Source organism: Bos grunniens, chromosome 1 (assembly GCF_055505025.1).
Source record: "Bos grunniens cultivar Pamir isolate PY7600 chromosome 1, Bosgru_T2T1.0, whole genome shotgun sequence".
NCBI lineage: Eukaryota > Metazoa > Chordata > Mammalia > Artiodactyla > Bovidae > Bos > Bos grunniens.
The window spans coordinates 134020688-134582770 of NC_141165.1; the positions used below are offsets into that span (position 1 = coordinate 134020688).

Sequence of the window (562083 nt, forward strand, 5' to 3'; positions counted from 1 at the left end):
TATCTTCGTGACATAAATACACAGGGGAGAAACGGTCTGGGAACAAAGCTACATAATAAAAATGAGGCACACAGAGATATTTTCTGGAGCTGAACAGACTCTCCCCACAGATGATATCATCTTTTTCTATATCCTTTTCTTTTTGGACATAAAAGGTCACATATCTTATGATTGGTGCAGGAAATTTTTAATCTCCATGTCAAAATGGCACAGAGGTTAAAAGCTAGCCAGAGAATGAGGAAATGACTATGAAAGAGACAACGAAAGTTTTCAACATTTTCTAAATAGTGCAGTGGGACTGAAGTGACTATTTGAAAGAAAAGTAGTCAAAATATTCTGCTTGAAGTGTGAGAAATTTCCCAAATGTAATTAACACAGACTATGGTACGGGAGAAGGCAATGGCACCCCACTCCAGTACTCTTGCCTGGAAAATCCCATGGATGGAGGAGCCTGGTGAGCTGTGGTCCATGGGGTCGCTAGGAGTCGGACACGACTGAGCGACTTCACTTTCACTTTTCACTTTCATGCATTAGAGAAGGAAATGGCAACCCACTCCAGTGTTCTTGCCTTGAGAGTCCCGGGGATGGCGGAGCCAGGTGGGCTGCTATCTCTGGGGTCACACAGAGTCGGACACGACTGAAGTGACTTAGCAGCAGCAGCATGGTACACATCTTCAGAAATGTTTACTACCTACCATATTTCAGAGATGCTTGGCGTGCATTTTAAACAATTGGAAATTGGTAGAGAGTTATAGAGCTCAAACCTCCCATCATGTGCATGCATGCTCTGATAGTTCAGTCAGGTCCAATTCTTTGCTACCACATAGACTGTAGCCTTCCAGGGTCCTCTATCCATGGGATTATCCAGGCAAGAATACTGGAGCAGGTTGTCATTTCTTCCTCCAGGGGATCTAATTGACCCAGGGATCAAACTTGCATCTCCTTCATTGGCAGGTAGTTTCTTTACCACTGAGCCACTGGGGCTCCCTAATTTCCCACCATAGCAGAAGTCATTTTATTAGAAATCATGGCAGAATCTACTGAGTCAATGTATCTGAACTCTCTTTCTTTTCATTATTCTTAAAAGCAAATGTAAAATACCAGAGATCAAATTGCCAACATCCATTGGATCATCGAAAAAGCAAGAGAGTTCCAGAAAAACATCTACTTCTGCCTTATTGACTATGCCAAAGCCTTTGACTGTGTGGATCACAATAAACTGGAAAATTCTGAAAGAGATGGGAATACCAGACCACCTTACCTTCCTCCTGAGAAATCTGTATGCAGGTCAAGAAGCAACAGTTGGAACTGGACATAGAACAACAGATTGGTTCCAAATCGGGAAAGGAGTACATCAAGGCTGTATATGGTCACCCTGCTTATTTAACTTATATGCAGAGTACATCATGAAAAACCCTGGGCTGGAAGAAGCACAAGCTGGAATCAAGATTGCCGGGAGAAATATCAATAACCTCAGGTACATAGATGATACCACCCTTATGGCACAAAGTAAAGAAGAACTAAAGAGCCTCTTGATGAAAGTGAAAGAGGAGAGTGAAAAAGTTGGCTTAAAGCTCAACATTCAGAAAACTAAGATCATGACATCTGGTCCCATCACTTCATGACAAATAAATGGGGATAGAGTGGAACCAGTGAGACATCCCATTTTGGGGGGCTCCAAAAACACAGAAGATGGTGACTGCAGCCATGAAATTAAAAAATTCTTGCCCCTTGGAAGGAAAGTTCATGGGGTCACACAGAGTTGGACACAACTGAAGCGATTAAGCACACACGCACACCCCTGCACCCAGGAATCTGATATTTCATGAGTAAATCCAAGCCACAAACAAATAAGTGGTAAAGGGAAAAGAGATTACAAACTGTAATAATGGCTATAAGGGAAATAAACATATTAGATATGAAAAAGAACAAGATATGCTGTTTCAGGTAGCACTGGCAGAGCAATTCAGAAAAGCTGACATTTCAGTAGAGCCCTAAAGGTAGTCAAGTTGCTGGTCATGTGGAAAGTAGAGAAGGTGCATTTTCCTGTCAGGAACAACGACAGGAAAAGGTCGACCTCTGCCAGGAGCTGAAGGAAATGAAGTGAGGTAGACAGACAGGACGGTGGGGGTGGCTAAAGAGTGGTTCACACACTATGACGTATCATAGAATGCAGGCTCTCATACTGAGGGAAGACTTTTTGTCTTCTCTGTGACACAGCAAACCACTGAAAGTTTTGAAGCAGTTGAGTTGTGTGATCTCATGTATATTTTAAAAATATTTTATTTCCTCTGTTCAGTGAGTGGATTGGTGAAGAGTGAAAGCAAACTCAGGAGGACCATTTAGGAAACTGCTGTGCAGAATCAGGGAAGACACGATGGTGGCCTAAAAAAAAACCGCTGAACTTGATGTAGAGAAAATATTAAATTCTATAATCAGGGAGAGAGCTAACAGCATCTGCTTTTAGATTTGATAGGAGGAGGAGGGACAGTGAGAGAAAGTGAGGGTCCAAAGGTGTGGTCCAAGTTTCTACCTGAGAAAGTGGGTGGTGGCACCATTTGATTAGAGGGAAAGGATTCAGGAGGCACAGATTTGGGGTGAATAAAGAATTTCCTTGGATATTTTAAGTGTTAGGTTCTTTGGTGACATCAAATTAGGCAGTAGGATATGTGTGACTGGAGCACAAAGAAAGATCCTTCTGCATAACAGGTCAAAGTCAGAATCAGCAAAACTAATTTTGGTTCAACAAGTTCTTGTTGAAAGATCCTTTTACACAAGGTACTCTGCAAGGAATTACTTTAAAGCAGATACCATTGTGTGTGTGTAAGTGTGTGTGTGTGTTGGAGGCAGATAGATATTATTACAGACGCTAAAGAGAGGAAAAAGTATTCTGTGGGGTGGTTAATTCTTAGGGGAATTGGCAATAATGGGATAATTCATGAAGTGCACTTGATCTGAATTTTGAAGAATGAATAATTTGGGGGTGGAGGTACATATAGAAAACAGTGATATGGACATTCCACCCTGCAGAAGCAACAAAGGCAATGCCATGGAATAAATAAATAACTTGCAGATACTTCTATATATCTCTAGCTAAGTCAGGTACAGGTCTTATGTTGTGGACAAAGATGGAGCTGGCCCCTGTCCTCAATGTGTTTATAACTGACAAAGACTTGTATCTAAGAACATATGATAAGTATAATCATGTTACCAAAAAAATACATTTGAGGTAACACATGAGTATGATATAAAAATAACTAAGTCAATGTGAAGTGTAGATATGACATCTTTGAGAAAGTGAGATTTCAACTGAAAATCAGAGTAACTGCATATTTGCTGTGCTCTCCCACATGCACGCGTACACGTGCAGGCGCAAACACACACACACACACACACACACAATTATACCAGAATATAACCATGATTAGAATTAGAAGCCCAATGGGAAGGAGGGAAAGGGACCAAGGCAACAGATTACAGAAGTGTTCCAAAGAGAGGATAAAGATGTACTGGTATGGAGGCAGCGATGATTGAAGGATGGTTCAGAAATTGAAAGATAGTTAGGAGTTAGAGTTAATGAGACTTAATGATTGACTGACAGTGGGAGGTGAGGAGGATGGAAAGTCAAGGTGATTTCTGACTGCAGTAGCTTAATAGATGATGATGCCATTTATTAAAATGCAGAACAGTGAGGAAGGAGTGGGTATGTAGTGGGGTTGGGAAAGATGATGACTTCAGTTTGAGGCATTTTACACTGTAATGCTTTGGAGGTCAGCAGGTAGTGTGATAAACTGTTGACTAAACTGAAGACTCCGTGAGGCTGATGACCGCTTCTATGCTGTTTAGCGTTGCATTCCTGTGTGTGCGTGCTCAGCTGTGTCTGACTCTTTGTGACATCGTAGACTGTAGCCTGCCAGATTCCTCTGCCCATGGCATTTTCCAGGCAAGAATACTGGAGTGGGTTGCCATTTCCTTCTCAAGAGGATCTTCTCTACCCAGGGACTGAACCCACATCTCCTCCACATCTCCTGCATTACAGATGGATTCTTTACTGCTGAGCCCCTGGGGAAGCCCATAGCTACTGCTCATTATACCACTTGATATCTAGTAGGCCATCAAAACTATGTCTTATTAATTCTGAGTGAGCTGTTCTAAATTGTTTTAAGAAGCATTTAGTTTCAAATATCTATCATGAGAATAATGATAACAATAACATTTCCAATTTAAAATATCCCTTGAGTGATGTTTTCAGTGTAAACACAAAAGCTCTGTAAGAAAATTGTCCTTTTGGGGGAAAAATATGACATAATTGCTATGGTGACTGAGCCACGTTATTTTCTATGGTACTTATTTCAAAGAGCATTCCATGGGACTCCCATGGCATCCTCTGTTTAAGACTCAGGGCTTCCACTGCAGGGGTCACAGTTTCCATTTTGATCAGGGAACTAAGATCCTACATTCAGTGCAGCCAAAAAAACAAAAAGTAAAGCAAAAACCTTAACAAAGAATATTCCAGTGATCACAGTGATAAAATGAGTAGTGTCCTGAGAAAAGTGATTTACCACTTTCCCTTCAAGATAAACAATAATATATAATTTGTTGGTGTTGTTCAGCCACTAAATTATCCTGACTCTTAATGCCCCCATGGACTGCAACACTCCAGGCTCCCCTGTCTTTCACTATATCCCAGCATTTGCTCCAATTTATGACCATTGAGTCGGTGATGCTATCTAACCATCTCTGACATTCTCTGACATCCCCCTTCTCCTTTTGCCTTCAACCTTTCCCAGCATCAGATCTTTTCAAATAAGTTGGCTCTTTGCATGTGGTGGCCAAAGTATTGAAGATTCAGTTTCAGTAACAGACTCCCAGTGAATAGTCAGAGTTGATTTCCCTTAGGATTAACTGGTTTGATTTCCTTGCAGTCCAAGAGACTCTCAAGAGTCGTCTCCAACACCACAGTTTGAAGCCATCAATTCTTTGGCACTCAGTCTTCTTGATGGTTCAATTCTCACATCCATACATGACTACTGGAAAAACCATAGCTTTGACTATATGGACCTTTGTCGGCAAAGTAATGTCTCTGCTTTTTAATTTTGTTTTATTTTTTTTAATTTTATTTTATTTTTAAACTTTACATAATTGTATTAGTTTTGCCAAATATCAAAATGAATCCGCCACAGGTATACATGTGTTCCCCATCCTGAACCCTCCTCCCTCCTCCCTCCCCATACCATCCCTCTGGGTCATCCCAGTGCGCTAGCCCCAAGCATCCAGTATTGTGCATCGAACCTGGACTGGCAACTCATTTCATACATGATATTATACATGTTTCAATGCCATTCTCCCAAAGCTTCCCACCCTCTTCCTCTCCCACAGAGTCCATAAGACTGTTCTATACATCAGTGATACATCACAAGATACTTTAGGAAAGAAAGGAGACTGTGGTGAGGAAACTGGAGTCAAAATTAGTACAGGAAAAACAATGTTAAGCAGATGTTTGTACTATAGGATTTTGTAGAGTCTATTACATTTTGCATTGTTGTTGTTTTTTTTTTGCTAAGTCATGTCCTTACTAAAAAGCAGAGACTGGCCCCAGAAAGACCAGGTGTGAGACAGCACAGAGAGCTGATGTGAGACTAGACATGTAATGCACTAGTCTATGTTATGTGTGATTTTCATTCAAGTCTGCTGCAGGGTTAAAAAAGAATATGGATTTGAAAAGTAACTCCCACATTTGAAATCCATCAAGATCATCTTTAAATTCAAATTTCCAAGATTGGTGAATGCTATAGAAGGGGAGGTTTCAAAAGGAAAGCTCTATAAATATTATCTCTATAATAAGATAAATATTTTTTCCTTTTACTACTTTAAAAGATCATACCTCAAACTTGTTTTGGTAATGATCCAAACATTGCTTGTTGTAGGGCAGATCTTTCACAACAGGGGGTTTTCAAAACTCAAAGTCATACCTTTAGATATAGCACAACGAAGTAGAAATGTGCCAAATTACCCAGAAACAATTTGGATAGCTGGCAAACAGGGCTGCCGGCTGGTTTGTGAACAGTGTAGGTAATTTGCCACGCAACTCTCCTCTTTTTGCCTCAATAAATTGTAGGGTACTTAGAACCCAACTATCTGTTATCCATCTGTCTATATTTCTCTGCTCTGTCAGTGTCTGACAGGAGAAAGGCTTCATCTTGTCTGTCTCCCTCTTACAGCTGGCAGGAAAGATATAAAAGAAATCGGCTGACTTTGGAGGTTGAGGGGGAGGAGGTTTACGATTAGCATGTAGAATGGAACATTTCCTTAGTCTGCTAGGAGAAAAAGGTGATAAGCCCAAAATAAAAATAGCAAGGAACATTAAGAAGAGACTCTAAGTAAATTACTCTACCGACTCACCAAATGACCCAGCGGGGTGATCAAGCCTTGTATTTTCTAATCAACATATTCATAAACAAGATATTCACAAAATGTCATCGACAGCTATTTAGCCCAAACACATCAACACTTCACACTGCACTACTTTAGCAGTCATCTTTCATTTAATTAGGACTAAATTCTTCCAAGTGTGTTTAAATTTGAAGAGATAGAATAAGTCAAATGATTCCTAAAAAGACAGGTTATTTGGTACCAAAAATGTAGCTTTTAGATGCTCTTTTTCTCCATATAAGTAAACTACACAGTCAAATATGAGAGTTTATCCTACCCAATTTAACATACTTCTCATTGTCTCCTTCCAGAGGAAAAAAAGAACCCATTATGTAATAAAATGGAGAAGGCAATGGCAACCCACTCCAGTGTTCTTGCCTGGAAAATCCCATGGACAGAGGAGCCTGGTAGGCTGCAGTCCATGGGGTCGCACAGAGTCGGACACGACTGAGCAACTTCACTTTCACTTTTCGCTTTCATGCATTGGAGAAGGAAATGGCAACCCACTCCAGTGTTCTTGCCTGGAGAATCCCAGGGACGGGGGAGCCTGGTGGGCTGCCGTCTATGGGGTCGCACAGAGTCAAACATGACTGAAGCAACTTAGCAGCAGCAGCATGTAATAAAAGACCACTTTTTTTTTTTTTTTGTCAATTATGTAAACCACTTGAGAACTATAGCTGGACATAACAGGCACTGACCAGTGAGAAAATTAGAATACTCACTAGGAATAATACAGATTTTTTTTAAAGAGTAAGCATCTTTATTATTTTGTCTGCAGGATAGGGGTGAGGGGTGGAAAAGCAGGACTCTATTCCTTAAAGAGAATGTCCCAAAATCCATTTGCCTCATTCACCTTGCATCTGGGTAAATGCTGGGATGTGAAATAATACAGAAATTTTTAGCTATAATTACTTGTGCTACATTTTTTTTATTCTGGAAAGATTTTGAAACTATGGAAAAAGCTAAAATGATGCAATGACAGCAATAGAAAGCATTGAAAATACAGTTTTTCAAATCAAAGGAGCTGGGTTCAAGTTCTAGGTTTACCCTTCATAGCTGTATAATTTTGCACAAGGCATTTAACTTTTCTACCTTTGATTGCTCTTTTATAAAACTGGAATAATATAAACATGCTATTGCATGGTTATAAAAATTAAGAGTAACAACAGTGGGTTTCGTTTTTATTAAATTTTGAATATTATTGAAAGATATGTATTCCAATTTGGGAACAAGCAATTAGGTTAAAATACGTGTGTATTTTACATATACATGCATTATATATACATATACACACACATACACATATTAAAAGCAGAAATACCAAAAGACAAGTGTTTTTGTCTCCCCAAAGATATAGAGTTCTAGGAAATCTAAAATCTTATTCCCAGTGTATCTATTTTTCATATCTCATGGAAAGTTCTTCTGATCCTTTTCATATATCTCAATATCTCTCATTCAATGGTACTTCCCTGGTGGCTCAGAGGTTAAGGAGTCTACCTGTAATATGGGAGACCCAGGTTCAATCCCTGGGTCAGGAAAGTCCCTTGGAGAAGGAAATGGCAATCCACTCTAGTATTCTTGCCTGGAAAATCCAATGGATGGAGAAGCCTGGCAGGCTTCAGTCCATGGGGTGGCAGAGTCAGACACGACTGGGGGACTTCACTTCTTCTCATTCAAAGTTTTAAGCCAATATGATGGTTTAAAACATGTATGATTCTGTGCACTAGTACCTCATGCCTCACTCTAGTGTAGGCATGATAAAGTTTTACCATAAGCTGTTGTAATTTTAGTTTCTATCCAGAAACTATTCCATGAGCAACTTGCCAGCAATAAGATAGTCTTATTTATCCTTGTACCCTTGCATCTGGCTAAGTCCTTGGAACATGTGGCCATTTGAAAATGTTTACTATAGTAAAACAATGTAGTAAAAGCAAACTATCCCATATCCAGAGGCTTTATACACTATCTATTCAGATAGGAACCATTTCATGATCATTTCCCTGTTAGATACATGGGTTGGGGAGGTGTGGACATGATGGCAAAGATGGGACTTACATGGAGGGAAAAAAAATGAAGCTGTGCTATTGGCTTCCAATTTATCCATCAGGGAATATTCTAGAGATGAAGAGGGAATAAAAAAGAATATATAACACAAAAATCATTTTGGAGAAGCAACAGATGTCACACAGGACTCAAGGTCTGTATTACTTCCAGAAAGCATTTTTGACAGGTTACAAGAAAATCAATGTAATTCAAAGGCAGGTACTAAGAACTATACACAAAGAAGAAATAAACATTAATTCTTGGTGAGCACAACTTCCACATTTGAGTGTATGCACTATCTCTGAGTTTTTACTACAGAGGTATAAAGGAAAAATAAATGGATGAGAGAATTTTCCATGTTAGGAAGCATACTAACTCATGAGGATAAACATGTTTTCTTGGCCCTAATTCTAAGATGACTCAGTTATGAAGGCATTAATATATAAGGTTTGGGGTAATAAAAATGCTCAAGGTAAGAGTTTTCAAATAAATACAGACATTTCACACGAAGTTTATTTTCATTTTATTGAATGTAGGGGTAAGAGGAAAGTGAAAGAGGAGAGTGAAAAAACTGGCTTAGAACTCAACATTCAAAAATCTAAGATCATGGCATTGGGTCCCATCACTTCATGGTGGGGAAACGATGGAAACAGTGACAGACTTTATTTTCTTGGGCTTCAAAATCACTGCAGATGGTGACTGCAGCCATGAAATCAAAAGATGCTTGCTCTTTGGAAGAAAAGCTATGACCAATCTAGACAGCATATTAAAAAGCAGAGAAACATTAACTTGCCGACAAAAGTCCATCTTGTCAAAGCTATGTTTTTTTCTGTAGCCATGTATTGACATGAGAGTTGGACCATAAAGAAAGGTGAGCAACCAAAGAATTGATGCTTTTGAACTGTGGTGTTGGAGAAGACTCTAGAGAGTTCCTTGGACTGCAAAGAGATCCAACCAGTCAATCCTAAAGGATCCTGAATATTCAGTGGAAGGACTGATGCTGAAGCTGAAACTCCAATCCTTTGGCTACCTGATGTGAAGAACTAATTAATTGGAATAGACTGTGATGCAGGGAAAGATTGAAGGCAGAAAGAGAAGGGCACGACAGAGGATGAGATGGGTTGAGGCATCACTGACTTAATGGACATGAATTTGAGCAAGCTGTGGGAGCTGGTGAGGGACAGGGAAGCCTGGCGTTTTGCAGTCCATGGGGTCACCAAGAGTCGGATCCCACTGAATAACTGACCTGAACTGATAAACCAAAATTCTAGGATCAAACCAGGTAAGAGCAATTCCAGGGATCTGAGAGTTTGGAAATACAAAGTTTTGGTAGCCTTATTACAGACACATAGTATAGAAAATCTTTCGACCATTTTTCTCAAGGTCTGATCTCTATATGTTCCTATTTGTTCCATTAGAAAAAAAATAATGTATGGTCAAATAATTTTCAGAGAAAATGCATAATAAGTTCTCTTCTACATGCTAATTATCTCAATCAAGCTTGAGACTAGAACTATAAATATTTCAAAATACAGTAAATGATGAGACACTGAAAGGAGAATTAGCTTTTATTTTATTCATGTTAGATATAATTCACTGAATTTAACACTTTTCTATAGATTATTCTATTTAATCCTCACAACAATTTATGAAGGGAAGATGAAGAAACTTAGACTCAAAGGATTTTGTCCCTTTTACACAGTCTCAAAGTGACTTATGCTTGAAGTGAAATTCTGATATAGTCTACTGTAAGTTTCCTAACCATTACACAGTATGGTCCTATTTTCTTTGATGTGTCTATACATTTGGTTCAGAGGCAGCATGCATTAATATTAGGCACCATATGATTTATTTAACTGAGGTCCAGCCAACCTGCCTTTGCTTGAGCTTCCTTTTGATTTATATTTGCAAGATTCACTGACCTTTCCCTTTCTCAACTCCATTTTGCTCATGAATCCACCTGGTAAATTTTTAAAATCTTAGCTACTATATTTTTTGGTACCAAAATTTCCATTTTGAAAAGTAACTTTTATCTCTCGGCTGAGAATTTCAATTTTTCAGTTTCTTCAAGGGTGGTCACTTTTGCCTTGTGAATCATGGTTACAATGACTGTTTTAAAGTCATTGTCTATGATTTCCAACTTCTGGGTCAGTTCAGGATGGGATTTGTTTACTGTCTTTTCTCTTCAGAATTGATTGTTTTTCTGGTTATTAGTAATTTTGGATTGCATTGAGGATATTTCAAATACATTATGAGGCTTTGAGTTCTGTTAAATGTATATGGAGAATGTTGATTGTCTATTTCTTTGTTTATTCCTTTAGCAGGCAATCACCTGGTTAGGTCTAGAATGTAAAGTCTGTTTTGCTTTCAATAGAAAGTGATTTAAATGTTAGTTTAGTCTTCAAAGCTCTTCCTGTGTTGTTTGTGTCTGCTCATCACATGAGCCTCTCAGGAGATGACTTGAGAGCTTGGATAGAGTTTTATAAACTCCTTCTCTTCTTGAAGCCTTTGCTATGCTTCTTTGGCTCGGTTCTGCCCAAGCCCAGCTTTGGGGGTGCCTTTGGAACCTGTATTGGTTTATACACATAATTGGTTGTTTACTTTTTGCACTAAGCTGCGTCTGACTCTTTCCGACCCCATGGACTGCAGCTTGTCAGGCTCCTCTGTCCATGGGATTTCCCAGGTGAGAATACTGGAGTGGGTTGCCATTTCCTTCTCCAGGGGATCTTCCCAACCCAGGGATTGAACTCATATCTCCTGCACTGCTAGTGGATTATTTACCACTGAGCCACCAAGGACTGGTGATACTATTGACTAGTTTTAGTTGCTTTTGAGAAAACTTCTAGAACTGTAATGTAGGGTCTTGTCAACAATACAAACTATGTTCTGAGCTCTCAGAAAGAAGATTGCATTTGATATTACAAGTGTCCTCAATTTTTTAGCTAGATGTACATCATTGTAAATTAATTTTATATCTAAAACTATTTAAATAGTAGTAGTGTTAATTACTATTAATACTATTAACAGTAGTCTTACATAAGACTACTATTAGCAGAATGGAATATATGGCAAACGGATTTTAATAGACAATTAAAAAATAAATAATAATGCAAGTTTCAGTTTTGCTAGAGCCTACCATTCTATCACATGTGTGAATGTGAATATATCAAGGACACAGATTTTGTATTTCCATAATAAATAACAATTTACCTTAAAAGGAACTAAAAATGAGATATGTGATAGGGAATCAAACATAAAACAGATCAACAACATGAGAATATTTAATCTTGTGAAAGGACAGGAAGCCATTAGATATTATTAGTTTTAGTTAGGCAAACTTACTCTACATTGATAAATTATTATTTATTTGCAGTGATCATGACCTCCCTGGAGTGCCATAAGGTCAGACTAAGTGGCAGATACATATTCACCTATACCTGGATAAGATGTTTTCATTCTTTGTAAGGAGAATTTACTTTCTCCTAATGAAGTAGGAGGAGGAAATGGCAACCCACTCCAGTGTTCTTGCCTGGAGAATCCCAGGGACGGGGAGCCTGGTGGGCTTCCGTCTATGGGGTTGCACAGAGTCGGACACGACTGAAGCGACTCAGCAGCAGCAGCAGCAGCAATGAAGTAGGAGGGCTTCTCTCTAGGTAAGAAATTAAGACCATCCTTATGATGACAGAGTCTTATAGAGCAATTCCTGTATAGAAGTTCTTCCTGTCAGTTAAAGCCCCATGCTGAGTACTTGCATATCATTGTTATTCAGAAAATGTTAATTGTTACAGATGAGACCAATGTCTCTGTTATTGCTGTTGGTGGGGAGGGAGATGAACCTGTCAATGTTCTTAGGTGGTATTTGAAAGAGTACGTGAGTAGACTTGAGAAACCTGTGTGAATGCCCAAATAACTCATCCCAGACAGCCTGTTTACCCTTCATCAGTCTCAGTTTTCTCATCTAGAAAGTGGGAAAAGAAGATGAAAGAGAAAGATGACAGAATCTAGAAGATGATGGTTTCTAAGAGCCCTTGTAAAAATAAAATTTTCGTTTTTATGAATTTCCTCTAGTAGCATACGTAGCATAGTAGATCACATGCTAACTTCTCAAGAAGTTTTCAGATTTTAGAGAGCTGGCATATGCATCATAATTTCAGATGGTACTACACAGAATCACTGTTTTAAAAGAATTATACTGTCATTTTTTAAAATCTCAATAAATTGATGAAAATAAATAATCTACTATATAAATGAGAGAACAAAGGTATTAATATGTATTCATTTCCCTCAATGCTTAGCCAGGTCCTGTGCAGAGTAGATATACAATCAATGATCACAGTTTATCCATTACAACAGAGTATTAGTCTTCTGACCACCAAAGGCTTCCCAGTTTTTATGCTACAATGCAGATACATTTTATTCCTCCTAATTCTATTTGTAAAATATTAAAATGCAACATGATGACAGTTTAACAATAATTCTTATGGTCTATACTTTTAGTTAAGATGTACAAGGTAAGTTTGAAGAGCATTTATTTATTCTATTTAATCTTCAAAAGTACTACAGATAAAGTAGATCCATTTCATGAGAATCTCTGAATTTGTGAGGTGAGGAAAGATGAAACCTAAGTGTAATAAAGTAAGTTGTAACCAGAAACTCCATTTCCCATAATATAGATTGCAAATGTCAATTGAGGAGAATTGACATTGACAATATGATGCAAGTAAAGATCAGTAAAACAGAATAAGTGCCAAAGGAGGAGTCTAACATTGTCATCCAAAAATGGGTCAGAGAGAAGAAGGAAAATAAACAAGCCAAACACAGTGTATTAAAAAAAAAATATTTCAAGGATATTGTCTCTTATAGGAATGGTAACTTTTAGTTTCAAAATAGAAGAGATTATCCACTCTTTTTCTGAAATAGAAACTATGGGCAGAATACTCAGATATGCTCATTTGCGAGTTTGGCATTGAGATAACGTGGATCTACTCTAAAAGCCTTCAGAATGATTTTTCATTCAGAGATAGTGACCCTAACTATGATGTAACTTGCATTATTCTCTTTAGGTTCCTTTCTTTTCAGCAATTAATGAGTAGTTTGGTAATATAGAAAAAAAGAAGACAAAAGAAACGGAAAAGAACAAGAGTTAATTCAAGACTGACTGGATCATCTACTTTGCCTGAAACTGTTAACAGTGAACCAGCAGAGCCTATAGACACAGCCAGTGCTTCTCCACTAGATTTGGAGCCTGTTGACTGACTCTCTGGGCTTCCTGCATAGCTCAGTTGGTAAAGAATCTTCCAGCAATGCTGGACACCTGGGTTCATTTCCTGGGTCGGGAAGATCCCCTGAAGAAGGAAATGGCAACCCACTGTAGTATTCTTGCCTGGAGAATCCCATGGACAGACGAGCCTGGCAGACTACAGTCCATAGTGTCACAAGAATTGGACAGACTTAGCACTATCTTTCTTTGTCTTTTTAACTGACTCTCAACCCACCAGCAATGCCCTGCTTACACACTGGTGCTGACAGCTGTGATGCTACATAAACAGAAAAAAAAAAAAAAAAGTATAGCTAAAGCCCTCACAAGTTATGAAAGTGAAAGTGAAGTCACTCAGTCGTATCCAACTCTTGTGACCCCATGGACTGGAGCCTACCAGGCACCTCCATCCATGGGATTTTCCAGGTAAGAATACTGGAGTGGGTTGCCATTTCCTTCTCCAGGAGATCTTTCCAGTTCAGGAATTGAACCCAGGTCTCCCATATTGTAGGCAGATGCTTTACTGTCTGAGCCACCAGGGAAGTCCAGAGTTATACTTATCAACATAATTTGGAGTTCTTGTTTCTTTAAGAACAAGGGTCCCCAACCTCTGGGCTGTGACCTGGTACCTGCTGTCAGATCAGTGGTGGCATTAGATTAGAAATAAAGTGCATGATAAATGCAATGCACTTGAATCATTCTGAAATCATTCCCCCTACCATGGTCCATGAAAAAATTGTCTTCCATGAAATTGGTCCCTGATGTCTAAAATGTTGAGGACCACTACTTTAGAACACAATCTGTAGCTATTAAGTAATAATTTGTTTCAATTTTCAAATAAAATATGAAGAGAAAGTCAACATTATCATACTTATTTTTATGTTATAAAAACAAATATCATAAATGAATAACAATGCTATAAAGCAAAGGAGATGAATGGGTGCTAATTTATAATCCATATCCCCACTGACACTAATAATAAGTATGACAGACATCATGTGAGATTCTGGGGACCCAGAGATAGGAACCTAAACATATTTTCTATCTTCGAGGTGGTGACAAGCTAGAGGAAGATGCAGAGAAGTCAGCAGGCATGTGTGATATGCATGATGTGTGTTGTGTTAGTCACTCAGTCATGTCTGACTCTTTGTGACCCCCCCCATGGACTGTAGCCCACCAGGCTCGTCTATCCATGTTATTCTCCAAGCAAGAAAACTGGAGTGGGTTGCTACTCTCTTCTCCAGGGGATCTTCCCAACTAAGGGGTCAAATCCAGGTCTGCTGCATCGCAGATTCTTTACCATCTGTGCCATCAGGGAAGCCCTGGTAGATGATATAGTTGTGTAAATGCTACAGTGGAAGGATGCACATTACATGATGGAAAAACATAGAAGAAGGATTTAACACAGAGAGACGTGATCAGAAAACACATCACATAATGGCTAGTTTGGAGGAGGAAGGGGAGCTAAGTGGCAAAAGATGGCCCTCAGGTTACTCCAAGCAGAACAAACAACTCAAGCAAAGCGGAGTTGCGAGTGAGCAGGGTTGATTCAGAGAACTGCAATCAACAATCATCAAGCATAATGTGTGAAGGGAGCATAGTAACCATTGAGATGGGAGACTCAATGCAGGGAGTGAACCTGGGTCTCCTGCATTGCAGGCCGATTATTTACCATCTAAGCCACCAGGGATGCCCAGTCAGGGTCCAGGGCAGGTCAAGTTAAGAATAAAAATGGTGAATTGCAGGAAAATGTCGTGGAGGGAAAGCAGCTGAAGCAGTAGGATCTGAGTTATGGGCAAGTATTTTTCATGCGCAGGTGCACAGAGTAAATAAGAATCAACATTCCCTGCCCTGCTCAAGTCAACACACTGTGTGTTCTTCTGTGTATTATGCTGAGTTATTCAACTTTTGCTTTTAGGTAGCCTTGATGATTCATCCTAAGTTTGACTAGGAATTCCCTGAAGACAGCTATAATTTTTTTTTTTTTAACTGCTGAATTCTGGAATTAGTTTGCTGGATATTAGCTAAATCTGGATTAGTTCAGAGGGTGCGGTAAATAGCTGTTTAGGGATGGGAAAGAAAATAGAAAAATGACTATTAAATTAGAAGACAATAGTTGATGCAAGGAACCAGAAAATCTTATGTTGATGAAACAACTGGTCTGGGAATAAGAAAATGAGAAGATTGCATAGACTCAAAATAGTGGTTTAAAATGGATATATTGAAGCTTAGGATTTTAGAAGTTGGCATTTCAAATTGTAACGGGATAATCTCTATCCCACGTCTAGGGACACTTTGAAAAATACATACTATGTCGTATTACAAACATAGAAGTGACACTAAAGCCAAACAAATATATATATATATATACACACACACACACACACACAGGTACATGTATAAAATATATAATATAGATCAATTCTACATATGCACATCTATCTGAAGTTCTAAAAAACTCTATGGAATTAATTTTAATGCCACATTATAATAATCTCTCATCCTTATTTGATAGGTTTATAGTAACAATTCAGTGATTTTCAGCATTAGAAAATCTCTATCACAAAAATAAGCCAAAATTCCCTAACCTGCTAAATACAATTCTCTTGAACCAATATACAACATTATATTGATGGGTAAAACTAGAGGACTCACCACTGAACTCTGGAGGAAAAAGACCAGAAATCCCACTGTTGCTGCTAAGTCGCTTCAGTCGTGCGACACCACAGACGGCAGCCCACCAGGCTCCCCGGACCCTGGGATTCTCCAGGCAAGAACACTGGAGTGGGTTGCCATTTCCTTCTCCAATGCATGAAAGTGAAAAGTGAAAGTCAAGTTGTTCAGTCGTGTCTGACTCTTAGTGACCCCATGGACCGCAGCCTACCAGGCTCCTCCATCCATGGGATTTTCCAGGCAAGAGTACTGGAGTGGGGTGCCATTGCCTACTCCGAAGAAATCCCACTATTTCTTCAATAATTAAAACATTAGAATTTTCAGCAAAGTAATGAGTTATAAAATTGAATAGTACACATGATAAATAATTATCATTATCTTAAACTAGTCAGATCATCTATGAAGAAAAGATCTCAAAACTATTTAATAGAGTTCTGCAACCTTGATGGGTTGGTGTACTTATGTCAGAGTCATTTGACTCAAATTTATCACCAAGTAATCCAATCTGAAGGAGGGATGAATGTGGTCAAGTGCTGTAGGCAAGTATGTTTTTTATAGTACTATTAAATGAAAGCCCACTGCAGGGTGTTCCTGTTGGGTCAGTGGTAAAGAATCTCCCTGCCAATGCAGGAGACACAGGTTTGATCCCTGGATGAGAGAGATCCCCTGGAGAGGGTAATGGCAACCTGCTCCAGTATTCTTGCCTGGGAAATCTAATAGACAGAGGAGCCTGGCGGGTTACAGGCCATGGGGTCACAAAAGTCATATGACTTAGTGACTAAATAACAACAATCAAATGAAAAACTGAAAATAATTTGTACACTGAAAAAGAGGTAAAAGAGATAGCTATCGAAATATTTTTAAAGTCAATATAATAACATGAATAATAGAGATGCTCTGTAAGAAAAATATTAGTATACAAAAGTAAATATATGCTGTGGTCCCAATTTTTTATTTGACATATATTAAAAATTGGGAATGAACATTCAAAATGTGAAATGCTATATTTTATTGTTATATAAGAATTTAAGTGATTTAGATACTTTCTAAATTTTTGATAATGAAGAAAAGCAATAAAATACAACAAAGTAATTTGCTCAAATCAAAGATGTTTCATCCTCAAGATCTTAATTTTTATTTCCGTGCTAGGTCAAGAGTATGCTTCCTTAACTCATTTCATACTCACACATCTAGCACATAGCATGTGAATAATAAATATTTACTGAAAGTTTAAGCTATCAGGGAAAGAAGTACTTTGACTTAAATATTCCCACACAATTCTATCCAAGTTAGTTAAAACTTGACTTTTTTTCAGTAGTAGCACAGTGTAGTAAGAACTCAAGCCTATATAACAGGCTTTTAAAATTAAAATTTTTATATAATATTGTCAATGTTTGTTGTATAACACACATATCAAAATATATATTATAATCACACAGTGGTGCTGGGTTAGTCGCTCAGCTATGTCTGACTCTTGCGACCCCATATCCATATGCCCGTAGCCCACCAGGCTCCTCTATCAATGGAATTCTCCAGGCAAGGATACTGGTGTGGGTTACCATTTCCTTCTCCAGGGGACCTCCACAACCCAGGGATCAAACCCACGTCTCCTGCATTGCCAGCAGATTCTTAACCGACTAAGCCACTAGGGAAGCCCTTACAATCACATATATCTTGATAAAGAATTCAAATGGAGACATAAATGAAATTTCAGACGTCACTCTTTAATATGATCAAATACACATGAAATAGCAAGAATTGTGACAAATGCTGAGAGATATGAATGAGAACCATGCTTTGATCATTTTGTAGTCAAACTGGGAAGATGAAGGCAAGTAAAAAAAACTCAGTGAAATTAATAAATTCTACAACAAAGTAATAAGCAAAGATACCATAAAAGCACAGGAGAATCATGTGAGCTTCAGTTTGCATAAAAGAGGAAAATACAGTAATATACTTGGAGGGGACGTCACGAAATGTTTATAAAATAGGAGTTCTCTGAGAAAAGAAAAATAAGAAGAAAAACACTATCTCAGGTAGGAAGCATAAGTGTGTTCTGATTCTCCAGTAACCCTTATTCACGGGATCACATAATGCTTCTGTACTCAGAGTTCCTTCACGTTACTCACTGGTTTGGAGACTTATGATGTTGTAATATTATTAAACCAAATATTTACTTGAAATATATAACATTTTAATTAATATTCAGATATGCTATCAATCTGTTACACTTTGTATTGGACGATATTGTATTTTAGAGTTTTTCATATATTAATACACAAATATTGAACAACAGATACAATAGAAAATAAAAGCATACCCTAAGACACAAAAATAACTTGAGAATAAACAAGTCAAGAACATTTTCTAAAAATTGCCTTTTTTCTACCCCTCAGAGATCAGACTTGATTATAAACTTTAATGTATTCAATGCATTTATTATTTGATTTTTTTTCACCATTTTCTGTATCAAAATCACTATATTTTTTAAAAATATTGAGTGGTCTTGGATAAGAATGAAAAATAACTTTTGTTGTTGTTCAGTTGCTCAGTCATGTCCGATTCTTTGTGACCCCATGAACTGCAGCATGCCAGGCCTCCCTGTCCATCACCAACTCCCGGAGTTTACCCAAACTCATGTCCCTTGAGTTGGTGATGCCATCCAAACATATCATCCTCTGTCCCCTTCTCCTCCTGCCCTCAATCTTTCCCAGCATCAGGGTCTTTTCCAATGAGTCAATTCTTTGCATCAGGTGGCCAAAGTATTGGGGTTTCAGCCTCAGCATCAGTCCTTCCAATGAATATTCAGGGTTGATTTCCTTTAGGATTGACTGGTTTGATCTTGCAGTCCAAGGGACTCTCAAGAGTATTCTCTAATACCACAATTTAAAAGCATCAATTCTTTGGTGCTCAGCCTTCTTTATGATCCAACTCTCACATCCATATGTGACTACTGGAAAAACCATAGCTTTGACTATATATGGACGTTTGTGAGCAAAGTAATGTCTCTGCTTTTTAATACACTGTCTAGGTTTGTCATAGCCTTTCTTCCAAGGAGCAAACAAGTGTCTTTTAGTTTCATGGCTGCAGTTGTCACCTGAAGTGATTTTGGAGCCCAGGAAAATAAAGTTCCTTGCTGTTTCCATTGTTTCTGCATCTATTTGCCATGAAGTGATGAGACCAAATGCCATGATCTGTTTTTTGAATGTTGAGTTTTTAGCCAGTTTTTTCACTCTCCTCTTTCACCTTTATCAAGAGAAAAATAACTTAAACCACCCTAAAAAATCTGATTATGAATTATGAAAAAGTACAACATCTGTGAAACCGCTGTCATTCAGAAGAAATAGGAACTTTAGTGTCTTCCTCTGAATTCACATAGCTCATTAAATACTATGTGGTATTAGCTACAAGGTATCCTGACAGCTTCAAATTATATGGAAAAATGTATTTAACATGTCAGAATCTCTGCAGAAAAGTGTCACAGTGAAATTTAAGTATTTATGTAAGACAATGGCAAACCCCAACCAGATAATTATGGCTTCACCTTGGTAACCTCCACTTTTTTGTGAAACCTTCTCCCCACAGTGTCCCAATGTTTGATGCAGGCCTCTAAGTTTTTTTAATATTGTCTTACATTGTTTGGTTTAATAATAGTACAATATCCATTCAAAGCTCATAACTCATTTCCCTATGATTTCAATTTATTAACACACAAGATTCTATATTCTCCTGATTACATGTCTCTTGTATATTAATATTTTCCACAAAATCTTGTTACGCTATTAACAATTTCACTTCACACAGGTGATAATAAATACCTAAACATTTGCATCAAAATTGTTAATAACTTAGTTTCTATCCTATACTCTTTTATCACATATTAGTATTTCATGCATCATAGTTTGGTGAACAAAGTAATATTGTTCAATAATTTATTTGATAGATACCATTGTGATTTTGTTCCTGGCACGAAAGCAATGTGTCCTTCTGCTATGAAACTAATATTGAAGAAATCTTGCATTCATTAAATCTAGTTTGGTCATGGAGAAGTTTTCTGTAGGATTAGCCTGTGATCACTGCATCTATATTACTTTTAATAAGACTCTTAACTGTGTAAGCTAAAGAATGCTGCAAGTAACACTTCAAAAAATTGCTTTAAAATGTATGAACTTTAATTTTTGTTTTCTCACAGCCTCCATTTTGTTCAGGATTAGGATAAAAATCTAGTAAGCAAATAAATGCAATATTATCATGGGTTTAGATAAGGAATATCTGTAGTGATGATATCCTTTGTATTAGTAAAAGTATTGGTTCTATCTATCCAGTATGTACTTCATGGGCTGCATACAAGAATTTGCAGTGATTCTGTATGTCTCCCATTGAAATACAGCTGTCTGAGTTTAAGCTAAGACAAAAATATTATAGACTAGGTGGCTTAAACAAATCCCATTTATTCCTCGTAGTTCTTAATTCAGAGAACTCTAAGATCAAAGCGTCAGCAGACTTGGTGTATGATGAAGGTGCTTTTCCTGGTTCGTGAATAGCAGTCTGTACACTGTGTCCTCACATTAAAGGGAGAGAGCTCTATAATCTAGGGGCGCTCTGCCTCCAACTTCTCATCCAAATTCAATTACCTCCAAAACTCCCAATTCCAAATACCATCTCATCGGGGTTGTGTGCTTAGCTGCTCAGTTGTGTTTGACTCTTTGTGATCCCAGGGACTATAGTCCTCCAGGTTCCTTTGTCCATGGGAATTCTCCAGGCAAGAATACTGGAGTGGGTTGCCATGCTCTTCTCTAGGGAATGTCCCCAACCCAGGGACTGAACCCAGGTCTTCCGCATTGCAAGCAGATTCTTTACTGTCTAAGCCACCTCCAAATACCATCACATCAGGATTAGGATTCAAGAAATGTATCTGGGGGAACACAAATATTCAAATCTATAGAAAGGGTGGAGTCCCAACTTAATCTCAATTAAGTTGCAATATGTTTCCATTAACTTTGACTAATCAAAGTCTAAATCTTTAGCTTTTATTATGATAACTGGTTGTAAATGGTTCGAAAAAACGGAATTAACCATGAAGGCAAGAAAGAACACTGTAAAATTCATTACATATCTTACATTCACCTCTGGAAATATGATAGTTATCTTTAAGGAGTAATGGTTTAAATGCCTGCGAGCCTTTTTCACATATAATTCTTTTTCTTCCTTCTTTTAATTTAGCTCTTCTCAAACTGCTATAGTACCTAAGAATTAAGATACAGCATGTTACACATAAAACAATGTAGAATTTATTTTATGCAAAAGACAATAAGTATTCTGACTTTATAACCTAACTGTATAATGGAATGCTCCATGATAACTTGGGAAATTAGCCTTTTCAGAAAAAAAATCCTAGAATCTCCAAATAAGGGTACTTCCAAGTATTTCTCACCAAAGTGCCAAATTCCATTGAGAAAGAGTGAGAATGCAGGGCCACATGTTTTAAGTTAGCGAAGATATAAATGTTTCCATTACTCATTTGCTAACAAAACTCCCACTTTACTGTACGCCTTTCCATTCATTTTTAGTATGTTTAGAAAAGGAATTACCAATACTTGTGCAGTGTATCTGATCAATTATCACAGAATTTCAAAGAAACTACAAGTGCAACGATACGACTTTTTGAAGTTTTTAGGTATTATATCCATAAATATATAGGTTTAGATCTTTTGAAGTATCCTTTGCTTTGTTTTGGAGTCTGTTGGTCTAGAGATTGAATGGGAAGGAAACAAGCCAAATATCAGAGAGATTAGTTAAGGGATCCTTAGAACTAATGAGAGCATGGCTGAAGACAAAACAGAGAGGAAGGAGAGAGAGAAATTTAAGGAAGCAGAATGGAACAATTTGGGGAAACAGGTTTGATAGAAGGCTTTGGGGACAGGGAGGTGAAATAGGTGACTTCCAGTTTCCCCGTTTAGGTGCTTCTAGAAAGATTCCATCGTGATCTTAGACTGAGAGTGTTGCCTGCTAAGTTGCTTCAGTCATGTCCGACTCTGTGCAACCCCATAGATGGCAGCCCACCAGGCTCCCTTGTCCCTGGGATCCTCCAGGCAAGAACACTGGAATGGGTTGCCATTTCTTTCTCCAATGCATGAAAGTGAAAAGTGAAAGTGAAGTTGCTCAGTTGTGTCCGACTCGTAGCGATCTCATGGACTGCAGCCTACCAGGCTTCTCCACCCATGGGATTTTCCAGACAAGAGTACTAGAGTGGTGTGCCATTGCCTTCTCCTGAGCGTTGCCTAACAATAGACAAAATTCAAAGCAGATTTCTCACTTGTTAACTTTGGTTCCCATGAGACAATTAACATGTTCTGGCTGGGAGTTTCTCTGAGAGTATAGATACACACAAAATAAAAATTAAAGGTGGTTCCCAGTTTGGAGAAAGAGAATGAATTTGGTGCCTGACGTGGTAGACCGGAGGTCCAGCCATGTCTCTGGTTCTGGAAGGAAAGAAGATACAAACATTCCAGGAGACAGTAATTTGCCTTTCTTCTTGGGGAATCTACAACTTATAAGCAGTAGCTAAACCTATGGGAATATTAACAAGGTTTTCTTCACCAAAAGATCATAGACAATACTGCAAACAAAAAAAATTCAAAGGGTAGGATGTACCTGGGTCACTGCTTTTTTGATAACGTGGTGGGCTCCTGAAATGCAATTGCCTTGTTCCCTCAAAAGGAAGCTGCAAAAATGAGGTTGGAGGGGGGAAATATGCCTAATTGATTCCCAAATACATTTCATCACATTAGGTACAGATTCTACAAATTTTCCCGAACTATGCATGTCTTTATAATTAGTACAGAGTGCATTTCACTTGAAAATAGAATTGCAATCAATTCCTGATTATGTAGCTACAGATCACACACATTAGGGGTTACTGTGCTATAATAAATACTTTCATTAACTAACTTGGCACACAATATTCTATTTAGTCTGAGCGTGTGCTGGCTAAACTGACCTACAAATCTATTGGGTGCCCTAGAAATGTCCTCCGTAGGCAAAATAGAGTATTGCCTCAGAAGAAAAATTTGAATTTAAAAAGCTAGAAGGTTGATATAAATCAACAAAGTGTTATTACCAAATTTTAGTTTAAAAGGTAGAGGGCATATAAGACCTTATTGATATACTAATAAGAAAGAAACTTGACAGTGTGGGGAGTTGGATACCTGAGCCAAGAAAAATGGCAATTTCTTGGGCTCTGAGGATAACAATTTTCCCTGTTCATAAACAAGATAAGGATTTTTTTTAATGCATATACACACACAGGCAGGCAGACTGTGATTACAGCTGTTTTTAAAAAATCATTAATTCTATAGTTATGGGGCATTGCCTGATTATGGGTATTACTGAGCCCAAGGCCTGAGTACATCTGCCTCATTCACTTCCTCACCTTATATTCGCACAGATGGGGTTTCAAATCATTCTCATATACCTTAGTTATCTGATTTATGCTTATAAATTCCCATTCTGGACCAACTTAGAATGGGCCTGTATTATGAGGAGTCTGTAACATATCTACAAATACACTTTTTGTTCAGTTTTGCTCTTACATGGCTACTTTTGTAGTTTTATAAAATAACTTTACTATGTGGCCTAGATAAATAACCTTTGAAATGTTTTTTTCTGTCACTTCATAAACACCACAGAACAATCTTCTTGCTTTCTTATTTCCTCTTATTTTCAAGGTATGGGTCTCTTATGAAAACGTGTATACTCTCTTAAAAACTCATCTCATTCTATAATATTTAAGACAACACCTATGATGTTCTGATTCAGAAATAGTAATCCTAAAGGACATTTATACTACAAGGGAAAAATGGCAAGGCAGACAAAAAAATAATGTAAAAAATGATAGATCTGAAATTTAGAACCTTGGAGAAGAAAGAGGTTGGGAGAAGCAAAATGGTGTCATTTAGCCTCCCAGTTAAATCAATATTCCTTCTTGGGGAAAAAAAAAAAAGAACATGTACCAAAAATGTCTTTGATGGAAAAAGTTGGAAAGAAAAATATGCTTGAGTGAAAGTTGTTAAGAAAGCACATCAAGTCCTTTTACAATTAGAATTTCTTTGCAATAAATTCAAAGACCAGTTATATCTATTTATATGCATCTTTAATATTTCATGGAGTTTCAGAATTTCCTAACATTGATTATTTTTTAAACGTTTTAATTTTTTTTCACTGTAAAACAGATAAACCACACAAAAAGACATGTTTGGCTTAACAAATTAGTTAAATACATACAAAATTGTAACAACAGCTCACTTTAAGATAAGACTTTGCTACTCATCCCAGAAGCTGTTTCAATACCACAGACCTTCTGTTCCTCCAAGAGCAGCCACTTTAGGATTTAAAATAGATTTTATCACATAAATGTACTTCAATAAACATTATAATTTAATTTTACCCATTTTTAAAGTTTATTGTCTTTAACTCTTTTTTGTATATGTTAGTTGCTCAGTCCTATCCAACTCTTTAGCAACCCCATGGACTGTAGCCAGGCTCCTCTGTCCTTGGGATTCTCCAGGCAAGAACACTGGAGTAGGTTGCCATTTCCTTCTCTAGGGATAAACCCTTCCCAACCCAGGGATCAAACCCAAGTTTCCTGCATTGCAGGCAGGGTCTTTACCATCTGAGCCACCAAGGAAGCTCTAAGTCTTTTTTGATTGATAGTTTCTCCACTTTTTTCCTTTCCCAGTGGTGTTTTCCAGTCTGGATTTTTCTAATTGCAGCCTGATGGTACAATTCCATATGTTCCTCCGTTCTCTGTATACCTTGCAGGTTGGAAGCTAGATCAGACTCAGATTCTATCTCTTTTGTGAAACCACAATTGGTGGTATGTTTTATCATTTGTAAGCACATAATGCCTAGTTGTCTATCCTTTTGTAATGTTAAAAGTCATCAATCATTGAACCTATCTGTGCTAATTCATTGAGGCTTGCAAAAATGAAATTCAAATTTTGACATTTCTTTTTAATGTATTTTTTAACATATTATTTGTGATTTTTTAAAATAAAGAGTCACTTCTCAAGTACCATTTGGTTAAGAGCACAGTTCATATCAAAATGGCAGGATAAATCTTTCCCTTTATTTATCACTTTTTTCAGATATCTTTAAATATGACATTTTTCAATCATTCGTTTTCTTGTGTTCTCAATCAAGCATGACTTTATCTAAGCTTCCAATCATGATACTGCAATAACTATAACATGTATTTGTCCAGAAAATACATTGCATAAAATCAACCAAAAGTCAACAGCTGCTGAAACAGTTGCTAAAAATCAATATGCTTGTGTCATACCCATAAAATACATATTTTATCTCCCTAGAAAAATCAATGCTTGTTTGTTTTAAAATAGGAGAGAAAAGGTGGTTAAATGTCATAATGTTTTCAGAATGTTTCAAAACTAGTTGCAATACAGTGGCATAATTCACTTACTTATCCTCGGTGACCTACGAACAGGCTGGTTCTGTTTTGTATGTAGCAGAAAGCATGGAGAAAGCACCCTTAAAATTAAATCAAATATACTCAAATCTCCACTCCTCCACTATTCTTTAATAATAATCCAATCTAGAAATGGCTTAGCTGGCCAAATAATTTCTAAACAGCTGTCTTGTCATTGGCAATGAGAATATTTTCTTAAACCTCTGTTTATTTTATCCATCTTTATATCAATTCAAAATCCTTTCAGTATTATATTAATTACAGCTCTTGTGCTCTTTGAACTTTTCTATCCAATCTTCAAAGTACTGCAATCATCCTAAAAATCACTCCAATTTTAACTGACTCATCCCATGAGTGCCTACATGGCGGCAGAAATATATTAGTTTTAACCTGATGATTTCGAAGAATATACCTTTAACTCATTTTAGCTTTCCCCAAAGATAAAGACTCTAAATAGTGAAAGAGAAGGCAAACCAAATTTATCTCAAGGTCTTTCTCTAGGGAAGTTGCTCCTGATTTTGGGCAAGTCACAAAAACAGTGCTCTCATTTGGAAATACCTGTTCTTGTATCTCCAGCCTTCCTCTTAAGACTTTTTTTTTTTTTCTCATATTTTCTCCTTTCAACCTATACCCAATATCAGCATATGTTCTTGTTTTGTTTTGTTTTCTGATTACCAGGGCAATCTCTTTCTACATATTATGTTCTACCACTCAGTTTTGCTTGCATTACAATGACTCAGCTATAGGTCCAGATCACCCAGGAATGTGTATAGATGCTGAAAAGTAATCTTTAAATACATTTTTGTTGAAGCAAAGCACAGAATCAAAGTATTATCCAAGTGCGCATAGGCTCCTGTACACATACCAGTTTCCTCTGCAACTGGGTTTCCACTCTTTGATTAGGTCCTTGACATTGAGCCATATAAACCATGTCCAGGCCTGGTGCTTGAAGTCATCCTACAAGAATCCCAACCTCATTGATCCCTTTTTTGAGGACTCTGGAAGCTTGGGTTCCAAATGACACCCGAAAGGTTGAAATTAAGCCTGTCTGGAGAGGAAAGACCTGACCCACAATGATCCATTTTGTGTTCAGTCATGGGGATTTTCAGAGCTTGTCGTTTGCAACACCTAACATCACTCATTCCAACTAGAACAAAGACAGTGGTTTAATATGTACAATTTGTATTTTAAGAGGAAATTCCTAGGGAAATTTTTCTTTAGGGTACTTCCCCTATGTTTTTATCAATCCTAATTAATTTTTGGCTGGCCATTCACTTGATTTCAGATGAAATTGAAACCAAATCTAAGTCATTTCTTCTGGCATAAAGAGAGCAAGCTTATAGAAGCAGGCAGACATGTTTTTGAATTTCAACTCTGCATTTTTCCAGCTGTGCAGCTGTGGGCAAATTATTTAACGTCTCTGGGATATAGTTTTATCTCCTCTGTATTGGAAGTAAAATGTTTCTCCTTGAATATGGTGAGCCCTATGAAGAATATAATAATAGAATTTACTACCTTTATCTGTACTAGTCAGTCTTTAATTGGATTTTTGTCGGACTAAAATGCACAAGAAATTTATTCATTCATTATTCATATTACTTACTCATAGTTAACTAACAACACATTCTAATAACTAATGTTGGAATATTATACTATAATCACTACCACCCAGCATATAGTCTGGCCTATTAAGTTATTAGCCGTTGTTTTATTTCTGGGATTTAGAATAAGGAAGATCTAAATTTAAATACTAGTTTTGCACAATTATAGTGGTGATTGGCATACATTTGTGAGTCTCAGCTTTCCCAAATTAAAAATGGGGATAATAAAAAGTAATATTCACCTCAAAAATATACTGAGGAAATCCAATATGATTGGAAGTATGTGGCAACTTCCCAGGACAAAGCAGAGTGGTACCCTTCCTGAAATTTTACAGGTATTTATGAGTTTCAAAGATCTTTAGAAACCTTCCTTATTTAAAATTTTTAGGCAATGTTTTAAGAATTCACTGGAAACTTAAACTGATAAACTAATTCATCACAATAGAATCACAGAGAACCCTAATTAAATATCTTACACTGTCCCCATTCATAAGCATTAACACAGATACATACATTAGAAAGACAATCTCCAAATTCCTATCTAAAATTGAAAAAGAATTAACTAATGTGTATTCACTAAACCCCCAAAGAATTCCTCTGAAAGATTTAATAGTTCATATCAAATATTCCATTTTACCGTCTATTCTATACACTCCATCAATCTTTTGATTGACTGACTTTGAAGCTTTATTAATGCATCCTACAGTCAAAGTTTTAATGGAGTTTAATGGAACTCATCCAAATCTGTAATAGCATATTCCCCCTAAATTAACTTATAACCCATAAGTTAATGAAATGAATGTAGCTACCATTTACCCAGAGGGAGTCAAAATGCAGGACCCATCACCAGGGAAATGGCCTAGTGGCTTAGCCCCCTTCAGTTCAGCCCTGGGACGCCATAACCCTGGAGGTGTGTTAAGGATGTTACTAAATCCTCACACACCCTTTCACAAGAGCTTTGGGTACCAAAGAACCTAAGTGGCATTTTAAAGCTCATAAGGATATTTACCTACTGCATGAACTGTCGTTTTGAAAAACTTGAAAACTTTTCAAGACCAGTGCCAATGCCTTAGGTTTATTTTAATCTTGGTATAGTGCTTTACATCTAATGAGACACCTGATAATGTTTATTGAATAAATCAATACACTTGTGCTACTTTAAATAAACTTCAATTAAATAGCTAAGCTGCTAAAATTGAAATTCCCAATCGACTTACTTATACCATACTTGCCGCCAAGTATAAAAAAAGCCCAGAAGTGACTGAATTGCCCAGAAAAGGTTTTGGTCCTCCCTTGAGTTCAGAAAGAGAAAGTGAAAGTGAAGTTGCTTAGTCGCATCCGACTCTTTGCGACCCCATGGACTGTAGCCTACCAGGCTTCTCCATCCATGGGATTTTCCAGGCCAGAGCACTGGAGTGGGTTGCCATTTCCTTCTCCAGGAGGTTTTGCTGACCCAGGGATAGAACCTGGGTCTCCTGCACTGTAGACAGACGCTTTACCGTCTGAGCCACCAGGGAAGTCAGAAGTAATGAAGTATTTGGTAAATGGGTCATTTGAGGAAAGGCTACAGAGCTGAATTTATTTACAACAGAGAACAGAAGGCTGACAAAGTGTATGGTGGAGGTGCTGGAGGCTGGGGGATTTACAATTTCCAACTATATAAAGCAATAGCATATGGGAGGTGTTAAGCAGCTGTTCTATTTCTGCTCAGGAAATAGTTATGCTTAGGAGCCCTCGCCAGCAGAAATAGGACCAATGGATCAAAGTTACAGCCAGGCAAATATTAGCTCATCATAAAAAAAGAGCATTTTTAAAATTAGAGTCATTGGAAATTGGAATAGGCTGCCTTGGGAAGTAGCATGCCCTTGTGGCTCTGGAGCCTCACTGAGCAGCCAGCCTCTATTATGATGCTATCCCATTTAGAGTGAAAAGGAAAGACAAGACAATTGACAGGGGAGAAAAAGAAATATTTCCAAATGAGCATTGGAAACAATCAGGATAAACCCTGCTAGGGATGGAAGGCTTGTTTATGAGAATTTCTTAATGAAGTGTTTTAGTTCTATAAACAAAGAATTTAGTAACTAGTCTGATGTGGTAAGTGATTTCCTAACAAGGATGCAGGTATTTTGAAATTTTTATCTATTGCAGAGAGGAAAGAGGGGAAGAAAAATAGAGAAGAGGAAAGATACAAGAAAGGAGTGGTGTGACCCAGCAATATGGTGAGGAGCATGGCCTTGAATTTTTAAGAGTAAAAGCATATGATTTTTAATTCACAGAAGTTTTCTATTCTATATGGTGTTAAACCCCATTATTCATTCATTCAACAAAGAGTTACTGCTTACCACAAGGCAGGCAGTTACTAAGATATGGAGACTCAGTGACAGCAAGACCCCCTCATCGACTTCTCTTCTAATTCTAAAGACATATCACAAACAAGTAAACTGAATAATACATAATAAGTCTGCAAGTAGTGAAAACATACCATGAAGGAAAAAAAAATCAAAATTGATAAAAGGGGAATGTGGTATTTTCACATCTGGCTGGGAATGTTTTCCCTGAAGAGGTGATGTTTAAGCAGATACTTGAGGAAAGGAAAGTATGAATTCTCCATGTGGTGTCCAAAAGAATGTGTATTTCGGACTGGATAATATCAAGTGCAAAGGCCCTGGATGTGGGAACAGATTGTGTGTGTCCACGATCAAAGCGAGGAAGGAGAAGAGAGATAGGAGTTGAAGCCATTAAGGCAGTCAGAAGCCTGACCTTGCCAGGATGCTCTTACATTTCGTTCTGTTTGTCATTTAGGCAGGGGTGATAATGCTCTGATTTACATTTTTAAAGCATCATTCCTTAGGAGAAGGGCTTTGTTAGGTGGCTCAGGGGTAAAGAATCTGCCTCCCAGTGCAGGCCAGAGAAGGCAATGGCACCCCACTCCAGTACTCTTGCCTGGAAAATCCCATGGATGGAGGAGCCTGGTAGGCTGCAGTCCATGGGGTCGCTAAGAGTCGGACATGACTGAGCGACTTCACTTTCACTTTTCACTTTCATGCATTGAAGAAGGAAATGGCAACCCACTCCAGTGTTCTTGCCTGGAGAATCCCAGGGACAGCGGAGCCTGGTGGGGTGCCGTCTATGGGGTTGCACAGAGTCGGACACGACTGAAGCGACTTAGCAGCATCAGCCAATGCAGGCATGGCAATCCACTTCAGTAGTCTTGCCTGGAGACTCCCTGTGGATAGAGGAGCCTGGCAAGCTACAGTCCACAGGTTGGCAAAGAGTCAGACAAGACTGAAGTGACTTAGCACCACACCAATGCAGAAGACACAGGAGAGGAGGGTTTGAAAAGATTCCCCTGGAGAAGGAAATGGCAACCCTCTCTAGTATTCTTGCAAGGGAAATCCCATGGACAGAAGAGACCGGCGGACTATTGTCCATGAGGTCACAAAGAGTCAGACATAACTGAGCAGCCGAGCAAGGGCATGCCTTCGGAGAAAGGGTGTGGGGGTTTAGACTAAGAATGAGCTTGTGAAGTTTGAAACTCTTTATCATATCCAGGTTATAATTTAAGAGAGTGGAATATCCAGGTTATAATTTGAAGGAGAGTGGTCAGACTCTTGTTACACTGAACATACGGCAGAAGAAGAAAAAAGAAAGGAATCAAGGCTTTTATCACAAGAAATCGAGTGAATGTTGATGCCACTTAAAGAGATTTGAGGGGGCAGAGAATCAAGGATTCTGTTTCGGATGTGTTAAAACTGGAGCTCAGGGCTGAAAGATAAATATGGATGTTATTAGCATATAAATGGTACACACAATATAAAAGTAGGTGACTGAATGAGATCATTGAGAGTGAGTATAGATAGGTACATGAGAAGAAAGCCAAGTGCTGAATCCTGGAGGATTACAACTTTAAACAATCAGAAACAAAGTAGACATTCTAGGAAAGGAGAGTGGAAAAGCCATAGAAATAGGAGGAAATGAGACAATAAGTGTCTAGACATTCAAGCAAAAAATTTATTTTTTAGAAGGGAGGAATCAATTCTTCACTCCTTTATTAAAATAAGGCAGTGTGTTCAAATAAAATAAGGCTGATAATAAGACACTGGGATGTAGCATGATGGAGGCTCCTACGGGTGAAGAGAGAGGCTTTAGAATCGCCTGCATGATAAGTTGCTTCACTTGTGTCCGACTCTTTGCAACCCTGTGCACTGTAACCCACCAGGCTCCTCTGTTTATGGGATTCTCCAGGCAAGAATCCTGGAGTAGGTTGCCATGCCCTCCTCCAGGGGATCTTCCCAACCCAGGGATCAAACCTGTGTCTCTTATGTCTCCTGAATTGGCAGGTGGATTATCACTACTGCCACCTGGGGTTTGTCGGGAAATAAAAGTTTGACTGGGCTAGGCTAAGGACTGAGACTGGCAAATTGAACAAGAGAATAGTTTGCATTCTTTTGGGAAATTTTGCTATAAAAATGAGCAGAGGAGTAGACGAGCAGTCTTTTTTGTTTGCTTGTTTATGTTGGGAGACATTACACCATGCTGGCATGCTAAGAAACCTTCCTGACATACAAGGCAGAGAGATGATTTAGGAGAGACTGGAGGTAACTCAAGGGGTGGAAGTCTTCCACTGGATGACAGGAGAGTCAGAGTGCAGACATGTGGAAAACTCATCTTCAGAAGAAACAAAGTCAGGTAGGAAGGTATAGAAAGGCAGGTAGCTAAAGTATTTTTGTTTTGCAGGGAGGGGGTTGGGAGCGGAGTACATTTTCCATAAATTACTTCTATCTTCTCAGTGAAATGGAAGGCAGATTATGAAATGGGAATAGATTTGAGGGGGTGTTGAATGCTTGGCAAGTAAAGAGATGTAAAACAGTCATCTCTGAAACCATCTTCTTTAGTTACATGGACCTAAAAAAGGACAAGTTTATACCTTCTGAAGTCAAAGATATAAGAAACAAAATATACATAAACTCATACCCCTTACTTAGTAAAATTAATAAAAATTGAACATGTTCATTATATTCACTCATTTTTATACTATGATTTCTCTATCCTGTGTCTTTAAGATTTAAGTATGCATTACGAATTCATAATGCATACCATACCCACCTCATTTCAATTAACTCTATTACTTTTAATTTTTTTCAGTTCAGTTCAGTTGCTCAGTCATGTCCGACTCTTTGCAAACCCCTGGACTGCAGCATGCCATGCTTCCCTGTCCATCACCAACTCCCGGAGCTGGCTCAAATTCATATCCATAGAGTGCGCAATGCCATCCAACCATCTCATCCCATCATCCCCTTCTTCTCCTGCCTTTGATCTTTCCCAGCATCACTGTCTTTTCCAATGAGTCAGTTCTTCGCATCAAGTGGCCAAAGTATCAGAGTATCAGCCTCAGCATCAGTCCTTCCAATGAATATTCGGGACTGATTTCCTTTAGGATGGACTGGTTGGATCTCCTTGCAGTCCAAGGGACTCTCAAGAGTCTTCTCTAACACCACAGTTCAAAAGCATCAATTCTTCAGTGCTCAGCTTTGTTTATAGTCCAACTCTCACATCCATACATGACCACTGGAAAAACCATAGCCTTGACTAAACAGATCTTTGTTGGCAAAGTAATGTCTCTGCTTTTTAATATGCTGTCTAGGTTGGTCATAGCTTTTTTTCTGAGGATCAAGAATCTTTTAATTTCATGGCTGCAATCACCATCTGCAGTGATTTGGGAGCCCCCCAAAATAAAGTCTCTCACTGTTTCCATTGTTTCCCCATCTATTTGCCATGAAGTGATGGGACTGGATTCCACGATCTTAGTTTTCTGAATGTTGAATTTTAAGCCAACTTTTTCATTCTCTTCTTTCACTTTCATCAAGAGACTATTTAGTTCTAAAGAGCCTCTTTTACTTTTCTTTAATATTTATGTATTTATTTTACCAGGTGTTAGTTGCAGCATGCAAGATCTTTGATAATTGTTGCAGTATATTGGCTCTTCAGTTGTGGCATGCATGATCTCGTTCCCAGACAAGATATTGAACAAGGGCCCTCTACATGAGGAGTACAGAGTCGTAGCCACTGGACCACCAGGGAAGTCCCTCTATTACTTCATTTAAATTCAAGTTTTTTATCTTTGTCTTGGCCAGTGGGTGTCTGTGATAAGGACAGAATTCTAGATGGTACAAAGTTTCCCACTTAATCACCCCTGCCCACATCATTACCTTCAACACACACACACACACACACACACAAGCACACAGTGTAATCCAATCCTCTTGAAAGGGAGTGAGGGTTATGAATATGATGGGATATTACTCCTATTAGGTTACCCTGCTAGGAAGAAGTAAAAGGATTTTTGTAGATGTAGTTAAGTCTAATAAATTGACTTTAAGACAATCCAAAGAGGATTATGTAAGTAGGACTGGTCTAATCAGATGAGCTCTATAAAAGAGGTCAGAGACATTTGAAGTAGCAGAGATAATCTCTAGATTAAAGAACTACAGAGGGAAAAAGGATTTGTCTAGAACAGGAAGTAAGAGAACACTGAAAAAATACTGGACATATAAGGAATTTTGCTGATTACATACTCTGATTTTCAAGAAGCACTGTCTGAGGAAAGAAAAGATATGAAATAGTTGGCCTGGAGTGGGAAAAAGTGAGCCTGCAAAAGAAACATAATATAATATTTGAGGTCTGTAATTAAGGATATAAAGTAAAAGCAGTTTTGTTGAGTAATAGTATAAAGAAATGTTATACTGTTAGGATGCTGTCACTTCAGTCGTGTCCGACTCTGTGTGATCCCATAGACAGCAGCCCACCAGGCTCCCCCGTCCCTGGGATTCTCCAGGTAAGAACACTGGAGGGGGTTGCCATTTCCTTCTCCAATGTATGAAAGTGAAAAGTGAAAGTGAAGTCGCTCAGTCGTGCCTGACTCTTAGCGACCCCATGGACTGCAGCGCACCAGGCTCCTCCGTGCATGGGATTTTCAAAGCAAGAGTACTGGAGTAGGGTGCCATTGTCTTCTCCATACTGTTAGGATACACTTATGAAAAAGGTAACAGTTTAGGTGGGTCTAGGGTTGAAGTTTTGATAGCAAGTGAGATGGAGGAAATGAGGCAAGGAAGTGGGGAGTAACTGTTAGGTTAGGTTAATGACAGTTGCTCAGTTGTGTCTGATTCTTTGCGATCCATGGATGGTAGCTCACCAGACAACTCTGTCCATGGAATTCTCCAAGTGAGAATACTGGAGTGGGTATCCATTCCCTTCTTTAGGGGATCTTCCTGACCTAGGGACCAAACACAGGTCTCCTTCATTGCAGGCTTATTTTTTACCACCCGAGCAACCAGAGGAGTAACTGTAAGGGACTAATTACAGGAAGTGTGGAATCTGAACTGCCCATGGCATAAGTCCAAGTTAAAGCTGATGAGCAGAGAGCCAAAACTGTGGAAACAATGGGATTAAAGTTTCAATCAGTTCAAATAATTTTTCCAGTGGAAATCTTGAGTGAGGGCATCACAATGAAGACACCCGTGCTATATATCGAGCCCTGGGGTAAGAAGGAGAGAACGGCAACAGCTTCCAGTTGGGCAGGTTGCACAGTCAACTCTGGTGCCAAGAGTTCAAGCCAGCATTCACATCATAATTGAAACTATACAACAGCTTGCTGATCACACAAATTTAGGAACCCACAGTAGAATGTAGCAGAAGGGAGAGTAGAGAGGGAAGGAAGACTGGAAGGAAGATTCACCCATGCCATGTAATTCCCTGTGTAATTCCATTCTGGATATTCCAGAGGCAGTGGCCTTGGTTTTATTGTTTGTGTAATTACAATATTATACATTTAGATGTATTCACAATTAGACATTTGATTCTGATGACAAACTGAAATATAAGGCAGTAATCAATCACAATTCAGTCTTGTGGAGCTGGGCTGCCACTGAGCATCTGGTTTTAGACGTATCTCTAAAATGCCACTGAGAACCTGAACTTGCTTTGAGCTCTACCAGATCCAAGGACACCACCAGCTGTATTCCAAATAACACTTGCCACTTGCAACCTTATGGCCCTAATGTCTCTCCTTGTAACTATGCAACCATTTTGGATCCCAAACAATCTTATGTAACAATTATCCATACTTTCTGCCAGCACTAGATATAGTTCTTGATAAATAATGTATATATGTGGAATCTCGAAAAATGATATAGATGGACCTATTTCCAGGGCAGAAATAGAGATTCAAAATGGGTTTGTGGACACAGCAAGGGATGGGAAGGGTGGGACAAATTGGGAGATTAGGATTGACACATATACACTACCATTTGTAAAATAGATAGCTAGTGGGAAGCTGCTGTCAGGGAGCTCAGCTCTGTGCTCAGTGATGACCTAGAGGGGTGAGATGGAGAGATGGGGTAGGGGGAAGGTTCCCTGAGGGAGGGGCTATATGTATACATATGGCTGATTCACTTCTTTGTATAGTAGAAACTAACACAACATTGTAAAGCTATTATACGCCAATAAAAAATAAACAAGTCACACAATCTTTCATTTTTTTTAAATTTTATTTTATTTTTAAACTTTACATAATTGTATTAGTTTTGCCAAATATCAAAATGAATCCGCCACAGGTATACATGTGTTCCCCATTTTTATAAGTAAAACCAAAATAATTTTTGCATTTACAATGACTCTTCCATTGTAGCCATGCTTATTTGGGGTTTGTTAGAACTACAGCTCATGAGACAGATGCTTATTTGGGGTTTGTTAGAACTACAGCTCATGAGACAGATGCTTATTTGGGGTTTGTTAGAACTACAGCTCATGAGACTGTAGTTCTAACAAACCCCAAATAAGCACCTTCAAATTTCAATCAGGTCTTCATTTCTGAAAATTTGGTTAACAATTCTTTTCCTTGCCTCCAACCTAAAAAATGATTAAATAAGTTTTCAGAAAAAAAAAATTATATTGAATCTAACAGGAAAACTTAAGTAGCCAGTATACAATTATCCCATTTTCTGAAAACTTGACAAAGACTTAGGAGGTCAGTCCTGTGACAGACTCTATTAAGTGGCTATTCTACAATTTTCTGAAAATGTTTCAGGGAAGATAACTTTTAGGTCCCCACACAAGAGTGGAGACTGGGTGCCAGGAGACCCAACCCTGTGATTACAAGGTTGGAACATTCATTCAGTCCCACCCTCTGATTTCCAAGATGAGAGAGAGAGGCTGGAGATTGAATTAACCACCTTTGGTCAAGAATTTAGTGAATCATGATTATGTAATAAAGATTGCATAAACACCCCAAGGGCAACATTTTTCTCCCCTCTTTCCCCTGGAGAGCATCCATGTTGGAGAACCAGAATGCTTCCAAGTGCCTCAGTGCTGGGGCGCCTACTTCATGAGGACAGAACTCTTTTGTTCATAACTTTACCCTAGTTATCTCATTTGGCTATTGATGCATCTTCTCCAATATCCTTTTTTAATAAATAGGTAATCCAGTGTGTAAACTTAGGTTTTCTGGAGTTCTGTGAGCCATTCTAGCAAATTAGTCAAAGTCAAGATGGGGATCATGGGAACCTCTAATTCATGGGCAGTCAGAGGCATAGGGAATAACCTGGGCTTGTGATTGGCATCCTGAATTGGGATTCTTGGGACCTCCAGGTCACAGCTGGTCCATCACAGGCACACATAACAAACTGGCCTTGCAACTGTGACTGAAGTGGAGGGTGGTCCTACGGGACTGAACATTTTTCTTGTGAAATCTGACTCTCTCTCTGAGTGCTCATGCTCAGTTGGCCAGCCAAGTCTGACTCTTTGAAACCCCATGGACTGAGCCCTGCAGGCTCCTCTGTCCATGGGATTTCCCAGGCATGAGAAGACTGCAGTGGGTTTCCATTTCCTCCTCCAGGGAAGGCCCCTATCTCTGAGTAGACAGTTTCAAATTGAGTTGAATTCTCGGACACCTTGTAGCCCAAAGTGAATTGCCCCTGAGAATTGCTTGCTGGTTTGGGGAAGTCTCCAAGTACACATGTTTGAATTGGGGCTGGAAAACTCTTCACTATTTTTTATTTTCTTTGGTATTTTTCAACACAGATCAAGTTTGCTAAGTAAACTTAAGCTTCAGTTTTGCTATTGGAACATTCTCCTTTGAATATATGCATATATATCAAACATCTAATTTAATTTTTCCATTCTATAATAAAACAAATGATGAAAAGTAGATATCCAAGCTATATTTTTTTGTTAGTCATATTACCATATGGTAAAGGCAGGAAGCCAAAGAGAAATACTTAATAATGTCCAACACACTGTGATTTGTGTTTTTTATTCACAAAGCATCCTGACAACTGAGAATCAAAAAAACCAAATGTTTGACTAAATTGTTTGTTAGAAATGCATCCATAATATTTTTATTTTGTCCTAAAGGACTGCCAAATCTTTGCTGAAGAGAAACTGGCCTAAAATTAGGTATCAATCTCAGAGGGCCTGCACCACACTGGAACACACACGATCTACGAAATATTAATATGGCCTTCATGGAACTGGCAGTAGACAGCCACCACTTACATTAATACCGTCTCTCATCAGTAATTGTGGAGAAGGCAATGGCACCCCACTCCAGTACTCTTGCCTGGAAAATCCCATGGACAGAGGAGCCTGGTAGGCTGCAGTCCATGGGGTCGCTAAGAGTCGGACATGACTGAGCGACTTCACTTTCACTTTTCACTTTCATGCATTGGAGAAGGAAATGGCAACCCACTCTAGTGTTCTTGCCTGGAGAATCCCAGGGACGGGGGAGCCTGGTGGGCTGCCGTCTGTGGGTCGCACAGAGTCGGACAGGACTGAAGCGACTTAGCAACAGCAGCAGCATCAATAATTGTACAGCTCTTAAGAGATATGCAGTTAATCAAACCTCAGCATCAAAAATAGATAGGACTGCCAATATAAGATGTGTGTAAAGGTAAACCACTGGCCTAAGTAGTTAAAATAGTACTAAAATTCGGCCACTTATGAATTGTAAGTAATAATCACAGATCGTATTTGACCATTTGCAGTAGCCACATGTAGTAGTAGCCACATGAATATAACACATGAGTCTTGTACATTTATGAGTTTATTTGAGCCTCATCAGGCTAATAACATATTTTTTTTAATCCCCATTTTACTCAGATTAGAATTAGGATTTAAAACAGAGGCTCTTGTTCTAGAGTCTGTCTCTTAACAACTATATTCATTGCCTCTTGGACAACACAATTTCACAGTTAAACCCAAGAGAGCTAAAACGATTAAAGACTCCCTAAACATACAATGGTGATACCTAATCTAAAATCCAGGCCTGCACTCCTTGTACTAACAGCCTTCCCTTAGAGAAATTCCTCCATGTAGAGATACAATACTATATAAAAGTGCAACTTGACTATAATTCTTTAAGAGCACTAAAAATTAAACAATAGCATCGTTTGACTTAAGAAATCATGAAAGTCTAAAAACAATATGGATAATCCATGCCTCTAAAAAGAAGATTGAACTGAGCACTGTTTTCTTGATAAATTTTCATGAATTAGATAGATATTGCTAAAGCCTTTAATTGTACCAAAAAGTACTCTTATTGCATTTGTGTATTTCCATAACCACAAAGGCCTTTATCTGCTCCATGCATTCATCTCTGGCAGCTCTTGGGGCTTCTCCTCCTCTTACTTCATTTGCTGGGGTCAAGATGTACTTATGGAAAACCTATAATGATTTGTTTGCCCATCTACACCTCTATGAATTAATAATTCTATTTTCCATTGACTTTCTTGGCAGGAATAAGGCATCCATGCTATTCTTCCACTTATGAATAAACTATATTATTTTCATGATAACAAATACTGAGAAAGAATGAAGAGCTTAAAAAAAATACACTATAAATTATCACCAAAATTGTGACACTGTGTGCAACGACAGGAAAATGAGAGAGGAGAAATGAGAACGCAAATGAGAAAAATAAAATAGTTTTAAAAACTGTTTTTGCAAAAATGGTTACAAACACCCACCAGGGATGTTCATGTATTCTTTTTCTTTTGCAGGGGGAGGTTGCACACCATTTTCATCTAATGACCTTTAATATTCCTGCAATTCAGCATGGGAGGTGAAATAGGTATTATTATCGACATTTGAAAAATGAGGAAACACAGCACAAAAATAATGAATGAAATGTCAGAAGTCTTAAAGCTAGTACACACCATAAATGAGACAAATGAAGGTCTCCAATTTTAGTCTTTTTTCTTTTCCCCTAATAACACTGTATCTAGAGGCTGCTCAACTTTAGTCTTAAAAACAAATGAGTAAAAGCTAGATAGAAATATTTTCCACCACCATACTCCTGCCCCTACTGTGAATTCCTATTCACAAGTTCTAGAGATGCAAAAATGCAAAGATCCGTATGTGAAAGTGAAATGTAACAGGTGATATTTTTTAATTAATAGTACTGAAATTTGGGGATTGCCTACTCTGTAGCAAAAAAAATTTAAGGATATCTGGTTATTTTGAAAAATAGAGTTTACTGAATACAACATTTTACTTTATTTAGATGAAGTAGGGATTCATACTCAGAAATAGAAATAAAAATTTATTGAGTATAATTTCTAATGAATTACAGGTAAATATGTATTTCTATGGCTTCCCAGGTGGCTCAGATGTATTTCTATGTGTGTGTGTGTATATATATATACATATATATATATATATGCAGCAGTATCAGTGCATAAAATATTATGATGTGGTAGACTATAATTTCTCTTTTACATACGCTTCCTGATTTTGTATTTTTTTAAAAAAGATAATCATAAACATCATGACAAAATTCACTAATAGTTAGTTCATTGGAGTCACAATGAATACTAATCAGACTGGTCTCCTTCAGGGTTTTTACCCTATCTGGAAATATCTAAGTGGCTGTTCGGTTTAATCTGATTGTATCTGATGAGACCCCTGCAATTCAGAGCCATGGGTTATATATTTTGATTGGTTATATATTTCTTATATTCCTGTATTTTTAAATTAACATTCATGAAAACTTATAAAGGCTTAACTGAACCTAGAAATTGCTATTTCTAATATATGAAATATTTTTTAAGCAGTCAGATTCCAAGGTTAGAAGGTCCCTTTTGCTTATTACATAGGGAAAAATCATTTTTTCGCCTGCTCTCCAAATAAAACCCTTGTGATTTCAAAGCCAGTTTTTCTCTTCCTCACAAGTTGCCAAATCAAAGTAGACCTCAAATCATCTACCAGAATTGTATGACTGCTTTGATTATACAAATAAATAAAGAAATTTTGGAACAAAAGTGTGCTGTAGGGAGTGAAAATAAATTTTTGACATTTAAGCCACAGCTGTGTGACAAGGTCATTTTTTACCAAGTCAAAGATGCCCTAAAAATTACTACTTTTGAAAGCCAGCTTGTCACTGCAGATAATGCTCATCTCAGCAAGGAAATTGATGGGCAGTGAGAGATCCTGATGAAAGTCATGGAACTTTCCCCTGTATACACATTCAACATTTTGTCTAATTTCAAATCCCAGGGCCCAGCAGAAGCCTATCCATATTCCACAGGTTATGAACCCTGACAGTGAAAACATGACTGCTCTTCAGTTTGGGTGACTGAACTGTGATGTAAATTCACTGCAAGTTTGCAATAAATAAGACCACCCAAGGAACTGTTCATTTCCTTTTCATAATCTAAAGATCTCCAACATGCACATGAAAGTTAAAAGTCCAATTGTGTTTAAAAACTATAATTAATTCATGTAGGGGTGTATAAACCAGTCTGAGCAAAATCGTTTTACCTTGGTTTCTTTATATATATCTGATTGAAATGAGTCCAAGAGCTTAGTGATAAGTACAAATCTATTTTTGTTCTTTTTTTAAAGACAAGTTCTTTTAAAATCGGATGAATTCTTCCCTCTTGCCGTAATATATTCAAAAATGAAGGTTTATGAAATTCATAAATAGCTAAAGTACTTCAAATATTGAAGTCTATCATTTTTCTCTTAAGATTGGTAGCACATTCCTCCCTCTACTTTCTATTTTTAGGTAATTAGAATTGTCTTTTAAGCCTGTAAGAGCTGCATGTGTGTTTGCATTAACAATTGTCTCTGCTTCTCTACCTTGCATGATTCTTACATCTTGCATGGCAGCTCCATCTTCCACTTCTTTATAGACTCTGTTTTCTCAAAAGGTACCAGGGATACCATGATGGTTAAAACCAAATATCTTTGCTCAGTCTCCATTTTGTTCAGCTTTAGAATCATATTCCTTCAAGAATTTGGAGTCTAGAGTCATAGGAGACAAGATTTTAATTTCAACTCTTTCTTTTATCAACCTCAGATAATAACCCCAGATAATAATAATTTAAAGTTCTTTGGAACACTAAATGACACAAGGCACTTGGAAAAAGGATGATAAATCATTTTTTTCTGGAAGTACTTGAGTTTTCTGTTTTTTTGTTTGTTTTTAAAACACAGGAGCATGGTTTCTCTAGTCATTCTTTCTCCATCTCTTTTTCTCTCCTTAAATGTTAAAATTTCAGAGTTGGTCTTTTAGCTCTCAAATTCTACATTCTTCCTTGATGACCTCACTTATTTGTATGGATTTAAATATAATCCTTGAACTAATCACTACCAGATGTATATCACAAGCCCTAAATTATCACTCCTGAATTCAAATCTTACATTTCTTATCTGTAATCTCTCTGTAGATGTCCCAGGATAGCCTCTGCTAACTGCTGCTGCTAAGTCACTTCAGTCGTGTCCGACTCTGTGTGACCCCATAGACGGCAGTCCACCAGGCTCTCCTGTCCCCGGGATTCTCCAGGCAAGAACACTGGAGTGGGTGGCCATTTCCTTCTCCAATGCATGAAAGTGAAAAGTGAAAGGGAAGTCGCCCAGTCGTGTCTGACTCTTAGCGACCCCATGGACTGCAGCCTACCAGGCTCCTCCGTCCATGGGATTTGCCAGGCAAGAGTGCTGGAGTGGGTTGCCATTTCCTTCTCCAAGCCTCAGCTTAGCCTACTAAAAATAGAATTCATGCCTTTCCCAGTATACTCTTCTTTACTCAGTTAATGGCAGCAGCACTGTCCAGCTGAATCTCAACCTTCAATTAGTTGTCGAATCCCATGGGCTCTACTCTCCCAGTCACTTCTGTATGGCTCTCCTGAGATCTCAATAGACCCCTGACTACCCTCATGCCTATGGTCTCCTCTGCCACATAAACTGAATCTTCTACTTTAACTATATTAATCCTCTTCTGCCACAGTTAACAATGTGATTGTTGGTTTGTGGGGCTAGTATTCATTTCATTCCTTAATTAGTCCAGTATTTACTGAATTTTTAGTGTTAGGAACTCTATTACATGCTGCTTGACAAACATCCAGTAGGACTGGGCACTTTCTACATTCTCTTTCCATTGACTCTTTTCTGAACATTTTGCTGAGTCAATTTGTTATTCTACTTGTATCGTACATTTGATCCTCTGTTACTAAACTGTGAATGTCCTTTCTATTGCTCTATTTATTTACCCAATGCTTAAAATTCTTAAAAACGCTTAACCTTCTCAGTTATTGATTTAACCAGGGTATATTAGTGGCTACTAGTACCAGTTGGCACCAGAGGTAAAGAACCTGCCTCTCAATGCAGGAGATATAAAGAGACATATAAGACTCAGGTTCGATCCCTCTGTTGGGATGATCCCCCAGAGGAGGAAATGGCAACCCACTACAGTATTCTTGCCTGAAGAATTCCATGGACAGAGGAGCCCAGCAAACTACAATTCATGGGTCACAGAGTCGGACATGACTGAAGCGACTTAGCATGCATGCAATGAACCATGCACAGTTTTAAATGCACAAAATTTATAATGCCCCTCTTTCAGAGTGCTTACATTCTCTTTAAATGTATTTCTATTTCTATCTTTTAGGGAAATTCTGTATTAGAGAAAGCTACTCTCCTTCTATTCCCATTCCAAACCAACTTTGAGATATTTCATTTAGCCACTGCTGATCTTTTCATTGGCACTCAGATACTGCTTAACTAAAAATGGAGTACACCCTGCTGCTTATCTCATAAAGCCTAAATAACTTGTCTTAAGCTCTAAAGTTAGACATGACTGAATACAGCTTAACTTGATTTCAAAGTTATTTTTTAGCTTATTCTCTACCCCTACCTTGTGCTTTTACTAAAACTTGTTCTTTTCCAAGTCTTTTTGCACAGTAACTGCTGACAGGAATGTCTTTTCTTCCTAGCTCTAATTATACACATTTTTAAGGGCCAAATTGGCTATCACTTCTTTTATAAATTATTTCATGGTCAGTAAAGAAAGAAGGCTGGCTCTTTTCATTTCTAACATATGTCTAATACATATTTGGGTCTCATCAATTTCCTAGGTTGAATTTGAAGATTCAATGTTTTGTTTGTAACAGTCTTATCTCTCCCATTATAACACAATGGCTCTTATTATTGCTTCTCTCACATTACATTTCACATAGTCCTTTCACAAAGATAGATCATGAGGACGCAATATTATGATTTAAATATCAATTCATTGACCTTCTTCACCTTTTCCCACCCTCAGAAGAGAATGGACATCTAGGTGCATTGAAACATAATAGGAAAAACAATGAAATTATGAAGTAAAAAAATATAAGTATTCTCCCTAGGACTCCACTAATTATTTCTATAATCTGGACACACTTTTAAAAGGGAGATCCCAGGAAAGGTAGAGATGATTACTGACAAGTTATCTATGATGTGGAAGTTGAGAGTGTGGGCTCTAAAGTGTCAGAAAGGATTTGAGGCTTAATTTGATCACTTACCATTTCAGCTGCTGCTGCTGCTGCTAAGTCGCTTCAGTCGTGTCCGACTCTGTGCAACCCCATAGACGTCAGCCCACCAGGCTCCCCTGCCCCTGGGATTCTCCAGACAAGAACACTGGAGTGGGTTGCCATTTCCTTCTCCAATGTATGAAAGTGAAAAGTGAAAGTGAAGTCACTCAGTCACGTCTGACGTTTCTCGACCCCATGGACTGCAGCCTTCCAGGTTCCTCCGTCCATGGGATTTTCCAGGCAAGAGTACTGGAGTGGGTTGCCATTGCCTCCATTTCAGCATTAGGAGCTTATTCCCACATCAGTAAAATGAAGATAATACGATAGCTTGAGGGCTAACTTTGTTAATAAACATAAAGCAAATGAAATACTGCCAAAAATAAAGAAACCTAGCTATTATTATCCTTAAGCTTTGTTTTTTTACCCACAAAACTAGAACTGGTATAGTTGATCTTAGACTAAATTATTTATTCAGTTAATTTTTTTAATTAAATTTTTTAAATTAAAATTAAATTTTAAAAAATTTTTAAATTTTTAAATTTTAAAAAATAAAATAAAAATAAAAAATTTTAAATTTTTAAAATTTAAAAATTTAAAAAATTTTTTAAAAAATTAAAATTTTAATTTTTAAAATAAAATAAAATAATTTTATTAATAATAAAAAGCTTAGGATTAGATTATAACAAATATTTTCTATTTCAGCATGTCATAATTGCTCTATGTGAACACACTGCAGCTTTCTCTCATGTTCCCCAAATTGTGACTCTCTTTTGAGACTTCCTTTGATTTGATTACTGAATGTCAGTTGATGAGTCAAAGCTGCCTGATCAAGCAGCTTTGTACAATAAAATATACAATAAAATATAGCTCACATTGATTATTATTAGAGGCAAGAAGCCAAAATGGTGCAGTAAGTTCACCGTTCATGTCGGTTTTATTGATCAAATAAATTAGAATGAAATTTAAGAAGACAGGCATAGGAATTTTACTCTTTACTAGCCATGAAAAAGAATCAATGATGGTGGTTCTATAACAAGTTGTTAAGCCTTGGATACACATCTAACTGATGTTTGGAAGAACATGGCTATTTTCATTAGTTGTAATGTGAGTTTAGAAACCAACTTCTCAGTGTTTAAACTGATATTTTTCTTGTTAAATTTAACAGAGTGGTAATAAACAATATTGGCTCTTCAGTGCAGAAAATGCTTCAGGGACTCTTTGTCTTTTATAACTATATATTTTAAGAAGTGTTCTAAAGTTTTTATAAGTGCTTTTTTACTTCACAGGTGCTTGGGGCTGGAAAGGTTCCTGAGAGTTCACTGCCCTGCCTTAAGGCAGGGTGAACCTAACCCTCCTAGAGGAAAAAGATGAAGAACTTAAGAATTCTACTATTCCTCAGTGGGACCACCCTCCTCGATGCACTAGCCCCCCAAACCAAGCTCAGTTCAATAAAGGGTATGACATAGAAGCAAAACCTTTTAAAATTTTTCAGTTGAGGCGCAGAAAGCTTCAGATGCAACAGTTTAAATGCCAAAAATAATCCTCAACAGAAAAAGTGAGTCTCAATACTTGAATGCCTGCTATCATTTATCATTACTAAATCCAGTTATTATTTTTCAATCGTTGTTATCTAGTTAGGTTTTAATATGGGTGTATTTTGCATTAGTAGGTTTTCTTTTAAGTAGAGTCCTGTCATCAAAATGTATCACTTTAATAAAAAAGGAAACAGTTGCTTAGGAATAAGGAAAGACAAAGGCTTAGAAATGCATCTCAAAAGTATATTGTATTCAACCATGAGAGTTCATAGTAAATGATGATATCTAAAGAAATGCTTGGATGTGGAAACTCAATGAGAAAAGAACTGTTTCTTATTAGCTTTAACAGCAGGGTTTGTTATCATTTAAATGCATGCTCTAATACACTTAGTGTTTTGTGCTACATTTAACAAGATTAAGTGAACCCACACTGTTTCAACTCAAATCTTTATCAGAAATCAGAGGCAAGCCTCATTTCTTGCCAAAACATTCTCTTGTGGCTCATTCTTGGAGCAAATTCCATATAAGTAAATCTGTTTACCCAGGTGGACCATTGCTCAATTAAAGGATTTTCCTTTCAGGTAACTCTTAGCTTTCCTGAACTTTGAAAACTTTATCCAAAACTTCTAAAAAGTAGATGTATCTGAGAAGTGCCATAAAATTTTAAAAATTTGAATATTGCAATGCATTAAGAGAAAATTAGAAGGATTAGAGCTCAGAATTCTTACACAATTTCACTATAATGCTACAGGTAATCAGATTCTCAGGACAAGTAGTAAATATTAGATAGCTTCTGTAAACAAACAGACAAACAAAAAACCACATCTCATCATCTCCTTCATTAATGTGTTAATTTTTCCACTTTGAAAAGTTTGAACTGCTTGATGTAAGCTTCTGGGAACTTTACCCAAAAAGTGCTTAGATCTCAACTTTCAGATAATCTTATTAAAAATTTTAAACTGCCAAGTCCTCTTACATAAGAAATTCTTTTTAAAAGTACAATATCTTCCTAGTTTCTTACATTTTACATCTTATGTTTTTCCTTGCATTTATATGGTGAGTGAAAGTATATATATTTTAAATCTAGGTCAGCATAATTCTAAACATTTTATTTCTACATTTTATTCTTTTAACTCGAGTTCAACAGATATTTACAGCTTCTATTTTTTTTTAATTTTCCACATTTGTAAGTAACAAAATATTATGACTGATACATAAGAGTGCTTTTGCTATAGTTATTTTTGTCTAGTTAAGTATACTAAAAATTCACAATTATTTGAGCATCACATACCTTGGTGAGACTTTCAGCACTTTCAACTGATTATAGTTCTCCATAAAAGACTAAAAATGTATCTATTCTCTGTCAGTTTATCAATCATCTACAGTCAATGATATGATGGCAAGGTCATAGCTGCACTTCTGTGGTAAGTAGAATAATTCCCACCTCCTTATCCCCTGACTTGTGAATATGTTAACTTACATGGTAATGATTTTGCAGATTTGATTAAGGATACTGACCTTGAGAAGGAGAGATTACCCAAGTGGGCCTCATCTAATCACACAAAGACTTAAAAGTGGAGAACCCATTGTGGCTTCGATCAGAGAGAAAGATGTGAAGATAGAGGATCAGAGAGATGCAATGTGAAAAAGGAGGAAAAAAAAAAAAAGGACTTGCAGTTCTTGGCTTTGAAGATGGTGAAATGGGACCATGAGCTAAGGAATGAAAGCAGCCTCTACAAATGGGAAAACAGGATACACGTTTTCCCCTAGAGCCTCCAGAAAGAAGTGCAGCTTGGCCAACATTTAAATCAGTGAGATCCAGGTTAGACATAAGACCTCAAAAGCTGTATATTAATAATAAATCTATATAATTTCAGCCCCTGAATTTGTGCTCATTTGCCCTGGCAGCAACAGAAAAATAAAATCTGAGGGTTTTGAATTTTTCCCCAAATTTTTGAAGATAAACCAACTTATTTCTATGAGAACTTACTTACTAAGATGGTATACAGACTTTTTTTTTTCTCCCTACATTACAGATTTTAGTTATAACATTTTCTCTATTCCTTTTCTTCACTAAATTTCTCTTGGATTAATCCATTATATCACTATTGCCTTTTCTCTTTTTTTTTTTCTCTCAAGTATTCAGTTTAGTGTTAGGTTGTCATGCATGCTTCATAGGATATAAACACACAATGATATACTATGAAAGGATCTATGTAATACATGCAAATAGACCTACATCCTCCTTTTCGACTCCTACGGGCATCTTTTTTGGCATTTTTCTTTCCAGATCCACCCTTTGAAACTTGCTGCAAATCAAGAAAACCACAAAAGGAAAATAAATGACTGTATTAATTTCCCAACCACTAGCAAGGTTTTTCTTTTTTCTTCATTTTCTTTGCTCCACTTTCCTCTGAATAATTTTTCAAGGGATTTCCTATCAATTACGTTGTTTAGACTGAGGCATGATTTAGCAACATGGAAGGGAGTTTTCCATTTGAACTGCAAGAATTCCAAAGAGGCAGAAACAAGGTTGTGTTTCTTTCTCACAGCACCACCACCTTTAGACTTTGGGAAGCTGATATTGGAACTTTGTGTAAGCTGCCAGCAAGGATCACCTCAATGATACCGTAACATTGTCAGAAAAGTATCAGTTCAAATTTAGATATAAGAGTGCTAAAATTTGGAAAATTTTCATTCATTTCCCAAGGTCCTTAGATGGCACATGTCAAAATACACACTTGTTTATTTCCTTTACAGACAATTTACAAGTGAACTATTTAGGTATCAAACAAAATATCAGCTCCTTATTTTAAACTTTGGTGGTGGTGGCTGTGGTTTAGTTGCTAAATCGTGTCTATTTGCAACCCCATGCATAGACTGTAGCACACCAGACTCCTCTGTCCATGAGATTTTTCCAGGCAAGAATACTAGAGTGGGTTGCCATTTGCTTCTCCTGGAGATCTTCCCCACCCAGGGACTGAACCTGGGTCTCCCGCATTGGAGAAGGAAATGGCAACCCACTCCAGTATTCTTGCCTGGAGAATCCCATGGAGGGAGGAGCCTGGTAGACTACAGTCCATGGGGTCCCAAAGAGTCGGACACAACTGAGCGACTTTACTTTCACTTTCTCCTGCATTGCAGGCGGATTCTTGACCAACTGAGGTGCCATTGTAAACTTTGTATTATGGTAATTAAATAATGTAAATTTACAATTCTGTAAATAATATCACCCTGTAGAAGCATAAACATATTCATAAACAATACCGGTTAGAGATATCTATAAAGTGATGCTTTCTCTTTGTGAGTAAATAAATAAATAAATAAGGTGTTAGTCACTCAGCCTGACTCTTTGAAATGCTATGGACTGTATAGCCCGTGAGGTTCCTCTTTCTGTGGAATTCTCCAGGCAAGAATACTGGAGTGGGTTGCCATTCCCTTCTCCAGGGGATCTTCCTGACCCACAGATCAAACCCAGTTCTCTGGCATTGCATGCAGATTATTTACCATCTGAGCCACCAGGGAAGCCACCAGTTAAGAGATATTTGTAAAGTGATGCTTTCTCTTTAACACAGACCAAAATAATTCTTAGAGTTTATCATGTTGAAATATATTTGTGTTCAAATTGAAAATGGATAAAGTGCTATTTGAGAGATGGTTCATCTTCTTACAAAATATGGATTGGGCTTAGTCTCTAGGAAACAATAAACTGGAAGTCAAGAGATTTGAGTTCCAGTCTCAGTTCAGCTACATATAAGACAGGTTAACTTTACAAGTTAACAAAAATCGGGTATAGATGATCTGTTTTCTGAAAAATCAGAACAATGGTGACTTCCTCATGGGTTATCTTCGTAAGTGTAAGTGTGATATTACATCAGACATGTTTGTGTCTCAGCCCCTAATAATTTATATTTTATTGAACAAAAGTATGTGCTGAGTAAATGAATGAATTATTTAAAAGGATCCAAAAACTTCTTCAAAAATTATAACAAACTATGTAAAAGTAGCATATTGGTCCTATCTATATAAATATTATGCTTCGTTATTAAAGAGAAAGAGAAAACAGGACTTCCCTGGTGGTCCAGTGGTTAAGAATCTGCCTACCAATGCAGGGGACACAGGTTCAATCCCTGGTCGGGAAGATTTCACATGCTTTGGGTCGACTAAGCCTGTGTGCTACAACTACTGAGCCCATACTCTGCAACTACCGAAGCCTGGGTGCCCAAGGCCCATGCTCTGCAACAAGAGAAGCCAGTGCAGTGAGAAGCCCATGCACTGCAACAAGAACAGACCTTGCTCGCCACCACTAGAGAAAGCCCCATGCACAGCAACAAAGACCCAGAACAGCTAAAAATAAATAAATACATTTTTAAAAGAGAGAAAGAAAGAGAAAAAGAAGAGGAGGAATAATAGCATCACATGAATTACACACATTGATCTCCTGAATAGAAAGGAACATCTTTGAGAAGACGAAGATGGTAAAAATGCAATTGTGACATAATTTTATTTTAGGCTATGGGTTCTAGTACATAGAGCATCTTTTAAAAAGATAGGTAGTTATCAATTTCTATCCCTCCCATTAACTTATTTGGCCTTGGCTAAGTTACTATGTTTGGAGTCTAAATTTCCTCATATGTCTTTTGGAGTTTCTATCATTACCTTGTCAAGTGCATTAAAGGTTGGTCATTTATTCAAATCCATAGCCCTCTATTCCTGAGCACATAGCAGATCACATTCCTCTGCCCCTCTTATATCACCAGGCACATGACTGTGTTCTGGCCAGTGGGATGTGAAGAGAAGGGAAGCGTGTCCTATAAAACCTGCTCCACATGCTGTTTGTCTTCCTACCTACTGGAGGGGGAGACCAAAGGAGATCTAGGAAGCTAGAGGTCAGAGATGGCAGAGCCACTGGCCCTCCAGGGTCCTGAGTAACTGTGATCAAAGCCCTCCTGTTGCTGCGGCACTGCTTATAACTATCATGTAGTCAACACTCAATTGCCGTCATATAGTTGAACCAGTGTATGCTCGGATCTTTTTGTTATTACAGGCTAGTCTACTGTATTTTTTGTGAGGTTTGAAGCCTACCCAAGATATTTCTAAAAAATTAATAGGTTTCATTGTAGTTATTTTTAATAATTTTAAATTGCTGTGTAACAAATTACTACATGCTTAGCGGCTTAAAATTAAACATATTTATTATCTCACAGTTTCCATGTGTCCGTAGTCCAAGCTTGCCTTCACCAGGTCCTTTACTCACAGCATCATACTGTTACTATTGTTCAGTCACTCAGTTGTGTCCGACTATTGGCGACCCCGTGGACTGCAGCATGCCAGCCTTCCCTGTCCTTTACTATCTCCTGGAGCTTGATCAAACTCATGTCCATTGAGTCACGGATGCCATCCAATCATCTCATCCCCTGTCATCCCTTTCTCCTCCTACCCTCAATCTGTCCCAGCACCAGGGTCTTTTCCAATGAGTCGAGTCTAGTATTAGAGCTTCAGCTTCAGCATCAGTCTTTCCAATGAATATTCAGGTTTGATTTCCTTTAGGATTGACTGGTTTGATCTCCTTGTAGTCCAAGAGACTCTCAAGAGTCTTCTTCAGCACCACAGCTCAAAAACATCAATTCTTTGTTGCTCAACCTTCTTTATGGTCCAACTCTCACATCCATATATGAATACTGGAAAAATCATAGATTTGACTATATGTCACCCGGCTATAATCAAAGTGCCAGCTAAGGCTGAGGTCTCATGGGAATCTTATGGTCTTTCCCTAAACTCACATGGTTCCTTCAGCTGAAAAACGTATGGCTGCTTGCTTCCTCAACAGGAGATTATTTTCCAAAACCTTATCAGATTAGGTCAAGCCCACTCAATATAATGTCTTAACCCTAAATTAACAGATTAGGGAATTTTCATAACATCTGTAAAATCCCTTCATCTTCCCCACATAACCTAACAACAACAGGAATGACATCTTGCCTCCTCTGCCACATTCTGTTGCCAGAAGCACTCACAGGTTCCACCCACTCTAAAAGGGGTTACACACTTATGAATTGGGGGTCACCTTTGAGTATCTCTGCCAGTTTTCTATTCTGACAATGATGGTGAAAGGAAACAGAACGTATTGTTACTTGAAAATTTTTAGAGATAAAGAGAAGAAAGTGCCACAGGAAGCACCCAGGCTCTCCTGGGCATTTTGTTAGGTTATTGCTGAAGGACTGGACTGTGAAAACAGTTCTGAAAAAGTTTATATTTGACAACAAAACTTCAGCAATTTATGCAGCAGGTAATGAAAAGACATTAGAATTACTTTTAGTGAAATAGAGAAACTATAGAAATGCCACAAAGTAACATGAAACAGCAAGTATAATGATTGAAATACACTTGATTTCATTAAGTATATAATTTCTTGTGTCCTGGATATTCAAAACTTCATTGAAAATTATGAGTGAACTAGAGGCCCAAGGAGTTGTATAACGCATTTGCTAGTTTACCACAAAACACATGAGTTTCTGGAGAAACTGTATATTTGAATGAAAAAACCCAGGGTAAATCTGACCATTCTTTTAAAAAGCTTTGAGTGTTTGTGGGGGAAAATACAATAGAGAAACAAATGAAACTTCAATAGAAATTTGGTTTCACAAATTATTTTCCATATTTCCTAAATTACTAGACTTAGTATCAGTGTTATAGTCTAGATTAGAATATGAACTAGGCCATATTTTGCCCTCATGTTTTAAAGACATGACTTTAGTTATTTCATCTTTTAATTTATTTTACAAAAGCTTTGTTCCAGGGATTGTTTAAATACATTAATAAAAAAAAAAAAAAAACAAGACCTAGCTACATGTTTGTAAACCCATTTTACAGATGAGGAAGTGGAGGCCCACACAGGCTAAATGTCCTCAGACTATCTCCCACATCTGCTTTTAGTGATTCTCTTCTCATGGCTCATTTTCTCCCACTGATCATTTGTCTGACTTTTAGTGATGTTCCTTCTCTAACCTTTACTCTTCTCATCCACAAGAAGGAGAAGAGCAGAAGGTTAAACTTTCTATAATTTTCAGAAAATCTTTCCTTTGTGGCTTCTCACTTGGCATAATAAAAGTGACAACGTTAATCAGACTCTGTGCTGAATAATGTAAATGTCTTACATATTTTAGAGGATGGCTAAAAGTAGGAATCAGCCTCTCTCCCTCCATAGCTCTATAGTAAAATGACCGTATGATAATAAAGCACTAGAGGGATACAGTAAAGAGTAACATAGCATGCCTGGCTGCTATCTTTACAAAAACAGGCTTGTAAATATGAACCTTTGCTGGCATCTGTGAACTTGGATTTTGGAAGACTTCCTGTCATTTTTTTAACTGATAAACATGGTTTATTGTGTCTAAACTCTTTGTACATAAGAATACAATTTGTGCTGAACATCTTTTTTTTTTTTTTTTTTTTTTTTTAGTTTAGAATTTTGATACATGCTAGGCAGAAGGTGTCTATGTGAAAAGACCCAATAAAAACCTAGGACACAGGCAGAAGAACAGTGAAAGACAAAAATAAAAATAAATAATAAGTGAAACTGATAGAAAAAATAACCGAAATGGTACATATTAAGCCAACTGTATTAGTAATCACTTTGAAAATCAGTGATCAAAATGCACCAATTACAAGACAGAAACTATCAGAATTAATTAAAAAAACAAGACCTAGCTATATGTTTGTCTATGAATTGGGTTGGCCAAAAAGTTTGTTCAGGTTTTTCTGTAACATTGTATGGAAAAGCCTGAATGAACTTTTTGGCCAACCCAGTACCTATAAGAGATGGGGAAACAGTGGAAATAGTGACAGACTTTATTTTGGGGGGCTCCAAAATCACTGCAGATGGTGAGTGCAGTCATGAAATTAAAAGACACTTGTTCTTTGGAAGAAAAGCTATGACTAACCCAGCTGCTGCTGCTGCTGCTGCTGCTGCTAAGTTGCTTCAGTCATCATATTAAAAAGCAGAGACATTACTTTGCCAATAAAGGTCCATATAGTCAAAGCTATGGTTTTTCTAGTAGTCATGTATAGATGTGAAACCTGGACTATAAAGAAACCTGAGTGCTGAAGAATTGATGCTTTTGAACTGTGGTGTGGAGAAGATTCTTGAGAGTCCCTCGAACTGCAAGGAGATCCAACCAATCCATCCTAAAAGAAATCAGTCCTGAATATGCATTGGAAGGACTGATGCTGAAGCTGAAACTCCAATACTTTGGCCACCTGATGTGAAGAATTGACTCATTTGAAAAGCCCCTGATGCTGGGAAAGACTGAAAGCAGGAGGAGAAGGGGACGACAGAGGATGAGATGGTTGGATGGCATCACCAACTCAATGGACATGAGTCTGAGCAAACTACAGGAGTTGGTGATGGACAGGGAGGCCTGGTGGGCTGCAATCTCCACGGGTTTGCAAAGAGTCAGACATGACTGAGCAACTGAACTGAGCTGAATACCTATAAAGACATGTAAAGATTAAAAATAGGGGGTGGAGAAAAATATTCCATGCTAATACTAATCAAAAGCAAGCAGCAGTATCTACATCAATTTCAAACAGAATATTTCAAAATAAGGAAAGTTATCAGGAATAAATTGCACGACATAATCATTAGGGGTTAATTCTCCAGAAAAAATATAAAAATCTTTAAGGTATGTGCACCAAACAAGAGTGTCACACTATGTGAAGCAAAATAATAGATGCAAAGGGAAATAGATGATTCACTAACATAGTTGGAAACTTCTTCAATGCCACTCTATCAGAAATGGACAGATCCAATGGGCAGAAATATCAGTAAAGACAGTTAAACAATCAACAGGATATAAGTGACTACACAGACTTATTTCAACCACAGCAGAATACACATTTTCTTCAAGCTCACATGGAATTTCCACCAAAACATAACACATTATAGTTGAAAAACACACTTTAACAAATTTGATAGAATAGAAATTATACAATGTCTGCTTTCAGATAACAATGGTGTTACACTTGAAATCAGGAACAGAAAGAAAACTAAAAATTTTCACACTCTTAGATATTAAACAACACACTGCAAAATAGCACATGGGCTAAAAGGAAATATCAAGAGAAGTTAAACATTATTTTGAAAGAAATGAAATGAAATAGAAACACACCAAAATTGCAGCAAAGGTAATGCTTAGAGGAAAATGTATAGTATTGAATATAACATATGTTAGAAAAGAAATACCTGAAATCAGTAACCTAAGTCTAACCTTAGGAAACTGTAAAAGAAAAGCAAATAAGTCTAAAGTAAGCAGAATAAAGTAGATAATAATTACAGCATAGATCAATCAAGTGGAAAACAAGAAACCAACAGAGAAAGTAAACAAAAATAAAAGCTGGATCTTTGAAAAGATCAATATAATTGATAAACTTCTAGCCAGACTACAGAAAATAGAGGACACAAATTATTAATAACAGAAAAAAGGGAACACCACTACAGAAGATTCATGGATATTACAAGGATCATAAAGGAGTAGTGTGAACAGTTCTATGCCCACAAATTTATTAACAGACACAATATGCTAAAACTCACAGAAGAATAAATAGGTAATCTGAATAAACCAATACTTATTAAGTAAATAAAAAATAATTAATAACCTTCCAAAAGAGAAAGCACCAGCCCTAGATGGGTTCACTAGTGTATTCTACCAAACACTGAAGGAAGAAATTGTACCAATTCTTTACAATCTGCTTCAGAAGATAGAAGCAAATGATATACTTCTTAACTCTTTCTATATGACCAACATTATTGTAATACCAAAATTAGGTAAAGACATTATATGAACATTTCAAACCAATGTCTCTCATGAACATAGATATATAAATCCACAATACAATATTAGCACAATCAAATCCAACAATACATAAAAAGAGTTATACATAATAACCAAGTGAGGTTCCCCCCCCCCACATCTGTGCAGGGTTAGTTCAATATTAAAAATCAATTATTATAATCTATCATATCTTGGGAGGCTTCAAAATCACTGCAGATGGTGACTGCAGCCATGAAATTAAAAGATGCTTGCTCCTTGGAAGAAAAGTTATGACCAACCTAGACAGCATATTAAAAAGCAGAGACTTTGCCAACAAAGGACCATATAGTCAAAGCTATGGTTTTTTCAGTTGTCATGTATGGGTGTGAGAGCTGGACTATAAAGAAAGCTGAGTGTTGAAAAATCGATGCTTTTGAACTGTGGTGTGGAGAAGACTCTTGAGAGTACCTTGGACTGCAAGGAGATCCAACCAGTTCATCCTAAAGGAAATCAGTCCTGAATATTCACTGGAAGGACTGATGCTGAAACTCAAATACTTTGGCCACCTGATGTAAAGAACTGACTCATTTGAAAAGACCCTAATGCTGGGAAAGATTGAAGGTGGGAGGAGAAGGGGACGACAGAGAGATGAGATGGTTGGATGGCATCACCAACTCAATGGACATGAGTTTGAGCAAACTCCAGGAGCTGTTGCTGGACAGGGAGGTATGGTGTGCATGGGGTCGCAAAGAGTTGGACATGAATGAGTAACTGAACTGAACTGAACTGATCATATCAACAGGCAAAAAGGAAAAAGCACATGATTATATCAGTAGATGCAGAAAAAGCACTTGGTAAATTCAACGTTCATTCATGATGAAAACTTTCAGTAAACTAGAAAATAGAGAGAAAAGCCTTCAGCTTGGTAAAGAAATCTACTAAAAACTTGCAGATCACATTGTACTTAATAGTGAGAAACTATTACTAAAAGCTTTCTCTCTGAGCTAAGGTAAAAGGCAAGGATGTTTCCTTCTCATCATTTCTTTTCAACATCATATTGGAAGTTCCAGATAGTCCAGTAATATAAGAAAAGCAGTGGGAGGTGGGGGGAGTCATAAAAAAGACTGGAAAGAAAGATAAAAATTTCATTTGATCATAGATGATATGATTTCCTATGTATAAAATCTGAAAGAATCAACTAAAAACTTCTGGGTCTATTGTGTAATTATTGCAAGATTACAGGATACAAAGTTTAGAGGACAATTTGGCAGTTACTTATGATATAATCCAGTGATCCTGCTCCTTGACATTACTCAAGTGAATAGAAATTTATGTCCACATGAAAACTTACACACAGAAATTATAGCAGCTTTCTTCATAGGTGCCAAAACTCAGAAGCAACAAAGATTTATTAAAAACAAACAATGATATCCAACTCTTTGCAATCCTATGGACTGTAGCCTGCATGTTCCTCTGTCCATGGGACTTTCAAGGCAAGAATCCTGGAGTTGGTTGCCATTTCCTACTCCAAGGGATCTTCCCAACTCATGGATTGAACCCTTGTCTCTTTTGTCTCCTGCATTGGCAGGCGGATTCTTTACCACTGTAGTTACCTGGGAAGACCTGTATCAAGAAAATGGAATATTATTCAACACTAAAATGAAATAAGGTATGAAGCCATGAAAACACAAGGAAAGAATTTAAGTGCATGTGATTAACTGAAAGAAGCCAATCTTAAAAGGTTATATGTTGTATAACTCCAACAACACAATTCTGGAAAAGGCAAAACAATGGATACACTGAAAACACTGGTTATCAGGGGCTGGGTTGTGGGGAGGAATACAGAGGTGAAGCACAGTAGATATTTAGGGCAGTGAAAATGATCTGTATGATGCTATAATGATGGACAAATGTCATTATATGTGTGTGTGTTAATTGTTCAGTCATGTCTGACTCTTTGCAATCCCATGCCCTGTAGCCCTCCAGGCTTCTCTGTTCATGAAATTCTCCAGGCAAGAATACTGGAGTGGGTAGCCATTTCCTTCTCCAGGGGATCTTCCCAACCCAGAGTCAAATCCAGGTCTCCTGCATTGCAGGTGGATTCTTTACTATCTGAGCCACCAGGGAAGCCCCATAGAATGTACAGCACCAAGAGTGAACTATAACATAAACTAGGGACTTTGGGGCATTACAATGTGTCAATGTAAATTTATCAATTTTATGAAATGTACCACTCTTGAGGTGGATTTTTATAATGGCAGAGACTATGTATGTGTGGCAGCACCAGTGGTAAAGAACCCACCTACCAATGCAGAAGACATAAGAGACACTAGTTCAATCCCTGGGCTGAGAAGATACCCTGGAGGAGGAAATGGCAACCCATTCCAGTATTTTTGTCAGGAAACCCCATGGACAGTGGAGCCTGGAGGGCTACAGTCCATTGGGTCACAAAGATTAGGACATGACTGAGGTGACTTAGCACATCTGCCCACACATGTATGTGTGGGGGGAAACAAGCTGCATGTGAAACCTCTTCACCTGTCCCTTAATTTTGCTGTGAGCCTAAAACTTCTCAAAACAAAAAGTCTAATTAAAGAAAAAGAAGAAGAGAACCTAATGAGTAAAATGTCAAAGCAAAATGTTAAAAAGAAAACAAAAGGAAACAACAAACCTTAGGCACTAAATCTCTTACGCTTTTTTGGTTGTCAACACTTTACATGTGTTGTCACAATCTGATGCTGGAGGAATTAAATACCTTTTGATGGGAGAGAATTCATGGAAACCTGAGTATGATTTCTTGTGGACTTCCCCGTGCATTTCTCCCCTTTAATGACTTGGCTCTGTATCCTTTTGCTCTAATAAACTTTAACTGTGATTTGTCTACTTTTTCAATCCTCTGATATGTCCCAGGGAATCAATGAATCTGGGGATGATCTTCTGGACTCTACACAGAAGGCTATCAGAACTTTCACAAGGCTCAGAGTTGCCATTATTTAGTTACTTTTCATGTTTGCTAGTGATATATACCTATGTGTCACTGTGGTTTAATTTTTCTGACTTGAGTAACTTTACTTTCTAATTGATGGGCTTCCTCAGTGGCGCAGTGGTAAAGAATCCGCCTGCAATGCAAGAGCTACAGGAGACATGGGTTCAGTCCCTGGGTCTGGAAGATCCCCTGAAGGATGGCACAGCAACCCACTCCAGTATTCTTGCCTGGAGAATCCCAGAACAGAGGAGTGTGGTGGGCTACAGTCATGGAGTCGCAGAGTCAGATCCGACTGAAGTGACTTAGCACACATGCATGCATTCACATTCTCTAATTGATAGGGACATTTCAGCTGATAGATAAGTGTGAAATAAGTAATATCATTATAATTTACCAATTTTGTGCCTATAATCCCTAAATTGAGAATAGCATGATCTTGCTCCAATCATGCTTGGAAGAATGCTAAGCACTGACTTGCTTTATGTCAAAAGAGTTAAAAATTAGAGAAAAGAGTTTCAGTACTCACCTGCTGTTTGTGTTGGGAATTTAATAACAAGGGTCAGTGAAAGCACATGTAGAGAAATTGTTGAGGTGCTCTGTCCATATTCTGTTTAGGACTGAGCTTTTAGAAATATCAGTTGCTGACAGGTCTCAGTTGATCCCCTCCTCAGGAAACACTTACCAAAGGTCACACTCCTTCACCATGTATGGGGGCTGAACACCTTGTTCTGCCATGTCCTCCTTCCTTCCCTTGCTCACTGAATTTGTTCTCAGTTCACTCCCCCAAAACTTCCTGAAAACAAATCCAAATGGAATCCAAGGGAAAGCCATAATATATGAAACCTCTGTTAAATTTCAAAGGAAACAGTCTATCTAGGTCTTCAAGATGTCTTAAATTATAAAATAATTCCTAATTTAAGAATAGATGGGAATTGTCCCTGTGCCCTTACTTTTTTTATATATATAAATTCAACTGCAATAAATGGATATTAATAAGCTGTAATCTTATCATGGGTAGATGTTTCAATCTCAAGCTGTTATGCAAAAAAAAAGTACATGGTATTTTTAAAATTTTAGCACAAATGACATAATATACTAGATAAATGAATTCAATGAAGTTTTTTTAATGTGACAATTGTGATCCAAAAACATTTCTATCAAATAGTAAGTTGAATTTCTCATTTGCAAAACTGTGAGTATCTTCTCAGGGTTATTTAGTCAACAAGTATTTTTTTAGTGCTCTGCAAATTTTCATCACTGACATGGGACATTAGTGCTCTGCAAATTTTCATCACTGACATGGGGACATGGGAAAAACATTGAATATAGGCTCTCTAAAAAAGAGTTTGAAATCTGGAGGGCACTCAAGTGGTATTTTCATCACTAAACATTGAAAAAAATTGATGTGTATTCAAGATTGTGTTTTTCTAACTGCCACGTACCACATGCCATTGGCTAATTAAATCTTCCTTTTGTGCTTTCAGAATGCTCATTTTGTTTGCAACATGAATGAATCATGATTAGTCCCAGCCAATGACAACAATCCTCTTGAGAATAGTTATTTTCCAGGTTTTTTTCCTAACTAGTGGTGGCCGTGTGACTTGCTTGTGGCCAATATGATGCAAGGAGATACTGGTGGCAGAGCTAGTGGTTTTGCTTCTTTCCATGTCTTTCTTCCCTGAAAACAGATACACAATACCTAGAATATATATGTATCTATACCTACATATATTGTGCATGCATGTAGACATATATGTATGTACATGAATACATGTACATCAAATCAGATCAGTTGCTCAGTCGTGTCCGACTCTTTGTGACCCCATGAATCGCAGCAGGCCAGGCCTCCCTGTCCGTCACCAACTCCCGGAGTTCACTCAGACTCACGTTCATTGAGTCAGTGATGCCATCCAGCCATCTCATCCTCTGTTGTCCCCTTCTCCTCCTGCCCCCAATCCCTCCTAGCATCAGAGTCTTTTCCAATGAGTCAACTCTTCGCATGAGGTGGCCAAAGTACTGGAGTTTCAGCTTTAGCATCATTCCTTCCAAAGACATCCCAGGGCTGATCTCCTTCAGAATGGACTGGTTGGATCTCCTTGCAGTCCAAGGGACTCTCAAGAGTCTTCTCCAACACCACAGTTCAAAAGCATCAATTCTTCGGCGCTCAGCCTTCTTCACAGTCCAACTCTCACATCCATACATGACCACAGGAAAAACCATAGCCTTGACTGGACGAACCTTTGGTGGCAAAGTAATGTCTCTGCTTTTGAATATGCTATCTAGGTTGGTCATAACTTTCCTTCCAAGGAGTAAGCGTTTTAATTTCATGGCTGCAGTCACCATCTGTAGTGATTTTGGAGCCCCAAAAAATAAAGTCTGACACTGTTTCCCCATCTATGTACATAGGTGTGTATATTTATATATAGCATATACATTCTTTAAATTTATGTAAGTAATATTATATATAACATTCTAAATCTTTCTTTTTTCATTCACCCATGCCTTGGGATCTCTCAAATATTTTTATGTACAGCTATTTCCTTTAACCAAGAAACATGCCATCAAATGAGACTATGCAATGTAAACATAAAGACTGTTTCAACGGTTTTAAACATCTAAATCTAAGTTGTGTTCTCATGAATAAGTGTCTAGTACGGAATGCTGTGGGGTACAATGTATACACATGCCCATTTTTCCTGGATACTGGCAATTGCTCTGTAGAGTTGTACTCTCTACACTCCTGCAAAGCATAGATGAAGGTGCCCATTTCTTCACATCTTTTCCAAAACTGATACCATCAGATTTTTATTTTCTCAGTCTGATGGGTGAGGCTATTTCACCGTTATTTTAATATTATTTCCAATGACTGAGAAGCAGCTGAGAATCTTTACATATGTTTCTTTTTAAAATTCTTTTCATTTGTTTTGTTTTTATACTTCAGATGAATCAAATGTTTTAGCATAAGGGAGACTTGCAACTAAAATAAGTCAATATGATCTACAAGCATAGTCAAAGGATATGAAAATATCCCCATGCTAGGACATGGATTAAGAAAAGCTCTCCATTAATTTGTGAGCAGCAGAATTAAATTGATATTCTAGAAAATTTCCAAGCATGTGAGGAATGATCTCAGTCATCAAGGTTATTGATTGTAGAGGCACATCTAATACTTTAGGTTCTTCTGTGATCTCATGAAAGCACCATGTTTTTACTACATAAACCTCTCCAGCCATGGGTTTTAGTAGTCACAGTACCCCATTGGGCATGTTTAATAACTTCTCAAATAGGCATAAGAAGCGCTCTCTCTCCTAGACTTTGGTCCTAAATATAAAGTTATAAATGTAAAAGGACCCATGTGTATTCTACAGCACTGTACAAATGAAAGGCATTATCCTCTTACCTAGTGTTGTTGGGGTTAAGTTCTAGGAGACTGAGTAGTGTACTTCAGTAGGCCTCCAATCACAAAGACACATGGGAATATAAGAATACATTCTTTCTTTCAAGAATATGAATACTGAGGCAAAATCCATCCTGTAATTCTTCTATATAAAATAAAAGCTTAATTTCTTAAAGAGCATGCCGTATCTTTCTCTAGGGTGTAGAAGCAAACTGTTTGCTTGGGCTTCCCTTGTGGCTCAGCTGGTAAAGAATCTGCGTGCAATGGAGGAGACCTTGGTTCAATTCCTAGGTTGGGAAGATCCACTGGAGAAGGGATTGGCTACCCACTCCTGTATTCTTGGGCTTCCCTTGTGGCTCAGCTGGTAAAGAATCCACCTGCAATGTTGGAGACTTGGATTCAATCACTGGGTTGGGAAGATCTCCTGGAAAAGGGAAAGCTACACACTCCGGTATCCTGGCCTGGAGAATTCCATGGACTGCATAGTCCACGGGGTCACAAAGAGTCAGACACGACTGAGTGACTTTCACTTTCACTACTTTCACTATAAATGCCAGAGAATATTCCTCACATCATCTGAAGAGAGGCTTTTGTCATCAGATGATAAAGTGTGAACTATATTATCCCTGCCAAAGTCACAGAAAATTAAGCTATGGAGAATACATTGACAAATTTCAGTAAAAAATAAAGTACCCAGATACTGAGCTTATTTTGTGAAATGACAGATCGTTTGTTTATTATGTGCTTTATTACTGTACACCAAATGCTTAACTCACACTTCCTACTACTGTCACTCGTCCTCTTATTATAAAAGAAAAAGATACAAACGATTTCCAAGAAGTGACACACATCTATATTTGAGGCACTGAATGAGTATTTTTAAATTCATTCTTTTAAATAAATCTATAGACGTAGCATATTGAAAAGCAGAGACATTACTTTGCCAACAAAGGTCCATCTATTCAGGGCTATGGTTTTTCCTGTGATCATGTATGGATATGAGAGTTGGACTGTGAAGAAGGCTGAGCGCCGAAGAACTGATGCTTTTGAACTGTGGTGTTGGAGAAGACTCTTGAGAGTCCCTTGGACTGCAAGGAGATCCAACCAGTCCATTCTGAAGGAGATCAGCCCTGGGATGTCTTTGGAAGGAATGATGCTAAAGCTGAAACTTCAGTACTTTGGCCACCTCATGCAAAGAGTTGACTCATTGGAAAAGACTCTGATGCTGGGAGGGATTGGGGGCAGGAGGAGAAGGGGACGACAGAAGATGAGATGGCTGGATCACTGACTCGATGGACGTGAGTCTGAGTGAACTCCAGGAGTTGGTGATGGACAGGGAGGCCTGGCGTGCTGTGATTCATGGGGTCGCAAAGAGTCGGACACGACTGAGCGACTGAACTGAACTGAACTGAACTGACAGATGTAGAGGTTGGTCTTTTGGACACAATGGGGAAAGGAGAAGGTGAGACAAATCAACAGAGTAGCACTGACATACATGCATTGCCATGTGTAAAACTGATAGCTGATGGAAGCTGCTGTATAACACACGGAGCCCAGTCCAGTCCTCTGTGATGATCCAGAGGAATGGGATGGGAGATGGCAGGGAGGCTCAAGAGTGAGGGGATGTGTGTGTGTGTGTGTGTGTGTGTACACACTCATTTGCAAAAGGATTTGCCTGCAAAGCAGGAGACCCAGGTTTGATCCCTGAGTTGGGAAGATCCCCTGGAGAAGGAAATGACTATTCACTCCAGTATTCTTGCCTGGAGAATTCCATGGACAGGGGAGCCTGGCGGTTTACAGTCCATGGGGTCTCAAAGACATGACTGAGCAAAGAATCTACCTGCCAAGCAGGAGAGGTGGGTTCAATCCTTGGGCTGGGAAGATCCCCTAGAGAACGAAATGGCAGCCCACTTCAATATTTTCGCCTGAAAAAATCCCATGTACGGAGGATCCTGGCAGGCTACAAGGGTCCCAAAGTGTCAGGCATGACTTAGCAACTAAATAACACTGGCTGATTCACATTGTTGTATGGCAGAAACAACACAGTGATGTAAAGCAATTATCCTACTAAAACTTTTTAAAAATGTACAATGCAACAGTCTCTATTAAGAGAAGCAATCTATAACTCTTGAGTTAGTGTCAGTGAGTGAAGACATTTTAGCTGGTATCACCCAACCAAAAAGGCTGTATGTAAATGTTCAAGTTAAGTAAGATTCCTGTCCAGAGAACCTATGTAAAAACAAACATAAACACATTCACATATGGAGACACACTCACAACATGCACATCCACATCCTTGGGGTAATCTCTCCTTCAGGGAAAGGAATGAGCCTGTGAATCAACTTTCTTTAGACAAAATGACTAGCCATTAAAGATCTCATCTTTTTAGCAAGGCAAGATAATTTCCTAAAAGTTTTCTCCAAAGTAGATTTTTGAATCTGCAAACAGTTACTGCAAATTAATATAATGTCACTGGCCTGAGAGGAAAGATTTGTGGGCTTTTCCTCCAAAGGCTAGAAACTGAGCAGTTTTTTAAGATCATCTGCTTCCTGTCTTCTATTTTATTAAAGAAATCTGAAGAGTCCTTTGCTGTAAAGGCCACATTTTCTGTTAGGCATAACTAATCAAATACACAGTACATCACTGTGTAGAAATGGCACTCACTTCAGTGCTGCGGCTTCACTCTTCTGGCTACGAAAATGCTTGAAGAACAGACAGCTCTTTAAAATGATCATTTTACCCTCGGTAATTTTGAAAGTATCCTATCCCAGCATTTTGTTTCAGGGAAAGTATTGTATAATAGATTTTCCAATGATATAACATGGCAAATCGCATTATAACCTATAAATTGAACTCATAATCCTAAAAATCTGTACAGAAGTTATACCTTGATAAAGGTCAAAGGTGTCCACTGATTGTTTCCTGAAATTTATTTTAATTCACTATCTTGGTATTGTCTTTTTTGTCAGTTTTGTTTGTTTTTATATTAATTCATATCCAGGAAAGCCTATAACTATCTTTTTGTATATCCATTAAGAAATACATGTATATAAGATAAGGTATATAAGAAACATCTGTTTTCCTTATGAACTTCTATAGCTGTATCACAGAAGCCAAACTATTTATATTTTATAAAATTTTACGTTGTTTATGCCCTATTTTATAGCCTATTTGTTGCAAGTGCTACCATTTGGTGACATTTTACCCAGATGTTTTCACTGAAGCAATAAACAAAGTGCTACTAAATCTAAAAAAAAAAGAAAAAAAAATTAACATTTCACAACAAAGAATTCTCCTACAAAAATGAGCTATGATCAATAATTTTATGGCTCTTAAGGAATAAAACGGTATATAACTTAGTGAAAAGGTCCTCAAGAAGATTTTCCAGCTTCTAGAACTGGCCTCCAAGGTCACTGTGGTAAAGATATATCTGATAATGCAGATAGGTCAATGGAAAGGAAAAACTTTATAAAAACGGGTGCCCTCTCCCACAGGAAAAAATGAAATCATAGTGACAGATCGTCTTTAAGAAAAATCTTGGCTCTAGGAAGTCTTAGATTTCCTCCTATGAATATTTTTCTCATTTTTTACACTTGGTAGCATCTGCTGTACAAAAGCCACATAGATACACAGCTAGGAAGGGAAAGAACTGAATTTAAGATCCGTTGAATGATATTCCAAGTGTGTATGTATGTTTGTATCTTTTAGTCATCATTGCCTTTCAAAGAATTAGTCTGCCTTTCATAATCTGCAAACTGAGGAAGTTAAACTGGAAAATAATAACTTATACATTTTGCCTGTATACAATGTTATAGGTACCATACGTGTTTCAATCTTTGATCTTCATATCAATTCCATGAAAGTTTACATTATTATTATGTATAATATAAAGGTAAATAAATTGAAGCATAGAAAGTTAAATAACTATTCCAACTTGTATTGTCCAGTCCCTCAATAGTGTCTAACTCATTGCAACCCCATGGACGGCAGCACTCCAGGCTTCCCTGTCCTTCACCGACTCCCGGAGCTTGCTCAAACTTATGTCCATTGAGTTGGTGATCCCATCCAATTATCTCATCCTCTGTTAACCTCTTCTCTTTCTGCCTTCAGTCTTTCCCAGCATCAGGGTCTTCTCCAAAGAGTCAGCTCTTCACATCAGGTGGCCAAAGTACTGGAGCTTCAGCTTCAGGATCAGTCCTTCCAATGAATATTAAGGGTTGATTTCCTTTAGGATTGACTGGTTTGATCTCTATGTTGTCCAAGGGACTCTCAAGAGTCTTCTCCAATACCACAGTTGAAAAGGATCAATTCTTTGGTGTTCAGCCTTTTTATATTGTTCAGCTCTCACTTTCATACATGACTACTGGAAAAACCATAGCTTTGACAATATGGACTTTTGTCTGCAAAGTAATATCTCTGCTTTTTAATATGCTGTCTAGGTTCGTCATTGCTTTTCTTCCAAGGTGCAAGCATCTTTTAATTTTGTTGCTGCAGTCACCATCCACAGTGATTTTGGAGCCAAGATAATAAAGTCTGTCACTGTTCCTATTGTTTCCCATCTATTTGCCATGAAGTGATGGGACTGGATGCCATGATCTTATTTTTTTCAAGGTTGAGTTTTAAGTCAGGTTTTTCACTCTCCTCTTTCACCTTCATCAAGAGGCTCTTTAGTTCCTCTTCATTTTCTGCCTTTAGGGCAGTGTCATCTGCATATGTGAAGTTATTAATATTTCTCCTGGCAATCTTGATTCCAGCTTGTACTTCATTCAGCTCAGCACTTCGCATGATGTACTCTGCATATGTTAAATAAACAGAGTGACAACGTATAGCCTTGACATACTCAAGTCCCAATTTTGAACCAGTTCGTTGTTCTATGTCCAGTTCTAATTGTTGCTTCTTGACCTGTGTACAGGTTCTTAGGAAGCGAGTAAGGTGGTGTGGTATTCCCATCTCTTCAAGAATTTTCTGTAGTTTGTTGTGATCCACACAGTCAAAGGCTTTAGTGTAGTCAATGAAGCAGAAATAGATGTTTTTCTGGAATTATCTAGTTTTTTCTATGATCTGACAAATATGGCAATTTGATCTCTGGTTCCTCTGCCTTTTCTAAATCCAGCTTGAACATCTGGAAGTTCTCAGTTCACATACTTTTGAAGTTTAATTTGAGGGATTTTAAGCATTACCTTGCTAACATGTGAAATGAGTGCAAATGTGCAGTAGTTTGAGCATTCTTTGGCATTGCCTTTCTTTGGGATTGGAATGAAAACTCACCTTTTCCAGTCCCATGGCCACTGCTGAGTTTTCCAAATTTGCTGGCACATTTTGTGCAGCACTTTCACAGCATCATCTTTTAGGATTTGAAATAGGTCAGCTGGAATTGCATCACCTCCACAGCTTTGTTCATAGTGATGCTTCCTAAGGCCCACTTGACCACACTTCACAATGTCTGGCTCTGATGAGTGATCACATCATAATGTTTATCTAGGTCATTAAGATCTTTTTGTATAGTTCTTCTGTGTACTCTTGCCATCTTTTCTTAAAATCTTCTGCTTCTGTTAGGGCCATACTGTTTCTGTCCTTTATTGTACCTATCTTTGCGTATAATGTTCCCTTGGTATCTCTATTTTTCTTGAAGGGATCTCTAGTCTTTCCCATTCTATTGTTTTCCTCTATTTCTTTGCATTGTTCACTTTAAAAGTAACAACTTACATAGGGTACCAATTTACATTTGGTAAATGTAAATTTTATATTTGGTACCTACTTACGTAGGTACCAAATATTCAAGTCAGAATATGAACCCAGATGCTCTGGTTGGCTGTGGACTTAACCACATTTTATAGGTAATCTGTCTCAAAGCAACCTTCTAGTTCTCGACTTCCATAAGACACATACCTTAGTAGTCACGACATGAATGTCTTTAATAATTTATCACAAACATTGTGTGTCTCTCAGTGGATTACGTATGGATAACAGTAATAACTATTCAGATGAGATTTTCCCCAGGATAGATGAAGAGTAAAATCGCATGGTCCAATCCTACAGAACAACAACTCCAATTGTTAGCAAAACAAAAGAACTGTTTCAGTCCTGTAGGCAGCACATGTCCCAGATAAGGTTTTTAATATAACACAGATGGTGTAGGTTTGATCCTGAGCTGTTATATAAGCACATGAGTTTATAAATGAAATTGCCCAACCTCAATGACAAATAGCCATACATCTGCTTAATAATCATCCCTGTGCCATTTTTAGAACATAATACTGTAATTATTTTCCCTGATTACAAGGAATTTAGAAATGAATCACACAGATGCTCTGCTATTTACAGTTAAACACTTATTTTCCTCCTCCTTCCTTACTATTTTACTAATATTACTTTATTATGTTGGACCTAAAAATTGAACTAGAAAAGGTAAATGTAGACCAATGTATTAAGGACAGTAATCATCCAAATTGCTACTATGGGGGAAATAATTCTACCATATATACTCCATTCCATTGATTGTAAAATTGCTGCTCTCATAAAATGATATGCTCGACCCTCAGCAGAATAACCACCATTTTCTACTTTTACAGCTGCAATAATTTCATTGCTTCTCTTTCATCCTTGGAATACAAATTTATGTAATAATAAAATGTTCTACCTTATTCTATCTTATACTTGTCCGTCTCATCGATCACTGCTATTTGACACCTCAGAAAGTTTAGTTTATTTACTATGTGGCTATCCATCTGGTTGTTGTTCAGTCACTAAGTTGTGTCCAAGTCTTTGTGACCCCATAGACTGCAACATGCCAGGCTTCCCTGTCCTTTGCTATCTCCTGTAGTTTGCTCAAATTCATGTCCATTGAGTCAGTGATGCTATCTAACCATCTATCTCATCCTCTGCTGCCCTTGTCTCCTTCTGCCTTCAATGTTTCCCAGCATCAGGGTCTTTTTCAACGAGTTGGCTCTTCACATCAGGTGGCCAAAGCTTCAGCTTCAGTATCAGTCCTTCCAATGAATATTCAGGGTTTATTTCTTTTAAGATTGACTGGTTTGATCTCCTTGCTGTCCATGGGACTCTCAAGAGTCTTCTCCAGCATCACAATTCAAGAGCGTCAATTTTTTGGTGCTCAGGCTTCTTTATGGTCCAACTCTCATATATGTACATGATTACTGGAAAAACCATAGCCTTAACTAGATGGACTTTGCTTGCAAAGTGATAGCTCTGCTTTTTAATATTCTGTCTAGTTTTGTCATAGCTTTCCTTCCAAGCAGCAAGCATCTATTAATTTCATGACTGCAGTCACCATCCACAGTGATTTTGGAGCCCAAGAAAATAAAATCTGTCACTGCTTCCACTTTTTCCTCTTCTATTTGCCATGGAGTGATGGGGCCAGATGCCATGGTCTTAGTTTTTTTTTTTTTTAATGTTGAGTTTCAACCCAGCTTTTCTCTCTCCTCATCCACCCAGTAGGGGCTAGCTATCAGGTACCAGCAGCAGAGAGTTTAGTGTTAATATTTCAGGGGGTTATTGCTCTGGTTTGGATCAGGAAGGAGAAAAATAAAATGATGCAAAGAAGCATATATACTTGCAGAAAGAACTCACACAATACTTAGTGCATCTTAAGAAAAGGGTTATAGAAGTTCAAGTGAATGAGATATTTTGTTTGGGAGATGAAGAACAGGTAGAATTTGTCATTTTATAAGCACATAAAGAATGTTTCCTATATGACTAATATGGCATAAGTTCTTAGAATGGTCTTTGTCATGTTAGAATCATGGGAGGGGAAAGAAATATTAAATCATTTATTTATTAAACTGAGTAGTCCAAATGAGATCTTTTAAGTATGAGAAATATATGTATAAAAGTATGTAAATATAGCATGTATTTAAATATAGTACTTCAACCCACATAAAAATAATCCATAGACGTAATAATCATACTTTGTAAGTAACAGTTACATGTTTAACATCAGAAGTTGATTACAAAGCGAAGTAGATAAGGACTAAGGAGTTCTGTGAACATAGTTTGAAACTTGCCTCACCACTCAAATATGTGACAAAGCAGCACTAGTGACCAGATCTGAGTGATAAATATCAACGTTAAAGGGAAAAAAAGAGAAAGAAAGAAATGGTAAGGCATACATGATCCTTAAAATCTTCTTCTGCTCTAAGACTATGAGTGATGACACCTACTCAAGATTCTTAGAAAGTATACTAGTGTAAGATAAAGTTGGATTCTATTTTGAATGCCATTTTTTTCATGATAATATGACATTTTGCAAATGTTAAAAGTCCAACTGCTTGATAGAACATTAATCCTAAGATTGCCTCTGAATGCCTATGAATGAACTTAGCTCAATAATTATTTTGAAAACTTGATATTCTATTGGGTCACTAACCAATTATATATGTTAATTAATCTATAATTCTAACAAGATAGTATTAAATTTTAGTAACTCGGATGAGTTGGGGAAAAAATTTAAGAATATCTACAATCCAGTCCATGGGGTCACAAAGAGTTGGACACAACTGAGCAGCTGAACAATAATTGTATTGGCATTCTGGTCATAAGATCAAGATATTTTTGTCAAATAAGTGAACTATGGTCAAACATTTTATGAAAGTTACACACAGTGCAAAATAGTGTTTTCTCTTTGTTCCTATTTGAACTGAAGAGTGAACAAGCTGTTATAATAGTGTAATATCTAGTTCATTTGCCCTGTCCAAAATTGATTTGGTGCATGAACCAACTGTGAATTCATTTATTACTTTATAACAGCAATGTTATAAATGCTATTTATTCATGAATGGAAACAGTCCTCCTACTTTACATAAGCAATTTAACACAGCTCATTTTATTCAGGTGTACATAGTGAGAAACAATTTATATACATTATTTTTTCTCTAGCTGCTACATCCCCATATTGCATTCATTTCCCAAGATCAGATGCTTTAAAAAAAGGCAACTAGAAGGAGATTCTCCTTCATTTTCCCAATAGACATAATTTTTCATGCAGAAAATTTTGCTAACATAAAGGTTTTGCCCTATATTTCAAAACAGCAAAGAAACCTGGCAATCTCTACATTCCACAGAAACTGGCACAGATTGTTCAGTTAAATGGTACCCATTTTGATAAGTCTGTTATTATTGATAGTAGCACTAGAAATAAGTATAATAAATAAGCAATAATATTTGTACTTGACATATCTTTAAATGTATCAAATTCTTCTTGCTAAGATTAGAAAGGGTTTCCTGGGTGGTCAGTGGTAAAGAATCTCCCACTGCCAAGCAGGACATGTGGGTTCAGTCCCTGGGTTGGGAAGATCCCGGGGAGAAGGAAATGGCAACCCACTCTAGTATTCTTGGCTGGAGAATCCCATGAACAGAGGAGCTTGGCAGTCTATACTCCATGGTGAGTCAGACACACCTTAGGGAGTAGACAACAACAAGGACCAGAAAAGAGTGACATTTTTTCAGAAACACACATAGTTTTATGTGGGAAGAGTAAAGGGAAACAAGGCAATAAAATTACTAGAGATGAATTTAAGCAATATTTCTTTATTTGCTAAAATCTTGTTGTGCATCACAAAACTGTCTGGGCCAAGTGTGATTCAGAGAAAGAGACTGTAACACAATCCTTGGGGTTTTCAAGCTTCATCATACTTCTTTGTCTCAGAATCTTTGGCGAGAAAAGGACCAACAGTCTCATTTCTGTTACATTTTAGTCCTGTTTCCGATCTGAGGAGAACGCATGATTTTTTCCATATTATATACCTGAAGGGGCTCTTTCAAGGGACAGGATTTGCCCCCAAAACTAATGAAAAACCATGATTCTGATAAATATCTTTTAAAGTCCCAAATTGAGGAAAACTCTCTGGCCTTTAGCATCATTTACATAGGGTTGCATAACAGACAACAGTAGGGAACCAACACACCAAGTAACTGAAGGATTCTCCAAGCTGTATTACATCTCACCTGCATTTGGAGACTAATTCTCACTCTATTCCCTCTGCTACCCACCGTAGTTGAACGTAAAGAATGATATTCAGCTCAATTCAGTTGCTCAGTCGTGTCTGACTCTTTGTGACCCCATGGACTGCATGCAGCATGCTAGGCTTCCCTGTCCATCACCAAATCCAGGAGATTGCTCAAATTCATGCCCATCAAGTTGGTGATGCCATCCAGCCATCGCATCCTCTGTTGTCCCCTTCTCCTCCACCCTTCAATCTTTCCCAGCATCAGGGTCTTTTCCAATTAGCCAATTCTTCACATCAGGTGGCCAAAGTCCTGGAGTTTCAGCTTCAGCATCATCCTTCCAATGAATATTCAGGACTGATTTCCTTTATGACTGTTTGGATGGATCTCCTTGCAGCCCAAGGGACTCTCAAGATTCTTCTCCAATTCCACAATTCAAAAGGATCAATTCACTTTTCTATTTCTCTATTTTTATGAAAATGAAAAATTTGCTTTTTCGTGCTGCCCTTTCTTTCATGTCTCAGGATAACTTTCCTTGGCCAATAAGACTATGTCACAGTTATCTTTCAGGATGAAATTTATGTATCAACTATGCTTATGAAATTTATAAAATGCTTACTATAGTTTTTATTCAAAATGTGTTAGAGTCCTTTCTCTTTGATATCTGTCTCTCCCACTGCAGGGCATATAGAACTTGTTTACTTTTGAATTGGAAAACCTAGTATATTTATATTTGTTAAATGCTATTTATGAAACTAGTAGAAGAAGGGAAAAAATGCCTTAACCACAGAGCACAAAATTGTTCATATGAAGTAAGAACACACATGCTATTGAAACAAACTGCTTAGCTGTTTGCTTAATTTGTTGTTGTTGTTTAGTCACTAAATCATGTCTAGCTCTTTTGCAAGCCCTTAGACTGTAGCCCACCAGGCTCCTCTGTCCATGGGATTTCCCAGGCAAGAATACTGGAGTGGGTTGCCATTCCCTTCTCCAGGGAGTCTTCTAACCCAAGGATCAAACCCACGTCTCCAGCATTGGCAGGCAGATTCTTTACCAGTGAGCCTCCAGGGAAGCCCCTCACCTAGCTCACTAAGTACAAAATAGCATTACTGATTGAAGATATTCTTTTTGAACTTGGTATCCCATAACTTGTTTAGAAACAATAACCATAAGCATTTCATAATCACTGTGTAAATTTTACCCTAGCTGAATTAAACAGATTTAATATATTCTCAAATGAGTTAAGGTCAGACTTGAAAAAGACCGATTCTTTCAGGCAGTTCTTTCAACTACATTATTTTTAAAATAGCCATAATAATGGACTAAAAATTGTATGGTATTATTCTCATAAGAAATAAAACTATGAATAAGCAGATGCCACACAGAACGGATTTCACTTTACATGAAATGTGCCGTGACATTAGCTCTTACCTTTGGAGCTTCTTCATGCATTTTAGGAATACATCTCAATTGTCAAATACCTACTTAAGTTTCTACTCTACACTAGATTTTGAAAAAAAAATTTTTTTGGCATACTGGCAGTTATCCTTAAATATTGCAAATAAGTAGCTTCTGAAAGCAACATTTTAAAGCAGTTCATTAGGCCGTAATCTATTTCTATTTTCAATTATTACTGGCATAAACCTCAGGCTCATAGAAGAAATTCATTCGGATGAATTCTTGAGGGCAAAACTTTAATATCTGCAATAGAAATTTCTAGTTTTAAAATTTTCAATATACTCACATGTTAAGTCGAAGAAAAAAAAATCTGCTAAAATAACGTGAGAAAATTGGCTATACTCACATGTGCATGCACACACACCTTCATACACACATATGGAACTCAGTAGAAATTCACTGGTAACAGTATGACATCTGCTAAAGTACTTTAAAGAGATCATGCGTCTTTCTCAGATGTCCTTGGTGTCAGAGAAATTCAAGGTCAAATCAATACTAGTATATTATTTGTGAATGCTCAACTCTGTAACAGGAGGATTAAAATCTGAGAAATGGACATGTTTATAAGAATAATGATGTCCAAAATCTTCCAGATGACATGATTTTGATACAATCATGAAGGCTGAATGAACTTAGGAACTGAAAAGAGTTAGGTTTATCCCTGGCTCCTCTAATCCTCTAAGTCTGCATTGAAAAAATGTGGACACTAATATTTCAAAGTAGTTTGCTAATACTCAGTGGAAGGTGTAGCAGAATGACTAGATCAGAACAACATGACATGAGTTAAGTGACATGTTAACTCATTCTGTCTCTCTAGCTGAGGAAACTATTGTGATCACCTATAAGGAGAAGCAACTAAAAGGGATACTTAACTGAAGGTCAGAAACAACAGCAGACACACACACAGTTCTTACACTGCACCTGGAATCCTTATTCTACACAGTTTATGTAAAATCCACTCATTTTATCCTAGTAATACTCTTTTGAGGATTATAAAAGTACAAGTGTTAGTCACTCAGTCATGTCCGACTCTCTGCAACCCCATGGTCTGTAGCCCGTCTGGCTCCTCCATCCTTGGGATTTTCCTGGCAAGAATACTGGAGTGGGTTGCCATTTCTTTCTCCAGGGGATCTTCCCAACCCAGGGATCGAATCCAGGTCTCCCACATTGCAGGCAGACTTTTTATTGTCTGAGCCACCAAGGAAGCCCTTTGAGGATTATATAAAGGTGTAAAGGCACAGAAAAGTTACATAACTTACCAAATTCACACAATAAGTGAAGGGGAGAGAGATTATTTGAACAAACACTGCTAGCACCAGAGCTATTCTACTTCCCTAAACTCTAGACGTGGTTTTGACACTGTTTATTTGTGAGTCTTGCTTAAAATCAGTTGACAGTGTTCTTGTTTTAGTGGGACACACATGCATGATCCTTGAGAACTCTCCACTACATTTTGTGTGATGTTTCTGACAAATTTGGAGATATTTGAGAACACATACTTTGAAATCTATGTGGCATATCACCCTTGAAATCCAATGCTGTAGTCCCTGGGGGAAGCTCAGAGAGGACTGGCTGCCATTACCTGTAGCTGCCAAAACTGAGGTGCAAAATATCCCTGGGGCTGAACTAATAGAGAGAAGAGCAGAAACATCGAATTGCAGGAGAGCTGCTTCTCAGGGCTAACACTAGGAAGAGCCATCAGAGGAACAATCAAGATTTGTTATTAATTTAGATTTTTCTAGAGCAGTGTTAGAGACAGTAGATATTAATGAATCTAAAGATTATGCTCACTTTGCTAAATAGTTTACATATGTGATTGCATTTGCATCTCATAATAATAATATGGATGAAGGTATTTTTAACCAATTTTACACATCAAACATCTGGGGATGAAAACATGGATTTCCCAACTAACACAGTGAATAAACAGTGGAGCCTTGATTTGAATTCAAATCTTTACCTGCAGAGCCAGTTTGAGAATCCTGCTAGAGATGAGAGTGAAGACATTTCAGATAATTAAAATAAAGAAAGAAAAAAAGAAGGAACTAAGCATTGTATCTTCTAAGCAGAAGATATTAAGAAGAGGTGGTGAGAATACAGACAAGAACTATACAAAAAAGATCTTAATGACCCAGATAACCAGGATGATGTGATCATTCACCTAGAGCCAGATATCTTGCAGTCTGAAGTCAAGTGGACCTTAGGAAGCATCACTATGAACAAAGGTAGTGGAGATGATGAAATTCCAGATGAACTATTTCAAATCCTCAAAGTACTGCACTCAATATACCAGCAAATTTGGAAAACTTAGCAATGGCCACAAGAATGAAAAAAATGTTTTCATTCTAATCCCAAAGAAGGTCAATACCAAATAATATTCAAACTACCACACATTTGCACTCATCTCACACACTAGCAAGGTAATGCTCAGAATCCTTCAAGAAAGGCTTCAAAAGTATGTGAAGTGATAACTTCCAGATGTTCAAGCTGGATTTAGAAAAGGCAGAGAAACCAGAGATCAAATTGCCAACATCTACTGGATCATAGAAAAAGCAAGAAAATTCAAGAAAAATATCTATTTCTGCTTCATTGACTACACTAAAGCCTTTGACTCTATGGATCACAACAAACTGTGGAAAATTCTTGAAGAAATGGGAATACCAGACCACCTTACTCGCTTCCTGAGAACCTGTACACAGGTGAGGAAGCAACAATTAGAGCTGGATATGGAACAACAGACTGGTTCAAAATCGGGAAAGGAGTATGTCAAGGCTATACGTTGTCACCCTGTTTAACTAACTCATATGCAGAGTACATCATGCGAAATGCTGAGCTGAATGAAGTACAAGCTGGAATCAAGATTGCCAGGAGAAATATCAGTAACTTCACATATGCAGATAACACCACCCTAAAGGCAGAAAGTGAAGAGGAATTAAAGAGCTTCTTGATGAAGGTGAAAGAGGAGAGTGAAAAAGCTGACTTAAAACTCAACATTGAAAAAATGAAGATCAAGGAATCAGGTCCCATCACTTCATGGCAAATAGATGGGGAAACAATGGCAACAGTGACAGACTTTATTTTCTTGGGCTCCAAAATCACTGTGGATGGTGACTGTAAACATGAAACTAAAAGATGTTTGCTCCTTGAAAGAAAAGCAAGGAGAAACCTAGACTGTGTATTAAAAAGCAGAGACATTACTTTGTCAACAAAGGTCCATATAGTCAAAGCTATGGTTTTTCTGGTAGTCATGTACAGATGTGACAGCTGGACAATTAAACAGGCTGAGCAAGGAAGAATTGATGCCTCCAAACTGTGTTGCTGGAGAATACTCTTGAGAGTCCCTTGGACAGCAAGGAGATAAAATCAGTCAATCCTAAAGGAAATCAAATATGAATATTCATTGGAAAGACTGATCCTGAAGCTGAAGCTATAATACTGTGACCACCCAATGCAAAGGGCTGACTCACTGGAATAGACCCTGATTCTGGGAATGATTGAAAGCAGGAAGAGAAGGGTACAAGAGGACAAGATGGTTAGATGGCATCACCAATTCAGTGGACATGAGTTTGAGCAAACTTCAGGAAGCAGTAAAGGACAAGGAAGCCTGGCATGTTGCAGTCCATGGCGTCTCAAAGAGTCAGACATGACTGAGCAACAGAACAGCATTTGCTCTTATTACAGTGTTATGTTTTCCTTCTGATTGTTACCTATAATCATGCAAAAGAAGGGTTATAGTGAAGAGAGGTCACCCAGAAGATTTAGATATACACTAATTCTTTGCTGGAGGCATGAGGTACTCATTTACTAGTTCCACACAAGCCTATGTCATGTTGAGTGCATCACTTAAAATCCATTTGATTAAAACCAGGAACTGTAGTATCATGAATCATGACCTCACTGAACTGAAGGTCATCTTGATTAGGCACATGGTAGCAACACTCATCTAGGAATAGTGTCACACTCCAAGTGCCCAAGAAATTAGCCTTGAGATATTTCAGTATCCGTGATAGCACTCACAAATAATCATGTTATGGTTATACAAATTGATAGTTTGTGCAATGACTTTTCTAAGATTACACCAATCATAATGCTCAACCATATCAGAAGCTAAAATGTGAATTTTTTAGTGTAATAAAGGGAAAATAATATGGGTTCTGGAGTCTAACTCATCTGGGTCTTAACTCTAACTTGACCTCTTACCAGCTTGATGAATTTAATGACTAGTTTCCTCATCTTTAAAAATATTATTTATTTTTTCTTAAAGTCTGCTGTAATATGCATAAAATAATGCATTTAAAGAACTTAATAAACATTCTAATGTATTCTATGTGTGTTAGTCTCTCACACTAAGAGTGTGTCCAACTCTTTGCGACCCCATGGGCTGTGGCCCACCAGGTTTCTCCATCCATGGGAGTTTCCAGACAAGAATACTGGAATGCATTGTCATTTTGTTCTCCAGGCGATCTTCCTGACCCAGGGATCAAACTTGGGTCTCCCACATTGCAGGCAGATTCTTTACCATCTGAGCCACCAGGGAAGCTCTTCTAACAAATTCTAAGTAGCCATTAAATATTAATTAATGTTCCATGCTAAATCACTTCAGTCATGTCCGACTCTGTATGACCTGATGGAGTGTAGCTGACCAGGGTCCCTCTGTCCTTGGGTTTCTCCAAGCAAGAATACTGGAGTGGATTTTTATGCCCTCTTCCAGGGGATCTCCCAACCCAGGGATTGAACCCACATCTGTGGCTCCTGCACTGAAGGCAGATTCTTTGCTGCTGAGCCACCAGAGAAGCCCAAATAGATTGTGGTTTTGTTTTTCAATCTTATATAAACTCTTTTAGTGAATGTTGCTATATGACTCAAACAATGCAACCAGGGATTCTTTACCATTTGATCTACCAGGGAAGCCTAAGAATACTGGAGTGGGTAGCCTATCTCTTCTCCAGGGGATCTTCCCAACCCAGCGATTGAACCCAGGTCTTCCACATCACAGGTGAATTCTTTACTCTCAGAACCATGAAGGAAGGCCAAGAATACTGGTGTGGGTAGCCTATCCCTTCTCCAGGGGATCTTTCCAACCCAGGAATCAAACCAAGGTCTCCTACATTGCAGGCAGATTCTTTACCAGCTGAGCTATCAGGCAAGCTTAGAACAAAATTTCTTTTTTTTTTTTAATTTAATATTATTTTTTAACTTTACAATATTGTACTGGTTTTGCCATATATCAAAATGAATCCATCACAGGTATACATGTGTTCCCCATCCTGAACACTCCTCCCACCTCCCTCCTTTTTATTGAACTTTGCTATAGTCTCCTTCATTTATTTTTCATTTATTTAAAACAGATAAACCATTAGCCAGACTCATCAAGAAACAAAGGGAGAAAAATCAAATCAATAAAATTAGAAATGAAAATCGAGAAACCACAACAGACAACACAGAAATACAAAAGATCATAAGAGACTACTATGAGCAATTATATCCCAATAAAATGGAAAACTTGGAAGAAATGGACAAATTCTTAGAAAAGTATAACTTTCCAAAACTGAACCAGGAAGAAATAGAAAATCTAAATAGACACATCAAAAGCACAGAAATCAAAACAATCAAAATCCTCCAACAAACAAAAGCCTGGGACCAGATGGCTTCACAAGTGAATTCTACCAAAAATTTAGAGAAGAGCTAACACTATCCTATTCAAACTCTTCCAGAAAATTGCAGAGGAAGGTAAACTCCCAAACTCATTCTATGAGGACACCATCACCCTAATAACAAAACCAGATAAAGATGCCACAAAAAAAATTATACACCATCTATATGAACATAGATGCAAAACTCCTCAACAGAATTCTAGCAAACAAAATCCAGCAACATATTAAAAAGACTGTACATCATGACTAAGTGGACTTTATTCCAGGGATGCAAGAATTCTTCAACATTCACAAATCAATTAATGTGGTACACCATATTAACAAATTGAAAGATAAAAACCATATGATTATATCAATAGATGCAGAGAAAGCCTTTGACAAAATTCAACACCCATTTATGATAAAAGGTCTTCAGAAAGCATGCACAGAAGGAATATACCTCAACATAATAAAAGCTATATACAACAAACCCACAGCAAATATTATTCTCCATGGTAAAAAATTGAAAGCATTTCCTCTAAAATTAGGAACAAGACAAAGGCATCCACTCTCACTACTACTATTAAACACAGTTTTGGAAGTCCCAGCCATACCAATCAGAGAATAAAAAATAAATACATAAAAGGAATCCAGATTGGAAAAGATGAAGTAAAACTCTTACTGTTTGCTGATGACATGATCTTCTACATAGAAAACCCTAAAGATACCACCAGAAAATTACTAAAGCTAATCAAAGAATATAGTAAATTTTCAGTGTATAAAATTAATACAGATAAATCCCTTGCATTCCTATATACTAACAATGAAGAAGCAGAAAGAGAAATTAAGGAAACAATCCCATTCACCATTGTAATGAAAAGAATAAATAGTTATGAACTAATTTACCTAAGGAAACAAAAGACCTATATATAGAAAACTATAAAACACTGATAGATGGAGAAATATACCATATTTATGGATTGGAAGAATCAATATACTGAAAATGAGTATACAACCCAAAGCAATCTATGGCTTCAACACAATACCTATCATGCTACCAATGGTATTTTTCACAGAACTAGAACAAATAATTTCACAATTTGTATGGAAGCACAAAAACTTCAAATAGCCAAAGCAATCTTGAGAAAGAAGAATGGAACTGGAGGAATCAACCTGCCTGCCTTCAGACTATACTACACAGCTACAGTCATCAAGACAGTATGGTACTCACACAAAGAAATAGATCAACTGAACAAAATAGAAAGCCCAGAGATAAATCCATGCACCTATGGATATCTTATCTTTGACAAAGGAAAAAAAAATGTACAATGGAGAAAAGACAATGTCTTTAACAAGCTGTGCTCAGAAAGCTGGTCAACCATCGGTAGAAGAATGAAACTAGAACACTTTCTAATACCACACACAAAAATAAACTCAAAAGGGATTAAAAATATAAATTTAAGACCAGAAACTATAAAACTCTTAGAGGTAAACATAGGCAGAATGCTCTATGACATAAATCATAGCAAGATCCTCTATGATCCACCTCCCAGAGTAACAGAAATAAAAACAAAAATAAATAAATGGGACCTAATTAAGCTTAAAAGCTTTTGCAATGAAGGAAACTATAAACAAGGTAGAAAGGCAGCCTTCAGAATGGGAGAAAATAATAGCAAACAAAACAATGGACAAAGAATTAATCTCCAAAATATGCAAGCAGCTCATGCAGCTCAATACCAGAAAAATGAACAACCCAATAAAAAAGTGGGCCAAAGAACTAAACAGACATTTCTCCAAAGAAGACATACAGATGGCTAATAAACACATGAAAAGATGCTCAATATCACTCATTATTAGAGAAATGCAAATCCAAACCACAATGAGGTACCATCTCATGATAATCAGAATGGCTGCTATCAAAAAGTCTACAAACAATAAATGCCTGAGAAGGTGTGGAGAAAAGGGAACCCTCTTACACTGTTGGTGGGAATGCAAACTGGTACAGCCACTATGGAGAACAGTGTGGAGATTCCTTAAAAAGATAGAACAGGAAATAGAACGGCCGTATGACCCAGCAATCCCACTGCTGGGCAAACACACTGAGGGAACCAGAACTGAAAGAGAAACATGTACCCCAATGTTCACTGCAGCACTATTTACAATAGCCAGGATGTGGAAGCAACCTAGATGTCCATCAGCAGATGAATGGATAAGGAAGTTGTGGTACATATACACAATGGAACATTACTCAGCTATGAAAAACAGCACATTTGAGTCAGTTCTAATGAAGGCAATGAAACTGGAGCCTACTATACAGAATGAAGTAAGTCAGAAAGAGAAACACCAGAACACTGTATTAACACATATATTAGAATTTAGAAAGATGGTAACTATGATTCTATATGCAAGTCAACAAAAGAGACACAGATGTAAATAGACTTTTGGACCACGTGGGAGAAAGTGAGGGTGGATTGATTTGACAGAATAACATTTAAACATGTATATCACCATATGTAAAATAGATGACTAATGCAAATTCAATGCATGAAGCAGGGCTCTCAAAACAGGTCTCTGGGACAACCCAAAGGGATGGAGTGGGGAGGGAGGTTCAGGATAGGGGGACACATGTGCACCCATGGCTGGTTCATGTCGATGTATGGCAAAAACACAATATTGTAAAGTAATTATCCTCCAAATAAAAGTAATTAATTAATTAAAAAATGTTAGCCTTTGTGTGACTTATCTATAATTGTATCATTTTCCAATTTCCCTCTTATTTCCACTTCTATAAGCATATGTTAACTTGGTAACAACACAAAATACAATTCTAAACTTCAAATATTCTGACACTCCTATGACTCAGTCTTAATATTTGTATTCCCATTGTATGTCATGTATTTCCATTGTCTGTCATGATTTTGAGGATGAGATCAGCATAAAGGGTAGTTGTTTAACATCTGCTCACACATTAACTGTGAAGAATGCTCCCTGTCAAGGCTTGAATGTCCTTTTAATGACAGGGCCTATGATCTGAACAGAAAATCCTATGCTTTCAATGAAGTCTCAATATAATAATGTTAACAAGTTCCTTAGTTCAATCCTAAATTGTAACCCTAGAACTTCATACTAATTGAACTTCACATTTACCATCATTATGAGTGATTTTCAGACCCATGTTTAGAACTCAGTCGCTTTGGAGATGGGTTAGTTGCTAACTTATGTCTGCAACTCCACAGAGTGTATCTCACCAGGTTCCTCTGTCCTTGGGATTATCCGGGTAAAAATACTGCAGTAGCTTGCCATTTCTTTCTCCAGGGGACCTTTCCGACCCAGGAATCGAACCTCAGTCTCCTGCCTTGAGGCAGATTCTTACTGACTGAGCTATGAGGGAAGATTAACAGAGGCCCAGTTGCTTCAGAAAATTTTGTCCTTATATTCATTTGTTGGACATAATGAATAATTACATATAACTTTAACAATTAATGTTCTTTTTCTATCAAGAGTTAAGAGAAATTATTTTTCAGTGTTTATCTCTCATTTATTTTTAATTCTATGAACATAGAAACCCAGCAAACATATGGCACTGTGGACAATCTTCCAGTAAAGATTAATGCAATTAATTGTGTCAACAGATTCATGCTGAATGTACATTTATTCAGTAAGAAATTTCCTAAGTCAATCAATCATAGTGTACTGAAAATTTACTTTTCAAGTAATCTATAACTTAGGAAAAAATCCATTAAGATTTTAGAGATTTCAATGACATATACCAGTTTTGCCTGCTAAATATAAAATAAAGCCACAAAGATACTATTTCATAAAATTTAGCAGTATTTCACTATAAAACTAGAAAAACTAGAGGTATAAAAATGTATTGTAAAATCTCGATCATATGTATATTTTTTAAATTATTTGAAAATAATTTATCTTGCTTCTGGACTAAGAATGATCTAGTTTTAATTTTTCTAACTCTGAAGGGGATGAACACTCAAAATATTGTCTAGAGTAAGGAATTCTTCTGAAAGGCAAGCTATAATCTTAAGAATGCATCACTTAAATACCATCACCCTAGTTTCACTATAATTCAACAGATACATTTTCTACATATGAAAAGTGACATAAAATGAGGTTTCTTACTCAAGAAGAAGATAGATGAATAATCTATAGCCCAGAAATAATTGGTAATATTATTAAGATTTTTAAGTGCCTATGAGATTAGACAAAAAGAGAAGAACAGATACAATATCCCTAAATTAGTTATATTTCAATATAAGAATCAAATGTTCATTATGAAATTTTGGCAATCTGTCCATGATAAAAACAGCAATATATCTTGCTAAATTCCTGAAGCCAACAGGGAAAAAAAAAATAGCAGTAAATGTACAGAGTAGGCAAGGTTTATTTTCTTCCAGACAATCTTTGGAAAACAGAACTCCTATGAGACAGGATAATATCTGAAAATAAGAAGACATTTAATTATATTCCTGGAGCTTTGATGAAGAAAGAAAAAGGAAAGAGAACTATGAATACAATATTTTGGTTGGCTAGAATGGGAGATTCTTTATGAGTCTGAAGCTCATCATGATAACTTAAAGGAGAAGTGGGAGTTGGGTGGATATATGCCATCCCAAAGCAACTCAGGATATAGATGTGTTGTGTTGTGGTAAGTAATTAGACCATACTATCTGTGATAGTTCTGAAAAGCATACAATTATTACACTGGTTGTACTGTTGTTTAGTCACTGCATCATGTGCTACTATTTGCAACTCCATGATCTGTAGCCCACCAGGCTCCTCTATCCATAGGATTTTCCAGGCAAGAATAGTGGAGTGGGTTGCCATGTCCTTCTTCAGGGGATCTTGCTGACCCAGGGATTAAACAAATGTCTCCTGCACTGGCAGGCAGGTTCTTTACCACTGAGCCACCAGGGAAGCCCCATCAAACTGGGTAGGAAACGACATATTCAGTGATGGTCTTCCTTTCTGACAAATTCTCTATTAATTGACTCAGTGAGAGACAGAGAGGGAAGGAGGGTTGCTCCTAATGGAACTTTGTAACTAACATTCAGGTTGGAGTAGGTTTTATCTCCTTGCCCTTTTGGATGGAGAAAGGAAAGATATTGCAAAGTGGATTTACATGAAGGGTTTTTTCAGGACATAAGATGACTTAAAGCTTTTATGTGTTGAAAAGTGCCACATGTTCTCAAAAGGGGCTTTTCCTGTTCTGAACATCCATTCCAGGTAGTGGCATATGATTGTAATGGACAGAAATAGAAAGCCCACATGTGGAATAGATTCTAAGTCTAGCTGGCTGGCATGTGATCAAGACACTCTTTCTCTATGAATGTGGGATGATGCTGGGTATAATAGGGGCTTCCCTGGTGGCTCAGATGGTAAAGAATCTGCCGGGAATGCGGGAGACTGGGTTCGATCCCTGGTGGGGAAGATCCCCTGGAGAAGAGAATGGCTACCCATTCAATGAGTATAATAGCTCCCTCAGGCTGCCCTAACGTAGTGCCATACTTTGGATGGCTTGATATAATAGAAATGTATACTCTCACAATTCTGAAGGCTAGAGGTCCAAAACCAGGGTGTCAGCAAAGCCATGCTCCCTCAGAGAGTCTGGGTAGAATCCTTTCTTGCCTCCTCCTAGCTTCTGGTGGTGGCCATCAATGCCTGATGATCTTCACTTACAGCTGTCTCACTGCATCTCTGGCTCTGTTGTCACAGTGGTCGCCCCGAGCAGCTCTGTGTCTTCACATGGCTGTCTGCCGTCTGACTTCTCTGACTTTTCTCTCTCTCTCTCTTTTTTTCTTATTGTGTAATGAGATAATCATACTGGATTAAGGGCCCAGCCTATTTCAATGTGATCTCATCTTAGCCACTACATCTTCAATGACCCTGTTTCCAAATAAGGTCACATTCTGATGTGAAAGTGAAAGTCGCTCAGTCCTGTCCAACTCTTTGTGACCCCATGGGCTGTAGTCCATGGAATTCTCCAGGCCAGAATACAGGAGCAGATAGCCTTTCCCTTCTCCAGGGGATATTCCCAACCCAGGGATTAAAGCCAGATCTCCCCCATTACAGGTGAATTCTTTACCAGCTGAATCACGAGGGAAGCCCACATTCTGATATACTAGGGGTTAAAAATATCAATATATCATTTTGGAAGACACAGTTCAACGTAACACCAGGTAAACCAAATTTTGGCAAAAAAAAAAAAAAAAAACAGTCTCAATGTTTAGATCAGAGTTTGCTTGGGTAGAAGATTGTATCTTATTCAGAACTGCTATAACAGAAACATCATAGACTGAGGGCTTAAACAACAGAGCTTGTTTCCCACAATTGTGGAAGCTAGGAAGTCCAAGATCAATATGCTGGCTGATTCAGTTCCTGATGAGCGTCTTCTTCCTGGTAAGTCCTTACATAGTAGAGAGAGAACAGAAGCAGGCTGTCTCTTATCTATTCATATAAAGGTATAAACCCCATCACAAAAGCTCCACAATCTAGACACAAAGGCCCCACACCAAACATCATGACGCTGGGGATTAGGGTCTTAACATATGAATTCTAAGGAACACAAACATTTAAGTTCATACCAGATTAGGTTTAAAATGATACTATTATTTAGTTAAGTTTAAAAAGCCATAAAAAATGTTATTATAGCCCACAGGCTCCTCCGTCCATGGGATTCTCCAGGAAGAATACTGGAGTGAGTTGCCATCTCATCCTCCAGCAGATCTTCCTGACCCAGTGATGGAACCTGTGTCTCCTGCAGCTCCTGAATTGCAGGAAGATTCTTTACCTCTTGAGCCACCAGGGAAGCCTAAGACAATGTGAGGTTGTATTTTTTGGCAAAGTGGGCAAGGTTTAAATAGTATTTTTATGATTTAGACTCTTTCAAAGCAGGAAAAATGATCAGTTTGTACAAATGCTAATTTTATTTAATTATTTCTTCAGTTTTCTTAAGCATGAAACATTTTGTTAGTCTCATAATTACCTTTTCCCTCTATATTTTCAAAGCTTTTCTTTATCCTTTGCTGAGGGTATTCTTTATCCTTCCTCTTTGCTGAGATATTCAAAAAGGGCTTCAAAGTTTCCACAGTTCTTAAACAGGTAACAGATAAAATTTATTTGACTTCTAATTATAAGACCTCAATATCATTTTTATTTCCATTATACATTTAATCCATAACATCTTTTTTCCATACAAAATCATTAGTTTAATTTCAAATCAAAAAATATGTTCAAAGCAACAACCAGATCTTGTACCATGGTTAAGAACGTGGACTCTGTAGTTAAATTGCATTGGTTCAAATCCCTGCTCTACTCTATCCTTACTTGCAATATTGGTCACGCTATTTAGTATTCTGGGTCCCATTTTCTCATCAGGAAAAAGGGAATGATAGTAGTACCTATGTGGCAGTGTGATTCTTAAGACTGAATGGGTTACTAAGAACACTGAAAAGAGTGCCTGGTAAGATGAAAGTGTTGTGTAAGTACAGTTGAGCCTTGAACAACATAGGTTTGAACTGCAAGAGTCCACTCATAGGTGGGTTTGTTCAATAGTAAATACAACTGTACTAAGCAATCCACAGTTGTTTGAATTCATAGATGCCGTACCTCAGGCAGATATGGAGTAAACACGGATAGGGAAGGGCAAGTTGTAAATAAGTTATTCATCAAGTTTTGCCTGCCCAGAGGGCCAGTGTCCCTAATTCTTGCATTACTCAAAGGTCAATATGTTAACTATTATTATTAAAGTGTATAGTTATTAAAATATGATGAGCACATATCTTCAGGAAGCTTTCTCATCTATCCAATTTGGGATAGATGGAATGGGGACCTGGGAATAGATCTTGTTTCTGACCACTCACTTACTAGCTACATGAACTTAGACTCACAATGGAAATTATTCAGTACTCAACTTTATACCCTGTAATTTCAGTTCAGTTCAGTCATTGAGTTATGTCAGACTCTTTGCAACCTCATGGACTGCAGCGTGCCAGGCTTCCTGTCCATCACCAACTCCCAGAGCTAGGTCAAACTCATGTCCATTGAGTCAATGATGCCATCCAACCATCTCATCCTCTATCGTCCCCTTCTCCTCCTGCCTTCAATCTTTCCCAGCATCACAGTCTTTTCTAATGAGTCATTTCTTCACATCAGGTGGCCAAAGTATTGGAGCTTCAGCTTCAACAATCACCCTGTTAAGTAGGACTAGCCTTTCTAATGTGGGTTGAGCTCAGAGAAGTATTAGTACTTGGCAACTGACAAGCTTTCAATCCTAACTCCTTTCCCTTTTCAACTGTAGCTTGGGCCCTGAGGGAAATGAACTGGAGAAATAGAAACCTGGAGGACTGGAGACCAATCAAAAAGTTATAGTACTATCAATAGCAATATGAGAAGAGGGCCAGTAATCAAGGAGAAAAGGAAAACTTAGAGAGTAGGAGGCAACACATTTTAGGTAAATTATTACATGTAGTGTTAAGGAGAAATGTATGAATGGATGATTCAAAGGCTTGGGCAAAAGAAGTTCTTTAGGGATATATCATTTTGTTACAGGCTTCCCCAGTGTTTCATTGGTAAAGAATCTGCCTGCAATGCAGGAGCCACAGGAGATGTGTATTCAACTCCTGGGTTAGGAAGCTTCCCTGGAGGAGGTCATGGAACCCCACTCCAATATTCTTGCCTGGAGAATCCCATGCACAACGGAGCTTGGCAGACCACAGTCCATAGGATCACAAAAAAGTTAGACATGACTGAAGTGACTTAACACTCATGCAGTGTGTTATGCATATTTGCCATACAAGCCACATATGGTATTATTAATTGTGCCTCAAATATTGCATTTTTCTACTCTTTTAAATCATCAGACCATACTGCTATAACTCAACTTTTTCTTTATTTTTATTCCATTACTGCCCCCACTTTTGTTCCTGCCAATCAGTCATGATTTCTCTACAACTTGAGAGAAGCATTCTAAAAGAGCTATAAAAAAAAGCATTTTCATCTGGGAAGATATTATTATAAAACCCATTTTTGAAGCTCTTTGCATCATAGTTTATTATACTGTGGGCTTTATTATACTGTAAGTTTGACTATGAGTAGTATCAGAGTAACCTCTGACAATAATTTTAATATTGCTGGTTATTTAAAAATCAGTATCAGAATTTTTAATGGTTTTGGAAAACATTTATTTTAGCCATTATTTATGAAAGAAGGCACAGGAAATGCTTTGAAAAATATAACACATACAAGTAGTAACAAATATTACTTTATTATCTAATATAGCTAAAATTCATAAATAAATTACATTTGTGTATATTAATTGATCAGACTTCTAACCCTAGTTCACAAACAGATACTTACAGACCATAAATAAAATTTCAACCTTGAAATTAGTTAAATTCTACCAGAATTTGATTACAAACACATAGTAATTTTTATCCAATGAATGGCTTATGTTTTAATACACAAAAATCAACAATTCTGTTTATTATTAATAATTATTATTAATAAATTATTAATTTATTAATATTTATTAATGATTATAAATATATGATAATATTTATTATTGATAATATTATTAATAAATAAATATTATTTATTTATTATCAATATTATTATTAATTATTATATATTATTTTATATATAATATTATATTTTATATATTATAAATTTTTATATTTATAAAATATATTATAAAATATATTTTATATTATAAAATTATAATTATATAAAATATATATTAATAAATAATACTATATATTATATTATATATATTTATATATAAATTTATAAATATTTATATATTATATTTTATATATTATAAATTTTTATATTTATAAAAATATATTATAAAAATATATTTTTATATTATAAAATTATAATTATATAATATATATTAATAAATAATAATATACATTACTATATATTATAATATTATTAAACATTATTTATTATCAAATATTAATAATAAATAATTATTGTTAATACATCATCAATTTATTAATATTTTATTAATAATTACAAAACATATACTATATAAATATTTATTATTAATTATTATTAATAATAAATATTAATAAATTAAAATCAAATATTATTTTTTAAAATTTTGTATTAGATTACAGTTATTTGCAGTGTTGTTTAGTTTTAGATGTACAGTAAAGTGAATCAGTTATACATATAACTATGGTCACTCTCTTTTAGATTCTTTTCCTATCTAGGCCATTACAGAGCATTGAGTAGAGTTGCCTGTACATACAATGGGTCTTTATGAGTTATTTACTTTATATATAAAAATGTGTATAGGCTTCCCTGGTAGCTCAGCTGGTAAAGAATCCACCTGCAATGCATGATACCTGGGTTTGATCCCTGGGTTGGGAAGATACCTCTGGAGAAGGGAACAGCTACCCACTCCAGTATTCTGGCCTGGAGAATTTCATGGACAGAGGAGCCTGTCAATCCCAATCTCCCAATTCTCCCCTACCCCCTACCCTTACTCCCTTGTAATGATAAATTTGTTTTCTACATCTACAACTGTTTCTAATTTGTAGGTAAATTCGTTTCTTTTTTTAGATTGCACATACAAATGATATGATATTAATATATCTTTCTTTCTCTGACTTACTTCACTCAGTATGACAATCTCTAGGCCCATCTATGTTGCTGCAAATTGCATTCTTTCATTCTTTTTTATGACTGACTTTATTCTATTGCAAACTCTGTAGGAATAATCAGGGCTTCCCTGGTGGCTCAGCAGTAGAGAACCCACCTGCCAATGCAGGAAAGGTGGGTTAGATCCCTGGGTCTGGAAGATCCCCTGGAGTAGGAAATGGCAACCTGCTCCAGTATTCTTGCCTGGAAAATCCCATGGACAAGAGGAGCCTACTGGGCTACAGTCCATGGGGTTGCAATGAGTCAGACATGACTTAGTGACTAAACGACAACAAAAATATTCCACTGTATATACGTATCACATGTTCTTTATCCATTCCTCTGGACATTTAGGTTGCCTCCGTGCCCTGGCTATTGTAAATAGTGCTGCAATGAACACTGGGGTGTGTGTATCTTTTCTAACTTTATTTTTTTCTGGATATATGCCCCGGAGTGGGATTGCTGGATTATATGGTAGCTCTGTTTTTAGTTTAGTAAGGAATCTCCATACATAGATCAATGGAACAGCATAGAAAGTCCAGAGATAAACACATGACCTTAGGTCACCTAAATATGACAAAGGAGGCAAGAACACAATGGACAAAAGACAGTCTCTTCAATAACTGGTGCTGGGAAAACTGGACAACTACACATAAATGAATGAAATTAGAGCATTCCCTGACACTATACACAAAAATAAACTCAAAATGGATTAAAGACCTAAATATAAGGCTTGATACTATAAAACTCTTAAAGGAAAATATAGGCAGAACACTTTTTGACATAAACTGCAGCAAGATCTTTTTCAATCCACCTCCAATAATAATGAAGATAAAAAACAAAAAAAGAACAAATGGGACCTAATTAAACAACCCTCAGAATGAGAGAAAATATTTTAAAATGTAACCGACAAGGGAGTAATCTCCAAAATATGCAAGCAGCTCATACAGTTCAATATCAAAAAAAGAAAAAAAAAAACAATCCATTTAAAAGAATAAGTGAAAGAACTAAATAGACATTTCTCAAAGAAGATATACAGATGGCTAAACACACATGAAAAGATGCTCAACATCATTAATTATTAGAGTAATGAAAATCAAAATTACAATGAAGTATCCCATCAGTCAGGATGGCCATCATCAAAAAAAATCTACAAATAATAAATGCTGGATATGGTGTGGAGAAAAGGGAACCCTCCTACACTGTTGGTGGGAATGCAAATTGGTTACAGCAACGATGGAAATTTATATAATTTTTACTTCATTAGCCATGAAGAATTGTTGAAGATTGGGCTAATTTAAGACCTTATCTCCCACTTTACCATTTTTAAAATTTTTATTGAAGTGTATTTGATTTACAATGTTAATTTCTTCTGTATAGCAGAGTGACTCAGTTATACATATATGTATATATTCTATTTTATATCCTTCCCACTTTAAATAGGGGAAGTAACCATGGTATTGCAATTTAAAATACAGAAGAATAAGAAAAACTTGGACAAAACTTTTGAAATCTAAGATTTAAATAAAACAGATCTTTAAAAATTATTGATAGAAATACAAGAATCATAGTGATGATACGAAGGTAACCCAGTCATGAGATTTGAATTGAAATGATAATTTATATTAAATAACAAGCCAGTTTTCCATTCAATTATTTCCAATCTGTAATGTAAAGAAAAGTTAAAAGTGAATGAAATCTCAATATCAAGCTATCAGATTCTAAACTCATAAAACTTGGTTTTAACTTGGTGATTAACATGACAGTTCTAAGCAGACACCAGCAGATGGCAGGAGACTGTTGTAAAGTTATCAGGAACTCTTAAGTACACATTGCCAATGTTATATATATATACATGGAGAATCTGATGAATAAGCGACACTTTTCTTTCTAATATACACAGATACCACATCCCTCAGTTTTGTGTCTGTACATATAGTTTATACTGTATCCTGTTTGTTTGGTAACTAGCCATACTGTCTCGATTCCTACAAACATGTAATACTTTTCTCATATTGAGTGAGTGAGTGTTAGTTGCCGAGTTGTGTCTGACTCTTTGTGACCCCATGAACTTTAACCACCCAGACTCTTCTGTCCATATTAGATCACAACAAATACTCGAAACCCAATTTCAGTAAAATCCTATCATAATCAACAAATTTAGGGATGGTTCAACATGAGTAAAATGAATATTAACTTTAAGAGTATCTAATTCATTCAGTTGGGAAAAAATCGAAGGAGGCAGCATTTTATAGTGGACACTGTATTGACCAGGCATTAAAGGTAGGGGTTTTATATATGCTTTCTCCACTTACAATTGCGCAATTGTGAGCCAGTCACTGGGTATTTCTGTACATCCATTTCCTCATCTGTACAAGTGTAATCACAAAATTTTCCCAACACAGTTCAAGTTAAATATGCATAAAATAAAACCACATACATAAAGGTAACTGTGAAACAGTATGCAAATATAAGATTATTTTCCTCAAATGGAAGCCAAGGAAAGGATGTTTTAAGAAGAAAGTTGTACAAAGACATAAGGTGCTTTAGTAAATTGAATAAACTGAGGAGAAAAGTCACTATATTTCAGTATTTTAGAGCTGTTTGTGAGTATAAGTAAATATAATTTGACTCAAATAAAGAAGTGTGCCTTCCCATTCCTCCTCTCAAACAGAGTAGCAGTTATGAACACTGGTGCTGAAGTCAGACTACTCTGGATCATAACTCACTTTCCATCTGTGTGACCTTGGGTACATCACTTAAATCTCTGTGCCTCAGCTTGTTCATCCCTATAATGGGGATAATAACTGTCAGTACCTCAACTTGAACAACTCCATGTCAACTCCCTCCTCTGTAAAATGGAAGTAACAGTAACCTCTACTCATTTTACTGTGAGCTTTCAATGAGAGAATGTTTATGAAAACTATACTGGTATAATGTGGTATGTGTATTAGTTGCTCAGTTTTGTCCAACTCTTTGCAACCCCATGGCCTGTAGCACTCCAGGTTCCACTGTCCATGGAATTCTCTAGGCAAGAACACTTTAGAGGGTGGCCATTCAGCAATATGTGAACTGTGAACTTCCTGATATTCAAGCTGGTTTTAGAAAAGGCAGAGGAACCAGAGATCAAATTGCCAACATTCGCTGGATCATGGAAAAAGCAAGAGAGTTCCAGAAAAACATCTATTTCTGCTTTATTGACTATGCCAAAGCCTTTGACTGTGTGAATCACAATAAACTGTGGAAAATTCTGAAAGAGATGGGAATACCAGGCCACCTGATCTGCCTCTTGAGAAATCTGTATGCAGGTCAGGAAGCAGAACTGGACATGGAACAACAGACTGGTTCCAAATAGGAAAAGGAGTATTTCAAGGCTGTATATTGCCACCCTGTTTATTTAACTTATATGCAGAGTACATCATGAGAAACGCTGGACTGGAAGAAGCACAAGCTGGAATCAAGATTGCTGGGAGAAATATCAATAACCTCAGATATGCAGATGACACCACCCTTATGGCAGAAAGTGAAGAGGAACTAAAAAGCCTCTTGATGAAAGTGAAAGTGGAGAGTGAAAAAGTTGGCCTAAAGCTCAACATTCAGAAAACAAAGATCATGGCATCCGGTTCCATCACTTCATGGGAAATAGATGGGGAAATAGTGGAAACAGTGTCAGACTTTATTTTTCTGGGCTCCAAAATCACTGCAGATGGTAACTGCGGCCATGAATTTAAAAGATGCTTACTCCTTGGAAGGAAAGTTATGACCAACCTAGACAGCATGTTCAAAAGCAGAGACGTTACTTTGCCAAAAAGGTTCATCTAGTCAAGGCTATGGTTTTTCCTGTGGTCATGTATGGATGTGAGAGTTGGACTGTGAAGAAAGCTGAGCGCCGAAGAATTGATGCTTTTGAACTGTGGTGTTGGAGAAGACTCTTGAGAGTTCCTTGGACTGCAAGGAGATCCAACCTGTCCATTCTGAAGGAGATCAGCCCTGGGATTTCTTTGGAGGGAATGATGCTAAAGCTGAAACTCCAGTACTTTGGCCACCTCATGCAAAGAGTTGACTCATTGGAAAAGACTCTGATGCTGGGAGGGATTGGGGGCAGGAGGAGAAGGGGACGACAGAGGATGAGATGGCTGGATGGCATCACTGACTCGATGGACGTGAGTCTGAGTGAACTCTGGGAGTTGGTGATGGACAGGGAGGCCTGGCCTGCTGCGATTCATGGGGTCACAAAGAGTCGGACACGACTGAGCAACTGATCTGATCTGATCTGATTCCCTTCCCCAGGGGACCCTCCCAACCCAGGTATCAAACCAGAGTTTCCTGCATTGCAGGCAGATTCTTTACCATCTGAACCACCAGGTAAGCCCATAATAATGTGGTAACTTTTCCTCTGGTTGATATTTCAACTTGATTTTTTATTAGTTTCTCTATCTTATCTTATAATGATGAATACATAGTTGGATATATGCACATCTGTGTACAATTGGAAGATTCCAGGATTCCATATCCAAGAAGAGCCTTCAATAGCATTAACAATTCAGTTTAGGATGGCAAAAATGGGATAAATCATACAGGAAATACAGAAATTCCCTTGGTGTTTTCTCCATTCCACAGACAGCAAGGGATTGGCCTATTAACCTTCTACCATAAGAAGTCAAAAATCATCATAAGGCATTCAAAATTCTATTATATTCCTAATATCTGGTTTATAAACTGTGAATGCTGGTATGTTTTTCTCAAATATTTATGGACCTTTTTGGTCATCTTTCACTGTCTCATTCAATTTATATTTAGAAATAGCTTTTCAAGTTTCAGGTATTTTTGAGGCTATGGGAGACGGTAAGTTTATCTCGTGTATTTGAAAGTAAATAAGCCATAACTCAAAACCTTTCAGCAACTCAATTAAACTAACTTTCGGTGGTGTGGAAGCAGTGGGAAAGAGAAGTTTTTATTCATGACTAAGCAAGTATTCACGGAGAAGGCAATGGCACCCCACTCCAGTACTCTTGCCTAGAAAATCCTATGGACGGAGGAGTCTGATGGGCTGCAGTCCATGGGGTCGCTAAGAGTCAGACATGACTGAGCAACTTCACTTTCACTTTTCACTTTCATGCATTGGAGAAGGAAATGGCAACCCACTCCAGTGTTCTTGCCTGGAGAATCCCAGGGATGGGGGAGCCTGGTGGACTGCCGTCTATGGGGTCGCACAGAGTCAGACACGACTGAAGCGATTTAGCAGCAGCAGCAGAAGCAAGTATTCAAAAGCTATGCACGTGGTGGTAAATTGGGGATGTATATTTGTATACATTTTCTTATTTTGAATTAATGTATGATATATATATATATATGGAGAGAGAGAGAGAGTAAGGGCTTCCCGGGTGGCACTTGCCAATGCAGGAGATGTGAGTTCAATCCCTGGGTAGGGAAGATCCTCTGGAGTAGGAATTGGCAACCCACTCCAGTATTGTTGCCTGGAAAACTACATGGACAGAGGAGCCTGGGGAGCTACAGTTTGCAGGGTCGCAAAGAGACAGAGATGACTGAGCAATTGAGCACTCATGCATATATATAATATATTAATTATTTTTAATGAATGTACAAATGTGTATTTTCAAACAGATTAAGAGTATAATCTGTTTTGTTTTTAGGTCCGTGGAATTGCTTTTTTTGCAAGGAATAAATACACTTGACTCAGTCATCCGGCCAGACCATGTGGCACACTAAAGCAAAAATAAACATGCAGGAGAGCACTGTGTGCACAGCACTACAAATGTGCCTTTTCCAAGTTTGGATTGAAGACTCTGTCCCTGCCAGTCAAACCGGGTCCACTCAGTCCACTCATCCACTCACAGAACACTATCTTAAGAAATCTGTCAACTTAAAATTTTCTAAAGATGAGAAACAATCATTCTTAAGCCTATAACCTGAAATGAAATTCTGTCTACTAGAACTTCAAGTTATATATAAATTTGTGCAATAACAAATTATTGAGTTGACCCAAAAGTCCATCTGGATTTTCTGTAACACCTTATGGAAAAACCCGACAGACAAACCCAATATTAAACATTGGGGCTATGAAATCACCTTTCCCTTCCTCCTTATTGGAAGTATTGTTATCAATACTTCCAATGGTGAAAGCCTTTGCTATGAATGAAGCAAGTTATGACCAACCTAGACAGCATATTAAAAAGCAGAGACATTACTTTGCCAACAAAGGTTCATCTAGTCAAAGCTATGGTTTTTCCAGTAGTCATGTATGGATGTGAGAGTTGGACTATAAAGAAAGCTGAGCATTGAAGAATTGACGCTTTTGAACTGTGGTGTTGGAGAAGACTCTTGAGAGTCCCTTGGACTGCAAGGAGATCCAACCAGTCCATCCTAAAGGAAATCAGTCCTGTTATTCCTTGGAAGGACTGATGCTGAAGCTGAAACTCCAATACTTTGGCCACCTGATGCAAACAGTTGATTCATTTGAAAAGGCCCTCATACTGGGAAAGATTGAAGGTGGGAGGAGAAGGGAATGACAGAGGATGAGATGGTTGGATGGCATCACTGACTCAATGGACATGAGTTTGAGTAAACTCCAGGAGTTGATGATGGACAGGGAGGCCTAGCATGCTGCCATCTATGGGGTCACAGAGTCAGACATGACTGAGCAACTGAACTGAACTGAACTGATGAATGAAGAAATTCACTGGTGATTCCTGTGTTCAGTCCTTGGTTTCTGTAGATATTGTCTTCCACAGGTCTTCCTTCTTGGGAATTAGCTGAATTCACAGAGATGCATTTTGCTCTGCTCCTATGGGCAGTAACAATCACTTCCACACAGCAAGGTGTGAAATTGTTCTCCCCGTCTAAGCGATGAGTAGGCAACTGTGGTGGTCAGGACTCAGGAGTTCATTCTGGGAGCACAATTAAGCCTCACCCTGTCTGCCAGATATCAAATGATCTCTATCTGCCTGACTTCTTAATCTATTAATATCTCTCAACAGATTCTGAATTCAAACAAAGACAAAACATCATTTATGAAGCTCCATCAAATCCCATCAATGAAAAAACAAGCATATGTTGATTAAGAATACATGAATATGCAGTAGAAGTATAAGTATGTGCTTGAGAATAATATATAAGATGGTTGGATGGCATCACCGAATCAACGGACATGAGTTTGAGCAAGCTCCAGGAGTTGGTGATGGACAGGGAAGCCTGGCATGCTGCAGTCCATGCGGTCACAAAGAGTTGGACATGACTGAGCAGCTCGGCTGAACTGAACTGAACTGAGAGTAATATACTCCAGCCTCGGGCATCACCAAGACCTTATTTCTGCTCTTAATATTCCACTTCTTAAGCTGGATATCAGACACACATGTATTTGTTAAATTATTCTTGAAAATACGTCTGGAGTTTTCTTTATCTTAGCTGAGCACTCTCATTTTATTCTCTTCCCTCTGCTGTTGGCAGTTCTGTCAATCTGAGATGAAAGGAGGGTTTATATCCAACAAGTTTTGGCAAGAACAGAACAGTTTCTTTTTTGATGTACACAGTGAAAAATGGATTTTCCATTGTTCACTGCCATGAAATTTTCCCCATTAAAAGAGGCATAAGGCTGTTACTGTGCAGCCTTTTAATAACTGATATTGGATATTTGTGAACTAGCTAAAAGCTAGTTTCTTGCTTCTCCTCTCAACCTAACAAACATATCAAAATAACATAGTCAATCTCATCATTGTTTCAATGAGTTTGGAAAGTGTTCTCAGTCATGTATCAGTGTTTACTTGGTTCCTGAAAAAGATGAATCTCTTTAAATAATTCCCATAGAACAGATTCAAACAGCAGCCAAATGTATATGCTAATTATGGCTAGGATTCAAGTGTCATTCCTTATTAAATCAAAGTTCTAAAAACCCTTCCTAAGTTTCCCAATTAGTAGATATGAACAATTAACATCTAATTAGTCATCCATCATTCTTGCCAAAAATGTTTTAAAAGGAAAATTAAAGAGATTTCTCTCATAAAAATTTTACTGCAAGTGTGAGATAATGTCCTTTTCCACTTACATATTCATCGTTTACTATCTTGTAACCTAGTTGTTAAGATGATTACTTTAAACATGAAATCTATTAATTTTCATATTTGAAGAATATTTAAGAGTTCCATCATTTTATGGCTTCAAATGACTTTATTGACAACTAGCCCAACTGGCTGACTTCACAGAGGAAGAGTCTGAGACTAATGGAGGTTTAACTTATTGACGGAGCTCCAGTTGCATAATGGGAAGGTGAGTATTTTAAGGCCAGATCTCAAAGCCATGTTTCACCTACCCACGTTTCTTTCTTGTATAGTATGTAATAACATTTTATTGCCTTCAACCTATTTCATAAGATCACTGAGTCCCTGTTTTATGTGAATATAACTACTAAGAGCTTATTGACATCTGGTTATAGCAAATCTGAAGCATTTAGTATATATAAGTTAGGGAGCTAGAGTCAGAGTTGTTGTTGTTCAGTCACCCAGTCATGTCTGACTCTTTGGGACCCCGTGCACTGCAGCACACCAGGCCTCTCTGTCCCTCACCTTCTTCTGAAGTTTGCCCAAGTTCATGTCCACTGCATTGGTGATGCCATCCACCCATCTCATCCTCTGACACCCTCTTCTCCTTCTACCCTCAAATCTTCCCCAGCATCAGGGACTTTTCCAATGAGTCGGTTGTACCTGGGCTTAAATTCCAGTTTTAGCTCTTATTAGCTGTATAACTTTAGATTCGGAAAAGGCAATGGCACCCCACTCCAGTGTTCTTGCCTGGAGAATCCCAGGGACGGGGGAGCCTGGTGGGCTGCCATCTATGGGATCACACAGAGTTGGACATGACTGAAGTGACTTAGCAGCAGCAGCAGCAACTTTAGATTAGTTGCTTGAAGTTTCTGAGTCTCTCCTTTCTCATTCATGAAACGAAGATAATGATGCTGCTGCTAATGACAGTGATAACAGTATTTACCCCCAAACTTGGTTTCAGGATGAAATCCATTATTACTCTAAAATGCTTGTGTGAGTTTATGGAAATGTAAGTATTAAATATTATTTTTTTCATATATACCATATCTTGAACTTTCTCATAGTTCCTCCCAATTCACTTTCTAGAAAATGAGTATAATGATCTATAACAAACTGAGGCCACTGTTCAGACAACACAGGTCCTGGACTTTGTGTGCTTCCATCATGTCTAACACCCCAACAGATAAGACATATTACCAGGAGAAGTGGAACATGCAATAAAGAATGGAAAAAGAAAAACCCAATAATTAAGTCATTCCCAAACAGAAGTCTTTTTCACATTCATTTAGATTTATAGGTAGCTTGGTCCTGGCAGACAACTTTGGCACATACATGGTTTCAATAGCAACAATTTGACTAGAAGACATTATTAAAATAGAAAGTTGCAAGAAGATTTAACCTAGCTAGGACCTAAAATAAAGATATGCTAGATATCAAGAACCTTACTAATACCGACTGCCTAGACTTGAAGGATTGCAGAAGGAAAGCAGTTTGGGTTTTGTTCATTTCTTTTCCATTGACTCTATGACGTGACCTACCTTGGTGCAAATAGATTTCTACTAAGCTTCCTAGTTTCCATTGATGCTAGACATTCATGGGGTCTGGAGATAGAATGTGGGTATGAAAGTTATCAGTATATAAACATAATGATGCCAGTGCCCTCCTCTTCTTTCTCCCCATCGTGCATTACAAATTCCAAGAATAACCTTCTCAATAACAATCTCACTTTTAAGAATATTCATTGTAATCATAATCCACATAGCAAATCTACATATATTTAATACTAGAAATTTCTTCAAGTAGTAAATATACCTTGAAGAAACAAATACATTTTGAAACACCTACAATGCATGATAGGTGTTGAGAATTAGGGAAGAAGATACAATTTATATCTTCCTGGAGCTATAGTCTAATGACAGATAAAGATAAATAAACACATGGTTTTTAAAATGTGATGAGAGCTCTAGCAGAAGTCTGTCTTACTCTGCTTCACAGAATCTATATATTATCCATTACTTACACTTTTTTCTGCACCTGGAACTTTCCCTTCTTTCTGGGATCACTCCCTTGGGTTTTAAACATGTTCAAGTCTCTTCATATTAAAACACATCTTTTCATCCCACTTCTGCTTTATAACCAAATTTCTAAGTTTTCTCTGCCCTCTAATCTTGAAATGTTTATATGCTATTCATTCATGACTTCATCTCATCACTCTCCACCAAAATGTCACTACCTTCATAAAAATCTCTAGTCACTAAATCCAGTGAATACTTTTCATTTTATATCTTTCTTGACCTCTGAGCAATACCCAATAATGAACAACATTTTCTCTCAAAAGGTACTATTTTCTTTGCTTCTAGGTAAGTATTATATTTTTCTTACACTCTGATTGCTCTTTCACAATATTTTTTGCAGGTAAGCATTCCCTACCAAGACATTAACTACATATTTGATATTTTTCAAAGCCAAGTATAGGCACTATTATTCAACAGATATTTGAATTATTATTCAACACTTTGAATTATTATTCAAAGCCAAGGATAGGCACTACAATTCAATAGATATTTCCTGATGCTGGGAAAGACTGAGGGTGGGAGGACAAGGGGACAACAGAGGATGAGATGGTTGGATGGCATCACCAACCCAATGGACATGAGTAAGCTCTGGGCGTGGTGATGGACAGGGAAGCCTGGTGTGCTGCAGTCCATGGGGGTTGCAAAGAGTCGGACACAACCGAGTGACTGAACTCACTGACTGATTCAACACAAGTATAATAGAGTCACAAATGGCACATGAATTGTTTTAAATGTTCTAGTAGACAACAAAAATGTAAGGAGAAACTTATGAGGTTAATTTGAATGACTCAGTATGTCCAAAATATTATCATCTCAGCATGCAATCAATATAAACATTTATCAATGAGATATTCTGCATAATTTGTTTCCTGCTAAGGTTTACAAATCTGGCATAATTTCAGGTTCATACTAACCATATGTCACATGCTAAATAGTCCCCATGCAGTTAGCAGTTCCTATATCAACTGGTACAGCTCTAGTCTTTACAAAGCTATGTGATATATCATACATCTCCCTGGCCTGAATTAAGTATTCAAAACCAAGACTTCAAAATGTCTACTTGTAACCTAAGTATCAGCTGAGTCATCTATATTTTACTGTATATTTGACGTCTCTCCTATGGTGTCTCAAATTCCCCTCAAATTCAATATGCCTATATTCAAAAGCACAATCCTCCCCTCTCAACTTGAACTTGTTCTAATTTCATTTATCTCCAACTAGTACTACTAACTATATAGTTTTATAAGGTAAAAACCTTTTGATAATTTCCTTGCATATCTATGATGATGATGATGATGATGATGATGATATTATTGTTAAATCTGTATTCAATTTAATGGGAAGCCTTGATAATTTTATTTCCTTTGAGAAGCAACCTCATCACATCTTTCTTCCATCCTTAATTTATTAGTCCAAATTAACATTATCTCTAGGATAATGATGCTATGGACAAGATCTGGTTCCCTCTTATACACTTACTTGATTCTGTGTTCCTTTTTATACAGCACTAATCATAATTTATAATTAAAATTTGTTTGCTTATCTTGTCAATTTACTGACAAATTGCTAAATTATAAAGTTAATGAGCAAGAACCATGCTTGTTTTGCTCATGACTGTATCCCATAATACTTAACAGATCCAGTGTGTATCAAAGACACTTCATAAATACTTGTTAGATAAAAAGCACCTAACCCAGTATGCGGAGAAGGCAATGGCACCACACTCTAGTACTTTTGCCTGGAGAATCTCATGGACGGAGGAGCCTGGTAGGCTGCAGTCCATGGGGTCGCTCAAAGTTGGATATGACTGAGTGTCTTCACTTTCACTTTTCACTTTCATGCATTGGAGAAGGAAATGGCAACCCACTCCAGTGTTCTTGCCTGGAGAATCCCAGGGACGGGGGAGCCTGGTGGGCTGCCGTCTATGGGGTCTCACAGAGTCAGACACAACTGAAGTGACTTAGCTTAGCAGCAGCAACCCAGTATTAGAGGGTCAGAAAAAGTCAGAATGTGGTGTTTTCTTTTCTGGGATGTATTTATCATGAATCAGTTTGTTTTTATACATCCTAGAAATACTTGTGCTTATATAGCATAGTAATGACTTACATTGCTTTAGTGTATATTTTATGTCAGGATAACAATTTTACCTCTGTCGTTTTACTTAATCCTGCAATGACCCTGTGAGATAGATATTATTCATCCACAAATTAAAAAAAAAAAAAACAAAAACAAAGTTCAAAGAGGTCAAAGAGCTGATTTAGTTCACATACTAACTAAAGTACAATTTAGTTAGTATAAACAACATACAGTTGTACTCATTTCACATGGTAACAAGTTTATGCTCAAAATCCTTCAACCTAGGCTTCAGCAGTACATGAACCAAGAGCTTTCAGTTGTACAAGCTGGGTTTTGAGAGCCAGAGGAAACAGAGATCAAATTGCAAACATACATTGGAATATGAAGTTCCAGAAAAACATCTACTTCTGTTCATTGACTAGGATAAAGCCTTTGACTATGTCGATCATAACAAAGTATGGAAAATTCTTCAAAAGATGAGAATACCAGACCACCTGACTTGCCTCCTGAGTACCTGTTTGCAGGTCATGAAGCAACAATTAGAACTGGACATGGAACAACAAACTGGTTCAAAATTTGGAAAGGAGTATGTCAAGGCTATATATTGTTACTCTGCTTATTTAAACTTATATGCCGAGTACATGATGTGAAATGCCAGGCTGGATGAATCACAAGCTGGAATCAAGATTGCTGGGAGAAATATCAACAAACTCAGATATACAGACAATATCACTCTAATGGCAGAAAGTGAAGAGAACTAAAGAGCCTCTTAATGAGGATCAAAGAGGAGAGTGAAAAAGCTGGCTTAGAAATCAACATGAAAAAAACTAAGGTCATGATACCCAGTCCTATTACTTCATGGCAAATAGAAGAGGAAAAAGTAGAAGTAGTGACAGATTTTATTTTCATGGGTTCCAAAATCACTGCAGATGGTGACCACAACTGTGAAATTAAAAGATGCTTGCTATTTGGAAGGAAAGCTATGACAAACCTAGACAGTGTATAAAAAAGTAGAGACATCACTTTGCTGACATAGTCAAAGATATGGTTTTTCCAGTAGTCATGTACAGATGTGACAATTTGTCCATAAATAAGGCTGAGCACCAAAGAATTGATGCTTTTGAATTATGGCACCAGAGAAGACTCTTGAGAGTCCCCTGGACTGCAAGGAGATCAAACCAGTCAATCTTAAAGCAAAACACTGAATTTTCATTAGAAGGGCTGTGCTGAAGTTGAAGCTCCACCTGATGTGAAGAACCGACTCATTGGAATAGACCTTGATGCTGGGAAACACTGAAGGCAAGAGGGGAAGCAGGCAGCAGAGAATTAGATGGTTATATAGCATCACCGCGGAGAAGGCAATGACACCCCACTCCAGTACTCTTGCCTGGAAAATCCCATGGATGGAGGAGCCTGGTGGGCTGCAGTCCATGTGGTCGCACAGAGTCGGACACGACTGAAGCTACTTAGCAGCAGCAGCATAGCATCACCGACTAAATCGCAATGAATCTGAGCAATCTACGGAAGACAGTGGAGGACAGAGGAATCAGGCAGCTGCAGTCCATGGGGTCGTAAAGAGTCGGACGTGACTTGAGGACTGAACAACAACTAAATAAATAGTGGAACCCTTAATTGGTTTGGACAAGGAAATGGCAACCCACTCCAGTACTCTTGCCTGGAGAATCCCGTGGATGCAGGAGCCTGGTAGGCTGCAGTCCATGGGGTCGCTAAGGATTTGACATGACTGAGAGACTTCACTTTCACTTAATTGACTTGGGCAATTAGATTTCAGAAATCTAAGAGTTTTTTTAGACCACTAACCTATAGCATATTATTACTTAAACATTTTCAAACTGAAGTTTCCACAAGTAAGAAAATGACTAAATATAGTATGCTATATCCATGCATGAAAGAAAAAGTGATGCTTTTAATAAGAAAAATAAATAGAAATATTAGATCTACAGAAAGATTGCAAGGACATGTGACTAATTAAAACAAAAACAAAAAAAAGCAAATTGCACTAAAATTTAAGTGTCCCAGTAAAATTTTGAACCCTATTATCACTTTTCTCCAGTGTTACTCCCAGAAATATGTTTCCTTGCCAAAAAAAAAAAAAAAAGACAATTTGTAGACTTAATAACTAATGCTGCTAATCAGTTGATATAAAAAGCAAGTGATTACTCTGGATTATTCAGGTGACTCCAAAGTAATTACATAAACTCTTAAAAGCAGACCTTCCTCTGGCTGAGAACAGAAGGGAAGTTAGATACCTGAAGCATGAGAAAAGTTCTGCATACCATTGCTGCTGGGAAGTTAGGTGGGTCTTAGGATATGGGTAGTCTCCCAGTAGCTGAGGACAACCCTTGGCCAATAGCCAATAAGAACACAAGAATCCTGGATCTACAACTTCAAGGAAATGGATTCTACAAACAATTTAAGTGAGCTCAAGAGTAAATTCTTCCTCCAAGATTCCATGTGAGAACTAAGTCTAGACAGTATCTTAATTCCAGCCTGTGAGACCCAAAAAATAGAACCCAGTCAAGCTATGCCAGATTTTAGATATATGTAAGTGTAAGCTAATAAATTTATATTGTTTTAAGCCATTACATTTGCAATAAGTTTCGCAGCAATAGAAAATTAATATAACATGCAATATGATCCTATATTTTTCAGAAAGCAACACTAGCTGTAGGTGCATATAAATATTTACGTGTGTGTGTGCTAAGGTGCTTCAGTTGTGTCCAACTCTGTGCGACCCTATGGACTGCAGCCCGTCAGGCTCCTCTGTCCATGGGATTCTCCAGGCAAGAATACTGGAGTGGGTTGCCATGCTCTCCTCCAGGGGATCTTCCCAACCCAGGGGATCAAATCCTTGTATCCCACATCTGCTGCACAGGCAGGCAGCTTATTTACCACTTAGCGCCACCTGGGAAGCCCCATAAAGATTTATAAATGCACAGAATAGACCTGGAAAGGTAAAAAACATTATTGAAAAAATATTAACTCTAGAGAATCTTGACGTTTCAGCAGCATACAAATGGCAGTTTTCATGTTTAATTCTACATAGGCATTTATTGATTGACTCCATTATTGGCATAATGTATTTGCGAATTCTTTGTAAATAACAAAAGATAATGCTTTAAATTATGGTGACTCCATTGAGTTGGAAATTAATCAAGATGTTTCACTTTCAAATTGTTATTCTAAAATCAATCAAGATGCACAATATCATCAATCAGTACCCAAATACTAAACAAATCAAGCTGTAAGAATTACCAAGGCAATCATGGGTTCCAAGTAGCTGAATGATAAACAATTACAGAAGTCTATTCCAGTAGCTCTTTCTCAATACTTTCCCTGGTGGTTAAAAAAATACTCCTGACCCTATGAACCCTGTGATGTTTGCAAACCATCTGGACACTTATGAAACAAAATAAGAACCCCCATCTTTAATCCTCTCATCTACAAATGAAAACTACACTGACAAGGTTGCCGAAAATTTGACCTATATATCAGTGAGAAAACCCATGATTATAGAAGCAAAGTAATTCCTATACTAAGAATCAGCCAACCCTAAAATCCCCCTTTTTCTTCCCCCTCTCCCCCTTTTTCCTGCTTTCTTTCTCCCCTTTCTCCCTCTTTTTCTTCCCTTCTGTTTTTGACGAGTCATTTTCCTAATGACTCATCATTAGGAAATGCAAAAATTCATCACATTTTATAGAATTTGAACAAGTAAAATATACCTTTCTGGTATGAGCAGGAAATTCACAGAATCCTATAATGTGGAATTTATGAAAGTAAGATTTTTCACAGCTAGTCATTTTCTCCAGGCATTCTAACATTTCAGCTTCAACATTAAATATCCACTGCTTTGCAGTCAAAATCAGCTAACTGCAATTTGAGACATTTTCTATAATTTAGCTTATTCATTTCTGTTAGAAACTCTCATGTGCAGGAAATGCATACCTTAGAAAAAAATGGACCTGCAGCAATTTGGAAATTATATTTTTTTCAGCACCAAATGCAGATCTATGCTCTTCACTTAAAATATAATGGGTGTTTAGAAGTCAAGGAGTCCACAGAGACACCACAAGAACCAAATATATTATCCTTTAAAACTAATTCTGTCATTTATGATTCATAGCCAACTCCTTAAGTAAAGATACAGATTTTCAAATTATCCCATTGAGAGCGATAGAAGAGGAAAAAGAAAAGGCTAGACTCACATCTGTTTCTGCAGCCAGGGAGTTGCAGTAATAACCAACTTTCACAGTGGCTGGCTAAAGAAGCTATTTTCATCTGTGTTTCCTAAAAGCACCTCTTTTGGAGAAAATCCACATATCATTTTATTTTACTGGATGCTGGAATGAAAAATAGATGCCCACTGTCAAGCAGCTATATTGATTACGAGTGAAAATATGATCATTTTGCATTGACTTGCCCCAAAGCACTGCGTTCAGTCAAAGAGGCAGAAGGAAATTAATGCCTTCATACCATGCCTAAGAAAAATATGAGATGTCGTTCACTTTGCCCTCTAGACAAAGCGGTATATGCAACAGCTGAAATGTAATAGCTTTCTGAACGTGAACTTGAGACTTTTATTAAAATCATTATTTAATGTGCAAAAAGTAATGAACCCGCTGCCGTGGCATTTAAAGCAGCCATTTACAGTCATTACCTTTTCAATCACAAGGTTTATTTGTTAAAAAACCATTATTTCTCAAATTAAAATTCTGCCTACCATTGTTTTGTTTTGTTTTTAATCCTCTTTCATCTTTTTTTAAATTTTTTTTAAAAATTTTAATTAGTGGATAATTACTTTACAATATTGTGATGGTTTCTGCCATACATCAACATGAATTGACCATAGGTATATATATGTCCCTTCCCTCTTGAACCTCTCTCCCACCTCCCTCCCCACCCCATCCCTCTAGGTTTTCACAGAACACGACTTCCTGGACCCTGTGTCATACAGCAAACTCCCACTGGTCATCTATTTTACATATGGTAATGTACATGTTTCAGAGCTGTTTTCTCAAATCATCCCACCCTCTCCTTTCCCTATAGTGTCCCAAAGTCTGTTCTTTATGTCTGTGTCTCCTTTGTTGCCCTGTAAGTAGGATTATCAATACTGTCTTTTCAGATTCCCTAACTATGAATTGGGCATGACAGAAATTGCTATTTTTTTATGTTTCATTTGATTTTTATTTTACTAAAATGACTAATGACAATCTTAGTCTCTGTAGGACCCTTATAGTGAGCCCAGCACAGTACTTTAAATACATATAGATATATATATATATAGAGAGAGAGATTTTCTTGGCTTGTATATTGATTTTATTATCTCACTAGTGGCTAATATAATATAGGCTTTAACTTAAAATAATGCAAAGGAACTGCATTATTAATTTTAAAAACTGAAAGTTCTAAATATAAAAAATCACCCGTAATAGGTGAACATTTAGGGAAAAAAAGAGACATTATGCATTTTGGGCCATTTGGATTTTTTTTTAAATTTACCTAGCTTATCAATACTATTCTCTATAGACGTGTATGTTCTATTTCCTAAAGCAAAATTCAAGATTCAATTCAAAATTTTTGCAGCAGAAATTCAATTTCAACTTGGAAAAACAATTGATGTAAAATTGGAGGTTATTTCTTTTTAACTCTGATATGTTTTACATTACATATATTAAATGTGGTATTAATCATCCACATGTATATGATGACACCAAAACAGACATATGTATATCAGAGTAGTGAACCACACTCTTGAATATAAAAAAGATGCTGAACTGAACAAGGACTCTCACCTTAGCAAACAAATGGATAACTTTCAGGGTGTCAAAAGTGCTGTGCTCATCTATACACTGACAGATGTTTATTCTTATTGAACTATGGAGAGTTTTTCACTGTTATTGCTTAGATTTCCCAGGTATACTATGGGAGATAAAGATAAGTCACAATTTCCAGATCCCTAAATCCAGTTCTTCCTCTTACTAGCTATATGACTTTGAAAATTTTCCTTAATTTATTTATCAAGTGTTGGAATCTATTTTCAAGATACACTGTGGAAACAAAACAGTTGCCAACCCTCACAGTTCCATGGACTTTGTGTTTTCCATCACTTGTGCCCTGCATGTGATGTGCCAGGCATTAATACTTCATGAAAAAGGTCACCTTCTTCATGAGATTCTCCCTGACACCCTATTAAACATGTTTTGTTTTCCTTTAATTTCCACTGCTACACCTCCACTCTTGAACATTTCCTGTCTTCCATTCCTAATCAAAATACTTAACACCATTGGCTAGATTCACGCCTTGCCTCTCACAGTGCTCCCTAGAGAGTCCCCTTAGTTGTAAATCGTATTCCGACACCACAGGACTTACTAGGAACCCATCTATGCAGAAGGATAAGAACCATAGCTGGCCCACAGAGAAGCATCAAGAGCTCTTTTCTGTATGAGTCCTTGAAGCAGTCCCTGGACCATCCAGTGGCTGCTCAGGTATAAGTAGATGAGGTGTAAGGGCTCCCCTGACTGACAGCCTCACACTACAAAGAAGCCAGTGTTTCTTTTAATGACTCTAGGACTACAGGACATAGCGCTCCCACACGGTACATTACAAGAGCCATTACACTTAGCAAAGCCCAAAACATGGCATCTCCAGGAAATGGTCATAGCCCCTTTATATTCCCTATCAGTCCAAATGCAACTGGACTCATGAGGCAATACATAATCAGTATATGCAATATTACATTCTACCTAGGTAATATTGTTGAATTATATAGTTGATAATCTATGGTTCTCAGGTTTTCAGGGCAACAAAATTAGAGTGGGAATCAAAGGTCAGATTCTCCCATAGCAGAGAAAGAAGGCTTTGCCAGATGTCTGACTACAACAAATTTTCTTAATGCCTTTCTTGATAGACTGTAAATATCCCCAAAGCAGGAGGGTTAGCATATTTGTTCATGCTGAATGCTGATTAACTAGTCTCTAAAATGATACCTGAGACAGAAGTTGAACTGTCACAAAAATGAGTGTCTCAGTTTATTTTTTATAGAATGAGGATAACAATCCCTATGTAATAGAGTTACTATAAGGATAAAATGTGGAGAAGGCGATGGCACCCCACTCCAGTACTCTTGCCTGGAAAATCCCATGGACGGAGGAGCCTGGTGGGCTGCAGTCCATGGGGTCACGAAGAGTCGGACATGACTGAGTGACTTCACTTTCACCTTTCACTTTCATGCATTGGAGAAGGAAATGGCAACCCATTCCAGTGTTCTTGCCTGGAGAATCCCAAGGACGGCGGAGCCTGGGGTTGCAGAGTCGGACATGACTGAAGCAACTTAGCAGCTTAGCAGCAAGGATAAAATAAGACAAAATTTGTGAAACACTTAACATAGGGCTTGGCATATTGTGAATATTCAGTAAATGCTAAATGTTATTATTTTTTTTATTTTATTTTTCCAGTAATCTATAGACATTCGAATAGATAAAAACCTAAAAACAATGAACAGATAAGCCAAACCAAAAATAAGCAAATAAGATCAAATATATCAGTTGCTACTCTTGAGTCATGCTGAAAATTCTCATATGTGGTATTAACCTTTTCGTTGGGGCTAATTTAAACAAGATAATATGACCTCCTTTTGAAATAATAATGTAACTTCCTCATTAAATACATTATTTTTGGATAGTTTATTTTTTTTAAATTTAGCTTAACATCATTCAAAGTACTTTTTTTTTTTTTTTTTTGCTGGATACGTTCTTCTCACTTATGCTGGCTAATTTATGATCTCAAAGATATTCATGAGTCATTCAGTATTTAAATGTGAGTCAGAATAATCTTCTTAAAACATAACTGATCATAAAGGTGGCCTAAGTAAGTGGGAATATGAAGGAAGATAGTTTGGAATCACAGGATTCTGTGAACCCTAGGACTGCCTATTAATATCTAGCTTGTGTTCACTGCACACGCCAGTCAATAAATGTTCTTAATTCCTTGCAGTCAGAGGTAATTTTGTTATTTTATATAGGATGATATTATATATAGGATGAAGACATTTTTTAAAACTTCAGTCACATATTATGATTTGCTATTTGTTCAGTTCAGTATTCAATAAATTATTGTCTATAAAGTCATTAGTGCCATCAACATCTTCAAATTTATAGGCTTAGAATTTTTTTAAGAAAAAGAATGTTTATTATGATCAATAACACAAATGGGAACTAGTTCTAGTCCACTCCCGGAGTGGCGTGTCTACAACATCCAAGGTTGTGCAAATTTCCCTCTTCCTTCCAACAGTGACCTCTGTCTAGGGACAGTCCACTAACCAACAAAGTCTAGCAAGCAAACCTCCCTGGCTGGGCTAAGTTGGTGAAGATCTTTAGGTCAGTAGGAAGACCTCTGTGATTGATGTATCCCTGGCTTTTCTTTTGAGTTCCCCAAAGTAGAATGGAGATGGATAATGCAGTGGACCCTAGAATGCCAAAAACATGGAAACCTTTTTTACTTTCTACATTTTTGTTTCTGCAGTTTCCAGTCCTAATTTTGCTTCTTTGAGTTTTATTTTTCTCATTAAATTTACCAGATGATCACCTTTTCTGTATGTAGATGTACATTTGTGGGTGTCACCCGTACTGTATGTCTTGCGTATCACTCATAACATGTGCATCACACACAAACAGACCATGGTATAGAGAGCACACATTACAGAGAGTCTATGTACTCTATGGTATAGACTATGGTGCCGGGGACCAGCCCCGGCTGATCCAGGGTATTCGAAGGAGAGACGGCGTAGGCGAAGATCAGGAAATAATTGCTTAATTAAACGTTAATTAAGGATATAAAGAGTAATAGAATGAGGATAGCTCAGTAAAATTCAGTGAAGAAAAGAAGCTGAAATAAGGATAGCTCAGTGAGGAAATTCAGTGGAGAAAAGAGGCTGAATAATTCAGCCAGAAGGTAAGAGAAAGAACGACATGGTGAGACCAAGTTTCGGTGAACAAGGCCCGCACTTTATTTTCCAAAGTAGTTTTTATACCTTAAGTTATGCATAGAGGATAATGGGGGAAGGGGTAGAGTCTTGCAGCAAACCAGGCTTTCTTCCTGCAAACTTATCATATGCAAAAGCTTAGGTGATTTGCATCATCTTCTGGCTCGGAGGCCTGTTAACATTTTAAGACCTTTTCTTCAGAAAACTTATTTTTCTCTAAAGGTGATTGGTCAGGAGCCACCCTCCAAAAGCATTAGATAAAGTTGCATTCCTACAGAGCAAAGGTGTGGTGGGCTATAACAAGAAAAAGAATTAACTCAAGGGTCCCAGGTTACAAACATTAAAGCTACTACTTACACCAATTATATTAATCAATACACTGCCAGGGACACAGCAGGTAAGGGATATGGAAACTTAGCAGCAAACATTGGCCCAACAAGTGAAAATCCCTTCACCAATACAATTTCTAATCAATCTTTTAACTGCTCAAAAGAATCTGTGTTTAGACAGTTTAGAACATCTCCTGCCTCTCACAGTTGGGAGGCTCTGAACAATCACATGTGGCCGGAAAAACCTATTCAGGCAGGCTAGAGGACTTCCAAAGGAGTTTGTAGGTTAAACACTGTCACACCCAGGAATTATTAACTGGAGCTGTAAGCTAACTTTTTTCAGAGAGGTAGTGGGGGACAGCCCCCCGTAAAGTCAGAGGTGTAGGTGAAAGCACAAAGCAGAAAGTAGGCAGACTCTGGTTTTGGGGGTAGATTGCTCGAGAATTTCCAGGGAGACTCCTGAGGCTTGATCCCGCCTTTGCGTATGTCAAGCCTCCTATATAGTTTTGTTTTTATTCCCACCCAATTTTATACACAGTGGATTCATTATCTGACATGACCACGTAAAACTAAAATAGGTTATTGCTTCTTTCATATACAAATAAAAACTGAGTTTAAATTTTTCATTATTTGGGTTATAATTTGGCTCAAAATATTAGTGTTCAGTTCAACATACACTTACTTCTCTTATTTAGTGTTGCAGAGGTTTGTTCACAAAATCTTGATTTTTGTTTTGTAATCATTCTTTCATTTTTGTTCAGCAATGACAATTCCTGGAAATAACAATTGCTGTTTCTCCCTAGTACTGTATTCATTAATTTGTCCTGTTACACAATGGACCTTTTCAACTCACTACTCATAGTTTGCCTCGGCTCATTAAGATTTCTTCTAGGTATAACCCCTGTGTATATCCATGCTTATATTCCTTGTGTTCTGCTGCTGCTGCTGCTAAGTCGCTTCAGTGTTCTGATGTCAACTTAAGTAACAAAATTAATGTTTAGATCTGTCTTCTCTGTTTACTGTATTATCTTCTCCTTGTGCATATTTTGCATTTTAGTTTTCTTTACTTCCCCTCTTCTTCTATAGAAGACCTTCTTAAGTATACCTTCTAAACTCCTTCCTACAGTTTAGTTCCACTTCTTACTGCTTCTGTTACTGGCATTAATGCTGTAATTATTGTTTACACTGTATAATCTTTGGTGATGATTGGTGGTGGTTTAATTGCAAAGTTGTGTCCAACTCTTGCAATCTTCTGGACTATAGTCTGTCCATGAGATTTAACTAAGCAAGAATACTGGATTGGGTTGGCATTACTTTTTTCAGAGGATCTCTTTGACCCAGGGATCAAACCTGCATCACCTGCATTGCAGGAGGATTCTTCACAGTTGAGCCACCAGGGAAAGCTGTATAATCTTTACTGCCACCTAACTCATAGACACGTTGGGCTGGATGAAGCACAAGCTGGAATCAAGATTGCTGGAAGAAATATCAATAACCTCAGATATGCAGATGACACCACCCTTATGGCAGAAAGTGAAGAAGAACTAAAGGGCCTCTAAATGAAAGTGAAAGAAGAGAGTGAAAAAGTTGACTTAAAGCTCAACATTCAGAAAATGAAGATCATGGCATCTGGTCCCATCACTTCATGGCAAATAGATGGGGAAACAGTGGAAACGGTGACAGACTTTATTTCTTCAGGCTCCAAAATCACTGCAGGTGGTGACTTCAGCCATCAAATTAAAAGATGCTTACTCCTTGGAAGCAAAGTTATGACCAACCTAGACGGCATATTAAAAAGCAGAGAAATTACTTTGCCAACAAAGGTCCATCTAGTCAAGGTTATGGTTTTTCCAGTAGTCATGTACGGGTGTGAGAGTTGGACTACAAAGAAAGCTGAGCACTGAAGAATTGATGCTTTTAAACTGTAGTGTTGGAGAAGACTCTTGAAAGTCCCTTGGACTGAAAGGAGATCTAACCAGTCCATCCTAAAGGAGATCAGTCCTGAGTATTCACTGGAAGGACTGATGTTGAAGCTGAAACTCCAATACTTTGGCCACCTGATGCAAAGAGCTGACTCATTTGAAAACACCCTCATGCTGGGAAAGAATGAGGGCAAGAGGAGAAGGGGATGACAGAGAATGAGATAGTGGATGACATCACTGACTCAATGGACATGAGTTTGAGTAAGCTCCAGGAGGTGGTGATGGACAGAGAGGCCTGGTGTGCTGCAATCCATGGGGTCAGAAAGAGTCAGACATGACTGAGTGACTGATCTGAACTGAACTCATAGACAGTTCACTTTTTATACAGTCTATTGTCTTACCTATTCTGTTCACTGCAATTTAGCTGATTTTTTCATATTTTAAAGATTCTATAATTTGCTTTCAGAAATGATTTCCTTCAATATCTTGAAGGCTGTATTCTATATTTTAAGCATGTTAGTGGATTGTAGTTCCCCTTTTCTCTATTTATTTACTCTGAAATGAGCAATATTTTTTAAACCCTCTTGTTTGATGAGAGAGGGTAATGGCTCCTCCATTCCAGAATTTTGTAGGCTTAATTTCACTGTGGATATGATGTGGTAGTCTATAGAAGCTTCTCTTGCTAGATAGAAACTTGGAGCATCCTTCCTACAAATCTTTTAAATTCAGTCCTTTTTCACTATTGACTCACATCTTTCAAAACCAAACTAAATTTCCAACAGATTTCTAATATAATGACATTGTGTTGTTGGGAGTTATTCCAGAGAAGTATTAAAGAGGGTTTGTCAGTCATGAGAATTATGAGTGTTTTGCTGCATCCATCCAGTTACTGAAAAGCCTGTGACTATAAGGTAGGTATGCAAAACTAAAATGTTGGAAGACTCTCCATCAGGCTTTTCTGAGGAGTCCATTTGCTTGTTTCTTTCTTTCTTGAGATAGTCTGTGGGGGTTATATTTTCCAATGCATTTCTACCACTTTTCTCCGGGCTTCACATACCTATGGTTACTGGGAATTCTCTGATGGATCTGGCATATATTGACTAATGACTTTTAGCTTTTTCACAAATCTGAGAAACCAGGTCAGAGCCCTTAGATTCCTGATATTTTAATCAGAAAGACCTACTAAAAGTCTGAAGTGTGTCACTGTAAATTCTTGTACTCCTGAAGCTGAACAAGAGAAAGAGAAAAATCATCGTGAAAAGTGATAGAACAAAAATAGTATAAAATGCCATTTTTTCCAAATTTATCATTGATTTCTATTATATTTTTTCTCTGTCACTTATGTTTATAATGTAAACATTTATACAAATGTAAATCCATATTATGGTCTTCTGCTCATTAACTGTAATAGAGAAACAACCATAATAAAAGCCTTGATTGGACACTTTAGGGTATTATCTGTTAGGAAAAATATCCATCTGAATTCTTAGTTAGAATGAAGTTGGAGGACCTTTTATCTTTAAAAATGATTGTAAGACATCTATATGTATGTATATAGCTATAAAGGGATAAGGCAATGACACCCCACTCCAGTATTCTTGCCTGGAAAATCCCATGGATGGAGGAGCCTGGTGCGCTGCAGTCCACGGGGTCGCTAGAGATCGGACACAACTGAACGACTTCACTTTCACTTTTCACTTTCATGCATTGGAGAAGGAAATGGCAACCCACTCCAGTGCTCTTGCCTGGAGAATCCCAGGGACGGGGGAGCCTGGTGGGCTACCGTCTATGGGATCACACAGAGTTGGACACAACTGATGTGACTTAGCAGCAGCAGCAGCATATAGCTATAAATAACCTATATCATATTATACATGTTATATACATACACAATAAAGATATGTATAACATATTGTACAAGATATATTATAAATATTATTTTTCCAGACAGCTTGTATGTGTGTTCAATAAACACGTGCCTTTTGCATGTCTGACAGAAAGGAAATCTTACAAATAACCAGTGCCAAATCTCTTCTTGTAAAGCAAAGATAATTTTTTTTAAAATGCTTTTAAACATCCATGTATTATAAAGAAAGGCCACCAGAACACAGAGCAGGTAAGTACAAGATTGATTACATACAAGAAAAATATGAGGATACAAGTTGATGACATCAGGGACTTTTCATATATGAAATTTTGTGATGGACAGGATCTATATAATTTACATAAAGGCAATAGAAACACAATGATGATTACACAAAGAGACAAATATAAAGGCTAGAAAACGCAAATCAACATCCTTTGTTCAAATCAAATTTACATCTCAAAAGTATCCCAAAACAGACATAATCAACCATGTTTTACTCAACAGAAAAGGAGGGATAATATTTCTACACTTGGGCTGTAATGCAAAATACCTTCATAAGTAGCATGCTAAATAAAAAGTGATTTGAGAAAGATGTTTATATGAATGCAAAAATGAAGTCTTCAGTGATTTCTATCAAGAAAATACTTTAAATTGCTCTTTTGTCAAGGTTGCCTGAGTCACTGAATATGTTTGCATTTTTTTACTAATTTTCAAAATGAACAAAGAACTCTTAATATCAGTCTTTTAGAAAATAGTCTCATAGATTAAATACGTCCTGATAACCATTCTTAAAAAAAAAAAAAAAAAGGATGTTTCATTAAGATGGAATTTTATAAAGTTGGCAGTTAAAAGGCCTGAAACTTCTAAGAGAGAATGGTCCTGATAGAAACAAGTTCAAAAAGAATTCATACGGGTAGTGTAGCTACTAATACATCTGGGAATACCAAAAAGACCCTAGAGGAGAGGAGATAAATGTATTGAGAAGTACAAACCACAAATTCCAATCCTTGAATTTAGGACATAGATGTACGTTATGGAACTAGCCATTAGTTTTGATTGGAAACCTCAAATCACACAGCTATTAAAGAAAAGAGTTTTCCTAGACTCCACAATATTGGACAGAACTTAGAATCAGTGATAGAAGACAAGAAGTGGAATGTTTCTTCCTTACTCACCTCTATGGTCAAGTTAGCATTAAAATGAATTAAGAGTTTGAATGACTCAAAGCAAATCCTAACAGTTTTAAAGTGTGTATGTGTGTGTGTGTGTGTGTGTATATACATACACACACACACACACACACACATATATATATATATAGTTCATTAACAAACTTTATATTTTAGAGAATTTTTAGATTCACAGTAAGAATGACGGAAAGTACAGAGCATCCACTGTATATTCCGTCCACAAACACATACTCAAGCATCCCCAATATAAAACACCCCTGACGAAAGTGGTATATTTGGTATAATTGATGAAACTGCATTGACATATCATAATCATCCAAAGCCCATAGTTTACGCAAGGATTACGCAAGGATTCACTCTGGGGTGTTATACATTCTATGAGTTTTGAAAATGTGTATGTGGCATGTATCCACAACTGTAGTGTACACAGAATAGATTCACTGGCCTAAAAATCTTGTGTTCCACCTGTTCAGCTCTTCCCACCCATTTGAGGCAACCACTTATTATTTTACGGCGTCCATAGTTTTGCCTTTTACAGAATTCATATTTGTAGTTGGAAAGCTATAGTATGTATCCTTTTCAGATTGACTTATTTGACTTAATAGTATGTATTTAAGATCCCTCCATGACTTGATAGTTCATTTCATTTTAGTGCTGAATAATATTCTTTTGTCTGGATGTGTAACAATTTATTACTCTTTTCACCTACGAAAGGATATCTTGGTTGCTTTCAAGTTATAGCAATAATGAATGAAGCAGTTATAAGCATCCATTTGAAAGTTTTTTCATTGTTCAGTTGCTAAGTTGTGTCCAACTCTTTGTGACCCCATGAATCGCACTATGATGGGCTTCCATATCCTTCACTATCTCCCAGAGTTTGCTCAAATTCATGTCCACTGAGATGGTGATTCCATCCAACCATCTTATCCTCTGTTGTCCCTTCCTCCTCTTGCCCTCAATATTTCCCAATGAGTCTTTTCCAATAAGTTGACTCTTTGCATCATGTGGCCAAGCTTTAGCATCAGTCCTTCTGATGAATATTCAGGGTTGATTTCTTTTAGGATTGACTTGGTTGATCTCCTTGCAGCCCAAGGGACTCTCAAGAGTCTTCTCCAACACCACAGTTCAAAAGCATCAATTCTTTAGCACTCAGCCTTCCTTATGGACCAACTAATTCCTCTTCCTCTCATGCCTAAAGTACCCATCTACTACAGGTAGGTCAATTGGTATGACTGATGATTCTTAAGAGTTTTAGAAATAACCTGAACTATATGCTTTACATATACAAACATTTTCATTTATAAATAAATACACATGCACATACACACACACACACACACACACACACACATATATATATATTTCAACTGGGAGCTTTATGTTATAGAAACATTGAAGCAGATTATAATAGGATTCAAGCACACAAAACTGCATTTCTAAGCACACAGGTGTTATATAAGGTTTCATAACAGAAAAATAACTAAAGATCATTTAAATAATGTAGGTGGTACTAACTTGGACAATATTCTGAATCTTTAAATCCTTAATTATTTTGTATTAATTTAAGTAAATTAGGTTTCCATATGTTCTACAGACTAGAATGTGGACTGGGGATTAAATGAGTCCACAGAGAATATTCTAACTGCCTCTTGAACAGCAAGGTCTGTTATTAATAATATTCCTTTCTATGGGATGGAAATCCCTCAGTCACTGTATAAAGACAGAGACAAATGAACCCTGTACTTTTGAACTATTCAGTAAGTTTCATAAGAAGGAAACACAGATAGGGAACTAGTATGAGGCAGAGAGCTTTGAGGTAAATTCAAACCAAAGACAGAATAGAAATGCTAATATATGGTCAAATTCTGGTCAAGACAGATGGACTAGGACTCTGTGTAATTAAATATCAACTTTAGAATAGGATTGGAGTTTAAATTCTGCATCTGTACCTCAATTAATTATGATTTGGGATAAATTCTTTAAGTTTTCTGTCCCCCAGCTTTCCCATCTGTAAAATGTTGACCTTAACTGCATCATTAGGGCTTCCCTGTTGCACAGCTCTAAAGAATCCAAATGCAATGCAGGAGATGTGGGTTCAACCCCTGGATCGAGATGATCCTTGGAGTGTGAAGTTAAATAGGGCTTAGGAGTCATTCCTAGTAACATGGCCTGTGGAAGTGACTGAATCGCAGCTGGGCTATTTCAAATCCTAAAAAATGATGCTGTGAAAGTGCTGCACTCAATATGTCAGCAAATTTAGAAAACTCAGCAGGGGGCATATGACTGGAAAAGGTCAGTTTTCATTCCAATCTCAAAGAAGGACAATGCCAAATATGTTCAACCTACTGTACATCTGTTCTCATTTCATATGCTTATGCTCAAAATCCTTCAACCTAGGCTTCAACAGTAGGTGAACCGAGAACTTCCAGATGTTCAATCTAGATTTTGAAAAGGCAGAGTAACCAGAGATCAAATTGCCAACATCTAGTGAATCACAGAAAAAGAGAATTCCAGAAAAACATCTACTTCTGTTTCAATGACTACACTGAGCCTTTGACTGTGTAGGTCATAACAAACTTAACAAAATTCTTAAAGAGACAGGAATACCAGACCATCTTATCAGTCTCCTGAGAAACCTGTATGCAGGTTAACGAAGCAACAGTTAAAACCAGGCATAGAACAATGGACTGGTTTCAAATTGCGAAAGGAGTATGTCAAGGCTGTATTATGTCACTCTGCTTATCTAACTTATATGAAGAGTACATCATGCAAAATGACAGGTTGGATCACAAGCTGGAATCAAGATTGCCAGGAAAAAGATCAATAACTTCAGTGTAGATGATACCACTCTAATGGTAAGTGAATAGGAAATAAAGAGCTTCCTGATGAGGGTGAAAGAGGAGAGCAATAAAGCTCGATTAAAACTTAACATTAAAAACACTAAGATCATGGCATTTGGTCTCATTATTTCTTGACAAATAGAAGGTGAAAAAGTGAAAGCTGTAGCAGATTTTCTTTCCTTGGTCTCCAAAATCACTGTGGACCATGAGTGCAGTGATCTTAACCATAAGATTAAAAGACACTTGCTCCTTGAAAGGAAAGCTATGACAAATCTAGACATATTAAGAAGTAGACCTCACTTTATTGACAAAGGTCCATTTAGGCAAACCTGTAGTCTTTCTAGTAGTCATGAACTGATATGAGAGTTGTACCTTAAAGAAGGATGAGTACCGAAAAATTGATGGTTTTGAATTGTGGTGCTGGAGAAGACTCTTGACTGCAGACTCTTGGACTGTAAGATCAAACCAGCCAATCTTAAAGGAGATCAACCCTGATTAGTCATTGGAAGGACTGATGCTGAATCTGAAGCTCCAATACTTTGGCTACCTGATGTGAAGAGCTGACTCATTGGAAAAGACCCTGATGCTGGGTAAGATTGAAGGCAAAAGGAGAAGGGGGTGACAGAGGATGAGATGGTTAGATACAATCACCATTTCCATGGACATGAGTTTGAGTAAACTCTGGGAGACTGTGGAGGACAAAGGAGCCTGGTGTGCTGCAGTCCATGGACTATCATGCAGGAGTTAGCAACTGGACAATAACAGCATCTGGATCATTAAGGACTGTATGGAATAGTGGTTATAAAATTCGTAGCATAATTAATGGCACATATTATGTGTATTGCTTAGGACTCTGTTACTTGTGGAGGAAAGAAAGGCTAAACAAGCTAGCTTAAGTAAAAGAGCAATTTTTTAGGTTCCTATAACTAGTTCATTTATTTCCATGAAGGGCTTATTAGTAACTATTTCTTCTCCTTTTGTTTCCCTGATTTATAGTCTTCTATTTAGCCTCATACCCAGGCTGTTACCTTCGTGGTTACAAGATGGCAACAGTTGTTTCTCGCATTCCTTCAGGATGGAACACAAAAGAAACATGATTGCCTAAGTCTCAAAAACTCCAACAAAAATCTTGCATATCACTGGTTCTGTTTTTTTTCTATCACTGTAGTAATCACTCTCAGTCCCTTTACAAAGAGGGAAACTAGTCAAGGGACAGTTTCCCAGGTGTAAGTTAGACTAAGCTTACCAATAGATGGATGACTTCTGAATTGCTGTTAATGGAATTTTCACGGCCTATTTAGAGAAGAGGAAGAAGATATGCACCTGAGAGAGGGTTCATGGAAACATGAGTTAAAGAGAAATTAAACGTTCAATTATTTCTGCTTTGTAACGTATAGAGTCAGAGGTGTCTTTACGCAGAAAATAAGTACATAGACAGCAAACCAAGTAAGTGTAGGCCTTAGAAACAAGAGACACCTCCTTCCGATGCTGGCCCTATGAGGTCACAGGTGAGTGACAGACGAGCACGTGTAAATATCACCATTGCCTTACAGTTGCCAAAGAAATTCAGCTTAGTCATTAGCCTACACACTTTTCAGCTCTAGAAACTTAATAACTTATCCTACTTTAAGATGCAAAAGCCCCACAAAATATATTGACAAAAAAAGTGCTATTTTTTTTTCATCCCCATGCTGCTACTGTTAAAAAAAAAAAAAAAGTATTAAGTCCTTAGGATAACTAGTGGTCAATCTCCAAGACTTCCAATGCTTCCTTCAGTTCCAAATCTACAAAAACACTGGTTTGAAATGATGGCATATATGTTATTCTTAAGTCATTTAAAATGTATTATCAGTTTCTTTTCTGGTCTTAGTTCAGTTCAGTTCAGTCGCTCAGTCGTGTCTGACTCTTTGCAACCCCACGAACCGCAACACACCAGACCTCCCTGTCTATCACCAACTCCCAGAGTCCACCCATAACCATGTCCATTGAGTCAGTGATGCCGTCCAACCATCTCATCCTCTGTTGTCCCCTTTTCCTCCTGCCCTCAATCGTTCCCAGCATCAGGGTCTTTTCCACTGAGTCAGCTCTTCACATCAGGTGGAAGTACTGGAGTTTCAGCTTCAGCATCAGTCCTTCCCATGAACATCCAGGGCTGATCTCCTTTGGAATGGACTGATTGGATCTCCTCGCAAGAGTCTTCTCCAACACCACAGGTCAAAAGCATCGATTCTTTGGTGCTCAGGTTTCTTTATAGTCCAACTCTCACATCCATACATGACCACTGGAAAAACCATAGCTCTGGTTTTAGTAATTTCCCCAATACTCTAAACTTTGCACTATTTATACTGTCTTCCTATCCTATCTACAGGGTTTCCATACTGATGCCTTCTATTGCCATCAATTTTTTTAATCAATTATAAATCTCTACCTTAATGTTAGATTTTTTTCTCTTGGGTTCCAGGCCTATAATTGTATTGGCCCACAGACACCTGATGTTCAACATGTCCCACACTGAACTCATTATCTCCACTCAAAACATTCTATGTAGATGGTAATAATTCACTGTCTTTAATGCTTGGAATGAAGAAGTCCCTTCAGTCATTATATTTTCTCTTATCCACCATATTACCACTATATTTTGATGATTTTAACTTTAAAAAACTCTTTTGGGCTACTATGTCCACTCCAAGCCCCTGATGATTGCCTTAGTTTGTGTCTTCATAAGATCATATTTGGAAAAAAAAAAATTTTTTTTTCCAAAAAAAGTTTTTTACTGAGTAACTACTAAGTCCCAGGCAATATTCGGGTTACCAAGGCAATGGCACTGAATTCCACAAATAAAACCTAAGTTCTAGTGGGAAGATGTTAATTCAACTCTACATGTTATATAAACAGAAAGAAGTAGGGAATGGGAATAAACAGTAGCAGGGCTGTTATATAGATAAGCTGATCAGGGTCTGTCTATGGAAAGTGGCAATATTTGAGTACAAATCTGAAGGAGGTAAGGACAAAATCCTTGTCACTCCCTCCTACTGTAATCGGTCTCCATCAAATTGTCACTCCCTCCTGAAAAATTTCGTATCCCACGGTGTTATTTTTTGTTAGGGAAGCTTCAGTCAGGGAACTCTTCTAGTTAGGAAGATCTGTCACCTGTAGCCTATAATTCATGGGCCATTAAATGACTGCTTACCTCTTGTCCCTGGTCTTCACTCCCCACCGTGCACCCTATAGGCTCATCATCTCAACTCCCCACAGTTCTCTGAACACATTATACCCTTTTATGCCTTGACACAAGCTGCTTTATTTTTTGCTTTTATTCAAAAGGAGTCTTCCACCAATCTGCCTATTAAACTTCTTATTAACATTTAAGGATGCATCTCACCTCCTCGAGGCAGTCTTTTCTAACTTCCCAAACTACAGGCATTCCTAACCCACCTTATCACGGCATGTAACACAGTGAATTGGGATTCTTTATATTTTATACCAGCCTACTTCTAGAGTAGGGGGCTTCCCTGGTGGCTCAGTGGTAAAGAATGCACTTTCAATGCAGGAGACACAGGTTTGATCCCTGGGTCAGGAAGATCCCCTGGAGAAGGAAATGAAAACCCACTCCAGTATTCTTGCCTGAGAAATCCCATGGACAGAGAAACCTGACGGGCTACAGTCCCTGGGGTCACAGAGAGTTGGATACGACTGAGCAACGAAGCAACAACAGCAACACCTTTTAGAGTAGAGTCTGACTTTTACTTATTTGAGCATATGGTATAAAGATAGTTGAGAAATATTTGTTGCCTGAATCAAGTACCTTGGGTAAGGAAAAGAAACTAGAGGCTGTGGGCTCAGTTATATTTTTCCAGTCACAAAAATCTATGGTTTGATTTTATTAGGGGAAAAAAACTGCGTCCCTCAAACATGCGTATTCCTCTGCAAGTTTCTTGTTCTCGAGGATTTCTCTTTTCTTTTTGTTTTTCTGATATGTGTGTGCCTGTGTGTGTACCCACATTCCCAGCCACCCAGTTTCTAGTTGTGACAGCAAAGTTGGGAGAAATGAAAATGAGACCTATGAAAAAGGAACCAAAAGCTCCAGCAGCCTCAGATTTGGGCTTTTCTTCTGATGGCAAATTTCTGTGCAGGGGCTGAGTGAAGTGAGGCATACCTGATGTGTTTATCTCTGCTTCTACACTGTAGATGAATTTCTCATTTTCAGCTAGGTCTATGATAGACATGCAAACACAAGGAAGTAGGAAAACAATGAGTTACCTATTATCTTTACTACCATTTTTTAATAACTTAACTTGATGAGGCTGAACTAGGCTGGCACTATCAAATATTACTCATCCCAGCATCTCTTTATTAAGGTACAATTTTTCAATTTACAAAAAAGTACATTGAGATAGGCTCCCGTTACAGACTTCCATAAGTGTATCAAGAAACAGAGCTGGGATAAACTTTAAGCATCCATTCTACATTTTGGAAACATTATTAACTTCCCTTAAGTAAGATCTGAGTAATAATTGCCCCCCAAAATGTAGTTTTCCCATGTTTTAGAACACACGCATATGTATATACATATATAAGTCATAAAATATATAAAACTCAAAATTTCAACAATTCTTATAAATTTTCACTTCAAGTGGCTTTAATGGGACCACTAATGTACTTTGTCCTCCTGCCACAGAATCCTAAAAAGATTTTCTTTTTTAAAGTAAACTATAAGTGTCAATCAATTGCTACTTTTTCCATAAACAAATCAGTCTGTCCAGCACTGGAGAGTACTTTCTAAAAAAGAATATAATTTACTATTAATATTGAATTATAGAATAATTGCATATTATATTGTCAAAGCAAGGGACTAGAAATATTCTCTAAGGATGCTTTAAATATGACAATTCTAAGTACTCCAAAGGGAAAAAAATGACCAATTTTCTCTGCTTTGTTTGCATAAAGAGTTATATACTAATACCTTACCTACATATCCTTGGCATATTTAGATATAGTCTAGATGGTTGAACCTGAAATTTAACAGATAATTTGCCCCTCAAATGAGTGAAAATGATGAAAATAAAGACTGATATCCCATCTTAAAACATTTTCACTTATGAATGAGACACCTGGGGCTTCCTTGGTGGCTCAGTGATAAAGGATTCACCTGCCACTGCAGGAGACACAGGTTTGATACCTGATCTGTGAAGATCCAACATGCTGTGGAGCCATTAAGCCTATGCACCACAACTATTGGCCCTGGGCTCTAGAACCCGTGAGCCACAGCTACTGAAACCCACACGTCCTACAGCCCAAGCTCCACGCAAGAACAGCCACCACAGTGAGAAGCCTATGCAGCGCGATTGGAGAGTAGCTCCCACTTGTCACAACTAGAGGAAGCCCACACAGCCACAAAGACCCACCATAGCCAAAAATAAATATATCAAATTATTTAAAAATGTAAAAAATTGAATGAGACACCTGAATAAACAGTAGGTAGACAAATAGGTAGGTAATCAAAACTTCTGAGAGCAATGTGATGGTAATTTGATTAGAAAACAGGGTAGATCTAAAACCCCCAAATGATAGACATCAGCATCTTCTGCAGAAATAAGAGAATATAATACATTCTTTAGGAAAGTAAGATGTACCACAAAGGCTAAGATCCTGGCTTTTGTGTACAATCCAGCCTCAAGTTCTTTTCACTTGAGGCCCTGTAGGAGCTAGTTATAGAGAGCATTAAAAACCACCACATTTGAATTTTAGATTAGGGCTGAGTGGTAAATGTTTTTGTGGTCTTGTTATGATTGGATGGCAACCAGGAATAGTAAGTCTTGATATCAAAAATAGACCCCATTTTCTGATGGTCAGTGTGTAATGGGCACGGGCCTAATGGCTAGGAAAAGGGTATTTTAATGAGCATTCAGGCTGAGGCCTGCAAACCCCCAAAAGAATGGCTCATCCTCATTACACTGTTTGTGAGCTGACAACTGGGTCACCCTAGTTTTTATCTCATTCTAAACATAAGAAACAAAAATATGTCATGTTCCCATATCAAAGAGAAATCATTTAAACACTATGTCTACATGAATATGAAGTTAGAATATCCACAGTCTAGTGCATTCCTAAGTGAAATATTTAGGGGCAGCAAACAGGGAAACAGTGGCCCTACTTCCATTCTCAGTTTTCTGATAACAGTGTTTTTGATGAAGTCAATTTTCAGAACTTTTTATAGAAATTTTCTTAACAACTATCCCTTCCTTTATAATTTGAACATTCTTGATCACACATTACTTAAAACTGAATTTAGATCAACTAATATTTTACCATAAAGTTTTCATGGTTTCACTTTGTTGAACACGATTCCAACTATTGAACATGATTCCCAAAACTAAATTTCTAATTACAGTAAAACTTCACTAAATAAATATTTTAAATTAAAAAATCATTTGTAGGATAACACTAATTTAAATAGGAAAAATAAAGCTCTAATTTGAATATGAACTGTGATGATAAAATACTTTCTATCTAAAATAAAACACTAAAAGTTATTTCAGAATATATTGTCTATTCCAATTATATATTTCAAAATCTTTGCTTTTATAACCCTTTAATATTATATTATAAAAGCTAAGATATTAAACAAACCAATAACATTACCACTGAATGAATCACTAGGATTCTATCCTGCAAAAGATGTGTAAAATTCTCCAAATACATCAAATTCGTTTCTATAACATAACTTAATGGTGTAAGTAATGGGACAATTTTATTTATTTATTTTTTTGCCTCCAGTCTGTATATTTCTTTTTATTTATTTATTTTTTTAATTAATTTTATTTTATTTTTAAACTTTACATAATTGTATTAGTTTTGCCAAATATCAAAATGAATCCACCACAGGTATACATGTGTTCCCCATCCTGAACCCTCCTCCCTCCTCCCTCCCCATACCACCCCTCTGGGTCGTCCCAGTGCACCAGCCCCAAGCATCCAGTATCGTGCATTGAACCTGGACTGGCATCTCGTTTCATACATGATATTTTAACCAATCAAAAAATGGGCCAAAGATCTAAATAGACATTCCTCCAAAGAAGACATACAGATGGCTAACAAACACATGAAAAGATGCTCAACATCACTCATTATCAGAGAAATGCAAATCAAAACCACTATGAGGTACCATTTCACACCAGTCAGAATGGCTGCAATCCAAAAGTCTACAAATAATAAATGCTGGAGAGGGTGTGGAGAAAAGGGAACCCTCTTACACTGTTGGTGGGAATGCAAACTAGTACAGCCACTATGGAGAACAGTGTGGAGATTCCTTAAAAAACTGGAAATAGAACTGCCTTATGATCCAGCAATCCCACTGCTGGGCATACACACTGAGGAAACCAGAAGGGAAAGAGACACGTGTACCCCAATGTTCATCGCAGCACTGTTTATAATAGCCAGGACATGGAAGCAACCTAGATGTCCATCAGCAGATGAATGGATAAGAAAGCTGTGGTACACACACACAATGGAGTATTACTCAGCCATTAAAAAGAATACATTTGAATCAGTTCTAATGAGGTGGATGAAACTGGAGCCTATTATACAGAGTGAAGTAAGCCAGAAGGAAAAACACCAATACAGTATACTAACGCATATATATGGAATTTAGAAAGATGGTAACAATAACCCTGTATACAAGACAGCAAAAGAGACACTGACAATTTTAAAATAACAACTCATACTCATTAACAAAAGAAAATGACCCAAAAGAGAGAAAATGACCTAACTCATAATCAATAATGAAAACAAAATTTTTATACTGTATCACAGGAAAATTGTATGGATTTTTCACACTTTTCAATCAATACTAAGGAAAAATATTTTCCAGCACTGTTTAACTTGAAAAATAAAGCAGTACTCCAGAAAAGGGGAGTGGAGAGGGAGGGCAAGATTATTAGCAGTAAATCTGTACTGGCCATTCACACTAAGAAATGGAGAAATGGTGATCCTTTTGTTTTATTTTGGTAGAGAAGGTATATGGTTATCAATGGAAGTTGGTAACTAGTGTTTGTCTTTGATTTCAAATAAAATCTCTCTTTAAATGTACCCTCTCTCTTACAAATCCACTTTATTATTTCTTACTTTATCTTATTGCCCTTTTTAATAACACTTCAAAACCTATGATTATTTTAATGTTTACCCACTTATTCATCCTTACATCTCAAAGTATCTTTAAATTTTAGTGTTTTAACCAGATGTTTAGTTAACCAGATGAGTTTAGTTTTAGTGTTTAGTTAACCAGATGAGTTTCCTAACCAGTCATTTATATAATGCTTCATTATTTTTATAACAATGACTCAGGAAGACTACTCAAACCATATGAAGTGATTTGATTTAGACTTCAAGAAGGATCCTAACACTGAGAGTTCATTAAGGTTTTAAACCATATAATTAAACTTACATAAGTTTTCAAAGTACCATAATCCCTAGTAGCATGTTTTGCTTTTATACATAATGGAAAATATTTAAAATGCAAGCACTCCATTCATGAACTTAATTAATTATTCAAGTTCCCGTTCCTACTGTGTTTGTCATGTGCTACAGAAAATTATGCTTTTGGGGTGATCAACAATAACTAAAATAAAAACAAACAAAAGTCCCTTTGCACTGCCAGCAAATAAAACATTGTCGCACCAAGGCATGGCCAGAATTAAACAGAGAAATATTAGCTAGTGGAAATATAGTCAATACTCCAACTTCCTGATAAATTCAACCTAGACGTCAAAGCTTACATAAAAGACCAAAACAACAGTGATAATTTACCAAGGCTGGTTTGACAGTACAACAGTTAAAGTCACCCAAGTTGTAAAAAGACAATGTATGGCATCTCTTTAATTAGAGTTTAAATCTGCTCATCTTGATGCAGTAATAAACTGAGCAATGCCAGGTTATATGCTCTTTTGGAAGACAGCGATTGTACATAATACATGTGGCCCTTTTCAATTCAAGGCCTGATTTCTTGGCTCCTGCTTCTGAAACACAATGTTTCATTTTAATGAAAAATACATTACTGCAGTAAGATAAGGTCATCAGCTGTTAAGTGTAATGCAATTTCTGTAATAAAATTAATTTTATAGCCTGCATAAAAGACTTTATGTGGGTTAAATACTTTTAATTACTAGCTAAATTTTGTTCCTTAGAATGCGTAAATGAAGCACCTCCCCCCTCCATAAAAAGATTGCATATAGTATAAAATGTCAGTAGGATTCTTTATGATTTCAATTCTTTGTATTACACTCAAATGCCAGCCATCATCAACTGTGAGCTAATATGGTCTATTTTGGTCACAGGGACAGAGGATTTATTTGCTGGTATGTCAAGACTAAAACAGTTGTGCTAGTGAAAGCCCTGAGCAAATTTCCTGATAGGGCAGTTATTTTTGGATAGCAATTTGACCAAAGAAATCTGAGACATGAGTACTGACTTATATAACTCAAGTTAGTCATCCAGCAAATGGATACCTTTGATCTCAGATTAGAAGCTGAATGGGAGTAGAGGACATGCAAATCACACCAATGTTGGAAAAGCATCTCAGTGTGGTAAAACTCAAGCCACATAAAAAGGACAATATACTCTTGGTAAAATTTACATATAAACATTAATTCGGTAACCTTCTTGCTTTGTGAAATGTTTTTAATATATTTATTAAAAACTATTTAAGTGGTAAAGGATAGAACTGGCACCGAATTTAAAACTGGACTGCTCTGAATCCCCCAACTTTCCTATCAACTAGTTATGTAAAATCCAGGGCAAGCTATTTAACCTTTCTGGTATTATTTTATCATCTACTCTTTAAATAAGAATAGTTGCCTCATAGTGTTATTATCACACTTAAACATAAGTACAACACAAAGTTCCTGGCATTAAGTCTAGCCTTTATGAAAGGCATGAAATAAATGTTACATTCCCATTTGATTTCACTCCCCTTCCATGGACTCATGGGGAGCCACTGAGGGCAGAGACGTGAGCAGAACTGAGATGCTCTTTCGTTTGTTAACATTACTGTGACAATGTACAGAATCACCTCAGTGGAGGGAGAGGTACCTGGTTGTAAAATGTCATTATATTCTGTAATATGTTATATTCCATTCGTTCTTATTAAGAATTTATAAATTTGTTTTGCAAGTAGCATATCTAAGCTCTATTTTCTTGCTAGGCTTGCTATCTTAGATATAACAAGTATTTTGATACTATATATAAGGTAGCAAGCCTAGCAAGAAAATAGGAAGTGTCCTCAAGAGATCTGTTTGTATCCTCACTTAACTCTGCACAATAATTAAAAACAGAGGCGTTCTCTTTTCTTCACACCCTCTCTAGCATTTACTGTTTCTAGATTTTTGGATGATGGCAATTCTGATCAGTGTGAGGTGACACCTCATAGAAGTTTTGATCTATGTTTCTCTCATAATTAGTGATGTTGAGCATCTTTTCATGTGTTTCTTGGCCATCTGTATGTCTTCTTCAGAGAAATGTCTATGTAGGTATTCTGCCTAGGTTTTTTTTTTTTTTCCCCCATATTGAGCTGCAAAGGGAACCCTCTTGGAAATGTAAATCGATTCAGCCACTATGCAGAATAGTCTGGAGGTTCCCTAAAAACTAAAACTAGAACTACCATGCTGCTGCTGCTGCTGCTAAGTCACTTCAGTCACGAGCCAGCAATTCCACTACAGGGTACACACACTGAGAAAAACATGATTCAAAAAGACACATGCACCCCAGTGCTCACGGTAGCACTGTTTACAATAGCCAAGACATGGAAGCAACCCAATGTCCATTGACAGAAGAATAGATACAAAAGATGGAGTATATATATACAATGGAATATTCAGTCCAGTTCAGTTCCTTCGCTCAGTCATGTCCGACTCTTTGCGACCCCATGAATTGCAGCACACCAGGCCTCCCTGTCCATCATCAACTCCTGGAGTCTACTCAAACTCATGTCCAACAAGTCGGTGATGTCATCCAGCCATCTCATCCTCTGTCATCCCCTTCTCCTCCTGTCCCCAATCCCTCCAAGCATCAGGGTCTTTTCCAATGAATCAACTCTTCGCATGAGGTGGCCAAAGTATTGGAGTTTCAGCTTAAGCATCAGTCCTTCCAATGAACACCCAGGATTGATCTCCTTTAGGATGGACTGCTTGGATCTCCTTGCAGTCCAAGGGACTCTCAAGAGTCTTCTCCAACACCACAGTTCAAAAGCATCAATTCTTCGGCACTCAGCTTTCTTTATAGTCCAACTCTCACATCCATACATGATGACTGGAAAAACCATAGGCTTGACTAGACAGACTGTTGTTGGCAAAATGATGTCTCTGCTTTTGAATATGCTATCTAGGTTGGCTATAATTTTCCTTCCAAGGAGTAAGCATCTTTTAATTTCATGGCTGCAGTCACCATCTGCAGTGATTTTGGAGCCCAAAAAAATAAAGTCTCTCACTGTTTCCACTGTTTCCCCATCTATTTTCCATGAAGTGATGGGACCAGATGCCATGATCTTCATTTTCTGAATGTTGAGCTTTAAGCCAACTTTTTCACTCTTATCTTTCACCTTCATCAAGAGGCTTTTTAGTTCCTCTTCACTTTCTGCCATAAGGGTGCTGTCATCTGCATATCTGAGGTTATTGATATTTCTCCCAGAAATCTTGATTCCAGCTTGTGCTTCTTCCAGCCCAGCGTTTCTCATGATGTACTCTGCATATAAGTTAAATAAGCAGGGTGACAATATATAGCCTTGAAATACTCCTTTTCCGATTTGGAACCAGTTGTTCCGTGGCCAGTTCTAACTGTTGCTTTCTGACCTGCATACAGGTTTCTCAAGAGGCAGGTCAGGTGGTCTGATATTCTCATCTCTTTCAGAATTTCCCACAGTTTATTGTGATCCACACAGTCAAAGGCTTTGGCATAGTCAATAAAGCAGAAATAGATGTTTTTCTGGAACTCTCTTGGTTTTTCAATGATCCAGCGGATGTTGGCAATTTGATCTCTGGTTCCTCTGCCTTTTCTAAAACCAGCTTGAACATCTGGAAGTTCACGGTTCATGTACTGCTGAAGCCTGGCTTGGAGAATTTTGAGCATTACTTTACTACCATGTGAGATGAGTGCAATTGTGAGGTAGTTTGAGCATTCTTTCGCATTGCCTTTCTTTGGGATTGGAATGAAAACTGACTTTTTCCAGTCCTTTGGCCACTGTTGAGTTTTCCAAATTTGCTGGCATATCGAGTGCAGCACTTTCACAGCATCATCTTTCAGGATTTGAAATAGCTCAACTGGAATCCCATCATCTCCACTAGCTTTGTTCATAGTGATGCTTCCTAAGGCCCCCTTGACTTCACATTCCAGGATGTCTGGCTCTAGGTGACTGATCACACCATTGTGATTATCCTGGTCTTGAAGTTCTTTTTTGTAGAGTTCTGTGTATTCTTGCCACCCATCTTAATATCTTCTGCTTCTGTTAGGTCCATATCATTTCTGTCCTTTATCAAGCCCATCTTTGCATGAAATGTTCCCTTGGTATCTCTAATTTTCTTGAAGAGATCTCTAGTCTTTCCCATTCTGTTGTTTTCCTCTATTTCTTTGCATTGATCACTGAGGAAGGCTTTCTTATCTCTCCTTGCTATTCTTTGGAACTCTGCATTCAGATGCTTATATCTTTCCTTTTCTTCTTTGCTTTTCGCTTCTCGTCGTTTCACAGCTATTTGTAAGGCCTCCCCAGACAGACATTTTGCTTTTTTGCATTTCTTTTCCATGGGGATGATCTTGATCCCTGTCTCCTGTACAATGTCACAAACCTCCATCCGTAGTTCATCAGGCACTCTGTCTATCAGATCTAGTCCCTTCAATCTATGTCTCACTTGCACTGTATAATCATAAGGGATTTGATTTAGGTCATACCTGAACGGTCTAGTGGTTTTCCCTATTTACTAGTTGTATAAATGATTCTTAGTTATTCCCTATGCCCAATCTTCTGGCATCCAGTCTGTAGATATCACCACCTTCTCCTGGTACTCTGATATTAATAATAAATTCACATTCTTCTTTCTGCCCTGGTCACTATCAGCCACAAAAGTTACTCATTTATGATACTGGATGAGCCACCAGGAAGTGCCACTGCTGCAGAAAGGACTTAGGACGCAGTCCTGCACCAGCAGACCATGGTTCCATCAGACTGGGGGCAAGGGAAGATACTCCACTTCAGTGAAGGTTTCTGTAGCATGAACATGATCGAGCTGATAAATTACCACTGATGTCTGAAGTTCTATTTTTGTTCATCTTCATTCCCTCTGGTTCAGATGTCTCCTCCTAAATATCTTTTTAATGAATACGAAAAACTTTTCATGTTAATAATTTTTACCTATTTCATTAATGTTGCTTAAAGAGCAATTTGGGGAGGGGGAGGGTGAATCTTACAGACGTTATTTTATCATTTTACTGATCTTCAACTTATTTTTGCATTTTCTTTATATATGCCTTAAAAGGCCATGCCTGAAACAGAACATTGTTTTTAAAGGAGTAAATTGAGTTTTGATTTGTGTATTATGTTGAACATTTTACTAGGAACTGGTATTTTACTTTACACAAAGTCCACCAGATTAATAACAGGTATTTAATGTAATACATCAGTATATCTAACTTGATTAGTACTTTCACTTCATTTTATTATCTGATTTTTACTCACAATTATCTATTTTTCCTGATAATAAATTCAGAGAGAAGATATGCTTCTGCATTACATTTCATTATTTTTCCAATGTCTTTGGTCACTTTCCTTAATGAGGGAGAAAATACTAATTTGATGTGTTAATCCATGCCAATACGTAAGCCCCATTAATCAGTGGTGGGCTCACTGTATATTACAAAACCATGGGCAGTGGGGGGCCCTTGGTCTCTCCTAGTCCCAGCCACTTGAAGTAAGGAGCTCTCTATGACTCATAATGTCTCAGTGCACCAGAATTATCAAATGTTGAATCAAGGCCTGAATTCTCTCCACAACCCCTGCCATACTATCTAAGGACTTAGGATAAAACATGTCTCATTCTCAGATCTTGACTCTCAGCTCCATGTGTCCACCTGTCTTCATCAGAGAGGCTACACTGGAGTGCCAGTTCATGGACCCATTGTTGCTGTTGTCTAGCTGCTAAGTCATGTCCTACTCTTGCAACCGCATGGACTGGAGCCTGAGAGGTTCCTCTGTCCATGGGATTTCCTAGGCAAAAATACTGGAGTGGGTTGCCATTTCCTTCTCCTAGGAATCTTCCAAACTATGCACTGACAGGCAGATTCTTTACCACTGAGCCACCGGGGAAGCCCAATTGCTGTTCAGTCGCTCATTTGTATCTGACTCTCTGCAGCGCCATGAACTGCAGCACGCCAGGTTTCTCTGTCTTTCCGCATCTCCCAGAGTTTGCTCAAACTCATGTCCACTGAGTCAGCGGTACCATCCAACTATCTCATCCCCCATTGTCCCCTTGTCCTCCTGCCTTCAATCTTTACCAGCATGAGGTCTTTTCCAATGAGTCAGCTCTTTGTATCAGGTGGCCAAAATATTGAAGCTTCTCAGTGAATGCTTTTATAATGGAAACTTCATTCACATTTGTCAGGATATGGTTTATCTCTCTAGTTGAATCTATAGAATTTATTTTTATAAGATAATAATCTAAAATAATTATTTTCTGACTACCAGAACTCTTGACATTAATTCAAGATTCACCTAGAACAACGAATATCCCATGTGACTTTGACTATGCTACAGTTTAATTGAATGGTTTTTTAGTTTTTATTAGCCTGGTATAAAAGTAACTATGGTTTCCAACGCTGAATTTTAAATCATTATAACTAGGCTCAAACACATCTTTATTAATCAAAATGGGAACCATTACAATCAACACATTTTTGCCAATGAAAAATAAGTATGTTTATTCCTATAGGGTAAAAATTATGCTTTATGATTCAAAGTCTTGAAAAGTATTTTCTTTATCCTGCTGGTTGTGGAAGTGTTTTCCTTGTAAAAAGTTGTCAAGATGCGTGAAGTGGTAGATGGTTGGTGAGTGATCAGGTGAATATGGTGGATGAGGCAAAACTTCATGGTCCAATTCATTCAACTTTTGAAGCACTGGTTGTACAACGTGTGGTCAGGTGTTGTCATGGAGAAGAATTGGGTCTTTTCTGTTGATCAATGTTGGCTGCAGGTATTGCAATTTTTGGTGCATTTCATTAATTTGCTGAGTATATTTCTCAGATGTAATCATTTCACTAGAATTCAGAAAGCTTCAGTGGATCAGACTGGCAGAAGACCACCAAACAGTGATCATGAGCCTTTTTTTGGTGCAAGCTTGGCTTTGGGAAGTGCTTTGGAGCTTCTCTGTCCATCCACTGAGCTGGTCATTGTCAGCTGTCATATAAATTCCACTTTTTGTCGTGTGTCACAAAACGGGTTCATTGTTGTTGTGTAGAATAAGAGAAGGTGACATTTCAAAATGATGATTTTTTTTATTTTTGGTCAGTTCATGAGGCACCCACTTATAGAGCTTTTTCACCTTTCCAATTTGCTTCAAATGCCAAACAACCATAGGATGATTGATGATGAGTTCTTGGGCAACTTCTCGTGTAGTTGTAAGAGGACCAGTTTCAATGATCCTCTCAGTTGGTTGTTGTCAATTTCTGATGGCCAGACACTGCACTTCTCATCTTCAAGGTTCTGGTCTCCTTTTCAAAATTTCTTTCTTGAACCACCACTGCACTGTACATTTGATGGCAGTTCCTGGGTCAAATGTGTTGTTGATGTTTGCAAGTTGTCTTCGCTGCTTTATGATGCATTTTTAACTCAAATAAGAAAATTGCTTGAATTTGCTTTTTGTCTAACATCATTTCCATAGTCTAAAATACATACAAAATAAACAGCAGGTAATAATTCATTAGCAAAAATATAGAACAAGAAATGCACATTAAGATGATATATTTGTGTGTGCATGAAGACACTTAAGTCATGTATGACTCTTTGTGACCCTATGCACCATAGCCCACCAGGATCCTCTGTCCATGGGATTCTCTAGGCAGCAATACCAGAGTGGGTTGCCATACCCTGCGACAGTGGATCTTCCCAACCCAGGGATCAAACCTGCATCTCTTAAGTCTCCTGCACAGGAAGGTGGGTTCTTTATCATTAGTGCCACCTGGGAAGCAAAATGATGTATAACATAACCAAATTAATTTAAGAATGCATTCCAATATCAAATGTCAAAGTTCAACAATGCAAAACAACAATTATTTTTGCACCAGTATGTACATTGTCCACTTTCTATTGGGTTTAATTTTAAGTGAATATTTTCATGAAGAATAATATTGATAATAAAAATTTACAAGTCAATTAGACTTAATCTTTTAGTGTCCCAAATGTTTTGAAAATGTTAAAGGCATGCATATAAAACAAAGTTGCTAGACTTTAATCTGGGGAGAACATCCTCCTCTATATTTGGGCAAAGCTATGAGGCCTGGCGTGCTGCGATTCATGGGGTCGCAAAGAGTTGGACACGACTGAGCAACTGATCTGATCTGATGAGAGCAAAAGTACATCTTTGTAGTTCAGTCAGTAAAGAACCTGCCTGCAGGGCAGGAGATTCGGATTCTACCCCCTGGGTCTGGAAGATCCCCTGGAGAAGGAAATGGCAACCCACTCCAGTATCTTTGCCTGAAAAATCTCATAGACAGAAGAGCCTGCTGGGCTGCAGTCCATGGGGTCGCAAAGAGTTGGGCACAACTGGGCGGCTAACATTCACCCTGGTCCAAACGTTAATTTAAGTGCTTGGGGAAAGAATAAGGAAAACAAAACAAAATACAAACATAATGGTTTATTATGGAGCACTGACAATTCATTATATGAGAGTATAAGAACATTTTATATCATTAGTCCTGAGACATAGATTTTATTATTAATTTCACATGGCAAATGAGGGAACTGAGGTCTGAATAGATGAAGAGACAATTGTTAGTCCTCTACTTCCTCATTCTGGTTGCCTGAGACCTGCCTACGCCAAGGATTCATGAAGTAGTACTTGAGACCACGGACCATATATCAGTCATCTTTCATGTTTCCTTAGATCTTTACCATAGAGGGTTTTAATAAATACTCAGTTGAATTGTTCTGGTTTCATTTTTAAGAATTGTGTATGACATTAAAGAGCATAGTTTCTGAGTTACAGCTTAAGTCATGATATAAAGTGTTCTGATACTAGGGGGAGTTGGTCAGACAAAAGATCTTAAAGAAAAAACTTTATAGTCTAGAATTATATCTACATATTTTAAAGGACGTCTATAGATTCCTAGGTTATGATCTGTTTCTTAGCTGTCTTTCTGTCTTTGTTAATAAAAATGATCTAGGGGTATAAAGGAAATATCTTATTGAATGAACTGGGTCAATGTTAGTTTTGTTTTATACTCAATCTAATATTAAAAAATTCAACTGAGAAATGCAGTATCAGCTATCCTTTGAAATATTGTTCTACAAAACAGAGAAAATGATGAAAAAGTGTTTACGTTTGAACCTGTTTTTCTTCAGGAACTAAGAATTTGATGTTCCCCAAAGGGAAAAAAACTCCAAAAAAGTACATTCTTTTGGAAAGAAAGACTATTACCCAGCATCAGAGATGAGATTTAAAAGTCAAGAAAAAACTTTCTTAGATTGTAATGTTGCAGAGTAAACCAATCTTTAAATCACTAAAACACTCCTAGAATGCTAAAACACCATGTGTGAGAACAATCACAAGTGATTTGAAAAACACCAATTTTTTTTTGTAATATCCTAAATCACTGGCTTATGAAATACAAGGATGAGTTATGGCATGGATTTGAGAATATATAGTATAAAGATAACTATTATTATTATTAATTTTTTTACTGTACATGGAAGAAAATGGACAAAGCAAGACTAAACAATGATAAAGTGTCACCAGTTAGACATTAAGAATCTATGTCTATGTGTTTCTATTTTTAAAAATCAAATTTAACAACAAAAATTTATGATTATTAAATACATTGGGTTGCATTTGTATTAATGTACTTTGTTTTCTTTCCCAAACTTGTTAATCATTACTGGTATCTCTCTTAGTGAATTTAAATGGCAACATCATCCTTTAACTTACACATGGTCTCAAAAAATTCCATTAGAAAAGGAGCAAATTGCTCACAAGGATGATATAAATCAAAGCAAGAATTTATATTTGAATAACATGAAATCTGACTAACATAAGAAATACTTAAATATATGGCTACATCCTAAATGTCACAAAGCGCAAAAACCCAGTGGAAATACAAATTAAAGAGGGTGATTATTAGCGTGAAACCAGATAACCTTACTAGTTCATAATATTTTATATTCAATGTAATATATTATAAATGAGATAGTTACTAATGGGATAATGGCTTTAAAGGAAACTTGGTAGTAATTCAGTAGGATGTCAAAGCACCAAAGAGGTCAAATTAATTTTTAAGGTCTTCCATTTATCTTTGAAAAGGATGAGAGGAATTCCAGTTACAGAAGTGTTTGGTGAAAACCTAAAGGATAATTTTTGACAAACATGAGACCTTAAGGGAGCATTCATAATGAAGCCACTGGAGGTAAATAATAATAGTGACATTATAATTGATGTGTATCTGAAGATTTTGGATAGATTACATGACCAATGCAAGTAAATTAGACGTCCTAAAAATGCAGCGATGAATGAAAACTAGTAAATGTTATGACCAGATTAAAACTTTTGGCAATGCCTAAGTTATGAATCATAAGTTGTTACCTTTGACCCAGGGAATGCAATACTTAATTAGAAGGATTATAAAAACTAGATGGCTAATGAGCTACTTATAAAGTTTCCTTTATGCATAATCCACTTGGCCTAGTGACATTAAGACTCTCAAATATTCCAAATCCCAGTAAAGCAACAGCCCTCTTCTCAGAATTTAGTCAGCTTAGATTTTCTTAGCTAAGTCCTGTAAATTTGCCCATTGTTCTTGAGCAAGAGTCTACCGTTGAAAATAAACCACAAGAAGGAATTTCTCTCAAGATTTTAGTAAAGGGTATTTAGGATGTTATAATGATCATAAAGGATGTAGTGGATTTACACTTAACGAGGTAGCATAATTTATAATTATATAAGACTCACCAAACTTCAGAAAGAAAGACTAGCAACAAATTTGCTATCTAGCTTCATCTGCTGTTGACGCTGAGACTCAAATCTAGGAAACTATGGTACTATTCCATTGAGAGCTGATGGTAGCCTGGACAAATGTAGTATCAGTGTAAAACACCCTGATTTTTCTGTTCAATTTAAAGGTAGACTTGCAGGATTTCCTCATGGATTGAATATAGAACAAAAAGAAAACAACAGCTAAGGATGACTTTATGAGTTTTGATTTAAATACTTGAAGAATGGAATTAATTTTCTGAGAGTGTGGAGTACCAGATTTGGAAGCAAAGATGGGTCAATTTGGCAAATAATAATGTTGAGCTACTTATTAGATTTTAAGTTATAATATTAACTGGACAGTTGAATATACAATTGCAGAGTTCAGCAGAGCAATGAAAACTGGAGTGACCCAGAGGGATGGTATGGGGAGGGAGGTGGGAGGGGGGTTCAGGATGGGGAACACATGTACACCTGTGGCAGATGCATGTTGATATATGGCAAAACCAATACAATATTGTAAAGTAAATAATAATAATAAAAATAAAATTAAAAATTAGTTACAAAAAAATTAAAATATACCAAAAAAAAAAAACTTGAATGTTAATGGTGTATATATTGAAGTTAAAGCATGAGATCAACAAGAGACTGAGTTTGGGTAGAGGAAATAAGTTTCAAGATTTAGCTCTGTCATGCTGGAATTTAGAAACTGGGAAGATGGGAAAGTCAGTAAAGGAACCTAAGAAGCAACAGCTAATTAGGTCGGTATCAATAGAACCAAGATGTTAGTGCCCTGGAAACCAAATGAAGAAAATGTTTCAAGGGGATGTGAATAATTACCTATGTCAAATGCTGAGCAAAGGACTAAGTATTGAAGAATATAGAGATATAGTTCTGGATAAAAATAAATTTTGCAAAGTAGCAAAGGAGAAAACATATTAAGGTGGAATCTCCAGAAACTATGAAGAGAAGGTTTACAGACAATGGGTACCAAATACTACTGCAGTTTGTGATTCCCTTTTGGCTCAGATGGTAAAGAATCTGCCTGCAATGTGGGAGACCCAGGTTCAAGCCCTGGATCAGGAAGATCCCCTTGAAAAGGGCATGGACACTCATTCCAGTATTCTTACCTGGAAAATCCCATGGACATAGGATCCTGGCAGGCTGCCATCCATGGGATCCCGAAGAGTCGCACACAACTGAATGACTAACACTAAAACTTTTGCTCTGGGGACCAGAGGAAGGAGGCAGTATCTTAAGGTGGTTATGTGATAAGAAAAGGTGTTCTGTGTTCATAAAATAATTGTAGCATAGTTGTATATGAAGAAAATTATTAATCAGCAAGAGGAAAATTGTGTGGAAGAAATAGGAAAGCTGGTGGAATATGTCTCTGAAACATCTATGGTCTAGTCCACGAGGGGAAGTCTTGACATGTCTGATGAAGGCTCCACAGCCTGCACAGACTCGTCTTCATAGCAGCCAGAGGGCTCCTGTATCCCACAAGCCAGATCATGATGCATGTACAGTTAGCAACTCCCCAGTGGCTTTCCATCTCATTCAAAGAAGCCTGAGACGTTACAAAGGACTACAAGGGAACTGCCTAATTTGGCCCCATCATCTCTGTGTCTCCCTCTGTTCTCAATGTCCCTGTGGCTCAGTACACCCCAGTCATACAGAACCCCTTATCCTTTCTTGAACATATCTGGCAGCTGAGCTTTTCTACCTGCAAAGCTGTGCCCATCAACACTATGCTGTGCTGCATAGCATGTCCTCTCTTTTTCTTTAGCTTTTGTTTGAATGACATCTGCTTAGTGAGGCCCTATCTGCCCAGGCTATTGAAAATGGCAATCTGTATCTCCCTGCCCTCCATATATATTTTTCCATAGCACTTATCACCATATGACATGTGTGTTTAATTTTCTTTGTGAATGCCTTGCCACACTAGAAGGTCAGTTCTAGGAAGAAAAGCCTTTCTGTCTATTGTTCACTACTGTACCTTCAGCACCTATATCAGCCTGTCACATATTAGATGCTCATAATGCTAATAAAAATAAAGAAAATGAGATAGTTTAGAGCTCAACTTCAAACATGGACTTCCCAGTCCTTTAAAAATTCTGAACTTAATTAAGTAAAAAAAAATCCTAAAACACTACACACTTAGTGCTTAAATACTATATAAATGGGTACATTTTAGAGTATTTTTCCACTTACACATTTCTTTATAAGACTAAAAGACAAAAATGTATTGTGGTGACTGGAACATTTGTGAAGTCCTACAAAAGAAAGATACATTTCATATTTTGTAATAGGAAGAAATCATGCCTTCCAGAAGTTGCCTTTACTGTAATGTCAAGTACAATTAAACATTACAGGATAAGGAAGAATATATTTTAAAAAATCTTTTTGTAAATTGTATGGATCTCAAGGTAAATCCAGTACTCTTGCCTGGAAAATCCCGTGGATGGAGGAACCTGGTAGGCTGCAGTCCATGGGGTTGCAAAGAGTCAGACACGACTGAGCGACTTCACTTTCACTTTTCACTTTCATGCATTGGAGAAGGAAATGGCAACCCACTCCAGAGTTCTTGCCTGGAGAATCCCAGGGACGGGGGAGCTGGTGGGCTGCCACCTATGGGGTTGCACAGAGTCAGACATGACTGAAGCGATTTAGCAGCAGCAGCAAGGTAAATCATAATGTTTTCAATTAAGTTCAATGCTCTGCTTTGTTCTCCTGTTAGGAAAACCTAAGAAACAAAAGCTCTGTTTCCACTGTTAGTCTCTACCATGCTTTCTGAACAATTGCTCAAAAAATCCCTTTTACTTTCTATTGCTATTATGAATGATAGCTACTATTTACTGGTGTTTATTATGTAGGTACTGTCCTCTGGTTTTAGGCACTAATAAATAATTTAATCTCACAACAGTTTTATGAACTATGTTGTATGAACCATTATTCTGATATTTTAAATACTCATTTATTAATTTGGCTGTGGAAGTGACCTTACGTGCAGCACACTGGATCTTCATTTTGTCATGTGAGTTCAAAATCTTTTGTTATGGCACATGGACTGTCTATTTGTGTACAGGCTTAAGTTGCCCTGTGGCATGAAGGATCTTAGTTCCCTGGCCAGGGAGAGAACCCATGTCCTTTTCATTGCAAGGCAGATTCTTAACCACTGGACCGACAGGGATGTCCCTATTCTGATTTTTAACAGGAGCAGACTGATTAAGAGACTATAGAACTTATATAACTTGCCTGGGATCACACTTCTTATCTGTGGTAGATCTGGACTTCAAGAAGGTTACCTCCAGGATACATGTCCTGGACCACTGTGCTCAACTATCCTGGGGGCTTCCAGATCAACCACAAACCTTAGGTGTCCTAGAATCACGCTGCTGCTGCAAGCTAGAAATATCCTTGAAAAGTTCATGGGCATTAATTACAGTTTAGGCTGCAATAATGAATTACCATCAGCTTCCCAGCTTATAAAGAGCAGAAGTTGATTTCTCACAATTCTGGAGAATGAATTATCAGGGCACATGTTCAGGTTCTGGAGTAAGCTTTCTTCTGGGCTACAGATTGCTGACTTATTGCAGCCTCACACATCTGAAAAGCAAACTTTCTGGGGTCTCTCGAATGAAGGCATTAATTCCTAATGGATTAGTGTGAGCTTTTACCTCAGGACCCAATTATTTCCCGAAATCCCCATTTCCCAACATATTCACACTGGTGGGTACAATTTCAACATACAGATTTGGGGAGGACAGGAACATTCAGTTCATACAGGGAATGTCTTTGTTTACAAAGAGCTTATGAAGAACACACTTGAAAGCAAAACAACAGTAGAAAAGAAGTTATTTCCCTCAAATACATATCCAGTATAATAGCAATTAGATTCCAAAAGATGCTGTTACCATCTAGGCTAACAGGTAGTGAATGGTGTTGGTTTAGTTGCTAAGTTGTGTCCGACTCTTTTGTGACACCATGGACTGTAGCCCACCAGGCTCCTCTGTCCATGGGATTTTCCAGGCAAGAATACTGGAGGAGGTAACCATTCCCTTATCCAGGGGATCTTCCCAACCTAGAGATCTAACTCATGTCTCCTGCACTGCAGGCAGATTATTTACTGCTGAACTACCAGGGAAGCCCTAGGCTAACTGGATTGACATATATGGTCAGTTAACATATATTGGTTATATATTGGTCACTAACATATATTGGTTATGACCATATAACATATATGGTCAATCCATATATGTCAGCTTGATTATCTTTTGATATTTAGATAAAATATTAAATACTTAAATTTATTAAATGAAATTTAAAGAGAATAAAAAGAATCTACTATAAAGCAACACTGGAACAAGTGTCTGAATATCCAGTTTTGTCAGTCTCTTTACATACGCCAACCTGTTTGTCCATACAGTTGATATGTTAAAGCATATTTCTATATTCCTTTTTTAATGAGGATTAAAATAGAGTTTTCCCTCCAATTCATTCTTGCAAATGGGAGAAATGTTCATCAGACATCTCAGTTTTTGCAATTTTTTTCTAGCATTTCATTAGCTGTATAATCTTAGAATAATTGCTAATTTATAAGACAGAGCTATTTGATTTTGGAATGCAGTAATTTCTATAGTCAAATAAGTTTACTTTGGTAAACAATTAGAAAATAATTAAATAATTTTGAGTTTCCAAATACATTAGCCATTCTAAAGTATACATTCATGCAGGGCTGTAAATGTGATTAAAGGACTATGCTGACTCATCATTTTCATGCAAGTTTAGAAGAATAATTTCAACACTCTCTAAAATGGAGTGGTTTATTGGTATGCCATACTATTTGTTGCATGATATGATAAATATAATATGATTCATCATGCCATTCTATAAATATTGCAATGGATTATTAAAGTGATAAAATCTACTGGCAGAAATATAATGAGATCACGCCACATTTGTATAAAAGCTAGATGATAAATTGTGTCTTCTGTAGAGGCTGTTATAACCATAGAAGGATCTGCAGTAGGATTCTTTGAGCACAAAGCAAGATAAACAACTCTAAATCAAGATAGGTTTCAACTGAAAACACAGTTTAAGAACTGTGGCAGATTCATTTTGATATTTGGCAAAACTAATACAATTATGTAAAGTTTAAAAATAAAATAAAATTTAAAAAAATCATCTTAAAAAAAAAAAAAAGAACACTGTTGAGAGCACAGAATAATAGAAGAACACAGGAGGCTACTCTCTGTGCTCTAGTATGATAGACTGTTTTTCACTATAAAGACCATTTTTTGAATAGTTAGTCTAAAATATTTACAGATAATATATGGAATAGCACTGCAAATGAGTCAACATGTCTAAGTAAAATCTCAAGTATGCATCAAACATTTAAACATAAATGTATGTTCATATTATCTAGATAAACATCTATCTATTTAGATAAATAGATATTTAGATAAACATACATCTAAATAAAAATTAGTGTGCACATGAAAATTAATATGTCATATTCATGCTTCAAATTATTACCTTATTAAATATTTTCCATTCATGCCCTCCTACTATAGAAAATATATCAGTTTGCTGCTGCTGCTGCTAAGTCGCTTCAGTCCTGTCCGACTCTGTGCGACCCAATAGACGGCAGCCCACCAGGCTCCCCCATCCCTGGGATTCTCCAGGCAAGAGTACTGGAGTGGGCTGCCATTGCTTTATCCAATGCATGAAAGTGAAAAGTGAAAGTGAAGTTGCTCAGTCCTGTCAGACTCTTCGCAACCCCATGGACTACTGCCTACCAGGCTCCTCTGTCCATGGGATTTTCCAGACAAGAATACTGGAGTGGGGTGCCATTGCCTTCTCCGTTGGAGGAAAGCTAATAATTTAGAGAAATTTTATTCCCTAAACAGATAGTTATTAGGCTTCTGATGCTTTTATACACAGATTTAGCTAAAGATATTGTTTCTTATAGTAGAGAATATTGAAAAATCAGTGGCTAATAATCAGTACACAGACTGGAAATTAATAATGCTATTAATAAATAAAATGTTTATGTTTTTAAAAATAATAATATTACTATACAGTATTTAAAAAGTCTTTCTGTAGCCATCTTTCCTAGAATTGTCAATTGCCTTCAAATTATTTATAATATCCCAAGAATAAACTTTAATGACTATTTTACAATTAAACAAAAATGAATATATATTATATTTCTGAGATGAGCAAACATAGTGATCTGTTGAGAGCACTTTTCTGAAGAAAATTTAATTAACTTTGACAATGGAGGGATACATAGCTTATATCTGTCAGCACACTAATGAAATCTTCATTGGGACATTTATTTCTTAGTTTCCTATACTAACTGATATTATATTTAATACCCACCTTTTCTCATTTTCAAGCTGTTTCAATTTATCTATGTAATATTGATAACTAACTCAATGTAATAATTTGGAATTCAAATATATCAATTAATATATAGAAAACTTGAATGTGTGTGTCTATATAGGTATACATATATATATATATGCACACATATTTATAGTGTTACCTGTGTAATACAGACATGAGACCAAGACCAACACACAAAAACCACGTATTTACCTGATAATGCATAGTATATATGACAGAAAATTTTGAAATATTTGGCCTCAAGAGGTATATATTTCTTTTAAAATAGCTTAGATATATTGTAGTTTCACATTGTATTATTATTATCAGACCATAAAATTATACTTTGCATAAAAAGAAAATATGCTTTAAATAAAAGGACCTAATTTAGAAGTGTATATATATATACAATATATATATATATATTTGCCAAAAGAATCAAAATGATGGTTAAATTTTTTTTCTTTTATTTTAAAGGTTAGAAAGTTAACTATACCTTAGTACTGGTTAAATTCTAAATCATCAATAATTGGCCTTTAAGATACTCAAAACAATCATAGCAATTAATGTGTGTTTTGTGGTCTAATTTGTGTGTGAGCTAATGGGTGGTGGGGAAGTGAGTTTCAAGGACCAAGGAATGAACTTTAGTCCCAGTCACGATACCAAGAGGAGCCTGGGGAACTCTCTCCACCTTTTCCCACTTCATTTTACTCATGTCTAGAATATAAAGCATGGCCTAAAAGTTACCTAAGATCCATTCCAGGTTTACAAATCTATAATCTCAGGCCCCAAAATCAGCATTATAAGCATGTGTTGCTAATCATAATCAGAAAGAAGAATGTTTGCGAAGGTTAAGCTTTGTGAACCACCCATTCTTGAATCTTCCTTCACATCAACATCATCTTTCTGGCAGAAGAAGAGAGAAGCTAGAATTTAAAGTTGTTCATTTTATGATTGACAAAATCTGATAGTTTTTCACTAATATTCTAAAACTGTATTGTTTTATTATTTATTTATTTATTATTTATTAATATTAAATATTAAAAATATATAAATAAACTATTATTTATTATAGTTATTGTTACACCTATTATTCTTTAGGGATAACTAATGGTTTTTCCAGTAGTCATGTACAAATATGAGAATTGGTCTGTAAAGAAGGGTGAGGACTGAAAATTGATGCTTTGAACCGTGGTGTTAGATAAGACTCCTGAGAGTCCCTTGGACTGCAAGATCAAACCAGTCAATCCTAAAGGAAATCAACCCTGAATATTCATTGGAAGGACTGATGCTGAAGCTTCAATATTTTGGCCACCAATGTGAAGAATTGACTCACTGGAAAGGACCCTGATATTGGGAAAAACTGGGGGCAGGAGGAGAAGGGGATGACAGAGGATGAGATGGTTGGATGGCATCACTGCCTCAATGGACATGAGTATGAGCAAACTCCAGGAGACAGTGAAGGACAGGGAAGCCTGGCATGCTGCAGTGCATGGGATCCCAAAGAGTCAGACGCAACTTAGCAACTGAACATCAACAACACTAATGGAGTGTGATACAGTATGTTCCGCCAGAGTTTCTGATAGAAAACTAAACAATAAGATTATACATAAATAAAAATAGAAAATTTAAGCAACTGAGTTGAAGTATAACATATTCCCTAATTATTAACTTGGCAGGATAAAGTTGTTAAAAGGACACACTTTATATGAATTTACTCAGGAAAACAATTCTAGTTTCTAAAACTGGCTTTAGCAGCAATCAATAACAGCAAACTTTTTAAAGTTTGACATTAAATTGTTAATGAGGATTTTCATTGAGATGTAGTCATCTTGACACTGATTTACTATAGACAATAACATAACAAATAACTCTGGCTTTTTCTAGGCAACTGAAAACCATATCAGGGAAAATCAAATCCTCAAATACAGTGAAAGTGAAACTGTCAGTTGCTCAGTCGTGCCTGACTCCTTGCGACCCCATGGACTGTAGCCCTCCAGGCTCCTCTGAACACGGGGATTTTTAAGGCAAGAATACTGGAATGCATTTCCATTCCCTCCTCCAGGAGATCTTCCCAACCCAGGGATCAAACCCATGTCTCTTGCATGCAGGCAGATTATCATCTGAGCAAATATAGAGGGGTTTTTATAATAATCCTGTGATTGGGATGAAGTTGTAGCAAGAATATACTTCTATAGCTTCTAGTACTGAAACGTTAAGTGATCTCCAAGATGGGAAGCAAAAATCAAAATCCATAGTGGGGAGAGGAATGATCATGAGATAGCGAAGTTCAAGATTTCTTATATTCTGTTTCTCTGTCCATAATATATGTTTCCCAAACTAAGAATCACAAGATCTGTTAATTATCTTTCATAAAAGAACAAGACATGCTTACTCATGACTTGAAAAAATGTTGATCATACCAGTGATGTACACTCTAAGCAAAAACTGTGGTTAGTTATGATTGGAATGGGACCCAAATTAGCCAGTAGCGCTCATATTTTATTTACACTTCCAGTTATTAGGGATGAAAATTTTCACTGAAAGTTGCAGCCAGAAATAGCTGTGAGTCTTCAAAATGACCACTTTCTAAGGACGCTAACTTTTTCCAGAAGACAAAATAATTCAAGTGTTGATTATAATAATTCACTCTAGAATAATTTCATGAACCTTAGCTGCTATAGAAGAAGAAAGTTTTATACACTGCAATGTGAGGCATCTGTTAAAGGGCTACAGCTATACTCTGCTTATTCACCCTCCCACTGTGTATGTATATGAGCATAATATCCATATCGCTTTTTTCTATTTCTGATAAGTCATTTGAATCTGTCAACAAAAAATTATTCCATTTATATATAAGCTAATATTCAACATGGATATGATAGCTAGCAACCATCTCCCAGATAATTTTCAGATTGTAAGGTCATGAAAATGATTTAGTTAAGATCAGCGATAACACTCAACTTTTCAAGCGCTATGTCCTTTTAAGGAAAATTGGTTTTCTAGCTTCTTATTTTGTAAAACACAGCCAAGCATTTTGATCTGGTAATGTTTTAATTATATACATATAATAGTAAAAAGCTGCTTTTTGTTCTGGGTTATTTTATATGTAATGCTTTCCAACAAGAGGAAATTACCACTTTTTCTATTGCAATAAGTAGGCTATAATAAGTTTTATAATTATAAACTAGGTGTTTTATGCAAAAGAATTATTACTTTATAGTATAAACTATTAGAAGTTTGAAACAAATTGAGGACAGCATCTGTTTTCCTTTAAAAAATATCCTGCATAACGATTACAATTCTAAACTCTCTAATACTGCTTTCCTAAAGCAACCTTATTGGATTTACTTTTCTACCTCACCACGTGTTTTCTTTTTAATCATATCCCTTCACAGATACATGGTAAATGCAATGATTTATTATACTGGATTTTAACAACCTGTCTACACTTATGCTTTGCTGTTAAATCTATCATTCAAGACAAATATAGCTAAACAAAAACATTTGTTTAACACATGAGATTGGGAAAAATAATCAAGAAAAATGATTTCGAATAAGGAATAATTTGAATTTTCAAGCAAAAAAATCAGGTTGAATTGTTACTTCAACAAGGGAAGACAAGACAAAGGACATTTGGTAAATCTTTGCAAAAAAAAAAAAAAAAAAAGCTGGTCTCATTGGTCGACAGCAGTGATCTACAGCTCTGCATAATAGGCTTCCAGCTCTATAAATCTGTTTTACTCTGCCGTACTTTCCCCAGAAAGTGATATATTTCTAAAAAGTTCCATCTAAATGTCACCCTGAAAGCTTACTAGTTCAAGGATCGTTCCCAATGCAGAAGAGTGTAGCACAACCTTTTCTGGTGACCCAGCACGGACTTAAATATTAACCAAGAACATGTTTATAGAGTGAGTATAAGTAGTATTTAAGTTTTTAAGGAGAATGCCTTCTCCTTGAAAAATCTTTGAACTTTGAAAACTTCCAAATCCTAATATCTCTAAGGGCAAGCCTTTGTTTCTCCTGAGGGATTACACAGACTGGATTACTGAAGTAAAAACCATGCTTAGGTGTAAACCTAAGGGTGGGTGGTCCTCCTGCATTTAAGGCCCTGCCAGTATGTCCCAGGGGCTTCCCTGGAGTCTCAGCAGTAAAGAATCTGCCTGCAATGTAGGAGACCCAGGTTAGATCCCTGGGTTGGGAAGAACCGCTGGAGAAGGGAATGGCAACCCGCTGCAGAATTCTTGCCATGTTCAGAGGAACCTGCCAGGCTACAGTCCACAGGGTCGCACAGAGCTGAGCATGCCTGAGTGACTAAGCATTAGCGGCAGTATGTCCCACATACCCGGCTGAGTGTGTGTAACTGGTGGTGGGGGGAGGGGCAGTGATAATAATTAAAATCCAGATCCTCATGGTAGAAGCAAGATCGTGTCTTGATTCCAATTAGTCTTTAGAAAATTAGGGGTAACCCAAAGATAAATAGGCAGAATACTCAGGTCAATAACAGTTTAAACACACATATACACACACACACTCACAGACAGAAAACATAATTATGAAAACATAATTTGTATCTGTGCTTGTTTTATTTCAAAGAGGGTGGTTGAAACTATGTATTCCTGACATATTATATGTCCAAGAACTACTATTTGCTGCATCTGACATTGTATTCTTTTCTACTACAGGCCTTTCTTTAGTAAATCAATTTTATAGATGTTAAACTCTTACCCATTGCCACCTCTTAATTCATAATTTAAGTATTTATGCTTAAGATTTTTGCTTCTTAAGTTACTACAGCCATCTCCCCCCTACTTTAACAGCTGGTCCCCAGAATCCTACAAAAAGCAAACTTAAGTGGATGCTAAATATCATAAAGGCAATTACCTCAGTGCCAGAGATGCATTTAAGAACTTCTCCTTTTCTTTCTAACCAACCATATGAAGAGGTAACAAAGCTTTAATATTTGAAAAGCATGTGTGTGCTCTCTCAATTTTTTAGAGACTCCTTTAGAAAATACAGTGAAGTAAGTGAAAGTCGCTCAGTTGTGTCTGACTCTTTGAAACCCCATGGACCATACAATCCATGGAATTCTTCAGCCACAATACTGGATGGGTAGCCTATCCCTTCTCCAGGGCATCTTCCCAACCCAGGGATCAAACCCAGGTCTCCCACATTGCAGGCAGATTCTTTACCAGCTGAGCCACAGGGGAAACCCAAGAATACTGGAGTGGGTAGCCTATCCCTTCTCCAGAGGATCATCTTCTTTTTTTTTTTTTTATACTCAAAAATTTATTTTTTTTTTTTACTTTTTTAAAAAAATTAATTTATTTTTTTTACTATGCAATATTGTATTGGTTCTGCCACACATCAATATGATTCATGTTGATGTGTGCCAGAGGATCTTCTTGACCCAGGAATCAAACCAGGGTCTCCAGCATTGTAGGTGGATTCTTTACCAACTGAACTCTCAGAGAAGCCCTTAAAATATATAGTTACAATTAAATACATCCCACAGGATTCTTCTGGAGAAGGGAATGGCAACCCACTCCAGTATTCTTGCCTGGAGAATTCCATGGACAGAAAAGCCTGACAAGTTACAGTCCATGGGGTCACAAAGATTTGGATACAAGTGAGTAATTAACACACACACACACACACAAACAACATGATTCTTCCTTTAAAAATCACCAAGTTTTAAAGAAAATACCTACCATACGATTGAAAGAATATAGGATTTATATTACAAGATCAGTATTAGAAAGATAGTATATAGACTAATGACTTTCATGTAGCAATATTTTGTCTTCACATTGTATGAATATGTGTTTTTAATCCCCAAATGTTCAATGAACCATCAAAAATTGAAAGTCACTAGTAAAACAGTCCATCAAGTTTATTTTAAAAAACTAGTGGTTACAATAAAAGAGGTCTGCCCTTTCGGATTGTCAGCATGTTCACAACTTTCCTAAACTTTGCCACAAGACATGGAGGACAGAAGATGTGTGAAGTAACAAGCTCATGAACTGAGGAAGCTTACCAGGATAACTGGTATTTTGTGCTAAGTTGCTTCAGTCGTGTCTGCCTCTTTGCTACCCTACAGACTCCTGCCAGGAGTCTGTAACCTGCCAGGCTCCTCTGTCCATGGTAATGAAATGCAAGCTACTTGCCCAGACTTTTTCATTATAAAATTTGCCAAACAAAAATGCATTTCAAGATTTCATGTTTAAGATTATTTTCCAAAAAGTGACCATGGACTGATACTCAGAGAAATTTAAAACTAAGAATAAGAGGACATTAATCTCGCAGAGAAAAAAGTAGGAGACATATGTTAGTTTTGATAGAAAAAATGAAAGCTGAAGTGATAACTGTGAATGACAGGGCTGTAATTAACTTTAGATGTCCGTTTCTGAATTTCGGTCTAAATTTCTGTCACTCTTGAGCCTCCTACTTTCTGGTGTTTATTCTTCAAGAGAAGCGACTTGACATGCTGGTAAGTAGATTTGTCAGGTTCTGGAGGTGGGAATGGGCAGGACTCAGAAATGAGGAGTGCCTTATGTTAACGTTCCCAGCTTTAGGAAAGCATCGATGCATGATTTTCCTGAAAGAAATCCTGTCTTTGAGGAAAACAAAAGAGCAGATCTTATACTGGTGAATATGATATTCTTTTCACTGCAATTATTTGAGTGGTTTGCAGGCAAGGGTTTTGTGTTAAGTTAAAAATAAATGCAACTCTAAAAATTGTGTACCCAATGAAGACAACCTCTTGTGTGGCCATTTGGGAAACTGTAACTAATGACGATAACAAATCATTTGCTGTAATATGTTTCCCACATTATTTCCATTGGGGTGACTCATACCATAACCAATATTTCATTTAGAGAAGAGTTCTAGAAATGTTTCAGAGAAAATAAATGCTTCAACTAAGAGCTTGCCTTATTACCTAGCTTCAGACATGGCCTCAGCCACTATCTGCTCCTCTGGTTCAGTGACAAGGAATTGATTTTGAAGATATCTTTATGGTAACACCAATACACTGTCAGTATACCCATTTATCAATACGAGTGGATCTTAACGTAAGCACTTGGGATTTTCTGGGCCACATTGCCAGATCTGTGGAGATAACTTCAGACATTAAGGTGAGTTGAGTATATCTGAGTTGAGTGTCATATACACCTGGGCACTGCCCACTAAAAGACTAAGAATAACCTAGAGTCACTGCCATGCTTTCTCTTTGTGACCTATAGAAATAAATTCAGATAAAATACCTCATATAAATTTAAATTAAACAAATACATTTCACCTTACCAAATCAGGATTCACTGACTACAAGCATTGCCCTTTTAATTAGGTATAATGTTTAAATGTTCTTCCCTGGTAGCTCAGATGGTAAAATAATCTGCCTACAAGGCAGGAGACCTGGGTGCAATCCCTGGGTTGGAAAAATCCCTGGAGAAGGGTATGGCTACCCACTCCAGTATTCTTGCCTGGAGAATTCCATTGACTGGGTATTGTCCTTGGCATCATAAAGAGTCAGACACAACTGAGTCACTAACATTTTAATAGGTCAAGTGAAAACTATTACTGAAATGAATGACTTAAAATATATTTCCATAAAAATATAAAACTTAAAATGCAATATCATATTATTTGTTAGCAACCTTAGTCAATTTAGTTTTAAATAGACTAAATTGCTATGAAATTGATACAGTATGTCAAATAAATGTTATCCATTTTACAATGCTTGCATTATATTTTGGGGAAATAGGGAAATATTTGTTAAACTATAAAAAGTTCTGAACATACCTTTTGCAAGTTACTGTCTCTGCTGGGCCATTCAGTCTACATCACTAAGAGTCTGTATCAGAAGACATTATCAGTGAGCCAGGGTTTCAGTCTTGTCTTTACTACTATAATATAAAGTTAGCTTCCAAAATAGAGAAGATGTGTGAGAAAGGTTAATGAGCCCATCCATCTACATGTACAGTAAGTTCACGGCCAAATGCAGTACATTATATTTTATTTACTATTACCCTCATGCATCTTACACTATAAGATATAAATTGTTCTTTTATAGCATCCTATCACATGCTGAATGACTTCTATTTGTATGAAATGATAGTTTAATTATAAAGAACTCCTTTTGTGTAGAACGTATCCAAATACTAAAATATACATGCTTGTCATGGTTCTCCCCACAGTTGTGACACCTTCTTGCTTATTAATGAATACATATTTTCAAAATATAAAACACTTAGGTCCTGAAATGTAAGGACAGAGAACCACTACACTGCAACTTTACCCCTTTTATAGTTAGAAAATCTCTTAGACTTTCCTTTAAAGGTTTTATTTAAACTTAGCTTTAGAAACAATGTACCCTCACTGGAGTTGTGTAAGTATAATTTGACTTATTAGAGGTAAAATTTAACTAAAGAACCAAGGCAGTAGGTTTAGCTCCTACAGAGTTTATTTAAAAAAAAAAAAAAAAAGCTAAATGGATTGTAGGGATCAATATAAAATGTAAAACTGAATCTAAATGCCTGATGAATTGCCTAACTCAAAATATGAGTTGTGATGTTACACTACAGTTTTGAAAAGTAGTACCATTGGAGCAAACTGGGTAAAGGCTACCTGAGAGCTCAATGTATATAAATCTGTAATTATCCCAAAATTAAAGTGTAATTTTTAAAAATTAGTATCTTTCAAATATAGAGAGCAAATTATTCTATTTTTGAAGTAGAACCAAAACATTAACATCTTTATTTTAAACTGCATTGAAGTGTCATTGATTTACAATGTCATGTTAATTTCCACTTATAGCAAAGTCACCCAATCTGTATTAATCCAGATCAATTTATAGATACATGTATTCTTTTTCATATTATTTTCCATTATGTTTATCATATGATAATGAATATAATTTCCTGTGCTATAAAGTAGGATCTTACCATTTAAAACATTAACATATTAAATATTTAAATTATCCATGGTCAGAATAATATGAAATATGACTATTAGGTGCTTTGAAAGTGACGACATTTTGTCTATGTTTCCAAATACAGAATGAACTTTATAAAATATCACTTGTAAAGAGAAAGCTCAATGTATCATATCAGATTTGATGATATGAATGTCAGATTTTGCAAAGGCAAATCCTAGTGTGAAAACCACCATGATAACAGCAAAATTGTCTATGAAAAGAAGTTAAAATTAGGTGAAAGATTAAACAGTTTTCTGGCTTATATACTCTATTTTATACTGCAGCAAGAAAACTTGTGCATCTTTACAGTAACACTGAGAGGGTTACTTTAATCACAAAATGAGATGATAACCTAAATTTTGAAAATATTGAATGCAAAATGTGTATCATACTGACAGTCTACCTAAAAAATCTCCAGGACCTCAACATGAAATAATTGGGGTTTGATTTGGCATAATCATACAGTACTAATCCAGATTATTTTAGCATTTCTTCACTAGATATTAAACCTTGGAACTGACATTATTTGATTTTACCTATTAATTTTACTATTGAACAAAAATTATCTTCATTAACATCTATGTGTCACTCTTGGGATACAGTTTTGTTAGGTGAACTGATAATATTTTTTGCTACATAAAGGGTAAAGTTAGGATTATTTTGCTCTGCTATCTCATTATCCATTTAAATACAATTGTCAACTGTTTCTGGAAGGCTCCTTAACATTATAGCACCTACCATATCAAATGAGATAGTTGTTTATACATCAGTTTTGAAAATAAATGAGGAACTTGAGTTTAGGAAGTGATAAAAAATTAAGATCATGGCATCCGGTCCCATCACTTCATAGCAAATAGTTGAGGAAACAATGGAAACAGTGACAGACTTTATTTTGGGGGGCTCCAAAATCACTGCAGATGGTGACTGCAGCCATGAAATTAAAAGATGCTTGCTCCTTGGAAGAAAAGCTATGACAAACCTAGACAGCGTATTAAAAAGCAGACATTACTTTACCTACAAAGGTCTGTATAGTCAAAGCTATGGTTTTTCCATTAGTCATGTACGGATGTGAGAGTTGAACTATAAAGAAAGTTGAATGCCGAAGAACTGATGCTTTTGAACTGTGGTGTTGGATAAGACTCTTGAGAATCCCTTGGACTGCAAGGAGATCCAACCAGTCCATCCTAAAGGAAATCAACCCTGAATATTCATTGGAAGGACTGATGCTGAAGCTCAATACTTTGGCCACCTGATGCAAAGAACTGACTCATTGGAAAAGACCCTGATGCTAGGAAAGATAGAAGGCAGGAGGAAAAGGGGATAACCGAGGATGAAATGGTTGGATGGCATCACTGACTCGGTGGATATAAGTTTGAGCAAGTTCCAGGAGTTGGTGATGGACAGGGAAGCCTGGTGTGCTGCAGTCTATGGGGCTGCAGAGTCAGACATGACTGAGTGACTGAACTGAACTGAACTGACTGAATGTTTTTGTCCCACACTGCTCCCCCCTAAACTCCTTAACATCCAATGTAATGTTATTTTGCAATGGAAGGTTTAGATGAAATCATGAAGTTGGGGCCACCACAAAGAAATTAGTGTCCAAGACCCTGATGCTGGGAGGGATTGGGGGCAGGAGGAGAAGGGGACGACAGAGGATGAGATGGCTGGATGGCATCACTGACTCGATGGACGTGAGTCTGAGTGATCTCCGGGAGTTGGTGATGGACAGGGAGGCCTGGCGTGCTGTGATTCATGGGGTCGCAAAGAGTCGGACATGACTGAGCGACGAACTGAATTGAATAAGAAGAGGAAGAGACTAGAGTCCTATCTCTCAGCCATATGAGAGTACAGCAAGAAGGTTGTCACCTGTGAACCAGAAAATGGCTCCTCACCAGACATCAGATCTGCTGGTGCTGTGAGCTGGGGCTTCCCAGTCTCCAGAGATGTGAGACATCAGTATTTATTCAGCCACTCAGCCTAAGGTATTCACTATTGGGTAACACAGGAAGTGTATATTGCTTGAGTGATTATTTACATCTCAATTTCACATGAAAACTAAATCATATTTCACCTCTGAGATATATTAGAGAACATTTTTATATGAACATTTTAACATTTTCATGTTTTTTATCATTTCACTTTAAATCATTCGATTGTGAAATTTCTTTACTGTAGAAATTGTTCTTCAAGACTTTAATCAAATCTTTAACAATTAAATTTAACAACAATAAAGGCCTAGGAAATACATACTTAATCTTATAACACTAACCCCTCTTTAAAACTTTTGTGATGGTTTGTCACAGATCTAAAGTGCATGGTATCATAATTATATGAAAGGATGATATATAATATATATATAATATATATACACTATAATATATATAGTGTAAGTGAACCAGATCTGTTCTGAAATATTTATTCTTTTTATAGCCCCACCAAATCTGCATGAACATAGCTGTTGCATAAACTATGCATTTATTCTGTATTGTTAATTTGTAATATTCTAAAAAACTCAAAAAATATAATCCATACTTATTATGGGCATTTTACCTATAAGAAACACTGAGCTATACACTAAAAGAATTCGTGAAATATTTTATAATATAGCCCAGTACTTAACAACTATTTGGGGAAAAGAAAAAAAGTCTTCAGAAAATAGAATTTTATTCCATGATTAGTTGCAATTATTTCATCAGATGAATTTCTTAAGATGTATGAGGCAGATTGGTCCTTCAGATGGGCTGTGAACTGGAATCTCTTATAGTCAATATTTATAGTAATATGTACATAGGTACAAAGCATTTCATTATGAAAATGAAGAAAACAAATATAAGAAAAATATGTTAGAGTTTCCAAGAACTGTTATTTTAATAACAGTTTCTTATTGTTAATAAAAATAATAAATTGTTATTATCTAGTCTAAGCACTGATTGAGTGAGTGATATTTTCTTGTGTTTGATTACTTTTTTAAACTAAAAAAACAAGTAAATACAGCAAACGGTACAGGATTTACCTAGGGAGAATAAAGTTATACACAGGATATAATAAATAAAAGAAGGAAACTCAACCCATGATAGAGGGTAAGCTGATCACAGGTTATCAATATATCACTAAGCTTACACACTTAAATCATGCATGCATGCTCAGTCACTTCAGTCGTGTCCAACTCTTTGCAATTCTATGCACTGTAGCCTGCCAGGCCTCTCTGTCCATGGGATTCTCTAGGCAAGAATGCTGGAGTGGGTTGCCATGCCCTCCTCTAGGGGATCTTCCTGACCCAGGGATCAAACCCGCATCTTTTATGTCTTCTGCACTGGCAGGTGGATTCTTTATACCACCAGTGACAACTGGGAAGCCCTTTAAAGCACGAGTCGGCTATAAGGAAGCGCTCTTTCATAGAAATTGTTGACTTTGCTCTTCTGACTCCACTGTTGAATGAAAATTGTAAGAATGCTAAGATTTTTTTAAATTGTAGCTACATTCAGTAGACAAAGCTTTGTAAGTTCCCTTTTACCTACTGAACTCTGCTGGCAAAGTCAGCTGTGTGAGAAAAGGAAAAAATTATGAAGAGAAAGATCTGGAAACAACGGGACCACTGGGCAGCTGTAGGGAAGAGAGAGAATGCAGTGTGGACACAGCCTGCATAGCACCTGGTGGAGAAATTAAATCTCCAAGAGCTGCAGCAGTCACAAGAACCAGTCTGTGGGTGTTTATATAGTTATAGCCTTGACTATCCCTCCTTCCTGGGGAATGGCAAGCATCGGCTACCACCTGCTGTCAGGAAATCATTCTGTGTCCATTTAATTAGGGATGTGCTATGTTTGGGTCATACTACAGAGTTGAGAAAAAGAGACACATATTTTTATCAGTTTTTAATAGACTGAGGCAGGAACCAAGAGTAAAGCACGCTGCCAGCTGGCCTGGTTTCCTGAGATGACTCTAAGCTGCCAGAAGTGAAATGTCTGCAGCATGCCAGCCAGAGGGCAGAGAGACACACACATCTCCTTCGTGAAATAAAAAAGTGACAGGAATCAGAGGACACTGGACAATGCCTTCTATGAATTAAGTTCGGAGAAGGATATAGAGAAAGAATAACCATCCAGAACTGGATGTTCAGCTATTTAAGGTAAAAATAATTTCTCATGTTCTTCCTTTTGGAGCACCAAATGCCTACACACTTATGATAAATGCATGAGGTGTTAATATTAAAGTGAAAAATAGCCCCTGTATAAAACCATCTAGCTCAAAATAAGAAAAGCTAGAAACCATGAAGCTCTTTGAGGGGGCTCACTCTGCCCACTCCCATAGAGGTTACCATTAACTTGCATCTTGCTTTTTTTTATTCCCTTCTTATTAACAGTTATACCGTAATATCTATTACTCCTAACATGCTGTTGTTTAGGGTTATATGTATTTGAACTTTACACAAACAGACTCAAGAATTGTATGTCTTTCTGTGACGTACTACTTTTGCCCTGTTCATCTTGCTGACATTTATAGTTATTTTCTTCATTCACCCTGCTGAGTATATTCCATTTTGTAAATATGGTGACTTGTTTACATGTTCTTCTGCCAGAGTTTGGTGTTCTTGTTGCAGGCACAGCTGCTATGAGAACCCTTGAGAATCTTTGTCTGTGTGTCCTGAGGCACGTGGGGTTGAGCTTCCTCATTGCTTGCCTAGGAGTCTAGTTGTTGGATCACAGGATGTGAGCATCTTCAAACTCCTAACTGCAAACTGTTTTCCAAACCAGTCATGACAACTGATGATCTCACCAGCAGAGGATGAAGTGTTGCAGTTTTCTCATGCTCAAATGGTTGCTCACGCGCTCAGACACATTGACTGCATTCCTTACTGTTCACTGCTGCTGCTACTGCTAAGTCGCTTCAGTCGTGTCTGACTCTGTGCGACCCCATAGACGGCAGCCCACCAGTCTCCCCCATCCCTGGGATTCTCCAGGCAAGAACACTGGAGTGTGTTGCCATTTCCTTCTCCAGTGCATGAAAGTGAAAAGTGAAAGTGAAGTCGCTCAGTCGTGTCCAACCCTTCGCGACCCCATGGACTGCAGCCTACCAGGCTCCTCCGTCCATGGGATTTTCCAGGCAAGAGTTCACTGCCTTAGGTGAAACTGTTTCTAGCTTATGTACAAATTCAATGTTTTGCCAATCACTGTTTGTTGCCTGTGAAAAGTTAAAGTCACTCAGTCGTGTCCAACTCTTTGTGATCCCATGGACTATACAGTCCATGGAATTCTCCAGGCCAGAATACTGGAGTGGGTAGCCATTCCCTTCTTCAAGGGTCTTCCCAACCCAGGAATTGAACCAGTGTCTCCTTCATTGCAGGTGAATTCTTTACCAGCTGAGCTACCAGGGAAGCCATTTATATAAGCATTTTAAAATACAAAGTGATACTATGAAGCAGAGTGACAGGTTTCCTCTGTCACTTTTAAACTGGATTAGAAGGCAGTCCCCAGAATTCCAGTAATGCAGTGGAAACATTACCATTTTAATTTACAACCAGGATAAACTGCAGTCAGCTAGGAGCCAAGGGATCTAAGTTCTAGTTGCCATCTTGCAACATGTGATCCTGAATACTCTCAACTTCTGAAGTCAGAAGCCTCATCACAAAATGAAAGGGGCTGAATCAGGTCATCCTAAATACCCTTTCCAGCTCTGTACTTCGTAACTCTGTGAAATCAGAGTAACATGTACCAAGCTGTTTGGGATCCGGGATTTGAGAACCTAAATTCCATTTACAGTATTTTAATCTTCATACTTCTCTTCTGAGTCCTGTTCTTGATAAATATATTTCCACATTCTGTGTATTTAACTATATTTTAACAGTCTCACATCATTAGCAATAAAAGTTTCTCAAGGATGTACTTTTCATTTCATTTGTTGCCTACTCTGTAATTTAAACCTGGCTGTCAATCATAAATTTTGTCTTGTCACAATATCTTAGGTAAGATAACCTAATAGTATTGTTAAGCCAGGAATTCTTCACTGTCATTAGAAAATAGTTAATTTCGAGCTTTGATTATTATGTTGTGGGCAGAAAGAACATACCTCTTAGAACAAATTAACTAGGGTCTAAGAATGCACATGCCTTCCAAATATCCTGTATGCAGGCATATTGTCTCTAGTCTCAGGACTGCACTCAAGGCTAGACGGTTGCACCACTACACACATCCAACATCTTATTAAATTACGTTTACATAAAGTTAAAGCATTTTAATACAATTATTTCTGAAGCTCATTATCATTCAAAACCTCAGAAGGATTACATTGGACAATGAATCAGATCATAGATCCAGATCCCAATGGGTAAATAAGACTCATTTTCCCCTGCGCCTTCTGTGGGTGCCAATCTTCACTGAAGGGAAGTTCTATGTCACAAACATGTATTGATTTCACAAACCCACACTGGGTGCAGCACAGATCTTTCATTATGAGGGAGAGGCAGGGAAGGAGGACTCAGCTTGAACTAATAGATACACTGGCTCAAATGTTATCCTAAAGATAATATTTCAGCCATTTTCAATTTACTCTTCATCTCCTCTCACCTTATTTAGCAATATTTTTCCTTGGGGAAAATCAACACATCAATAGTCCACAAGTTCAACCACTCAACACTGAGAAACAGGATTAGCCTGGTTTCTAAAATCCATGTTATTTGAAGGGAGGCTTCAGTCCTTGTGGAATCACAGTGCACTTTATCCTTAAAGTCCTGTCGGCAAGGAAATCACTTTTATAATTAAGCATGCCATCGATATAAACCCTATGGTTATTTACATATCACTTTGGTCCCATGAGCTTTTAAGTTGCTTTTAAGTAAATGCATACAAATTAGTAAGATAAATATTTAAACTCTTTAAAGAGATCCTTTGGAAAACAGAAAAGCAAAATGTGGTGGCAAGAATGTGGCTTGTGAACCAATACATGCCTTGACAAATCACATACTCAGCCAAGGTAGAATACGAATTTGATGTTGACTTTTACAACTAATATGTGGGCTTCCCTGGTAGCTCAGATGGTAAAGAATCTGACTGCAATGCAGGAGACCTGAGTTCAGTTCCTGGGTTGGGAAGATCCCCTGGAGGAGGGCACGGCAACCCACTCCAGTATTCTTGCCTCATGTCTGAGCAACAAAGCGCACTTTATAATTAATATTTAGAAAACAGAAACTATACCCAGTAACAAGAATATACACAAAACAAACCAGTTATTTGACACAAATGCCGATATGAAGAGAAAATACTTTCCTTGGAGCCCTCCTGGAGAGCACATTTTATCATGATAGCAAAGCACAGTTCAGAAAAAAAGCAATTGTGCAGACGCAGTGTGTGGTCCAGTTAGATAGATCTCTGATGGCCTCCCTTAATCCTGAAATAGATTTTAGATGCTATGGCAGATGGATGACCACATTTCCTCCAGACAAGCTTCCATAAATATTTTTCTTCTTAGCCAAGTGTCTAAAAGGCATTGAACGGCAGTGAATTTGAGATTATGGTCCCTGAAAAGTATCAGGAAAACTTTAATTCTATATTTCCATTTACAAGCAGAACTGCACATTCTAAAACTCAACTAAATGGTGTGGAGTACAAGCTCCTCAAACGGAAAGAAAAAACCTGACAAGGATGAACCTTAAGAGAAAACCACTCAATTTCTGAGTTTAAAATGTGTACACCCAGTACTGGCTGGAAGAGCTCAGGGTCTTCTCAGAAAATGCCTCGGTCTACCCCAGTGCAAACAGAAATGGCAGGTAAGTCCAGCAGCTGTTGTCCGTAAAGCACAGAGGCAATAATTTGTTGAAAAACACTTGTCATGAAAATGACTGCCCGAAGAAAAAGGAGGAGAGAAAAGGAAGGAGGGAAGAAGGAAGAAATGAGTATCTACAAAGTACCTAATTTTGAGCAACAAAACTTTCTGAAACACTTTCCAAAATACACTTGTGGCAAAATGTCCAACTTGGAAATAGAATTAGACAACTTGATATATGAAATAACCAGGTATCAGTTCATCAAGTGAAGGATTGACAAATTAATCAGGTGCATGGGCTGGAAGTAGAATTTGAGGAGAGAGACTGAAAAATAGAAGCGGCCCGTAAGCCTATTTATTTTGGCATTCCTTGTTTATAAAATATGTATGTGTACTTGAATGACTTTCTCTATAGTCTTCACTTTACCCTATTGCAAAGAGCTGGACACGACTTAGTAACTAAACAACAACAACACTGATTGAGACCCAGTCTATCTTCACTCACTTTCTCTTAATCTGCCTGGTTCTAGAAGCTACTAAAATTTATGTTTCCTATACATCATCTTTATTCCACAGTAAAGTGTGGACGAATGGTAAAACACAAACCCAACGAATAATGGAAACAGGTATATTTATATATTAGAATCTGAGCAACAGCTGCTAGAAGTGATTCAGATTAGCTGAAATATATGTGCAAGGATTTTGCTAAAATCATGGCTTCAGACTTCACCAGAAGCAAGGCTCATGTAACTGCAGCAGTTCGCCACACGAGGGCAGTACATGGCCAGTTTTCTTACTTGAAAATAATAAAATGAAAATTTATGAAAACAAGATCCTGAAGGGAACAAAATCACGTTCTCTCAAAGATTACAAAGAATCTACTTTTTAAAAGTTTCCAGAACCATAGGTAGTTTTGAATAAAACTGAAATAGCTTGTTTGAATTTTGCTCTCATGCCTACTCTGCCTCCAACATAGCCTCTCTCAAACAGCCTAGGAATTTTCCAATGTAAAGGCCTTTGCACATCCTGTTTATTGCTACCTAGGACACACTCTTGCCCCACGCTAATCTTTCAGGTCCCAGTTTAAATGAAATTTCCTTAGATAAGTCTTATATAGTTACCTTTTGTACATGCAAATCTTCCACAGGCAACACGCAACATCTTACGTAGTTCCGCACCGCCCCCCCCCACCTCCCACCATGTATTTCAGCCATGGTACTTATTCCAGATTATAAGTATTTTACTTATGCATTTTCCCTATTTTAGTTTTTCTATTTCCTCCAGTATGCTCTGGGCTGATGAAGCTAAAATTCTAAACTTTCTGGGTTACTCTTTAATCCCCAAGTGTACTATAGTAGGGTATAAAGAAGCTTTAAGAACTATAGCTGAATGAATGAATGAGTCCCTATGTCTGTGGCTTATCTCTGTGTCTACCCACATGTCTGTGCCCACCCACATGTTCAAGTGAGCCCCACATTCCTATGCAAATCTTTACAATAATAACAGTTATAATTGTCACTAATATTTTCCAACCAAATACACCTGAGAAGATGTTCAGAGGTTAGAGTGATTAAGGGTTGTTCTGATATACTTTTTTATTTCTTTAAAAAAAATTTTTTTAATTGGAGGATAATTGCTTTACAATTTAGTGCTGGTTTCTGCTATACAACAACATGAATCAGCTATAAGCATACATATATCCCATTCCTTTTGAGCCTCGCTCCCACTCCCCATCCCACCCATTTAGGTCATCACAAAACACTGATCTGAGCTCCCAGTGCCATACAGCAGCTTCCCTACTACTATTTTACACATGGTAGTGTTTATCAGGAGAAGGCAATGGCACCCCACTCCAGTACTCTTGCCTGGAAAATCCCATGGACAGAGGAGCCTGGTGGGCTGCAGTCCATGGTGTCCTTAGGAGTCATACATGAGTGAGCGACTTCACTTTCACGTTTCACTTTCATGCTTTGGAGAAGGAAATGGCAACCCACTCCAGTGTTCTTGCCTGGAGAATCCCAGGAACAGGGGAGCCTGGTGGGCTGCCGTCTCTGGGGTCGCACAGAGTTGGACACGACTGAAGTGACTTAGTAGTAGTAGTAGTGTTTATCAGCCAATGCTACTCTCTCAATCCATACCACCCTTGCCTTTTCCCTTGTGCTCACAAAGTCCCTGATACACTCTTGATTGAAGACTGCAACTCTTCTATTTAGAAACCTGTTCTCTGGAGAGGGTAAGGGCACAGACTCAGGAAGAATACAAAGCATTAAAGAAAGAAGGCTACCCTTGCCTGCTTCATCACACTTTTGTCATGACCCAAGACCCCATATCTTCCTTGCTGCCTTGTTCTGCATTTACCTTTTTAAGGTAGAAATGAAGATAAAGGGTTCAGTTCAGTCGCTCAGTTGTGTCTGACGCTTTGTGACCTCATAGACTGCAGCACGTCAGGCTTCTCTGTCCATCACCAATTCCCAGAGCTTGCTCAAACTCCTGTCCATCCAGTCGGTGATGCCATCTAACCATCTTATCTTCTGTCGTCTCCTTCTTCTCCTGCCTGCAGTCTTTCCCAGCATCAGGGTCTTTTCCAGTGAGTCAGTTCTTCGCATCAGGTGGCCAAAATATTGGAGTTTCAGAGAGCTTCAGCATTGGCCCTTCCAATAAACATTCAGGATTAATTTCCATTATGATTGACTGATATGATCTCCTTGCAGTCCAAGGGAATCTCAAGAGTCTTCTCCAACACCACAGTTCAAAAGCATCAATTATTTGGCCCTCAGCTTTCTTTACGGTCCAAATCTCACATCCATACATGACTACTGGGAAAACCAGAGCTTTGACTAGATAGACCTTTGTTGGCAAAGTAACATCTCTGCTTTTTAATAAGCTTTCTAGGTTTGTCATAGCTTTTCTTCTAAGGAGCAAGCGTCTTTTAATTTCATGACTGCAGTCATCATTTCCAGTGACTTTGGAGCCCAAGAAAATAAAAGCTGTCACTGTTTCCATTATTTCCCCATCTATTTGCCATGAAGTGATGGGATCAGATGCCATGATCTTCGTTTTCTGAATGTTGAGCTTTAAGCCAACTTTTTCACTCTCCTCTTTCAGTTTTATCAAGAGGCTCTTTAGTTCTTCTTTGTTTTCTGTCATAAGGGTGGTGTCATCTGCATATCAGAGGTTATTGACATTTCTCCCTGCAGTCTTGATTCCAGCTTGTGCTTCATCCAGTCTGGCATTTTGTGTGATGTACTCTGCATACAAGTTAAATAAGCAATGTGACAATATACAGCCTTGATGGACTCCTTTCCCAATTTGGAACCAGTCTGTTGTTCCATGGTTTTCCTTTATCTTCCAGCTTTACAGGCACTCACTGCTACATATAAAATGTTCACATAGTTATCACCAATAGAGAGATATTAAAAATATCTATTATGGGATATCAGATATTAAAATATCTGTTAATGGGTCAGTAGGGTGTGAAACACCAGCACTCAACACAGCGCAGTTTTATGAAGCGATAGGAAAGGAGACAGACACAGTGTATGAGGTACAGGGAAACCACTGCAGGCCTGAGTGAGTGAAAGGTCATCTTCCTAAAGTTCCATGACAATGTGGATTCCAAAAGGGGAGCAGCCATTTGCCCACTCATATTTACCCCATGCTTAGTATGCTACCACAGCATAAATTGTTCATTAAGTAAATGGTTGCTTTGTGAATATTTGAATATAAGCCAGAGTTGACTGGAAGTAGATGTTGTGTTTCTACTACTGAACAGCTGGGGTGGACCTAAGGTCTGCAATTATGGTCCATCACCAAAGGCTGAGCGGTCCAGGTAGGCTGAAGCAAATGCCAGCTCTTTTCCAGCTTCAGAGAGCAGAGGATCAAGCCTGATGAGGACTAAAGGAAATTCTGTAACCTAGAGGATAACCGTTGGCCCTGACGCGTCAGTAGCTTTACAGTTGTGCTTCCTTCACATTCTCACCTATAGGAGGCGCTACCAGGGCCTGGCACTGGATAAAGAGCAGAGAAATGGAGGGAAAAGAGCAATCAAAACTCCAGCCCGAGACAGCACACTTCCAAGTGCAAAGGGAAGGAAAATTCCAGGGACCGATAGGACAAAAGGGAAAAAGAAACTTCAAAAGCACAAAGGCACCATTCCCTTACAAATAAGGGCATGAATATTAATGGGCAGAGTCTACAGGACAATGGTTTGTAAAAGGAAGCCAACAGACTAGAATTATCTGTGGTCCTTAAATATTTTTATGTGCAGGATTTTAATATTTCTTAGAAGTCAAAAGCATTATTTTAGATATCTACTTATTCCATCTTTTTTCCTTTCTAAGACTCAGGAGCTGTTTATTAAAGGTAAAAATAGGATTGCAACAAACTTAAATTTTCTGAAAGTCGAATAAAAAACATTTAGGCAGATGTGAATAACTGTATACATACAATGCAGCATTAAAATACTTCCTCAGTGGAACACAGTGTTAAATGAATAAATTTTCCATAGTAGCACTGCTTTTCTGTTCAGTTTCTATTTTAATCTCTGACATTCATACACACCTCTATACACCTGAAAACATCTGTTACTACTTAGAAAAGAACAACTTTTATCAAAGTTTTTTAATACACCTGCATATCACACATTAAAAATCAAGTCTTTCACTCATTCCTTCTCTTTAAAATCAGGTCACTGTACTAATCAGCTATTCAGTCTTTTACTACTACCCGGTCTTTTTAAGAAGTCTTAACGTAACATTTTGGAGAAGGCAATGGCACCCCACTCCAGTACTCTTGCCTGGAAAATCCCATGGACAGAGGAGCCTGGTAGGCTGCAGACCATGGGGTCATGAAAAGTCAGACACGACTGAGCGACTTCACTTTCACTTTTCCCTTTCCTGCATTGGAGAAGGAAATGGCAACCCATTCCAGTGTTCTGGCCTGGAGAATCCCAGGGACGGGGGAGCCTGGTGGGCTGCCGTCTATGGGGTCACACAGAGTCGGACACGACTGAAGTGACTTAGCAGCAGCAGCAGCAGCAACTTAACATTTTCAAAAATACAAAATGACTGCATTTAAAGTTGAAATTAACTCATCTTTATTTTTAGCCATTTTAGCTGTGTGTGTGTGTGCTTGCTCTGTGTGTTTCTTCCAGGTTAATGAGCTTTGGAAGACATTTATCAGTTGTTGCCTGCCAAAAATTTTCTGGTTTTCTTTGGGTTTTAAAATCTCAGAATAATCTAGGTTTTTCTTTCTTATTCTTCTTAGTCTCCTTTTCTCTGTTTCTTTCTCTCCCATATAAAATTACCTCCCTAAGTACTGAGAACTCTGAGGTTTCAGACAATCAAGAAAAACAAAAGCATCATCTGAACATCTTTTAAAGTTGAAGCACACTCATATATCAATGAATAGCATGTGCTTTTGTCATTACAAGCAAAATTACAGCATTCTCTACTTCTAACTGCCAATAATGTAGGGATCAATCCAAAGAAAATGTCAGAAGCAATAATTAAATAAATGCCAATAGAATGACTTTATAATTTTCAAACCCAAGTCATAAAATGTTATATGATAAATACATTCATCTCATTAATACCTGGAAGCATTTTGTGGTACTAAGAATATGAAAGAATGCAAAAATCCATTAAGTTCCAAGTTCTTTAAACTTAGATGGAAAAAACACTTGAGATTTCAATGAACTTTTAAATTTTAGTTGGAAACATATATACATACATTTCTTAAGAGCTAAAGTAATACCTTCAATATACATGCTGTGTTGTGCTTAGTCACTCAGTTGGGTCCAACTCTTTGTGACCCATGGACTGTAGCCTGCCAGGCCCCTCTGTCCATGGGGATTCTCCAGACAAGAATACTAGAGTGGGTTTCCATGCCCTTCTCCAGGGGATCTTTCCAACCCAGGGATCGAACCCAGGTCTCTTGCATTGCAGGCGGCTTCTTGACCATCTGAGCCAGCAGGGAAGCCCTCAATATACATACGAAGGGATAACATGGGTGGAAGGACAGAGTTCCATTATGAGATAAGAGAATCAAGAAACCTGTGCCAACTGAGTTCCAGGGGCTATGAGCTTTGTGACTGCCTCCTTGAGGTTTGGAATCTCTGACATCAACTCTAAATAGGTTAGGTTTCCATTAGCAGCTACCCACCTCTCCAAAAGACAGAAAAGGAAAAGGGACCAGTCAATAAACAAGCCGCTCAAAGTCTCTTCTCATAATACACCACAGTCATGTAGTTGACATCATCTTGCTCAGCAGAAAGATTTAGAATTAAGTACAGAGTAACCTGAGTATCTTCAGTTACCGAGACAGTGCTTACATTCTCAGTGGGCATATATTTGTTCTTAATCAAGGGTGGCGGTGGTGGTTTAGTCACTAAATCATGTCCAACTCTTGCGACCCCATGGATTATAGTCTGCCAGGCTCCTCTGTCCGTGGGATTCTCTAGGCAAGAATCCTGGAGTGGGTTGCCGTATTCACAATTAAATATAGAAATATATAAAAGATTTAGAATCATGGAAGACAGTTTTGCATTAAGAAGGAATCAATGCATATTTGGAAATGTACACATTTGTAATACTTAAGCATTAGAGTAATAGTTTAAAGGTAAACTATTAAAGGTATAATTGAATATTTTGTATAGATATTTGATTTTAAATTTCTTACTTTATCATGAATAGCACTGGCACATTTACAAAACTTATGGATTCACCCTATTTATTGTTCTCTTAAGAACAAAATTATCAGGGAAATGTTGGATGTTATAGAAAATTGAAGAACTTAAAAATTAAAACAGTTTATATTACAATAAAATGCTAATTACAATAAAATTCTAAATATTAGAAATGCTTATGACCTATAATTCCATGTGCCGTAACTACAGAGCATGCACTCTCGAGCCCGCGAGCTGCGCCTACTGCAGCCCTCACACCTAGAGCCCGTGCTCTGCAATGAGAGAAGCCACCACAATGAGGAGCCACCACATTAGAAAGCAGCCCCCCTTGCTGCAATAGAGAAAGCCCACACACAACAACAAAACCCAGTGCAGCCAAAAATACGCAAATAAATACAAATTTTAGGAAAGAAATGCTTACGAATTATTACCTCTTCATAATTTCAAATGTAAAATATGCAATTAATTGCTTGATTTAGGCATAGTATTTTAAGTTGATATCTTATTGTTTATATAATGTTTTAGAATAACCAGAAGACATTTTGATTCATTTTATTTGTTAATCAGATTTGTAATAGTTATTTGCTGCTGCTGCTAAGTCGCTTCAGTCGTGTCTGACTCTGTGCCATCCCATAGACGGCAGCCCACCAGGCCCCACCGTCCCTGGGATTCTCCAGGCAAGAACATTGGAGTGGGTTGCCATTTCCTCCTCCAATGCATGAAAGGGAAAAGTGAAAGTGAAGTTGCTCAGTCGTGTCCAACTCTTAGTGACCCCGTGGACTGCAGCCTACCGATATCCCGAATTTTACTTACAGAAAATTGAGCATTTAAAAATGAAATATTTAAATTTATTAAGACATTTAAAGTATTTGAAGATGTTTTACATTTATTAAATGATGAAATATTATTTAAAACCTTTACGATAACTGCTAAACATTTATAGATTTATAAATAAAATTGGTAATGAAAAGCCTAAGGAAGGATAATTTTCTACATCTGTCATTTAGTAAATTGAATAACAAGTGTTAAAAATAAGCTCCAGAAGTGTTCTCTTCACATGAAAAGACAATAAGAAAAAATCAGAAGGGCTGTATGCATTTTAATTAAAAATAAGATATTTAACAGAGGACTGATAAATCTGCTTTCATGCAATTTACAGAGTTCAAAGAAACTTCAAGATGGAATGTAGTTTATTTTCTGTGGCAGATTTTGACCAACTCTTCATTTGATACTAATTAATCTAAGTCTTCCATCTACCTACATTCCTATAAAAATATATTTTTCAAAGCCACTCATTGTATTGTACACATATATATATTCCTTCTCTTCTTCAGTCACATTCAAAGTACAAAGCTTATATAGGGTGAATTTAGACTGACAAGCAAATGTGCTTATTATAAATTCACAAAGAACCCCTTTTCACTTATTAGTCAAAAATGTTCCTTCATGTTGCTCTATAGACAGGTGTAGAAGGATAAGTCTCATTAGGAAGTATTCTCCAACAGATAAAATGCTTGTGTAAGCTTATTAGTATGCTCTTTTTACACGAAAGGTAATTGAAAGTTTCTCCGAATGGCTTTTTCTTAAGGGAAGAGGATAAAAGCAGATGTTTTCATCACAAGCACCATTTACCAAGCAACCTAAAATGTATGGCATTTATATGAAACAAAAAATCAAAAAGAATTGTATTCAAAACCACTGCTCTTATCAACTGGACTCCCAATGAATAGAAAAATTATTACTGTATTTCTCTTTCAACTCAATCCATCACCCTTCAGAATGACTACCTCAATCTTTATATGTACGATCCTCTACATCCCCTCTATTCTCCTTACACTGTGTCTTTTTCTTCCTTGATATAAATAGAATCCATGAAAAGGAAACTGCAGCATGCTTCTCTAAACCAGTCTAAGGCCAATCTGTACTGTGACCACGTCCTCTATCTGCTCAGATGTATTACAGAATCAACTGTCTTAAAATAAATAAATGAATGAATAAACAAATTTCCCTGGGATATTTCAGACTTGGTTTCAAGATTCCCTGGAAGATTTCACATGGATATGAAGATGAATATGTAACAGAATTATCTTGGGATCAGTACCCAGGAAAGAAGGGGAGAACAGCATGATAAGAAAGGTAATGGGAGAAACTGGACTTCATGCAATGCTAGTGAAGCTGGATCAACACACTGGAGTGGTATACAGGCCCAGTTCAAGTTGAAGCAAGGAGTTGGGCCTTAAAACACCCACATAAGCAGCCTGTTGTAGGTCATTCCTAGCAAAGATGCAGCCTTCTGTATGGCAGTGTTTTTAGCCAAAGCAAATCCCAAAGAAGATTGTTGTCATAACACCCACAATACAATGGGACCCCGTTTTCATGACGCTCTTCACACTTCTACAACCCCTGTTTCTAGAAGGACCTTTACCAGATCCTACTCCATGGCATTTTAATTTATTTTTATTTTTATTTATTTTTTTTCCCAGAATTTTTAAATGTTGGAGTACCTCATGATTCCTTTTCACCCCTCATCCTATAATATATTCTCTCAAGTCAATCTCATCTTCCATGCTTTTAATAATCACAGGCTGCAGTAATTCCAATATGTATCTATAAAAGACGTGTCTTCTAGCCCTACACATAAAAAACTGTAGAATTCTACCCATGACTCCTTCTACCTCCTACTTTTTCCCAAACAATATACTTTTTTATTCTTGTCATACACAGAGAAGCTAGAATGCAACTTTTAAAAAATAATTAGATCATATTACTTTTCAGCTACAATCTTTCTGTGGCTCCCCATTTCCCTTCAGAAAAAGCAAAAGGTTCTGAAAATTGACTCTTCCAAAGCTCTGCACACTGTGATTCACTTTTCCCCCCACTTCCTCTATTTAATTGTATTCAATCCAGTTTTCTCCCTAACCCCTTCCATGAGACTAGTTTGTATTTATACATAAAGTCTCAGTTTAAATGAGACTTTTTAAAGAAAATCCTTCATTCATTTTTTCCCCAGAGTATTCTAGGGATTTTACCTAGAATCTCATTTTATCTTCGTGTTAATTGAAATGGCAATTTATACAATTTTTTATTTCAATGTTTTTTCTATTTGACTGTAAGTTCCAAGAAGGCTGGGAGAAAAGTCTATCTCAAGTGCTTAGCAGAACGTTTGATATACAGAAATATTTATATGTATGTATATGCTGAACAAAGCAGCATGACCCCAAAAATGGATTATTTGATAGGTAGGATTTAATTAGGATTAGTGTCAGAGGTCTATTGGGATACAATGGAGAGGGATAAGCACCTATTACTAGAAGAAAGAAGAAAATCTCAATGAAAAACAGGGGCTAGAAATCCGAAGATGACATAGAAGGTAGCAAAATAATTTGCTTTTCTGAAGTTGGCTAAATGACTAAGCTACAAAACAAGCATGACTAAGTTCCTCACAATAAAACACCTAAATACTGCGAAGCAGGAACTTTCCTGGTGGCCCAGTGGCTAAGACTCTATTCTCCCAAAGCAGGGGGTGAGGGTTTGATCCCTTGTAAGGGAACTAGGTCCCACATACCATAGCCAAGAGTTCACAGGCTGCAACTAAGAGCTGGCACAGTCAAATAAATAAACAAATAAATAAATGCTATGAACTAATAGGGCTTCCCTGGTGGCTCAGATAGTAAAGAATCTGCCTGTAATGCAGGAGGCCTGGGTTTGATCCCTGGGTTGGGAAAATTCCCTGGAGGAGGGCATAGCAACCCATTCCAGTATTCTTGCCTGGAGAATCCCCATGGACAGGGGAGCCTGGCTGGCTACAGTCCATAGTGTCTCAAAGAGTGGGACATGGCTGAGCACCTAAGCACACAGCACATGGACTAATAGAAACAAGGTTTATCTTGACTTTCTGGCTGAATAGCAGTACATAGAGATAAAGAATATATTTTGTAAATGAGAAAGCAGTTATAAAAAAGTGAAAGTTGCTACAAAACCATTGGCTAAAAAGCAGCATATTGAACTAGTTTCTTTCTGACCCCTGAACACACCATTTATACTACACCAGCGCTATCTCAAAGAAATGCTAAGTAGTTTATAATAATGCACACCAACTAATTTTTTTTCTCAGCCCCAGGAGTAACCATTCTGACTCCATCTTTAGAAATTTAAGTGAAAGGAAAAGGAAGAGGAAACTAGCTTTGAAGAATGCTAGGATAACAAAATGACTTGGGTTTTTGCCTGTTTCTGTGGAAGTGGAGCATATAAACCAGCAGCAGAGAGTAAAGGAGACACATGAATTAGAAATGTGCCAACACTGTGCCCTTATATGTGATGGGCAAGATCAAATGAGAATTTCAATCAGGACTGTCACTTTTGGAGGAGATCAATTCCAACTGAAAATGAGCACAGACCGCCAAATGCAGATGGGAATTATATGACATATCAAGGTACAGTTCTGTGAAACATACTCTGAGCAATATGGCTTACATAGTCAACATGCATTTATTTAACTGCACTCAACTAATGTATGCCTTGAGAAGCAAATACATCAAACACTGAGCCTTAACAGACTTTTGAAAGAAAAAAGGGATTTTCTTGTTGCTGTTAAACAGTCCACTGATTAGTTTGTAACATAGAAGAGAAACGCTAGCCCAGCACATCTTTAGCTTCTAATCATGCTTTAAGTCTTTTTTTTTTTAATTTTTAAACTTTACATAATTGTATTAGTTTTGCCAAATATCAAAATGAATCCACCACAGGTATACATGTGTTCCCCATCCTGAACCCTCCTCCCTCCTCCCTCCCCATACCATCCCTCTGGGTCGTCCCAGTGCACTAGCCCCAAGCATCCAAAAGAACAGAGCATCATCCATGAGTAACCTGCTCTAAATCATTTTAGGATAATCCATGCCAAGATAATACTGATGACATCTGCCTTGAGACTTGTCTAAGGGAAGTCTAATATCAAAAAGGATTTTAGTACAGGTTCATTAATTCCACAAACATTGTTTTTTAAACATCAAACATATGCCAGGCATTGTCTTAGGAAGAGGGGATTTAGAGAGGGAAAGAAAGGTATACTGCATGATGCCTGATAGAGGAAGACAAATAATCAAACGCAGTAAAATGCAACACATACAAAGACAGAAATGCATGAAGTCTGAAAATTGGCACACATGAGAAAAAATTAGTCACTTCGACATACTGAAAGCAGCTCTTCTGTCCCTTTTCTGTTTGCTCACTTCTGTCCCGAACGTTAAAAGAACCTAATTATAGGAATGAGATCACTATGCAATTTAACCTAACTCCTACCTACGCTCTCCTGAATACACACCATGCCTTGCCTAACCTGTTGATTCTTTTTCCTAGATAAAAATAAGAATGAATGAAGAATTTAGTAGTTAAAGAATGACTAGCACACTACTCCCAACAGCCCCCTTACCAACCCTGCAGACAGATCACGCAGGCAATAAACTGTTAAGTTACCCAAAAGTTCATTCAGTTTTTCTATAAGATGCTATGGAAAAACCTGAATGAATTTTTGGGCCAACCTAATATATGATGACAGAGCCAGCCTGCACTCAGTGGGGAGCGATGCAGAACCCAACCTCCTGCCTCAGTGAGTCACTGAGACTCTTGGCCTGGATGAACAGGGTCTGCAGAGCTCGTCTTGCGACACAAGTTCACCTTGTCCTCAGACTGCAGGCTTTTCGCATTAAAGCATCTGTACTTTCTATTAACACTTGCCTCTCAAACTATTGGCTTTTGAGCAGTAAGCAGCCAAGCCTAAGTTCAGTAACAATAAGAAAAGGCAATTCTAAGGAAGATTTATTTAAGTGTTAATACTTAAGCTAAGACTGTAAAGAGAAGCAGTGTCTCTGGACATGACTTGGGGCAGAGAGGGAGTAAAATAAGTCAGAGATCAAAATAAGATGCTTCAACAGGGAGAGCTGAAATAGCAGAGTCTTACAGGTTTGGCCCACATTGTAATTGGGAGATTTACAAGCAGTTTGATTGGCTGGGGCATAGGCTGAGAGATAGGGCATGATAAATTGTATCTGGAAACAAGTCAGGGTTTTCAGCGTCAAACCAAGAAATTTTCGTGCTTTTTTATGTGCCATGGGAAGACACTGAAAGGCTTTAAGCAAAACAATGACACTACATCATATAAATACAGATTTAAGTTAGTAACACAAAACATTTCTTTATCCCATGAATTGAAAAGTAGAATTATGCAATTACCTGCAAATACGTACTTTTCACCCCCACCAAAATATTATAGCAAACAGGATTGATGACAGTTATTAAGTATCGAACATTGTTCCCTCCTGCAACAACAGATTTCCAATTTTATTCTTTCAGTTCTGAGTGTGCCTATTTCCAAGGAAGTATAACCCAAATCTCCACATCTTATCATCTGAAATCAGTGCAAGTGACTTGCTTATCTTGAAGAGAGAGAGAGAGAGAGAAGTACAAGACCAACAGAAGCATGTAGTTCCCCTGAATTAACCCACTGAGCTATGTGAGAAAAAGGTGATTAGTCAGAAATTTCAAACTATTTTTTACTTAATGTGGTAATCACAAGCAAGCAGGTACTTTTTTTATTTCTACAGGAAATCACAGAGAGAAAAACTTGAAGCTCACACTTCTGAGCCCTCAAAGGAAATGCTATCAGAAGCAGCAGTCCTTTTTTCCAAAGGCCACTGGGAATCGTTCCTAAAAGCAGTGCAGTGAAAAGTGAAAAGCCAACTACCAGTTGACTACCAGTCAACATGCCTACACCTCTTTCTAGTGTCTATCACTCCTCCCACTGGGAGCTGAAGTCTATTTCCTCCAGTCTTGAATCCAGGCTGCGCATGTCCAACGGAAGTGACAACAGTCAAGTGAGATTTCTGAGCTCAGGTCCTCTAGCTATTACTTTTCATCTTGGAACCCAACTCTCACACAGAAAATCCACATTGTTTTTGCCAGAGATGGTGGATGCATGGAAAGATAGGCCCTGGGGGAGGGGAGACCCAAGTACAAAAGAGTCTACATAGAGGAGAACCGTGGCAATGAAGGCAACAGCAAGCCCACAACCCCTAGATAACTAAATTAGGTTAAGTGGAATCTTCCAGCTTCAGTTCAGCTGTCCATCCAGAACCTTGTCAAGCATACATAAGCTATCTCTGCCTGCTGCTGCTGTTGCTGAGTCGCTTCAGTCATGTCTGACTCTGTGCGACCCCATAGACGGCAGCCCACCAGGCTCCCACGTCCCTGGGATTCTCCAGGCAAGAACACTGGAGTGGGTTGCCATTTCCTTCTCTAATGCATGAAAGTGAAAAGTGAAAGTGAAGTCGCTCAGTCGTGTCTGACTGTTAGCGACCTCATGGATTGTAGCCCACCAGGCTCATCCATCCATGGGATTTTCCAGGCAAGAGTATTGGAGTGGGGTGCCATATCTCTGCCTAGTCCTGCCCAAATCACCATCCCACAGAATTGTGAGCAATAAAATAGCTGTGGTTTCAAGCCATTATGTTCTGGGTCATTTATTATACAGAAAACAGGTAATCAATACATGTGCTAACATACCTATTGCCACCTTTTCAAAGAAAAGCCCCAGCAGAGACCAGGCTGCCATGTGGAAGATTTCTGTGGGCTAAATAATAGTACAAAAGCATCGGTCAACATGCCTATGCCTCTTTGTACAGTAGAGGACACAGAGGCAAAGCCGCAGGAGCAGGCACTGCACTCGACAGGAAACACAGGAAGTCAGTGTACAAAGAGCTGCAGGTGACCCACTGGCCTTTTCAAAGCTTACACCAATAAGCAGAAGCAAGAGTCCAGCAAATCCTAGGCAGTGATATATGTCTGCCACAGATGAATCAGGCCCGACCAAGCAGGAATCTTGGCCAAAGAAAGATATAAAATCCACTGAAAACCCTGGACCAGTTTTTCCTTTAGACGTATGGGCCAGCTATACTAAAAAAAAAAAAAAAAAAAAAAGTTTTTTAATCTTTCATTGAAGAAGCAAAGAAAAAATAAAAACCCTCAATTTTATTGATATTACATCCACTTTATGATGTTTTAGAAGTTTTGTTTATTCTTAGTGCGAAAACCAGTCAGAATGTGTACAATTTCTCTTATCTTTCTTTTTAAAGCTTCAACATAGAAGTTTTACAATAATGCTTCAACACAGAAATTTTATAATATATTATACATTGTAATATTAAATCTTTACTACCCTGAAACAAGCAGGGTCATAATAGTATCACAAACTTCAACGTGTGTGATAAGAATGTTGCCTTTTGAATAACATTATGGTCTGTGTGGAGCACCCCAATATGTAATGATTTAAGCCAGCACGATATAACATTTTAAAAGTTTGTACACTAGAAATTTTAAAAGTGCTTAGTTACAGATTTTCAAATATTTATGAGACACTAATAAGATGCGATGATTCTTCTGGACACTTAACAAACCGAGGTGAGCAAAACAAATAGAAATGACAAAGATTTATTACTCTTCCATGATAATTTCCATTTTAATTATTTTCTGGCTTCAAAGTAATGGAAAATTTTTAACAAAAACGAAATATATTTGTTCCTTGTTCCTTTCTTCTAAATAAAATCCTCTTCCCCCACCTTTAGTTAAGCTAAATAAGTTTGTTTTATATGCAGTTGCTTTGTATTTCAAGAACAATTAGATAGATACACAGAGAGATAGACACATTATACATGACGGATGATTAATTGCAACTCCTGATACTTGATTAACCAAAAAGGTGGTCTCCAAACAATTTGCCAAGTAAACATCACAGCATCACTGTCAGAAACAGCCCCCAAAAGTCACAGCAGAATCTGGGTGCTAGTGATCTGATTTTAATTTCAAACATTTGACCAGACTTATAGACCAAATTTAAATAGCACATGCTTTTTTTTTTTTTTTTTTGGATGTAAAAATATTGCATCAAATTTTTGTAATCCTTGCATTTTTCTTACACAGTTTGAATCTAGGCAGCTGCTTATGTTATTAAGAGATTCTAAGGTTTTGATAGAGTAGTGAGCTTTGATAGGTCTTTTTTGTCTCTTTAAACAATATTCAAAATCCTGAAGGCACTTATGTCTGAACTGTTATAACCTACAATACCATTGCAATGGTATTTCCTGTGATAGTTAAAAATTTTGTCTGAGTTTTATTATATTGCACTTACCTCAAGATTTTCTTAAAGCACGTCCCGGTTCTTTGGAGATTTTCAAAGTCTGTTTAACAGCTTTTCTTATTCATTAGCAACTTCCTTTAGAATCTACTAATGAGTCTCTATGGCGTTCGAGTTCTGTCAGTCACGGTGCTTTTTAATATCTTTATCACATTTTTGGGAATGCTTCTGTTACTTTTCACTTCACTTATAAGCATAATGATTTTTCTTGCATATATGACTGCTAAAACTGTTATGTAACTCTTACTTGAATCTACATTTTGTCTAATTATGAGTCACTTAGGTCCTCCACAGATCATAGGAGCCTACTGTTTTTCAGAGAACAAGACCTAGTTGAGTTTTACCAACTAAAAACGGGCACTTGTCATCTGCCTCTACAAGGATGAGGTCACTAGCCGCTGTAGTTCCTGGCCTTCAACACACCCTCAAAGGACATCAGGAATAAGGCAACTCTGTGTTTTGGGAAAAACTGGAGGGATAGGTCTTCAGATAGTTAGACAATTTTAAGAGAAGATATTAAAAGTCCAAACTCTTGCAGCTTCTCATATTGAGAAAAGTACTCATTAACAGAGACACCGGCTTCTTGTGACCAGCAGCAAGCTTCTGCCAAAATTTGTGCTTGACCGCACATGCCATGTTTCCTGAAATCATATATATGATGACCTTTTCCCCCACTTATTTGGAGCATTTTCTCAGAGCTCTCTGAGATCCTGTCTCCTGGGTTATGGTCTTTGGTCCCCAAAAAACTTAAATCACAACTCTCACATTGTGTTTTTGTTTGTTTGCTTGTTTTTTGGTTAATAGTTCTCTGTAATATTATCCTCTCTTATACATGCTTTTTCAGAATATATTTGAGATGAAATGTCCTATAGATATCAATTAGGTCTAACTGGTCTATTGTATCGTTTAAAGTTTGTGTTTCCTTGTTAAGTTTCTGTTTAGTTGATCTATCCATAGGTGTGAGTGGGGTATTAAAGTCTCCCACTATTATTGTGTTATTGTTAATTTCTCCTTTCATACTTGTTAGCATTTGTCTTACATACTGCGGTGCTCCCGTGTTGGGTGCATATATATTTATAATTGTTATATCTTCTTCTTGGATTGATCCTTTGATCATTATGTAGTGACCGTCTTTGTCTCTTTTCACAGCCTTTGTTTTAAAGTCTATTTTATCTGATATGACTATTGCTACTCCTGCTTTCTTTTGGTCCCTATTTGCATGGAAAATCTTTTTCCAGCCCTTCACTTTCAGTCTGTATGTGTCCCCTGTTTTGAGGTGGGTCTCCTGTAGACAACATATGTAGGGGTCTTGTTTTTGTATCCATTCAGCCAGTCTTTGTCTTTTGGTTGGGGCATTCAACCCATTTACGTTTAAGGTAATTACTGATAAGTATGATCCCGTTGCCATTTACTTTATTGTTTGGGGTTCGAATTTATACACCATTTTTGTGTTTCCTGTCTAGAGAATATCCTTTAGTATTTGTTGGAGAGCTGGTTTGGTGGTGCAGAATTCTCTCAGCTTTTGCTTGTCTGAGAAGCTTTTGATTTCTCCTTCATACTTGAATGAGATCCTTGCTGAGTACAATAATCTGGGCTGTAGGTTATTTTCTTTCATCATTTTAAGTATGTCTTGCCATTCCCTCCTGGCTTGAAGAGTTTCTATTGAAAGATCAGCTGTTATCCTTATGGGAATTCCCTTGTGTGTTATTTGTTGTTTTTCCCTTGCTGCTTTTAATATTTGTTCTTTGTGTTTGATCTTTGTTAATTTGATTAATATGTGTCTTGGGGTGTTTCGCCTTGGGTTTATCCTGTTTGGGATTCTCTGGGTTTCTTGGACTTGGGTGATTATTTCCTTCCCCAGTTTAGGGAAGTTCTCAACTATTATCTCCTCAAGTATTTTCTCATGGTCTTTCTTTTTGTCTTCTTCTTCTGGAACCCCTATGATTCGAATGTTGTAGCGTTTAATATTGTCCTGGAGGTCTCTGAGATTGTCCTCATTTCTTTTAATTCGTTTTTCTTTTATTCTCTCTGATTCATTTATTTCTACCATTCTATCTTCTAATTCACTAATCCTATCTTCTGCCTCTGTTATTCTACTATTTGTTGCCTCCAGAGTGTTTTTAATTTCATTTATTGCATTATTCATTATATATTGACTCTTTTTTATTTCTTCTAGGTCCTTGTTAAACCTTTCTTGCATCTTCTCAATCCTTGTCTCCAAGCTATTTATCTGTGATTCCATTTTAATTTCAAGATTTTGGATCAATTTCACTATCATTATTTGGAATTCTTTATCAGGTAGATTCCCTATCTCTTCCTCTTTTGTTTGGTTTGGTGGGCATTTATCCTGTTCCTTTATCTGCTGGCTATTCCTCTGTCTCTTCATCTTGTTTAAATTGCTGAGTTTGGGGTGTCCTTTCTGTATTCTGGCAGTTTGTGGAGTTCTCTTTATTGTGGCTTTTCCTCGCTGTGTGTGGGTTTATACAGGTGGCTTGTCAAGGTTTCCTGGTTAGGGAAGCTTGTGTCGGTGTTCTGATGGGTGGAGCTGTATAGACCTAATTGATATCTATAGGACATTTCATCCCAAAACAATGAATTTCACCTTTTTCTCAAGCGCACATGGAACCTTCTCCAGGATAGATCACATCCTGGGCCATAAAGCTAGCCTTGGTAAATTCAAAAAAATAGAAATCATTCCAAGCATCTTTTCTGACCACAATGCAGTAAGATTAGATCTCAATTACAGGAGAAAAACTATTAAAAATTCCAACATATGGAGGATGAACAACACCCTGCTGAATAACCAACAAATCACAGAAGAAATCAAAAAAGAAATCAAAATTTGCATAGAAACGAATGAAAATGAAAACACAACAACCCAAAACCTGTGGGACACAGTAAAAGCAGTCCTAAGGGGAAAGTTCATAGCAATACAGGCACACCTCAAGAAACAAGAAAAAAGTCAAATAAATAACCTAACTCTACACCTAAAGCAACTAGAAAAGGAAGAAATGAAGAACCCCAGGGTTAGTAGAAGGAAAGAAATCTTAAAAATTAGAGCAGAAATAAATGCAAAAGAAACAAAAGAGACCATAGCAAAAATCAACAAAGCCAAAAGCTGGTTCTTTGAAAGGATAAATAAAATTGACAAACCATTAGCCAGACTCATCAAGAAACAAAGGGAGAAAAATCAAATCAATAAAATTAGAAACGAAAATGGAGAGATCACAACAGATAACACAGAAATACAAAGGATCATAAGAGACTATTATCAACAATTATATGCCAATAAAATGGACAACGTGGAAGAAATGGACAAATTCTTAGAAAAGTACAACTTTCCAAAACTCGACCAGGAAGAAATAGAAAACCTTAACAGACCCATCACAAGCACGGAAATTGAAACTGTAATCAAAAATCTTCCAGCAAACAAAAGCCCAGGTCCAGACGGCTTCACAGCTGAATTCTACCAAAAATTTAGAGAAGAGCTAACACCTATCCTGCTCAAACTCTTCCAGAAAATTGCAGAGGAAGGTAAACTTCCAAACTCATTCTATGAGGCCACCATCACCCTAATACCAAAACCTGACAAAGATCCCACAAAAAAAGAAAACTACAGACCAATATCACTGATGAATATAGATGCAAAAATCCTAAACAAAATTCTAGCAATCGGAATCCAACAACACATTAAAAAGATCATACACCATGACCAAGTGGGCTTTATCCCAGGGATGCAAGGATTCTTCAATATCCGCAAATCAATCAATGTAATACACCACATTAACAAATTGAAAAACAAAAACCATATGATTATCTCAATAGATGCAGAGAAAGCCTTTGACAAAATTCAACACCCATTTATGATAAAAACTCTCCAGAAAGCAGGAATAGAAGGAACATACCTCAACATAATAAAAGCTATATATGACAAACCCACAGCAAACATTATCCTCAATGGTGAAAAATTGAAAGCATTTCCTCTAAAGTCAGGAACAAGACAAGGGTGCCCACTTTCACCATTACTATTCAACATAGTTTTGGAAGTTTTGGCCACAGCAATCAGAGCAGAAAAAGAAATAAAAGGAATCCAAATTGGAAAAGAAGAAGTAAAACTCTCACTATTTGCAGATGACATGATCCTCTACATAGAAAACCCTAAAGACTCCACCAGAAACTTCCTAGAACTAATCAATGATTATAGTAAAGTTGCAGGATATAAAATCAACACACAGAAATCCCTTGCATTCCTATACACTAATAATGAGAAAACAGAAAGAGAAATTAAGGAAACAATTCCATTCACCATTGCAACGAAAAGAATAAAATACTTAGGAATATATCTACCTAAAGAAACTAAAGACCTACATATAGAAAACTATAAAACACTGGTGAAAGAAATCAAAGAGGACACTAATAGATGGAGAAATATACCATGTTCATGGATTGGAAGAATCAATATAGTGAAAATGAGTATACTACACAAAGCAATTTATAGATTCAATGCAATCCCTATCAAGCTACCAACAGTATTCTTCACAGAGCTAGAACAAATAATTTCACAATTTGTATGGAAATACAAAAAACCTCGAATAGCCAAAGCGATCTTGAGAAAGAAGAATGGAACTGGAGGAATCAACCTACCTGACTTCAGGCTCTACTACAAAGCCACAGTTATCAAGACAGTATGGTACTGGCACAAAGACAGAAATATAGATCAATGGAACAAAATAGAAAGCCCAGAGATAAATCCACGCACATATGGACACCTTATCTTTGACAAAGGAGGCAAGAATATACAATGGATTAAAGACAATCTCTTTAACAAGTGGTGCTGGGAAATCTGGTCAACCACTTGTAAAAGAATGAAACTAGAACACTTTCTAACACCATATACAAAAATAAACTCAAAATGGATTAAAGATCTCAACGTAAGACCAGAAACTATAAAACTCCTAGAGGAGAACATAGGCAAAACACTCTCTGACATACATCACAGCAGGATCCTCTATGACCCACCTCCCAGAATATTGGAAATAAAAGCAAAAATAAACAAATGGGACCTAATTAAACTTAAAAGCTTCTGCACATCAAAGGAAACTATTAGCAAGGTGAAAAGACAGCCTTCAGAATGGGAGAAAATAATAGCAAATGAAGCAACCGACAAACAACTAATCTCAAAAATATACAAGCAACTCCTACAGCTCAACTCCAGAAAAATAAATGACCCAATCAAAAAATGGGCCAAAGATCTAAATAGACATTTCTCCAAAGAAGACATACAGATGGCTAACAAACACATGACAAGATGCTCAACATCACTCATTATCAGAGAAATGCAAATCAAAACCACTATGAGATACCATTTCACACCAGTCAGAATGGCTGCGATCCAAAAGTCTACAAATAATAAATGCTGGAGAGGGTGTGGAGAAAAGGGAACCCTCTTACACTGTTGGTGGGAATGCAAACTAGTACAGCCACTATGGAGAACAGTGTGGAGATTCCTTAAAAAACTGGAAATAGAACTGCCTTATGATCCAGCAATCCCACTGCTGGGCATACACACTGAGGAAACCAGAAGGGAAAGAAACACGTGTACCCCAGTGTTCATCGCAGCACTCTTTATAATAGCCAGGACATGGAAGCAACCTAGATGTCCATCAGCAGATGAATGGATAAGCAAGCTGTGGTACATATACACAATGGAGTATTACTCAGCCATTAAAAAGAATACATTTGAATCAGTTCTAATGAGGTGGATGAAACTGGAGCCTATTATACAGAGTGAAGTAAGCCAGAAGGAAAAACACCAATACAGTATACTAACGCATATATATGGAATTTAGAAAGATGGTAACGATAACCCTGTATACGAGACAGCAAAAGAGACACTGATGTATAGAACAGGCTTATGGACTCTGTGGGAGAGGGAGAGGGTGGGAAGATTTGGGAGAATGGCATTGAAACATGTGAAATGTCATGTATGAAACGAGATGCCAGTCCAGGTTCAATGCACGATGCTGGATGCTTGGGGCTGGTGCACTGGGACGACCCAGAGGGATGGTATGGGGAGGGAGGAGGGAGGAGGGTTCAGGATGGGGAACACATGAGAAATAAAAAAAATAATAATAATGAAAAAAAAAAAAAAGAATATATTTGAGTATATATTTAATTATACAGAACATGCTTTAACTCCCTCACATGGTCTACTGTGCTTACTCCCCATCTAAAAAAAGGATCAGTTTTTCTAATCCAGTATATTTTTAATAAAATCATGCCTAAGAACAGAAAATTTCTCTCCAAGTAGCTTTCCTTTCTTTTCCTTTTCTTGAAAACACTCCATCCAAATACTTTTTCAACTGCCTAAAACACTTAGCCCTACCCATCTATCTTCTCACTCCTTGGCTTTGATTGATGGACTAACAAAAGTAGTCACTGGATGCTTCCAGAAATTACATCCTATTCTCATAGCCCCAAGTATTCCTAACATAGGATGATTGGACTTGGCAAATCAAAGTAATGGATTCCCACTAAAAATTCATTCAAATAAAAATAGCTCTTTAGTAAATATATGCCAAATTACCTGTGATTTTTATGAAGATCAAATTTAAATAAATATCCTTTATCATAAAATCATACTCAAATGGAATAACTCTAGGTTTTATCCAAAACCTTAATTGGGAATCTTGGATTACATCACTAGTTTCATCTCCAGAAGCAAAAAACTGAAAACAGAGAAGGCCAGGTGTCGTTTTGTTTTTATGTACTTAATTTTTATGATATGAGAACCGACATCTCAAGAATAGGCTTGCATGGCCACCAATAGGGCCTCACTGCTACAGCTTTCTCTGGAATGAGGAACAAAAATGTTCTTTTGTTCAATGGGGTCGCTTGGAATGAACTCATTTATTCAAATTATAAGCACTGCCCACCTACTCTATGACAAGTATTGTAAAATCAAGGATTGCACAAAGAACAAGTGATATCCTGTCCACATAAAATTTTAGGTTTAGTAAATGGGGAAAAATATATAGAAAGTGATTTTTTTTTTTTTACTGGATTTAGTACCTGTACCAGTTCTTTAGTATCAATCCTTTGATTGACGCATGTTTACTGATAAATTATACTCTCATTATTAAAAACAGCTTATGCTATATTGGAATTTAGGGTATTCATATATAGATTTCCTTACAGTCAACAAAATGGTTAAGTATGTGTGACCCTAGGAAGAAAAATGTGCTGACCAAACGTAAAACTGAGATTCACAAAAAATATTTCCAGTGAACTATAAAAATGATCTTAATGTAATTTTCTGGAGCTTTCTTTGCTTCAATACTCCAAATGTTGGATTGTCTTAGCTTAGTCCTAAGATATCTCTTCTCTGTGATCAGTCTGTTAGTTAGAGATCCATAAAGTGTGGTCTAGAGACACTTAGATATACCTGAATGGATTTAAAAGTTAAAAATTTTACAGTAGTAAGATGTTCCATTCAGTTGCTCAGTCGTGTCTGACTCTTTGCGGCCCCATGAATCACAGCACACCAGGCCTCCCTGTCCACCACCAACTCCCGGAGTTTACCCAAACTCATGTCCACCAAGTCGGTGATGCCGTCCAGCCATCTCATGCTCTGTCATCTCCTTCTCCACCTGCCCCCAATCCCTCCCAGCATCAGGGTCTTTTCCAATGAGTCAACTCTTCGCATCAGGTGGCCAAAGTATTGGAGTTTCAGCTTCAACATCAGTCCTTCCAAAGAACACCCAGGACTGATTTCCTTTAGGATGGACTGGTTGGATCTCCTTGCAGTCCAAGGGACTCTCAAGAGTCTTCTCCAACACCACAGTTCAAAAGCATCAATTCTTCGGCACTGAGCCTTCTTCACAGTCCAACTCTCACATCCAGACATGACCACTGGAAAAACCATAGTTATTTCCTTTTAACTATCCTCTCATATTTTTACCTCTCACAGTTATAAACTTGGATTTTTCAAAGATAACATGGCAGATGATATCTCAACAGACTGAAATTAGAAGCAGATATGAGAAAACAGTTGTCTTTTTTTACAAAACCATTAAAGAAAGGCATTTGTTGTTGCTCAGTCACTAAGTCGTGTCCAACTCTTTGTTACCCCATTGACTGCAGCATGTCAGACTTCCATCTCCTTCACAGTCTCATGTCCATTAAGTCTGAAATGCTATCGAACCGTCTCCTCCTCTGTTGCCCCCTTCTTCTCCTGCCCTCAATCTTTCCCAGCATCAGGGTCTTTTCCAACAAGTCAGCTCTTCACATCAGGTGGCCAAAGCATTGGAGTTTCAGCTTCAGACTCAGTTCTTCCAATGCATATTCAGAGTTGATTTCCTTTAGGACTGACTGACTTTGATCTCCTTGCAGTCCAAGGGACTCTCAAGAGTATAGATATGTATTGATTAAGTATTTCTTTTTTTCTCACTATTTTTTGTTTTGGAGAATATAATTATACTTTATAAAAATCATATTCATATGAAAAGCACATTACTCTTTTTTTAAAATCAAGTAGTATGTATTTTGAGAATTTATGTTGTAATTTATATTAAGAAATAAAATCCACATAAGCAAAAGTTCTCCAGAGTACTGAATATTTCTTAATGTAAAGGGGTCTTGAGGCCAAAATTTTGAGAAAAGTGATATCTATTCACACAGCTTTAAACGCCAATCTTGTTATACTTGTGACATTAAAATTTATATATTCAAGTGTAACCACTCTCAGTATTAAGGTCATTCAATGGCTTTCCTACAAGCATAGAATAAAATTCAAGCTCCTTTTGTAACCTACCAGGTCACAGGAGAGTTGGTTTAGATCTCCCACTTCAGTATCTTTCACTTTCTGCTGTCTCTGCTTGGTCCACACTGGACATCTAAGCTGTTCTTTATGTCAAGAATGGTCTCCTTTCAGAATAGTATTCTCTAATATTCTTCTCTAAATGACTTGCTTTTTTATTTACTTAGGTGTCTACTCTGAAGTTTTTCTTTAGAAAAATCTCTGACAACCCATTAGGAAAAGCAGTCTCCATTACTCCATCACCTCAACCTGCTTCACATGTATTCATAGTTCTATCATAGTTTGGATTAAAATATAAATAAGATACTGTCTATATCAGTACAATATCTATAAGTACATGGCATATGGCAGGTCTATATAAACCATTATAATCTTTGGTATAGTTAATATATGTGACCTTCTAGCTTTACTTTGAGGTGAGAGTAATACACAACTTATTTTTATAGCTTTTCATATTGAAGGTCATTTCTTTAACTGAATTTCTTTATGCTAATAATTCAAGAAGAGCAAACACGCATATAGAAAAGTATTAATGATATTGGATAAATTACCCCTAAAAGGGGTTTAATTGAATTTTTGTCATTATTCAAGCAGAGGAATTTCTTCCATACAATCTGAAAATAAAAGCACATAAAATATAAGTGCCTTATATTTTCAATGCCTTGTATACGTCAGAAATATAAACCTGTACTTGAGTAACAATAAAGCAAGTTAATGCTTAACATTATCCACACTAGTTCTAAGCCATGTCTTCAACTTCACAATGTTTTATTTATTCAGTGGTTAACTGCTTGCTTATTACTGTGATCCAAATAACAGGAAGAAAATCATGGTCACCAATTTGGAGAACAAAATGTACATCGACCAAGTGGATACAACATTTTGTGGGGTAAACACAGTGAGTTCAATTTGGGACAAAACAAAATTGAAATGACTGAAATGTCAAGGAGGAAATATCCAAGAGAATGGAAGAGTTAGGGTGGAGATTCAAGACTAGTGAAGGGGATTTGGCAATCTAGATGTCACTGCAGCTACAGAGATCACTTAGAATGGTAAACCGAAAAAGATAGCTCACTTACTTGGGTTTTTGCAATCAGGAGCCAGGCTTTATGAAACATTCTAAATGCAAAAGGTTTTACAGTACAGAATCACTGAAGATTGGCCTTCTCTTTGGGATCTGTTTGACACACTCACTGGGTACTTGCTCTACATCGATGTAGTAATTCCACCACTAACATATATAACATTTTTACAGTTTACAAATATAATAGTGGATTGTATTAAATTTGGACCTCTCAAGAGACCTTATAATTATTTCTATTTTATGTAAAATTTCAGTAAGTTAAAATGACAAGGTCACAAATAGGTCCCTGATCCCCAATCCACCAACATTTTATGATGTATAATTGACACTATGGAAGTGGAAATACTGTGATTTTCTCCCTGAATTTTACTTCTAGTTATTCCTAATTGCTTCATAGGACCTAACTGAAAACTTTGCATTGCAATCAATCTTTCCCCTTCCCAGACTATTTTCCACAACTGAGATAATTGCTAGGAACTATTAACCTAACAATCTCTAACCCTGCAGAGGCTAAGTGTGCTTCTAGCTAAACTTCCTAATAATATTTGCACAAACTGTTAACTTTAAAGACATCCCAGATATAGAGTTTCTGTTTTAATTATAAAGAAAAAGAATATTTTACATAAGATTACATTTGAATATTTAGGATAATTTAACACTTGCTTTCTATAAAGATTTCCTGAAGCAGCAAAGGGAACAAAAATTCATTTGAGATAAAGTTGAATTTTATCCTTTTATTTCAACATATTGATTTTCTAATATTCTATAGAGAACTACAATCCTATAGCAGGCTAAATAATGAGTTCCTTTAGCTACTTTTTTTTTTCTTAAGAGATTCCTTCATACCTAGACAGAAATATAAGGTTTTAACTATTTGAAACTGCTGAAAGCAAAATGAAAGAGTTCCATCAAGTGGCCATATAAAGACATGGCAGTTCACATTTCACCAATACAAAGACAAAAATAATACCTCCAAAGCCTAGTTCACACATACATTTTCAACTAAATTCCCAAAATGTATGACACGCAACATTAAAAAACACTACAGATACAATTTAAACATCATTAATGAATTTTCCCACACAATTTTTAAACTGCAAGAGAAACTAGGTCTAAGTATATTTTGTTTTCTTATTTTTATTTTCTAATACTCTATCCATATAGCTTAGGCTTGAAGATGCATGGTTATAATTTTAATTCCTACGTTATAGTCATCTGTTTAAATTATTTGGTAGGTACACCAGAAATTAACAAAATTAAGTATTGGATTGTGCTAAAATTCAGAAACCAGCTACAAACAAATGAGCCAAAATACTTAAAAATTATACCTTAAAAATATGAAAGAAATTCAACTGAAGCTGTTTGAAAAATAAAATTAGTTATAAAGCATTTGTTGTTGTTGTTTAGTCACTAAGTTGTGAGTTATAAAGTATAAGCATCAGTTCGTTTATTCATTAATATCCTAAATTAAGATTCTGCAATATCTTATCAGGTTGCACCCCCCCCCCTTATAAAAGATGAAAAAATGGGTGCTTCTATTTATAAATTATAGTAGGTTTAAGGGGATACAGTTCCTTACCTCTCTACTTTAGAAATGAGCAACAACTTATTTTAAAGCTATAAATGCTACTTCTAAATGCACACTACAGATTAAGACTTCTTTCATACTTTATCAAGGTGTAGTTCATTGAGAAACCACTTCTAGTACATAATTAACCATACATTTGACTTTCTGTTCCAGCTCTCACAACTGTATGTGACTACTGGAAAGAAGGCAGAGCAACAAAGAGTAGATGTTTTCAAAATGTGGTGCTGGAGAAGACTCTTGAGTGTTCCTTGGACAGCAAGGAGATTAAACCGGTCAATCTTAAAGGAAATCAATGCTGAATATTCACTGCAAGTCTGATGCTGAAGTTGAAGCTCCAATACTGTGGCCACCTGAAGCGAACAACCGACACACTGGAAAAGACCCTGATGCTAGGAAAGATTGAAGGCAGAAGAGGGTGACAGAGGATGAGTTGCATGGCATCACTGATGCAATGGACATGAACTGGAGCAAACTCTGGGAGATGGTGAGGGACGGGGAAGCCTGACATGCTGCATTCCATGGGGTTCATCAAGAATGGGACACAACTTGTGACTGAACAAAAACAACATTTGACTGTATGTAGCATTTCCTACTTTGTAGGAAAACAATGTATTATTATTGAGATGATGTTAAAGGATACATTTTTATATTACCTGTGAAGTCTCATTAGAGTATATATTGCATGTGTACGTAGTCCTCTCTGGATCTTTGTGACCCCATTGACTGCAGGCCACCAGGCTCCATTGTCCATGTAATTTTACAGGTAAGAATACTGGAGTGGGTTGCCATTCCCTCCTACAGGGAATCTTCCCAACCCAGGGATTAAACCTGCATCTCCTGTATCTCTTACATTGGCAGGTGGATCCTTTACCACTAAGCTACCTGGTTAAATATAAAATTGGAGACAGGGTGTATAATGATTAAGAAAATGGGTTTTAGCATAATAGATTGGATTTGAATCTAATCTACCACTGTTTTGCCCTGTTATCTGGAGCAACTATGTCTTCATTTATATAAGAAAAGGAAAATATTACTACTGATATCACTACTACAGAAATTAAATCCTATATTTCATATTGAGCAGTTAGATATTCAATTGACAACCATTTAAATGAACAATACTTTTGGGAGGAAGAATCCATTATTCTCTCTTCTCATTGCTAGAATCACAAGCTGGAATCAAGATTGACAAGAGAAATATCAATAACCTCATATATGCAGATGATACCACTGTAATGTCAAAAAGCAAAGAGAAACTAAAGAGCCTCTTGATGAAGATGAAAGAGGAGAGTGAAAAAGCTGGCTTTAAACTCAACATTAAAACTAAGATCATGGCATGCAGTCCCATCACTTCATGGCAAATAGATGGGGACAGTGGAAACAGTGAGAGACTTTATTTTCTTGGGCTCCAAAATCACTGCAGATAGTAACTACAGCCACAAAATTAAAAGCCACTTACTCCTGGGAAGAAAAGCTGTGATAAATTTAGACAACATATGAAAAAGCAGAGGCATCACTTTGCCAACAAAGATCAGTATAGTCAAAGCTATGATTTTTCCAGTAGTCGTGTATGGATGTGAGAGTTGAACCATGGAGAAGGCAGAGCATCAAAGAATTGATGTTTTTTAATTGTGGTGATGGAGAAGACTCTTGAGAGTCACTTGGACAGCAAGGAGATCAAACCAGTCAATCCTAAAGGAAATGAACTCTGAATATTCATTGGAAGGACTGATGCTGAAACTCCAATACTTTGGCCACCTCATGAGAAGAGCCAACTCATTGGAAAAGATCCTTATGATGGGAAAGATTGAGGGCAAGAGGAGAAGGGGCAACAGAGGATGAGATGGTTGGATAGCATTGCTGACTCAATGGACATGAGTTTGAGCAAACTGTGAGACAGTGAAGGACAAGGAGGCCTGGTGTGCTGCAGAACATGGGGTTACAAAGATGGGACAGGACTGAATGACTGAACAACAGCAATCTTCTCATTAGTAAATAAACATACATGTTTATTTAGTAAACAGTAGTAAATACATATTTACACCAGTAAATAAGCAAACATAATAAGGTATAGCCTTTTTTATATAAGTTCATTGGATTTGAGAGTTTAAAAAATGTAAATGACTAAGGAAATGAAATTATTGAATACAAATGCACTGCTTCTATGATAGCATCATGATCATAGATTTTCTTCTGTATGAACTTCCTCCAAACTAGGAATCTCTCAAACCTGCATTTCCATTAAAACAAAAGCCACAAAGAAGTTCACATAGTCACATTTTTATTATCCTTTGGAAACCTGCATTGCTAATAAACAAAGCTAAAGTAAAAATCTCACATAAGAACAAATACAACTCTTCTTGTCAACATGGTATTAAAACTGAATGCTGAAAACGAAGGAAAGGGTGAGAGGAAGGTTGATAAAATACATTTAGTAAAAAGTAAAGAAGTGGAATTATAGGCACAGATTATATATGAATTATTTGTACTCTTCTTACATATTTATATGTTTGAAATCATTCTAAATAAAATATAATTGAATATAAAAGAAAAACTTATCTTATTCAGGTAACCTAAAAGTAAATGGGTGTACTTCTGATAAATATTCACTTAAAAAAAGAAAAAAAAAATCTAATGCTATTTCTGCAAGACAAAAAATAAGCAAAGAAGGAAAGCTAGAGACGTAGGAAAGTATATTCAACAATAGAAGTGGTGAGCATGTGGATAAATTGAAATACACACAGTGTGTGTGAAACAATAAAATATATAATTTAGGGAGATGGTGATTTGATTTTTAAATTTCTAAGGTCCATTTGTTCTACAAGCAGAAGTAAGTGAAGTGAAAGTCACTCAGTCATGTCCGACTCTTTGCAACCCCAGAGACTATACAGTCCATGAATTCTTCAGGCAAGAATACTGGAGTGGGTGGTCATTCCCTTCTGCAGGGGAGCTTCCAAAGCCAAGGACTGAACCCAGGTCTCCCACATTTTAGGTGGATTCTTTACCAGCTGAGCCACAAGAGAAGCCCAAGTAGGAAGCCACAAGGGAAGTGACAAGTAGGAGTAGCAATAGCGATTAACATAGATTCAAAGGTAAATATACCTTTTGCAGTTGTATGGTAACAACTAAGATAGTAGAGGGGATAAATGGAATGTGGCGGAAAAAACAATTTGAATGATGCAAAAAAGTTGAGCAATGAGAAACAAATGAGAAATATACAAGATAAGAAACAAGATGGTAGTGAATTCAATTATAAGAAGCAGCCCTAATAAATATAAGTAGATTAAATTTATCAAAGCTATAGTTAAAAGAAAATAAAGGATTACACTGTTTACAGGAGTCACAACTAAACATAAGATCATGAGAAAACTGATAACAAAGGACAGAAAATTAGTAGGGAAAATATTAGCCAAGAGAAATCTCATACATCTATATTGATATGACAGAATATTCTTTATGGCACAAAAAGCACCTGTATAGTACAGAAAAGATCACAGAACCATGATAATAGCTCCATTTATAGAAATTATTATAAACTTTGATGCTTCTAATAACTTGCCATCAAAATATATAAAGAAAAACTATAGATATGAGAAGGCAATTACATTATTTTAAGGAATAAACAATATTCTAAGCTACACATGAAACTTCAAACAAAACTTGACCATGTCCAAAACCATAAAAGAAATATCAGGAAATTTCAAGGAATTATCATGCAGATCCTTTTTCTTCAACCACAATGCAATTAAAGTAGAAATCAGAAAAAAAATTTAGTAATTAAAAAAGTGTGTATTTGACTATACATGAGGATACTTAGAACATACTGCTACTTCTACTAAGTCACTTCAGTCGTGTCCGACTCTGTGCGACCTCACAGACAGCAGCCCACCAGGCTCCCCGGTCCCTGAGATTCTCCAGGCAGGAACATGGAGTGGGTTGCCATTCCTTTCTCCAATGCATGAAAGGGAAAAAGGAAAGTGAAGTCGCTCAGTCATGTCCGACTCTTAGTGACCCCATGGACTACAGCCTACCAGGCTCCTCCGTCCATAGGATTTTCCAGGCAAGAGTACTGGAGTGGGTTGCCAGTCCAGGAATCAGCAAACACTGAAAATTTATTAAACAACTAATTTCAGACATTAGTGAGCGAATAGTAAAGTGAACCAGAGGAAAGGAACATTACTTTAACAATTACCAAAAGAGTAATCAAAAGAAAATCAACAAACCCAAAGGTTAATTTTTCTGTATTTAAAGTATGTATGTTTACCCTACATTTATAATTAAACTTTTAATCATTTTTGCTTGAATATATATCTATAGCTATTTTTAGTAATTTTTCCATTTTAATTTTACACAAAAGACTTTGTGACATCCATTTTATTTTATGTCAATGTTTCTTCACATTCAAGGTTATTTTTGAGATCTACTTGATTGATGTATATGGTTTATTCCTTCTAATTCTTGCACAATATTCTATAAACTAAATTTTATTTGTCTATCCTCTCTTTTGTTGTCTAACAGTATTTTGATATACATCCCAGGATCTTCATGTACAAATGTTTTAGAGGGTCCCTGAAGTGAAAATCAGCTTTTTTCAGAAAGGGGGAATACAAATCTCCCCAATATTATCAAAATAGTTGTTTAAATAATATTCCTCAAGAAAATCTGATAATGCATCTTTTTCCTCCCCTAAACATACACACAATCCTTGGACTGCTTCTTAGTGTCCCTATAAAAGGAAGAGTTGAGAAATATTCAGAGATTTAGGTTTTATTTAAATGGAATAACCTTAGTCATAAATCACTTGCATAGTATCACTTAAAAAACCCTAAAGCTTAAATGGTGGTGGTTTAGTCGATAAGTCGTGTCTGACTCTCATGACCCCGTTAACTTTAGGACCCCAAGCTCCTCTGTCCATGGGATAAATCAGGCAAGAATACAGGAGTGGGTTGCCTTCTCCCTCTCCAGGAGATCATCCCAATCCAGGGATTGAAACCAGGTCTCCTGCATTGCAGGGGGTCTCCTGCATTCTAGGTGGATTCTTTACCTACTGAGCCTACAGGGAAGTTTAAAGCTCAATCAAATAAGACAATATTATACTGCTGTGCTCCACTTCACTTGATTTTTTGAAACTTTTATTTCTAATTGGGCTGCTACAGTGTACAAGTGTATACATGAATATATGAATAAACTGCTGCATACAGATTACACAAATACATTAAAGTATGTGGATTTGTTGCCTTAGCAAACAGCATCCTAGTAAGTGCAAGGTGACAGGCGTGGTGTTAAGATACCCTTTCACACTTGCTTACATCATAAAGTTTATTCTATTTTGCTCCCAAACTGTAACACCAGCATTTCTTGTAAGGGGAACGGATGAGCGTTAGGTATGATAATGATAAAAATTTGTTTGACAAATCAGGATAATTTTTAGAGTAAAAAAGACCTCAAGAATAAATCAGCACCTATCCTTTGGCAATCTGTGTCAAACTGTACTGGCTTTAACAGTGGAAATATATCACGACTTGTCATGAAGTGAGTAGTCTTCAGTACCTTGCAAGGTACTCGTGCATAGCTAGAAGGGGTGTTGACCCCCTTTCTGTACATCACGATAGTTAAAAAAGTGACATTTGTCAAAATGAGCAAGAAACAGCTTCCAGAGAAGGTGCCCAATGCAAAACTATGAAGCAAATTGTGCTATTTAGCTATGAACCACAGGGAAGATGAAGATCAAAAGAAATGAATTTTTTTTCCCCTTAAGTCATCCATATTTTTCATCACACTTCATGTTGCTTGCCAGTATGAAACAGGTTGTTTTGTGTTTTTTTTTTGTTGTTCTAAAACTTCATGTTACTGATAGAATTTTAAATGAGCTTTAACATGAAGTGTCCCATCACTTGCCATTCTATACTGGATTTAATCCATAATTTAGTTCTCAACACATTTTGCTTTTATTTTCCCTCTTTCCCTGAAAAATTACTTTCAGTAATAGACAAGTAAGCATATATTAAAAATCCTTGCCTTCTAGGACATATTCGAGTACTGAAGGGCTGAAGGGTTCCCAGGTAAAATTGAGATCCTAGTAGGCACAGATGGGTACCCATCGGTATCTTGGCATTTTATTTCAGTTTTGTACTATCTTTCAATATGGCCCACAGCATGAGAGTTTGTATATTCTAGTTTATTATTTTTCTAGAAAATTGAGATTATGCCAATACTAATCAAAATGATCCATTTAAACATTTCAGTTATCAGTCTTCAAGTCAACATAGAACCATAATTCTTCCCCCAGATTCCTTATTTAAAGTACCCCTACCAAAGAGACATTTATTAAATTTCAAATAAATGTCTGATGTTGGAAAATGTTGAATGTTTTTGTGAAAAAATACCCTAGTCACCAATATGTTAAATATGCTACAGTTTTTATGCCAGAATCTCATTCACGAATTTTTCAGAATAGATTCAGTATTTTAGTACAAAGACTTTAAACCATCAAGTCCTATTGAGTTCTGACATCACACATCTCTAGAGAGTCTTAGCGCAGGATGAAGTTGTTCATCTAAAAAAAACACAATCTGTCCCAAGCAGATGTATGCAATAAAAAAAAAAATTAAAAACATGATTTTTCTCACAGTATAATGCATGAATTCATGTTTACTGCAGTAATCAGCCAAACTAATAAAACAAGGGATATTTTTATTATTATAATAGTTTCAGTGCTGCTCATTTTTAGGTACCCACTACCAGTTATTCTTATGTTTTATTTGAACCACATGGTGTATTTACCAGCTCTGTGATCTTGGGAAAATCATCAACTGTGCTGAGTGATTCTCTCTCTCATCTTTGCTACCAATCCCTGTAGTTAAGAGGGAAAAATACGATTATGCATGCAAAAGTCCTATAAAAACTGAAAGCGAGAAGAGAGGAGATTTATAAGCCTGAAAAGACAACATGCTTGTGATTATTAATAGTGTAATCTGGAGACTTTAAGAGTGGCTTGTTTTAGTTGGAAGCAGTTTTCTAGATCTTTCAGGTTGTATGCAACTAGAAAATGTCTTAGATAAAAACTGCTCCCTAATTTGTCACCTAGTTTTCTTCCAATGCACAGAAGTAGGAGAATTTCAACAAATGGATTGTGCACACCATCTGTCCATTTTGTGTTGCATAGTAAATTTTGTACTAAAAATGTCTTTTTCTTCCCACACCAGAACACAAGAAATTCTCTGTGTTTCATCAGATGTATGGCTGAATGTAGTCTTTAATATAAATTGTTGATGGCTAGAGTTGTACAAAATGTAATCATATACAGACTATTTAATTTAAAAATCACCAAATAGGATTTGCAGGTGGCTCAGTGGTAAAGAACCTGCCTGCCAAGCAGGAGACACGGGTTTGATTCCTGAGTCGGGAAGATCCCCTGGAAACAGAAATGGCAACCACTCCAGTATTCTTGCCTGGGAAATCCCATGGACAGAGAAGCCTGGCAGGCTACATTCCATGGGGTCACAAAGAGTGAGACATGACTTAGAGACTAAGCAACAAAACAGCAATAAAGTTGTACAATATATAATATATGCAAACTATTTAATTTAAAAATAAAAAATTTATCACCCTATTAATGAGGGACTGGAAAGAACTCTGAAGTGGAAATTCAATCCAAATTTGGATACCTTTTTCTATATCTATTTGCTAATTTTAACTGTGTGTGTAATATAATTGCAATTTCTAAATTTCATTAGATATCTTTTAAATAAATATATTTAACATAGGAATATTTTATATGATTTCAGCATTATATATATATATATAAGTTCCTTAAAATCTTAAAAGCTAAAACACTCAGAAAGGTATATTTTTATATGTGGTCATTTATAACTTGGATCATGATAAACTATGGAAAATTCTGAAAGAGATGGGAATACCAGACCATCTGACTTGCCTCTTGAGAACCTATATGCAGGTCAGGAAGCAACAGTTAGAACTGGACATGGAACAACAAACTGGTTCCAAATAGGAAAAGGAGTATGTCAAGACTGTATATTGTCACCCTGCTTATTTAACTTATATGCAGAGTACATCATGAGAAACGCTGGGCTGGAGGAAGCACAAGCTGGAATCAAGATTGCCGGGAGAAATATCAATAACCTCAGATACGCAGATGACACCACCCTTATGGCAGAAAGTGAAGAACTAAAAAGCCTCTTGATGAAAGTGAAAGAGGAGAGTGAAAAAGTTGGCTTAAAACTCAACATTCAGAAAACGAAGATCATGGCATCTGGTCCCATCACTTCATGGGAAATAGAAGGGGAAACAGTGAAAACAGTGTCAGACTTTATTTTTATGGGCTCCAAAATCACTGCGGATGGTGACTGCAGCCATGAAATTAAAAGATGCTTACTCCTTGGAAGGAAAGTTATGTACAAACTAGATAGCATATTCAAAAACAGAGACATTACTTTGCCAACAAAGGTCCATCTAGTCAAGACAATGGTTTTTCCAGTGGTCATGTATGGATGTGAGAGTTGGACTGTGAAGAAAGCTGAGTGCTGAAGAATTAATGGTTTTGAACTGTGGTGTTGGAGAAGACTCTTGAGAGTCCCTTGGACTGCAAAGATATCCAACCAATCCATCCTAAAGGAGATCAGTCCTGGGTGTTCATTGGAAGGACTGATGCTGAAGCTGAAACTCTGATACTTTGGCCACCTGATGAGAAGAGTTGACTCACTGGAAAAGACCCTGATGCTGGGAGGGATTGGGGGCAGGAGGAGAAGTGGATGACAGAGGATGAGATGGCTGGATGGCATCACCGACTCTATGGACATGAGTTTGAGTGAACTCTGAGAGTTGGTGATGGACAGGGAGGCCTGGCGTGCTGCCATTCATGGCGACTGAACTGAACTGAACTGAAATAATGAAAACATAAATCTGAAAATAACCATGAAACAGCTAAGGAAAAAATTTATATACTGCTGCTGCTGCTGCTGCTGCTGCGAAGTCACTTCAGTCGTGTCCGACTCTGTGCGACCCCATAGATGGCAGCCCACTAGGCTCCCTCATCCCTGGGATCCTCCAGGCAAGAACACTGGAGTGGGTTGCCATTTCCTTCTGCAATGCATGAAACTGAAAAGTGAAAGTGAAGATGCTCAGTCGTGTCCAACTCTTAGCGACACCATGGACCACAGCCTACCAGGATCCTCTGTCCATGGGATTGTCCAGGCAAGAGTAATGGAGTCGGTCACCATTGCCTTCTCCGATATAATGATAGTTTACCCTAATCAAGTATAAATATGTAAGGCTACAGAAAAGGGAGCCCAAGACCAGAATATAACAGATTTAGAAGCTATGAGTACATAAGATAACAGAATGCATGAGGGCATAGATTGATATCAGCTGAAGTTATTAAGTACCTGCTATGTGTCAATTGTTCTTATATATCATTTAATTCTGAACTAGGTATCTTTCCAATAGAAGAAACTGGAGATTAGAGAAGGGACATAATTTTTCAAAATAATACTGCCTTTTTCTTTTTAAGCAATTTCAGCATTTATTTACTTATTTATTTGCTTACATAAAAATCTCTCCCAAATATTTAATAAATCACATCATCCAGAAACAAAGTTTATAATTCATGACCTCAGGAGAAAATCAAATATACCCAGTACCAGCAAAATGCACTGTATGCAGGAGGTCATTAATAAATGCTTATTGAATTAATAAAAACTAATCTGAAAGAAATAGATTTTGTTAAATATTTATACACATTTCTTATTGTATTCATCTTATTGTGCATGAACCAAAGAATATTTGAATATTAAAATGTCATTTGCCTTGCAGGGATTGTTGCAATGCAAAATATTATGTAATAAATCATATCATAATATATTAGAGTTAGTTTTTTTAACATTAGTTTGACATTAATGATATAGCATAATACTTTATTTGAATATAATATAGTTTGTTTTTATAAGTGCTAAAACATGCCACTACCTAGAATTATGACAAATAACTTATTACATACAAAGCCTTTACTTTAGAGTGAATGGATGTATGCCTCTGCCAAAGAGTGGTTCACCACCTCTCAAGAGATATAAAATAAAAAGTCAATCTTGATGAATTCAGGTTTTTTGTTTGGCAAGAACTGTATCACTCTAAATCAATTAAAACAGACATTGAAGAATCCTGGATAAAGCTGCTTTCTCATTGACTGGCTAAGCTCTGAATCATCGTTAACACTGCTTCCTCTGAAAAGAACTGATGGTGCCTTAACAGGAAGTCACCAGGCTTTGGAGCTGAAAGGGAGACAGCTGGGAACCATATCACATTCTTAAAATTTTAATTGATGAACACAATGCCCACACACTACTTTGAGATTCCTTTCAGAGTTTTTCCTACCTTTAAAATATTTTTAATTTTTTTAAAATTAGAATATAATTGCATTACAGCATTGTGTTAGTTTCTGCTGCACAGCAGTGTGAATCAGCTATATGATCCCTCCCTCTTGAGACTCCCTCACCAGCCATTCCTCTTCCCTCCCATCTAGGTCACCACAGAGCACTGAGCTGAGCTTCCTGTGCTTTTGTAGCAGTTTCCCACTAGCCATCTATTCCACACAACGTGGTATACATGTCAGTGCTACTCTCTCAGTTCACGCCACCCTCTCCTTTCCTCACTGTGTCTACAAGTCTGTTCTCTTCCTCTGTGTCTCTCTTCCTGCCCTGCAAATAGGTTCATCAGTACCATTTTTCTAGATTTCATATATATGCATTAATATACTGCATTTATTTTTCTCTTTCTTACTTCACTGTCAAACATGCTCACTATTAAGGAAATGCAAATCAAAACTACAATGAAGTATCACCTCACACCAGTCAGAATGGCCAACATCAAAAGGTCTACAAACAATAAATGCTGAAGGGAATCTGGAGAGAGGGGAACATTTTGCACTGCTGGTGGGGATGTAAACTGATATAGCCACGATGGAGAATAGTATGGAGGTTCCTTAAGAAACTAGGGATATGTTTAAATGTTACTCTCTTAAGTCATCCCATCTTCTCTCTCCCCAGTTGTGTCCAAAAGTCTGTTCTCTACATCTGCATAAAAGAATACCATCGAAACATATATATTACCATATGTAAAGTAGATCAGTTCAGTTGCTCAGTCCTCTCTGACTCTTCAACCCTAAAGACTGCAACACGCCAGGCTTCCCTGTCCATCACCAACTCCTGGAGCTTGCTTATACTCAATCCATCAAGTTGGTGATGCCATCCAACCATCTCATCCTCTGTTGTCCCTTTCTCCTCCCGCCTTCAATCTTTCCCAGCATTGGGGGCTTTTTCAGTGAGTCAATTCTTCCCATCAGGTGGCCAAAGTATTGGAGCTTCAGCTTCAGCATCAGTCTTTCCAGTGAATGCTGCTGCTGCTGCTAAGTCACTTCAGTTGTGTCCAACTCTGGGCGACCCCATAGACGGCAGCCCACCAGGACTGATCTCCTTTAGAATGGACTGGTTGGATCTCCTTGCAGTCCAACAGACTCTCAACAGTCTTCTTCAACACCACAGTTCAAAAGCATCAATTCTTCAGTGTTCAGCATTCTTTACAGTCCAACTCTCACATCCATACATGACTACTGGAAAAACCATAGCTTTGACTAGATGAAACTTTGTTGGCAATGTAATATCTCAGCTTTTTTAATATGCTCTCTAGGTTGGTCATAGCTTTTCTTCCAAGGAGTAGCATCTTTTAATTTCATGGCTGCAGTCACCATCTGCAGTGCTTTTGGAGTCCAAGAAAATAAGTTCTGTCACTGTTTCCATTTTTTCCCCATCTATTTGCCATGAAGTGATGGGACCGGATGCCATGATCTTCATGTTTTGAATGTTGAGTTTAAAGCCAGCTTTCACTCTCCTGTTTCACTTTCATCAAGATGAAAGATGAAAGGAAAGGAGATAGCCAGTGGGAATTTGCTGTATGACACAAGGCACTAAAAGCTGGTGCTCTGTGACAACCTAGAGGGGTGGAATGGAGAGGGAGGTAGGAGGGAGGTTTAACAAGGAGGGGACGTATGTACATCTACGTCTGGTTCATGTTGATGTTTGGCAGAAACCATCACAATGGTGTAAAGTAATCATTCTCCAATTAAAAATAAAATAAATTTAAAAAAGAAACTAGGAATAAAATTACCATATGATCCAACAATCTCACTACTAGGCATATATCCTGAGAAAATCATAATTCAAAAAGACAAAAGAATCCCTATTTTCATTACAACACTATTCACAATACCTAGGACATGGATACAACCTAGATGTCTATCTACCGTTGTTTTTAATTCTCCAAAGTTCATTTCTCCCAGTTGTAAATTCCCGCTTGTTTGCCTCATATATTTTCTCTGAATCTATTATCTTCTGTTATTTACAGATTCTGCCTAATAATTTGGGACTTTAGAGGGGCTTGTCTTTTCTAAACAGCTCCAAAGTCTAGAACGCATTTGGGTACTATTTTGGACTAAATTCATACATAAAAAATTACATGAGTTCAAAAGTTCAATATGCATCATACCTGTTTTATTCTCTGCACATTCCTATCAAATTTTTACATTGCAAATTTCTCAAAACTATAATTTCAACAACCTACATGTCTGTACTTACAAGATGGCAATTGCAATTAAATTTATTCAAACACTTTTCTCCAAATGGTTTCATACACTGCTTTGAATTGACAATGGAAAGATACTTTAGCCTTTTCCTTAAGAATCTTGACAGGAAAAAAGTTAATTATAAACATAAAACTCCTTTCCAAATTTTTTTAAAGAAATATTTTTGTAAATATATCCAGACTCAAGGTGAGCATCCCATCATTACAGTAAATTGGTTAGGTAGAAATGGTAGCAGAACATTTGCAATTTATACCATATGGCTTTCAGCCTAGTGAGGTCAAAACACTGTTGAGTGACCCTGGGGAAATCAGACTCTTTTTCAGGTCATGAATGTTAATTTGAAGCCTCTGGGACAGTGACAAGAAGTTCACAGAGATGCAGAAGAAGGTCAGAGCTCCAGCTGAGTGGTAAATGACCTTCATCAGTGGAGGAGGAATTGTTGATTTGGAACCTGTGCTGGGGTCTGGGGACAGACAGGCAGCACCACCACTGTCATACCCAGTACTGCCTGTTCTGTGTATTCATGTCCTGTTGATCCCTTTTTGAAACAGCCCACTAGCCCTCATCATAATTACAATATTCACATCTTTTTCCATTGCCTCCCTCTCTAACCTCACCTGGTACCTCTCTCCTCTGAACTCACTCAAGTCCCAAGCGTGCTAGTTTTCTAAGTTTCTGCTAACTTTCAAAGACACTTTTGCAGAAGAGATTTTCAAATGTACAGGTGTTTACATTTGTCCAGTTCAGATAATACAATTTTAAATGCATTTTACAGAATTTCTTGAATATCAATGAAAAATTACAACATAGAACTTAGGAAACACTGACCAGCAAAAGAGAAATGCAAAAACTAAAGTTTCTTTTCTACAAATAAGTGGACCAATTTTCAATAAAGAACTCAAATGAAAAACCAATTTATCTCATTAAAAAATAACTATAGGGTAGCATCAGAGATTAAAATGTTGGAAATAAATTTTCATCTGTGCCAACCTTTAAAAAAAGAAATATTCATGAATGCTTCCAGAATACAAAACCTTCAACAACCAGAATTCTTATACACTTTCATTTCCCAAAATAATATGTATATGAAGAATAATTTCTTAAAATACTATCCACAAATAAAAGTCAGAAAAACTAATATGAAATTAGATTGTAATTTTTTGACTGTACTTTTTTTTTACCATTGTTCTTTTTTTTTTAATTTTATTTTATTTTTAAACTTTACAATATTGTATTAGTTTTGCCAAACATCAAAATGAATCCGCCAAAGGTATACCCATGCTCCCCATCCTGAACCCTCCTCCCTCCTCCCTCCCCATACCATCCCTCTGGGTCGTCCCAGTGCACCAGGCCCAAGCATCCAGTATCGTGCATCGAACCTGGACTGGCGACTCGTCTCATACATGATATTACACATGTTTCAATGCCACTCTCCCAAATCTCCCCACCCTCTCCCTCTCCCATAGAGTCCATAAGACTGATATATACATCAGTGTCTCTTTTGCTGTCCCGTACACAGGGTTATTGTTACCATCTTTCTAAATTCCATATATATGTGTTAGTATACTGTATTGGTGTTTTTCTTTCTGGCTTACTTCACTCTGTATAATAGGTTCCAGTTTCATCCACCTCATTAGAACTGATTCAAATGTATTCTTTTTAATGGCTGAGTAATACTCCATTGTGTATATGTACCACAGCTTGCTTATCCATTCATCTGCTGATGGGCATCTAGGTTGCTTCCATGTCCTGGCTATTATAAACAGTGCTGCGATGAACACTGGGGTACACGTGTCTCTTTCCCTTCTGGTTTCCTCAGTGTGTATGCCCAGCTGTGGGATTGCTGGATCATAAGGCAGTTCTATTTCCATTGTTCTTTTAAAAATGTACTTTAACTCTGCTGCTGCTACTGCTGCTAAGTCGCTTCAGTCGTGTCCGAATCTGTGCGACCCCATAGATGGCAGCCCACCAGGCTCCCTTGTCCCTGGGATTCTCCAGGCAAGAACTGGAGTGGGTTGCCATTTAACTCTAGATGTGAAAAATAAAAAGTAGGTTGTATGTTTTATGGGCTTCCCAGGTGGCTCACGAGGACAGTAAAGAATCTGCTTGCAATGCAGGAGACCTGGGTTCAATCTCTGGATCAGAAAGATCTCCTGGAGCAGGGAATGGCTACCCACTGCAGTATTCTTACCTGGAGAATTCCATGGACAGAGCCGCCTGGCAGGCTACAGTCCATGGGGCCACAAAGAGTATGTTTTAGCATAGGATTTCCTAAGCTGATTTTCTCAAAGCAGCAGAAATAACTGTTCTCTTGATGTTTCACAAATTTTCTTTGCTCTTCTTAGAAAAAAAAGTAAGACAGCTTTATGTTAGACATAAGTAGGGGGATGTTTTCAGGGCAGTAACAAATCTGTGATCAGCATCTGGGTAAGAAGCAGAATGCCTTCTGTTAAGTGAAGAGAAAATAGTAAACCATAACATTCGAGAAAACTGGGAATCAAGTCTTAAACTTCCTGAATTAAATTGCTTTTCTTTCTCATTCCAGGCTAACAGAAATATCAGAATGTGCCCAGCTCCCCCAAAGTCAAGGGTGACATAAAAAATGAGCATACCTCAAAGTTGGGCTACAACTGAGCTTCTTAAGCTTGATGTGGATGAAAACAAGTTTAGTATCTTTCTGAATGAAATATAACTGGAAATACACTCTTTTACATGCTGGGCTTCCCAGGTGGCATAGTTGATAAATAATCCAGCTGCCAGTGCAGGAGATGGAAGGGATGAGGGTTCAATCCTGGGTCAGGAAGATCCCCTGGAGTAGAAAATGGCAACCCACTCCAGTATTCTTACCTAGAAAATCAACAAGTAGAGCAAATAGAAAATTCCAATCCCTTACTATAAGGATTTAACGTGAATGGAGATGTGTCATCTTAGGGGAAAAAATTAGAAATTTACCATCTAAAGGAATGCTTGAAACTTGGAGGTTCAGAGGATTCTGGTGGCCCAAATTCCTATTGTGTTTGCCCTCATAGAAAGAATTTCAACTTGCAAGGCACGTTACAAAAATCTGATTTTTTTTTTTCACATTAAGTGTGGCATTGTGTTTGCAGGAAGTAGGTGGCCCTGGCACTGTTAGTCCTAACCCACTGGAGTTGACCCCAAACCCCCATGGGAATTCAAACCTTCTTCTACTCAGAGATGTGCTTTCCTGTAATAGTGTAGGCATGCGTACTCAGTGCCTTAGTCCTGTCTAATACCATGTGACTCGATGGACTGTAGGCTGCCAGGCTCTTCTATCCATGGCATTTGCCAGCCAAGAATACTGGAGTGGTTTGCCATTTTCTACTGCAGGGGATATTCTTGACCCAGGAATTGAACCTGTGTCTCCTGTGTCTCCTGCATTGGGACGTGGATTCTTTACCACTGTGCCACCTGGGAAGTCCTATAATAGTACAGTCCTTTACTAAAAAGAGAAACATAAATTAGACTAGGATGAAAAGAAATTAGTAATAACCAGCAGTGCAATTAGAAGCAATTTTAAAGTTGTTAAACATTGCATTTTTTTAAATTTCCTTAATTAATTTCGTAATTGTGAATTTTTAAAGCACTCGGACTTCCCAGGTGGCACTAGTGGTAAAAGAAACCACGTGTCAATGCAGGAGGCACATGTTCACTCCCTGGGCCAGGAAGATCCTCTGGAGGAGGAAATGGCAACCCACTCCAAAATTCTTGCTTGGGAAATCCCATGGACACAGGAGCCTAGCAGGCTATAGTACATGAGGTGACAAGAGTCACACATGACTTAGTGACTAAACAACAAGTATATGAGATACCATTCCATCATCAATAAAATTTTATAAAGTGTTTTATTTCCATGGTATCACCTCTAGTCTCTGACCACTACATTCAGATTTCTCTTCCTAGAGCTATGCTTATTGCAGAATATCCTGGTGATGGCATCATATACTATATAGTCTTCTCTGCTTTCTCTGACTGTAATATAACGCTTTGTAGATTTATATATTGTTATATATATATTTATGAGTTATTGCTTTTATTAATGAGTAGTGTTTTGTTTATCCCTTTACCAATGGACAGACATCTGGGTTACTTTCAGTTTGGAGCTATATTAATAAAGCTGCTATGAACAGGTCATTGTACGAACTCATATTTCTATTTCTCTTGAGTAAATACCCACATGTGAAATAGCAGTCACATGATAAGTATATGTTTAAAAGAAGCTTCTCTATTGTTTTCCAAAGTAGCTACATTTTTCATTCCCACCAACAATGCATGAGGGTTTACATTTCTCCACAGCCTCAACAGCACTCTGTCTCGTGTGATTTATTATTTCAGCCATTCTAGTAGCTGTATGAAAGTAAAAGTGAAAGTCCCTGAGTCATGTCCAACTCTTTGGGATCCCATGGACTGTAGCTTGCCAGGCTCCTCTGTCCATGGGGATTCTTGAGGCTAGAATACCAAGGGGATAGCCATTCCCTTCTCTGGAATCTTCCCAACCCAGGGATCAAACCCAGGTCTTCCACATTGCAGGCAGATTCTTTGCTGTCTGTGCCACAAGGGAAGTCCAAGAATACTGGAGTGGGTAGCCTATCCCTTCGCCAGTAGATCTTCCTGACCCAAGGATCGAACCAGGGTCTCCTGCATTACAGGAGGATTCTTTACCAGCTGAGCTACCATGTAGTCGCAAGTTATTGTGGGTTTTATTTGTATATTTCCTAATGACTAATGATTTCAAGCAAATTTTAGTGCTTATTTGCCACTGATACATATTTGGGGGGGGGGGTCTCATTTTGAGTCTATTTCTGTCAATCATTGACATTCCTAATAACTAATATATTTAGTAAATTGACTTTAAATGGAGGTTTGAAGATTCACTTGGGAAATGCACTTATAAAAACCCATAGATTTTTATATGAAATATAAAACTCATAGAAACTCACAGGAACTCATAGATTTCAAGCCTGACTTCATCGTGTACCTTCTTAAACAAAAAAGTATTTTCATTGAAATTTCTGTGAGTCACTGGTGCACTTATGGTATACTTGGATACCTGCCTGGTATAAACTACAACAATAAGGAATTAAAAGAGCTCTTCTTTACATGTGATATCAAGTACTAAGGACTCTGGCACATTGGTGGCTATGTCCACTCGTATTTATTTACCTAGAGAGTTGGGAGCTGTCATGATTCTGAAAGGACAGAAAGGAGTGTCAATGAGAAGAAGTAAAACTACTGCTGGTAAGCACGGCGGGTATCTGACTGTGGCGGCCCATGCAGGAAAGGAGTAGGGGAAACGGTGGGGTGATATTATGAGGGTCTACTAAGGTGCGTCTTAATGCTTGAAGTGCCTCATAAAGGCATCAAGAAAGACAAGATAGGGTCCTTCACTGACAACAGGAAGTGCTAAGTTTTCTCTGGCTTTTATTTCTGTTGATTAAAATATCTGTGTCTAGATTAACCTTCTGGGGCTTCCATAGCAAATTCCCAGACAGCAGTACCTTAAACAACAGAAATGCCTCATAGGTTTGAATTCCAAAATGAAGGCATTTATGGATTGGTTCATTCTGAGAGCTGTGAGGGAAAATCTGTCCCATCCTTCATGGCTAGCTTTTGGTAACTTCGAGTGTTCCTTGGCTTGGAGACAAGGTTCTCCCTTTGTCTTTACTGCATGTTCTCTCCATGCATTTCTGTCACTGTGTCTAAACTTTTTCAAAAGGATACAATTATATTGGATTAGGACCCACTCTATTATTGACCTAACTTGATCATCTGCAAAGACATTATTTCCAAACAAAATCACATTCACAAATACCGGAGTTTAGGACTGTAACATCTTTTGGGAAACACAATTCAGCCCATAACATGGCCAATCTATTAACTGTACACTTTTAGATAATTTCTCTATTTCACTTTTAAAATGAAAAAAAAAAAAGTACCTTAAAACTACAGGAGACAAAATAAACTCTTCAAAGTGCTGAGAGAAAATATCTATCAATCTTGAATCATTTCCTCCAGCTTTACTGAAATACAGTTGACATACAACATTGTTTAAGATGTACAATGTGATAATCTGATACACTTATATGCTGTAAGATAATTACTGCTACAGCATTAGCTAACACCTCCATCACATCACAGAATTATCATTTCCTTTTCTGGGTTCAAACATTTTAGTTCTATTTTTTAAAAATAAAGCTGCATGTTTTATTTTATTTTCTAACATTTAATAATTTGTGATAAACTTTTGGACTTACCAAGATCCCTGCTTAAAACAATTTTTCTGAGAATATATTTTGTAGTGTCTTCACAATAAGATTTGATTAAAGGAAATTAACTGTTGTTTCAACATTTACCTGAGAAATCTAAAGTATGGAAGAAACCAATGCAGCATTGTAAAGTAATTATCTTCCAATTAAAAAATAAAGAAAGCAATTAAAAAAAAAGTGGTCATAGAAAACTATGTCACTTTCAATATAGCATTTTTAATTAAAAAATTACTAAATATTATTTCTACTAATTTCCCCAAAATGAAGGAAAGTATTTTTCACAGAAGATGATTTCCTGTGATCTTTTCATCTACAATTCCCTAATTTAACACTCACGACATTTTCATGTGAAGTGATTATTTTTTTCCAACTATGTTGACAGCACAACCTCAAATCACTTCTCTTGAAGCTTCATGTGTAGTCCCAGAAAGTGAATAATATTAGCCTAGGAGTCAAATATTGTTGTTATCTTTTATATGTAAATTTTTAAAGGAATGCAAAGCTATCTGTCATTTCTAAGAGTTGTTATAAAATGAACAAATATATGAATATCTTTATTTGTTGCTTAGTCTACTTATTTTACAGTTCTGAAAAAGAAGGAAATGCTTAACATGCTCTTTTCCCACTTTTATCCACTGCTAAGGAGCGAAATGTCAATTCTAAGTTTAGGGGAAATGTAAAAACCTAAAATACCTTTATTTTTACATATTCTGAGCAGTTCTGGATTTATCAATTATCACTAAGGTAAAGCTCAGGTATATTCCATGTGTTTCAACCATACCATGCATACGTGAATCACTCCTGGAATATTCACCCTTAGCAAGTGAATAACCAAGAACTGACTTCTGAACCTGCTTTCTATCACTCCTCCCATGCACTGTGTAACGTCTCCTTGAGTTGCCAAGTCCAAGCTCACTCTGCTCACCATACAATAGGCCGATGAATCAAAGAGACAAGGTGATGAGGCAAGGAGACTTCATTCAGAAAGCTGGTTTGAGGCAGGAGGAGATGGGGTCCTCAGTTGAAAGCAATTGGAGATTCATTCCCTATGGATGAAAACTCCAAGAATAGCAGGGCAATTAAGAGAGGAGGCTGGACCCTGCATAGACCTCATATTTTTTGTTCCCGAAGTCAGGAGACTTCCTCTACCATACATGTGCAAAAAAGGCTCCTTGGAGGCCAAAGGGGAGTCATGTCAAGGGATGCTCTACCCAGATGCCTTTTCAGTAGGATCCATCTAGGCATGTGCACACATGGAAAGATCCTTAGATACACCAAGCATGGAGTGTGAACCAGGCAAATCAAAATAATTGGCCAAAGGAAACCTGGAAGAAATGCCCCATATAAGTGATTTAAACTGCTATGCAGGTGCAACTGAGGGAGTCTCGAAATGTACTCATGCGTCTATCCACAGGTACTGTAGTCTTTTTCCTTCTAATGCTTCACTTGCTTCACTACTTTCTCTCTTTGTGTAAATTCTTTTCTGCAAAGCCACTTGTCTAGTGGCTAGGATCTGCTGCTTCCACTACTGCGACCCAGCCAAATTCCAAGCTGGTGCAGGCCAAGGCCACCCAAGATCAGGATGATGAAGATTGCAGATTGAAGTCTCAAAATAATCATCCTGATGCCAGGTTCTTTTATAGATCAGAAATGGGTGTAGGTGAGGAGTAAATTTCATTTACTCCTGAAATATCTCCTAGAATGGCAAGCCCCAGGCAGGGGAATGTGTTAATTTCTTCCTTCCTGCCATCTACAGGTTGACAGGCATCTAAAGAAAGACACTTTTAGACAGTTTTTACTCTTCCCTGTTACACTTGCTCTTTCAAGAGTCTGGCTTTCTTAATCATCCCTGAAGCAAGAGAATTCCCATTTGACTCAAATTCATCAAGGATCATTTGATCAAACCTTATCATTTTCATGTTCCTAAATAAGAACAACAGCAAATATTCTTGAGGATTTGAATATGCATACATTTTTGCATATTGTTTAATTTCATCTGTCATATACATATATGTATATGTATGTCCAATGTCTTCAAAAGAATCTAGACAAGGAAAAATGAGGCTCAGAGTAATTACCTAGACCCAAATCATACAGTGAGAAGATAGAAGATGTGGAATTTGAAATTAGGCATTTATGTTAAGAACCAGTAATCACTGCACTCTACCACCTTCAAGGAGCCTTGTTTCTGAATAATATCTGATGGTTTATTGATGTTCAGGATTAAGATTTAGTTAAAGGCTAAAGACATGAAGTCAGTACTGAAAGAGAAACTATTTCTAAGCCAACTTCTATTAACATCTTGTTAGGTAGTTGGAATAGGAAAAAGGAGTCCAAAATGGTAGTGGCTAAAAGATAAAGAAGGGAAAAGTCAGCAAAATAGAACAAAGTAAGGTCCAAGGACTGGAGTGAGGACCTCAGATAAAACAAGCACCCCTCCTGGCTAGCCCAATTTACATGGGGCAGGCTCAGGGGGGAGGAGACAAATGTATAAAAGGAGGAAACCTAGAAGGATTGGGGCTTCCCTTCTTTTGGATTGACCCACCCTCATGCCTCGAGGATATATTTTCTTTTACTTTCTAAATAAAACTGAGCTGTAACACGGGGCTGTAACACTGGTTGATCCGAGGGAATTACACAGGTCTGTAACACTGGTCCATCCATTGCTTCAAATTTTTGTTGCAATGAGACAGAAGCAAGGAAATTACAAACTCCCCCAATATCTATGGTGCCCTGACTCAGATTTAACCCAGCTGAAACAACTCAGCTCAGCCTTCTCCAGGCAGAGGCCAAGTAGAGCAGAAGCCCAACTCTATGAAAGCTCCCATGGTAGAAGCAAATGCAAAGAAAACCCAGTGCAGGGGAAGTGACAAGAAGCCCAGAGTGCTGGAAACCAGGACAGAAAATCAAACTCAGCAGAAAGCTCAGGTGGCTCAGTTTCAGATTCCAGAAGACCTCTGGTTAAGGTAGGAGGTCCTTGTTCCTAAGGCTAGAAGGACATATGGCTAACAAAATCGTAATTCCTTTACAACCTCTCATTTCTTGTTTCCTCGAAGTCCCCACAAACAGGTGAACAATAGTGGGTGCAATTGAGGGACTCTGGAGAGGCTACTCCCCAGCGTGTCCCACAGGCTCCACTATCCTTGGCACCCTAGTAGCTATTACCCAAGCAGGTGGGGGTTCTTCTGTCCTTAATCTTTGTGCCAAGGGTCAGGCCAATGAAAACTGGGAGCACAAGTCAGGTACTTAGCAGATTTTCTGGCACGTTATGAAGGGGATTCCTTGGCACGCTTTTCCCACTACTTTTTCCTCCCATCCTTCACCTCCTCTCTCCTCTCCAGGAATTTGAGCCCAGCCAAAACCTATGGTGCCTGGCTTCAGGACCTAATGAAGCTCAGGTTCTGATGTCTCATTGTAAAATTTCAGTTAGAGACACAGTGATAGGTTAAGAGATGAATTTGTTCAGATTCAGAGAGAAACACACTCCATGGTGTGGATCATCACAGAGGAGAGTGCAGGGGCCATGGAAAGTGGTGTGGTTAGTTTTTGTGAGCTGGGTGATTTCATATGCTAATGAGTGGGAGGATCATTTTAACAACTGGGGGAACCACCCACTCCTGCATCTTTTGACAGTGCCTTGGAACAGTCCTGGCACCTCTGGTTGTGTCAGTTAGCTTGCAGATTGAGGATCAAGGTTTAGTTGAATTTGACTTGTCATCTTGGACCCATTTGATTTTAATCGGTTTATGTTATGCCCTTGGGCTATATCATGCTTTCAAAAGTTGTGCCCTGCCCCCTTCCCTCCTGTTCCATGCTCTTCTCCTGAGCCCCATCCAAGCCCACAATGTTGCCTCTACAATCTTCTAGAGGGACAACCGGCTAGCTGGCCTATGGGAGGGAAATACTGTATAATATCCAATCCCTCTAGATATTCAGGCCTTCATCTTCCATGTTTCCTACAACATGTGCAACAATAGCATCTCTCAGTGAACCTGCTAAGGTGGGTGACAGGCACACAATGCCGGCCAGAAGCCTATCTCCTGGCATCCCTTCAAGGGCAATTGAGCTTCCAGGGATAATGTTCGCCACTTTGGGAATTAGCCCTGCAGGCCATTTGGGCCCACTTTCCACCCTTCTCCTAAAGTTATAAATATACCCCTGGATCAAATCTTTACTCCACTTTTATGGAACATCTGGTCTGCTTCCTCTTATCAATTTGTTCTTAAGCTACTTACTAACTTCTACAGCCAGGACCCTGCCCCCTTGTAGGCAACATTGCTCCACCCCAGATATTATGAAAATACTCTTAATACCCCTAACAGGACTAGATAATCTACCCCTTTGTCATTATTTCTGCTATTACCTAGATTGGGTCTGTGACAATGAAATGTTTACCATTGGAGACACCCTAATCTGCTCTTATGGAGGATTAGGGGAAGAAATCAGTGACTTACATTCCCTCAGAGCAATAAGAGGATAAGGTTTATGGCTGTTTCGCCAGGTTCCCAGTCTCAGGGCACAGGCTTCGATTGCTTTACATCATGATATCTATTCCCATCTGTGGTGGACAAACCAGCAATGAGTTAAGATTACAACCCCTTAATCTTACCCAGCACTGGTCATGCTGGAGACCTTGAGGATGACCAACTCCAGTCCGGGGGTCCCAGGAGGTCGACCTGCCTCGACCTGCCTAGGGATCTGGTTCTCAAAAGGTTGTCATGCCTCAACCCGTTCAGGGATCCGCCAGTCCAGGGGTCCCAGGAGGTTGACATGCCTCGACCTGCCCAGGGATTTGACCTCCAGAAGGCTGTCATGCCTCAGCCTGACTGGGGATCTGCACCCTGACCCAGGGATGCCTAGTTCTCAGGTTGCAACAGTACTGGGTAGGATAAGCTTCAGAAAGACTCACTCCTAAGGAAGTCTACCCATGAAAATAGAAGGAAGCCTCTTAGTTGTGGGACTGTGCCCAGTCTCAGCAACAACTCAGGAGTCTAACAAGAACACTGTTGCCTTTCTGGAAAGTCTAAAAGAGACCCTCCAAAAGTTTTCCAATCTGAACTTGGACTCTTACAAGGGACAGGTGATTTTAAAGGACAAATTCCTGTCCCAATGTGCATCAGACATCAGGATAAAGTTACAACAGCTACAGCAGCAGGACCTTGTAGCCTCTTTAAATGAGATGGTCCAGACAGCCACCAATACCTTTTATAACAGAGAACAAGAGAGAGAGGCCAAAGCCCAGGAAAGGGAGAGAAGGAAAGAGACAAGGCATGCCCAGATGCTGGCCACCCTCCAGGGAAGCCCTATGGTGAAACTCGAGTCCTTAAAGGACAAGGCATGAGGCAAATGCCTAATCGGTAGACAGGCAGGACATTGGGCCAAAGAGTGTCCAAACTGTGACAAGTCTCCTAAAATGGCTTGCTACAAATGCCATCAGTTGGGGCCTTGGGTGGCACTCTGCCCTTGGGACCCAAGAGCCTCAAGGTCAAGTGCCAAGCCTTCCCTCACCATAGTTGAACAGGACTAAAGCAGCCTGCCCCAGCCAGCCCACCTGTCACAGATAACCATCACGGGGCTAGAGCCAAGAGTGCAACTGGATGTGGCAGGTAGTTCCAAGAATTTCCTGGTTGACACAGGGGCTACCTACTCTGTCCTGACCTCCTGCTCCAGAGCCTTCTCCCTGCAGCTGCTGCTGCTGTTGCTGCTAAGTTGCTTCAGTCATGTCCTACTCTGTGCAACCCCAGACCTGTACCATTTTGGGTGCTACAGGAAAAACAATTACAAAAAGATTCACCTGAGCACTTCTTTGTTGCTGGGGTGGACAAGTATTTCCCCACCAGTTTCTGGTGGCCCCTGAGTGTCCTATTCCCATATTGGGAAGAGATCTTTCCCTGCCTTCGAATACTTGCAGCTAATGCAATCCTGATAGATTAAAACTCTCTTTTGGGGGCAAACTAACTATTTTTACCAGCCACCAAGTGAAACAACTCCTAAATGGGAGAGGCCATTTATGGATGTCTGATCAAAGAATCCTCAGATATCAAGTAGTGCTAATGGAAAATCCAGGCCTGACTATATCCCCTTGTGAGGTTCTTAACCCTGCCACCCTCCTGCCTACCCCCGAGGGCTCCCTTCCCTTTCACTCTTGCCTAGAAACCTTGGACCACTTGACAAAACCTCGAGAGGGATTGTCAGAAGATCCTCTGACCAGTCCTGAGGAAATCTGGTACAATGATGGAAGCAGCTTTGTCTTGAATGGAAAAAGAAGAGCTGGATATGCAGCAGTCTCCAATTTTGTTACCACAGAGGCTAAACCTCTGCCATCAGGTACTTCAGCCCAATTAGCTGAGCTCATAGCCCTGACTCAAACTTTAGAGCTGGGAAAAGGAAAAAGAGTAACCATTTTCACTGACTCCAAGTACGCCTTTCTGGTGCTAACATGCACATGCTGCTATTTGGAAAGAAAGAGACCACTTGACCACCCGAGTGTCCCCAATCAAATACGGTGATCAAATCCTTAAGCTCATGGAGGCAGTCCTTCAGCCTGCTAAGGTTTCAGCCTCCCACTGTAAAAGACACCAAAAAGTGAGCATGGAAGTGGCCCAAGGGAACCAAGCATCCAATCAGGCAGCTAAGAGAGCAGCATTACAGAACACTGACCTAATAGAGGTTGCTACCTTAGTTCCACAGACTAATTTGCCAGAAACTCCTTCATATACTGAAAGTGAGACTCTTAAAGCTAAGAGTGAAGGCTTTCAAGAAAATCACATGGAGTGGTTCCAAAAGGAGGGACTCCTCTTTCTGCCTGGGAACCTCCAATGAAAGTTGGTTAACTCCTTACATGTCACCACTCATTTAGGGGAAAAGGCCCTCCAAAGGTTACTAAAAAGGTCCTTCAGAGCAACAGACTTCCAAACGACTATAAGGCAAGTGGTCTCCTCTTGTCCCACTTGCCAATTAAACAACCCCCAAGGAGCTTGAAGACCCCAGCTGACCTAGCCCATCCAACGACTTGGGACCTACCCAGGAGAGGACTGGCAGATGGACTTCACTCAGATGCCAGTTTCTCAAGTGTATAAATACTTATTAGCCATGATAGATATAGTCACAGGATGGACTGAAGGCTTTCCCACCTGGACTGAGTAGGCTGAGGAGGTAGTAAAAAAAAAATAAAAAAACACTGCTCCATCAAATCATTCCAAGATTTGGTCTGTTCAGGTCATTATAAAGCAATAATGGGATATCATTTACTTCTAAGGTCACCCAAGGGGTCTCTAAAGCATTGGGCATTACTTATTATCTGCATTGTGCCTCAGTCTTCAGGAAAAGTAGAAAGAGCCAACCAGTTCTTAAAATCAGTGATAAAAAAGTTAACCCAGGAGACCTCCCTGGGATGGAAGGAGGCTTTACCAATAGCTCTCCTCTGCACCCATATTGCCCTTAAGGAACAGGTTGGTCTTAGCCCTCATAAGATGCTATATGGGAAACCTTTTGCTTATGTCAATGATCTCTTCCTAGATCCAGAGGCTCAGACCCTCCAGTCTTATACCATGGCCATTGGACAAGTCCAACAGGATATACACTTGTTGGGTGTCAATCAGGACCCAAAAGATTCTAAAGAGTCACCAGTGTATGTTCCAGGAACTCAAGTCCTAATTAAAGTCTGGAAAGATGGTCCCCAAAGGCTCAACTCCAGCCCAAGTGGAAGGGCCCCTACCCTGTAATACTTTCTACCCCCACAGCAGTAAAGGTACCAGGACATGACTTCTGGATTCACTACTCATGAGTCAAGTCATGGAAGAAAACAGAAGAAGCACTCAATACATCTGTGAACCCCTGGGCAATCTCAGATACCTATTCAGAACTACAAATGAGTGCCATTCTAATGAACACCCCCAAAATTAAGTTTCTGGGAATAAGATTTCTCAGGATAACTCTGAAGAGCCAACACAGCTTGGCAGGGGTTGTACTCCAAAATAGACAGGATATAGATCTCCTGATCCCTGAAAAAGGGGAGACTTGAGCCATCTTGAATGAGATGTGTTGTTTATGGGTAAATACCTCTAGCTACTGTGTTGATCACAGTAAACTGTGGAAAATTCTGAAAGAGATGGGAATACCAGACCACCTGACCTACCTCTTGAGAAACCTGTATGCAGATCAGGAAGCAACAGTTAGAACTGGACATGGAACAACAGACTGGTTCTAAATAGGGAAAGGAGTATGACAAGGCTGCATATTGTCACCCTGCTTATTTAACTTATATGCAGAGTACATCATGAGAAACGCTGGGCTGGAGGAAGCACAAGCTGGAATCAAGATTGCCGGGAGAAGTATCAATAACCTCAGATATGCAGATGACACCACCCTTATGGCAGAAAGTGAAGAACTAAAGAGCCTCTTGATGAAAGTGAAAGAGGAGAGTGAAAAAGTTGGCTTAAAACTCAACATTCAGAAAACGAAGATCATGGCATCTGATCCCATCACTTCATGGCAAATAGATGGGGAAACAGTGGAAACAATGGCTGACTTTATTTTTGGGGGTTCCACAATCACTGCAGATGGTGACTTCAGCCATGAAATTAAAAGACACTTACTCCTTGGAAGGAAAGTTATGACCAACCTAGATAGCATGTTCAAAAGCAGAGACATTACTTTGTCAACAAAGGTCCATCTAGTCAAAGCTATGGATTTTCCAGTGGTCATGTATGGATGTGAGATTTGGACAATAAAGAAAGCTGAGCACTGAATAATTGATGCTTTTGAACTGTGGTGTTGGAGAAGATTCTTGAGACTCCCTTGGACTGCAAAGAGATCCAACTAGTCCATTCTAAAGGAGATCGTCCTGGGTGTTCATTGGAAGGACTGATATTGAAGCTGAAACTCCAATATTTTGGCCACCTCATGCAAAGAGCTGACTCATTTGAAAAGACTCTGATGCTGGGAAAGATTGAGGGCAGGAGAAGAAGGGGACGATGGAGGATGAGATGGCTGGATGGCATCACTGACTCGATGGACATGGGTTTGGGTAGATTCCGGGAGATGGTGATGGACAGGGAGACCTGGCCTGCTGCAATTCATGGGGTTGCAAAGAGTCGGATACGACTGAGCAACTAAAGTGAACTGAACTGACCCTCTAGCTAAGTTAAAGAAAGTTTCACATTCCTCAAGAAAAACATCCTAGATCCTACAGGACCTCAAAGAATGAGCTGGAGAATTCTTGGGGTTGCTACAATCTCTCTTTGGGGGATCCTTCTCCTGGCGAGGGGGAATTTGGAGTTGCCTACTGCTCCTACTAATTCCTGTCATCACCATATTGATGCCGTTTATGATTGCTCCATGTATTATCAATTGTCTAACTCTTTTTGTCTCTGTGCAGGTCAACAAGCTACAAGATGCAGTGCCAGTTCAACAAGGATATGTAAAACTACAGCTGACCACAGAAAATATCACTCACCCTTAGATGAACACTGCTATAAGGACTCTGAGGCTTGTGACTAGCAAGAGGGGGATGGCCAATTCCCCTCGCCGTCCCAGTTCAGCAAGAAGTAGCCAGAGAGCCCTCGACACCCCTATTCCCAAAGAATTGGGCCTCCCATCTCTTCAGGGGGGAATGTTATGTACCTAGAATAGGAAAAAGGAGTCCAAAATGTCGGTGGCTAAAAGGCAAAGAAGGGACAAAGCCCGTGAAAATAGAACAAAGGAAGGTCTGAGGACCAAGGTGAGGACCTCAGATGAAACAAACACCCCTCCTAGCTAGTCCAATTTACATAGGGCAGGCTCAGCAGGGAGGAGACAAATGGATAAAAGGAGCAAGCCTAGAATGATTGCAGCTTCCCTTCTCTTTGTGTCTTTTGGGTCAGCCCACCCTCATGCCTTGAGGATGTATTTTCCTTAAAACTGAGCTATAACACAGGGCTCTAACACTGGTCTGTCATCGCTTCAAATTTTTGTTGCAACAAGACAGAAGCAAGGAAATTACAAACTCCCCTGACAATCTGAATCAGAGAAAAACCTACAATGTATCTAACAATGGCAAATGGAGAAGTTGAGGTTAAAAGAGAACAAGTTACCTGCCTTTGTTGCAAATTAAAACCTTAGAGTCAAATTTTGTATTTTTTCACTCCAGGGTTTTACACTATCTTACACTAATGTGTCTGATGATCTCATCTCAGAAGCAGAACATACTAAAGGATAAGGCTGTGTCTTTATCTTTTTATCCCCAAAAGGCAATTTACTGCTGAATTTAGTTTGTCGCTGCCAGACTGAAATCTGAACTGAATGAAAGATACTATATATACTGTTTGTGCATTCTTCTAAGGGAGCTGTGTTTTTTGACTTAGTTTCTTTAGTCACTGAGAACATTATTCTAACGGGCATTAACTTCAGAAACTATGAACCCTCCCAAGTGACCAATAAGTGTAAAAGCGTTAAGTACCACCTGCTCAAGTCATTTATCTATTATATTGAGTATATTGATTGCTAATACCCTGAATTTCCAAAGTCTCATGCCATTTGAATTGAAAAGATGATAAATAATTTCATCAATTCATGAGAATCTAACTAAAGGTAGGCGAAAGTTCTGTCCACAGGTTACCCAGATTATAGTTATCAAGAATCAGACAGCTAAATTTTAACATTTCTGATCTACATAAAATTTATGAAATTAGATATCTTTTCCTACCTTTACTATGTACGCTACTTTATTAATATTGTCTACAGTGGCCAATACTTCCTAAGGGGTTATGTACATATTAATCTCCTGACAAATATTTGCTGTAATTCTTCCTATTTCATATTATTTATGTTTTATATCTTGTTTCCAAATGTATTTTTTGAATTTTTGAAATCCACTGTCATAAAACAATGTTTGTTCTTATCGTAAACACAAATTATATCAACATCACTCATGTAGGTTTTAATTTCTCTCCTTAGAAAGTTGTCATTTGCCAACTTTAATAGTTGAGGTTTTAATAGAATCCTACTAACAAATCCCACGGATGGAGGACCCTGATGGGCTGCAGTCCATGGGGTCGCTAAGAGTTGTATACAACTGAACTTCACTTTCACTTTTCACTTTCATGCATTGGAGAAGGAAATGGCAACCCACTCCAGTGTTCTTGCCTGGAGAATCCCAGGGACGGGGGAGCCTGGTGGGCTGCCGTCTATGGGGTCGCACAGAGTCGGACACGACTGAAGCGACTCAGCAGCAGCAGCAGCAGCAACAACTATTTCAAAGGTACTTTTTTTTTTTTTTTTAATGTACACATCCACCCATACAGTTGAGCCACCCATACAGTTGAAGCATAAGAGGTCCAAAATATGGCTTTTATAAGCAATATATATTTCTGTGCAGATACTCTGCAGAGCAAAGATGATTTTTAAGAGAGAAAATATTCAATTATTTTTTACATTTAATTATGCTATATTTGAAATGTCATATTTGGAGAGTAACATTAGGTATTTTAAAATATTAATGTTCATTTTTACCTGCATGAAGCACCCACAATTTCTTCCATCCATACAAGCTAGAAAAAATTAAATGCACTTGACCACTGAATAACATGGGCTTAAACTGAGAAGGTCCATTTATATGCAGAATTTTTTCCATAAATGTACAGGAGGTCTTCTGTATCTGCAGGCTTTGCATTCATGGATTCAAATAACTGGGGACCGAATTTCAACTGGCAGTAGGTTGACTCTATGGATGCAGTGGCTTCCTGGGTGGCACCAATGGCAAAGAACCTACCTGCCAATGCAGAGACACAAGAGACACAGGTTTGATCCCTTGGTGTGGAAGATCCTTTGGAGTAGGAAATGAGACCCCACTCAAGAATCTGTGCCTGAAAAATTCTATGAGCAGAGGAGCCTGGAAGGCTATAGTCCATGGGGCCGCAAATTCAGACACGATTGAGCAACTGAGCACGTGGATGCAAAACCTGTGGCTACAGACGGTGGACAGTTCTATACCAAGTCACATAAGGGAATTCAGCATCCACAGATTTTGGTATCTGAGGAGGCTCCTATAACCAATCCCCCATGCATACAAGGGATAGCTGTACTAAATTCTATTAGCCATTATAAAGATGACACAAGTTTAAAGATGTGTGAAATAAATACAGATTGTAAAGGGAGAATAAGTATCAAAAGAATAAGAAAATCTGGGTTGCAGAACAAGTAATAAAACAGTCACTTTTCACAAGGAGATAAAGATAGAAATAAATTCTCTCTGCTCAGACTAGGATGCACACTAGGAAGAAAAAGGAAGTCTGATGCAAAGTTCAAAGTTTCAAACAGAGGCAAAGGAGGTACTTAGGTTACTAATTCAAAAAGACACATGAGGATGGAAGTACTTCAGTTTTATCAATTTGAAATACAGATGAAAGTGAGTGGTGAGAGACAGGAGGTAGGGATGATGTGAAGGATACAAGAATAATGATTTGGGCCTGGTGTGATCAGGACCCTGGTGAAGGTCTAGGCACTTAGATGAAAAAAAGCAATATATTTGGAAGCTTTTTTTTTATGTGTATGTGTCAGTTCAGTTCAGTCGCTCAGTCGTGTCCGATTCTTTGTGACCCCATGAACTGCAGCACACCAGGCCTCCCTGTCCATCATCAACTCCCGGAGTTCACTCAAACTCACGTTCATCGAGTCGGTGATGCCATCCAGCCGTCTCATCCTTTGTTGTGCCCTTCTCCTCCTGCCCCCAACCCCTCCCAGCATCAGAGTCTTTTCCAATGAGTCAACTCTTCACATGAGGTGACCAAAGTACTGGAGTTTCAGCTTTAGCATCATTCCTTCCAAAGAACACCCAGGACTGATCTCCTTTAGAATGGACTGGTTGGATCTCCTTGAAGTCCAAAGGACTCTCAAGAGTCTTCTCCAACACCACAATTCAAAAGCATCAATTCTTCTGCACTCAGCTTTCTTCACAGTCCAACTCTCACATCAATACATGACTACTGGAAAAACCACAGCCTTGATTAGATGGACCTTTGTTGGCAAGGTAATGTCTCTGCGTTTTAGTATATTTAAAGATATCATTATATACTGAAGAAGCTCTGAGGTTATCAAAATAGAGTTATCAAAAATTGATATATGATAGATAAATTCATAAATGAAACAGATTGTCCAGCATTGCTGATTTTACATTTGATATGCTCAAATACTACAACATTTATTAAGACTGTTTTGAAAAAAAAACTCATGCAATGGAAGTATTAACAAGGATTGTTAATGTAAGGCAACTTAAAATTGCCCATAATGAGAATTTTCTGGTCCAAGATGGTATAGAAAGACTGAACTCTCCTCTTCCTACAGACACCTCTGTGCAAAGCTATTCCTCCTTAAGAAGGAATGAGATCTGATTGAAGAGCTTATGGACAACAGAAGATGGATGGACCACATAAAGACAGGTTGGAGAGGCAAAAATATAGTATTTTGGGGAAATTCTCCCCAGTACAGTGACCTGTGTTAGGGAGGGATATCTTGAGGAATGCTGTGCAGACTTACTGCCCAGAAAGTGAAAGTCATTCAGTTGTGTCCGACTCTTTGCGATCCAATGGACTATACAGTCCGTGGAACTCTCCAGGCCAGGATACTGAAGTGGGTAGCTATTCCTTTCTCCAGGAGATCTTTCTGACCCAGGGATCAAACCTGGGTCTCCTGCATTGCAGGCAGATTCTTTACCATCTGAGCCAGCAGGGAAATTTATAAAAACAAACACAGAATGTCAAACAGAACGAAGAGACAGTAATATCTTCCAAATGGAAGAAGATTAAACCCCAGAGGGAAAAAATGAATGAAATAAGTAATTTACCTGATAAAAAGAGTTCAAAATAACGATCATAAAAATGTTCACCAAACTTGGGGGAAGAATGGAGGAACATAGAACTAAAAGTATGAGAAAGAACCATTTAGAGCTGAAGAATATAGTAACTTTAGTGGAAAATACACTAGTGGGAATCAGCAGCAGATTAGAATGGATTAGCAATCTGGAAGACAGAATAGTACATATCATCTAATTAGAATAGAAAAAAAAAAAAAACTAAGAATAAAAATTACACCATCATCTCATTAGATGCAGATAGATCACTTGACAAAATCCAATGACCATTTATGAAAAAAAGTCTCAATAAAGCTTGTATAGCAGGAATACACTTCAATGCAATAAAGACTGTATAGGACAAACTCACAGCTACCGTGATACTCAGTAGTGAAAACCTAAAAGCTGTTACTCCAGGACAAGGAACAAAGTGTAGATGTTCATACTTACCATTGAATACAGTCCTATATGCAGCAATCAGACAATAAAAGGAAATAAAAGGCATTTAAAATGAAAGGAAGAAGTACAACTATCATTATTTATAATGAGGTGACACTATATATAGAAAACCGAAATGAGGTCATCAAAAAACCATTTAAATGAATAACTGACTGCAATAAAGTCACAGGAAATAACTGATATAGAGATTAATGCATTTCCATACACTAAAGACAAACTATCAGAGAAATTAAGAAAACAATCCCATTAACAGTTGTATCAAAATGAATAACTTTCATAAGAATATATTTAACCAATGAAGTGAACGAATTATACTCTGAAGCTTTAAGATAGTGATGAAAGAAATTGGAAATGACACAAATAAATTAATAGATATATTTTACTCATGGATTGGAAGAACTAACATTGTTAAAATATCCATACATTGTTGATTACAAAGTAATCTACAGAGTCAAAGAAATCCCTATCAAAATTTCAGTGTTTTTTTTCCCCACAGAACCAGAACGAATAATCTTAAAATTTGTATAAAATAACAGAAGACCCTGAATGACTAAAGACAATCTTAAAAAAGAAAAACAAAGCTAGAGATGCCACACTCCCTGATTTCAAAATATACTACTAAGGCATAGTAATCAGAACAGTAATGTACTGGCACAAAAGAAGAATAGAGCGCCCAGGAATGAACCCACCCTCATATGATCAAGTAATCTATGACACAGGAGACAGGAATATGCAATGGGGAAAAGACAGCTTCTTCAATAAGTAGTGCTGGGAAAACTGGGCAGCTACATGCAAAAGAATGAGACTAGACCACTTCCTCTTACCATATACAAAAGCAAACTCAAAATGTACTGAAAATTACCTGAAACTATAAAGCTCTTTGAAGAAAACATAAGCAGTAAACTTATTGACACTGGTATTAACAGCACTTTTTTTGGGTATGTATTCTCAGGCAAAGACAACAAAAGCAAAAATAAGCAAGACTACATCAAATTTCACCCAAGGTAAGAGAAACCCAAGTAAGAGAGTAGGTGTTGCAAGAGGGCATCAGAGGGCAAACACACTGAAACCATACTCACAGAAAACTAGTCAATCTAATCACACTAGGACCACAGCCTTGTCTAACTCAATGAAATTAAGCCATTACCGTGGGGCAACCCAAGATGGGCGGGTCATGGTGGAGAGATCTGACAGAATGTGGTCCATTGGAGAAGGGAATGGCAAACCACTTCAGTATTCTTGCCTTGAGAACCCCATGAACAGTATGAAAAGGCAAAATGATAGAATACTGAAAGAGGAACTCCCCAGGTCAGTAAGTGCTCAATACCCAGCTGCGGATGTGACTGGTGATAGAAGCAATGTCCGATGCTGCAAAGAGCAATATTGCATAGGAACCTGGAATGTCAGGTCCATGAATCAAGGCAAATTGGAAGTGGTCAAACAGGAGATGGCAAGAGTGACTGTCGGCATTCTAGGAATCAGTGAACTGAAATGGACAGGAATGGGTGAATTTAACTCAGATGACCATTTTATCTACTACTGCGGGCAGATATCCCTCAGAAGAAATGGAGTAGCCATCATGGTCAACAAAAGAATCCGAAATGCAGTACTTGGATGCAATCTCAAAAATGACAGAATGATCTCTGTTCGTTTCCAAGGCAAACCATTCAATATTACAGTAATCCAAGTCTATGCCCCAACCAGTAACGCTGAAGAAGCTGAAGTTGAACAGTTCTATGAAGACCTACAAGACCTTTTAGAACTAACACCCAAAAAAGATGTCCTTTTCATTATAGGGGACTGAAATGCAAAAGTAGGAAGTCAAGAAACACCTGGAATAACAGGCAAATTTGGCCTTGGAATACAGAATGAAGCAGGGCAAAGACTAATAGAGTTTTGCCAAGAAAATGCACTGGTCATAACAAACACCCTCTTCCAACAACACAAGAGAAGACTCTATACATGGACATCACCAGATGGTCACCACTGAAATCAGATTGATTATATTCTCTGCAGCCAAAGATGGAGAAGCTCTATACAGTCAGCAAAAACAAGACCAGGAGCTGACTGTGGCTCAGACCATGAACACCTTATTGCCAAATTCAGACTTAAATTGAAGAAAGTAGGGAAAACCACTAGACCATTCAGGTATGACCTAAATCAAATCCCTTATGATTATACAGTGGAAGTGAGAAAAAGATTTAAGGGCCTAGATCTGATAGATAGAGTGCCTGATGAACTATGGAATGAGGTTGGTGACACTGTACAGGAGACAGGGATCAAGACCATCCCCATGGAAAGGAAATGCAAAAAAGCAAAATGGCTGTCTGGGGAGGCCTTACAAATAGCTGTGAAAAGAAGAGAAGCAAAAAGCAAAGGAGAAAAGGAAAGATATAAGCATCTGAATGCAGAGTTCCAAGGAATAGCAAGAAGAGATAAGAAAGCCTTCTTCAGCGATCAATGCAAAGAAATAGAGGAAAACAACAGAATGGGAAAGACTAGAGATCTCTTCAAGAAAATCAGAGATACCAAAGGAAAATTTCTGCAAAGATGGGCTCGATAAAGGACAGAAATGGTATGGGCCTAACAGAAGCAGAAGATATTAAGAAGAGATGGCAAGAATACACAGAAGAACTGTACAAAAAAGATCTTCACGACCAAGATAATCACCATGGTGTGATCACTGACCTAGAGCCAGACATCCTGGAATGTGAAGTCAAGTGGGCCTTAGGAAGCATCACTATGAACAAAGCTAGTGGAGGTGATGGAATTCCAGTTGAGCTATTCCAAATCCTGAAAGATGATGCTGTGAAAGTGCTGCACTCAATATGCCAGCAAATTTGGAAAACTCAGCAGTGGCCACAGGACTGGAAAAGGGCAGTTTGCATTCCAATCCCAAAGAAAGGCAATGCCAAAGAATGCTCAAATTACTGCACAATTGCACTCATCTCACATGCTAGTAAAGTAATGCTCAAAATTCTCCAAGCCAGGCTTCAGCAATATGTGAACCGTGAACTTCCTGATGTTCAAGCTGGTTTTAGAAAAGGCAGAGGAACCAGAGATCAAATTGCCAACATCCACTGGATCACGGAAAAAGCAAGAGAGTTCCAGAAAAACATCTATTTCTGCTTTATTGACTATGGCAAAACCTTTGACTGTGTGGATCACAATAAACTGTGGGAAATTCTGAAAGAGATGGGAATACCAGACCACCTGATCTGCCTCTTGAGAAATTTGTACGCAAGTCAGGAAGCAACAGTTAGAACTGGACATGGAACAACAGACTGGTTCCAAATAGGAAAAGGAGTATGTCAAGGCTGTATATTGTCACCCTGTTTATTTAACTTATATGCAGAGTACATCATGAGAAACGCTGGACTGGAAGAAACACGAGCTGGAATCAAGTTTGCCGGGAGAAATATCAATAACCTCAGATATGCAGATGACACCACCCTTATGGCAGAAAGTGAAGAGGAACTCAAAAGCCTCTTGATGAAAGTGAAAGTGGAGAGTGAAAAAGTTGGCTTAAAGCTCAACATTCAGAAAATGAAGATCATGTCATCTGGTCCCATCACTTCATGGGAAATAGATGGGGAAACATTGAAAACATTGTCAGACTTTATTTTTCTGGGCTCCAAAATCACTGCAGATGGTGACTGCGGCCATGAAATTAAAAGACGCTTACTCCTTGAAAGGAAAGTTATGACCAACCTAGATAGCATATTCAAAAGCAGAGACATTACTTTGCCAACAAAGGTCCATCTAGTCAAGGCTATGATTTTTCCTGTGGTCATGTATGGATTTTTAGAGTTGGACTGTGAAGAAGGCTGAGTGCCGAAGAATTGATGCTTTTGAACTGTGGTGTTGGATAAGACTCTTGAGGGTCCCTTGGACTGCAAGGAGATCCAGCCAGTCCATTCTGAAGGAGATCAGCCCTGGGATTTCTTTGGAAGGAATGGTGCTAAAGCTGAAACTCTAGTACTTTGGCCACCTCATGTGAAGAGTTGACTCATTGGAAAAGACTCTGATGCTGAGAGGGATTGGGGGCAGGAGGAGAAGGGAACGACAGAGGATGAGATGGCTGGATGGCATCACTGACTCGATGGACGTGAGTCTGAGTGAACTCTGGGATTTGGTGATGGACAGGGAGGCCTGGCGTGCTATGATTCATGGGGTCGCAAAGAGTCGGACACAACTGAGCGACTGATCTGATCTGATCTCATCTGACATCAAATTTAAATAGCTTTTGCACAATGAAAGAAATCATCAACAAAACTAAAGGCAACCTACTGAATGGGAAAATATATGTATAAGTGATATGTCCAATAAGGGGCATAATATCCAAAATATACAAAGAACACATAGAACTCAATATCATAAAAACAAAGAATCCAGTTTAAAATGGGCAGAGGATATGAATAGACATTTTCCAAAGAAGACATACAGGTGATCAACATGCAATGATAAGATGCTCAACTAATAACACTAGTCATAAGGGAAAAGCTAATAAGTATAAGACATAATGCCATCATGAGATTTAACATCACACATTTAAGAATGGTGATGATCAAATTGGCAACAAATAAAAAGTCTTGTAGAGGATGTGGAGAAAACGGAACCTCCATACACTGTTGTTAGGAATATAATCTGGTACAGCCACTATGAAAAACAGTATGGAGTTCCCTCAGAAAATTAAAACCTGAACTCATATGCTACAAAAATCCCAATTCTGTGCATTTATCCAAAGAATATGAAAACACCAAATCAAAAAATATATGCACCCCAATGTTCAGTGCAAAATTATTTACAATAGCCAAGATATGGAAGCACCCTAAGTGTCCATTAAAAAATGAATGGATAAAGAGTAAGTGGCATATGTATACAATGGAACATTACCCAGCCATAAAAATGTAAAATCTTGCCATTTGTAACAATATTGATAGACCTAGAGGGTATTATGCTAAATGAAATAAATCAGATAAAGAAAATATCTTGATTTCACTTATATATGGAACCTAAAGATCAAATGAAGAAATGTAACAAAGCACAAAAATTCATAGATACATAGAAATTGGCAAGGATCATATAGCATGTAGAGTAATGAGGGAACATACATTGCAGAATATAATATCCTGTACTTTAGGAGGAAAAAATAAAGTATTAAACATGGTGTACAGTGCATAATGTTAGACAATCGGTAAAGTTGTACTCAAATGAGTATGTGTGTGAGTGTGTGTGTGTGTATGTGTGTGTGTGTGCAAGCACAGTTGTGTCCAACTCGTTGCGACCCCAAGGACTGTAGCCTGCCAGAATGCTCTGTCCATGGAATTTCCCACGCAAGAATACTAGAGCAGGTTGCCATTTCCCACTCCAGGGGATCTTCCCAACCCAGGGATTAAACCCGTGCCTTTGGTGTCTCCTGCATTCACAGGCGGATTTTTTAACACTGAGCCACCATACAGAAGGGCTTCCCTGGTAGCTCAACTGGTAAAGAATCTGCTTGCAATACAGGAGACCCTAGTTCAGCTCTTAGGTCAGCAAGACCCCCAGGAGAAGGGATAGGCTACCCGCTCCAGTACTGCCTGGAGAATCCCCATGGGGAGAAGAGCTTGGCAGACTACAGTGCATGGTGTTGCAAGGAGTTGGACAGGACTGCACGACGAAGCACAGCACAGCATCATACAGAAAGTGCTAAATCGGTAGATTTATGAAGATATGTCTTAGTCCCTAAAGTTTATTAAAAAGTTAAAACTTCAGAGTGGTGATATTCTTGAAATTACAAGAATGAAATAAGGAAAAGTCAAAAGTGCAGCTTGAATTGAATAAATAGAACAAAAGGTCCAGCTCAGGAAAAATAAATAAATAAAACTACTCTGATAACAATCCAGATTTATTTTGGTGTGGATGCTTTGTATTAATTGAGTTAACTTCATGAGCAGTCATAAAGGGTCTCAGTCTTAGAAAGGTCATGGATTTGGTGAAATTTTCTGGTGTTGCTGTCTAGATATTCTTACTATCTTTACTCAAAGGGCTCTATATTGCCATCAAAACCATTATGATGAGAAAAGCCGCCTTAAAGTGAATAGTAATGGTAAACAAAGCAACACATGTACTATCAAATTTTACCTTGGTGGATGACTTGAGTTTGAGAGCAATTTGAAAAGTGAGGAAATAAAAGGGATTCACTGATAAATCAATGGACCAGATGGAGGTGTGTGTTCCTGGACATGATAACTGCTTATCAGTTCTCATTGCCACAAAGTAGATTATTTTAAGAGTGCAATAAGCCAAGAGTTGAAGAATCTGTTTCCAGATACATCCTGCCTATCACCATTACTTAATGACAGAACCTCCCACAGGAAGTACAGTAGTAGTGTTAACAAGCAGAGGAGAACTCTGACCTAGAATTTTGAAAGTTTGAAGAGACTTAGCTAAGGGACTAGTGATATGAATTCATTAACTGCCATCATGAATCTTTTATAACCATAATGACAAAAGATGAAAGATTAAAAAAAAAGATATATGTATTTTTGATTTAGTTTAAAGCATAAATAAAACTCTTACCTTCAACCCCCTATAGTGATGAGTACTGTTTCTCAAATTCAAAAGAATATAATTATTGATTTGCATTTTAGCAACAGACCACAGAAAAGCTCATCTATTTTATAATATCTTATGAGAAAATAAAACACTATTCAGCTACATAACCTCAGATAGAATTAAATTGAGCATTAACACACCTTATCTCCATTCAGTTTGAAGTTAAAAAAGAAAACATCTTTAGAAGACATTTCTTTGTAAACATATTTCGTAAGGTTTTAGTTACTCCAAATGTTTCCCCATGTTATTCCAGAGCCAGAGCCAAACAAATCCATGGACAAAAACAAAAGACATGTGACCCAGAACAAACCCTTTAGTCTTCAAATTCTAACTACTATAATCCTGTTATCTCTAAACAGATTTTCAGGAACTTGAATGACAGAGAGAGACCTAAGTATTAGAAACATACTTCGTAAGTTTAATTTTTTAATGGATTTAACAATAATTTTTTAGAAAAAAAATGTAGAAACCCTGTAGTGATGAACTTTTGATAAAATTCTTTTATCCTGAGAAATCAGTTATTTATTTCAAAAAAAAAAACAAAACAAAAAACGACACACCAGCTAAGCAATCAACCTGCGATCAGTGTCATCATGGCAGAAATACTATCAAATTAAATCAACTCTTCACAGGAAAAATTTTCACCAATAACGGCACGCGTGTTCAACATTCTTAGCACACCCTTCTACAACTTCTCATACAGTAATCCAATTCTTCACCGACAGTGCCTATGATATCTCTATGCATTTTGCAGTTTGCCTTCAAATTTCATTTTGATATTGACATTATGCACAATGTTAACATAGCTCTAGCAAAGCTTAAGTGGGAGCAGAGAAGTTTAAAAAACAAATCTTCCCCAGAAATATTCAGACTTACCTTCAACCTGATCTTTGAAAACCAGTGAACCCTGGAGAGTGTTGGATACCAATGTGGGGAAGGCTATAGATTATAAAGTAGCTTAATATTGAAAGGGACCTATAGCTGGGGTAGGAAATGGCAACCTACTCCAGTATTCTTACCTGGAAAATTCCATGAACAGAGGAGCCTGGTGGGCTCCAGTCCACAGAGTTACTAAGAGTTGGACACAACTGAGTGACTGAGCCTTCATACACATGGGAGCTATAAGACCCCATGTGTAAACTGTATTTATAAACTGTATGTGAGCCTTCATACACATGGGAGCTATAAGACCCCATGTGTAAACAGTTTTTATAAACTGTATGTGAGAAGCAAAGGCACTTTATTGAAATAACTGGCTCTAGAAATTTCCATCATATGTAGGGGCCCCTTAGTCATATAATGCAATAATTCATGAAAAAATAAAGAGGAGCAAAAGAGCTTCATTAAAGTTAACAAATATATTAGTATGCAATGAAATGTCAGCCTGCGCTACAATACAAAACCAAGAAAAATCAGCCTTATACATTCAATTTATAAAAATATCCAACATGAGAATTCTAAATTGTATTAGAAATAATTTTTATAATCTTATAAGTTAAAAATATACCTGGAATAACAAAATTAAATGTCAACAGATTTTAAAAGATATATATCATATAAAATATCTTATCTGACCACAACAGGATAATATTAGAAATCAGTAACACAAGGAAAACTGGAAAATTCACAAATTTGTGGAAATTAAACAACACACACTTACACAACCAATGTCTCAAGGAAGAAATCATAAGGAATTTAGAAACTACTTAGAGACCAATGGTGGGTCGGGAAAATCTCTTGGAGAAGGAGAATAGCATCCCACTCCAGTATTCTTGGCCTGGAGAATTGCATGGACGGAGAAGCCAGGCGGGCTACAGTCCATGGGATCACAAAGAGTCAGACACAACTGAGCAACTGACATTTAAAACTTAAGGAATAAGCTAAACCCAAAGCTAGTAGAAAGGAGGAAATAATGAAGATCAGAGCAGAGGCAAAAGAGGGATTAGAAAAACAATAGAGGCAATCAATAAAACCAAAAGTGAGTTCTTCAAAAAGATCAACCAAACTGGCAAAATTTTAGCTAAGAAAAAATAGAAGTTTCAAACTACTGAAATCAGAAATGAGAATGGGGACATTGTTGCCCAAACTTCAGAAATAAAAATAATTATGAGAGAGGACAATGAATAACTATATGCCAATATATTAGGTAACCTAGGCAAATGGACAAATTCCTAGAAAATGGACAAAATCTGCTAAGACTTATGACTAGTAACTAGATTAAATCTAGTTAAATAAGCAAAATTCTCCCAACAACAAAAAGCCTTGGATTTGATGGTTTCACTGTTACATTTTACCAAACTTTTAAGGAACTAATAACTTTTCCAAAATAAAAATTGGAGAGGCTAGAACATTTTCTAACTCATTCTGTGAGGCTAGCATTATTAGGATATAAAAGCCAAATGCACTGCACGAAAACTACAGACCAATATCCCTTATGAACACTAATGGAAATATCCTCAACAGAAATCAGTAAAATAAATTTACCAGCTTATTAAAATAACCAAGTGGAATTTATTCCTAAAGTATAAGATGGTTCAACATACCAAAATTGTTCATTGTGCTAAAACACATTAATAGAATGAAAAAAAAAATCATCTGAATATATGCATAAAATACAGTAGTCAAAAGTCAGTACCCTTTAGTAATAAAAATCACACATGCTAAGAAATAGAAATAGCTAACAGAAAACAACTAATACCTAATAGAAAAGAACTGCCTCAAAGTAATAAAAGTGACACATGAAAAATCCACAGCAAATGTTATGCTCAACAGAGAATGACTAAAAGCTTTTCCTTCAAGGCCAGGAATAAGACAAACATACCAGCTTCTGCCATTTCTATTCAAAGAAGCTGAACAGCCGGAGGAATCAGACAAGTTGCTCTAGTTATTTAGTTCCTAAGTTGTGTCTGACTCTTTAGGACCACATGAACTGTAGCCTACAAGGCTCCTCTGTCTACAGGATTTCCCAGGCAAGAATCCTGGAGTGGGTTGCCATTTCCATCTCCAGGGGATATTCCAAATCCAAGGATGAAACCCATGTCTCCTGCATTGGCAAGTGAATTCTTTACCATTGAGCTACCAGGAAAGCTTGAATTAGGCAAGAAGAAAAGGAAGTAAAATATATCCAAATCAGAAAGGAAGATGGAAAATTATCCCTTTAGCAGATTATGTGATATGGCCCTAAATCCTAAAGATCTATGAGAAAATAATGTTATAACTAACAAACTGATTCAGCAAAGTCAATATACAAAAATCTGTTACATTTGTATACACTAACAATGAACAGTCTAAAGAAGTAATTATAAAAACAATTTCATCTTGAATATCATCAAAAAGAATGAAATACTTAGGAAATTAACCAAGGAGTTGAAATACTTGTACAATGAAAACTACAAAACATTAAAGAAATTAAACAATTTTAAATAATTTAAAGATATAAATAGAAATAAATTAAAAACAAATAAACAGAAAGACATTCCATGTTCAGTGTAAACACTACCGAAAGCAATATACAAATTCAATTCAATCTCTATTAAAATTTCAATGAAACATTTTGCAAAAATAGAGATTCATCCTAAAATTCATATGGAGCTTCTAAAGAACTACTAATAAACAAAATGATCTTGATAAAGAACAAAACCAATTGACTTACACTTCCTGAGTTCAAAATTTACCACAAAGCTCCAGCATGGTACTGGCTAAAAACAGATATATCAACCAACAGAACAGAAACAAGAGCCCCAAAATAAGCTTTCTCATAAGCAAATGATTTTTCACAAGAAGACTAGGATCATTCAACAGAGAAAGGACAGTCTTTTCAACTAGTAGTGTCGGAAAAACTGGATATCCACATGAAAAGGAATAAAGTTAAACCCTTAACTAACACCATATACAAAAATTAACTCAAAATGAATCAAAGACATAAAACTAGAGTGAAAGAGAAATCAACTCAGTAATTGGTTTAATAACTCCTTTCAAACAGTGAGCTTCTAAACAGTGCATGTATGATTGTTCAATAAAGCAATATGTTCTGATTTGATCCATACACCTTGGAAGAATACATTGTGTCTATTCAATATTATAAAATTTTTGCAGGATCCTTTTCCAAAATGTGAGACTGCTATAATTTCAACTTTTAGTGGTGTGTTAACTTAGTGTTTCAGCCATTTCCATAGAAAATATTTATATACTCCACTACTAGAAAAATTTAAAAATTACCAAAAATTAACATCTTTCAAAGAATTCATATGGTGGCATATCAATGATCAAAGGATTAGGCAGAGTCATTGTGTCTAATCAATGCATTAGTGCCAAAAATAAGACACATGACACTAACTATAGAGTAATTGATCATAATTAAACATTTGTGTTTTTTGGTCTTCCGGCAAGTAATTTTGAATGGTTTTTAGGTTATGTTGTTGCAACTTTCTCAGTGTGCATAAACAATAGCAGTAAACTGCTTAATGAATAATTTATCAGACTCTGAGATGTCTACCCTGTGATGATTATAATTTTTTTTAATTGATTTCAAAATTTAGTTGGGAAATCCAGGGTGTGCATTAGTGAGACTGCACTAATGGGCAAGAAAGCAGTTCATGTTGAATTGTTATACCTGGTTTTTCTTGGAACCAGCACAATGAACATGATTCATGTTTTGGAGGATATGAGGTCAGAGACTAGATACTGTGAACTCAGTGCTAATTCCTCTAGGACCTTTAATTGTACAGTTAGTCTTCATCGGTATCTTTACCCTAAAATAACCATACACTTGCACAAGTTTATCAAAACTTTACTTCAAAGTGAAAGAATATTTTTATCTATTTTTGGGATGCTTTTACACATTTTGTGATGCCAGTCTATAATGTAGAGTTTCCTTTCAGAAAATGTGTTTTAATACACTGCCAACTAGTAAAAATTACCATCTGGTCATGTTAAAAGCAGTTCTTCCCTCTTTTTCATTTCATTTCACCCCCAATCCACTCAGAATCAGATTCTTCACAAAGCTTTGACTCAAGGTCAGAGTGAAGTAAAATAGTGCACTGTTTTCCCTAAGTAAAAAGAGCTGAGTCGTGTATACTCTACACTACTGTACACTTAAGCTTTCTTGTTAAATTAAAAATTGGAATCTAAAACATCTAGGGCAAACCTCTTCCTGATTACTGATGACAAAATGATTTTGTTTGACTCGATTGCATTTCTATTGCATTAGAAATGCACTGCATATAACCTCCCTCACATCATAAGTGCTAGTCGAATATCTGATTTTAAGCTGGAAAACACTTCAATCAAATTGCAGCTAAAATTAAACTAAGTCTATCATTTCCAAAGTAACCACTGAGTAGTGCTTATGAAGGTCACAAGACCTGCTTTTCTCTCTAATCTTAAATTCTGAGGACTTAACATAGGTACATTAAGATGCTCTTAAGCTGATTGGATTTGCTGGCAAGGCTGAAGGTGACTAGGAGGCAACTCCATAGTCAAGTGTAAAAGTGTGATCCAACTTTCATATTCATCCTAGAAAAAAGCCAATGATGGCAGAGATTTTTTACACAAAACACAAGATGTGGTTGAAATTATAGAGGTAAGAGAGCAAAATCCTAGAACTAGTGTTTAAAGCTGAAAAATTTGGATTTTAAGATTTAAAAAACAAACATTTCTTATACTAGCTTGTTGCAATATATGCTTAATATTAATGTAAACATTAATAATTTAATAATGAAAATAAAGTATTGATATAAAGTGTTATCTCATAGCCTCTCATCCATAGTAGGCATTCAATACCTACAATCTAATGAATTATGTTTGTGAATAATAATGAGAAAGAATAACACTTGTTTAATACATAACATGGAACTGACTTTGTCTCTTAAGATTTATATGAGTCATATTTCAATCTTTACAACAACCCTATGATGTAGATAGATAGATATTCCCTTTTACAAATGAGGAAATTGAGAAACAAAAAAGATAATAAATTTTTTCCAAGTAAGACTGTGTGATTCCTTTCCTAGGTTCTTCACCACAAGAGGAGATATTGTTGACGAACATGTGGGCCCTTGCCTTCAAGGATCTTACTTTCTTTGGAGAATAAAATTACATTGCAAGAGCTACAATCTTTTCAATAATTTCTGACATTCAAATGGAAAGGTTTAGCTAATACTTGAACTAGTTTAATGTTATTATATCAAAAGTATTAACCATCATGTTTCTACTGCTGCTAAGTCGCTTCAGTCGTGTCCGACTCTGTGCGACCCCATAGACGGCAGCCCACCAGGTTCCCCCGTCCCTGGGATTCTCCAGGCAAGAACACTGGAGTGGGTTGCCATTTCCTTCTCCAATACTTTACATGGTAAATGTAGTTGTAAAATTTCTACACAAAATGAAAACATGAATTTTAATTTATTTTCAAGTTACAATATAGATTTATAATTTTCTATCTCATTATAACATTCGTCCCTATACTTTATAGCCTATTTTCTTAAAATAATGGAGAAAAGTAGAAGGGGAACAATTACTGGTGAGAAATAAAAGAAAGCCAATGAAGATATCTATACTATTCTGGAACTTTTTCTTTTCTTAAAGTGAGAAATGTACATGTTCATCACAATCCAATTTGGATTTTAGTGACTAACAATGCTTTGAGTCTTACATTTTATCATTGTAAACATGTTACATATAATTCATACCAGTAGTCAGGTGCCGTCCAGCTTTGTATACCTTTGAATAGAGAAATTCACCATATTTCATGTGAAAATAAGCTGTTTCTTCTTCCATATCCAAGGGTACTTATGCTTGGAAGATGTTCAAAAATAATATAAGGAGATCTGAGACAAAACTTTTCTCATCCATTTTTATTCATTGCACCACAGTGCTTACAAGTTCAAAAGTAAGTGTGAAGATGCATACTGACCAGGAAAAATTGTAAAGACATATATATTTAGGTTCTATTGAAAATCAAATTCAAAAATTCTCATGGACACTCTTAAAGATAGTTAATGGAATAAATAACATTTGGTTGATTTTGACAACCAAAAATATTTAAGTATTTTCTTTTTTTAAGAGGTGACATTCTTATGAAAGCAGAAGGAAGAGGGGAAGATTATGTTCCACATACTCCTAAAGTTCATCTACTTCAGGATTCTGAGATTTCATTTCCTAAGAGAGATGTAAGCACTTTATCAACATTTAAGTCCATAATGACAAAGGCCTTTGCCCTATGTAATCTGGAAATTTGAAAAGAGAAGATTTTGATTTATGTGATCTTTCCTCTGGCCAATGATAATGTAGAACTATTTTAAGGGTTAGACAAGCTCACAAAACTTTAAACCTTTGTAACTTTAAAATTTTTACTAATAAGATTATTCAATATTTATAGCTTTCTCTTAATGTTTCTATGAATATGTTTAGGAAATAGAATATCTTGAAAAGCCATGTGACAAACAACACTATGCACCTCAAGACAGGATTAAATGACCCACATTGCAAATTCTGGATTAAAGGATATCAACATCAATCTGTACAAAACTTCTACTTTTGAAGCAATTAAGAATTTGACAGAAAAAAAGTATAACTTTCAGGACTTAAGAAGTAAAATGTATGTGTTATGGCTCTTGATTTGATTTTTAGGACATCAGGGCTCATAAGATGAAATTAACATGTAAGTTGATGGGAAGAAAGAAACACAGGAAGCACTCGCTTTATTTTGGACATCCAATAGGCAAGGCATTTTCACACATATTCTGTCCTCAGTCTTCATTAATAACTCTAAAAGCTATATATCATAAGAGAATTTTAACATGCTGTCATTAGAGTATGTAGGACCCTGTCCTCAGAATTATTTACCATTGTAGTCACTTAACTGAATAATATTCAGTTATAAATTTCATCATCTATAGGACACCTATCTCAAGTTCCACCTTGGATCCTGTTCCTTTTCTCCCTACATATTCAAAGAAATTGTCTTAGCATTTCTCCTGTCTTTCTAGTAGATAAGATAATTAGCATATAACTAAATATGCAAGGTCATTACATATGATAATATGTTATATACCATTTATATATACAAACTTTCCCACTTTCTTAAAAAGGTTTCAATCTCCCTTTTATTCTTTACTAGTTACTATCCCACATCTCTCCTCTCCTAATGACATTTCTTGAAAATTTTCACTCTATTCACACCTCTGTTTTCTTTGCCATGGTTCTCTTGAACCTATCTTTCTAGTCTGATTTAATTTCCCTAATTTCATTGCAACTTCTTTTATCAATGTCATCAATGACAAGTGCACTGCTAAATCCAGTGTCACTTTCAAGTCCTCACATTACCAGATTTATCTTCAACAAATGATCTGAATTCAGTTGATCACTTTCTCCTCAAAATTATCTGAATATCACCTACTTGTTTCTTCTTAGTCTCAGCTTCATGTTTTTTCTTATAACCCTCAGCGAAAACTGTTGCTGATTTTGTGTACAGTCTTACAAACTGTTTTTATGTGTCAGATATCATTTTTTTCAGAAATTGGAATATATATCACATAATGTTGTATTTCTTGCTTTTCTTTTATAATTTCTTGACAGTATAATCATCTTTCAACAATATTGATCTTAAGACAGTATCTCTAAACTGATCAATTCAATGAGAAAATGTTAAAGTAACCCCAATGATTTACTCAGAATGTGTACAAGAATGTCTCATTGATACTAAAACTGTAACAAGAAAGAAATGGTGGAAATAATCTATAACAGGAAAAATATATAATGTGATCCATCTTTATCAATTCTTACCTTTTTTAGATCTTTGAAAAGAGCCCATACTACATGCTACAGTGTATATACCAACATGACAACTTCATTATTTCAAATGTCTTTATTGTGAATATTTATTGATTCTGCTTAAACTGCAACTAGCATATTTCTATTGGAGAAGGAAATGGTAACCCACTCCAGTATTCTTACCTAGAGAATCCCAGGGATGGGAGAGTCTGGTGGGCTGCCACTATGGGGTCACACAGAATCAGACACGACTGAAGCGACTTTGCAGCAGCAGCAGCAGCAGCAGCATATTTCTACTCAGATCTTCAGATACATCTATTTCCTTAAATTTTAAGTTATCTTAAAATGTATCTAAGTGGTATAAAATATAGCTTATAGAGAGACTTGCTAGTGGTGCAAAAATATTTTTACACATTTTCAAAAGGGAGGAATTTCTACTCTGTCTTATGAAAATTTTGCTTCTCCATCTTATCAACTGAAAACCAACTACACATATGCACCTCAACACTTTTATATGCAATGGCTTACCCTTTCATTAATCTTCTTTAAGGGTAATTTGAAGGGGATAGTTAGGGAGTTTGGGATGGACCTGTACACACTGCTATATTTAAAATGGAGAGCCAACAAGGGCCTACTATATAGCACATGTAGCTCTGCTCGATATTATATAGCAATCTGGATGGGAGGGGTGTTTAGACGAGAATGGATATACGTATGACTGAGTCCCTTTGCTGTTCACCTGAAATTATCACAAAATTGTTAATCAGCTATAACCCATATACAAAATTAATTTTTTAAATAAAAAATAAGGGTAATTTGAGATCAACAATTCTAAAAAGCACAAAATATGAATATACATACACATATACATATACATTTTCTTCTTCAAATTCATTGCTTAGCTACCTATTTAGTGTATGTTTGGACCTGTCTTCTAATATGTGATCTGGCTACTTCAGAACCTAAATTTCTATTATACTGCCAGACATTATTGCAAGACAGAGTGAGGTCAGGCAAGAGTTAGTTTCATTAATCTTTGATTTGTTGTTTATTACCATATTTTTTGACATGGTTGCTGATGACTGTATCATATAATTCTAGGCACAAAAGTAATTAGCAATTATTTAATAGTACATGCAAGAGTTATTTAATGCAATGTTCTATAAAGAAAGCAGGAATAATCGAAAACACATAAACTAAACTGTAGGAGGAGAACTCTTACCAACAGGCAAAGGTGAAGTAACTTTAGAGGCAACCAACTAAAATCATGCCACATAGCTAATACATCTTCAACCACCCCAGTCTACAGTATGAAGTACCCATTCCACAGATGTGTGGTTAAGACTTTTCATGCAAGTCATATGTGAACTTTCTGCCTCTGCTGTTCCTCCTGAGTCCGTTGTTTCCAATTCCTCTCATATATTGTGTAGTCTATGTCTTACAATGTTCTCCATCACAATGGGAAGTTCCTTTAATGTGAGATTTTTACTGTGAATTAAAATCCTCATTACTTTTCATAATAAAAATTGATTTAAATTTTTTATTGATGTGTAATATATTTTCAGAAAAAATGAACATGTAAATGTACAGCTCACTGGTCTCCACAAACAGAACACACTCAGATATCCAAAAGTCAAGTAAAGAAATTAAATATTATCAGTGACCTAGAAACTCCCTTTTTTCCACTTCTAGTTAGAAAAGAACTCATACTTTTCTACTTTATACAAATGAAATTATGCAGGATGTGTGTTTTTTACATTAATATCCAACTTCTCTGACTCAACTTTCTACCTGTGAGAGTCATTCATATTGCTGCCTATGGTTGTAGCCCATTCTTATTGCTCTGAAGTATTACATTGCCTGAATGTGCAATGATAAATGTATATATCCCACTTTGGCTGGGCATTTGAGTGGCTTCCAACATGTTGCTATTAGAATACTGCTGACACAAACATTCCAATACATTTTTATTTTGAAAACATGTAGACATTTCTTTGGGGTTACTAGATCATAACACATGAAACATGTAAGTTTTAAGTATCAAGTGTTTGTTTTTTTTTTTTTTATCATTTAACTTTTACAGTTTGTGTTTCTCACCTCCCCATCTGTACAGATCTTGAGATAGTCCCCATGTCTTCACTGAAAACTCACATACAACACTACAAATCCCTATTACTTTGACAGTGGTGCTTCTATATGATATACACTCAGAGTTACTATTCAGTACTGATTTTCAAAGTAGCACTTAGTGTTTTATGGCCCCGAGCTTTTTAGGTGGTCCTTAGCACAGCCTCCAGCTGGTGCCCAACAACAAAAAAGCCTCCTTGTTATATAAAAGTCAGTTTAATTCTACTTCCTGTCTTATATTATTAATTGCCTTTTCTAATTACAGTCAGAGGGAATTTCACTGTTTAGCTAGTTTGTGCTAATCAATTGTTAACCACAGATTCACCAACAATCTCAGTGTAATCTTTACACAGGAACCTTTTACAGTCATGTTAGCCTCCCCTCCTTATTGAAAATACATCAGAGAGGATGAGTAATTTTCTAAGCCACATTATTTTTATAGTTGTTGATGTTAAGGGGCACATTGACAAAATTAAATGTTAGTAAGTAGCAGCAGATGAATAATGTGAAAAGTCTGATAAATGGAGAAGTGCATTTAAAAATAATTCAAATAGGGACTTGTGAAATTTCTTAGCAGTTATAAATAAGGGGTAGATAAAATTTCTCTTCAAATATGTAAATATCTTAATCATTTACATGTGCTATTTATTTTTATATAAATAATCTGAAAAGGTATTTGTTCCTAGGAAATTATCTAGGGAAAGGTCAACAAACTGTTAAGTTGGTACAAATGTTTTTAATTAAATTTGTATCTGAGCAAATCTGATTTACCTAATTTACCAATATTCATTTATCATACCCAATTCGAAAACAAAACAATCTATGACAGTGCTGGTCTGAATGTATCTTCCTAAAACTCATATGCTGATGTCCTAAACCCCAATGGTGATGGTATTACCAGGTGTGGCCTTCAGGAGGTACTTAACTCATAAGGGTAGAGCCCACTTGAAGGTGATTAGTGGAGAAAGCAATGGCAACCCACTCCAGTACCCTTGCCTGGAAAATCTCATGGATGGAGGAGCCTGGTAGGCTGCAGTCCATGGGATCGTGAAGAGTCAGATACGACTGAACGACTTCACTTTCACTTTTCACTTTCATGCATTGGAGAAGGCAATGGCAACCCACTCCAGTACTCTTGCCTGGAGAATCCCAGGGACTGCGGAGCCTGGTGGGTTGCCGTCTATGGGGTCGCACAGAGTCGGACACGACTGAAGCGACTTAGCAGCAGCAGCAGCAGTGTCCTCATAAAGGCTCAAGAGAACTCCATAGTCCCTCCTGCCACGTGACAGAAGTATGTGATCCAAAAGAGGATCCTCATTTAACCATGCCAGATCCAGGATCTTGAACTTCTAGGCTCTAGAACTGTGAGCAATAAATGCCTTTTGTTTATAAGCTACCCAGCCTGTGATATTCTGTTAGAGCAACATGAACAGACTAAGATACACAGTTCTTCTGAAGAAGGAAATGGCAACCTACTCTTTTTCCAAATGTAAAAGATACATTAAGACTTAAACAATGTTTTCAGCTACTGTGAAAAAGACTATCATTTCACTTGTTATTCTTTATTCAGATTATAAGGATATAATCAAATAATATGCTAAGGCACCACAAAGATAAACAGAGCTATTATTGATTTATCAGATAGTCCATCTGTATAAACATATATCTGTGTATATGCATGAAATCAACAAATTCTTTCCTTATGCTATTGAAAAAATATTATATGAATTAAGACTAAAAAGTTACTGAAAATAAATATACCTATAATATATTAGTTTCTCAAGAATTAGTTCTTATTTACACTACAGAACTACAAAACATACTAATGTTTGCAAGAAGTCATTTGTGAAATTAAACTCAAGGCATTGAAAATATTACAAATATTTATATAACAAACATAATACAATGATTGTAACTACAGTAATGTTTAAGACATCATTTTGCCAAATTACATATGAATTAGTTAATGGGATTACTGGACAAGCCATAGAAATTGAAAATTGAATTGTCTGTTGTAATCAACAGTATTTTGACTTTTAGAAAGTTATTTTATTAATGGATTTAACCCTCAGTAATACTTCCACATTGGGCTTCCCTGGTGGCTCAGTGGTAAAAAAAAAAAAAAATCTGCCGGCCAATGCAGGAGACACAGGTTCAATATCTGGAGAATCGGGAGGATCTGGAGAAGGGAATGGCAACCCTCTCCAGTATTACCGCCTGGGAAATTCCATGGACAAAGGAGTCTGGTGGGCTACTGTCCATGGGGTAGCAAAGAGTCAGAAACGACTTAGTGACTAAACAGCAACACTTCCATGTTAGTTACCTCAAAGTATAGCTACTCTCAATTCCTCATGTGCATTTACCATTCAAAATACTGGGAATACAATTTTTCCTCTTAGTATGCTGATAATAATTGCGACAGTAAACATGATTTCCCTTCCTAGCTGCTTGTTTCTGAACCAAAAATTATTTTTCTGGACCTATTCTTTCTCCCATACACTTTAACATATTTTTTGTCTACTACATTCTTCATTTACTGAGTGTACTCACTTCTCTCCTGTGTTTAAACATCTTCATACACTCCTTTCATCTCTACATTTTATGATCACCAATTACTTTATATTTTACAATAATAATGACCTCACAATGGCTAACCCTGATGGCCTTTGAATTTTAGCAGACTATGAGCCCTCTGCAGTATTTGATATTCTCCATCAAACACTGCTCTTTCCCCATATTTTCTCCTTTAAAAAAATGTCCCCTCTCTTCCACACTTACCACGTTACCAGTATTTTTGTCCTCATCCTCCTAATGACACGTCAGCTCATTCCTGCCACCTCAATTGGTTTCTCTTTCACCACTTCTTTCTCTAAACCTGAGCCCTTTCGTTTCATCTTCTGCTTTTAGGTTTCCTCTTTTCTTCTACCTCTGAGAGTTTGAGTATTACTTCTATGTGATGACTCAGATACCACTCTTACCTAGAACTTCACATCAGCATTTCCATCTGTGGCATAGCTACTTTCATCATATCCTGCTGTCATCTCAGACTAATCTAAAATCGAACTTAACATCCTCTCTAATTGTTCTCTTCTCTTACTCTCCTGATTCTCAGATTTTCCACTATGTTCTCAGACAACATTTTGACTGCTCTTTTTCCTATATATTTATATTCAGGTAATACATTCTATCAGCTACTTTGTCGTTATTAACAAGATCTCACAACTCTTTATTCTTTTCATACCAGTCCTCCCTTTTTCGTTCCTAGACTCCCAGGTCTTCTGTAATCTAATCATGCTTTCCTGTTGCTCTTTAGAAAGAAACTCTTGCCTTATTAACATTTCTCCAAGTCACATTCTCTCTTTCACTGACTTGATCACCAAATTCCTTGGTAGTCTGGGCAAGATCAACAGCAATTAGAACTGGCAAACACAGACAAGTCTGCCATTATAAGTGGCCACAACTCTACACACTGCTGTATGAACAACTCCTTAAATGTTCATACTTTGCCCGGGCCGTATCTCAGCAATTAAATACCTGTGCTCCCCATCTTGCTGCAAACTGTCACAGGGCCCAAGATATATCATCCAAGAAATGCCCCTGAACTTGACTCCATAAAACATCCCCTAGTCATAATGGAATGCAAATTTACCTTCCTCTCAGCTACTCTAACTCATTGAACTGGACAGCAATATGTTTTTTTTTTTTTTAATAGGTGCAGCTTTATTTTGTTACTAAATGTTGGTCACAGAACACTAACTAATCTGCCTGGTATTGCTTTATCGTTTTCTTATTAGAGAATTGGTCTTTGCAGTGTCAACATTTTCAGGCTGAAATATGTTCATCCTTATGTAACCTTAACAGAATTTTTATATTAACATGAAAGTAAAAAAATTTTATTATATATAATATTTATTAATTATAATACTTATCACCTTTATATTCTCTGCAAATAGTTTAACTCATTTTGTTTCTCATTTAAGGTAAACACTTTTATTACCACTTATTAGATGAAGAAACTAAGGTTCTAAGATGTTCAAATATTAAAGTTCACCCAATTAGAAAGGGATGGGGACAGAATTTATACCATGTAGTCAGCCTCTAGAGACTACCTTGTTAAATGCTAGAATATGGTACACTCAAATAACAGTATTATTTTAAACGATACACAATTTTAATTTATATAATATACAAAACATAAAATTACTGTGCATGTATGCTAACTTGATGCAGTCAGTTACAACTCTTTGCAAACCTATGGACTGTAGCCTGCCAGGCTCCTCTGTCCATGGAATTCTCCGGGAGGAAATACTGCAGAGGGTTGCCATGCCCTCCTCCAGGAATCATCCTGACCCAGATATCGAATCCATGTCTCTCAGGCCTCTGTCATTAGCAGGCAGGTTGTTTCCCACTACTGCCAACTGGGAAACCCATACAAAATTACTACTATTATATAATTGCCTCTAAACCTACAATGGCACCCCACTCCAGTACTCTTGCCTGGAAAATCCCATGGACGGAGGAGCCTGGAAGGCTGCAGTCCATGGGGTAGCGAAGAGTCGGACATGACTGAACGACTTCACTTTCACTGTTCACTTTCATGCATTGGAGAAGGAAATGGCAACCCACTCCAGTGTTCTTGCCTGGAGAATCAGGGAAGGGGAGCCTGGTGGGCTGCCGTCTACGGGGTCGCATGGAGTCGGACACGACTGAAGTGACTTAGCAGCAAACCTACCAAATGTGAGTTAATCAGCTGTATGCATCTTTTGCTAAATTAAATTTTAGTCTTGTTTCTATTATTGTATTTATTTTAACAAAGTTGACAGTTCATTCTGTGTAGTTTAGCGTCTTGCTTTTTGATCATATGGTTTTATAACTACATACTATCATATGGTGTCATGCAGATTTAATATGATTTTTCTTGATATTTGGAAATGTAGGTGTGCTCAATGATATAGCACATGGAAAGTATCTGGAATAATCCCTGACACATAGGTTTTCTCATATCAATATTTTATGTTTTTTTTTTTTAAACATGGAGTTGTGTCTTCTAGTCAGAAGACTTGAAAATAGATTACCCCATGGGTCTTGTATACAAAGCTGTATCCTCTCATTTGCCATCATTTCATATGTCACTGGATTTTAAATAGGATGAACAAAGCTAGTACTACAGGAGCCCCATTTAATGGGCTACCATAGTTAGTACCAGACAGACTTGCAAAGCTTGGGTTGTTTGTCTACTCAGTGATTTTCTAACTAAAATGTGCAATGGAGTTACCATGAGGATTTGTTACAAAAGGGACTGCTGGGATCCACGTGCTGAGTTTCTGATTCAGTAGATCTGGGGAGGGGTCCATGAATTTTTGTCTCAATGTCACACAGATGCTTTGGGCCCAGACACTGCACTTTGAATGCCACTGATCTACAAGTTTTAATTTCAGACAAATGATGACAGGTACTAAATGTATCTAAAATGCAAGTTTCTGTCTAGCTAATCCCTAACATAATCAAATGGAGTTTCACTTTTCTGTAATTCGCTTGGAGGAGAATAATCATTTATAAAAATTAATAAACAAAAAGTTCAATGAACTAGATCAGAAGAGGGAGGTCTTATGCCTTTTGAAGACAGAAGAGCCTAACAGGAAGAAGAAAGACTCCTCTTACTTCCAGTCAAGGGTTCAACCATGGATAAGCTCTTTGTTCACCCTCTCTCTCCCAGCTTCCTTCTCCCCTCTATGAAAGTGTTCCAGTCCCCTGGCTGTGATGGGGCCTGCATGTGGGTCACTGAGGTGGCAGACACTGTATTGAAAATCTCTGCTGATCCCAAATAAACCTATCTGTGCTGGAGAAATGCCTGGCAGTCTGTTTCAGGTCAACCAAATTGAACTGGTCCCAAAAATACAACTTGTTTTCCTCTCAAAAGGCCTTTCATGTATGGCATTTTTTTTTTTTTTTCCTTTACTTTTCCTTCAACATGATGTCTAGTGTTCCTGCTCCACCAACATTCCCTTGCTGTTTCCTCCACTGAAACACAGTCCTGGTCAACATTCAAAACATTTTCAGAACTTCTCATTCATCCTAGAATATTTTAACTTTGTACTCCCATAATAACCTGGTATAGGGCTTCCCAGGTGGCTCAGTGGTAAAGAATCTTCCTGCCGAGGAGGAGACACAGGAGACGTGGGTTTGATCCCTGGGTCAGGAAGACTCCCTAGAGAAGGAAATGACAACCCACTCCAGTATTCTTGTCTGGGAAATCCTGTGGACAGAGAAGCCTGGCAGTTCATGGAGTCACAAAGCAGTGTGACACCACTTTGCAACTAAACAGCATCAGCAAACAGTCTGGTGTTCTCCTTTTGTAGTACTTAGCACATTTTGCTTTTTATTGATCTTTTCTATGCATATTTCATAACTGTCTTACAAATGCCTAAGTGTATCTTAATAATTTTTGCTGCTAAAGTATTTTACTCAAAATAGCCTTTTGATAAGCATTTATTCAATAAGTATTTATTGGACCCACAGGGGACTCAGGAAAAAACGAACATATAGCTGACTTAGCATCATATTCCATTTCTATGAGTAAGGTGAATCGTCTAACGTTGGGCCATAAATATCATTTTTTATGGATGGAATAGTTTTGCTTTTCCTTTTATTTGCCTTGTTTTCATAACATAGCAAAAGAAAAATGAGAGAAATATTTATTTCAGCATGCTATTTTTTATAATGTACTCTGAACCAGTGGGATTTTTCAATTATACAGTTTTTTTTCTATGTGATAGAAGAAGTTGAAGGATTTCTAACCTTATAAAGTAACTCCTTTTGTGAATGCCTGTGTTTTGTCACGTGGTCATGTCTGACTCTTTGAGACCCCATGGACCCCACCAGGCTCCTCTGTCCTTGGGATTTTGCAGGCAAGAATATCAGAGTGGGTTGCCATCCCCTCCTCCAGGGGATCTTCCCAACCCAGGGATCAAACCCAGGTCTCCCAAATGCAGGCAGATTCTTTACTATCTGATCCGTTAGGGAAGCTCCTTGTGAATGCATAAACTATAAAATTCAATAATCTAAAAGTATACAAGAAGAAGTAATACATTAGTATCTAGATGCTGTATTTCCCCCGATGTAGCCATATTGCCTAAAATATTACAAAATTGGACAACATATATTTATGGAATTGGAATATTTATTTCAAATCAGAGAGCTAATTTTTAAATGAATTTTGATAACCTAACTAAATAATTATATACTACCTTGAAAATTCAAATTTATGCAACTTCCTCACAAAAATTGTGGACAGAGTAGGATGGGTTTAGTTACTCATTCTTTACAATTGAAGCAAAGGAGAAAATGGGAGGCTAATTGCTTGTCAAAGGTTTGCCATTAGCAACTAAACTAGGATTTGGGCCTAAGTTGTTTCTGTTACTCTTCTGCTTCAAGTGCTTCTTTTGTTCCAAGTTTGTGATGGCTGTTCTCATATCAATGTCACTAAAAAGCAGTACTTTAACATTTTATGATGGTGGTCAAAGGTCTCTGACTGAGATGACAGCTCATTAACATACATTGATGTACAAAATATATTACAACTCGATAATTTGTTTTCTTTTTTTCTAATTGAGTTTCATGATCTCCCCAGGATATTCTTATAAGCTCTGTTCCTCTAAACACCCCAATCTAAGGATGTACATTTTACTTAGTTATTTAGTGGTCAAAGTCACATCTAATTCTTTGTGTTTTAAGCATTAGAAACATAGGGATTCTTTGATCAAAAGAAAGGTTTTAATCTCAAGCAGACATTTGAAATATTCTCCATTTAAAAGTCAATTTATTGTCAAAGTTGCTTGAAGAATAAATTAAAGGATTAAAAATGTTTCGGCCAAGAATTTTACATTTTCATGAAGTATACAAAAATAAATTATTTATTGAGGTTAATTTCATATGCATAAGAATAGCTGTAATTTCTAAAAAAAAATTTGCTGAAAACATGCTACAAGAAGTAAGACAGCCTTTAGATCTTTAAATGCTATATGAATGATGAAAAGTAAAAGCGTTCTTCAGATTCATATATTATTAGACATGTTTTCTTCCAGAACTGGCATTCCAGATGAAGAGAATGTGTGCTTTAACCTTGGGAATAAATAATGCATTTACTTATTTGATTAAAGATTGCACAGTGAATTTAATAAAGACTTTATACTATCTTCTAATGTATTATAAACTCAATTTTCTTACTTACAAACAGCTTTAAGACAGAATTTAGAAGAAATATCCTTTAGAAAACTGTCTTTCCTTCCCCCACAAACAATTCAAATAAACCACATATACTCTTTGGAATGCTTCATTTATATAGGCATGACACTCTCTTGGCGTGTCTTTGACATCACTGAGAGAAAGAAAAACCTTATCATGGAAATGCTTGGTATCCACACCTGACATAACAGCAACAAAAAACATGAGTTGTAGGTTTTCACTGAATTCAACAAAAGGTTCTCAGTATTTATTATATGTCAAAAATATTCCTTCACTTCAATAATAGCTTATAGAGCAAGTGAGATTTTATTCTCATTTTGCAAACTATATATTCTATGGGATACATGTTTTAAAGTTGGAATTTTGAATGAGAAATAAAACAAAAACCCCTTAGAGAAGGCAATTTAACCACATCTATGAGGCCTTTTAGGCTTTCCTGAGGAAGGAACATTTGCACTTATCTAGACTTGAAGAATGAGTAGGAGTTATTATGTAAAAAGAAAAAAAAAATGGAGTGAAGAATAAGGAACAGTCCCAGTGAAGAAGAAGCTGTGAGGGTCTATCTCTGATAGGAGATGATCAACACAGTTATAGATTTGAAATTATTCTTGACTATGTGGGAAGCAGAGCTCATGGTAATATAGATTTCTTAGGTGTGAATAAATTACACCCTAATGAAGATGCAGGATTTTAGGGCAGAAAGAGAAAGAGGATCAGCATGAAAAAGGGACTTAGAAAACATGTCCTCCAGTGAAAACTGAAGCTAGGAGACTGAGTGTCAGGAGATAGCAGAAGAATATTTCTAGATGATGGGTGGGGTCAAAATAGGCCGAAACAGCAAGAGTACAAGTAAAATACAGACTGATGAACGTCATCCCTTAACTATTGGGATACCACTAAAGACCTGAGGGCAGTTTTTGTGGGGTGCTTTAAAGATCTGGGGGTCAAGAAGAGAGGATCAGATGAGCTACTTCAATGGTTGGTAAGAAAGGAAAAGTTAAGGCAGGAGAAAGACTGGGTCCCAAACAAAGGAAGAATGGACAGTGAGATATAGCTGAGATGGATTCACATCCCTTCATTTACTCACTATTTGTCCTTCAGAAAGTTACTTTCTCTAAGCCTCAGTCTCTTAAGTTCTACGTTGATAATAGATGTAACTTCAAAGTTATTGTGAAGATTTATAAGACAATGTAAGGAAGATAACTGTACATTTCATTAACAGAGAAAGTATTAAATGCATTAAGAAATACTGGTTGCTACAATGATTAATGTATCATTATCAACTTCTATTATTAAGAAGGGGGGGAGAAAGAGGTGTGCTATTGCTTTGTTACTTTTTAATAGAAAGAATTTAGAATTGCTTCAATACTATGAGAGTGAGAATAAATGGGTATGAGGAGGAGATAATCTAATAAATGCTGACTAATCTGTGAAGCCTGTGGGCACATTAATAACATCCAGAGTATTGACAGTCAAATCATCAAACTACTTGGCTTAAATACATTATTGCTTCAAAACATGAAATGAATATTGATTCCAGTATCTATTTTAGTAATAGACTGCCTCTCTGATTGTCTCTGTGTGTATCACTCTGGTCACCAAAGTTAAATAAAAACAAAAACACCACTGCATATCTTACATACATAGAAATATCATGTGAAACTTATATTTTAAGTTATTTGTTCAAGATTCTATCTCTTGGTTTCTAAAAACTTTTAAAATTGTTCAACACATAATTCTGAGTATTTTCTATATGGCAGGAACACTGCAAGGTACTCAAAATACTTCAAGTCAACATTACTTCAATGTGATTATGAGATGCTTAATACTGTTTCCATTAATAACTACCTCCAATCACTATCAGGAATGGCACCTTACTCAAGTAATTTCTTAAAGTCACTTTCATCCTGTTAACTCTAAGGATTCATTTAGGGAGCCTAAAAATAAGCTTGTTTTTAATGGGTGGTGATTAAGATAATAGAAAATACAAGGTTATTTCATGTACCAGAGTTGTATTATTCTGTTTGTGCACATTTTTTCCTATAAAACAAGTTATTAGAACAAATAAGTTTGTCACAGGTGTAGTAAGGAACACACAATACACAATAAACTTTTAATTATTGTAGTTACTATAGTACACATTTTTGGACAAATATATATATAGTGAGTCCAGAGACACCTAGAATTATTTGGAAAGATGGGTCACTGAGCTCCAGTTATTGAAAAAAAATGACTTATGCACATCTAGTTGGTAAGATATGTGAACTGAATTCACTTTCATACACAGAAAAACTCAGCAAGTAACTGAGATTTTTCTCAATATTGGCATATAGACAAGTCTAAAAAAGTCCTGGGATAAGATCTATCTCAAGCTGGCAGTATATACTGGCATGTGCCTCATCCTGCTGACAGTCATTTCATTTTGAGATTTTCACAAAAAAAAAAAAAAAAGACAGAGAGAGGAAAAAAAAGGATAGTTTAACAGGTTCCAAGTTTAAATAATTATATTGTTATCTTTCTTCAAAGAAAAGCTAGAAAATTAATTTGAAGTAAAAATTCTACTTATGATTTCTACCCTTTTTCTTCCACCTACTCAAATGGCAAAATCTAGAGCATATAAATGAATAAATACACATATACATACCCAATAGAAATAAGAGATATAGCCTATGTGCCAAGACCTGATGACCATAAGCAGTATGTGGATAAAAAAGTCATCTGTAGAGACATGAGGTCAATTTAAATCCATATTACTAAGACACTTCAGTCATGTCCGATTCTGCGATCCTATGGACTGTAGCCCGCCAGGCTTCTCTGTCCATGAGATTCTCCAGACAAGAATACTGAAGTGGGTTGCCATGATAACATCTAACTCAAGAAGCTCAAGGAGAGAAGGGAATAAAAGTTACTAGATAGGAAAACAACAATTCTCTATTTTTCTTCAGGAGAAAATGTAGTGAAAAACTTTTAAAACAAAGCTACTTTTATTGTTCGGAGGCATAGAAAAGGATTAGGAAATAGGCATTAATGTTTGTTTGTTATGTGTCGGAGACTGTGCTTTGCACCTTACATAAGTTATTTCATTTAAATAGTACTTTGAGATTAGTGTTCCTATGATTTTTGGTTTTCTCTTATACTTGAAAACCAAGGTTCTGAGACTCACTTACGCCATACTGGTTAGTATTCAGACATGATTCAAATCTAGACATGTGGACCATACAGTCCATGTACCATCCATTCCACAATCACTGATTTCCAACTCCAGATAAATCTATACCAGAAAAACTATGAGGATAGTATGGAAGTTCAGAAAAAATAAGCCAGAATTAAATTAGAAGAAAATTGCTCATCTAAAAAAAAATCTACCTTCACAACTTGCAATTTATCTTTATTTTGATTGCTATTGTGACTGTTTTATGAGGAACCATGCACAAATTAAACAGGTATGCATTCATATTCTTTTTGCATGTGCAACAGTAAAAATGTATTCCTTAGGCAGAGTGCTAATGGGAAGCTATCTCACCTTCCTGAAATTATGATTCCACCCAGGCAATTTTAGGCATGGTCTCTCTGTCTTAGTAGGACTAGTTAATTACCCATTCATGGAATGAATGGTTTGACTGATTCTTAAGATGAACTAATTAAACTCCTGTCTCTATAATAGCCAACCTAATATAAACATATCTGTGACCTCTTGTAGAAATAATTAAGATTTTGCAATTTAAAGAGCAACAAAATGTGAGGATATAACTATTGTACTAATGTCATTATCCTACTGGATTTCAAGAAAAAAAATTACTTTCTTACTTCTATGTCAAAAGATAAGCATTAAAGTCTTTTTCAAAGCACCACTTAGTTGTATGAAATAAGATATTCTAATGGATTTATTTCATTTCTTGTTACTTCATTTTTCATAAGAAAAGTACAGGAATAGATATGTGTTCTAAGAATTCCAAGCCTTTTCTACTTAGTTAAATTTTAAATCTTTTAAAGTATTGGCCTTAGTTACCTTTTCTCATTGATAAAATGGAAAACTTCTAGGAGATATTTCCATATAGTTGAAAATATTTATGTCTCCTTAAGATACATACTGCTGCTGCTGCTAAGTCACTTCAGTCGTGTCAAACTCTGTGAGACCCCATAGACGGCAGCCCACCAGGCTCCTCTGTCCCTGGGATACTCCAGGCAAGAACACTGAAGTGGGTTGCCATTTCCTTCTCCAATGCATGCACACATGCTAAGTCGCTTCAGTTGTGTCTGACTCTGTGTGACCCCATAGCTGGCAGCCCACCAGGCTCCCCTGTCCCTGAGATTCTCTAGGCAAGAATACTGGAGTGGGTTGCCATTTCCTTCTCCAAAGATAACATACTACATTAACAGAAATAAGCAAGGAAAAAAAACCTGCTACATAAAATTCATTAAAGAATGATTTGTTTAGTTTGCTGGCGCTGCTGCTGCTGCTGCTAAGTCGCTTCAGTCGTGTCCGACTCTGTGCGACCCAATGGACGGCAGCCCACCAGGCTCCCCCGTCCCTGGGATTCTCCAGGCAAGAACACTGGAGTGGGTTGCCATTTCCTTCTCCAGTTCATGAAAGTGATCAGTGAAAGTGAAGTCGTTCAGTCGTGTCCAACTCTTCGCGACCCCATGGACTGCAGCCTGCCAGGCTCCTCCGTCCATGGGATTTTCCAGGCAAGAGTACTGGAGTGGGGTGCCATTGCCTTCTCCACTGTTTAGTTTGGAATGATCCAGAGACTCACAATGAAGCTGGGCACTCATAATTATACCAATCACATGGGCAAAAGATCCCTGTGCAGGCTGTATATCTGCATTATTAATATCCAATATATGCCTCGCATTTAACTTTTGCATAAATGGTAACCATAGAACGAGTTCAGCGCACTCATTGCTTAAGAGACAATAATCACCGAAATACAAAGTAGCCACTGCATGTAAACTGATAACCTACATGGCTTGTACCCACCACACAAAGAGTTTAAAAGGTGTGGGTTCTTGAGCGGGAGTGAAAATCTATGTTGTAGAAAGGTATGAACTTGACACTTTGGAATTTGAATTATAAGATATATTTCACACTGGACTAGAGTTTGGATGGAAATTTCAATTGCTTAAGATAAGCAAAGAAAAAAGACTGCTGAGTAGGTAACTGTAGATGAAAAATAAGTTAGCAATTAGAAGTATGAATTTCTTATAGCCTCCATTATACTGGAAATAATTAGCCACATGATTTTATGATTGAACTATGTATGCATAAAATGGAAGCAAAAATTCAAGTTTGAGATTATATGCATAATACAAACATTTAACCAAATGCAACAAATGGTGATTTGAAGGAATACCATCATTAGAATGAACAACTGAATCAAAAAATAACAAAATGTATTCCAATATCTACATGAAGAATGAGGTAAGTAAAGCGATGTTTGTAAAGGAATGATGCAAAGGTTTTATTTTCAAAATATAACAGTTTCTTTCCTTTTCCTTCCAATTAATTCATTAGACTGTGCTGAATTTCTCAAAAATATCCCCTGACTTGTGAAGTCGGCGGCCCTGAGTAGTGATCACAGGGATGACTCTGTTGAGGTTTTCAAAGAGAACTTGAAATGCAGGAAACCGTCATAGTTTCCTCTATTAGGGTTCAGCTACATCTCTTACACTATATTAAATGCTACTTCTGTTTCAAACATACTTTTGGTCTGATATACAGCTGAGAATTTTTTTCTAAAATTGCCTTCTCTAAACTAGGTGAATCATTTTCTTTGAGCCACCAGAGTAACTTGGGAAATAGCTCCGTACCATAGATCAGTATTATGGGCTGAACTATCTACGCTCAAAATTCATATGTGCAAGTAAATCTAGTTGGAGAAAAGGTATTTAAGAGATGACTAAATTAAATTAGAGCATTGGGTGCATTTTAATCCAATTTAACTGACATCCCTGTAAGAAGAGGACATTTGGACTCATGGGGATGTGAAGAGTTTACATGCACAGAGTGAGAGACACAGGAGGACAAGGCAGTGAGAAAGCACCATCTATAAGCTGGGAACATTGTGGCCTCAGAGGAGATCAGTCCTTGCAGCACCTTGATCTTGGACTTCAACTAGGAGAAAATAAATTTCTCTTGCTTAAGCCCCCTGATCTATGGTATTAAGCCCCCTGATCCATGGCATTTTGTAATGGCAGTCCTAGCAAACTAATATCAGGGTAACTTTTGTGGACTAAAGAACTTAATGGATCTCCCAACTATACTAGCATCATTTTCAGTTGTCTGCTTTATTAGTTTTAATTTATCTTTCTTTATTAACTATCATAATAAATTTTTCAAGAGTTTCAGAAAGTAAAACAAAGAAATTCAAAAAACTGTCAGTCACATTTTTTATAATTTTTCCATTTTACATACAGAATTATGTGATATCCACTCACCCCTTGGAAACATAAAACCCTATCATTTTGACCTTGTCTCCCACTCTCTTGCTCTCATATTCCAGATCTTAGTTCTTTGACCCCCATAGTCCCTGACATATTTCATCTCCCCTATAATTTTTTCTCAGGGTATTACATTTTCCTTCATAAAATCATATCCCATTTATAATTATACAGTTTAGATATTTTTGTTTTATAGTCTGTTCCTTTCACTAAGTATAAGTTCCTCAAATGCAGGTATCAGATCAGACTTAGCATTGCATATCCCCTACTTATGAGAGTGTTGGTCTGCAGTAACAATGATAAATATTTGCTGAATAAATGTTGTTCAATAGGTATTTCTGTGATTACTGAAAGTGTGAATAGGACTCCAGGCAAAAACATAGCAGTTAATCACATTGTATGAAAATCACACTAGAAATATAAGGACTGTAGCAATGAAGTACTAAAATTGGGTTACGCCTAATTTCAAAATTAAACAGGGTCTATATTTAGTGGTTGGAGAAGGCAATGGCACCCCACTCCAGTACTCTTGCCTGGAAAATCCCATGGACGGAGGAGCCTGGTGGGCTGCAGTCCGTGGAGTCTCGAAGAGTCGGACACAAGTGAGCGACTTCACATTCACTTTTCACTTTCATGCATTGGAGAAGGAAATGGCAACCCACTCCAGTGTTCTTGCCTGAAGAATCCTAGGGACGGGGGAGCCTGGTGGGCTGCCGTCTATGGGGTCACACAGAGTCGGACACGACTGAAGCGACTTAGCAGCAGCAACATTCAGTGATACTGTGTCACCTTTCCTAGTCTCAGTTGCTCTCTATCAGGATGACATATGCAAGCCATTGATGCAATGATTTTTGTCTTGAACATTACATGTAAAGTAAAATTCTTACATTTCTAATAAGAAATTCTCTCTTAAATGATTATAAATTTGAAGGTGAACTAATCTTTTATGTAAGTAAGAGATTAACAAGCAGGGATTTTCTTTGAGCAGCATATAAATTTAACAAAGTTGTAACTAGCAGTTTGGTAAGAAACATAAAATACAGTATTAAGTCCAGTGCAAATTTAGCTTTAGAGATGAAATATGGGAAGTTAAAGGCAGGGAGGAAGGCAAAGATCAAATGCAATCATTTATCTCAAATTAATCTTCAAGGATGAAATAAAAATCCCTTTTACCAGTGTTTTTCCAAATTGACTCTACTTTCAGGAACACATCAATAAAATAACCAGAATCATCACACTGCACTAATTTATGCACACAGTCTGATGATGGTTTTGTTTTGCATATGAGGCTGCATAACCTTCCTCAGATGCTATTTTAAAAAGTGAGAAATTTCATATAACTTATAAGAGTGGATATCCCATGTCCTGACAAACCCTATTTTTAAGTGTCAACAGAAATACTGACTGAAATAACAATTCTATTGGGAAAGACTTTAATTAGATTATAGACAGGAATCAAAGAGATACTGCTTTAGAAGTCAGAAGGTTGTCTTTCTGCACATTAAGCAGCTTGACTTTGCAAAATAAACACCATTCAATGGCATTGATTTTAACATGGACACTAATGTAAAAAAAAAAAAAAACAAACTTTCTACTTAAGAGTTTATGCAGGAAATTATGTGGGTAGTTCCAACAGACATTCCTACAAAATGGCCTGTGCATATTTTATTAAATTACTTAATTATAAATCAAGGAAAATAATCACCAAAACAAACTAATTATGTTTTAGGCTTTGTTTTCCTTCTTAAAATGAATATTATAAACTGATTGGGTTATTAGAGCAGGAATTTCAATAACAGGAACAAAGAAGTTAAATAAAAACTTTAAAACTATAATTAACTGTAATTTTACTTAAATATGTACCATTTAAAAATATTCTGGTAGAAGTATAACTTCTCTTTCAAATTAGGTTATGACATAATTCATATATTTATATGTAGATATTAGTATCAGTTAAGATAATCAACTCCATCATAAATTCTTTACAGTAAATGAAAAATAAATTTCATAGTATTATTAAGGTGTAACCTGCATAATATCCTCCATTATGGCCTAAGATAACATTAAGGCCATAATAGCAACTAGAGTTATAACTGTAAAGAAAAAAAACCCTATTTTCTCAGAAAGAATCAATATGTATTGTCTAGTGTGTTTTTTCCTTACTTCTGGGCCAATGCTAGTGTGAGTCACTGGTGATAAATAATAGACGTGTCATTCAATATGAATTCAAACAATGAATATTAATTGAGTGACTGTTATGTGCAGTCATTGTTCATTAAGCAAATAAATCAAGAATACTTGCCCACTTGAATCTTATATTTTTGTTTTATATTCAAGTTAAGTGAAATATAAACTTATACTCACTTAAGTTTATATAAGTGAATAAACTTACATAAGTTGTGCCTGTCTGTTTGCGACCCCATTGACTGCAGCACATCAGGCTTCCCTGTCCATCACCAACTCCCAGAGCCTGCTCAAACTCATGTCCATGGAATGGGTAATGCCATCCAAACATCTCATCCTCTGTCATCCCCTTCTCCTCCTGCCTTCAATCTTTCCCAGCATCAGGGTCTTTTCCAATGAGTTAGTTCTTCGCATCAGTGGCCAAAGTATTGGAACTTCAACATCAGTCCTTCCAATGAATATTCAGGACTGATTTCCTTTAGGACTGGTTTGATCTCCTTGCAGTCCAGGGGACTCTCAACAGTCTTCTCCAACACCACAGTTCAAAAGCATCAATTCTTCGGCACTCAGCTTTCTTTATGGTCCAACTCTCACATCCATACATGACTACTGGAAAAACCATAGCTTTGACTAGACAGATCTTTGTTGGCAAAGTAATGTCTCTGCTTTTTAACATGCTGTCTAGGTTGGTCACAGTTTTTCTTCCAAGAAGCAAGCATCTTTTAATTCCATGGCTTCCGTCACCATCTGCAGTGCTTTTGGATCCCAAGAAAAAAAGTCTGTCACTGTTTCCATTGTTTCCCCACCTATTTGCCATGAAGTGATGGGGCCAAATGGAGAACAAATAAAGAACAGAATTCCATCAGCAGTCCATGGGGTCGCAGAGTCAGACACAATTTAGCAACTGAACAACAACAAAAATATTAACTGTATAGTCTACTAAGATGATTTCTAATGATAGATATTTTTACATTCATTTCAGTGATCTAATATCTTTATGATATTTCAAAGAAAATGCTAATGGATTTGCACATCCCCAGATTAAAATGTTAAGTGCAAAGTAATTATGGTTGACATAAAAATTACTCACAGGAAACTAAAATGAGTCATTTTAAATGGCTTTCCAGTGCCATTAGGGCAGTCTATTTCCAAACGCACACAAAAAGCCTAACAATACAGGCAGCAGATCTCATGAGCTTTTGCTCCAGCTAAATAAGGTGTCTTGGGATAATGCTGTCACCTGAAGGAAGGTAAACACAACATAGTTAACTCCTGAGTAGTCAAAACACTAACACTGATTGAGTTCATATACTGCATAGTAGGCACCTTATTAAGCATGGGTATATAGGCTACAGCGTGAAGTATTCTAGTTTAGCAACACTCAGCCATCGCTATAGTCCTTGATTTAGACAAACCACTGTGGAAAGCTCTTCTTACAGACTAATCTTTCCTAAGACAGTCATTTGAGGTCATGGCCTAACTTATAGATAATAAAAAGCTGTTTTTAACAGTTACAAAAGGTCACAGTGAGGGCGTGTGGCAAGGGTAGGCGACTAAGATTGTCGAGGTGACATTCTGTGCTCTAAACTTTAATTATTGCTTCCCACACAGAGAACCTACTCTGAGTCAGATTTGGATTGCCAGCAAACAGTGGTCTCATAAACCCAAAATGTTAACAATAAAGAAGTTTACAGAGCACACTTTGAGTGAAAACAGCATATTTATAAGCATTATCTTTTATGACCTATACAACCACACTATAAGATCATTCCTTTTCTGAAAAAGTAGGAAATGGAAGTCTGGAATGCAGTTACAGCTACTTTAAATTGCTCTCAGACCCATGCATACAAAATGGTTTTCTTGTAAAGATATTTATATTATACTCAGAATCTTATTGTAAAACGAATTCTGTAATTCAATTAAATAGTCATCTTAAAAACAGGAACATAAGTGGAAATTCCTCACTGGCACTCATGCAAATCAACAAAATAACAATGTTAAAGCTACATCTAATCTCTTGCTGTATACACAGCATGTTGGCTACAGCCACTGCTAAGTTATACATTTACAATGAGAAAACCATGAAATTGATTTGTTTCCATTTGTACCAGCAAAAAACTAAATAGGGAGAGTGCAAAAGGGTGAATTTATTTTATTTCCATAGTACGTCCTTCTGCTGCCATCATGCAGTAGCATTCCTTTCTCTAATTTGGAGTGTTCCATGATCTTAATTTTCTAACTTCTAATCACCTTCCTTGAAGAACAACAAAATAAAATGGATCACATATACTTAAAACAAATTCATTTATATCATGATTAAATTTTGTTTTTATGTATACTACCACCCAGAACACCTGGTTTTCTGCTCAGCTTTCTCATAGAACATTAGCTCTGCATTATTCTTCATAATGTTTGCAAAATACTAGGCAAAAAACATCAAATATGGTCCTTTTATAGTTTTTCTCAGAGCTTTACTATCCACAGCAAATGAGGAAATTCAAAGCAAACTTAAAGTGCACAATTTCCCCTAAATTTATATAGTTTGCTTAGAAAACTGTGCTTGGGCTGAGGAGAGAGGACATACATTAGCTTCAGTTTGGGAACTTTTCTGCTAAGGCAAGTTTGAGGAGAAAGTGGTGGAGAAGCATACCATGAAGCGTGTCCCTTGGCCTTAGTATCTCAAATGAGGGTAAATCATGAATCCAGTTTAGTCCTCTAAGTGGCAGGAATTGAAAGGATGGGTGATTTATGATTAAAGAAGAGACACGCTGCCTGCTCAGTCTTATGTCTCTGCTCTGTATCCTAGAAAATGAAGATACAAGCACTGTCTTATCCATATCAGGGATACAGTACAGATCTAGCTTCAAGACTGTACCAAGCAGTGTTGCCAAAATCTTGGCTCCCTGTCTAATAATGACAAAAATATTGGAGACAGAGTTTGGAGGAAATAGAAAAAGAGTAGCTTTATTATTTTTGCCAGGCAAAAAGGAAACACAGCAGGCTAGTTTCTCAAGAACTGTGATTCCCTTTCTAGGGAATAGGGAGAGCTTTTATATACTCTTGAAGGTCTTGCATTTTTTTTCTCTTGCAAAGTTTCAAAACGGCCACAGCTGGCATCAGACAACTTCTCTATGTCTTGTGCCTCTGAAGTTGTCAGCCCATGACCTTCTTTCTGAAATGTAGAATGTTACAAGAGAGTGTAGGGAGAGAAGTATGCCAGGTGTAGAGTATAATCTACATGGAATCAGAGAGTAATTAGCTTTGTGAAGGACAACCCAAATACAAATGTTTGTTAGTAGTAACAACTAGAGAATAACCAAGATAATTTGACTCTTGTAGGCCTGTTTGGATGGTATGTGCCAAAGGCTGTTCACTCATTTCTGTTTTTGCTGCAACAAAACAGCTGAGAGTGGCAGGACAGGGAGGCCTGAGCAGCAGAAAACTTATATGCCTCAAATGGAAAGGCTGCAGAAGGAAGTTCAGACATGGGAGATCCACTTATCACCTTTCCCCTCTACCTAGAAGGTACATGGCACATGCTTTCCTCTTGACATGCTTCCTTTATGCTGACTATATGGACAGAAAGGGTGTGAAGTACGTGGGGGAGACAAGTGTATCACAAATTACTTGAGATTAACAAGTCCATGTCAGCAATACAGAAACCATACTAGAGAAACAGCAAAGGAGAAACAAAAATAATAAAAGATACACTTTGCTGAACAAAATATACTACAAAAAAGATTTCTCATCTTTGGTTAATTACACTTTCGTTTAATGACAGTAATGTAAATCAGACTCGAGGTGATTTGCTAACTTTTACAAGGCATTTCATTGCAAAAATAATGACTACATGCCTTGCTTATACTTTTCAGTAATCTGTTCTTGAACTGAAAATAAAAAACAAATAGAATCATAATCTGAGTCATATTTGTTTCTTTTTTTTCATTTTTTAATCTTGTTTGGATGTGAGAGCTTTTAGACTCTATGACTGTTTCAAGGACTCCTGTGTAGTGTTTGCATATTAAGTTACCTGAAATGGTAGAAAGCTTTCTACATTTCTGGGCTTAGAATCTTTCAAAGAAGTAATTGACGTTACACTGAGAGTAAAAAAAAAAAGAAGTTCTGCAGAAGAATGATGGAGCACAGGATTTTTAGGGCAGTGAAACAATTACTCGGTACGAAACGATAATGGTGAGTTCATTTGCATACATTTCTCAAATCTATAGAAAGTAAAACACAAACGGTGATCCCTAATGTAAACTATGGACTGTGGTTACTAATAGTGTATCAATATGGGTCACTTGCAATAAAAATCTCACACCAATGCAACAACAACACAGTAAAAATAGGAGAAACTGGGCTGGGAGTACAGGGGAAATGGGAACTCTATACTTTTCATTCAGTGCTTTTCTGTCAACCTGAAACTGCTTAAGAAATAGTCTATGAAACAAGTAGAGCAGATTTTTCCACCTAGTCATACAAAATCTGACACAAGTTTGGAAAGTGCCTGACAAGTGTACTTACACTGCTTTTCTAGATTCTTTTTCTTTCAACAATATAATTCATTCTTTATGTTGCAAAAGCATATCTCCAGAGAAATTTATTTCAATAATCATAGTAAAAACATTTTCACCTCCAGCGTCAGAATTTGCTCTTGAGACCCAAATAGCTCATTGTATAGTTGACTTAAATACTGTTTGATACAAAGAGAGACACACTAGGGGCACATTAACTTCACTTTCTCCACAAAACCCCATGTTATGATAGTCTCGTGAGGCACTGCAATTTTGGTTTAAGACCTATTTCTGGGACATGATGGACTTAATGAATCAGATCTTTAAGTATAAGATATTAAAGTCTACCCTTTAATATGCTGTCCTCTGCATATTATTTATCAAAAGATAAATATTTATCTTTTATCATTTATCAAAAGATCGGTTTTTTTCTTTTTTTTTATTTAAAATTTTATTTTATGTTTAAACTTTACAAAATTGTATTAGTTTTGCCAAATATCAAGATGAATCCGCCACAGGTATACATGTGTTCCCCATTCTGAACCCTCCTCCCTCCTCCCTCCCCATACCATCCCTCTAATAATACCTTGCACTTCAACTTAATATGAATATTATCTAACGTTCTTATTTCACTTTGCTTGAAAAAACACAATGCTGAGATTGTACCATTATATTTACTTAAAAAAGTAGCAGCAAAATGTACATAAGGCATGGTAGATATAAAATTGTTTAGGAAAAAAGATTTGGAACTTCTCATTGCATGAAGGTTCAAATTGAAAAGGCCATTGGTGCACCATACATGAGTAGATGCACTAAAAACATAAGAAAAGTCCTTTAAAGAAGTAGCTTTCAGTAAACAAATGGGACCTAATTAACCGTAAAAGCTTCTGCACATCAAAGGAAACTATGAGCAAGGTGAAAAGACAGCCTTCAGAATGGGAGAAAATAATAGCAAATGAAGCAACTGACAAACAACTAATCTCAAAAATATACAAGCAACTCCTACAGCTCAACTCCAGAAAAATAAATGACCCAATCAAAAAATGGGCCAAAGAACTAAATAGACATTTCTCCAAAGAAGACATACAGATGGCTAACAAACACATGAAAAGATGCTCAACATCACTCATTATCAGAGAAATGCAAATCAAAACCACTATGAGGTACCATTTCACACCAGTCAGAATGGCTGCGATCCAAAAGTCTACAAATAATAAATGCTGGAGAGGGTGTGGAGAAAAGGGAACCCTCTTACACTGTTGGTGGGAATGCAAACTAGTACAGCCACTATGGAGAACAGTGTGGAGATTCCTTAAAAAACTGGAAATAGAACTGCCTTATGATCCAGCAATCCCACTGCTGGGCATACACACTGAGGAAACCAGAAGGGAAAGAGACACGTGTACCCCAATGTTCATCGCAGCACTGTTTATAATAGCCAGGACATGGAAGCAACCTAGATGTCCATCAGCAGATGAATGGATAAGAAAGCTGTGGTACATATACACAATGGAGTATTACTCAGCCATTAAAAAGAATACATTCGAATCAGTTCTAATGAGGTGGATGAAACTGGAGCCTATTATACAGAGTGAAGTAAGCCAGAAGGAAAAACATCAATACAGTATACTAACGCATATATATGGAATTTAGAAAGATGGTAACAATAACCCGGTGTACGAGACAGCAAAAGAGACACTGATGTATAGAACAGTCTTATGGACTCTGTGGGAGAGGGAGAGGGTGGGAAGATTTGGGAGAATGACATTGAAACATGTAAAATATCATGCAAGAAACGAGTTGCCAGTCCAGGTTCGATGCACGATACTGGATGCTTGGGGCTAGTGCACTGGGATGACCCAGAGGGATGGTATGGGGAGGGAGGAGGGAGGAGGGTTCAGGATGGGGAACACATGTATACCTGTGGTGGATTCATTTTGATATTTGGCAAAACTAATACAATTATGTAAAGTTTAAAAATAAAATAAAATTGAAAAAAAAAAAGAAGTAGCTTTCATGTATTTCTAGTCTAAGAATGAATGCATAGTGTGTAACTTTTTTCAAAGCAGAGATTTGCTGCCATGGCATTTCTACTGCACTGAAGCTCAAAGCTCACCTAGGCTAATTTGTCTCCGCTATAAGCACCGCTGACTGTAAACATACTACATTTAAAAAGAAAACAGCACTCTGAAGATGTAAAGGGATCTACAAACTCTGGGCCCACAGACCACAATAAACAATGGTCCATGCTTTACTTTCTATGCCTGAGAGCTAAGAACGGTTTTCAGTTTTACAAAGTTGTGAGAATGAAGAAGAGGAAGATAAGGAAAGAGAGAAAGACTAAATATGGTCAGAAAGCCTAAAATATTACTAATTGTCTAGTCCTTTACAGAAAGAATGTGCCAATCCTAATGAAAACATGTCTTACCAGAGAAGGACTACTCATTTCCAATCATTTCAAAATTAAAAGACATACGTACATTTTCCTCTATTCTGTATGATGTGTCTCCTAATAAGATTTCCCTGAAATATGTTCTTAGTCTACCCACAAAACACATTGGAATAGAACTATATCATAAATAGAATTTAGTTTACATGTATATCTATCTTTCACATAATTAAGATATAATCTCAAACATGTAATACTACATTTTTTTTTCAGCACAGTGAACATGTTCTCTTATGATACGTGCTCTAAATGTACAAACTATATATTAACATGTGGGTATGTGGGGAGTGTGGAAAGAAAAAGAAAGGGATTGGACAGCCTGCAAGAGAAATCTGACCTCTAATTTTTTTTTTAATGAGTTTACTGTTTTGTTTTTTATTTGGCTTTTCTTTGTACAAAGGTAATTATCAATTTTAGGATGAAAGTTTAAATTTGGGGGACAACTCTGAATTCAGTGCCACTATGATTTAGAGACTGTACATCAATTTTGTCAATTTTTTTGTGATGCAGCTACTGGCACTGAATTCTAGCTGACATTTAATGTAACTTTAGCATTAAAATTCTTTCTCAAGGACAAGCCATTTGTTAATAAATGATTTAGCATACAAAAATGATTCATCATAAGAACTAATGCAGTATGCATAAAGTTCAGATTACAAACAAATTAAAGTTAAACACAACTGTAATTTATAATAAATTCAAATAGCTTTCAGAAGAGTCATCTCTGGAGTATGAACAACAAGAAGAATTTATTTTTTCTCTTGATTTGTCTAGCAATGTTTCCTAGCCCAGTGAATGAGTGTTCATATAATACTCTATGTATTCAACATTGACATACAAAGTTGACTGAGAAACCAGCTTTATTCAGAAAGGGACTATTTTCCAAAACACAAAAATTAAATGTTTCTGAATATTTTTAAGATGATGTAAGGCTAAAGGGGAAAAAAGTACAAACTTTCCACTAGCCCATACTTAATGAATATTTCAAACTATGTCAAAGCAAAGTTAGCAGACATCATGTCCTTGAAGCTTTATATTAGGTGATGTGTTAAAGCAGTATTCTTAAAGAGATCTCTGAGGACTTATGGGTAAAAGGTACTATGGAATGCTTCTGAGATAAATTCTCAAGCACATCAGAAAGAATATCTATTTATTTGCAAGGAAAGTAAAAATTATTAGAAACCAATAGAACTTCCAAAATGGAAGAATCCTCAGAGTTAAAGCATACCAAAGAAAGATATCTAAGAAATGGATGTTGGGGGCGGGGGTGGTGGTGGTGTACAGAGATAGTGAATGGCACATAAACATATTAAGAAATAAAAGGAGAAGGGGACAACAGAGGATGAGATGGCTGGATGGCATCACTGACTCGATGAACGTGAGTTTGAGCGAACTCCGGGAGTTGGTGATGGACAGGGAGGCCTGGCGTGCTGCGATTCATGGGGTCGCAAAGAGTCGGACACGACTGAGCAACTGAACTGAACTGAACTGAAAGCCCTAGGCTGTTCTTGAATAGTAAATCTGGGAGGAACTTGAGCTGGAAGGTGAATAAATCATGTACCCATTATGACCCCCCAAAAAAGAAAGAAAAGCATTCAAATATAGCATATAATTATTTCAACAAAAATAAGTAAATATGCTCAAACTGAAAAATATGATTCGAAACCAGTTCAGTAGTCAAGTAGAAACATAAACAGGTAACACTTGGCTTTTGCTTTTGATAAGTGGTCTTTTAGATACAAAAATATTATCTTTGTATAAGAATTATACATTTATCATTCTAATCGTCATGGTGCATTATTCCAAAATAAACATTAATCACTTTGAAAACAACAATAAAGGCTATAAATACTATATGGAAAGAAATAACTTTATAGATGTTGACTAGACTTTAACCTTTCGAATTCCCAGGTGGTGCTAGGAGTAAAAAATCCAGTTACCAATGCAGGTTCAATCCCTGGGTTAGAAAGATCCCTTGGAGAAGGGCATGGCAACCCACTCCAGTATCCTTGCCTGGAGAGTCCCATGGACAGAGGAACTTGATGGGCTACGGTCCATGAGGTCACAAAGAGTCGGTCATGACTGAAGTGACTTGGCACACAGACATTAATGTTTATTGTAAGGTTTAGATTTGAACGTGTTTGTAGGCTGCTAAAATCTGTTTCCATAACATAATTCACTCATGTGAAATAGTGGTGTCCAACTCAGTCAGTTGCTCAAAGTCATGTCCAACTCTTTGCAACCCATGGACTGTAGTCTGCCAAGCTCCTCTGTCCATGGAATCTTCCAGGCAAAAATACTTCAGTGGGTTGCCATTTCCTCCTCAGAGGATCTTCCCAATCCAGGGATTGAACTTTTATCCCCTGTGTCTCTTGCACTGGAGGTGGATTCTTCACCACTGAGCCATTGGGAAGCCCACATAACTCACTTGCTAAGCAGCATAATGGAAAAAGGGATATTCAAATTAGATGCTATGGTATATTCAAAAGAGAAGAATTTGCTTAATCAGTTGAGTATAAGTAGGATTACATCTCAGAGGAATAGTATGATTTCAGGACTCATGGAGAGGTTATTTTCAAGTGAGGGTAGTATGGACATTACTATACAATGTGATGATTCTGTTATGAGACTAGCACATCATCTTAGCACTACAGGGCAGATTTGAGCAGGGAGAGCTATACTCCATGAGAGGAACCATGGAAACTGCAGATGGAAGGACATATTTGAGCTGCACTAAATTTAAGCATTTGCATGGGGCTACGGCAAAACTTCCTGTATGTGCAAAAATAACGAAGGTGTAAAAAATATAAAGTGTCAGGAAGTATTTCAGTATCAATAGAGCCATGATTGGCAGTCTCTTCACTAAGAGAGTTAAGAAAAAAATTCTGGCCCTGCTATATACTTATTATATCACAATCTCCAGGGGTTAGATTTACAAATCTAAGTTTCAAAAACAACAACAGCAAGCCAAAAGCTCCTTATTTTGACCATATCTGTATCTTAATACAGTGAGAAGACTACAAAATTTCACTAAACATAATAACTAGGCCCTTATCCCATTCACTCATAACTGTGCCGTATGGATTTTGTACCAAACCTCCCCTCGCTGAGGCTACCTGGGGTCTTCACTAATACCAATTGGCAATTTTAATTCCTCATCCATATTGACTTCCTTCCATTCTGGCTTCACATGCCGTCAGAGTGACCATCTCCCATCAGATATGATTAGATTTCCTCCCCTTCAGAGTGGGGAAGGGATCTTTCTCTAAAGATCACTCTAAAAAGCTTGAACTATTTTGTAACCCCCCCCTTCAATCTCCAGCCAGATCTAATGTCATCTTCCTGTGTGCTTTCTTTGTTCAAACCACATTAGCCTTCTCTCTTCTTCAAATGCTCGCTTCCTGCCTAGGCTCCTTGTAAGATAGAAAGAATAGTCTGATGGTGATATCCTTTTACTCCCCAAGTTTCAGTAATCATGTTGATAATTAAAGCATTGTTTTAAAGTTTTAATGTCTATTACTGCTGCTGCTTAGTCGCTTCAGTCGTGTCTGACTCTGTGCGACCCCATAGACGGCAGCCCACCAGGCTCCCCCGTCCCTGGGATTCTCCAGGCAAGAACACTGGAGTGGGTTGCCATTTCCTTCTCCAATGTCTATTACTACTAGGCTTTAATTCTCTACCTTGTACACTACAGTGGACATAATTTTAATTTACACGATTATGCTGCCATCTTCTTTGTCAGAAGAAAGAAGTAAACTATAAACCTCTTATAGTTTCATCTAAACCAAGGGTAAGCAAAATTTTTGGTGAAGAGCCAGACAGTAAATATTGTGAGCTTCATGGCCCAAGGCAAATTTGAGCAATTGTCCCTGTCAAGAGACAGATAAATGCTTTGAACATTTTACATTTTATACTTAAAATGTAAAGAATATACTTCTAGCTCATGGATCACATAAAATCAGGCAGTAGAACATATCTAACCTGATGGGCTATAGCTCACCAATGCCTGACCTAGACACAGTATTTAAATATGATATATAGCCTACGATTTTCAAACCTATACCTCTAGCCAAGTCAGCTTCTTGATGCCTACTTCATATTTCCACTTGAATTCTAACAGGTATCCCAACAGGAAAAAATAAGTTAAATCAACCAACTCAGGTACTTACCTATATCTCTGCCACTTGAGATCTATCCCATGTCATCAAACTTCCCCAATCCAATAAAATATGATAACCCCATGCCCCTAAATCCAAAATGCAATGCTTGATCAATAAATCCTATCAGCTCTACCTTCAAAACAATTTCCAGTCTCAACAAACTTTGTTCAACTTTATTGCTACAATCATAATCCCAACCACAGTCTTTCACCTGGATAGGTATAATCGTAAGCTAAAGGACCCCTCTTCAACCACTGTTTTATCCCTCCCCAATAATACAACCTCCATGTAGATATAAGGAACTGGGCAAGAATAAATCTAACCATATCACATCTATATATTAAACCTTTCAATAGATTTGTTTGGCATCTGAACACTGCCTACAAGATCCTAATTTTTCTGGTCTTTTGTGAGGTCCTATCTTCACATGTCGCCTGTGCCCTTTCTTTATTGCAGCCAAACTAGCCTTCTCAAGAAAATAGCAAGCTAATTTTTATTTCAGAATCTTTTTGTATGTTGTTATTTTTGCTTAGAACACCCTGTATCTTTGAAAGACCTGCCTCGTTCTCTTCATTCCAATCTAAACTGAAACACCATGTCTTCAGAGAGAGAATTTCTTGACCTCTCTATATCTAGCTATAGTGAATGGATATGAAGAGTTTACTACTAGGAAGAAGATTAGGTGTGATAATTTTTTTTTTTCTTCCCTCTCTGTACTTATCTCCTTATCCCTCCTCTGGCTTTCTACTCACTTATAAAATGCATATTATTTCATGTCCTTAGAATTTCTTCTTTCTAAATTGAGAGTTTAATTTCCCCAAAAACCTTTATTTGAGAGGAAAAGAGGCATAAGGTAAGACAAAATAGAGTAAATGTTTGCTTGGTATAAGGAGTCACGTTTATATGGAAGGATAATTCCACCAGGAAACAAACAAAAACACTGCTGGCAATTCTGAGTTCCCAGATTTGAAGCCAGTGAATTTTCCCATGTTCAAGCACCCTTGACCATAGAGATGAAAGGTGTACACTTAGGGCTATTAGCTCATTATGACTGTCTACAACTTAATATGGTGTTGATGGATGTGATAGTAATTCAAAAGAAGTTCTGTCAACATTTCCCAACAGAACAAATGCCTTTTCTAATTAGCAAATTCAATAAAACACCTAAAGCTGATGAAGAATTTGTTATACATTATGTTAAATTTGCACTGGCTTACCATTCTGGAAAGCTGTCAAATTAATTTATAAAGAGATATTCAGTAATAGAAAACAAATCATTTAAAATAAAATTTAACATTACATTGACATACTAGTTTGTAGTTGACTGCAAGAGCAGTAAAAAGATGTCATTGACTCCTAAGTAGTGACCACTGCGTAATTTGAAAACTCTAAGTGAATTACCAAAAGAGATCCCAACGTCCTTTTATAGTTTCCACTTCACTCCAACAAAAGTCAAACTCATTGCCACTGCAAGTAAGACTCTCACTGGTGTCCGTCCCTTCCTCAGATGAGTTCAGTCGCTCAGTCATGTTCAACTCTTGGCAACCCCATGGACTGCAGCACACCAGGCTTCCCTTATGCCATTTATTACCTCTTCTCCTAATTCCTCACCACATGCATTTTGCTCCAGCCACATATTTTTTTTATTGTTGTTGTTCTTACATAACACCAGGCATGACCCTTGTACCCTTGCAAGGAATGTTCTTGCCCCAAATCTGTGTGCTCAGTCTCTCTCTGCCTTGCACTTTCAACTGCTATTTTCTCTGTGAGGTAATTTCTAACTACCCAATAAAAACAGCCTCTCAGAATTATCTGGTCTCCATCACAGCAATATTTTTCACCATCTAACTACCCATACTACTAAGTCACTTCAGTCGTGTCTGACTCGGTGCAACCCCATAGACGGCGGCCCACCAGGCTCCCCCGTCCCTGGGATTCTCCAGGCAAGAACACTGGAGTGGGTTGCCATTTCCTTCTCCAATGCATGACAGTAAAAAGTGAAAGTGAAGTCACCCAGTCATGTCCGACTCCTAGCGACCCCATGGACTGCAGCCTACCAGGCTCCTCCGCCCATGGGATTCTCCAGGCAAGAGTACTGGAGTGTGGTGCCATTGCCTTCTCCCTAACTACCCATACTTCACATATTTACATGGCTCATTGTCTGTCATCTGTCTGTCACATTAGAATTCAAGTTTCATGATTACAGGGCTTTTTGTCAGTTTTCTAAGCTGTTCAAAGTAAATATAAAGCTTTGTTGAGTAGATGAATATGCACTTTGAGATATCAAGGAACTTATACATAAATAAGGAAAGATGCAAATTAACAAGTATAGTGTATATTGAGAAATACTGATCTGCTTGTATATGGGGAGCTTGGTAAATTGCAGGAAGCTATGTCAAAATAATTGAAGAAGGCAATGGCACCCCACTCCAGTACTCTTGCCTGGAGAATCCCAGGGATGGGGGAGCCTGGTGAGCTGCCATTTATGGGGTCGCACAGAGTCGAACACAACTGAAGTGACTTAGCAGCATGTCAAAATAATAATGTAGACTCTGGGAAGAGGCAGAGGAGGTGACATCTGAGTTAAGGGATTTAAGGAAGAAAGACATAAGGAAAAAAGAAAGAAAGAAAGATCTTACAAACGAGCATCAGAAATGACCACAGGAAAAATAAGTAAAAGAAATATCATCATATAGAAAAGTGTAAGATATATTGCATCCCAATTATTATGTTATATACATTTACTATAAAAACTAAACACAGTTTATACTTTGATAAAGCTAAATTGATAAACAGGTCACACTGTGACATGACCAGATATAGATCTGCATTTCTAAATTTTCAGAAAAAGCCTTTTGCCAAGACACATGATGATTTAGGGAGGCAAACTCACTAACGGATGAGGCACATAACCCATAAAATAATACCGAGCTTGTGATCACTGTGTCCAGCCTTCATCATGGAAAGGTGCCAGATTAATTTTAAGTCTCTTGAAATCTAAGTTGGCAACTTTGAAGTTCATGTGTAATTCATGAGTTTTTTAAAGGACACCTCATAAGTGACAGAGAAGTGATTCTCTACACTGAGGTAGGTATGATATTATAGGTTGAAGAGGTAGAAAAAAACAAACAAAAAATTAGAATTAGCAGTATTTTCTGCCAAAGACTGAGATACCCAGTCTCACATACAAGACTATTTTGAATCTCTTGACTTCAATATCTAGGTTCTTTAGTCTGTTTATCCTTAATCAGTACATAAAGAATTTAAGTTGCTTTTAAAGCACAGTCTTAACACTTCATACCACAAGTTGTCTATGAGGATGACTACAAAATAAAGTGGACTAAAGTAAGTGCCTGCTTGGAGAAAGCCACTTTCCTCTGTCTTCTTCCAATTTAATTCCATTTTTTTGTGGCAAAAGTTCTACTTAAAAACTTCATATGCAAATTAGCTTAAGAATTTACATCATATTTTACTATTAATAGCATATGTTAGAATTACATATTTCTAGCTTACATATTTCTCACACCTGCTCCTATCACTTCTCCCTTTTTTCCTGTTTATACCACTTACTTCTACTCCTCTATCTCTTTAGCTATTTATGGTCTCTTTATTCCCAGTCTAAATTCTTTTTTCTCTCCATGGATGTGTCTGGAGAAAGCTAAAGCTAGCATATCACATAGAAGATAATGTCTTGTAAACTTATCTATTCTTCAAGTCAAATTCCATAACAAATTTCAAATGCAACAAAAAGTCAAATGAAATTTAAATTCTAAACCAGGTGCCCACTGTCTTTAAATGTGCAAAAATAAAACATTAAAGTTCCCCTATAAAAAATGCTAAAGGCTCATGGAAAAAATGTTTAAAATAATTTCTCCCTAAATAAATTTATTGTTTTAGAGTTGAAGGGAACCATCATAAAATGAGATTTACCTTGAATAATAAAATAATTAATGAGAATTAAAATATACTTTATTATGTTACACTGTAAAATACTTTTAAAATACTGGGAACAAATGCCATCTGAATGTTGGGTAATGTTTTATAATTTCAGTAAATAGAAGGGCATCAATTAGCATGTTCTTCCCCCATAAAAATGGAATATTTTGCAGCTAGCCTTTTTTGCCCACATGGCAATGACATTTATGATCAAAAGAAGGTAAGAACACTAAAAAAAAATGTACTGGTAAGATTATTCGTAGGATTTTAAATGTTGTTGAGGTGGGCATTTACAGGTTTTTTAATATTTGGATATACGCATTTATATTTTAAGTTTAAAACAAAACTAAAGTGGATATACGTAAGTCTGCATTCATTCATTCATTAGGAGTCACTCAGTCATGTCTGACTCTTTGCAACCCCATGGACTATATAGTCCAGGCAAGAATACTGAAGTGGGTAGCCTTTCCCTTCTTCAGGGGATCTTCCCAACCCAGGGACTGAACCCAGGTCTCCTGCATTACAGGAGGATTCTTTACCAGTTGAGCCAGAAGGGAAGCCCTAAGTCTGCATTGGACTAAATTAAATTCTGACATATGTATTTTTGTATGTATATACACATACACACACCTTAACTAGAACAATGGGAAATTCTTTACATTTGATAAAATAAGACTTCAATTCCATCACTACTTAGCTTAAACTAACTGTGGTGCTGGAAAAGACTCTTGAGAGTCCCTTGGACAGCAAGGAGATCAAACCAGTCAATTAAAAAGGAAATCAACCCTGAATATTCATTGGAAGGACAGATGCTAAAGCTCCAAAACTTTGGCCACATGAAGCTAAGAGCTGAATCATTGGAAAAGATTCTGATGGTGTAAAGACTGAGGGCAGGAGACTAGGGTGAAAGAGGATGAGGTGGTTGGATGGCATCATTGACTCTGTGGCCATGAGTTTAACAAGTTCTGGGAGATAGTGAAGGACAGGGAAACCTGGAGTACCGAAGTCCATCAGGTCACAAAAAGTAGAACACAACTGAGCGACTGAATAACAAATTAAGGTCAGATTTCCTGAGATACACAAATAAACATCTTGCAATGTTCACTGCCAAATGTCTGAGCTTACCTCTCTTAAACAACATCCAATTATAAGATGTAAATATTTTACCCACATAACCCTGAGGAACATAAACCTCAGTGGCATTAAGCTCCTTCAAGGTAATTATTCATCACCAGTAGAGACTCTAAGATGTTATTAAAACTCATGGATCACATCTCTGAGATATTCTAATTAAAAGCTATACTTATAAACCTCAACTCAAAGTTGAATATTACCCTCATTTACTGATAAAATTACATAATCATTGAAATTTATTGAATGAAAGAGAAAATGAGAGAAACAAAATAAACTTTGCACACACTGGGAAAAGATTTCAAGGGAAAAAGAGAAAGATACAAATATAGAGAGACTCTCTAGCTCTCTGTCCATCCATCCTCACAAAGTTTACTCTGATCATTCTAGAGAAAAATATGAACGTGTGATGAATGCAAAACACAAGTGATTAGCTTTGTATAAATATGATGATTCAAAAATAATATACTTTAACAACTTGTAAAATAGGACAGCCAAATAATTTTTTCAAAATAGTGCCTCTTAACTAAAATATTTCATGATGAAGATCATAAAACTAAAGATTATAAATGTTAAATATTTTCAGGTTTTATTTTTCAAGTGCTCAGTATATAACACAAAATCTGGTCATGAAAATGGAAGATAAAATAAATTGATTTGTCTTCAAAAGTAATATTGTTATATGAATGATCTCCACTTACCTCCTCAAAATTTCAAACTCTCTTGTATCTAGCTTTAGGGTGACTACTCGGAATTTTAACATGTATATTTTCATGGAAATCAAACTGATTAAAATTCTAGGTGTACTCAGGATCATATATTAAAAGTTATTACTGTATTTAAACCCTATTTTAGCTACAAAAATAAGAAAAGTAGTGCTAAATCTAAAACTCTTACAAATTTGTTTTTAGAGACAGACTATTTATTCTTCTTTCTATCATTCTTAAGATGTACCAGAAAAATAGCATGCCTTTATTATGTACCTGAATAAACAGAACTCCTTTACTGAAGCCATTAAAAGAGAAATACATTTTTATTATTTACCTAGCAATATTTTGAATGGCTTATTTGTTAAAAGTCAAATAATTTTTTTTTTAATTTTTAACAAGCATTCATATTGCCAAACTGCCTCACATTGCCTTTAAGCTCACTGGCATCTCAGTGACTATTTAAATAAATTACGTATAAGTTACACTTTTACCTTTATACACACCTCATTATTATTTGAGCATATTTTTGGGGAAAGAAAGAAAATGTGCTTTTGAGTTTGGAAAAAATGTCTCAGTTCTGATTATAATAACTGTTGCCTACACTTCTTAAAATTCTCTTCCCAGTCAAAATTCCCACAAAATTCCCACCTGTTGAGTTTTGAAAGTACACCATTACATATCAGGTATTATTTAGTTTTATTTTGATTATCCTCAAAGTCAATGTGTAATTTAGTGTTTGGAAATATATATGTATACAAAAATCTTACAATAGTTCCTTTAAAGCCAAAAAATCTGAATGTTTATGTTACTTGCTTTTATTTGCATAGCAGACATATTTTCTTTAAAAATGATGTATATTCTACCTTAACTTAAGGATTGACTTAATTCTCACTTTTTATGCAGCCTGTAATGTGCTATCGCTTAAGCAGCATAGAAATGGGTAGAGTTTAAGTCCAAGAGTGTCAGTCTAAGGATCAGCAAATGTCATGGAAAGATGTCAATTGGATGCTTTTCTTGATAGATTAAAAAAAACTGACCAGGGACACCCACCTGATTCTCACCCACTCTCTCCATTCTCTTCTCCTTATTTGACCTTGATGCCCTGAAGGGGATCATTAGCCAACATTCTTATTTAGAATTCAGAATGCATTTTCTATAACATTCATTGTAAGTGGTGGTTGCATACAGTTGAATTAATATTATGATGTTTCATATACATTCTAGAGTAAGTGGATTTTTGTCTTCTGTCCTCAAACTTAATTACCATTCCTAAAGTGTTTTTTGGGGAAAGAATATCCAGGTTTTCCAATGACTTACAAATGATTAGAATAAAATCTACTAATAAATATGGAGCACTTGTATAAAAAATACAATTTAGCTTGCTTATTATCCCTAAGAAATTTAAATTTACATGAAAATAACTGTATTAATTTTACATGCACATTTGTTACAAAAAATCATACTTCATTGACACTTAACCCAAATTCCAGACTTTGGAGGTCCCAATAATTAAAGTTTAAGAGTGAGCTATAAACGTAACACAGAAGAAATTTTACTACAGATTTTTAATGTATTATTTTCGTATCAATAGTGAAGTACTGAGATTTCTATTTAAAAAGATAGCCAGATTAAAGTTTCAGTTTTAAAATTTTTATTTCAGAATCCTGCATATTTATATGTCCCAAAGTGAAAAAGAAAGTAATATTTGATGAGGCTTACTGATCTAAAGGGTAATATGCTGCTTGGGTTGTACTTCAAATTAAAATTTGCTTATCATGCTTGAGAAATCTGCTTCATTCATTCAAGCCACTGTAAAGGAAGCAAAATTCCCTTAACCATAATATTAAAGCATTCCATTATGCTTTCTATTAAGTTGCTTTGTTCTTTGAATCCTTGCTTATTTTGATTTATACTTTTAAAAGAAATTAAATTACTTACTTGCATTAACCATTAAGCTTCAATATAGCTGAGCATGGTATTGATTTGGGTGCATGGTTTTTACAAATGATGGTCACTATCAAAGGAAAGAATATCCAGGCAATCCATATTGAAGAAAGAATAAAAGAGTTTCAATAAATAAGAGAGATGATACGTATTATTTCTCAAATATTTGAAATATCCGATAAGCTATTAACCAGTGAGGATAAGCCATAATCCCTGGAAATAATGGCCACAGAAAGGTTTTGGCAATCTCTTGTAATACTGAATGCACTGTTGGATCACCACTGCAGAGAGACAGTTGTCCTGCTACATTTTAGTGATCCGACACATTGCCAGAGAAATAAACAACTCTCTTAGCCAACAGAAATGCTGCCTACAGATTCTTGTTTTAGACCTTTGATAAAAAAAAAAAAAAAAAGTGTGTTAAGTATGATTTTCTTACACTATTTTTATCAAAAAAGAAAAGCAAAAATGAGAATGTAATTAGATGCTAATATAAACACTTAATGACATAAAAGAAAAAACAAAGTCTATTTCACTATTAAAATTTATATATACCAAATTGTATATAAGACACAAACTTTTTTATTTTTGAAAAACATCTTCCTATTTTATTTCAAAAATTAATGAAATTATATATTATAAGAAAACAATGCTATTTTTGAACAATCTTTTCAGAAGAGTTAATACTCTTACTTGAATATGCACAATATGTTATGGATATTTTGGAAACCACAGGACTAACAGAGGTCAACACCACTATGAACCACTATAAATTTTCAGTTTTATCTAGAGCAACACCCTCATGCATTTCCTGCTCACACATTTCAAGGCTTAACAAATGCAGAAGAAATGACAAAATGGAATCTCCTCCAAGACAAAACAAAATTCATAGGGGTCACTTCTTTTATCATACAAAAAATTCAATTGCTATGTGTATCTGAGTAGGCAACACATCTCCAAAAATAACGCCTATCACAAAACACATTTCATAGACACCAGCTTTGGCATAAACCACTCCATGGAACTATTCATAAAACTGGTATATTAAAAAACCATATTACAAAGTCTATGGTGTTTTTCAACTCTGCAAAGGATATGTTAGGACACAACAGACCTGAAGCTCCTCTCTACCATTAACCTCTTCCATATACACTTGGCAAGGCAATGAGGAATGCCAAATTTTCTACTTAATTTCTGAATAACATTATTCCCTTTAAAGACTAGATTCTTGAAATTTTAAACAATTAAAACATAAAAGTCACTCAAGGAAAGAAATCCAAAAGCTTCACTTCAAAAATATAATACCTTTAACTAATAGATTCTTGTGGAGTCACATAAACACGCACAAATATAGCTATATATATATATATAGCATCTATTGTAACACAGCCGGTCTTGAAGCAATGACTTCAAATTTGATAACACCAGCTTACACCAAATTCTAGTTCAATTTAACTGTTTTCAGAACCATTACAGACCACTTTGACAAAAAAAAATTGGGGACAGATTACAAGAAGTCACTTAAAACATCAACCCAAGGTCCATGTAATCTCAATGTGAAACTCACATCCAGTGCTCAGAATATGAAAACATGCTCGCACCTACCTTGGCCTTGTCCATTCCCCTGCTGACTCCAAAAGATCACAGTCATTATCAGCAGTCCTGGAGTCCATGTCCACATTCTTCTAGTAACACTTCCCTGTCTTCTGGCCATTGCATTTTAAATTCTGCATATTGAGAGGCATGGGTAATTAAAAGTATAATAAATTACAGCCTTAGAGAAATGTATTATCATTCTCATTCCATATCTAATATTCACTGTGCATTTACAAATCATCCTGCTTACAAGGAGATAATTTGAAAATCATGCTTCTATTTTGTGTTCTCACTATAATGATTAATATGAAAGTTCATTCATCTTGAACCTCATATTCTCAACACTCACTTGAAAATTTTTCACTATCAGTTTGCAAAACAGGCCATTAAACCTATGAATGCTTAAAAAGGACTTCCAAAATAACTACTTGAGTACAGTCAAGCAAAAAATTATACTTGGACACTATTTATAAGTAGTTATTTAAGTAAATTGATGCATTATAACACTGTACCAGTTCTATGAACATATACAAATATGACTTTTCAATGCATTTATGTAAACATTGCATATATCATTTCTCTGAAGTTCAGAGTAAAATGATACTCTAGTTAGTCATCAACTTTAATGGCATAAAGAGATTCATCATGTACATAAAACTAATACTGCATGCTTAAAATTGAGAGTAAAATTAATTGTGGAAACCACAAAACATTTTCAATTCCAGTTCCGGATATACATACACATATACATATATATATATATATATACACATATACATATGATGATAAAACACACTGGAGTGTTCATTTTGACACTGTTTTTAGTACTAAAAATGCTTAAATACTCAAAGGGATATTATATGTTCATATAGCTGAATCATATACAGTAGCTAAGAAGAATAGAGTTGTCACTTTTACCAAAATGGATCAATGTCAAAAATACAAATTTAAACAAAAATAGCAAGCTGTGAATTGATAGGTTCAATAATGTATCTTATATATATAAACATATATAAATACAATTTTAATGATTATACATGTTTACATGGTTACATAATAAGCCATAAGGATGATCAACACCTTCTAAAATTAAGAAATTTCAATTTTAAAAGTTATACAGTCCTCAAGAAGAATCTTAAGAGAAGACTATCGTTAAGTTCCAGTGTTTCCACAGTTAACACAATATGAAGTTAAGTGAACTTAATGATTTCCTGAATAAACTCTATATTCAAAATGCTACATAATCATAATTCTAGTAAACTTGGAAGGGAATCTAGGCATGAGGAGCTTTTTCTTCTTCCTTTTTTATACATTAAGAAAAAGGATTTAATTCCTCACTTTGTATTACTTTATTTTAAACTCATAGTGTCAAAGCTAGAGGGAAATTTAGAACCAACTAGTCCATCCTCCTCATTTGAAACAAACAGGCCAAGAAGGTTGGGATGACATTTCCAAATCCACGTGTAACAAGAGAATGATGATGGCGATAATAGTCTCAGTACTAAAAAATATTTTTTTGCTGTACCTAAAGTTAAAAAATAAAATTAAATTAAAAAAAGATAAAGCAATTAAAAAATATATTTTTGTTGTTTTTGTTTTCTTTTTTTTTAATTTAAATTTATGTATTTTAGTTAGAGGCTAATTACTTTACAATATTGTATTGGTTTTGCCATACATCAACATGAATCCGCCACGGGTGTACACATGTTCCCAACCCTGAACCCCCCTCCCACCTCCCTCCCCATACCATCCCTCTGGATCATCCCAGTGCACCAGCCCCAAGCATCCTGTATCACGCATTGAACCTGGACTGGCAATTTGTTTCTTACATGATATTATATATTTTTTGAAAATTTATTTTCCCAGATTTTATTAGTACTCTAATTGCCTTGCAACCTTAGTCCCTTTTCACTCTCGAATAAATTCTATGAAATAATAAATATTTCAATTGTCATTTCATATCTGAGAAAACGAAAGTTTAGAGAAAAGCTACACAATTCCCAAGTCATGTGATTAGTAGCTACTGTGACTTAAGCCACAACAGGATGACTTCCGAACCTATGCTCTCAACTAGTGATCACTATGCAGGAATTTACTTCTAGATCTCCCAACTAGGGTCCAATAATCATTCCAAAGAGGATGCTGAGAAGAAGAAAAGGAAATAGCTTACAAATATAACTTTGTGTACTTATCCCAAATATACACCTTCAAATTGGAAATTATTGAAACACAAGACAATTGAGCTATCACAGTTAAAGAAAAAAGCATCAGTCCTTTCCAGAGCAATGTGGGGTGCCCAGAGCAAATCTCAACACCTTCCCAATACACCTTAGCATTACTAGTAATTTTACACTGAAGAACGAGATGAATAATATTACAAAAGAGCAGTGGTGATGCCTGATTATTTGTTTAGGAGGCAAGGGTCAGAGTAAGAGGTTTATCAAAAACCAATCTTAATGGTATCCATCTAGAATGCATCTCTCTCTCTCTCTCTCTCTCTATATATATACACACACACACACACACACACATGTGCACATGTGCAAACACACAAAGACTTATAACCATCATTTGATAGTTCTTTGTCCACTTCTAATATCCTGTAATAATTTTTATCTGGTAGCAATAATGTCAAAATTCACAATTAAATCATCATTTATTCTACACAGAATTGAAGCAGCATGCGAAAAATCTTAAAATACTCCTCACGAAGGACTGGCATATAAAATACCAGTTCCATTATATATTTTAGTAAAATTTTCAAGAACAGATGGCTTTCAAATTGTTATTATAATCAAAAGAAAATGTAACCTTCCTCTCCAATTTGATGTTTATAGAAAACTAATATATCATAAATGCCAAGTTTCTATGATAGATTATCTATATGCTGTTCTTGTTCTATAAATACGAAAAATCATAACTTTCTAAGAAACTTTTATATTAATTAACAACTGTGCTCACATAGGATCAAACCAATCCATCTTTTTAATTCTTTTCAGAGAAAAACAAAGTAACTAGAAAAGAGGTATGCTTGATAAGCCAGAAAATAAAGCTATCATATACCATAAAACATGCAATGGACTTCTCAATCTGTTTTGGAACATCTTTTCATGCCCGTGAATAATAACTAACTGAAAAATAGCTACTTTATTTTATGAACATTCCCTCGTAACTGTTACTCTTTAAGGATGTGAATAAGTCCGAAAACATGAATAGTTGTATCCATTATGCTTTTATGCTTTTATTAAATAAATGTGGGATTCAGTGAGCAGAAAAGCAGAGCTTAGGACTTCAGGTCGGTAATGACTATATAAATACACCTTCACTCAGTAGTTTTCATCTTGCTCTATTAACAGGGAAAGTCACCAAAGAAAAAAAAATAGATCTTAAGAATTTATAGTGTATTATATCTTGTCATACATAATAGCAAAATTACTAGGTTGGCCACAAAGTTCCATAAGATGTTATGGAAAAACCCACATGAACTTTGTGGCTAACCCAACAGTTTGGATATGCAAGGATTTGTAGCAAACAGCATTAGGAGACAGTGTCATGGAGTGCTATAGCTCCTTAGACTCTCTCCAGATTGTGCTGTGTCCGATGGAGCACACACTCATATCACCTGGTTTGAGGCTTGCTTTCAGATCTAGAGGTGCTCACTAGGAAGTAGGGACTTGAGTTAATAAGACTGTTCAGCTGTAGAACACCTAACATCAATGCAAGTGGAAGCGTCTAGGCATTAGGGTCACTTTTGTTACCACTTTGGTTTATATCTGCATCTAACTACTAAATATTATTATTATATGTATGCCCTCTCCAGTCATTCTACTTCTCATGTGGATCTTTTGATATTTTCTTCTTCCCTAGCCAGCAGACCCAACCAACCAGTCTCGGTTTCATGCATACGTGTCTATTTCTGTAACCAGACAGGTAATGCCTTCAGATTCACTGCTTCATTATGATATATAGAGTGGTTCTAGTCTGCTTCTAAAATAATTTTTCACCAACTCCCTTAAAGAAAATTCTTTATTGGAAAAAGAAGTTTCCTTGCAAGCCCCCATCCTGGCAATAGATTTCTTTTTCTTTTTTTTTTTTTGAATTTTTAAAAATTTATTTATTTTAATTGGAGGCTAATTACTTTACAATATTGTATTGGTTTTCTTTATTGAAGCGATTCAATGAGCACTGAGATGAGCCAATGAGCCAACAGGCTGATTCTTTTTTGCTCAACTTCTCTATTAGAAAGCAACCTCTCTGGTCACCCTTTTAAAACTAAAGCCCAAAGAATCAAATGGGATCAGGAAGTGACCATGGCTCATAGGTCATCAGTTCTCAGCATATTATTGGAACACAATCTAAGCCAGAAAAACAGCAGAGCCCATTACAGATCTCGAGTTCCAGTTATTAACATTGATTTTTTTCAATGGGAAATTTTCATTAGAAGCCAGCACATGACTTACATTCAGTAATAACTTAGAGTAAGACATATATTGAAGCCTCACTTTGACATTGTCCTTGGTCTAAATGCCATGGAGTCATTTTTTAAAAGGGGTCTTTTTGACCTTAGTAAATTCTCAAAGTTAGAAGTTATCTCTGTCCAAACTATACCTAGCATTCAATAGTGGCAAAGTCTTCTATAAGCCCAATAAGTAGTACAATTTATATAAATTATATATATATACAGATACAGTCCATGGATACATTTATATTTACTTTGTTTTCCAATAGGATAAAACTTGGGAGCTGAAAATGTTACTCTAGGTCACCATGCTTTAGAATAAAGAGTCCAGACAACGAAAAGACACTGGGTTCCTGACCCCCTTTAATATCTTTGACAAATTAATTAATCTCTTTAAGATTCAGTCTCCATGATATGTGACAAATAAAAATATCTCTAAAATTCCTGTACTCTATAAAGTATGAAAATTTTACTATGTCATTGGTTCAAGGGAAACAGATAAATCACTTGCCAATTGGCATTATAAAAAATCAGACGTATCAAAATGTAACATAGCATGCACTTCTGTGCTGTGGTTCATGAGCACTCTGCTTCAGAATAATCCAGGATGCTGCTAAAATGTGCTTGCATAGGCATCACTGTGGACATGCTGAATCAGAACCCAAGAGGTAAGCCCTCGGAATATGCACTGCAATAAATCTTCCAAGTGGTTATTTTTAATCATAAAATTGGGAATAACTAGTTTATACCATACCCCACTCCAGTACTTCTGCCTGGAAAATCCCATGAATGGAGGAGCCTGGAAGGCTGCAGTCCATGGGGTCGCCGAGGATCGGACACGACTGAGAGACTTCTCTTTCACTTTTCACTTTTATGCATTGGAGAAGGAAATGGCAACCCATTCCAGTGTTCTTGCCTGGAGTATCCCAGGGATGGGGGAGCCTGATGGGCTGCTGTCTATGGGGTCACACAGAGTTGGACACAACTAAAGTGACTTAGCAGCAGCAGCAGCAGCAGTTTATACCATGATACTTTAAAATTAGGGATAAATAGATTTCATAGAAATCTACAGTTTTTTTCTAATCTTAAAGACTGACTTTTCAGTGAAATATTGAATATGAGGAAAAGACCCAAAACAAGTTTAGCAGTAATCACCCTAACATTTGAGAGTCCAAGAGAGTCACATGTGTGCATGCTCAGTCTCTCAGTCATATCTGACTCTATGCAATCCCATGGACTGTAGACTGCCAGGTTCTTCTGTCCATGGGATTTCCTAGGCAAGAATACTGGAGTGGGTTGCCATTCCCTTCTCCAGAGGACCTTCCTGCCCCAGGGATCAAACCTGGGTCTCCTGCATTGTTGGCAGATTCTTTACCATCTGAGCCACTAGGGACATAAAATCCTATCCTCTGGATAGGAAGAATGATTCATCTTCCTAACCTCTGTGGAATTACTGAAGCAGAATAAATTCATTCCTGGGTGTCCTGATATCCTCTCAAGTGACTTAAAGAGGAATTATTCCTAGCCCAGATTTCCTGACCCGCATCTCTCATTAAGATAGGGTGAGAAGCCTTTCAGCTTTGGAAACTATAGGAAGTGGTAGGCTGTGGACCCCACTGGATCTAGCTATTCCACTCAACAAGTATGTATCAGATATTATACAAGTTACTGAGCTACAATAGCAAACAAGAAAGCCAGGGTCTCTGGGATTTTAGGGCTTGAATTCTAGAGAGGAAGTCAGGGGCAGACATCAAATTAAGCAAAGAGAAAAATCATTGCCAGATATAGTCACATGAAAAATCAAAGAACTGAAAAGCCAACAAGGATGTTGGGGGAACATCAGATAGTTTATTTTAAACACTTCTGTCAGGTAACAATATTTAAGCTTAGACACGAAAATAAGAGCTAGCTTTGCATACAGTGGGAAAGTCTTTCAGGAAGAAAATAAAACAGAATATCTAAGTACCCCAATATGAGGAGAATCTTGATATGTAGAAGGAATGGGGTATATGAATCTTTTTTGATTGGAGTGAAGCCCAAAGAAAGATTGATGAGACATAACTAAAAGATATGATGTGAGATTAGAAAGGCTTTATTTTTAATCTCAGAGAATGTAGGCTTTAGTACAAATACACTGAAAATGTAGGGAGAGGTATGAACCGACAGACATTTTAAGAGATCACTCTGTTTTCTAAGTCGTAGAGGGAGTTAATGCGAAATTAAGTAGACTAATGGTAAGGCTAGGATAATGGAGTAGGTAAGAAAAGATCTGGGTTTCTCCAGTGGCTCAGCAGTAAAGAATCTGCCTGCAATGCAGGAGACACACGCTTGATGCCTGGTCAGGAAGACCCCCTGGAGAAGGAAATGGCAATCCTCCAGTAGTCTGGCCTGGGAAATTCCATGGACAGAGGAGCCTGATGGGCTACAGTCCATGGGGTCACAGAGAGTCAGAAACGACTTAGCTACTAAACAACAACAATAAAAATATCTGGATCTGGCTAGACTGGAAACAAATAAAGTGGAAAAATTCTAGATATATTTGGAACCAAGATATTTTTAATGAATGTTGGATTGAGTATTATAGGAATAAAGGAGGAGGACACAAATGTGACCCATAAGCTCATGGCTTAATTATCTGAATGGTTAGTGGTGACATTTACTAGGACATGTTTCTCTTGAATTATTCATGTGCAATTGTCAAGAGAGGCACATCCTCTCAGAGGAAAGGTCTGGGCCAGACTCAACAACCAGAAATCACTAGCTCTTTAGTATAGAAGTGGTGTGTAGTACTTAGGGAGGTTGTGTATGGAGAGAACAGAGTGATGAGGATGGAGTGAATTCATGTTGATATATGGCAAAACCAATACAATATTGTAAAGTTAAAAAATAAAATAAATAAAAGGAAAAATAAAAATAAACCAGAAAAAAAAAAAGGTTACACGGAGGGATAGAAACAAAAAATACTAGCCTGTCCTATTAATAGTGGGGAAGTTGAGTTCATGATATTTGCAAGAGCATATTGAAAAACAGAGACACTACTTTGCCAACAAAGGTCCATATAGTCAAGGCTATGGTTTTTCCTGTGGTCATGTATGGATGTGAGAGTTGGACTGTGAAGAAGGCTGAGTGCCGAAGAATTGATGCTTTTGAACTGTGGTGTTGGAGAAGACTCTTGAGAGTCCCTTGGACTGCAAGGAGATTCAACCAGTCCATTCTGAAGGAGATCAGCCCTGGGATTTCTTTGGAGGGAATGATGCTGAAGCTGAAACTCCAGTACTTTGGCCACCTCATGCGAAGAGTTGACTCATTGGAAAAGACTCTGATGCTGGGAGGGATTGGGGGCAGGAGGAGAAGCGAACGACAGAGGATGAGATGGCTGGATGGCATCACTGACTCAATGGACGTGAGTCTGAGTGAACTCCAGGAGTTGGTGATGGACAGGGAGGCCTGGCGTACTGCGATTCATGGGGTTGCAAAGAGTCGGACAGGACTGAGCAACTGAACTGAACTGAACTGATGAATCATAACGTCTAAAATTTTTTCCCCACAGTCTTCTTCCTCCAAATATTTTATTATTTTTTTCTTTTACTTTTATTTTTATTATTTTTAATATAAATTAATTTAATTGGAGGCTAATTACTTTACAATATTGTATTTTTAAATGTGGCAATGAAGACAGAGGAGTAGTGACAGATTAGGAGGGAATAGCAAAAGCTGTGGCCTAGGGTGAGTGTCAGTGCAGATAAAGAATTGTAGGAATGATGATAACTGAACAAATGAGTCAGAAGCAGAATGATGTCCAGAAGGTGGGCTACCTGCCATCAAGATCTTGGGGGTACAGTTACTGTTATAGGAATGATCTCAGGTTTGATCATGAGAGGGGTAACTGAAATGGAAATTTAAAAAAGCAATGAAGATAAGGACATCAAGAAACAGAGAAAATGGAGGATTTCAATGGTCCTTCCTTGCAGATGTTTAAGTCACTAAAAATGACAAGATGATTTGACTGAAGAAGATTTCAGTGAGGACCTAACGCCTTACATAAATGACAAGAGTGACCAAGAGGTCTGCTGATGTCAACGATACAAAAAGAGCATGACTTCTATTTCCGAAGCGTTTGCATTTCAAAGGAAGAGTGTGATTTGCAAGAGGCAGATAAAATAGAAATCTGCAAGTCATATTAGGGAGCAAGAATAACTTCTGGTTGAAAGGTATGTGGAGATGAGAAAAGGCTGAGTCTCAACGTATGGAGACTACAGAAAAGTCTTCCCTTGTGTCAATTTTAAGAAAATTAAAAAGGCAGTGTAGAACGTAACAACAGTCATTTTTACAGTTTTCAGGAGCTTAGTAAATACATACGATGTAAAATTTAGATTGAACACAAAGGTGTAGCAAAATCCAGTGGCACCAAATCTTTTTCAAAATCTCCCAAACCAGATACCTCGTTGTTCTTCTACATTTCTTCTTGTACTACAAAATTTACTTCGTCTTATTCAGTGAAAAGTACTAGTCCAGTGAAATGCACGTACACATACACATTCAAGTGTGCATGCAAGTCTTATCCATTTGTAGATCATTTTTGAAGCTATATTCAAAGTAAAGAAATCATTCCATAACCTGCAAGCATTGAGATTTTTGAAAAATTGGCACATATCTTTTATAAAAGAAGTTAGACTAAGTAGAGGACAAAAGATAAAGAGTTCAACTTTGGAGGCAGATTCAGCTGAGTCATACTTGCGCCATTGGTATGGCATCAAAAAGTAACCCAGGGCTGGCAGAGTCTTTTAAAGGTAGTGGGAGTCACCTTTCTGTGAAGCTCAATTCTAGATTTCCTGGCCAAGCCATAGCATCTGGATGAGAGTTCACTGACTCAAATAAAATTTTGTGAAGATGAAGTAGATACTTGTCAAAATAAGAGATCTATTTAGGGAGACACAGGCAGGCATAATTTTTGTACTATTGGATAGGTATATACTTAAATAGCTTGCTGTTTTTTCCTAGAAAGAGCTAACTTAAAAAGAAAAACACACAGAAAAGCTATGACATATATGGCATATATATTTATACATTTTCTATATCATGACTATATAATCATATGATATATATATCATATAACACACACACATATACATATGTCTATATGCACTTATGTGTGTGTGTGTTGGAATTGCTATCGATCTTCAGCCATTCCACTGTCTTAACGACAAACTCCAAACAAGACAAATACATAGTATTTTACTTCAGGGCAAGTTACAATGAGTGGAAAAATTAGGATATGTAAAATCAATGTAGTATGCCCCTTGCTTTCCATTATTTAGACTTTCTAGGGTTTAAAAGTCTTAAGTATTTGATTTCTCAAGTTATATGTAGCCATCATGGCATTTGAGAAACTCCACAAATCATTTTGTTCATGTGGATTTTAAAAAGGAAAGAGAAAACAATTCTTTGTTTTGCTTTGTATTCTACGTGAAACACATATTTTGTTCTTCCTGCTAGTGTTAGCTTGTAATTATCCACAACTGTTTGAGGAAGAGGCAGTTTGATGAACAATAGTATTAAAGTTAAGAAACCTGGTATGCTGAGTTATTAAATATGTAAATGACCTTGCAATAGTTACTTCAGTTCAGTTCAGTTCAGTCACTCAGTCATGTCCGACTCTTTGCGACCCCATGAATTGCAGCACGCCAGGCCTCCCTGTCCATCACCAACTCCCAGAGTTCACCCAAACTATGTGGATGTGAGAGTTGGACCATGAAGAAAGCTGAGTGCTGAAGAATTGATGCTTTTGAACTGTGGTGTTGGAGAAGACTCTTGAGAGTCCCTTGAACTGCAAGGAGATTCAACCAGTCCATTCTAAAGAAGATCGGTCCTGGGTGTTCTTTGGAAGGAATGGTGCTAAAGCTGAAACTCCAGTACTTTGGCCACCTCATGTGAAGAGTTGACTCATTGGAAAAGACTCTGATGCTGGGAGGGATTGGGGGCAGGAGGAGAAGGGGATGACAGAGGGTGAGATGGCTGGATGGCATCACCAACTTGATGGACGTGTAGTAGTTACTTAACCTAACATTAAATCTCTTTAGTGGTAAATCGAAGGAGATGAATTTACCCCACAGGTTACATTTATGTTGATTTTAATAGATTTATCCTACTAAACAATAAATTTAACAGCATAGAACTTTGTGTAAACTTCAGTATTTCACAAGACTCCTATTTTCTTTTTAAATCTCAAGAAATGCAGAGAAATAAAAATGGATGCCCTTCTAATGCAGGGGGAAATATATGAACTAATAAAGTTATTTATAATTCACTAAATTACAACTTATTATAATTTATACTTAATTTATTATAATTTATAAATTAAATTAGTTAATTAAAATTAACACATCAAACCAAGCTGTTCATAAAGTTATAATCTAATTAGAAGGTCTTGATATGGAATGAGGAAGGAGGATGATCCTCTTTCCATTCTTATCTTCCAGCTGCTGCAATGCCTTAAAGTTTTATTTACACTCATAAATAGAATCTTGCTTTTGAAACTTAAATATAAATGAGAAATCAGGACTATTTCTCAATAAAAGTGCTAGAGAATAATAAATGCATTTCTGGTCAAGGCACTGGGATTCTGGAAACAATAATTTTCCTAGTGAGGCACAGGAATTGTTATTAGAAAAAACAGTGTATAATATTTGCCAAGTTCAATTCAGCTTCATTTTAAGGGCATTCTACTATTAGGGCCAAGTATAATGACTCAAATTAATGAACTTAAAAATTGTTTTACAATGTTTCATGGAGACCTTTCAAGCCATACTCTGAGATTTATCACTGAAATTGTTATTGAATCCAATTTACTGCCAAGATTTAATCAGACTAATTGACTACCTTAAACTGTGGAACATACCACTTCTTACAAACACCTTAAAAACTTTTAAATGCCTCAAACCTAGAAGATGAGCTTTTCATAATGTATTAGAGAAAATGAATTTTATTTAACATTTAGAGAAAATTTTAACAAAGACGACTTGGGAACTTAAGGAACACTTGTCAAAAAACTTTTCAGAGGGAATTAAATTACTGAAAAATAATTTCAATTTATGAACTTGACAGAATTGTCAAGAAAATTAGAAGTCATTATAAAACTTTATGGAATTTTTTTGTCATAAAGTTGTATTAATAATTTCAACCATATGCCTTGCCTATTATAGGGATATTATAAGAATTTTATTTCCTAGCTGTCACATCCTCTATTCTCTGGACGAACTCTCCACAGATTTAATGATCAACATACATCAGATTTGTTTTCTAGTTTCCTGTGAGCAGTCTACAAAATATTTTTTAACTCAAGCCCAAATGTACATTATATTTGAAAGTTTTCATCAAAAGAAACATTCTTTGAGTTGTAAGAAAATATGATTTATTTAGTAATCAATTATCCAGTTAGAGATCTTGAGTGAATTCAATCTTTCATATCCTTTAATCCTGCTGCTCTCTAGAACTGTCAGGTATCAACAGTTTTCAACGTTGCCCCTCACTAGAAGCTTCTCTACATGTCATATTTTTCATGTCTCCACCACTAAACTATGTCTGTATTATTTAACATGCTGCTGCTGCTGCTAAGTCACTTCAGTCGTGTCCGACTCTGTGCGTCCCCATAGACGGCAGCCCACCAGGCTCCCCCGTCCCTGGGATTCTCCAGGCAAGAACACTGGAGTGGGTTGCCATTTCCTTCTCCAATGCATGAAAGTGAAAAGTGAAAGTGAAGTCGCTCAGTCATGTCTGACTCTTAGCGACCCCATGGACTGCAGCCTACCAGGCTCCTCCATCCATGGGATTTTCCAGGCAAGAGTACTGGAGTGGGGTGCCATTGCCAGAAACTACTCATTCTAGTAATAAATTCACCAACCATGTAATGCCCCATAAATAAATGGTTGGTGAATTTATTACTAGAATGAGTGGTTTCTAGTAATAGAAACTGGATTACCAATGGCTATTGCCTTATATCCTGATCTTCAATTCAAATAACTCAAATCTCTTTCACAACCCTAACCCTCTTTGTGAGTACTGGTCCAATGGTCCTGACTCATGGCACTATTAAATTAAAATTATTAATATAGTTCCAGAAAGACTATGGTTCTTCCACTACAACATTTGATGCACCATCTAAGCATTATATAATTGGAGAACACTTTATATTGGTCTTCAGATGACACCTCCTTTTTGGCTCACATGGTATTTACATATATTATCTTTCATAAATAGGATAGTTCATCTCTAAAATTCTCATTACTCTGGTATAAAGGATTTTCTCAAGAAAATTAATTCCTAGATATTTCTTGGAATGTCTAACTCAATTCAGTACACCATTTTGAGCAAAAAAAAAAAAAAAGAAATAAATAAAAAATAAGAAAACTGTGATTCCTAGTTCCTTATTCCTGCTGTAACCAAAAACTCGATGGCTTAAAATGACAACACAAATTTATTTTCTTACAGTTCTGGTTGTCAGAAGTCCAAAATGGGTCTCACTGGGCTAAAATTAAATCATTCTCAGGACTTTGATTTTTGCTGTTGTTGTTTTTTTCTGGAGTTATTCTAAAGTCAGTTCATTTCTTGGATCCCAACTCCAGCCTCTGTATACAAAATGTATTGATCATTCCAACCTCTGCTTCAGATATTCCATCTCTTTCTCTCAGTCTTCATCTCATAGGACCCCTTGTTCTTACATTAGCTCACACAGATAATTCAGGATAATTGCTCCCATTTTAAAGTCAGATCATTAAATCTCTGTATCATACGGCTGAATCCCTTCACTGTTCACCTGAAACTATCACAACACTGTTAATCAGCTATACTCCAATACAAAATAAAAAGCTTAAAATAAAAAAAAATTTTTAAAAATTCCATGAATTCCATCTTCATTCCATTTCCATTAACTCCTCCTTGCCATGTAACAAGCATCACAGGCAGATTCTTTACCTGCTGAGCCACTGGGAAAGCCCAATATATTTACAGGTTCTAGATATTGGAAGGCTATTATTCTACTGAACATGCTAAGAAATAAGGGAAAGAAATATAAATGAATTCTGGCCATAAAATATAAGAATATATTTTATAAAGATCTCTACACAAGCTATTTTTAAATGTTTTATCTAGTAGATAATTGATTAAATTTGGTATATCAGAGAAGGCAATGGCACCCCACTCCAGTACTCTTGCCTGGAAAATCCATGGACGGAGGAGCCTGGTGGGCTGCAGTCCATGGGGTCGCTAAGAGTCGGATACGACTGAGCGACTTCACTTTCACTTTTCACTTTCATGCATTGGAGAAGGAAATGGCAACCCACTCCAGTGTTCTTGCCTGGAGAATCCCAGGGACGGGGGAGCCTGGTGGGCTGCCGTCTGTGGGGTCGCACAGAGTCGGACACGACTGAAGCGACTTAGCAGCAGCAGAAGAAAACCCAGCTGATAAATGTCTGTGTAGTCAAAGCTATGGTTCTTCCAGCAGTCATGTATGATGTGAGAACTGGACAATAAAGAAGACTGAGTGTCTAAGAATTAGTGCTTTCAAACTGTGGTGCTGGAGAAGACTCTTGAGAGTCCCTTGGACAGCAAGGAGATCAAACCACTCAATCCTAAAGGGAATCAACCCTGAATATTCATTGGAATGACCCATGCTGAGGCTGAAGCTCCAGTACTTTGGCCACCTGATGGAAAGAGCTGACTCACTGGTAAAGACCCTGATGTTCAGAAAGACTGAAGACAGGAGGAGAAGTGGGCAACAGAGGATGAGATGGTTGTATGGCATCTTTGGCTCAAAGGGCATGAGTTTGACCAAACTCAGGAGATAGTGAAGGACAGAGAAATCTGCTGTGCTGCAGTCCATGGGGTCGCAAAGGGGCAGACATGACTTAGTGACTGAACAACAAGAAAAAAATTTAATGTCCTTGATATTAACTCATCACACACAGTAGATGGTCTTTTTTAAATGAAAAGGAATATTCAAGGCTCCCTGGACAATAGAAATGAACTACAGTTACTATGTCTCAAGAGGCCTGATTTCCATAGGTTAGACCCCTGACAGTATGCACACACGCCAAATTCCTTTCCGTCCAGACTGTTTCCCCAAGCTTAGCCACTGCCTTCACTCTCATCACTGTTTGCATTGAGTCTTTTTCAGGTTTACCTTCATTAGTTTCTTTTCCCCAGCCTCTGAACTTGATTTTATTTCTTCTGTATTCCACATGTTCACACCCTTGATTTTACTTTGCTTTAAAACATTCTCTAGCTTTATACATACCATGTCCTCCGCACAGAAGCTGCTTTCTCTGCAGGACTTACCACCCTTAGTACACAATGTTAATATCACCAAATCAGGCTCTGTCTGCAGCCCAGAATTTAGTATTTTCCAATTGCTAGTCTAAATTAAATTTCATAATTAAGTAGAGCCCCCATTTGAGAGAATAGTAGGATTTCTGCCCCTAAAAGTCTGTAATGTGCAGAAACACATTTGGAAACTAATTGACTTTTATGTACTGAAGCCAGCTGCATTTCATGCCTATGTGTGCTTAGGGAAGCAAGTTCATCTCATATATCACAATAAGCATCTGTTCAACTACATCCCACTGCCGGATACTCATCACGCTTAGGCAACAAAATACTTAAGGAAATAAAAGCTCTTTCCAATAAAAAGGTACATCAAAAAGCTTTGTTTAAAAAGAAATCTTCCTTTATCAGTTAAGCCCTGAGTAGGAATTATTAAACACAATAACAAATTATTATTGAAATACAATTTCTGATAAGGAATTTTAGTTCTTATTCTCTATAGAACTTAAAGAAAATGATACGTGAGCTTTCAACAGCAAAGGGTGTGTTCTGAGGTTCGAATATACCTTTGAAAATACAGAAGTTTAAAAGAATAGAAAATAAACTACATGATATGAACCTACAAATAGTTTCACAGATACATATATGTATAACATGAATAAATTCAAACTATAATTTTGTTAAAATATTACATATATCTCTATATAAGTCTTTGTACTTTTTTTTTTACATTTTGTTTATGAACAACAGAGATTCTGATACATTTAGTGTTCCTTCAAACAAGGTTTTTGCTGCTTATTGCCAATACACCTTGCCTTGTTTTCTATTGCACTACTAATCTTTTTTATTGATTTCTTGAAACTATTTATATGTCAAATAAGTCAAATAAATTACAAATACTTTTTACTGATTTGACATTTGCTTTTTATAGCTACTCACAGTGTCTTTGGAGAAGGCAATGGCAACCCACTCCACTACTCTTGCCTGGAGAATCCCATGGACAGAAGAGCCTGGTGGGCTACAGTCCATGGGGTTGCAAAGAGTCAGACACAACTAAGCGACTTCACTTTCACTTTTCACTTTCATGCACTGGAGCAGGAAATGGTAACCCACTCCAGTATTATTCCCTGGTGAATCCCATGGATGGAGAAGCCTGGTGGGCTGCCGTCTTGGGGTCACACAGAGTCGGACATGACTGACATGACTTAGCATCAGCAGCAGCAGAAGCATAGTGTCTTTTGAAATATACAAATTTTCTATTTTGAAGTCCAACCCATCTGGCTGTTTCTGTCTTTGATCAGGGCTATACTTAGGAAACTAAAATTCCCCTTAATATTAGAAATGATATTTGCTTCCAGGGTTTTTTTATTTATATTTTGAGGAGTTTGATACTTACTCTGGAATTAATTTTTGTGAGCAGTGCATTATAAGTTTTTGCCACAAAAAAATACATATAGCTAATTACTTCAACATCATTTCATAATTTTTTAATAATTCTCCCACAGATATAATACACTTTTATCATATATCAGATTTTAAGTTTATTGAGTTAAGTTCAAGCATAACAGACTTAGTTCTCTGCCATTACTCCCCCAAGGATGGATGGAGGAATTGCTAGTTTAAGTGGGTGAATAACATAACATGGTTTAAATAACATCTAAACTGCACACAAACTTTAATTTCTGGTTCTGAACTGTGTTTAGCTTGCCAAATCTTTTGTCCTGCACATTTGCTTTCAAGGGTACAGACTTAATTTTTAATGGCTGTATTTTCACTACTTAAAATTGTATTCTGAGAAGGCAATGGCACCCCACTCCAGTACTCTTGCCTGGAAAACCCCATGGAACGGAGGAGCCTGGTAGGCTGCAGTCCATGGGTCGCTGAGTCAGACACGACTGAGCGACTTCACTTTTCACTTTTCACTTTCATGCATTGGAGAAGGAAATGGCAACCCACTCCAGTGTTCTTGCCTGGAGAATGTCAGGGATGGGGGAGCCTGGTGGGCTGCCATCTCTGGGGTCACACAGAGTCGGACACGACTGAAGTGACTTAGTAGCAGCAGCAAAATTGTGTTGGGTACTGAACAGGTGCTCAAAAAATTTGGTTAATGGATATCTGATTTTTCATGGCACTGGTGCTACCACACAGTTAATCATTTTAACTGGCTTTTCTCCATCAAGGATAAAACATTCACACAGATTTGCACATGCACACTTTATAGTGGCATGCTGCCACCAAAACATCCAAAAGGATGATATGATATGTGAACCCTAGAGGTCTGATCACAAAGAAAACCATAAATTTGAGGCAGAAAGAGGCAAAATAAGAAAGATCAAACTACCAAATAAAATTTCTCTTTACTTTTAGTTCATTACTAAAAAATGAGAAAAGTAATAGAAATAAAAATGAAAGCTTTCTATATATGTATATACCACATGTACTCATTTTTACGATGAAGACATATATATAGATGAGTATGACTATATATGTTAAATTATACACCATTTTTGTATTTATAATTTACACATATATGTATATAAAAATGATTTGCATAATTTCATTTCTATTAATTTTATAAGCTAAAAATAAAAATTTTTTAACTCAATTATTCATTTGCAAGTGTTTTTAACCATTATTTACTATTTTATGCCCACTTTTTTGGCTTCTTATATTGCCATTGTGTGACTATTTTGCCAAAATTTACATATACTTGAAATAGTCACCTTAAATTCACCCTTTGGCTAAGATATCTAAAATTGACTTTGTGTGCAAACACATACTCAACAAAGAAAGGTCAATTGTAGAAATATATATACACACAACTAAAAGATTAAAAAGAAGTCTGAGTAAAATTAGCTGTATTCTTTTTCTGTCAATGAAACTGATACAGTAGATTTATTGGTAGTAAATATTTACTTTCTGCTTGTTTCCCTCTAAACTTCCACACTGGTATAATACATTGATAATCTGATACTTCACCACCATAAATATAGAATGACCCCCAAAATAAAAAATAAATAAATCAGTGAGTTATAAATTAAAGTTGTCAGTAAGGTACAGCAAGGTGAAAAAGGATGAAAACTTAAATTTTCAAGGCCAGTGAATAACAATACTGATGCTATATTCCATGCATCAATCACCATTACCACAGAGCTTTGATACCTACACTGCCAAATATTTCACAGACAGCCTTAATGGTGATGAATAGATGTGCCATAGCACTGAAACTGAAAGGAGACTCTGTAAACAAGTGATATTCAAAAGCAATTTAAAAACTTATTCTTTCTACATCTGGAAATACTGCTTATCAATATTCCCTAAGCAAATCTTGATTGATTTACCTAATATTTAGCCAATGCAGTTTTACTGAACAATTTTCAGATTTTCCAAATGTAGCATGTGAATAGCTGTGTGCTTATGAGAGATCGGCAACAAATCTGACTGTAAACATTTTCAAGCAATGGTAGCAAAAGTACATTGCAATGTTATCTCGCCCATAATCCTCAGCACTCATAACCACTCATTCTTCCCTTCAGAGACTTGATGTATAATCTCAGTCAAGCTCTGCACACGTACCTTCAGCAAATACCCTTCAGCCTCGTCGTCCTATGAGAATGCAGTAGAAGAGCCCCTGTATGTAGGAGTTTTAGGGCCACCACTGAAAAGTACACACTCGTTGCAGGTATTGAAAGGCCTCGCTTTGCAAATTCAGAACTCAAAATACTGAAAACAAATGAATCCAATGTTCAAAAGTTGTTTTATAGAACACTGTAAACTCTCTGAAATAAGTTACTCTTTGATTACATAACTCTTCATTCCAGCCTATCTGATCATGTTTTCTCATTTTTTCCCCCTCATAGCCAAAACTAAAAACAGATTCATGGCTAAATTTCAGGAATTGATTATTTCACAATAACTTCTCTCAGGATTTCTGATACCCCTGCTATCTTGGTTCTATAAAACTCAAACATTTGAATGAGTTAGTCTTTGAAAAGCACTGACTCTATTCTTGGAAAAGGCATCATTTCTTCTGAAGCTTTGCAATAGCAAATATCCATTAGGTCTGGTACTCAAACTAAAGAGAAAATTCATCATATTATTTTAATATCAATTAATACTATCATCATTTGCTATCCTCAAATCTAATGCTTTGGATAATAAATTTTCTACCCAGCGACAGTTGGTTGCACGAGCATCAAAAGGAAGACAAGCAGCAGTCTATACCCACACCAAGACACGTCCACACACACTTGCTGCCACAGCCAAAGTAATGCCATATGTCCTAAGTGATGTGGGTGGACAAAGTAACAGTTGGCCTGCTAAAGAGGGCCATATGTACAAGGAGCCTATCATGCCATCCTCTCGACTATGGCTGCTGAAGACTGAGTTTAAGTTCTTGCTCAGATGAATACATGGCTGGAGAAGATGCTTCTTCAATAGTAGAAAAAGATTATCGTACAACTACTATATCTCTAGGCGTAGAAACTAAAAATATGCCTGTGCCTTACTCTTCTTCTTAAGGCTTAAACATTAGCAGAGTTCCTTAGTTTAATCTCAACTTCCCTTAATAATGGATTTACATTTCCATTCTAAGGGTAGATGGGTAGCCCCTTATCAAAAATGACCATTCATGATCAACCTTGTGTAATTCCATGTTACATAAACTTGTTTTATTTTTACGTGGGTCTCTATAAAACTATATTGCTTGATATTAAAACTATTAAAGACAACCAGAAAAGCTTAAAAACTTTAGTGTATTTGAGGATGTCTTAGTGGTTCATTGGTTAAGAATCCAGCTGCCAATGCAGAGGACACAGGTTCGACCCCTGGTCTGGGAAGATGCCACATGCTGTAGAGTAACTAGGCCAGTGTTCCACAAGTACTGAAGCCCACACACCCTAGAGCCCATGCTCCACAACAAAAGAAGCCACCGCAAGGAGAAACCCATGCACCGCAACTAGAGAACAGCCCCACTCACCTCAAGTAGAGAAAGCCCATCCAGAGCAACGGGCAAAACACAGCCAAAAATAAATTATTCAATTAAATTTAAATTTAAAAAAGTATTGGAACTAGAGTTTCTGGAATGCAAGGACAGAGAGCGATAAGGCAACAGTACATTCCAGCTACATTACCTTTTACAAGGTAAAAGATCAACATGGATTTTGGATGATTGTAATAGCTAGTTTTGTATTTCAACAAGGGTTTTCTTTGGGATTTCCACAACTGCAAAGACCATTTAGCTATTATACTGATAATACAATTTATAGTTTTAAGGTCATTCTTAATACTGTGATCAGATAAGATAATTTACTTTTTGCTTAATGGCTTCTTTTTGACAAATGAGGGAGCTTTTAGGAAGGACAATGCTCCCTGCACAACAACCAGTAAAGCATGTCACATCCATTTACACATAATTTTAAGAAAAATGAAGGACAAACTTGTGAGGCAGCAGGAATTCATTTGCATTAAATTAATTTAAACAGGGCATTTCAAGTTCCCTTTGGCAACAATGGAATAGGGGGGAAAATGAATCCATCTCATGCAGTAATCCTCTTTCAAGTTATAGAAATATTTGAAAGCTGACATGACCATCATTAAATTTCTCTGAGAAGTCTACAATTAGTGTATATAGCTCATGAGACAAAATATTCACAATGCAAATTTATGAACAGCACCAATTTTTATGAAACCACTGTCTGACATCCCTGAAAATCACATCCTGAAAAGTTTTAAAAGAGAATCAAGCTTTCAGTGGTTTCTTTTGTGGATCTGGCTTTGTAAACAAGAGGTAAACTTCCTAAGAAAGAGCCATCATAGACTCTGCCCTATGTAATTTAAACCTAATTAATCCAGATGTTGTCCTTGATAGATTATGGATTTAATTAATAGCTTTAAACCTAGAAGTACAAATTACTAGAAGTTAGTAATTCCACGTATATTTTACGAATACTAGATTTAATAAAGGGTGTTTAATTGATTATCATCTTTGTTAGGAAGATTCTGTATCAATATCTCCTAACAGATCTGTTAAAAAATCTCAAATGCACATTGCTCTTCCCATGCGGGAAGCAAGCACATTATTTTCAGGGTCTTCCGCTTGGGTGTTCAGTCATTACAATCGTGTCCGACTCTTTGTGACCCCAGTGGACTGTAGCCCACCAGGCTCCTCTGTCCCTGAAATTCTCCAGGCAAGAATACTGGAATGGGTTCCCATGCCCTCCTCCAGGGGATCTTTCCAATTCAGGGATTGAACCCGTGTGTCCTGCATTGCAGGCAAATTCTTTACCGCTGAGCCACCAGGGAAGCCCTTTGGGGTCTCAGGGCACAAAAATGTCATTACCATTTGTGGTCAGCTGAATAAGAGACCCCAAGATGTCCTCCTAATCCCCAGGCCCTAAGAATGTATTATTTTACATAATCAAAGAGAATTTGTAGATTTGAGTTAAGGATATTGAGAAGAGAAAATTGCCCTGCATCATCAGGTGAACACAACATAATCACAAGAGTTCTTGCAAGTACGATGGAGAGAATTCAGAGCTGAGAGGAAGATGAACTGTAGAGGCAGAAACAAATATAGGGAAAACGTACTTTGAAAATGGAGGAAGGGGTCATAAACCAATGAATTCACTGGAATGAATGCCACTGGAAGCAGAAAAAGGCAAGAAAAGGAAATCTCCCTTCAGAGCCTCTAAAAGGAGCAAGCCCTGCGAACATCTTAAAGTTAGTCCAGGGAAACTGATTTTGGATTCCGACCTCCCAACTCTAAGACAATAAATTTGTGTTGCTTTAAGTCATTATATTTGTGGTAATTTCTTAGATCAGCAGAAGGAAACTAACACACCAGTATGATAAGCAAATGAAAGAAAATGAAAGAATGATGAAATGGAGAGATCCTAGAAAAAAATGGGGTACTAAACTCAATAATAGGATTTATCTTGGCAACTTATTATATATTACTTGTCTATATGTTGAGCCACATTACTAACATCATTATCATGACCATCTAATCAATATTAATACACTAGTGTGTCTAATTTAGAGATGAATTTTTCTCCATTTCGGCCTTTCTATAATTCCATGCAGATAGGCCTTGAGCAACACTATATCTGATGATGCTAATAACAAGAATCTTCCTATTTAGCAGACAAGGAACATCTGAAAGTAAATTCTATGAGGCCAAACTAGGGATGATATCTAGAAAATTCAAACATTTTTCAAGAACACTACCTAGGAGTAAGTTTGTGATGCTCTTTGCCAACAAAATCAAAGTTAATTTGAAAGATTTTAGAAACAATATTAAAAATATTGTATCCATTTCTCCCCTTATTAAAAATAAATAATTACCCAAGTCTCCATTATATTTATGCTTACTGGATGAAGTCCAGACATGAACTATGCTACCACAAATAGAAAACCATTTAAATAGAAAAATCTCACTTATTGCTGACAGAATGACAGTACAAAACTGTCAAGGGTGTGAAGAATAAATGCTGTGTGGAATAAATATTTCCCTTTTCTTATCAAAATTGGTCCTGAGACCTAGCATGCTTCTCTTCAAAAGTTTAATCAAAGTAAAAATTATAAAAATGCCTTATTCTACATGTCTAGAGCTTAATGATTACATAACATTAGAAGAGAAGCAGGAGATGGGAATATCATGTGCAAGATGGACACGCAAGTTGAAAAGAAAAATATAAAACTGTAAAAGAATATGTAGAAATATATCCACAGCAATATGTGAGAGGGCAGGAAAATACTTATTGAACATCTACCTGGTGCTAAGTCTCTGACATAAATGATTTTATTCAATCTCTTTAATATACCAATGAAAACTCTACAAAACAGGCATTTCATTCAGTTTATAGATAAAGAAATCAGAATACAGAAAGGAAACTTGATCAGTGTCACACACAGTAAAAGTTAGAAGTATAGTAGGTATCATGACATTAATAAAAGTAGCAGCCTCACCCTTAAGTGGTCCTGAAACTTCACTAAAAAGTAAAACATGGACAAAAATCCTGTTAGTTAGGTACTGGTAATGTCCCATTTTAGAGAAGCAGCAACGGGAGGGAAGAGAGGCTACATTACTTTCAAGCTCACAGAGCTGGCAAGAGATGATTTCAAATCCAGGTGTGTAAGACATTTTATTACTCCAGTATCCTTACACATTATTTTCAGGATTAGCTGAGCTAATTCTTGCTAAGCTTGAGTGTTTGAAACTTCATAAGTGTGCAGAGTACATCATGAGAAACGCTGGGCTGGAAGAAGCACAAGCTGGAATCAAGAATGCCAGGAACAATATCAATAACCTCAAATATGCAGATGATACCACCCTTGTGGCAGAAAGTGAAAAGGAACTAAAAAGCCTCTTGATGAAAGTGAAAGAGTAGAGTGAAAAAGTTGGCTAAAAGCTCATCATTCAGAAAACTAAGATCATGGCATCTGGTCCCGTCACTTCATGGCAAATAGATGGGGAAACAGTGGAAACAGTGTCAGACTTTATTTTTCTGGGCTCCAAAATCATTGCAGATGGTGATTTCAGCCATGAAATTAAAAGACACTTACTCCTTGGAAGGAAAGTTATGACCAACCTAGATAGCATATTCAAAAGCAGAGACATTACTTTGCCAACAAAGGTCCGTCTAGTCAAGGCTATGGTTTTTCGAGTGGTCGTGTATGGATGTGAGAGTTGGACTGTGAAGAAAGCTGAGTGCCGAAGAATTGAAGCTTTTGAACTGTGGTGTTGGAGAAGACTCTTGAGAGTCCCTTGGACTGCAAGGAGATCCAACCAGTCCATGCTAAAAGATATCAGTCCTGGGTGTTATTTGGAAGGACTGATACCAAAGATGGAATTCCAATACTTTGGCCACCTCATACAAACAGTTCACGCATTGGAAAAGACTCTGATGCTGGGAGGGATTGGGGGCAGGAGTAGAAGGGGATGACAGAGGATGAGATAGCTGGATGGTATCACCCACTCGATGGACATGAGTTTGAGTAAACTCCGGGAGTTGGTAATGCACAGGGAGGCCTGGCATGCTGAAGTTCATGGGGTCGCAAAGAGCCAGACATGACTGAGTGACTGAACTGAACTGAAGTGTGCTATAATTTATCCTTATTATTATTTAGTATGAGAATTACTAAGTTAAATATATGAATCCCTTTTGATGGCAATTTTTTTTGGAGCTCAGGTAATACATAGCACATCACACTAAGCTGAGAGTTTAGTTTGGAATTTAAAAAAAGGAAATTCTTCACTCAGTAAAAAATAATTGGCTTGTCTATTCCTATACCTACAATACAGTTCATTAAGTATATATTTGCATAAAACAGCATAATTTTCTATAATTCTTCATATGCTTAAATAATACATTTAAAGATTTGGTTCAACAAATTAGAATAATCCATGAATTACACATGACAAAATTTTTGTTCAGTGACTTCTGCTTTTTCTTTCCTATAATGTCGCCCATTTTAAGAATTAAAAATGTGTGTTAAATTCAATATTCTAAGACCAATCTCTCTACCATCTCTTACCAAGTCATAAATAAAAGATATTTGTCCAAATTTACCTTGACATGTGAAATGATTGCATGAAAACTGTGGTTGCTAACTATGTCCACTGATCATATGTCTTTGTATTTTTCTGCCTTAAACCTCCCAAAATACTCATGCAATCAGTATCATCATAAAGGGGGATCAGAGATGAAGATCATAATGAATATATACACACTAAAATTTAAATTCTAACCATCTCCATAGTATCTCATGGAGATGGTTAAAAAAAACAGCCCCCTGAACTATTCATATTAAAATGAGCAACTAAGTGAACATTGGAGAAGAAAATGGCAACCCAGTCCAGTATTCTTGGCTGGGAACTCTCATGGACAGAGGAGTCTGGTGGGCTACAGTCCATGGGGTCACAAAAGACTCAGACATGACTTAGCAAATGAACAACAAAACAGGTGAACGTGGCCCTTTTAGGAAAGCAAAGTCCAAAAGGCAATTCACACTGTTACAAATTGTTATCCAATTTCTTGACCAAATGAGCATTACATATGTGAAATAAGCACTCACTTTCATCAATGCATGTTCATTATACTCTGATAGCAGAATTTGTGACTATTCTACACACACCTTCTCAGCACTCACTATTCTCATGCACACGGCTCAAACAATATCAGGGAGACAGCCTGTGTTTAAGGTTTTTCAGAAATTCTACAGCATTAATGTCTCCCATGAATGTGGGCAAACTCTGGGAGGGACAGGAAGGCCTGGCATACTGCAGACCATGGGGTCACAAAGAGTCAGACATGACTTAGCAACTGAACAACAATGTTCCTCAACACTCTTTCTAGATCAGCTCTTAATAATGATTTATTGAAAAAACTGCCCCATTCCCTTGCCCTGTATACAGTCTGTATTGGCTCCCATTGTTCCCCAACAGAATTGAGTCCTATTATTCATCTTATTTCCAACTTCCTATATCGTTCAGAAATGACTAGAAATTGACTATTCTGCTAAAATGTGTATACAAATCTCTCTTGATCAAAAATGTTTGTCGATAACTATTTCTGAATAAGTATGTTCACTTGTACAATGCTCCTAATTTTTTCCTGAGGAATAAAGTTATGTGTGTATATATATATTCTCTTATTCTATCACCATCCTTCCTTGCTCAGCTGTCTATGTGAAATTATTGCAAAGGAAGAGAAATAAGGCGTTGGTTTATACTCTCAAGAGGACCTCTTCTCTCAGAAAGGTTAAAATGAAGAGAAGCCTCACACATACCCTGCTTGGGCTGCTCTATGGGTTCTGAGAGAAGAGGACATCTTGAGATTAAAAAAAAAAAAAATCATTTAAGCTATCCTTTTTGTGCCAGGACCTAAAGGGAATTGATCAGATGGTCAAGAGCCATAGAATTTATTATCCAGATACATTCAAGAACATCTGAGCAATGAGTGGGCTGGAATTCTGCAAGCAGATATAAAGTTGTGTACCACATCTTTAGTTCCCAAATTCAGCTACGACTGTTATGTGTGTGAAATGGAAAAACAGTTTCAAAGTATATGAGATTTCAAGAAATTTCCTGTAAAGTATTTACTGTTCCTGCTCACTTTCTTCTCATATTCCTTAACTGTCTGCTGAGTGTGCCTATACACACAAACACAACTCCTCCTCGGGGCAAAAAAACAACCCGTTTTGAAACTCAAATGGGCTCTTTAAGGGCCAATGTAGAGCAGATTTTTATCACTGAAGAGTGAAAAGGAAAAAGCTGAATCAAGATTATAGGTTTTTTCACTCCCACAAGTTATAATGAGCTTACTTTGAACTACATCATATCAGACACCAAAGCTCTCATGACATATATTGCACGGGAAACTTTTTATGAATGTGGCCACATATTAAAACATACAGCCATTCAGTTCCTAACCCTCCTCTTCTCATACATCCTACACTAGATATACAATATCTCCCAGTGTGCTCAAAGTATCTTAAAGACTGTTCAATATCAAGTCTGGCAGTTTACTCTGAAAGAAAGTTGTAGCTATAGATTCAAGGTGAGAACTTTGCCGTTTTAAGACGCATTTAAATGTAGACAGTCTTCTATCTTGCTTATAAGACATAAACTCTTCCCCAGAATATTCTTAGTATAATACTGAGATGGCCTTTCAATCCACTCTACTAAGGAGGACACAAAGTCAGCTGTTAGGAGTTTTCATAATTGCTTAAAGGTGAGACTATGAGCACAATTCTGCATGATTAAAGCATCCTTTACATAAAAAGTGAAACCAGTCTTAATAAATAAGAAGTAACAAGATATATTTTAAGATATTTTTACATAAGTAGTATTCATGTATCACTATTGCAATAGTCTCAACTAAAAGCAGCAGTACATTTTTTTTTCAAGAACTGAATTTTTAGTTGAATAGCTGAAGCTTAAATTCACGGTTTACAACACTATTATGTTATAATAATTAGAATAGTTCTATTTTATTCTATATACAATATAGAAATTGTAGAAATTTGGGAAAATCAATTCCACTATATCATGGTTTCTTTACCTGAAAAAATGGAACAAGCATTACTGTCCTATCTAAACTCTAGATGTTATTAGAAATGGAATACATATGAAAGAACCTGGCTTACAGTGGCAGACATCAAAAAGAATATGTTAATTCCAGGCTGATGTTAAGTTAAAACAAGAGCAAAGTAAAATATTATACTTTAATTACTAAAACTTGAGATGTATATGTCTCAATGTGAAAAACCAGTAAGTTCTCATTTAAGTATAAAATGACACTGGCCCTTTTAGAAAATTTAGTAAATATGGGAAGATATTTAAATTTCATCCCCAAACTTCAATTCTTATATTTATTTGCTAAATTTATAATTTGTATAATTCACTACTATCTAAATGCACAGTAGCCCACATGACTAGTTGTATGCATACCAACTCTACTAAAAAGTATCCAGCAAGGCCCATGGAGGAAGTATTGAATCAAAAAACAGAAATAGCTACCCCAACCACCCAAAAGCAAAATGTTTAGAACACTCTTGTGGCCATGGCAAATTATGATTATGCTCCTAGTAAGAATGGAGTAGGAACGGGCAACCCACTCCAGTAGCCTTGCCTGGGAAATCCCAATGGACAGAGGAACCTGGAGGGCTACAGCCCATAAAGTCGCAGAGAGTCAAACATGACTGAGCCTGTATCTAGTTATAAAGTAACTTCTACACCCAATAAACTTATAATACATTTTAGGAGATTTGCTGCTCACACACATACGCACACAAATTATACATATATATATTTTTTTAAGTGAAGCAAATGTGAAAAAAAATTAAGTGAGTTCTGTGGGAAATTTTACTAACTTTGTCCCACAATTTCTTCATCACTCGCTTTCACCAAAGCTCCTCCTTGAAAACAAACTTGCTTTCCTCTCAATGTGAACTCATCACTTTCCCATGCATTTGCAGAATGAGAAACATATTACCTGTTCAGTCAGACACTTACAAGTTGTGATCTTAAAGAAATCCAAAGTGTGAATAATTTGCAAACAAAGAATGAAGAAGAGATGAATGAATCACCATGACTATTAAGCTAAATTACCATCAGACTTCAGAGCGCCTCTAGATAGCCTGAAGTTTCTAGCCTTTTAAGAGGCTTAGGGAGGACACGGAGCAAAAGAACCTCCAGTTATTCAGAGGGCTACCCTCTGGTAGATCAGGGAAAAAGAAATCCCACTTTCCACTTAGACGGCAAGGTTGCCCTGTCCCGTTGTGTACCCAGATCCCCTAAATCCACACCTTCCAAATCCTTTGACTTGGCTTGGCGAACAGATCTTGAGCCAAAAACGAGGAGGGTTAGAAGGACAAAATGGGCTGCCAGCAAAACAAATGCCTGTTGAGAAGGCTTACATATAACGTGTGCATTTGGAGACATTTTTAAAGCCCACTCACTTCAGTTGAATTCCTCTAAACCACCCCATCCTTGCCGGGAGGGTCACAACCCCCCACCCCATCCCACCCCTCTGCATTGCCCATCCTCAGCCTGTGCGGCCAACGCTAAGACCAGTCTGTTTGTGACTTTGTGAAATACTGCAAAGCCCCCAGCGCTTGAGAAGCGGCTAAGCCTCGACAATTCGAAACCTCTATTTCAGACCTTTCAGTAGATCTGCCTGCTTAACTCACCTGGAGTCAGGTCTAGACGGCAGCCTCCGCCCAGCGGGACTGGGAAACAACCCGGGGGAGCTCAGCAGCGTCTGCCTGAGTGAGGAAGGCAGTGGAGCTGAGCGTCTACCCCCGGACCTGCTGCTCAGGCTGCTCCCGGTTTTCTTCCACTCCCCACACTGGAGCAGCCGTCCCTCCTCTCCTCTCTGCTCTCCTCCCCCGTCTGCCGCTACTGCACTCCGTCTTCCTGGCGGTGGCGCAGAGCAGAGTCCCGCCGCCTCCCTCCTCCAGACACGCGAGCTGTCCGTGGTGCTAAACAGGAGGTTCCCCGCTCCTCCCTGGCAGATGGTGTGCGGTTAAGTCCCTCCTGCCTGACCCTGGGGTCCTAGGAGCCACAGAGATGTCTTCTGTGGCCACCAGAGAAATGGGCTCGAGGAGGAGACCAGCTGTACCCTCTGGCATCTAACCTTCACTTGTCGGTTTAAATGATCAATAGCCTCAGAATTCTTCCTAAACATATCCAGTAATTCACATGTGCCAAAAAGCAAATGAGTGGTTTGAGGACATATGTGCATTAATATTATTCTCTGTTCAGAGATGGTAAGCATGCCTAGATTCTGGGACTAAAAAGTCCAAAGAGTGGTTATTTTCACACAGGTGGGCTGTGATCGGGGGTTTCTAACCCAAACCAGCAATCCTACAGAGGCAACTAACAATTATTAAATATTGGGTTCTTTATTTAATAACCTCATTTCCATACAAGTTAATCTTTGCCACAATTCTGTGAAGCACTATACACAACTCTGTTTTGTATTTTAAGAATTAAGAGATTGAGTAATTTATCGGCTTAAGGAAGGTCACAGAGACACAGAGAATTCCCTGGTGGTCCAGTGGTTAGGGCCCAGGCCCCAGTTTAATCCACAAGTTGTGAGGCATGGCCAAAAAAGAAAGAATAAAGTCACAGAGATTCTCAGTTTCTGAGTCTAAAATAAAAACTGAAATTTTATTTCCCACAATCCACACCCTGTGTACAAGGTCTTGCAGCATCTTAGATGACATTGTGTGATTGAACCAATAAAGATAATAGAACTATTAATATCAACAAATACACACCAGGCATCTGATGATTTCCAGAATCATGGTGAGATTTGGGAGTAGTCAAGTACTCCAAGCAACAACAGTTTAGATGCATGCAAATCATGATGATTACTTATAAAAGGACACAGTCGGAATTAGGAAAGGGAAATGCTATTCAATATCACTAGAATCAATTTTCAGTCACCTGTGAGTTGAACTTCACATTCGGAAGAAAAAGGTCAGATTATTTGCTCTTCCAAGAAGCCTAAAATGGGTATCACCTTTTTACAATAAAAAGCCTAGTAAAACAGTCCATGGAGTCAGACCCAACTAAGCAATTGAGCACACACACACAAACCAATAACACACTTGTTTCCGATTAAAAGTATGCAATTATTCACTAATATTAAATTTTTAAAAAGCAGAAATCATTCAACTAATCTTATATGAAAAATTCACTATCTATTCAAGCTTCCAGACTATTAAATAGCATTGAAAACTAAATTTACTTTGATCTTCAGGTGGTGCAGTGACAAAGAATCCACCTGCCAATCAGGAGATGCAAGAGATTCAGGTTCAAACCCTGGGTCAGGAAGACAATCTGGAGAAAGAAATGGCAATTTGCTCCAGTATTATTGCCTGGAAAATTACATGGACAGAGAAGCCTGGTGGGCTAGAGTCCATGGGGTCACAAAGAGTTGGATACGTCTGAGCATACACACATACACACACATCAAATATATAATAATATATATTATCGGTGGAAAAAATATTAAGTAAATTAAGGAGAATCAGATTTTCTGTAACTAAATCCAACCTAATTATTCATTCTGTGTTCCACTGTAGAAATTATTCAGGGTGGTCTTTATTTCTCTTTATTTTCAAGACAATTCAGAAATAAAGGGAGATGTAATTGGTTCACAGGAGGTGAAAAATTTTAAAGCACGTACATCAATGCCAATCAGTAATCAACTAATTAAGAATAAATTATGCTTATAATCACAAAAGACTGATCAAGGTATGACTATCTGTATTCTATTTTATTCATATTAATATTACTTCTAATTAAAACAGAGATCAAATTGCCAACATCCACTGGATTATCAAAAAAGCAAGAGAGTTCCAGAAAAATATCTATTTGTGCTTTATTAACTATGCCAAAGCCTTTGATTGTGTGGATCATAATAAACTGTGGAAAATTCTGAAAGAGATGGGAATACCAGACCACCTGACCTGCCTCTTGAGAAACCTGTATGCAGGTAAGGAAGCAATAGTTAGAACTGGACATGGAACAACAGACTGGTTCCAAATAGGAAAATGAGTATTTCAAGGCTGTATATCACCACCCTGCTTATTTAACTTATATGCAGAGTACATCATGAGAAACACTGGGCTGGAGAAAGCACAAGCTGGAACCAAGATTGCCAGGAGAAATATTGATAACTTCAGATATGCAGATGACATCACCCTTATGGCAGAAAGTGAAGAAGAACTAAAAAGCCTCTTGATGAAAGTGAAAGAGTAGAGTGAAAAAGTTGGCTTAAAGCTCAGCGTTCAGAAAACTAAGACCATGGCATACAGTCCCATCACTTCATGGCAAATACATGGGGAAACAGTGGAAACAGTGGCTGACTTTATTTTGAGGGGCTCCAAAATCACTGCAGATTGTGACTACAGCCATGAAATTAAAAGATGCTTACTCCTTAGAAGGAAAGTTATGACCAACCTAGACAGTATATTAAAAAGCAGAGACATTACTTTGCCAACAAAGGTTCGTCTAGTCAAAGCTATGGTTTTTCCTGTAGTCATGTATGGATGTGAGAGTTGGACTATAAAGAAAGCTGAGTGCCAAAGAATTGATGCTTTTGAACTGTGGTATTGGAAAGGACTCTTGAGAGTCCCTCAGACTGAAAGGAGATCCAACTAGTCTATCCGAAAGGAAGTCAGTCCTGAATATTCATTGGAAGGACTGATGTAGAAGCTGATACTCCAATACTTTGGCCACCTGATGCAAAGAGCTGACTCATTGGAAAATACCCTGATGCTATGAAAAATTGAAGGCAGGAGGAGAAGGGGATGCCAGAGGATGAGATGGTTGGATGGCATCACCAACTCAATGGAGATGAGTTTGAGTAAACTCCGGGAGTTGGTGATGGACAGGGAGGTCTGGTGTGCTGCAGTCCATGGGGTCACAAACAGTCGGACACAACTGAGTGACTGAACTAAACTAAACTGAATTAAAACAAAAAGATAATATGTACACTTACATTTTTCTCCTATTTATTTTGGCATAATAATGTCATAACTATCCTTCAATACTCAGTGCACATGTACCCATAAATCTTTCTGATTTGTTTATCCAATATAAATATTTCCCTCCTTTGAATGTTAACAACACTCTATTTCTTCTTTGCAATGCTTATTCTCAACTTTTTGTAGTTTATTTCACATATAAACTATTAACCAGCATTGTATAAATAATAGAACTTTTAATAAAATGGTTTAATAGACATAAGATTTAGGTTAAATATTCATATACACACAAAAGCCTAGTTATTCTTCCTCAAAATCTAATGTTCATATATTTAATGTTCAAGTAGACAAAAACTTCTGAAGGAGAGGGATTCTGTCCACAAATTTTGTTTTCCACATAGTATCAATCTAAAATCCTAGACCAGAGCTGAAAGCAAAGCATTTAAACTTAATCATTCTTTAATTTATTAAAAAAATACATATGTATGCTAATGTTGCCTAAACCCTGTGTAAGGTGTGGGGAGTTCAAACTTGATATGGTCTTTGATCTCATGGAATTTACAGTATAGTAACGAAAAGTAATGAACAAATAATAATAAATTTAAACATTCTTGCTGAATAAATGAAAAGTTTATCTGAACTTGTTGGCCAAGGCCATACATGAAAGTAAGAGAGCTGCCTGCCTCACAACACTAAAATCAACTCCCAAGAGGGACTCTCTGTTGAAAGAGTACATCTCTTTATGGAAATAATGAGAAAAATTAGTAAGTGTGCATATGATAGCACACACGCATCTTTGTGTTTCCTGACCTTTTAGCTTGCTCAAAGGAAAAGACCACAAACCTTTCAACACTGCGGGTGGTATTAATCTTAGCATAGAGTACAATTTTTTTTTCACATACCTTTTTCACATGCTTCATTTTGTTTTTCTCTAAAATGGTTTAACTTCAAGCTGAATCTAATGGATTTTCTAGTGAAAATATTTTGACACTGAACAAATGTCTATGAGCCATATTCCCACGTTTTAGCTCATTTCTCTGATGCCTCTCTGCTTACGATGATAAAATTCCTTTTCTGCTTTTATTGGTAACCATCACGTAGTAACACATTCATGCACTTTGGACTGGATAAGAGCTTGTGAGCCTTTACTTCTAAATCAGAAAAGGGATATCAGAGGGAACTAGGGGAAAGATGTTTGGAAGAATATCCAAGGGATTATCACATCATCTAAGGCCAGAATATTTTGTTGGTGGTAGTGTTTTGTTTTGTTTTATTGGGGTACATAATAGTTTCAGGTATACAATAATTCAATATTTATACTTATTGAATATATATATTTATATATATGTAAATGATCACAAAAATCTAGTTCACTTCCACCACCATACACATTTTTTCTTGCAGTGAAGAACTTTTAACATTTACTCTTAGCAACTTTTCAACTATACAATACACTATTACAAACTATGGGGCTTCCCTGGTGGCTCAGTGGTAAAGGACACACCTGCCAATGCAGGAGACACAGGTTCGATCCCTGGGTTGGGAAGATCCCCCGGAGAAGGAAATGGCAACCCACCCCAGTAATCTTGCCCAGGAAATCCCATGCTCAGAGCAGCCTGGCAGTCTACAGTCCATGGAAATGAACACAAGTGAATAAACAACAATAATTATAAACCATAGTCACCATGCTGTGCATTATATCTTTATGGCTTATTTATCTTATAACTGAAAGTTTGTAAATTTTGCCTCCCTTACCCATTTTGCTTTTTGATCTTATTGAAATTTTAAAGAAGGGATTGGCAGCCAGGACCTAGTATGGCTGAGGAATCTCAAACCTGTTATTTAATCTCACACTTCATTATTTATGACCAAAATTGTCTCCTAAAATGGCTTTAATTTTGAAAATATCTTTTCATTTGTGTATAGGTGTTCATAAAGTGGAGTTAAGGAAAGGAGTGTAAACTAGTGAGTAGTTGGGAGAAAAAAATGTTTCACAAAAATAAAAAATGTTCTGAAAGATGTAAAGACTATCTGTTCTGAATGAATTTTTAAAAGCTCATAATTCATAAGTCTATACATTGTCTATAGGCTTAAAGCACAACATAAAAATAAGGATAGCAAAAATAAGGATAAGCAAATCAAGGGTCTCTACTAGATATGATTCTTAGTTTTCCATATCTCTTTATTTTCAATAGAAGTGACATGCATTTGCATCTCAGAAAATAACATGCATTTTTGATAGAAGAAAGAGGAATATACTTCAGTACTATGAAAGTGAGCTATTAGAACATACCATAGTTAAACATCTGCTTCACTTATAGGGTAAAATTTTTATCACTGGAGTCATGCCTTTGAATATACTAAAATCAAATTTATTTGGCAGAAGAATAGATACATCTTTAGGCTATTAAATAATTTGCTAAAACTTAGCATGCATTTATATACTTATCCATTTATTTTATATGACAAATATGTTTGAGGTCTGCTATCACAAGTTAATGTGGAATCATCTGTTAAAAAAGTTACTTGAAGAAATAAGAGGTAAGCTTTTGTGGGGAGGATGAATAGGGGAGAGCAAAGCAGGAGGGAACTTCTCAGAGAAGAGGCCAGGAGTATTACCATTTGAGAAGGGGTAAACAAGTCTGGATGGCACCCCACTCCAGTACTCTTGCCTGGAAAATCCCATGGATGGAGGAGCCTGGAAGGCTGCAGTCCATGGGGTCACGAAGAGTTGAACACAACTGAGCGACTTCACTTTCATTTTTCACTTTCATGCATTGGAGAAGGAAATGGCAACCCACTCCAGTGTTCTTGCCTGGAGAATCCCAGGGACGGGGGAGCCTGGTGGGCTGCCATCTATGGGGTCGCACAGAGTCGGACATGACTGAAGCGACTTAGCTTCAGCAGCAAACAAGTCTGGTGAGGGCTGAATTTTAGAAACTTGAGCTAATTTAATGACTCTGATTCTCCCTTTCCTCATCTGTGAAATGAGGAAGACAATATATGATTCCGTTATATATTATGTGAGGATTAATTCATCTCTACAAAAAACCCACACAGAATAGTTTGATACATAGTATACATCAAGTATTTGCTATTATATGAAAAAACTGAGAACTTCCAGAAATAGTAAAACACAAAACTTAAAGGCAAGATTCAGTTTGACAATGGCTGAGGGCTGCCTGGAAAAGACAGTCAAATTAATATTACAGGCAGATATTGTTTTAGGATCATTCCCCCCTACACTGACCTTTTCTAGCAGTTTGCTTTGGTGTTTTATTGTGCTTTTCAATATCTGTCTAGAATTATGGTTATTTATGTAAAATCTTCTATATTCCTATAAAAATAAGCTTGTAATGGGGTTCTTAAGGAGCTGTGTCAAAGCCCTCTTTCTATCACCTACAGCAAGTAACCCAGAGGTAGTAATCTAATGTTTACTGAATGAATAAAGAGATTATTTGAATTTTTTCTTTGTTGATTTTTTAGTCTGAATTATACCATTAACTGGGCTTCACTGATGGCTCAGACAGAAAAGAATCTGCCTGAAATGTGGGAGACCTGGCTTCAGTCCCTGGGTCGAGAAGATACCCTGGAAAAGGGAAGGCAACTCACTCCAGTATTCTTGCCTGGAGAATTCTCTGGACAGTGTAGCCTGGCGGGCTACAGTCCATGGGGTCACAAAGAGTCAGACATTACCGAGCAACTAACATTTTCACATACCGTTAAGGTGAGAGATAAATGCTAAATGGTGAAGATATATGGATTGGTATTTATATCCATGATGGTTTAGTTGCTAAGTCGTGTCTGACTCGTGTGACGCCATGGACCGTAGCCCACCAGGCTACTCTGTCCATGGGGATTCTCCAGGCAAGAATACTGAAGTGGGTTGCCATTTCATTCTCCAGGGGATCTTCCTGACCCAGGGATTGAACCCAGGTCTCCTGCACTGCAGGCAGATTCTTTACCAACTAAGCTACCAAGGAATTCCCTGTTTGTATCCATAATTTTGTTTTATGTGAGAAATTGACATGATTGTGACCTTCTATATATGGAGATTTGTTACTGCACAAAGTGTGGTCTGTCTGTGGACCAAAAATTTCAGCAACCCCTGGAGCTTCTCAGAAACAATACCTACTGAACTAAGATTTGCATTTTTGACGAGACCCAAATGATTCATATACACATTTAAACTTCAGAAGCACCGTTTTACAATTCCCTTCATTTTCAAATAGCATTGTCAAGGAAATAATATACCATAATTATGAAAATAATGATAATATTAACAGCATAAGTAACGTTTAGTAATCTTATAAATCTTAACAATCTTCTTCCAGACACTAAATGCAGTTTTTTATGTAATACTTGCTATAATTCTAAGAAGCTGCCATTAATAACACTCACTAGACTGATATTCACAAATTTTAAGTAACTTCCCCAAGGTCACAGAGCTAGCAAATCATGCAAGGTTTTGAAAACTCAAGCTATGTCACTCCAAAACCAAAGCTCTGTTTACCTCATAGTTAATACATTTGCTTCCTCCTTCCATTTCCTGACTGTGGTTTCCCTTCTATTCATTAATTTTATTTATACATGACTGACTTTTTAAGCCTTTCCAATAATTTTTCAAACACCGTTTATAATAGATTAATAAGGGAAATACCAAATACCATCCCTGAGAAATTGTAATGAAGTAGCTCTAAAAATATTCAGGTACTAAAAGGAATCAGTGTAGGATTTTTTTTTTTTTTCAGTACTTTTTCTCATAGTGTCCAGTTTAAAAGCAAGATAGTTTTTCCAAGTAGAATTTCCAACTTACATTTCTTATATGGAGTAAGATGATTAAAGTGACCAAAAAAAAAAAAAAAAATCCATAAACAACCAAAAAGCTAAGAATGAGAATTGCTATATAAGAAAAAAATGAGCATGAATATGCCATATGAATGACATCTATAAGAATCATGAGAATCCTATTTGGTGTTTAGAGTTTAGTTCTATCCTGCAATGTGATCACAAAGAAGTGTCTGTACGATTTACGGTGCACTACAGGACGATAAGTCACTTCATTAGGCTTGCAGAAATGTAAAGATTTACAGTCTAGGAAAATCTACCAGATATTCTCACTTGTTTCTTAGAGACTGTACCTCCCCCAATATTCCTCATTTCCTACAGGCAGGTGCACACAAAAAGCACTGACTTTAAACCCAGCAATGAGTGGGACTTCTGTGTAGTCAGACATTTGAAAGGGCAGAAGGACTTCTAAAGAGTTAGAGTTGTGACCCTGGTCTCTTTGTTGGAGAGAAGTATACCCCAGCCACTCTGTATTTTTCCCAAAGCCCCCTTGCTTTTCTTTTATTGCTGGCTCATACCATTTGATCTCCTCACCCATTCTATCAGTCAATGTCTGAGGAAACTGCATAAAATCCCTAAAAGAGACTGAGAAAAACACAGAATATTAAAGCGGCATAAGTCCATGTAGCTCGTTAATGTTTTACTGTAAAATTCAATATGCAAATAAAGATACTGTCATTTACCACCCAGAAGAGACCTTTTGGAATCTTAAAAGTCAAAGGCATTAAAAGACCTAACAGCTGGGACTTGTAAAAACTTTCTTATTAGAGATGAAGGAGATGAGGTCAGGGCACACTAAGAAATCGCCTGAGGTCACATAGCTAGCTAGAGTGCAGAGGATTTTTTTGTTTTCTTTCTACAACGTGTATTATTTTTTAAAAATCGTCTCAATAATCTCAATATATTTCTAGTCCATAGTGGGGCTACAATCTCTAATTCAGAAGCCTAATTTTCTCTATGAATCCCTTTATACCTCCAGCTTATGAGTACCTTTAGGAGTAGTACACGAAATAATGAGCAGCACCTGGATGAACTTTATGAGTTACACTTGGAAAAATTAAAGCAGTGATTCAGGAACCTCAGAAACTAACAAACACCATATAAGGTCAAATTATATTTAAACTTCCATGTGACATAAACAACCTAGTCTCATTTGTATAGCAGTACTTTTTACTTTTGAAAAAAGAATGTCTGAATACATAAAATGTAAATACATAAAGAGGAATGAAAAGTAGAGATAACCAGGTGGAAAAACAGCACAGCATCATCCTCAGATGATGATAAAAGGATTCTTACCCTGATTAAATAGGAGAGCTTGATCATGGGCAATGTCCTTACCAAGCTACACTGATAATGGTATATTTTAAAAAGGCTTTTAGAGGAGATGGAAATGTTGTATTATGTATTCAGTAAAGTGCTATGGTTGTGTTTCTTAACTATCAGCTATTTTCAAAATTCCCATAATCTTTCTCTAGATGACAAAGTTACATAAATATGGAGGAAGAGGATCAGCCTTACAAAGGTGATAATAGAATTCTGTTTTCAAGTGTGAGATATTTCTAAGCTCACATTTGCTAATCATGTTGATGTGTTTTTAACTTCTTTTTCACTACCCCTGTCAAAGGGGCTAAAGCAATCCTTCATAAGAAGATGGCAGTTTTTTCTTGCAGGCAAAGATTTTTTCACATAATACTCTAACATTTCCAGTTTCTTTTTGCATGAAAAATATATTTATCATATGTAGGGGCTTCCCTGGTGGCTCAGACAGTAAAGAATCTGCCTGCAATGCAGGAGACTGGAGTTTGATCCCTGGATTGGGAAGCCTCCCTGGAGAAGGGAATGGCAACCCACTCCAGTATTCTTGCCTGGAGAATTCCATGGACAGAGAAGTCTGGTGAGCTACAGCCCATGGGGTCACAACGAGTCAGGCATAACTGAGTGACCAACACTTTCACTTTCTCATACAATTACTGGCACTCTGGTTGCATATATAATTCAGTTCAGTTCAGCAGCTCAGTCATGTCTGACTCTTTGCAACCCTATTGACTACAGCACGCCAGGCTTCCCTGTCCATCACCAACTCCCGGAGCTTGCTCAAACTCATGTCCGTTGAGTCAGTGATGCCATCCAACAATTTCATCCTCTGTCATCCTCTTCTCCTCCTGCCTTCAATCTTGCCCAGCAACAGGGTCTTTTCTAATGAGTCAGTTTTTTTACATCAGGTGGCCAAAGGATTGGAGCTTCAACATCAGTCCTTCCAATGAATACTCAGGACTTATTTCCTTTATGATTGACTGGTTTGATTTCCTTGCGGTCCAAGGGACTCTCCAATACCACAGTTCAAAAGCATAAATTCTTCAACGCTCAGCTTTCTTTACGGTCCAGCTCTCGCTCTATGGTACAACTCACACATGACTACTGGAAATACCATAGCTTTGACTATATGAGTGTTTGTCAGCAAAGTAATGTCTCTGTTTTTTAATATGCTGTCTAGGTCCATCATAGCTTTTATTCCAAGGAGCAAGCATCTTTTAATTTTAAGCTGAAGTCACCATCTACAGTGATTTTGGAGTCCAAGAAAATAAAGTCTGTCACTGTTTCCATTGTTTCCATATGTATTTGCCATGAAGTGATGGGACTAGATGCCATGATCTTAGTATTTTGAATGTTGAGTTTTAAGCCAGCTTAAAATTCAGCATACTTAATTAAATGGACTTTATTTCAAATGACATCTATTTGTAAATAGTGTAAACTTTTGAACTTCCAATTAATATTATTTTCAGCATCAAAATTTTTTTCTGTATATTCAGTATTTGGAATACATAGCCTTCGTAAAAATTCAGTAGCTAAATTTATAATTTTTGAATTGGGTTTTACATGAAGTTATGGAAAGTAAGCAAAGTTAAAAATGGAAGCAAATATCTACAACTGTATGATCAAGAAAGTAAATAAAACATCTAAAATAACTGAAACTATTTAAATAAATAATGTATTACCTGGTAAGGAAAACATCCCTTTGGCTTTCTAGATGATTTAGACAGGTTCACAAGTTTATAGTTTCCGAGCTTCAGTCTGCTCATCTCTTTAATCCAACAGTTGGACTGGGTACTACTTTATGTTCTATTCAACTCTGTAAAACTATCTAACAAAATTGCAATTGCACTGTTCTTCTCCACCTTGCTCCATATAAGTGGCCCTGTTTCTGCAGTTCCTGTGCCCTTCCCATGAGCATAGACTCTAACTTTTCCAGACAGTCCTGCTGTCATGGAGTCATCTTATGAATGGTCCTCCCCTGTACCTAGTTTCTCAGCCCCAAACACAAAGAATACTCACTTTTCATCCTTTCTTTACCACCTTCCTACCTGTATACAATTTGTAGTCCTACCATGTCAAACCTGTAACCTGTCTCTCATGAATGGACTCAGCTTTAACTCTACATTAACCACTAGTCCAAACCACTGTCAACCCCTTGGTTCAACTTGACAGTGGGTCCCTAACACATCTGCTTATTTCCACTCCCCTCCCTCATCTACTATCTATATGACAAAGAGAGAAATCATTTTTTTTTTTAAGTAACTACATCATATCACTGCCCTGGTTAAATCTTTCAGAAGCTTCCTAATGCTTGTGGGAAAAAAAATCACACTCCACAACAGAGCCCCTAATCCTGGCTACAACCTCATGGCATGCATCCTTCCCTTGTTTATTATGCTCCAGCCATACTGAGCTTCAGTTACCAATACACAGGTATTCTCCTGTCTCAGAGCTGTGGCAGGTGATTTTCCCATTTCCTAGAATTCCCTTGTCATCTTTCTGTCTTTCAGTCTGCAACTTACATGTCATTTTCTCTAAATGGCCTTTCTGGATCCTACTTTATCTTGCTGCATTTTCACTCTCCTTTTTCATCTCTATTACATGTCCCTTCATAGTAGTATTTTGATATGTAAATGTCTTATGTATTTATGTGAATGCTGATCTCATTTAAGAGAGTCTTTTAAATATTTCCATATGTCAGGGCTCTACTCCTTTGTCATCAACACTTAATCAACAGCACTTGGCACAGGATCTGTACACAAATGTTTATTGACTAGGTAATGAGCTTCACAAAGATAAAATCAAGTAAACCATGGGGAACTGTAGACCTATTCTTTTGTACTCATATGCTGAAGCTAAAAATAAGATTCAGGCTATGTGAGAAAAATATACCCAACTGTATTAGTATCAAAAATATTTTTTTCAGTATTATTTCAGCTTTGGTTTATACAGGAAACTGAAATGAAGACTAAGGTCTGGAAGATTATTAAGAAGTCCTTAAGATTAAAACCTATAACCTAAATGTCCATCAACAGAGGAACAGATAAAGAAGATGTGGTACATATACACAATGGAATATTACTCAGTCATAAAAAGAAACAAAATTTGGGACATTTGCAGAGACATGGATGGACTGAGAGAGTATCAAAGAGAATGAAGTGAGTCAGAAAGAGAAAAACAAATATCATATATTAATGCATATATATGGAATCTAGAAAAATAGCATAGATAATCTTATGTGCAAAGCAGAAACAGGAATATGGATATAGAGAACAAATAGATGGATACCAAGGAGAAAGCGGGGTGGGAGGAATTGGGATGGACACACACACACACTCTGGATAAAATTGACACTCTGGATAAAATCAATAGCTAATGAGAACATACTGTCGAGCACAGGAACTTTGCTTAATGCACTGCGGTGACCTGAATGGGACAGGGGTACAAAAGGGAGGCAATACGTGTTTATGTAAGGCTGACTCATTTTGCTGTACAGTAGAAACTAACAACATTGTAAAGCTACTATACTCCAATAAAAAATAATTTTAAAAAATTGTAAAGATAAAAACCTGTAGAAGGGAAAAGCAGCAAGCAATACTGGAGAGACAGAGAAATGAAGAGTGATGCAATCTCAACTCAGCCCTCATTCAAACTTGCAGGGAGTTCTAGCGCTGACATGAATCTTCAAAGGTGCCTGACTTGGGTTTAGAAGCATGGGCCTTTATACCCCGTACATAAATCAGTTGTAGGTGAAGGCTGCCCTAAGAAGGGACAGGATCATGGGTGAGTGAGTAGTGGCTATTAGCAGCCAAGGAAATTCTAAAAGGTTCTTTATCTACAACACGCCAGGCAAGGGGGAAAATGAATCCTTCATTTATAAAGGGCATCAAATACAAAATATCAGAATCTGGTATAATCATACTATATTTCACATATTTGAGCCATAAATAAACAGAATAGGTACTTCCTTTTGCCTACCAGCTGTATTACCTCAAATATACAGCATCTGAAGGAAACACAGTGGTGAATAAAATTCTGGGTGATGGCAGGAAGACTTTATTTCCAGAATGGACATTAAATATTCAGATAATAAGCGTAATGCATACCTAAATCTCTGGACTATTTGCCCACCTAAAATTTCCACAAACTCAGACAAGTTGTGTAAAGTCCCTTGAAGTTCTAGTTTTCTAAAAGTACAGTTACAGACATATTTTTATTTTCCATAAACTTAGTCAAATTGTTACTGCTCCTTCAAAATATTTTATTGTTTGTAGCTACCCATCAACTGGAGAAGACAATGGCACCCCACTCCAGTACTCTTGCCTGGAAAATCCCATGGACGGAGGAGCCTGGTAGGCTGCAGTCCATGGGGTCGCTAAGAGTCGGACACGACTGAGCGACTTCACTTTCACTTTTCACCTTCATGCATTGGAGAAAGAAATGGCACCCCACTCCAGTATTCTTGCCTGGAGAATCCCATGGACGGAGGAGCCTGGTGGGCTGCCGTCTACGGGGTCGCACAGAGTTGGACACAACTGAAACGACTTAGCAGCAGCAACCCATCAACTACTAAAGGGAGAAAATACAACTCTTAATAATGGTGGTATTTCTTATAGAGCATCTTTCCCTGAGTCATACCAAAAAGAACCAAAATAGTTACCAAATGAAGAAAAAAGAAAACCTTATTTAAACTTCCCAAATTGTGAGAAAACACAATCAACTTGGACAAACCTAAGAGGCAAAGCTGAATGCTAGAAATATTGCTCAATAGTCCTCATTCTCTCTAGATACTTTTAAAAGATTCTTTATTTAATCTTGACATTTAATAAATTTACTAAAATTTTTCATAGAAGCTGTTTCCTGGGTTTTGTTTCAAATTCCTCAATGCCAGAAGGCAAACGAAAAGATGTCTACACAGTTTTACTGTGAGAACAAAAAATTCTATGCTCAGGATGGTTGCCATTTATATATTTTCAGATGATGGGAAAACATTCCTTAATAAAAATAAAAATTTTTTCACACGACCTTCTCCTCTAAAAGCTTAAAGATAAGAACTAGACCAAAATAAGTAATTCACAAACAAAGGTGTTAAGGTAAAAGTATTGACATTAACACTGTATTAATAAATAGAATTGTCTTTTTGTAAAAGGACTACACTTAGGAGGAATAAAACAGGATGTACTTTAATACAGTCAAAAATCTATGATCAAGAGTTCAATATATATTTACCACTAAAGAAGAGGCAAAAAATAGATGAATAAGTATTCTTACTTTTATAAAATGTTGTATTATTCTTCTGCTGAAACTTGAAACATATGTTTAAATATATAATTTACAAGTGGAAACAATCTAAGATTTTTTAACTTATATCTTTTCAAATTACTGGGAAATGGCAAATAATATGGCATAGCAATGGAATGATATGGCTTCAATGGAATCAAAACAGAAAAAAAAAGCATTAAAAATAAAAAATGAACTCATATGCCAGAAGTTTGACAAAACTACCTATCGTAACAAAAATGGGGGTAAATTACTCATGGAAAAACAGACCAAGAATATAGGTTATAAAAACACATAAAGACAAACAAAAACTATATCCTGTGAACAATAAGTATGCCAAAGCAAAAAAATAAGATGATGGACAAAGATATACATAATCTGGAAAATACACAAAAGGAAGCAAAGACTGAAACAATAGTTTCAAAAAAATTAATAATATTGAAAGATAAAATCCATAATAAACATAAAACAATAACCTTTATGTTCCAAGTAAGGCAGTGTTGACATGCATAAAACGAAAGAAATCTAGAAACGAGAAGAAGTAAACAGGACAGTATAAACTTAACTCTCTAACAGATTAAGTAGAAAAATCAGATAGAAATAATCCCTGAATAAAGGCATCACTGGTTAATATTGTAGAAATGGAGTAGCCCTCATAGTCAATAAGAATCCAAAATGCAGTACTTTGGTGCATTCTCAAAAACAACAGAATGATCTCTATTCCCAAGGAAAACCATTCAACATCACAGTAATACAAGTCTATGCCCCAACTACTAATGCTGAAGAAACTGAAATTGAATGGTTCTATGAAGACCTACAAGACATTCTAGAATTAACACCCAGAAAGATGTCATTTTCATCATAGAGGACTGGAATGCAAAAGTAGGAAGTCAAGAGATACCTGGAGTAAAAAGCAATCTTAGCCTTGAAGTACAAAATGAAGCAGGTCAAAGGCTAACAAAGTTTTGCCCAGAGTACACACTGGTCATAGCAAACACCTTCTTCCAACAACACAGGAGACTATGGTACACATGGACATCAGCAGATGGTCAATACCAAAATCAGACATAATATTCTTTGCAGCTAAAGATGGAGAAGCTCTATATAATCAGCAAAAACAAGACCAGGAGCTGACTGTGGCTTAGATTCAAAATTCAAAATGCAAAATTAGTCTTGCAAAATTCAGACTTAAATTGAACAAAGTAGGGAAAACCACTAGGCCATTCAGTTATGGACTAAATCAAATCCCTCATGATTATACAGTTCAGGTGACAAATAGATTCAAGGGATTAGATCTGGTAGACAGAATGCCTGAAGAACTATGGATGGAGGTTCATAACACTGTGCAGGAGGCAGTGAGGAAAACCATCGCCAAGAAAAAGAACAGTCTTTTGGACTCTGTGGGAGAGGGAGAGGGTGGGATGATTTGGGAGAATGGCATTGAAATACATATAATATCATATATGAAATGAGTCGCCAGTCCAGTTCGATGCACTATACTGGATACTAGGGGCTGGTGCACTGGGACGACCCAGAGGGATGGTATGGGGAGGGAGGAGGGAGGAGGGTTCAGGATGGGGAACACATGTATACCTGTGGCGGATTCATTTCAATATTTGGCAAAACCAATACAATATTTTAAAGTTTAAAAATAAAATAAATTTTTAAAAAAAGTACCAAAAAAAAAAAAAAAAAAAGAAATGCAGGAAGGCAAAGTCATTGTCTGATGAGGCTTTACAAATAGCTGAGAAGTGAAGTGAAAGGCAAAGAAGAAAGGAAAAGGAAACATATATCCAACTGAATACAGAGCTCCAAGAATAGCAAGAAGAGATAAGAAAGGCTTCTTAAGTGAACAAAGCAAAAACAACATAATAGGAAAGACTAAAGATCTCTTTAAGAAAATCAGACATATCAAGGGACATTTCATCCAATGATAGAGATGATAAAAGACAGAAACAGTAAAGACCTAACAGAAGCAGAAAGGATTAAGAAGTGGCAAGAATACACAGAATAACTATTAAAAAAAAAAAGGTCTTCCAGAGGGATGGTATGGGAGGGAGGTGGGAGGAGGGCTCAGGATGGGGAACACATGTATACCTGTGGCGGATTCATTTTGATATTTGGCAAAACTAATACAATTTGTAAAGTTTAAAAATAAAATAAAATTAAAAAAAAAAAGAAAATGCAAACTGGAAAAAAAAAAAAAAAAAGGTCTTAATGACACAGACAACCATGATGATATGGTCACTCACCTAGAGCCAGACATTTTGGAGTGTAAAGTTAAGTGGGCCTTGGGAAGCATTACTACAAAGCTAGTGAAGGTGATGAATTCCAGCTGAGCTAGTTCAATTCCTAAAAGATGATGCTGTTAAAGTGCTGCACTCAATATGCCAGCAAATTTGGAAAATAGCAAAGGTCACAGGACTGGAAAAGGTCAGTTTTCATTCCAAGTCCAAAGAAAGGTAGTGTCTAAAAATGTCCAAACCAACATAATGTTCATTCTCATTTCACAAGCTAGCAAAGTAATGCTCAAAATCCTTTAAAATAGGCTTCAACAGTATGTGAAATGAGAACTTCCAGATGTACAAGCTATATTTAGAAAAGGCAGAGGAACCAGAGATCAAATTGCCAACATATGTTGGATCATAGAAAAATTAAGGGAATTCCAGAAAAACATCTACTTCTGCTTCATTGACTACATTAGAGCTGTTGAATGTGCAGATCACAACAAACTGTGGAAAATTCTTAAAGAAATGGGAATACCAGATCACCTTACCTGTCTTATAAGAAACCTGTATCAGGAAGCAACAGTTAGAACCAGACAGGGAAAAATGGACTGGCTCAAAATTGAGAAAGGAATTCAAGGTTGTTCATCAATGAGTTAATTATTGTCACCCTGCTTATTTAGCATCTATGCAGAGTACATCATGTGAAATGCCAGGCTGGGTGAATCACAAGTTGGAATCAAGATTCCTAGGAAAAATATCAACAACCTCAGATATGCAGGCGATAGCACTCTAATGGCAGAAAGCAAAGAGGAACTAAACAGCTTCTTGATGAGAGTAAAACAGGAGAGTGAAAAAGTTGGTTTAAAACTCAATATTCAAAAAGCTAAGATCACGGCATCCAGTCCCATAACTTCATGGAAAACAGATGGGGAAAAGTGGAAACAGTTACAGATTTTATCTTCTTGGGCTCCACAATCACTGTGCATGGTGACTGCAGCCATGAAATTAAATGATACTTTCTCCTTTGAAGGAAAGCCATGACAAACCTAGAAAGCATATTAAAAGGCAGAGACATTATTTTGCTGACAAAGGTCCATCTAGTCAAAGCTATGGTTTTTCCAGTAGTCATGTATGGATGTGAGAGTTGGACCCTAAAGAAGCCTGAGTGCCAAAGAATTGATGTTTTTGGACTATGGTTGTATAGCATCAACCATCAATAAACATGAGTTTGAGCAAAGTTGGGGAGATTGTGAAGGATATGGAAGCATGGCATGCTGCAGTCGATGGGGTGGCAAAGAGCTGGACACAACTTGGTGCTGAACAGCAACAAATCAACATTAAACCGTACAGAGGACCTATATTTTCTTTCCACATACTGACTGATAACATAATTATGAAAATTACACTTATTTTGGGCCACAAAGGAGAAACTTCAACAAGTACACTGAATAAGCAAGCATATATTTAGAACATGTAGCACTCTGGTATGGTCCTTAAGTGCTCACAAATTTACCTAGAAGGAAAGAGCCTCCTGGGGCTGAGACCTTTTATGCCTTTGAGGGTTACAGTTATAACATAGCTGAAGACATAGGCTATGATGCCTGACCAAGACCAAATGGAAGGAAAGGCACCCAGGAGTCCTAGAGAACTCACTGTAACAGGAAAACAATAGTTTAGTAACAGCTTCTCTGCCCCAAAAACTAGACGGAGAGGAAATTCTTTGATATATGCAGAACAACTGACATCACAGTCTCTTCCAGTTCAATCATCCTATTGGCAGGGTTGTGTGTCTGGAAAATGGGTGCCAAGTGAATTCAAAGAGTATAACTAAATTACTTAGCACTGAGAGCTCATCTGTGGCATGGAGACCCCTTAATTAAACATAACACTGGAGGAAGGAACATGTCTCCTCTTCCAGAAACCACTGGACCAAGGTATAAACATGAAGCAACAGTCCGTACAGTTACAAAGCACAGTCGATATGTGTGACCGAGATGTGCCCATCTCTTCTGACTAAAACAGTTTTCTCAGGAGGCAACAATAAGCCTTTTATATGGCTGCTATACCAAGTTCTAAAAATTATGAGTGACTCATTTTTATGGGGAAAAAGTATTTTAAAACCATGCTTATTACTAGGAAAATTGAATCTCATTTTTCAAAATTATACAGCACAACAGAAAATCATTAGTAATCTGTCTTTTATATTTTGTGAAAAGACATTGGAAGAAACTAAGGAAAACAGTCTTTATTGGAACTGAGCGGAAAAATGAATTCTAATGTCTTTAGACATTAATCAAGTGTAAATTGGGAGAGCTCAAATGTTACTGATACTTTTTTAGTTAAATCACAGTGGCTCTGAATATTTACTTCTAACAGAGGAAAGCCAGTACATGAATATAAAAGGAGTTTATTAAACAAATGTCACTTTAATTTGCTTCTAGAATATCTTGATGTGACCTTCTGGTGGTTGACTCATCATTCTTATTTTGTTTTATTCATGCTAAAATTAAGATAAGTTTCATTTTAAAGGGCAGAAAATGTTGGTTTTGGAGAAACTACTGATGTATGAGGGTAGCAAGGAGAAGCCAGAGAGGGATTAAGAAAGAGTATATCAAACAGGCCTTTAACATTTATTTTCAACATTGAAAAACAAAAGTGTTGATAAGACTGACTCACTTTTTAAAAATCATGTTTCATTTAAAACCATCTCCTCAACTAATTTATCATGACCCTTAAACTTTGATCCCAGGTAAATTATCCAGCTCTCTGCTTGGGGCTCTCATTATTATAAATTTTATAGACATCTTACATAGTACTTGGAACAGCATGTATGTCTTTTTTTTCCCAACATGCTCATGTATCCATAAACTATATTATAAACCCCTTAAAAATAATGTCTTATTCATCTTTCTATATACAATGCTTATATAAAAATATGGAGAGAACAAATGCATAAATACTTTACCTAACTTCCTGGATTCCTCTTTCTTCCATTAAAAATATGCACAGATTGTGTATACCTGCAATAACTTAAAATTCTGCAGTTCAGAATTTTATAACTTGATGTATTGCTACATGGATCAATTTTGAACCTCACATGAGTATCTCTTCATCATCAAGACAGTAACCAGAATTTATAATTTTGTCAATGACAGTGGTTCCCTGCCTAAAATGTAGTATTGAAATTTATGAATCACAAGTGGAACCTGGAGAAGAAACAACTATTTAAAATCCATATATTAGTATAATTTCAATTTTGCACGAGGTAGATCCAAAATCAATGTAAATAATTGTGTTCCTTTATTATCTAAAAAGCCTATCATTCTATCCTTTCTTTACATACAAGTGAAACAAATGTGACTCATTACTTTGCAAGAAACTAGAATATTCTGCTTACAAACTTGAGTCAGAAAATCTAGCAATTAAAAGAAATTCAAATTCAATAGCATTTTGAATAAAGCAAATAGCAACTGTTTTAAAGCAAAGCAATAGCAACTGTTTTAACTGAGCTTTGGTTTTGATGATACTGCAGCTTCATTGGGGGAAATGTTTGTTTCCCATATGGGATCAGACATGGTAAACTATGGAGTATGGATCAGTTCAGTTCAGTCATTCAGTCATGTCCAGCTCTTTGCCACCCCAGGTACTGCAGCACACCAGGCTTCCCGATCCATCACCAACTCCCAGAGCTTGCTCAAACTCATATCCATTGAGTCAGTGATGCCATCCAACCATCTCATCTTCTGTCATCCCCTTCTCCTCCTGCCCTCAATCTTTCCCAGCATGAGAGTCTTTTCCAGAGTTAGTTCTTCACATCAGGTGCCCAAATTACTGGAGTTTCAGCTTCAGCATCAGTCCTTCCAATGATGATTCAGGACTGATTTCCTTCGGGATTGACTGATTTGATCTCCTTTGCAGTCCAACGGACTCTCAAGAGTTTTCTCTAACACCACAGTTCAAAAGCATCAATTCTTCAGTGCTCAGCTTTCTTTACAGTCCAACTCTCACATCCATACATGATGACTGGAAAAACCATACTTTGACTGGACAGACATTTGTTGGCAAAGTAATGTCTCTACTTTTTAATATGCTGTCTATGTTGGTCATAGCTTTTCTTCCAAGGAGCAAGCATCTTTTAATTTCATGGTTGCTCTCACCATCTGCAGTGATTTTGTTTCCCCATCTATTTACCATGAAGTGATGGGACTACTGGAGAAGGCACTGGCGACCCACTCCAGTAGTCTTGCCTGGAAACTTCCATGGACAGAGGAGCCTGGTAGGCTGCAGTCCATGGGATCACTGAGAGTCGGACATGACTGAGCGACTTCACTTTCACTTTTCACTTTCGTGCGTTGGAGAAGGAAATGGCAACCCACTCCAGTGTTCTTGCCTGGAGAATCCCAGGGACGGGGGAACCTGGTGGGCTGCCATCTATAGGGTCGCACAGAGTCAGACATGACTGACGTGACTTAGCATCAGATGGGACTAGATGACATGATCTTCATTTTTTGAATGTTGAGTTTTAAGCCAACTTTTTCACTCTCCAATTTCACTTTCATCAAGAGGCTCTTTAGTTCTTCTTCACTTTCTGCCATAACTGTGGCATCATCTGCATATCTGAGGTTATTGATATTTCTCCCAGCAATCTTGATTCCAGCTTCTGCTGCATCCAGCCTGGCATTTCGCATGATGTACTCTGCATGTAATTTAAATAAGCAGGGTAATAATATACAGCCTTGACATACTCCTTTCCCAGTTTGGAACCAGTCTGTTGTTCCATGTCTGGTTCTAACTGTTGCTTCTTGAACTGCATACAGATTTCTCAGGAGGCAGGTCAGGTGATCTGGTATTCCCATCTCTTTCAGAATTTTCCACAGTTTGTTGTGATCCACACAGTCAAAGGCTTTGGTGTAATCAACAAAGCAGGACTAGATGCTTTTCTGGTATCTTGCTTTTTCAATGATCCAGTGGATGTTGGCAATTTTATCTTTGGTTCCTCTGCCTTTTCTAAATCCAGCTTGAACATCTGGAAGTTCACATTTCATGTACTGTTGAAGCCTGGCTTGGAGACTTTTGAACATTACTTTGCTAGCGTGTGAGATGAGTGCAATTGTTTGATAGTTTGAACATTCTCTGCCATTGACTGTCTTTGGGATTGAAATGAAAACTGACCTTTTCCAGTCCTGTGGCCACTGCTGAGTTTTCCAAATTTGCTGGCATATTAAATGCAGAACTTTAACAGCATCACTTTTAGAATTTGAAATAGCTCGACTGAAATTCCATCACCTCCGCTAGCTTTGTTCATAGGGATGCTTCCTAAGGCCCACTTGACTTTGCATTCCAGGATGTATGGCTCTAAGTAAGTGATCACACCATCGTGGTTATCTCAGTCATGAAGATCTTTTTTGTATAGTTCTTGTGTATTCTTGCCACCTCTACTTAATATCTTCTGCTTCTGTTAGGTCCATACAATGGAGAAACCCTATATGGTCAGTAAAAACAAGACTAGGAGCTGACTGTGGTTCAGATCATGAATTCCTTATTGCAAAATTCAGACTTAAATTGAAGAAAGTAGGGAAAACCACTCGACCGTTCAGGTATGACCTAAATCAAATCCCTTATGATTATACAGTGGAAGTGACAAATAGATTCAAGGGATTAGATCCGATAGACAGAGTGCCTGAAGAACTATGGATGGAAGTCCGTGATATTGTACAGGAGGCAGGGATCAAGACTATCTCCAAGTAAAAGAAATACAAAAAGGTAAAATGGTTTTCTGAGGAGGCCTTACAAACAGCTGAGAAAAGAAGCAAAAGGCAAAGGAGAAAAGGAAAGATATACCCATTTGAACGCAGAGTTCCAAACAATAGCAAGGAGAGATAAGAAAGCCTTCTTCTGTGATCAGTGCAAAGAAATAGAGGAAAATAATAGAATGGGAAAGACTACAGATATCTTTAAGAAAATTAGAGATACCAAGGGAACACTTCATGCAAAGATGGGCACAATAAAGGATAGAAATGCTATGGGAGTATGGATGTTAGCTCCTTTCTTTCAGATACAGGCAGAGTCACCTGCAGGAGATAAGAAACCAAGATAAAGGGGGCTACAGGAATGACATGTAACTGATCTTCATTCTCAGATAGACTGTAAGAAAACAAAATCTACTCTGGCAAAATTCAGCGAGGCTTGGACTGCTGATGCCCTAAATATTTTCACTGGATATGTATGACTTCAAGGGTTTGCTCTTCTGCCTATTGGAATACGTACTACAGTGAGTGAAATACGTTGGTGATACAGTAGAGTAAGACTTCTCTTCAAGGCCATTCCTACTTTCTTCTTTAAGTCATCTTAAGAAAAAACAGATCCTCAGGTATGGTGAGGTGAGAATAGGGGAAGACTTAGACTGGAGGAAGAATAGATTTTCAATCTCATTTGGATTCAAGCATTCCTAAGCCCTCTGGTTGGTGGAGTTAACCTGCACCCTGCCAGATTGAGCAGTTTAATTAAGTACAGAGTTTTCTTGTTAAGCAATCTCTGATCTCACTTAACACCTAAAGTCCTCCTGTTAAAATGTTATTCTCACAACCTCCCTCCTAACCTTTGTTCACAATTCAGTTTGAATGATTAACATCTGGATCCTCAGTTGTGACTGTAAACAACATGATGACAGGAATTTTTTTCTGCATTGGATATCATTATATACATAGTGATGGTTATTTAGTGGCCTCTTGATAAATATTTGGAAATTACTTGAAGATGCATTGCCACATAGTCACATCATAGAAAACAATGATTTTGCACACACATTTCAGAGTAAAAATAAAACACTTAATTGCCACAGTTACCTAATTAATGTGCTAATCATTTTAATGTGTTTGATGGACTATATTTTCAGGTATAATTGGGCTGGCTAGAAAGTTCTTTGGGGTTTTTAAACATTTTGTAGAAAAACATGAATGGATGCTTTGGCCAACCCAACACTTGTAATTAGTGAAAGGTGTTTAGAAAACTTCATTTTTCAGTAAAAGAATTTCATCTTTCAAGATCTTTCCTCTACAGACCAAACGTTTACTTTTAAAAATAATTGTTTTGCCTATATCTTTTTAGAAGAGCTTCCCCTATAAGATCTCACAATGATGAGATAAAATTAATATGAGTTTTGGCCATGATGAATCTTAGAAGAATGGGTCAGCTTTCCATCCATTAACTGCTTAACCTTACTAGTCCCTATGACTTCCTGAAGCTACTTTTCACCTAAAAGCATCATTAACCTAATAATTTAACAATGATAATATAAATTGTACCAAACCAGTTAAACTGGATTATGCTCTTATTTATCTGACTTTTGGTATCCCAGAGAAAAATATCAACATAAAAAGGCTTCAGTCAACATATTACTACTGTTTCCTTAAGGATGGCAGTATTTTAATGCCAATGTTAACAATAGACATCACCTTACTGCATTTAGCTTCCAAAATTTAAAGATTTTCCCAGTATCTTGCCTTTAAAAAAACAAAATTATAGTAGTTTTGTGAGATCTCTAAGAGACCTATTCTTGCTGTGCAGTTATTTCAAGTTCATTTTGTGGAAATGACTTGTGAATCCTGATTTGTTCTGGATCTCCATTCTATGTTTTCCAGTTGAAGGCATTATCAAATAATATTAATCAAGCACCCTCTCAACTAAGATACTTTACTCATATGAAGTAATGAAAGGAATAAATACCTTCACCTCTTATGATAAATAGCAGAAAACAAGCAAACATTGAGAAAGTCAGTTCTTATGTCAGTTGATAATTCCGGGGTCCCCAAGGAGTATAGAGGGGTCTGAAGTTCCCAAGGAGGTGAAAAGGACAAACTTCTTTTCTACAATGCTTTGTTTTAGTCAATATAACAATGTTTGTTTCTCCTTAACAAGAAGGCTTTCTGACTAGTCTTGTTACCTTAAAACAAGATTATGTCTTGTATCATGTTGTGGGATTAGGTCTGGCAAGATCTTCCTATTGTTAGTTTTAAGCTTGTTAATTTAAGATGTATGCTGTGGGAGTGGGTCTGGTAAAAGTATATAAGGCCTTGCTAAGACTAGTGAGTTGGATGCTCTCTGTACCCTTCTGATGTCTATGTCTCTATCCCTTTTCACACTTTAATAAAACTTCTGCCACACAAGAGCCCTGAGTGGTCAAGCCTGGTCTCTGATCCCAAAGCTAAATCAATCTCTTAGAAAGATTCTCAAGGAATTCTGCCCCTGAATTAATTCAAGTTGGTTAATTTATTCATTCACTAATTCATCATTTCAGGCATGTTGCAAGCAACTACTGAGAGTCAGATATTGGACTAATTGAAATATTAACTCAGAAACTTCCACTCCCTACAGAATATGTTATGCAAAAGTTTTTTTGACTGAAATGATGGAATGTTCATTTCAATCATGTTTGACAATGCCTAAGATATTAAACTTGAGAAACATTAAAATAACAATTAAAAGGGATAGCTCCCTTTCTAGTTTTTATTAACATGATGGGGAAAAAAAATGGCCTTCAGACATGGGCAATCCTGATTTTCTATTTTCCATCCCATCACTTACAAGTAGAGCCATCTAAGTTACTTAAGTTCTCTCAACTCCAGGTTTTCATGTATAAGCAGATTAAAACTACTTGTCTTAGTTTGTGGTAAAGATTAAATGAACTATACATAAAAGTTTAAATGCACTAATTGAATATATGGAATTATGTCAATAATTTATTCATTTGTTTCTGGTTATTGATTGTTGCATAAAACCCTAATCCTAGTGGTATAAAAGAGCAAGCATGTTATGATGTTCATGCTTCTATGGGAAGAAGGGTGACCCAGATACGGAGAAGGCAGCTTATCTCTACCCACTAAGTCTGAAGCCTGAGCTGGGAAGACTCAAGTAGCTGGAATCATCTAGAGACTTGTTCATTCCTTTGTCTGGCACTTGAGTTGGATTTGCTAGAAGACTGGAACTATCACCTGGCACACTTGTATGTGTCCTCTTTGTGGGGCTTAAGCTCCCACAGGATGACAGCCATGTCCCCAGAGGGTACCCTCAAGACAAACCATTGTAAGAGCAAGCATTCCAGGAGAACCAGGTGGAAGCTTCATAGCCTTTTATGACCCAGTCGAAGAAGACATATGCTGTCTCTTCCTTCTGTGAGTACACAAGTCTGCCAAGATTTCCATAAACAGGAAAGTAAATACCACTTATCAAAGGAAAAGTTTCAAAGAACTTGCAGAAGTTAATTTATGCCATAGTTCCCATTCTCTACTGTAGACTGAACAAACTGATTACCGTCAACACTTTCTAGAATCATTGCTCAAAAGTATTCTGCAACTGGTGAGGGTGTCTTAGTCACTCCTATTAGAAGTTTAGCCAAGTTAGTCCTAGAAAATCTGATTTCTGATTTTGAGTCTGTTCGAAGTGAATTCAAGCTGCTTTACAATGTGGCTTGCTTTTACTCTTATTCTTAAAATGTTTTCATTATTTTTAGTTAAGACTTTTTTCTTTGTAACTTTGGGCAGTGAAAATTATGTCTAAGTCACATTAAATAGGGTCTTCCTCAACATTCACCATGTGGACTTTATAATAGGGTCTTGTAATAAATGAAGTACTGCACTCAATTTCACTTCTGGTTTCCTTAGTGTCTACTATGCTAGAATGCCAAATATTATGCTAAAACATGGAATAAATTTCCAAATTTTAACAATTCACTTAGCACAATAAAATTAGGCATTCCATATAACACATGTCAATATTTTTTTTATTTCCTAGAGAAAATATGAAGTTTTCATTTCTTAAAATAGTTACTAAAAATATAGTTGCATAAAGTCCTCACAGTATCTTTTTTTTATAAATGTAATTTGGAATTGCTGATACAAGTCTCATTACCTTTTAGGCATTTTCACTTTTCTTTTATGGCAAACTGAAGGTCTCTTCTGAAATCACACTTGGTGTGATGGGAGGATTTGACTAGCTCCATCTTATCCTCCAGTGATAGGAAGAGGCTCCAAGGCTGAGCATATGGTGGAAGTGTGGCCAACTAGTGAAGAGTGCTCTTGGATGCCTAGGACCATTTTAGATTTGGAACATAAAGCTGTTACCACATGATACAAAGTAGTAGCTAAATAATTCCTTTCTTCTCATGATTTGACTCTTGCTCACTTTTTTAAACCTCTATTTTGCACCATTTAGATTTGTTTCAATTATATCTGAAATTGGGGTAAAACAGCTGTCTTCTTTCCTAAGGACTGCGGTTTTCTGACAATCTATTACTGTAAACAGCATGAGAGCTCCCTGGAGACCTGGGTTCGATCCCTGGGCTGGGAAGATCTCCTGGAGAAGGGAAGAGCTACCCACTCCAGTATTCTTACCTGGATGATTTCAGGGACAAAGGAGCCTGGCAGGCTACATTCCATGGGGTTGCAAAGAGTTGGACACAACTGAGCGACTAAAACACAAACAGCATGAGACTGATGAATTTTCTAACCTGACATAACTAATCAGGGCTTTCCTCTCATCATTAGCTTCTAAGACCACTGCTACTTATTTGGATCCATTAGAATGTCATATTAACACATTGTAATGTCCAGCAGTTAATCACTTTGATGTAGAACTTTGCTGTTGAAGGTGAGTCAGGGAGAAAGGCAGGAGTGTTGAAGGTGACTAGACCTTAATGCACTACTCAAGATATTACAGCCACAAAATAAGTTTTCTTAAATTATTCATTTATTCTGACTCAACCTGCTGCTTGAAAATGGCATCTAATCTGGTGCTTTGTTCCCTGTGTGTTCTCAGACAGAGAATGCAGGAATTGCTTCCATTCAGATTCTGTCTTTTTTTACTATTAACACTTCTGCTTTTGCTTATTTGAAAAGCATGGTTTATAGCTCATGTGACAATTGAGAATATAGGTGTCTTTTTCTAAAGGCTAAAACACTAACAGAGGATTTTTAAATAAGCCTTACAATTTCAATTACATGAAATGGGGTTTGATTCTAAACTCGATTTTGCCCCTCCAAACCTCTTGCTGGTAATAAATACCAGAAGGGAACACAGCTTTCCCTGTCAACAGAAAATTGGATTAAACATTTACTGAATATGGCCCCACCCATCAGAACAAGACCCAAATTCCCCCTCAGTCAGTCTCTCCCATCAGGAAGCTGCCATAAGATTCCTATCCTTCTCCATCAGAGGGCAGACAGAATGAAAACCACAATCACAGAAAACTAACCAATTTCATCACATGGACTACAGCCTTCTCTAACTCAATGAAACTATGAGCCATGTAGGCTCATCTGAGCTGTAGGGCCACCCGAGATGGGTGGGTCATGGTGGACAGTTCTGACAAAATGTGGTCCACTGGAGAAGGGAATGGCAAATCACTTCAGTATTCTTGCTTTGAGAACCCTACAAACAGTATGAAAAGGCAAAAAGATAGGACACTGAAAGATGAACCCCCCAGGCTGATAGGTTCCCAATATGCTACTGGAGATAAGTGCAGATATAACTCCAGAAAGAATGAAGAGATGGAGCCAAAGCAAAAACAACACCCAGTTGTGGATGTGACTCGTGATGGAGGTAAAGTCCAATGATGTAAAGAGCATATTGCATAGGAACTGGGAATGTTTGGTCCATAAATCATGGCAAATTGAAATGGTCAAACAGGAGATGGCAAGAGTGAACATCCACATTTAGGAATCAGAGAACTAAAATGGACTGGAATAGGTGTATTAACTCAGATGACCATTATGTATACTACTGTGGGCAAGAATCCTTAGAAGAAGTGGAGTAGCCATCATAGTCAACAGAAGAGTCCAAAATGCAGTACTTGGATTCAATCTCAAAAACAACAGAATGATCTCTGTTCATTTCCAAGGCAAACCATTAAATATCACAGTAAACCAAGTCTATGTCCCAACCAGTAATGCTGAACAAGCTGAAGTTGAACAGTTCTATGAAGACCTACAAGACCTTCTAGAACTAACAGCCAAAAAAAAATGTCCTTTTCACTATAGGGGACTGGAATGCAAAAGCAGGAGGTCAAGAGATACCTGGAGTAACAGGCAAATTTGGCCTTGAGTACAAAATGAAGCAGGGCAAACACTAACTGAGTCTTGCCAAAAGAACACACTGGTCACAGCAAACACCCTCTTCCAACAACACAAGAGAAGACTTTACACATGAACATCACCAGATGGTCAATACCAAAATCAGATTCATTATATTATTTCCAGCCAAAGATGGAGAGCTCTATACAGTCAGCAAAGACAAGACTAGGAGCTGACTGTGGCTCAGATCATGAAGTGCTTATGGCCAAATTCAGACTTAAATTGAAGAAAGTAGGGAAAACCACTCAACCATTCAGGTATGACCTAAATCAAATCCCTTACAATTATATAGTGGAAGTGACTAATGGATTCAAGGGATTTGATCTCACAGAGTGCCTGAAGTACTATGGATGGAAGTTGATGACACTGTATGGGAGGCAGGGATCAAGACCATCCACAATAAAAAGAAATGCAAAAAGGCAAAGTGGTTGTCTGAGGAGGCCTTACAAATAACTGAAAAAAGAAGAGAAGCTAAAGGCAAGGGAGAAAAGGAAAGATAAACCCATTTGAATACAGAGTTTCAAAAAATAACAAGGAGAGATAAGAAAGCCTTCTTCAGCAGTCAATGCAAAGAAATAAAGGAAAACAATAGAATGGGAAAGACTATAGATCTCTTCAAGAAAATTAGCAATACCAAGGGAACATTTCATGCAAAAATAGGCACAATAAACGACAGAAACAGTATGAACCTAACAGAAGCAGAAGATATTAAGAAGAGGTGGCAAGAATACACACAAGAACTATGCAAAAAAGATCTTCAAGACCCAGATGAAAATGATGGTGTGATCACCCACCTAGAGCCAGACATCCTGGAATGTGAAGTCAAGTGGGCCTTAGAAAGCATCACTACAAACAAAGCTAGTGGGGGGGATGGAATTCCAGTTGAGCTATTTCAAATCCTAAAAGATGATACTGTGAAAGTGCTGCACTCAATATGCCAGTGAATTTGGAAAACTCAGAAGTGGCCATTGGACTGGAAAATGTCAGTTTTCATTCCAATCCCAAAGAAAAGCAATGCCAAAAGTATACTCAAACTACCACACAACTGCACTAATTTCACACACTAGCAAAGTAATGCTCAAAATTCTCCAAGCCAGGCTTCAAGAGTATGTGAACCGTGAACTTCCAGATGTTCAAGCTGGATTTAGAAAAGGCAGAGGAACCAGATATCAAATTGCCAACATCTGCTGGATCATGGAAAAGGCAAGAAAGTTCCAGAAAAACATCTATTCTGCTTTATTGACTATGCCTGTTTCTTTGACTGTGTGGATCACAACAAACTGTGGAATATTCTTCAAGAGATAGTAATTCCACACCACCTGACCTGCCTCTTGAGAAATCTGGATGCAGGTCAGGAAGCAATAGTTAGAACTGGACATGGAAAAATAGACTGTTTTCCAAATAGGGAAAGGAGTACATCAAGGCTATACATGGTCACCCTGCTTATTTAACTTATATGCAGAGTACACTATGAGAAATGCTGGGCTGGAGGAAGCACAAGCTGGAATCAAGATTGCCAGGAGAAATATCAATAACTTTAGACATGCAGATGACACACCCTTATGGCAGAAAGTGAAGAACTAAAGAACCTCTTGATGAAAGTTAAAGAAGAAAGTAAAAAAGTTGGCTTAAAGCTCAACATTCAGAAAACTAAGATCATGACATCTGGTCCCATCACTTCATGGCAAATAGATGGGAAAACTGAAAACAGTGACAGACTGTTTTTTTTTTTTTTTTTTTTTGGTGGGGGGTACTCTAAAATCACTGCCCATGGTGACTACAGCCATGAAATTAAAAGACGCTTGCTCCTTGAAAGAAAAGGTATGACCAACCTAGACAGCATATTGAAAAGCAGAGAAATTACTTTGCCAACAAAGGTCTGTCTAGTCAAACTATGGTTTTTCCAGTAGTCATGTGTGGATGAGAAAGTTGGACCAAAAAGAAAGCTGAGTGCTGAAGAATTGATGCTTTTGAACTGTGGTGTTGGAGATGACTCTTCAGATTCCCTTGCACTGCAAGGAAATCCACCCAGTCCTTCCTAAAGGAAATCAGTCCTGAATATTCATTGGAAGGACTGATGTTGAAGCTGAAACTCCAATACTTTGGCCACCTGATGCAACGAACTGACTCACTGGAAAAGACCCTGATCCTGGAAAAGGCTGAAAGCGGGAGGAGAAAGGAATGACAGAGGATCAGATTGTTGGATGGCATCACCGACTCAATGGACATGAGTTGAGAAAACTCTGGGAGTTGGTGATGGACAGGGATGCCTGGCGTGCTGTAGTCCATTGGGTTGCAAAGAGTTGGACACGACTGAGCAACTGAACTGATATAGTTAGTCGTGTTGTTGTTGTTCAGTCGCTAGATTGTCTCTGACTCTTGCGACCCCATGGACTGTAACCGGCCAGTCTCCTCTGTCCATGGGATTCCTCAGGCAAGAATATTGGAGTGGGTTGCCCTTTCTTTCTCCAAGACATCTTCCTGACTGAGGGATTGAACCTATATCTCCTGCATTGGCAGGTGGATGCTTTACTACTGAGTTACCTGGAAGTCAGTCTACTCATTGATAAGTCTAAAACTGAAGATAGATGAATATTGTGTAAATCTCAGGTAAATTTTAAGTTTTTTTTAAGACCAGAGTGAGACAATATCAGATCCGAAACTTAGGAATATTATTTTAGAAGCATTGCATTGTAAGCATTGATGGGAGTTTGGGATGTAGGGATGGGAGCGAATTAAGAGTTTTCTGGAGTAGTCCCAGAATGAAGTGAAGGTGTTAGTCACTCAGTCGTGTCTGACTCTTGTGATCCCATGGACTGTGGCCTGCCAGTCTCCTCTGTCCATGGCATTCTCCAAGCAAAAATGATGGAATGGGTTGCCATTCCCTTCTCCAGGGGATCTTCCAGACCCAGAGATTGAATCTGGGTCTCCTGCATTGCAAGTGGACTCCTTATCATCTGAGCCACCAACTTAGTCCTGGAATGGAGTAATATAAATTACAACCAGGTGTATTGAAGTAGAAATAAAAGGTTGAAATAAAGGCTGTTAATGTCACTGGTAGGATTTGGGGACCAGTTATAGAAGGTAACTCTAAAATATTTGGTGTAAAGGGACCTAGAGTTTGCCAAAAATCAAGTGGCATAGAGTGAAATGGAAAGAGATGCAATTTGGACTCTTAAGATTTGAAATACTGTGTTTTCTAGCTGACCAATTCAGCCGAAAATAAAAGACATTTGGTACCATGGGAAAATATTTGTAACTCTCAAAATATACAGTCTGGAAAGAGATCTGAAAATGCTGATGTTGCACAAAACATGCAACCGAATGGGATGATCCTGAAAAGTGAAGAGAAAGGGAGAGGAGAAACACATTCAGACAGAGGAAATAAGACAACATGGTGGACCTCCTCAGTGGCCCAGTGCTTAAGAATCCATCTTCCAATGCAGGGGATGTGGGTTTGATTTCTGGTCAGAGAATTAAGATACCACATGCTGCAGAAACAGCTAGGCCCACATACTGCAATTACTGAGCCCCTGTACTCCAGAGCCCAAATGTCACAACTAGAGAATCTATGTGCCACAATGCAACATCCTTCATGATGCAATGAAGATCAAAGATCCTACAAGCTGCAACTAAGACCCGATGCAGCCCCCCAAAAAAAGACAACATGAGTCCAAGCGCAAGGACCACAGTACCAGATGGGACTGGTAACTTGTTTCTGTGATCAGCAGATTTGCCTTTATGCCTGTAAGAGGAAGCCACTGACGAATTTTTAAACACCATCCCTTTCAGAGGGTAAACAGATGAAAAGGAAGCTAGCAATGGCACCCCACTCCGGTACTCTTGCCTGGAAAATCCCATGGACGGAGGAGCCTGGTAGGCTCCAGTCCATGGGTTGCTAAGAGTCAGGGACGACTAAGCGACTTCACTTTGACTTTTCACTTTCATGCATTGGAGAAGGAAATGACAACCCGCTCCAGTGTTCTTGCCTGGAGAATCCCAGGGACGGGGGAGCCTGATGGGCTGCCGTCTATGGGGTCACACAGAGTCGGACACGACTGAAGCGACTTAGCAGCAGCAGCAGCAGAGATAGTGAGAGACAGGGAGGCCTGATGTGCGGCAGTCCATGGAGTTACAAAGAGTTGGACACAATTGAGTGACTCAACAACAACAAGAGAGGATACATGCAGAGCTAAGAGACCATGATAAGAATGCTGCTGGGATCCTAAGTGTAAGTTTAAGGAGAAACAGACAAGATATCTATGTTGTAGAAAAAAAAGATTATTACCAGAAAAAGAGAAAATTTACATAAAGATATTTAAGGTATTCTTTTCAAGGGAGACTTCTGGAAATCATTAACTACCTAAAGTTTTCAAAGTTATTTCATAAATTCACAAGGCAAACAACCACACATAATGTACTATCTAACATAAGTAGCTGTACTTAAAAAGTTTACAATTATGGTATATGAAATGTACATAAAGTGATGCCACACAAATTTATTTATTTCTAGTATAAGGAGTAAAATGTATAATGAGATTTTCCTAGGAGGTAGTGTTTTCAAAATGCATATAAACAACTTTGTTTAAAGCTGGAATGAATTCATGGCTATTACTTCGACAGAAACATTTAAATAATATGTTAGTATATGTATAATATTTAAGTCTAGGAAGTTAGCTACATTATCTCATCTTAATTTGCCAAAGGAAACATCATTTCAGTTCATTTCAGTTGCTCATTCCTGTCTGGCTCTTTGCAACCCCATGGACTGCAGCACACTAGGCTTCCGTGTCCATCACCAACTCACAGAGCTTACCCAAACTTATGTCCATTGAGTCGGTGATGCCATCCAACCATCTCATTCTCTGTAATCCCCTTCTCCTCCTGCCTTCAATCTTTCCCAGCATCAGGGTCTCTTCAAATGAGTCAGCTCTTTGCATCAGGTGGCCAAAGTTTTGGAGTTTCAGCTTCAACATCAGTCCTTCCAATGAATATTCAGGACTGATTTCCTTTAGGATGGACTGGTTGGATCTCCTTGCAGTACAAAGGACGCTCAAGAGTCTTCTCCAACATCACAGTTCAAAAGCATCAATTCTTCGGTGCTCAGCTTTCTTTATAGTCCAACTCTCACATCCGTACATGACTACTGGAAAAATGATAGCTTTGACTATATGGACCTTTTTTGGTAAATAATGTCTCTGCTTTTTAATATGCTATCTAGGTTAGTCATAGCTTTTCTTCCAAGGAGCAAGCATCTATTAATAACGTGGCTGCACTCACCATCTGCAGTGATTTTGGAGTCCAAAAAAATAAAGTCTCTCACTGTTTCCATTGTTTCCCCATAATTTGCCATGAAGTGATGGGACCAGATGCCATGATCTTAGTTTTCTGAATGTTGAGCTTTAAGCCAAATTTTTCACCCTCTTCTTTGACTTTCATCAAGAGGTTCTTTAATTCTTCGCTTCCTACCATAACAGCGGTGTCATCTGCATATCTGAGATTATTGATTTCTCCCGGCAAGCTTGATTGCAGCTTGTGCTTCATCCAGCCCAGTATTTCTCATGATTTACTCTGCATATAAGTTAAATAAGCAGGGTGACCATATACACTCTTGATGTACTCCTTTCCCTATCTGGAACCTGTTGTTCCATGGCCAGTTTTAACTGTTGCTTCCTGACCTGCATACATTTTTCTCAAGAGACAGGTCACGTGGTGTGGGATTCCCAGCTCTTGAAGAATATTCCACAGTTTGTTGTGATCCACACAGTCAAAGGCTTTGGCATAGTCAATAAAGCAGAAGTATATGTTTTTCTGGAACTTTCTTGCTTTTTTGATAATGTAACAGATTTTGGCAATTTGATCTCTGGTTCCTCTGCCTTTTCTAAATCCAGCCTGAACATCTGGAAGTTCACAGTTCATGTACTGTTGGAGCCTGACTTGGAGAATTTTGAGCATTACTTTACTAGTGTGTGAGAAGAGTGAAACTGTGCACTATTTGAGCATTCTTGGTATTGCCTTTCTTTCAGATTGGAATGAAAACTGACCTTATCCAGTCTGGTGACCACTGCTGAGTTTTTAAAATTCTCTCGCATATTGAGTGCAGCACTTTCACAGCATCATCTTTTAGGATTTGAAATAGCTTAGCTGGAATTCCATCACCTCCCCTAGCTTTGTTTGTAGCTTCCTAAGGCCCACTTGACTTCACATTCCAGGATGTCTGACTCTAGGTGAGTGATCACATGATCGTGGTTATCCAGGTCATGAAGAGCTTTTTTGTATAGTTCTTCTGTGTATTCTTGCCACCTCTTCTTAATATCTTCTGCTTCTGTTAGGTCCATATGACTTCTGTCTTTTATTGTGCCCATCTTTGCATTAAATGTTTCCTTGGTATCTCTAATTTTCTTGAAGATATCTCTAGTCTTTCCCATTCTATTGTTTTCCTCTATTTCTTTGCATTGATCACTGAGGAGGGCTTTCTTATCTCTCCTTGCTATTCTTTGGAACTCTGCATTCAAATGGGTATATCTTTCCTTTTCTCCTTTGCCTTTTGCCTCTCTTCTTTTCTCAGCTATTTGTAAGGCCTCCTCAGACAATCATTTTGCCTTTTTGCATTTCTTTTTCTTAGGGATGATCTTGATCCCTGCCTTTTGTATAAGGTCATGAACCTCTGTCCATAGTTCTTCAGGCATTCTGTCTGTGAGATCAAATCCCTTGAATCCATTTGTCACTTCCACTGTATAATTGTAAGAGATTTGATTTAGGTCATACCTGAATGGTTGAGTGGTTTTCCCTACTTTCTTCAATTTAAGTCTGAATTTGGCCATAAGGAGTTCATGATCTGAGCCACAGTCAGCTCCCAGTCTTGTTTTTGCCAACTGCAGCAAAAACAAACAAACTCTTTCTGGAGTTATTTCATTCATTATTTCTCCACTGATCTCCACTAGTATATTGGGCACCTACTGACTTGGTGAGTTCATCTTTCAGTGTCTCATCTTTTTGAGTTTTCATACTGTTTATGGGGTTCTCAAGGCAAAAATACTGAAGTGGTTTTCCATTCCCTTCTCCAGTGGACCACGTTTTGTCAGAACTCTCCACTATAACCCGTGTGTCTTGGGTGGCCCTATATGGCATGGCTCATAGTTTTATTGCGTTAGACAAGGCTGTGGTCCATGTGATCAGATTGGTTAGTTTTCTGTGATTGTGGTTTTCACTCTGTCTGCCCTCTGATGGAGAAGGATAAGGGGCTTATGGCAGCTTCCTGATGGGAGAGACTGACTAAGGAGGAAATTGGGTCTTGTTCTGATGGGCAGGGCCATGCTTAGTAAATCTTTAATTCAATTTTCTGTTGATGGGCAGCACTGTTTTCCCTCCCTGTTTTTTGACCTGAGGCCAAACTGTGGTGGAGGTAATGCAGATTATAGTGACCTCCTTCAGAAGGTCCAATGCAGGCACTTCTGCACTCAGTGCCCCTAAAGCACTGCACCAGTCCACCGCGGACCCACACCTCCACCGGGGGCTCCTGAACACTCACGGGCAAGTCTGGATCAGTCTCTTGTGGGGTCACTGCTCCTTTCTCCTGGGTCCTGGTGCACACAAGGTTTTTTGTTTGTGCCCTCCAATAGTTTGTTTCTGCAGTCCTGTGTAAGTTCTGGTGGCTCTCTGGTGGGGTTAATGGCAACCTCCTCCAAGAGGACCAAGCTTAAATTCATGAAAAAAATAAAAAAAGTAATACATACCATTCTATGTGGGTTCATGTCCAGTCGCTTCAGTCTTTTCTGACTCTTTGTGACTCTATGGACTGTGTAGCTCACCAGGCTCCTCTGTCCATGGGATTCTCCTGGGAAGAATACTGGAGTGGGTATTATGCCCTCCTCTAGGGAATCTTCCCAACCCAGGGATCGAACCTTCATCTTCTGTGTCTCCTGCATTGGAAGGCAGGTTCTTTATCACTAATGCCATCTGGAAAGCCCTAACATTCTACATTTCTTGCTGTATATCAGACACTGGTTGAAATATTTCACATATATTAACTTCTTCAACAGAATGAAGAGCATAATCTGTTTCAACATCAGCTGAGTTTTCACAACCAAGCAGCTGATATAGAAATAACTGGCTACAGACAGAACTACTGAGTTTACTCGGAAGTAAATGTTTGCCAGCTATTGGTGTGGTGAAAACATAGCCGTGATATGATGCTTTTATAAAGGAATGAAATGGACTTGCATTTGAAAATATATTAAATATGAAGACATGTTTAACATTCATTGAATTTTCCACTGGCATTATAATTTTTCAAGAATCTGATCATGATGCTATACATGCTGCTTTTTATAAGCTCTCTTCTTGCTATATCATCTTGTTAACAGAAGGAGTGTGGGTGAATCTATCTCCTGCTATCCCATCAATTGAGAAAGATACATCTGGCAACCTACCACAAATAAGAACCATAACAGAAATAAACCTGATTTTCATAGTGAAGTCATTAACAGGTAAGGAATATATGAGTAAATTCCAGTGTCTGTCATAAATAACGACAAAATACTTTGAAATAACTACCACCAGAAAATACAATTAACTTATGACTGGGGTTCTCTAGTCATAATAGTTAAGTTTATGATAATTATTTTTAAGTAGCATAACTTGATAAACCAATTATTTATATAAAAATCAAATAAAATCTGCATTTAAGAAAAATACAATATGATCAGATTTCTATACATAAGCTTAATTTCATATCTAGTCCATTTGTAAATGTAAATAAGGATGCAGGTTTACTGAGCAGCTAAAGTGGTCATGTCATCATGTCAAAAGTTAATTCCATCAATTGACTTATGATAATGTTGAAGATAAAGCTGCCACTGTATGTACATATTTCCAATTATTTATCTCAACTTCAAAGTAAACAGTCTTTACTTTTAATCATAGAATCAACATTATTATAGCATTTTTCATCTGGAAAGCACAAGCTTTGAAAGCATAAACCAATTTATTTGAAATCTTTTAGTGTAAGTTAAATCTGATGTAGAGCATATTAGAGATTAAATATCTCATCACACACTAAGCATAAAGACATATTATAATAGGACATAAACTATTTAATTCCCAGACCTAAGAATAGTTATAAATGGAGTACTAGTGGACTCGTACTATCTGCTCAATCCCTGGCATCGCAGACCAGCTTTAGTGGCTGAGTAAGAGCTGGCTAAGACACAGGCATCAATCAGTTCTCCTTAACAGCAACCATTGTACATTTCAGGTCTTAATCTAAACCATCTATAAACATGTTTGCTAATGAAACTTTTTTAAAAAGCCAAACAGTGTGCTGCTCAAGTTCATTTACTAGGTCATTAAGAGCTGTGTAATATATACTTGGCTAAGCACATGTATGCAGGAATCAGATGACTGGAGTTTGAATTTGGCCCCACTGCCTATATAAATTACTTAGTCTCTCTATTCTTCTACTTCTCTATCTATAAAATGAGCATGATTCCAGAACTTACTGCCCTGAAATACTGAGATATTACTTAGAATTAAAATTTAATCATTTTTAAGTACTATTACTAAGTTTCCTATTAATGGAATTCATATTAAAATGGTATCTCAACTCTGAATGGTGATAGATTCCCTCAGAATAATTCATTCTAATAAAAAACCATTCAGGTAAAATAGGCCAGAGTTGGAAAAAATATACAGGTTGAGTAGAATCAATAGCTGATTAACTAAAACTCTTACTAGTCAAAGACATTTAATGAAGACATTTCTCAAACATCATTTCCATCTTCAAGCCAAATTTTAAGACACGTTCTTCTCTATTTGTCCTTCTGATCTCCCTTTCTTTCCTCAAACACATAGACAGTCTTTACCACATGACTGTGTTCTGATCTTGGCAAGCATTTCATGCCTCAAGTTTTCATCTAATAATACAGAATAAATTTTAAAATTTTGTACAAATTTTAACTTAGAGTTGAAGATGAGCTATTAATAGCAACATTTGGTTGTTATTTGCTTTTACCTGATTTTTCACTTCTCAAGTGACAGCCTAGAGTTAATCAAGGTCTAAGAAACTCACAGCAAAAAATGTGTATGCAAATTTGGGGAAATATCTTAATAGCAAAATTACTGATCACTATGGGGAAGTATAAGAACCATAACACGTGAGCATTCTCCTCTCTTCTGAGTTATAACTACTTCACTTTGGACAACATACTTTGCCTTGGCCAACATAATGTCAAAGGACAGGAATTTCCATCTTCATTTCTAAATATTCCATCTATTAACCCTTCTAAAAGAAAGAAATAAAAACTTCATGGGATCCTAGCGTTGATTTTAAATTATCCTTTTAGCTATCTAAATGTAAAACTCTATCAAACTGCTCACAATTATATCTCTTAGAGAATTATGAAAAAATTCAAACAGTATATATATATAAGTTAAAATAGCATAAATTTAATATGATGAATAATGTGCTGAAAGTAATTTGATAATATGTGACTCAGTAATAAACAGATATTCCATAGAGTAGGAAAGACTAGAGATCACTTCAAGAAAATTAGAGATACCAAGGGAACATTTCAGGCAAGTTCAGTTCAGTTCAGTCACTCAGTCGTGTCCAACTCTTTGCGACCCCATGAATCACAGCATGCCAGGCTTCCCTGTCCATCACCACCTCCCGGAGTTCACCCAAACTCATGTCCATCTGATGCCATCCAACATCTCATCCTCTGCCGTCCCCTTCTTCTCCTGCCCCCAATCCCTCCGAGCATCAGGGTCTTTTGGAGTGTCAGCTTTAGCATCATTCCAAAGCCTTATTTCTCTTTCATTGACCAAAGCCTTATTTCTCTTCCTTTGCAATAATTTCAGATAGACAGCTGAGCAAGGAAGGATGGTGATAGAATAAGAGGAGATATATATATATGTATATATATATATATATATATGATTTTATTCCTCTGGAAAAAACTAGGAGCATTGTACAAGTGAATATACTTATTCAGAAATAGTTATTTACAAACATTTTTGATCAAGAGAGATTTGTATATGCATTTTAGTAGAATATCTAGTCAATTTCTAGTCATTTCTGAATGATATAGGGAGTCGGAAATAAGATGAATAATAGGATGCAATTCTGTTGGGGAACTATGGGAGCCAGTACATACTATATACAGGGCATATACTATATTCAAAGGCTTTGTCATAGTCAATAAAGTAGAAATAGATGTTTTTTCTGGAACTCTCTTGCTTTTTCATGCAAATATGAGCTCAATAAAGGACAGAAATGGTATGGACCTAACAGAAGCAGAAGATATTAAGAAGAGGTGGCAAGAATATGCAGAAGAACAATGCAGAAAAGATCTTCACAACCCAGACAATCATGATGGTGTGATCACTCACCTAGAACCAGACATCCTGGAATGTGAAGTCAAGTGGGCCTTAGGAAGTATGACTACAAACAAAGCTAGTGGAGGTGATGGAATTCCAGTTGAACTATTTTAAATCCTAAAAGATGATGCTGTGAAAGTGTTGCACTCAATACGCCAGCAAATTTGGAAACCTTAGCAGTGGCTACAGGACTGGAAAAGGTCAGTTTTCACTCCAATCCCAAAGAAAGGCAATGCCAAAGAATGCTCAAACTACCGCACAATTGTACTCATCTCACATGCTAGTAAAGTAATGCTCAAAATTCTCCAAGCCAGGCTTCAGCAATGCATGAACTGTGAATTTTCAAATGTTCAAGCTAGTTTTAGAAAAGGCAGAAGAACCAGAAATCAAAATGCCAACATTCCCTGGATCATAAAAAAAGCAAGAGAGTTCCAAAAAAACATCTATTTCTGCTTTATTGACTATGTCAAAGCCTTTGACTGTGTGAATCACAATAAACTGTGGAAAATTCTGAAAGAGATGGGAATACCAGACCACCTGACATGCCTCTTGGGAAACCTATATGCAGGTCAGGAAGCAACAGTTAGAACTGGACATGGAGCAATAGACTGGTTCCAAATAGGAAAAGGAGTACGTCAAGGCTGTATATTGTCACCCTGCTTATTTAACTTATATGCAGAGGACATCATGAGAAACACTGGGCTTGATGAAGCACAAGGTGGAATCAAGATTGCCGGGAGAAATATCAATAACTTCAGACATGCAGATGACACCACCCTTATGGCAGAAAGTGAAGAACTAAAGAGTCTCTTGATGAAAGTGAAAGAGGAGAATGAAAAGTTGGCTTAAAGCTCAACATTCAGAAAACTAAGATCATGGCATCTGGTCCCATCACTTCATGGCAAATAGATGGGGAAACAGTGGAAACAGTGGCTGACTTTATTTTTGGGGCTCCAAAATCACTGCAGATGGTGATTGCAGCCATGATATTAAAAGACGCTTACTCCTTGGAAGGAAAGTTTGACCAACCTAGAACGCATATTAAAAAGCAGAGACATTACTTTGTCAATAAAGGTCCATCTACTCAAGGCTATGTTTTTTCTAGTAGTCATGTATGGATGTGAAAGTAAAGAAAGCTGAGCGCCAAAGAATTGATCCTTTGAACTGTGGTGTTGGAGAAGACTCTTGAGAGTCCCTCAGACTGCAAGGAAGTCCAACCAGTGCATCCTAAAGGAACTCAGTCCTGGGTGTTCATTGGAAGGACTGATGTTGAAGCTGAAACTCTAATATTTTGGCCACCTGATTTGAAGAGCTGACTCATTTGAAAACACCCTGATGTTTGGAAAGACTGAAGGCAGGAGGAGAAGGGAACGACAGAGCATAAGATGGTTAGATGTCATCACCAACTCAATGGACGTGAGTTTGGGTAAACTCCTGGAGTTGGTGATGGACAGGGAGACCTGGTGTGCTGCGGTTCATGGCGTCAAAAAGAGTCAGACACGACTGAGTGACTGAACTGAACTGAATAAACAGATATAGCTATGTATATATATATAATATTTAAAATTTTAAAAGTGAAACACATTGTTTAGAATTTTAAACTAGAAATCAATAATGTCAGTTTGTATAAAATTATTATTAAATGGTCTATTAATGGTATAGAATCAAAGCAAGAGCTTACCAATTTAGCTCCATGATAATGTGTACTATCTGGCTATATTAGGTAGCATGCTATGGGAAAAAGAAAAAAGAGCTATTAAGTTAGACAGACCTGAATTTGAACTTGACCTGTGTCATCTACTGATATCATCTGAGGAATACGAGTATCTCTAAATTTATTTCCCCATCTATAAGTAAGAATTGCTACCTTGAAAAACCTTGAGGCTTATGAAATTTAACTAATGCGTGTAAAACTTCAACATGATCCTGGTATTTACTAGCTACCCAGTAACTATTAGTCACAACCAATTTATTTTCTTTTAAATTAAAAATTATTAAAATGTTTAAAATATGCACCACTGTACAATTACATTTACATAAAATATTTACATTTAATAATTTTGTTTCACCACTTTCGTCTATTTCTAGAATAAGGAAAGATAGCTTTTAGAAAGTATATTAACATAAGTAGCTTCTCTGGATGAATCTTTATGAAATAAATAATAGAATTTATATCTTAAATAACTTTAAATAATATCCATGATCTGACTTTCATTGTTTCAAATAAGCTATTTCATAAATCCACAGTGATTTATTTCTCATGGCACAAACTTTATAATGAAAATACCTTACTCCTGATTTTTTTAAAAACACTTATAGCTCTAAAACTGTTGGCATTGATGAATAATAACTAAAAAATATTGAGTGAGTGCAATAAAGCAAAAAGCATTAGATTGTATAGTCAATTTCATATGAATCAGAGCTTATCCAGGTTTCAAGGAAACAATAATCATGGGACAAAGACAAAACAAAGAATCCCAAGACCATCAAAATAATTATCCAGGTCTTATCATATCAGGATGCACCAGATCAAAATATGTGTAACCCTGTGTACGAGACAGCAAAAGAGACACTGATGTATAGAACAGTCTTATGGACTCTGTGGGAGAGGGTGGGAAGATTTGGGAGAATGTCATTGAAACATGTGAAATGTCATGTATGAAACGAGATGCCAGTCTAGGTTCAGTGCACGATGCTGGATGCTTGGGGCTGGTGCGCTGGGAAGGCCCAGGGGGATGGTATGGGGAGGTTGGGAGGGAGGAGGGTTCAGGATGGGGAGCATGTGATTTTTTTTTTTTAAATAAAAAGAAAAAAAAAAAAATATGTGATTTTCAGGACATATGTACAGCCATACCAATTACACAGGAACCATTTTTATACATAATTTCACCGTTCTGTATTCAAATAATCCTGCCCAATAAATCCACAGATGCCATTTTATTTTGCTATTGGCAATTCTAACAATTAAGCAATTCTTGCCAAAAGTATTCTTAAGAAAAGAACTCCCACTAGAGAATGCAATCAGTTTGCTAGGATATCTATCAGTAGCATGTTTACAAGTATGTTTGATTGGGTCACTTTCTTTTCCTGCGAACAAATTCCAAGAAGGGAAAAGAATGTAATTCATGCCTGCTGCTTAACTATTTATTTCCTCATTGAATAGTAAGGTAATAACAAAAATTAGCACATAGCAGCCCTTTAAATGAATGAAGAGCTAAGAGTGAACCACATATAGAGACATTCAACCAATGAAGTGGTAGATGAATTGTGATCACCAGAATGGTGTAAAGTTAGGGCCGACACTCAGAGATGGGTGACATAGAAGAGATCAAGACATAGCTGGAGAAAAGGCAAGTATGCAAGCAGGAATGGAGGTTATACCAGAAAGGGAAGATGAGAGGAAGTATATCAAATAAGGCAAAAAATCAGGAAAATGAGAAGGACCCTGGCAGGAGAAAGAAAAACTAAGGATCTAAAGTCAAAGGGTAGATCAAGGTAGAGCTCAGAAACCATTTAAGCCACCTGGGCATCAGTGGTACTGAAAGCAGCAACCTGCTGCTCTTCATTCTGCTAGAGCAGGAGGCCCTAGCAAACCGGTGTGAGAAGACATGCCATCACATCAGCCTTGTACACATAGGAACTATGCTTTCATACTAAAGCAGGAATGGAACCCACACCCCCTGAATTAGAAGCACAAAATCTTAACCACTGGACCGCCAGGGAAGTCCCCATATTTCCTATTCTTATAGGGTTGTTGTTATTTAGTCTCTAAGAGGCGTCCATCCCTTTCGGGACCCCACAGACTATAGCTTGCCAGGCTGCTCTGTCCGTGGGGTTTCCCAGGCAAGAATACTGGAGTGGGTTGCCATTTCCTTCTCCAGGGGATCTTTCCAACCTGGGATTGAACCTGTGTTTCCTGCAATAGCAGGCAAATTCTTTACTGCTGAGACACCAGGGAGGGAAGCCCATACCACACAATCTGCAATCAATAAAAGTGAGTTTGGGGAGCCCAAAACTAGAATTTTCCCTGATTGCTCCTCCTTTATTCCTGTTGCCTATCTTATGTCTGTGTTTAACTGTATACCCCGTTTCATGGTAAGATTTAATCTTACTCATAGCACTTTGCTAATCATGTAATATTTATGATAATTTCAACTTCTCTAGTCTTCCATGTATACAAGTTGACACACAGAAGGCCTGAGTCACACTAGGACTCTGTCCCATCCTACATGACCCCATGAACATGGACTCCAATCTATATTTAATGGATAGAATCTCCTCCCACAGAAATGAGTTTCCCAGCTGCCCTTGAGGAAAAATCTGACTTTGTCCTAGTCTGCCTAGGTAGGCTTTGACAAATCTAATAAAATCATAGTCATATAGTCTTTGTGAGCCCATTCAGAAAACATACCTTCACAGAGAGTCAACTCAACACCAAGTTCTAGGCTACAGCTTTTATGTGCATTATATAGCAACCCATTTTCTTTTTTCTTTTATTTTAAGGAAATAATTTTGTGATATTTCCCTAGCTTATTAAATAAAATTTCTAAGACATCTGCAATTCTGTGTGAATTTTTGATACTGTGGGGAGCCAGGACACGACACTAATTGAATAGATTCCTCAGAGACCTATAAGCTGTAAACTGTATAAAGATTTCTTTTTGTAATGCAACATTTCAGTTCATTGCATACAACATCAAAACCCAAGGATCAGAGAGAATGCAAAATATATTTTAACTGATAGTTAAGAAAAATATATTCAACCTCTGAAAGTGTTTGAAGAAAAGGAAATTATTCAAAATGTTTTTTTATACTCAAACAGTATAGTCCTTGTGGTTAAATATCATTTAAAATAGTGACCTGAGAATTATCATTAACTCTGATGAATATTTTTCCTTTCACTATTATTACACAAAGAAAGCCTAAAAAAGTATAAAGTCACCTATCTCTACAAAAGCATAAAAGAATTGATAGTGTGAACTCAAGGGACTACCTGGAAGAAAATCAGGAACATTCAACACATTTGCATGCATTTGACTATCTAGAGAAGCAGGCCAATTATACAGTTCCCGAAAGGTAGCTCAGTGACAGAAAATTACTTCAAATAGCTTTTTAGTCTATTTAATTGATTATGTATGACCCAGTGATAGTAGTTTGAATTTTATTAATAGTCAAAATCAAAAAGTTTTTTTTTTTTTTTAAAAAGGGAAACTCTAAGGTATTCTATTCAAAAGAGTAAGTATACAGAGATCTGTATATGCAATTACATCAGGCTGAAAATTCACTTTTGATCAATCATGAAAAAATTGCTTTATATTTCCATACATTTATTTTAATTTGAGGAACTGAATGACCTTGTGTCAACCTGGAGGAAAGACCAGGTAAATAACATCATTATTTTACGTTGAAACTCAAAGGAATTTGCATGCAGAATGGCTTAACAAAGACAGACTCCTATGCAAAGAAGAGCTAATTCCTTTGATTATTTTAAGTTATAGACTTAGAAGAAAACTCTCGAGAGTTCCTGGATAGTTTTATGCCATTTCTAGCTTTCATTATCTCTCTGCTCTGAAAACTGATTTTGAGCACCAAGATTCTACTTTAGGATTTCATCTGCCAAAGAAACTATCAGGACTCTTTACTTCAACAGGGAAGGGATAGGCTTCCCACTCCAGTATTCTTGGGCTTCCCTTGTGATTCAGCTGATAGAGAATCTGCCTGCAATGCGGGAGACCTGGGTTTGATCCCTGGATTGAGAAGATCCCCTGGAGTAGAAAAAGACTACCCACTCCAGTACTCTGGCCTGGAGAATTTCATGGACTGTATAGTCCATGGGGTCGCAAAGAGTCTGACACGACTGAGCAACTTTCACTTTACCTCACAGGACCCAACCTCAGCACCATTCTAGCCTTATCTTGATTCAACTTCTATGCTTTGTCTTCATTGAAGTTTAAGGAAATAACAACCATTTAAAAAAAATAAAAGATAATATACCAAAAATGGAGTCACTTATGCTAACATTTGTAAGAATTAGATCTTTGGATTGAGACTTGTGAGTTTGATTCCAGGGACCTACTGATTGTGGAGGCTTTCTCTCTCTTGAAAGAAAGCGAACATGTTAGTCACTCAGGTGTGTCTTATTCTTTGCAACCCCATGGACTGTAACCCACCAGGCTTCTTTACCCATGAAATTCTCCAAGCAAGAATACTGGAGTAGGTAGCCACTCCCTTTCTCCAGGAGATCTTCCTTACCCAGGGATCAAACCCAGGTCTCCCATATTGCAGCTGAGCCACCAGGGTAGCCCTCTCTCAGGGACAACTATTGCCTTCCTATTCATTTCATGTTCTGGAAATGGGGCTTGGCAACCATCAGGTTGGGGTGGCCCAGAAATATGACCGACACTCTTGATCACTATACCAATTTGCCTTGAATACTGGTCAGGATATAAGAGAGATAGCATACTGTCATCACAATAGGCTGGATAAAAGAAATTTTGGTAAATACTGTCACTAAAAGGAATATTTTAATTTTGTCTGTAAGGCAAAGTAAAAAAGTACACTATAGAGAAAGGGTTTCAAGTACATATTGGTTTTACCTACTATGATCGCTAATTTGTGTGTCAATTTGATGGGGCTATGGGGTTGCCCAGATTATGTGTGTTGTGTGTGTCTGTGAGAGTGTTTCTGCATGAGAGTAACATTTGCATCTGTGGGCTAAGTGCACTGCCCTCCCCGTTGTGGGTGGGCATCATCTAATCCATTGAAGGACTAAGTAGAAGAAAAGGCAGAGGAAGGAAGGACTCGCTCCCTTTTTGCCTGTCTGACTGGGCTGGAACCCCACTGTTCTCATTCTTTTCCTGCCCTTGGGTGGGGATTTATACTATCAGCTTGCCTGATTCTAAGGTCCTGAGACTCCAGACAGTATATACTCCACTTTCATTTTTCCTGAATCTTCAGCTTGCAGGTAATGCATGGTGGGACTTCTCACCTTCATGATCAAGGGAGTCAAGTCTTCATAATAAACTCTTAACATGTTTTATATATTTTATTGGTTCTGTTTCTCTGGAGAACACAGACTAATGCACCTGCCTTATTGGGAACATATGTCTTAAATCCTTGTGCTTATTCCTTTTTCAGCTTGGAGAGAGGTTTCTAGTAACATCTCAGGATGTCACTTTCCTTTCAACTTTTCTTATTCATTATTGTTATCAATAGAATGTATAAAGCTATGGACAGCAAACATATGTTATGTGGATTATTTAATTGAAGATTCAAAAATAATATGCCTAAGTATATAAAACTAAATTTAGTAGCAACAACCATTCTATATTTAGGTTTAACAAACGTAAGTATTAAAGATACCCAAACTTGAAACACATATCACTGTATTGTATAGGTTTTGGTTCTTTTGTCTTGCTCTCCCTCTATATAGTTACTATAAGGTTTTTATATTTTTCTCAGTATACCTAGCAGCTATAATAAAAATTATTGCCTAGAATTTGTTCAACTATAAATGTTGGATGGATTAATGCATTCATGAATAGATTAATATAGAATGTCAAAGTATTTTATTTTGCAAAGACTACAGTAAATTAGTTCACTATAAGCTAAATTTCTACTAATATACTAAACTTAGTATTAAAAGATGAAATTTTAGTGAGAAAAATAAAAGTATTTTAAAAGAGTGATTAAAAAATTAATACATAGTCAGACCCCAAGTCAAATATTATGACTGGTTTTTGGCCCTCTATCAAGGGATATGCTAATACAATACAGAGAGTGAATATACTTCAAAATATTATGAGTGCTTTGAAATTCATACAAGGTGTACATAACTTTAAGGTATTCTACATTTAATTCAAAGTGAAAAATAAGAAATTGGTCTACACATATGTAAAGGCAATTGGTCTTGGCATATTTCAACCACAAAGCTTTAGAATATTGTAGATCTAAAAGTCAATTAATCTCAAAATATCGAAGTCAATTCATAAATAATATTAGTAGCAATTATATCCACTATTTCAACAAAGTTGCATAGTTGTAATAGAATTCAAACAGACTACCTTTCTCTAATGTCATAGAGGAGATCTGTTTTCTACAAAATGACTTTCAGGGCCTTGCAACTAAAGGAGATCAGTCCTGGGTGTTCATTGGAAGGACTGATGCTGAAGCTGAAACTCCAGTACTTTGGCCACCTCATGAGAAGAGTTGACTCATTGGAAAAGACTCTGATGCTGGGAGGGATTGGGGGCAGGAGGAGAAGGGGACGACAGAGGATGAGATGGCTGGATGGCATCACTGACTCGATGGACGTGAGTCTGAGTGAACTCCGGGAGTTGGTGATGGACAGGGAGGCCTGGCGTGCTGCAATTCATGGGGTCACAAAGAGTTGGACATGACTGAGCAACTGAACTGAACTGAATTTCATATTCAAGGTTGTGTTATTTCATGATCTGAATAAGTATAAACATATAGAATCCTAATTAATTCATTCTACAGCCTATGTTAACTTTGGTACTTAAATGTTGTGAGATGAAGACAACAGATTATTTGCTGTACTTCCCAGATGGCGCTAGTAGTAAAGAATCTGACTGCCAATGCAGGAGATGTAAGAGACATGAGTTCGATTCCTGGGTTGGGAAGATCCCCTGGAGGAGGGAATGACAACCCATTCCAGTATTCTTGCCTGGAGGAGCCCATGGACAGAGGAGCCTCTTGGGCTACAGTGCATAGGGTCACAAAGAGTCAGACACAACTGAAGTGATTTAGCACATACGCACACATGTGTGTAAGAGAAGAGAATATGGTTAAATGGCTTTTGGGAAGAGTTTTTAATATAAGAAAAAGTTATGGATAAGAATTATCATGAACCTACAAATAATGATGCAAGGTCAGAGATATGGGTCCTTACACAGAGATGTGAACAAGTTAATAAGTTGGGGAATGCAATATTTTTAAGTGGTAAATGGTAAGATGGTAAAACTATTCTAGTCTGGATGCGCAGGACTAACCAGAAGGAAGGATAAAAGAAGAAAATCAAGCAATATCCATTACTTTTTTAAGATTTTTTTATGTGGACCATTTTTAAAGCATTTACTAAATTTGTTACAATATTGCTTCTGTGTTATGTTGTTGTTTTTTAAATTGGAGGATAATTGCTTTACAATGTTGTGTTGGTTTCTGCCATACAACAACGCAAATTAGTCATAACTACATATATATATATATCCCTCTCTCTAGCGCCTCCCTCCCACCCCACCGCCACCCCTCTAGGCCATCAAAGAGCACCAGGCTGGGCTCCCTATGTTATATAGCAGCTTTCCACTAATTATCTACTTGACATATGGTATTGTACAAAGGTCAATGATACTTTCTCTGTTTGTCCCACTGTCCTATTTCCCTGCTGAGTCCACAAGTCCATTCTCTACATATGCATCCTCATTCCTTCCCTGCAGACAGGTTTATCAGTACCATTTTTCTAGATATCATATGTATGAGTTAATATAAGATATTTGTTTTTCTGACTTCACTCTATATAACAGGCTCTAGTTTCATCTACCTCACTACAACTGACTCACACTTGTTCCTTCTATGGCTGAGTAATAGTCCATTATATATCTATATCTCTTTCTCTATATATATATACATGACCTATAACTTCTTTACCTATTCATCTGTTGATGGACATGTAGGTTGTTTCCATTTCCTGGCTATTGTAAATAGTGTTGCAGTGATCTTTGGAGTAACTGCTAGGCATAGACCCTGAGAAAAACACAATTCAAAAAGAGACATGTATCCCTACCCCAATGTTTTGATTTTTTGGCTGCAAGGCATGTAGGATCTTAGCTCCCTGGCCAGGGATCGAACCTGTACCCCTTGCGTTGAATGGTGAAGTCTTAACCACTAGACCACCAGGGAAGCCACTGTTTTGTGACTGAAAATTTTGAACATGGCACTGGGATAATAGTATACTGCAGTATTACATTGAGATGTACAACCCATGTGGGGAAGGAAGTGCAAACTAGCTGAGATACAATGTGAGATTGAATCTCAAATGATATTATAAAAACTATTTCAATCATTCAGTTCAGTTCAGTCGCTCAGTTGTGTCCAACTCTTTGCGACCCCATGAACTGCAGTAAAATAATCTATGATGAACATAGTGCAAATAAAAATGAGCAAAGAACTTGTTAATCTAATGTATATAATTAAAAGTGAGTCAGAACTCTACTAGATTCAGATTTTAATTATGAAAGTAATTTATTTATTTTTTAATTTTTGAGCACCTACTTTAGGATCAACATCATTCTCAAGAACCTTACATTACAGAGCAGAAGTGAGTGAATGGATGAGCAAGTAACTGAATATAAATAAGACAGTTTAACGTTGTAACATATTCCATGGGGAAAACAGAGCAAGGATAGAGATTAGGTAGAAGGGGCTATTTTTAATAAGGTGGCCAGGGAAGGCTCCTCTGAGAAGATTTCATTTGAACAGAGATGTAAACAATGTGAATGAAGATGAATGAGCCACTAGAATATTTAGGAAAAGCACCTATCAGATTTTGTGAACAGCAAGTGCAAAGACCTTGAGAAAGAATCATGCTCCATATGTATATGATCAATATGCTGTAGGAAGCAGGCGGCACATGTGAAACGTTTTAATGAATTTAATGAAAGAGCTATGACAGACTAATATGGTTTGGTGAGGGACACCAAGGGACTAGCAACCACGGGAAATACTTAATATCTCTACACACAATGGGGAACAAAAGGAGAAACAGGTTCACTGGAATCTGGCAAGAGCCAATGCCTTGGGAGAAGAATTCTTCAAGAGTTTTAGCTATGAAGAAACACATCCACACTAGAGTGAGGTAACGGAGGAAAAGAATGGGGACAAATACCCCAGACTCCCTCCTGTCCAGTCCTCCAGTATCCTGCTCTGGGCTTCTATTTGTTGAACTTAACAGAAAGTCAGAAGGCAAAGGAATCCAGGTGACTAAATCACAAAGTACAGCCTACAGGTGAAAGAAGGGAGAAAACTGTAATGAATGGGAGAGAGGATAGTGGAGTATCTTCAGCAAAAGATGTATGAAGAAGAATCAGAAGTTAGTGTGGCTGCAGCTCAGGGAACAAGGGAAGACCCAAAATAGAACCTTGCCATCTTGATCGGAAATCACTGGAATGTCTCATCATAAAAGATAACTCTGCCACAGTGTCAATAAAATCCTGCAGAACAAGAAACTGAAAGCAGATAGACCAGTTAGGAGTCTATATGCACACTAAAAGGGAGCAGGGGAAATAGTAAGACCCCAAGTAAGATCAGATACAGATGTAATACCTGAAAATCAGCTTAAAAATCTTTTAATGAGTATCTATTCCATTCCAGTCAATAGGATACAATGAGGACTTCAGAGAGAAATAAATCACAAACAGGCTTCTTTCTTATAGAGGAGCTCACAGCCCAGCAGAAGAAGAGACATAACAAATACAATAAAGCATGCATTCTTCAATATTTAAAGAGAAGTCAAGGGCATTCTATAGTCTCATTTGGAGCTGTGTTAATATGACTCCCCAGAAGGCAATGGCACCCCACTCCAGTACTTTTGCCTGGAAAATCCCATGGACGGAGGAGCCTGGTGGGCTGCAGTCCATGGGGTCACTAAGAGTTGGACAGGACTGAGTGACTTCACTTTCACTTTTAACTTTCATGCACTGGAGAAGGAAATGGCAACCCACTCCAGTGTTCTTGCCTGGAGAATCCCAAGGATGGGGTCGCACAGAGTCTGACACGACTGAAGCGACTTAGCAGCAGTGGCAGCAGCAGTAGCAGCGGCTGCCAGCTGTTTTGAGTACAGTTTAAGCAGATTCCCTGGTGGCTCAGATGGTAAAGAATCTGCCTGCAGTGCAGGAGACCTGGGTTTGATCCCTGAGTTGGGAAGATCCCCTGGAGAAGATAAGGGCATCCCACTCCAGTATTCTTGTCTGGAGAATCCCATGGACAGAGAAACCTGGCGGGATACAATCCATAGGGTCACAAAGAGTTAGGCACAACTGAACAACTTTCAATTCACTTTTTTAAGCAGGTTACTGAGGAAGAAGGACAAGAAGTGGGTTAAGAAAGAAAGGTGTTTTGGCCAAGTATCAAGTGGGCACTGTCACAGGAGCCTGAGTAAGTGGAGGAGGAGCATGGCGGGCCCCAGGTAAAGGGAGGTAGGTGAGAAAGGTGAAAAGGACTGAATCTGAATTGCTCTGCTTTTTATGCTCATTTGGATCTCTCATGTGTTTTAGAAATACTGGTGCACAGAACCACCCCAAACCAATGAAACCAGAATCTCAAGAAGAGTGGCCTAGGAACCTGTAATTCTTAAAAAAAAATCCAGGTGTTTTGGATGCAAAGCCAAAGCTGCTAGCTGCCAGCTCCAAAACATGAATTTCAGAATAAAAGCCTTGGTTTTATTACAAAGATTTGTAGAAAACTATACATTGTAAAAAATGGTAGATTGTCGAGTTCAGTTCAGTTACTCAGTCATGTCTGACTCTTTGCAACCCCATAGACTGCAGCACGCCAGGCCTCCCTGTCCATCACCAACTCCTGAAGTTTACTTAAACTCATGTCCATTGAGTCGATAATGCCATCCAACCATCTTATCCTCTGTCGTCCCCTTCTCCTCCCGCCTTTAAAATTTCCCAGGATCAGGGTCTTTTCAAAACAGTCAGTTCTTCACATAAGGTGGCCAAAGAGTTTCAGTTTCAGCATCAGTCCTTCCAATGAATATTTAGGACTGATCTCCTTTAGGATGGACTGGTTGAATCTCTGTGCAGTCCAAGGGACTCTCAAGAGTCTTCTCCAAAACCACAGTTCAAAAGCATCAATTCTTCAGCGCTTACCTTTCTTTATAGTCCAACTTTCACATCTATATGTGATGACTGGAAAAACCATAGCTTTGACTAGATGGATCTCTGTTGGCAAACAATGTCTCTACTTTTTAATATGCTGTCTAGGTAGCCTGGTAGGCTGCAGTCCATGGGGTCCCTAGAGTCGGATACGACTGAGCGACTTCACTTTCACTTTTCATTTTCATGCATTGGAGAAGGAAATGGCAACCCACTCCAGTGTTCTTGCCTGGAGAATCCCAAGGACGGGGGAGCCTGGTGGGCTGCTCTCTATGGGGTCGCACAGAGCCAGACACGACTGAAGTGACTTAGCAGCAGCAGTAGCAGGTTGGTCATAACTTTTCTTCCAAGGAGCAACCATCTTTTAATTTCATGGCTGCAGTCACCATCTGCAGTAATTTTGGAGCTCTCCCCAAAATAAAGTATCTTACTGTATCCATTGTTGCCCCATCTATTTGCCATGAAGTGATGGGACCAGATGCCATGATCTTAGTTTTTTGAATACTGAGTTTTAAGCCAACTTTTTCATTCTCCTCTTTCACTTTCATCAAGAGGCTCTTTAGTTCTCCTTCCCTTTCTGCCATAAGTGTGGTGTTATCTGCATATCTGAGGTTATTGATATTTCTCCCAGCAATCTTGATTCCAGCTTGTGCTCCTCCAGCCCAGCGTTTCTCATGATTTACTCTGCATATAAGTTAAATAAGCAGAGTGACCATATACAGCCTTGACATACTCCTTTCCTAATATGGAACAAGTCTGTTATTATTCCATATCCAGTTCTAACTGTTGCTTCCTGACCTGCATACAGATTTCTCAAGAGGAAGGTCAGGTGGTCTGGTATTCCCATCTCTTTAAGAATTTTCCACAGTTTGTTGTGATCCACACAGTCAAAGGCTTTGGCATAGTCAGTAAAGCAGAAGTATATGCTTTTCTGGAACTCTCTCGCTTTTTCGACATTGACAATTTGATCTCTCGTTCCTCTGCCTTTTCTAAATCTAACTTGAACATCTGGAGAGGAGTAAAATTGGATAAAGGAATAAGATCTGTTAGGAGTATATGACAGGGTCCAGGTGAAAGCAGTGAGAGATATACCAATAGCTGGGTAATGAGGACAGAGAGGGTGATAGATCTCACAGGTGAAATCCAGAGCATGTGGTGGTGCATTGAATGCAATGCGGCAGGGAGTGAGACAAACAATAGGAGGTGACCTTGAAGCTGGACTGCCTTATGTTGGTGACCAGGTGTGTGATCTCAGTAGCCAGCCTGAGGAAAGAAGGAAGGGAAGCCAGTTGGATCACAGGGTGTGGAAGCAGGATGTAGATTACCTCACTCAAGGGAAGTACCTGTCACTAAGAGTAAGAAAGGAGTAACCAACCTTGGGCAGCATATGTGGAGGGGGGCTGGGAGAGGAGGGTTCAGGGCATCAGAGATTAAAGACTAGATGAGGGAAGAGAAAGCTAGAAAGAAGACTATTGTGTAAATTTAGAGGCATAAGGAAGCCAAGCCAAAAGGGCATCACAGAAGCTTAAATGTGAGAGAATTTAAATGAGCAGCCAATATCCATTTATTTACTTAACAAAACTTTGAGTTTGTAAACCAATGAAGCCAGGAATCAAGTTTCGCCAACATTTCAAGGCCAGCATTAGGCATCCTGGGAGGGACAATATTCATATCAGTTGACACTGTCTCCTGATTTACCAGGAATAGAGATCAAGCAAACATGTCAAGGATTTTTCAGTTACTCTTTTTTCCTTCCTATTCCCTCAGTGAGCTTCTCTGGTGACTCAGAGGTCAAGAGATCTCTGGGTCTGGAAGATCCCCTGGGGAAGGAACCGGCAACCCACTCCAGTATTCTTGCCTGGGAAGTCCCACAGACAGAGGAACCTTGTGGGCGACAGGCCATGGGGTAGGAAAGGAGTCAGATATGACTTAGCCACTACACAATAACATTCTCTCAATATATACCACAACACCTGACATATGGTGAGTGATTAATACATCTCTGTAACATATTTTTTAGTGGCAGAATGAAATGGCCAAAACCATAGATCCAAAGTGTTGGCCCCATGAGCAGTTAACGTTAGGTTCATTCTTTCATCCTGAGAAATCTTTTTTGGAAATTTCAGCTAGGGAATCACACATTCCTGGTCTTAGGGTTCTGAAGTGATGTGAGATTTACTTGCCTAGAAAGTGACGTGCTTCTGCATGTTTCATGTGACAGAGGGAATAAAGAGAATTGTCTAATTAGAATTTGAATAAGCAATAAGCCTCATATATTTATACAGAAGAAACTTCTCTAAGACTTCTTGGTAAGAATTGAACTCTGATTTCTGGAGCCCACTACAATAAATGAAGAGGACAATTCTTTCACACCAATCATATGAATGACATTTGAAATTCTACCATCTGGTACATTTTCAGAGAAATACAGCATTTATTAAAATGCCATGCTAAGTCTTCTATCTGATGACAGTAATACATTTATTTGTCATATATTTCAGCTATTTAGCAACTCTCCATATTGAAATGTTTGTTTCAATCCATTTTGGTCCTCAAGATATTAAGAATTTCAAAGCATGTTTATAGGTTTGTTTTTGACCAATTAATGATGCTTTTTAGTTTCTTTTAAACTTATTTGTCCCCATATAGCTACCATTTGCATTTCTGGGGAAAAAAAAAAGAGCAGTAAATTCTATACTGTTGTGAGATATATGAGGTGGAAAATGTCTCATGTGCCTTGAATAAAATAGTGCTTAAAATTCAAGGTATAATCTATAACAAAACACTTTTTCCAGATTCAGCTTTATGGCAGGATGCATTTTCACTCATTTATATGTTCTCTGCATTTCCTGTTACAAGATCTTTTCACAATTCTAAAGGAGAACCAAAATAGAACAATAATTACAAAATAAAACAAAAAGAAATTGAGCACAATAACTGAATAACTTAGTCTCAGCAACTAGATTTTTAGGAAACAAAAATGCACAGAAAAATACCGTCAAGTTAAACTAGGCTGAGATCTGAGTATATGCCCTGTGTGTCTGTCATAGAGACAAACAAATTACCTTTGGGGGAACAGAGTGGTTAAATTTCTAAGATTTATTGTATAATCTCAGGAAGACTTTCAGTAACTTTGTAAAAACTGTATACATTTAATGGAAGGCATGCTATATTTCTTATAAGAATTTGTTCCAAGTCTTTGTGTATAATTAATGGCTTGCCTACATATTTTTTCAATAAAACTATCCACAGAGAATTTTAAGTAGGCATTTTCAATAGGAGAATGAATGCATCTTTGTGAAGATCCCATTTTTCTACCATAACATCCAAAGCATAATGAAGAGACTTTGACATACTGCAGATTTAGAAATGACTTGGAAAACAAAGCCCCAAGATACTGTCCTGTCAGCACAAAGTAAATAAATGCATCACAGTAAGTTGAGATTTAAATTCTCAAACTTATCAGCAATGAAATTAAAGTGTTTTCTTTACAAGTTTATTGACTCCAGATTTATATGGTTAATGAGAATTTACTTTCTAATCAATTAACTGATGTATATAAAACTTGAAATGGAGAATTTTGCCTTTTAATTAGATACACTGTAAGCAAAGGACCATTGAAGAGGCATTTGAGAATTACTTTATTCTTTTTAGCTATTCCTTACATGGAAAACATCTAAAATTTACTTTTAGAACAATAGAGCCGAAATTTTCAGATGTTCACTTAATTTAACTTATAATTTTGTACTTTGACAAAATTATCAAAATATGAAAAGAATAACTTGCTTTTCCAATATACCACCAGTTGCTCTCTTAGTCACATTATCTGATAGAAATTAGTCAAAAGGAGTCCCGAAATTGGAAGTACAAAAAGCACATATAATCCTTGAAAGATAATTAATATTTTACATGGTGAGCTTCAGGAAGAATGCTGCTGCTAAGTCGCTTCAGTTGTGTCCAACTCCGTGCAACCCCACAGATGGCAGCCCACCAGGCTCCCCCGTCCCTGGGATTCTCCAGGCAAGAACACTGGAGTGGGTTGCCATTTCCTTCTCCAATGCATGAAAGTGAAAAGTGAAAGTGAAGTCACTCAGTCGTGTCTGACTCTTAGCGACCCCATGGACTGCAGCCTACCGGGCTCCTCCATCCATGGGATTCTTCAAGCAAGAGTACTGGAGTGGGGTGCCATTGCCTTCTCCGTCAGGAAGAATAGGAATATACTATTTGGAGAGGAAGGCCCCTTCTTTTTACAGTTGCTTAGTTTCTCTGCAGAAGTACAGTTGTTCACTGTGCAGTTAAATATCTGGCTCCCAAAATATGAAACGCAAACTGTTGAGATTAAATAGTAAATTATCATTTATAAATCATAATGATTAAACCCTTTAAATTACAAATACACTTAGAAAAGGGACTTTTATACAGAGATTCATTTGTAGAACAAACTTTTGTCAAAATCTGTTTCAGTTCAGTTCAGTTCAGTCACTCAGTCGTGTCCGACTCTTTGCAACCCCATGAATCGCAGCACACCAGGCCTCCCTGTCCATCACCAACTCCTGGAGTTCACTCAGACTCACGTCCATCGAGTCAGTGATATCATCCAGCCATCTCATCCTCTGCCATCCCCTTTTCCTCCTGCCCCCAATCCCTCCCATCATCAGGGTCTTTTCCAATGAGTCAACTCTTTGCATGAGGTGGCCATAGTATTGGAGTTTACAACCATTTTTATTGTTTGAGGGTCACAGACTTCAATGTATGTTCAAAGATATCTGTGCCCTAGTAAAAGTTAATAACGGTTTTGTGTTGGAGCTGGATTGTGCTGGCCTATACCCACTTGTGTCAGCTAATATTAAATTTTCAGAAATTTTGTGAGCTGGTTGTTAAATTGACAATAGTTTCAAATTGGGTGTGATGATAGCATTCACACCACAGAAATGGGCTAGCTCTATGACTTTTCACTTCCTCCTCTCCTGGCCAGTTTGCCAGTACACCATTGATTGCTCTTTATTTCCAGAAGAGAAATGAAGTCTAATATGAAAAAAGTGAAAATATATACTTTCCTTGCTTTTAATGCTTTTCCACATCCCCTTAAGTTCAAAGAAGTTTTAATAATATCTAATTGAATACATTCACAGGTGGATACAACTAATGGCACACATCTTTGTTACTTACTCCCCAAGTGGGAGAATAAAAATATTGCATCAATGGCTGTATTGTACAGTAAAAGTGAGTCAGACAACTCCACAGAAATTTATTTTTTTTAAGAAATTTATGCACAAGGTTTTAACCTATAAGCAAATATCTCACAAAAAGTAAAAAATTTTTTGAATTATAAATAAACTATTCCACTCATCAAGCTGCAGAGACATTTTACTTTCTGGTATTTTAAAATGAAAACAAAATACAAGAATGTGTCAATGAAGCAAGTGAAAATCAAAAGGGTACAGACTTTTGCAAGTTTCAGGAGCTAAAAATAAAATGAAAAAGTTTGAAGTCTTAAAAACAAATCTGTAAGGGAACGAAAAGCCGAGGCAGATATAACGGCAGTATATTACGAAAAGCTAGGGGTAAAAAAAAGGAAGTGACAAACAATAAAGTGAAAATCCCAGAGAAAGCCAAAAAAATCTGGATGGCAGTCAAAAATAAAATGGAAGGGAAAAAAAAAATAAACCTTATAACAAGGCAGAACTATGGAAATGCATCCTCTGGAGAAATATAATAGAGTTGTGAATTAGTGGAGGTGGATGGGCAATGCTGGGTGACTCAAGGCTGTTTTCAGAATTAAAAGGATGGAAAAAATTTTGTAGCTGAAGATAAAAAGCCTGAAATATGATAGAGTAAAATGCATATCATTCCAAGTATATGCACCAATTTAAAGAATTGAAAACACAAAGTAAAAATTTCACTATATAAGGTTCAGATTATCCATTCATTAACCAATATATTTTATAAGTATTTTATTGTAATTAAGAGCCACCAAAACAGAGTAGACATTCAAAGTGTCCAACTTGCATTAATTGTAGATAAATCTAGGTACTTTTTCAGAGTATAACCAAAGTCAGAGCCTATGTGATATTTTAAGAAACTAGAAAAGATTTATTTCTAAAGATTAGACTGCATATGTATTGATTTCTGAGACATTCATTCTGAAATTCAGTTGAGAAGCTGGATTTTAACTGGATTTATCATTATAAAATGAAATAAAAGCAAAAATACCAGCCAACAATGGCATTGTTGTCACCTAGTATGTACATTTATATAGTTATTTATATGCAGAGTTGTCTGACAATATTTGACAGTTTGTGCATTTTAAGGATGAAAGATGTTTTTAAAGATTTTGATAGATACATTTCTCAGAAACAAAGCTTTCTCTTAAGCTAGTGTTAAAAAAGAGCATATATATTATATAAATTATTGCCAAACACATTGACAGATATAAACGACAGTTATTTTCACATGATCAATTGTTCTTGCAGAGATTCAACATTTTCTCAAAAAGATAACATTTTTTTTAGGTTTACTTTCTATATCTTCAAGCTTACCTTTCTGAGCTGTTTTCTTCCAAGGACACAAAATTTTCCCTAACTTCAAGCATTTGAGAAAGTTCTGGGTTCTTTCCACTCTTCCCACTGTTATAGAGTGGAAATGATCAGGGAGCAGATAGTTACTAAGATTGCATTTGACTAATAAAGTAGGTTTTATGTATTTATTTTTCTGGGTGAGCCTGACTTAATCAGGCAGTGCTTTAATATTTTTTCAACTTTTATTGGAGTATAATTGCTTTATAATGTTATGTTAGTTTCTACTGTACAGCAAAGTGAGTCAGCTATTTGTTCACATATATCCCTCTTCTTCGGATAGCCTTCTTATTTAAATCACCGCAGAGCCCTGAGTAGAGGTCCTTGTGCTATACTGTAGGTTCTCTCTAGTTTTACACATAGTATCAATAGTGTATGTCAATCCCATGAAGTGTGTTTTAAATTAAATGTCCTGAAGATGATGTACCTGGTAAGTCTTCTCTTTCTACTTTCTGAGTGATGGTATTTGTTCACTGACCTCGGAAATCTCAAACCCTAGTGAGCTCTCTGGAGTGACTGAATTTGGTCCAGATGAGAACGCTGAAGGTCTATTTCAAGGTATCATAGTAGTGAAAGTGTTTTCTCAGTCGCCAGATTCATCTAGAATTTTTCCACCACTGGTTTTCTAATAGGTCGACCCCTTTCAAATACACTGATTTTGAGCCCCAGCTCTTGAAACATAACACATTTAAGCTGTGTTATAAGAAAATAATTAACTCCATTCTCACTGCTTTTATCTGTAAATTAACGGTCATCAGAGAATGTGCAGGTAAGGGCCATGTAGTTGATGTGTAATAATGAGGAGAAGGCAACTTTAATATAGGTGCAGACACAGTAAAGTAGATATAAATGGTGGCAGGAGTCCATGGAAGTTATTTTCTGCTTGATTCAAAGTTCCTAGGGAAGTAGGAACCAAAAAGAATAATTTCTGGTGAGTGCCACGTGTAAGAAATAGGAAAAGATACAAAACTATTACCTAGGTGAATTAGAGAGGGAATGGATTAGGGCATATCTAGATGATTGAGAAATTAAAAGACACTTGTTCCTTGGAAGAAAAGCTATGAGCAACCTAGGCAGCATATTAAAAAGCAGAGACATTACTTTGCCAAAAAAGGTTCGTCTAGTCAAAGCTATGCTTTTTCCAGTAGTCATGTATGGATGTAAGAGTTGGACCATGAGGAAAGCTGAGCACTGAAGAATTGATGCTCTTGAACTGTGGTGTTGGAGAAGACTCTTGAGAGTGTCTTGGACCGTAAGGAGATCAAATCAGTCAATCCTAAAGGAAGTCAACCGTGAATATTCATTGGAAGGACAGATGCTGAAGCTGAAACTGCAAATCTTTGGTCACCGGATGCGAAGAACTGACTCATTTGTAAAGACCCTGAATATGGAAAGATTAAAGGCAGGAGGAGAAGGGGACGACAGAGGATGATGCTTCCTGTGTCCCCAGGGAAGCCCTTTTGGAAAATAATGGAGAAGTAAGAATTGTGTTTAAACAAGAACTGTACAGTGGGAGAGGGTGTATATTTTTTTCAGGTGTTCATAATGGATACATTACATTTTCAGTGTAATAGTTTGTCAATAAAGTCACTCAATGCAGGTTTTCATCTAAAAATATTATACAAAGTGAATGTAGGCAGTGAGAGGGCATATGGCACCACCTATATTTTACTAGAATGTTTCAGTCATCAAGCTTGAATGTCTATCCCTAAACACGGAATATTTTCTCTAGTTGCCAGGAGTTATCCCAGATTTTGAGGTTGGATCAAGAGCTAATTTGGCATTTGTTCATAATGATAAACTACCTGGCATTTGAATGTCATGTTGAGGTATGGCAAAACCAGTACAATATTGTAAAGTAATTAGCCTCCAATTACAATAAATAAATTAATATTTTAAAAAAATGAATCAGGTTGAACTCAAAAAAAAAAAAGACATCTAGAGTAGTTCAAGGATGCTTGATAATTTCTGCTGTCTCAAAAATGTGTCTCATTTCCAAGATATTTCACAGTGAACTATCTTAAAATCTCAAACAGTAAATTGAGTCTCCAAGGTGGCCTTAGAACTACCTATCTCAATGCAAGCGTCTCCAGAAAAAGAACCGTCTTTCACTCTTTAGATGATATTTGGTAAATTTCTGGTTTAAATATGCATGGCATTCCACATCAGTTTCTCTCTCTAACACATGCCTTTGTGAGTAAAACATGATGGCAGGAATGGTGGCCTGCACGGGGCAAGTGGCTCATTAGATTTTTTAGTATCAAAAGTCCTTTCATTACTAGAATATCTGCATAGTCTTATAATAGAGAGTTGGACTATAAAGAAAGCTGAGGGCTGAAGAATTGATGCTTTTGAACTGTGGTGTTGGAGAAGACTCTTGAGAGTCCCTTGGACTGCAAGGAGATCCAACCAGTCCATCTTAAAGGAAATCAGTCCTGAATATTCATTGGAAGGACTGATGATGAAGCTGAATTCCAGTACTTTGGCCACCTGATGCAATGAACTGACTCATTGGAAAAGACCCTGATGCTAGGAAAGATTGAAGGAGGGAGGAGAAGGGGATGACAGAGGATGAGATGGTTGGATGGCATCACCGACTCAATGGACATGAGTTTGAGTAAACTCTGGGAGTTGGTGATGGACAGGGAGGCCTGGCATGCTGCAGTCCATGGGGTTGCAAAGAGTTGGACACAACTGAGCAACTGAACTGAATAATAGTAAACATAATCTGTTGCACACGTGTCTATTTTGATTCCTTTTTGTAAGTTAATTCTAAATGTAGAAGTTTTATGCCCTTGGTTCACACACACGGCTTATTTATAAAATCATGCTTTGAACTGGAGGATCATATGGCAACCCACTCCAGTATTCTTGCCTGGAAAATCCCACGGACAGAGGAGCCTGATGGGCTACAGTCCATTGGGTCGCAAAAAGTCAGACATGACTAAGAGACTAAACTACAACAACATCTTTTTTGAAAATGTAGCTATCAAGCTATTCATGGTTTTTTTGGTCAGAAAAATAATCAAATATATCTCTAGGTCAAGAAATGCTTGATATAACTTTTATTCTTGTGACCCTTTATCAATCTATGTTTATTTCTGAATACTTGTAAATAATAGTTATTTCTACTAGTCAGACACGTGCGTGGTTAACATTTAAAAGTGCATTGTAAATGGAAATATACTTAAGTAGAAACAGTATTCTGCAAATATTGCCCTAATTAGAACTGCTGATTTTCCAAGGATTGGAGATCCTAGGTCTGTTGTTTTCTTTCAATTTTGGATTATAGGAACATTATAATGAGCTAAGGGCCTGCTGGATAATGATAATATTAATGCTTCTGAATAACTGCTTAGGACACAGCTAATTTGGAATAGGATTTTGAAATGAAAATTGTGTATTTCTCTTTAAATAATTGGAGTAAAATATGGACAGTATCCACTTACGCAACTAACTTAAATCTGTCTCTAGAAGAAAGCTTTAATTTTGCAGGTCTAGTCCACAAAACAAAGTGTTAACTAGCTTCATATTTATTCTCATTTTTAATTAACTTATTTTTAATCATAGTACAACGTCACTACCATTTGTATGGAAACAACTTTTCATGGTTCCTTAAGGGAGTAATTTACTTCAGTCATATTCAGTACTTTATAGACAGTAGTGACAGGAATTCATAGCCATTAATTACATTACACAGCCCTTCCTGAAGATGTCTCTAAAATTACATTTTCCTTATTACATAGCTAGTTTTCATGTATTTACAAATGAGGAACACTGTAATTATTAACATAAAAGCATAGTATAAAGTTTAGAGTACAAATAGTTTCAGTTGGACAAAGAACATAGTGAATGAATTATCAGAGCAATTTTATTGGTTCTTAGATTTACCATAGAAGAAATAAAACACCCTTATTAAAATTTCCCAGCACTTAAGTCCATTTAAGGTCTACTTCATATGCCTTTAAGTTCTTCAATTGTTACTGCCAGTAAAAGGAGAGTACCTGATGAAAAAGCCATTCTTCTCTCATAATTTTCTCCTAATGAGTACACAGAATCCTGTCTCCAATCTGATGGGAACACTGCCTCTCTGACTCTTTAGAGTTTGTGTGGATATGAGGAGAAAATATTGGTTAATTTTGCTTCCTATGATGGTCTCAATGGTTGAAGATCAGTAAAAAAACTTTTAGCTTCATACTAATGTCTTAAAATTGCCAACTGGCTTCTATTTAGATGTCATGATATTGTGATTTATTATACATATGTGTGTGTGTGTGTGTGTGTGTGTGTGTGTAGGCTCACACTCACACTCACACTCCTGGCTCACAACTCCCCCAAACCCTTGGAATTTCCTGAGCAGTAAGAGCATCTTTTATATTTGGTCCCTTATCCTCAGTTCCTGAAATTGCTTCAACTGCACCTGAGTTTGTTAATGAAGTGACTTCTGGAAATCCCCTTAAAGATGCCAGGGGATTTAAAGTTAAATTTAAAGATTAAAGTTACCAGGTGAAATGTCTATTTAGAACTAAACAGACATTTCTCCAAAGAAGACATACAGATGGCTAACAAACACATGAAAAGATGCTCAACATCACTCATTATCAGAGAAATGCAAATCAAAACCACTATGAGGTACCATTTCACACCAGTCAGAATGGCTGCGATCCAAAAGTCTACCAGCAATAAATGCTGGAGAGGGGTGGAGAAAAGGGAACCCTCTTACACTGTTGGTGGGAATGCAAACTAGTACAGCCACTATGGAGAACAGTGTGGAGATTCCTTAAAAAACTGGAGATAGAACTGCCTTATGATCCAGCAATCCCACTGCTGGGCATACACACTGAGGAAACCAGAAGGGAAAGAGACAGGTGTACCCCAATGTTCATCGCAGCACTGTTTATAACAGCCAGGACATGGAAGCAACCTAGATGTCCATCAGCAGATGAATGGATAAGAAAGCTGTGGTACATAAACACAATGGAGTATTACTCAGCCATTAAAAAGAATACATTTGAATCAGTTCTAATGAGGTGGATGAAACTGGAGCCTATTATACAGAGTGAAGTAAGCCAGAAAGAAAAAACACCAATATGGTATACTAACGCATATATATGGAATTTAGAAAGATGGTAACAATAACCTGGTGTACGAGACAGCAAAAGAGACACTGATGTATAGAACAGTCTTTTGGACTCTGTGGGAGAGGGAGAGGGTGGGAAGATTTGGGAGAATGGCATTGAAACATGTATAATATCATGTATGAAACGAGTCGCCAGTCCAGGTTCGATGCACGATACTGGATGCTTGAGGCTGGTGCTCTGGAATGACCCACAGGGATGGTATGGGGAGGGGGGAGGGAGGAGGGAGGAGGGTTCAGGATGGGGAACACATGTATACCTGTGGCAGATTCATTTCAATATTTGGCAAAACCAATACAATATTGTAAAGTTTAAAAATAAAAAAAATAAAAATAAAATACAAAAAAATAAATAAAACAAAAAAACACAACTAAACTGCATCCATAAATATAATATGTTTAGAAATGTTCATTTATTCAATAAATATTTTTCTTAGGAAAAAAAAAAAAGTTACCAGGAGAACCCAAGCAGGAACCGAAGGTTGAAACTTTCAGCCCCATACCCTGATTTCTGGATTTGATTCAATCACCAAAACTGGCCACTAGAATGTCTATGTAATAAAGCCTTATTTAAAAAAAAAATCAATAAAGGAGAAGGTCAAAGAGATTCTGGGTTGGCAAACACATGGAAGTTTGCAGAGAGCATTGCACTTGGAGAACACGGAAGTTCCAAGCTTTTTCCCATAACTTCTGCATCTCTTCATCTGGCTATTGATCCACATCCTTTGATATTGTTTGTAATAAACCCATTATCTAGTGTTTGGTTTCCTGAGTTTTGTGAGCTTTTCTAGCAAATTAAGTGAAACCAAGGAACGGGTCATGGGAACCTTTGCCTTATAGTGAGTTGGTCAGAAACACAGGTGACAGTGTTCACTTGAAGGTGAAGCTAGGGGATGGTGTTGTGGGACTGAGCCCTGAGCTGGTGAGATGTGAATCTATCTCTGGATAAGCAGTGTCAGATTTGAGTTGAATGGTAGGACACCTAGCTGGTATACGGCTTCCGTGATGGTTCAGTTGGTAAATAATCTGATTGTAACACAGGAGACCCCGGTTTGATGCCTGGATCGGAAAGATCTGCTGGAAAAGGCTACTCACTCCCTATTCTTGGGCTTCCCTTGTGGCTCAGCTGGTAAAGAATCTGCCTACAATGCAAGAGACCTGGGTTCAGTCCCTGGGGTGGGGAGATCCTCTGGAGGTGGGAACGGCTACCCACTCCAGTATTCTGGCCTGGAGAATTCCATGGACTGTATAGTCTATGGGGTTGCAAAGAGTCGGACAGGACTAAGTGACTTTCATTACTACTAGATGATATCAGAATTGCTTGGCCTGAGGGGAAAAGCTCACATTTTAGGGTTGGGCACAGAATCCTTAGAAGTTGAAACATAAAATAAGAAAGCTAAGGCTTCTAAGGACTGACATATATTCCAGAAATTGTATTGATACTATTTCTTTTAATTAATAAACTCTTTTCCAATTAGCATAATTTTTTCTATGCTTTGAAAGGTTCACTAACTAGTTGCAGTTTTCATAGCTCACAAGAGGAAGAAACTGCAGTGAACTCTGTAGAACTCTGGATGTTGGACTTTAAAATTCACTTTTGTATCTCCACTGATCACAGAAGAGAGAAACAACTCTCCTGCAAGTAGAGAACCAAAATTTCCAATCTGAAAAATGGAAATCCTCTTTAAACTCTGAAGATAAAATCTCAGGTCATGACTAGATTGCAAAGTAGTGATATGTGTAGCTGGGCATATGTCTAGAGATGTAGCATCATAAGGTTGGTACGAATACCTGATGAAAATCTCTCTCATGATTCCCAAATCATATGTACAGCTGCATTTAATATTTACATGAATCATTAATATTGGGCTGTCAGGCCCTGAAAGCTGAATTGTCAAAGATTAAGATTTTCAACAACAAAGATCTTGTCTAGATAGTAAGAAACATACATTAATCAGAGAATTCTCCAGGCAATTTGGTTAATAATTCATCTCACTCAATATTATAAAATATGACAACTGAGAAAATTATGAAAGGTCTTCAGAGTTCTCAATGTAGTTGGCCATACTTCCTCTTGCGATTTAAAAGGGCAAATTTTCTGTCAAAGGTTTTTGCTATTTTCTTCCCATTTCTACTTCTGAGGAGATCTGGATTGAGGATGACTTAGATAAAATAGCGATGTAAAATTTAAAGTCAAAATGGAAGCAACTTAAGAAGTTAAAAAAAATCCAAATCCTAAAACCACCGAACCCTGTCAAATCCAATCATCTTTCTCTCATTTATTAACAGTTTTTAATCCTGGCTCAGTGTAACCCTCTCCCACATCAGATCAGATCAGATCAGTCACTCAGTCATGTCCGACTCTTTGCGACCACATGAATTACAGCACGCCAGGCCTCCCTGTTCAACACCAACTCCCAGAGTTCACTCAGACTCACGTTCATCGAGTCAGTGATGCCATCCAGCCATCTCATCCTCTGTCGTCCCCTTCTCCTCCTGCCCCCAATCCCTCCCAGCATCAGAGTCTTTTCCAATGAGTCAACTCTTCGCATGAGGTAGCCAAAGTACTGGAGTTTCAGCTTCAGCATCATTCCCTCCAAAGAAGTCCCAGGGCTGATCTCCTTCAGAATGGAATGGTTGGATCTCCTTGCAGTCCAAGGGACTCTCAAGAGTCTTCTCCAACACCACAGTTCAAAAGCATCAATTCTTTGGTGTTCAGCCTTCTTCACAGTCCAACTCTCACATCCATACATGACCACAGGAAAAACCATAGCCTTGACTAGACGAACCTTTGTTGGCAAAGTAATGTCTCTGCTTTTGAATATGCTATCTAGGTTGGTCATAACTTTCCTTCCAAGGAGTAAGCATCCTCTCCCACATATTCCTGTCTTATTCTAGTTTTATTCATTTTGTCATGGATGACCTCTCAGACTCAGTTCCTCCACCCTGATAACAATGTTGCTACTTACATTTTTCTGATACCGGATACATGCGTTTTCTTTTTTTTTCTCTCTTTTTTTTTCTCACAACAACCAATTCTCTCCTCTCCAGACATCAACAGGATGTCCTCCATTTCAATTCAGTTGCAACTATTTACTTGAGATTTAGTGTCATTTCCAGAAAACTGCCCTCTATTTCAGACACCAATCGTAAGTTTAGAGCCTCTGTACTTCTGGCACACCTGCTAAAGATCAGGGGTTCTTACAACTCCCTCCACGAATTTGATATTGGCCAGTCTTGGTATATTATCAATCCAGAAGCTCTCCAAATTCCATTGTTTAGGGGTTTTCTTAGTTTTCAGTACATAGTTTTGTTTGATTAAATCATTGGCTAAATGTAAATAACTTAATCTCTAGCCCCTCTTCTCTCTCCAGAGGACGGGCCAGGAGAGAAAATTCCATCCGTGTTAAATTGTGCCTTGGCCTTTCTGGTGACTATCACCTATCCTGAAGCCATCTAGAGGCCCCCCAGTTAAACTAGTCATCGCATTAGATGTAAACTTAAATTCATTTACAGTTTGAAACACTCCTCTCACCTCTATCACTCGGGAAGGCACAAGGGTTTAGGGTCTGTGTGCTAGGATCTAAGGACAGAATCCAAAGATATATTTCTTTTATCACACCACCCTATCTTGTTCACTCTCCCTTACAGGACCTACCCTAGACCTGTGGTTCTAATTACTCTGTGTGTGTGTCCCTGAAACTGTGTTGAAATAGAGACTCTTGGACCCTGTGTGTGGACTTTCTGGGTCAGTGGATTTTTTTTTTTTTGGCGGGGGGTTGCCTGAGAATATGCAATTGCAATAAGTTCCCAGATGATGTTGATACCATAGGACCAAAAGTCACACTTTTCAGAATGACTAGCTGAGACACAGCTAGTTGCTAGTTGCCTCAGCAACTCACCATGCTCACAATTTCATGTACCCCATTTCGTAAAGTCTTCCTTTAATCAATTTTTAAAATACTTATTTATTTATTTGGCTGTGTCTGGTCTTAATTGTGGCATGCAGGATCTTCAATGCTGCCTGATGGATCTTTTGCTGTGGCACATGAATTCTCTATTTGTGGTGGGTAAGCTTCAGAGTGTGTGGGCTTCAGAGTAGTCCTGGCAGCTTAGCTGCTCTGCACCTTGTGGGACTCCTGTTCCCTGGTCAGGATCAAATCAGCGTGCCCTGAAATGCAAGTCCTCCTAGCCCACCCCTGCCAAAAAAGCCACACTTTTCAGAATGATTAGCTGAAACATTGTCTCAGTAGTAACTCACCATGCTCACAATTTTATATGCCCCATTCTCTGAGCTCTCCCTTTAATCATTTCTTTTAATACTAACTTTGCCATCTTTCAGTCTCTCTGGGACTTCCAAATTACTTTTAACATCTTACCACAAGACCCTCATTCCTTTGATGTCCTCTCTAGCTTCTTTTCCTGCCTAAATTCCATGATCAATCATTTCTTTGCCTACACCTTCAACTTCCTTGTCTCTTTTTCACTTTGCTGAACCAACTTGGAAAATAATCAATCCTAGTTACATATTTCCAATTAATCTTCATTATCCCTGAGAAACTGGATGCATCGAGTAAAGCATGCTGTCATCTTCCATTTAGATTTATAACTGAGAACCTCAGTGCTGCCTCTCTCAATCATCTCAGTTCAGTTCAGTCTCTCAGTCATGTCTGACTCTTTGCGACGCTATGGACTGCAACACGCCAGGCTTCCCTGTCCATCACCAACTCCCAGAGTTTACTCAAACTCATGTCCATTGAGTCGGTGATGCCATCCAACCATCTCATCCTCTGTCATCCCCTTCTCCTCCTGCCTTCAATCTTTCCCAGCATCACCGTCTTTTCCAATGAGTCAGCTCTTTGCATCAGGTGGCCAAAGTACTAGAGCTTCAGCCTCAGTCCTTCCAATGAATACTGAGGGTTGATTTCCTCTAAGATTGGCTGGTTTGATCTCCTTGCAGTCCAAGGGACTCTCAAGAGTCTTCTCCAACACCACAGTTCAAAAGCATCAATTCTTCGGCGCTCAGCTTTCTTTCTAGTCCAACTCTCTGTTATAAGACTATGCAGATATTCTAGTAATGAAAGGACTTTTGATACTAAAAAATCTAATGAGCCACTTGCCCCTTGCAGGCCACCATTCCTGCATCGTGTTTTACTCACAAAGGCATGTGGTAGAGAGAGAAACTGATGTGGAATGCCATGCATATTTAAACCAGAAATTTACCAAATATCATCTAAAGAGTGAAAGACGGTTCTTTTTCTGGAGACGCTTCCATTGAGATAGGTAGTTCTAAGGCCACCTTGGAGACTCAATTCACTGTTTGAGATTTTAAGATAGTTCACTGTGAAATATCTTGGAAATGAGACACATTTTTGAGACAGCAGAAATTATCAAGCATCCTTGAACTACTCTAGATGTCTTTTTTTTTTTTTTGAGTTCAACCTAGTTCATTTTTTTTTAATATAAATTTATTTAATTGGAGGCTAATTACTTTACAATATTGTATTGGTTTTGCCATACCTCAACATGACATTCAAATGCCAGGTAGTTTATCATTAGGAACAAAAACCAAATTAGCTCTTGATCCAACCTCAAAATCTGGGATAACTCCTGGCAACTAGAGAAAATATTCTGTGTTTAGGGATAGACATTCAAGCTTGATGACTGGCACATTCTAGTAAAATATAGGTGGTGCCATATGCCCTCTCACTGCCTACATTCACTTTATATAACATTTTTAGATGAAAACCTGCATTGAGTGACTTTATTGACAAACTATTACACTGAAAATGTAATGTATCCATTATGAACACCTGAAAAAAATATATACCCTCTCCCACTATACGATTCTGGTTTTAAACACAATTCTTACATTACTTCTCCATTATTTTCAAAAAGCCATAGAGGGACACAGGAAGCATCTAGATAAATTGATAAACAGAAAAACATGTATACCTGTGGTGGATTCATTCTGATATTTGGCAAAACTAATATAATTTTGTAAAGTTTAAAAACAGAAAAAAAAGAAAAGAAAAATAAACGCTGGCATGATGAAACAAGCCAGTGTTCCAACTAATAGATGGAAACTTAAACAAGTTTTAAAGTCATATAAACTGAAATGAAAGGATCACTTTCCTGAAAAGGTTAAAGTGCATGAAAATCACCTGGATTGTCCTAAGACCTGCACAGTCTGGAATATTCTATAGCTGTAATTCAAAAAGATAACTTTATACACCATCTGGAATTTATCCTTACATTAAATTGAAGTAAGGAATGTACACTTGTTACTGGAGGAGAATGACAGACTCCCACCTGCATGAATGCCTATTAAAGTATCACTGATGTAGAAATTATTTTTTCAGCCCCAGATGCATGAAAGACAGAAAATTTCAAAGCAGTGTGGCTACTAATTTCCTTCTTTCACAGGACCTTGACTTGAGACAACTTCAGCCATTACTTATCCTTAAATCTCATGTTCCAAACTACACACTATCGTGGCTTTAAGTTAACTAGAAATTTAAAAACAAGTATCTAGATAGGTAGTTACAGTGAAGGACATGAATCTACAAGTTGGCCATGTGACGGATAGGGAGTGAGCCAAACAACAGGCAAGTTACAAGAGCAAGGGAACAGATCACCACAGAGTTCCAGTTGTAATTAGAGCCCAAGTATATGACATGGGATCCCTATTTTTCTGTTAGCACCTAGGATTTTAATGTCTCAGAGCCACAGAGAGCCTTCAATTTTTCTTTTAAATTTAATTCCCCACATGCTTGAGGACTTTGAACTTAATATCCATTTGTTGACTAAATGAATAATTAATGGTGACTAAAACCTGTCCACAGGTCACGTGTAATACTGAGGAGGACTTCAGCTATTAAAGTATCTATTAGTAGTCTTACTTTCTAAAAAGCCTCTAATTAATTATTGATATATATATTGCTGACAAGTTCACTCTCACAAGGTAGAGAAGGCGCTGAGGTTCTCTTGGCCTTCCTCTGCCTTCCACAGCCCTCTCCCCTGGTCCATAAAGGGACAGCTTTGTGGCTCTCAGCTCATTCCCACTCCTGCTAGACCCTCTTTAACATTCTCCAGTATAGCCAGCTTCACTTCTCCCCAACTCCCGGGGTGGGGTGAGGGGAAGCATGAAGAAATCCCACTCTAGATGACAAAGTTTCAGAAAATAAGCACTATTTGGGCCACCATACTGTCTCCTAAGCTTGACCAAGCATTTCAACACTGTTTTTCCATTGAGCCCACATCCCAAATTGGCCCCAAGTTGGACATAGGAATAAAGACTGGAAAATTCCTTACCCAAACTTCCTTTCCTGGTGGCTCAGATGGTCAGGAAATCTGCATGCAATGCAGGAGACCTGGGTTCAATTCATGGGTCAGGAAGATCCCCTGGAGAAGGAAATGGCAACTCACTCGAGTATTCTTTTCTGGAGAATCCCATGGACAGAGGAGCCTGGCAGGCTTCTGTCCGTAGGATTACAGAGTCAGATATGACTGAGTGACAAATGCTTTCACTTTCTAGACAGAGGAATAAAGATTGGAAAACTCTTTACCCAAACGTCCCTAGCCTAACTACCAAGACGAAAAAAGTAAAGTGCTCAACTCACCATCCTTTTTATTTGTCTCACGGTGGTGCCTCATGGTGCTGGAAGCTTGACTTATGACAACCCAGAGTTCAAAATCATTGCCATTTTACCAGGCCTTCTCCTCTTGTCCAGTTACACCTCCAGGCAACCTCCCAGCAGGTCAGTTTCAGGCCCATCTTACCCATCATGCATCCTGCCCGAACTCTCATCACTCAAATGTAACTAGGACCAATCAAGCCCAATCAGAAGGTGGAGTTCCTGACTCCCTGATTTTCTACCATCACAATGGCTAAAACTACAAATTTGGCATCTAGAGAAAGATATGTAGACAATGCCCAATAGAGATTTTTATGTTTCAGATGTATAATATCATCAGGTCTACATACCTGGGGTAAAACCAGTCTCACATTTAAAGAGGCTAAAAATTTTTGAAGACAATAATGGTAACTAATTTTACACAGAAACTTATTTTTTAACTCATTGATCTTCCTGTGATACTGTGAGTTAAATTCTTTTCACCTGCCTGGGCTCAGTGGGTTAAGAATCAGCCTGCAATGTAGGAGACCCAGAAGATGCAGGTTTGATCTCTGGGTCAGGAAGATCCCCTGGAGGAGGAAACGGCAATCCATTCCAGTATTATTGCCTGAAGAATCCCACGGATAGAGGAGCCTGGTGAGCTACAGTCCATGGGGTTACAAAGAATCAGACAGACACGAGTGAGCAACTGAGCACACATCATATGTACACACTAATAAAGGTCATTTTAAGATTTGGATGCCCTCTGAGCCTCACCTAGCTTAAACAATAAGATGTTTACCCAATAATTATTTTTCTGGAACTTGGAGCCAGCTGCATCTAGTTTGAGTGGAGCTGGTTAAAACCAAATAGGACCCCCCCAAACCTTCTATTGCACATGCGTGAGTGTCCGTTCAGTGACCTCTTGACTTCAGAAGGCCTAGACCTCCACGCATAGGACCCTCTAGCCTAGAGGGCAATTACTGCACTTTTTTTCCAATTAGGCTTTAGCACTCCCCAAACCTCAAACAGCCCTGCTGCTTTTTCATTATCTCCTGAATACTCAGAATCCCTAGCCTTCAGGGAGGCAGTTTTGAGATTTTTCCTCTCTTGGCTGCTTTGCGAATAAGCCCTATCTTTGCTGTAAACGTCAGCGGCTCGCCATTTTGGCTTCCTGTGGGTTGGGCAAATGGAACCTGATTCGGTAACACTTGTGCCTTAAATTTTGTGAGTTGCTGATATGATGTTATCTTTTTTTAAATGAAATATCCTTTTTTAAATAAAAAGAGAATGGAGAATATACTATAGTGTTTATATCATCAAAGCTGTAGGAAGGCTATCTGTATGTTCATAAGGCTCCATCACACACCTGTTGGCCATTTACCCAAGTTAAAATTCAAATACCAAAAAAAAAGAAAAAAAACCCAGTAAGCAAAATTTGTGTTGTCTTGACTTTACAAGCTTCCAAGCCCAAATCTATAAAATAAGAAACTTTCTAATTACTCACACTTGCTCTGTGAAATCAAAACAGATGGATTATAAAGATGATTCCATGATAAACAACTAAATGTGATTACTACCTTCTGTGCTTTCTTGGTTTATGTTTTTACTGTTTTTTTTCCCCCCTTTTAAGAAGATAATGCTTTTCTGTAGCCGTGTAAAATTTGCAGCTGCATTGGAAATGCCAGTATATTTTTTTCTTTACTGTAGGTGTCTTTTCAAAAGGTATAGAAGACAAATGGGAAAGTCTGGTGTTGGAAAGGATAAAGAAAAACAAAACTTGAAAAAAAGGAAAATTAGTCATTTGAAAACAAAAGTTCTTGAGATAGGGGAGCTAATTACTTAGATTAATGTTCTGTTCCTGTTTTCACTGCTTGCTCCTCTCAGGAGATTTTTCTCTTTTTAAACCTTTCTTTTTTGTCTGCTATCAATAATTGTCTCTTAGGAGAGACAAGGTTTAAAAAGAAAATACCAGGGTGTAATGAGATTGGTAATTTCATAAACATGTTGCAAAAGATGCACTTTTTCTAACAGTACTCAGTGTAATATTACATACATGTACAATGTAGAGAAGAGTTCACACACATTGTTGGATGGGTAATCAGAATCATAAGATTCCATAATCTTAATATCAAAAGCTGAAAATTCAGAAGAGGTTGAATATATTCATGCATATAATCTTTGTAAAATGAAAAATCAATAGCCAGATAAATGTATTTTGTTTCACAATCGATACTTAAGAACATCATAGATTTAAACTATGTATAGCTAATATAATCCAATATTGGGTGTATAACGTGACATATAAAACGTTTTATAAACATGCAAAGTGATTGTTAAAGCTATTGTCATGGTAATTTTGCAGGTAAAAGGGAAGGTGTGGGAAGATAGGAGAAGATGCACCACAGTAGTATAACTCTGACTTTTACTCACAGCAGAGTATCCTGGGGAAGAAGCCACCTTGAGACAGAAAGGGAACAGGACCTTCATAGCAGACACAGATTGGCCAAGGAGACCTAGCAGGCAGAGAGCTTATGGATAACCCCTGACCATTCTCTCTTCCTTCTCACTGATGTCTTGAACACATATAAAAGTCAAAGAGCAAGGGAGCTCACTGATATATTCAATACAGGTCATTCTACTTGGATGGAAATGGAGTAGAGTGTGAAGTACAACTCAGAATAAGGAGCACATAGAATATCTCACAGGTACCAGTCCAGATCAGTCATGTCAAAAATACAGATGGAAATTTCGGTTTTTGAGTTCTCCAGTGAAACTTAGATGCATCACTATATTGTATTGCATTCACAGGGATTCCAGATATGGGTATAGGCCGAAGACTGCCCATTGAAGCACATGGTGTCCAAATCTTATACAAAATAGGAATTCTATTAACCAGAGGAATAGAGAATGTCTCTTATGAAAGTAACAAGTATATCCTTAAAGGGCCTCCCCTTGGTGGCTCAGACTGTAAAGAATCTGCCTACAATGCAGGAGACCTGGGTTCAGTCCTGGGTCAGGAAGATCCCCTGAAGAAGGGAATGGCTACCCATTCCAGTATACTTGCCTGGAGAATCCTCAGGGACAGAGGAGCCTGGTGGGCTACAGTCCATGGGGTCACAAAGAGTCAGACATGACTGAGCGATTAAGCAAAGCACAACCGGTATTCTTGGGCTTCCCTGGTAGCTCAGACGGTAATGAATCTGCCTGCACTATGGGAGATCCTGGTTCAATCCCTAGGTCAGGAAGATCCCCTGGAGAAGGGAATGACTATCCACATCAGTATTCTTACCTGGAGAATTCCATGGACAGTCCATGGGATCACAGAGTCAGAGAAGACTGACAGCTAATACTTTCACTTTCATCCTCTATGACTTATCACCTATGCATGTCTAATAACCAAATAATTAAAAGTTAGAGCCTCATAACATGAAAGACATTTAATAAGTACTTTGAAACAAAAAATATAGTCTGTGTTTTGAAGTAATTGGCAGTCTGATTGCTGAAGCAAAATAACAGATCTCTTGACAAACAGTAATCAGAAGAGAATGTAAGAAAATCTTCTCTGTTTGTCTGCCATCTGAACTTTTTTTGCTTCCTGTTAAGGCACATTTATATGATCTATAACAGCATAGAACAGCTTCAAGTTTATTATTGTATTTATTTGCCTACCAACATAGATTTCTAGATCAAAAAAGTCAACTATTCTTTCCTCAGAAATCAGCTCTAGAGAAGCTATGGACAGGGGCAGAAGGCAATTGCAGCCTGTCTAACTTAACTTTACTCTGAAAATATTCAGGCTGTCAATATCTAAAGTCTACCTTTTTCTATCAGTCAGGTAGTGATGTAAATGAGGTAAGCTTGGCGTGACTCACTCTTAGTGAATCTCTGCTGCCAGCTTTTTATCATAAGTGCTCGCAAAACACCTATTTAATGGACCTTCCTGAAATTGCACTCACAATCAATATGAAGTTTACTGATAGAGCATTTTTGGAATTCACCATTTGCTTCTTCATTAAACCTGGGATACTTAACATATCTTCAGGGTTCTAATAGCCTAAACCCTCTCCTTGAGTCTCTCAAAATCGCCAACACTTTTTCCAGTATGATTCTTAGAAGATGTCTTGATAATGTATTTATCTTCTATTTGAATTATTTTATAGCAAGGAAGATAGAACACTATCTTTCCCCAACCTAAATTCACAATTACACAGTTTGTATCATCATTGAGGACCTATCCTAAATACCAGAGATCTTGTCTTAGCTCAGCTAGTAAACAATCTGCTTGCAATGCCTGATACCCCCGTTCAATCACCTGGAGAAGGGACAGGCTACCCACTCCACTATTCACAGGCTTCCCTGGTGGCTCAGATTGTAAAAAATCTGCCTGAAGTATGGGAGACCTGGATTTGATTCCTGGGTGGGGAAGATCCCCTGGAAGAGGGCATGGCAACCCACTCCAGTATTCTTGCCTGGAGAATCCCCACGGATGGAGAAGCCAGGTGGGCTACAGTCCATGGGGTCGAAAAGAGTCAGACACAACTGAATGACTAAGTACAGAACTTCTTTTATAAAATTTAGTCTTGTAAATAATTTCTGGCTTCTCTATGAATTTAATCAAAATCCTTTACCTTTACTTGTATTCTGCTATTACGAGAATTATATATATATATTATATGTCAAAGACTAAAACCTGCCAAATCTTCTGATTTGATTAATTTGAGAATAGAATTTTTTTTTTCTTTTCTCGTAACTAGCCGAAGATCCTGATTTTTCATGCAAAAATCCAGGCATACTCAATCATTCAAGATCCTAAGAAACTTGCTGCAACAAGTTGGCTTTGAGTAGTTCTAGTTTCTAAAGTATGTTGTTGTGGTTTAGTTGCTAAGTCATGTCTGGCTCTTGTGACCCCATGGACTGTAGCCCACCAGGCTCCTCTGTTGCATGAGATTCCCCAGGCAAGAATACTAGAATGGGTTGTCATTTCCTGCTCCAGGGGATAGTCCTGACCCAGGAATAGAATCTAGGTCTCCTGCATTGCTAGCAGATTCTTTACCAACTGAGCTATGAGGAAAGCTCATTTCTAAATTATAACATGGGCATATAAACATAAAGAGGAAAATCAACGGATTATTTTGTAAACTTCCTGATATCCAAGGGAAACTATGTGTCCATGTGCTTGGGCTCACAAAGCAAGAGATTTCTTTAGCTAGGATGTCACTAATGAAGTTTTTTTTTGTAACTATTCATAGGATTTGAATACATTTAAGCTATCTTAGGCTTCACCTGTGGCTCAAACCTTAAAGAATCTACCTACAATGTGGGAGACCTGGATTCAGTCCTTAGGTTGGAAGATCCCCTAGAGAAGAGAATGGCTACTCACTCAAGTATGCTTGCCTGGAGAATCCCATGGACAGAGGCTACAGTCCATGGGGTTTCAAAGAGTTGGACATGACTGAGCAAGAAACACAAGCCATCTTGAAAGTAGGACCCTGGGGAAAAGAACATATGGAAAGCTAATTGTTCTTTGATTTGGCATTTCTCTGGATTAATTTAGCACTTTCTTCTAAACTCTCTTCCTTTGCAGGTGATGTGTAATAAACTTTCTACCTGTACAAGCAGAGCTACTTCCATAGGAAGGAATGGAAAACCCAGTATCAAACAGGGATAATTTGCTTGATACAGCCAAGCTAGAGCAATCTCTAAAGATGTGTCCAAACAATGTTCTTTCAGATTCATTTATTCATCCAAGCACACCCTGAAAATCCTGTTTATAAAGCTAAACTAAGAGGTTACAAGTGTAACATTCACAGACTTCAGCATCTAACAAAAAATAATTCTACCCAGTTCAGATATTATTTTTTTCTTGTCTGTTTTATGCTTCTGCACACAGTCATAATGCTGTTTTGCTAACTGCCCTCTGGAAACAAATTCATACCAGCCACAAATAGAGACCCTAAAAGAGAGATGTTTATTACTCTGCTATGAATTCTATCTCCTATTATGCTTTAAGAATGCTACAAACTTGAGCCATTACTTTGTAGATGACATTTCTAGCAAGTCCCCAAATAATGTTTTATGAGATTTCAAATGTCATGATTATGAGACAGTAAAAGATTTAAGGAAATAAAGGAAAGCACAGTATATATATATATATATATATATATATATATATATATAATTTATATATACATTTGCAGTTATAAAAACATATAATAAGTAGTAAGCTTTATTTTAAACACCAATTAAATCAGAACCACCCCACAGGTAATAAAAGTGAATATTAAACCACTGTGCCAACAGTAACAAAACTTTCTCCTACGTGATGGAATTTAGCATTTACTAAGGAAAGTCTAAAATTAGATTATCTAAGAATTCGTCTATCAAACTTAAGAATTGCATAGCCTGGAAAATAAGTAAATAAAAAGAAATAGAAAATAAGTATTAGTCAACAACTAATTACATTTATTACCTTTATGTTAATAATATGTTAGCATTACTAAGCATTAACATTTCATTCTCTGAGCCAAAACATATGTAACACCAGCCATACACAACAGTAATATACTATTGAGAAAACAAAAGATTACCATCTTCCAGCTCCTTCTAAATCTTGTACATATTATTTCAGGCAATAAATTACAATAAAGCTATGAGGTATACACCGACTTTATACAGAGTACATTGTAATGACGTCCAGATAACCAGTGGCATAGTTGAGGCCTGAAGTCTTAGGAAAGAAATACAAATGATGGATAAAAGTGTGGGTTCTGGATTCAAATTCTAGACCATCTCCCTTAGTATCTGTGTGATTTGGGGGAAAGTTCCCTTACCTCTCTCTGTCTTAGCTTTACATACACATTGTTTGTGCCTCTCCTGTGAGCTGGTGGGTATTATACTAGCTGATGCTTACGGGACACTCAGAGCCGTGCCTGGCTCTTGATAAAGATTAACCACTTGTACCATTTTCTTTACCTTGAATAGTTTATGGCCTGATAGAAATCAATGTCAATATGGATAAATGCTTATAAAGGCAACAGGACGAAATATAAAACCATATAAACAACTACATTTTACTGGAAAGGCTATTGAAAGCTTGTTAAATTGAGAAGGGGAAGGGAAAGCCTCTAAGGATGAGATCACAGTTGGGAATCAGTGACTGGAAACTGACCAGGCTTGTCTGGAATAATCTCTTAGAGACCCTGAGACTTAAAAGTTTTGACAGAGGAAAAAAGATGATTGAACAGTGTTGGGAAAGGACATTTCTGAAGTCAGCAGATATGACAGTTCAATAACAAGACAAATGCAGTAAAGGGAAACAAGTAATAACATACTTGAAGTGCTTTCTAAAGGGTAACGTGTGCAAAACCTGTTACATGTAAGTTATTATGATTATAGGATCATTTCCTGGCTGATACAGCTACAGCTATGTCACCTAGCCACGTGAGATCAACTGCCTATGCCTCAGAATACCAGTAACATCTAATCAGAGGTATTAGTAATATCTGTCCAGGGCTGAGGAGATCCTTACAGCTAAGGTGAAATCGTCTTTAAATGCCACTTTTAAGATTTAAAAATCTGTTGTCAGTGAGTAAAGTGGGGATTACCACCAACACCTTTACCTTAAGTGGGTTCTCAAGTCATGTGCATGCTAAGTTGCTTCAGTCTTGTCCAGCTCTTTGAAACCCTATGAAATGTAGCCTGCCAGGTTTCTTTGTCCATGGAATTCTCCAGGCAAGAATACTAGAGAGGGTTGCTCTGCCCTCCTCCAGGGGATCTTTCTGACGAGGGATGGAACCCACATCTCTTAAGTATCCTGCATTGGCAGGGGGGTTCTTTACCACTAGCACCACCTGGAAAGAGCGCTCAGATCACATTACAGTGCATAACAGTGTAACTGTTTGTCTTCTGTCGTGTTCCAGACATTCTTTCTTCCTGTGCAAAACGTCTTCTGTGAAGATCGTGGCATCTCTACACCTTTTAGGTCTGTCATCACAGACCATCAGCCTCTTGCTTGGTCTTCTGTTTAACCCTGAATTCTGTTTGTCCTGTGTCGGTCCTCTCCCCCAAAGCATGTTCTTGACTGTATTTCTCGTAGTGACTGCGGTTACTTGGTTATGTTTCCCATTCCATTTCCTGAGCTATGTCTTTAAGTATTTCTCTCTGAACTTGACCTCTAAGCCCCTAGAATCAATTTCTTGCTTTCTGACTGTACTTTCTTTCCCAGTGTTCCACATATCACCTATTATCTCTTTTACTCCTGCTTTTTACAAATGCAAAATTTATTGACCCTCTAACTTATCACATTTTTTTATTTACTCCAAGCCATGTGTCCCTACAATGTGTACATGTCCCCAGGAATTATGGCCCCACAATGTATTTATGACAATAGACCCTATATTAGGCATTATAAAGTAAGAATAAATCCTAGCCTCTGCCTATAAGCAGCTAGTTTCCAGTCTAAAATACTGACAAGAAATGAAAATGCAAAATGGTAAGTCTCCAGAAGCTGACGAGCATGTACCCAGTTGAGACTGAGAATATTAAGGAAAAATTCTCAAAAGTGATGATAATGCACTGTGACCAGAATAACAATAAAGACAGAAGTAAATGGAAATAGAGGATTATATGGACATGAGTGTAGGGAAAGGACATCCATGTAGGCCAAAGGATCTTGGAGATGAGACAGGTGTGAGAGCATATAGGAAAGTTCATTAGCATAATATGGCTGGAGAAAAGCTTGTGAAAGGAAAACCACGAGAGGAGGATATACAGATAATTAAATTTTATGACAACAGGGTTTACATAAAATACCAAGCTGTTTGGACTTCTTTATGGCTGTAAGAAGACCTAGGAGAACTTGATATACAAGAAAGCCAAGCTTAGACATGTGTCTTAGAGCACTCACACAGCAGTGTGGAAGATGCTGAGGAAGGAGGAAAAACTTCCAATGATTTGAGATTCTAAAATCAGGTACCCTCAGAGGAGATGGAAAAAACAGGTCATAGAAGCTAAAGAGTTGAAAGAGATGGGCTATGGAGAAAGTGCATAGGAGAAGAGGAAAAAATGCTGAGTATGACCGATGGTTAGAGGTGGATAACTGAGTGTCTAGTAGTAACTTTCACAAAAGATAGAGAGGTAACAGCCAGAGAAGTAAGGAGAAAATTATTGGAGTGTTATATTTCCTTTTTAGTGGAAATCTAAGTAAAACTTTTATGTTTTAAAAAGGCCAAATACTTGATCTTTTAACTGATCTTTGCTTATATAGCTTCTGAATTAACATACATTTCAGTCTGAAAAACTTAACAATTTTGGCTAGCAAGTTTGCTATTATATCCACATATACCAGCTGAAATGTAGGTTTGCCAAGGATGCCTAACTTGTTCTCTAATATATGCAGTATTTTCTCTTGTCATTGTATGTAGAGATGTATTTAAATATTATGAACAGCAATAACATGAGTATAAATTTAGTTGTAAATACTGTAAAGGTTAAATTGATATTTTTTAAATGGCTGTCACACCTTAGACACTGAGTTTTGAGTATGTGTTTCTAATAAATAGAATGATTACACAAACCATCTGATTTATGACTGTCTATAAGGGAGAGACTCTTGCCTGGAAAATCCAATGGACGGAGGAGCCTGATAGGCTGTAGTCCATGGGGTCGCTAGGAGTCAGACACGACTGAGTGACTTCACTCTCATTTTTCACTTTCATACATTGGAGAAGGAAATGGGAACCCACTCCAGTATTCTTGCCTGGAGAATCTCAGGGATGGGGGAGCCTGGTAGGCTGACATCTATGGCGTCGCACAGAGTCGGACACGGCTGAAGCGACTTAGCAGCAGCAGCAGCAGCAGCAGCAGCAGCATAGGGGAGAGACTTAATATTGCTCTGAAACTTAGGAAACAAAGGACCAGAAAATGAGTAAATGGTGATTAAGAGCCTGTACAACCTTAGCATAAAACACAGTTCACCTAAGTCAAACATTATTGCCTTAGGGATTTACACTCTTTAGTCAGTTCCCAAAATTTACAGTTTCAAAAATTGGACATTGGTCTGGGAAAATTACCATTGTATATATGAAAAGGTGTAGAAATCTTCCTGAACATAGAAATTCTAATTATTTCCTTCATCAGTTGTTTCCAAATGTAAGCCCATGGAAAACATACATAAAGGTTATTTGGAAAGATGTAAAAGAAATACACATCCCCAGCTCCCCAACCCAGAAATCTAGGAGAAAGGCTAAAACCCTGCCCAATCATAGATAGAGATCTCTATGCTATAGTGTTGCTAGTAAAGGCCTCTAACCATGCCTCTTGGTTACACCAAATTTAACAATTAAAATGACTGAAAGACTCTCACAAATGGTACTTAACTATCCACATGATATATTAAAACAACATTCCTCAAATCAAGCATTGTCTTTCATGATAAATAGCCACAAAGTCATGACCCAAGCTTAGTTCCTAATGACTGCCAAAACACTCAAGAGAGATCAATGCCTCCTCTGTTTAGAGATTAAAAAGAAAGTGCACACTCTTAAAATGCAAAATTTTATCTTATTTGACAACAGGTAACCATTAGGCAGCAATAGAGAATTCTAGAATGTGTGAGATTCCAGTTTCTCAGGAAGCTGACATTTCAAGAGGAAGCAATGAAGGAAGAAAGAAAGTCAATTCTCATTTCAGGTAATCAGAACTTAGCAAGCACCCTTCCTTTGTTGAATTTGCAATGGGCACTTCAGTGCTATCATTAATTATTTCATTATAAGATAATATTATGGGAACTTTATGGGAAATGGTCACTAGAGGTCCATCACAAATAGAAACAAGGTCTTGTTTATGAGAAGAATCCCCATAAAAGCACAGTTGTAAGATCATATCTCCCAGATATTTCACTTATTACCTCTACTGATAATGAATTGTCTGATCAGCTTTCCCGTATGTTCACCTGTTCACATTTAATTCCATCATTCTGTGAGTTGTTATATAAGCTTCTTACATTAGTGTCCTAACTACTGATTCATGTAATGTCACCATGCCATCTTGAGCAACAAAAAATGGGTCTCACTCACTGATGTGATGCAGGCACTGGCCAGTGAACTCTTGCTTATATATGACACCATATTCTACCAACGCCAAAGGCAGCCATACCTACAACCACCTAGAGAACACTGAAATGGGAGAGTCCATAGATAAAAACGCAATAATAAAGGGTTCAGTTCACTTCAGTTCAGTAGCTCAGTCATATCTGACTCCTTGCAACCCCATGAATCACAGCACCCCAGGCCTCCCTGTCCATCACCAACTCCCAGAGTTCACTCAAACTCATGTCCATCGAGTCAGTGATGGCATCCAGCCATCTCATCCTCTGCCATCCCCTTCTCCTCCTGCCCCCACTCCCTCCCAGCATCAGGGTCTTTTCCAATGAGTCAACTCTTCACATGAAGTGGCCAAAGTATTGGAGTTTCAGCTTTAGCATCAGTCCTTCCAATGAACACCTAGGACTGATCTCCTTTAGAATGGACTGGTTGGATCTCCTTGCAGTCCAAGGGACTCTCAAGAGTCTTCTCCAACACCACAGTTCAAAAGCATCAATTCTTCAGCACTCAGCTTTCTTCACAGTCCAGCTCCCACAGCCATACATGACCACTGGAAAAACCATAGCCTTGACTAGATGGACCTTTGTTGGCAAAGTAATGTCTCTGCTTTTGAATATGCTATCTAGGTTGGTCATAACTTTCCTTCCAAGGAGTAAGCGTCTTTTAATTTCATGGCTGCAATCACCATCTGCAGTGATTTTGGAGCCCAAAAAAACAAAGTCTAACACTGTTCAGTGCAGGATAAATAGGCTACCTGGCCTTCTGCTTAATCCAAAGCTAAATAGATGCAAAGTGCTATTGTTATTTATGCCTCGTCAACAGTTCCAGATATATCTGGGCTAAACTTTCCGCTGCTAAAGTTACTAAGTGTAGAGAAAATACTACTGAATTTTGATAACCTCATTCTGTACTTTTGACTGCCCTATCTATAGTTGTGTGTTCCAATTATCTAATTTAGGTTTAAACCCTAACTTTACTTGCCTTGATAAGGAACAGTTGTTAAGATTCTGCTTATTTATTGATTCTTGTTAGATCAATACTTGATTTACTGAATTCAATACTGAGAATAATACATTTCTTTTGTAACAAATAAATGCGTCTTGTAAGCTGGGCACATCTTAACCAGGCATATTCCTTGGTCTTGCTTTGTACAGAAGTGTGCAGAGATAGATAGCCTGCATTGTTGTATTTGTTGCCTATGAGATCGAAATGCTGGCTACAGAGGTTTGCTTATGCAAGGCACATTTCCCACCAGCAATTTGGAGAGTTTTTACCCACAGTGCATATATCTTTTGATATGTGAATTACTTCTAAGGAAGAAAAACTCTGAACACAAGATCAACTTTACATAGAGCTGGACCTGTCCCAAAGCTTTTGCATAAATTTGCTTATTAAACAACTGTTGTACATGGGCACATTCACACCATCAGACTTCAAAACAAGAGACCAAAATGTATATTTTGTGTTTTATAAAATTTGGTAAAAATATTTTTACGCTTTGTGGTTGTTGTTCAGTTGCTAAGTTGTGTCCACCTCTTGAGACCCCGTGGACTACAGCATGCCAGGCTTCCCTGTCCTTCACTGTCTCCTGTGGTTTGCTCAAATGCATTCATTTTTAAGTTTATACTCTTACAAATGCTGTTATTAGATTTTTATGGCATATTAGGATATGTCAATTGGGAGATTACTTTCAATTTAATTTAACCAGTCCCTGGAGGTGGGCTAGTTAGTATACATCACAGTTATATTGCTGGCCATGGGTCTCACAAAAAGGTCTCATAAATGTTGCTCCACCTACAAGACCATGAATGAATAGACTTAGGAAAATTAATAATTACAAAGGAAGAATTTTTGTAACCTAGATTTTCACTTGTAAGATCCAATTAAATTTGCCCCTTAATATTTTATTCTGGTAGGCATTCCTCTTAAAAACCTGTAAGAATAGTAGAACTTGAAACTTGCTGAAAATCCAACTATAAGTGTGATATACACTTTGACAGAGGTAGCTGTTTCGAGTTGAGCTTTTGCAAATTAGATATCCCTCGAAAATCTGTTGGGGATATTTTCAGGAGGTCATCACACCACCTATAAATCAAGGTTACTGATTTTAACATAAATATAAATATAACCTAAATATATATTTAACATAAATATAAACATAACTTCATTCACTATCAACCACTTTGAAGAGTCCAATAAACAGTGCTTATTGCTTGTTGCACTGGCATGATCTACATAAAAAGACGAGCCATCTTCTGTGGTATATTCAGAAAGCCCTACCTGGTAAAGTCATATTGAAGTTACCTTTCCTCTGATAATTTTTTATAAGAACATATCCACTTGGAGGCCTATTTCTGTTTTTCCTCATTTTCACCTCCACCACATCTTTTGCCTCCTGCCTTTACCTCATGATCTGTGCCTTACAGCCTTAAATATTCTGCAAACCCTTCAACATAAACATATTAGATATAGGGAAAAAAGCACTTTATTAAACTCTGTTTTATTCATGGATGTCTGGACATGCTCACCTATAGATAACTATTTAGAGATTCCATATGCTGTTTATATGCATTTTGGAAGAATTTCCTTTAACATCAAAAGTTTTACAAAATTTAAATTGCCTGCTGTTGTTACTATACAGTGCTTCCACTTGTACTTCAAAGTTTAGAAATTGAAGGACTCAGTGTCCAGTTGCATAGGATTTATAATATAGGCACGAAGGTTGCTACAGAAAGCCATCTTCCATATACATGTGCCTAATGACTGTTTACATAATTTCATATACACCAGTAACTCTGGAGGCCTGGACTAGTCAATAATTATATTAAACAAAAGAAAGAAAGATTGCTCAAATTTCAACGACCAGCCAAACTGAAAAGCTTATCCCTTTGACTAAAAATGCTAGACAGCCTTTAAAATTAAATATTTTAACTATTTTAAGAAACTATATAACCATCAGAGGATGAGGGGAAAAAATGAAGTAATCTACTTTAACTTTTTAAATTTCATTAACCAGAGAGTGCTTATACCCTAACTACATTAGTGTCCTTTAGAGTTAAAAATAAAACTTGTTTTTGAAAATTCACACAAATAAATTAATGTTGGCATTCATTTGAGGACTGTTTAACCTCTCAGACATCATTTTGAGAACTCATTAGCCAAATACCACCATAATGCAAGCAAGTAATACATGGAAATAATGATTTCATTGTAAAGTTTAAATCAATGCTAGTATGATCAGGAAATTTCATTAACCCAGAATTCTTAATTAGCTGTAGAGGTGAAAAGAAAGATAAAAATCACTTCACATATTAGTAAAAAAAACAAATTAGAATATAACTTTATAAACTACTGCTGTTCCTTTGCTATTAAGAATCAATGAAATCTATAATTAGGGACCATTATGAAAAGGTTAAAGATGAGAATACATGCAGTCTATCTACAGGAAATCTAAACTATTTAGGTTAATGAAATGTCTGTAAAAGTCATACTAATTAGCAAGTTCATGGGAACCTAACTTTAATTTTACAAATGCCATGATGGGAAGTATTATGGCTCCATGCACACCTGTGTCCCAACTAGATTACTGCACAGTGCTACCTCTTTCAAATTTCTCTTCATTTCCCCCTCAGTGATCTGGATGCTACTAAGTATAACACCACATTTCTGAAAATTCTCCATGATTTAATGATATAGATTTTAAGATGATGAGAAACAGAAACTTTCTATTTTTTAGATAAGAGGATTGTTGAATTTTCAATGTGGCACTAACATAATAAGATGACATATTTCCTTATTTTCTTTTATTATTTCTAATGTCAACCAAAACCATTTTTTTCAAAAGTGAAAAGTTTGCCCATAAATATCTAGTGTAAACTGGGAAACAAAAAGCTAGAATTGAATCATATGTGAGGGATTGATTATATAATAAGTAGCAGGGATACAAAAAAGAAAAAAACAGAATGTTACCAAAATCAATCATTACCACAAAAACAATTTCAATTCTGTACCATGAAGTTAACCTCTTGTTCACAGTCACTGAAGACAGAATTCTTGGGTGAAAGTTGGTTATTGTTGTCATTCCAGGTATCAAGTAAAACATTATCTATGAACAATATCTTTTATCACTTTTCTTACTTTCAAATGTATGGGCATATCTGATTAGCTGAGCCTAAGTTTCATGTGCACATCTGCCTCCAAGGGATGTTGGTAATTCAAACCTTGATTATATTTACAGAAGGATTGACAACTTGGAAACTTTTTTAAATTTTAGAAAAATTGTTCAAAATGTTCAAATGTTTAAATTACAATGATGTGGTAGTAGCTCATATCTGACTAACTCAAATGCAGATAAAAAATGATAAACTCTGATCAAACCATTTAAAAAACACATTTGATGCAACAGAATGAAAAAGAAAATAGGTAGAGATCAGTTTAGTCAGTTCAGTTCAGTCACTCAGTCATGTCCAACTCTTTGCGACCCTATGGACTGCAGCATGACAAACCTCTCTGTCCATTACCAATTCCTGGAGTTCACTCAAACTCATGTCCATTGAGTCGGTGATGCCAACCAACCATCTCATCCTCATTGTCCCCTTCTCCTCTTGCCTTCAATCTTTCCCAGCATGAGTCTTTTCGAATGAGTCAGCTCATCATACCAGGTGGCCGAGTACTGAAGTTTCAGCTTCAACATCAGCCCTTCCAATGAATATTGAGTACTGATTTCCTTTAGGATGGACTAGTTGGCTCTCCTTGCATTCCAAGGGACTCTCAAGAGTCTTCTCCAACACCACAGTTCAAAAGCATCAATTCTTCGGTGCTCAGCTTTCTTTATAGTCCAATTCTCACATCTATACATGACTACTGGAAAAACCATAACCCTGACTAGATGGACCTTTGCTGGCAAAGTAATGTCTCTGCTTTTTAATACGCTGTCTAGTTTGGTCATAGCTTTTCTTCCAAGGAGTAAGCATCTTTTAATTTCCTGGCTGCAGTCACCATCTACAGTGATTTTTTAGCTCAAAAAAATAAAGTCTGCCACTGTTTCCACTGTTTGCCCATTGATTTGCTATGAAGTGACGGGACCAGATGCCATGATCTTAGTTTTCTGAATGTTGAGTTTTAAGCCAACTTTTTCACTATCCTCTTTCACTTTCATCAAGAGGCTCGTTAGTTCTTTTTCACTTTCTGCCATAAGGGTGGTGTCATCTGCACATCTGAGGCTATTGATATTTCTCCCGGCAATCTTGATTTCAGCTTGTGCTTCATCCAGCCCAGCATTTGTCATGATGTACTCTGCATATAAGTTAAATAAACAGGGTGACAATATACAGCCTTGATGTACTCCTTTTCCTATTTGGAACCGGTCTGCTGTTCCATGTCCAGTTCTAACTGTTGCTTCCTGACCTGCATACAGATTTCTCAAGAGGCAGGTCAGGTGGTCTGGTATTCCACCTCTCTAAGAAATTTCACAGCTTTGGCATAGTCAATAAAGAGAAACATGTTTTTATGGAACTCTCTTGCTTTTTTGATGATCAAAGAGATGTTGGCAATTTGATCTCGGCTCCTCTGCCTTTTCTAAATCCAGCTTGAACATCTGGAAGTTCACGGTCCACGTATCATTGAAGCCTGGATTGGAGAATTTTGAGCATTACTTTACTAGCATGTAAGATGAGTGCAACTGTGCAGTAGTTAGGGAATTCTTTGTCATTGCCTTTCTTAGGGATTGGAATGAAAACTGACATATTTGAGTCCTGTGGCCACTGTTGAGTTTTCCAAATTTGCTGGCATATTGAGTGCAGCACTTTCACAGCATCATCTTTTAGGATTTGAAATAGCTCAAGTGGAATTCCATCACCTCCACTAGCTTTGTTTGTAGTGATGCTTCCTAAGGCCCACTTGACTTCACATTCCAGGATGTCTGGCTCTAGGTGAGTGATCACACCATCGTGATTATCTTGGTCGTGAAGATCTTTTTTGTACGTTCTGTGTATTCTTGCCACCTCTTCTTAACATCTTCTGCTTCTGTTAGGTCCATACCATTTTTGTCATTTATTGTGCCCATCTTCACATGAAATGCTCCTTTGGTATCTCTAATTTTCTTGAAGAGATCTCTAGTCTTTCCCATTCTATTGTTTTCCTCTATTTCTTTGCATTGATCGCTGAGGAAGGCTTCTTATCTCTCCTTGCTATTCTTTGGAACTCCGCATTCACTTCTCTTCTTTTCACAGCTATTTGTAAGGCCTCCTCAGACAGCCATTTTGCTTTTTTGCATTTCTTTTTCTTAGGGGTGGTCTTTATCCCTGTCTCCTCTACAATGTCACGAACCTTAGTCTACAGTTCATCAGGCACTCTGTCTATCAGATCTAATCCCTTAAATCTATTTCTCACTTCCACTGTATAATCATAAGGGATTTGATTTAGGTCATACCTGAATGGTCTGATTTGACCATATTTTCTTCAATTTAAGTCTGAATTTGGCAATAAGGGGTTCATGATCTGAACCACAGTCAGCCTCCGGTCTTGTTTTTGCTGACTGTATAGAACTCCTCAGAGTACAAAGGGAGATAACTGTGTTGGATAAGTTTGCATTAATTCAGTTTTATCATCTAATGATGCTCTGTAATCTGTGGAGAACTGAATGACTATTTGAAGCAGCAGTGTTTTTCCAGTTTGAGGAATAAGTACATAGTTCCAGATTAAAGAACAGAAGAGCTGGGAAATTGAATGGGGTGGGAGAGGATACCATGCAAATGAAAGTCACAAAGGAGAATGAAGATTTGAACTATGTATCTAAGCACCATTCAAATTATGAGTAACTTATAAATTGCACACCCATAGAGGAAATGCCATTAGACCCCAGCAGAAACCAATAGCTCAGAAATTAGAGCAGAGACTCCAATATTACCCACTACAGAGGAACGAAATCTGATGTTTGAATACAGATAGATGGATAATACTAGAAAAGGATCACTCTTCAAGGAAAATAACAGAACCCAGAGTCTCTACAATATATAAGCCACAAAATCTAGTATATTACTTAAAATAACCAAATGTAAAAGAAATTGGAAAATATATTTTAACAAAAGCAGACAGTAGAAAGAGACATTGAGATGGTGTACATGTTGGAATTTGAACACAAGAACTTTAAATTAACTATTATAAGTATGTTCAAAATTAAAGGAATGTGTTGTCATACATATACATATATAGGGAATTTCAGGCAAGAAATAAAAACTGTGGAGAAATAAGGAAATATAAGTTCTAAAACTGAGGAATACAATATCTGATATGAAAATTTTACTTGATGGGCTTACCAGAGATATCAGAAGAAAATATCAGTAAACTTGAAGACAAATCAAGAGCAATTTCCAATATGAAGAATACAGAGGAAAAAATACTAATTAAATTCTACACTTTCTAAGTAATGGAATGTAATTTCTTAAGTCGACAGGAATGTTCATTGTCATATCATTTGCAACTCTCTTCACTTAAAATCCAGTGCTTTTCAAACCACAGCAGATTTGCTTGAAAATTTTAATATATCTGTAAGAACTGAATTAGTCTCTTGGAGGGTAACACCCAGGCTTCTAAATTTTTGTTGTTGTCAGTTCCCCAGTGATTCTACTATGCCGTCTAGCTCTGCCTTATTCAAGCACATGCACCTTATTAATTTTTTCCAAATTCAATTTTCTTTTCTACATGAAATTCTGTTTCGACCATAAACTTGACCATTTAGTTACTTTGCAACTACAGTACATCCATTTATTCAACCAATATGGACAACTGACTATATTTTCAGTTATATGCTAGACCCAGAAATGTAGTTGAAAATTATCTAAGTTATTTTGTCTTGGTTTAAAGAGACAAAGAGAAGTATACTCAATTATCAAAAAGAAATGTAAAGTTCCAAGAATAGAACTACATTATTCCACGAAATTCCCAACTGCTTTTATAATATGGGCTGAAGTTCTGCTAATATACAAGATTATGACTACACCATGTCACATAGAAATGGTTTAACTTTTAGGTAAATAATCTTCAAGCTTTAAAAAATTTCTATCAATGCCTTTAAAAGATATTTTATTTATAAATCCTTTTTTTGGAGTTTGCTTGTCTAAAAATCCTTCAATCATAAGTTGATAAATGATTATCTAATTTCAAGTTGTGAAATGCTGCTTAAAGGGGCACAGGCTTGGATTATAAAATAGAGATTTTTAAAAATTAATCAAATTCATAACATACATGATATATACATATTTAAAATTATTATCATTAATAATTCTCTTCTGCTTTAGTCAAATTTGTTCTAGTTTGAGGCCAAAGTTGACTGTAGTGATTAGATTAAATGCTTTACATATTTCACAGATATACTATCCAAGATCCCTCATAAATTATATTTTAACTTTCACTTTTACTTCTTCCAGAATTTAATGAGTTTTCCCCCTAATACAAAATAAGTTTAATGAAGCTCAAAATGCATTGAAATATTTATATTTTTGATTGAAAATTGATGAGTTACTATGATTTTTATCATCAGGAGATAAAATGTAGATTTTTAAATCTTACTCGTTTAAATAAGTTCCGCTCTATCTCACATAAAGATTAGCTGTGTACATGGCGTCAATCTTTAGAAGTAAAAAACATCCTGTGCTCTATGCTTACATCTGCCTTGACGAGTATGTAAAGTTTCCCATCATTTTTAAATTTATAAAGGTGAGGGTCACATTATACTCAGAAAGTTATTTTCTCCTGGTGACAAGGCTGAGAATTGCTGTAAATTGCCACCAAATGGTGACAGTGGCTGATGCAAGTACAGTCACGTGCACATAGGAAAATTCATCAATTCGTGTTCTCCTTCACCCTCTCCCCAGAATGGAACATAGATTCCAAGGACCGTGGAAGGTGTTTTCTATATTGTTGAGATTTTGCAGTGGGTGGGAAGTAGTACAAACTGTTAACCTTCGTACTTATTAAGAGATAGACCTATTCTTACTGGGTTTTCAGTCATTAGTCCATGAAGATCACTGCTGTGTCCACTTTGTTCCAAACGCAACCATAAGACCTCTTCAGACCTGCCAAGTCAGTGGAACACGCGTTTCTGAGATCAGGTCCACGGGCTCCTGATGAAGCCCCCTTGTCATTCCACCGACTGCAGCAAGTGCACCAATTTGACTGAGATGCCTCACTTTTTCTTGAGAGCCAGTGTCCAGAATAAGGGCACAAAGTGTCCTCAGGCCAATCTGATTCCACCACATGGCAGATATGTCTCCTGCTCATATAACAGCTGATACAGGGGAACTTAAGGAAGTTTCTGAATTCTCCAAGTCCGTTTCCAACAATCACTCCTGAATACCAGTTTCAATCTGAACTGAAGAGAGTTTCTCACCATCCATTTCTAAGCTATCTTAGAAACTGCTTTCTATGTGGCTTCTCTTCCATCTTTTCTCTTCCTTACCCACAACCTAACTCAGGGAATCAAGGGGAAGACATCTATCACACCAAAATACTTGAGTCCTGACCCAGGTTTTAAAACCCAACAGCCTGACAAAAACTTGACTATTGTATTTTTCCCTCTTTGTGCTCTATGCAGTGTCATCCATATTCAAATTATATAACATTTGCCTTCACAGTTATGCCACATCACCAAACAATTGGTGTTTGTAGTGTATTTCTGTCTCCTATTTTGGAAAAAGTCTGTGCCTTGTATTAGTCGCTCAGTCCTATCTGACTCTGTGACTCCATGGGCTGTAACCTTCTAGGCTCCTCTGTCAATGGGATTCTCCAGGCAAGAATATTGGAGTGGGTAGCCATTCCCTTCTCCAGGGGATCTTCCCAACCCAGGGGTCAAACCCTGGTCTTCTGCATTGCAGGCAGATTCTTTACTGCCTGAGTATAAATGGTGATAATATTTAGTTTCCTCTCAAGGAATGGATATTTTTTCTGAAATCCTAGAGTAATACTCAAATTCTTTCAAACTGGCTTAGTTGGTATCAAGGTCATCTACAATTTCCACTTGCAATCCAAAAAAGGAACATTAAGAGGAAGAATAGTTCTTCACTAATTAAAGGAAAAAAGAAAAAAAGCTTTCAAAACTCACAAGCCAGTGAGTATAGTTGAGCAATTAAAGATCTATCAGGAAAGAAAAAAATAATTCTTTCCCTCTCCTTTACACTACAATTCCATATATAAGGCAGGCTTATTTCAGTTTGTATTAACCCCAGGAACTATGCAGACTCATGAGCATTATTTTGGAATTTTGTAGGACAGATCTAGTTACTGGGAGACAAGCTAGATAAGGAGGGAAAGGCCTTGCTCTCACGTAAAGTCCACACAAGGAGTAGGTTACATGCTATTACATAGACACGTCCCCTCCCCCACCAATCCTCCCCACTTTCAGAGTTGGATTCCCAGGGGACACAGTGGTAAAGAATCTGTTTGCCAATGCAGGAGATATAAGGGACTTGAGTTCGATCCCTGGGTCAGGAAGATCCCCCTAGAGGAGAAAATGACAACCTACTCCAGTATTCTTGCCTGCAGAATTCCATGAACAGAGGAGCCTGGTGGGCTACAGTCCATAGGGTCGCAAAGAGTCGGACACAATTGAGTGACTCAGCATATACACTCTCAGGGTTTGGGAAAGAAGGTCCTCTCTACTGGAAAATGATACAGAGTAAACTAATGAATTACATCCAAGAAAAGTGGATTAGCAACAGTGTCTCAGATGAAAAAGTCTATCTCCCACAAAAGGACATTTAAAGTGACTAATACTTGAAATTCAGAAAGAGTTTAGACCTTTAGGTTGAGTGAAACATGCAGGAAAAAAGCAGAGATCCAGCTTTATAATAAAAGCTAATAAAATTTAAAAAAATAAAATTAGACCCTACGAAGATGTATAATTCAAAAATTTAGAAGCAGCCAAGGCAGAAGGCTTTCTGTTGGGCTTCCAGGCAGTGAGAATGACTGGAATACCAAGCCAATTACCAAAACAGGAGTGCAGAAATATAGATTCTTTGGAGACAGAAACTTACTTGCCAAATTATTCAGATAATTATAATTATAAGGTATAAAGTGGTAGAGAGGAAGAGAAGAAGACTGGAAATAAATGGGGCAGCCTAAGAACATCACTGGAAAACTCCATAACTGTCAGAAGTGATGCAGAAATAAAATCCCTGGATTGGTCCTAGAGACAGGGAAAGAGAGAAAACCTATGGACAAGTGTGTATTAGCAGCAGAGACCAGGCTATGGATACATTCAGTTCAGCAGCTCAATCGTGTCTGACTCTCTGTGACCCCATGAACTGCAGCACACCAGGCTTCCCTGTTCATCACCAACTCCTGGAGCTTGCTCAAACTCGTGTCCATCAAGTCGGTGATGCCATCCAACCGTCTCATTCCCTGTTGTCCCCTTCTCCTCCTGCCTTCAATCTTTCCCAGCATCAGGGTCTTTTCCAATGAGTCAGTTCTTTGCAACGGGTGGCCAAAGTACTGGAACTTTCACTTCAGCATCAGTCCTTCCAAAGGATATTCAGGACTGATCTCCTTTAGGATTGATTGGTTTGATCTCCTTACAGTCCAAGAGACTCTCAAGAGTCTTCTCCAACACCACAATTCAAAAGATTCAGTCCTTCAGCAAAGAATTTGCCAAAGAATTGAGGCTAAGGATAAGAGAAAAGTATTAAGGCTAAAAACTCATGCAGTCTTTAAACCCCACGGGGCTATACGGTCTTTGTTGCTGTCTGCCAGCAGCTTCCAGTAGTTCTCAATCAGAGTTACCTCGAGGGCTTGTGAAACCACAGTTGGCTGGGAGAGTTTCCAGTTCTGTAAGAAGCCCAAATTGGAGCAAGTTGGGGCAAGATGGACATTTATAGCACTGTGGGCTGCTCTTGAAAAGAACACTGACTTTGAGAGAAGTAACTGGTCAGCCTCAGACAGGGTCAGACAGCCTGGGAGAGATGTGACACTGCTGATCTGAGGGTGCCCTCTCTGTGTCTTACAGACAAGACCAGCCATCTACCAAGAAAATGTACTTGTTATCAATATGTCCAAATAGCCCTGTGTCTTTATGCAGTTTCTAAGTTAAAAATTAGAAACATACATCCACTGACATTCATTTGCCCGTGGGTAACATATCAGTCTGGATCCTTCCAGCTTGCCCTTTCTTGGTTAGAATTTTGGGTAGCTCAGAGGAGAATTTCACATTTGATCATGAGATTTTGGTGCATTCAACCCAGCCACTGACCTTCAGTTGATATTTAAAAGATACAACCTATATAAACCCTTATTTCTACATGAAACAATTCAGTTCTTATTTTCCTTGTCAATTTTAAATATTTTTATTAGTAATAATACAAAAAACATGCAGAATGCAAAATATCTGCTTGAATATTTTGTATTGTTTTATCATTATTTGGTTACGTGGATTAAAGTAACTGTCTTAAGTTACCAAGGAATGGCTTCAGGTTGAGGAACAATCCATGTTAAAAGGCTGCCCTCTTGTGACAATGTGTTTTATGTTTTATTGGTAAAACTGACCTTATACCCTTTAGAAATCAACTCATAATAGTATTAAAAAGAATGAGGTGGATGAAACTGGAGCCTATTATACAGAGTGAAGTAAGCTAGAAAGAAAAACACCAATACAGTATACTAACGCATATATATGGAATTTAAAAAGATGGTAACAATAACCCTGTGTACGAGACAGCAAAAGAGACACTGATGTATAGAACAGTCTTTTGGACTCTGTGGGAGAGGGAGAGGGTGGGATGATTTGGGAGAATGGCATTGAAATACGTATAATATCATATATGGAACGAGTCGCCAGTCCAGGTTCGATGCATGATACTGGACGATTGGGGCTGGTGCACTGGGACGACCCAGAGGGATGGTACGGGGAGGGAGGAGGGAGGAAGGTTCAGGATGGGCAGATTCATGTTGATATATGGCAAAACCAATACAATATTGTAAAGTTTAAAAATAAAATAAAATTTAAAAAAAATTAAACTTGATTGTATTTGGGGATATTTTAAAAATATTTGTTTATATGGAAATTTTGGATAATGGATAGTTCTGATTACATAGATGTTCCAGGGAACTAAAGGTTTAAACTTCTCTCATTATTTAACTTAATGAATGGATATATGAAAGTGAAAGAGGAGAGTGAAAAAGTTGGCTTAAAGCTCAACATTCAGAAAATGAAGATCATGGCATCTGGTCCCATCACTTCATGGCAAATAGATGGGGAAACAGCGGAAGCAGTGTCAGACTCTATTTTTCTGGGCTCCAAAATCACTGCAGATGGTGACTGCAGCCATGAAATGAAAAGACGCTTACTCCTTGGAAGGAAAGTTATGACCAATCTAGATAGCATATTCAAAAACAGAGACATTACTTTGCCAACAAAGGTCCATCTAGTCAAGGCTATGGCTTTCCCAGTAGTCATGTATGGATGTGAGAGTTGGACTGTGAAGAAAGCTGAATGCCAAAGAACTGATGCTTTTGAACTGTGGTGTTGGAGAAGACTCTTGAGAGTCCTTTGGACTGCAAGGAGATCCAACCAGTCCATTCTAAAGGAGATCAGCCCTGGGATTTCTTTGGAAGGAATGATGCTAAAGCTGAAACTCCAGTACTTTGGCCACCTCATGCAAAGAGTTGACTCATTGGAAAAGACTCTGATGCTGAGAGGGATTGGGGGCAGGAGAAGAAGGGGATGACAGAAGATGAGATGGTTGGATGGCATCACCGAGTCGATGGACGTGAGTTTGAGTGAACTCCAGGAGTCAGTGATGGACAGGGAGGCCTGGCGTGCTGCAATTCATGGGGTTGCAAAGAGTCGGACAGGACTGAGCGACTGAACTGAACTGAATGGATATATTTCTAACATTGGTAAACCACTCTTCTATTTAAAAATAAATAAATAAATTTCATTCTAGATCATGTATCAGTGGCACACATCATATAATTTAATAACTTATCATCTATTTTACTGTAACTGTAAATGTCACCTCCAGATTAAAAAATCAGTTAATCAGTAAACATCACTAATGGAATGGTGAATGGTACCTATCTCCTGGCATAGGTCTTCTTCCCCAGTTCTAGAAGCAAAACTATTTTGGGCTCACTGATTTAGACAAATAGCAAAGAAGGAAGAATTTCATGGAAAGAAATAAAAGCCTGCAACTCTGTCTTTTGACATCTTGAAGCCTAAGCCTTAAGGAGAATGTAGAAGCATCAAGAAACTGGTGGAGATAAGTATTTTGCTGAGTGAGAAAGACTTGTATAAATGTGGAAGGAGAAAGATTGTCCCCAGATTAGGAAAAAAACTCAGTTTCCATATCTCTATATTCTCTCCCCATAGTTCAGATGAGGGAAAACAGAGGGGCCTCTTGATGGACCATAGAGATCTAAGAGTAGCTCTCTAGAAATATCCTAGGATATGTAAAGGTCCCAGAAAAAAAAAAAAAAAAAGACAGCAATAAGGTTGAAGGGGTAGGTAGAAGAGGCCATGGGGTGACTCATGGAAGACTTTTGCACTCCAAGTATGATAAACTGAGCTGGTTGTCCTAAATGTCTTGTGCAGGAATGGACAAAGGAAGGCCATCAGACTGTGAGGACAGATGGCCAAGCACTAAATGCCTACCCACCACCCATCTGTTCCCCAAGGCTATGTATGCTCTGCCACCTCATGCCAGCTTCAGGACTAGGGCACCATTCTTCTGGCTCCTGGGAGTGTTGACACCTGACTCCTTGCAATAATACCCCCAGATAAATAAAACGATCTCATCTAAGTTCACAGCCCCTTGCCATGGACCGCCCATAGCCAAGGACTGGTCACGTGGGCCTAAAAGATGTGACTTATTTACCCTGATTTGGAAGAAATTTTTGGCCCCCTCAGAGTCAAAAGAGGAGTAAATTAATTTTACCAAAGACTTGATAATTAATCCTAATAGTGTAAATCAAAATTGCAGTTTAACATGGCACTTCATGATTATTGAAATGATTAGCTTTAACTCCAGATACAAGATAGCTTGATATATAAGAAATTGGTAATAGTTTTGTCTCTGGAGCAAGGAATTGTAAATATATGTCCCTTTAGTGCACTTTTATTCTTCATCATATTGAGAGAGAAACCCTTAAATGAGCAATGCAAAATTCCCTACAACATTTCATATAGGTTCCAAAAGTTCTGCAGCTCAGATGACTTAGATAAGACAGAAAAACCATGGCCTAGAGAACCCTGTTAGGTAACGTTAAAGAGGGCCTAATTGATTTAAAAGATATATTTATATAAAAAATGCATGTGAAGAGCTTGGGTAAATTGTTCATAAAATGTGAGAATTTTTAAATCAGCATGTCATTCTACATAATGTATATAATTCATAGATCTTAGATATTAAACTTTTCTGTACAGTGTAACTTCTATATTCAATTTACATATTCAATATTGTTCACATGAAAAACCAGATTTTCTCAGTGGGAAACTTTGGGAGATCTCTAATGCCTCTAATACCCTCCCTTTCCCCACACAGGGACATAAGTGTGTGTGTGTATGTGTGTGTGTGTGATTTTTTAATAGGAAGAAAGAGAAAATAAAAATAACACTTAAAAAACTAGTATAGCCACTATGGAGAACAGTGTGGAGATGCCTTAAAAAACTGGAAATAGAACTGCCTTATGACCCAGCAATCCCACTGCTGGGCATACACACTGAGGAAACCAGAATTGAAAGAGACACATGTACCCCAATGTTCATCACAGCACTGTTTATAATAGCCAGGACATGGAAACAACCTAGATGTCCATCAGCAGATGAATGGATAAGAAAGCTGTGGTACATATACACAATGGAGTATTACTCAGCCATTAAAAAGAATACATTTGAATCGGTTCTATTGAGGTGGATGAAACTGGAGCCTATTTTAAAGAGTGAAGTAAGCCAGAAAGAAAAACACCAATACAGTATACTAACACATATATATGGAATTTAGAAAGATGGTAATGACAACCCTGTATGCGAGACAGCAAAAGAGACACTGATGTATAGAACAGTCTTTTGGACTCTGTGGTGGTGGCAGGGGGTGATGATTTGGGAGAATGGCATTAAAACATGTATAATATCATATAAGAAATGAATTGCCAGTCCAGGTTCGATGCAGGCTACAGGAAGCTTGGGGCTGGTGCACTGGCATGACCCAGAGGGACGGTATGGGGGGGAAGTGGGAGGGGGGTTCAGGATGGGGAACACGTGTACACCTGTGGCAGATGCACGTTGATGTATGGCAAAACCAATACAATATTGTAAAGTAAAAAAAAAAATAATAATAATAATAATTTTTTAATTAAAAAAAAAAAACTTATCAGGATTTCTTTAAAAAACTGAGCAAACAAAAGTTACCCTGTTCTGGAGAAGGAATTGCAGAGATATGATGCAATTTTGACCTAGAGAGTATAGATCTAACTCCTTTGGGATCTCCATGTTGGGCATGTGCTGGGAGCCAGCACGGGAGTTCCCACCCATGACAAAGGTCATGTGGAGAGGACCTGACATGCAAAGGCAAGTCAGGACTCAAGGGGCCCCCTGGATCTGCTTAAGCATCTACCCTAAAACCAGAATCTGTCTGTTTTACTATTTTAAGACTTTCACCAACTCCTCTGACATTAACAGAGGGATATCCCCGACCACCTTTCTCTGAAGGAAATCAACTTAGAGCTCTAGTTAATAAGCCTCCTGGGCATAATAGGAGTATTTCAATCCAAACCCCTCAGATGGCTCTCTAACTTGCCTGACAGGTTTATCTGGACTCCTACAGCTATGCATAGGATTGTTTACAGCCTCCCAACCACGAGAGGCATGGGAAGCTTAAGATATTCAAATAGTATAGAGCCTCTTGGGGAGTTAGAAATTATTAGAATAGAACTAGTAGAAGATTTCATTGTTGAGCTAATGCTTGCTGCCAAGTTTCCATATCCCTTACCCACTGTGTCCTTGGGAGTATATTAATTAATATAGTTAGTATGTAGAAAATTTAAGTAATGGCCTTGGTGTTAACAACTTTAGACCCTTGAGGTAGTAAATTCTTTCCTTGCTACAGCCCACTGCACCTTTGCCCTATAGGAATGCAACTTTATCTAGTGCTTTCAGAGAGTGGCACCAAACTTTAGAAAAATTACTTTTAGAGAAAATAAGTTTTCTGGTTAACTAACCTTTATCAGAACAAAGAGTCATAAAATGTTAATAGGCCTCCTGGCCAGAAGATGATGTAAATCACCTAAAGCATTTGTATACGTAAGTTTGCAGAAAAGAAAGCCTGGTCTCGATAAGGGTCAAGGACTGCTGACTTTGCATGACTCCGCATCCCCTATTATCCTCTATGGACAACTTAGGGTATAAAAACTCCTTTTGAAAGTAAAGCTATGGGCCTTGCTCATCAGTCTTGGTCTCCCCATGTCGTTCTTGTTTCCTTTTCTCTCCTTTTCTTCTCTGTTCTTCCTTCAGGAGGACTAATTTGGAGCGTGGGGGCCCTCTGAGACCACTTACCACCCCAGGTTTCTAAGACCCACTCGAGAAGGTGCCTAAGGCAGGGCACCTTCAGCTATTCGAGAGGGCTCCTGTGGCCTCCGTGGTCAGAGCAAGTTCGGCGTCACAAATTTTATTGGCTTTCTGGGTAAACCAGTTAGATCAAGCCTCTGTTCTCTCCCCTTTTATCTATCCTCTTTTCATCAATGCCGTCCTCCTGAGGGAATCCCTGGATCCAACCAGAGCTGGACCCCGGTAGGCAGGCATGGATTTTCAAACCACTGCTATTAGTAGCCCTTCAAATAGTAGGTCCCATCCAGACTTTATTATGTAAGTCAACTCAATCTGCCATGTTCCTCAAGTCCCTGCTATTGTCAGGAAAAAAAAAGAAAAAAGCCTATGTGCTCTTTCAGATTAAAACCCATACAATTTTCAAGTGGCTGGTATACAGCAATCCTTAATCGTTTCTTTTGTTTTTACTCATTACATTTGAGGACATTTAATAGAATTCCCTGGTGGCTCAGACGGTAAAGCGTCTGCCTACAATGCGGGAGACCCGGGTTCAATCCCTGGGTCAGGAAGATTCTCTGGAAAAGGAAATGGAAACCCACTCCAGTACTCTTGCCTGGAAAATCCCATGGACGGAGGAGCCAGGTAGGCTACAGTCCATGGGGTCGTAAAGAGTTGGACACAACTGAGTGACTTCACTATACACTATCACTGTAATAGAACTCCTACTAGGTTTTCCCTTTGGAGCTCAAAATGGGGGTCTCAATATGTTTTAGAGAAGGGATGAATAAAATTATGTCACATTAAAGGGACGCGTCTACACAACATATGAACTTTTCCTTTGTTTTTGCCCGGCTGTTGTAGCAAAACTCAAGTGCATCTCTGTGCTGAGTCTCTCCATCTTATTTCACTTGTTTATCTAGTGTCTCCTTTTATTATCCTGCCTTGGTATGCTCAGGACACCAGCAGAAGGGTTGGTAACATCCTCTCCAATTAGGCATTTGAGAGATATCTCTTTTTAAAAACACAAGTATGCTCATGCCCTGTTTTCACTTGGTAATCTTAAATAGCTCCTGACTAGAATAACTCCTTTCCACGACATACACAACTTCATATAATTTGACCTACATGTGTCACGTCTGTCTGTTCTCCCTTCTTCCTCATACTCAACATCTATAAAAAGCTACATTCTCCTCTCTAGCTCCCTCTTTACATGAGCTACTCCCTAAACATCCATCCAGAACCAATATCATCTTTATCCAGTCAAACCTTCACACATCTCCACTGCAGCTGATACTCAGCCTCTGTTCCATACCAGCCCTCAGAATCATCATAATTTCTGCAATAATCATGAGGTATAACAATATGTGTTCAACCAGGTAGCTTTCCTAATAGAATATAACTTCGTTGAGTCTAAGAATTCAAATTATTCTCTTTTCTATGTTCCACATACCTGTCCTACTTGAGCAAGGCTCATTGTCAAATACACATTAATCTCATTCCTTTTGGACAGGTACATGATGAACACATGAGTGTTTACAAATATTTTAAAGCTGAAAATATAAGTCTTAAGGGGTATACTCTCTCAAACCTGTTTCAAGGAATAGCTAGCACAATACTGAAGGAAATGGACAGCATTGGAGAACTGACTGCTCTACTCTCAGACTTACTATCAAAGTGTGAAGTGAAATTCACTCAGTCGTGTCTGACTCTTTGCGGCCCATGGACTATATAGTCCATGGAATTCTCCAGGCCAGAATACTGGAGTGGGTAGCCTTTCCCTTCTCCAGGGGATCTTCCCAACCCCGGGATTGAACCCAGGTCTCCCACATTGCAGGTGGATTCTTTACCAGCTGAGCCACAAGGGAAGCAAAGACTTTTACTATAAATCGACAGTAATCAAGAGGGTGAAGTGAAAGGATGGGCAACTAGATTGATGGAATAGGATAGACATCCCAGAAACAGACCCACTTAAATATAGTCTACAGATGTTTGTCAGAGGAGCAAAGGCAATACAATGAGCAAAGGTCAGTTTTTTCAACAACAGTGCTGGGACATTTGGACATCAACATACAAAAGAATTAATTTAGACAAAGACCTTACCCTTCACAAAAATTAACTCAAAATGGATCACAGACCTAGATGTAAAATGCAAAGCTATTAAACTCCTCCAAGATACATAGAAGAAAACCTAGATGACCTTTTTCATGTCCATTACTCCGAAGGTATGATCCATGAAAGAAGTCATTGGTAAGCTGGACTTCGTTAAAATTAAAAACTCTGCTCATCAAAAGACAATGCCAAGAGAATTAGAAAATAAACCACAGACTGGGAGAAAATACTTACAAAAGACACATCTGATAAAAGACTTATCCAAAATACACAGAGAACTCTTGAAACTCAACAATAAGAAAATATGGGGAAAAGGACGTTGACATCTCACCAAAGAAGATACAAGGATGACAAATAAGGGTACTGAAAATGCTCAACATCATATGTCATCAGAAAAATTTAAATTGAAACCATGATGAGATTTTACTACACATCTACAAGAATGGCCCAAATCCAGAACACGGACAACACCAAATGCTGGTAAGATATGTAGCAACAGGAACTCTCATTCATCACTGGTAGCAGTGCAAACTGGTACAGCCACGTCAGAAGGCAGTTTTATGGTTTTCTTACAAAACTAAACACATTCTTACCATATGATCCGGCAATTGTGCTCCTTGATATTTACTCCAAAGAACAGAAAACTTATGTCTGCACAAAAACCTACACGTGGATGTTTATAACAGTTTTATTCATAGTTGCCAAAACTTGGAAGCAACCAAGATGTCCCTCAGTAGGTGAATGGATAAATAAACTGTGATATATTCAGACAATATAATATATTTTTGGCACTAAAAGGAAATGAGCTACCAAGCTATGAAAACACATAGAGGAAACATAAATGCATATAACTGAGGGGAAAAGCCAATCCGAAAAGGCTCCATACTGTGTGATTCCAACTGTATAGCATTCTGGAAAAAGTACAGCTATGGAATTTTCCCAAACATAGAATGTACAATGCTAAGATTGAACCACAATGCAAACTACAGGGTTTTGGTGTTTATGACGTGTCAATGTCATAGACTCATCAACTGTAGCAAATGTTCCACTCTGGTGGGGCGTGTTGATAATGCCGTTGGCTCTGTGAGTACATGAGCAGGGAGCATGTGGAAAATCTCCATACCTTCCTCTCAGTTTTACTGTGAAGCTTGAACTGCTTTTAAAATTTTAAGTCTTAATAAAATTTTCAGGTAATATTCAAATTGAGACCACCCCACTTATGACGAAGCCAAACGACCAGCTTTCAGTGATGTCTGAGCACAATCTCACCCTGACATATATTGACCACTACTCCATAGCTCCTGCAGTAGCTGATACCAATGACCAAAGTCCTGCTTCTGGTCTCTGCTGTGCATACAGGTAACAGTTGTAATAGTTACAATATTTATGTGAATTCTGTCACTCTGTTCTAGATGTTATACTTATTTAATCCTCACACCAACCCTGTGAAGAAAGTATAATTAATACCACCACTTCTCAGTTAAGGAAACTAAGACACAGGGGACTTAAGTAGTCAGGTGAAAAGCACCCAGATGGCAAATGGTAGATCCAAGATGTGAACTCAGGAAGACTATTGCCCAGGCTTGTATTTGAAACCACTCTTGAGCACCACATCCCTGTTGCAGTAACCATCTTCCAACAAAGTCAGATACTCTGGTTCTGCGAAATGCATTCAGAACTGCTCAAGACATGAAGGTCCTGAAGGATGCCCAACATCTTTCTGTAGCTTATTTTGTAAGATGAGATTTCAGGGGAGAAAACAGTGACAATGAGAGAGGCACTGCATTGTTTTCTCCCATACATTTGTTCATCACAAGGTTTTATGGCTAAACACGTATTTGCAGGTTAATTCCATAGACATTTTCCTAATTAAACATCTCTCCTACCCAGTGTTAAAAATAAACATAACATTAAATATTAAAGAATTTAAAAAATGCTTTGAAAACTGATGACAAGTTCCATTGACAAAGTTTCAGTGATTTCAGAATCTATGCCTGTGGTAGACTTTATTTTTTTAATCTTCAAATTGTTTATTTTCCCAGAGAATTATTAAGGAAAAGCCTGAAATTTATAATTCATCTGTGTTTAGAATGTTAACATTTTAATACTTTAACAATATATGTAAAAGAAGTTTCAAATTTTATTATAAATGCAAATTATTCTTCAGTACTATATCTGTCTTGACTAAAATCATCTAATATTAAAATCATATCTGGTTTTACTACATTCTTAGAAAATAATGTAAGACAAAGAAAATCTTAAATTTGCTGTACTGTGAGAGCTCTCTGATCTCAAACCAGAACCACCTGAAACATTTTGTTCTTCTAAATAGCCAGCAATCACTGGTATCTGCCCACCCTTCCCCAGCTAAGCCAAAAAAGAGGCTGCTTAATTTTTTAAAATTTGCATTTATCATTCAACAAATGTTTTTGGAGCCCCTGGAATAGTCCAAGCATTAGCTAGACCCTGAAAATACAAAAAAAAAATGTATATAATACAAAATTTCTTACTTTCAAGGAGATTATGTTTTAGTGGTGGATACAAACAAGTAAGCAAAGTGCCTTAACAGAGACATGAAATATTATCTTTAAGAAGCAGAGGAGGAGCAAAAGCAAAGTGAGGAATGAGTTTGGGAGAGATAAGTTAACAACAGAAAAGGCCAAGAAAGGGCCGAAGTGGGAAGGAAGTTGGGAGGGCAAACCTGAGTTAAGAACTGTAAGGCGCTGCCAGGGATCCATAGGAAATCTGGAAGAATATTCAATAGAGTCCTGGTGAATCTGGGTGAGTGATCTGTTGCTTTGAATATTCAAACACTTCCTGCAATGTTACGTTCCAGTGAAAGCACTTTAATCATGACTGCTAGTCTACATGCAAACACATTCATCCATGTCCCTGTGAGATACATAATCCTACCCCTAGCCAAGAGACCTACATTCCAGAAACTTAAGTCATGGTACAGAAATCCAAATTCAACTCATCAACACCATCTGCATAACCAGCTGTTCACCTCCCGTATTTCCTTCTTTTTTCATGTAACACATGTTCATAGGGAAAAAAGAAATCATGAATGAAAATGTTATCTGTGCTTCGAAGTCCTACATTTCATAATGCCAACGTCATCCCCAAATGTTCTCTGACAATGTTGCTTATGCCACCTGAAGAGGCAGGGTATATTATCTTGGGGAAATTTTCAGGTATTTGGTAACTGTTAGCAGTGTCTTCATCCTCAGATCCTGCCAGCGCAGAACAGAAAACCAGCACATGTGTCTGAGGACTTGCCAGGATGTTTCCAGGTTACTGCTCCAAGGCTATTGGCAGGCATTCACTAACCACATTACGGTTTCTCAGGGCCAGGGTCTGCCTTTTGTCCTGTGCTTTTTATCCAGAGGAATTGATTTCCTGTTCACCCATCCATCCCTTGATTTATTCGCAAGCATTTGCAGAATGCCTAATATATATCCAATAGATAACTATCAAAACACAACAAACATATCTTTCAGGTATTGAAAGAAATAGTCTGACAGATTTTCTTCTCCACTTCTCCCCTCTGTCACAGAAGGTGGAAAAGCTACATACCTGATGAGGCATTTTTAAGGACTAAATGAAATTTGAAAGTATTGAAAGTCAAAGACTTAAAACACAGATTGGCACATCGTAATTACTCGTTATGTATTTGTTGTTACTGTTATCATTATTATATGAAAAAGCAGGATTAAGGCCATAGATGTTATGACCCACAACAACACTTACATGATTATAGCTGATTATAAGCATTACAACATAATTGTGCCTCTCTGCAGCTTTCTGTATCTGACCCAGAGTTTCTTCAAAATAGCCTGGTGTAACCCATTTTGTGCGTAATGGCTATCTGTTCATTCTGTTGTCGTACATGATTGCTATAAAATATCTGTGCTTCATCAGTCCTCCAGAAACTGCACTTTTCCCTCTCACTATTATTTTTGATCTATAATTTCTACAAATTTGGAAAAAATGTGATTAAAAACATTGTTTGAAAACTATGAACTTGTGAGTCAGAGGAGTTTACTTCCTCTCATCCTCAAGACAAGTTCCAAAGTCTTCCTTTCATTGTTCATCATGAAAAAAAAAAAATTAGAGGGAATTAGGACACTGGAGAAGATATTGCAGTATTGTTGTCATTGTTGAGTTGCTAAGCCGTGTCTGACTTTTTACGACTTCATGAATTGCAGCACACCAGGCTTCTCTGTCCTTCACTATCTCCTGTCGTTTGCTCAAACTTATATCCATTGAGTCAATGATGCCATCCAATCATCTCATCCTCTGCTGTCCCCCTTCTCCTCCTGCCCTCAATCTTTCCCAGCATCAGGGTCTTTTCCAATGAGTCAGCTCTTCCCATTAGGTGGCCAAAGTATTGGAGCCTCAGCTTCAGCATCAGTCCTTCTAATGAATATTCAGTATTGACTTCCTTTAGGATTGACTGGTTTGACCCTTGCAGTCCAAGGACTCTCAAGAATCTTCTCAGTACCACAGTTCCAAAGCATCAATTCTTCAGTGCTCAGCCTTCTTTGTGGCCCAACCCTCACATCTGTAATGACTGCTAGAAAACCACAGCTTTAACTATATGGACCTTTGTTGGCAAAATGATGTCTCTGCTTTTTAAAACGCTGTTTAGGTTTGACATAGCTTTTCTTAAAAGCAGTGTATTTTAATTTCATGGCTGCAGTCACCATCCACGTTGATTTTGGAGCGAAAGAAAATGAAATCTGACACTGTTTCCACATTTTCCCCATCTGATTGCCCTGAAGTGATAGGACCAGATGCCTTTATCTTAGTTTTTTGAATGTTGAGTTTTAAGCCAGCTTTTTCACTCCCCTCTTTCATCTTCATCAAGAGGCTCATTAATTCCTCTTAACTTTCTGCCATTAAAGTGGTATCATCTGCATATCTGAGGCTGTTGATATTTCTCCCAGATATTGTAGTATGGAAACCTATAAACATTTCATAAGTTTATATCTCCAAGTTATCCTTGAAGGATCCCATCACCTACGACAAGGAAATTTTGTTATGAGAGTTATGGGGTCCTTTAATAAGCTATGAGATGGGTCGGGTACTGTTTCTCTGTTATCCAAAGTCCCTGCTGCTGCTACTGCTAAGTCACTTCAGTCGTCCGACTCTGTTCGACCCCATGGACTGCAGCCTACCAGGCTTCTCCGTCCATGGGATTCTCCAGGTAAGAACACTGGAGTGGGTTGCCATTTCCTTCTCCAATGCATGAAAGTGGAAAGTGAAAGTGAAGTTGCTCAGTTGTGTCTGACTCTTAGTGACCCCATGGACTGCAGCCTACCAGGCTCCTACATCCATGGGATTTTCCGGGCAACAGTACTGGAGTGGGGTGCCATTGCCTTCTCCCTCCAAAGTCCCTAAGCAGTCTCAAATACTGGAATAGGAATTCTCCCTCTAGGAAGATACCTCTAATGCACTTTATTTAATTTTAAATGTCATTAATATCACAAACTAAGATTCAGAATTTCTGGAGCTATCTGGAAAACTAATTGAGGGGTGTTGGAAAAGTGAAATTACAAAAGGGTTTCTAGTTTTGTTTTACAATATGGGAAGTTTGTGAGCAAATGCCTAAGTGACAGAAAGGACAGCAAATGTGTTTCTACTGATTGGAGTCAGAGGCCTATGGACCAAACAGCTGAAGCAGACACTGAAGAAGGAATGTCCGACAGTAGAGATGCAGGGAGACTGCTAAAATCCCTAAGCAAAATGTGGAAAGCCTTCTACAAGTTTCTGCCTGGAACACATATCTAACATATCGAGTCTTCACGTATCAGTTTTTCAGGTAGGTATCAATAAGGGCCCCAGTTCACCTTCAAATGTCACATTAGGCAAAGACTATCATTCCAGTCTTTCATACAGTTCATGACGTTCTCACGGCAAGTATACTGGGGTGGTTTGCCATTTCCTTCTCCAGTGTATCATATTTTGTCAGAACTCTCTGCTATGACCCGTCCATCTTGGGTGGCCCTGCATGGCATGGCTCTTAGCTTCATTGAGTTATGCAAGCCCCTTTGCCATGACAATGCAGTGATCCATGAAGGGGATAAATGCTGAAGAGATCAAGAAGAGACAGAATACATGGAAGGTGAAGGTGAAGTCACTCAGTCATGTCCAACTCTTTGCGACCCCATGGACTGTAGCCCACCAGGCTCCTCCATCCATGGAATTTTCCAGGCAAGAGTGCTGGAGTTGGTTGCCATTTCCTTCTCCAAGAATACATGAAAGAACTGTATAAAAAGACCTTAATGAACCAGACTACTACGATGGTGTGGTTAGTCACCCGGAGCCAGACATTCTGGACTATGAAGTCAAGTGGGCCTTAAGAAGCACAGCAGTTCATAAAGCTAATGGATGTGAAGAAATTCCAGCAGAACTATTCAAATCCCTAAAGGAGGATGCCATCAAGATTTTGCATTCATTATGTCAACAAATGTGGACGACCCAGCAGTGGCCACAGGACTGGAAAAGGCCAATCCTCATCCCAATTCCCAAGAAGGATAATACTAAAGAATATGCTAACCATCAGACAATTGCATTCATCTCCCAGGCTAGTAAGGTTATGCTTAAAATCTTGCAAGTTGGCTTCAGCATTATGCAAAACAAGAACTTCCAGATGTCCAAACTGGGTTTAGAAAAGGAAGAGGAACTAGAAATCAAATTGCCAACATTCACTGGATTATAGAGAAAGCAAGGGATGTCAGAAAAACATCTATCTCAGTTTCATTGACTATGCTAACACCTTTGTAGATCATGAAAAACTGTGGAAAACTTTTAGAGAGATGGGAGTACCAGACCATCTTACCTGTCTCCTGAGAAACCCGTATGCAGGTCAAGAAGCAACAGTTAGAACCCTGTATGGAACAACTGATTGGTTCAAAATTGAGAAAAAAGTACAACAAGGCTGTCTGCTGTCACTGTGTTTGTTTAACCTATACCCTGAGCACATCATGAGGAATGCCAGGCTGGATGAGTTACAAGCTGGAATCAAGATAGGTGGGAGAAACATCAACAACCTCAGATATGCAGATGATACCACTCTAATAGCAGAAAGTGAAGAAGGACACAACATCTTCTTGATTATGGTGAAGGAGAATGAAAGAGCCAGTTTAAGACTAAATATTAAAAAACCTAAGATCATGGCATTCAGCCCCATTCAATTCAGTTCAGTTCAGTTGCTCAGTCATGTCCGACTCTTTGCAACCCCACGAATCGCAGCACGCCAGGCCTCCCTGTCCATCACCAACTCCCAGAGTTCACTCAAACTCACATGCATCGAGTCAGTGATGCCATCTCATCCTCTGTGGTCCCCTTTTCTTCCTGACCCCAATCCCTTCCAGCATCAGAGTCTTTTCCAATGAGTCAACTCTTCACATGAGGTGGCCAAAGTATTGGAGTTTCAGCTTTAGCATCATTCCTTCCAAAGAACACCCAGGGCTGATCTCCTTTAGAATGGACTGGTTGGATCTCCTTGCAGTCCAAGGGACTCTCAAGAATCTTCTCCAACACCACAGTTCAAAAGCATCAATTCTTCGGTGCTCAGCTTTCTTCACTGTCCAACTCTCACATCCATACATGACCACAGGAAAAACCATAGCCTTGACTAGACGAACCTTTGTTGGCAAAGTACTGTCTCTGCTTTTGAATATGCTATCTAGGTTGGTCATAACCTTCCTTCCAAGGAGTAAGCGTCTTTTAATTTCATGGCTGCAGTCACCATCTGCAGTGATTTTGGAGCCCAAAAAAATAAAGTCTGACACTGTTTCCACATCTATTTCTCATGAAGTGATGGGACCAGATGCCATGATCTTTGTTTTCTGAATGTTGAGCTTTAAGCCAACTTTTTCACTCTCCTCTTTCACTTTCATCAAGAGGCTTTTTAGTTCCTCTTCACTGTCTGCCATAAGGGTGTTGTCATATACATATCTGAGGTTATTGATATTTCTCCCAGCAATTTTGATTCCAGCTTTTGCTTCTTCCAGCCCAGCATTTCTCATTACTTCATGGCAAATAGAAGGGGAAAAGGTGGAAGTAGTGACATAGTTCTTTCTCTTGGACTCCAAAATCACTGCATATGGTGACTGCAGGCACGAAATCAGAAGACGATTGCTTCTTGGCAGGAAAGTGATGACAAACCTAGACAGTGTGTTGAAAAGCAGAGACGTTACTCTGCCAACAAAGGTCCATATAGTCAAGTCTTCCCAGTGGTCATGTACTGTTGTGGAGAGCTGGACCTTAAAGAGGGCAGAACACCAAAGAATTGATGCCTTTGAACTGTGGTGCTAGAGAAGACTCCTGAAGTCTCTTGGACAGCAAGGAGGTCAAACCAGTCAAACTTAAGGGACATCAACCTGAATATTCACTGGAAGGACTGATCCTGAAGTCGAAGCTACAGCATTTTGGTCATCTGTTGCTCACAGATGATTCATTGGAGAAGTCCCTGATGCTGGAAAAGATCGAGGGCAGAAGGAGAACAGGGCATCAGATGATGAGCTGGCTGGACGGCATCACTGATGCAATGAACATGAACTAGGGAAAACTCCTCCAGGAGATGGTGAGGGACAGGAAGGGCCAGCCATGCTGCAGTCTGTGGGGTCACAAAGAGTTGGACACAGCTGGGCAACTGAACAACAGCAACAATCATTGTGGTGCTAATGAGTTATGGACAGTATTATGAGATGAATTCCCAGTACCTCAGTATGTGACTTTATTTAGAGACAGGGTCTTTAAAGAAGTTATTAAATTAAAATGAGCTCATTAGAGTAGGCTGTAATCTCATAAGGACACCTGCTGCTGCTAAGTCACTTCAGTTGTGTCCGACTCTGTGCGACCCCATAGACAGCAGCCCACCAGGCTCCTCTGTCCCTGGGATTCTCCAGGCAAGAACACTGGAGTGGGTTGCCATTTCCTTCTCCAATGCATGAAAGTGAAAAATGAAAGGGAAGTTGCTCAGTCACGTCCGACTCTTTGTGACCCCGTGGACTGCAGCCTACCAGCCCCCTCCGTCCATGGGATTTTCCAGGCAAGAGTACTGGAGTGGGGTGCCATCGCCTTCTCCGCATAAGGACACCAGTCAATTCTAATTTTGTATGAAATCCTGGGTACGTTAAGTCAGCATTTCTATGGCCTCCATTTCTGTATCAGTGGAGATGAAAAGGCTAATCTCATAGGATTTTTATAGGGGATTAAATGAATTGATATATGATAATTTATATATGATAATTGATATATACATATATATATACACACATCAATAAATATATATGTATATATACATATAAAGTATTAAACTGTAGCAAGAATACAGTGTTATATGTAAGTGATATTATTAATCCTTATAAGAAGAGGAAATCAAGACACACAAAAGAGACACCAAGCACAGAGAAAAGACCATGTTAGGACACAGCAAGGAAGTGGCCATCTGCAACTAAAGAGAGAGGTCTCAGATAAACCAGACCTGCCAACACCTTGACCTTGGACTTCTAGCCTCCAGAACTGTAAGAAAATAAATTGTGTTGTTTAAGCCATCCTATCAGTGATTTTTTAATGAAAGTTCCAGCAAACTAATATAGCAGGAAATCAAAAGCATAGAGACTGTGACTGTAGTTGACAGATTAGTTTAGAAACACATAAAATAAATCTTGGGACCTTTCAGACACAAGTGAGAGGGAGCTGAGGACCAGGAATTCCTGGACTGAATGGGTAAATGGGAGAATGCCAAGGACATTTAGATTATTACCATTGACTCTTGAGCAACATAGGTTTGAACTGCATGGGTTCCACTTACAAAGGGTTTTTTCTCCCAATATATACTATAGCACTATGTAATCTGTGCTTGGTTGAATCCATGCATGTGGAACCACAGATAATGAGAAGCAACTATGGGATGTGAGCATCAGTGGATTTTGGTGTTTGTGGTGGGTCCTGGAACCAATCCCCCAAGGATAACTAGGGATGACTGTATTTTGAAAGTGATCATTTATTAATATCACAATTAACATGTATTGAACTTTGGAGAAACATGTGAAAGTCACTCAGTCATGTCTGACTCTTTGTGACCCCAAGGACTGTAGCCCACCAGGCTCTATCCATGGGAATTCTCCAGGCAATAATACTGAAGTAGCTTGCCATGCCCTCCTCCAGGGTATCTTCCCAACTCAGGGATTGAATCCAGGTCTCCCGCATTTCAGGCAGATTCTTTACCAACTGATCCACCAGGGAAGCCTGGAGAAACATGAATAGGGATTCAAAGCCACAGACTCAAGAGACTTAGGTTTCAATTTCGGTTTTGTACACAATCCTGGGTAAGTTAGTTAACATTCCTATGTCTCAGTTTATTCATCAGTGGAGATAACAAGGCCAATCTCAGAAGGTTTCTGTAGGGATTAAATTGGCCCAGTATTAAACTGGGCCAAGAATACAGTGATGCATGTGTTAGCTGTTATTATTTTTATTATCATTATGGGAAGACACTAGTTGAAGTGTAGAATCAATATTCACAGAAACTTTAGGTGCCTGATATATGGTGAGGTAAAAGTTGTTATTCATGATCACACCATTAGTAAGTGAATAAGTGGTAGACCCTGGATCTGACATTAACGATTATGGGCCCATAGATTATTGTGCTCCATGAAACAAAGCCTTTATTTACAAAGCATTATAAAATGCCAAATGGATCACTAAACAGGTATGTTTGTTTGCGGGATTTACATGAATCCAAGGAACTTCTCAAAATTTACACAGCTTTAAAAAATTCATTTATTTCATTACTGCATTCTGAGTGCAGAACGATACTATTTGGACAGTGTGTTGAAGCAATAAGCTTCTTTTTTTCTAAAGACTTTTTTTGTTAATAATAAGTAAAAAAGGGAAACATTCAAAGAGAAACATTTGATCAAGGTAAACAGAAATAAACAGCTTTAAAATATATTCAGAATGCTTTACCATATGCATCTTAAAATATTCTATATTTTGATTCTTAAAAACTTATACAAGAAGAAGAAATATACAAATTTCAGATTGAACAATGCAGTCTAAATGAAATACTAATTGCATTGTTTCCATTTACAAGTTTTTCAATTCACAACAAGCTGTTACATTTGATGGATGAAGGCATTTTATATTTCATGTGGTTTGCATGTGCTTGGAGTGAGAAATAGTTCCTTGTTTTCTTTAAGTACAAAATTATAGATGCATAGTGGTGGTCTGTGAAGGAGAAAAAGAGAGAAAAAATAACTGTTAGTAAAACAGCAAAGTTTATTTTCTTCTCACAAATATTAGAATATCCTATGCCTATAACTGGCTCAGATGGTAAAGAATCTGCCTGCAATGCATTATTGATCCCTGTGTTCGATCCCTGGGTTGAGAAGATCCCCTGGAGGAGGGCAGGGAAAACCACTCCAGTATTCTTACCTAGAGAATCCCCATGGACAGAGGAGCCTGGCAGGCTACAGTCCATAGGATCACAAAGAGTAGGACATGGACTAAGCATAGCACATGCCTATAACTAACGAGTTCTCTAAAAGCAGGGAGTTGAAAAAAACCTATAGGATCATTTCTGCTCCATCTCATTTGTCTATGTAAAGATGAATAGACATAGTATTTGTGAGAAAGAAAAAATTCTCTGTACTTCAACATCCTCTCTCCTTGCTGCTTCACTGGAATACTTACACTAAATGGGAAATATTTTGGGATACTGAAACAGCTAAAAACTGAACTCAACTCTTAGTGGCTAGGCCACTTCTATCATGATAGCCACCATGGAAGAGTTGGACTGAATTCACAGACAATTTTGCAAAAATGTTTAATCAATTCTCTGTCACCTGCTAAAATGGAAATAATAACATTTAAATCATTCTATGTCTTGGAGAAATTGTGTATTCAGTATTTCAAGATTTCTGAGAATTCAAGTCACAGTAGTGAATCATGTTCAGTATTTTATCTTCTTGTTAATCTCTTGAAACCCTCAAAAAAGTAATCAACTAAAATAAACAAAGATTGGTCAAAGTTGAGGAAAGGAGCTAAAGGAAAAAATGGTAGAAATAAATGGAAATTCCCAGTATCAGCCATACTAATTTAATCAAGGAAAAGGGGACAATTCAACTGCACAGGAGCTGGTCAGTCAGTCAGTTCAGTCGCTTAGTCATGTCCGACTCTTTGTGACCCCATGAACCGCAGCACGCCAGGCTTCCCTGTCCATCACCAACTCCCAGAGTTTACCCAAACTCATGTCCATTGAGTTGGTGATGCCATCTAACCATCTCATCCTCTGTCATCCCTTCTCCTCCTGCCTTCATCTTTCCCAACATCAGGGGATTTTCAAATGAGTCAGCTCTTCACATCAGGTGGCCAAAATATTGGAGTTTCAGCTTCAATTCAGTTCAGTCCTTCCAATGAACACCCAGGACTGATCTCCTTTAGGACAGACTCTTGGATCTCCTTGTAGTCCAAGGGACTCTCAAGAGTCTGCTCCAACACCACAGTTCAAAAGCATCAATTCTTCTGTGCTCAGCTTTCTTTATACTCCAACTCTCACATTCATACATAACTACTGGAAAAACCATAGCCTTGACTAGATGGACCTTTGTTGACAAAGTAATGTCTCTGCTGGTAGCTCACCCTTATTTGACATGTGCACTGCTCTAGATCAAGAGATACATTGCTCCCCATCTTCTTCTAACTTGAGACATGACTAAACACATTTTAAAATATTCAACAATATTGTTAGGTTAAATTCTTCCATTTTAAATCAACTTCCTACATCTGATAATATTTGAAAAGTAATAAAATATGGACACATTTATCTTTAACTATAAAAACTGATACAGAATATTACAGTATTTTTCCACTTGAACTAATAAATGCATTTGAAAATTTAATAGTATAGAAGTGTGAAATATCAGTACTTCAATCTTAAAAGATTCTTAGATATTAGCAGAAGTAGCTTTATGGTAAATTGTCAGAGACCAGAATGTAACTGAAAAATCAGACATAATCCTTTCTCCATTATTAAGTGGAAGAATGACTTTAACACTTTCCCTAACAAATGCATATATTTTTATGTCAATTTTTAATTTAGCCTGCTAAATTAAAGACTTTCTTCACTTAGTGAGCCTTCAATGGTCTGGATGTCCCTAATTCACCTCAGTTTTAAGTTGTCAGAGTCAGAAAAGGGTGTCAGATTTATTATCAGGTGAAAATGTATTATTGGTTATAATTATAAATGTATTATTGGTGAAAATGTAACTGTGGATTCAGACTGTGAATTTTAAATCACTGTAACTAGGCTCAAACAAATCTTTTTTTTTTTTTTTTATTCTTCCAATTTTATTTTATTTTTAAACTTTACATAATTGTATTAGTTTTGCCAAATATCAAAATGAATCCGCCACAGGTATACATGTGTTCCCCATCCCGAACCCTCCTCCCTCCTCCCTCCCCATACCATCCCTCTGGGCCGTCCCAGTGCACCAGCCCCAAGCATCCAGCATCATGCATCGAACCTGGACTGGCAACTCGTTTCCTACATGATATTTTACATGTTTCATTGCCATTCTCCCAAATCTTCCCACCCTCTCCCTCTCCCACAGAGTCCATAAGACTGTTCTATACATCAGTGTCTCTTTTGCTGTCTCGTACACCGGATTATTGTTACCATCTTTCTAAATTCCATATATGTGCGTTAGTATACTGTATTTATGTTTTTCCTTCTGGCTTACTTCACTCTGTATAATAGGCTCCAGTTTCATCCACCTCATTAGAACTGATTCAAATGTATTCTTTTTAATGGCTGAGTAATACTCCATTGTGTATATGTACCACAGCTTTCTTATCCATTCATCTGCTGATGGACATCTAGGTTGCTTCCATGTCTTGGCTATTATAAACAGTGCTGCGATGAACATTGGGGTACACGTGTCTCTTTCCCTTCTGGTTTCCTCAGTGTGTATGCCCAGCAGTGGGGTTGCTGGATCATAAGGCAGTTCTATTTCCAGTTTTTTAAGGAATCTCCACACTGTTCTCCATAGTGGCTGTACTAGTTTGCATTCCCACCAACAGTGTAAGAGAGTTCCCTTTTCTCCACACCCTCTCCAGCATTTATTATTTGTAGACTTTTGGATCGCAGCCATTCTGACTGGTGTGAAATGGTACCTCATAGTGGTTTTGATTTGCATTTCTCTGATAATGAGTGATGTTGAGCATCTTTTCATGTGTTTGTTAGCCATCTGTATGTCTTTTTTGGAGAAATGTCTATTTAGTTCTTTGGCCCATTTTTTGATTGGGTCGTTTATTTTTCTGGAGTTGAGCTGTAGGAGTTGCTTGTATATTTTTGAGATTAGTTGTTTGTCGGTTGCTTCATTTGCTATTATTTTCTCCCATTCTGAAGGCTGTCTTTTCACCTTGCTAATAGTTTCCTTTGATGTGCAGAAGCTTTTAAGGTTAATTAGGTCCCATTTGTTTATTTTTGCTTTTATTTCCAATATTCTGGGAGGTGGGTCATAGAGGATCCTGCTGTGATGTATGTCGGAGAGTGTTTTGCCTATGTTCTCCTCTAGGAGTTTTATAGTTTCTGGTCTTACGTTTAGATCTTTAATCCATTTTGAGTTTATTTTTGTGTATGGTGTTAGAAAGTGGTCCAGTTTCATTCTTTTACAGGTGGTTGACCAGATTTCCCAGCACCACTTGTTAAAGAGATTGTCTTTAATCCATTGTATATTCTTGCCTCCTTTGTCGAAGATAAGGTGTCCATATGTGCGTGGATTTATCTCTGGGCTTTCTATTTTATTCCATTGATCAATATTTCTGTCTTTGTGCCAGTACCATACTGTCTTGATAACTGTGGCTTTGTAGTAGAGCCTGAAGTCAGGTAGGTTGATTCCTCCAGTTCCATTCTTCTTTCTCAAGATCGCTTTGGCTATTCGAGGTTTTTTGTATTTCCATACAAATTGTGAAATTATTTGTTCTAGCTCTGTGAAGAATACTGTTGGTAGCTTGATAGGGATTGCGTTGAATCTATAAATTGCTTTGGGTAGTATACTCATTTTCACTATATTGATTCTTCCAATCCATGAACATGGTATATTTCTCCATCTATTAGTGTCCTCTTTGATTTCTTTCACCAGTGTTTTATAGTTTTCTATATATAGGTCTTTAGTTTCTTTAGGTAGATATATTCCTAAGTATTTTATTCTTTCCGTTGCAATGGTGAATGGAATTGTTTCCTTAATTTCTCTTTCTGTTTTCTCATTATTAGTGTATAGGAATGCCAGGGATTTCTGTGTGTTGATTTTATATCCTGCAACTTTACTGTAGTCATTGATTATTTCTAGTAATTTTCTGGTGGACTCTTTAGGGTTTTCTATGTAGAGGATCATGTCATCTGCAAATAGTGAGAGTTTTACTTCTTCTTTTCCAATTTGGATTCCTTTTATTTCTTTTTCTGCTCTGATTGCTGTGGCCAAAACTTCCAAAACTATGTTGAATAGTAATGGTGAAAGTGGGTTGTCTTGTTCCTGACTTTAGAGGAAATGCTTTCAATTTTTCACAAATCTTTACTAAACAAAATAGGAACTATTAAAATCAACACACTTTTGCCAATGAGAAATAAGTTTGTTTACTCCTGTAGCATAAAAACCCATGCTTCAGTATTCGATGAACTCTTGGAAAGCATTTCCTGTCTCCTGCTGGTGTGGAAGTATCTTTCCCGTAAAAAGTTATTGAGACACTTGAAGAAGTGGCAGTCGGTTGGCGAGAGGTCAGGTGCATATAGTGGGTGAGGCGAAACTTGTGTAACCCAGTTCCTTCAGCTTTTGAAGCATTTGTTGTGTGATGTGCGGTCAGGCGTTGTCGTGGAGAAGAACTGGCCCTTCCAGTTGACCACTGCTGGCTGCAGGCACTGCCGTTGTCAGTGCTTCTCATCCACTGGCTGAGCAGACTTCTCACATGTAATGCTTTCACTGGGATTCAGAAACCTTTAGTGGATCAGACAGGCAGCAGACCACCAAACAGACCATTTTTGGTGAAAATTTGGCTTTGGGAAGTGCTTTGGAGCTTCTTCTTGGTCTAAACACTGAGCTGATAGTCACTGGTTGTCATATAAAATCCACTTTTCATTGCATGTCAAAATCTGACTAAGAAATGGTTCATTATTGCATAGAATAAGAGAAGACAGCACTCAAAGGACGATTTTTTTTTTTTTTTTATGCTGCAAAAAGCTTTATTGTTTCCATATGGTCCAAGGCTTGAGAGAGGGCTCCAGGGTGTTAAAAAAGCTGCCTAGTAGCTGCAGAGAGGGGCTTCAGGCAGCCCTGATGTTAGGTGGGTTCTTCAATGGCCACTGGTCTCCAGAAGCTCCTAGTCGTGCTTGAGGGTGAGCCTTTCGAAGAGATACTCGCCCAACCCAGCCTGGGGACCAGCCAGCCTGCGGAGGTTGGTCAGGTGGTCACCCATCTTCTTGATAAGTTTCACTTCCTCATCTAGGAAGTGGTTCTCCAGGAAGTCACAGATGTGGGGGTCTCCGCGGGCAGAAGCCAGGCCATGCAGATCCAACAGGGCTTGATTCAGGTTCTTCTCTACGAGAAGGGCGGCCTCCATAGAGTCCTGGGTTTTACCCCACTCATCTTGAGATGGCTTCTGCACGTCCAGGAAGAGGGCGCGGCCGCCACGCTGGTTTTGCAGTTTCAAGAGAGCTCCGCGCCCTCGCGCTTCTCCCTGGCCAATTCGCGAAAAAAGTGACCCACACCCTCCAGGGCCACATCCGTCGCGGTCGAAATAGAAGCCCAGAGAGAGGTAGGTGTAGGAGGCCCGCAGTTGCATGTTAACCAGGCGGTTGACGGCGGCCTCCACCTCAGTAGAATAATTCTGACGAATCTGGGAGCTCATGATTGGTCAGTAATAATAAGGAGTTAAAAAATGGTGGCTGGTCCCGGTGATCGCGGACAGCTGAGTGGCTGACTCCGAAGGTTGCGACTGGAAAAAAGGTTGGAGGGTGGTCGGAGGCTGGAGCAAGGGGCGTCCCTGGGTCTGTTCCGTCCAAGCACTGTTGAAGCAAGAGACAGATCCGCGGGGCCACCGAGCGCACTTCCAAAGGACGATTTTTTTGATCTTCAGTCAGCTTGAGGCATCCACTTATTGAGCTTTTTCACCATTTCAATTTGCTTCAAAAGCCAAATGACCATAGAACAGTCAACGTTGAGTTCTTCAGCAACTTCTTGTGCCGTTGTAAGTAGATCAGCTTTGATGATGGCTCTCAATTGGTTGTTGTCAACTTCCTATGGTTGGCCACTATACTCCTCCTGTTCAAGGCTCTCATCTCCTTTGCAAAGCTTCTTGAACCACCACTGCACTGTTTGTTCCTTAGCAGTTCGTGGGCCAAACATGTTGTTGATGTTGCTGCTTTCTGACCCATTTTGAACTCAAATCACTCAAATTGCTTTCTAACATAATTTCCCTAGTCTAAAATAAATATAAAATAAACAGGAAGTATTAAGTAATTAGCAAAAATATAAATAAATAAGGTGAGAAATGTGCATTAAAATGATGTATAACATAATTACATTTATTTAAGAATGTATTCCAATATCAAATGGCAAAGTTCAACAATGCAAAACTGCAATTACTTTTGCACCAACCTAATAATAAATTGTATCTGTCATCAAGTAATTGTCCTACTAACATATTTTTAATACAACCTTAAAGCAAGTGTGTTTCATTTATTTTCTACAATAAAATGAAAGCTCACAATCCTATTATGATTGACATATTTTCAATATATTCAGTACATATCTTTTATTAAATATTCCACATTTTACAAAGCTTCCACAAGCATTATGGTCAGGCTCATTACAGCTTCCAAAGTTAAATTTTACCAAAATATATTAGGAAAACTAATTTTCTTGTTTTTACATTGTGAAAGCCTATATAGTTCTATTGCCAGGAGATTCTAATATTGAGATCATTAATCCTATGTTATTAATAGCTCCTTATCCCCAGGATAAAAAAAAATTTAAACTGTATAATTAGAAAATATATGTGATATATGTTGAAATATTATAGGAATAAGAATATTTAGTGTTTTTTTAAATAAAAAAAGCATTGGATGTTGCATTTCTAAAGCTTTGTTTACCACAAATTAGCAGAAATGAGTACGGTACATTGATAAACTTTAGTAAAAATACAGAAGAAACCCAAGGATTAAAAAATATCTCTAAAATTCAAATATAATTAGTTTTTAATTTTAATCCATATATATTTCATGAAATACAAAAAATATACACATTCTTTATTTCTAAAATATCTCCCATAAGCTTTTGTACAACTTATCACATTTACGCATCTAGTGTTCTTTTAAATAGTTACTTAGGATAAGGTTCCTAGCACTAACAAAGGTATCTGTTCCTACTTGTAGGTAACTGAGTAAAGAGAATAGAATGATCTTGCCTTTCGGTAGTGGGGATTATTACCCATAAAGTTAGCATGATTCCAGTCCTACCTAAAAAACTTTGAAAGCAGAACCTGAAAGAACCAATCTTCCTAAAAGTAACTAAACAGTATCTTAAGAATAAAAGAAGAATATTTATAAGAATACAAAACTATGGAGGACCTAACATGATAAAATACACAGTGTCTGGCATCTAATCAAGAATGACCAAGCATGCAAAAAAGCAGGAAAATTGACCCATATGAAGGCAACCAATTGAAATCAACCAAGAGCTAGCACAGATGTGAGAATCAGCAAAGACATTATTGTCGTTGATGTTGTTCAGTTGCTAAGTTGTGTCCGACTCTTGGCAACCCCATGGATTGCAGCACACCAGGCTTTCCTGGCTTTCATTATCTCCTGGAGCATGCTTAAACTCATGTCCATTGAAAAAGTGATGCCATCCAACCATCTCATCCTCTGTTGTCCCCTTCTCCTCCTGCCTTCAGTCTTTCCCAGATCAGGATCTTTTCCAGTGAGTCAGGTCTTCCCTTCAGGTGGCCAAAGTATTGGAGCTTCAGCTTCAGCCTCAGTCCTTCCAATGAATATTCAGAGTTGATTTCCTTTAGGATTCACTGGTTGGATCTCCTTGCAGTCCAAGGGACTCGAAAGAGTCTTCTCCAACACCACAGTTCAAAAGCATCAATTTGTCATTGCTCAGCTTTCTTTATGGTCCAACTCTCACATCCATACATGACTACTGCAAAAACCATAGCTTTGACTATATGAACCTTTGTCGATGAAGTAATATCTCTGCTTTGTAATATGCTGTCTAGGTTTGTCATAGTTTTTCTTCCAAGATGCAAGCGTCTTTTAATTTCATGGCTGCAGTCAACATCTGCAGTGATTTTGGAGCCCAAGAAAATAAAGTCTGTCACTGTTTGTTGTTTCCCCTTCTATTTGCCATGAAGTGATAGGACCTGATGCCATGATCTCAAATTTTTGGATGCTGCCTTTTAAGGCAACTTTTTCACTCTCCTTTTTCACTTTCATCAAGAGGCTCTTTAATTCCTCTTTGCTTTCTGCCACAAGGGTGATATCATCTGCATACCTGAGGTTATTGATATTTCCCCCAGCAATCTTGATTCCAGGCGGTGCTACATCCAGCCTGGCATTTTGCATGATGTATTCTGCATATATGTTAAACAAGCAGAGTGACAATACAGCCTTGATATCAGTTCAGTTCAGTCACTCAGTCATGTCCAACTCTTTGTGACCCAATGGACTGCAGCACGCCAGATTTCCCTGTCCATCACCAACTCCCTGAGTTTACTCAACTCATGTCCATTGAGTCAGTGATGCCATCTAACCACCTCATCCTGTGTCATCCCCTTCTCTTCCTGCCTTAAATCTTTCCCAGCATCAGGTCTTTTCCAGTGATTGAGTTTTGCACATCAGGTGGCCAAAGTATTGGAGTTTCAGCTTCAACATCAGTCCTTCCAATGAAACATTCAGGTCTGATCTCCTTTAGGATTGACTGGTTGGATCTCCTTGCAGTCCAAGGGACTCGAAAGAGTCTTCTCCAACACCACAGTTCAAAAGCATCAATTCTTTGATGCTCAGCTTTCTTTATAGTCCAACTCTCACATCCATACATGACTACTGGAAAAACCATAGCCTTGACTAGATGGACCTTTGTTGGCAAAGTAATATTTCTGCTTTTTAATATGCTGTCTAGTTTGGTCATAACTTGTCTTCCAAGTAAGCGTTTTTTTATTTCATGGCTGCAGTCACCATCTGCAGTGATTTTAGAGCCCAAGAAAATAAAGTCTGCAACTGTTTCCACTGTTTCCCCATCTATTTGCCATGAAGTGATGGGACTGGATGCCATGATCTTAGTTTTCTGAATGTTGAGATTTAAGCCAACTTTTTTTTCACTTTTATCAAGAGGCTCTTTAGTTCCTCTTCACTTTCTGCCATAAGGGTGGTGTCATCTGCATATCTGAGGTTATTGATATTTCTCCCAGCAGTCTTGATTCCAGCTTGTGCTTCCTCCAGCCCAGCATTTCTCATGATCTACTCCGCATATAAGTTAAATAAGCAGGGTGACAATATACAGCCTTGATGTACTCCTTTCCCTATTTGGAACCAGTCTGTTGTTCCATGTCCAGTTCTAACTGTTGCTTCCTGACCTGCATACAGATTTCTCAATATGCAGATCAGTTGGTCTGGCATTCCCATCTCTTTCAGAATTTTCCACAGATTATTGTGATCCACACAAAGGCTTTGGCATAGTCAATAAAGCAGAAATAGATGTTTTTCTGGAACTCTCTTGCTTTTTTGATGATCCAGTGGATGTTGGCAATTTGATCTCTGGTTCCTCTGACTTTTCTAAAACCAGCTTGGACATCTGGAAGTTCACAGTTCATATACTGCTGAAGCCTGGCTTGGAGAATTTTGAGCATTACTTTGCTAGCATGTGAGATGAGTGCAGTAGTTTAAGCATTCTTTGGCATTGCCTTTCTTAGGGCTTGGGATGAAAACTGACCTTTTTGAGTCCTGTGGCCACTGTTGAGTATTCCAAATTTGCTGGCATATTAAGTGAAGCACTTTCACAGTATCATCTTTTAGGATTTGAAATAGCTCAACTGGAATTCCATCCCTTCCACTAGTTTGTTCGTAGTGATGCTTCCTAAGGCCCACTTGACTTCACATTCCAGGATGACTGGAGTCGGAAATGCAGTATTTGGATGCAATCTCAAAAATGACAGAATGATCTCTGTTCGTTTCTGTGGCAAACCATTCAGTACCATGGTAATCCAAGTCTATACCCCGATGAGTAATGCTGAAGGAGCTGAAGTTGAACAGTTCTATCAAGACCTACAAGATCTTCTAGAACTAACACCCAAAAAAGATGTCCTTTACATTACAGGCAACTGGAATGTAAAAGTAAGAAGTCAAGAAACACCTGGAGTAACAGGCAATTTTGGCCTTGGAGTACAGAATGAAGCAGGGCAAAGGCTAATAGAGTTCTGCCAAGAGAATGCACTGGTCATAGCAAACATTCTCTTCCAACAACACAAGACTCTACACATGGACATCACCAGATGGTCAACAGCAAAATCTGATTATATTCTTTTCATCCTTGACATACTCCTTTACCAATTTGGAAGCAGTCTGTTTTTCCAAATCCAGTTCAAACTCTTGCTTTTTGATTTGCATACAGGTTTCACAGAAGGGTAAGGTGGTCTGGTATTCCCATCTCTTTAAGAATTTTCCAGTTTGTTGTGATCTACACAGTCAAAGGCTTTAGCATAGTCAATGAAGCAGAAGTACATGTTTTTCTAGAATTCTCTTGCTTTTTTTATGATCCAACAGATGGCAATTCCCTGGTGGCTCTGATGGTAAAGGTATTGAAAGAGTTACTATAATTATATTTCATGTGTTCAAATAGGTAAGTAGAGACATGAAACATACTCAAAGATTAAAACGAAACATCCATGGGTGAAAAGTACAATATCTGAGATGAAAAATGCCCTATAATGGTTAAATAGCAGCTTAGACATGGCAGAAGGAAAGAATAATGAACTTGAAGACAAAGCAAGAGAAACATTAAAAATGAAATGCAGGGAGAAAATTAAATTTAAAAATTCACAGAGCATCAGTTAATAGTGGGACACCTTCAAATAACCTAATAAATTCGAAATTAGAGTCCTCAAAGAGATACTAGAGAGTAGGGACACAGCAAGAGATATTTCAAAATAAGTGAAAAGGTTAGATAAAATCTGATGAAATCTACAAACCCATGGATCCAAAAAAAGTCAACAAACACTAATCACAAGAGGTATGTAAAAAATTTCAAAAAGTCACATAAAATTAAACTGCTTAAAATCTGTGATAAGGAGAAAATCTTAAAACCAGTCACAGAAAAGAGTTTTAGTTTGTTCATAGCAACAAAGGAAGGATAGTAATAAATTTCTCATTAAACTCAATGCATGGTTTAGGACAGCACAGTAACATCCCTAAAGTACTGAAAGTAAAAGAACAACTGTCAAACTAGAATTCTATACCCAGAGAAATTCTCTTTAAAAATAAAGACATCATAAAAATGAACAAAAGTTGAAAGCACTCACAACTGTCAGATCTTACAAAAAAATCTTAAAGGAGCTCCTTTTGTCTTAAGGTAAATTGTACCAAATGAAAATATGCATCTAATAAGGGTTAGAAGTACACCAGAAACGGTAAATGTATGGGGAAAATATGTAAGACTTTCTAATTATTCATGTATTTTAATAGAAATATCTCTTTAAAGAAAAGTGATGCACTTTATAGAGATTTTAGCACATGTATAATTAAAATACATGCCAAGAACAGCACAAGAGAGAAATGGAAGTATACTACTGTAAGGTCCTCATGTTATATGTGAAGTGGTAAAATTCACTTGAGGTAGACTGTGATTGCAGGCTTCTCTGGTAGCTCAGACGGTAAAGCATCTGCCTGCAATGCGGGAGACCCGGGTTCCATCACTGGGTCGGGAAGATCCCCTGGAGAAGGAAATGGCACCCCACTCCAGTACTCTTGCCTGGAAAATCCCATGGACAGAAGAGCCTGGTAGGTTACAGTCCATGGGGTCGCAAAGAGTTGGACATGACTGAGCGACTTCACTTTCACTTTAAGACTGTGATAAAATGAAGATTATAATATAACTCCATAGAAACAACTAATAATCAACTTCCGTTGATAAAGAAGCTTAAATGGAATCATAAGCAGGCATGCTAAGTTGCTTCTGTCATGTCTGACTCTGAGTAACCCTGTGGACTATAGTCTGCCAGGCTCCTCTGTCCTTGGGATTCTCCAGGCAAGAATATTATAGTGGGTTGCCATGTCCTCCTCTGGATGGAATCATAGATTCCTCAATTTATCCAAAAGGCAGACAATGAGAAAATGGGAACAAAGAAAAGATGGGACAAACAGAAAATAAAATAGCAAGATGGCAGATTTAAACCCAACTGGAGAAGGCAATGGCACCCCACTCCAGTACTCTTGCCTGGAAAATCCCATGGATGGAGGAGCCTGGTAGGCTGCACTCCATGGGGTGGCTAAGAGTCGGACACGACTGAGCAACTTGACTTTTACTTTTCATTTTCATGCACTGGAGAAGGAAATGGCAACCCACTCCAGTGTTCTTGCCTGGAGAATCCCAGAGACGGGGGAGCCTGGTGGGCTGCCGTCTCTGGAGTCGCACAGAGTCGGACATGACTGAAGCGACTTAGCAGCAGCAGCAGCAATACCTACAATTACATTAAATTTAAAGATGCAGATACCCTCAATTAAATGGCAGAAGTCATCAATATCATTTGTCGTTTGAGAAATACAAGTTAAAAGCATAGTGAACAGAAGTGTTTTTGTTTTCTACACAAGTATTAGAATAGCAAAAACAACAACAAAAAACTGGTGAAGTTGCAGTTTTGGGTGTAAGAGAGCAATGGAACTCTGGTAAGTGCCAGTGGGGATGCAAAATGTACAGTTATTTTGGAAAACAGCCTGGCAGTTGCTTATAAGGTTAAACATACACTCACAATGAAAGTGAAAAGTGAATATGTTAGTCGCTCCGTCATGTCTGGCTCTTTGTTACCTCATGGACTGTAGCCCACCAGGCTTCTTTTCCATGGAATTCTCCAGGTAAGAATACTGGAGTGGGTAGCCATTCCCTTCTCCAGGAGATCTTCCCAACCCGAGGATCAAACCTGGGTCTCCTGCATTGCTGGCAGATTCTTACCATCTGAGCCACCAGGGAAGCCCTGACATTCACAATATGACCTTACAATCTCTAGGAACTTAAGATAAATGAAAACTTAGGTTCACATAAAAAGCTGTAGGTAAATATTTATTTTGGCTTTATCCTGGACAGATATAAAAAATTATGAACAAATTATATTTTTGCTCCAACTAGGATAAAGAATGGAGAAGGCAATGGCACCCCACTCCAGTACTCTTGCCTGGAAAATCCCATGGGCGGAGGAGCCTGGTAGGCTGCCGTCCATGGGGTCGCTAAGAGTCGAACACGACTGAGCGACTTCACTTTGACTTTTCCCTTTCATGCATTGGAGAAGGAAATGGCAACCCACTCCAGTGTTCTTTCCTGGAGAATCCCAGGGACGGGGGAGCCTGGTGGGCTGCCGTCTATGGGGTAGCACAGAGTCGAACACGACTGAAGTGACTTAGCAGCAGCAGGATAAAGGAACTGTGGTATATACATACAATGAAATACTATGTATCAATAACATTCCATTGATATAAGCAACAACATGGGTGAGTTTTAAATGTCTAAAGGTAAGTGAAATAAGTGATATTTAAAAGGCAATATACCACATGATTCCATTTATATAAAGTTCTGGAAAAGGCAAATCTAGGTGCAGAGGTTGCCAGAGAGTAGGTGTGGGTGGTTGGAAATAAAGGGACAGCACAAGGCAGTTTTTGTGATTGATGGAGATGTTCTGTATATTAATTGTGGTGGTGGTTACATGACTCTATGTGCTTACTGACACTCATAGAACTATATGCCGAAAAAAGTACATTTTACTTATTAAGGAAACATTTTTAAAGTAGATTTAATTCAACTTTTCTCAAGAAGTCACCCAGGTACCTCCACTACAAATATTCCTCTCAGTCCCTACGTTTGAATGGCTAGTCTACTGGAAATGCTCAGAAGAACTATATTGTTTGTGTAGTCTCCATCATTGTTTGTTACAGACAGCTAATTATTGACTGAGTTAGATACACAGTTTATTCTGGACCATAAGGCATCACATTTTTATCACTCACACTCCCAATAGTTTGGCAGTGCTAATTCTCATTAATTGCACATTATCTGTATGGACAGATCTAAACAGGAAAAGCAACTAAATGGTTACTGCAATTATCTAGGTAATTTAACTTAAAGCATGAATTTCATTCAAGCATCTGTTAGCATCCACAGCCAACAGGGAATGTTAAGAGTTCTGTTAACCACCCACAAAATGTATTTTAGTTTTTTCCCTGAGTACAAGTAACTGCATCTAAATTTTATAAATTTAACAAATTTTCATAGTCTATCTATTTAGATAGATTTTACATAAAAATTCTGCTTAGATTTTACATAAAAATTAAAATGACACACATGCTTATTTTTTTCCTCTGTGGCATATCCTAATGACTTTCTGTTTAGAATTTACATAAAACTTAAAACGACACTATTTAGAGTGTGGATTTTAGATTTTACATAAAAATTAAAATTATTTATATTTTACATAAAAATTAAATTTTTATGTAAAAAAATAGATTAGATCTTTCCATGAAAATTAAAATGACACATATGCTTATTTTTTCCTCTATGGCATATCCTAATGACTTTACCCTATTTCTACTTAACCAGCAATGGAGTTGTATCTAACACTTGTCTATGTAAAACACGATTAAGAAGACAGTGAATCAAATAATTAAATTCATGATTCCACTGTAGCATGTGTGATTATATGTAAACATGACAAAATATTAACGGTGTTATCTCTTAGTTACAGGACTACATGTGAATTAATTTCCCAAATGCCCCACAATGAGAATAACTGACTATATTAATTAGTGAAAAACTTTATTCCTATAAAAATAGCAGCAACTAAAAATAAAGGAAACAACAAATGAATAAAACCAAGAAAAGTCTGGCTTCCTGTCATGACGAAGGCAATTCTCAGCTAAGAGACCTTAGACATGTTATTTTAAACCTCTGAGTTTCTCTTTCTTTACTAACAAAACAAAGAAAATACTTAACTCCTAGAGTTGTTGCAAAGATTGTAAAAATAGCATTTGAGATGTAGTAGATGCTAAATAAATTTAAAGAAGACTGAACGCTGAAGAATTAATGCTTTGAAGTATGGTGTTGGAGAAGACTCTTGAGAGTCTGTGGACTGCAAGGAGATCCAACCAGTCCATCCTAAAGGAAATCAACTCTGAATATTCCTTAGAAGGACTGATGCTGAAGCTGAAGCTCTCATTCTTTGGCCACCTGAAGGGAAGAGCTGACTCACTGACCCTGATGCTGGGAAAGACTGAAGGCTGGAGGAGAAGGGGACAACAGAGGCAAGATGGTTGGATGGCATCACTGACTCAATGGACATGAGTTTGAGCAAGCTCTGGGAGATGATGAAAGACAGGGAAGCCTGGCATGCTGCAGTCCATGGGGTCACAAGGACTGAGAGACTGAACAACAACCAAAAATAAATTTAACCACTATTATACTAAGAATTTCTTATAAACTTCTTATAAGAAGTTCACTAATAGTAAAACAAGCCAAACTTCTCTGGTATTCCCTTTAATGCCTAAATCTTGAATTAAGTCATCAATCCTTTACATACAATAATTTTTCCTTAAATCATATACATCATCCAAAAAATACACCTTGGTGAAAAAAATTAAAAATCTTCCTTAGTTCAGTTCAGTTGCTCAGTCATGTCCGACTCTTTTCGACTCCATGGACTGCAGCACACCAGGCATCCCTGTCCATCACCAACTCCCGGAGCTTGCTGAAAGTCATGTCCATCAAGTTGGTGATGCCATCCAACCATCTTGTCCTCTGTTGTCTCCTTCTCCCCCTGAATTCAGTCTTTCCCAGCATCAGGGTCTCCAAGGACTCAGTTTTTCGCATCAGGTGGCCAAAATATTGGAGTTTCAGCTTCAGCATCAGTCCTTCCAATGAATATTCAGGACTAATTTCCTTTAGGATTGACTGATTTGATCTCTTTGCAGTTCAAGGGACTGTCAAGTGTCTTGTCCAACACTTTTTAAAATATTCATTCCCTAAAAGAGAAGCTTGAATTGAATTTAGGGCAAATAACTCACAAGATAAATTCCATTTTATCAGCTAAATTTGCAACCAATGCAGATTTCTTTTTCTGAAGTTCTTAACTCTGCTCAGAGTCTTCCTATATCCCCAACAACTCTGATGGATGAGGATTATTCTGATCACTAAATTAAAAGAGTGAGAAGTGTGGTAGAAGTGAATATAGTGTTTGGATAAGAAGTTTACAAATTAGCAATGAATGAAACTTTTACAAGAAGGTAGAGGTGTTTATCGGAGAAGGCAATGGCACCCCACTCCAGTACTCTTGCCTGGAAAATCCCATGGACAGAGGAGCCTGGTGCTGCAGTCCCTGGGGTCCCTGGGAGTCGAACACAATTGAGCGGCTTAGCTTTCCCTTTTCACTTTCATCGTTGGAGAAGGAAATGGCACACTCCAATGTTCTTGCCTGGAGAATCCCAGGGACAGGGGAGCCTGGTGGGCTGCCGTTTATGGGGTCGCACAGAGTCAGACATGACTGAAGTGACTTAGCAGAGGTGTTTATGAGGTTGCAGAATGAGACATAGCTTCACAGAATTTGGGGGAACAAAGCATTTTATTGATGAATTATTTTGGCAAAACAGACCAATATTTTTCATATAATTATTGACTTGTCCAGTCTGTTGCTTGAAAAATATGTGTATAGATAAAATGAGTATAAGAAAAGTTAAATTGGGGACCAACAAGATAAGGGAATGAAAATGAAAAGAAAGGACTGCTATAAATTGAGCATCTGTGCATGAATGCTAAGTCACTTCGGTTGTGTCCGACTCTTTGCAACCCTATGGATGTAGCCCACAGGGCTCCTCTGTCCACGGGATTCTCCAGGCAAGAATACTGAATTCCCCATGCCTTCTTACAGGGCTCTTCCCAACCCAGGGATCGAACCTGCATCTCTCCTGCATTGCCAGGCGGATTCTTTACCACTAGCACCACCCGGGAAGCCCCTAGTCGAGCATCTGCTAGGAGTCAAATATATATTTTACAAATGACGCTGAAAAGCTATGGAACATATTACAAGGCAAAAATATAAAGAAAAGCAACTATTTTATGAATGAGGATTGATTGTAAAATACATTTATATTTAGTTACTATTTTATTTATATATTTATATAATGTACTTTTAATCAAATTTTGTTAAGATGTGTATTGATTATTTGGTATTTATATAATTGCATCTTACAGCATTGCATTCTTAGTTGCTCAGTTGTGTCTGACTCTTTGCTACCCTTTGGATTATAGTCCACTAGGCTCCTCTGTCCATGGGATTTTTCAAGCAAGAATACTGCAGTGGGTTGCCATTCCCTCTTCCAGGGGATCTTCCTGACTCAGGGACTGAACCTGTGTCACCCAGGTTTCCTATACTGCAAGTGGATTCTTTACCTACTGAGCCATTGGGTAAGCATAGTTATTGAAAATATATGTGCTGTAGTTTTTAGAATTTTAACCTGAAACTTCCTGCTTACATTGTCCAATTATACAATTATCAGGTAAAATTATGTGATAATTTTAGACAATTTAAAAATATAATCACTTATCCTAATTATCAAACTTTTTCAAAAATCGTACACAACTGCAACAAAACTTTAACCTAAAACAATTTTAGACGTAGAAAATAATATCTTGTCCCTTAATATGGTAATTAAAATACTGGATTTCTAAAAACATTTAGGTATAATAACCTTCATGTTCAATACTCTAATGGTATGTAAAAAAAGTCATATCCAGTCATCCTGCTGCTGCTGCTGCTGCTAAGTCGCATCAGTCATGTCCAACTCTGTGCGACCCCATGGACTGCAGCCCACCAGGCTCCCCCGTCCCTGGGATTCTCCAGGCAAGAACACTGGAGTGGGTTGCCATTGCCTTCTCCTAGCCATCCTAAAACCACATAATTCATATATGAGGCACAGCTTACGTTGCGTATATAAACAGAAACACACAGTGACTGTTCACACTGTTGACATTGTTTATAGAGTTCTTAATCTGTATCACCTGTCGACATTACACTGACCTAGAACATCATTTGAGGATCCAGAAGAAAATGGGGTGTGGATAGTGAAGACGGTGGACAAGTCTCAGAATGAATGAACAAACTTTGTTAAAAATGTAAAATAGTTTTGCCAAAATCGCTTCCTTTAAACACCCTTCAGAATTCTAGAGTTTCAATTCCCACATTCTCCCAGGGTACCTTGGACTTTTAATTGGGAAGTTTAAAAGACAAAATGAAGCATTAATGACTTCAGCACAAATAGCATAACTGTGAATTGGTTTTCTGTGGTTACTCTCTAAAGATAGTTTTTGGATCTTCTTAGCCAAATACTGAACCTCATTAAATCTAAGCTTCATTTATAATGTTTTCAATATTATAAATTCAATATTTTTATATTTTTCAAAAGAACCTTGAAAATATTTAATGAAACCAATACTGAATTAACAAGAGAAGTTATCCTAAAGTAAGTAAAACATAGAGGCCAAAGCTACAAAATTAGAGATTTAAATGTTTAATTAATTTGAAAAAAGAAAAATGTCTAAATTTGTATATAAACCCTCTGTGTCACTGGAGTAAATTATTTGAGGAGTTACTTCAATGTTTATTCTTACCTGTCTTATCAGTCAAAATATTAAATTATAGCCATGCAGGAACATAAACATACCTATTTAAGAAACCTAACCCCCAACTGTTTGAAGTACCCAGATCTTAAATGATCTTAATTTGCATTCTCTAGCTTAACTATTCATTTATTGCTTTCATTCACAAGTTAACTGTGTCAGCCAGTCAAATAATGGTTTATAGTAAAATCAATATTTAACTTTAGTAGGATATATTGGGCTTCCCTCGTGGCTCAGATGATAAAGAACCTGCCTGCAATACAGGAGACCTCAGTTTGATCCCTGGGTTGGGAAGATCCCTGGAGAAAGGAATGGTAACCCACTACAGTATTCTTGCCTGGAAAATCCAATGGACAGAGGAGCCTGGTGGGCTATAGTCCATGAGGTTGCAGAGTCAGACACGGCTAAGTGACTAACACACACACAGGATATATTACAAGGAGGACAATCTATGTTTAATTAATGTTTTGCCTGATATCAAAATATTTTCAGTCTCTCTGTAGTGGCCTGTGATTTTTGTCACCAACCATCTATCCCTTTCATGTAATAATACCCTCATCTTTCTTTACTCTACCCTCAGTCTATAAACTTTGGATAAATTTGATCCCATCTTGTCTCAAAGTTAAGCATAAATCAATGAAGAAACTTATTTCCCTGGACAATCAGAAGAATCGAATTCCCTGAACACAGTGTGAGGTTCAGAGATATGAATTTGCCCAATGAAAACCAGTGAGATGCAGTGGGATCTTTAAATTTTATTTCATTTCCTGTGGGAGTTGAACTTGGAATCAAGTAGGTATGGGCAACTGACTTAATACCATGAAGACTGAGAATGAAGCAATGTTAATGCTTGAGCCAAGAGATACCACGCAAAAATCCTTCATGCTTTGAATGCAGCCAAGCCAGAAGCCACATCTTCCATGGAATTTCAATTACAACTGGCTACATAGCCCGCTGGGCTTCCCAGGTAGCCCCAGTGATAAAGAACTCATCTGCCAATGCAGGAGACAAAAGAGATGCAGGTTTGATCCGTGGGTCAGGAAGATTCCCTGGAGAAGAAAACTGCAACACACTCCAGTGTTCTTGCCTAGAGAATCCCATGAACAGAGGAGCCTAGCTGGCTACAGTCCACTGGGTCACAGAATCAGACATGACTGAAGCAACTTAGCATGCACATATCTCCTTTATCTTTAGGAATTTGTGGTTGGATTTTCTGTCTTTTGTAAGTTTTTTCTTTTTATTTTCTTTTCTTGAACCTCACCCCCTGCAGTGGAAGTGCAGTCTTTTTTTTTAAAAAAATCGTATTTATTAATGTCTGTGCTGGGTCTTTGTTGCTGCACATGATTTTCTCTAGTTGTGGCGAACAAGGGCTACTCTCTAGTTGCCCTATGCAGGCTTTTCATTGCAGTGGCATCTCTTGTTGCAGAGCATGGATTCTAGGGCTTCAGTAGTTGCATGGGCTCAGTAGTTGTGGCTCCTAAGCTCTAGGGCACAGGCTCAGTATTTGTGGCATACAGACTTAGTTGCTCCAGGCATGTGGAATCCCATGGGATCAGGGATCAGGGATCAGGGACTGAACCTATGTCTCCTGCACTGGTAGGCAGATTCTTTACTACCAAGCTACCAGGAAAGCCCTGTAAGAGGTTTTTGTTTGCTTGTTTTTGCCTGCTGTAAACCTTGTGACTATTATAAACACTATTGTGCACTTAAAACTTTGCCAAGAAAGTAGATCTCACTTTAAGTTTTCTTACCACGATGACAACAATGAATAAGTTAGTTAGACAAAGGGGGCAGAGGGAGGGAGCTGGCCTCTTGCTTTACATTTGAAGAGTGGGAGATCCTTAATGATCAAGTTATTTGGTGAAATCTGTACAGTGGGGGTGTATTGATACCATTTAAGTGCCAGAAACAGAGCATGTAAAATTACAACAACCACACTTCTTTATTTATATTTACCATCCTGAGGCTCAGAGAGGTATTAATGGAGGAGACCAGGGGAATATGATGGTGCAATAAACTTGACCTCTCTAGGATCTATTTTTTGAGCACTACAAATATAGTTCCTACTCTTATATTTAGTATAGACTTTACATAGTTAAAATAATAGATATAGAGATCAGTTGAAGGTTAAAAATCTTGCAGCTCTAGTCCTTTATATATGACTGCCCTCCCCGCCACCAAAGTTTCTTTCTGTCTCTGATATACTTGTCGGGCAATGGTGTTGCTAATATTCCTAACTGATGATGCCCATATATTTGATATTTTTGTAAGTATTTTAGTCAATGGCAAAAGTAAAATTACCCTTTGACTTTTTTCCATTACAATAACTTTTCATTCATTAACTTTTGAATGACTAAATATTCTCATGCCAAAAGCTTACAAAATAATTTATAAATTATTTCAAAGAATTTTCCAGCCCCTCTCTGTGAATATATACCTCATCTAAATGAATATTCTTACCACTTACCATTTTTATTCTCCAAAATTTCTTATTTACTATGTTCAACATTCACAAAAAGGTAATTGGGAAATCAAGTATATAAATACAAGAACATAAAGAGGAATAAAGATAAAGCGTTGCAGTCAACAAAGGAAGAGACATTTTTAGCAATCCAGAACGCTATTGAAATAACTGTTAAAATTCTAAGGCAGACATTTATTTAATTTTTTCATGTTTACTGTATCTCATGAAGTAATTATATATCTTTTTTCTCTGCTTGGGTAATATGATTCCAAAATAAATCTCATTTAAGCCAAAAAATTTTATATACCTTTTAGATTGTCTACTGTTTTTATAAATATAATCTAAAATATACAATAAACATTTGAGTACATGAATTTTTAAACCACTCCTTAGCAAAGGAATATTTTCAAGTTAAAAGATACCATTGGAATTAGAATTTAGTTTTCTTACCTTTCTGGATATGTAAGTGATTTTAGCTTGAGAAGCTGAATAGTGTATTTGCACATGGAACATTGTTGATTTGAGCTTTGAAAATATGCCAAACCGATGCTTGAAATATTTGCAACATCATTTAAAAATTGACCAAGAATCTTGAATTCTTGAAGTTTATAAAATATTTTGTGCCTCCTAAATATAAAATTTGACATCTCATCATATTAGTAATTTGAAATGTAATACAACTTTAAAATCAATATAACCGTATCAACGTTAGGTAGAAATATCAATCTTACAGTGAAAAGGCCAAACAATAAAATATGTGACATTTATTAAAATAGTATAAACTAATTAAAAACAAGATAAAGTAAAAAGATATGTAACTCCCACACTCAAATATTTGGGGAAAATATTTTGGAGAAAAATTGGGACATCTTGTCTTTCCACCTCAGTGTCTAGATTCTACACTTGTCTAAGATTAGAGAATCCATATTTTGCTACTTTTTATAAGCCCCTGAACAGCTATCACCATTCTGTGAATAGACTGGACCCACAAATAATAATCCTTTCCTGTTCTGTGCCACTTTATCATATCATGGGTCTGCCTGCCTCTAAAGGAAAGAAAAAGGGAGGAGGAGGAAAAATAAGAAGAAAGAGGAGAAGGAAAGAAAGGGAAGGAGGAGGGGAGAGAAGATGGGTGGGAGATGAAGGAAGAAGGAAGGAATGAAGGAAGAAGAGAAGAGAAGGAAAAGGAGGGGAAGGGAAGGGAAAGGAAAAGTAGAGGACAAGAAATTTTTTAAAAAATGTGTTAAATAATTTCTTTGTTTGAGGCACCTGTCACACACAGAATGGCTGAAAAGCAACCTGCGGAACACCCAGCACTTGTGCCATCTTATATTTGGCCTGTTCCCTTCTCCTTTGGATTCTCCAAAGCATCTAGACCCCAAAGAGGTTGTTATCACTCCCCTCAAAACCCATCCCTGTCAGAGTGACTACCTCCTCTTTCACAGAACATAATGTCATTGGTCACATCTCTAACTTCTGTCCAAGAACTTATCTAGATTTCTCAGAGATACTTCAAAGTCAGCGTATCCAGATGGAAACATTGTTGTCTTCCCCACAAAACTCATATCTACTCCATTCATTCCAAATACCGACTGTTTGCTCCTGATCACCATGTCTCTACCTCCAGATGAGCCCTGTCTAATGAGACCCAGACAACTGTTATTCACCATGTCTACTTGGATATCTCAAGAATGCCTAAAGCTCAGTAAGTTCAAATTTAATGACATGTTCCCCAACACTCACCTCTCACCAAAAGCCCTGTAGCTCAGAAACTTCCTTATAATTTTACATGGAATCACAATGCACTGTCCAAACCAGACAACTAGACTTCACCCTTCAGATCATCCTCTCTTTCAACTCCTACATCTAATCTATGCTATGTGCCTACACTCTTTGGGATATCTTGAATCTTCTTTGCATCCATCCTCATCCTCATTTTTTCATTCCACTGAAAACACCTTATCTCAGGGCACCATTGTTCTGTGCCTTTATTCTTACTCTCCAATCCACTCTGGTCAAACTGTTTTTCCAAAACAAAACCCCAGTCCTGGCTCTATCCAGACTGCCCCAAAGCAAATACTTTGTTGGTTTTCACTTGCTCAGTGACTAAAATAAAAACCCTTGAACATGTCCTACAAATTCTAATTCCTACAAAATCTAGGTGCTTTCTACCTGTCTCATCATTCTCTTCCTTCCCCTGACTCTGTTCTCAGACATATTAAAGTTCCTTCAGCTCCTGAAATGGACTACACTTCCTCCTGCTTCAGGAGTTTTGCCTTTGTTGGCCCCTCTACCTGGAATCAGCAGAGCAGATTAACTTCTGCTCCTCAGTTTTGTCTCAACAAATATAAAAAGTCCTTAGAAAAAGCTTTAGTGACTCCACTATTTTATGTTCCCATATGTTCTATGGTTTGCCTCTAGACATTTTTCACAGACAGGTCTTATTTACATAATTTTATCACTACTCATTTATTTTATATCCTTTATTAGACTATACATTTAATGAGGGTAGTATCATGTTTTTCTCATCCTAGTATATTCAGCTCCTAGTACAGTGCCTAGCTCAATATGGTGGTGGTGGTTTAGTCACTAAGTCATGTCTAATTCTTGTGACCCCATGGACTGTAGCCACCAGGCTCCTCGGTCCATGGGATTCTCCAGGGAAGAATACTGGTGTGCATTGCCCTTTCCTTCTCCAGAGCTCAATATAGATATTAAAAGTTGCTTGGGGAAAAAAAAGTTGCTTGGAAACAGAAATAGCGAATATCATTATTTTATTTGTATTATGCACAGGAAGTTCCCCACATACAAATCTTCAAGTTGTGAAGTTTCAAAGATGTGAACATGTGTTCTCATGTCCAGTCACATGTTAGTCCTTGTGTCTGGTGTACACTACGACATGCATTAATCTTCTACAAGTAGCTGCGCACAGTAAAGTACACAAAAGCACTGTGTAGAGTACAGTAGCACGGCTTCGCTATCTCAAGCAGGATGTCCGAAAGCAAGTGGACAAGCAGCAGAGACATAGCTGGTACTACGGTACTTTTCAAAGTACCGTACTGTAAGATTGAAAATGTCTTCTTTATTTTTTTTGTCTGTTTGCGTTTTATGTATTATTTGTGTTAAAAGTATTATAAACCTTACAGTACAGTCCTAGGTAGCCAATTCCAATTGTGTTAGTTGGGTACTTAGGCTAACTTTGTTGGACTTATGAACACACTCTCAGAACTCATCCGTACATAGGGAACTTACTGTGTTTGTAAACTCTATCTGCTCACTAGACTAAAAGTATGAAGGAACAGAAATCTAATTTTCCCTAAATTTGTCCTTAATTTCTAGTACAGTTCAAGACATGTTATTGAATGGTTAAATTGGTTCCTCTCTTTGTATCTCCTAGCTCAGTGAATAACACCATAATTCAAATAGGCACCAAATTTAAAGCTCAAAGTCACTCCTAGTCACTTTTCCCTTCACTTTCACATTTAATTAATCACAAAAACAAATCTATTCTAAATCCTAAAATCCCACTTCCACTGACTTGATGCAAGCCCCCATTATCTTTCATATAAATTATCATGATAGCCACCACTGCACCTGTTTCACACTAATCTCCCCATTACTCATCATGTGAGGAGTCATTCTATCCTGAATACACAATATTGACACTCGGTTTTAAATCCTATATTGGCATATCAATATATTTGGCATCATATTACAATGTGTAAGTGATTTTTAGTGACATAGTACAAAAAAAACACAAAACGCTATAGCATTCAGTATAAACATCAGAAAGCAGAACACATTTGCAAAAATATCCTAATTTTGCTAAGTGAAAAAATAACACATGCGTGCACAGGGGTATGTATAAGAGAAAGAAAGAGGAGGAAGAGGAAGAGGTGGGGGTGGAAGGGAAGGAGAAATAGGAGGAGGAGGAGGAGAAGGAGAAAGAGGGATGGTTATAAACTAACGTAAATGGGAATATCCCTGCATGATGTAATTATAGATTATTCTCACTTTCTACTGTATAGCACATTTTCTCCAGCAAGAAAATAGTCCTATTTTAATTTTGAAAAGGGAAATAAAAGATCACTTAGAAGTCTCTCACTCCCATGGCATCTAAAACAGTTAATATCCCAAAGCATGACTAAATTCATTAGCAAAGAATTATTAATAGAAAAACATGAAGGCCATCGGCCAGACTTAGATGGACAGATTTACCTTGTATATGGGTTTCATATTTTTACATTTTTCATGAAAAATGTACTCATCAGGTATTTGAATAAAATGCATCAGTATTTAAAATAGTATTCTGCACAGAACATGATTCTTTGAAATCAAGACTCATAATTTGTTTGCCTTCTGAACAAGCTTGAAACAACTGCTCTAGGACCACAGTCTGTGTGCTATTACTGAACTCAGCCACTTTCTATCTCCATGCCTTTGAAAGCACCCTCATCCATTCCCTGATGATAATACCATCCTTTTGAACATTTCCTTTCTTCTCTTTCTGGAGTCCCATAGTTCATGAGTGTTTTGTTTCTCTAAGACTTATTACTCAAACGTGTAATTATGCATTAGTCTCCTCCAGTACTCTGTGACCTCCTCGAGAATGGTAACATTGCTATTTTAGTTTGGATCCCCATTATTTAGTGAAACACCTGAATACATTTGGTTGTGCTAAATAACACTTGAATAAGTAAATTTAAAAGCTAACAAAGCATGTGTCTGATAAGAATAAGTAATGAATCACAAATATATGTGTGCATGGGTATATACATTTATACACAATTTTAAGCAGTTTAAAGTAATAAACTATTGGGTTGGTCAAAAAAGTTCATTTGGGTTTTTCCACAAGATGTTACAGAAAAATGTGGAAGAACTTTTTTGGCCAAATCAATATTATGGAATAATATCAACAGTTATTATAACAAATCCTAGGAGTGCTCAAAATTAGGTGGAAAGTTTTTTTCTTTTAACTCTTGCAGTAGCTAGATGTATAACATCAACAAATTATTTAGTTATATGACAATCAGAGATCCATTTAATATTTAACAATTTAAGACTCACTGCATAGAAAATTTATACTGTTTGGATTATCTTGAAAAGTGGATGCTTGAGAAAATATATCTTACGAAAGAAAGAGACACTAAATTATACTTACTCATAGAGCCTTGGCTCTTCAACGATTCCAAGTTGGTTTAATAATTTAAATGTAACATAGCCATCCTTCATATTTTTATCCAGAACAATTATACTGAGAACAAAATAATAGGCTACAAAACAAAAATGTGGAATGCAATTCATGTTATTTTTAAACTTTATTTTGGTGCAAATATGCATGTAAATATATATTTATGTAATCTAGGCACATACTATATCTGCAAATAATATTGAGAGGCACTCATTTGGTACACAGGTAATAGATTTTCCCTTCTGTTAAATTTTCACTAGTCTTGAAAAAATGAAAGCTTGCCAGTCAGTCATGAGTATGCTGAAAAGTTGGTCAAATAATTAGTAAATACTAACTGGTCTCAAAACCAAAAAATAGCAGAATTTAGGTTAATTAATTTTTCTCCATCAGTACATCTAAGGTAAATATTATAAGGTTCCTTAATTATATGATTAATAGTCCTACCTATATTTGCTTGACAAATATAATTCCCAATTTCACTGGCTATTTAGGAATGACAGTTATTTAGTCACTAAGTCATGTCCAGTTCTTTTGTGACTCCATGGACCATGGCCTGCCAGGCTCCTCTGTCCATGGGATTTTCCAAGCAAGAAGACTGGAGTGGGTTGCCATTTCATTCTCCAGGGAATCTTCCCAAGCCAGGGATGGAACCCTCATCTCCTGCACTGACAGATGGATTCTTTACCACTGAGCCACCAGGGAAGCCAGACAATAAAATTAGACAATCCTATATAGAGTGAGATCATAGTATCTCTTTTTCAAAATGTCATTACAAAAATTGATATAACTTTCAGAGGAAAAGATACTGAACTCATCCCTTTACCCATTATTGCCTGGGCTACACAGAAATTTCCTACTCTCTGTGAATATTCCCAAGTATTATGCAAAACTCTTGGAAGACAATGTATAGAAACAGAATGTGAAATAGATGAACTTTTATTCTGAGATACACATGTAGAAAAATTGAGCATGTTAGCTGTTAAATGTTTCTGTTAAACAGCTAAGAGTACTTAGATCCTTAGGACACCTCAAAGTAACTGGCCCTTATCAATTGATAGCACAAAAGACATAAAGGAACACTTTTTACTTTGCAGTGACTACCCAGCATTAGATAAAATATCTTCGTCCCCTCACCCAAAAAAGTGGGTGCTCATATTGCTCAGATGATTTCTGGAAGTATGATATATTGAGATGTTACATAATTACCCTGACTCCTGGTATAACTACATAGAAATTCTGGGTTAAAATTCATAAATTAGGTATATAACCAAGCACAGATGAAGAAAGACCAAATACTAGGAGGCAGCAATGAAGAGAAATTAAAGGCAAGGCTTAAGAACTGAAGCCCTGGGTCTCTAAAGGACATGAGAACTGGTTGTAGCATGCAGACAGAGACTGAAGTGTCAACTTCCATGCAGCACTGAGTGATGGAGCCAAAATGAAAAACCCTGCACAGAGTCAGGGACCTTAGCGCTCTGCTTTGTCATTGAAAGAGAAACTTGGAAAATTCTTCCTAGTGGTTGTGTATTAGTCTTAAGTGGAAAAAAAAAAAAAAATTCCCTGAGACTAAAATAAACTCCAGGTAACACAGAATTTAAATTTACAAGTCCCTATTGGTTAAGGACCTCCATAAATTTACATGAAATATCCTCCAGGGTTATGGTACATAAATTCTGGAAAAAACAAAATCCACCTTGTTCTGAAGGGAGAATTTTGAAGAGCAGAGTGACGACAGTTTTCTATGATAAAATGTGGCATGAATATTTATTTTGAAATAACAAACATTTTTAATTTAACTTTAATAGAGACTTGGATTGAACATTGAGACTAGAAAATGATAACAATAAATCATGACTAAATTATTAGATGAATAAATAAATATATATACACATATATGTTTAACCAGAAGAAAACAATAGATTATTTAAATTAACAGATTAATAAATAAATGCATATATACATATATAAGTTTAACAAGAATAAAACTGTAGATTATCTCCATTAGATTACTAATAAATGAAAATATAAATTTATATTAAAACAAGAGAATTAATATCTTTTAAGTACTCAATGAAAATGACTCTCAGTGTAGAATTCTATTCTGGAGTAAAATTGCACTCCAGAGTAAGAAAACGATAAGGATATTTTCAGGGAAACAAACTGAGAGACATTACTTAGTGAAAAGTTATTAAGGATCTATTTTAGCAAGATAAAGATTAAGTCCAAAAGGAAGGAGATGAGGAGGGAAAAAAGGACAAGTTAAAATGTAGAAAACTGAAACTGGTAAATATAAGTGAGCATCTGATTAATGATAATATTCATAATAATTATTCATTGTTAAATAAGTGAAAATAATACAGAATATAATATTAAAGATAGAAAAAAAGGCACAAGATTTAAAGGCTCTATGAAATAAATTGTTGTTGTGTCAGAATCTGATAAATGTCTGTGAGGCAAAAAATGATGCATTTCTAATTATGAAGCAAAAAAAAAAGCAAGTCACCAGGAAAATATGAAAATCCTGAAACTATATAGCTAAAACTCACAGCTTCAGAATACATAAAGCTAAAACCTAAACAATATAACTCCTGCTAAAATAAAAGATTTAAACAGCATTTGAATTGTCACATAGAGAAAATGTCCAAGATGTGACTGAAAATTATCTGTTATACCAAGAACAAAGAAAATCACAACTCTGGTGAGAAAAGACAATCAACTAATGCCAGCACTGAGATGAATTAGATGCTGGGAAAATCCGACAAGGATTTTAAAGGAACCATCATAAAAATGCTTCAGAGTCAGAGGCTGTTGAAAAAAGATGAAGAAGTAGAAAAGTCTCAGCCAAGAAATAGACACTATAAAAGGAAATAAAGTAGACCTTACATAAATGACAACTACCATAATGGACACAGAACTTATGGGATAGTCTCAGTAGTAGAGTGGAAATAATAGAGGACAGAAACCAGTGAACTGGATGACAGATCAATCTGCCACTCAATCTGAAAACAGAGAAAAAACAGACAGAAAAAAAATGGACAGAACCCCAGGGACCTGTCAGACTATAGCAAAAAAAAATTATAATCGAGCTTCAGAACACTAAAAGAAAAATATCCTGAAAGCGGCCAAAGAGAAATGATGTGTTAGCTACAGGAGAACAACCAATTGAGTTACAATGAATCTGAAACCACAGAGGCCAAAAGGAAGTAAGTGATAACAACACTTTTTAAGTGCGAAAAGAAAGAACTCAACTCTATTTCTTATACACAGAAAAACTATACTTTGAGAATAACGGAGGAATAGAGACATTTTCAAAGAAAACAAAGAATTTCTCTTTAGCAGACTCATTCTTACATGTTGTAAGAAGGAACACAGAGGAATTGATGAAGTAAATAATTCTGGAGTATTCAGAAATAAAATGGAGAAGACAGTGGCACCCCACTCCAGTACTCTTGCCTGGAAAATCCCATGGATGGAGGAGTCTGGTGGGCTGCAGTCCATGGGGTCGCTAAAAGTTGGATACGACTGGTCAACTTCACTTTCACTTTTCACTTTCCTGCATTGGAGAAGGAAATGGCAACCCACTCCAGTGTTCTTGCCTGGAAAATCCCAGGGATGGGAGAGCCTGGTGGCTGCCGTCTATGGGGTTGCACAGAGTTGGACACGACTGAAGCGATGCAGCAGCAGCAGAATAAAAAGGGGAAATGGGAAAAGAAAAAAATATGGCTACACACAATAAAGTGGGCTTCCCTGTTGGCTCAGACGGTAAAGAATCTGCGTGCAATGAGGGAGGCCTGGGTTCGATCCCTGGATTGGGAAGATCCCCTGAAAAAGGGAATGGCAGCCCACTTATTCTTGCCTGGAGAATTCCATGAACAGAGGAGCCTGGCAGGCTACAGACCATGGGGTCACAGAGAACTGAGTGACTAACACTTTCACAATAAATTATCCTTACCCTTGTGAATTGATAAATCATATTTGATAATTGAAATAAAATTATCACATAATCTGATATTTGAGACAGTAATATTAAAAAGTGGAGAACGTAAAGTAACCTAAATGGAAGTGAAGTTCTCACATTTCACTTGAAGTGGTAAATACTGATACCAGTAGACTGTGAAAACTCACATGTGTATATTTAACTGTAGCAGACCTCCCCAAATATGTCCATGTCCTAATCTCCGGAACTTGTGAATATGTTACCTGAAATGGCAAAGAATAATTAAGAATTCAAATGTAATTAAGGTTGCTAATAAGCTGCCCTTAGAAGAGAGAGGTTGTCTTGAATTACTCACGTGGGCATAATACAGTTCCAAAGATTGTAATCACAAAGCCGTAAAGGTGAAAGAGGAGGACGGAAGAAGAGAATCAGAAAAAAAGTTGCAATGCAGAAGGAGGTCAAAGTGATTGTTTCTTCTTTATTCTTTGTAATAATTATTTTAGATATTCTAAGATATGTGCTTTTCAATATAAATTTGAAACAAGATTGTGTATGTTTAAAGGAACACATATAATTATAAAACTGTTAGAAAAAAATTTGAATGGAAATCTTCAGGACTGAGGGCTCATCAAAGAGTTCTTAGATATCAAAAGAATGTTCCTTGAAAAGAAAAAGCGATAAATTAGACTTCATCAAAAGTAAACCCTTTTGCCCTTGTGAAAGCCCTTGTGAGGAAGACGAAAAGACTCAAGTTTCAAACTAGGAAAAAATATTTGCAGACCAAATCTTCAACAAGGAAAGAAGGACTACCAATAAAAATATATGAAGAACCCTCAAAAGCCAATAGTTTAAAAAATCCAATTGGAAAATGAGCAAAAGACACAAACACACAGTTCACCATACAGAGAAGATATGCAAACTCATAAGCCATTAGGGTGACAAAAATTAAAACCTTAACAAGATATCATTATATACTATCAGGAAGGATAATTTTTTTAAAAAAATAATGACCAACACCAAATGCTAGTAAGAAATCACTCATTAGATCACTCATACTTTGCTGTGGGTAATATAAGATGGTCAGCCACGCTAAAAATTTCTCAATTTCTTATAAGGCTAAATGTGAAATTAACTTCTGATTCTGTATTTATATTCCTGAGACTTTATACCAGAGAAATGATAAGTTCACATGAAAACATGTATACAAATATCCAAAGCAGCTTTAATATAACAGCCCAATCTAAAAACATCCCTAATGTTCTACAACATATGAATGATTAAACAAACTTTAGTGCATACATACCATGGAATACTATTCAGCAATAAAACGAATGAATTATTGATACATGCTGCTGCTGCTGCTGCTAAGTCACTTCAGTCGTGTCCGACTCTGTGCAACCCCATAGACGGCAGCCCACCAGGCTCCCCCGTCCCTGGGATTCTCCAAGCAAGAACACTGGAGTGGGTTGCCGTTTCCTTCTCCAATGCGTGAAGTGAAAAGTGAAAGTAAAGTCACTCAGTTGTGTCCGACTCTTCGCGACCCCATAGACTGCAGCCTACCAGGCTCCTCCGTCCATGGGATTTTCCAGGCAACAGTACTGAAGTGGGTTGCCATTGCCTTCTCCAAACATAGTGAATAATTCCCTTTATATAAAATTTTTCAAAATTACAAATTTTTAGGAATATATTAATGGATGTTAAGAATTAGAAACAGCAGGATATGAAGGTGGTATTAATATATATAGCTATAAAAGTGCCACCCAAGAGGTCTGATAGTGATGGAACAGTTCAATATATTCACTGGGGTGATAGATACAGAGCTCTATATATGATGATTAAGTTATAGAGAACTAGACACACACACACACACACACACACACCAGTGAGGAAATATAAATAAGATGGATTGATTGTAGCAATATCGTGTAATATTCGGACACGACTGAGTGACTGAACTGAGTGATATTATATTTATTCTATAGTGTTACAAAATTTTACCACTGAATAAAGTGCACACTGGATCCCTCTGCATTGGTTCTTACATCTGCATGTGAATCTAAATTTAATTCAATAAAAATTTTAATGAAAAAATGGATGAGCCCAATTCTGAATTCTGAAAGAGCCTCTTGAGGAGGGCGGAAAAGGAAAGTGAAAAAGCTGTCCTAAATTTCATCATTCAGAAAAACTAAGATCATGGCATTTGGTCCCATCACTTTATGGCATATAAATGGGGGAAAAGTGGAAATAGTGGCAGATTTTATATTCTTGGGCTCCAAAATCACTGTTGACAGTAACTGCAGCTACAAAATTAAAAGACACTTGCTCTTTGGAAGAAAAGCTATGACAAACCTAACAATGTATCAAAAAGCAAAGACCACTTTGATGACAAAGCTCCACATAGTCAAAGCTATGGTTTTCCCAGTAGTCATGTCTGGATGAGAAAGCTGCACCATAAAGAAGGCTGGTCACTGAAGAACTGATACTTTTGAACTCTAGTGTTGGAGAAGACTCTTGAGCGGCCCTTGGATAGCAAGGATATCAAACCAGTCAATCCTAACAAAGAGCAACCCTAAATATTCATAGAAGGACTGATGATGAAGATGAAGCTTCAGTACTTTGGCCACCTGATGGGAAGAGCCAACTCATTGGAAAAAATCCTGATGCTGGGAAAGATCAAGGGTAGGAGGAGAAAGGGGCGACAAAGGATGAGATAGTTGGATGGCATCACTGATTCAATGCACATGAGTTTGAGCAAACTCCAGGATATAGTGAAGGACAGGGAAGCCTGGTATGCTGCAGCCCATGGGGTTGCAGAGTCAGACACGACTTAGCGACTGAACAATTCTGAATGACAGGACACCTCACAAACATTTAAAGAATATCTTAAAAATTGGTAACAACTTTGACTGCAAAATATCTACACTAACTGACCAAAAATATCTTATTGGGTCTATTTCAAATATGTATTCCTCAGGAACCAGAATCAATGGCAAACTTATGGAAATGTATTTCATAATATTTTCATATAATAGGATTTGCTTTATTTAAACCACTTTAAGCTCCTGATCACTAAACAGAATAATTTTACTTTTTTTAATACTTCCTCATAAATCTAATTCGTTAATAAGTTTCTGAGATTTTCTCCTGTTCTCCAAATTTTCTCTTCTTGTTTAACTCTAAATAAATTGGCAAGATTATTATTTACTTGCGCATTTTGTATTTATATAATTTAGCTTGTTTCCAAAGGGGTGCTAATAGTGTAGATAGATGTCTTAAACTCTGTGAGTTGTTATATGCTGACATAACACTAAACATGGGAGAATAATCATGGAAATTGAGGGGGAAAACAAAAGACATCAATTGTTTTTTGGAAGAATATTACCCAAAGCATATGCTCATTTTATTTGAATTTGTACAACTGACCCTCTAGCAAATTTTAAAGTTCCTTGAAAGCACATAATGAAATTTGAATTTTGGATAAAAATTGAATTAGTATATAAAACTAATAATTAGTTCATTTGTTAACAAATATTAACTTACTACAGAATGGATTTGTTCCAACAGTATCCAAAAATACAGTCGTCCTGAGAGTTGTGTTTTCTATCCTTTCTTTTAAAATATCTTTCCATAGCTCAGTTTGATAACCTGAGATTTGAGAAATAGAATATTAGTCATTGAACTTGCATCAAATAGCATACAAAAATACCTAATTACTGAAAAGAACTAAAGGATTGATGTACTATAATAATAATTACAATTTATGGATTTTTATAACTTAAAATCACTTTTCAAATAATTTCACATCCTATTTATTTCAACTATAACAACTCTTCCATTGAAGATTCACAAATAAATCTACACTGTGGAAATCATATCAGATCGTTGCATACTCCATATGGTTAAAGTCCATTTGCCAAAGTCTTTATTTATAAATTGGTAATTTTACTTGAAACTCCTTTTACTGAATTCAGCAAAATAAACTAATTAGATAAAACTTGAACATAAAATTTAACTCCATGAGCACAGCCTCCAATTCTCTTATATACATATTCATGCTGATACAGCATGTATATGTGCACATTATACACACAAGGTATATAGTATAATATCACCTCTATTATATATGAAATATATATATAATCTCTGCTATATATATATATACACACAATACTATATACTGTATGTATAATATATATTTCAGATATAAACCTTTTTGTACATATAGAATATGTAATATACACACACATATCTAAGATGCTTCCTACTTCATGTATGTGTCTATTTCTACTTTGTTACCTCCAAATTTGAAATCTGAATGCAGTAGACAGAATATTAAATTGAAAATTCAGAGATTTAACTCTAGTTTTCACTTGTGCCCTTAAGCAATCCACATGTTCACACTGGGTCACAATTGACTTTGGAAAAGCAACAGAACCAGAAAAGCAATCCCCAACATGAGGGCTGAAGAAAACCAATCCCACTAAGATATATTATATAAACTAAAATATATTCTAGACAGAGGGGTCTATGAGGAAATAAGTCTAGCAAAGCCTGCAGATTGCTTGCCTCTTCTAGTGATTCTCTACATATGTTAGTATATACCGCCTATGAAAGAAAATCACAGGAGGCTGTTTAATTCAGACTTTGTCATTGCTACCCATTTAATTGAAGCTACTTGGCTTTGGAAACATTTCTAGTAGACCTGTCATGATACGATTAGATGTCTACATGCTCATGACATACTTGGGGTCTGGTATTGTCTTTGGCAAACACTGAACAAGCAGCCTCTGAGATTCATTTCCAGCTTTAAAATTCTATTTTTATGTGGATTCTTTTTTCTCTATAATTTCCCACCGTCAGATTTCAGTTAATCAAAAGTTGCAATATTTAACTGTTCTTACCAAGTTTATTGATTTAGAAAGTATAAACCATGTGTGATTCATATCTACTTGCTAATAATAAATGCAAAGCTAACCATGGCTCATACCTCTTCACTTCTTAAGACTTCCCTTAAAAATACAAACTAACAGCAAAGAAAACCCTTAATATCACTAAAAATGAATAAGTTTCTTTCTTTAGTGGAAATATAGATGGATGATAGATCCTTCTGTGTATTAAGAACAAGGATCATCAAGAGGCCTCCACATGCATATACTACATGCAGCATGGAAAAGAGGTTGACCAAGTTCCTCTCACTAAGAACCTTAAAAACATTTACTAGGAAATGAATTATTTTCCCTGTCCCACAGAAGACTTTTCCCAAAAGTGTTAGTATATTAACAAGTAAACATGAAAGCTTGCAGCAGAAAATAATAACACAATTATGTTGTTCACTTTCCGCAAAGAATTAGAGTAATCATAACAATCTCTCTTACCTAGTTTGGGACATGATTTTCCCTTAAAGTCAGCACAATCCGCACATAGACCAGTCTTATAATCTTTGTATGAACGACAAGAAAATGAAATAAAATTGCATCTCGTTTCCAAAGCTGCCATGAATAAGTAAACTGCTCTCTGGTGGTCGCATTTAATAAATTCAAGTCCTTAAGTGTTAAAAATCAAGCAGTTAGATGTATTAAGCCAAGTTCAAGTAAATTAGAAAAAAAATTTAAAGATTAAATTCTACCTAATGCTGTGTACTTTATGAATATCACAGTGCTGACTACAATGCAGTTTTATCTCAGGCAACTTAATAAACGGTACCTTTGGAAGCTTAAATATAGTATGCCTTTTACATGAGATATAGAAGAAATTTTTCTAAAGTAATAAAGTAGCAAAAATGTTTAATTTCAGTACTTTGACAAATTACACACACAGTGCTACCATATTTAATTATTAGTGTACACATAACTCCCTTCTAAACTCTCACCCCTAACATTCCTACTCAATGCCAAAGATACCTGTGCAAACAGGTGACATTAAAGATTTATCATGTCCCTTTCCTTTCCTAACTTCTCACATTCCTGTCCCTTTGATTAAACTACTCTAGTTTTTTGTGGCCTTTGAAGATGTGGTTCTTGACCAGTTCCCACTGTAGATCTCAGGACATTTCTCACCGTGGCTCTAAAGTAAGCCAAATTCCACACAGAGAGCAGTTGTTTAGCTCTTTATGCACAGAATGACCAAGTGCAAGAGTTCATAATCTGTGAATAACACACAATAATACTGCAGTAATGGTTGGAGAAGAAAACGGCAACCCACTCCAGTATTTTTGCCTGGGAAACCCCATGGCCAGAGGAGCCTGGTGGGCTATAGTCTATGGAGTCACAAAATAGTCAGTCACAACTTAGCAACTAAACAACAACAACAATGGTAAAAATTAAATCCTGAAACCAAACTTGTGTTATATGATACTTCGGCTACACATGCTTCTTCACTGACATAACTTCTGTTTAAACTTATAAACTAAAAATGATAAACCTATAAGATAATAGATTTCATCCATAATCAAATGAGATGTCTACTTCTGTTTAAACTTCTGTTTAAACTGATAAACTAAAAATGATAAACCTATAGGATAGTAGGTTTCATCCATAATCAAATGAGATATCTACTGGTAACATTTATGAACTCAGAAGGATCAAATTAGATCATTTCCACCAATAACTCCTGAATGATCAGCAGTGGTGAAAAAACTGTTGACCACATATTAAAAAGGAAAAAAAAAACTGATTTTCTTTCATTCTTTTGAAGCATGCACAATTTATTCTAAAATATTTTTTGTATACCTGAAAAAATTGATTTGGGACAGCCAGGTTGCTTTTTCCCTCCATTTGGATAAAAATCAATATGTCCCAAGGGTTGTTTAATGCCTAGACCTGAGAAGAAAAGACCCAAGAATCACAAAGTATATATAATCAGTTCAGCAACACATATAAAACAAAGTTTCCTATAAAATTCATGGACAGTAATTCAAAATGTGAATTGAAAAAAAAATTCTTTTTCAAAAGAGAATTTTTGGGGTATTATTTCCTCAATTTAACTTCTCATGCAAATTACATTTCATTAATTTAATACATTTACATGTGATCAGTGTATTATGGGCCCATAACAGTTATTTGTGCTATGAATATATCAATACAATTGAAAAAGGAAGAGCAAAAAATCCTCATTGTAGTGGAAATTACATCCTAGTGGAAGAGAGACATCATAAACAAGTAAAAATGCAGTATGTCAGATAATAAGTGCTGCAGAGAAAAATTAAGCAGAATAAGGGACAGTGAATGTGGTAGGCTGGACTTTTAAATAGTTTGGGAAATTTCTTTTTTTTAGTTTGGGAAATTTTTTACTGAGGAGGTGAGAATTGAACAAAGATGTGAAGTGTGAAGGATGTGAGTGAGGCAGAATCAAGCAGGTATCTGTGTGCATACAGGCTATTTAAAGAATCCAGTTTATCTGGTATAACATGTGAGAGAGAGAGCACTGGAGGAAATGAAGCTAAGTCATTTAGGACTTTTTAGGTGTGATCATTCACTCTCATTCTGGATAATAATGAATAGCATTTGATGACTCACTAACTGGAAAAATCAAAAGATGCTACTTCAACTGGAACAAGTTGGGCCAGAGTGACATGAAACATGTAGCTAAGATTTAAAAACTTCTGTATACACTCATTCATTGGCATCCATGGGGTATTGGTTCCAGGAACTCCCCTCCATCTCCCACTCTCCCACAGAGACATGAAAATTTGAGGATGCTCAAGTCCGTTATATAAAATGGCACAGCACAGTCATCGCCCCTTGCCCACAAGTTCCACATTCATGGATACGGACAGCCAACTGTATCTGTAGAACCTTGGGACATTAGGGGAGGCGCAATTTCTAGCTACATTAACCAATATGGGGTCTGTAACCTAGGGGAGCCATAGAAATTGAAAAAAAAAAAGGTAGCAAGCTCAGAATATTTGGGACTGTGATCTCACTGCCAAGTAAGATAACAATGCTTTGGCTTGGGTTTCAAGAAATTTCTTACAACATAATGAACTCTTGAGAGAGATCAGCAATAGATTGAGCACAGCAAAGATAAGTACCTGAGTCTGACAGTAAGGATCAAGATGCAGCTACTTGATTTAGTTCCAGTTAGTATCAGAACAAGATAACAGCTGGTGAGGCATTACCAGGGCATGGGGACACTGGGCATGAGGATTACAGGGAAGGGGGTACAGGGTATAAGGAGAGACAAAAGGCAACTTGGGTGACTTCCTCAGAATTCCCTGGAATCCAGGGAAGTGCATATAGGATTTGATTGTGTCAGTGGTAAGGATAAACTAACCAACTCCTCCTTCCATTCCACCCCCCACTTAGCTTGTGGAATTTTAGTAAGGATGAACAGTCTTCTAAATATAACCCCCATGAAGCCCAATAATTTTGGAGATCTTTAAAAATTCCTCATATTTGAACTCATCATAAGAGTTCTAAAACTAGGGAGTTTCAGGTTTAGAGCCATCATTTTCTCCAATCTGCATCTGAAGTAGAATCAAAACTAAGAAGACTGCTCAGGAATCAGGAAGAAGCAAAAGATATTTATTATTAACTTACAAGTAGCCCTTGATTCAGGCATGTCATTTCCCTTTTATCAGATGGAAGGGGCAGGGCAGTTGAGTCTGCTTGGGCCATTCATTCTCTTGGTTTCAAGAAGGGTGGGGAGAGCAGATATTTTTTTTTTTAATTTTCTTTTTATTGTAAAATATAACACATCCATGCAGAAAAGAACATAAGACATAAAACTAAAGATTAATTAATGAATATAAAGCAAGCAGCCACTTAGCTACCAAACCAATGTCAGGAAATAACCCAATAACCAGCACCTTACTTTTCTATAAAAATAAAAACCACTTTTTCTTGAAAAAGAAGCTTCCAAAACAATATATTTTGTTTTAGCTCATTGTGGAAATACATATAAATTGACTCATATTTCAAGCATGCTTTTGTGTCTGGCTTCTTTCAATTATCAGTATATTTGTGATATTAGACCACATTGTCAGGTATAAATGTAGTCACTCATTTGTAATCATTCATTGTTATACACTATTTCATTGACACACATACCACAACTTATTTATCCATTCTTCTGTTGATGGACATATGTTGTTTCAAATTTAAGGTTAATATGTGTTAATACTATGAACATCCTTGAACACACACATTAATGCATATTTGAAAGCACATGTGTTGGTCACATACCTAGGAATAGAATTGCTGGTTATAGAATATGAGTATATTCAATTTAATAAATGATCCTAAATAAATTGCCAAAGAGGTTGTACCAATTTATACCACTACCAAACAACATACAAGTATCTCTGCTGTTTTACATATCCTCCAATAGATGGTCTTATTAGGCTTTTTAATTTTAGTCATTCTGGTAGGCATGTGGTATTACATGAGGTTTTAATTTAAATGTTTCTGCTTACTGAAGATTTTAAGAACTTTCCAGTGCCTAGTTAGAATTTCCCTTTTGTAAAATGTCTGATCAAGTCTTGATTTAATTAAGTTCCATTTTTCTTTATTACTGATGTACACGACTTACTTACCAGTTTTCCTGTTTTGGCTTGCTGTTAGCTTTCATGAAGGGTTCTTTAATGAGTTCTTAATTTTAATACAATCAGACATCTTAATGTTTCAATTTGGGTTACGGATTTTCATGCACACTTTAGAAAAATGTTATGAATATTTTTAAAATAATAGTTCATAATATGTTTATTGCTTTTCCTTTCACTATTGGAAAAGAATTTTCCTATATATTTCCGATATTTTCCTATTTTGTGTTTTATGGGCATTGGAGACGTATTATTTCATTTAGAGTTTTCAGTTGACTGACTCAGAACCACTGACCAAAAAGTCTATAAATGACAAATGCTGGAGATGACATTAAGAAAAGGGAGCCCTCATACACTATTGTAGGGAATATAAATTGGCGCAGCCGCTATGGAAAACAGCATGAAAGTTCCTTAAAAAAAACTAAAAACAGAACTACCATTGATCCAGCAGTTCCACTCCTGGGTATATATCTGGAGTAAATTAAAACACTAATTTAAAAAGATACATGCTCCCCTGTGTTCATGATAGTACTATGTACAAGAGCCATGACAGGAAGCAACTAAAGTGCCCATCAACAGATTACTGGATTAAGAAGTGAATAAAGTGAAATATTGCCATTTGCAGCAACGTGGATAGAGCTAGAGAATATGCATAGTGAAATAAGTCAAAGAAAAAACAAATACTATATGATATTACTTATAGGTGCAATCTAAAATATAATTCAAATAAATGTATATAAAAAACAGACACAGAGTCACAGATATAGAAAACAAAACTACCAAAGGGGCTAGCTACCAAAGGGGAGAAAATAGGGGGAGGGACAACTAGGAGCATGGGATTAATACATTAAACAGACAAGCAACAAGGCTTTACTGCATAGCATGGGGAATGATATCCAATATCTTATAATAACCTATTGTGGAATATAATCTATAAAACAAACAAACAGAAACACTATGATGTGTATCTGAAACTTACACAATATTGTAAATCAACTATTCTTCAATTTAAAAAATGAAACCCAGAAAAAATGAGAATCATTTTCATACTGTCCAGCAGTATCAAAATCATAATAAATCTAATAAGTTTCATAACTCTGTATTTTACTTTACTGACTTTTTTGTCTACCCTTACGCTAATATGCTTTTGAACTGTGGTGTTGGAGAAGACTCTTGAGAGTCCCTTGGACTGCAAGGAGATCCAACCAGTCCATTCTGAAGGAGATCAGTCCTGGGTGTTCATTGGAAGGACTGGTGCTAAAGCTGAAACTCCAGTACTTTGGCCACCTCATGCGAAGAGTTGACTCATTGGAAAGGACTCTGATGCTGGGAGGGATTGGGGGCAGGAGTAGAAGGGGACAACAGAGGATGAGATGGCTGGATGGCATCACTGACTCAGTGGACAGGAGTTTGAGTGAACTCCGGGAGTTGGTGATGGACAGGGAGGCCTGGCATGTTGTGATTCATGGGGTCGCAAAGAGTCGGACACGACTGAGCGACTGAACTGACTGAACTGAACTGAACACTAATATGACACTGTCTTCATTACTACCATAAGATTTAATAACTAGAAGGACAAGTCTTTGTGCTTTTTTTCTTCAAGAATACTTCAATGGTACTTGACCCTTTTCATTTCACATTAATCTTATAATTAGCTTGTGAGGTTATTTTTTTTTTTAATGATTGGCTTTTAATAAAGATTGCACTAGGGCTGCAAGTTAGCTTGCAAAAAATTGACATGTATATAATGTTCATGTTTGTATATGTGGTTTACTATCTTTTGATCAGTATTTTGGTCTGCAATGTTTAGCGCTTTTCTGCATAATGTGTTTATGCAATTTTATTGAGTTATTAGGACATAAGCCCTGGGATTTCTTTGGAAGGAATGATGCTAAAGCTGAAACTCCAGTACTTTGGCCACCTCATGCGAAGAGTTGATTCATTGGAAAAGACCCTGATGCTGGGACGGATTGGGGGCAGGAGGAGAAGGGGACGACAGAGGATGAGATGGCTGGATGGCATCACTGACTCGATGGACGTGAGTCTGAGTGAACTCCGGGAGTTGGTGATGGACAGGGAGGCCCGGCGTGCTGTGATTCATGGGGTCGCAAAGAGTCGGACACGACTGAGCGACTGATCTGATCTGATCTGATCTGATGCTATATTACAACGGCATAATTCTAGAATTTTATTTGCTAAGTCCTATAGCTGGTTTCATGGAGAAGGCAATGGCACCCGACTCCAGTACTCTTGCCTGGGAAATCCCATGGACAGAGGAGCCTGGTAGGCTGCAGTCCATGGGGTCGCTAGGAGTCAGACACGACTGAGCGACTTCACTTTCACTTTTCACTTTCATGCATTGTAGAAGGAAATGGCAACCCACTCCAGTGTTCTTGCCTGGAGAATCCCAGGGACGGGGGAGCCTGGTGGGCTGCTGTCTATGGGGTCGCACAGAGTCGGACACGACTGAAGCGACTTAGCAGCAGCAGCAGCATAGCTGGTTTCTAGAAAGAATTGAATTTTGTATATATAACTTATATTCAACAACCTTGCTAATTTTTCCTGTGAATTCTAATTAATTATCTAGAGATTCTTTGGGGTTATCTATTTATGCAAAATATCATCTGGAAATGATTTTATATTCATATCTTTTAATACATTTCTCCCCTTACTGCACTGAAGACATACAATTAAATGTTGCTGCAGAATGACAAGGATGGTATCCTTGTCCAGTCCCCAGTCTCAAAAAGAAAGTCGTCCATATTCCATTGGCAATATGACATTTTCTATTGATTTTTGGATAGATATGCTTTACCAGATTGTGGACTTTTACTTTTGTTTCCAATTTGTCAATTTTTCCCATACATAAATCCTCCCTAGAGCTTTTTCTGCATTTACATGAGATCACTAAATGAATTTTCTCTTCTTTTGATGAGATGAATTAAGAAGTTGATTTTTGAATGGTAAACTAACTTAACTTCTTAATAATAAATCCAAGTTGGATGTGATTTGATACCAACTTTATATGTTGCTGGTTTACTAGTGTGATACTTGATACAGAATTTTTGCATCTTTGTTTTTAACAGAGAATGTCCAGCAAACTATCTTTTCTTCAGTGTCTTTCTTTTGATGTTAAGTTTGTGATGGCCTTCTCAAACATTTACAAACCATTTCCTATTTATTTTTTATTACCTGAAAGTGTGTGTAAAAGTGGTCTTATTTATCACTTATTTATTTAGTAGAAAACAAAAATTTGCCTGAGTATTTAGTTGGAAGGATTTAAATTGAAGTGTCTCATCAATAATTATAAAACTCTTCAAATTTTCCCTTTTCATTTGTCAGAAAATGCTTTTGCTTTTTCATAAGAATTTTTCTACTTTATATATCATAGCGTATGGTAATATATTTTCATATTTATCTTAAATGTCACTCATTATATTGTATTACAATGATTTTAATACCTATAGTATCTATAACACTATTTCCTTTACTTGTATTGATACTGTTTTCTCCCCTCGTCCTATTTTTTCTCTACAAGGACCACTTAATCTGGAAGTAAAGTACAAATTTTTGGCTTTTTGAATCATTTCTAATTGACTTTTTATTCCATTTTTATACATTTTTATTAGTTTCTTTCTCAATATCTATAGGTGTGCTTTTTTATTAATTCTTAATTTCTGAAGATAGATGCTTTTTGTTGTTGTTGTTCAGTCTTTAAGTCATGACCAACTCTGCAACCCCATGGACTGCAGCATGCCAGGCTTCCCTGTCCTTCACTGTCTCCCAGAGTTGCTCAGATTCATGTCCATTGAGTCAGTGATGCTATCTAAACATCTGTTGTCCCCTTCTCCTTTTGCCTTTAATCTTTCTCAGCATCAGGGTCTTTTTCAATGAGTCAACTCTTCCCATCAGGTGGCCAAAGTATTGAAGCTCCAGCTTCAGGATTAGTCCTTCCAATGCATATTAAGGCTTGATTTCCTTTAGGATCCACTAGTCTGATCTCCTTGCTGTTCAAAGAACTCTTAAGAGTCTTCTCCAGCACCACCGTTGGAAAGCATCAATTCTTGGGGACTCAGCCTTCTTTATGGTCCAACTCTCACATCCATATATGACTACTGGACAAACTATAGCTTTGACTATATGGGCCTTTGTCACCAAAGTGATGTCTCTGCTTTTTACCACACTGTCTAGGTTTGATAGATGCTTATTGATTTTTTTAGTCTTTTAAAATATCTGTATTAAAAGCTGGACATTTACTTCTAGTCATGATTCCAACAAATTTTAATATGTAGTAACTTTAATATCATTGAATTAAAATATTTTATATTTCCATTATTTATTCTTCCCTCATTAGTTATCTAAAACTATGTTTGTTCTATAAATATATGGATTATCAACTTATATTTTTCTTATCTATTTATAGTTTAATTTATTTGATTATAGAGAATATTACTCTTTATGCTTCCAGCTCTATGAAATACTTACATTTAATGGTATAGCTCAGTTTAGTGTTCCCATTATTTACTTTTATTTACTTGCCTGCTTTATGTGATTCTTTCTCTCCTTGCCTTCTTTTGGACTTAAACACAACTGTTTCACTTTTGTCCTCCATTAGCATGGAAGTCATGTATCCTTATATACTTTTTTATCTTTTTAAATACCTAGAGATTTAACAGAAAGCCTTGATTTATGAACACCAAATGTTGACAATTACTTTTAAACTTTCTTACATATAATTAAGGAACAAAGAATGCTTGAACTTCATTTAACAGCCCTAACAATATACAGCCCTATTTTTGTATTTTAATTCTCTATACATTCCAAATTCTATAAAACAATGACAATGTTTTATGCCATCAATATTCATTTAAACTGAAGTATGTTTTACCATTTTCAGTGCTCTTCCTTCCTGAATAGCCCTAAAAGGATAATTTTCCTTCTTTTGATGATAATTTATCTCAGTGTATACTTGTCTGAAACTGTATAGTTTCATTTTTTTCCTGAAACACACTGCAATACTAGGAAGCTATTTTCTTTCAACATATTGAAAATATAACTCTACTCTTTCTTAACTTTCATTGTTTCTCATGAGAAATTAGTTGTAATTTAGATCTTTATTGATTTAATATTTTTAAATTTAAATTTATTTATTTTAACAGAGGCTAATTACTTTACAATATTGTATTGGTTTTGCCATACATCAACATGAATCTGCCACGGGTGTACATATTCATTTAATTTTATGTTATATGCTTTGATGTGGTCTTTTCTGTAAATTTATCATCATATGTCTCAATGAGTTTGTCTATTTATTCACACTGGAATTAACTATGCATTTCAATTTTGTGATTGATTATAATTCCTGAGTTTTTAGAAATTCTGAGATATTATCCTTAAATATCACTTCTGTTGCATTTTTCTCTCTTTTTATTTGGAATCTGAATGAAATATGATTGACCTTCTTGCTATTTATCCTATGAACCTCTTACCTCTCTGTATTGTCTATTTTATTTGCTTTTTGCTCTGTATTCGATCTTTTTTCTTCATTCTAGAAATAGACTTATCACCAATTTTCCAAGTCACATGCTTTATCTTTGTACCTGATTCAAATTTTTTGTTAAACCCACTCAAAAATTGTCAATTAACTTACTTCTTAGGTTAAAAACTATTATTATTTTTATCAAATAGAACAGGTCATATTTATACTTAAATATCATTCTCTGCTGATATTTCCAATCTTATCTATCTCTTTGAAAATAATAAGCACATTTTAGCCAGTGTAGAATTATTCCAATAGTCAGATACCTATGAGTCTGTTTCTATTAACTATTGTTTTTTTCTATTAACTATTGCTTCTTGGTTCTCATATGTGTTTCTTGCTTCAAGTGTACCTGGCTATCTCCAATGGATGCTGGACATTTTAAAATATATTTATAAAAATAATCTGAGACCACAGATGACATGATCCTTGTACATAAAGGACTATCATTTGCTTCTATCAGATACCTAGAAGGTCTGATAATGTAAGAACTCCTTAAACACAACTTAATATGTGAGGTTTTTCTGGATAACATTGAATTACTAAAAGCTTGCTATATAAACCAGACTATAAAAAGTCTGGTTTGTTTCAAGCTTATTGTTACTTCTATAGTGCTACCCCGGAGAAGGCAATGGCACCCCACTCCAGTACTCTTGGCTGGAAAATCCCATGGACGGAAGAGCCTGGTGGGCTGCAGTCCATGGGGTCGTGGAGAGTTGGACACAACTGAGCAACTTCACTTTCACTTTTCACTTTCATGCATTGGAGAAGGAAATGGCAACCCACTCCAGCGTTCTTGCCTGGAGAATACCAGGGACGGGGGAGCCTGGTGGGCTGCCGTCTATGGGGTCGCACAGAGTCAGAAGCGACTGAAGCGACTTAGCAGCAGCAGCATAGTGCTACCCTTTGGGGTCTAAAAAGATAGCATAAGATGTTTTACAACATCTTATGAGGGTTTCAAAAACACTTTTCATACTCTCTACATCAGAAAAACTATCTGTGAGACAAGTGACTCCAAATGACCAGTTCACCTCCCTGGAGTGTTGTTGTTTTTTTTAATGTTATGGATATTGAACTCATAATTTTTTTCCTGATATCCCAGAAAGAATATTTATTCAGATTATCTAATCAACAATTATTAAAGGCAACATAGCTTCTTTAACATAAACATCTGAATAAAGACAAGAATTACTGGCAAGTAGAAAATGCACTCGTGGGTTAGTATTTCAGGAAAGAGAAATCTGTCAGGTTATGTGCTGACCTCAAGTATCTTATTCAGGGATTCCTTGAAACCAGTGAATATGTAGTATCAAAAATCTGTGTTCCTCACTGGTGATAGCCATAAAAAGATCAATTAAAGGTGCCAATTTATGGCACCTAGTGGCAAGTCATATTTGATGAACTGAGTCATCAAAAGATATTAAGAATATGCTATGCTGTGCTAAGTCACTTCAGTCGTGTCCGACTCTGTGCAACCCCATAGACGGCAGGCCACCAGGCTTCCTGGTCCCTGGGATTCTCCAGGCAAGAACACTGGAGTGGGTTGCCATTTCCTTCTCCAATGCATGAAAGTGAAAAGTGAAAGTGAAGTCGCTCAGTCGTGTCCAACTCTTCGCAACCCCATGGACTGCAGCCTACCAGGCTCCTCCCTCCATGGGATTTTCCAGGCAAGAGTACTGGAGTGGGGTGCCATTGCCTTCTCCGATTATAAGACAATCCAAAAATTTTATTAAGAAAACTAAAAAATGCAAACAAAAAGCAATAAAATGTATGAAACATTAATTCAAAAGGCCATAAGCAGAACTGAAGCTGGAATTTCAAAAGAACTGCAGAGTACCTGGTGCTGTCGTGTGTGGAAATGTTAAGGTGATATCAAGGGCTCAAGATTAGGAAGACATAAAAGGCTGAGGGTATCATATTAGAATTACGAAACTTTAGACAATGACCCTGTATGATGTAGATGAACTTACATTCCAAATAAAGAGCATAATTGTTTGGTTATAGGCTCAGCACACTGGCATGTAGACATAGAAGTTGAAAACTTGTCACCTATTGCATTAATGGTATTTATATCTCACAAAATCACTGATATCGATTCTCCCAGAGTAAACTCAGGATAATATAGGAGCAAATAAATTACCTGGGTCAAAGAGAAAACAGACCTGAAGAAACAGCGAATTGGGAACCATCTTTGGGTTACTTTCTCCTGTGTGTATCATGGCACTATGTCTTTCCCATGCCACCAACCATAACACATGTAAATTACTAGTTAATCTGAGCAACATACTGGTGAAGTGAAGATACCGGAATCAAAAGACACTATTTCAAATTGTAACTCTGCCTCTTACTGACTTTGTCACTTTGACCCAAGCCTCTCCGTCAGCAAAAAGGTGATGAAAATGTTTACTTATTTCATGGGGATTTAGGAGCATTCCAAAATTAATCCACATAAGTAATTTAAAGAGATTAGTATATACGAAGTACTCAATATCAGTTTCAATACAGGAAGGAGATCAGGGCCATCTAAAATATTTCCGGAAAGTGTTTGTCCAAGGTACTCTGGCCAAAACTGTCAATATTGAGTTAGACATTTAGAGGAAAATAATTTAAAATCTTTAGGGAAAATTATTCTTTCTCTGTGCTTCAATATATGCGCTCAGTTTGAGTTGATATACAACAAAGTGATAAAATGAGAAGAGAGAAGAGTAGCCTAAATATATCAGGAACATTAAGTATGGGGGATATTGTGATCAAATCAATAAAACTGTTAATAGAATGAAAGGATGAAGTATAATTTTTTTATCAAATTTCTGTTTTTTAGGATGATGTGACAGTTCCTAAAAACTAAGTGCAGGGTGTCATTTTACACCACAGAATAAACTAACTCTAAGAAATGTTGCTTGTGGGAAATATAATAATCATATAATTTCAGACTTAACACTTCATCCACTACTGTTTCCTTTTCCTCTTCCCCAGTGTCCATGTCTCTTTTTGCATTTTAAAATAAGTAAGAAATAAATCCTGCATTGTTACCATTGGTATCAGTATGGATGACATCCACAAAATCTGCATCAGTGTAATCTAATCTGCCAGTTGATGGTTTTCCAGAGAACTGTGGCCCAGCAGGATCAAGACCTGAAATTCAAGAAATTATTAATATATTAAACAAGTTATATTCCAGAGTTATTATCACACGCTTGCATTATTAATTATAAACATAACAAGTTTAAACCTGTACAAAAATATATCTAAAGATAAATTAAATTAGATGAATAGCAAGTTATCTGTTTTATTTGAATAACATTATTCCCAATCTTGAGTTTATCAGTGATGCAATGTCAAGCCACACTACACATACCTTGACAAAATATTGTGGCTTTCTTTAGGACATTCATTTAACAAGTAATTACGAATATGCTGGTAGTAAAATTCTATTTAATAGAAAGTAACTACTCCTCCTCCTGAGGGTGGAAAATAATAAATATTATCCTGGTCCTATCTTCAACCTCATTCCATACCAGCTCATCCTGGGTATATTGAAAGGTCTAAAATGATTTTAAGTGCAATTTGAGCTGTGGAATAAAACATATTTATTATTAGCTTATCATTCATTTCTCAGAAAAGTTTACTGCACACAAAAAAGAAAAAATATATTAAAAATGTTATAAAAGATAATAATATTTCTAGTGTATTCAGAATTCTGAATAAAATTCTAAGCTCATGATCTACTGCAGAGTATCAAAAAATGCTGAGGAAGAGATGAAATGAAATGTGTTGAGAACATCTATTCAATAGGGCAATAATTATCTTAAAAAGATATTTTAAAAATAAAATATAATGTTGCTTATCTCAGTCTTCTATTAACCCTAGTTTATTTGGCCCACATGACTGAATAGTTGTTGCTCAGTCACTCAGTCATGTCCAACTCTATGTGACAAAATGGATTGCAGCACAGCAGGCATCCCTGTCCTTCACCATCTCTGGGAGCTTGCTCAAACTCATGTTCATTGAGTATGTGATACAATCCAACCATCTCGTCCTCTGTCATCCCCTTATCCTCCTGCCTTCAATCTTTTCCAGCATCAGAATCTTTTCTAGTGAGTCAGCTCTTCATATCTTGTGGCCAAAGTATTGAAGCTTCAGCTTCAGCATCAGTCCTTCCAATGAATATTGAGGGCTGATTTCCTTTAGGAAATCACAAAATAAAGTCTCTGTTTCCATTGTTTCCCCATCTATCTGCCATGAAGTAATGGGATCGGATCACAACAAGTGATGGGAAACAATGGAAACAGTGAGAGATTTTATTTTTTTTTTTGGGGGGGGGCTCCAAAATCATTGCAGATGGGGACTGCAGCCATGAAATTAAGACGCTTATTCCTTGAAAGAAAAGCTATGACCAACCTAAACAGGCTTTTAAAAAGCAGAGACATTACTTTGCTGACCAAGGTCTCTAGTCAAAGCTATAGTTTTTCTACTAGTCATGTATGGATGTGAGAGTTGGACTATAAAGAAAGCTGAGTGTTGAAGAATTGATGCTTTTGAACTGTGGTGTTGGAGGGTCCCTTGGACTACAAGGAGATCAAAGCTGTCAATCCTAAAGGAAACCAACCTTCAATATTCATTGGAAGGACTGATGCTGAAGCTGAAACTCCAATACTCTGGCCACCTGATGTGAAGAACTGACTCACTGGAAAAAACCCTGATACTGGGAAAGACTGAAGGCAGGAGGAGAAGGGGATGACAGAGGATGAGATGGTTGGATGGTATCACCAACTTGATGGGCATGAGTTGAGCAAACTTGGAAGTTGGTGATGGACAGGGAGCCCTGGTGTGCTTCAGTCCATGGGGTCACAAAGAGTCAGACATAACTGAGCGACTAAACTGAACTGAAATAATGGGACCAGATGCCATAATCTTAGTTTTTTGAATGTTGAGTGTTGAGTTTTGTTGTTGTTTTTTTTTTAATTTTATTTTATTTTTAAACTTCACATAATTCTATTAGTTTTGCCAAATATCAAAATGAATCCGCCACAGGTATACATGTGTTCCCCATCCTGAACCCTCCTCCCTCCTCCCTCCCCATACCATCCCTCTGGGTGGTCCCAGTGCACTAGCCCCAAGCATCCAGTATCGTGCATCGAACCTGGACTGGCAATTCGTTTCTTACATGATATTTTACATGTTTCAGTGCCATTCTCCCAAATCTTCCCACCCTCTCCCTCTCCCACAGAGTCCATAAGACTGTTCTATACATCAGTGTCTCTTTTGCTGTCTCGTACACCGGGTTATTGTTACCATCTTTCTAAATTCCATATATATGCATTAGTATACTGTATTTATGTTTTTCCTTCTGGCTTACTTCACTCTGTATAATAGGATCCAGTTTCATCCACCTCATTAGAACTGATTCAAATGTTTTCTTTTTAATGGCTGAGTAATACTCCATTGTGTATATGTACCACAGCTTTCTTAGCCATTCATCTGCTGATGGACATCTAGGTTGCTTCCATGTCCTGGCTATTATAAACAGTGATGCGATGAACATTGGGGTACACGTGTCTCTTTCCCTTCTGGTTTCCTCAGTGTGTATGCCCAGCAGTGGGATTGCTGGATCATAAGGCAGGTCTATTTCCAGTTTTATAAGGAATCTCCATACTGTTCTCCATAGTGGCTGTACTAGTTTGCATTCCCACCAACAGTGTAAGAGGGTTCCCTTTTCTCCACACCCTCTCCAGCATTTATTATTTGTAGACTTTTGGATCGCAGCCATTCTGACTGGTGTGAAATGGTACCTCATAGTGGTTTTGATTTGCATTTCTCTGATAATGAGTGATGTTGAGCATCTTTTCATGTGTTTGTTAGCCATCTGTATGTCTTCTTTGGAGTAATGTCTATTTAGTTCTTTGGCCCATTTTTTGATTGGGTCGTTTATTTTTCTGGAGTTGAGCTGTAGGAGTTGCTTGTATATTTTTGAGATTAGTTGTTTGTCGGTTGCTTCATTTGCTATTATTTTCTCCCATTCTGAAGGCTGTCTTTTCACCTTGCTAATAGTTTCCTTTGATGTGCAGAAGCTTTTAAGGTTAATTAGGTCCCATTTGTTTATTTTTGCTTTTATTTCCAATATTCTGGGAGGTGGGTCATAGAGGATCCTGCTGTGATGTATGTCAGAGAGTGTTTTGCCTATGTTCTCCTCTAGGAGTTTTATAGTTTCTGGTCTTACGTTGAGATCTTTAATCCATTTTGAGTTTATTTTTGTGTATGGTGTTAGAAAGTGTTCTAGTTTCATTCTTTTACAAGTGGTTGACCAGATTTCCCAGCACCACTTGTTAAAGAGATTGTCTTTAATCCATTGTATATTCTTGCCTCCTTTGTCAAAGATAAGGTGTCCATATGTGCGTGGATTTATCTCTGGGCTTTCTATTTTATTCCATTGATCAATATTTCTGTCTTTGTGCCAGTACCATACTGTCTTGATAACTGTGGCTTTGTAGTAGAGCCTGAAGTCAGGTAGGTTGATTCCTCCAGTTCCATTCTTCTTTCTCAAGATCACTTTGGCTATTCGAGGTTTTTTGTCTTTCCATACAAATTGTGAAATTATTTGTTCTAGCTCTGTGAAGAATACTGTTGGTAGCTTGATAGGGATTGCATTGAATCTATAAATTGCTTTGGGTAGTATACTCATTTTCACTATATTGATTCTTCCAATCCATGAACATGGTATATTTCTCCATCTATTAGTGTCCTCTTTGATTTCTTTCACCAGTGTTTTATAGTTTTCTATATATAGGTCTTTAGTTTCTTTAGGTAGATATATTCCTAAGTATTTTATTCTTTCCATTGCAATGGTGAATGGAATTGTTTCCTTAATTTCTCTTTCTGTTTTCTCATTAATAGTGTATAGGAATGCAAGGGATTTCTGTGTGTTGATTTTATATCCTGCAACTTTACTATAGTCATTGATTATTTCTAGTAATTTTCTGGTGGAATCTTTAGGGTTTTCTATGTAGAGGATCATGTCATCTGCAAATAGTGAGAGTTTTACTTCTTCTTTTCCAATTTGGATTCCTTTTATTTCTTTTTCTGCTCTGATTGCTGTGGCCAAAACTTCCAAAACTATGTTGAATAGTAATGGTGAAAGTAGGCACCCTTGTCTTGTTCCTGACTTTAGAGGAAATGCTTTCAATTTTTCACCATTGAGGATAATGTTTGCTGTGGGTTTGTCATATATAGTTTTTATTATGTTGAGGTATGTTCCTTCTATTCCTGCTTTCTGGAGAGTTTTTATCATAAATGGATGTTGAATTTTGTCAAAGGCTTTCTCTGCATCTATTGAGGTAATCATATGGTTTTTATTTTTCAATTTGTTAATGTGGTGTATTACATTGATTGATTTGCGGATATTGAAGAATCCTTGCATCCCTGGGATAAAGCCCACTTGATCATGGTGTATGATCTTTTTAATGTGTTGTTGGATTCTGTTTGCTAGAATTTTGTTAAGGATTTTTGCATCTATGTTCATCAGTGATATTGGCCTGTAGTTTTCTTTTTTTGTGGGATCTTTGTCGGGTTTTGGTATTAGGGTGATGGTGGCCTCATAGAATGAGTTTGGAAGTTTACCTTCCTCTGCAATTTTTTGGAAGAGTTTGAGCAGGATAGGTGTTAGCTCTTCTCTAAATTTTTGGTAGAATTCAGCTGTGAAGCCGTCTGGACCTGGGCTTTTGTTTGCTGGAAGATTTTTGATTACAGTTTCAATTTCCGTGCTTGTGATGGGTCTGTTAAGATTTTCTATTTCTTCCTGGTCCAGTTTTGGAAAGTTGTACTTTTCTAAGAATTTGTCCATTTCTTCCACGTTGTCCATTTTATTGGCATATAATTGTTGATAGTAGTCTCTTATGATCCTTTGTATTTCTGTGTTGTCTGTTGTGATCTCTCCATTTTCGTTTCTAATTTTGTTGATTTGATTTTTCTCCATTTGTTTCTTGATGAGTCTGGCTAATGGTTTGTCAATTTTATTTATCCTTTCAAAGAACCAGCTTTTGGTTTTGTTGATTTTTGCTATGGTCTCTTTTGTTTCTTTTGCATTTATTTCTGCCCTAATTTTTAAGATTTCTTTCCTTCTACTAACCCTGGGGTTCTTCATTTCTTCCTTTTCTAGTTGCTTTAGGGGTAGAGTTAGGTTATTTATTTGACTTTTTTCTTGTTTCTTGAGGTGTGCCTGTATTGCTATGAACTTTCCCCTTAGGACTGCTTTTACCGTGTCCCACAGGTCTTGGGTTGTTGTGTTTTCATTTTCATTCGTTTCTATGCAAATTTTGATTTCTTTTTTGATTTCTTCTGTGATTTGTTGGTTATTCAGCAGCGTGTTGTTCAGCCTCCATATGTTGGAATTTTTAATAGTTTTTCTCCTGTAATTGAGATCTAATCTTACTGCATTGTGGTCAGAAAAGATGCTTGGAATGATTTCTATTTTTTTGAATTTACCAAGGCTAGCTTTATGGCCCAGGATGTGATCTATCCTGGAGAAGGTTCCATGTGTGCTTGAGAAAAAGGTGAAATTCATTGTTTTGGGATGAAATGTCCTATAGATATCAATTAGGTCTAACTGGTCTATTGTATTGTTTAAAGTTTGTGTTTCCTTGTTAATTTTCTGTTTAGTTGATCTATCCATAGGTGTAGGTGGGGTATTAAAGTCTCCCACTATTATTGTGTTATTTTTAATTTCTCCTTTCATACTTGTTAGCATTTGTCTTACGTACTGTGGTGCTCCCGTGTTGGGTGCATATATATTTATAATTGTTATATCTTCTTCTTGGATTGATCCTTTGATCATTATGTAGTGACCTTCTTTGTCTCTTTTCACAGCCTTTGTTTTAAAGTCTATTTTATCTGATATGAGTATTGCTACTTCTGCTTTCTTTTGGTCCCTATTTGCATGGAAAATCTTTTTCCAGCCCTTCACTTTCAGTCTGTATGTGTCCCCTGTTTTGAGGTGGGTCTCTTGTAGACAACATATGTAGGGGTCTTGTTTTTGTATCCATTCAGCCAGTCTTTGTCTTTTGGTTGGGGCATTCAACCCATTTATATTTAAGGTAATTACTGATAAGTATGATCCTGTTGCCATTTACTTTATTGTTTTGGGTTCGAGTTTATACACTGTTTTTGTGTTTCCTGTCTAGAGAGTATCCTTTAGTATTTGTTGGAGAGCTGGTTTGGTGGTGCAGAATTCTCTCAGCTTTTGCTTGTCTGAAAAGCTTTTGATTTCTCCTTCATACTTGAATGAGATCCTTGCTGGGTACAATAATCTGGGCTTAGGTTATTTTCTTTCATCATTTTAAGTATGTCTTGCCATTCCCTCCTGGCTTGAAGAGTTTCTATTGAAAGATCAGCTGTTATCCTTATGGGAATTCCCTTGTGTGTTATTTGTTGTTTTTCCCTTGCTGCTTTTAATATTTGTTCTTTGTGTTTGATCTTTGTTAATTTGATTAATATGTGTCTTGGGGTGTTTCTCCTTGGGTTTATCCTGTTTGGGACTCTCTGGGTTTCTTGGACTTGGGTGATTATTTCCTTCCCCAGTTTAGGGAAGTTTTCCACTATTATCTCCTCAAGTATTTTCTCATGGTCTTTCTTTTTGTCTTCTTCTTCTGGAACCCCTATGATTCGAATGTTGTAGCGTTTAATATTGTCCTGGAGGTCTCTGAGATTGTCCTCATTTCTTTTAATTCATTTTTCTTTTATCCTCTCTGATTCATTTATTTCTACCATTCTATCTTCTAATTCACTAATCCTATCTTCTGCCTCTGTTATTCTACTATTTGTTGCCTCCAGAGTGTTTTTAATTTCATTTATTGCATTATTCATTATATATTGACTCTTTTTTATTTCTTCTAGGTCCTTGTTAAACCTTTCTTGCATCTTCTCAATCCTTGTCTCCAGGCTATTTATCTGTGATTCCATTTTAGTTTCAAGATTTTGGATCAATTTCACTATCATTATTCGGAATTCTTTATCAGGTAGATTCCCTATCTCTTCCTCTTTTGTTTGGTTTGGTGGGCATTTATCCTGTTCCTTTATCTGCTGAGTATTCCTCTGTCTCTTCATCTTGTTTAAATTGCTGAGTTTGGGGTGTCCTTTCTGTATTCTGGCAGTTTGTGGAGTTCTCTTTATTGTGGCATTTCCTCACTGTGTGTGGGTTTGTACAGGTGGCTTGTCAAGGTTTCCTGGTTAGGGAAGCTTGTGTCGGTGTTCTGGTGGGTGGAGCTGTATTTCTTCTCTCTCCTTTCGAAGAGTTGGGTTGCTTTTCTGGGTGCCTGGTGTCCTCTGCCGGCATTCAGAAGTTGTTTTGTGGAATTTACTCAACGTTTAAATGCTCTTTTGATGAATTTGTTGGGGAGAAAGTGTTCTCCCCGTCCTACTCCTCCGCCATGTTGAGTTTTAAGCCAGCTTTTCCACTCTCCTCTTTCACTTTTATCAAGTGGCTCTTTACTTCCTCTGTGCTTTCTGCCATAAGGGTGGTGTCATCTGTATATCTGAGGTTGCTGATATTTCTCATGGAAATCTTGATTCCACCTTGTGATTCATCCAGCCCAGCATTTCACGTGATGTACTCTACATATAAGTTAAATAAGCAGGATGACCATATGCAGCCTTCACATTCTCCTTTCCCAATTTTGAACCAGTCTGTTGTTCCATGGCTGGTTTTAACTGCTGCTTCTTGACTTGCATACAGGTTTCACAAGAGGCAGGCAAGGTGGTCTGGTATTCCCATCTTTTTAAGAATTTTCCACAGTTTGTTGTGATCCATCCAGACAAAGGCTTTTGCATATTCAGTGAAGCAGAAGTAGATGTTTTTCTGGAATTCTCTTGCTTTTTCTGTGATCCAGTGGTTGTTAGATCCAACATAACTGAATGAAGCAGAAATTTCTCTCTTCCTGTAAATTGCCCTGATGTAGATCCAACATGTTTGCTGGCTTTTAAACTCTGATGATTGCTTGGCATGTGGAGCCATTCTAACTAGTCTAATATGTGAATAAACACACCTTAAAATAAAGTAGGCTGATCAACAGTTCAAACTGAGCTAGTATGGTGGTTGAAAGAGAATAGGCTTTGGATGCCAGAGATCTTTGTATAAATCCTGGCTTAGATGTTACTAAATTTTTGACCCTCCTGAATTTATTCAGTTATCCTCAATTTTCACATCCTTTATAAGGAAGATAAAATTAAGACTGATCAAAGAAAGTAAGGTATACTTAAGGTCTTTAAAGACTCTAAATATCTATAAACAATTTATTCACTTCTCCCCTCCCCCCTTTGCTTAAGACTCTAGTATTAACATTTTAAATAATTATAATTCTTCTTGGAATAGATCTCAATAATTCTAGAAAGTTAAATTAACTGGGAAAAGATACTATCTTTCTAGTTTTAAAATCACTGCCATTCCTAAAGGGAGGCCTGAAAATCCATGTCAGCATTATTTGGTTACTAAGCTTTATGAAGGCAGTAACTTTGTTAAGGAAATACAATGAGAACTGGGGTCCAGAATCTCCCAGGTATAAATACCAACTCCTGTTTCTCTCTTCACGTGTTCAATTAAAAATTTCAAAATAATTAAATTATATCAAAGTTTCTAAAAATTAAATATATGATAACAGGTTATATTATTGGTTAATACATGAAAAAAGTTTTGCATGTGTAAAAGTTCTAATGGGTAAAACTTTCCTCAGGATTGTTACAATAAGGTCTCCTTAAAATTCACATGCACAATTAATTCACATGCAAAAATAAATCATTCCCCTTCCATTTCTGTATGGGTCACTTAAGTTTGGTTAAGGAATAAGTAAGACTTCAGAGTCTAACTAAAACAAAGACCAGTCTTTGAATATAATATAGAAAAATTATGAACGTTTGTGCATTGTTTCCATTGCTTAAATATTGCCCCTGTTAAATAAAGTAACAATTTCTGAAACTTAAAAGTATATAAACCATTAATTTTATCAAAAACACTTAAAATAAATAAATATAATTTAAAAATATTTTACCTGTTATTCTTCCAACTCGACCATGAAATATCTTTCCAACAAATCCACTAATATGAGCCCCTAAGCTCACACCTATGAAATGAAAATTATCAAGAGATGCTCCATGCTTCTGCAATTCAAAATGCAGTGTTACAATTTTCATTTCAGAAAGTCATAAATTATGCCTTGTTGCATCAGTGTTCTAAAAATCATTATTTTTTCTGGTTTAGTCCACTTCTGGGAGACAGGGAATACAATTTTATAATTTTAAACAACTATATCTTCGTTCAACTTTTTAAATAAAATATCTGATTTTTATTTACATATTAATACCATTAAATTTTTATCTAGAAAAGCATATGTAAAATAATATATTTAATTATTTTGTAATAAAAATAAAACATATTTGGATACTTTGTGCTAGTGACCTTGATAAGTGCTATATAAATCTCATATTTAATATTCACAAAGTCCTATGAGCTATTTATTTTTATCCATTGCCTAAAACTTTCCCTAGCACCTATTAAATGCTTAATAAATATGGTTTTAGAGTGAATTGCCCAAAGTCATATATACTTATTACTATAAGGGAAAAAGATAGATTTCAAGTCCAGGTCTGTTTAACTTCAAAATATAACCTAACCTGCCTCCTTGTTTTATCTGTAAATTGTGTCCAAACTTGAGGAAGACTGAACAACGTGAATATCCACCCTTACTTTAGAGATGATAAAATGAGATGCAGGGATTTTAAGTGACTTCTCCTGATTACAAGCTGGAGAGCTGCTGCTGCTACTAAGTTGCTTCAGTCGTGTCCAACTCTGTGCGACCCCATAGACTCTGTGCAGCCCACCTGCCTCCTCCCTCCTGCTGGAGAGCAATGGAGTCAAATTTTCAAAGCCCAAGTTTTGATCACGGGTATGGTAACATTAGGAGCTTAAACAAGGGAGAATTTCTCTTATTATATTCTCTTACACTCTCAGGAAGCAGGTCATGGTCCAGTCTACACAGTCACACATCTGATGGCTGATAGAAAGATGTGGAACATTTATTCTAAGGAGAAACTAGATTCTGATTTCCCAGGCATGGGGTGATAATTTTCTTCAAAATTTCTCAGACCAGTACCTGCAACCTCCAGGGAGTATCACTCTCAACTATAGTGCTACTGAATTTTTCATCCTTCATTATTAATATGGAGCCATTGCAAGGAAAAGCACTGTTAGAAATTTATCTAACATTAGACTTTTCCTAAACTTCTGTATTTAATATTCACAAGTTCCACACTTTGATGTACATATGTATTAAGTATAGAAAAGACCACTGCAAAAAGGAAAAATTACTTATGCAATTTTCAGGCTATCAATAAGAACAAGTGAATCAATAGCCCTCTGTTTCCAGAGGGATGGTTTGGTTTTGTCCAAATTTGTGGATGTAAAAATAATAATGATAGCTGATTTCATTCAATGGTTATTACATAACAAACACTGGTTAAGAATTAATTTCCTATAACACTTAAATAAAATATTGTTATAAAGTTTTGTTATCCCAAATGAATAGACAGAAACGAGGCAGAATGGTTAAGCTATTGCTCAGACTCACACTGATGGTGTGGATTTGGTGGTCTTTCAATCCCTCTAGTCTGACTTCTAACAACTACGTACAACTGTTTCTTGGATCTATGATGCTTGCTGAATTTCAGCAGAGGCTTGGAAGTTCAGCATAACACAACTCGAAGGTGGATTTCAAGCTCAGGAATGACCCCGAGTCTTTTATCACCTTTCTTTCTCTCGAGCACCATTACTACGACCTCTCTCTAGAAAAGACATAGATCTCTAGATCTCTATATACACTGACTTAAAGATCATTTGAAACACAGGTGGACCTAGAACTGGCCTGAAATTATTTAACCGGACTTCATTTAAACTGGATAAGCCTAAAAGGAACTGAGACCTGCTTCCAAGGTGGCAAAAGTATGCTACTCTTCAAGTTGTTTCTCACTTTGACCAATGTACACTTTGTCATTTTAGACATATCTTAGAAAATATATCGAAAAAGTCTAATGATTAAATAGTTTATTTCCTCTCTCCACATAAAATCACCCACTAATCCTGAAGTCAGCATAGGCAGAATTTAAAAAAACAAAAATCTTGAAATATTTTAAGATAAAATATGATAATTGAGTCTTTAAGATAACTTTAAAAAATAAGATAGGCCATGTCTAGGTATAGAATTATCCATTAACACAAAAGAATCATGGCTGCATATGTGAAGCACATCAACACAGTAATTCTTCACACTTGTGCAGTAATTCTTGATTAACAAAGTCTTAAAGGAAATAGTATTTACTTTATCACCTTTTTGTAGTATTATAAAACCACCATTTATTATATAACATATACAACCCATAAAATTCCAGACTTACCAAAAGATTCTGAATGTACCTACTCAAACTGACAGCAACTTTCCTGGTATTTTTAACTGCCCTAACGTAAAGAAAAGTTGTAGCTCCTCGGTTCCAGTCTACTACAATTATATTCATATCATCTTGGTTCAACAAAATCCTGACAAAGTTCTGAAGCCATGAAGGAGTGGAGCCCAGTGGTCTGTACCCATGAATCAGCCAGACTGCTTTCTTGCTTGTGTTGAAATTAATGTTAAGTGAGTCATTCTTCTCAAACAGTGATTCAGCACAAGTCGGGTTCTTCCTTGTATACAACATCAAAGATATCTCCATTTGGGGATTAAACAGATCTCTGAAGGAATCCTTTAAACTTAGATGAGAGAATTCAAGGCATGGTGCCTTATTCTCTGAAATTAAAAAAAAAAAAAAAGTCAGTCAAGCTAAGTATTGGGATAGTATTTATTTGATTCTATTCTTGTCACTGCTGCAAAGGAAATACTTGAACTTGGAGGGTGTGGAGGATTTTATTTTATTAGCAGTTTAACATAATATACTGAGCAACTGCAATGTTGAAAGTAATTCATTGATTACTTAAGTAGACTTTTTGAACTAGATGTATTCAAAATTTACAATAAAATATAGAAATGAATGTGGCTGGTTAAAAATTAAGAATTAGTTTTATCAGTACAAAGTAGCAATGATGTGATTGAAATCATTAATATTGTTAATAAGGAAAGTGTTATACACAGCAATAAAAGTCCACAAGTTGATATGAACTTTAACAATTTTGCAGAAGAATATCAAGATATAGATAATAAGCATTAGGAAAAAATATATTTTATCTGACTAGTGATCAAATAAAAACAAAAATATATCGATTTCTTCCTATCAAATTAAACACAATGAAAAAATAATTTTAATATGTAATACTTATAAGGGTAAATGTAACAAAGATTCATATATATGGATGCTCAGAGCAAAAGTTGATACTTCATTTTGAAATTGTATATGTGTGTATGTGTGTATCACACATACAAAATATTAAAAATATTTAGTCTTCTTGATTTTCTTGCCTAGAGTTACACTAATGAAATGAGCACTGTGTTAAATATAAATATATTAATTATAGGGTTATGCATATTCACACAAAAATTTAAAACACCTTAGTTATCATCATATGTAATTTCATCAATGTGTGCATCCTATCTATCTATCTATCATCTATATACCTACATATCTACCCAGCCATCCATCCTAGATGAAAGCAGAGCAGAAAATGAAATATCTAAGCCAAACCAAAGCAATGGTCATTACTAGGCAGTGAAACATGGCTGTTTTTTCTTTTCATAGTTTTTAAGAACTGTAATTTTTTTAAAATGAGGATACAATCTCAAAATATTTTTTAATGACATCATATGCTTGTACTACTTCTGAAAATTTAACTTGGTAAGAAGAGTTGGGAAAAAATTTGTCAATACATAGCAAAAATCACAAAAGTGTTAGTAAAGTTTATGCAGTAATTACACTTCTAAGAATTTACACCAAGAAAATAGTCTGAAAACACATAAAAAATGAATATACATTATTTGAATATTGGAGAAATAGAGGTAATTTAAAGGCCCAGAAATAATGTGCTCAAGTCATTACATACATTTATATGTATTTGATAAATATAAGTATCTATTTAACATATATAAACACACATTTAAAACTATACATCTATTTATATGCAAATATATTCAGAAAATACATAATAATATGCACTAGCTGCAATCATTCTAGTTGGGAAATTATATATGCGATATTATAATTATTCAGAAGGAGACAAGGAAGGAAGGAAGTGAAATTGAATTCCCAGATTAACAGCTGAGAGACACTTGGACAAGTGAAAAACTTTGATACTTCATTTGTTCTAAGTACAAAGGAATGAGGAAGTGGAGAGGAGGAATAAATTAAACCTCAAGGCAATATCAATGCTTAACAGAGTACAAATAGGGTAGACGATTGTGCTTATCCACCTTCCCACCAGCTGGAACTCTGAGAAGTCAAAATGCAATTGATATATCCAAACTGCTGGCCCACTAAAAGCCAAGGTAGATTTTACCTGGCCCTGGAATGAGAAATGAATAAACACAATCCCTGTGATGAAATAAGGGAAAGAAATCACCTATAACAAACAACAGAAAAGTCTATTGTCTATTACCAAATGCAGAAGTAATTGCAGGAAACTCTTTAGAACTCCATTAGAATGCAAGGAAAAAACACATCTCAAAAACAGGAGGGTATTAAGAGAAAATTTATTGAGTCAAAAACAATAGCTTAAGGTTAAAATGGAATAAAAATATACTCCAATTCACAAAAAGGAAAAATGCAATTGCAGAATAAAAATTCATTTTACAGATGCAAAAACATGAAAATCTCACCTTATATATAGTAAGAAATGAAGGAGAAAAGATATTTAAATTATGAAGGTAAACATAGATATGGGATAGAAAATAAAGATTCAAATTAAAAATCATTATTCCCTTGGCAGGTAGGGAGGAAATGAGGAGAGAGGGGGTAGCAGTTAAAACAATTAAGGAAATAACTTCACACCAGGGTATACAAACTGAAAAAGGTTCACCAGTATCTGGAGAAATATCCTAAAGATATTAAGGCAGAAAATCCAGGTTGCAGATAGAAGAATGAATTTACGATGACTTCATATTTGTCTTCCAAAATAATACATCAGACATATAAAAGTGTAATAAATGAAGACTATAAGTACAAAAGTTTGTGGCCCAATAATTTTATATTTTTCCTAAAGTACACCACCCAAAGTTGACTAAGTAAAGTTCCTGACATCATCACTATTAAATAAGTGAGAGCTTTATTGAAGACAAAATCCACAGAAACTCACAGTAAAAAAAAAAAAAAAAAGTGAGCATAGAAACAAGTTAGATACCAATGTAAGTGTAAACAGTGTAAAACTCAGTAAAACATAAATGCAATATCAGAAATTATTCTTATTCAAATGTTTAACAAGAATGTTTAGTATAAGTCAATATATACTAATAAGATGGTTCCTCTTTCCATGGAATTCTGTAGGCAAGAAAATTGGAGTAGGAAGCCTTCTCTTGAGGGGATCTTCTTGACCCAGGGACTGAATGTGGGTCTCCTGCAATGCAGGAAAATTCTTTACTGTGTGAGCCCCAGGGAAGCCTCAATGTATACTAATATAAGATGGAAATTTAGGTTAAAAGGGGTATAGATAAAGTGGTACGAAAATTCCTTAACTGGGGGATTCAGAATATGTCAATTTAAAAAATGTTAATAAATAGATAAGTATGGGTTTTAAAAAATATCGATTACCTTAACAGTTAACCATTATACTATGTAAAACAATAGACATAACTCTCTACACACTAAAACATATGAAATGTGTATATATACAAAAGATACAAAGAAAATGAAAAATATAGAAAGTAGAAAGCACAAAATGATAAACTTACACAAAACAAAGTATTGTAACTGTAATAACGTCTTCCTGTTAAAAAAAATCAGCTTCATAAAAAAGAAACTTAGCTACAAAATAAAGAAGTGCACTGCTGCTGCTGCTGCTAAGTCGCTTCAGTCGTGTTCGACTCTGTGTGACCCCATAGACGGCAGCCCACCAGGCTCCCCCGTCCCTGGGATTCTCCAGGCAAGAACACTGGAGTGGGTTGCCATTTCCTTCTCCAATGCATCAAAGTGAAAAGTGAAAGTGAAGTTGCTCAGTCATGTCTGACCCTCAGGGACCCCATGGACTGCAGCCTACGAGGCTCCTCCATCCATGGGATTTTCCAGGCAAGAGTACTGGAGTGGGGTGCCATTGCCTTCTCCAAAGAAGTGCACAGGAAATTTTAAATAAATGGATAGGTAGGTATATTCTACATAAGTAAAATAAAGACAAACTAGGTTGATATATTAGATGCAATCATGGCTCCAATACCTCACTGTTTCCTGAATCTATGCCATTCAGCTTGTAACTCTGAGGTATTCTCCCATCATAAGTGGGATGACTTGCCCCAATTTTTGATATGGGTACAAGTATTACAGCTTGTAATATTGGAAAATAGGGCCTTGGTGATGTAATGCAAACAGATGCTGAAGTGGGCTTGCACGTTAGAGCTGGGCATCCCACATTTCTGCCATCACAGTGAGAATATCCCAGGTCTGGCCTGCTAGAAAAGGAGAGACAGGTGTAAAAGAGCTAAGTTGTATTAGTCTCCCTAGTTGATTGACACCCAATTAAAAGCCAAACACACCAGCAAACCCAACAAAGAAGAGCACTGCCTATACAATTCCCACCTGAATCCATAAATGTAGCAGCTACATTACATTAACCACCACCGAGGGTCTGTGTTTTTCGTTTTGTTTTGTTTAGCTTTTTTGTGACATTGTATAGTCAATTTGGGGCTTCCCAGGTGGTGCTAGTGGTAAAGAACCTGCTTGCCGATGCAGGAGACATAAGACAGGCTGGTTCAATCCCTGGGTTGGTAAGATCCAAGGGAGGAGGGCATGGCAACCACTCCAGTATTCTTGCCTGGAGAATTCCATGGACAGCGGGCCTGGCGGGCTACCGTCCATAAGGTTGTAAGAGCCAGAAACAACTGAAGCAACTCAACGTGTAAGCACACATAGTCAATTTCATTCATAATATTAATATCAGATAAAGTAAAACAAAACTTTTCAAATGATACAAAAAAGTCAAACTAGTGTACTGTAAAGCTCTTAAAGAATATCAAACTGACTCAACTCTGGTAGATTATAGAAAAAGAAAAAAATAATAAAGTTCTAGAAATCAAATATTTAACAGTTCAGTTCAGTTGCTCAGTCGTGTCCGACTCTTTGCGACCCCATGGACTGCAGCACGCCAGGCTTCCCTGTCTATCACCAATTCCTGGAGCTTGCTTAAACTCATGTCCATGGAGTCATTGATACCATCCAACCATCTCATCCTCTGTCATCCCCTTCTCCTGCCTTCAGTCTTTCCCAGCATCAGGGTCTTTTCCAATGAGTCAGTTCTTCACATCAGGTGGCCAAAGTATTGGAGTTTCGGCTTCAGTGTCCTGTTCCATGGACAGAGGAGCCTTGGTGGGCTACCGCCCATGGGGTTGCAAAGAGTCAGACACGACTGAGCGACTAACACATTTTGTGTGTGAATGAGACAAACAAGAGCTGAGAAAATTCATTAACACTATAACTGCTCTACATGAAGTGCAAATGGGAGCCCTTCAAGTTGAAATGAAAGAGTGTTATACAATAACTTGAAATCATATAAAATGTAAAATTTTCTGGTAAAGGTGAATTATGAACAAATATAAAAAATACTATTGAAATTTTGATTTGTAACTCCACTTTTTATTTTCCATAGGATTTAAAAGACAAATGCATAGAAATAATTACAAATCTATGTCAATGGGTATGCAATATGTAAAGATATAACATAAAATGAGTGAAGTAGAGCTTAATGGAGTAGAGTATTTTAACTGAGAGTTTTTACTGAAGTCTTTATTACCATTATTGGAGCTAAATTAGTATCAATTTAAGATAGACTGTCATAACTTCAGATGTTATACATAATCCCTGTGATAAATACAATATATAGAATATACAGCAAAAAAAGATAGAGAGATCAAAATGTGTCAGCACAAAACAATCAACTAAAAACAAAGGAAGACATGATACTTCAAACCCATTTGGATGGCTACTATTAAAAAAGAAAAACAGGAAATAATTGTTGACAAGAATGTAGAGAAATTGGAACTTGTGTGCACTGCTGAAAGCTGCAGCTGCTGTGTTCATTGCAGCATTATTCACAAAAGCCCAAAGGTGGAAGCAACCCAAGTGTCCAGTAAAGGGGAATGGATAAACAAAACCTGGGGTATATATCCAGTGGAATATTATGCAGCCTTTAAAAGGAAGGAAAATCTTATACATGAAACAACATGGAATAACTTTAAATATGTTATATTACATGAAATAAGATAGTCACAAAAATATTAATATAAATGCTATATGATTCATTAAAATGAGGTACCTAAGGAGTCAAATTTATCAAGGCATAAAGTAGAACAAGGGTTGCCAAGGGCTGGGAAAAAAGTGGTAAATGTGGAGTTGATGGGGTGCAGATTTTCAGTTTGGGAAGATGAAAATGTTCTAGAGATGGGTGATGGTGATGGTGGCACAACAGTGTGAACGCACTTAATAACACTGAACTATACACTTAAAATGGGAATTTTTAATATATGTCTTACCAAAATAGAAAAGGCTTCCCTGGTATCTCAGATAGTAAAGAATCTGTCTCCAATGTAGGAGACCTGGGTTTGACCCCTAGGTTGGGAAGATTCCCTGGAGAAGGAAATGGCAACCCATTCCAGTATTCTTGCCTGGGAAATACCATAGACAGAGGAGCCTGGAGGGCTACATTGGGGTCAATGAAGCCCAATAGGGTCACAGTGAGTGACCTACCATGGGGTTATAATGAGCTGGACATGACTATGTGACCACATACACACACACACACACACACAACAATAAAACAAAAAAAAACATCTTACAGAATCCAATTCCCATCATTATATTATGGATATCTGATTCCACACTTACTTTACCTCTGTAAACAGCTAGAACACTTGACAAAATATATGAAGAAAAAGTTTACACATTGGACAACAAAAAGCACACAGCTATGGTATCTTTACAAAGGTAAACAAATGATTTGAACCCTATATCTAATACCTTTCTACCTGGAGGCAGTTTCCAGACTTCAGTGCAGGAGGGTTGAACCCAACAAAACATGGCGGTTTTGCCAAGTTGGGGACAAAGACTGAAGTTTGAAAAAGTTGAATCTACTAGAATTTGTATCACAGCGTACCACAAAGGAGGGAGCTATGCAGCGGCAGAGCTCCAAACTCTGAGAGGAGTCCCTTCGAATCCACTGCTGAAGACAAACTGGTGCCTGCGTAGGGTGAAACTCCAAAAGAGCTGTCAGCTCAGCAACCTCGAAGGCCACGGCCTGCTGGGAGGCACTGCAGTTCTGACCAGCCAGGGTAGAGAAAACTCAATGAACGTCACAGGCATTCAAGAGAGACTCTAGAAGGGTCAGACTTTACGGCAATGGAGCTAAACTAGCTCTAGAGTGAAAAAGAACTAAGGCCCATCCTTTCTCCTCATTCTCTCAGCTCTGCTTGCTTTGATTTGGCTTCATTCTCTGGCAGACAACACGTGTGAAATATTGAGAGACAATATTAACAATCTTGAGGTAAGCAAAGATTTTTCAGATATGATACAGTAAGCACAAAACATAAAGATAATAAATTGGAAACTGCCATAGTGAAAAATGTCTGCTCCTAAAAAGACACTGATAAGAATCTGAATGTTCAGGTTTGCAAAATGTACATATGAAAAAGTACCATATCCCAAATACATATGTGTATGTATGTGTGTGTGTGTATATATATATATATATATAATATAATATATATATTATGTGTATATGTTTTATGTGTGTATACACACATGTGCTGTGTATGCTCAGTCACTCAGTCATATTGGACTTTTTGCAACCCCATGATCTGTAGCTTGCCAGGCTCCTCTGTCCATGGAATTTTCCAGGCAGGAATCCTGAAGTGGGTTGCCATTTTCTACTCTAGGGGATCTTCCCTACCCAAGGATCGAAACTGCACCTCTTATGTCTCCTGCATTGGCAGGCAGATTCTTTACCACTGCACTGCCGAGGAAGCCCTGTATACACATATACAGTCATGTCCAACTCTTTGCGACCGCATGGACTGTAGCCCACCAGGCTCCTCCATCCATGGGATCTTCCAGGCAAGAATAATGGAGTGGGTTGGCATTTCCTTCTCCAGTACACTTATACATATATGTAAAATTAAAAAGTTACTTTCAAAAAAATGACAAAAGAATTGAAGGCACTTCACAAGAGAGTTGTCTAATGGCCACTAGGCTCAAAACTGATGGTCAACATCATTAGTTGTCAAAGGTAATGGGTTTTTAAATATAATAATTACTACAATAATTATTTGATTTGAGTTAGATAAAAACATTCCGTTTAAAAGTAAAATTATGTGAACTAGAAGAAGAATACAATTAATGTATACATATACCATCTCAGATCGAGGAGTGACTTTTTAGCATTAAAAAAAGGAAGAAACCATAAAGTATCAGACCAACAGATTTCACAGCAGGTGAATTTAAAACTTCTGTACATAAACACTAAGGGTTTCCCTGGTGATTCAGTGGTAAAGAATCCACCTGCCAATGTAGGAGATTCACGTTTGATCCCTGGGTCGGGAAGATCCCCTGGAGAAGAAAATGGCAACCCACTGCAGTATTCTTGCCTGGAAAACCCCAGGCTATAGTTTGTGGGGTCACAAAAGAGTTGGACATGACTTAGCAACTAAACAACAACAACAACACAAACACTATAAACTAGCCAAATGACAAAAAAAAAAACTTAGGACAATATTTTCAATACAAAGTAGAAGAGGAATTAATATACCTAAAGAACTATTAATGAAGAAAAAGAATGCCCCAAGTGAACACCAAGTGATGACTATAAAGACATTTTACAAAATTAAATATTCAAACATAAATGTATCAAAATGTGCTCAATATTCTTAATAACTAGTAAAGATTAATTAAAATAATATCATTGTATCATTTTTACCATTATACCATGACCATTAACACTGATACATATCACATCATTTTTAAAGTGGTTATTTAGGAATAAACTAAATACATGGCAGAGTCTATAAATTATGATGTATCGATAGTAATGCAGCAAGTAAGAAATCTATATAGTCTATAAATATACACATATAGTCCTAATTTTAGCTATAATACATAGTATATATGCAGTAAACTCTAACTCATATTTGTTCACATACACACATATTTACTGTATTAGAACTGGTAGGAAATAGACCACTATCATAATTGTAGTTTGTGGTGATGGTAATATTCGATATTTTTGTCTATCTTTTTATATTTTCTCTGTGTTTCTCCCTCCTGAATTTTAATATTTTCTCAATGTTTTAAATCTAACATACTTTTTGTTATAAGGAGTGTTATAAGGAGGAGAAATGGTTTAAATAGACTTGAATTGATTTAAAAAAATGATAACAAATAATGTTATTGGCTGAAAGATAAAGATATTTAGAACAGAAAAATAAGTATTGATGTTGTTTGAAAATTTAACAAATTGAGGTTCTTGGGACTGGTCTAAATTACTCTGATTAGAAATTCAGTAGCAAGAGCACAATACTGGATTTCATTATCAAATATGTAGAAAGATAATGACTCTAGCAATAATCTCAACAGAGCAGTGCACTGAGAAAGAAGTGTGAAAATCTTCCTAGATTTAAAATTATACAAGCAGTAAACTTTTAAAAAAAATCAAAGACATATGACATCAGGAACAATGATTCTAGGCTGCTCAGCTCTAACTGAAGTATATTTCCATTATAGTTGCAATGGTTGTGAAGAAGAGAACAAGGAGATCCAAACCAACAAGAGTTCAGAGGTGTGAACAGCACCTTGGACATGGATGACTGAGACCCAAATGTCTTTAATTTCTTTCAAACTTCTCTTGTGAATTTGAGCAAATGTTTTTCTGCTCTCATTTCTAGGCCTTGGTTTCTTTAAATGGAAGGAGTTGAAATAAATGGTCCCCTATGACTTCTATTATTCTAATATTCTTTGATTTCAAACCCACTTACACACAAATTAGTCTGTCTTGCTACTTTAAGCACTGACAAAAGGAATAACAGAGAGTCCTCAAAATCCAGTCATAAAAAATTACCAATCCTAACACACTCTATAAAGATTTACTTCTTCCTCTGATAATCCTCTGAAATCCACATTCATCCCAAAGAGCCTGCATGAAAACCTCCTTCCTTCCCTTTCTTCATTTCTAAAAGAAAAATGTACTTCCTTCTCTTTCTTCATTTCTAAAAGCAAAATTGTATTTGTTAACAGCAATAACATCAATAATATTAATGATGGTTTATGGTTATTTAGCAATCACTCCCGGAGAAGGCAATGGCATCCCACTCCAGTACTCTTGCCTGGAAAATCCCATGGATGGAGGAGCCTGGAAGGCTGCACTCCATGGGGTCACAGACAGTTGGACACTGAGTGACTTCACTTTCACTTTTCACTTTGATGCATTGGAGAAGGAAATGGCAACCCACTCCAGTGTTCTTGCCTGGAGAATCCCAGGGACGGGGGAGCCTGGTGGGCTGCCGTCTATGGGGTCGCACAGAGTCAGACATGACTGAAGTGACTTCACTTAGCAATCACTCCATGCCAGGCACTGTACTGTTTTATATTTGCTACCTTTTTCCTCAAGAAAGTGAAATTTTAAAAGATTAAATAACCTGAAAATACATTTATTTAGCATGTAATAAGAAATCAAGATATTCAATCAGTAACTTTTCAACTGTGCAAATATTTGAAAAGCTGTTGAAAATACACTGACAGTTGACCAAACAAGCAAAATATAGTAAGTGACTGATAAGACTTTGATCAGGAATTCTTCGTTTAAAAAAAAAAAAAAAAGGAATTCTTAAGCATGAGTTTAAAAATGGGTATAAAAAATGACAAGGAGAGTTTATTCAAATGTGGTTTCTTGAGCCATGCCCAGAGATTCTGATTGGAAGGTACATCTACATTTTTAAAGGCACAACTCAGGGAATTCTGATATACGTAGTACATACAAGTCTACCATAATGTACATGGGTAGATACAGAGTGAGGTCCTATAGCTGGAAATCAATCTTAGAGAATTAAAGAGAAAATGCACCTGGAAGAAAACAGTGGATTACTCTAACCTAATTTATATTGCTTTAGAATTGACCAAATCACTCATTTATGTTATCTCCTTTGAGCCTGAAAATGCACTGAAATGGTATTATAAATTTTACTTCAAAAAAAAAAAAAATTTTTACTTCCACTTAAAAATGAAGAAACTGATGCTCAGGGAGGTTAAATGATTTGGCCTGGGAGAACAGACACCAGACTTGAATCTGCATCTTTTAACTGTAAATCCCAGCTTCTTTCATAACACCCTTAAAGAAACTTTGGTACAATAAATTACAAAGTTGTTTGTGGACATTTGATGTTAGTAAATCAATAGAAATAGATTACTAGTCACATCAGAAAGATTTTTATAAAGTTTAGAGAAAAATAATGATGACTTTGTTGAGTCTGTGGGCTCAGAATTCCATGGCTTTTGGAATGACTATTGCCCTATAGATAGTCCACTCAGTAAGGTTCTACAAATATACTCTTACTACTAAAAGTGTGGTCTGCATACATATGAGCATCAACTGGGAGTGAATTAAAATTGCAGAATCTTGGGCTTCACCCTCCATCCTGTGAAGAAGAATCTGCATTTTAAACACAATGCCCAGGAGTCCAGAAGTCCAGGGCTGTAAGCTCTATCACCTTAACAAAAATGACTCCATCTCTCCAAATCTCATTTTCCTCACCTGTGAAATGAGAAAGATGAACTAATCTATCTTTAACATCTCTTCTATTAGTTACTTACTGGAGCATAGGAGTTGACAAACTATGGCCTGTGGGCTAAATCTGACCAGCAAGCTAAGAATGATTTTACAATTTTAAAAAATTAAAAAAAAAAAGAATATTTTGTGACATGAAAATTTTGGTAATTCAGCTTTTAGTGTCCATTGTGCATATGTGCTCAGTCACTTCAGTCGTGTTCAACTCTTTGTGACCCCATGGACTATAGCCTGCCAGACTCCTCTGTCCATGGGATTCTCCAGGCAAGAATACTGGAGTGGGTTGCCATGCTCTCCTCCCAGGGGATCTTCCCAACCCAGGGATCAAAACTGTGCCTTCTGCCTCTCCTGCATTGCAGGCAAATTCTTTGCCCACTGAGCCACTTGGGAAGCCCTTAGTGTCCATCAATACATTTAAATTAGAACACAGCCAGACTCATTGGTTTATGAACTGTCTATGGCTATTTTCATGCCATGATAGCAGAGTTGAAAGGATGTAATCAAGACTGTAGGGCCCTCAAAGCCTAAAACATTCACTCTCTGGCCCTTTACAGAAATATTTGCTGACACTTGCTATATTAATAATGGTAACAGCCACAACCACCATTTCAGCAGATATTAGGACTCAAAAGTATACTAAGAACACATATGCATATAATTTAAATATATATGCATATACATATATATTTGTATATACAGTAGTTTGTTCAGCTACTTCTCTACTTCTATTGATTCTATTTAAAAGTTTTGAAATGATCTGACTAATCCCAGTTTTTCAGGATGTTTTTCCATTTCTGAAGGCAGATGTAATTATTCTCATGTTGAGTGTAAGAAATGCTTCTGAAAAATATATTTCAGAACCTCTAGTGGAGAAGGGAAGAGCATGTATAATTTTAATAAAAACATATTTATCTGAAATAAATTACTGAAATTTCAACAAAATACCCTAGGTAGGCAAGAACTTATGTAAAATGAGAGAACACTTGCATGGGTTAAGTATGATTCTAATACTCAGCCAATCTTTTAATTTTTCTTATTTTTTATTTATTGTTATTAATATCTAAAACGTCTGATATCTTATTTCTGTCAACGGAGCCAGAAACACACTTTATAATCATATCTGTGTTTTATCAATTGAGAACAACTTCCTATCTACTAATCAAAGCAACAAATTGAGAAAGTCTACCATAATATTGATGTAGAATGATGTCAACTATGATATAACACAAAGGATAGGAGTCTATACTTTAGAATTCTTTCAAATTAAGGTACCACTACTGTACATTGTGGCTCAGCTGGCTCTCCTGCAATTAGGGAGACCTGGGTTCGATCCCTGGGTAGGGAAGATCCCCTGAGGAAGGGAAAGATTACCCACTCCAGTATTCTGGCCTAGAGAATTCCACGGACTGTATAGTCCACGAGGTCACAAAGACTCGGACATGAGTGACTTTCACTTTCACATTCACTGTACATTACAAAACCATAAAATACCTATCAAAAGAATTCCAAGTAAGTAAAATATAAATGATGAACTGTATATTATTACCATTCAAAGTCTGTATTTGAATATAGAACAAACATTTCCAGAATTTATTTTTAAGCTCACATATACAATTGAAAAGAAACAAGAAATAATTTGAATTTTTAGTTGATATTTTAAGGTTATTCAAGTATGCATTCAAGAAATTTTTAAAAAGATTTTAAAACAAAGGAAATGGCCTTCTTTTGGAAAATCTCTACAGAAAACTATTCATTATGATTGTAAAATTGCTACTTATTATCATAAAGTAGAACAAGAAGTTCTACTGAACTATTTATCACCATAAAGTAGTAAATGATATTACTTAAATTAGTAAATTTTATTACCGTAAGCCAGTAAACCAGGACAATTTCAATATTATTATCATAAACTTGTTCTGGTTTCTGTTTTGTTGTAAAGTGATAGGACAAAGCAAAACATTGTAGAATATGTTTCTATTGTTTCTTTTGCAACTGACAATTTACCTATGAAAAAGTTGTCCTCAAAAGTAGGGTTATTTAAACAAACAAACAAAAAAAAACCCAAGATGTTTATTAAGCCATGATTTCCAATACTGAAGAAAATTCCCTAGCACTAAATTATTCTAAATTTCTCGTGAATATTTGTATTTGTTCTATTTATATCTCCTTGAAAAAAAATTTCTAGTAAATAAAATAAAATACAGAACATACAATGTACCAAACACATACACACACAAATGTTCATAATAATCTGTTTGCACATGAATACCCATAATTACAGTATATTTTTATACCATAATGTTATATCATTCTTTATCCAAGAATTCAAACCATACTGAATATTTAATACATATTTTAATATAAATCATATTATCAGTTCTTACCAGATCTTGCCCAGCACATCAAACAGAGAAAAATGTATACTCTCATTTGGAATCTGATAAAAGTAAAAGAAGCACTCAGATTCACCAAAAAAGAAATTCTAAAATTCATTATGGTTTCTCTTTGGTAGGACTGTCACAGTCTGGTAGGTTTTAATGTTAAAGGTTTTATCCTTGGCTTTTGCTCCTCCCTGTTTGTTGAAAAGGTGAGGCAGTTCGTTTTCTCCCATTTAGCTTGTACTTGTGAGAAGGTTTTATAAGTTAAACACTGTAATAAGTCACAAACATTCAGCTACACGAGGTGAATTTAAGGGAAAGAAAAAGATAATTATATCTTTCTTTATTCCTCTTAACCTCAGGATTTCAGAAATGGTTGGGAAGAAGATGTTTGTTGAAACCTTAAAGCAAATGTGATGTTAGAAAACGCTAGAAATAAAGAGAGTCAGAAAAAGTTGTGGTTTATGTTCATTCTGATTACAAACTAAGTTGTCTTTATAACCATGAAATCAATAATAAAATTCATATCCACCAAGATTCCTTTTTATATATATGTCATTTTGCAACCCAAACTCAGTGGCTATTTTAAAATTGAAAATGCTAGCCTGTCTCTTGAGATCTACTATTTGAAGATTTTAAAAATATTTTTGTTTTTAACATAGCAGACATTTTAAAATTATTACAAGATTTCAACTATGTACTTCATTTTTCCCTTATTTTCCTTCTAACAATGGATGTTGTAGGCAAGGAAAAGAGAGAATCGCTATTCTCTATGTACGTGCATTGTAAGTTCAAAAATTAAATTTGTTTGGAAATACAAGTCTCTGTAAACTTCAAAAGATACTTTAAGAACAGACCTGTTTAATTCACATCAGTCAGTACAAACTATGCTGAGGTCTGGGGAGGTGCTTCAGAGGAACCACAAACAAAATGAGGTATTCATTTAAAAATCATGAAAAATGTAACTGCTGCTGAGATGTCATCATTATTTTGACCTATTCGGTCTCTGGGAATTTTATGTGAGACTTCAGTTTTAAAAGGGTGCCAACATGATAATTTGGAGACCAACAAATAATCATTTAGCTGTAACAAGTGTACCTTTCTAACAAAGATATAAGCAAACTACATGTTTTCAGAATGTGGGAAGAAAGATAAATGTCATACATTTAAGAGAAACTCTAAACAAGTTTAGAGTCAAATTAACAGATAAGTCTTTCTTCACATATCGTTTTCCTTTTGCTCTGTGCTTTTGCTGTCACACTTAAATATGAATCCTGCACATTATTTTCATCTTAACCATCCTAAAGAGCTCATATTGAAAATACCAAGTTGGCATTTAGGACAAAACAATTCATGGAAAAATTTCAAAATATAAAATTGTGCTTCATTTTCATACATTTCACTTACTGTAAATTGTGAGAAAGTTGAGACCATTAATGTCCACTGCATCAAATAGCAAAACTAGTGGGAAGATAAAATATTATATAAAAGGAGTATATTTTACTAAGATAATATATATGTACTAATTAGTCTCCTTGTATTTAAAAGAATGATTTTAAGATCTGCCAGACATGTATACAGTATAAATAATACTATAAGAGTGAAAATGAGGATGATGATGAAGAAGATAAAAAATTGATGAAGCCCTATACACCAAGTAAGTTTCTAGGCATGTTATAGTTAGTTATAGAAGGAAGATAGTTGAGTAGACTTATTGAGATGAAGGAGTCATTTTTTTGTCAGAATATATTTTGGGACAAAAAGTTGTGTAATTTAGCAATATGTGTCAAAATGCTTAATGTCCTCACCCTTTGGTTCTATAATTAAATATCCCAGATACTTTGCCAAAAAAGTACAATCATACCCATGCACAAAGATATATGAGCCAGGAAGTTCATCTCAGCATATTTATAATAGCCAAAAAAAGTGGAAACAACACAAATGCTGACCAGTAGAGGATTCATCTAATTATATATATTGTGTTGCTGTTTGTTTAGTTGCTAAATTGTGTGGACTCTTTGTAATCCCATAAACTGTAACCCACCAGGATCCTCTGTCCATGGGATTTCCCAGGCAAGAATACTGAAGTGGGTTGCCACTTCCTTCCCCAGGGTATCTTCCCAACCCAGGGAGAGAACCTATGTCTCCTGCATTGGCAGGTGGGTTCTTTATTGCTGAGCTACTTTTATATATTAATACATACTGTGAATTAAAATTAATGATGCAGAGAAATCAATATTTATTGGTGTAGAAAGCTTTCATTACATGGTTTTGGGGTGATCAGTTCAGTCACTCAGTCATGTCCAACTCTTTGCAACCCCATAGAATACGGCAAAAAAGGCTTCCCTGTCCATCACCAACCCTTGGAGATTGCTCATACTGATGTCCATCGAGTCAATGATGCCATCCAACCATCTCATCCTCTGTCATCCCCTTCTCCTCCTGCCTTCCATCTTTCCCAGCATCAAGGTCTTTTCCAAAGAGTCAGTTCTTCAAGTCAGGTGGCCAAAGTGTTGGAGCTTCAGCATCAATCCTTCCCATGAATATTCAGGACTGATTTCTTTAGGATTGACTGGTTGGATCTTCTTGCTGTCCAAGTGACTCTCAAGAGTCTTCTCCAACACCACAGTTCAAAAGCATCAGTTCTTCAGTGCTCAGCTTTCTTTATGGTTAAACATTTCCCTCATAGCTCAGTTGGTAAACAATCTGCCTGCAATGCAGGAGACCCTGGTTCAATTCCTGGGTTGGGAAGATCTGCTGAAGAAGGGATAGACTACCCACTCCAGTATTTTTGGGCTTCCCTTGTGGCTCAGCTGGTAAAGAATCCACCTGCAATGTGGAAGACCTGGGTTCGATCCCTGGATTGGAAAGATCCCTTGGAGAAGGGGAAGGCTACCTACTCCAGTATTCTGGCCTGGAGAATTCCATGGACTGTATAGTCCATGGGGTCACAAAGAGTTGGACACGACTGAGTGACTTTCACTTTCACTCACATCCATACATGACTACTGCAAAAACCATAGCCTTGACTATATGGACCTCTGTCAGCAAAGTAATGTCTCTGCTTTTAAATATGCTGTCTAGGCTTGTCAGCCTTTCTCCAAGGAACAAGCGTCTTTTAATTTCATGGCTGCAGTCACCATCTGCAGTGATTTGGAGCCCAAGAAAATAAAGTTGGTCACTGTTTCCATTGTTTCCCCATCTATTTGCTATGAAGTGATGGGATCGCATGCCATGATCTTAGTTTCCTGAATGTTGAGTTTAAAGCCAGCTTTTTCCCTCTCCTCTTTTACTTTCATCAAGAGGCTCTTTAGTTCCTCTTCACTTTCTGCCATAAGGGTAGTGTCATCTGCATATGTGAGGTCATTGATATTTCTCCCACCAATCTTGATTACAGCTTTTGCTTCATCAAGCATGGCATTTTGCACGATGTACTCTGCATATAAGTTAAACAAGCAAGGTGACAATATAGACTTGACATACTCCTTTCCCAATTTAGAACCAGTCCACTGTTCCATGTCTGGTTCTAACTATTGCTTCTTGACCTGCATACAGATTTCTCAGGAGGCAGGTAAGGTAGTCTCATATTCTCATGTCTTTAAGAATTTTCCACAGTTTTTTGTGACCCATACAGTCAAAGGCTTTAGAATAGTCAATGAAGCAGAAATAGATGTTTTTTAAATAGATGTTTTTTTTCTGGAATTCTCTTGCTTTTTCTATGATCCAACAGATGTTGGCATTTTGATAAAAGGCAAGCTAAAGATAAAATGTATAGTAAGGTACATAGTAAGATACACATGTATTTTCCTAAAATATGTTTTATGTTATGTATATGCTAAGTCACTTCAGTAGTGTCCGATTCTTTTTGACCCTATGGACCATAACTTGCCAAGATCCTCTGTCCACAGGATTCTCCAGGAAAAAATACTGGAGTGGGTTATCATTTCCTCCTCTAGGGGATCTTCCCATCCGAAGAATCAAACACATGTCTCTTATATCTCCTGCATTGGCAGGTGGGCTCTTTACCACTAGCACCCTGGGAAGCTCTCTAAAATCACAGAACTATCTACAAAAGCAGGCTTCTTGTCAGAACACTCTTGGCTGCAGAAGCAGACACACACACAGGCATGCCAGCTCTGCACACCGCTCTACCACCACACATGTGTGGGCACTCAATCCCTGCTCCAAGGAGGACCAGCCTGACCAGCTCATGGGAAGACCTGGTGAACATTGCAGGAGTGGGGTCTCCTAACATAAGAAAACCTTCCTTACATATATACAAGTCAGGATGCATGTCCTGGGGAAAGGACATGCATCCTGACTTGTATATATGTATGTTAGGAAGGTTTTCCTCCAGAATATTTATATCTGCATGGTAGACTCCTTGATGAATTCACTGTCTTAGTTATCTCTTTAATATTACAAATATTTCTTTTAATAAATATCTAATGCAAGTAAAACAACACAACAAGTTATATTTACTTGGGACAAATATGATTAAGGAAATCAAAACAAAGAAAAACTGAGAGTAAGAAAAATAATGAAGACAGGTGAGGTTAATTTTTCAAAGATATTCAGTGCACACCCTTAACATTAATTCCATAAGTTTCTCCATTCACTCATTCATGTGTTCATTCATTTATGCAACTTTTATTAAGCATCTACTGATTTCCAGGTTTAACTTGGTTGCTGAACATTAAAATAGAGACATTCATTTAGTCAAACTGTATTATTTCAGCAACTATTTATGATATATCTACAGAGGTATCAGGGATTGTTCTAGATATCGAAATATATTACCTTATAGTATTTCACAGAGAAGAGGGATTGGAAAAGATATGTCTAGAAAACTATGGAACCAGACAGGTGGAGCAACCAGCTAATCTACAGTACTGAATGGCAAGCCTTGCAAGAAATGCTATTTGGGCTGAACTACAAAAGAGAATAAGTCATCTGGACAAAGAAGGGGAGAAAGGAACTCTGGAGCTCTAGTTATAGATATACATATATGGGCTTCCCTGGTGGCTCAGCAGGAAGGAACCTGCCTGTCAATGCAGGAGACATGGGTTCAATCCCTAGGTTGGGAAGATCTCTTGGGAAAGGAAATGGCAACCCACTCCAGTATTCTTGCCTAGGAAGTCCCACGGACAGAGGAGCCTGGCAGGCTACAGTCCATGAGGTCTCAGGAGTTGGACACAACTTAGCAACTAAACCACCATCACCATATATATGTGAGCATGTGTGCATGCTTAGTCACTTCATTGTGTCGGACTCTGTGTGACCCTATGGACTATATAGCCCATCAGGCTCCTCAGTCCATGGGATTCTCCAGGCAAGAAAACAGAGGTGGGCTGCCTGTACCCTCCTCCAGATGATCTTCCCGACCCAGGGATCAAACTCGCATCTCCTTCATTGCAGGCAGATTCTTTACTGCTGAGCCATCAGGGAAGTGCATGCGTGCACACACATGTGCACGTGCGCACGCGCACACACACACACACACACACACATTTTTGATGTCTTTATGCAGTTATGGGTATAAGGCATCCTGATATGAGTGAGAAAAGACTAATTATTTATCCATGCATCTAACCCATTAGATCTTATATGTGATTATATGTGACTGATGGTGCAAGAAATGGTGAGAATAAAAGGGATTCTTTTTAAGCTACCACTAGGTTTATCACCATTCATTCACTCAGTATCAATTAGGAAATACAAAGAGAGGCCAAATTCTGAGCAAACAGCTAACTGCTTTGAGCTGACTTTCAAACCTTAAAACATTAAATAATTATTCTAGAGGTACACATGCCATAAACTTATGTACTTTCAAAATAAAAGATGTGATAAGAACACCAAAATCATACACACCATAGACAAAAAAAAATGATGCAAATTTCAGTCCAGCAAGAAAACATGATGACTTATATGCACTACATATTTTACAGTCAAACCTGAAGTTACAGCTCCCAGATAAGCAATGTCTGAGGAGTTAAAGAGAAAATATCTTGGTTTGGATAAAAATTTGGACGTAAATGAATTTAAAAATCAATAGATCTACTCATAATAGAGACCTGCAAGTATCCACTTATTTGATCAACATGTATTTGCTATCTGCTTGTAATGTGCAGAGTTTCCCTTGCAGCTCAGACAGTAAAAAACATGCCTGCGATGTGAGAGACCTGGGTTCTGTCCCTGGGTTGGGAAGATCCTCTGGAGGAGGTAATGGCAACCCACTTCGGTATTCTTGCTGGAGAGTTCCCATGGACAGAGGAGCCTTGAGGGCTATACAGTTCATGGGGCTGCAGAGTCGGACATGACTGAGCGACTGAGCACACACACAGTGTGCATGTTTTCACAACCCCCTCCCACTATGCTACAATACTGATGAAAGTAGAAAGAAGAAATGGAGACAGGACTTAAAAGACTTATGACATACCGACTGAAGGTAACTACTGAAGTCACTGACACATAATTTTCTATTTACATGTTCAAGAAATCTGCTTCTCCCATTAACACTCTAAGGTGATTTAGAAGGGCATATCTTTATAGGCACCTTTGTTTTCCAAGGATTAAAAATAGCGCCTGGCACATAGTGAGCACTCAGAAAATATCTATTAAATGAGGTAATTATATTAGTCCAATAGAATCCTTAAGAAATAGATCTTGAATTCTAAAAAGTGAAATTACTTAAAGTTATAAAATTAAGTAATGTCAGAATTCAGTTAGAAATCTGGATTCCAAAGATGTGTCCTTTCCATCAAAAAAGATGATTTCTTTGGTCCAGTGACCACGTAAAAGAAAACTTTTCTTTGGTCCATGTAAAAGAATACTTTTTCAACTCAAATGAACTATCACCACATTTCTATGCAGACATATGGTATCAGAAAGGAAGCCAAGTTAACAGTTGACAATATTTTGTTTAATATATCAAAATATTGAGATTCTGAGTAAGTTTTCTTCCTCCTTTCAGGAATTTTTTTTTTTTCAATCCTCCTCAAGTAAGGATTAATTTTTCACCTTGGTCCATAGTTTACAAAGTACAGCCCTGGAGCCTATTATACAGAGTGAAGTAAGCCAGAAAGAAAAACACCAATACAGTATACTAACGCATATATATGGAATTTAGAAAGATGGTAACAACCCTGTATGCGAGATAGCAAGAGACACGGATGTATAGAACAGTCTTTTGGACTCTGTGGGAGAGGGAGGGGGGGATGATTTGGAAGAATGGCATTAAAACATGTATAATATCATATAAGAAACGAATCGCCAGTCCAGGTTCAATGCAGGATACAGGAAGCTTGGGGCTGGTGCACTGGGATGACCCAGAGGGATGGTATGGGGAGGGCGGTGGGAGGGGGGTTCAGGATGGGGAACACATGTACACCCGTGGTGGATGCATGTTGATGTATGGCAAAACCAATACAATATTGTAAAGTAAAAAAAAAGAAAAAACAAAGTACAGCCCTGATGTAAAATACAAACACGAGATCCTACTACAGTCACCCAGCATGCCTGTGTGCTCAGTCACTTCAGTTCTATCGGAGTCTCTGCGACACTATGGACGTAACCCACCAGTTTCCTCTATTCATGGGATTCTCCAAGCAAGAATACTCCAGTGGGTTGCCACGCCCTCCTCCAAGGGATCCTCCCAAACCAGGGACCCAACTCCTGTCTCCTGTGTCTCCTGCATTACAAGCAGATACTTTACCCACTGAGCCAGGTGGGAAGCCCACAGTCACCCAGCAGCCATCCTCAAAAGTTCTGTCTTCAGTAACAAAACTTGCTATAGTCTTTCCAGTATTCTTTGGTATAGTCTATTTTCTCAAGTGCAAATGCCTTCTGCAGTCTACCTAAAACCTGTGTCCATTTTCAAAGACTTCAACTAGGTAACACTTCCTGGCTAAATTAATTCTAGTACTCCATCCACATCCATGCACGTATGCACTCATTCCTTCAAAACGAGTTTTATGAAAAACACCAATTTTAAACCCCAATTATTTATTCGTTTACTCTTTGGAAACAAAAAAATTAGTCTTCCCCCATTAGCCTGTGAGCTTCGGTAATGAAGTTAGTATGTCTTATATCTCATCTCTATGGAGAAGGCGATGGCACCCCACTCCAGTACTCTTGCCTGGAAAATCCCATGGAGGGAGGAGCCTGGTAGGCTGCAGTCCCTGGGGTCGCTAAGAGTCGGACACGACTGAGCGACTTCACTTTCACTTTTCACTTTCATGTATTGGAGAAGGCAATGGCAACCCACTCCAGTGTTCTTGCTTGGAGAATCCCAAGGACGGGGGAGCCTGGTGGGCTGCCATCTATGGGGTCGCACAGAGTCGGACACGATTGAAGCGACTTAGCTTAGCTTAGCTTATATCTCATCCCTATAGTCATTTTATTTAAAATGTTTGTTGAACACATCCAAAATGAATTAATAATGTCGTGCCCTGAAGAAATGAACGGATCTCCACAAGCAAGATGTCAAGACCCCTTGCAGACTAATCTTAATTTCACTCACTCTCCCATGGTCCTGGTCGGATACGGGACATGGCGAAGGTGCGGTGGGCGGTTACCACGAGGTGCTGGGGGCGTGGCCCCGCAGCATCGCTCCGCCCCTGCCGCTCTTACTCTCTTCGTCGGCTCCGCCAGCAAGGAGAGAGGGCGTGGTCTCGGAGCCTCCTCCATTCTGGATCGAGCCGGAGGGATGTTGCCTGCTCAGGAGGAAGCCGACAGGACGGTGTTTGTGGGAAATTTAGAGGCTCGAGTGCGGGAAGAAATTCTTTACGAGCTGTTCCTTCAGGTACAGTCGGCAGGGAAGGGGTATCAGAGGGGCGGAGCGCGTCGAGCCGGAAGCGCAGCAGGAGGGGCGGGGCGCACCTGAATCACCCGGAGTCCGGCTCCCTTTCCCTCCGCATCCTTTGCTCTGGTTTTAATTTAGTTCCGCTTTGGCTCAGCTGTCTCCAGGTTAGCAAGTGGGTAGTCCGGTGTTCTTGCCTGGAGAATCCCAGGGACGGGGGAGCCTGGTGGGCAGCCGTCTATGGGGTTGCACAGAGTCGGACACGACTGAAGCGACTTAGCAGCAGCAGTGAAGTGACAAAAAGTGCGCCTCATTCCCTGCCCTTCCCCTTCCCATCCCCACTGCAGAGTCCTGGGGTGTGCAGTGACGAGGATACCCCTAACCCCCAACCCTGAGTCAGAGCTTTGCAGAGGCTGCCTGGGCCTTGGTGTGCTCAGGCAAAACAGAAAACAGCTCTGTCACTGTCTTCCTTCAGATAATAAGCACCCTGACGCCCTACATCCCGCGAAATGAGAAGAATATATTTTAAAATGCTTCCCGTATACGTTACTTACTCTCCCAAGCCCTTTTATACAAGAGATGATTTTACTCCAGAATAAATGAGATTTCCGCATAATTTGGGCAGCCAAATCATGACTGAGACCGATTGATACCCTGACTGCTGCTGCTGCTGCTAAGTCGCTTCAGTCGTGTCCGACTCTGTGGGACCCCATAGATGGCAGCCCACCAGGCTCCCCCGTCCCTGGGATTCTCCAGGCAAGAACACTGGAGTGGGTTGCCATTTCCTTCTCCAGTACCCTGACTAGTTCCCTTTATTTCATACCAAGAGGGTCTTAGGAAAACTTTTTCAGACCTGATAACTTATGTCTCCTGTATACACCTACTGTATACACATAGATCTTACATGCTAAAGAGATATCCACATTCAGCCGTTCATTTAACCGTTTAATGATCAATAATTACAATGACAGTAAGTAAGGTGCTAGGCATACACATTTGAGACAGTCCTTGGCCTTTCTAAAAGGAGAAATTTAAAATTAATTATCATGTTTTAAAATAATGTGCAAAAAGAGGGACATTTAGTACAGCAAAGTTGTTTCAAGTGTGAATTCTGATATCTGCAGTGTGATTTTGGCCAAGAACATAAATAGCTCAGCACCACAGTTTCCTCAAATGTCAGTGGGAGTCATAGTAGCTACAGTATGATGTGGTGTGAAGATTGAGTAAACTCATCCAGATCAGACAGAACTGAACCTGGTACTTCCTAAGTGTTTGCTGCTGCTGCTACTGCTGAACAATACTACTATTACTATTAATAATAGTACTGATGCTTATATCAAGAGAAATCAAAAGTGACTTTCCTCTATCAGAATAAGAGCAAGTTCCAAGGGAGACAATAGCAAAACTAAATTCTAAGGGCTAAGCATGAGTATCAGAGGTGAAAGGGGTTCTTTATGTAGTTTCTGAAAGGCTCTTCATTTGTGTTTGAACTAAATTGCCCCTCTATTAATTATGAAGTGGAAGTGTTAGTTGCTCAGTCCTGTCCGACTCTTTGCAGCACCATAGAGGGTAGCCCGAGAGGCTCCTCTGTCCATAGGATTCTCCAGGCAAGAAAACTGGAGTGGGTTGACATTTCCTTCTCCAGGGGATCTTCCCAACCCAGGGATCAAACCTGGGTCTCTTGCATTGCAGACAGACTCTACCATCTGAGCCACCAACAGATGCACACAATTTGATAGAATTTTCTGCAGGAACACACTTTCATTTCCTGGACATAAAACATTACTTGAAAAATATTGTGGATTTTAAGGCTTTAATGCTTATTCTTCTAACTTGCCATCCTTTTAAACCTGCCATTTTTAATCTACTCTAATACTTGTCTTTTCCTGCAGTTATTTTTCATCCTAGTATTATTTGGAATTTATCATTCTAACTTAAAAAAAAAAAAAAGAAGGAAAGAAGAAGAGGAGGGATGGAGGGAGGTAGAAAGAAAATTTATAGTTCTTTTTCTCCAGAAAGCTTCTCTCATGTTGAGCCAACAAAAAAGAGGGGGGCGGGAATGATGAGGTCATGGGATGGATAGACCTGTATGCCCCCATGCACATATGTTATTTCTAGTCAATAGAAACTGGATCTGTACCAGTTGTATGTGAAACTACAAGATACATTAGATAGATTGATAGTCTCATTTTTTTTAATAATTTCTAGCTAAATATTCATCTGTATTAGATCATGCAGCAAAGCATTTGTTTTTATTTTTGCCTATGCTCTCCTGTATTCTGGGAGGATTTACTAAAGTGAGGTGTCTTTTAGAAAGGCTTCAACCCAGAAAAACTTAGCAAATCTTTGACAACTGGCAGCACTATTTATGTGTTTGACTCTGGTTTAAAAGTACTGAAAACTTATGATGTGGTTTTTACTACCAGCAAGTCTTCTTGTTAAATATCATCTTTTAAAATGCATGGGTATATTTTTGAATTTGTAAAATTCAAAGCATATAAGCATATTTTGTCCATTTGTGATTTCATATATTTAATATCACTTGTGGAGAAACACTGATTAAAATTGATTTGTTTTATTACTATTTGGTTCTCCTTGTTACTGCTGCTGCTGCTGCTAAGTCTCTTCAGTCATGTCCAACTCTGTGCAACCCCATGGACTGCAGCCTACCAGGCTTTTCTGTCCATGGGATTCTCCAGGCAAGAACACTGGAGTGGGTTGCCATTTCCTTCTCCAATGCATGAAAGTGGAAAGTGAAAGGGAAGTCGCTCAGTCGTGTCTGACTCTTAGCGACCCCATGAACTGCAGCATACCAGGCTCCTCCATCCATGGGATTTTCCAGGCAACAGTACTGGAGTGGGGTGCCATTGCCTTCTCCACTCCTTGTTACTAGTTTCTTTCAAATTTCTGATGATCCTTGGAAGAGTGAAAATCAGGTTTAGTATCTTTGTACTTTTAACCAAGAAATCTGGGCCATGAAGATCCAGAGAAGAAAATAGCAACCCACTCCAGTATTCTTGCCTGAAAAATCCCATGGACAGAGGAGCCTGGTGGACTATAATCCAAAGGATCACAGTCTCACAACTGAGAGACGAATCACAGCACAGTACAGAGATCTCAAGGGGAAAGATAATGAATTTAGGTTCAAATGTGTTGAGTTTGAAGTATAATCACATGGAGCTCTCAAGGAGACTGTCTGCATGAAGGAGGCATGAGTGGGAAAAAAACAGATTCGTTGATAAGGTGGTTCTTGAAGCCAGAAGGGAGGATGAGCTATTCCCTGGAAAAGTAGAGAATAAAGAAAGAAAGATTGAATCTTAAATACAGTATCATTTTAAAGATGGTAATTAACATTTTTCTTTAGATTAAAAACAATTCCTTAATATACTTATCCAACTCAACAGAGAAAAGCAATCAGTCATTAAAGAGCAATGAATAAGTATGAGCCATCTACCTTTAAATCTATATGAGGCTTGGTAAGTACTTCCTGTAATCATGGTCATGATGGAAATGTGACATTTGAGGGTGTAATTAGCACTCTTTTACAATATTTGACTCTGATTTTGTACTCTGTATTGCTAATTACAGGTTTTAATCACAATAAAATCTGAATATTTTCAATTTTATTTTATCTTATTTTAATAATATACCATGGAATAATATTCCCCAGTTGTTAGACTTAGACCTTTACTAATTTTTCATTCTTACAGATAGTGTACCTAATTAAAAGTCTTAAACATATTAAAACACTTTTCCCTTTGAGAATATTTACCAAATGGGCTTACCATATTAAAATACAGTTTCTGTATAAATCAGAAATTTAATTTCTCTTGTGAAAATGTTTTAATCTTGTCAGAAAAAAAAAAATAGGCTTTGATGTGATGTTACCAGTTTCTTTCAGTTCAGTTCAGTCACTCAGTCGTGTCCGACTCTTTGTGACTCCATGAATTGCAGCACGCCAGGCCTCCCCGTCCATCACCAACTCCAAGATTTCACTCAAACTCACGTCCATCGAGTCGGTGATGCCATCCAGCCATCTCATCATCTGTCGTCCCCTTCTCCTCCTGCCCCCAATCCCTCCCAGCATCAGAGTCTTTTCCAATAAGTCAACTCTTCACAGGAGGTGGCCAAAGTACTGGAGTTGCTTTATGGTAACATAAACCCAACATCTCAAGGAATGCTGGGTTTATCATTTCAATTATTTTTGAGTTAAACATGGTCTATATGTGTGGAGGCAAAGTAGTATTTTAATCTTAGATTTAAATGCACTCTAAATTGTTTTGTTAGGCCTATCTTTCAAGATTTGGAACTATTACCTAAAATTTCCTGACCTTAACAACATAAGTGTTTTTTGATGAGCCAGAAAATGCCAAGAAAGTGTGATGAAGTATGATATTTATTGTTAGGAAAATACATGATCAAAAGAACTATGTAAAGCTGTTATTGCTAACAGATTTGGAATTTTAGCCTAAATTGAATATAGTTGATTTTCTGTGTGTAAAAAAATCTTTAGATTTATGACAAAATAATTTTTAAGTTTCTTGCAGGCTGGGCCATTAACCAAAGTGACTATATGCAAAGACAGAGAAGGAAAGCCGAAATCTTTTGGATTTGTCTGCTTTAAACACCCAGAATCGGTGTCTTATGCCATAGCTTTGCTGAATGGAATTCGTTTATATGGAAGACCAATTAATGTGCAGTATCGATTTGGTAGGTTGTCTCACTGATGAAATCTTCAAAGTGTGTTTTGTTTGTGGTGTTGTTCCCAGAGGTGTAAACTTTTTTTTTTTTCTCCTATGTTTTTTATGTTATAGCCTAAGACCAAAAAAGTGCTCCTGCAGCCTCTTAAAATTTCTCAGAACACATTCATAATGTTACGTAATTAGTTAATACAACCAATGACATTGCCAAATCCATAGCATCATTTCTATATTAAAATTTAAAGTGGTCTCTTTTAATGTCAGCCAGAAAATAGCCATGATGGTTGCTATTGGCTGTTAAAAATTAAACAAATCTAAGTGAACTGGGGATACCCAACTCTAGCTTTTATGAACCAAGGCTATTTGCTGATCTTCCTGTCAATGGTATCAAATATCTACCATTTGGAAGACAGGGTGGGTGCCTTAGTCTTTGTCCTGGGTTTACCATGTTATACATATCACCCTGGATCTGAGCCCTGTAAAAGCAGCTGGCCAAAGGCTGAGCCTTCATAGCCACAGAGAAAAGCTTCCTAACATGAATGGCCTCAAACAACTTCTCCTGTGTTCTTCGTCTCAAACAACACATCAACACTGTTCATCATTGATTAGATGTCCAGAGAACATGGCACTATTACTCTAGCCCTTTTATAGTTTGAGGGACTCATAGAGGCAGTGCTTATACTTATGTTGTGGTGCTTATGGTACTTATGTTCCTTCCCTCCTCAATGATTCAGGTTTATGAATGTACCCCTTGTTTGGTTCTTATGCTTCTCGCTGTACTAAAAAAGACATAAGAATAAGAAAACACTGTTGTCTTGTTGCAAAAGAAAAGGGCCACTTCACATTTCATTTGATTTTGTCTTAACAAAGATAATTAGTTGGCTGCATCATGCTCTCAAGTACCATCCGATTAACTCATACCGACAGTAAAACAGGCCAGGCCGTGTCGTGTCCTGACACGTCCCCAGCCAGCTGCTCAGTGGCCTCTGTCAGGTTACTTTTACATTTGTCAGTGCAGTTTAGAGAACTCATGCCTTCCACACAGAAGGCGAATAACACTGATCATTTGCCATCTTTAGTTTACAGGTATGTATTAGCAAGCAGCATTATATACTTTGTATGGCCCCATGTCAGCCTAATTCTTTTTTCTACAGTCATTGCTTTGGACAAAGCTTGGTTATAATTCACGCTCTTATACGTGATATAAACAACCCTGTAAGTAGTACTTGGGAGGTCAGAAACATCTTGTGTATTTTATATGGAGTTTTTGAAAATGGCTTAATGTGAGAACTCCAAAAAGATGTACCTTGAAATAATCTGTTATTCTTTTTCTTTTGAAGGGAGCTCTCACTCTTGTGAACCTGCTAACCAAAGTTTTGAAAGCTGTGTTAAGATAAATTCACACAGCTACAGGTAATTAAAAATATTTCTTTTTTCATAACGGTAAGGCAAATAAATATGGTCTTAATACCAGGAAGGGTTTTCATATATTCTATAAAACATTTCTATTTAGACATAGGTTAATATTAAAGAGTTCATTTTTCCTGAAGGCATGAAAAGTGACAAAGTATTTTCATTTAAAATTCAGTCAGAGATGCGGAAGTGCAGGAGGTGCCTGGAGTCGGTTCAGTTACAGGATTTCTGGCCTAGCCAGGCGAAATTAAAAAAATAAAAAAATAAAAAAATAAATAAATAAAATTCAGTCAATATTTTCTGCAGTAGGTGGGAGAGATTTATATTTGTAGCATTGTTTATAGATTACCGTGTACTTTTCATTACTGTGAAATCACTTAAGTGTGCAAAGTCTCACTGTGATGGATCATAGAAATACTGTTATCCATATTTTATACTTGAATAAATATAGAGATGCAAAAGTTAACTAATTGCCAAGGGCACAAAGATGAAAAGGTGATAGTTTCTAGGCTTGAAATTAAGCATTTGAACATTAAGTCACTCTACTATTTATTTTACTAATTTTTAGAATTTCTCTATGGTAATTTTCAAAATATTCTCATATTTGATGTAGGCTTATTTCTTGATGCAACCATAGCCTGCAGGGATGCTCTCAGTTTAGCTATACCAAAGGTCATGGGACAGAAAGTCTCCCAAACCAGACTAAGGTGCTCAAATCACAGCATTTATTAAACCAATTTAAAAGATACAGTGAAAAGCAAAAGGAAAGCTTTGGGTATTGGATAATTTAACATTTGGACGCAAGGGACCCTACTAGCCGAGTTCTGGTTACACTGATATTCATACAACCTGTTTCTCTCTCTATTGCATCAGCCTTCTCCACTGATTGTGTGGTTATTAGCCCTAGAGTGGGCTTCCCAGGTGGCTCTAGTGGTAAAGAACCATCTCCCAGTGCAGGAGACTTAGGAGAGGCAGGTTCCATCCCTAGGTCAGGAAGATCCCCTGGAGAAGGCATGGCAACCCACTCCAATATTCTTGCCTGGAGAATCTCTGGACAGTCTACAAGCCTGGCAGGCTATAGTCCATCAGATCAGATCAGATCAGTCACTCAGTTGTGTCTGACTTTTTGCGACCCCATGAATCGCAGCATGCCAGGCCTCCCTGTCCATCACCAACTCCCGGAGTTCACTCAGACTCACGTCCATCGAGTCAGTGATGCCATCCAGCCATCTCATCCTCTGTCGTCCCCTTCTCCTCTTGCCCCCAATCCCTCCCAGCATCAGAGTCTTTTCCAATGAGTCAACTCTTCACATGAGGTGGCCAAAGTACTGGAGTTTCAGCTTTAGCATCATTCCTTCCAAAGAAATCCCAGGGCTGATCTCCTTCAGAATGGACTGGTTGGATCTCCTTGCAGTCCAAGGGACTCTCAAGAGTCTTCTCCAACACCACAGTTCAAAAGCATCAATTCTTCGGCGCTCAGCCTTCTTCACAGTCCAACTCTCACATCCATACATGACTACAGGAAAAACCATAGCCTTGACTAGATGAACCTTTGTTGGCAAAGTAATGTCTCTGCTTTTGAATATGCTCTCTAGGTTGGTCATAACTTTGCTTCCAAGGAGTAAGCATCTTTTAATTTCATGGCTGCAGTCACCATCTGCAGTGATTTTGGAGCCCCGAAAAATAAAGTCTGACACTGTTTCCACTGTTTCCCCATCTATTTCCCATGAAGTATTGGGACCAGATGCCATGATCTTTGTTTTCTGAATGTTGAGCTTTAAGCCAACTTTTTCACTCTCCAATTTCACTTTCATCAAGAGGCTTTTTAGTTCCTCTTCACTTTCTGCCGTAAGGGTGGTGTCATCTGCATATCTGAGGTTATTGATATTTCTCCCAGCAATCTAGATTCCAGCTTGTGTTTCTTCCAGTCCAGCGTTTCTCATGATGTACTCTGCGTATAAGTTAAATAAGCAGGGTGACAATATACAGCCTTGACGTACTCCTTTTCCTATTTGGAACCAGAAGGGTCACACAGAATCAGACACACCTGAAGCAACTTAGCAAGCATGCACGCACGAGCACTAGAGCTGAGGTTAGAGTAAGAGATTCCATTCAGATAGAAAGTTCCTAGAGCTAATCTCACTTACTTGCTTTCTCAAAGAGACAGAGGGGCAAATATACCTGGCCACAGAAGGAGCTACATACTCACAAGGTCTACCTGAGTTTCTTAGGCAGAGCAGACATAAGAACAGCATAACTTAGCCCAGTGGCACCATGATAATGACTTGGTCTTTCCTTCCCTTTCTACCCATGACTAACAGTCTTATTTGTTCCATCATATTTTCACTGAATCTATCCATGGCATCTCTTAACACATGCTAAATTATTTATTTTGAATATTTAATATATATTGTGAATTCTGCCTATGTCTTCCAAGTCACTTGCTTGTTCTAATTACAGTATCATCACTATCTCATAAATCTGTATTAGCTGAGTTCTACTAATGTTCATAGCCCCTGTTTCTCTCTGCTGCTGCATCAGATCCATCAGTGTATCTTTCATAAAGGCTACCATATTCTTTTCTTCTGAGTTTTATCCATGCTGGTTGTTTTCTTGTTTTCTGTAGCAGAACTGAATGTTCTCAAGTAAACTAACAGCATTGAACCTCCCATGCCTGCTAATTATATCTACCCTCCTAAGCATAGAAGAGTGACCTCTTAGGACTGGCAGTTACCCAGACTCATCTTTTGAAGAAGTACTGCGCCCCACGCATAACACAGTGTGCTCCACGTCCTCATTGTCCCCCACATTTCTAAATCAATGAAATCGGGACAAAGTAGGTCCTGAAATCAGACTATCTGAATCTGAATCCTGCCTCTGTCACTATATTAACAGTATAACCCTGGACAAATGATCACACTGTACCTCATATCTACAATGAGGACAATTATTGTCAAAGAGTCAAATTTTATAGTTTCAGGGTATTTAAAATGGCATATAGCAAGTATCCAGTGAGTACTTTCAGCAAATGTTGGCAGGAGGTGGTGGTGATTCACTTCCTTGGTATGAAAGGAACTGTGGACTCATGAATTGAGCCATTTAGGTTACATAAAAACTTCCCTTATTCTTCTAATGGGAAAAGATACCTCTTTTTCCTTATGAGTTTGGACAGAAACAAGGTATTGCTAGGTGTGGGGCAGAAGAGGACTAGATAAACAAGTAGAAGACAGCAGTAACTCATACATGTTCTACTTCTATTTGATATGCACTTCATTATCACAAATTCTAGGCTAAAAGATCAGAGACAGGTATATATTCCATACTACTCCACCTCACTGGTGATACCTTCTTCTTCTAGTGTGTGCTGCATTATAAAGGAAGGATGAGAAAAGGTCATAGTGTCCTAGAAGTGTTGTGCAGAGAATGCTGCTCTTCTCATACCCTCGTCTTTCACTAGTGTTCCTTGGAAATGTGTTTTTGTGCTTGTTATTACCTCTTATACTTTCTGCTTTTAGTAAATAGTTCCTGTATTAGTGTGCTTGTGTTAGTCACTCAGTTGTGTCGGACTCTTTGCAACCCCATGGACTATAGCCCTCCAGGCTTCCCTGTCCATGGGATTCTTCAGGAAAAAATACTGGAATGTGTTGCTATTCCCTTCTCCAGGAGATCTTTGCAACCCAAGAATCAAAACCTGGTCTCCAGCCTTGCAAGCAGATTCTTTACCGTCTCACCACCAGTGCTAGTTCAGTTCAGTTCAGTTCAGGTGCTCAGTCGTGTGCGATTCTTTGCAAGCCCATGGACTGAAGCACGCCAGGCTTCCCTGTCCATCACCAACTTCCGGAGCTTGCTCAAACTCATGTCCATCAAGTCAGTGATGCCTTCCAACCATCTCATCCTCTGTCGTCCCCTTCTCCTCCTGCCTTCAATCTTTCCCAGCATCAGGATCTTTTCCAATGAGTCAGTTCTTTGCATCAGGTAGCCAAAGTTTCAGCTTCAGCATCAGTCCTTCCAATGAATATTCAGGACTGATTTCCTTTAGGATGGACTGGTTCGATCTCCTTGCAGTCCAAGGGACACTCAAGAGTCTTCTCCAACACCACAGTTCAAAAGCATCAATTCTTTGGTGCTCAGCTTTCTTTATAGTCCAACTCTCACATCCATACATGACTACTGGAAAAACCATAGCTTTGACTATATGGACCTCTGTTGGCAAAGTAATGTCTCTACTTTTTAATATGCTATCTAGGTTGGTTATAGCTTTTCTTCCAAGGAGCAAGTGTCTTTTAATTTCATGGCTGCAGTCACCATCTGCAGTGATTTTTGAGTCCCAGAAAATAAAGTCAGTCACTGTTAACATTGTTTCCCCATCTGTTTCCCATGAAGTGATGGGACCAGAAGCCATGGTCTTAGATTTCTGAATGTTTAGTTTTAAACCAACTTTCTCTCTCTCCTCTTTCACTTTCATCCAGAGGCTTTTTAGTTGTTCTTCACTTTCTGCCATAAGGGTGGTGTCATCTGCATGTCTGAGGTTATTGATATTTCTCCTGGCAATTTGACTCCAGCTTGTGCTTCATCCAGCCCAGCATTTGTCATGATGTATTCTGCATATAAGTTAAATAAGCAGAATGACAATATACAGCCTTGACATACACCTTTCCCGATTAGGAGCCAGCCTGTTGTCCATGTACAGTTCTAACTGTTGCTTCTTGACCTACATATAGATTTCTCAGGAGGCAAGTAAGGTGGTCTGGTATTCCCATCTCTTTCAGAATTTTCCACAGTTTGTTGTGATCCAAACAGTCAAAGGCTTTGGCATAGTCAATAAAGCAGAAGTAGATGTTTTTCTGGAACTCTCTTGCTTTTTTGATAATCCAACAGATGTTGGCAACTTGATCTCTGGTTCCTCTGCCTTTTCTAAAACCAGCTTGAACATCTGGAAGTTCACTATTCATGTACTGTTGAATCCTGGATTGGAGAATTTTGAGCATTACTTTGCTAGCGTGTGAGATGAGTGCAATTGTATGGTAGTTTGAATATTCTTTGGTATTGCCTTTCTTACGGATTGGAATAAAAACTGACCTTTTCCAGTTCAATGGCCACTGCTGAGTTTTCCAAATTTGCTGGCATATTGAGTGCAGCGCTTTCACAGCAGATTTGAAATAGGTCAACTAGAATTCCATCACCTCCACTAGCTTTGTCTGTAGTGATGCTTCCTAAGGCCCACTTGACTTTGCATTCCAGGATGTCTGGCTGTAGGTAAGTGATCACACCATCGTGATTATCTGGGTCATGCAGATCTTTTTTGCATAGTTCTTATGTGTATTCTTGCCACCTCTTAATATCTTCTGCTTCTGCTAGGTCCATTCGACTTCTGTCATTTATTGTGCCCATCTTTGCATGAAATGTTCCCTTGGTATCTCTAACTTTCTTGAAGAGATCTCTAGTCTTTCCCATTCTATTATTCTCCTCTATTTCTTTGATCACTGATCACTGAGGAAGGCTTTCTCATCTCCCCTTGCTATTCTTTGGAACTCCACATTCGAATGGGTATATCTTTCCTTTTCTCCTTTGCCTTTAGCTTCTCAGTGCTAAAGCCACCATAAAAAGTATCACAAACGAAATTAAACACAGAAATGTATTGTCTCACAGCTCAAAATCCAAAATCAAGGTGTCTGCTAGAGTTCCTTTTGAGGGCGATGAGAAAGAATCTGTTCTGTGCCTCTGTCGTATATGCTGTGCTGTACTCGGTTGCTCAGTCATGTTTGACTCTGTGCAACCCCATAGACTGTAGCCCGCCAGGCTCCTCTGTCCATGGGATTCTCCAGGCAAGGACACTAGAGTGGGTTGCCATGTCCTCCTCCAGGGGATCTTCCCAACCCAGGGATTGAAACCAGTTCTCCCACATTACAGGTGGATTCTTTACCATTTGAACCACCAGGAAATCCAGTGCCTCTCTCATAGCTTCTTCCACTCATTTGTTGGCAATCATTGATATTCCTTGACATGTACAAGCATCACCCAATTCTCTGCCTTCATCTCCATATGATTTTCTCCCTGTGTGCATCTGTCTCCACAAGTTTCCCCTTTGACTATAATAAGGAAGGATGCCTGTTTAGCACCTCCTACTCCAGTATGACCTCCTCTTAGCTAATTACATCTGCAGCAACCTTATTTCCAAATAAGGTCACAGTTCAGTTCAGTTGCTCAGTCATGCCTGACTCTCTGCGACCCCATGGACTGCAGCACACCAGGCTTCCCTGTTGGGCCATCACCAGTAGGAGCTTGCTCAAACTCATGTCTGTTGAGTCAGTGATGCCATCCAACCATCTCATCCTCTGTCGTCCCCTTTTCCTCCTGCCTTCTATCTTTCCAGCATCAGGGTCTTTTCCAATGAGTCAGTTCTTCACATCAGGTGGCCAAAGTATTGGAGTTTCAACTTCAGCATCAGTACTTCCAATGAATATTCAGGACTGATTTTCTTTAGGATGGACTGGTTGGATCTCCTTGCAGTCCAAGGGACTCTCAAGAGTCTTCTCCAACACCACAGTTCAAAAGCATCAATTCTTTGGTGCTCAGCTTTCTTTTTAGCCTAACTCTCACATATAAGGTCACATTCTGAACTATTTGGTGTTAGGACTACAACATATAACTTTTGAGTTGACACAGTTCAACTTGTGACTTCCCAATTTACATGTGACTCCGCTATGGAGAAACATATGCACGCCCTGAAATTCTCATGGGAAAGATAGTGGTTTTAGAAATTTTGCAGCTATTTTTATAATGATGCTAATCTTACCACCTCTGCTACTGGGTCACATCTTCCCCAGTCTGTAACCTCACTGTGCTTTTTATCTTGTTTCTTTACTATCACTTACTGCAAATACATGTTCACGTCTCCTTGAACTTTGTCTCCAAATCAGTCTATTATATTTTCCCCTTCTTCTCACTGAAAAATTATCCTTCACATCTTTACTTCCTATTCACTTCTTAACCCCACTGTTGTTTGGAAGCTGTTCTTTGAACAGTTTGTTGTCAGGAATCTTCTGATCAATGATAGAGTAGCTCTAATGCTTATCCAGTTTACTCTAACAACCAACACTAAGTATTTCCTCGCTGAAACCCACTTCTCCACTGGCTTCTGTGATCCTGCTCTCACCATGAACCAACACCTATCCGTCTGACAGCTTCTTCTTGTTCTCCTGCCCTTGTCTTTGCCTCCATCTGCCTGTTTTAATTCACCCTTCCCACAGTAAACTTCCTGTCCTAAGATTAGCAGTATTAGTGTTAAAATTGTGGCATACTGTGGAGCAAGTAGAATGAAGACTAGCTATAATGAGGACTAGCTGAGAATCCAGCCAGTACATATAACATTGGGATTTACTAGAGATCTCCATAGATGCAAACATTACATATATAAATGAAATTTTTGGACACTTCTGATGTTAATCAGGGATTGTGCATGTGTGCAAAATCACTTCAGTCGTGTCTGTCTCTTTGCAACCCTGTGAACCACAACCCCCCAGGCTCCTCTGTCCATGGAATTCTCCAGGCAAGAATACTGAAGTGGGTTGCCATACCCTCCTCCGGGGGTTTTCCCAACCCAGAAATCAAACCCGAGTCTCTCACATCTTCTGCATTGGCAGGCAGGTTCTTTACCACTATCACCGTGTGGAAGAAATCAGCAAATATGTGTTCATGCTAATATCAGCAGCTTGTTTAACAAAGAGCATAATTTTTTTAGTTTAACAGTGAAAGTACCTTCAAAAATGAATTGAAAAAATTCCTATTTTTTCACCTATATTATTTGTAGAAGATTGAGTGTATGCTTGGTGATTATTATTGACTTACTTTGCTTTCTTCATATCTGAGTGTTCTATGCCTTTATACAACTATAACATTGATTAACATTTTCCTATCAGAAAGCCAAATGTGACTCTAAATATTAAGATTTCAGTATGTGGTAATTAATAAGACTTGAGATACTGCTATGTCACTACATTATCAGTGTAATATGTTTAAAGTTAATTTATCTTAATTGAGCTTTTAGAGAAGTTCTTTAATTATGAAGCTGTCTCTTTTTTTTTTTTTTCTAAGACTAGAGTACCTCTGTCCATAGGAATTTTAACTTCATATTACTTCTTCTTTTACCTCCCTCAAGAAATGAAGAAGCCATGGGCAGATCTTCCTTTTCCATGCAGTTCTCTCCAATTAATAATGCATCTTTATCTCAAGAATATTTTCTCTTTCAGAAGATGGTAAGTTTAATATGCCTTTGGTTGAAAATATAACATGATAATACAAACTATAAAGGATATGAAAACTGCTTGGAACTTAAGCTCAACTCTAAGCCTAGAGTGAAGGCAGAATATGCCTTGAGCACTGTGCCCCAGTGGCGATCTGCTCTTTTATCTGAAATTGATCATCTGAAATCCCATACATGTTATGTCCACAAACAGCCAGTGTATGAATGAAAAATGGCAGATGCAAGTGATAATGCACTGTGGTAAAATAAAATTTGAATCACTTGAATGACTATATTTTTAAAATTTAAAAGGTATGTTTCTAAAATTGAATACTGTTTAATGAAGCATTTTGATAGAATGTAGTCATCAGTCACCATATACTGCTTTTGTACATAGATTTTTATTTTAACTAAACACAAAGTTTCTCAATTGGTAGAGTAAACTACCTTATTTCCAAAGACTCTCAAAAATGTGGTTCTGGCCTAGAAATCACAGTGGTGGACTATATTGTTAAAGGGGAACTTAGGAAATGTTTTCTTCTAACTTCTCATTTTATACATAATAAAACTGAGGTTCAGAGATTAATCAGCAAGCCCAAGATTATACAATTTGTTAATGACAGCTGTGGGACTATAACACAGGTATTCTGATTAACACGAGATTTCTTACAAACATCCAACATACATATGATCTTCAGATTTTTCAAATAGCCATTTTCACTTTGTAAACATAATGAAAGTTGATAATTTTTGGAAAAAACTTCTTGGTCATACAGTCTGTGCTTAGTTGTTTCTGACTTGTTTATGACCCTGTGGACTGTAGCCCACCAGGCTTCCCTGTCCATGGGATTTCCCAGGCAAGAATACTGGAGTAGGTAGCCATTTCCTTCTCCAGAGGATCTTCCCAACCCAGGGATCAAACCCAAGTCTCCTGCATTACAGGCAGAATCTTTACCCACTGAGCCGTCAGGAAAGCCCTTTCCTTGTTTATGGTGAGATAGTAATAAACAGCCAGTTCTCATCTAAAACCATCAATATCTTCTTTGTGGCATTATTTTTCTCTTTGATGAGATGAGCCATACATACATACACATACGCACACACGAGAGCTTGTTTTCCCTATTAATCTTTTTTAATGGAAGTAAATAACTTTATGATCACGTTGTCCACAGTCTACTATTTATACTTCCATTCAAAAATATTAATAAGTATTAATGTTTCCCCATTCCGCATTACTGGTTACTAATTTTATTTTTTATTTTTAACTGGAGGAAAATTGCTTAAAAATGTTGTGTTGGTTTCTGCTACACAACAACGTGATCAGTCCTAAGTCTACACATACGCCCTCCCTCTTGAGCCTCTCTCCTGCCCACCGAATCCGAGCCCTCTAGGTCATCACAGAGCACTGAGGTGAACTCAGCTCCCTGTGTTTTGTAGCAGCTTCCCTCTAGCTGTCTGTGTGACACATGGTAATGTATTTTTTTCTATTATTACTCTCTCAATGCTACTCTCTCAATTTGTCCCACCCTCTCCTTCTTCTCCCATGTCCACAAGTCTGCCCTCTGTGTCTGTGTCTCTATTCCTGCCCTGCAAATAGGTCCTTAATCTACTTTAAATAGCTAGAAATTTGAGTTAATCTATCTTAAGAATTGACTGCGGTGCTGCAAAATATGGTGACTATCAGCCATCCATAAGGAGTGATTATTTTCATTTTACTTAATTTTAATTTAAGTTTAGGAACAGAAACTTGATGCAATTATTGCAAAACTTTGAAGTATGTTTGCAAAAAAAAAAATTGGGGTATGTATAGCTACTATTTCAACTAAATTTTATATAATCTAAATTCTGATTAAATATTTTCAATGAAAATTTAGTATCCAAATTGAATATGCTTTTGAATATAAGTATAAATATGTAAATATATAGGGCTTCCCTGGTAGCTCCCTTGGAGAAGGAAATGGCAACTCACTCCAGTATTCTTGCCTGGAAAACCCCATGGATGGAGGAGACTAGTAGGCTACACAGTCCCTGGGGTCGCAAAGAATCAGGCACGACTGAGCGACTTCACTTTCTTTCTTTCTTTCCCTGGTAGCTCAGTCAGTAAAGAATCTACCTGTAGTGCAGGAGACCTGGATTCAACCCCTGGGTTGGGAAGATCCCCTGGAAAAGGAAATTGCAGCCCACTCCAGTATTTTTGCCTGGGAAATCCTATGGACAGAGGAGCCTGGTGGGCTACCGTCCATGGGGTCACAAAAGTCAGACACAACTTAGCTACTAAACCACATCCATAAGTATAAAAGGCACAGCAGATTTTAAAGACTTAGTATAAAAAAGTAAAATATCTCATGAGTAATTTTTATATTGGTTACATGTTGAAATGACAATATTTTGGATATTTGGGAATAAAATATATTAGGGCTTTCCAAGTGACTCAGTGATAAATAATCCACCTGCCAATGCAGGAGACACAGGAGATATGGGTTCAATCCCTGAGTCAGGAAGAGCCCCTGGAGTAGGAAATGGCAACTCACTCCAGTATTCTTGCCTGGGAAATTCCATGGACAGAGAAGCCTGGTGGGCTACAGTCCATGGGATGGCAAAGAATCAGACACAACTGAGCAAATGAGCACACGCACAATATATATTATTTAAATTGCACCTGTTTCATTGTTATTTTCGTCCTGTGACTATTAGAAGATTTAAAACTACCCATGTGGCTTACATTATATTTCTTTAGGACAGCACTGATCTGTACTGTAGTACGCTATACACCAGCTGGAATCTTTGTTAATCGTTTAAAGAAACTACTGCATCCCTGTCCTTCTTACTGACACATGGTTTGGTTTGCTCATAGTTACTTGTATAATAAATGTAAACTCTTAACTTTGTCTTTTTTTTTCCTTTGTGGGCTTGCTTTGGTAGGTGAATATGTGTGGGTTTTTCCCACAGCAGTGGCCTACATATTACCCAGCACTGCAGCTTCCTTACTACGAGATGACAGCACCACTTCCTAACAGCACTTCTGCATCTTCCTCACTGAATCATGTTTCAGATCTGGAGGCTGGACCCAGCTCTTATGAATGGACTCAGCAGCAACCAAGTGACTCAGACCTTTATCAGACAAATAAACGAAAGAGGCAGAAACAAAGCAGTGATAGCGACAGTAGCACAGAAAACAGCAGAGGAAATGAATATAACCCAAAGTTCCAAAAGTGTAAGAAAAAACGATACTAGTATGTACATTCAAATGAAATGTATCTCTACTAGTCTTCATTCTGTTAAAAGAAAAATCTGTATTCTACTAAAGGACCAATTCCATGGCTTTCTTGTCTTCTTTGAAGTATATAGCAATATGCTGATTTGTATTTAATTTTTGTCTTGAATGACAAAAATCTTAAAAACAATATAATGTGCTTTTTGTATTTGTAATGGTGTTGTTAACAAGAAATACACTCTTGAGTTGTTATGTTTTAGTATCAGTGATGAACTTACACTAAACCATTAATCAAAAGTCACTGAGCACTCATGGAGAATGCACCATGATCGCCTATATTGTTGCCTGTAACCCGCAGCTGAAGTCAGAAGTGGAATGGTCAGTTTTCTGAATGAAACTAACACAAATCTTTGAGTTGTATGTTTTTCCTAAGAAGAAAGAATAAGCAGAGTTTAGTTTCCTTTATTACTAATACTTTTTTATGTCTAAATATCTTGTCTCAGCCTTACTCTCATACATATATACTTCGTATACAAGGATACACAACAGTGATACCAAAGGAAAGATGATTATCGTGTGGCTAGCTTTTGGTTCCTTCCCTTTTCATATGATTATATATAATTAGGAATACATGGCTCTTGACTTCTATTTATTAATTGTATTTTATAAAAATTAGTTGGCTATGTCAGTATTCATTGTCCACCTCTTTCGCCATCCAGGTTGGAAAGCATATATCAGACACATTTAGATCTTGATAATGAACAATAATTTCGGTAGAAAATTTCACTATTGTATGGTACTTAATGTTTATCGTAAAATCAGCTTTCCTACTTCTGGACCATTTATTTGCAGGGATAAACAGACTACATGTAAAATTAATGATTTATGTGGACAATCTTGTTAACTTTGTAGCTCATCATAAACTAGAATGCTGAAAATATTTATTTATTGAATCCAGTTGAAAGGATCACACACCTTCATTAGGAGCTAACCATCCAATTTTAACCATTCTTTGATATTTCTTTTGTGTATTGCATAGCACCTTATAGATATTTATTATTATTTAAAATAATAAAATATTTTTAGCAAAATTAGTAGCTGAATTTAACTTCTGGTTATGATTATACAATGCAATCATGTTTTAAATGTAAATATTAGTCTGTTTTGATCTGACAAATGTGAAAATGTAAATTCTGCTTAATGTAGCTTGATCTATAAAACTTCATATTGCTGAATATTCAAACTAAAAATGCTGACCTTTTTTTAAATTAACATTTTTGCAATTTAGAATCATACCAAAGGGAAAATATCTTTCTATGTAAATAGGAAGTGATATATATCTAAAACACATTAACTTCACCTCTGCACTTTCGTCAATTCTTAGACCTTGCAAATTTCCTAAGCCCCAGATTATTTCATTGTAATTGGCATTAAAGGAAATATATACACATAAGAAATATCTTAACAAGTACCAGATTAAGAAAATTATCTTGAAATATTGTTACATGAGTTAAAATCTTTGAACTGCAAGGAATTCTTGAAATTTCTTTCATCACAGGCTGGAATTATCTGGATATCAATTTTACCAAGTCAACCAACCAAAAGGCAAATTCACCTGTTTACACTGGTGTCTTCGTGACATAGCTCAGTTGGTAAAGAATCTGCCTGCAATGCAGGAGACCCCTATTTCCTGGTTGACAACAGTCATATGAACGACGACTACCTTATGTTTTAAAGTCAGTTTTTTAAAATCCTCTCATAATTATTGTAAAGAAAGGGAAGTTAAAGCAGGTGGTTAGGTGGTCAAGAGATTTTCTGGGGAAGCCATAGAAGTTTGAGAGATTAAAAGAATTGGTTGAGGAAATGGAGCTGGATTCAGAGAAGGTGGATCTAAAAGATATTCTGGGGAGTCAGGAATAAGGAGCTGGAGGTAAAAGTGAGTATAAGAAGGAGGCAGAGGAGAATTTATAGTAAATCAAATTTTTGGTCTAAGTCTGACTTCTGCTCTTGAATTTTCTTAAGGAGATATTTTCTTTTTGTTTAGTCACTCGGTCGCTCAGTTGTGTCTGACTCTTTTGCAGCCCCATGAACTGTACCCCACCAAGCTCCTCTGTCCTTGAGATTTCCCCAGGCAAGAATACTGGAGTGAGTTGCCATTTCTTTATCCAGAAGATCTTGCCAACCCAGGGATCAAAGTATCCCCTGCAGGCAGATTCTTTACCAGCTGGGAAACCCAAGGGAACATTTTAGGCCAGTTTTAATATGTTTTGTGCCCTTCTTGCTATCTGATCGTCCCAGAGTACCAAGAGGGTATTTGTGTAGGATGAGAGCATTCTATAAGTCCCTTAAATATAAAAGCTTTTATAAATTTTATGATCCATTGTCTGTCCTTTCACAGTTAGGATCTGCATGAGTATATATATTCAAATGTAACACAAACTACTGTCTCTTTTGGGGAAGACCTGGAGGTAAACTTCCAGGCTTAGAATATAATTTAACTATGTGCATGAGACGTGTCCCTGAACAGGACACAGAAAATGCAGCCTCCATAATCCAAAGGAACTCCCAAAGATAGCTGAAAAGAAGGAGAACAAGTTGCCACAGGCAGTGAGGATGGTACTCCACTCTCCCACAAATCCATCTGACCTATCTCCCATCTAATCCATGATTCCTGGTGGACAATACTAAGAAAGGAATTCTCAACACTACAAAGATAGTGAGATAGGAAGGGTTGTGGATTAGACAGTCACCTGAGAGCCAATAATGGTTCTTCGTGTCTCAGAACCTTGACCTGACAGCCAGCCTCATCCAGGCACAGACCCTATGATCTGCACCCCCAGTAGGCACAAAACGGGAGATGATGCTCTTTCTGCAGCTAAGCCAAGCTCTCAGAACCCAAAATCAAGATGGTTGTCTTTTCACCATGTTTATAGTTTATTTTGCTGTGCAAAAGCTTTAAGTTGAATTAGGTCCCATTTGCTTATTTTTGTTTTTATTTCCATTACTCTAGGAGGTGGGTCATAAAGGATCTTGCTGTGATTTATGCCATAGAGTGTTCTGCCTAAATTCTAAGAGTTTTATAGTTTCTGGCCTTACTTTTAGGTCTTTAATCCATTTTGAGTTTATCTTTATGTATGGTGTTAGGAGGAGTTCAGCAGCATTCTCAGAAAGAGAAAAACAGAAATCACATATTAATGCATGTATATGGAAGCTAGGAAGATGGTACTGATGAACCTATTTGCAGGACAGCAGTGGAGACACAGACACAGTTCATTTCAGTTGCTCAGTCGTGTCCAACTCTGTGACCCCATGAACTGCAGCACGCCAGGCCTCCCTGTCCATCACCAACTCCTGGAGCCTACCCAAACCCATGTCCAGTGAGTCAGTGATGCCATCCAACCATCTCATCCTCTGTCGTCCCCTTCTCCTCCTGCCTTCTATTTTTCCCAGCATTAGGGTCTTTTCCAGTGAGTCACCTCTTCACATCAGGTGGCCAAAGTACTGGAGTTTCAACTTCAGCATCAGTCCTTCCAATGAATATTCAGGACTGATTTTCTTTAGGATGGACTGGTTTGATCTCCTTGCAGTCCAAGGGACTCTCAAGAGTCTTCTCCAACATCACAGTTCAAAAGCATCAATTCTTCGGTGCTCAGCTTTCTTTATAGTCCAACTCTCACATCCGTACATGACCACTGGAAAAATCATAGCCTTGACTAGATGGACCTTTGTTGGCAAACTAGTGTCTCTGCTTTTTAATATGCTATCTAGGTTGGTCATCGCTTTTCTTCCAAGGAGCAAGTGTCTTTTAATGTCATGGCTGCAGTTACCATCTGCAGTGATTATGGAGCCCCCCAAAAATAAAATCTCTCACTGTTTCCATTGTTTCCCCCATCTATTTGCCATGAAGTGGTGAGTCTGGACAGACATAGAGAACAGACTTATAGACAGTGGAGGAAGGAGAGGGTGGGATGAATGAAGAGAGTAGCATGGAAACATACATTAGCATATGTAAAATAGTGGGAATTTTCTCTGTGACACAGGAACTGAAACAGGTGTTCTGTGACAACCTAGAGGGGTGGGATAGGGTGGGATGTGGGAGAAGTTCAAGAGGGAGGGGATATAGGTATGCTTACAGCTGATTCATGTTGATATATGACAGACACCAATGCAATATTGTACAGCAATTATCAATTAAAAATACAAAAAAAATTCAAAATACAATTAAAAATTTTAAAAACCAATTTAAAAAATCAAGATGAATGAAGCACCTCATTCAGTTTTATAGGTGACTCACAACAAAGTTTGTTCAAGTGAACAGCAGTCCAGTGAGAATCTCAAATTCACTGGTCTCTGAGGCCAATTCAAACAACAGATATATAGAACCCATGCCTGTATATTCTGTCTACCCTATGATTCTCATTCTTATCAAAAACACTTATAGACAGCATAATACAAAACAATAACACAAAAGACAAGGATAAATGGACACAATGACCATCTCTGGAAAAGTGAAGGTGTTAGGTACACAGTCATGTTCAAATCTTTGTCTAGAGGAACTAAAAAGCCTCTTGATGAAAGTGAAAGAGGAGAGTGAAAAAGTTGGCTTTAAGCTCAACATTCAGAAAACAAAGATCATGGCATTTTGTCCCATCAGTTCATGGGAAATAGAAGGGGAAACAGTGGAAACAGTGTCAGACTTTATTTTGGGGGGCTCCAAAATTACTACAGCCATGGTGCAGCAGGTTTCATGGTGACTGCAGCCATGAAATGAAAAAGATGCTTACTCCTTGGAAGGAAAGTTATGACCAGCCTAGATAGCATACTGAAAAGCAGAGACATTACTTTGCCAACAAAGGTTCATCTAGTCAAGGCTATGGTTTTTCCTGTGGTCATGTATGGATGTGAGAGTTGGACTGTGAAGAAAGCTGAGCACGGAAGAATTGATGTTTTTAAACTGTGGTGTTGGAGAAGACTCTTGAGAGTCCCTTGGACTGCAAGGAGATCCAACCAGTCCACTCTAAAGGAGATTAGTCCTGGGTGTTCTTTGGAAGGAATGATGCTAAAGCTGAAACTCCAGTACTTTGGCCACCTCATGAGAAGAGTTGACTCATTGGAAAAGACTCTGATGCTGGGAGCGATTGGGGGCAAGAGGAGAAGGGGATGACAGAGGATGAGATGGCTGGATGGCATCACTGACTCGATGGACATGAGTCTGAGTGAATTCCAGGAGTTGATGATGGACAGGGAGGCCTGGTGTGCTGCGATTCATGGGGTCGCAAAGAGTCGGACACGACTGAGCGACTGAACTGAACTGACCTGAGGCTCCTTTCAGTGATGGATTTTCCAGGCAAGAGTACTGGAGTGGGTCACCATTCCCTTCTCCAGAGAATCTTCCTGAATAAGGGTTCAAACCTGGGTCTCCTACATTGCAGGTAGATTCTTTACCATCTGATCCACTAGGAAAATCTGTTACCTCTGGGAAGGACTAATTTAAACCAAGAATCACAATACCTAGAGAACTAGTTCTAACCCAAAATTTTTTCTTGTATATCTAAACTATGAGTGTTTCCATTTTTAAAAAGGGAAATTTCTTATCACCCTCATTTAATTGAACATGTGGCAGAGACCCAAGACTCAGACTGGTAAGAAAGTTGACTTTTTCTGGCATTGTTGCAGGTTTCAAAATCACTGTACCCTCCAGAGTGAGTGGGGAGTCCTGAATACCCCATCCTCATTATCAAAACTCTTGGGAGGAAAACTTTTCCTCAATCAACTTGTATCCAAGTGGCTGGAGACCTGTGAACTAATTAACAACATGCAGATCAACAAGATGTATTAGAGTTCTCTGGAGAAGCAGAAGCAACAGAATTGGTTGACTAATTAATAGATTGATTGTCAGGAATTTTCTCACATGATATGGAGACTGACAAGATCTGCAGTAAGCAAGCTGGAAACCCAGGGGATCCAGGGATGCAGTTCCAGTCCATCTCTGAATGCCTGAGAATCAGGAGAGTCAGGGGTATGTTTCCAGTCTGAAGGACATTCAAAACCCAGTGTCCCAACTTGAAAGCAACCACGCAGGAAAGTTTCCACTTCTCCAGGGGGAAGTCAACCTTTTGTTCCACTCAGGACTGTGGTCCTCAGATTGCTTGAGGATAACCAACATTAGGGAAAGCAGTCTGCTTTACTAAGGAGTCATCGATTTAAGTATCAGACTAATCCAGAAACACCCAGAAGAATGTTTGACAAAATGTCTGGGCACTCTGCAGTCCAGTCGAGTTGACATAAAATTAACCATCACATAGGAAAATAATCCACATGCATGTGAGAAGGAAGGGCTCCCCAGATTGCTAAAGACCATGGTTTCGAGATGTGCTTAACAAAAGGAGGAGCAGTTGGAGCTTCAGTGGGAAGTATAGAAGGTTCTATCAGGTTTGTTTACACAACTGTCCATCCAGGTGCTAGGGATGGTGCTCTTCTGGGATGGTTGCTGGTTGTTCAGTCACTAATTGTGTCTGAATCTTTGCAACCCCATGAACGGCAGCATGCCAGGTTTCCCTGTCCTTCACCATCTCCTGGAGTTTGTTCAGACTCATGTCCTTTGAGTCATTGATGCCATCTCATCCTCCGTCACTTTTCTCCCGCCCTCAGTTTTTCCCAGTCTTTTCCAACGTGATAGAAAGTTCCCCTAAAGGACAGTTTAAGGCAGCTGAACTCTCACATCCCAGGACTAAGAACCAGTCTCCTCCTGGACAGAAAACTCCATCCAGGGGGTTATTACAGCTCTTAAATCAGTAAAGGAAGTTGAGGTAAGGTTTCTTTCCAAGGCTGCTGTTCATTCAGATGTTTTTTTTGTTTGTTTGTTTGTTTGTTTTTTGGAATTCTCAAATTAAACTTTATTAGTAATAAAATTTTAATGTATTTTAAAATAAAAAATATGTTCATATATCAATAAACAGCATATGCATATGCATAATTTTATTAATTCTTCACAGTGACCTTATGAAGTAATACTATCACCTTGTAGAAATAAAATTGGGAGTACTATATGCTTAATTTCTCTAAAGTTAGAGTTCAAATGTTTAAATAAGTGGCAATCCCAAAGTTTTAAGCCAAAAATGTTTGACTAAAGCCACATGTTTTCATACAATCAGTCATGTGACTTCTTTTTTTTTTTTTACTTTATTTTATTTTTTTAAACTTTACATAATTGTATTAGTTTTGCCAAATATCAAAATGAATCCACCACAGGTATACATGTGTTCCCCATCCTGAACCCTCCCCCCTCCCCCCTCCCCATACCATCCCTCTGGGTCATCCCAGTGCACTAGCCCCAAGCATCCAGTATCGTGCATCGAACCTGGAAATGAGATGCCAGTCATTCAGATGTTTTTAAAGTAATCCTTTTATCATTCTGGTGGGTGATTGGTCCCTTCAATAGAAAATTCACTTGTCTGTTTATATTCAGGTAAGGAACCTGATGCTAAAATTTGAAAAAAAAATTAGTCTTTATTAAGTGGTAAAATTCAGTAACACTTCAATTCTGTTTATTATGAGCTAAGGCATATTGAGTTCAACTAACATAAGCCTCTCTATGAATGGCCAGGCATTTTTTTTTTAATTGAGTGTCTCTGCAACACCTGGTCATTTTTATTTAATCAGAGATTCTTAAGTGAGTGATTATATTGCTTTAAAATTCACATAAAATTGCCTAAACTTAAAACAGCATCCCTCAGTAGTAGCACAGCTCAGGCCCCAAAGCCAGATTTTGGATGGCAGATCAGATCAGCCATCAACCCAACTTGCCCTAACTCAGAATATGAGCACAAAAATAGAATCTGATTAAAATAAACATCATACTCAAAAAACAAGAAGATAAGAAGCTCCAAATGTCAACCTGTGGGTTGTATGTGAAAATTGGAGAGAGGCAGTTACAAGTCATTACTTTGATGAAAATCTCACGTCTATCTTTATCACAAATTGGTACCACCCCCACATTCTACCCACAGATTATCCAGCTGCCCATAAGGCAGCTTCTTTCCTCCCTGTCCCCCATCAAAGAAGGACTGAGATAATCATTCTGATCCACTGTACCCCAGAAGTACTTGGGAACTTCATGAAAGAATTGTGCAGTTTACCATAATGTACTTTTCTGAAGAACACTGAAGATGAATTCACTGAACTGCTTCAAAGAATTAAATCTTCAGGCAATAGCAGAAGAAAACATTAATCAGATGTCCTTTGTTTACTGTAGAAGATGTCCTTACTTGATTTGGAGAGTAGGAATGAATGAATGGATGGACAAATTGGTGAAGAAATAAGGGACTGAAGCTTTAAGAAGCTAATAACCCAAATAACTATTACTTATTCAGGCAGCTGCATGCCACACATTTGTCATGAGAAACACACCCTATAAATGAGGAAACTGAAGTTTAATTGCCCAAAACTACACATCTTTCAGCAGAGAAAACCTAGGTTAAAAGTGTCATGAGACCTGTTTCAGTGCTCTAAATATACTACCACACTGTTGATACTAAAGATTTGCTTGCAGGATCTGTAATAAATGGATGGTGCTTTTATGGAAATTTGTTAACAGCTAGCATAATTACCTCGCGTCCCTGGTGTCTCAGCTGGTAAGGATCCGCCTGCAATGCAGGAGACCTCGACTATATCCCTGGGTTGGGAAGATCCCCTGGAGAAGGGAATGGCTACCCACTACAGTATTCTGGCCTGGATAACTCCGTGGATCGCAGAGAGTTGGACACGACTGAGAGACTTTCACTCACTCGGGGTTGATTTCATCGTCACTTTTCCTAGACATAAACCTGTGCCTTATGGTCAGTATGACTAAAAATGAGGTTCTGGGTAAAGACTGTGCCTAAACTTAGTACAAATTTCAAATTTATTAAGGTTACTTTGGGTAAACTCAGTTCAGTTCAGTTCAGTCGCTCAGTCATGTCCAGCTCCTTGCAACCCCAGGGACTGTAGCATGCCAGGCGTCCCTGTCCATCACCAGCTCCTGGAGTTTGCTAAAACCCATGTCCATTGAGTCACTGATGCCATCCAACCATCTCATCCTCTGTTGTCCCCTTCTCCTCCTGCCTTCAATCTTTCCTAGCATCACAGTCTTTTCAAATGAGTCACTTCTTCACAACAGTTGACCAAAAAATTGGAGTTTGAGCTTCAGAATGAGTCCTTCCAATGAATATTCAGGACTGATCTCCTCTAGAATTGACTGGTTGGATATCTCCTTGCAGTCCAAGGAACTCTCAACAGTCTTCTCCAACATCACAGTTCTAAAACATCAATTCTTTGGCGCTCAGCTTTCTTTACAGTCCAACTCTCACAACCATACATGACTATTGGAAAAACCATAGCTTGACTAGATGGACCTTTATTGGCAAAGTAATGTCTCTGCTTTTTAATATGCTGTCTAGGATAGTCATAACTTTTCTTCCAAGGAACAAGTGTCTTTTAATGTCATGGCTGCAGTTACCATCTGCAGTGATTTTGGAGCCCCAGAAAATAAAGTTTCTCACTGTTTCCATTGTTTCCCCATCTATTTTCCAGGAAGTGATGGGACCAGAAGCCATGATCTTAGATTTCTGAATGTTGAGTTTTAAGCCAGCTTTCTCTCCTCTTTCACTTTCATCAAGAGGCTCTTTAGTTCTTCTTGGCTTTCTGTCCTAAGGGTGGTGTCATCTGCATATCTAAGGTTATTGATATTTCTCCCAGAAATCTTGATTCCAGCTTGTGTTTCATCCAGCCCAGCATTTCTCATGATGTACTCTGCAAAAAAGTTAAATAAGCAGGGTGACAATATACAGCCTTAACATACGACTTTCCCTATTTGGAACCAGTCTTTTGTTCCATGTCCAGTTCTAACTGTTGCTTCCTGACCTGCATACAGATTTCTCAGGAGACAGGTCAGGTGGTCTGGTATTCCCATCTCTTGAAGAATTTTCCACATTTTTGTTGTGATCAACACAGTCAAAGGCTTTGGCACAGTCAATAAAGCAGACGTAGATGTTTTTCTGGAACTCTCTTGCTTTTTTGATGATCCAATGGATGTTGACAATTTAATCTTTGGTTCCTCTGCCTTTTCTAAAACCAGCTTGGACATCTGGAAGTTCACGGTTCACATAATGTTGAAGCCAGGCTTTGAGAATTTTGAGCATTACTTTATTAGCTTGTTAAATGAGTGCAATTGTGTAGTAGTTTGAGCATTCTTTGGCATTGCCTTTCTTAGGGATTGGGATGATAACTGACCTTTTCCAGTTCTGTGGCCATTGTTGAGTTTTCCAAATTTGCTGGCATATTAAGAGCAGCACTTTCATAGCATCATCTTTTAGGATTTGAAATAGCTCAACTGGAATTTCATCAGCTCCACTAGCTTTGTTCATAGTGATGTTTCCTAAGGCCCACTTGACTTCACTTTCTGGGATGTCTGGCTCTAGGTGAGTGATCACACCATCGTGATTATCTGGGTCATGAAGATCTTTTTTGAATAGTTCTTCTGTGTATTCGTGCCACCTCTTCTTAATATCTTCTGCTTCTGTTAGTTCCATACCATTTCTGTCATTTATTGAACCCATATTTGCATGAAATATTCCCTTGGTATCTCTAATTTTCTTGAAAAGATCTCTAGTCTTTTCCATTCTATTGTTTTCCTCTATTTCTTTGCACTGATCACCGAGGAAGGCTTTCTTATCTCTCCTTGCTATTCTTTGGAACTCTGCATTCAAATGGGTATAGCTTTCCTTTTCTCCTTTGAATTTTTCTTTCTTCCTTTCACAGCTATTTGTCAGGACTCCTCAGTCAACCATTTTGCCTTTTTGCATTTCTTCTTCTTGGTGATGGTCTTGCTCCCTGTCTCCTGTACAATGTCATGAACCTCTGTCCATAGTTTTTCAGGCACTCTGTCAGATTGAATCCCTTGAGTCTATTTCTCACTTCCGTTGTATAATTGTAAGGGATTTGATTTAGGTCATGTCTGAATGGTCTACTGGTTTTCCCGACTTTCTTCAATTTAAGTATGAATTTGGCTATAAGGAGTTCATGATCTGACCATAGACATCTCCCGGTCTTGTTTTTGCTGACTGTATTGAGCTTCCCCATCTTTGACTGCAAAGAATATAATCAATCTGATTTTGGTGTTTGCCACCTGGTGATGTCCATGTGTAGAGTCTTCTCTTGTGTTTTTGGAAGAGGGTGTTTGCTATGACCAGTGCATTCTCTTGGCAAAACTCTATTAGCCATTGCCTCGCTTCATTCTGCATTCCAAGGCCAAATTTACCTGTTATTCCAGGTATTTATTGACTTCCTACTTTTGCATTTCAGTCGCCTATAAAGAAAAGGACAACTTTTTTGGGTATTAGTTCTAGAAGATCTTGTAGATCTTCATAGAACCATTCGACTTCAGCTTCTTAAGCATTACTGGTCGAGCATAGACTTGGAATACCATGATATTGAATGGTTTGGCTTGGAAATGAACAGAGATCATTCTGTTGTTTTTAAGGTTGCAGCCAAGTACTGCATTTCAGACTCTTTTGTTGACTATGATGGCTACTCCATTTCTTCTAAGGGATTCTTGCCCACAGTAGTAGATATAATGGTCATCTGAGTTAAATTCACCCATTCCAGTCCATTTTAGTTGGCTGATTCCTAAAATGTTGACGTTCACTCTTGCCATCTCCTGTTGGACCACTTCCAACTTGCCTTGATTCATAGACCTAACATTCCAGGTTCCTATACAATATTGCTGTTTACAGCACTGGACTTTGCTTCTATAACCAGTCACATCCACAGCTGGGTATTGTTTTTGCTTTGGCTCCATCCCTTCATTCTTTCTGGAGTTATTTCTCCACTTATCTCCAGTAGCATATTGGGCGCCTAGACAGCATCTTTCAGTGTCCTATATTTTTTCCTTTTCATGCTTTCATGGGTTTCTCAAGGCCAGAATACTAGTTTGCCTTTCCCTTCTCCACTGGACCATGTTTTGTCAGAACTCTCCACCATGACCCATCTATTTTGGGTGGCCCTGCATGGCATGGCTCATAGTTTCATTGAGTTAGACAAGGCTGTGGTTCATGTGATCACACTGGCATGACCCCATCTTGTCCTAATTACTTCCCAAAGGTCCCATGTCCTAATACCGTGACACTGGGGATAAGGTTTCAACATATGAGCTCGAAGGGAACCAAGCCTTCATCCATAACAATATAAGATACCTAGATAGCTCATTTCCCAACAATCTTAGCCTCCTAGATATTTAATTTCTTTTAAGATTGCCAATCACTAATGTAATAAGCCAAGGTATGTGATTTTGTTGTTTTTGTTGTTCAGTGGCTAAGTTGTGTCCTACTCTTTGTGACCCCATGGACTGCAGCATGCCAGGGAAAAGAGGGTGAGTGTTTTACTTTAATTATTCATCATTTCCTGCTCTATGTAAGTTAAGTTCTTTGTCCATTTTTTTCCTTGGGGACTCACAATTTTTTAATCATTTTTAAGTCCTTATACGAAAGGAATACAAACCATTGCATACACAGTTGCTGCAAATGTACTTTCCCTACTTGTCAAGTTTTGCTTGGGGATCTTTGAAATGAAAAACTTGCAATTTGTACTCAAGACTGTCATCTTCTCCTTTGTGGTGCCTCTTTTGGGTGGCATTCTTCAGAAGGCCTTTTCATCATTAAACTATATGAATTTTTTCAGCTTTCCCTCTGGCATGTTATTTCATATTAAGCATTCAAATATATAATCAATATAGAACTAATATTATTGCATGGTGTAAGTTAAAGATCTAACCTTATTTATTCTTCAAATGGTTAATTAAAATGATTTCTCTGTTATATAATAAATTCTTACTTATTTGTGTTTTCATGCTTTTTATTACACTCCACTGAAGTATCTGGCTTTACAAAAATACTGCATTGTTTTAATATACAACAAAGAACATAAGAATATATGATGCTATTTCTTGCATCTCCATAAAACATTTAAATCAGCACAATTTTATTTCAGTTAAATTGGTTTTTCTGCTTATTTTATTTTATTGATGTAAATAGTTTAAATTCAAGAACTACTTACCAATAATTAAATAAAGAACCTGGCAAAAAAATCACCTTGAAGGGCTAATTTTGCTTAGGATACGTTTTACTTCTTTTCTAATGTGTCAAAATATCTAGAATTTTTGAAGTTCTGGCAATTTATTTCAAAAATATATATGAGAACCCTGTCCTCTTGTGTCAGTGTAATTTACATTCTATCAATCATTCCAGTTTTAAGTAGTCCTTAATCAGGGTGTAAAGGATAAAATAAAATCAAAGTTTTTGAACATTTATATGAATGTGTCATTAGAAATAAATAGTAAGGGAAAGTGAACACTCTACTATTGCTCTCTTTTTTCTTTTGACTCTTGTCTTATTTGTTCAATTGGTAGCTCTTGTAACATGAAAGTTATTTTCCTTCAAATTATTTTCTAGTTATAAAAATGTGTTGACTTTTTTTCCAGTGATCTTTGCACATAACACCTTAAAAGGACTAAACATCCCCTATTGCCTGCATATATCTATGTTATATCTATTTTAGACAAGTGTTTCCTTATGGAAACACAGTTCACGTATTGCTGAAGCCTGGACTGGAAGAAGCACAAGCTGGAATCTAGATTGCCGGGAGAAATATCAATAACCTCAGATATGCAGATGACACCACCCTTATGGCAGAAAGTGAAGAGGAACTAAAAAGCCTCTTGATGAAAGTGAAATTGGAGAGTGAAAAAGTTGGCTTAAAGCTCAACATTCAGAAAACGAAGATCATGGCATCCTGTTCCATCACTTCATGGGAAACAGATGAAGAAACAGTGGAAACAGTGTCAGACTTTATTTTTTGGGGCTCCAAAATCACTATAGATGTTGACTGCAGCCATGACATTAAAAGACGCTTACTCCTTGGAAGGAAAGTTATGACCAACCTAGATAGCATATTGAAAAGCAGAGACATTACTTTGCCAACAAAGGTCCGTCTAGTCAAGGATATGGTTTTTCCTGTGGTCATGTATGGATGTGAGAGTTGGACTGTGAAGAAAGCTGAGCACCGAAGAATTGATGCTTTTGAACTGTGGTGTTGGAGAAGACTCTTGAGAGTCCCTTGGACTGCAAGGAGAGGCAACCAGTCCATTCTGAAGGAGATCAGCCCTGGGATTTCTTTGGAAGGAATGATGCTAAAGCTGAAACTCCAGTACTTTGGCCACCTCATGTGAAGAGTTGACTCATTGGAAAAGACTCTGATGCTGGGAGGGATTAGGGGCAGGAGGAGAAGGGGACGACAGAGGATGAGATGGCTGGATGGCATCACTGACTCGATGGACTTGAGTCTGAGTGAACTCTGGGAGTTGGTGATGGACAGGGAGGCCTGGTGTGCTGCGATTCATGGGGTCTCAAAGAGTTGGACATGACTGAGTGACTGAACTGAACTGAACTTCCTTATGGAGAGACTTTCAGTGGTATGGCCCTTTAGCATCCAGAAACCAGGAAGAGTCTAATCTGGAATTCATGTAACCTGACCTCCAGTTTAAGAGCAGGAAGCACTGGTGTTATTGGAAATAATCAGGATGGTTAGAGCTATTATAGGTGGGCATGCAAACATTAACTGTCTTAAATGAACATGTACATGAATGTTATGGAATTCAGAAGTGGAGGAGATGCTGACAGAGTTATCTATTCTTTCTGGGTGGTTAGTTAGATGGACACCAGAAACATCAACAGCAGCTTCAGCTGGGAAACCTATGGAGGACGTTTTCTCCAGCTGAAACAAATGTGAAAGCAGGAAGATTTTGTGGGTCTAAGCAGGTCTACAGCTGAAAGGTGAAAACAACAGGGCTAAAAATACCTTCCCACAGGTGGAGCCCATGTTAACTGACAAAGCTCTGCTTTAACCAGCAGTGAAGAGTCAGGAAGTGAAAACGAAGAGGATTTTCCAGGTTTCAAAGAAAAGCTTCCAAATTTGTGAACATCCACACTTTTCTTAGACATTAACAATGATTTGATTGCCACTTCAGAAGAAAAAAAAGTATATCTTTGCAGATTTTCCCCAGAAATATGGTAAATACTTGTATCAAAATAATCCTCCTACAGGAATGAGTTGAACTTTACAATTTATGTATCTATACCATGAGCATTGACTATCTGGTATTAAATGGATAGCACTAGTATTCGGTCAGAGCTGAAACCAGAATATCTTATCCATCATTGCATCCACCGATCACTGTACTCATTTAAAACTAAGTCTCTTGCAACAGACTTTGGCAATGCTAAATACCGAGTTCCAGAATAATAGCCCTGATGGCTAGGAAATGGCTTTTTTTCCTAAATTTGCTGAGCGCTGGGATATTTATAAGTTTCCTATTAACTCTTGGACTCTTTAAAAGTTGAGGTACCTCAGACTCTTGAGAAAATGGACTCACCTCAAAGGACTTATTTCCATTTTCAGTGAATTTGCAGAGTAGCAATTTAGCTGAACTGGAACTACATTTCCCAGAATTCTTATCTCTGTAATTTCAGGTCAGAGTAGGCATAGTGAAAATCATATTTGGAAGGAAACATGGAAGCAGCAACAGCTAGGCTTTGCAGGTGCATGAAGGACGTCAGAAGCTGTTGCAGTTCACTGCCACATGGTGACTGATCTGCAGGCTCCTGTACAGGGCAACGTTCAAGCCCACCGCCCTTCCTTATCCCTGGGATCTCCTTGTTCAGTTTTTGTGAGTCCTGGGGCAGGCATGTGCATAGTTCTGTGTGAAGGAATCAGCTGCTTCTGCAGTCACCCACATCATCCTCATTGGAGATTCTGAGAAACAGACATGGTTCCAGTTTGTCCTTGATCACCCACTTTCACACCCACTTTTCTTTTCTCTGCTTCTCACCATAATAGCCTGTAGCAACTTCAGGCTGGCTACTGGATGCAGAGATAACACTCTTCCAAGAGTTGTGCACCAGGTTCCATGACTGTGCAAGGTTTAATCCTTAACATAAAGCCCCATCCCTTATCACTCATAGTACTTCTTCCTGGGCTGCATCCTACAAAATTTGGTGCCTGGAATCAAGGTGCTGTCATAACAAAAACCTAAATCAGTTGACATTGGTTTGAGTACAGCATGGCAGGAAGAAGATAGAAGGCAGAGACTGGAAGGGTCTGATTAAAGTTGATGAAATCACAGAAGACAGTGAAAATTTGAAAAACAGTGAGAAAATTGTTATTGGAAAGTTTGGTAACATAGCTCTTAGTCATAACGTAGAAAATAAATAAGGTATTTAATGAACTTGTTGAAGAAATTTATGGACAGAATGTGGAAAATTCCTACAGGCTTCTTCCTATGATTAAATGCAAAATGTAAAAAAAAAAAAAAAGGTAGGAAATGAAAGAGAAACAAAAGAAAGAATTGTACCATTTTCACTTAGCCTTTAAAAATTTAGAGAAAATACAAAGGATCCAGGGATTGTTGGGCTTGAAAACTGTTTTTCTTACCTAATCATTCTCCAAAAATTCTCGAAGAAAGAAATAGCCTTAACAAATATAAAATCCGATGCACCTAAAAGAAACTCACAGTAAAGATTGTAAATGTGTGGCTGGTATATATCCCCTTGTTGAGACCTCAACAAATGTAAGACTTTGACTCCTAAGGCTCTAAAGGATCCTATAGATGCTTCCCCATAGCATCATTACTCTTAGCCCTAGGTAGAAAGGGCCTATCTGGTTAAAAAAGAAAGAAAGGAAGACAGACAGAAAAAGATAAAAGGAAAGTTGTGACCTATCCTGCTCAAACTCTTCCAGAAAATTGCAGAGGAAGGTAAACTTCCAAACTCATTCTATGAGGCCACCATCACCCTAATACCAAAACCTGACAAAGATCCCACAAAAAAACTACAGGCCAATATCACTGATGAACATAGATGCAAAAATCCTTAACAAAATTCTAGCAATCAGAATCCAACAACACATTAAAAAGATCATACACCATGATCAAGTGGGTTTTATCCCAGGGATGCAAGGATTCTTCAATATCCGCAAATCAATCAATGTAATACACCACATTAACAAATTGAAAAATAAAAACCATATGATTACCTCAATAGATACAGAGAAAGCCTTTGACAAAATTCAATACCCATTTATGATAAAAACTCTCCAGAAAGCAGGAATAGAAGGAACATACCTCAACATAATAAAAGCTATATATGACAAACCCACAGCAAACATTATCCTCAATGGTGAAAAATTGAAAGCATTTCCTCTAAAGTCAGGAACAAGACAAGGGTGCCCACTTTCACCGTTACTATTCAACATAGTTTTGGAAGCTTTGGCCACAGCAATCAGAGCAGAAAAAGAAATAAAAGGAATCCAAATTGGAAAAGAAGAAGTAAAACTCTCACTATTTGCAAATGACATGATCCTCTACATAGAAAACCCTAAAGACTCCACTAGAAAATTACTAGAACTAATCAATGACTATAGTAAAGTTGCAGGATATAAAATCAACACACAGAAATCCCTTGCATTCCTATACACTAATAATGAGAAAACAGAAAGAGAAATTAAGGAAACAATTCCATTCACCATTGCAATGGAAAGAATAAAATACTTAGGAATATATCTACCTAAAGAGACTAAAGACCTATATATAGAAAACTATAAAACACTGGTGAAAGAAATCAAAGAGGACACTAATAGATGGAGAAATATACCATGTTCATGGATTGGAAGAATCAATATAGTGAAAATGAGTATACTACCCAAAGCAATTTATAGATTCAATGCAATCCCTATCAAGCTACCAACAGTATTCTTCACAGAGCTAGAACAAATAATTTCACAATTTGTATGGAAAGACAAAAAACCTCGAATAGCCAAAGCGATCTTGAGAAAGAAGAATGGAACTGGAGGAATCAACCTACCTGACTTCAGGCTCTACTACAAAGCCACAGTTATCAAGACAGTATGGTACTGGCACAAAGACAGAAATATTGATCAATGGAACAAAATAGAAAGCCCAGAGATAAATCCACGCACATACAGACACCTTATCTTTGACAAAGGAGGCAAGAATATACAATGGAGAAAAGACAATCTCTTTAACAAGTGGTGCTGGGAAAACTGGTCAACCACTTGTAAAAGAATGAAACTAGAACACTTACTAACACCATACACAAAAATAAACTCAAAATGGATTAAAGATCTCAACGTAAGACCAGAAACTATAAAACTCCTAGAGGAGAACATAGGCAAAACACTCTCCAACATACATCACAGCAGGATCCTCTATGACCCACCTCCCAGAATATTGGAAATAAAAGCAAAAATAAACAAATGGGACCTAATTAACCTTAAAAGCTTCTGCACAACAAAGGAAACTATTAGCAAGGTGAAAAGGCAGCCTTCAGAATGGGAGAAAATAATAGCAAATGAAGCAACTGACAAACAACTAATCTCAAAAATATACAAGCAACTCCTACAGCTCAACTCCAGAAAAATAAATAACCCAATCAAAAAATGGGCCAAACAACTAAATAGACATTTCTCCAAAGAAGACATACAGATGGCTAACAAACACATGAAAAGATGCTCAACATCACTCATTATCAGAGAAATGCAAATCAAAACCACTATGAGGTACCATTTCATGCCAGTCAGAATGGCTGCGATCCAAAAGTCTATAAGCAATAAATGCTGGAGAGGGTGTAGAGAAAAGGGAACCCTCTTACACTGTTGGTGGGAATGCAAACTAGTACAGCCACTATGGAGAACAGTGTGAAGAATCCTTAAAAAACTGGAAATAGTACTGCCTTATGATCCAGCAATCCCACTACTGGGCATACACACTGAGGAAACCAGAAGGGAAAGAGACACGTGTACCCCAATGTTCATCGCAGCACTGTTTATAATAGCCAGGACATGGAAGCAACCTAGATGTCCATCAGCAGATGAATGGATAAGAAAGCCGTGGTACATATACACAATGGAGTATTACTCAGCCATTAAAAAGAAAACATTTGAATCAGTTCTAATGAGGTGGATGAAACTGGATCCTATTATACAGAGTGAAGTAAGCCAGAAGGAAAACCACCAATACAGTATACTAATGCATATATATGGAATTTAGAAAGATGGTAACAATAACCCTGTGTACGAGACAGCAAAAGAGACACTGATGTATATAGAACAGTCTTATGGGCTCTATGGGAGAGGGAGAGGGTGGGAAGATTTGGGAGAATGGCATTGAAACATGTAAAATATCATGTATGAAACGAGATGCCAGTCCAGGTTCGATGCACGATACTGGATGCTTGGGGCTAGTGCACTGGGACGACCCAGAGGGATGGTATGGGGAGGCAGGAGGGAGGAGGGTTCAGGATGGGGACACATGTATACCTGTGGCGGATTCATTTTGATATTTGGCAAAACTAATACAATTATGTAAAGTTTAAAAATAAAATTTAAAAAAAAAGGAAAAAAAAGATAAAAGGAAAGTTGTGAATGGTTTATGCTAATGGAATGGATTTTAAAAGTACAAAATACAAAGAAGTCTTTGGACCGCTCTAACCTACTGTGGGCAGGAAGCAGGCTATTGAGGTCACCTTGTTGTAAAAAAAAAAAAAAAAAAAAAATCCATCAGTAAATATAAAGAAGGATCTAAAAAGCAGAACCAAGAGCTAGAAAGCAATGCCAAGAGTAGAGGGGAATCATTCCAAGGGAATAAAATTATCCCCAATCCCTGATTTCAATGGGCTTCCCCAGTATCTCAGACGATAAAGAATCTGCCTGCAATGCAAAAGACCTGGGTCCGATCCCTGGGTCGGGAAGATCCCCTGGAGAAGGGAATGGCAACCCACTCCAGTATTCTTGCCTGGAGAATCCCAGAGAAACCCATGAACAGAGAAGCCTGGCGGACTACAGTCCATGGGCTCATAAAGAGTCAGACACGACTGAGCAACTAACACTTTCATACTTTCTAGATTTTAAGAAACACTCTGCCTCTAATTCCCTCCTTATTCAAACTGGATTTTCTACCACTCTTATTTTGTCTCAGCACTGTGTGGTAGTGGAAAAACTTGTGTCTTTAGTTCATAGCTTATCAGATAGAAATCAAGCCCCAAAAGTGAAGGTGCCTCATTCATACCTGGTACCTGGCCTGAGTGTGGTGCTGTGGTGCGAGGAAAATGCAGGAGTCGTGGGAGGGGCTGAATGTATCTTCTGGGAAGTCAGAGGACAGGCAAACTATAACACAGTAAAAATGACATAAATTCCTTGGCAGTCCTCTCATGGACTTATGGAGTGTCTGTGCCCGTTCCCCACCCCCAGCCCTGCTGTTTGAATCTGAGGGCCCTTTGACTGCTTTGAAAATAGGATGTGACGAAAATGATGAGGTGCCAGATTCTGGGCCCAAGTCTTCAGTCAGTCAGTTAGTTCAGTCGCTCAGTTGTGTCCGACTCTTTGCAACCCCATGAATCGCAGCACGCCAGGCCTCCCTGTCCATCACCAACTCCCAGAGTTCACTCAGACTCACGTCCATCGAGTCAGTGATGCCATCCAGCCATCTCATCCTCTGTCATCCCCTTCTCCTCCTGCCCCTAATCCCTCCCAGCATCAGAGTCTTTTCCAATGAGTCAACTCTTCTCATGAGGTGGCCAAAGTACTGGAGTTTCAGCTTTAGCATCATTCCTTCCAAAGAAACCCCAGGGCTGATCTCCTTCAGAATGGACTGGTTGGATCTCCTTGCAGTCCAAGGGACTCTCGGGTCTTCTCCAACACCAAAGTTCAAAAGCATCAATTCTTAAGAGACTAATATTTCTATTTCCTGAATCTTAAATACTCACCTTTAGAGTCTTGAGTCTCCATGTAAGAAGTTCAGCTGGTGGAAACATGTGGGGAAGTCCTGAGACTACATGGAGAGGGAGAAGAAAACAGTTGAACCTAACTTTCCAGCAGTCTCTGCTGAGGCAAATGAATCCCTTTTGTATTTCTCAGTCAGCCCATCAGCCCAATGTCCCCAAATGACCCCAATCAATACCACATGGAACAGAAGAATTTACAGCTGAACCCTGTTTGGATTTCTGACCCACAGAATCATAAAATACAATAAAACATTTTATTTTTAGCCACTTAATTTGGGGGCAATGTATTACACTACCATGGATAACAGGAAAGACATTTCAGTGTGAGACATCTCGTATGCAACTGCTGGGATATAGAAAAAAAATTCCCATCATTTTAAAATGGAAACAAAGAAGTGCTGCTCTTTCACTTTTTCTTAGCTGTGAGTTGGCCTCAAGGTGTATTAACTCTCTGTTTCTCATATCATAGATGATATCATCACAATCCTCAGTAAATTTTGAATGTTGGACTTCAATAATTGGAGACCATTTGAATCTGTTATGCCACTACATATTTCCCCCACAAGCTTTATTAATAAAAATTGCTATGTTTTGACCTCCATCTGCCAGTCCTTTATTTTCACATGTCTTTGGAATTCAGGCAGAGATGTGGGGGGATATCTTCTCATTCCTCTTTGAGGTATTTCTGCCAAACCCAACTTTCAGAATTTTAATGCAATCAGATTGGTTTTATTTGCTTTTAAATACCAGTGAGATGAAAAAGAAAGAACATCATTTTTTGTGATGTTCCATTAACCAATGCAAATAACTTTCCATATGCTCACTGAACAATTTAAATGCATTTCTGCAAGTCAATCTGCCTTTTAATCTTTTTGCAATATATCTCTTAACTGGAAAGTTTAGGTCTACTGGAAAGTTTATATCTACTCTCCCTCCTTATGGTTAGAGATGAGTAAAATTATAGAGATTTAATCCTGAGAGTTACTCTATAAAATTTTTTACTGCTTATTTAATTTTAACCATAAAAAATCCCATTTAATCATATGCTATATCCATAAACAGATATGTTTAAAACCTGGTCTTAAAAAGTATTGGGAAATAACTTGCATTAAAACTATCCTAAGAATTTGCATATTCTGCTTATTTTTGGCTTTTAGTTTCCTTTCTGAGCTGGCCAACTATGTAGCTATCTCTTGGACTTCCTTTGTCACATCTGAACTCTGGCTACCACAAAGCCACATAACCTAGAAAACTTCAAACCGACTTTAACTTCAGGTCAAGTAGATTACAAAAGTGCTATTTATCTAACTAAATACCTTTCGTTTCTTTACATTTCATTCAAGGAGACAAAATGGTCTCTTCTTATTTTCTTTCCAAATCCACCCTGTTTCGTCACAGTGATTCTCATGCAGATCCAGCCTTGTCATTCTCAGGCTTCCTAACTCCAAACATTAAAGTGTTAATTTAGCCTTCCTCCGCAATATTTTCTAAAACATTGTAGTTCATTCACTAAGTCGTGTCCAACTCTCTGGGACCTTGTGGACTGCAGCACACCAGGCTTCCCTGACCTTCACTACTTCCCGGAGTTTGCTCAGATTCATATCCACTGAGTTGGTGATACCATCCAACCATCTCAACATTAGTTGAGAGTGGCTATCTCTGCTCAGAGGAGTTATGGTGAATATTGAGAGATGCAAGAGACTTATTTTTTTCTTTATACCTCTATATTGTTTGAGTTTTCAAATAAGAACCAACATTTAAGGTCAGTTATGAAACTGAAATCTTAGTTTTAAAAATAGTAAATAATATTAACTGTTGTTGTTGCTCAGTCATTAAGTCATGTCTGACTCTCTGTGTCCCCAGGGACTGTGGCCCTCTAGGCTCCCTTGTCCATGGGGTTTTTCAGGCAAGAATACTGGAGTGGGTTGCCATTTCTTTCTTCACAGGATCTTCTTGGGCCAGGAATTGAACCCAGGTCTCCTGCATTGGCAGGCAAATTGTTTCCCACTGAGGGACCAGGGAAGCCCAAATAATGTTAACTATTGGAGAAGGAAATGGCACCCACTCCAGTGTTCTTGCCTGGAGAATCCCAGGGACAGGGGAGCCTGGTCGGCTGCTGTCTATGGGGTCGCACAGAGTCGGACATGACTGAAGCGACTTAGCAGCAGTTGCAGCAGCAGTGATTCACAAAAGAAGAAAAGCAAATTGCCAATGAGTACGTGAAAAAAATATTCCAAAGGTAAATGCTGAGACTAGTATGAATATCATGTCATAGCATCATGAGAATTTCCTGGCTGGATGAAGCACAAGCTGGAATCCAGATTGCCGGAAGAAATATCAATAACCTCAGATATGCAGATGATACCACCCTATGGCAGAAAGCAAAGAAAAACGAGCCTCTTGTTGAAAGTGAAAGAGGAGAGTGAAAAAGTTGCTTTAAAGCTTAACATTCAGAAAACTAAGATCGTGGCATCTGGTCCCATTACTTCATAGCAAATAGATGGGAAACAGTGGAAACAGTGAGAGACTTTATTTTGGGGGCCTCCAAAATCACTGCAGATGGTGACTGCAGCCATGAAATTAAAAGGCACTTTCTTCTTGGAAGAAAAGTTGTGACCAAATTAGATGGCATATTAAAAAGCAGAGACATTACTAGCCAAAAAAGGTCCATCTGGTCAAAGCTATGGTTTTTCCAGTAGTCATATATGGATGTGAGAGTTGGACTATAAAAAAAACTGACCACAGAAGAATTGATGCTTTTGGAGAAGACTCTTGAGAGTTCCTTGAACTGCAAGGAGATCCAACCAGTCCATCCTAAAGGCAATCAGTCCTGAATATTCATTGGAAGGACTGATGTTAAAACTGAAATTCCAATACTTTGGCCATCTGATGTGAAGAGCTGACTCATCTGAAAAGACCCTGATGCTGGGAAAGATTGAAGGTGGGAGGAGAAGGAGACAACACAGGATGAGATGGTTGGGTGGCAGCAACAACTCAATGGACATGCGTTTGAGTAAACTCTAGGAGTTGGTGATGGACAGGGAGGCCTGGCGTGCTGCAGTCCATGGGGCTGCAAAGAGTCAGACATGACTGAGTGACTGAACTGAACTGAACTGAGTATGAATATTCTTTTATTCTTGTAAGCAACTTGGTTATTCAGCCTTGATACTTGTAGGATTTTTCTCTTTACCATTCTGTTTTTTTTTTTTTTAATTTGAATGTATATTCAAGGTGTTAATTTCTTTTCATTCACAGGATATTTAAAGGTGTGAATTTATTATCATAGACTTTACCTGGAATGCTGTACTCTCCTTCCAGTTTGGCATTTTTCCTTTAAGGAGTACATAAAGTCTTTATTTTCCTCACCCATTTCCTTTTTATCATATCTATTCACCTTCATCAGAGAAGGCAATGGCAACCCACTCCAGTATTCTCGCCTGGAAAATCCCATGGACGGAGGAGCCTGGTAGGCTGCAGTCCATAGGGTCGCTAAGAGTGACTTCACTTTCACTTTTCACTTTCATGCATTGGAGAAGGAAATGGCAACCCACTCCAGTGTTCTTGTCTGGAGAATCCCAGGGACGGGGGAGCCTGGTGGGCTGCCGTCTGTGGGGTTGCACAGAGTCGGACACGACTGAAGCGACATAGTAGTAGTAGTATTCACCTTCATGCCAACCTGCTCTTTCTTTGTGGTCTTCTGCAATTCGTAATTAACATGGAAACACCTTGTGTCCTGAGGAGAATTAACATACTCATAATTATATTTCTTTAAATAACTTTTGAAGTCTTCTCGTTCCCTGAAATTTCACAGACTTCTTTGCTGTTGCTTTATCATGTATTTTAATCTATCATACATTTTAATTTCCCTCTTTAAAAATTGTGTGTGTGTGCGCTCAGTCTTGTCTGACTCTTTGTGACCCCGTGGACTGTAGCCCGCCAAGCTCCTCTGTCCATGAGATTTCCCAAGCAAGAATACTGGAGTGGGTTTCCATTTCCTACTCCAGGGGATCAAACCCAGGTCTCCCACATTGCAGGCAGATTCTTTACCATTTGAACCACCAGGGAAGCTCATTTCTAAATAAGGAGAACTCTCCCCAGACACAGTGATTACTACATTACAAGGACCAAGGAATAGATTTGTGTTGATTGTGAGCCAACCTGGATGCAAGTCCTAATCTTTCATGGGGATTTAAGCCAGAACAATGTTTCAGAAGCATTTACTGAATTCATATGCTCTTTCATTAATTAAAATGTTTTTATCTATGTGGGTCCTGTAAGAATGAGATGTGCCCTTTCTATATTCACCACCTGGGTTTTTAATGTTTGAAATGAATGCTGTACGTGGACTTGTAGAATGCTCTCTGTGTACCATGACTGGACGGCTTCCTGACCCCATCTTTCTTTCTAATGATTTATTTGTGCATATTACATCTTGCTTAAGATAGTAAGCTGCCACTATCTGTCTCAATTATATGTGGGCCCTGGTGCTATCCCACTAATATTACAAAAGTTTTGGGGTTTCTAATTAGATGTAGAAAATTTGAGTTGGGTTGTAGATGTTAACATCACAAAGTAGCATCTAAGAAGTAGAAGCATGGCTGTCAATTTTTCTATTTTATTAAAGTGTTCAGGTTCTGAAACTGGAAGAAAATGGCAGAGGATGGAGACAGAATGGCTTATTTCTCATCACTGAATGTATTGACTTCTCCCCTCTATCATCCTGGCGTTTTGTAGAACATGTTTCCAGATGCCCTTAAGTTTACCACCATGGCTGTTGAGAGTTTTTATTTTCTTCTGTGTCTAGAATCGTTTATGTGAGTCAAGTCAGATGCTGAGCGAAGCAAATTCATTACAGCCATTTTCTCAAAAGATAAGAGATCATTAACTAGAAGTTTTCTTTTTTTTTTTTTTGCTGTCTCGTATACAGGGTTATCATTACCATCTTTCTAAATTCCATATATATGCGTTAGTATACTGTATTTATGTTTTTCCTTCTGGCTTACTTCACTCTGTGTAATAGGCTCCAGTTTCATCCACCTCATTAGAACTGATTCAAATGTATTCTTTTTAATGGCTGAGTAATACTCCATTGTGTATATGTACCACAGCTTTCTTATCCATTCATTCATGAGATATAAAAAGGAAACCAAAGCAAAGTCGGGAAAACACTGTATAAAAGATTGATTTTGTTTCCAAATTATCCAGAAAGAAAATTTCTGGATAGTTTCTGTTGTTTATCTTCTACTAAGAAAAGCTTTTAAATCCATGCTAGGGGCACTATTAACTTAAACAGGAAGAGTAAATATCATTTAAAAAATCACATTAGTCCTGATTACTTCTCTAAAAGGCAGTCATATCATGAAACCAAGTTTATCTGTTCTTTCATCATAATTTCTGAAGGAGTAATTAGTACCTTTAAATCAAGTGGACTGTGCATTGATTCTTCTTAGCGCTCATCTGAAGATATCATTGTTTACTAGTCTTAATACTCAAGCCAAAGTGCAATGAAAAATAGTTTCATTGCTGGAAAATACTTATTTAAATGACATACTGTTATTTTAGAACATTTTCCTCGATTACCATATTCTAGTTGTCCTAAGTTCTCTAAAGAGAAGATCATTTTTTTCCAGAAATTGGATACCTGAAATGCATACCCAATCCAGATCAAATATAGAAACATGCACCAACAAAACTTTGTACAATTTCTATTCTCAGTTTATTCATGCACAAAGTGGTGAATGATGATCTTTTCCACTTGTTAAGGATAAAGCAACCAAGAATGTCCTAGATACCTGATACGTGTTTAATATACATTATTTTTCCTCTGGACCACAAAAATTCTAAAATGCCACACTCAATTTAAGAATTCAGCTTGTAACCATGAGAAGGTGCATGGAAATGGACTAATGTTTTCTCAGTCCTTAAAAGCAAAAGCAAACTTCTATTGTGCAACAATGAGAAAACACTCAACACAGCAGCACAGTTTTGTAACTTTCTTATTTTTAAGTTTGTTTTTTTTAATGGACCATTTTGAAAGTCTTTATTGAATTTGCTACAATATTGCTTCTATTTTATGTTTTGGGTTTTGGACATGAGTCATGTGGGATCTTAGCTCCCCAACCAGAGATCGAATGCACAGCCCCTGCATTGGAGGGGGAAGTCTTAGCAACAAGACCACTAGGGAAGTTCCTAGTAGTTTTGAATATTAATTCAAAGATATACTATAACTGGGACTTCCCCAGTGGTTCATGCCTTTCCCTGGAGGAGGGCATGGCAAGCCACTCCAGTATTCTTGCCTGGAGAATCCCATGGATAGAGGAGCCTGGAGGGCTACAGTCCATGTGGTTGCAGAGAGTTGGACAGGATTGTAGTGACTGAGCACTCATGCATACTATAACTGGGCTTCCCTGGTGGCTCAGAAGGTAAAGAATCTGCCTGCAATGCAGGAAACCTGGGTTCGATCCCTGGGTCGAGAAGATCCGCTGGAGAAGGGAGTGGTAACCCACTACAGTATGCTTGCCTGAGAAATCCCATGGACAGTGAAGCCTGGCAGGCTAGAGTCTATGGGATCACAAAGAGTTGGACATGACTGAGGGACTAACACTTAACTATAACTATGTTCAGTTTTCCATATTTCTCTGTCTGTGCTTATCCACTGAGACAGGTCATTGATACAGTTTTCAAATTCAAGTATCTGTGCAAGGATAAATTTCAATATTTTTCATCATAAAAGACATGATCAGGAGAAATGTATCTCATTTCCTTAAATTGTTTGCCCATTATCTAACTAGCATATTCAGATTGTTGCAATGTGACACAGCAAGAATAGTAAAGTAAAACTCTTTTTAGCATAATCTAAAGCAACCATCTGGATATCCCAGAGTGCCACGATGATATAGGAACATGTCTAGATCATTCAAGCATTTAAGAGTCCCACTAACTTTATTCTCTAATTTTCTCTATGAAAGGAAAACATTAATGTTTTGATTCATCAACCTCTTTACTACCATGGATATAACATCATCTAAAATCACTCACAAAATTCATTTTTTGGAATGAGAAATAGAAAAGAGAAAAATCACAATTTACACAATTTAAGACTTGTAATATAATCATATAGCTTCCTAAAAAGATAGATAACAGCCATGAATATAGAATCATTGTACAGAATCACAGATTTTCACAGCAGATGTCAAAGGAAGGTTAAGAAAATCATATCAGTCCTAAGAATAAGGGCAAACTAAAAACTACTTTCAGAGAATAGGATTCCTCATCTTGTGTTCTCACCATTGCCACATCCTTGGGGTTCTGTAAATAAACCTAAAGATATAGTTTGACTATTAATCCCACTAATCCTGTGTGGAGGATTTTTTTTTTAAGCCTGAATTATCAAATCCAGTAAAGCACAGCAAGTAGTCAACTAAACGTTAGGCAAAGTCAAAGTTCACTCCAAGAGCCTCAACCTAAGAAGTTTTTAAACATTAAACTTTTAGCAAAAGACCCAGAGTCAAGCGCACTCAATATACCTTGTATGCGTGCTCAGTTGCTCAGCTGTGTCTGACTCTTTCGACTTTATGGACTGTAGCCCACCAGGCCCCTCTGTCCATGGGATTCTCTGGGAAAGAATACTGGGGTGGGTTGCCAATGCCCTCTTCCAGGAGATCTTCCCAACCGGGAATCGAACCTGCATCTCTTATGTTTCCTGCATTGGCAGACATGCTCTTTACCATTAGCACCACCTAGAAAGACCCAATAGTGAAAATGTTAGTCACTCAGCTGTGTGACTCTTTGTGACCCCATGGACTGTAGCCCATCAGGCTCCTCTGTCCATGGAATTCTCCAGGCAAAAATACTGGAGTGGGTAGCCATTTCCTTTTTCAGAGTATCTTCCTGTCCCAAAGATCCAATCCAGGTCTCCTGCATTGCAGGCAGATTCTTTATTGTCTGAGCCATCACGGAGGTCCCAGTAAACCTTAGGACTGATCAGTAACTCTCCTTGACCATTTGCTCTTCTCTCACTATCCCCTTTGTCAAAAATATCTCATCCATGCTCTCTGTGACTCAAACCTGAGTTCATATCCCATCTCTGAGCTCATGTCTGAAAACTGATCTCTTGTTCACAAGTGCCTACAATGTGCCTGAACTGCAGATACATGACATAACTCATTGACAACCAGACTGAGAAAAGTTGATGTTATAGCTCTGCTCCAAGAAATAAGGAGTCCTCCGCCTTCTCTCTTATACAGGAAGCCCTCCTGAGTTGTATCGTAAGACAGTGAACAATGTGACAAGGGATGGCTTTCTTTGAAAAGATACTTTTAATCACACAAGTGTCTATATAGATATTTGACTGAAAAAAAAAAAGATATTTGACTGAGATCTGATCATTGAGAATAAATCATATTATTTTGGCCCATGGAATTTTATGAATGGGTAGTAAAATCCAGTTGCCACTATCATTAAACAAAACAATAAAAACATCAATATAGTTCATTTAAACCTTCTAATTTTCATTATTTCTTCTGTTACACAAAATAACACGAAGTTCTATGAAATGCGGCCAAGTGAATCACCCTATTAGAATGTCTTTGTTATTTTTCATGGCAGATCACTTGTTTTAAGAGATGTCATGTTTTTGCAATACATGTGGAAGTATACTTAATGTTTTCTTAATTATTATTCAATACTCTAAATGAATCACAAAATAAAATTATATAAAGATTGTGCTGAACACCGATTTAGTCTAGTGCAAGTGAAATGTTTTAAAATGAGTTGATCTGAACAGCTGACACCTGAGTTCTTTTTAGGCGGGTCTGTGTTTAGGAACGGAGAAGGCAATGGCACCCTACTCCAGTACTCTTGCCTGGCAAATCCCATGGAGGGAGGAGCCTGGTAGGCTTCAGTCCATGGGGTCGCTAAGAGTCGGACACGACTGAGGGACTTCACTTTCACTTTTCACTTTCATGCATTGGAAAAGAAAATGGCAACCCACTCCAGTGTTCTTGCCTAGAGAATCCCAGGGACGGGGGAGCCTGGTGGGCTGCCTTCTATGGGGTCGCACAGAGTCTGACACGACTGAAGCGACTTAGCAGCAGCAGCAGCAGTGTTTAGGAAAATACCTTGAGAAGCCACTAGAGGGCAGTGGGAAATTGGGAAAATGTGTCAGAACTGTGTTAATGTAAAAGAAAATACACAATAAAAAATACAAAATAAAATGTATCAGAATACAATGGTGTGAAAATGAGCTGAATAAAATTCTAAGCCAGGACCCTTTTTTGGTGGAAAACACTATGAAATAGTGTTTAATGTTCAATTTCAAATTATTAATTTGCAGCCTAGGTTAACCTAGGTCATCTGTCCAGAACATAGGTAAAGTCAGTTATGCTAGAAAAGGCCTTCAGTAAAGTGTGTGTATATTTGTGCGTGTGTGTCGAAAAAAAAGGAAAATTCTTTCTGTTTTGTAAGTTCCTTTGTATTGTTTATTTATAGATTCCACTTATAAGGAATGTCATGCAATATTTCTCCTTCTCTGTCTGACTTACTTCACTCAATATGACACTCACAAAACAGAAAGAGACTCACAGACTTAGAGAATGAACTTATGGTTGCTGAGGGAAAGAATGGAGGGAAGAGGTTAGAGAGTTTGGGATAGACAGGTACACAGTGCTATATTTAAAATGGATGACCAACAAGGACCTATTGTATAGCAAAGAGAACTCTGCTCGGTGTCATGTGACAGCCTGGATGGGAGGGAAGTTTGGGGGAGAACGGATACAAGTATATGTATGGCTGAGTCCCTCTGCCATTCACCTGAAATTATCACATTATTTGTTAATCAGCTATACCCCAACACAAAATAAAAATTAAAAAAAAAAAAAAAGAAAAGAAAGAAAACTCTGAGTTCACTAAGTTAACAGGATGTGGAGCAGTGGCAATAAATTATTTGCTGTAATTTAGTGGAAGCAGGAGTTTGAGAGTAAAGATGACTGTGACTAAAGAATAGGCTTGATATTCCCAGAAACCTTGGGGAACCCCTTGAATATTTCATTAATTCATGGATATGGGATTTGAATCGATCTTATGATCTTAAGTAGCAGGATGAGTTTAGTTATCACAGAAGACTTTAAATTAACATTCATACACAGAGAGACATGTACACACACCACCATTATTAAGAAAAATATTAGCACAGGGTTTTTAAGGGTTATTGGTTCATGGTGGGAGATAAAACAGTCACAGCATCAAAATAGACTCTCCTAGTTACTAGAAATGTATTTCTATCTCTATCATGTCTATCTCTATTCCTAACTCTATTTGTATCTATCTATCAAAAATAAGCAGGGATATATATTTATCTCATGTATATATCACATTATGTGATAGTCAGGTTCAACCTCACACAACGCCTTATAGCCCACCAGGGTCCTCTGCACATGGAATTCTCCAGGCAAGAGTATGGGAGTGGGTAACCATTCGCTTCTCCAGAGGATCTTCTTGACTTAGGGATTGAACCCAGTCACCTGCTTGGCAGGTGAATTCTTTATACTGAGCCACCTGGGAAGTCATATATACATCAGGGATTGGTAAACTATGAACCACAGGCTACATTCAGCTTTCTGTTTATGTAAGTTTTTATTGTATTAATGGTAATACAGCCATGCCATTGTCTGTGGCTGCTTTCACACTTCAGAGGCAAAGTTGAGTAGTTGTCAGAAACTTTAGGGACCTCAGGATTTGTGGTTCTGCTAGTTTAGTCATCTTCATTCCCGAGGGAGGAATTCTTCCACCATGAGACCCAGTAATATAGTTCCATTAAACTAAAAGTTGAGCCTATCACCTGGCCACTTGGAGCTCCTCATGCCAGTAAATCAACAGGCAAAGATGGAGGTGAGTGTCCTGCCTGGGTAATTAATTCTGAGCAGGTAGAAGAAATGGATTGCTAGTACACCGAGGCATAAACATAAACACTGTATTGTACATCTGAAATTCAGGTGATTCTCTGGTACGTTGGTGTTCTCAAATTGGTTGTTATTTAAAGTGTCCAGCAGATGGTGCTCAAGCAACATATTAATGCATGGTTGACTTACAAGCTCCCATTGGCTGACGATTTGCTCCTGGCCAGCCATCCTTCGCCTGAGAAAGGTAAAGGATGGATTTGCAATTGCTAATGCTAGAGCTGGACAGCCCCCTGATTCTATATAGGAGCTGAATGTAACTGCTTATTTAACTTTTCCTGTAGAAAGAATAAAGGTCAAACCAGTACCTTACAGCTTTTATAGACCTTTACTGATACAGTTTTGTATGGAATCATAAAATCGTCTTGAAATTAAATCAGAAAGTGTTATGGGCATAGGGGCAATACTTTATAATCATATGTATATACTTTAAATTTAAAATCATATACTTTTAATTGAAAAGTCATATTTGAAAGGTGTCCTCTAATTTTAATTCATGCTTTGCACACTGTTTCGTTCTACGATTAGACTTTAATCCTGAACAAGAACACTCAGTAAAGCTTGTTTGATTTTTTCTAAGACTCCCTCATCAGGTGAAATAGTCAAAATATTGTAGAGAATGTCAGCTAAAATGTACAGTTCTATAGATAATCAAAAGCAATTGCTAGGCAAAGTTGAAAAAAGTTAGACCATATAAAGGATTTAATTGTTCTGGTCAAAATGCTTGAAAGCACGGGTTCTGGAAAACAGCTTGGGTTCAAATGCTCTGTATAAGTTGGAGAAAACTTCTTAGATTTTCTGTGCCTCATTTTCCTCACCAATAAAATTTCTTTCTAATTTCTTTCTAATTAGAATTTCAGTCTAATTTCTTTCTCACAGGTTTACTTTGAAATCATATGAGTACAAAGAAAGCACTTTTAGGACATGTTTGGCATGTGGGAAGTACTAAATAAATTCAAATATTATTGTCATTATCACTTAATAAACAAATTTAAATTTTCAAAATAGATGTCTGAATTTTTAAAATATTATTGTAGAATTTGGGCCATTCATTTAAGGTAAGTTTGTCCTTTTTTCTTATTTAAATGTTTCATGCAAATCACCTTTCTTTATAAAATGCAATGTTATCTTCCACTTAAATAGCATGACATTTGGGGTATATGTAATTAACTTGAAATGGATTTCAATTTAAATCAGGATTGTATTCATTAGTCAGAATTAAGTTCCTTAGACTTTTCTATGAATGACACATTCTGTTTCAATATACCAATATTTATATGCTTGATAATTAAAATATAGTTGTGAATTTTATGCTTAACTGGAATAAATAGTTTAGAACGCACATCCTATGCATTTTAAAAAGGTGCTCAATTTAATATATTTCAGTTAATTCTGTAGATACAACCACCTATGGGTTTTCCTCTAGTGCAAAAGTTTGCTAAAGCTGACTGACTTTAGTAGGAACACTGGAGGGCTCCTCTCTCCCCAGAGGTCTCATTTATGGAGACCGCTGCACCTGTTTACATTGAGCAACCATCCATGAAGTCCTAACAGTGTGACTTTGATTATATTGAAAACTTATCAGTACTCCTGAAGTTAATGAATGCATTTAATAAAACCCTATCACATACACTTATTTTGCAACTCAAGAAAATAATTCTAAATTTTTCTGATAAAAATGAATCTGCCAAACTGTTAAATAGTGTTTTGAAACAAATGGAACAATGAGAACCATGAGCTCTCATAGCAAAGCATAGCCTACTAAAGAATAAAACATACTTGGTTGCAATAATCACTAAAGTATTATCATGTTGGCATGAAAATATACCAGTGAAAAAGAACAGAAAGTTCAAAAACATAAATTGTATATGATAACTTAAATATAAGGAAGTATATATCACTAAGTATTGGCAAAAGGGGTCAGTCAGATCAGTTCAGTTCAGTCGCTCAGTCGTGTCTGACTCTTTGCAACCCCATGAATTGCAGCACGCCAGGCCTCCCTGTCCATCACCAACTCCCGGAGTTCACCCAGACTCACGTCCATCGAGTCAGTGATGCCATCCAGCCATCTCATCCTCTGTCGTCCCCTTCTCCTCCTGCCCGCAATCCCTCCCAGCATCAGAGTCTTTTCCAATGAGTCAACTCTTCACATGAGGTGGCCAAAGTGGATAACATTTAATAAACAATGTTATGGTAAATTAACCATTTAGAAAAATAAATACATATATTATAACATGTTAAGAAATAAATTCTAATCAGTTTAAAGGGTTAAATAAAAAAAAAAAATCAAGTCCTAAGAAAAGCCAATCCTCTCAAAAATCCTTCAAGATTTTTGATATTATTTGCATAGTGTGACTGGAAAAGTTTATCTCAAAGACGTTAAGTAACCTACCCAAGGTCACTGTGCTAATTAGTGAAAGAGTAAGTAGTCAAATGCAAGTCTATTTTTAATAATTGTATTTATTTCAGTGGCTTCTCTTGTGGCTTGTTGCAGAGCAACAGGCTCTAGGGCTTCAGTAGGTGTGACTGTCAGGCTCTACAGCACAGGCTCAGTGATTGTAGTGCATGGAACTTAGCTGCTCCACAGCCTGTGGGGTCTTCCCAGACAGGGATTGAACATGTGTCCCTTGCATTGGCAAGTGGATTCTTACCACTGAGCCACCAGGGAAGCACATGCCAGTCTATTTAAATACAAAATCTATACTATTCCGTTACAATTCTATACTAAGTGCTTAGAATAGTGCCTGATATGTTTTGAACTAAACAAGTTTATCATTGTTAGTTGTGTTTACATCATAACAATCACTATTATCCATAGAATTACAGGAGAGTTGAAAAATTGATGAAATAAATAAACCAGTTTAGAAATAAATATGACCTGGAAAAAGGTAAATTAGTAGTATATCTTTACATGATGTTGTCCAAAGTTACCAAGAGCCACTCAAAGTTTTAAACCTCCTGTTTTAGTGATTCTCAGTAATTTGTTTCAAGGAAGTAGCAAAAAAGTGGATAAGAATATTTTCTGCACAAAGGAAAAGCTTCTCTGTGACAGTAAAAATTTGAAAATCATCTAAAACTTGAAGAATTGACATTACTTCATTAATTAAATTTGCTGCATTAGCACAATAGAATAGAAGGTTAATTATTTTAAGTGATAATTAAGTGATAATGCAACAAAAGGAAGGACATAAATGTAATCTTGGTAAAATGTAATTAATTGCAATAACGATGCTTACAGAGAAAGTCACACAGAGTTACCATCCCAAGGATAAGGAGTTTCAGTGATTCTTTGCTTTTTTAAAAAAAATATTTTTTATGTTTGTTCAATTAATAAAACTGGGAGATAATATATTTAGGTAATTTGCTTAATATATTCATAAATATAATGATCATTTCCAAAGACACATAGTATATTTGACATTTAAATTCAAATTAATGTGCTCTAATTATATTGTTTCAGCTCATTACAAAGGGATTAATTTAACATACTAAGTAATATATTTTCATTTTTTTCCAAATTTGAATAAAAATAATTTTTTGTTTAATCCTTGTATTTAATCTCTTTAATCCTTAAATTAATTCCAAACTAATAATTAATCACTGGAGGAGGGTGAGAAACCATGCCTAAATTTTAGTAAGAATTTACTATGATTAAGGATAATCACTTCCATAGTCTTTGAAGAATCTAGAACTTTTCTGATTTCTCTCTGTTCATTAATGTGCCATTTTTAAACCTAATTAATAAAACTCTTCCTCCTATATCTCATCCTTGTCCCATAAATTCATCTTGTTAATGTTAATGGGAAGATAATGACTGCATTCTTGTTTCATAAAAACCACCTTTTCTTTAATAGATAAAGATTAATAGTGATTCTAAGTAGGAGAATATTGGCCCAGGAGGGGATAGGTAAAGAAGCAGAAATTGTACACAACCTGTTGTGACTTCTTTTTCAAGCTTTCAAATACACACGATTTTATTGTCTCTATTCCAGGTACTTGAACAATATTAACATTATTTTGAAATGATGTGTTTTTTAATAAACAAACCAAAAACTACCAGTGTAACTATGAACCAGTGTTCTCTTATCTATCTTATCTTAACTAATGTGTTATTTTATACTTCTTTAGAGAGTTCCTTAACCCACTCCCGTACTCTTGCCTGGAAAATCCCATGGATGGAGGAACCTTGTAGGCTACAGTCCATGGGGTCGCAAAGAGTCAGACACGACTGAGCGACTTCACTTCACTTCACTAAAGAGTTCCTTTAGATTTAGACAGAGGTGTTATTGTATCACTGTTGTGCCTACTTAAAAAAGATAAATAGAATCAAACCAAATCAATTAATATATTCCTTTAAAATTTTTTAAATCTTTTTTCTACTTTCTTTATTTTTTAATTGGAAGAAAATTGCCTTACAATGTGTTGGTTTCTGCCATACAACAACTCGAATCAGCCGTAATAGTACATATATCACCTCCCTCTTGAGCTCCCCTCCTTTCCCCCCGTGCCATCCCCTGGTTATCACAGAGCACCAGGCTGGTCCCCCTGGTCTCCCTATCAGCTTCACACTAGCTATCTGTTTTACACATGATAGTTTGTTTATGTCAATGCTACTTTCTCCATCCGTTTCACTCTTTCCTTACCCTACTGTGTCCACGAGTCCTTTCTCTGTATCTGCATCTCCATTCCTTCCCTGCAAATAGATTCATCAATCGTTTTTCTAGATTTGTGTGTTTGTGTGCGTGTGTTAACATATTTGTTTTTCTCTTTCTGACTTGCTTCACTCTGTATAACAGGCTCAAAGTTCATCCATTTATGTTGATGAACCAATTAATAATATATTTCTAAACGTCTTTAGACTCAGATCCAACTTTAAGAAGTCTTTTCTTTGAATTAGAGTAGTTTGGTCTTCTTGTCCACACAGTATCATCCACCGTGCCTCACCAAGAACTGAGGTGAGGTGGATACTCTGAAAATTGCCCCACTGTTATCCCAGCTTTCTTCCAAAATGTTGCTAGTTTTCATGTCAAGATTTCCTTGAATATTACCAAATTCTACCACATTCCTTCCTCTTCTTTTATCTTAGGTATTTCCCTGAAAGACCTTTTTTCATTAGTGTCTTTTGCTGATCACCATAAATAAATTGCAACAAAACCATCCATATTCCTTTCCCTCTTCCCCTCATTATTTTTTCCCATGTCATTTATTCTCCCTGACATCAAAACATTTCCTCAATTTATGTATTTATTTTCTGTTCCCCAAACATGCTAAATTGTAAGTTTATGAAGCAAGATTTTAGTTCCCTTTCCACCTTCCCTTTTTTTTTTAACCCCAAAGCTATCACAGTGCCTATCCCATTATACATATGTGATGAATAACTGATGAATGACTCAGTGACTATCCACCTCAACTATGGAAAATTCATGCAAGTATTCCTAGTTCACCAGAATCAGAATGAAAAGGTTTGCACAGTGAGAAAGTGTACTTCTCCAGGAACACTCCTCTACGGTAACAACCCTATCCCTTTTTGCTCACATCATCCTTCCTAGGTGTGTTAATATGAATGTGCACACAAGCCACCACAGCTCTGGAGTTTAGGGTACACTCTTTCCCTCCATTCTGAATACCTTGATTATAAAACTGTTTCTGGTCAACTCTTGGCTTAGAGACTATATGTCTCTTTTCAAGTTATATGTTTCCACAAAAATTCACAGGTTTGATTGTATGAACTTAATTAGATACTGAATGTGAACTGAACTGAACTGAATGTGAATATTTTACTATGCAACTGACACATAATAAATACACTCTAAATATGAGCTATTATTAAGTTTTAAGGTCCCCTGGGCTCTGTTCTAGCATCTTACATGAGTTTGACAAAAGTATTCAAATCTATTTGAAGTGCTCTATGTATGGAATGTCCAGAAAGAATCCCAGACAGATATGTGGAATAAGATTCAGTCGGTGTGCATGTAAATGTGGTAAATGTGGACTTTATCTAACGTCTGCCTCCTTAGAAACCAAATAATGTTTCAGATGATGGCAGGGAGAGGAAAGCAGAGAAATCAAGAACACAGTACTGCAGGTATAGCAAACTTTAGGAAAAATTTATAAGTAATTTGCATCATAAAAGGGACTTCCCCAGTGGCTCAGTGGTAAAGAATCTGCCTGCAATGTAGGATGCGCAAGAGACATGGATTTGACCCCTGGGTCCAGAAGACACCCTGGAGGATGGCACAGCGATCCACTGCAGTATTCTTGCCTGGAGAATCCCATGGCAGAGGAGCCTGGCAAGCTGTAGTCCAAAGGATTGCAGAGTAAGACAGGATTGAGGCAACTTAGCACACATGCACGCACATCATAAAAAGTATGAAAAACAGAGATGGATTCAGTTTTCTGCACTTATTATTCTGTCCAGTGTGTTCATCACATTAAACCTGTGAGGCTTCACTAGCTAATCTGGAAAGGGGTGCCAACCCTGGTTGATTATTCTCTAGTATTGCATCCTGTTCACTTACTTCATTGCACTATACATTTTGCAGTTATTTATTTATTCTTGGTGTACTTGTTTTTGCTTGTTTTTTCCCACTAGTGTATAATTTGACGAGGACAGGAATGATTCATTATATTTCTGGCACCTGCCAGAATGCCTAGTACATGGAGGTACTAAATTAATGCTTGTTAAAAAAAATTAAGTAAGGAGGAACATTCAGGAAAATATAGTGGAGTTCTAAAGAAAAATTTTGTGAAATATTTGGAAATTCCTTTCTTGCTAACTCGTATGGCTACGAGTTGGGATGGCAACAAAAATGATCACAAGCCCAGGATCTTCTATCCATGGGATTCTCCAGGCAAGAATACTGGAGTGGGTTGCCATGCTCTCCTCCAGGGATCTTCCTGATCCAGGGATCAAACACATGTCTCCATCTCCCATGTCTCCAGCATTGCAGATGGATCCTTTACCACTGTGCAAAAGGGGAAGCCCCCCAAATGGGCAGACTTTTCAGCTTTTCTCTCAAGTTTGCAAATTAGTAGCAATGTGAGGCACAGTAGAAGGGTATTAGATTGGTATAGTGGGGACAAAAAAGCACAAAGAATCCTGGATTCAAGGAAATTTGATATTTCCCCCCAGTTTTCCTTATGACTGTAATGTTGGGAAAGTCATCAGACTTTCTCCAGACCTGGTCACCTCCTCTGTGACATGGGGAGCTTGGGATATATCTTGAGAACCCTGTAATCTTTGTTTTAATTTCCAGCATTTAAAAAACATCTAATGGGTTTATTATTGTTTTTTAAATTAATTTTTTACACTTACAGTTTTAATTTCTAATGTGACAAATATCAATAGAGCTATCACACACACAAAAATGTTACTTGTATACGCAATAATTTTCAAAAATTTAAAGAGTCCTGAGTCCAAAAAAAAAAAATTGAGAACACTTGATCTAAGAAAAATGCAATATCAGTCCTCAGAAAGTCCTCCAAACAATGACCATGAGGCAGAGTTAGAGTTAGCCTATACATTGTTCACTAGGTGACTAGCTAGGTAATAATCATCACAATAATTTATGCAGTATTCACCACGTGCGCTTGCTGTTCTAAGTAATTTACTTGTAACATGATTGAATCACACAGTCCTTACAGCAAACCTATGAGAAAGGCACTACTTTTCTAGTTTACAAATGAGCCAGGAGGTGTTAATGATTTGCTGGTAAATAGTGGTGCCAGGCCTGCGTCTGCAGTTTTCCTTTAGAGTCTGTGTACTCAGTCACATTCTGAGTTCCTGTAAGTGTGGTGTGTGCATGGAACAGAATATCATGCAGCAGCCAGGAGCAATGAGTGGAATATTACATAGCCTCACATAGGTAGATGCTGCACTAATCACATTAAATTAAAAAATACAGGGGAATAGAGGGAATAATAAAAAGTTATTATTGTCCAATAACTTTATAGGAAAATACCATTTGTCTACATATTTGAAACAGATAAAACAGCACCATAGTGCTTTTAAGTATAAAGAAGTGTCTCAATACATGTATAGAAGTTGAACTGAAAAGATACTTATTTGTAACTCCAAATCAGTGACTTATGATGGGGAAAACAGTATAAATCAAAATAAAATAAAAATGGTACTTTACAAAATGATGATGCTATGCCATGAACTGAATAGTTTCATGAATTCGATTTTTAATACCAAGGTTAATGAGCGCAAAAAAAACCCATCTCTTCCACCCCCCACCTCCGCTGTGAAGACATAATCTGCAGTCAGGAAAGATGAGTGACTTCTCACCCAGGATGACAAACATATCCCCAGAGAATTATAGGAAACAGGCAGTTGATTCCTTTCAGTTTTACTTTTAATCAGCCTCAGAGATGCTTTTTATTTTTTTTAAAGATTTTGTTCTTGTAGACCACTTCTTTTTTAAAGTCTTTACTGAATTTGTTACAATATTGGCTCTGTTTTTAATGTTTTGTTTTACTGGCCCTGAAGCTTGTGGGGTCTTAGTTCCGTGACCAGAGATCAAACCGGCATCCCTTGCATTGGAAGGTGACGGCTTAACCACTGGACCGCCAGGGAAGTCCCAACCTCAGAGGTTCTGACCCTGATTTATGATGCTTTCTACAATAAGAATGGGTGAGGTACAGTGCCTGCAGAAGGTAGGAAGTAGAGCAAAATCCCTGGAAGGATAAGAACTCTAATAATGAATCTTTCTGACAACCTAAAAAAATTGAATTTTGTGATGTTAAAATATGCCACCCTCATTACTAAATCCCTAAGCCCTTATATTCTCCTTCTCTCTAGTCTTCTTTTTGCTGGAAAAGGAAATGTTTATTTCCCAATTCAGCTAGCATGAGAATGCAGTTAATCAGAATGCTAATTTTGTGGGAAGGTTTTATTTATGCCAGGGCCATTTTATTTAACATTTTCTGTTCCTTAGACAAATTAGAATGTTTCATTGAGTTTTCCTTAATTAAACATTGAAGCAATAAAAACTGTAATTTCTTTCATAAAACAAAACCAAACAAAAAACCCCATGCCTTCCCTTTAATTATCACCGTCTTATCTTGTATCTCCTCCTGCAGAAACTTGACATTAAAATGTAATTTTGTGGGGCACCCAGAGATGTTTCCCTCAATCCCTTTTGGTAGGGGCTCCAGCACTCCAGTTCCCCAACACACCTTAAAGCCCTTTCTAACTTTATCTATTCCACTACCTTAGGGATTCCTCTTTCCCCACCAACCCAGGAGCTGGGTCACTTTAAAGAGCTGAGTATTCATGGAAATCTGTCTGTTTCCCATTGTTAGAACTACCCTTTCCTGAAGGAATTAATTCCAACAGGAGGGAAGAAAATGTTGAGCCTGAAGCCTGATCTAGTTCTAGGCCTTGCTTTTCTTGTCTTCCCCCTCTGTGGTACAGGTTCAAGTTCCTTCTTTCCTTGTAGCTGAAAACCAGGAGCTATCTCTTTAAGAAGAGGGTGATTTTTCTGATTAGAATCCAAAGAATAAAAAGTTTAAAAGTGTAGATGGGGAAAGGGTCCCTCAGGCTGAGGCTGATGAGTAAAAGATGTCCCCAGAGTGATAGGTGAATTTGTTGAAAAGTCCTGGAAGATGTGAAACAAGATTTCTAAATCCTGAACTTTGACTTCAGTTCTTCACAGACACATTTACAGTGAAATCTACAACTTCCTCTTTGCATGGGGTGTGACAAATACAGTCTGAAGACAGGAAGAAAGCCACAAAAATGGTGTTCTAAACATTCCCCAGCACTGTAACTCCATGAGGTATCATTTGGTCTATGTCTTACGTAGACACTGTTGTAGATTCACTCTGTGGGCAGGCTAAAACTCCCCCTACATAACATCTTTGAACCACTTTTTCCAGGATGCTGTTTTTTTTTTTTTTTTTCTTTCTCTAAATACTCAATTCTTTCTTCTACTTCTAACATTAATTTCAAGAATCAGACAGAATATTTCTTGGTTCTGAAACATAATACCCACTCTTGTAAAATTATCACATTTCCTTATCCTTATCTCCATTATACAGAATTCTTAAAGTTAGTCCCTCTTCTGTTATTTCAAGCTCCAAGTTAATCGAAACAAAATATTTCATTAGACCAATGACACATCT

General features: G+C 37.4%; 2 protein-coding genes and 1 long non-coding RNA gene across 16 annotated transcripts; 1 reads left to right on the forward strand and 2 right to left on the reverse strand.

Annotated features, from left to right (window-relative positions):
* Window positions 1-53698: 53698 nt before the first annotated feature.
* Window positions 53699-379403, reverse strand: LOC147380220 (uncharacterized). 14 transcript variants are annotated; one of them, XR_015167418.1, is made up of 7 exons: window positions 378039-379403; window positions 377731-377820; window positions 365244-365330; window positions 342166-342351; window positions 276864-276985; window positions 259065-259216; window positions 256537-257654 (listed from the first exon to the last, which is right to left on the reverse strand). It is a non-coding gene; the product is annotated as an uncharacterized LOC147380220 (long non-coding RNA). The 14 variants fall into 14 exon arrangements; XR_015167426.1 differs by lacking the exon at window positions 365244-365330 and having other exon boundaries at window positions 342166-342266; XR_015167413.1 differs by lacking the exon at window positions 365244-365330.
* A 40146-nt stretch (window positions 379404-419549) lies between these two features.
* Window positions 419550-502637, reverse strand: LIPI (lipase I). The gene is made up of 10 exons (XM_086411693.1): window positions 502268-502637; window positions 479818-480203; window positions 477420-477528; window positions 468418-468519; window positions 457036-457125; window positions 455683-455850; window positions 453848-453952; window positions 446341-446452; window positions 441630-441806; window positions 419550-420020 (listed from the first exon to the last, which is right to left on the reverse strand). The coding sequence occupies exons 1-10, from the start codon at window positions 502296-502298 to the stop codon at window positions 419933-419935; spliced, it is 1368 nt and encodes a 455-aa protein (XP_086267819.1). The 5' UTR covers window positions 502299-502637; the 3' UTR covers window positions 419550-419932.
* On the forward strand, window positions 500729-521365 carry RBM11 (RNA binding motif protein 11). Its single transcript, XM_086411687.1, has 5 exons — window positions 500729-502549; window positions 507094-507256; window positions 508587-508659; window positions 516818-516914; window positions 519824-521365. The coding sequence occupies exons 1-5, from the start codon at window positions 502154-502156 to the stop codon at window positions 520133-520135; spliced, it is 1041 nt and encodes a 346-aa protein (XP_086267813.1). The 5' UTR covers window positions 500729-502153; the 3' UTR covers window positions 520136-521365.
* The last annotated feature ends 40718 nt before the right edge of the window (window positions 521366-562083 follow it).

Excerpts from the sequence above, each read along its gene's own strand:
- LIPI (XM_086411693.1), bottom strand. The coding sequence starts at position 502,298 with ATGTCCCGTATCCGACCAGGACCATGGGAGA. Across the intron at positions 477,529-479,817 it reads GGTACATTCAGAATCTTTTG|AAGCATGGAGCATCTCTTGA; the intron begins GTAAGTCTGGAA and ends TTTGAATTGCAG. Across the intron at positions 457,126-468,417 it reads CATCCATACTGATACCAATG|GTCTAGGCATTAAACAACCC; the intron begins GTAACAATGCAG and ends TTTTCTTCTCAG.
- RBM11 (XM_086411687.1), top strand. The coding sequence starts at position 502,154 with ATGTTTGTTGAACACATCCAAAATGAATTAATAATGTCGTGCCCTGAA. Across the intron at positions 502,550-507,093 it reads TTTACGAGCTGTTCCTTCAG|GCTGGGCCATTAACCAAAGT; the intron begins GTACAGTCGGCA and ends AGTTTCTTGCAG. Across the intron at positions 516,915-519,823 it reads ATTTTCTCTTTCAGAAGATG|GTGAATATGTGTGGGTTTTT; the intron begins GTAAGTTTAATA and ends TTGCTTTGGTAG.